General features: G+C 50.0%; 6 protein-coding genes and 1 long non-coding RNA gene across 9 annotated transcripts; 2 read left to right on the top strand and 5 right to left on the bottom strand.

The window, feature by feature from the left end:
• Positions 1-22,504: 22,504 nt before the first annotated feature.
• KSR2 (kinase suppressor of ras 2) lies at positions 22,505-259,768 on the bottom strand. The gene is made up of 19 exons (XM_075012305.1): positions 259,589-259,768; positions 228,580-228,720; positions 221,858-222,008; positions 202,892-203,396; positions 156,467-156,648; positions 124,666-124,735; positions 120,548-120,631; positions 113,570-113,635; positions 110,041-110,167; positions 99,927-100,095; positions 89,910-89,951; positions 86,398-86,464; positions 83,213-83,261; positions 80,410-80,777; positions 48,420-48,516; positions 39,461-39,594; positions 29,416-29,547; positions 23,355-23,484; positions 22,505-22,642 (listed from the first exon to the last, which is right to left on the bottom strand). Exons 1-19 carry the CDS (start codon positions 259,766-259,768, stop codon positions 22,505-22,507), a joined length of 2,832 nt encoding a protein of 943 aa, XP_074868406.1.
• A 10,761-nt stretch (positions 259,769-270,529) lies between these two features.
• RFC5 (replication factor C subunit 5) lies at positions 270,530-284,679 on the top strand. Its single transcript, XM_075012657.1, has 11 exons — positions 270,530-270,652; positions 273,113-273,177; positions 275,090-275,226; positions 275,726-275,805; positions 277,160-277,233; positions 278,047-278,206; positions 279,192-279,273; positions 280,884-281,013; positions 281,584-281,661; positions 282,236-282,290; positions 282,927-284,679. Exons 1-11 carry the CDS (start codon positions 270,597-270,599, stop codon positions 283,021-283,023), a joined length of 1,014 nt encoding a protein of 337 aa, XP_074868758.1. The 5' UTR covers positions 270,530-270,596; the 3' UTR covers positions 283,024-284,679.
• Positions 284,680-284,819: 140 nt separating this feature from the next.
• Positions 284,820-303,273, bottom strand: WSB2 (WD repeat and SOCS box containing 2). 2 transcript variants are annotated; one of them, XM_075012656.1, is made up of 9 exons: positions 303,068-303,273; positions 295,735-295,906; positions 293,050-293,279; positions 291,369-291,500; positions 290,316-290,416; positions 288,880-289,052; positions 288,188-288,301; positions 286,882-286,989; positions 284,820-286,042 (listed from the first exon to the last, which is right to left on the bottom strand). In XM_075012656.1, the coding sequence occupies exons 1-9, from the start codon at positions 303,087-303,089 to the stop codon at positions 285,880-285,882; spliced, it is 1,215 nt and encodes a 404-aa protein (XP_074868757.1). In that variant the 5' UTR covers positions 303,090-303,273; the 3' UTR covers positions 284,820-285,879. The 2 variants fall into 2 exon arrangements, with proteins under 2 accessions (XP_074868757.1, XP_074868756.1); XM_075012655.1 differs by lacking the exon at positions 303,068-303,273 and adding an exon at positions 301,791-301,930.
• Positions 303,274-306,184: 2,911 nt separating this feature from the next.
• Positions 306,185-323,318, bottom strand: VSIG10 (V-set and immunoglobulin domain containing 10). 2 transcript variants are annotated; one of them, XM_075012551.1, is made up of 10 exons: positions 323,193-323,318; positions 319,966-320,250; positions 313,447-313,755; positions 312,604-312,891; positions 311,391-311,684; positions 310,659-310,769; positions 310,105-310,117; positions 308,863-309,041; positions 307,542-307,673; positions 306,185-307,365 (listed from the first exon to the last, which is right to left on the bottom strand). In XM_075012551.1, the coding sequence occupies exons 1-9, from the start codon at positions 323,272-323,274 to the stop codon at positions 307,549-307,551; spliced, it is 1,686 nt and encodes a 561-aa protein (XP_074868652.1). In that variant the 5' UTR covers positions 323,275-323,318; the 3' UTR covers positions 306,185-307,365; positions 307,542-307,548. The 2 variants fall into 2 exon arrangements, with proteins under 2 accessions (XP_074868652.1, XP_074868651.1); XM_075012550.1 differs by having other exon boundaries at positions 306,185-307,673.
• Positions 323,319-327,100: 3,782 nt separating this feature from the next.
• On the bottom strand, positions 327,101-329,126 carry LOC142022515 (uncharacterized). The gene is made up of 3 exons (XR_012647981.1): positions 329,063-329,126; positions 327,564-327,655; positions 327,101-327,368 (listed from the first exon to the last, which is right to left on the bottom strand). It is a non-coding gene; the product is annotated as an uncharacterized LOC142022515 (long non-coding RNA).
• Positions 329,127-330,340: 1,214 nt separating this feature from the next.
• Positions 330,341-335,169, top strand: PEBP1 (phosphatidylethanolamine binding protein 1). The gene is given in 4 exon segments (XM_075012495.1): positions 330,341-330,499; positions 331,474-331,583; positions 332,314-332,414; positions 333,926-335,169. Coding segments are annotated over 4 exon segments (558 nt in total). The 5' UTR covers positions 330,341-330,370; the 3' UTR covers positions 334,144-335,169.
• A 3,279-nt stretch (positions 335,170-338,448) lies between these two features.
• On the bottom strand, positions 338,449-468,276 carry TAOK3 (TAO kinase 3). The gene is made up of 21 exons (XM_075012697.1): positions 468,038-468,276; positions 416,219-416,324; positions 414,889-415,099; positions 407,701-407,772; positions 404,984-405,085; positions 401,180-401,225; positions 400,166-400,262; positions 396,161-396,274; positions 395,046-395,137; positions 389,716-389,809; positions 387,334-387,415; positions 378,937-379,104; positions 374,557-374,763; positions 361,786-361,920; positions 353,588-353,824; positions 352,018-352,146; positions 348,954-349,157; positions 343,835-344,074; positions 342,598-342,810; positions 341,078-341,260; positions 338,449-339,852 (listed from the first exon to the last, which is right to left on the bottom strand). The coding sequence occupies exons 3-21, from the start codon at positions 415,006-415,008 to the stop codon at positions 339,691-339,693; spliced, it is 2,697 nt and encodes an 898-aa protein (XP_074868798.1). The 5' UTR covers positions 415,009-415,099; positions 416,219-416,324; positions 468,038-468,276; the 3' UTR covers positions 338,449-339,690.
• Positions 468,277-468,499: the final 223 nt, after the last annotated feature.

Genomic DNA, 468,499 nt, shown 5'->3' with positions numbered 1-468,499 from the left:
TCCCTTAGACTCTGTTTGTTGGAGGTTGGAAGAGGAGGAATCACTTGATGATTACCAAGGGAGGTTGTGGAATCTCCATCGCTGGAGATATTTAAGGACAAGTTAGATAGATGTCTATCAGGGATGGTTTAGACAGTACTTTGTCCTGATATTGGGGCAGGGGGCTGGACTCGATGGCCTCTCGAGGTCCCTTCCAGGCCTAGTGTTCTATGATTCTATGATTACCTGTTCTGTTCACTGCCTCTGGGGCATCTGGCCTTGGCCTCTCTTGGAGGACAGGACATTGGACTAGACAGGCCTTTGGTCTGACCTTATGCTGTTCTTATGCTCATAGGTTATTCGCAGCAGAAGGCGAGTGTGTTTCCTTCACTGAAAGGGCTGTGTTACATTCTAACACGTTACTGACCCTGATCGCTGCCACAGGTCCCAGGCAAGCGCGGCAGCTGAAGCCAGCACTGCTTCCTCAGTTGGTATTTTGCAGCGTTATGTTGGCCTGCAGAGCGCAGCCTGAGGGATGCAACAAACGAGGCAGAAGACTCAGTTACCCAAGAATGGTCCCTGGCCACGATGAGCTGCACCCCAGCAGGTGCTGCAATTCAGAGTGAAACAAGCCCCATCAGAGCAGGTAGCATTTCTTGCCCCCTATTGTTTCCTTTGCCCCGGCTCTCACTTCCCCCTGTGCACCTCTCTCACCCAGGCTCGCCACTTGTGCCGGCTCAGCGGCAATGCAGCCTGTAGCCACATACCACCCCTATGGATGGGCCTCCCAGCCACGCCTGAGACCTCTGACGACCTATAGAATTTGTCTGTGCAATGGGGGGGGGGCATAATTTATGTGCCTCTGATATCTTTGGGCGCGAGTAGGAAAGGGAGTCGATTTCCTATGATCTATTCAGTCCTTGGCCTTGTGCCTGATTGCAGGAGTAGCGGGGGTGTGTGTGTGTGTGTGTGTGTGTGTGCGCGCGCGCACTCATGAGAAAGCAGCATGTTTGCTGACAGACCTGTGAACCCACGCTGTGCCCTGTAGGCAGTGTGACAGGGCACTACTAGGAGCACCCTGGGGACTGAGGTTGGACCAGCCCTGGAAAGAGCTCAGGCTTACCTGGGGCCAGTTAAGCAGCTTCTGTTGGTGATGGCTGATGAGGAGTGGCCAGGCTCACTCAGCGAGAGGACCAGGAAGATGGGCACATGCACAGGGCGAGCCTGGCCTGTGGCAGGATAGCTGCGTGGCAGTCCCCGCTGGCCACAAGCCTGCGATGTGTGTGTGGCCATTTGTAAGTGACGATGCACATGCCGGGGGGGTGCGGGGGGAGGGCGACAACTGGCTGTGCTGGTCAGGAGCAGACCCGCAGGCAATGGGCTGATGGGCCAGCAGAGATGCTCTGTCATGGGCAGCAAAAAGCCAACAGAAGGTGACAGCTTCGGGCACGAGCAGCCTGGACTACATCTGCTCCATTGTCAGCCAGGCCAGCCCTGCCAACGCTGGCGTCCCATGCAGCCCAAGCAGGGGTGGGCGGGGGGCTGGGGAGGAGGCAGGCACAGAACAGGTCAGAGCCGGGCAGGGAGCACCTGACCTGACCAGGACAACAGGGGAGCAGGTGGGGGCAGCGTGAGTGACGGTTGGGGTTCACCCTTCCACTGGGAGGAGAAACAGCTGGGCACAGCCTGCAGGGAGCCGGCCAAGGGATAGGGCCAGTACCAGAGCGGTGGCTAACATGCTGCCTGAGGCTACTTAGAGCTCGCAGCTGTGTGTTCTGCACATTGCTAGGGCAGCCCTAAGCATCAACACCCCCAAGAGACAACCCTTCCCTGACCTCAGCACCACTGCCTCCTTAAGGGAATCAACGTCCAGGGACGTTTTACCCCGTAGGAAAACGGGTCAGCAAAGCAGGGTGTCCCCTAGCCGAGTCTGCAAAGCACTGCGCTCCGTCAGCCTGGCGTTTCCAAGGCATTGACAGGACTCAGACACCTATTGCTATGGAAGGTTCTGGGGATGTAGGACCTGAACAGCCAGACGCCCCTTTCTAGAGCTCCTCCCTGCGTGTGCTGCGTAATTACAAACCCTCCAAACCAGAACAAACCTCATCGTCTTGCTGTTCTTGCTCAGTCTTCACTCAAGCCTCCCTCAGACCTGCTTTGCAGGGGCGGGGAACTTCAGAGCGACGGCATCAGAAATTAGCCTGACACGGAGCACAGAGCGACCAGAACCGCAGAGGGGCCTGTGCTAAATGAACTGGACTATTGCTCAGCCCTTGGTCGGGTTACCTTAAGTGCTGATGACTCACCCTAGTTCTGCAAGGCACCGGGGAGGTAATGAAGATTTAGCTGAGAGGGAAAAGTGCTCTGCTGGCTAACGGGGAGTTCATAATGCAGCCCAGTGTGGGCGTTTGGGTGGTTGTGGGTCTGATCATGGCCACTCTGCAAAACTTGTGCATGCATCAGGCCTGTTCCCACGCCGCAAGCTGTCCAGTCCTGGCGGAGACACGGCCCTGGCAGGTTTGGGTCTTCCCTTGCTGGGCTCGTCGAGGGAAATAGGATGTGTGGGAGAAGGGAAGCAGGGCAGTGACTGCCACTAGTTACTATGGGGCAAAACAGTGCCTGGGCCTTGCCTCCACTAGAATTTTATAACCATAAAATTCTGGTCTGAGACCACTGAGAAGGGAGAGGAGGACTATGAATGTGTTACCAGCCACTGTCGAAACACCACAAGCCACCAGCTCTGTCCCCAGAAGAGATACAGCCCAGTACATTGATGTGATGCAATTGTTTTCAAAGTCTTTATTGGCATAAATAATTCTTATATTGTTACCTCACCAAACACTGCACAAAAATCACAGGAACAAATGGCTACCCAGTTCTGCAGGTCACAGAGATTCACACTCAGTCAGACAGCTGAAATTATAAATACTTTCTTAAAGTGTAGAAAACTTTATAAATGGTCCTGTACAAATTTACAGCAGTAAGATCCAGCGTGCCTTTTTAGTTAAGCTTTTTTTTTTGCACCAGAATCAGTGTTTTCTTCCAGTGACAAGAATTTTGCAACAACAACAACAAAATATATATATTTCTATATATATATATATTTATAAAAACCAAACCAAAAAAAGAGGGAAACAAAAAATTAAAACTCTTATCTCAGCTCATTCTGCAACAGTCAGAAATAACACACAGAAGACAAAGCAGGCCATCAAGTTTTGTTTGAAACTGTACAGGATTTAGAGTTCATTATATATGCATGTATATATCTCTATACATACATATATAGATATGTATATATATTTATATATATACGTTCTGTACAGGAAAATGGAACAGCACATTGTAAAGAGAAAAGAAACAAGAAGGCTTTTGCAACTGACAAAATTTCCCCAAAGTCACTATTTGCAAAACAAAAGAAACAGAGAAAAGGAACAAAATCCAACATGCCAAGTGCTCGTCACAGGGGTGGACTTAAGCAGTGGCCACAGCAAGCGGCTTGAGGCACAAGGCGTAGGGCTGAGGATCGGGCAATAGACACAGGGTTTGGGAATTCTGCAGCGAACATAGAGGCTCATTTTCCATCTCAGCCAATACACACTAACCCCAGCTCTACATCCGCTGTCTGCCTCAGCTTTGAACAAGAGCAGCACTTCCATTTACCTGGGGCCGATGACGAAGCTGCTTTCCAGGGAGCAGACGATCCAGCATCTAAGTTTGTTTTAAAACTAGCCAGCAGCACATCCGAAGGAGCAAGAGTCCAGAGGGCAGCACCCTCACCCCAGTCCAAAGCACAGTCCTACCTTTGCACATCTTCAGTCCCCCAGAATCCTTCAAGCAACTGGGCTTTGCACTGGCTCTGTATGGACTGAATTCCCCTTTGCACGAATCCAGGATTCGGACACCAGGCATGTTGCCAGGGACACATTTTATCTCCAAAGGGACAATATTTCCTGCAGTGGGTAGCAGATCCTTTTTGTCCTTAACTGGCCCTTTCAACCAGGACAAGACTGGCCCACTGGGGAAATCCCAGCCTTGGGACATGAAAGACCTGCTCAGGGGGAAGGCTTATGCCGGGGGCATACAGCTTTTCAACTGCTCGCCGGGTTCCCGGTGGGCATGTGTTTTGAGTTAGAATAACTGGACCACTTTTAGATGACCCCTGGTGGGTGCTGCCACCCAGGCCCCAGCTACTTAAGCAGGAAGCAGTTATAGCAAGATTGCTCAAAGGCACGCAGGCTCGTGGAACTGGGCGTGTGTACTCTGGGATGCCCCTCGTCCCCCATGATATGCACAGTCACGCTGGATCGGACTGGAAGGAACCCTATATACACGCACGCTGTGCACGCTGCAGGGGGCCCATACTGACAGGCAGCTGTAGTATTTTACAGAGCTCAAAAGGAGGTCAGCAGCATCATTTCCATCTTACGCAGGGGGAAACCAAGGCACTGATCAGTGAAACGGCCATCCAGCGGGTCAAAGACAGAGCCCCGAGTAGAACCTCGGGCTCCTCCTAGTCAGGCGCACTAACCACTAGGCCACCTTAGCTACGTCTACATGTGAAGCCTACATCGAAGTAGCTTATTTCGATGTAGCAACATCGAAATAGTCTATTTCGATGAATAACATCTACATGTCCTCCAGGGCTGGCAATGTCGCCATTCAACATCAACGTTGCGCAGCACCACATCGAAATAGGCGCTGCGAGGGAACGTCTACACGCCAAAGTAGCACACATCGAAATAAGGGTGCCAGGCACAGCTGCAGACAAGGTCACAGGGCGGACTCAACAGCAAGCCACTCCCTTAAAGGGCCCCTCCCAGACACAGTTGCACTAAACAACACAAGATCCACAGAGCCGACAACTGGTTGCAGACCCTGTGCCTGCAGCATGGATCCCCAGCTGCAGCAGCAGCAGCCAGAAGCCCTGGGCTAAGGGCTGCTGCACACGGTGACCATAGAGCCCCGCAGGGGCTGGAGAGAGAGCGTCTCTCAACCCCTCAGCTGATGGCCGTCATGGCAGACCCCACTATTTCGATGTTGCGGGACACGGATCATCTACACGTGCCCTACTTCGACGTTCAACTTTGAAGTAGGGCGCTATTCCCATCCCCTCATGGGGTTAGCGGCTTCGACGTCTCGCCGCCTAACGCTGATGTTAACATCTAAATAGCGCCCAACACGTGTAGCTGTGACGGGTGCTATTTCGAAGTTAGTGCCGCTACTTCGAAGTAGCGTGCACGTGTAGACACGGCTCTTGCCTCCAAGTGCAAACCACGTCAGTTTACAGCAGCAGAGAACTAGGGCCAGGAATATTGGCATGAGAAAAAATGCTGACAAGAGGCATTACTACAGCTGTGCTGGCCAACACCCCAGGAATCCAGCCGACCTGGGGGAGCCCAGGGACCGAACTGCCAGCTGGGTACACTCTTCTTCATGCGGCACTGCCACAGAAAATTGGCTAAAAGGCTCTGCTGGACAAAACCATCCCCGGAGCAGACGAACGTCCGTGGTGGCAGCACGAAGCTGGCCTCCAAGTGGGCTGGATGGATGCAACACTGTCCTGCTGGTTTGCAGCACGCTCGGTGACTCAATGCCGATTGGCCCTGGCAGCAAGCAATGCCGCCGGGCATTTCTAGCTTGCAACAGAGAAAGGGGAGAGCAAATTAGGTGACTGTTAGTCTCAGCGTCAGCATCTGCTGATTCCCTGGCGGTAAATGGGCAAAAGTTTGTCGCTTAAGCAGTTCCAGGCTGCCAGCCTGTCCCTTAGCCAAGACCTGGGGCCAGAAAAGAGAGCGCAGAAGGGCCCTGCCCCAGCCTTGCTCCGGCGAGCGTAAAACCCATTCCCAGAGTCACAGCCATTTGCGGCGAGGGCCTGTTTGTGAGATGACACTTCGGGGGTCGATCGCATGCTGGCTGCACACACACAGCTCCCATTAATGTTAATGGGAGTGCCAGGCATGCGGAGAGAGGAGACCATTTGGGCCGGAGCCAGGAGGGGCAGAGGCTTTCTGACAAGAGGGAAACTTTCCTCCGAGCAGCGGCAGGGGTGGCGGGCAGGAGAAGACTCCCTGGGCAGACTTTCCCAGCCACTAAGCAGTCACCCAGGTGCCCACACCTGGGCATTGTTCATTGGCAAACATTAGCTCCTCTCGGCAGACTCAACCCCCCGACCCTCAGTGCGCATCAGCTGGTCTGGGGGCTCAAAGACGAGCTAGCCAAAGGAGTGGGGCCAAGCCCTCATTTCACATGCACCCGGTCAGGTTGTACTCAGGGCAGGGAGGAAGGGAACTCCAGCCATGGTTACAGCCCAGTTCAAATGGAGCTGCGCCGGGGGGGGGAAGTCTGGCCCAGCTTCCAGTGACGCTGAGAGACACCATGACGGAAGAGCAGACTTAGAGGTGTGATTTAGCAGCAAAAAAGAGGCTCAGCCTACTGCCACATGGAGGAAGCATTAGCCCTGTGCTGGGCACCAGTTACCAGACAGCAATGACCAAATGAGGCTACACTATATTGTAGAACTGGAAGGAACCTTGAGAGGTCCACTCACAGCAGGATCTCTCACCATCCCTGGCAGATGTTTTTAATCTAACCTGCCCCAGACCCTTGAAAGGCCCCTTCAAGGATTGGGCTCACAATCCTGAGTTTACAAGGCCAACACGCTAACCACTGAGCTATCGCCCCCCTGAGACAGGAGCAACCAATGGGAGGAAGTAAGAGGGAATGATCTAAAGAACTAAACCTACATACAGCAGCTTGACTCCACAAGGGCTGAGAGAGAACCTGGGACTAGGGGGCTGGAATGATGGAAGTGATGAGGCGGGAAGAGAAGTGTTCAGTATGGTGCTCAGCTGGGGGTATAATTGGGATGAAGTTAAGACATAGAAGCTGAAATTTTCCCCAGCAAGAAGAACCTCGCGCCAGCAAGACACCATTTTGCCACAGAAAAGTTCTCCAAGGAAAGGGATTGAAGCTCTCTTGCTCGGAAATTTTCACCCAAGACTCAACCAAAACGTTAGAAAATGCACCTTGGGAAACTGGCCAGGCCAGAACCTGGATGAGCTGAAAGGTTTTTTAAATCCTAGCCTCTCTGATGCGCTCATTGCCTGGAGCAAGCATGGCAGAGACACCAGACCATTACAAGCACCACAGGAGTGATCACAGGCTTGCCCTAGATGTCTTGGGGGTGACCTTACCCAACACCCAGGTACCTGTTATAAAAAGTGATTAAAAAGAACCCAGTGTTGGGTGCAAGAAGAACTGTTGTTCAGTTCCTCTGGTACCTTTTTCTGCCGCTCAACATGTGAAATATTAATGAGAGTAAAAGTAATCTTTTCTCCAAGTGTCTTCTCAAAGAAAGATTCCTCCTGAGAAGTGATGAGCTCTTGTTTAGAATGGTAATTGGGATACCTAATGACCAAAACATACATACTGGAATTACAGCCCTGGGTTAAAAATCAAATGAAACAACCACCACCATTTCAAATACTGAACTGTGGGAGGGAAAGGGTCACAGAATAGCCAAGGTACTTGCGGAAGAGAAAATTCTATACCCACATGATATTTTATTATTTTTTCAAATCAAAGCACCAGGGTGACAGTGGGTATTTTTGGGAACCTCTCCTGTGAACTGGAAAATTGTCCCAAAATGAGGAAGTCTTGGAAATCTATTTTAACATTGTGCTTTCAAGAGATCAAATAATCACAGAATCATGGAATAGGAAGGAACCTCAGGAGGTCATCCAGCCGAGTCCCCTGCACTCATGACAGGACCAAACACCACCTAGGCCATCCCAGACAGGTGTTTGTCTGACCTGCTCTTAAAAACCTCAAATAATGGAGATTTCTCGACCTCCCTGATCACTTTATTCCAGTGGTTAACCACCCTGACCATTAAGAAGCTTTTCCTAATGTTGAAACTAAACCTCCTTTGTTGCAATTTAAGCCTGTTGCTTCTTGTCCTATTCTCAGAGGTTATGGAGAATATTCTTTTCAGGTGTGAAACTTATTGTTCCTTCCTAAGGGGAGTAATTTGCATTTGTCCTTATTGAATTTCATCCTATTTACTTCAGGCCATTTCTCCAGTTCGCCCAGATCATTTTGAATAATAATCCTATCCTCCCAAGCAGCTGCAACCCCTCCCTGCTTTGTATCATCTGCAAACTCGCTAAGCGTACTCTCTATGCCAATATCTAAATCTTTGATGAAGACATTATTAAACAGAACTGGTCTCAAAACAGATCCCTGTGGAACTCTACTTCAAGCATGACCTTCTAGCATAATAAGATGAGGTTGTCTGCAATTCATGCTTTGTCACATGCAAGATGTTGATTGATTTATTATGGTTGGTATTGTTAGAAAAACAGATGGTTTCTCCCTAAATAGTGGTAATATTTTAATACTCAGGAAAGTGAAGCAATGTAGTCACAAATCAAACATTGCTTTCTGGGTGTGCCAGTGCATTGCATTGATTGTTTATAAAATATTAGTGCAGGCTGAACCTCTCTAGTTTGGAACTCTCATCTGGCAACACCCATAACCTGGCATGATTTTAATTAGCCAGATAATCACTTATCCTGGGTGTGGCCAAGTTTCCCGCAGTCCCATAAAGTTTATTTCCAGCCACCAGTCCTGGCGCTCCGTGTTCTGTGCTGTTATTTAGCTCTAATTTACCTCTACGTGTCTTCTAAGAGCCCGGTGAGCAGTGGAAGTGTTGGTAATGCTGCTAGACAATATTGACTTCTCATGGTCCGGCAAATTCTCTCATTCGGCACGAAGCAGGTCCCGAGGGTGCAAGACTACAGCGGTTCAACCTCTCCTGCCACTTTTCTATTCTGCATTTGTAATCATCTTCTGGGATCAGTCCAGTTAACATCATGCAATACCCCTCAAGCGACTGCAGCTGGCAAAATCAACTTACAACACGCCACTGCGATCTCATACTGCACTTCCAAAAGAGATCACAGAAATCGTATGACCTATATTTCAGTTCACATTTAGGGAAGACTTCAGATTAGTCCTTGCTATATTTCATGCCATCTTCCCATCCCTGAAACATGCCGTCAAAAAGTGGGACCCAAATTCAGATCTCTCAGCTCCAGACCTGAATTTCCTGGCTGAAGTTTTCAGTTACATTTTAAGAACAACTTAACATTGCCAGAGCAACGTGCAGGGCTGTTAGCATAACAGATATCAGAGACTCATCTCTCTAAAATGGACTGAAATCAACTCCACAGCACGACACTCCTGAACTTGAGAATGCAAAATGTGAATGTGAACTTCCCCAAATTTCAGCCTACCTAGAGAGGTGGTGGAATCTCCATCCCTAGAGCTTTTTAAGTCCCAGCTTGAAACACATCCTGGCTGGGATGACTTAGTTGGGCTTGGCCCTGCTTTAGGTAGGCAGCTGGACTCGATGACCTCCTGAGGTTCCTTCCAGCCCTAGGATTCTGATTCTATGATATGGCTCCCTACAGAGGCCCATCGCCACTCTACAGTCACAAGACACTTCTGTAAATAACCCATGCTTCTACCGTAGCTTGCACAGCTAAACTGAGCACCGGATGAACTTTCTTGCTCCTTCGGATCTCCTATTAGATGGCATTGTGGAGATTTTCTCTTACATTCTCTCCACGCTGATGGGCTGGATATTTTTAAACCGGAAAAAATGACACACCAAGCTGGGATTAAAAAACAAAGAGTGAAAAAAGAAGTAAGATTTGTTTTTTAATAATTAAGACATTCGAAAATAAGAAAGCATGATGCAAATAACATGTTTGCATAAAGAATTGCTGCTGAGCTGAATGGAGGAAAGAAGCTGCTCTTCTGAGCTAATTTACGATAAATACAGGGCAGCTATTTTTTCATCTCCACTATTGTGCAACAGCCTTCTCCGCTCATGGCCTGGGTGAGACGTTAGCACGAGGGAAGAAAGCAGGAAAGATATGGAGGAAACAATTGGAGATATTTTCGTTGCAGAGTGCAAGGGGCATTTATTGCAATCCGAAGGGCCCAGATGCTTGGGCAGCCACGGCCAGAGGGCGCATGGTCAGAAGAGCCAAAAAAAGAGACAGCCCCTGTGCTTAGGTCATGGTGTCCCTCGGGAATTCTTCTCAGGATCTGCTTTAGGGTCGGGGTTCAGTGACTTTCCATTCAGCAAAAGCAGAATCTGTTTGCACCCCACTGCTCTCAGAATGCTCAAAAGGCAGGACAGGAGAGAGGTTTGGTCAGAGAGAAGAACCAGGCTCACATTTTCTAGCTGCATAATTCATTCCTCTGTTAATACACCTTGAATGTGGCAACCTCTAGCAACCCTCATTTCCTCCATGCAGACACACTGCCCTCAGAGTGGAAGTCTGGACTTTTTCCGCTGTCGCCTTTCGCCATTGCAAAGCAGAAGGACAGGAGTGGGGTGCCTTCAGTACGCTGCATTTTATCTGGGGCCCCCAAGTTTGGGAAGGAAGTGGCAGGGGCAGATCTGGGATTCCAGTTTTGCACGGCCCCAGAAAGCAGATATGGACAAGACCTATCAGCTCATGGACTGCCCCCAGGCCTGTCGGGCCAGGGCAATGTCCAGGAATGTCACAAGCTTGGGCCAGCAGGCCAGAAGCATTCTCGCATGCCTCTGATTTAAACATGCAGCTTGGAAGAAGACAGACCGACTGGTTAATTTTGGTGCGTGCCTTAAGTGTATATGTCTTTGGGAACGTCCCACAACCTGAGGAGGAAGCTGCTGTAGTTCCCTGACTGTTTCTCTGATCCCCACCCAGTACTGGCTGCCCAGGCCGCAAAGGGAGCTCTGTGATTTGTGGCCCGCAGGTGGCATACTGCCAACATGGCCAACAGCTGGGCATCTTTAGGACCTGCTGCCTTACTGCTGCAATAACTGCCTAGTCATTACAGCAGGGCCTTGGGACTCAGGTGCTCTGGCTTCCGTTTCTACCGCTTCCACTCACAGACTGTGCAAGCTTCAACAAGCCTTTCAGGGACAGCATCCTCTTAGAAGACAAAAATATCGGAGACCACATCTGCCAGGGAATCGCTTCAGGCTTCTTGCAAACTCCCTTATCATTCACAAAGGACCACTTACATGCCCAGAGAAGAGGTGGCCAGCTCAGCCAGCACCTCCAGATGAGCAGATCTAGAACTGAGGTTGCAATTCTTTTATGGAGGTCACAGAAGTCATAGGTTCAGCCAGTTTGCACAACTTCTGACTTTCACAACTGAAGGTGCAGCTGACTTCAGGGCCACCTGAGTAGCTGGCCCCACCTCATGGCCAGTCACACCAGCTGCTGCTGGAGTGACCAGAGCCGGTCATGGAAGTCACTGCTCAGAAAGCACTGGGCAGCTGGTTCTGGGGACTACCAGTAGCAGGGGTGGCACCAGGGAGCTGGGCTTGGGGGTTGCACTGGGGCCAGCCATATTAGCTACTGCTCAGGTGGCCCCAGCAGCTGGCTCCATGGACCCTGAGGATGCCCTGGAGTCTGATCAAGCAGCAATTGTCCAGGAGTGGCTGGAGAGCATTTGGAGAGTGGTCTCCAGGAGCTGCACCTGGCGGGCAGCCAGCTGCCAGCTCTGCAGCAGGGCCCCCTCACCAGAGCAGCAGGGCCCCCCCACCAGAGCAGCAGGGCCCCAGAAGTAGAGATTTATTTTGGAGTATTTTGGGTAAAAGTTGTGGACAGGTCACAGGCCATGAATTTTTATTTATTGCCTGTGATCTATCCATGACTTTTACCAGAAACTCCCGTGACTAAATCCTAGCCTTCCTTATAGCTTTAGCTATCCCCATGCAGTGTGAGGACAACAAATGCCCTTTCTCAGGTTCTGGCGCCATACATGTTGATTGGTCTATACGTCTCTTATTGCAGATCTCCCTAGTCTAGGATCTTCCAGGCAGTTGCAGGACACCACTAAGTCATGCATGGCTATGGAGCTGCTACACAGTTAATTGTGTTCTAACAATGAGTTCGCTGAAGGCTGGCTAAACTTGGGCAAGTTTCATCTACAAATCAAGAGAAAAAAGTGGGGATGGTGAGTCCACATACTCAGAAAACCACCATCCAGCATAGAGAACAACAAGAAGTCCTGTGGCACCTTAAAGACTAACCAATATTTTGGAGCACGTGCTTTTGTGGGCAAAGACTCAATTCATCAGATGCCCAGGAAACCTGATGCTCCAAAATATTGATTAGTCTATAAGGTGCCACAGAACTTCTTGTTGTTCTCGAAGATACAGACTAACACGGCCGCCTCTCAGATACTCGTCATCCAGCATGGTGCAGCAAGCTCTCACGTGGAACCCACAAGGAAAATGCAAAAGAGGAAGACCTCGGACAACGTGGAGAAGCTCTACTGAGACTAAAAGACAACACCTGGAGTCAGCTAGAAGTTTTGTCCTGAGACAGAGTGAAGGGGAGGAGGCTTGTCAATGCCCTATGCTCCACTCGAAGTACCAGGGTTTAAGTCAAGTCAAAAGTAAGTCAAGCTTGGACAAGCACAAAGCAAACACAACTCTCTACTGAGCTTTTGGTGGCTTCCCCCCCTTCACACTATTGTGGTCATAACCCAGTGCTGCTGTCAAGACCCACAACTTCCAGCCTAATGAGTTACACGTGCAAACCAGGGATTATCCAGCCGCAAGTCATTCAGGGGCTTTCCAAAGTCCACATCAAACCTAGCCACAGCGGCACATTTCCACTCAGATTAGATCCTGATCAAGGGTTGTCTCGGCTCAAGAACTTCACTTTGGGTGAAACATGTTCTAATTTGGTCCCCTGTCTGAAATGGCTTTGAGGGTGGGGCAGGAAGTGAGGAGCAGAGTGGGCTTCCTGCAGGTGAGAAGAATGTCAAGGTATGTGGCCACCCACGAGCTCCACATGTTCCGTCCCAGAATATGCCGCAAGACACTTGGCTCTTCTCACTAGCTAGCATTTAATTGTGGTGTGCTGCTGCTGGGGCGCAAGCTTTTTAGATACAGGCTGGAGCTAATTCATGACTATCCCTTCACTTCCCCTTACCAGTTACCGGCTGATTGGCCCATTTGCTCAGGTCTCAGACCGATGATAAAAGAGATGAGGCGTCAGCCTCATTATGGTGAAATTCTCGCAGAGAAGCGGCTAACGGAGTTGAGACTTTCCTCAGAAAGTCCCACAGGTGCTGGAGGCCTTGGGAGAGTCACAGTGCAGCTGCTTTTCCCTACAGGCTTTTCCCCACTGTACACATGGGGCCAAACTAAACTCTTGCATAAGTGGGCACAGCTCCAATGATGCCGAGGAAAAGCTGCATTCCTGAACGTCAAGACACAGCTCGGCCCATTGTCTCTCCAGCTAGTCTATCTCTCGGCCTGTTCCACTTGTTAATTCTAAGGCTCTGAAGTCTCATCAAATTTTAAATTAAAACCATTTAATAAGAACAAAATAGTCTTCCTGGACAGACTCTGATTGCTGAAGCCGGGTTCCAGATGAGTTTTCCCAATGATCTAAGAGGCAGCTGAACAACCTGATAGGGGGCATAAATAATCGGAGACAGGGAAAAGGAATGGATGCTTCCCATCCATTAAATCCCAGACAGCCAGCACAACCTCCCAACCAGCAGAAAACACTGGCTGTCATGACAATATATCAATCCTTTCCCTCTACACGCGCCATGAAGCAGCTAATGACACAGCCTGAAATTCAGCTTGGCTCCCTCATTCAAGCTACAGCGAAAACATTAATGACACTAGATCTTTCCTCTGCTGTTGTAGCTGCTCACGCTCGCAGGGCTCTCCTGTGCGAGAGGCCCGCCTATGGAGGAGCATGCTGGGACATGTGAACCTGGGACCCCACCCCATCTCCTGTTCCACGCTCGGAGAAAAGAACAGAGCTCTGTCAGGCACCATTGTTGCCTTTTCTAATGGCATCCGTTGTAACAGCTCCAAACAGGGTTGGCACTGGATGAACGAGATCGGCATTTTCCCAGGGTGAGCCAGAGGGAGTAAAGCTGCTCTGCAATAACCCATGGGAAAGGGGCTAGTTGTCGGTCACAGGCAGAGGCCGTATATTTGGAGATCACTTAACACACCTGTAAAAGTCTCGGTTATCTTGCCAGGGTCACCAAGTCATCAGTAGCTGAAAGTTGTTGCCTGCTATGGTCACTGGCATCTAAGGTTGCTTTGGCTGCTGCTGGGAAGGGTGATATCAACCCATGTTCCTACAGAGCGGGAATCCCCCAACCCCTGCAATTGGCACCAGTGTTGGCACTCAGAAGAAAGGCTGAGGAATGAAGAAGCCCAGAGATCAAGCCACCGTGCCCATTGCAAAGGCCGAGCCACAATGAATGGTTGCAGCCCATGAGTCCTAACCCACATCCTTCAGGCAAGAGGGTGTAAATGAACACACCTTGCTCAAGCAAGCCCCCGGCCACTTGAAAGAAGGGGAAATGCATCACTGCACCACTCTGTTCCACCCGAGGAGGGCAGGACAGCCAACACAGCACAAAATCAGATGGGGTTGGGGGTGGGCTGCTCAAGAACTTGCAACGCCACTTGAGAGATGCTCTGTGACCTGCCATGAAGGCAGCACCAGAGAAGCAGAGGTACCATTAGCTACAGGGGCTGGCTAGACAGTTACTTATTCTTCCCCACCACGCACTGGTGTGCCTCTCCATGCTTTTGCCTTTTAGGGTCAGAAAAGCATGCACACCACTGTGTCTATTCCCATGCGGAGTCCAACGAACCCGCCGCCTTTTGGTTGTGCCCCAGCGATTTGGGTCATTACGCTACAAACAGAAGGATAATTAAAACAAAATCAATAAAGTCGACTCTCCCCCTTGGGCTCAGATGCGGCAACTCAAACGCCAGGACACAAGCCTCCGAACGCAGCGGGAAGGCTGAATGAGGGAAAGGAAAAGGAAACGGTCAGGAAGCTGTTTTGTACATGCTACAAGCGGGAGCGTGTTCCCTTCTCCTCCAGACCCACACAAGCAGCTCCGCACACTTACCCTTCACGCACAGATAATCCATGAATGGACGGGAACGGGGATAAGTCCAACCCATCACCTGTCCCTGCAGCAGAGACTGGAAAGAAACTGCCCCTCTTCTCCCACGGCCCCATGGGACTGCCTTTTCCGCCCCCATACACAGAAGGCATTGGTGAAAACTCCTTAGAGACACTCCAAGGATTAGTGCAATGGCATTTATGGCACTGGATGCGCACACACAAGCCTGCAGAGACGGGAGGACAAGGGAGAACTGCACAAGGGGGTAAGGAAAGAGAGAAAGAGAAAAGGGCGAAGCAATCAAGGCCGGAAGACCACACCTTTCTCGCTATCTGGGGTGTAATGAAGAAGCCGTTGCATGCTAGGAGGTGAGAAATGGGAGCTGAACAGGGAACAGAAGCTACATGATGACATGGATACATCTAGACAGAGAGAAAGGGTGCCCTGGGGGGACAGAGCAATAGAATGGGCTTATTCTCTCTCTCTGAGTTTTAGTGTGACAGCAAACACTGAGCTGCAGCCTCATCGGCCCTCGGGAATGGACAGTCTGGGCACTGCCTAGTATGGGCCTGTAACTCCCACTGCCGCCCCCGCCTGCTCCATTTGCAGTGCAGGGGTAGAGCAGAGGCGGGTTTGAGAACTCCTCATCAGCGCAGGGCAGGATGAAAGAGCTGGTAGGATGTGTTCTGTTCTCGCCGCAGTCCAGGGTGAAATGCTTTAATAGCGGCGCGCATCACAAGCAGATCTCAAAGCACTTTGCACAGCAGTTCAGAATCATCCCCCCACCTGATAGATGGGGACACTGAGGAAGAGAGAGAGAGAAATGATTTGCTCACGGTCACCAAACAGGACGTGTTGAGCCAGGCAGAGAACCCAGATCTCCTGGGTCCCAAGCCTGCAAAATCTATGCACCAGGCCACACTGCCTCCCACTTACTTTTCATGACTGGGAGCACAGCTGGTCCACTGTTGAGCGACTTCGAAATGCTGACCCATAAAGCATTCGAACAAGCCTGAGCGAAACGCCCTACATTCAAACAACCGTGAACCTGGAGGAAGTTGGGATCCCAAAAGCCTGTGCCCCTCTCCGAGTTCAAGACATGTACACACCAGGTGAATTTAACAAAACAAGCCAGCATTATCGTATGTTCTCACCATCAAAGCGATTTGCTCCTTAAAATGTAATGCTGCTGAGTAATGTTTAAGCTTCATTTACATTGGCTAAGCCAATTGCAAAGTAAGCCAAAATGGGTTAAAGTAATTCTTGGAAATAAAAGGACTGGTGAGTTTTCAGCGCCTTGTAATGTCTTGAAATCAAAGCTAACTTATACTACGATGAAATGATTCAGGATGGGTCCTGTCAAGTAACTGCGTTTAATGAAGGCCTGAAAATGCAGTATGTTATTATCCGTCCCTTACTAAGGCCCCATCCAAACTGGCCGTGATAGAGAGATGCTGTAGGTGGCATTCCAGCAAAAACAAGAGCCCTAAGATGCTGACCAGGAAACAACTCTTCAGAGAATGCAGAATAAGAGGCTTGTGAGCTCTCTCTGACAGGAGAGGAAAGGATAATGATGCAGGCTGTGTATCTCGCTCTCTAGCAGGAACAGAGAGAGCCCGGGTTATGGGAGAAGAGAACACTGCAGCTGTGATCTTTGTGTTTGTTACAAGCCCAGGACGGACAGCCTTGGAAGGGAAGCTCTTGATCTACAGAACAGGTACGCCACGAGTACCACAACAGGAAGCTGAAACCCTGACGTGGAACGATTCCATCCAAGGGTTTGAACCCTGGGCCTGGCTGTTGTCACTGCAAACAAGGCTGCAGCTCGTGTCTTCTACAAGCTTAACTGGCATCTCCAGCTCATTGCACTTAGGCCATCCAAAAGCAATCCGCTGGCCAGGGGTGACTCTTGGTCACAACTAGCTGAGTCTGCAGCAACAGGAGGCCTTAGAGGTGAAAACTTTTCTTCCAGCCCCTTAAACCAGACAGTCCCACCAAAGAACTACACTGCAGGGAAAACATGACCGGAACACAGGACTAGCCATACGGCACCAGACCAGTATTGTCTGACAGCGGACCAGGCCCGGTGTTTCAGAAGATGCAGGAAACCACGGTCGACAGCTATGGAATGGTTTGTCCTGTCTAACCCAAGGAAGTGAACAGTCAGTTTCTGCCCTGAGCCGCGAGGGTTTCACAGGCTTGTTCTAACACATTTTCCACACCGTCCTCCTTATGTGTCTAAAATACAGATGCACATGCACTCTGCATACTGGGCCTCTGTGTCCTGACCCGCAGGCTGGCTCCCGTTTTTCCACTGCGCTGCACAATGATGTACTGCAAAGCCCTATTTTGGGAGGGGTGAGGGAGAGTCCAAGCATGGCCTTGAACTCCAATTCGATATACGTATCTGCTCAGCAGTGCACCATGGGTCTGAAGAGCAGACCGCCTGCACGTAGCACATGGGTACCGGGGGGAGCCGAGAGGGCACAGGCGAGGAAGCTGCAGCACGGGGGAGCAAAGAGAGAGATTTGTTGGTTAGACACAGGGCAGGGCAAAGTGCGAAAATTAACACGAATTGAGCGCGTGCCATGCTGCGAGGGAGAGAGGGCCAGGATGAGAGTAAACGGCTAGGGGCAGGAGGTAGAGAAGCCACTTGAGAAAGGTGACAGGTGTTCATCGAGGATCTGCCCAGCAGTGCTGGAGCAGGGCTCGCGTCACTGCCTCGGCGGACGTTTCCCCGCAGGGCTCAGCTGAGAGCAGCGATAGTCCCGCATCCCCAGCGAGCAGGCACAGTCTCACGCAATCGACTGATCGAGCAGCAAGAGTCCATTTCGAAAAAACAAGAGGAAAACAATCCCCCAGGTGACCCACCTCCACCCGGAACTACCTACTGGGGGCTCAGAAGCCGCAATGCTGAACTGGAGCTGTTTGTTTGTTTGCTTCCCGCTCAGTGTGAACCAGTGGGGAAATATCAAAATTACACATGCACACGTGTACACGCACACACACACGCACACACACACACACACAGAGCCTTTGATGGAGAGGAGGGAGCTCCACGACAAGTCTATACAGCGCTTGGTGAGTCTTCTTCCCAATCTGCTGTCGTGCCACCTTGTCTCCATTCCAGATCACCATCAGGAGTTCCGCACCCCTCCTGTCCTGGCGTTTGTTCTGGAGCGTGGGCAGGCGTCTGGGGATGGGGAGAAAAATCGGCAGGAAGAGTCTTGATTTCTTCCCTGCTCCCAGTCCATGGTTCCCCCTGGTCTTCCTTAGTGCAGGGAGCAAAGCAAGAGGAAAGGGAGGAGAACTGAAGGGATGAGAAAGGCACCGTCCCTTAACTCCGTCTGTCACAGCCTGCAGAGGAGACAAGACAGACAGGAGTCAGCACCTGAGGAAGAAGAGCTGGATGTTATGTTGAGAGCCATTCACCCCAAGGCACCACCCACCTGGACAAGACCTCTCCAAACGTTAACCTACTCACGCCCAGAGGCTGAGGATTAACGCTGACTCCAGGTGGACGGACGTAACGTGGCAGGGAAAGTTCCCATTAGTTCTCTTGCAAAGGAGACTTCCCTTGGAAATGCTACGATGCCTTCAATAGCCACACCTCTCCCGGCACCCCTATGTCAGTCAGAGTCACATTCTTTGGCATGAGCAGCCCTCAGTTTTATTGCCCAGATGAAGGTGGAGAAAATTACATATGTTATCTCCTGCCTCAGAGTGAAGGACTGGACAAGGTGCCCTCCTTCTGGCCCTACCTATGTATGATTCTGTTGTTCCATACACACAGCACGTTTGAATAAATGAGACAACGCTAAATGACAAAGGTTTTTATACAGATTCTCTTACCACAGCATCCACGTACCTGACCTATCATCTCTAAGGCACCCTTCCCCTCAGGATGTAGGCAGCATGCAGCCAGGCAGTGCTAGAAGTGGTCTTTATTTCACAGCAGACCCTTAGCTACAAGGTCTCCTTTGGCCTCAGTTCCCCATGTGCATTCCCACGCTCAGCCATTGTACCCATCTCATAACAGCAACTCAAGAACCCTTTCACCACCAAACCTCGTCCCAGCTGCCAGTGATATGCAGGAAAACAAAGCAGGTCCTTCTGCTGCAAATTTACTAGGCCTGACAATGGCATGGGGGAGATAATCTTCATCACCTCTAGCACCAAGAGGTCTGGGCCCAGACTCGCAAAGGTCTACAGGAACCATACATCAGTGGGAGTTAGACACCTAGAACCCTTTGAGATCTGGGCCCAAATGTGTCCAGGTTTCATGGGAACCTTTCTGCCCATGCAGTCTGTGACTGCTGTCTCAGTGAGATGACTACACAGCAGCCACCTCACAGTGGTAAGAGGCACAGGAGAGCTGTCAGATCATCTAGTTCGTTGCCAAGGGGGTGAGGGCCACGAAGTCCCCAGAGGACGTACAGTGCAGTGTATCAAACTGACAGCATATGTCACCTTAGGCCATAGACTCAGGACAGCGAGTCAGGGGTGTGTTTATTAATAACAAGCATTTTATAGGTGTTGGACCCACGCTGCTCAAAGGCTGGTTGTAGGTTAGTGGCCACCTTCTCCCTATCCCTCCACGCAAATACATCCCTGGGCAAAGCAGGGCTTGTAACGTTCTCCTCAGCAGTGCACATACAGCTGAAGTAGCAAGGGGGGAACCGGGGTGCAGTGCTGTCTCTGGCCCAGCTGGGCTTGCCTTAATTCCACCTCCCAGTGAGCTGAGTAACCAGGTGCTGGGGGAGGGTGCATGTGAGCAGTAAGCAAATCATTACAAGGTAGCTCTCATTACCCCGTGACACTGCTTCGGAGGAAGCAGCAGCACGCAGGAGACAAGCAGCAGCCAACTTCTCCTTAATGAGGGAGCCGGAGAGACACCGCTGACAGAAAACAACTGCGGACCTGAAACCCTCTCCCCCTCCTCGTCTCCGTGCAGCCAGCAAACCAGAGGGTGGAACTGCAGTAATTAGGGGAAGCTGCCAGGCAGAAGGAGTTTGCTAGCTGTCATGGCAAGGACAAAATGAGAGCAGTTCTCTAAAGGGCTGCTGCTTAAATAACCAACTGCAACAAAGGAAGCAAGTAATCTACCAACTCTGGGTTCCTCAACCTCTGGCCCTCCCGGTAAGATCTCTGGAGCTACAAGCCAGTCCCATCATGAAATGTCAATTAACGTCACTCCTGTCAAACCACCTGTATTCATGGCAGGTTGTGACCATCCGGTGGAGAGTTCCGAAGGGCGATATTTTATTGTCTCTGGGATCGCTGACATGCCTTGCCACAACGCACTGCCAAAGAGAGGGCAGAAGGAACTTCTCGAGCTGAGAACTTTGAACAGGGAGAGTCTGTGGGGGAAGAGCTCCCTAAGACCTGGTTCTCCAATGGGAGCATGAGACATTCTGCAATTTAAAGAGCTCTGAGAGGTGCACCAGGAATGACTACAGGGCTCAGCAGCCCATTTGGGGCTACAGAGTAGAGCTAGAATGCAAGGCTGGGAGGTTAGGGTGCCAGGCGCAGGATGGGAAATCAGCATCTCCAGGCTCTTCATTGTCTCAGGGCAAAACATTTGCACAAATAAGAGGCGTCCAAATGCCAGAAGATCTTGGTCACTTTTAGCAGGTGGATTGGCTTAACTCTCCCCAACCCATCACATCTGCCGCATCCCGTCCTGCCACTCAGTTTTACAATTTCCACTGCAGGAAGTACACTCCAGGAGAAATCTCTCCCCTTCAGCCTGCTGCGTTTATGAACTGGTGTATGCTGCCACAGCATGTTCTGAAGTAGCTTACTCTGAAGTAACTGGGGGATGGCTCAGTGGTTAGAGCACTGGCCTTGTTAACCCAGGGTTGTGAGGTCAGTCTTTGAGGGGGTCTTTCAAGGGTCTGCAGCAGGTTAGATTTAGAAAAAATCTGCCACCGATGGTGCTAAGTCCTGCTGTGAGAGCAGGGGATTGGAGTCTCTGACCTCTTGAGGTCCTTTCCAGCTCTGTGAGATATGTATATCTCCATGGGTCTGTGTATGCACTAGGTATCAAAGAGGGCAAAACAGGCAGTAAGAAAAGGGATCTACTCATGCAAAGGCTTCATCAACACCAGCGTGAGGTGTCTAAGCATGAAACTAGACTGACCCAAGGGCAGGATTCAGCCAACAGATGCTGGGGTCAGGATGTGAGCATCCCTCCCTTGCTTGATCCTGAAAGGCTGAAACCTGTTGCACTCTCCCATGGGAATGGCCCCCTCTGTGCAATGGGATACCCACAGGTCACCACCTCTCTTCATTCCTCAGGCTCAGGAGCAAAAAAATCCCTTACCACAATGTTTTGGAAGCTTGGCAGTTTCTTTCCGAAGCTGTCATGCTGTGCGAGGCCATCACGGTCCTTCCGCTAATGGCCTTTGCGAAAGGCAAGGCAAGTCTTCTCCATGATGGTATGTACATTTCTGACTGTATTGGAAGCATGCGTACCATCTATCTTGTCTCACCAGTGCAGGGACAGGCGTTATTTGCCTATAAGGCACATTTCAGGGCTTGTGGTATAAGGCCAATTGCTGGCTCAGCGCAGTTCCCGCGGAATACTGCTCAGGCAGTATTGAGTGATGTGTTGGGGAGACCGATGCTGAACGGCAGAAGCATAGGAAGATGGGGAGCACATGGAACCTCTCTCTGCCTGATCAACTAACAAAGGCACACCAATGCTTTGGGAAGCTCGCATCTCAGATGCAGCACTGTGTCCGGAATGGGGCAGCTAAACACAGAACTACATGACTAGGATAAAGGTTCTCTGACTTTTTCTGAGCGTGAGCCACCTTGGGACATGGTCACTTCCTCCACATCCCCTCACCTCCATGTGGGCCACCTCTCTCCTCCTGCCCCACCTCCCTCCCCCTCATTCACCACCACATCCTGGCCCCATGCTCCATTCACCAGTGTTCTCCTTGCCACCGAACGTTCCTTTCCCACTTGTGGCTCCAGTCACCCCAGACCCCAAGAGTAGCCCATTCCCTCTTCCTCTCTAGCTATCAGCAGCTGAAATGGAGGCAGCTACACTGACTCCCTCAGCTCGTGCCCAGCACCTTAACAGAGCTCCAGGATTGTCACTGAGAGCAGCCGCTGACACCAAGGAGAGCTAGCACATTACAACAATACCTAGGTTTACATAGCTCTTTTCACCAGCAGATCCCAAAGCACTTTTCAAAGGGAAGCAAGGATTCTTTCCCCATTTTGCTGGTGGTCACCGTATGAGCAGCCAGCTTAGTAAGCATCACCAGCACCCACTCCATGTGTCACCGCTGGTCCATGGACCACAGACTAGGAACAGCTGTGTTGGGCGGCACAGGGTCACCCTGTGGGCTGCTCCCATTGGAAATGTCCAAAGAGGGTGGGGAAAGGACTTCCTTATTAATCTGGCACCACCCCCATCCTCTACCCACCCCTATGCCAATGGGCAGCGCTACTGGCCATCTTGGGTAAGGTGCTGACCCCCCGAGTCAGGCACAGGGAGGGGAGAATCAGGGGAAAACCAGGCAGGAGGGCAGGAGCCTTACTCTGCTGACTTCCAAAAGTGCCCGGGATGGGAAAGGCGACGGTTCCGCTTTGGCAGTTTCTCCAGCATCTCCATGAGCTTGGTGAAGGTGGGTCTCTCCTCCTGTTCATACGCCCAGCAGAAGAGAAGGATGTCCTGCAGCATGCACCAGACAGAGAGTGAAACCACAGAACCAGACCCTTCCACACACTTCACTATGACTGCACAGATCCAGACCGAAGCTGGCCGATCCCAGGACCCTGGGGCTCTGGGGAGCTGGGCACCTCCCCCCCATCCCTACCATGGGCTGAAACAAGTCCTCTCCACCCGCAAGACCCCAAACGTGGTAGAACATCAGCTCCAGAGGTGAGTTTTCTGGAGCCTGCTCTTGCAAAGAAGGGTGTGGGGAAGAGAGGTGTTCACACAAGGGTGCACATGCCACTTCCCAGTACCTACAAAAGGCTGGGCGAATGCAGGAAGGATGGAGCAGCTGTGCTCCCAGTCCAGAAGGGGACTGGATACCGCCTGCTTTGCTGGTGGAGCTCTGCACGCTCCGTTATCTCCCCAGCCTCACCACACCTCTGATAGGAGCCGATGGGGCCCACCAAAAACAGGTCAAGTGGGTCATACGGTGGTTGGCGTTAGAGCATCAAATGCTCCTTCTTCTTCAGGGACTGGGTGAGCCTCCGCCACCCTGGCAGTCGCCTCTGGCTGAGGCAGGTTGGGGATCCCCAGCACAGCCCCCCACCCCCCCACGGCAGCAAACGCGATTTCTGAAGTCGCTTGCGCGGTTCCTGGCTGCGTCAGGATGGGAGCCCCCCCGCCCACCCGCTCATGGCCGGCTCTGGGACCGAGCTGCCGCACGTACCGATATCTCTTTGCCCGTGCCGATCTGGCTGAGGTTGGGCTTCATCCCTCTTCCCACCTGCCAGATTATTGCCTCTGCCGGCTGCGCCTTGAAAGGCCACTCCCGCGCGTGCAGCTCATACCAGATAGTGCTGTTAGGAGACAGTAGCCAACGGGGGTTAGAGTGACCTAACCAGCGAGGCGGCAGCAGGCAGCGTCTCTGAATGTTGCAGACAGGCCACATCCCCCCGCACCCCTGCTCGTCAGCACGGCTGGCTTATGCCCTGCTGGAGGCATTCCGTGTTCAGTATCAGAGGCACGCGTAGAGCTCTCCCACGGTCTCCCACCGCCACTGCCGCCTCCTGTGGAACCGTAGACTCTGCCTCGCACCCAGGACCCCCAAAGCATTCCGCAGAGGTGGGTATTAACTCCATTTCACAGAGAGGGAAACTGAGGCACGGAAGCTCCTGACTGGACCGAAGCCACATGACAAGTCACAAGCCAACTCCGCCTGGAAGCTCAGCTCTCTTGGCTGCCAGCCCAGGCCCATCTCCCAGTGCACTGCCCCCTGCCCCTCCTCCCCTGCCCTTTGCTAGGTATTGTCATTCCAGTCCCGTCTTGACCCGCACAGATTTTACATGGGTGTTTAACTCTCCTTACCGGTAAAAGGCACCCGGGCTATTACATCCCTCCCTTTCCACCAATACTGGGCCAGGACTTCAGCTGGTGTAAACTGGTGTAGTTTTGATGGGGCTACATCCTTTTACACCAGCCAAGAATCTGGCCCACCAGGAAGAGACCAGGCCCCTTTGCTGGGAGGCACAAACAGGCTGGCTAATGAGCCTGATCCTTCAAGCGGGAGGCTCACGCAGTACTGAAATGGTGGCTGAACCTGCTCGGTGGGGGGCAGCGTAATAGAGCATGCAGGGGGTGGGGGGGTAACAGTGCCTCGCAGCTGCTCCAGTGCCTTTTCTACAGTCCCACCACCAGCTCCAGCAGGATCCGGAAGCAAGCTCTGCAGAAACAGAGGGCACCCGCGTTTGCTTTTGCTTTTCCATCTTTGCCCCCAGCGGGAATTCAGTGCTGGATCCAAGGCCCCGGAGGCAGATCTACCTGGTGCGGAGACTGTCCCTATGCAGAGACGATCTGGACACTGACACAAGCTTCCCCCACCCCACACTGTCTGGGATCTTTGAGCCTGACCTGGCAGGACCAGCCACCTCCCAGGGCAGAGAGGGCCTGTCAGACTGCACACCCATTTGCCCCTCCGCTCCACGATACATAGGCCAAGGCCCCAGGTATTCGGCAGTGAGCTGCAGCTGACCTCTACACCACACCAGCGCACCCCACTGAACCTCCGGCAGCAGCTGCACTTCAAGGTCAGCAGCGGAGCCATTCTCTAAATTCACCATGGCCATGAAGAGCACAGGCCACGCGTGGAATTTTGTACGGCGCTGTGTTTGCTGTGCACTGGCCGAGCATTCAAGGTTTTCAACGTGCCGCCGGCGTGAGTTTTCACAGAACTGAGCTGTGTTGGCCAGGGGAGCTGGTGAGCACCCCGACGTGTTCAAAGTCAGCAAGCCACTGAGACGGGGTCTGTAGAGTGAGAAGGGGCACTGCTCACTGGCTGACCTGGGACTCTTGCTGTATAAGGTTTTCTGCACATCTATGAGGGCTGTAAACCCATTTTGTTCAACGAGAGCTGAGGGCTCAGATCCTCAGAGCTGATCGAAGGACACACACTTGCATGTCTCCCCATCCCCATGGCTTCCATCCGTGGCTGATGGTGTGGTCTCCCCTCACCCCCACAGCCGTGGAGGGAGTGGGGTTTTGAGCCTCCTCCTTCAGCTTTGCAAGAAATGTCAATCTTCTACTTCCAAAGCGCTCCGAGGCAGACAGCCCTGTCCGTGGGCATTGTTCTGCTTCACATTCAGAATACACAGCGAGACAGGGCTTGGGGAGGGGAGCAAAAAAAAAAAAATGATTGTCCATGACAGTAGCAATTGCTGCGCCATGCAAAATACTTTCCAGTGGAGAAAGGCAAGGCAGCCTCATGTGCTCCATCTCAGCTATTAATTGAAAAACAGATATCCATCAAGTTAAAGGGAAAATGCACCTTGACAGGGCAATGAGAGACGTCCTGAAAAGCGTCAGCCAGCATGAAAGGAAGATCTAAGTCTGTCTGGACATCAACTCTCCTTCTCCCCCCCTCACAAGCCCTCTGAGATTTCCTCTCTTGTTCACAATAGACCTTGTTCTGAGAACTGGAGTGGGGGCAGAGTTACGAAGTTGTGAAGTATGTAGAAGGGAGACAGGCTCCTTCTTCCTGCTCCACCAGCACAGCTGTCTCCTGCTCCCTAGATGGAGCTCGTGGGAGAGGAGGGCATGAAACATCGGCTTCTCTCCCCTTAGCCCACTACCTGCCTTTCTCACTGCTGTGCTATCACCAGGGACAGCCTTCAACATCACTTCCAAGAGGAGACAAATTCAACAGCTAGCTAGCTTCACCTACCTAACCCCTTCTTGCCCCTTTGTCAGTAAGACCTACTAGCTGGTGGCAGGCAATGTGACTTGAGGAAAAAGACAAGTTTTTCATGCTTTTAAGTGGACTCTTGGGGTTAATCGGAAAGTTTCTTGGGGAATTCTTGTCAGCACAATGTGAGTGTTGCTGACCTTTGGGCCCTGAATGGGCTTGTTTTGAAAGAATGGGCTTGAGAAAGGACCACTGCCCCAGGGCCTGAGGAACTGGCTGCCTATGGGGTGCTTTTGTAAGGACTGTCCTCTTTCTGCACTTACTGAGCTTATGCTTCATCTCTTCTTGTCATGATAGAAGTGATTGAGAACCAGAGCTCGGGCGCTTTCTTCACATTCCCTTGGTCAGCCAATGCAGTTTAGGTAGGGGGATAAGAGCGTCTCGAAAGGCCGAGTCTAACAGCATCTTCGCTCTGCACTCTTTCCAGCTAAGCTGCGAGTCATCACTCATTGTCAGCAAGTCAACCCAAAGCAGTTCTGAGATCCAAAGGCTGCCGCTGTCCATCTCCTGAACGCGAAGCAGTTGAGGATTCCAGCGAGAATTTTCCGAAAGTGCTCTCCGAAAACTCATTTGCCAGAGTTTACTTTTCACATCCTAGACAACATCCTGCCACCACCTCCATTATTTTGATGGCTGTGACCAGCTTTAATTAATTTGTTTTTCTAAGCATGATTTTCCCTTTCACAGATCTGTGCAGGGTTATTTCTTTAACTATTGGACCAGACAACTATCATTAATTTCTACCACAGCGCTGAGGCCTTCTCTTAGCTTTTTGACACTTAACACTGCTAATTTGATCGATTCCATTCCTTATTTTTCTTCATCCTTAATGCAGAGCTTCTGCAAAGCAAGGTCTTAATCACATGGACATTTGAGGTTTCTCTATAAATGCCAAATCTTTTCCTAGGGACTAAAGTCTAGATCCCACTGCAAACACACTGGGTCACAGAGCAGCCCCCTGAAGGTCAGTTACAAAACAAGGTCCTCCCTGCTTAGTGGAATGAACCAGAGGCACTTAGCACAGCTGTGCTGATACTGCCCCTTTTTCTCAGGCTTAGTGGAAAGGGGCCACGCAGGCTTCCCCTTCACCATGGTCATGTTCAGTGCCACATCAGCCGGATCTCGACAGACCACCAGTAACTCTAGACAAACTAGATCAGCCAAATCTGGGGAGAACGCCGCAGTGGTGTAAGCAGTCTTAGCATCACTGAAATCGACGACACTTGCAGAGAATCTGCCCACAGATGTTACCAAAAGGCAAAGTTCTTGTGCTGTCTTGCAGCATGCTGTGGGAAAGAGACCAAAAGGGAAAGGTGATGCAGCCTCATCGAGCCTTATAAATATTTCCCTTTGTGTCCAGTCTTGTCCCCATGAGAGGACATGATTTGATCCCAAATTCTGTCAGGAAAAGAATTTGTGAGTCAGAAGCTCAGCCAGTGTAAACAGGCAAATCTACACCGAAATCCATTTACAACAGCTGAGGATCTGGCCCAATAATTCTCCATGTCCGAGAGAGTGTTACAAACCAGGAAAAGCAAAAACACTGAACACTTTCAAAAGAAATCAATGGTTCCTTTAAACAGGCACAGAGCCCTCAGATAATAACTTTAAGCCTTAAGCAAATGGCTTTTACTTCATTTGATAAGATCCCGTAATTACTTCTTATTATTATTATTTTTAACGCTGAAGTTACACCAAAAGTGTACTGGGTTTAATTACTGCATTTTTCAGATGGAAATATCTCATCAGATAACAGCTTCGCAAAAACTAATCACTGTAGGCTGCAGTCTTTAAGGTGTCCATCAATATGGCACAAAGGAAAATTAATCCACCCGATAAAGCCTGTAAGTCCTATATCGGCCTCAAGGAAGATTTTTATCAGGAAAACATTCAGGCTGCTTTCAAAGGATATTTTTATTGGATAAATATTGTAAATGCTTAACTTGTGCACTGCATGCTTTAATTGGAGGGAAAAGTTACCATTTATTGTACAAGTATCAGAGAGATAGCCGAGTTAGTCTGTATCTGCAAAAACGACGACAAATCCTGTGGCACCTTATAGGTTAACAGATATTTTGGAGCTTCAGCTTTCATGGGCAAAGGGTTGTGACGAAGTGGGTCTTTGCCCACAAAAGCCTATGCTCCAAAATATCTGTTAGCTTATAAGGTGCCGCAGGACTTCTTGTGGCATTTGTTCTACAGTCCATCTTTTGGCATCCCCTTCTGATACCATCTGTATTCTAAAAGACAGACTCTAGCACGGTGAACTTTCCCTCCAATGAGAGCATTTTGCTTTGGAGCAAAATTCTAAGAATGTTTCACTCATTCTAGATCATCGAGCATGGAAGTCAGTGTCCTAGAGAATTCAGAGTCTAGAACGTGGCTAGGTTCTCCTGCCCTAGGACATCCCATGCAAACAGCCAGGCTCTCTCAAATGTTTCAACTCTGTTCACGTTGTGAAGCATTTATAGGGGAGAGACGGGTCTGAACCAAAAATGTGAGAGCTACAGTGGACCTAGTTTTTCTGGAGTTGACCCAATCAGGAAATGGACATTCTGAAGTTGAGAGCTTTGGGTCTCCAATCATTGCGATGCCATTGGGAATTACTGTTCTGATGTAGTCCACAAGAAACAGGGGTCACCTCTGAAACGTGGATCTGGGAAGAAAGGAGTAGGTTGAGGTCCATCCCTGATTTAGTTTCGTCAGTGAGGTTGCTCCAAAACTCTCTGTATCAGCATTTAGGGTGCTACAGGGTGCTGGCATGGAGACCTCATTCCCCACCCAAGATGGGGAATGGTATTTAAAGTGGGGTGAGGCCACAAGCGGGCACAGACCTGGCAAACAAAATCGAGCTGAGTGGCTGATAGCTGCGCTTTTTAACCCCTCTCCTGATAAATTTGCTGCTCCCAGATGGTGGCAGCCACCACCTCCCTTTCTTCAGACTGTTTTAAGCAGGGAGAAGAGGGGAAAATATCCTTCGTGCTGACCAAGAGCAGGGTGGCTGGCTAACAGAGGCCATATGACCTATAGCTGCAGCAGATGCAGAAATCCTCTGGGCCTTCTTCAGTGGAGAGCTGATGGCCAATGGATCTATACAGTTGGTAGATGGAACCAGCCCTCCTGGATCGGCCGGTCCCAGCTACTTCCCAGGCCAATCCACTGGACTGGACCACCAAGAACTTGGCCCTGTGGCACAAATAATGCTGCAGGCTTTGTGGAAACCTACTCCCTCTCTACAGGCAAGAAAGTCACACACCTCCCGCCTCAGCTAGGACTCCACACAAACACGACCTCCTTCCCCAGAATGTTTTCTTCAGACCGTTCCACAGAACCAGCCTCTGCCGGGGAGACCCAGAGAATTTCTTCAGCTCCTGGGGCAACAAAACGGATTCCCTTCAGCTCCAATTCTCTTCCCTCCCAGCGACCCTGCCTGCTCTGCAGAAGCACGAGAATTCGGTGACGTTGTGCAAGCCCACAGGCTCACCCCCCACCCACAGCCTCCGCCCCGCAGAGTCAAATAAAAGCAGTGGGCGGGCGGGGGGTGTCTTACCCAAGTGCAAAAACGTCGGAGGGCTTGGAGAAAGGCAGCTTGTCCTCTTCCGTGTCGGGCGAGAGCTGGCGAATGATTTCTGGGGCCAGGTGGCACAGCCAGCCATTCTGGATTCGCAGCTTGTTCTCCCTCCTGAGGGGGGAAGATGACAAGAGTGAGAGCAACGCTTGAGTGGCCACCTCATACATACCTCCTGTGAGGTTCACTGCCTACGAGGTGATGAGCTGGGATCGCAGCTGGCTAAGGCTGCGTCTCCTCACCACTTCTCTTCAGTCCACAGCCAAACTGGGTTTATAACGTGGGAATTCGAGAGTGGGGTCCGTGTTTGAATCCCTCTAAATAAATCACAAGTAGCAACAAAATTAGTGACCCTCCTTTCGTCCCTAGTGCACGTTTGGCCATCTCACCAGACAAACATAAAACAGGGCCCAGGCAGACTGAAGCCCAGAGCTCGCATGAGGTGAGAGAAGTGGAGACCCGTAGCTTTACTGAGATTCAGATTTAAGATCAGTCAGGAGTCCTGCGCGAAGAAACCTTGTGTAGTCTCCCAATGCTATAAACTCTTTGCACTCATGACTCTCTCAGAAACCCACACCAGCAAATGATAAAACTTCCTCCAGCCATAAACTGTATTTGGAATTAGCACCAGCGGAGTCCGTCCAGGCGGGGTCAGGTCCTAACCAGCGGGGGATAGACCGACAACGAGCTAAATTCTGATCTGTTGTGCTGGCGCAATTCGGGCGTCACTCCACGGACTTCAACAAGAGGCCTTTAAGTTTACAATGCTGCAGCCAAAAAGAATCTGCTCAGCAAATCTCAGAGAGCGTGAAAACAAAAAGGCATCATGGAGTTCCAGGCCAGCATTATGGCAGTGCCTCGTCTACACCTGTTATAGGAGTGGGTGGGTGACATTCTGTGGCCTCTCCTGTGCAGGTCAGGCTGGACTAGTGGTTCTTAACCTTTACCGCAGCCTGCACCCCTTTGGTTCTCAAAATATGTTCTCGTACCTCTTATGGGGGGGTCTAGGCACTTGTAAATGTATATTAAATACTTGTAAAATAGCTTTATGTTATTACTCACCATAAATAATGGTACAGTAGGCATACAAAACCATGCAAGTACTACCCAGAGATGTTGCAGAGTTTTGCTGTGGAAGTAAATTGTAACTGATGCGCTAAGAGTTAGCGGCCAACTGAATTCAAACAAAGCCGCCACACTGCCACATCATCTGCACATGCGTCAAGAAATACCCCGCAACGTGGCGGTACCCTGTATTTTGTAACGAGATCATTTCGCTACAATTAACTTCAGAAGTTGAAAATAATTTTGTGTTTGTATATTACAGTAATTGTTAAAAAAATGTATAATGTTAATAAAAAACAGAGGTTTGATGAAACTAGGTAGTTGTACTTACATGCCTGTGCTTAATTTGTGTTTTCGATGATTTACCTTCTTAAAAAAATCTGGCACGTTTTGCACCCCCAGAAAAGGCATTATGCAGCCCCAGGGGGTGTGTGCACCCCAGGTTAAGATCCACTGGGTTAGACTATCAAGATAGTCCCTTCTGGCCTTTATCTCTGTGAGCCTACACAGGAAATAAGCCAACAAGACACAGAAGAAAAATTTTAGGATTTCCTCCTTGACCCAAAAATGCAACTGAACGACAGAAAAGACCTTTACATGCCTCTGGTACAGGGTGAAAAGACACCACATTACCAAAGGGAAATCATCAAGAACTCTAATTAGAGCAGAAAGGTCCATATGGGAGAGGCAACTAGTGAATCAAGGAAAAATCACATTCTCTCTGCAAGTTGGGAGGAGACGTTTTTGAGGAGAGCTATTCTAGCACTGTTAGCAATTCAGGGCAAACATTTTCATTACTGGACTATGGCTGATTGCAAAATAGGTGCTATTCCCTGTCTACACAGGCTCTATTTCAAAACCGGTGCTATTCCTCATGGAATGGGCTTTACCTATTTCAAAATAAGCCAACCGCTATTCTGAAATTATTTTGAAATAGCAGTTGTGTTGTGCAGAGGCTAGCAAAGTTACTTTGAAATAACTTTGCTGCCTAGACCTACCCTGGCTGGCCTGAAAGAACACTCTGTAACCTGCACTGGCCCCAGGAGTAAGCAATGACTGTGCCTGGCACTTCCATCATTAACATTCATCACTCAGTTCCCAGCCAGGGCACAGCCTAGGACCCTGAGCTCCACCGTCTCTTCGCTAGAGTCCTGTTCATTAGAAACAGATGCCACATTACAGTCAGCAATAAACCCCAGGGACACCATCACCGACAGCAGTTAAACAATGGCTAGCTAATGAAGTGAACGCTGGTCAGCATTAACAAGCAGTGACAAACACAGAGTACCAATGTCCTGCTTTCTACCTCTGGCTAGGGGAAGTCAGGTGTGAGATCCAGGAGCTCAGCAATTGCACCTTTAGTTACCTGGGCTGTGTAAAGTGAAATGGGCGGGGTGTGTGCCCGGAGCTCAGCTTTGCCAGCCATGTCAGCAGGGTCAGGCCTGAGTTTGAACAGGTGAGACTCAGAGACTTGGGATAAAGACAAGATTGATGTTACTGCTACAAGATCCCTTCTAATTGCAGAGGAGAAACTGGAGGCAGCCTCAGTGCCACCTTCTAGGAGTGGGGATGCTGCAAAGTAGTCTGGCTGTCAGAGGAAAGGACCCAAAATGCTCCTCCTGGGGTGCCAGGGAGGAGGACCCAGCCAAGTGTGCACCTAGATTCCAGCTCAGAGCAGAGAATAAAATGCAGAAGTGGTAAAGCTGGACTGACATTTTCCCCAATAAGTAGAATTTTCCTCGCTTCTTTCTAGCAGGATGCTAAAGGGAACATTTCCAAAGAAGCCACCTGGACCATAATCAGTTCACATCTATGGCCCACAGTCGTCTGCTACATACACCCAGTCCAGTCTGGAGGGTCACTTGATCCATAAAATTAACAATGGAAGCAGAAGATACCTGCTGCATACAATCTCCTTCCTCCGTGGCAATGATCTCCATTGTTTTCTAGCACAAGCAGTTGTGCCATGTATATGTTTTCACTTCGACGACTGTTGAGCCTTTGGTCAGGGAATTTGCCTCATTAGGTGTTGTACAAAGAGACACTCCACAGACCAGAATCCCCAGCATTGTTACAGGCTGGGGACCAACTGTCTAACTAGCCGCAGAAAAGGACATGGGGATTACAGTAGATGAGAGATAAGAGAGGCAACAGTGTGCCCTTGTAGCCAAGAAGGCTAATGGCATATTGAGATGCGTTAGGAGGAGCACTTCCAGCAGATCTAGAGAAGTTATTATTCCCCTCTGTTCAGCACTGGTGAGGCCACATCTGGAGTATTGCATCCAGTTCTGGGCCCCCCAGCACAGAAAGGATGTGGACGCATTGGAGAGGGCCCAGCGGAGGTCTACCAAAATGATTAAGGGGCTGGTGCACATGACCTGCGAGGAGATGCTGAAAGATTTGAGGTTATTCAGCTTGCAGAAGAGAAGACTGAGGAGCGATTTGAGAGCAGCCTTCAACTTCCTGAAGGGGGGCTGTAACAAGGATGGAGAGAGGGAAGTCTCAGCTAACCAATACACGTAGATAGCAAATGGATGATACGAGTAGGCCGGGCAGGTTGTGTCTTCCCCCCCGTCACCATGGAGGATACAGCCTAGCAGGGATCACACAGGAAAACTCTGCAGGCAACAGACACTACACATCTCTTGAACCTGCTCCCAAGCTCCACTGGAGGTGCTCCCAAAGCCATTTTCTCAGCAAAGTGGTGTCCAAGAGGGGAAGAACATTCCCCTCAACCCCATACTGGGCAGATCCAGTCAATGGCACACACAAAGCCTGTTGAGTTTGGTTCTTGGTGATTTAAAAAAAATCCTGAGTTATACACTTGTAAAAGCCACAGTTCATGTTCTACCAATGTTCACCCTGATGTTGGATGTGCCGACTCACTGGACCTTGCTTGCTGTTCTGGAAGATCTGCCAGCTGGGTAACTATGATTCTCCTTCTGCAGCCAGGGAGCCAGACTCCAGGAGGTCACACCTCACAGTGTCCCTACCAAATGCCTCAGCACACCTGAGCAGAGGAGGGCGGCTGCTGCTCCACAGTCGGGGAGAAAGGTGAGTGAGTGGGCCCAGCAGCTGAACCTGGCCAACTGCTGCAGTGAGAGGCCTGCAGGGAGCAGGGAGCTACCTCAACTGCTGCAGTGAGATCATAACCAACGAGCACAGAGACTGTCGCACCCCGGGAATGCTGGGCACCGCTTCCCTGCTGCAGTGTCTGGTGACAATGGATTCATGTAATTGGATGTTTTCTGTGCCTTTGAGAACAGAGAATTAATTCAGAACCAGTTTATGGGCTGCACTTCAGACCTGGCACCTGATCTATACTGAAAGTCCTGTGGGGCAGGGATCCTGCCACCTTGTGCATTTACGTAGCACAAAGCTCATTGTTTGGTTGCACTTCTTATTGGACTTCGATATTGTGGCAGGGCACGGAAACCAATCAAACTGGGAACCAGCTGCACCAGGCACTGAAAATGACTGTCCCTCCACACGGAGTTGAGCTTCTCCTTTATTTCCAGTCCTGTTACTTATGCATCTACTGTGCCTTGCAATTGTTGAGGCTGGAAACTCGTTGGGGCAGAGACTGTCTTTTAAACAGGTATTTGCCCAGGTCAAAGCCCTGCTATGCCCTCCCCCGCACACCGCGACCCCATTTCTCCCGGGAACCCTTAGGAACAGCCACAATGCAAACAACTTGGAGGTGGAGAACAGAGAAGTCATTCCTGGCTCCTTTCATGCAGTCACTGAACATCAACTACAAGGAACCCCCACACCACAGCTTGTTAGTGTTCCCTGCTCCGTTCAGCTCTGTCACAACACCGCCCTCGGCAGATGAAACCTACAATTTACTCCTCGGAGGAAAAACAACAACAGATAACTGGAAAGATGTGTGCTGAGAGGTGCATTAGCACAGCCCACTAGAAGCAAACACAATAGGGCATTGAAACAGCAGCAAGAGCCAGGTGCCAAAGCCCTCTGGCACGGCTGAGTCACGCAGGGAGTGGGGGTGGGCTGCGCGGGCACAGACGTTTGCAAAGCCACCTCGCACACAATTGAGATACGCCCATGGTGAGTCACAGGGCACAGTCTTGACATGGTTGTGAGATCAAGACCACTCGCCCCAGGGAGCAGGGTAGGTTCCTTTAGTGCCACCTCCGGGTGTGGACAGGTGGCCACATCTTCAGGGCAAATTTCCAGGGGAGCCCTGGAAGGCAGACAGGTTTGTCATCCCATGCCTTAAAAAGGGCACGGAATTCATTCCGCTTTGGATATTAGTCCCTGGTTTGGTGAGAGGGCTTCAGAGGAATGAAGAAGTATTTCTCCTCCATCCCATTTGTTCTGAAGATCTGACCTGTCCTTGGAAGCTTCGTTGTCCCACCTTCTGGTATGAAGTCACCCAGCCCTAATGAAAGCAGGATGCTTGGGATCTCGGGAGAGCTGGCTCAGCCTTTCCTTTTCATGGGGTGATGCACTGAGTACATTGCATGTAGGTCTTTCAGCTGTCATCTTTCCAAGTGAAGGATATGTTTCTGCTTGGCACAGTTAAAATCCCAGTGCAGAAAAGCAGGTTTGAGCTGTTGTCCTGGCTGAAACCTCCCTCCACCCCCTCTTACCACTGTGTCCTCACCTCAACAAGCAGGTACAGCTAATGAAGTGTATTGAAAGCCTTTGGGAAGACAGACACTTTGTAAATATATAACAAAACCCTCACACCCGCATTTAACTAAAATGGTTGTGAGTCAATCTATCTGTGCAATATTAACTTCTTTATATACTGCCTGGTCACCACCAAAGGGATCAAACATCCCCAGTTTGTGTGTGATTCCTCCAGGATCCCAATTATGAGCGATGAGGGAAGACTGAAAGAACTGAGCTTGTTTAGTTTAGAAAAGAGGAGACTGAGAGGGGACATAACAGAGGTTTTTAAGTACCTAAAAGAGGGTTACAATGAGGAGGGAGAAAAATTGTTCTGCTTGGCCTCTGAGGATAGGACAAGAAGCAATGGGCTTAAACTGCAGCACGGGAGGTTTAGGTTGGACATTATGAAAATCTTCATAACTGTCAGGGTGGTTACACACTGGAATAAATTGTTTAGGGAGGTTGTGGAATCTCCATCACTGGAGATATTTAAGAGCAGGTTAGATAGGTCTAGAGACTCTGGCCAGTGTTTGGTCCTGCCTTGAGGGCAGGGGACTGGACTTGATGGTCTCTCAAGGTCCCTTCCACTTCTAGTGGTCCATGGTTCTGTACACTGGTTGCCACCTTACCTTTGGGCATTATTTTAATACACGTAAGACATCAACCACCCAGGAAGGGGACAGAAGAACACCTAGTGTGAAAGTCTAAGAGGCAGACTGCATTGGTGATCAGTTCTGTAAGAACCCCTTGTAATCACAGCAGGGCTTGAACTCTGAATCTTTTGTCTGAGGACACAAATAGCCCCCACTTCGGCCGAGTGCGCAAGCCCATGAGCTGGTAGCTATACTAAGCTGTAATCTTCCAGTCTCCCAGTCACTAAGGTGGGATATGAAACACAACTTGCTAGTGGTATCACCTTTGCAGATGCAGTGTGGATACAGCAGTATTCCTGGGACTTTTAAAACTTTGCTAAAAATTGGCAATGATCTAATCATGCAAGTGGTAAGAAAAACACTCATCACACAGTTAACCACTTAATTTGACAATGGATACGCTGGCGAGATGGACAAGGATAGAAATAGGTGTCCCATTATCTCTTTCTTTAATTCTCTGACATTGACACGCTATAATTACAAAAAGATTAAAATATGCAGCTTATCTCACAGGTGGCTTTGCAATAAAGCAATAATTAACCACAACAAATTTCTGCAATACCAAGAGTTTTATTTTTTTAAAAAATAAAGGAAGGTTTAAAAAAATACAGTAATTTCAGTCTAAATTATGAGGCACCTGAAGGGGAGTTTGCCTTCATCTGTTCTCATCTTAACTCAACTGCAGCGTAAACTGTTCTAGAGCTGATCTCTAATAGTCGACCAAGAGATAAAAGAAGGAAGAATTTCAGAGAGACTTTGTTCTATGTTCCTTTGGCCTAGGTGAAGGGAACCAGCTGCTGCAGCCCTACAGTCCTGTCTGGACTGGTGCTTCTCATCAGAGAAGCCAGCAAACAGCCATGCATCAGGTGCACAAATAAAACTTCTCCAGAGAACACAATGCTCAGCAGGAGTATGCAGAGAACACTTACCAATGGAAGTGATATTGGAGGAACACCTGCCCCCATAACACAAATTGCCCTCTTCTTAAGGCAACACTGACACCATTGAGGGATTATTCCCAACATCCCAGCCCAGAATTCATGCCTTTCTACTAAACTCGCGGTTCACCGTCTTAAAACCAGCCAACTGCCAAACCAAGGAGACTAAATCTTTCTCCTGGAGTCAGCCTGACACCATGCCCAACCCAGAGATGCATAGCCACAGCTCTATGATGTGACTGATCCAGTCTGCAATGTGCCCAGGGCTACATCAGACAGCAAGCAAACATAGTCCTTCCCCCCAGTGATCGCTTCCCCCAAGGCTTTGGCTGATTTTTTGGTTCCCTGCAGTTCAAAAAGGGTTTTTGGAGTGAAAATCAGGGTTTGGGGGAAATTTTATCACATCAAAAATTTGGAAAAAATTCACACAGCACACAGTCAACCTGTGGAAATCCTTGCCAGCGGAGGCCGTGAGGGCTAGGACTATAAGAGGGATTAAACAAGAGCTAGATAATTCCACGGAAGTTAGATCCCTCAGTAGCTATTAGCTAGGATGCGTAGGCATGGTGTCCCTCGCCTCTGTTTGTCAGAAGCTGGAGAAGGATGGCAGGAAAGAGCTTTATCAGAGAGGTAGCTGTGTCAGTCTGTATCTTCGAGAACAACAAGAAGTCCTGTGGCACCTTATAGACTAACAGATATTTTGGAGCATAAGCTTTCATGGGCAAAGACCCACTTCATCACGACTCACGCATCTGACGAAGTGGGTCTTTGCCAACGAAAGGAGAGAGATTGTTACCTATTTGGTTCACTCCCTCTGGGGCATCTGGCATTGACCACTGTTGGCAGACAGGATACTGGGCTAGATGGACCTTTGATCTGAGCCAGTATGGCCATTCTTATGTTCTTAGTTTTGGAAGGAACAAAACATTTGGCATTTTTGCCAGTCTTCATAGATGCAAACGAGGTGGTGGTGTTGGCACCCATATAACCTTCAGCTTCATGTATGGGATGCTAACTTACTGAACCCAGGCAGCCACCATACAGGGGAGTGGTACCGGGCTAAGGTTAGTGAATGCAGGTGAAAATGAGGTAGGGTCAGACACTGAAATAGGAAAGGAACAAGTTAAAAATTACTTAGACAAGCTAGATAGTTTCAAGTCAGCAGGACCTAATGAAATGCATCTTAAAGTATTCAAGGACCTGTTTGAGGAGTTATTTGAAACATTAGCTCTTGTCTTTGAAAAGCCAGGGAAGATAGGTGAGATTCCAGAAGACTGTAAGAGGGCAAATATAGTGACCACCTATAAAAAGGGAAATAAAGACAACCCAGAAAACTACAGACCAGTCAGTTTAATTTTTGTACCAGGAAAGATAATGGAGCAAATTATTCTGGAACTTATTTGCAAACATCTAGAAGATAAGTAGGTAATAAGGAGCAGACAGCATGGATTTGTGAAGAACAAACCACGCCAAACCAACCTGGTAACTTTGGGTGATTTTCATTTGGAAAACAGAAGACTGAGAGGGGACATAACAACAGCTTTCAAATATCTGAAAGGCTGTTAACAAAGAGGAGAGAGAAAAATTACTCTGCTCAACTGTTGGTGATCGGACAAGAAGCAATGGGCTTAAATTGAAGCAAGGGAAATTTAGGTTGGACATGAGGAAAAACTTCTTAAGCACCAGGATAAATTGCCCAGGAAGGTTGTGGAATCTCCATCCCTGGAGATTTTTAAGAGCAGGTTACATGGACGTCTGTCAAGCATGGTCTAGATGGTGCTTGAGTGCAAGGGACTGGACTCGATGTTCACTCCAGGGCCCTTCCAGTCCTATTATTCCATGGGGGCAGGAAGGGGGACATGCATGGAGATGAGCCAAAGGCCCTTGTGACTCTAAACCCCTCCCCACCACTTTCCAAATTTCACCAGCAAAATTATTTAGCAAATTTGACTCAGAATTGAGCTTCTCAACACCTTTGCCCAAAGAATGTTACTCAGTTCTAGCTGTGAGGACTGAATGATTAAAAGGCTTTAAAGATGATGATCGTTATAATCACTTCAACAGGTGCTCCAAAGAACATCTGGTTTGACAGTATCCAGAAAGGAGCTCAACTCCCCAGGGGGCAGGGAAATCGACCAGCCTTCCCTCTGACCTGGGGGAAGAATCTGAGCATAATATATCTCTATATAAAGCCCTCTGACACGGCACCAAAATCACAGGGAATTGCATTTCTCACAGTTCCAAACTGCAACTATAGACTGTGTTGGTTGCTCAAAACTGGATGTATGTTCCATCCACACAACCTGGGGAGCTTGCTACGAACACGCCTCCAGATGCACCGGAACAATATTTGAAGTGGGGGTGCTGAGCTGCATCCCCCACACCTCTGTCCAGGTCTCTCACTCCCCTCCCCCGGGCCGAGGCCACAGCGAGGGGGGAAGCTGCAGAGCCCCGGCCCATAAGTAGGACTGGTGTGCGGCTGCCAGGAGCCCAGGGAGCAGCAGTGGGGCCAAAGGCCGTGAGCCTGGGCAGCAGCTGGGACCCTGGATGGGTGGCAGGTGGCTGGGACCCTGGGGCATAGTGTGATCTAATGAACAGGGAATGATTATCGCATGTCAAACAAAAAAGGACGATGTTAGCCGAGAAAGGAAGCTGCCAGAGACAAACCAAGTTGTGGAGGACTAATGCTCACACAGAATTTGTAGCACATTCCCGGTTTCAGCTCTGTCCTACCTGCCTGCTTGCAGAACTCCCGATATTCTGAAGAGCCCAAAGTCCGTGATCACCACCTTCCCATTGTCATAGAAAATGTTTTTAGACTTGAGGTCTTTGTGAAGGATCCCCTTGGCGTGCAGGTACCCCATTCCCTGCAAGAAAGGAGAGAGAAGGCACTGGGAGGGAGCACAAACAACTGGAACAGCATCAGCCCCGAGGAGACAGCCACAGCTCTTGCTCACATGCCGTACGGTTACAGGTGACTTGCAGGACCGCTGCTATACAGACCGAAGGCCAGGAGAGCGGAAGGAATTTGAGACGTGAGTGCAGTGCGGCCAGTCCAAGTGAGGGGTTTAGGAAGCGGGGGAGTGCACACATTGCATCATCCTTCCACTTGCCAAATGGCATTTCACTGGCACCGTTTCACTCCGAGGTCTTGGCTCCTGCCCCTCCACACAAGCCGTGGCTGGTGCACAGGAAGATGCACTGGGACCCTTGTGCTCTAAGACAAGCACAAGCAGCATGCGACTAAGATTTCAGGTGACATGGATCCACTCTGTCCTGGTCAGCCCCCTCCCTGCACCCTAAAGCTCTATTCGCCGCGGTAGCGAATGGCGCTGCATAGGGAAGTCCACCCAGACTGGCAGGGAAGGGACATGGGGGGATCTCATTTAGCAATTAAGAATTTAGCAGGCGCTTGCAGAGGGGCCAGCTTCACTAGCTACTGTCAGCTAAATGACCACCACTAGCCACTGCCTGTGCATGGGCAGTGTGGAGCTGCCATGCCCCAGGAGAAGCTCTGAGAACCATTTTGCCTCAGGTAGTCATAAGACATCCAGCCACACACTTGCTGCCAAGCCTTAGGTGCCTCACTTTGAGGCACACTGCCTCAGTTTCCCCATCCGTAAACTGGGGAGTGACTTGGATAAGTCAGGAATTCACAGGCGCACAGCGAGAATCAATTAATTTACTCAGTGTTTCAAGACCCCTGGCTGCTCACTGCCAAAGCAGAGCCGTTCGATTATCCCTTTATGGCTATTTGCCAAACTGGCCCCACATCCTTCTTCCTGAATAGAATTTTATGCCAGCCCTCCCCTCCCCCATCCAAACAACAGCGGAAGAAATAATGCTCCATTTCTCACAATCCTCTGCTGAGACACAGCTGAGCTCAATGAATTTTGCACTCATTTGCTTTTCCATTTGGGGCACTGGAGGGTAATTCACAGCTTTCTATGCCCGCTACCATCTTCGTAATAGATTAATTAATACAGGTTTCCTCCTACATTCACCCCAAGATTAGTCTAGAAATAATTAGAAATAATTTCTAATAGTCTAGACACCTTAGCTGTGTAGGAGGCACATAAAGTCTTGATTTCCCTTTAGCGCCTGTTGAGAATGATGTGCTTGAAAATTATAATTAGCACCAGTGACATAAAGAAGACAGGGGAAGGGAGATCTCAACGTCTGTTGACATGGCCAAAGCCACCCAATGATGGAGTTTTGCTAGGAAGACTTCTGGGCAGTGACACTGTTGTGATACAAATGTTTTGTTGGGAAGAACCCACTCACTGAACCCCACTTTCAGGTAAGGGCCAAATGAAGGTGCTTATGCTGCCGTAGGTACATTAGAATAGTGATTCCAGCATAATTCCCTAGTGTAGACTCAGCCTACATCAACAGAACACAATTTCCCACGACATGGAGAGCAGGAGTAATACAATTTAGGGGATTACTGGGCTTTTGAACGGCTGTTCCGTGTAAGAACCTCAGCTCTTGGAGGACGGAAGCTCTGCTGCTCAGGGGTGTCATCACCTTCCTCACCAATACAGACACGCCAATACAACTACAACTCCTATATGTACTCCAAGCCTGAGCACGCAAGCGGCATGAGATGATTGGTGCCACGGGAAATGTCCAGTCATAAAGAGATCGGCCACTTGAAGAATCCACAAGCATGGTTAAGGAAGGAGAAGCCAGTTGGTTCTCCAGCAAACAGTCTCTCCTCCGCCACCACACACCAGGTATACAGCTCATTCCTGCCAGGGCATAAGATCTTTTATAGTCCACAAGTTAGAGCAGAGGACAGAGTCAGGATGCTTGGGTTCTACCTGGAATTTCATTGCACCTTGGAGGAGTCACTTCTGCTTTCTGTACAGGTTGAACCTCTCTAAGCTGGAACACACTTGTCTGGCAACAACTGTAACCCAGCATGATTTTAGTTAGCCAGATGACCACTAACCATGAGTGTGACCAAGTTTCCCGTGGTCCCATAAAGTTTGTTTACAGCTACCAGTCCTGGATATCAGTGTTCTGTGCTATTGCTTAGCTGTTGGTTACCCCTAACTGTCTTCTAACAGCCCAGCAAGCAGTAGAAGTGTAGGTAATGTGCTAGACAATATTGACCTGCTGTGGTCTGCCAAGTTCCCCGGTTCACCACCAGTCAGGTCCTGAGGGTGCCAGATGAGAGGGGTTCAACCTGTATGTCCATTTCCCCATCTGTAGAAGAGACACTTTCTTAACCCACACAGGCGTACTATACCAACAACTGCTAACTGCTCCAAGAGCCTCTGAGGGAAGACACCTTGGAAGTGCCAAGTATTTGAGGTGAACATGAGTCTTATTAGTGGAATCACAGCCAAAGATGGACCCACAAATCCCAACACACATAGTGACATTCTATGCCATATCTCAATTCCATATCATGTTGCCAGATAACTAAGGGCAAGAAAGTAAATTTAATTTGTTTTCATTGCAGCAGCTCTGAGTGGCTCCCAATCAAGGTCACTGAGCTAGGCACCACATACATGCAAACTTGTGCATGTGCGCACATCGATTATGTTACCGTGGCAATCAGTTTCCAAATGGTCCATGCAGTGGAAGCCAGTTACCTTAAACCAGCCATCACCGCCTATGACTGTTCATTATAGGCCAAACCCTCCAGGGATACTCTCAGAGCAAAAGTTGAGTCAGGACCCAGGGACTGGGAACTGAAAGGTTTATACTGAAGCACTGTGAAGGCAGCTGCCCACTCTGATGCCCCTGCTGGGCAAAAAGTTCATACTCAAGGTTTTGTTCCATACTCCAAAAAGGACGATATTGGGGCGAAGGGCTTTGACATTGGGTTTGGCCACAGCTGGCCTGAGCACACAGCAGTGATTTTTACGGTGTTTTTCCAGTAGAAGACATCGTATTGTTAATCCATGTTTAGTCACTGGGTGTGCTTGCACAAGGGTCATTCTCTCCCTGCTCCTTTGCACCACCCATGTGTTTATGCAAGAGGCGCTGATTCTCAATGAAAGGAAGAGGTGGCTTTGCAGAGTTGTTATTTATAGCTTTAGTTTTGGCTAAAAGTTTCCTGAAAGAAAAGCACGCATGCTGTATGTGTAAAACCTCAGAGTAGCCCTTTGCAACCAGAGCGTTGTCGTGTGACACACAAGGGAGGTGCTGTTTCAGATACTTCCCAAATCCAAGGACAGGAACCTACACTGGAGGCCAAACTCCTCCCTTGGGCACATAATCACACTGCCCTGGGAGCTGTGTATTTGTGTGTCTGAGGGGAGGGTGTGGCTCTGCATGATTTGTTTGATCCTGAACCTGTTGCTGAAGCAATCAGTGGCTGCACTTTAAGAGGCAGGAATTTATCCAGCTTATTGCTAAGGTCATTTCTCTAAAGCTGGAAGAAGTCCTGGGCTAGCAAACAGTGTCTCTGCCACATAGCCCAAATTCGTCACCTCTCCCAAACACCGGTCCGCCCAGATCACAGGCCAGACTCCAACAGCTCCACTCTCCCCAGCCTTTTGCATCAATAGCGATAAAAGCACCTTTCATTGTCTCAGGCGTCCCATGTGTATGAAAAGTCAGCTCCCCCTGCTGGCTCAGCTTTTTAAATGAACTCACCCAAGGCTAGGTAGGATCACACTGCAACAGGAAACTTTGCACCCAATAATCCAATGAGCTAAAAGGATTTTCTATCAAGTAATGCAAATAAAAGGATAGAGGTGTTCAGCTACCGTGCCAAATACAGTACCGGCAGGGATCCCTGTCTGGTCTTACTTGAGCCACCTCTCCCACCTTGGTCCAGGCCACACTGAGTTTTCTTCTAGGCTGGCTTAGCAACGAAAGCTTCAGTGCAATGCAGAGGCACAGCCAAGGCTGCACAACACAACATGCTACGCTGGAAAGGTTTGGGGTTACAGCATGGAACCCCCCTGCAGTTGGTGACCACTGCACAGTTTGGCCAATATGCCAAGGACACATGCGCAGAGGCAGATATATTTTAAGGCTGGGGGTAGGCCCATTTTCTTGCAATAGGAGCTATGGATGGCCAGCCTCTGTAAATGAGGCCTAGGTGTTAGCGCACTCCTGCGGTCCCTACACTACACAGTGTTGTAATCTTTGGGCAAATTATGCCTTTGGATAATTTGAAAACTCATGATTTGCTGGTTATTACTGTCCTGATAAAATGTGTGTGGCAACATTGTATGTGAAGTCTGAAGCTTCTGCTGAATGGTGTTCTCATGTTCCCAAATGAGTTTCAGCAGTAAACAGGGTCATCCAGAATGAAGGGCAACAAAAGGGTGCTCAGTCAGGTGAGGGAAAAGCCACAGGGAACATCCTTCCCTATAGGCTTGGTCTTCTGAATCTTGGTTGTGAATATTTTCTAAGAGGGGGACTGACACTATAAAAAGGAGGGACAATCGAGTGCCTTTTACAAGGGACTGACCTTTCTCTGTTCCTGCCCATTGAGTCTCTGCATCAGAAGGGACAAAGGAAGCAGGTGCTGAACTGGCTTAAGAAGTTTGATCTGTAAGACTGCTGAAAGCATGCGGTGAGAAAGCTTTGCTTTGAGTTTTAAAGAGTTTGTTAAGCTAGGCACGGAGTAAGCTTTATCTTTATTTTTCTTGTAACTATTTCTGAATTTTATGCCTCATTACTTGCACTCACTCAGACTCTCTCCCTTCATAGTTATTTGTTTTAGCTAACCTGGTGTATTTGAACTGAAGCATCTGGGAACCTTCATTTGGGGTAACAAGATGTGTGTGTGTCATTTCTATTGATCAGATGACACACACATAAACATTTATTGCCCAGGAGTGAGCTGGGCACTACAGGACATACACTGCAAGAGGAAAATCTAATGCTTGGGTCTAGGCTGAGGTCACCCTGCAGTATAACAAGGCTGGTAAGAGCCAAGGGGTGGCTGGCTGCAGCACGCACAGAGACACAGCTGTAAGTGACTTGTATGCTGCCCTCCATTATTTTCCATCCCTGGATGGAATACATTTTGTTCTGTGCACTGAGGTATGAGTGCATCTTCACCACCGCAGCATGAGTGTTTCTGCTGGGTGCTCTGATAATCAACTGGGCAGTATTTGAATCTCTCCTGGCTGGCTGTCCAAGCATGCACCTTACAGTGAACACTGCTGGAGGCTGTTCACGAGCGGCCTGGACCGGAGACAATGGCAGGCAAGACATTGTAAAAGGTGTTCCAGGTTAGAGGGCAGGGGTGACACATCTACTCATCGGTCTGTCTGGATTGTACCCTGGGTATATCACAGATGTCAAATGTCAGGCCTCCACATTCGAGAATACAGGCATGTGCGTCAAAGTGAAACGACACATTAAGCACCCCAGCAGGCAAATGAAAGGAAGGAAGGAAGGAAACGGATATCTTGTTGGAATGGGATCAGACACGGTCCACAAGCGTTAAGTTTAGTCATGGGAAGAGTGTGAACTGCTGCTTGGGAGAGGCTAGTACCAAGGCAACCACGGCCCTGCCTCCTTCCCAGGGCCACCAGCTCCCCACACCCATCCCAGTCCTAGGGGGTGATGCGTTAACCACATGGCCATTGAGCACGGAGCGGGTGATACACACACACCCTGTGTCTCTGAGTATGTGCCCCCAAAAATCCCCAGTGCCAGGTGAACAGCCACAGTGCCTACAGACAGCCCCCCTTCCTCCAAGTTCCAGGTGGCACTGACCCAGCACTTGGAACCCCCCAGCACTGGGTGGCCCCAACCACCCCAACTCTCAGCTGCCCTAGCCCCCCACCCCAGTGCCCTTCCCTGAAGAGGAGCAGCTTGCCTGGGATGGGGCCAGGGGGAAGGATAAGCAGGAAGAGGGTTCAGGGAAGAGCAGGGGTGGGGCCAGGCCAGGGTGTTTGGGAAGGAACAGCCTTCCCCAGCCTTTCTGACATGCCACCCATGAGCGTGGTAAGAAAGAGCCAATGATGCATCCTAGAGATCGAAGAATTAATGTCTGTAGCTACAAGTCTTCCTTTCCTTGCACAGATATCACAGACTAGGCCTCAGGAGCATGGGTCAAGCCACTTCAGAGAAGCCCGGATAAACACGGCCATTAACCTCAGCCACTTATTAAGCAAAACACTTAAGGATGTGCTGAAGAATATAAGACCAGTCACTCTGGGCCAGACCAAAGGTGCTTCTTGCCCAGCATCCTGTCTTCTGAGAGAGGGCAGCATCAGGTGGTGCTGAGAGAATGAGCGGAGGAGGTAATCATGGAGTGATCCATCCCCTGTGGGTGCACGTCTCTTTGGATGAGAGTGCTCAGAGGGTGATCTTTGAACAACAGTTTGCTGCATCCACTCAGGATTAAGTTTCCAAGGGCTCGGAATCTTCTCTGGCACACATGTGCTCGCTCTGATTGAGCCGTCGGGCTGAAAGCAGCCTCAGCAATGGGAGAGGCCAGATGCCTGACAAGACCCCTAGGGTCTTGGAGAGGGTCATATTTGAGACAACTAGCCCCAACCGCTGTTACGCTCCATTCGTAGTATGCTAGTGCGGCCAGTGCTCACATGGGTGTGCCCAGCAAAGCTGGAAATTTACACCTTCCAGCTTCAGCACAGGCATACCAAGAGGCCGTTTCACATGGCTGGAAGCTTTCTACTGAGCCTGCACTGCACATTTTTTAAAAACGTTCTCTCAAATCTCTCCCATAGAGAGACATGCACATACATTACTTTACAGCTCGGCTTCTCCGTGCACATCCTTTGGCATGTGCTGGCCAAAGAGAGGGACTGTTGTCTATGAGCTCTCTCTGCTAGATCTCATCTCAAGCTGGAAATGATGTCTTCCAGGCCCAGTGAAGACATAACCTTTTAGTTGCCAACCCAGTTCCCCCCTAGCTTGACCATCACCTTGCTCCTCACTGCGAACTGTCGGCCAAGTTTCAAATGTCCAAACTGAGCTTTCAGTTCCCACCATGAAAGCAAAAGGTGCAAGCAATTTTCAGAGCTGGAGAAGTCTATTTGCACTGTAGTTTTGAGCATGACATACATGCCTACCTCAAATGCAGCTGCACTGATTTACTTCCAATTTATTTTAATAATGTAAAAAATGTTCCCTCTAGACAAGCGACCACAGAGAATTACATTCAAATAGAGAACTTTTCAGTAAGATCCAAACTTCCCACTTACCCTCGCTGAGGCTCGGGCTGACAATATCAGAGTAGTTAGTATTTCACATTGCCCCTAAAATTTTGTTCTCTTTTAAGCTGAGAATCAATTTGGTCAAGTTGGGTGAAGATCACAGCCATGCAGACACAGAGCACAAGACATAGGCACCACATAACTTCCAATTTAACAGTTCAAGTAGGACTTCAGTTTCATAGACTTTAAGGCCAGAAGGGACCATGGTGATCATCCTGTCTTGCCTTTAAGTGTATGTCTGCACTGCAGTGGAAACCCAGGATTTGAATTTAGGCTCCAGCCTAGCCATCCTTCTACCTATCTGCAAACCATGCTGACCCCTTCAGGCAGAGGATCCATGCCTGAGTCAAACTGGGATCCAGGGTTCTAGACCTACTGCTTTGCAGGGTGGATATAGCCCCGCTGATATATACTCTGGGAGTCCAACTAAAGCAATGTTTCTTAAACTTTTTGAGATCACAGAACACAAAAAATTATTATTTTTAACATGGAACACCAATGTAAATTTTCTTCAAAAAATTGTTAGACAACCCCCCCCCCCCAAAAAAAAAAACCAAAACCCCAACAAACAGCAAAAACAAAAGGAAGTAATTTAATCAGATATCACAGCAATGAAGAAGTAACATTCTATCTGGTTTTAATAACAGGACATATAGACCATCAGTGTATGTTATGAAAAAAAGCCGCACACTTGCAGCACAGCTGCAAGTTGTTCCTGAAGCACCAGTTTCTGCAGAACACAGTTTAAGAAACACTGACCTAGAGCACCCCACAGTTAAACAGTCTGGCTACGGTTACACTACAGCAATCTGTCAACAGAAGTCACGGTGAGAAGAGATTTCTGAACAAAGCTTCTGTGAATAGAGTGCAGCCACACACAAAAGCCAATTGGAAGAGCGCTCTGCTCTGTCGACAGAGCAGCCAGACTGCCCAGCCACTCTCTTGACAAAACAGGCACATGGAAACACAGCAGACAGGGCAGCTCATTGTCCCGGATGCCCTATCTGTCCAGAGAAGGCCTCCCAGAGCATCCCCACAACTTTGTTGTCAATGGAACCTGTTGACAGAAGGCGCTCTTCCTCTTCTGGGAGAGGCAGAAGGTTGTGGGTGGCAGTCCAGACTTTTGTCGACGTACCGTGGACAAAACTCATTTTGTGTGTGGATGTTCCACAAGTTTTGTTGCCAAAACCGGGGTTTTGTCGGCAAAACTTGCTAGCGTAGCCGTAGCCTCTGACTTACTTTGCTCTCTGGACAGTCATGTCTGATGGACAGTCAAGTTCCTCCTCACTGTGCCATGCACAAAGGGCTAGTGAAGCCCCATTTTGGAAAGGGGCTAGGAAGTTTGGGACTCGGGCCCACAAAAAGCAGTTTAGATGTTTGTGCCAGAGTTCAATCATTCATAATCTGGGGTTAAAATAGGAGGGGACATTCAAGCCCCTGTTAACAAGCGCAGGGTCTGTTAATTCCAGTTATGCACAGCAGCTGAGTTTCACCCTGTGAGACCAGGGTGCCCGTGGGGCATACTGTACCTTCACAATCTCTTGAGCTATCTGCCTTGTTTTGTTGACATCCAGGACAATTTTTGCATCCCTCACCACCGAGTAGAGTGTCCGTCCTTTACACAGACTGAAAGAAAAAGAGGGGGAGATAAATACATGTGCATGTATAAAAACCCCAGGAAACATCAATACAGCTAAACACGGTTGCAAAAGAGAGAAGCTGTAAAGGGGGCTAAAAATAGATGCAATATCTTGGCTTCATACCAAAGCAATGACTACAACTTTGGAATACATTTTGGAGCTCTCGCCCCCACTTTGACATGTTGGGAGGGAAATATCTTATTTCTCTAGTATATTTTGATAGCACCACATTGATCCTGAGCAGTATCTAATGATCCTTTCTTCTCTCTCTTATTTTATTCCCCGTTTCCCCGCTGTGAGACAGTCTCTGGCCTTTTAAAAACAACAAGAAGTTCCGTGGCACCTTACAGACTAACGTACTTTGGAGCATCAGCTTTCGTGGACAAAGACCCACGTCGTCAGACGCATCTTGTTGTTTTTGAAGATACAGACTAACACGGTGACGTCTGGGATACTTTTGGCCCTGTCGTGTTACACCTGTGGACAGAACTCTCCCTATCTCACTGCCTCGTCCTCTCCGGGATAAAACTGTCACAGATCTGAGATGATCCAAAAGAGGACAGAAGGGAAAAGAGAAGGAGAAAAGCCTGCACGCTGTACAATAGCCTCCAATTTTCCTTCTTGTACCAGTTACAGTAAAATCTATTTACAGGGCTTTAATTACCAAGGGCAGTTGATAGCAGCAGCTGCAGGGGGAAGGGGGCATATCAACCAATTAAAAATATATTGACATTTGAATATCGTAATGGAGTATGGGGGCGGATTCTGCCTTAACTTCTTCCCACCAAAGATGGCTTTTTTTCCTTGTCTATACCCACCTACGCTCATTACAGGCAACTTGAGAGAGAACAGACTAAATACCTGTGCCTGGATAATAGAGCACAGGGGGGAAAAGAAATCTCTATTTAAATCGGCTTCAAGAATCACAGATGTTTCATTAACTAGAATAAGATCAAATTAACGAAAGTTTGGACTTTTAATTACTCCTTTATCCCACCCACCACATCTTCCTCCTTTCTTCACTGTCTTCCTCCTCCTTCGCCCTCACACTGCAGGCAGAACACTAACAATGCTCAAAAACTTCCAGACAGGATCACACGGAAATGACGCTTGCAGCTGCGTGCTGTTTGGAAGGAATCTTACAAAGACTTGCCTTTCCCACCTGCTATAATAAGGGCAGGCCAAGCAGAATGAACCTGCATAAAAGCAAGGCTTTGCCAGCACAGGTGCCATAGCGCATCCAGACCTCACTGTAACGAGCTGACTTTCAGCTAGGGGAATCCACCATTATTCATCAAATCATCTGTATTTCTATGAGAGTAGCAGCCCGAGGCTCCCAATAGCCTGACGCACCATTGCGGTAGGTGCTGTACAGATGCAGAAAGACATGATCCCTGCCTCAAGAGCTCACAAATGTGATTTAAAACAAGGTGTACCTGACCCACCCAAAGGAAGGTACTGGGCGCCAGAGTAACACAAACAGAGCTTTGTTTCCCACAGACTGGCAGCATGGACAATACTGAACTAGAGCTGTGCTTATTTGGAGAGGTCGGGAGAGACTTCAACAGAGGCCAAGAAGCAGATGAGTAGCAGTAGCCCTACCTTGACTCTGCCAAGCTGAGATCAGCTGCCAGGGCCGTGTAGGCTTCGTGGCACTGGTGAGGCTGAAGGAGGGGTCTGAAAGAGGTTAGTGGGTCGGGTAGGACTGAGAGCGAAAGGCCAGTCAGAAAAGGGCAAGAAGCATCTATCTGTTACGGCAGGGGAGGGGGAGGTGATGGGCTGAGAACACGACCTTCACAGCAGAGTTTTGAAAGGAGTAGGAGGCAGTGAGGTGGTAATACCCAAGGCCAGAGAGGCCGAGGATGCAGCAGTCCAGAGCAGAGAGGAGGGCCTTTGTAGGGCTTGGCATTGCGCATAGACTGGGGTTAGACGAAGGTCAGAGTCAAAAGTCATTGGTGACAAGAAGCCGCAGCCTGAAAGCAGGGAGGCAATGCATTAGGCCCCGTACACACTGCAGTGGGGACAGTCCCTGCTCTGAAGACCTTACCATCGGAACAGACCAGACAAAGGACCGGTGGGTGAGGAGGGGCAGAGAGAGGTGAAGTGACCCAGGTCACACAGTAGGTCTGTGGCAGGTGGGAGCCAGGAACAGAACTATGGCCACCCAAGTATCAGTCTAGTACCTGATCCCCGGGACCTGGGAGGATGGCTGCCTTGCCCAGCAGGGCTGGGATGGACGAACTGTGAGGGGTGATGGTGGGTCAAAGTCCTCCTACATGGGAAGACTGAAGATCTAGAGCATCAGTGGGCAACCACACATGGTGGGTGGGATGCACGAGCGTCCCTCTTTCGCCTCAGTGGGCCTCAGGAACTCGTGGCCCACTGGGGTTCCAGCTGCAACGCTACAGCATCCCCTCCCTCACAGACCTCTTGCGCACGAAGGTGCTGGAGCCCTGCATTTCCCTGCCCCTTCCCACCCTCCCAGCGTAGGTGGAGTGTAGCGAAGGACCTGATTTGCACTCCAGTCCCACTCCTGCCGCGCCCCCGCCCAGAGCTGGAACAGCATCAGACAGCTGATTCACAGCATTCCAGCTGGAGCGGGGCACAGACCGAGAGCAAATCAGGCGATTTGTGGCTCTGAAAGTGCGGGGCGGGGAGCAAAGGACAGGGCTGGAGTGCCCTGGTGGGTGATAGGTGGATGAGGGAGGGGGGGAACCAGGGGGTCCACTAGCCACATCCTCACACCAACATGTCAGCTGGCTAGCGAGGGGATGATTAATCCCTCCCCTGGACCACAGGCACCATAGTTTGTTCCTGCGAGCCTCTGCAAATCATGCGGCCAATGAGGCTCCGGACGTTTTTCAGTTCAGCTCGGCCGTTAGCGCCGGCGGAAATAGCAAGGGGAGCTCTGAACAGAATGGAAACGTTTCCTCTTTCTTGGCCTTTTCAGAGCAGGTCCATGTCAGTGACGACGGGCTCGGCGATGGCTGGAAAGGAAAAAGGCATGTCCCATTCCAGTCTGACACAAGCCAGGGAGAAGCACGAATAGCCCCACGAAGCACAGTGCTAAGGGCCACTGCCCCAGGAAAGTCCAGATACTTTTTTGGCATCTAGAAACAGGCCAGGAGGTCCACATTCTGTCCGACTGGGCAGGCTGAGTGTTGGAGGGAAAACCAGCAGGGCTCCTCCTCCCATGTCCGCAAACAGTACTGGTAGCCACTCCTGGTCTACACCAGCCCAACAGCTGCAGCACAGTCTTAGAGCAGGCACCACTGGAGGAAAGAGCGCCACCAGAGATAATCAGCAACATGTTCTTCGGCCCACCCTCTCCTCTGGCCTTCCCATGAGCTAGCGCTGGCCAGGAACCCCCTGCACAGCTGGGCTCGTTACCGTGGAGGTGGAATGCACGATAACGTGACAGTAATTAGACAGGTACTTTATCACGCTGGCCAGCTTTGCCTCCTTATTAATTGCTATGATTATTACTGGGGCACCTCAGCGTCCCAGTCACGAATCAGGACCCCATCATGGCGGGGACTATCCAGTCTCCTTTGGGTGTCCATGTGTTGTGGTCAAGCTGCCCAGCAGCGGCTCCATAGCATGAGTGCCAACCTCAGGACAAGTATCAGAGAGGTGGCTGTGTTAGTCTGCATCTTCAAGAACAATAAGAAGTCCTGTGGCACCTTATAGACTAGCAGATATTTTGGAGCATGAGCTTTCGTGGGCAAAGACCCTCTTCGTCAGCACAGGCAGCTCAGAACCAGGACACAAACCCCAAGTTAGTTGTTCTGTTCTGAACTCTCATCAACCAACTCTCTAGTGTAAACGCTTCAGACATGGTAGTAGCCCTAACACAGAGTCACAGGCTGCCCTGGAGCCCTCCGAGGCATCTTGTTGCCCAGAGAAGCGTGCCTTGCCGTGAATAACTTCAAGAGCAGCTCCAAAGCACGTCTCTATCGTGAACAGAAGTCGTTGCAATAACAGATATTCTCTCACCCTCCTTGTCTCAGCCACAAACCACAGTAACATACAGATTACTCCCAGTGCCAAAGGAGTACTCAAAGTCAATCACACTTCAATTCTCACATCAAGGACAGCACTTGTAGCCAAGCCTACAATGAAGTACCTAAAGAGTCATTACACGGGAAAAAGAAAACGAGAGGGCTCTTCACAAGACTAAAGCAGGTAAACACACAGACACAAAAGAGTTACAAGCTTTAGTTTCAGAGTGTAAGAGAAGCAAGTTCTATATGTTCGCAGGGCTGAGCCAGGCCTAGGAGCTGAGGATTTTTTTGCTTATGCCTAGAGAACCTAGCCTCTCAGAGTCCAAGCTGCATGGAGAGCCATCTCCTTTTTTCCTAGGAATTTTGATTCCCTTCCCCGCTTCTGCTGAGCTGCAATAGGAGCTGAAGGGATGAATTCACTTGCATGATTCATCTGGGGGCGGGAGGGGAGAGGTAGAGTAAATAACAAAGACTTCTGTCCTCTTTAATGTTTCACATTAGGCTGTTGTTCGTGGGCCATCCCTGTTGGGCAGGACAGAACACTTTCTGCTGGAGAATAGCAATCATGCCAGCTGGTGTCTCTCTCCTGTCTAGTGATTTACATGGTTATGAAAGCTTGCAATGCACAGAAACTCGATAACGCTTTATAGTACTGGATGCAGATGGTATAAGTGAGATTAATGCATGCAGAGACTTACAAGCATCCGTAAAGTCTACACACTAAATGCAGTCTTATTATTCTACTCCCTCTTTTCTCAGTACTAACACACAGGTGAGCCAGACTGATGCCAGCTCTGTATTTATCAGTATCTAGCTGAGACGTGGAGGCCTTGGTGTGGTACCTGGCCTGTTGGTGTCACAGATGCATATTGTCTTATATTGTGATTGACTGTTCCTTGGAACAGGGCTGACTATTTTGGTTTAAAAAAAAAAAAAAAGCCCATACCTCTAACAATCAAAAGAGTTATACGTTAAAATGGGTAAGTCTAGACCAGGCCTAACACAATTTTAAAGTTGTTTTATTCTGTACGAACAAAGAAAATTAAATTATATTCTAAAATACTTTGGCTGCAATCATGCTGAAACATGGTTATCTTTGTCATTTAGAAATGTAGTGATCTAAACTGCACCTGCAAATAAATACCAGTGGAAAAAAAATTAGGCCCTCAGTTTTTGTAACTGAAATTTGTGGGTGCAAAATGAAAAGCCATATTCTAAAAAGCTGGCCCTGCTACCCTTTTGATGTGGAATCCTTTATACAGATCTGTTCAAGAAACCAGGATAACATGATCTACTACACAACTTGCTTCCTGAGGTTTATGCTATTTTAGCACACCTTAAGTTATTGTAGCTACCCATCCTCCCCATCCTTCGCGATGTAATTCATATTTTCCCACAGAAAAAACTGACCACAGCAAAAACTTGGTAAGGAAGTGAAATAAGTAAAGAACCCTCATCAGAAACAAAACAAAGAGGTTAATAGAGGTGGCTCTGGTATCAGCCCCTAAGTGGGTTATGATTAGCCTTTCTAAATAATCATATTTCCAGTATGTGTGAACTTCAGGCATAAACCTTGGGAATAGAGATTTTGCCCAATCCCTATTCAGAGGGGATCATATCATTTCAGTCTTTTAGAAGCGCGTAGTATATTTCAAACACAGTAAGCCCATTACATTAGAAGTCAGATCCATATTAAATAAGGCAGCAGAAACCAGGTGCAAGTCAAGCCTGGCACAAGGCAAAGTACCATGCAATCTAAAGGGGGGACATGCTGCAACAAGAGCTCACTGGACCCAAGAGAACTAACAATACGTTGGCACAGGTGATTCAGCTGTCCACGCTTTCCACTGGCTGATGAGTAACTCCTCCAAATGAATTAAACTAGCAAATATTGCAGCCACAGAGATTGCTCGGTAAAGAAACAGCTAGTCCCCAACACACAAAGCCTTGTTTACAAGTATTATACGGCACCTGAGCCACTTGACAACCCACCTGCAGAATCTTTTCATGACAACACTCAACAATTTTGTTTCCTCCTACTTCTCGTCTGACTTGAATAGTCCCCCCGCATCAGAGCACAAATAATGTTTATGAAGCAGACAAAGAGTGACCTCAAGGGTGCACTGATACCATATTTGTGTCTTCCATCTGGGGACCTGGGCTGAAATGCAAAATAGAGCTATCTACCCAGCCTTGAGCAGATATTCCTCCACATCACAAGGGTACATCAAGGTAAAGAGGCCAAAGATTGACTGTGCTTCACAGTTGGAACAAAAGGAGTGCAGACTTGCCTCTTGAGAGACACTGGCTTATTCACTACTGAAGTGTGTATTCATAACCAAATGTTTGCTTCACCTCACCCGCTGCCTGTAATCACGCACTTGTGTTTGTTAACAGAAGATCCAGGCTTGTGAAATACAATCCAACTGTACTGTGTTGAGCAAGCACTTCTTGTGGATTTGAGGTGCCATTAAATGTGCCAATAAAGAGACATTCAGCTCCATGTATACTAGAGGAGAAGGTGCACTTATGAGTCATACAAACAGTAGCTTCTTCCTGTTAGCCCCCCGAACAGGGACGGCCTGAGTGCTTGCGGCTGCCCATGGAACTTTGCACTAGAGGTATGGAGACAGGGAGCTGAGCAAAAGTTTTGGTTGTGTTTTTAAATGAGGTGCCCAGTCAAACCTCAGGACTTGTTACAATAAAAACAACGGCACAATGCATCACCCATTCAGTGTTAGCTCAGCCAGTGAAATAACACCCCTAATGAACAGACTTGGGTTTTCTCTGAAAAGCAGAGTGAGAGTAAACTCCAGGGTTAAGACCTTTCTACTGGGAGATTCCTGTCCCTAGATGCTCAAGCTGATTTCACCTGCCAAGTTAAGACAGGAGGAGAAAGGTATGTGCTCAGACAGCCAGGGCACTCTGTCAGTTAAGCATCTAGCTTACTCTGCTCTTCACAATTGAACATGATATACCATAGTTCCTTGCAAAGACACTCAGCTAACGGACAGCAAACTAGAAGTGCAGAGCATGGAGAATCTGTGGAAAAAACGGAGAGGGTAGAAGTAATGACATGGCCTTGTATTCAGGTTGCAGTGCCTCCAGAGTAAATCTGCAGTAACTCCAGATTTCCACTGGTGTAAAATGCTACCAGAGTTTGGCCCAGAATTTCTCATGGACTGTGGCTGAGCCAGTTTGCAGAGAACCTATTGCTTTTTCTGTGCTACTGGGGTAACATGAGGGACCTCAGATAGAAATAAATGCCCTGCATTTCACAACAGAAATCACTCACATGCCATGGAGATGAAGCCATGCAGACTTCCAGACAGATAACATAGACCAAGATGTACAAATATCAAGCACTAGAAGAGTCAAGCTTGTCAAACAAACTTCATGCTGGAGTCTTACTCAGTGGCAAGGTGGCCAGGGTGAAAAAACACCCAGCTCTTTTTTTAAATCAAAACCCTCTAAATTCATGGGTCCAGGCATGCAACTATGGCTGAGACAAGCAGCCAGCCGGAATAACCATCAACAACTCTGAACTAGACACTTAAATAATTGTGATTTAAAAAGTTTCCTAACAGCCTTCAACTCTACTTCCTTCCCCAGCTCACAGGAAACTTCCCAGTGCTACTAAAACCAGATCATTACAGATGTGCTCTCCATTCAAAATGAGTTTTCAAACTGTTCAGCCAAGCTCACCAAATCCCAAATTGCTTTATGAACATTCCACCAGGTGGGCACTGAAGACATCAGCAAAGGGATAAAAGCAAAAGTGACTTGCAGAGGATCTATTTGGAAGCAGCTCTGGGACACTTCCCATCAATAATTTTCCAGTTGACAGTGAAGTCAGTGCAACTGGGCATCTTTTTAAACATTGTTTACCATCATCTGCACTAGTTTTGATATATTAGCCCGGTCCTCCCTCGCTCACTCTAATGTAAATCAGGAATAATTCCACTGCTGTCAGGGGAGTTATAGAGCTGCCACAGGTAAAAGGAGAATCAGGACCATCCCCTCCCTAGTTAACACCACCCCAGACTTACAGCTACCTTCAGGGTGTAATGCAGCAACCATTTACCAGTGCAAACTAGCATAAGGGCAGACTCTCCTAAGAGCAAAACTTGCAAAAAATATTAAAGGGACAGAATGAAGCTCCCCAAGCTGGAATTTGACTAGCGAATAATACTTCACAATTTTAGAGTGTCTTCTATCCAAGCATCTCAAAACATCTCACAAAGATAAACCATGGAGACACCACACCCCCTCCATCTCTCACCCCAGGTGTTACTATTTCATTCCTTCTCTTTACAAAGCGACAGACGATGGATCCTGCAGACACAAGGAGCAAACATTTAAGAAGTCTAAAGCTTGACTAACGGAAGAGTTCAAGATTTTATACCGCGTGTGAAATTGCACTGAAACACAATGAAGCACAAGCCAATAAATACTATCTGTGGAAAAGGGAAACCACAATCAACAGAGGAATGGAGATCAGAGCTGCTTACAACGTAAATCCCATGCACAGCTAGGTGACTCCAGCCCGACTGTCCTTCAGAAAAGTCACAAGATTTTCATCTTTGAAAATACCTTTCTCCATCCTAACGATGACACTCCACGACACCCCTTTCTACCCTAAAATCCCAATCAAACGCCAAATAAAAATGACCCCAAAACAAAGCAGTCTAACAGAGAGCAAATCAAAAATCAGACTTTTAGCCCCCAAAAACGGCATGTGCCACAGATTCCCCCACTAGCAATTTTGCTATTGCTGTCAACTTTATGTGGAAGGAATTCAGTTATCCAGATGATGGGCAGGAGTGTAAAACCCAGAGACAGAGAAAAAAATTAATACTAATAAGCATTTTAAATTAAAAAGTCCACTGTGTCCCTACAGTACCAGCAGGGTGGAGTGGTGCTCGGGAAGACGTAGACAATGCAACAAAGAGAAAGGAGACCCCCAGAGTTATATGGTTATAAATGACATTTAAACTGCTTTGATATTTACTGAGAGTTTATTCATTATTATTATTTTACTGTAACACAAAAGAGCAGACCTGCAGATACGAGCGAGGGAGAAAGAGTCTCTAGATGAATCTGGGAAGGAGTGACCTGAAATTTGTTAACAGAAACAAGAAAGGATTTAATTCCTAACTGGCATTTCAATAAAGTGGGGAGAAAGAGATCCGACTGCCTATATTACATCACTAGTCTGATACACCCTTAATTTTATTGCTGGCCATGCCACATTGAAAGCAGCCAGGTGTGTGTTTATCAACCTTTATGTCGATTGGGGGGGATGGAATGACTGAGTTTTCTGAGTTGCTCAGGGAATTTTCAAAAAGTTTTTTTTTTCTAATTCCCCAGCCCCCCGGACACTGCCGCCATTCTGCACCTGCTGCTGTCCAAGCTCTCTGTTTATGGCTCCAGGAGCTATGGGAGGGGAGCAAGGGGTAGGCTGGGTCTCCAGGATAACTACAGGATTCTGACAGGAGTATGATTTAATAGCAGCTCTTAGGTGTTCGTTTCCTACCTTGCTTTATTTCCTCCATCCTAGACAGGTATAGTTGGGATGGAGGCACACAACATTTACCTCTAACGTAGAATGATTGGATATTTATGGGCACAGAAGTGGGAAGCATTGAGAGAAATGTTTGTGGAGCTCACAGAAAATGCTACGTAACTCCCAAATTATAATGCTGTTAATAAAGACACGGACTCTATGTCTTATTACAACAATCTCTAACCCACTAACCCCTGTTTTGGTCCCACAACTAAAGGGGCATTAACCTTCTTTTGAATGGTTCCTTGGAATATGCGCTAACTGCTTAAACGATCTGTTCCACCTTCGCTGTGACACTCGGAGTACCTTTCCTAGAAGCGCAGGAGAGTGCTGTGTAGTCGAAAGCTTGTCCCTCTCTCACCCACATTGTCTAACCCCCAGGGGTGAACATGGCTGCGGCTGCACACACATAATTCCAAATCCCTGCAAATTGCTTAACTCATCAGAAGGTGCTGCTCCTGAGTGATGTTACCAAAGAATGCATCCAGGACGGGGGCTTAGAATGATTCGTATGGCTGTGTCCTATCCACAAACACTTGGTACAGTTGCTAACCAGCCAACAGACAAGTTGTACCACAGAATCCAGTCTTCTCAACTAGACCACACTCACGCTACCTGCTCAGAACTGGGAACGGCCAAAACAACGCCAAGGGCAAATAGGGATTTAATTAAGCTCCAGTGCAACATTTTCACTTCAACAGCAAACCCTGAAGTTTGGAAACCTGCAACCACTCAGCAACTCCAGCTACTTACGGAAGAGCCTTTGCAGGGGAAATCAGAGGAACAGAACAGCTCTCAAGACTATTACTTTCCTGGTCCTTCCTCCGCTATCTCCCCACCTTGCCTACCTCCACTTGATGAAATGCCATCCCTTGATGGATATTATTTAAGCAGCAGAATTTTCTTGACTGTACTCTGAACAGCTGGCATGCCAGATTACTAGAAGAAAGCCCAGTGACTCAAAAGTGAGGGTGGAAGGCAAAGCTCAACCTCCCCAGAAAGTGGCTACAATTCTGTCAGGGCTTTAGAAGAAACAAGTTATTTAGAGGAAGCAAACTCAATGCATTTTTATTTCAAGGAGCTTCTCCCAGTCTGAGATACTGTTGGGGGGACAAGCTGTTCTCCTGCCATTTGGAAACCTGCTAAAATCAAGGAGCAAAGCCACAGTCCCAAGTGGTTTATTTCAACTCACGGTTACAAACAAGTCAACTGAGAACGCTTGATGCTTCCTGTCGCTCTCGTTTGCCTTTGAAAAGATGTGCTTATAATTGGCTTGGAGAGGGCTGACAGGATATATGGGGGATATGGAAAGCAGGTTTGACCCCTTCCTTCCCTTTGAAAGAGCCTAATAAATTCTTTGCTCTATGTTCTTCCTGCTCTTTTGAACTTTAGGAAGACGAAGAAAAAGAAAATATTTTCTTTTGAAGAGAGAGAAGAGACAAACCTTTTGATTAAAGAAGCGGCCTGCTTGGAACGCCTCTCCTTACAGTAAGCAGCGAAACCAAGCAGCCCTCACAAGATTGATGAGCTGTTCCCTAGTACTTCATCCTCACACAGACAGATCATCTGAGCAGCTGCTGGAAAATTAGAGTGTCGCAGAAAGGAACATTTCACTCTCTGGTCAGTGCGTACTTCTCCCACTGGCACACAAGGTCCCACGCAAAACCCCTCTGCTCTCTGCCTTCAGTACGCCTGCCCGCCTGGCCCAACAATCAGCTTTCTTTACAAGAGAATCCCCCTGCTGGGAAAGCCTGCAGATAAGAACCCTCACTCTGAGGGCAGGTAAAAAAGCAGTCCTGTAGCACATGGAAGACTAACAAAATAATGTATCAGGTGATGAGCTTTCATGGGGCAGACCCACTTCTTCAGATTGAGAGATAGTGCTGTACTGGAAATAGTGCTGACGGTGAAGGGGCATGACAATTATCTAACAAGAGAGAGACAAACAAAAAAAAGTTGAAATGAAAACTGACAAATCAGGTACATAGGACAGAAGCAGGGGCACAGGGTGATGAGGAAGGAGGAGAAAATCACCTACTGTAAGTGTCTATTAAGTGACCTGCCTGAGATCACTACAAATATCAAAGATGGGGAATCGGTCTTTGTAACGCATAAGGTAATCGCTATCGCTATTGAGGCCAAGTATCTAAGTATCAAATTTGAGCATAAACTCTAGTTTAGCTGTTTCCCTTTGTAATCTAGGGTGCATCTACATTAGCCAGCTACTTCGAAGTAGCTGGCACAACGTCGAAATAGTACGCATCGAGTCTACATGTGCCGTGCGCTATTTCAACGTTGAAATCGACGTTAGGCAGCAAGACATCAAAATCACTATTCCTATCCGAAGATGGGAATAGCGCCCTACTTTGACGTTCAATGTCAAAGTAGGGTGTGTGTAGACGATCCACATCCCGCTATGTCGAAATAACAGGGTCCTCCACAGCGACCATCAGCTGAGGGGTTGAGAGACACTCTGTCCAGCCCCTGCAGGGCTCTATGGTTGGCGTGTGCACCAGCCCTTAGCCCAGGGCTTCTGGCTGCTGCTGCTGCTGCAGCTGGGGGTCCATGCTGCGTGCACAGGGTCTGCAACCGGTTGTCGGCTCTGTGGATCTCGTGCTGTGCAGGCCGAGTGTGTCTGGGAGGGACCCTTTAAGGGAGCGGCTTGGGGCTTTGCTGGCCCCTTATTTCGATGGGGAGCCCTTGCGTGTGTGGATGCTCCACATTTCCTTCCAGGGCGGCTCCTTTCAACATTCTCTGTCGTTACTTCGATGTTGAACATCGATGGCAGCAGCCCTGAAGGACGTGTAGACGATACATGTCGAAGTAGCCTATTTCAATGTTCTTACGTTGAAATAGGCTACTTCGCTGTAGTGTGCTAGTGTAGATGTAGCCCTAGTGTTAAAGCCTCTTTGTTTGAAGACGCATATTCTCAGGTCTTTAAAAGTACGGCCCACTCCACTGAAATGCTCACTGACAGGTTTATGTGTATTCAGATGCCTAATGTCTCCTTTGTGTCCATTTATCCTTGGCAAAGTGATTGGCCAGTCCACCCAATATACATGGCAGAGGGGCATTGCTGGCACATCATGATGGCACACATAACATTGGTTGAGCTATAGAAGTATGAGCCCCTGATCCTATAACTGATGTGATTAGGTGCAGTGACCGTGTCCCCAAAACAAACATGTGGACAAAGTTGGCAACGGGGTTTGCTGCAAGGAAAAGTTCCAGGGTTAGTATTACTGTGGCATGGCCTGTGGTTCCTAGTGAGAATTTTCCTGAGGTTAGGTGGTTGTCATAGGAGAGAACGGGCCTCTCACCCAGAGCCTCTCTGAGTGTAGCATCACGTTCCAGTATAGGTTATAAGTTGTTGATAATGTACTGGAGGGGTTTGAGCTGGGGGGCTGTAGGTAATGGTCTTCTGTTATTGACCTTGGACCTGTCTTGAAGTAGCTGGTTCTGGGTATTCATCTGGCCCTGTCAATCTGTTTCTGAAGGCAGATGTATAGGGTAGAAGAGGTAGGAAAGGATTAATGGCAACATTGAACGTTAATTTCCCTGGTGTGAGAAGGAAGCCTGAGCAGGACTCAGTTCAGCAAAGCACTCAAGCACAGGCTTACCTTTAAACACTCTACTCCAGCAATTGCTTTCCATTAGAGGTGCGCAGAAGTCATGCTGATTTAAGTGCTGTATTGCATCTGAGCCTGGTTTGCCACCTCCAGTATGAACACTTTTAAACAAGCTTTAAAATAAAAAAAAGCTTCCCTTTGACTATTCCCCTGAAGTGCTAGAAACCCAAATTCAACAGCGTTGTGTTAATGTGTGCTAACAAGGAAGTGACTCTGACTGGGTTCACCATCCTCACCCTGGATGAGCATAAGGAATGCTCAGACAGCATGAACCAGCGAAATGTCACTTCTCACTCGTGTTAGATAAAACACACACTTGTTGCAGAATCCAGCTGACCCTGCAATCACATCAGGCAGCAATTTAGATTACTTTCAGACAATCCTTGCCAGTGGCTGCCCGAAGGGATTTAAAATAAAGTACAGCATTCTAGCACTGTTAGAGTGAAGCTTGTATCAGCATTCCCTCCCCTGGTGCTGTCGGAGAAGAGCGTCTTATCTGCTTCGGAAAGAAGTCAGAAGTCAGGACATTTACAAGTTGCCGACACAGTCAAGTGCTGGGTGCACAAGTCTGTGGGGCATTTAAATAATACAATGCACAAGCGTTCGCATGAAGACTCCCTCCCAAACCAGAAGAAAGAAGAGAGTTACAAGGGTGGTTCTGCGGGGTGGTGCAGGACATGCCTACACTGCATAGTTAATCCGGGCTCCTACCTAGCTTTTAATCCAAACCCTCTTACTGGACGCACAGAAAATCCTCTGCCCTGCCTTAGGAAGCGATTTAAGCCTAGCCCAACTAATGTGGCTGAGGGTGTGGCTAACAACTCAGGCTCAGCTATAGCACACCCCCTTTGCCGTGAGGACTCAGCTAAAATCCCTCTCAAGTGCCTGTTGCCCTCCAAAACTTCCCTGCAGCTCTTCCCAAGAGACAATTTGATTGGGAAAGAACCCTAGACCATGTCCACACAAGAGACCAGGGGATCTGCTTCCAGACACTGCCCAGTGAGGACATGGTCTGGTTTTGCAACAGGGATGCTCGGACCTCATTGTCAATCACCCAGGTTAATTTTGCATCTACATTGAAGGGCGAGGGGGAAGAGTGTGCTGTGCACATGCTCTTTAGCTGGGTAGCTGTGGTACTGGCCTGAGATGTAGAAAACCACGTTCAGTTCCTTGTTCTTTCAAAGCAGAAGTTTTCATCCTAGATCCCTTGGAAGGGGGCAGAGCTGATGTCCCAGCTGCTGGGCTAGAACATGGCAGAGGACTTCTGTCTTACTCCCAACAAGCTGCTCTAATGAGCAAGCTCAGCGACCAGTCTGAAAATGATCATTTCAGCACAGGTCCATCTGCATGCTTGGGTTCCAAAGGCTTCACTGGCAACTTGTTCAACAGTTTTCAAGATCTTGAAAGTTGACGCAGAACAGAGCTGTGCTCACGAAAGCTCATGCTCAAAACTCTTCCGTTAGTCTATAAGGTGCCACAGGACCCTTCGTTGCTAGAACAGAACTGTCACCCTCCTGACAGCTCTAGCATCCAGGAAGTCATCAACTTGGGGCCCTGGCTCAGAAATGGGTATAGGGAGTTTCAGGGATCTGGGACCCGAGGTTGAACCCTTGGGGGGTCTGGTAGAGTGATTGCCTCCATTGAGTGTCACAGTGTAGGAGAGGAAATTCAGAGCAACTCGGGACCCAAACCTGTTAAGGGCTTAGCAGGTTACATCCATCCCCTTAAGTTGTGCCCAGAAGCCAGAGCAAATCACAAAGCCTGGATGCAATCGGTGCTTTGCAAGCAGCACAGCTAGGCAAGCTTTCTGCATGTGTCTATTGGCATTGCTCACTGAGCACTGGCCTCTGCAGCCAGGGACTGCCACCAGGAAATCTTCATTTCAGCACAGCCTGGGAAGAAACTAAGCCAAAGTGGGTCAGAGCAGCTCAGATTACACTGGGGCTGCAAGAGGGGAAAAGCCTTTCACAGGGCTCACTTGCCAAGCAGAGACAGCCAAGCACAAGCACTGGACACGCTCATCTGTAGGAGACACAACCTCTTTCTCTTCCCCATTCCATGCCTTTCTAAGCCCAGGGCATGACGGGAGAAACACACCTAGGAGGGCAGGGACGAGTACAAATGGAATGTTCTTCCACGGCTGGTCTCCACAAACGCCCTGGAAGTCCCAAAACACTGAAACAAGCCGGCTAAACGAAAGCACTTTCCTGGCCCTTGCCAAAAATCACTGCTCCCTGGAGAGGATGGTGGGGCTCTATTGATCACACGAGTTCCCTTTCTGTGCCCGTCACTACCACTGGATGCAGGTCTGGGAGGCCTGGATGCTTTTTCTCCAGTAGCAAATTTCTACTCCCCTTCATCCTTCCCCCTACCCCGCCTCCCCAGCTAGGTACGTCTCTGCCCCTTTTCTCACACCTGGCCTGAGGGCTGTCTGTCAGTGGAAGATGTATGCTCACTTAACGTGTATATTAATATACATATTGACTTTTCCGTTGCCGTTCATTATCAAGATTTATTCCCCCTCATGGCCTCTTATTGATTGAGGAAAACAGTTTTCCCACAAATCAATCAATCGTGATTCAGCCCAGGGCAGGCCATCAATAGCTCTTTAGGCTGTGATTTATGGGGTTCATTATTTGAAAAGTGCCGGTGCAGGGGACCCAGCAGAAGGCCAGGGGAGAAAAGCAACTAAAATCCAAGGAGGGGTGGGGACCTTGTCCCCCAGCCCAAACACTGGAGACATCCAAAAGCAACCCAGGGCAGGCTGTCAATGGCTTACTCACTCCAGCTCACAGACAACAACCAAAGCTGGAAGGGAGACACTGAACTCTCCTTCCCACACTGCAAATCTTCATCAAACACCAAGCCTGTGGCAGGCTTCCAAAGAGAACTTTCCTGAGGAAAAAGGGCGAGGCACAGTCCTGCAGGCAGAGCAGGGACCGGCAACTCAGAACACGTGGGTTCTGGATCCCATCCCTGATTCCCTGTGTGTCTCTGGGAAAGTTACTTACCCCAGTTATGCCTCAGTTTCCCAACTGGGAGAGTGGAAACAACAAGTCCTACCCTAATCTTGCAGGCTTACTGAGAATACGGTTACATCTACGCTTCGGAGAAGATTAACGAGCTGGTGGTCGATCTTCCAGGGTTCGATTCAGCACACTTGGGGGGATGCGCTAAATCAACCTGTCATGGTGCCACCATCAACCCCAGTGCCCCTGGCAGCCGTGAGGACAGGAGAGGTTTTTCTTGTTGACTTCCCACTGTGCGGACGGTGGCAAAAATCAGTTTTCGATATGTCAACTCCAGCGACGCAATTCTGGTAACTGGATTTGTCTGTCTAAAATTGATTTTACCTCCTAATGTAGATGTGGCCTAAAGTGTAGAAAGTCCTTTGAGATCCTCAGAAAAAAAGCACCAGAGTGGGCAAATGTTGCTACGCATTAAGGAAAAGCAAAAACGCATAGAAGAAACCTCTGAACTGAGATGTCCTATTCAGCAGAGCAACCAGTCCCCTCAGATCAGCAGTTACAGGTTTGGATACTTTCCTGCGTTGCTCCTTACTACCCCTTATCTCCAAACATGATCACACACTGACCCTGCAAAGGACCCGTGCAGGAAAGACACAAAAGAGCTTCTGAATTGTGTGCCACAGATGTCTACATTTCTGCCCTCCTAAATATGTGAAATGCACCTTCCCCCACTGCCCATTACGCAGTAAGATTTACAACCAGAATGGAGGAGACGTGAACAGCAGATCAGGCCCAGAAAGAGGCACTGAAGAGCTGCAAATTTCAAGTCTCGGTGGAGAGCTCCCACACAGCTTTGTGTTTGCCTTGAGGGAACGGTTGAGTTCCCTCCCATGCCCCTCACACGACAAGCTTACACCATGTGTATCCCAGCCTGCTGAACACTGGCACCTGCCTGCTTTCCACACCTGAGTTACCTCCATCTGGGTGCTTGCTGTGGCTAGTCATGCGTGCAGGGAGGTGAGTGTGTGCTAAGTCATTCCCTTTGGCTCCAACAGGCATGGAGCCTCTTCTGACTCTTCTTCTTCAGAGGAAATGCTGCAGGACGGGATGGTCAGCGAGAGGCCATTGCCAGCCGGGAGCGGCCGAAGGATGGGAAACTATCTGAGGGAGACAAGCAGCCTTGGTGGCATAACTTCCAGGGCCTTGGCCTTGAATGTGGTGCAGGGCAGCCTGAGGGGGAGCCATGGAACAACTCTGAAAAGAGAAAGTTTGAACTTGACTCATCGAAAGTCCTCCCGAAAGCAAGAACTCAGAGCATCCTCCATGGGGCGTGGTGGTTGCCCCATTGCTGAGGACTGTGAAAGCCAGGCTGGGCCAAGCATTAACATTTGTCTGGGTGGAGAAAGGAAAGGAGCTCCGCCAGGCAGGAGATGCCAGACAGTCCGAGAGCTGCTTATAGCCCAGACTGCACTAGGAAAACCAAAATCAGGGAGAAACAAGGGCTGCTTCTGGGCCAAGTCCCACTGGCAGGGAGGGTGGCAGGCCATGCAAGAGGAAAGCAGCTCCTTCCTAGTGCCCTGACAGCTGAATCCCAGCAAGAGGGAAGGTTTCCAAGGAGTCCAGCTGCCACACAGTGCCATACAGGGTTGCAGCCTGGTCATCTCCAAGCCGATGCAAGCAAGAGCTCTTAAGAGCCTGAGCTCCCAGGCGACGGAGGTAAGGGAACACTCCACGTCACTCAGCAATGACCCCTCCAGCTGACCCGAGAGGGTCCCTGACAGCTCCAGAAGAAAGACATGTGGGGAAATCTGCCTTCTCCAGCAAGTAAAGGGTGTAAGAGGGGCCAAGCCAGGCAAGACGGGGAGGAAAAGCTCAGGGTCCTGACAGGGGAGTTGGTGATGAGGCTGTCACGCTTCCCCCTCCCCTGATGTTAGACTTGAAATGCTTCCAGACGGCATCTCGTTTGCAAACATTTCCTGGAGGAGGATGACCCTGCGACTCGAGCCAGCTTGGAGATTTACAAGCCTCCTGCGCGCTGGAATGCCTCACTCTGACATCTCGACGCACACCATCCAACTGTTAATTGAGCACCGCTCTTCTTCTTCGCTGCTTGAAAAAACCTAATAAACCCAGAAGGGAACAGTGGCGGGCTGGGGGTGTGCTGGTTCGTGTCAGGATTTCAGACAGATACAGCTCCTCTCCAAGTGGCTTCAGAAAACGTCTAGGCAGGAAGCAGCACTGCTAAAATACAGCCGTCTGGTGGAGTCAAGGTACCTGCTGAGCAAATAACAGGAGCACAGGGCACTGCAATAAAACCCTACAAGCAGCTTCCAATAGTACAGGCATGGCACTTTAAAAGCCTCAGAGCATGGACGGTCTTGATTCCCCCCCACCCCACCCCAGAGAAGATCTCATGTGAAGAACCCCCACAGTAGCTTGCTTGGCACCTCCTGTACCGGGCAAAGATCAAGGGCTAAATTAGCAGATCAGGTCGCAGGGCGTCTAAGCACCAGCTTTGCGAGATACAATCGATTTAGTCAATTGCCCCCGGTTGAACTTAGATACCTTCCAAAAATGTGGAATGTTCTTTGAAAACCACTTCCACCAGCCTAACCCTTAGGACTAGCGCAGCTGTTCAGAACAGTTATTTAAATCCCAAAGCTTCGGCCTCGGAAAGCCTGGGTTACAGGCCAAACCCATGCTTTTTGCTCACCCTAGGAAATGATAAAAGTGACAATATCACGCAGGCATGTAAAGGAGGCACAGGCCAGGCTGGGGAAGAAATGATTAAGGCCCTTAACTCTGGAAAAAAATCCCACATGATTTTTATATTAATTTCATCTGATAGGATTCTTCATGACAGGCCTCAGAATAAAGTCTATCCAAGTTACCACCTAGCCAGGCAGTGCATGGAAGTTAGATGAGATACTAATGAAATACTTCCTGGGATCTCCTATCTGTCATTCTGCCTCCCATCCTGACTTCTAATTAGTGGTGCATAATGATTTCTGTGTCATTAAAACATGTTTGCTTTGCCATAAGGGAAGAACTTAGCAAATACTCTTTTCATCTTTGGCGGTTTACTTACCCAAGAGAAGGAGGCCTCGGTCTCCTGGTATTTCTCAGGCACATCCATAATTAACTGGGAAACAGTAAGAAGAACCTGAGCGTAAGATCCCTGACTGTGATTGGCTCTTTTGAACTGACTGCCATCATTCTACAGAAAGAGACCTCATTCATGACGGGGCTAGTGTGGGAGCCCAGGGTGAGAAGATATAGCCCGCTCCCATCCTGCTTGAAGGAAAATTCAAGGTTTAAACACCACACTTCCTTCTGTGATTATTTAATCAGCATCACCAGGACCTGCAGGATTACAGGACAGAAACTTCTTTACAGACTTCACGGTGGGCCAGGGGTTGCAGGAAGAATTTTTTGTACCTGAGTGCAGCGGGGCTGAGAACCACTGACTCCACCCCTAAACACTGTATACGATGGAAACTACTTCAAGCCACGGGCATGGCAGTACACCCCCAGCGTCCCTCCTTCCAGCTTCTGTGACGTGGCTTGCCAAACTGCACCATGGTTTTGTGGAGTCTGCTGTGAGTGGATTCTGGAAAGAATTGTCTCTTTAAAACTTCCTTTCAAAACCCAGCTCACAGTCCATGTGCTTCTCAGCAGGGTCAACGTGCAGCTAAAGCGCCGAGCGACACATCCATTGATCTGCTTTTGGACCGGGATTTTCAAAAGAGCTGGACGGCGAGAGGTACCTGTGACAGCCTCCCCTTGGCAAAGGGCCCTCTGGGCTTTGCAGACCTTTATCATCTCAGAGCTGACCAACATGACTGACAGGATTTTCATCCACAAAGAGAACGTGTCAGGTATCTACCAAAAGCTTGTAACTAGCCAAGACCCATAACCCCCACAAGAGACCTGTGCAGGTAATATTTAAGGAATAATGTCCCCAGGAGATCATTAACCTCACTGGTGGCCTATTTGGCCAGCAGGGAATTGCTGCTCTGCCCTGCTTGGATGGTGACACAGTACAAGGCTCAACTTAGCTCTTAAGCTACTAAAATTCAGGAGGGGAAACCGGCTGCAATCAAAATAACCTGATGGTATTAAAACAAGAAACTTTACACCATGACAGGACTTTGCCTTGCCTGTGCATAGAAGCTGTTTGCCCTGCGAGTAGAAGAAGGAGAAACACTCCATATCCATTCACTGAAGGGAACGGGGATGCTTTCAGGAACATTTGGCTCCTGGTGCTTAAGAAACCAGCCAGCTCTGCCACAGACAGAATGGAATGGGGAAATGGACTGTATTAGATAAGAACCTACAGACCACTTGTTTCCACAACTCTTTCTTGTTTCTAGAGGAACTACTATTCTTTCACAGATAAACCCTCTTTTCTTTTGTTACAAGTGCTGCGAGGCCTACAGACACGGGGGTCTAAGGCACGGCTTAGGGGGCAGAGGAGCTGGAATTTCTGTCTGCAGCCAGGGTCAGGGGGTAGATATCATACGGAAATTCCTCAAACAAGCCTGGGGTAGGGGGTGCACCCACTGTTGCCCAGTAAAGTGAAGCGACGTGGGGCAGAGCGCAGAGGAGAATGCTTGAATGGCTGAAAGGCTGCTGATGGTAGCTACTGATATCGAGCTGCCCCAAGAAAGACTCACTGGAGGAAGACATAATGAGGAGACTCAGTGCTAGGTTCTCTAAGAACGGTCAGAGCACCCAAATCCACTGGGCTCTGGGACTCTAATTCCCTTACGCTCCCTTGAAAATCTCTGCCACCGTGAAATGGAAGATGTGTGATTAGACCACAAGGGTGGGAAGTGGGATTCCCTTTCCCAGCTCTACCACTCATGCTCTGCCTTTGAGCAACTTGCTTCATGTCCCTGTGCCTCAGCTCCTGACACATCAACAGGAATAACCAGCACCCATCTACTGCGGGAGAGTGCTGTGGGGCTGCCTTCTCTACCCCAAAACATGCTGGCAGTCCTGCTGGTGAAAGGCGCGCTCTCTAAAAGGTTTACTTATTACTGTTCTTGTGGACCTCCGCTCTCGCACTGGGGGTGCACCTGGACTAGAAAGCAGGATACACCAATCTTTCTCAACCTTTTTTTATAAAGTACCCATATTTTTTAAAAAAAATTATAAGTACCCCTACACTTGTCATGCACACCACCAGTTGAGAAGCATGGTCCTAATGTAAGGTGAGGTCTTGAAACAAGGCCATTCAACCTTTCCAGATTACTGTATCCTTTGCAGGAGTCAGATTTGTTTTGCATGCTCCCAAGTTACACCTCACTTAAAATCTACTTTCAAAATCATGCAAAAATATCACAAAAGATGACTACTGAAAAGCTGCTGACTTTGTACCATCCGATTATCAAAAACATCAACTGGAATAGAAATACTGTACTTAACATTTCTGTGTATGGCCTATGAAGCAATAGAAACAAGTCATTGTCTGAATGTACTTTTGGGTTGTACTGGTTTTACTAGTGTTTTTATGCAGCCTGTTGTAAAACTAGGCACATATCTAGGTGAGTTGATGTACCCCCTGGAAGACCTCAGTGTACCCGAGAAGGTACTCGTGACCCTGGTTGAGAAACACTGGCATACACCACCCTCAGTGGTGTGCAGTCTTTGACAGAAACACAAGCAGCAGTCAGTTCTGCTCTCTGCTACTCTCCTGAAAATCCAGAGCAGTTCTGCATGTGCATTGGTGCATAGAACTGAAGTTTCAGAGTTTCAAACCTGGCTGACTACAGCTGGCTCCTAATAAAATTGGGCTTGTTTTCAATGCACTGAGCACTTGCAGCTCCCACACAAGCCACTGGGGGTTAGAAATGCTCAGCTTTCTTTGGCCCAGATCTTATCTTTTCTACTTTTATGATCGGCTGCTTATAGGCTCGTTCCCTCCTGCAAGCAGTTTTCAGACCTGGGGCTAGCTCTCATTAGAGTCACAGAAAGGCCTATGGGTGCACAAATATTCTATTTCCCCTAGTTTTAGAGTCAATGCTTTACTAGACACAGAATGGGAAGGGATCAGTAAATATACACTTCTTTTTTTGATTAAGAGAACCTGGAACTCTGCCCTACAGCTCTACAACTCCTGCGAGGCACACTCCTTTAGGGAAGGCCGGAATGAATCAACGTCATTACCATCATCCAAGAGCGAGGCTTTGTCTTTTAAAGACATCCAAGCCCTGAGAACCATTAATCAGAGTTCCCAAACCCCTTGCTGGATAGGAAGGTACTGACAAATGGAGGAGTGGCAAAGTGAAGTGACTTGCTTGAGGTCACCCCAGAAAGTCAGTGGCAGAGTTCAGCAGGATTTCAACGGCTAGAGCCTCTCTGCTGCCCTCCAGCTGGCTCTCGCTACTAGACAACCCTTCCGAGTGAATGTTCTATGCATTTGTAGTGCGGCGGCATTAAAGATTTCATGGCGCAGACGCTCTCTTTCAAACCTGCAAAAAAACTTGGAATTTTTAATCTGCAGTATAAACATATTTGCTTTAAAAAAAAAAAAAAAAGACCTTCCTGTCCCACAGGGCTGCAGAGTTTGATGCTGTTTCTCTTTTGTGGTTTCACACCATCTATTATGCAGCACTCGGGACAGTACGACTCCCGTTCCTACTTTCTAATGTCAAATTAAGATGAATGCTCACTGTCCACACCGTTCATTACCTCAGGGAAAATCTATTAGCAGCTCTGATGGAAACTCTCCTAGGAATTACCACTACATTGTTTCTGAGAGGTGTCAAATCAGAATGCTGGTGCTTACAACTGCCATGAAACAGCTGAGTACAATTCCTATCCTGTACGGGTACCCGGGTCGCCTTGTTAGACTGGATATATTCAGAGACATGCCAGGAAAGAGTGAGAGAAGCAGGAGAGTCTGGAAGCTGAGGCACAGAAGTGAGTCAATCTCTATCGCGGACACCAGACCTGTCGATGGGGGCAGGGGAAAGGGGGCAGCTGCACAGGGAATTGGTGTTTCAAAGAGCCCCAGAGCTCCAGCTGTCACCAATGCTACTTTGGCAGTGGGGTGACGGCTGGAGCTCCGGGCCCTTCTGAAGTGCCACAGCAGCGCTCTGAGCAGCTGAGAAGGCGCGAGGGGAAGGCCAGCGCTGTAGTCCTGGCAGTGAGCTAGGCCCCGCCCCTTCCGTCCTTGGTCCCGCCCCTTCTGGGGCCACAGAGCTGGCCCCCCTCTCACCTTGCCCTGGCGCCCACAGGGGCTGTCTGCTCTGCTGACTGACACGTAATGTATTCACAGGCAGATCACTTCACTTCTCCCTGCTTCTGAGACAGTCCAATAAAAGCACCTTAGGCTGCAGGAGCTTTGTTGCAATGTCACACATGCCCAGCACTTGCAAACCCGCCTGGCTTGGTGGTGAAGTGTGCCCCGGACAATGGTGTTTGGCTGAGGGAGGGCAGCCCTTTCTGCTGGCGAGACAACCCTAGAACAACACCTGCCCATGTGCCATGGAAATCACACCGACATTCAGCTACTTCCTCCCTGTCGAGCAGCCCTGCGAGGAAGCGAAGTGCTCTGAAGAGCAGGCCAGAAAACAAGGGGTCGGAAGCCGAGATTTCTTTAAGAGCTTGAAGAAGTTTGTTTTCAAATGTGCAGAAACGTTTCCTCTCTGGGCAGCAAACGCTGTGTGACCAGGAAGAAAAAGGAGTTTGTAACCGGCACCCACCCGGTGCCTGGAGTCCTCTGTCGGGGGTGATGGTTCTACAAGGGGAAGGAGGCCAGCTGAAGCCAATCTGCACTCTATGGATGGCAGCCTGTGTCTCGGAGTTGTGCGTATCACTGCAAACATGACATAGCCCCCCGCCCCCCGCCCCCCGCCCCCCGCCGGTCACCACCAGACTGCTTAGATATGGGAGTCAGGTTAGGAAATTCAGAATTTTTCAGCTGATTTTATCTTTAATGAGCCCCCAGTGGCAGGTCGAGCTGTCAAGCTAACATCCCCAAGCCACGCGATGTGCCTCCAGCCCCCCTGAATGTACCAGCTACTCGCTCCCTGAAGGCCCTATAGGGACTGTACTTGCTTCTAGGTAAGCCTGATAAAAGAAGAAATACAACCTTGTCTCTTTACCTGGCAAGGGGAAATATCCTGCACAGAAATCACAAGTATTATGTTGCTATTAGGGATGACACCTGCCCTAACCCTATCCCAAACAGTCAGGAAAGGCAGACTTAAGCTATACAACACCGTCACCTGTTTGTATGAACAAGCCCAGGACTAAAAACAATGGCTGTGATTGAATCGAATTCTTTATCAGGGAACACTAGTTTCCTTTCAGGGTCCACAAGTCTAAATACATCCAGGTGATGCACACAGAGGATTGGGCCAAAAGAAATCTGATGTGGTTCAACAAAGAGAAGTGTAGAGTCCTGCACTCGGGACAGAAGAATCCAAAGCATTGTTATAGGCTGGGGACTGACAGGCTCAGCAGCAGTGCAGCAGAAAGGGACCTAGGGGTTATGGTGGATGAAAGGCTGGATATGAGTCAACAGTGTGCCTTTGTAGCCAGGAAGGCTGAGGGCATAATAGGGTGCATTAGCAGGAGCATTGTGAGCAGATCTAGAGAAGTGGTTGTTCCCCTCTATGTGGCACTGGTGAGGCTACATCTGGAATACAGTGTGCAGTTTTGGGCCCCCGGTATAAAAAAGATGTGGATGTGCTGGAGCAGGTTCAGTGGAGGGCAACAAAAATGACTAAGGGGCCGGAGCACATGACCTCTGAGGAGAGGCTGACGGATTAGGACTTATTTAGTTTGCAGAGGAGAAGACGGAGGGGTGATTTAAGAGCAGCCTTCAACTTCCTGAAGGGGGGCTCTAAAGAGAATGGAGAGGGGCTGTTCTCAGTGGTGACAGAGGGCAGAACAAGGAGCAATGGTCTGAAGTTACAGAAGGAGAGGTCTAGGTTGGATGTTAGGAAAAATCACTTCCCCAGGAGGGTGGTGAAGCTCTGGAATGCATTGCGCAGAGACGTGGTGGATTCTCCATCCCTGCAGATTTTTAAGTCCTGGCTTGACAAGGTGGTGGCTGGGATGACTTAGTGGGGGTTGATCCTGCTTGAAGCAGGGGGCTGGACTGGATGACCTCCCGGGTCCCTTCCAGCTTTAGGATTCTATGATTCTATGGAGGTCCCTACAAAGCACACGTAGGCAATGCACACAGGCCCCCCACTCCTGCAACCCACACACAGGCAACGCACGTAGGCACCGGCCCTGCAATGCAGGCCCTGACGCAGTAGCACCGGGTAAAGCAGGAAGTTCCGACAATGGCTCCCCTCAAAGCTAGCGCAGAACAAGTACTTTTCAGCACCCCCTGTCTACTGCCTGGATCCTGCCCATTGTGACCCCTCCCCAGTGGATGATCTCCCTCCAACTCGCTGACTTGGCCTCTCTGCATCATTGATCTCCATGGACCACTAAACCCCTGTCCAGACCTGCACAGGAGGCAGGGTGCTCGGGCAATGGCCATGCCAGGGCTTTCCTCTTGGCTCGTGGTGGGTATGAGAGGCAGGAAGAGGTAATGCTCTCCCACACTGCCCTGCCCTCGCTTCGCCTCCAGCCCTCTCCAGTCCCAGGGCTGCCTGGGCTTCAGCAGCTCCAAGGCTGGGGCCGCTCTTCTTCCCTGTGATCTGGGGCTGGCCAGGCTGTGGCCACACAAACTCCCCGTGCTCTGGGCTAGGGAAGCTGGGAGAGTGCACCCTCCCCACGCTCCAAGGTTGGGGCCATGAACTGCACACACTTCCACGCTCTGGGGCCAGGTGCCCTCCTCGTGCACCAGGGCTGGGGCCACGCGCCACCCTCTCAGTGGCAGAGCTGCACCAGGAGGCGGCCCCTACAGTGGCGCCTGGGGGCCTGCCTCCCTGGACAGGAGGGGCTGGGTGCTTGCCTATCTGATCCCCAAGTTCACCCACCAGCCCTGCCTCTCAGAGGGTGCATCTATGCTTGCATTCCTCTTTCGAAAGAGGTATGCAAATGAGGTAAGTCAAAAATGCAAATGAGGTATAAAGTTGCATATTTGGCACCTCGTTTGCATATTCTAATTTCAAAAGAGCTTCTTTCGAAAGAAGAAAGCCAGTGCAGATGCTGCTCTTTCAAAAGTAATACCCATCTTCGAAAGAATCCTTCTACCCATTAAATAGAGGGAAGAAGGATTCTTTCGAAGATGGGGTTTACTTTCAAAAGAGCAGCGTCTACACTGGCTTCCTTCCTTCGAAAGAAGCTCATTTGAAATTAGAGTATGCAAATGAGGTGCCAAATACACAAATTTATACCTCATTTGCATTTTCGATTTGCCTCATCTGCATACCTCTTTCGAAAGAGGAATGCAAGTGTAGGCGCTCCCAGACTGAACCCAAAGACTCTTCCTGGGCAACTGCGCCCACCCTTCCAGCCCCTTCCCATGCAAAGGCCCTTGAGGCTCAGCTCCTTCCTTGCCCTTCCCATCGTCTGCAAGAAGCCACAGAGAGCGGCAGGCAGGCAGCGAGGGCTGACATGCCAGTACCTTGTGGACAACCCCCAGATCTCCTAAGCCTTATGGTGGGTGTGGGTCAGATTCATCCCTTAACAAGCCTCACTCCTGCATTGTATGACACCGTTTGTTCCATTGGCAGGGCCCCACTTAACTCCTCCAGACCCTGGAGAGGGGCCCAACGTGGAGAGGCAAGGGCAGGAGAACAGAGAAGTTTAGAAGCAATGGAGGAAACGATGAATATGTTGCAAAATGATTAAATCCAGCATCTTAATGAAAATTCTTCGAGATTCATCTGCCCCACCCCTCACTCCACCACCCCGACTAGCCAGCGAAGTCATAACAAAGCATGTTTCCAGAGCACATGCACAAGGGCGTTGGAGCAGTTCACAATGCAGCAGCATTCCAAGCAGCAGAAAACAAGAAATGGTTCCAGCTGTGATTTAAAAAACAACTATGCAAACCAATTCAGCCTCATATATACCCAGCGTAATGTCAGTTCCAGAAGCTTTCAGCACTTGCAGACATGAAGGGCAAGAGTTCTATTTAGGGCAATCCAATAAAGCTGTACTCTGACCTTAAAGAGGATGGAAACATATGGAAAAAAGCAGATCAGAAAGCTCTCCAGACTCAATATTAATGCATCAAGCTCCCACGGTGCACATATTTATTTTGTCAAGCTGTCAAAAACAGCACCTTGCTGGAATTATATAAAAAGGCATTACAACGAACATGTTTTGTAGCAAGAAAAATATCACACAGACCCTGGTGTTAAATGGAATCGAAATGCTATGCAAATATGCATCAAAAGGGTTTCAGGAAACGGGATTTGTACCAAAGGGACAACCCAGGCAGGCTGTGGTTGGAACGGTCAAGTCCATACAACGTAACACACCGGCATGGCACTGGACACAAGAGAAATGGATCAGTGTTGGTTTTGAATTTTTGACGGTGTCAGAGAGCTGAAATCCAGTCTCACTTCACTACCAGTGTTTAGGAGGATTATCCGACCAGGGAAGGGGCAGGGGGAAGGCATTTGCTTTTCACGTCCCAGAGATGATTTTTATACCTTCTGCAGCTAAAACGCAACCCTGCTTTCATCAGCAGCCACTGGGACAGACAAGTCCCCAGGCCCACAAGGAAGTAGAAATGTCATTAGCACCAACTCAGCAACTTCGGGGTCTTTTTCTGTCTCTGCAGCCCTCTGGCCCTTGAATGGCAGCACATAGCCATCCGAGCTGTCCCCCGACTTCAAGACAAGTGCTGTACTGCAGGATGGGCTCCCCTGTGCAGCGTGCCAGCAGAAGGACAAGGCATTGCTTCAGTCCTCCAGCAGCCCAATTCTGGAGGGGCGGTCAATAGGCCATACCTGCTGCATGGCCGTGGGACAGGCCCACCAGACATGTCCAGCACCAGCAAAGGACCTACCGCTCAGCAATCCACAGTGACAACTCAAGGTGGGCGACATCAGTGGGGGCCAGAGGCCCCTCACCTGCCTGAGTCTCTGCCTTAGCCCCTCTAGGACCACATGAAAACCACAGAGATCCAAGATCAAGACCATCCTCCAAGGATAATTCCCTACTGTACGTGGCTGCTCTGCAATCGGGCTCCCAACGCTTCCCTTGGGAGAGGAGCCCAAAGGCCCTCAGGTAAGAAATTATACCCATTAATTGTTCTGTTCTTCCTCTCTGTTGTCTCTGCTTTAGTTTGTACCTCCCAGGACTCAGCTCTTTGGATTGCACAGAATTCTTCTTCTCCCCTGGGAAATGCTCCAGCTCCACGAAACCAGTGTCTCAGAACGAGGACGCTGAGTCAAGCAGCAGGGCCGCCAGCCTCGGCAGACCCCTGGGCCAGGTGGGGGGCAAGACCTTGGGCAAAAGGGGTGGGGCTGGCTCAGGCAACCCTCAACGCCACCCGGACTTAGGGTGACCACATTGGCCTATGGCAAAAGAAGGGACACTGGCCTTCAGGATTGGTGGACTGCTATCCCATGTCAGGGCTCCTCGGTGATGGGGGCTGCTGCCCCCCAGCGAAGCAAAGGGATGGGGGCTCTGCAGCCTCTGATGGGGAGGCACAAGGAAGGGGGTTCTGCATCCTCCTGATGAGGTGGAGTGGAGGATGGAGGTTCTGAAAGTGGGGCGCGTGTGTGCTGAGAATAGAGGCTCCCCATACTCCTGGTGGCAGTTGGGGAAGGGAATGTGGGAGCTCCTGGAGGCAGGGGTCCCTGGCAGCAGGGGCTGTCTTACTAGGAAATGGGGCAGCTGCCCCACGGAGGAGCTGCCCTCCGAGGCATGGGGAGCCAGGGAATGAGGCAGCCACCCCGTGGCAGAGCCTGCTAGCAGCAGAGGCTGCCAGCTGGGCTGCCAGGGAAGAGGGCAGCTGACCAGCAGACGAGCTCCCTGGCGGTGGGGGCTGCTGCCCCAGGATACCAGGTGCTGGTGAACAGGGCAATATGGGACAATTTGCCTATTTTCTTGAAAAAGCCAGGATGCCTGGGAGACAGCTTAAATAAGGGATGGTCCTGGGGAACAAACAAGGCAGACGGTCACCCTACCTGGACTGCAATGTCCCACTGTCCCTCTCAGCACTCCAGCGGCAATTTAATGGGGTGCCACTGCTGCCCCTTCTTATTCTCCCCCCTCCCGCATCTGCGGGCCTGGGCAAACAACAGCTTAATGAAACAGAGCAAGAGCGGCAATCGAGAAGAGTCATTCCAGCACGTGTGGTACGGCGCCTGCTTCTCCTGGCATCACCTTGGCTGCAGCACTCCAGGTGAGCCAGAAAGCACCACCTCTCTCCCCACTACCTGGTTATCCTGCTGAGCTGGGATCAGCCAAGCTGGGAACGGGCCATTTCCAGGAAAATCAGGACAGACCTGATGGAATATTTCACAGCTAATGGGTTTGCAAAGCCTTCCAATGTCAGTGCCTAACCTGGGCTTTTGAAATTCTGCCAAGAGACGTCTGGAAATTTAGCTTCACCGTGTAGGAACTTTTCAATGACAATTTAACCTGCGGAAAGATTTGATGATGAAGCCCTGCGTGGCTGCTCACAGAGCAACCTTGTGGAGGCTGTCACATGACGGGAGCTCTCCAATAACAACTCTCCAAAAGAAACTCTGTAGTCTTGTTGCACAGTGCGATTTCATGACCACGGAGTACGGGCTTTGAAAGAAAAGCGTCGGGTTTTCCAAGGCAGAATCACTTCTCGTAGGTGAATCTGTGTTCGTGTCAGAGAGGTCTGAGGAAATGAACACAAGGCCGGGCCTCTGGAGGACCTGAATTCTTATCCTAACTCTGCTACTGATTTGTTACATGTCCTCATGCACATTACTTCACCTCCATGCCTCACTTCTCCCATCTGCTACATGGGAACATTGTGTACAGACCTATTCCTTTGGGATGGTGTGAGGATTCACTGGTTAATGTCCCTTCAGTGCCTTGACTACATAAATGTATTATTACTGAGTGGAGAAACCTGGAGATATACGTATATCATACACCTCATAGAGCTGGAAGGGGCTTCGAGAGGTCATCAGATCCAGTCCCCTGACCCTGCTATAGCCTTAGGACAAAGAAATTGATCGAACCTGGGCATCAATAATTGTGTAACTGTCTGTCCACACAACAACTTGACCACCGATCAGGTAAACACAGGTTACATGTTACAGGGTATTTATTTTCCCTGTTTCTAAGCTGGACCCTAATTGTGACAGTTCACAGAGCACTACAGGGGAATGCAGATAGACAGCATTTCATAGAATCATAGAACAATAGAGCTGGAAGAGACCTAAAAAGAGCCACAAGTCCAGCCCCCTGCTCTAAGCAGGACCAAACCCATCAGATCGGCCCCACCAGGGCTTTGTCGAGGCGAGACTTAAACACCTCCAGGGATGGAGACTCCACTGCTTCCCTGGACAGACTATTCCACTGCTTCACCACCCCCCTAGTGAAAAAGTTTTTCCTAATGTTCAACCTGGACCTTCCCAACCGCAACTTGAGACCATTGTTCTGTGTTCTGCCATCGTGACCACTGTGAACAGCCTCTCTCCAGCCTCTTTGCAGCCTCCCTTCAGTAAGTTGAAGGCTGTTATCAAGTCCCCCCTCAGTCTTCTCTTCTGCAGACTAAACAGGCCCAATTCCCTCAACCTTTCTTCATAAGTCATATGCTCCAGCCCCCTAATTATTTTGGTCGCCCTCCGCTGGACCCTCTCCAGTGTATCCACATCCTTCCTATAATTGGGGGCCCAGAACTGGGCACAGTCCTCCAGATGCTGCCTCACCAAAGCCAAATAAAGAGGAATAATCACTTCTCTGGCTCTACTGGCAACGCTCCTAATATGCCATTTACTAGCTTTTTAATTATCACTTAGGTCCCTGTCCTACGCTCCTGAGGCCCAGCCACTTAAAACTCAAGGCCTCAGGGGCTCGCGAATATTTCACAGCACCAGCCTAACACCAAGTTCCCTGTCAAGCCAGTAGGCCGTCTGCTGTCCTTACACAGCAGCAAACAGTCATTGCTCAGCTGGCTTAATTAGACCCATTCCCAACACAGAAGCACCGCTCGGATACAAGTTTTCAGAACCTGCCGTCACAGGGCTTCACATGCAAGACAAGCGGATAACGCAGCAAGTCCCTCCGTTGCATTGAGAGATCCACACAGGCACACTCACACACCCAGCATGACACTTCTCCAGTTCAAACCGACAGCACTGCTCACTCAGGACCACATTCAGAAGCTGTTACAAGGTGCTAATCAGCAGAGCCTCTCCTGGGAATTTCAGTTGTCCCGAGGAGCTCAGTCATACCTGCCTCTAGAGCAACGTAGAGAGAGCAGTAACGAACCAATGGCACCTTGCTTCCCCTTACGCTCCACATTTAGCTATCAACAGCGATGCCGGCAGGGTTGGTCCCTAGCTGCGTGGTTCCTGGAGAAGACAGGCATATGGGATGCCAGAGCCTCCAGGTCCTCTATTCTTAGACATCACTGTTTCTGTCAGCCGCAGATACAGCTTCCTGCAGCCGAGGCCTCACCCTCGCGTGCCAAAGCATCACCTCCAGCAGCTCAGCCGCAAGAAGGCAAACCAACACACCCGCCCCCCGCACGGTTGCCCGTGCTACAGCACAGCTTCGACGGCCTGCTCCGCACGTTCCGCAATCGATCAGCGGCAGCTGCACGCCCTGACGGCAGAGCCCGTGGCTTACCTAGTGATGATGGCGAGATGGGGAGGGCTCATGCAGGCCCCCATGAAGAGCACCACATTCTCGTGCCGCGTCTGCCGGTAGGCCATCACCTCCCGCTTGAAGGCCTTCAGCTGGTCCTCATTGTCCCTTTCAATGTCAATGAGGCGTATGGCCACCTCGCCGTGCCAGCGCCCATGGAACACCTGCCCAAAGCGCCCTTTGCCAATCAGCTCCCCGATCTCCAGCTGCTCGAAGGGGATGTCCCACTCCTGGAGGAAGATGCTGGTCTGGCTGGCCTTGCGGGGGAAGTTGCGAGCGGAGAGGAGGGAGAGGTTCATCTCCTCAAAGTCATCCTCGGACTCTTCGGCCTCGTCGTTCCCCTCCTCGTTCTGCAGGGAGACAAGCGTAGAGGACTGTCAGAGGGGATACCAGTCAGTACCACGCTCGCAGCCCCTGTGCTGCTTCCGCTACTGGCCCCTGGAACATGCCACTGAACCAGGCAGAGCCGCTCTCAGTGATGTCCATCGTGATCCCACTTCCTCCCAGGATCGCTTTTCGACTGCCCTCTGGTTTCTAAACCTCTGGGCCTGGGCGAAGCCTTCCCCCCCCGATTCCTTCTCCTCCTCCAGTGAGGTGGCCGATGGAGGATTTGGAAAGCATCACACCACCAAGGCACTCTACTAACCACATGGTACGGGAGCTCGGAGAGCAGGTGCCAAGTCTCTGCTGGGAAGGGATTGGCAAGTGTTGTGGCAGCACTTCTTGGGGGCTTCTTGAGAGCGAGGGGCTTGGGGATTAGGGTTAGCAGGGAACACAAGCAGAGCCCACAAGTGCATGAAAAGCTGCCTTCACCCAATCTCTAGCACTCCCTCAGACGGGACGAAACCTACACAGCTGCGCCATGCAAGCACCAGAAAGTTGACTATCAGCTGCACAGATCTAGCTGCTCTGTACGTCGGGGCATTGGAAGGGGGAAAGAGACCATTTGTTTACAGCAAGTCACCATGGAAACTCGCAAAGCGAATGCTCAAAGCAAGCGGTTGAAATGCAACAGCACATTCTCTTGGAGAGCTCATCTGACACCAGCGTAGAAGCCCACGGAACTCAGCTTCTCCTAGCTATGGTTCCCCATCATTACTGCAGTACCCTGAGAGCATTTCCCTCTGCCACACTCTGAACTTCCCTGAGCTGGTTTCTTTATGAAATGTCCTAGTAAGTTTTGTGTAGATTGAGGGTCGAATCCCCTCCACTCACGCACACAACACAAACATCCCCCAACAGACTACACTGAAATATAAATCCATTATTGAACTAAATTCTGCTCCTCTTTATACTGGTGTAAACTGCTGTCGGTAGCGTTGCAACATTAAAAAAAAAAAAGCAGAATTTGAACCATATTAAAAAATAGCCCCTTGGATGAACAGTAAGTAGAAGATGAGACAAACAGATACTTGAGCTGATCAAATATTACTCACTTGTGAATTTTGCCATTGTTCATTAATTTCATTCCTTCTTGTGCAACCCTGCCTAAATCAAATTTCACATAACTGGGAGGAGCCAAGAAACTGACCATCACAGCACTGCTGGTCAGTTTCCTGTCTCCAGTCAGTGGCAGCAGCCAAGAGTCAGGCTCTCAGCTGCCCCCTCCCCAACAGGAGCCAGGAAACTGACCAGCGCAGTAGTGCTGGTCAGGTTCCACACTCCCATGAGAGGCAGAGGGCTGGTGCCTGGCTCCCGGCTGCCCGCCGTGCACTGCTTAGTTTCCCTGGTCCCCTGAGTGGCGGCAGCCCAGATCCGGGCACCTCTCAGAGTCGTATTAACCCAAGACGCATGCAACTCTCTATTGTAATTCTTTGATCCATTCAGGCTCTCTGCCAGAGACACACACCACTGTGAGGTACAGCTGGAATGGAAGGCAGAGGTGAATACCCTGAGGGACTACGATACTGAAGTTGCTTTTACGTGGAAGGCACTCAAACAGTGTGGTGGTGTGGAGCAGTATCTAACGCTATGCTAGACAGAGGAATTCAAGGTCTTAGAGATTACCAGGAGGAACTAGAGAGATTTAGGTCAGAGTGTATCCATGAGATTTTACGCATTTCTTTCAGTGCTGAGCCACATTGTGGGTCTGACCCTCTGTTCTGTTGCACTGGGGCAGCACTGCTGAAGTGACGGACTCACGCTGGTGTAAAACTCTTGCACTGAGTTGAGAATCAGGCCATTTAGCTTTCAGGATGGGATTTCTAGAAGTACTTAAATGACTTCAGAGCACAAGTGACATTGAAAGTCAGCGAAACCTGGGCTCCTAAATCACTTAGGGTCTTAAAACGATTTTTCAGCTGTGCCCCTTGTATCAAGCAGAGACCCGTCACCATGGTGCCTGTTATTACATGATGAAGTCTGTGTTTACCCCTTTATGCCCTGCCTCTGTGGCTAGCAGGCCACCAGTTCCCCCTCTGTCCTGATTTGCCATTTGTTCCCCCTGATGTTCAGCGGCAGTAATCCCATTAAAATCAGCAAAGGTAGGAGTCGAATAGGATCCATCCATTAATTCAATTACAGGCCAGTTCACACTGGAGATGCAGATTTTATGCCAGCTTCAGCGCAATGCACTCTGAGATGTACATAATATAACGGTCTATTAAGCACAATGCTAAGGCCAGCCAGCTCCATATAATTGTCTCTGAGAAGAGATATACATCATAAGTGGGGAAGACGCCAAAGCATTAGGCCATAGCAGGGTCTTATTTTAACAAAATTCAGGTTGTAAAGTTTTTCTTTGGTTCTCCAAAGGAAATAAAGCCTGCAGCAGCTTGTCTCTTACCTCAGATGTCGGTTCCACTTCAATTTGAAGCAATGGATTTCCTTCAAGTCTGTTGAAAATAAAACAAATTAATATGCCTCCATGTGCCTTCCCTTCAGCTCAGCCTCCACTAAGACAAAAGAAACCAGCAGGCAGAAAGGCCAGGCTTTCTACAGGCCTTGGAGACAAGCTAATTTCAGAGACAGGTCTGAACAAACTCTCTCCTGGTCACCAGGTCCCAATTAACTGCCCTCCCCCATTAAGAAAGCTCCATCCTCAAGTCTGTGGCTCAAGCCCAGTTAATAGAACAAGGAGATCTAAGACCCAAAGGACATCCCAGTCTTAGGAAGGCAGGACCATGCTCTCTAGCAAAGGTGCTAGGAGATGAAGTTGCAGGTGAACCCATCTATCTGAGGTAAGGGAAAAGAGGATTGGTTTTTTTTGTCATTAATTGTGAAGATCTGAGCACCAACAGGGAAGGATTTTAAAGATTGCCGCTACAGCTGGGATAGCAGCTCCCCATTGCACACAGTAAGCAGGCCGTGGGAAAACAGAGAGCCTTTGTAGCACTGTAAGTGTATTACTTAACTAGGGTATCTCTTGTAGGCTGGGCCCCAAGTCTGACATCCTCAATGATGCTTGCTCCCAAGGGCCCCGATCCTGCACAGCTGGAGCCCCATAGAGCTAACGGGACCACTGAAGCAAGTAAAGCTCCTCATGTGCTTTCGCTTTTGCAAGACAGGATGACAGGAGATGACTATTGCACCATAACCTGTGCCCCTCGGTGAGGTTACACAAGCGAGCGCCTATTGACTGGAGGGAGTTTGCCTGAACGAGGACAGAACCAACACTCACTGGACAAGTCAGAGTTCGGCTCAGGAACTGGGAGGGCCTGGCACAGACCAGGGTCCTGGGATGCTAAGCACTGTCCTAACACAGAATCAAATGACCACCCTGCCCCAAGGGCGTCCAGGCGAACAACAGACTCTGCTACCACAAAGCCAACGGCAAAAAGTAAGTCTCCATAGTAGGGAATTCTCAAGGGAGCATGAGCCGTAACAGCAGGGGTAGCTGTAGCACCAAAGTAGGACAGTACTGAAAATAGTCACAATGGAGATTGTTGGTGAGAGTAGGAAAGCAAGGTCTTGTTTGGCCTCGCCCAGGGCTCTGCAACCTGGAGCTCTGGACCCATGTGCAGCTCTTTAAGGACGTCTTTGTGGCTCCCGGCGTTATAATTGCAAAGTTTAAAAACCAGAAAACCTGATTACTTTCGATCAACGGGGAACGTCTAAAACCCAAAAATGAGCAACTCATATCTAAATAGCAACTGATGTGTGATCTCAAAAAGTTGGCTAACTCTCCATTTAATATGCGCAGTGCATTGTGGGATATGATATTGCATCTGTGTTTTGATCGTGTTGCTGATGAAGGTCTTGATTTTCAAAAGGAAAAGGAAGCTTGCGGCTTTCCTGCTGTGAAGGGCAACACGCATTTTAAGTAAGAAAACTGAGATTAAAAGTGAAGTAAAACTGGCATAATTCCAGTGGGTTCGGGAGTGGAAGTCAGGGAGACAGTGGGACGAACGCACACTTGTGAAGCGCGAGGCACTAGATTATGTAAAAAGTTTGTGAATGTTCTGCAGGAAACATGGATTGTGTTCCAAATCATTGTGCGTGCGCTGTTCTTAAAAGAGGGGTTACAAAATGTGTGCTTTGAGGTTATTTATTAAGGAGCGTCTCGTCTTCACAAGCATTGCGGCTCTTGAATTATTGAGTTTTTGCCAAAATTCCAAAAAAAAAAAAACCCACCTCTTTTGCTATTTTGGTTGCAGCTTACCAAAGCAGCAGCAGCTGGAGCACCAGGCCCCTGTGGAATACCAGGCCCCACAGCAACTGGCCCCTTTGCCGCCCCCTGGTTGGCAGGCCTGTCTGCACTTCAATCCCCTTATCTATGGCCCCAGCCTGGAGCCCACATCCCCCGCCCACACTCCAAGCCCTTCACCAGCCCTGAGCCCACTCATACTCCAAATGCCTCTTTTTTGGCCCTGCCCTGGAGCCTTCGGCCCCTCAAGTATCCCTGTCACAGCCCAGGGAAAGCGAGCCATGGAGGGAGGGGCACTGGAGCCCCAGAAAAGGGGAGAGGCAAAGTAAAGACATCCTGGGCTTCCTGGTTTCAGTTGTCGATAATTTTGCCAAACTCTACCCCTTTGGCTGAAGTTTTCCTTGCTAGGTGTCTGAGTCGGACTGGTCTTTCATTGGATTGTTTTTGCCTGAGACAAAACAGCAGACCCATTTCAGAGAAAAAGGCTAGGGGAAAATGTTTTGGCCATGCTAAAAAAGACACTGCAACCTTCTTCTGGACCAGCTCTAGCAGCCCTGTGCTTCTAAGAGGAGCTTGAAATTTAGCAGGCGTCTGGTCTCTGTGACTTTGGCGGTCTCAAAAAAATCCACCCAAATGTGGCCAAATGATAAATGTTCGGAAAACTGATAGTTCGCACGTGCCCAGAAGAGACTTTTTTTAGCACCTTTGCAGATTTCCTCTTCTCTGAGCATGCTCAGGCCTCTCACAGCTCCTACTGCACATGCCTCATCCCCACAGACCAGCTGCGCACGCTCTACCCGAGGCTACCGGGCAAAGCCAACGTTCCCTGTAACAGCTGCTCGAGTGCGGGCATTGGAGCACAGAGCAAGGAAGCCGTCCCTCTTCTGCTCTCTCTCAGCCTCTCATTGGCCCCCCACGCAGCACGGTGGATGAAGCTGCCTGAAAAGCAGAGGGAACAAAAGCCTCCGTGGGAGGTGACAGGAGTAGATTACAAGGGCAGCAAGGAGACTGGGAGCTGGGATGGAAGAGGAGGCTGCAGCTACTCCTCTCTGTGCCTCTTGAGCTCTATCATCACCTCTGTGTGCGTTTAACGCCCAGGCAGGTGACCGATCTCCTATCTCCACTGTGATCATTCTGATCATTTCCCTGCAATTCTGGTCTGAGTCGGCTGGGGGGATCCATCGGCACAGGTCTGCTTACCAAAATAAGCCCGATTACCACCTCTGTGGATGACCCTTGCACAAAGCAAGCAGGCAGGCGTCAACCACGCAACCAGCGAAGGCACCTGCCCCCCTAGCAGGCCCTCCTCAAGAGCCAGGGGGACAAAGGAGTGAAGAACACAAAGCACAGTGGGAGTAGAAAGACAAGGCAAGAGACCCACTTACATTGGGCTGGAATTCACTGGATGAAGGATAACTTGAGGTGCTCGGGTCGGTGTCTCAGGCACAATGTCTGGAACAAAAAAAAAAGGAGCACTCAGAGAGGGAGAGACACTGGAGGTAGAGCAGTTTGTTTGCAGTAAGACCACCATTATTTTCTGGGGTTTCCCCAAGTGGCTGGCCCCCCCGTCTCCTCGGCTCACCGAGGAGTGACTGTCTTAGCTCTGTGGTGTCACACCTGCTTTCGACAGAGGTGCTCGGGCCCAGCCTCTCTTCTATCCCACCTCAGAGCTGCACCCACACCCAGGCCACGTGGATATCGGTGGAACCTCCAGTGCCAGCAGCTGGCACCTCCAGTCAGGCAACCACACACCATGAGGAAGAACCGCCTCTGCCGGGAGAAGGCCCTGCCTGAGGCAGAAGACCAGGATGGAGCATTTGGGGAAGTCGGAGCAGGAGAAAAGGAAGCCCTATTTCAAAGTATGGGAGGCCAAGGGCCCTGGAAAGTGAGAAGAGGGGGAAGAACGCAGAGAAGGTTGGTTGGGAAACAGAAAGAGGTTGTCAGGAAAAAGAAAATAGGAGATGAAGTGGTACATCTCGGCTCCCACTGAGTGCTGCCTATTGGCCTACTTGCCCGTGGCACTGCACTGACTGGGGCACAGGCCTTTGAGCAAAGCAGAGAGAAAAAATGACCAAGTCAGGATGCTCCAAATCACTCGGCCCTTTGCACTTTCTTGCACAAGCGCCTGTGACTCCATGCGGCAGAAAACCCTGGTGAACCAGGCCATTTCTGGGCTTGGGAGAGACAAGTCCAAAGGCAGGTGGAATTTGTGTGGAAGAGAGACCCCCAGATGAAGGCCAAAAGCCTTCAGGAGACCTCTACAAGTTCCTCCAGACCTTGCAGTGTGTCAACAAGGGCAATGAGGAGCTGCTCCAGCTGGCTGGCTGCTACGGTGTAATGTAAAGTTCACCCTTCATGGTCACAGCCGCAGCCAGGAAGCAGATGCTTCCCCTGCTACTTCTTACCCTTGGCAAGTTTCTCCTTGTGTCCTGTGGCCAACCTGCCCCTCCCTCCCGCTCCATAGCTCGCAGCCTTTTGTGCTGTAAGCCACAATGATGCTCCTCCCTAGGCTCAACAGCCCTGCTGTCAAACAGCAGCAGAAACCAGACCTCCCTGTGGATGCATTTAAGCCTGATTCCTATGTTCGTGACTTCCCAAACCATCTTCCATCTGCCCTCGATCGAGGCAGGGGGAAACCCTCAAACAGGCACTAGCACCACTGATCTCAGCTATACGGACAGGGCTTTCCACCCATTCCTTTTCCTCTTCAAATACCACACCCTTCCACCCCACAGAAAAGCCCACCTTAAGGACAGCCTCGGAGGAGGCTGGGCCACTTGAAACACACTGCAAACTCTCAGGTGAATGTGCTCGCTGTAGGGTGAAACTCATGCCTGTGCAGAAAGCCAATACATGGCGCAGACATTGTGCAGTTCCCAAGCTGCACTGCTAACTCGCTACACTGGGGCGAACTTCACCCTGAGTAGTTCAGTCAAATCATCATCCTTTGATAGGTAGATACGTTGGAGGGTAGAGACAGGATCCAGAGTGACCTGGATAAATAGGAGCATTGGGCCAAAAGAAATCTGATGCGGTTCGCAAGGAGAAGTGTAGAGTCCTGCGCTCGGGACAGAAGAATCCCAAGCATTGTTATAGGCTGGGGACTGACTGGCTAAGCAGTGGTACAGTGGAAAAGGACCTAGGTCTTATGGTGGATGAAAGGCTGGATATGAGTCAACAGTGTGCCCTTGTAGCCAGGAAGGCTGAGGGCATACTAGGGTGTATTAGCAGAAGCATTGTGAGCAGATCTAGAGAAGTGGTTGTTCCCTTCTATTCGGCACTGGTGAGGCCACATCTGGAATACAGTGTGCAGTTTTGGGCCCCCCGGTATAAAAAAGATGTGGATGTGCTGGAGCAGGTTCAGCAGAGGGCAACAAAAATGACTAAGGGGCTGGAGCACATGACCTCTGAGGAGAGGCTGAGGGATTGGGGTTTATTTAGTTTGCAGAAGAGAAGACGGAGGGGTGATTTAATAGCAGCCTTCAACTTCCTGAAGGGGGGCTCTAAAGAGAATGGGGAGGGGCTGTTCTCAGTGGTGACAGAGGGCAGAACAAGGGGCAATGATCTGAAGTTACAGAAGGAGAGGAGTAGGTTGGATATTAGGAAAAATTACTTCACCAGGAGGGTGGTGAAGCTCTGGAATGCATTGCCTAGAGAGGTGGTGGATTCTTCATCCCTAGAGGTTTTTAAGTCCCGGCTTGACAATGTCCTGGCTGGGATGACTTAGTAGGGGTTGATCCTGCTTGAAGCAGGGGGCTGGACGCAATGACCTCCTGAGGTCCCTTCCAGCCCTAGAATTCTATGATTCATTTCTTGAAGGAACACGCCTAAACCCCTCCCCCACGCACCATCCAGGTCCCCAAAAGCAGGGGTGAGCAAACTTTTTATGCCAGGCCCCTGTTTTTGTCCCTGTAATGTAATCCAAACCACTGGAAATTACAATGGAAATTTTGGTTTTGTTTATATTAAAAAAACACCTTTTGACATTTACAAGAAAATAAAAACAAAAAGCAGTCAAGTAGCACTTTAAAGACTAGCAAAAGAGTTTATTAGGTGAGCTTTCGTGGGACAGGCCCACTTCTTCAGACCATAGCCAGACCAGAGGTCTGTCCCAGGAAAGCTCACCTAATAAACCATTTTGCTAGTCTTTAAAGTGCTACTTGACTGCTTTTTGTTTTGATAGTGTGTCGACTAGCACGGCTTCCTCTCTGTTACTATTCAACAAGAAAATAAGTTTGTAGAATGTAAAACTGTTATTAATTTGAATACACAGACACCAAACCAGTAACGGATTTCAACATTTTTAGATACAAAAGCAGTTTCTCCTCCCTTGATGTTCACACCTCCACATTAGCTCCTGATAATGGGCCACATCTTCCCTGACTGAATTGACCTGGCTTCTCCTCTCTTGATGTTCACAACTCCACATTAGCTGCTGATAGCTGGCCACACATGACTGAACAGACCTTGTCAGCTCTGGCCCTCCTCTTGATGGGGACTCCGTCCTTCTCATTAGCCCGTAAATTTAGACTCTCCTCTGGACCCCCTCACTCACCTCTCTGGCGAAGAGGATCTTTGCCCACCAAAGCTTATGTGCCAAAATCTGTAAGTCTATAAGGTGCCACAGGACTTCTTGTTGGTTTTGAACTTTTTTAAGGAGACGGATGAGACTGAGACCCAGCAGCCGACCGTGCTGCACCCTCCTTACGAAATTTCATGCCCTGCTGGGGGGGGGGAGCGGGGGGGCTAGCCCTCACTGTGTGCACCCCTGCCCTAAAGGATGACAGTAAAGAGTGAAGCTCAGGACAGAGAACATAATGCTGCCGTTAAATCAGAGAGGTCACCCTGCATGCTCTACATTACAGCAATTGATTATGATCACTTTGAAACAACTTACCTGGAAAAATGAACTGCTGCTTGTACTTGTAGTAGTGGGAGGCTTGCGATGGAAAAAGGAAGAAGTTTAAAAAGTGAACAACATCAGCACAATGCAGCACAATCAGACTAGAAGGGACACCTCTGCACACCTCGGCCTCCTGCCTCCCAGAACATCCAGCTTCTGCTGGACACCAGAGAGTGAGACCCCAGGACAGCACCTGATCCTTCTGTCTCACTTGGCCACGCAACGCATGGACTTGCCCTCAGTTAAACCTCACACAAACACAGCCCCTTATCTACGGTTAAATCTCCCAGACACGGCCTGTTATTTACAGTACGTCTTCGCCTGAAGCTGCAGAGGTGAATTCCAGCTTGATGAGACGGACTCACACTAACCCCGGTTGAGCTGTTATGCGCAAAAAGGACAGAGCTGCAGCTGGGTGCGAGGGGGAGCTGCCTCGAAGGCGTCCCAGGCCGTGTCTAAACTAGAGGGCTTTGCTGACAAAACCTGCAGAGCGTCCGGACTCCCAAGGGCATTCTGCTGCCAGTAAGTCGACAGAACACAGCACTTTCCTTGACAGCCGTATCCCACTTGCCACGAGGAAGAACGCCTCTGTCCACAAAGCTCTGACCGCAAACAGCCGGGCTGCACATTCTGGGGGGCCTTCTGTTGACAGGGCTTCTGTTGACCAGGCAGCCCTGTCTGCTGTGCTTGCGGTTGGCCGTTTTGCTGATAAAGCGGCCGGGCAGTTCGTTTGCCTTCTGTGGACAGAGCAGATCGCTCTTGCGAACAGCTTAGCCATCTGGCTGTGATCTGTTGACAGAAGTTTTGCCGGAAGATACCCTCCGACAAAAACTTCTGTCGACGGATTGCTCTAATCTAGACATAGCCCCAGACATTGTATGGGCGTGACTACCCCTCCTGTCACTCATGCTCCTGCAGCAATGCTCTATTTCTAGCACACCAGCCTGATTGGAGCCAGCGAGGGTATGGCTCCTCCAGCTGGAATTCACACTTCCAACTGGAAGCACAAACACACCCTTGAAGAGGCTCTTAAGGGCAGGGACTGTATGTTATGTACCTTGTACAAATGCCAGCTCTGTGGACAGCACTCCAGCAGCAAGAGTCACAACACAGCGAGGCCCGCAGCTGACGGCAGTAAATGCCTCAGTCTCTGTTTAGAAGTCGTGGTATCGATCCAAATTTACCTCCTTCATTCCACAGCCTTCAGCACTGAGCAGTTACACGGCATTTTGCTGTGACATCTCCAAAGCCAACCAAGAGATTTAACCACCCACTTGAAAGCCAGAGGGATCTGGGTCCTTTAAATTCCTTTCAAAATTCTAGCCGATGGGTCTAAGACACTGTGCACTTGTTAAGCAATTGATTTGCCAATGAACACCGCACAGCGGAGAAACATCTGATAAATCTTCGGCAGCTAACAACCGAAGATTGGCTCTTCAGAAAGAAAGTTCTGTTCCGGCACCTTTTATTGCTGCTTTTTCCTATTGGAGATCAGGCAGCCCTTCCTCTCCCATTCCTCTCAGCACCGTCACAGCCTGGAATTTGCACCTGTACAGCTCACTACAGAGGAAGTGAGCGGGTCAGCTTACAAAGGGGTGCCCACCACAGTCACACACCCCCGGCGAACGCACCCGCACCCACACCCACGGACTGTCTTCAGCAGACGCACTGACACATTACTCAAAACCAACACAACCAGCCTCAGCCCTAACGCATGAGCAAGCCCCTCAGGCAACAGCTTGAGAAAAATGGACCTTGTGCCACCCCCTAAAGACCTTAGGGTAGGTCCACACTTCCATTACGGTACGAGTAGAAACATCCAAGCTAGCTCAGGTAACAACAGTAGTAGTTGTGACACAATCTAGTCAATCCCAACACAAGGCCCTAGGTATGTACTGGCTTCACTCACATTTTTCTTCAAGCTCAAGCACAGCCAGCTTGCATACGTCTACACCTCTGACAGCAGTGTAGTTGTGCTATAGAGGACTATGTCTGTGCCTAAACCGTGGGGGAGGTGAATTCTAAGCAAGGACCCTTCAGTGAAAATGCCCTTCACACTTCCTTAAATGATCAGTCTCAGGATGGTTGTTGACAGCCAGGTGATCTGAGCGGTCCTGGGGGAGATGGAGAGCAAAGCATCTCTCAGGTTTCAATACAACTGCGTACACCTTTAGAGAACAACAGGGAAGTAGCTGGCATCTAACAAGTCCAGGAGCTTCTAAGGGGCTCAGCTGAATTTGGTTCTAGGTCTTCCTGACAGCCTTAGTGATTTACATCTGAGACGCTCGAACACACACACACTCTGTCCCTACAAGGGATGTGAGGGGCCCAGCTGTCCTTGACTTCCATCTCAAGGTACCCAACTGGATCAGGCCCATGAAAGACCTTCTCAGTTCTGAGTCACGTCAGACTGTAGAAGTGCCTTTGCAAGCCACTGTTGGCCTGCAGGAACCCTCTGCTTGGCCCTTCTAGGCAGGGGTCTCATCGGCCTCACCCACTTTATCGAATTTGTCCAAAGCGGCACCATTTGGAGCCATTTTGTTTAAAGATAGATGTTCTGCGTGTATACGGTCCAGCATCCCAGTGGTACATGATAGCCACTTCAGAACAATGTCTACACACAAAGTTTTCATGTCAACTCCAAGGCACACAACACACAGGCAAAAGGTAACAGTGAGCACACAAAGACCAGGGGAGCCTCTTTCCTCAAACCTCGAGGGACACTTTGACAATCAGAAGGGAAGAAAGTTGGTTGGTGTTTGGTAGGGTGAGAAAGGAAGCACTTGACCCTTTACAAACCAGAGCCTTCCCTTCAGTTCTGAGGAGAAAGAGGGTGCAAGAGCAGACAGGGCCATTCCCCATGATTCTGACAGCCTGTGGTGCGTAATCTTCCCCACCTGCCGAGGGGTGCAGAGCTCTCCAGCTTGGTCCTGGCTCCGCGAAAAGCAGACACCCGAGGTCTTAAAGGAAGGTGAGTGCTTCTAAACCAAGGTCCTGATCCTCCCAGAAAAGGGCTCTCAGGAATGCTCCTCAGTCTGCCTGTTTGAAGGTACAGATGGCTCACCCTTCAGGTGACAGAGCACCAAGGATGCGGAACAGATGGCCCCTTTCCTGGTGGTTTTTACACGTCAGGCAGGTGTTAGGCTAGAGCCACGTGTTCTTAGACAGCTCAGAGATGCAATTAAGCTCTAGAAATGCATTGTCTCAGGCCTCTTCTACATGACAGAGCTGGGTAGATGCGAGGCAGCTTACGTCAACCTAACTCGATAAGCGTCCATCAGCAGTTCCCAACCTTTTTGAGAAGGTGACCCATCTTGACAATGCGGTAAGACTTTGTGACCTAAGGCCATTCAAATTGGGTGGGAGGAGGTTCTCTCCAAGGAAAAATGCATCCCCTCAGGCCCCAGCTTAAACACCTCTCAGCCCCAAACTGCTCCCTCGCTGACCCTACCTCACACGAGCTCGACCACTGCTGCTCCTTCACCAGGCTGCCGCCACCTTCTCGGCATAGCTCCCCTCTGCCCTCCTACTCCCTTCGCCCACCTGAAATGCAGGCAGTTCCCTGCCTTGCCACCCTGCAATGGGACTCAGTTTAATTGGTTTCCTGGCTGGATCCCTCCTGCTGGCCATCAAAACAATTAAACTGAGTTCTGTTCCAGGACAGCAGGGCAGGGAGTGTGAGCCGGAGGAGTCAGCGGGAACCGCAAATGGCTCCTTAAAGAGCCACATGCAGCCAGGAGCTGCCCAGCCAGTGACCCTTAGAAAATCTAATGGCAACCCATGTGTGGGTCCTGACCCATAGAATGGGAATCCCAGATCCCTACTAAAATGTCCCTCCTGCCAATATAACTCCCCCGCTGTGCCAGCATAAGAACCTCAGCTCTGTGAGAGGCATAGTAATGAGGTCAATGTAGCGTCAGCATACACACCACATTGCTCACGCTGTCTGTTGCTGCCTTACAGAAGCTATCCCACAAGGCCCCATACTGACAGCTCAGTGGGTGCAGGCGCTTCTGTCCAGGGTGCACACCATCGACACAAGGAGCATCACATGGATGTGCAAAAGTGATTTCCTTACCGCGAAAGCGCTGCATCAACTTAATTTTAAATTTTGTAGGGGAGACGTAGACAGACTCACTGCACTTGCAGCAAAACATCTCTGCAAAAGGAAGTGCCCCCCACGCCACCGGCCAGCTTTCCAGCAGCTAGCCGGGGCCAGGAAAACCCAGGCTAGGACACAACATCACAATGGTACAAGTCACTGAAAAGCCTCCATTTATCCTTGTCCATTCAGCCACGTCCCAGTTCAAAGAGGCAGAACCCAAACGGAGGCTCGCTGGCCATGGAAAATCTGCTGGTGGTTGTGGGAAGGAGACCCCAGTCACAGCAGCACACAACCACACACTCGTGGGCTCAGCAGGAGCAGCTGCCTGGCCTGAGCACAAAGAGACAGCAAGGCTTCTCAGGAGCCTGGGCTGAAACTCAAAGCTTCTTCCGCCTTGCAGAACTGCAGCAGCCCCACCCTGCCTTCTTCCTGGCAGAAATCCCAGCCCCACACCAAGAGGCTTCCACAGGGCCGGGGATGGGGCGCAGCACAGTGAATCAAATCCATAGGGCAGAAGAGCCACTTTTTCCACCACGAGAATGCAGGTACCTCTGGAGTCACCGATGCACCAGAACGACACATGGCTATGGCGTGGCGGCAAAGAACATCGAATTCGATAAAAACAACAGGGGATCCTCAGGGAGCCCAAATATAATTAGACAGAGGAATCTGACATCAGACTAGACCCCCGTGTTACCACGAAGGGCCCCATGGACTCTTCAAAGACCGCAAGCCACAGCACCACACAAGAAGAAAATAACGTACGCCAACATAATATTCCCTCAATGTCCCCTGGAGGCCTTCACGCTGGGGGAGCATTCCTGCAGCACAAATCCAGGAAGGCTGGCACTAGGACAGGCGTAAGCCACAGTGGAGCTGTGTGAAGCTCTGCTCGAGCTCAACCCATTTACACTAAGGGCTGAACTGATCCAGGGGGCCTGATGCACAGCTGGTCTATGTCTGCAGCGTTCCACTGCAGTCGACACAGCTCTGCTGATTGACACCAGCTTAGGATCAGTCTCAGCTCCTCCCTATTAACTCCCCCAAACCACAGTTTACAGTGTTAGGAGAACTAGTCTCCACTGAGCGGAGATCAAAGCGGAGTTGTCTTGGACTCCTGGGAGGAAATAGTTGCATTTCAAGCCGCCTAACCCTGTCTAAAGTTTCAGAAGAAAGCTGGACTAGCACCGCTCTGTGCCGTTTCACTCAGCGTGAGGCTGCTAATGAAACCTGTTAGGAACAAAGCATCCCTCCTCTGCATCGCCGCAACTTCAGGAGTTAGATCTCGCCTGGCTTGGCCTCTCCCCTCCTCGCAGGGGAAGTGAGGCTGGAGTGCCTTGCAGACTGGCGATCCAGAGTTCACGCTGTGCAAATGCCGCTTTGTCTAATTAACTCATTGGAAGGAGAGTGGAATGATTCAGTGGCGATGACTCACACTGTGGGCATCTGTGCCACCCCTGCAAGCTGGCGGCTCTAACGGCCATATGCCTCCGACAAGGCGCTGCTGCTGCCGACTTTATTTTTTGTTATTTCCACTTTAAACAAAATGCATCACCATTAAAACACAGACAATTGAAAACACACGTGTGGCAAACTCCTCCAGGCAGACAGCATGGAGGGGGCGCTCACGTCTCCCAGGAGAAGGAGGAGGCTATGCCAGGGTAAGAAGCCTCCCACACCACACTCATCAGAGAAGGGGAAGAGCTTTGCCTTTAGGGACAGTCTAGACGGGGCTTGGTCCTGCTGTGAGGCAGGGGATTAGGCTCGATGCCCTCCTGAGGTCCCTTCCAGTTCTGGTGTTCTACGATACTATCAGTCTAGGATACTGCAGATCAAAGCTGCAGCAGAAGCATTCTCGGGGGCACTTGGAAGGTCCTAGACCTTGGGGCTCTGGTGGGAAGAAGGAGCTGCCAGTGGAGTGGAGCAGAAGCTAAAAATGGGACCTTGAATGAAAATTCAACATCCCGGGCTGCTCTTGGATACCGGGTCTGTTTAGCCAGTCCCATCGGTAGTCAGGAAAGATGAGAAAGCTATCTCCAGCGGCAGGAGAGGCAGCAAGGAGCTGAGTGAATGGGACCCCAGGCCAAGAGGGCTGGTTCCCTCCCTAGTTGCGTTGCCTTGGCATAACCTATGCCCGCTCCACCAAGCCTCTCCTGAGAACCAGGAACATCTGTGTTGGGGCACAGGGCACGTTGGCAAATTCTCACCTAATTTCTGATTCAAATGACAACACGCAGGTGCTTTTAAATCCTGTGTCAGTGCAGCAGCTAGCCATTGCTGTTGCAGTTACTGGACGTAAGAGCACTAAATGGTATTTATCCCCTGCTTTGCACTCACGGACCACACAGTACTGCACAAAGGAGGTAGGGTCAGTATCACTCCCCCTAGGCTACAGATGGGGAAACTGAGGTATCGAAGCCCAGGGACTCACCCAAGTCAATGGCCAAGCTGGGATTAGAACCCTGTCCAACACCCCAGCCACTGTGCTATGGCAAATATACATGGGCACCTACAACAGGACATCTCAGGGAACCATTGGTTGTTCCTTGACAGCCAGCATGAGCCAGGAGGGGGTTTCAAAGCTTGCCCTGCCTGCCTCCCACCATGCACTAGGAGCACCATACACAACAGGTCAAACACAGAGGAAGAGTCTGCGTTTATCTTGGCCCCCACCAATGAGCCTTTTTTAATCCTAAATGTAAAGCCACTGGCCAGGTCAGCGCCAACGGCTGCCTCTGCTCACAGGAGGCCAAGGAACGGCACAGCCAGGACTGTTGCACACCTGTATTGTGATGCCTGGTACCACTGCATGAAGAAAGTGTGCACAGTCCCTGCCTGGTCCTGGCTCCCACAGTGCAGACTGCAGACATTAGGCAGCCTAGAGACAGGACTTGCTTGGTGTGTTACCACCCAGCCAAGCCACTGGTTCTAGGGGAAGCAGCCCGGCCTGGGAGCCCACATAGAAGTCTCTGCACTGCTCAGGTCACTGCTCCTGTGTCTGGTCCCAGGCCCTGGCCATGACTGATGCCCTTGGCTGGCTGCTTTCAGCAGGTTCTGTGCTCCAGCTGGAGCTGGGGACTGGAAATCACAGCTCTGCCAGAGGCTGTTCTGTGACCCTGGCCGGGTGCTCATCCCTGAGCTTCCCCATTTACTCAAGAGGAATAAGGGGGACAGACTGTATCTGTCACCTGGAGAATCAGGAGGCTCCGTTTGCTTCCATGTACATCTTTTTAACACGGCTTCCAATGGCCTGGGGAGAGAGAGGAGCTGCTAATGGGCCTCCATGTAGCTCAGAAGCTTTGACTTACCGATTTCAGAGCAGGGAACTGTCTTACACAGAGTGTGCTGTGCAGAAAACAACTGCCACCCAGCCCAGCACGTTGTCCTAAGCACAAGCTGTTCCTTCCCAAGCAGCTCTCAACAAGGCCATCAGTGCTCCAAGTGCTTCCTTCAGCACTTCCCAGAGCTGCATTGTGTCCCTCAATGGCCCATTCTGACTTCCCGAAATGGCAATTGCATGGGAGTTTCCTGTCAGGCTGCAAAGGACGCAGTTCAGCAGGGGCTGAGAGGGGAAACTGGCCTGCTGGTGGTGAGCTGCTCTCCTTACTCCCTCACTGGGCAAAGTGTGTTCTCTCTGTGGTGACCACTACTCATTCAAGACACAAATCTCCCTCCCCGCCATCTCTCAGCCTTTCCAGGCTGTTCAGTGAGGTTGGGGTGGATCAAACATAGCCGGGACTTGGCCAGGCGTAAGACCTGGTTTCTTTAGGACAGCTGTACCCAACTGTTTCCCTACTCAGACTCACAAGAGCAGCCATACTGGTCAGATCAATGTTCCTTCTAGTCCAATAGCCTGTCTTCAGACACTGGCCACTGCCAAGTGCCCCAGAGGGAATGGATAGAACAGGCAATTACCAAGTGACCCATCCCCTGTCCCCAGCGTCTGGCAAACAGAGGCCAGGAACGCCATCCCTCCCCATCCTGCTAATAGCCATCGATAGACCTATCCTCTGTGAGCTTATCTAATCTGTTTTCAAGACTAGCCATAGTCCTGGCCTTCACAACATCAATGCGACCTTGCTTCCCTAAAGATAACGAGGTGGGTACGACCCCTCGCGGCCTGACGGTCACCCCCCAGGCTGAGCATTCGTGCCACAAAGTAAACCACCAGTGCGGCTCAGAAGCCACTGGCCACACTGTGGGGCCACGGGTCTGCTTCCAGCCCTGGCCGGCAGGAGGTGACCGGAGTGATCATGGGTGGCTGTTTAGAGCTCTTCAACAGGAAAACAGATGTTGACCCCGATCAATGGGCTGCTGTGACAATAGGCAGCGTCACCAGAATGCACATGTATTGCCTGGGCTGCCTGCCTAGAGAAAGGGTGGGCCTGGAACAAATACCTACTCCTAGAGCCAGTGCTTCCCTAAAGGGTTGAAACAGGCCACTTGGGGTGAGCGGGGGGTCAGTGACTGTTCCCCTTTTCAGGTGGCCACTGCCAGAGCCCAGGTTTCATTTACCAGACATCTTGCCCTTAGGGCCGTGAGGTTGAGCTTCAGACCATGAATGGTATGGAACCAACACCCTAAGGAATATCTCAGGTGGCGGGCGAACTGCCCCTGTCTCTTTTAATACACCACTAGCCCTGGAGTCTAATGAAGACCATGGATGTGTCCACCCTGTTCACTGCTTCCCTGCTGGAAGCGTGCACGGGAAAGGGAAGGAGCCACCCTGTGATGAATGATCAACTGTGCTGTCACATTGTCACCTCAAACGGGGGAAGCTAGTTTGGGCAGGATACCACTAATACCCCCCGCCCCCTGCAATCCCTGGTCCTTCTAGAACATGGTTGGAGGTGCTGGTTCAGAAAGCCATTCGGACCTTTGTCCACACTCTGCAAATCACGGAGCTCAGCTGAGAATACCACCCTCCACTCAAGAGCTGTTCACCAGACCTGAATGCACACACAGCCTCCCACTGGCTGGCTGGGCCAGCGAATGGCAAAGAAACCCGTCAGGGAAGGTTGCAATGGGACAAGCTGAGTCAGATCTTAAGGCCAGCAAGGACCATGGAAATCTAGCCTGACCTTCTATGTCGCACAGGCCAGAGGTCCTCCCTCAGTCGCTCTGAGCCCACAACTTCTGGCTGAGCCAGGGCAGCTTTTTCTAGAAGGACACCCAGACTGGATTTGAAAATTGCAAGAGGGAAGCTACCCTGTCCCTCGGTCAGTCGTTCGGGTGCTGAATTACTCTCGAGGCAAATCCTTCCCGCCATGCCACTTGTTCCAGCCAATTTTTTCCTTCCGTAGGTAGAATAAATTTTGTCATATGCACCAAGGCATGTGCTGGTGTGCACCAGTAATAGAAGCAGAGGATGCCCATGTGGGTGGGTGTGAAGGCTCTGCCTCCCAAGAACTCAGCTTAAAGGGAATGCCACCCCCTCGCCCGCTGTATTTCTAGCCTAGATTTGTCTCACTTCCACTTCCAGCCATTGGCTCACATTGTGGTTTTTGCTAGATTACAGAGCCCTCTGTTATCGGACACGTCTTCCCCTTGTAGATGACGATCAAGTCACCTCTGTAACCTTCTCTCGGATAAACAGGTGGGGCTTGGTCACTCTCTCCCTATGGGGCAGGTTTTCGAGATCTAGAATCGGTCCTGCCGCTCTTTTCTGAGCCCTCCACAAGTTTTTCTGCCTGGATCACAGAAAGGGTCCGAGCATTCCACAGCAGGGAAAGAGGGGAAGCTGGGCTCCCCTCCCCAAGATCGCACACCGGCGAGATCCCTGCCCAGCCCTGGGAACGGCCTGCCTCATGGACAGGGGACTCAGCAAGTGTCACCTGCCTGCGTGTTACACAGCAATTTCTTCAGCATCCCCCGTGGTTGGGGGCAACCTGCCCACAGCAAGGTACCTGGCAAGTTGAACTGCTTCTGCTGCCGAGTGCACTGCGGGGAGGGGTGGAGGGGAGACGGCGGAGTCGCACTGGGCAGTAACGGAGGGGCCGGCGAGGAGGGTGTGGAGGATGTCGTTGAGGAGGGATTGCTGCTGGAATCCGGCTGGTAGGGCACCGGGATATGGTCCTGCAGGAACAAGGAGGGCGAGGGGAGAGGAGGAAGGAAAAACAACACAAGCCTCTGAGAGCAGTGCAGGCAGACAGACTTGGCTGTGCTGTCCCCAGCACGGCAGGCAACCTCCTAGCACAAGAGCATCTGCGTTTTCTGAGTGCCTGCTGGGAATGAGCTACAGCAACCACTGCCCCCCAGTCCCTCCTGGGCAGGCACTGCCAAACCCCCAGTCCCTAAGTCCCCGCAGATGCTCCGCTTTATGGCGCATCCACAGCTGGGCGCCCCTCTGTGCAGCACAGCAGGGAGCCAGGAACGCGGTGAAACAGGGCCAGCTGACCCACTCTGGTCACTCTACCCAGGCCAGCCTTTCAGACGGAGGGTCCCGATTTGCAGAGGTATGGACAGCCTGCAGCTTCCAGCGGCTTCAGAGGCAGCCGTGCCCGAAGAATGAGCCTGCCCCTTCCAAAGGACGAGTGAGGCCGCTGAATCACCCCTCCTCCCTGTGAATCACTCCATGCTGAAGCTCGGCATCCCCAGCCGAAAACATCTAACATCACAAGTCACTTGGGAAGTCAGGCACGGAGGGGTCCAAGGGTACCGGGCACCTGGCAGGATCCACTGGCTTGCTGCAGCCATTCCGGAGCCTTGGCATGCCTGGAAATGAGACTGTTGGGTAGGCACGTAGCTGGCGCAGAGGTGCCTAACTTTACGCATCCGCATCAATGTTTGCGAGAACTGGTCAACATTCCCGATACAAAACAGCAGCCTGTTCTCCTCCCTCCCTGCTCCTGCCGACTAAACCTCACCCTCGACTGATCCTTCCTCCTCAGACCCTTAACTGAGTCAGGAGGCGCAGCTTCAGGGAGCGACAAACAAAGGCTCGACACCCGGGATGGGCAAAACACAACCCGCAGGCTGCATCTGGCCCACCTCACACCTGGATCCAGCCCACAGGCTATATGCGGCCTGCATATGATTTATATCCCACTGCTGAGGTGGCAGCGAGGACCAGGAGCCGCGGGCTTTTAAATAGCTGCCGGAACCCCAGGTGGCAGCCAGGAGGTGCGGTAGCAGCACTCAGCAGGGAGGCCTTTAAACCGCAGCTTCCAGCCCTCACTGCTACCATGCTGCCCAGCCGCCACCTGTGGTTCTTGTGGCTATTTAAAAAGCCCACAGCTCACTGCCCCCACTGCTACCGCAGAGGTGGGATATAAATGGTACACAGGCTAGATGCAGCCTGCAGGCAGCATCCAGCCATCCAGCTGTAACTTACCTGCCCCTGCAACAGACAGTGAGAAGTGCCATTAATATGAAACGTGCAGCCCCTGGCACCTTTCCAAAATTCATGGAGCAGCTCCCCTGGCAAAAATTATGGCCCAGCCCTGCTCCACACTGCTCCCTTTCTTAGCTTGGCTCCCCAGGAGACAGTGCACCTGAGCCAGCCAGTCTCCCAGTCTCTGCACAGCCTGTCCTGTCTCACACAAAACACTGCTGGTTCCCACAGCACGCGCCAACCAGCAAGGAAGGAATCACTGACTGCAATCGGTGGCATGCAGATGTGCCGGAGAGAGGGGGATCTGCCTGGAAAGATTACACAAATGGGATCTCCAACGTACCATTGGATAACGGGCAAATCTTATTTCAATTATTTAAAACCAAATCGTTTTGAAATTCACAACCAGCAGAACAAGTCTGAACTCAGCCATGATCTGAAAAAAGGCACGAACGTCTTCCACCACCACCGCTCCCACACGCACCTCCCAGCAAACATGGCTTAGAAAAGGGAAAGCCCCTCCATAATATTGACATCTGTGCAACTAGGAACACAGAATCATAAAATCCTAGGGCTGGAAAGGACATCAGGAGATCATCAAATCTGGCCCCCTGCCTAAAGCAGGATCAACCCAAACTAAATCATCCCAGCCAGGACTTTGTCAAGCCAGGATTTAAAAACCTCCAGGGATGGAGATTCCACCAACGTGGTAGGCTCTGCCTTGAAATATTAAGAATTTCTTCACGTTGGCTGTGTCCACATTCCTCTTGATCTACGCAAAGGGAAACTGGAGGCCAAGGCTGTTACAGGTTGAACTTCTCTAATCCGGAACTTTCTTGGCCGGCAAACTCTGTAATCCGGCATGATGTTAGGAAGCCAGACAACCACTTATCCTGGGTGCGGCCAGGTTTTCTGTGGTCCCATAAAGTTTCTTTACAGCCACCAGTCCTGGCTCTCAGTGTTCTGTGCTGTTATTTAGCTGTAATTGACCCCCAAATGTATTCTAAGGGCCCAGTAAACTGTGGAAGCATTGGTAACGTGCTAGGAAATATTGACCTCCTGTTGTCTCGCTAATTCTCTTGTCTGGCACCGGTCAGGTCCCGAGGGTGCTGGATGAGAAAGGTTCAACCTGTAGTGATTTTGTTGTTCTACTCAAGGCATCTTAAAAGGGCCTGATTTTCCAGAATTGATGAGCCCCTTCTCTCCGAACATCAGGCCTCTCTCGGGCGTCTCCAATGGAACACCCCAAAGCACAGGTCACTTCTGAAAGCCTTGGTCACAGTCCCCTGCAGATCAAACGCGCTTAAGGGCACGAGGTATTTCAGGGAATGCTGTGCGTTGTTTTACTTTGGACGCCTCGTCCTGTGTGATGCTGCTGCCAAAGCAGTTTGGTTTTCCCATGTCTGCTCCGGAAGCAGAGCGAGATGACTTCTGCACACTCAGTTATAGAGTGCCGTTAGAGGGCAGGAGCTTTATTGATCGCAGTGGGTGAGAGTGGCTGACTTAGCCCTCTGTCATGCCAGCTCCCATTAGAAGAAGCAAAGTGGAGCTGGCAAGAGACAACCTGCAGCTCCTTGGAGAATGGGAGGCAGGCGCCTGCCCAATTAGCCTGGGGCTACGTTTAGGGCTGGGATGAAGGCAGCCCAGAAGGGGAACAGTGTGGGAGCAGAAGGGTAGTTCTTCCCTCCGGGGAGCAGACACTAGAACCCAAGCTGTGTACAGGGAACAGGTGGGGGAGCACAGTCTGTAAACAAGCAGTACTGAGGTTATTGACCTTCAGGTGACTGTGTCACTACAGCAGGGGCGGAAGCCACCAGGGCCCTGCTGCAAGATATAAAAGAGAAGGCCCCTCTGCCCAGGAGCTCTCAGTCCCATTCGTACTGAAAACGGGTATCACCCCAGTAACGGGCGCAGGAGGCTGGCCTGGAGTGGAAAGACAATAGGAGCGTGGGGGACCGTTTTTTTCAAAAGACGTAGGGGGCAAAATGGGACATATTGTATTTATTTCTGCACGCTGGCTATGGCTCTTGTGATCTCACAAGTGCAAACTAGGTACCTAACCCTGTTCATTGCTAGGAGAGTACTTTACATGATGGACATCACAACACCCCATTTATAGAGGGGGAAACCAAGGTGAAGTAATTTGCTCCAGGTCACCTCACAGGCTAACAGCAGGGCCAGGATTACAGCCCCCGGCCCCTGAGTTGCAGGTCATTGTAGAACCCACTGCAAAGCCTGCTTCCCAAGCTGACCCCTATTAAGCATGATGGGTGCAAAATGGCAATTCGCTGACAGTATCTTGCAAACTCTTGCCGACTCTTGCACTCCCCACTTGCAAGCTCCCACTGTGCATTTGCTGTCACATGGGGAATCTCAGAAACCACTTGCAACAAGCCAGATAAAAAATATCAGCTAATTTTGCCAGTTGGAGTTTGCCAAGAGTCTTCGGTTTAGAGTCTGCATCCCAGAAAGAATCATCCCAAATCCAGCAGTCACTGGACCAGCACAACTATGAAGGAAAGGAGGCTCCAGACAAACTGAGGAGTCCCTAGACTGATTGGCAAAGGTGCTCAACATCTCTGAAAATCCAGCCATTAAATTCTTGGGTGTGGACACAGCCAACCAGCCTGGTTTTGAAATTTGCCATTCTTTGTGAATGACAAGCCTCGTGCTTCTATTAGCCATCACTTGTGGGGGCTTCTAAATTCCCTGTTAACCAGAACTAACAGCCTCTGTCAAATTTAATAATAAATAAATAAAAACTGTGCACTATTACTATTACTAGCACAGAGCAGGAGAAAGACCAAGCCAGGTGCATTGACAGGTCTGGTCTTGTCAGCTTTCCCAGACCCTGCAGGAATATGATTAAGTTGCTGTGCTTATTTTTTTAACATGTTTTACCAAAGATTTCGAGAGCTGGGAGTTCACAGAAGTTCCTGTTTCGATTTGTCGCCTCTGGAGAGTTACAAGCTGAAATGGAGCAGAACTAGTGGGAAAAGAGCTACGTCGAAAGCACTGCTTCCATTTTCTTCTTACGCTGTTAAAGAAAATAACTCTGACAACGCCGCCTTTCCCCTGAGTGAAAACACACTGAAAAAAGCCCAACAGGTGGAGCGTTAGATAGTCAGCTCCAGCTAATCTCACCTCCGGTTTACTGGTGGTTATATACAGCAGCTCTGACAGGTAGGGTGGCAAGGTGGTGAGCCAAAAACTGCTTTCAGTTACACCGGTGTAAATCTGGAGTAACTCTTGAGGCCAATGAAACTACTCCAGATTTACGCCGGGGTAACAGAGCAATATTTGGATCAGGAGACGGTCAGAAAAGTCTGTATTGTTTCTAGGAGATAAAAGCAGCAGTCGGGGGAAGCACTTAAATAAAAGAGCCTGGTCCATTTTGTATTTGCAATGTCTGCTCTGCCGCATAACTACCGACCTCATTAGAGAAGTGGTCTTAGCTGCCCTGCTCATGAGGGCCTGTGAATTAGTGCCGCTCTGCACGATTCATTGGTTTACACGCCCCTAAACAGGTTTCTATTTGGTTTCTACCAAATGCACTGATATATAGCTCAGCCTCGGATGCGTTGGAGGAGCAGACGTGACCGGAAAGCCAAAGAGCCATCTGTGAAGTTTGGCCCCAGCAGATGGCTGAACAGACCACGGAGCAAACTGGAAGGTGTTACTGCAAAGAGGAGAGTCTGCCAGGTCTTCTACCCGCTCCCCCACAAGTAACTCTGTTTCCACGGCAAAGAGAGGAATGAGCCTGGCTGGCATCTGCAGGCAGTGCCGGTGAGCAGCCTAGACGGGAAGGTGCAGCGCCCTGAAGAAACCAGCCCGGAGAGTTTCAGGATGTGAGGATTAATCGGGGCAGTTTTGTGGTTTGAGCGTTGTGAGTTCAACCCTTGCGGGGGCCATTTAGGGATCTGGAGCAAATAGATTTTTAAAAAATCCGTTACGGATGGCGATCGGTCCTGCCAAGAGGGCAGGGGACTGGCCTTGATGACCTCTGGAGGTCCCTTCCAGTCTACGAGATACGACATGGAGATGAATCAGCGGGGAGCTGGATACGAGTCCAGCTTCATTCTTCAGGTCAGAGATTTGGAGCCTCTCCCTTAAAGCTGCAATATATAGTCAGGAATCATCAGATTAGTTGGCCAGAGAGGCAGTGTAGCCTACCGGTTACTGCAGAGCACCAGGGATCGGGCAGTCTGGGCTGTGGGCCCAAACCTGCTCACTCATTCCATGCCTTGGGCAAGTGACTGAAGCTTCTGGCCCTGCTTTTCTAGTGGCGAATGGCAGCAAAGACACGTGCTTCGGAGAAGGGTGGAGACGCTCGGTTCCTGGTTGAAAGCCTGAGACGGAAGACCCTTCATCCAAGCTGAACCCAGCAGACCAGTCTGGGGAGAGCTCACTTTCCTCTCTTCCCCATCACGAGGATGTGGCGTCTTAAGCATTCAGTGCAGGGTGGGGAAGAAATCCATGGTTGCGACTGCTCAACCTTTTCAGACAAGGGGTCTACTTAACATCCTAAGGGAGCAGGATCTCAGGGACACCTGGACTCCACACCTGGCCAGGCCACTTCCTCCTTCAGAATGGTCCCCAAGTCTTACAGCTGCAGAAGGGCTCCCGAAGCCCCTTGGGCAGCATCAGACTCCTTGAGTCTGTTTCGCAGAGGTGTTGCACGGCCGAAGCTCCAGCTGAACTCACTAGGAGTTGTGGGCACCCAGCTCTTCCTCCCTGGGGTTGTTAGGCACCCCAGAACTGAGGAGCCTCAGGGGACTGAGCATTTGAAATCATAACCCTCCCCCCGTGCCTCAGCATCATTAGCTTTGCGCTGTGAAAAATGGAGGCGTGTTGTAGGATTGAACTCATTAATGTCGGTGAGGCATGTTAGATGGAGCGAGGAGCTGTAAGCACAGATGATTAGACGCATGATGTACGGTAGCCAGCCTTGTTGCTCCGCGGAGATCTTTGCAGGCTGTAACCGATACATATCCCATCCGTACTCCCTGGTGTGTCTGTCCCACGATGTTCCCAAGGCCCCGCTGCATTCCTGCAGGCCTGTCGTAAGGTTACACCCACTTCTGAGCATAACGAGGCATAAACAGCAACCGCTCCTCACCTCCCCGCAGGTCGGCCTCATGCTGTGCACCCACAGCATGACCTGTGCGACCCTAACTGTGCTGTCCAACACACTAGTCACTAGCCACATGTGGCTATTTGACCGGTTGAGTGGGGCCAGTTGGCTTGAACCATAAATGTATTTTCAGAATAACGTGGCTACTGCGCTGTTGATGGTTGGACGCCGCGGCTTTAAGAGGACAGGCTGACTGTTAAACTGATGGAGGAGAGGCCAGAAGGTGGAGCAACCCAATGGAGCAGAGCAGAGGGAGCACGGAAAGGAGAGAAGACGATGTAGAAGCAAGTGCATGCTACATATTCTTTGGGACGTAAGTGCAGCCCACCCAGGCTGAGGGGGCAGGTTCACAACTGGGGCATCATGTTTGGCTGGAGTTCTCACGCTCATCAGGACATTTTCTCTTCAGCCTTTGCTCTGCTAGGAGAAAAAGGCGTGTTCTTATCGTGGGTTACCTAACGGCAGGTAAAATCCCAGGGAGAACTGCAGATTTCACTTGACTTAGCAGTCTGAGAAGGAAGAAAGAAAGACAACTGGACCTAAGAACCCAGTTCCCACCCTTCCTCCCATGAAAACAGACTTCCTGGCAGCTAACTTCATTTGAAACTCAAGTACTGGAGCCCTAAGGCAGGGCTGCACTTGCAGAAGGCAGTTTCTAAAGAGCCAGACATCCTGTCCTCAGGCTGGGTCCTTCTTACCCCTGATACGGAGCTGCAGCAACTCATCCACTCTAACTGCTCGCGTGCATCAGCAGAACGGTCGCTGCGACTCTAAAACCAGGTGCACGCCTTCACCCTGCCAGCCCTGCACTGCTGCTGGAGCAATTGTGCTCGTGTTTCTTCCAGAGGGAGACGCGCCTGGAAGCGATGCACCACGCGGGCTCCGGGGCGCTCCGTAACACAGCTCTGTGTGGGTACCTGATGGTGATGGGAAATCTCAGGTTTGACTGTTCCAATGGTTCCTCTATGGGACCTGCACTGTCCATGCTCTAAATCCCTCATTTCTCTAGGTGGCTCCTCCCACCTCCCTTATATCCAGGTAAGGCAACGAACCACTTGCCTGAGACCCAGCACAGCTTCCTGCGGGGCACTTATCCCAGAACAAGGGTGTTCAGTGAGGCTCTTCCCTGGGACCAGCTTCTCCTCAACAGCTTGAAGCGTAGGCAAGCAGGCCCTCGGCCAGCAAAGCACACACACCTTCCCCAACCGGATCAGCCCCTGCGAACAAAGTGGTGCTTCCAGGCAGCTGGTGGCCACTTGCAACTGTCTCACAGGTTTTAAAGGAAGGCCAGAGCTGTGGCCCTCCAGGGAGAAGTTGTTAGGGAGTTGCTGCTCCCATGGCCCTACTAGTTCGTTTTTGCTGCGGAAAAGAGGTCAAAGGCTGAACTAAAAAGGAGCCAAACAAACAGCAACGGCAGGCTGAGTTTGAAGGAGTCTTCTTTCGAAACGGATTAAGCCTCACCATGCTGCTGGGAAGTGGGGAATCCGGAGCTTTCCTATGTTACGCACGGGGGAACCGCAGCAGAACGAGGTTCGGTGGCTTGCCCAAAGTCACACTGCAAGTCAGTGACAGAACAAGGACTAGAAACACGGGGCACGTGACTCCCAGAGTCCCGGGCATCAACCACAGCTGAGACTGTCTTCCCTTCCCCAAAGGGCCCAGCACGAGATGGTTGGGCCCAGTCAAGAGAGTGGCCAGTTAAGGAACAGCAATCAGGAGTGAGATCCCAAACACCGGGGGGCAAAGAGCTGCTCTCGCTTGCACCCTTGGGAGCTATGTGATTTCAAGGAGGGGCACGAGCAGCGGGTGGTAAAAGCAAGGGAAGGCACTGCCTTCGCCAAAAGACCACGGTCCAGCCAGAGGGCAAGGCTGGGGGTCTGGCTGCCCAGCTAACCAGTGCTCCAGCCAACCGAGAAGGCTGGGGACACAGGCTGCCCTTTGGTGGGGAGGAGGGGGACAGCAGCCATAAAGGAGGGGACCGGTTGTGTGGCACAGGGAACAGCATCCACAACAGGGGGCTGGGCTGCGGTGAGCATGGAAGAGGCAGAGCGGTGCCTTGCCCCCCAAGCCAGGCCTTCACCATGGGGGATGCTTGTTTGGCTGTACAGTGGACCCCTGACTCAGCTGCATTCCTGGGCAACCACGCATAAGTCCAACTTTGCATGTCAGGACAGGGACGGGGAGGAGCCCTACCACCTTCAGGTCCCCCCAGCTAGGGCAGCGAGCGGCAGAGAGGCTCGGGAGCTAGAGTGAAGTTGGGGGCAGCTCTGTGCCTGATCATGGTGCTCAAGAGGCTGCCTGGCTCCCGGCTCCCCTCCACTTGTGGGAGCCGGGAAACTGACCAGCATCGCTGTGCCTGGCTCCCTGAACTCCCTGGTGCGTCTGTCCCCCAATGTTCCCTTGCGTTCCTTGTTCTGGGCTGTCTCCCTGAACAGCCCTTCCCTTACCCCACTGGACGTGGGTGCAGTTTTCGCAAGGGTGGGTTTTATGACAAATTACTGAGCAGCACCCTAGAGCTCGTCTGCCAGGAAGGACTCCTCACGTGGGATATGATGGTGTTATTACCCACGGCCCCAACCACGGGAGTTGGGAACCATATGCAGCCAGGAGCTGGCTGTAGCAGCGCCAGTCAGTTTCCTGGCTCCCGTGAGCAGAAGGCAGCCAGGAGCTAGGCACAGCTGCTGGGACCCAGGAGCTCCAGGGCCTGGCTGCCACCTGGTTCCCAGCTCTCTGACACTCATGGGAACCAGGAAACTGACCAGTGCACCAGTGCTGGTCAGTTTCCTGGCTCCCACAAGTGGAAGGGAGCTGGGAGCCAGGTGCAGCTGCTGGGAACCAGGAGCACAAGGGCCTGGTTCCTGGCTCCTCACCGCTCACAGGAGTCAGGAAACTGACTGGGACCGTCGCACTGGTTGATTTCGACTCGTGTTGTTCCAAGGATCGTGCAAGTCGAAATCATGTAAGTAGGGGGTCTACTGTGGTTTGGAGTAAAGCGCCTGGGCCAAATTCTGCTCTGCATTCAAGCAACGTCTGTCCCAGGAGCACTGAGCTGGTGTCACGTCAGGCACTCTGACCCACCAGGATTACGCACTGAGCAACTTTCCAAGTCCCATTTACAACCACGCTGCAGCAGCTGCCCAGACCTCTTGGAAAACACCGATAAGCAGCTCACTTGGGGGAGAAGGAATTCCTTCACCAGCATTCAGCATTTCTCATCCCCGATGCTTTAGAAGTAAGCACATTGGCACAGAAGCAGGACTGTGATCTCTCAACAGCTTGTCTGTGCCTGATATCCACTCCCCAGACAGCAGGATCACAAGGACTCAAGAGATGGATAAACCAGCACTGTGCCCCCTTGCTGGTCCTTATGGAGACCATAGGGAGGGGGGATGGTACCCCACCCTTACCCCCACATGCCTTGAAGCCATTGACATCTTGCTCGTTACCTGGGATTCACATTTGCATTTGTTCCTGTGCATAAGTCACAATATACCAAGGTGGAGAAGGGCTCTGCGGGACTGCACGGCCCAGTTGGAAGAAGAAAGTGCCTCACCTTGCTGATTTTGTTGGTTTTGGGAAGGGTCTGGCTGACGTGCAGGTCAGAATACCTGGGGGGCTTTCGTAAAGGATTGTTGATGTCACACGGCACAGATTCTGTCCGGACTAACCTTGCTGGATCAAGAAGGAAGATGGGGGAAGGAAATAAAGAGAGAGAGAGAGAGAGAGAGAGAAACACAGACATCAAAGTTTTTAACCAGCACTTCAGGTCTGAGTGCAGATTGGTCTCCAGAGGAGACCTTCACTGGAAGACAATTCAGATCTGCTTCTTGAATTTCTAGAAATACTGACGCTAAACTCCAGAGAAGCCACTTTCCTATACAGCTGCCCCTTCCTCCTGAAGCCGTAAGTTGCCCCTCCCTGGGACCATAAAGACCTGAGACATTTGGAACGCAGAGTGCCAGCTGAAGCCAGATTGTCTCTACACATCTTCCCACCCCATCCCGCACCTAGAACCTTTCTCAGCCAATCAGGACACACTGGCTACGTCTACACGTGAAGCCTACATCGAAGTAGCCTATTTTGATGTGGCGACATCGAAATAGGCTATTTCGATGAATAACGTCTACACGTCCTCCAGGGCTGGCAACGTCGATGTTCAACATCGACGTTGCGCAGCACCACATCGAAATAGGCGCTGTGAGGGAACGTCTACACGCCAAAGTAGCACACACCGAAATAAGGGTGCCAGGCACAGCTGCAGACAGGGTCACAAGGCGGACTCAACAGCAAGCCGCTCCCTTAAAGGGCCCCTCCCAGACACACTTGCACTAAACAACACAAGATCCACAGAGCCGACAACTGGTTGCAGACCCTGTGCATGCAGCATGGATCCCCAGCTGCGGCAGCAGCAGCCAGAAGCCCTGGGCTAAGGGCTGCTGCACACGGTGACCATAGAGCCCCACAGGGGCTCGAGAGAGAGCGTCTCTCAACCCCTCAGCTGATGGCCACCATGGCGGACCCCGCTATTTCGAAGTTGCGGGACGCGCAACGACTACACGGTCCCTACTTCGACGTTGAACGTCGAAGTAGGGCGCTATTCCCATCCCCTCATGGGGTTAGCGGCTTTGACGTCTCGCCGCCTAACGTCGATGTTAACGTCGAAATAGCGCCCAACACGTGTAGCCGTGACGGGCGCTATTTCGAAGTTAGTGCCACTACTTCGAAGTAGCGTGCACGTGTAGACACAGCTACTCAGGATCAAATCAGACTTCAGTAGTGTCCTGGGGTGACTTTCATCCAGGAAGAAGGCTGCTCCCATCTCAAGAAGGAAAGAGGTGGTTTATTTTGACCCCATGGCTAATGTCCTCAGTGCAGAAGGTAAACATCTCCTGACCCGGAGAGGAGAAAACATTTGTGAACAACATCCCCTTCCACAAACCCACATGAGCCGTTCTGCACCATGATCACTAGACCCAGTTTTTCATCTGCGGTGCGATTCTCTGCCTTCCGCCAGTTCTCAACACATTTCTACTTTGGATCAGTAGTAGTGAGAAGATCAGGCCTTGTCATTGCCTCTAGCAAGGGTGCTCTCTGAGCTAAAGGGCAGGAGGAGTTAAACTCAACCTCTGCTCCCCTTCTCGTGAGCTCCTAGCATGCCCCCTTGCCTATGGAAGGTGGAGCCCCATGCCCCAGGTCAGCAGAGCATTTGTGTTTATTCGCTGATTTGTGACATTCTTTTGCTTTCTGGCTGTGAGCACTAGCCCAGCAGAATCGCTCCACCCTCTCCCACTGCTCAGCTCACAGATGCCCTAGAGGTGGCCAAGCCAGGCAACTGTCATAGGCCTCTGTCTTGAACTTCATCCTGATGCAAACTTCTGCCCTGCCACCACCCATGTCTCCAGAATCCCATCCCCATGTCCTAGCTGAGAAGGCTACTAGCCCCGGGCTCTAATGAGTCCTAGCATGGGACTATCACTCCTATTTCAAGACCGTCTGTCACCCTTTTCGGCCAGTCTTAGCCAATGTCTGTACATTATCCTCCTTGTTCCTCCTCAACTTATTTTTACTATGCCCCACCCCCAGCCTCCATGTATAGCAGTTTCTTCTTTTCCCCGCAAGGGGCAAACAGCCCTTCCCTTCCCCCACTTGACTAGGGCGTAGTTTTCGCAAGGGTGCGTTTTATGACAAATTACTGAGCAGCACCCTAGCGCTCTTCTGCCGGGAAGGACTCCTCACGTGGGATGTGATGGTGCTGTTACACACAGCCCTCAACCAGGTCTAATGTTTCCCAGGACAGCATTTGACAGTGATACTAGAGTTCTCATGCCTGCAATGGAGATGAACCCTCTGTCACTACCAACCGTGCCCGGGGACAGAGGAAGGCGGTCTGCCTAGAATCAACAAGGCAATAACCCACTGAAAGGTTGGCACAAAAACAGTGGGCAAAGCCAGCGCCTAGAAGGGCAGCTAGGTGTACAGAGCAGCTCTGAGAAAGAGCAGGTAATCACCTGTCCCGTCCCAAGACTGCTTGCTCCAGGCCAGGCTTTTGGAAGACGCTAGGCCGCATCGGCCGTTCATCAGCTTGGGAACTAGAGGGAATCGGCCACAGTACAGAACTCTCCTCTCCAGCGGATCTTAAGAGGAGTCCTGTCTCTTCCCGACCTCCGGGGGGCGCTACAGGGCAGCCCACGTGTGAAAAGACGTGAACCACCTCTCAATTCGGCTGGCCCCCGTTCGGAAATTTAGATTCCAGAGCACAGCTGGCCTCGTTAGGCGCAAGAAGTAACTTATTTTTCCAAAGAAATTTAACCAAAAGGGTTTCTCTCAGTGAATGCATTTTTAATAATCAGACGGTATTTAACATACACTAACGGCCTTATTAGATCTCAAATTATATGCATATTTTGGAATCTTAATTTCAATTTATTTAAATTTAATTAACAGCCATTCCCCTAGGTAATCTCAAATCACCCCCACCCCCTTTTGCACTGGGAACATGAAGCCGGAATTCAAATGTAAAGGAAAAACTCTTTTTGGTGCAGACCCTCCCTTCTGGACTTGTAAATGTGCCCCGCTCCTTTTCATATGTATGAACTGCGCTCCTGGCGGAAACGCAAGGAGGCAAGTTCAATAGACCAATTAGCATCTGAATGTGCCGCCGCCTGACATTAACGCTGCTGTTTCATGTCGTGAAATGAGACCCGCATGCATCAACAGAGCCACTGCAGAACTAGGGTCCCACACGTCCACCCAGGCCAGTGTTCAACGTTAGCAAAAGGCTCAAACCTGTTGCACTTACCCCGCGTTGTGGGGAATCTGAAAAGAAAAGGTGGCAGGGGGAGGGTGGGTGGAAGTGGTTTGGAATGCAAATCTGCCTCGCATCGGACAGCCCGTCTCCCTATAAGCGGAAAAGATGGTCGGTAACATTTTCAAAGGTGCCTACGTGAGGTAGGAGCCTAAGTCCCATCAGCTGGGCAGGGGGATTCAGGCTCCTAAGTCACTTAGGCGCTTTCGAAAAAAAAATTTTTTTTAACCCAGCAAAAACATCCAGGAAGCTGAAGCTGGGGAAGGGGCTCTTACCTCCGCGGTGGATGATCAGGATGTGGCAGGGCGGGGCCTCTTTGGTGCATTTGTTGTGGCACTTTAGCCTAAGAGAAGAAGTGAGAAAAACAAATGTGAAAAGCCAATCCCTCCCGTCCCTGGGTGGCGGGGAAGGCCAGTTGTCACCGGTGGGCCAGCTGAGAACAAGGGATCATTCATGCCGAAAGAAATGATTTTTGCACCTAGGGTGGCAACTCGAGCTCGTTTCCTAATAACGTTCGTTTCGTGCCGCCTTGCCAGCTCAGTTGTGTTCGGCAAGCAAAAGGAGCTCACCCGATCCTGCCGTTGTCCCTTCAACAGATGCACCCATATGGCAACTTTCATCCAAGCTTGGGACTAGGTTCACTGCACTAGGTCCCCTGGTGGAACTTGAGCTGCAGGTCCCAAACGATAGGAAGGGTTTCCGGAAGGTAGCATCAGTAGAAGGTGCTTCTCCCAGAAACAAGGGAGCACTGGCTTAGAACAGAGGAGACAAGGCACCTAGATGATGCACCGCTTTACCAAATCTCCCAGTCAGAGTCCACTTTCTAGGGTCCTAGAGGACTACATCCAGACATGAAGCCCCTCCCCACACCAGCAGAGCCCATGGGAGAGGCCAGCTTCAGCCCTGTTGGGAGTCAGTCCCGTGCAGGCACATCATGCCTATAGAGGTTAGATATCTCGGGGGCAAGCGTGTGAAGGACCCAGCACAGCTCTGATGACTGGAGCGTCCTGGAGGAAAACACCATTCAGATAGCCACAGGTCTGGGAGAACTGGTGATATCTGCCAGGGTTCATTTCACCCAGCACAGAAATGCAGGTGTTTGCTTAATAGCCAAAAATAGTTTCCAAGGTTCCAAGCAACAGGGTCACCTTGTGGTTACTGACACCCTCCCCTCATGTAGACAAGACCTAGTTGTTCTCCCCCCTCCCAATATTCCTTCAGCTAGCCAAGGATGACGTCTCCAGCTCTAGGGCACCTCCCCTGGCTCGCAGGCCAGATGTTCTCCCAGGCTTCCATTCTCCCCTTTCCAGAGATCTCCTGCAACACAATAGGCTCATGTGCTGCTGCTTACTCTCCCAGCTCCTTTTCATTAGTAACTGAACCCAGCGTAGTATTGGGCGGGGCCCATCCTCACTGAAACGTTAGGTGAATCCTTGCAGGAGGAAGGGTCTTTTAAAGGTGGGGAAATGGGGGGAAACCTTAGCTGGTTAGAGCAACTAAGGAGTTTCGGTAGGAGGAATGTAAGGTAAGGCGGCCTCCTTGCTTTTTACAGAACCACAGAACACAAGAACTGGAAGGGACTAGAGAGGTCATCGACTCCCGCCCCCTGCCCTCACAGCAGTACCGAGAACTGTCTAGATCGCCCCCGACAGATGTCTAACCAACCGGCTCTGATGTATCACCAGTGATGGCGGTTCCACCACCTCCCCAGGCAATTTATTCCAGGGTTTTGTGAAAAGTCCCATGGGATCTAGGCCACAAGCTGGCAACTTGATTTGCTTCTCACCCCCAGCGGGGATCCCTGCCCATGCAGATCTCAGCTCGTGTCATGTTGGGGGGTTGGCATCATGGTGATACCCAGCCAGTCACCCAGAGCTATCTGAACCATCTGGACTTTTTGCACCAAGAACGTACCGGCCCAGCCCATCTTCCCTTGTGAGACTGTTAGAAGGAAGAACTGGGAGCTACCCAGAATTCTAACGGGGCGTTCTGTTCTCTCGCCACTGTGATGCTGAAGGTAGCACACAGCGGCGTGAGGCCCCATGCTGAACCACAAGACGTGCCTGAGCCTCTAGGAAAACCCACCGATCCCATTCCAGCACAGAGCTGCAGAAACTAAGTTCTGACAGCCCAGCCTGAGACAAAGGGAGCAGAGAGCTGCACTCTTTGCAAAGACCTCTCTGCTATTTCTTGCTGAATATTATCCAGAGTTAATGCTGGGTTATACTTAATTAAATCATATGGCAGCAAAGGGGAAATATTTAGACAGAATGGGGGAGACGAGGCTGTTTTGCAATTTATCTCTGCCTCTGCGGTGTTCTTTATGGCTTTATTACCAAGACATTTTGCAAAAATAATTAGACCATTTAAAGTTATGATTGTGTCATTTAATATTCTGTGCAGTGTGTATCATCTAACAGCAGCGGGAGCATGAGTCCACAGAGGGCTTCAACCCTGGTTCATACATATAGACATAAGCAGTCTCTTATGCCCCTAAAACCTTTTCATTTGGCCCTAATTAAGAAGCTAAGAGCCCCTGCCTCCCACTCTGCCCCAGTGAGCTAGAGCAGAGGAAGGCTGTACAAGTGCCCAGTGCTCATGCATGGAAAGCAAACAAAAAAAAAACAATATTACAAAAGAAACATGGTCAAGGGATTTTAAAAAATGCAAAAAGCAGCCACAAGTCAATGAGCCGGCTAATGAAAACTCAGGAGCCGTGCATGTTTCATTTGATTATACCAAGATTCCTAGAGGCAGAGTCGAGGATTGCAGCGGAAGGAGAGAAGGGTCGTTTGGCACCCTGCTTCCTTCCTGTGAAAGCAACGCCCGTGCTGGCTGGCTGGCTGGGCAGGAGGTGAAGAACTAGAGCAGTTTGCCAGGATTCACTCTAGCTGTTCGTTAAAACCCGCAATTAATGTGAGTTCTCAGTGCTCATACCCGGCCAGTTCAGAAGAAGACCACACCAGGAGGTCTCTGGAAAACTCCCCTTTCACACGTTTCAATCAATTCTCCCATCATCTTGCTTACTCTCACTGTGCCAGCGCGCCTCAGACCCCCCTGCTCTTTACAGCAGCGGGTTCCAATCCTACAGCCCAGGACCTTCCAAGCTCACTCTACTGTGCCAGCACAACCCTCCTGCTCGTGCCCCAGTCTTGGCACACACGTCCAGTTCTGCCAAGGAGAAAGAGCAACGTTAGCTGGCGCTGTTCATCGGAATGAGCCTTTCTAAGCCACTGCACCCAAAAGGGGCGGGGCGAGAGGGCTGTCAAACTGGACAGGACAATGTTAACAGAGAATTACATTTAATTCTCACGGGGCTACAAAGGGGTGTCCAGAGAGAGGTTACAACAAGTACTTGGCAGTGGCCCTGTTAGAACTCTGGGACCCAGCTTGAGCCATGCTCTAATATTGTGCTACTGCACCAGGTGAAATCGCCTTTTGCTCGTTTGACATTGAACATGAAAGCGAGCACCGTCAAGAAGGGCGAGAGCGCTCCCTTACAGAGCAGCGACCTGCACGCTCTCTCGGCCTTCGCAAAGGAAATCTCTCCACTCCCCAGAGCAACTTCTGCAGGGTTACTCCAGATTCCAAACGGTGGAATGAATCAGAAACTGGTCCACTATTTAAAATCCTGCTCATCCGCGGGGCATCCAAAGATCGGCCGCTTCCGCTAGCTCACAGCCTCCTTGCACGTTTTGTTGGTTCGGATCCTGTTCTCCACAACGAGCTTCCCGGATAAACACAAGCTTGTGAGATTTTTGCTGATGCCGTGAAAGAGAAAACGCAGCTCAAGGCAACGGTGCGGTAAATCGAGATGCACCCGAAGCTCTGAGCTACGCCACGCTCTGGATCCCACACAATTCATCTTAGTTACTCTCATCTGCTGGCACAGCTGTGTTGCCGCCTGCCTTGCTCAGCTGCCAAGGCGCCGGGGCAGACCGCGTTACAGGAGGGCAAGGGGAACACCCCACGCACATGAAATTCATCAGTGCAGCCCTGCAGAAGGGAACTTGAGGGATATGGAAGAGGGCGAGGAATAGTGCAGAACATCCCACGGTGTGGTAAAGGCCTGATCCTGTGAGCTGCTCAGTACCATGCACCTACCACTGTATGCAGTGGGAGTGGAGGGCGACCCAAGCTGGAGGAGGGGCGAATTCCTTCCTCTTCTCCCAGGAAGTGTGCTTTCTACCCCCATGCATGGGAGTGGACGCTCTCTCGCTCGGCTTGCACACTTATACACAGTGCTTTCTTTGTGCGGGTATGGACTGGTACACTGTGCTGGCATCACAGCAGACCCAGCCAGGATCCCCAGCCAGGTGGCGGAGGGGACACACCAGCCCTGCATCTGGGAGCTAGCTGGGGCATGGAGCCCCACTGCCAGATCCAGCCGTGGGGACTCAGCTGGGGCTAGGGAACCCCAGCAGTCCTGGGGCTGAAAACCGGCCACAGCACGGTGCCCTGCTGGTAGCTCCAGCCCTGGAGACCAGACCAGGGGGCAGGGATCCCCAGCAGCCTCGTGGCGGGGAGCCAGCTGGGGTGAGAGCCTTCCCCTGCTCCCCGCAGCCCCAGCCATGGGAACCCTTGGGGGGAGGAGGGGGCAAGGAACTGGCTGAGTATTGGTTCCTTTTTTTTTAAAAAAAAAAAAAAAAAAGGCAGAAAAATCACTGGTCACACATGCTATTCGTGGGTGTAAAACCACCACCCTTATCCATTACTGACACCCTTTCCGATTCAATCACAGAGTTGTCAACCTTGATTACTATTTTTGGTTCTCTGTGCCTCAAATATTGAGTCTGTTCTGGTATGGCTATGGGCTGAAGAAGTGGGTCTGTCCCACGAAAGCTCATCACCTAATAAATTATTTTGTTAGTCTTTAAAGTGCTACTGGACTGCCTGTTTGTACTGATAGTATATAGACTAACACGGCTATCTCTCTGTTACTTAGCAAAAACAATTCCTGCCTAGAGCTGATTTATTGCCAGATAATGCACAGAGACCAAATTCAACCAAGGGACGTCATGCACGGTGTGTCCTGGAAAGACAGCAGGAAGGGAGAAGTTATCAGCCAGAGTCACCCAAGACCTCCCCCGGTGTCCCTCTGAGTGTATGGGCACACCACGCACTGGGGTCTCTGCTACTAGAATCAAGGAACCCAAGCTCACGTCTTGTCAGAGATCCCCTGGCATCCCCAGTCATTGGCCTTCAAAGCAATCTTTCCCCTGGGGCAAGGACCAGGGCTCTCTCCCAGGCAGCTGTTTTCCCCTCCCTCTCCCAAACTCATCAACGTGGTCAGAATTCTGTAATCCATGTTGTGCGCGCCCCACACAAACCAATCTGGCCAGCTTAGCGAGGGAGGAAAGGGGGATCCCTCTCCCGCCCCTGGTTAAAGGAAGGCCCTACTGTTGCAAGGACCTGGGGAGCAGCAGGCCTAGGTTAGCTCTTCAGCTGAGAGTTCATAAATTTGCTTGGTCCCCGCACACCAGAAAGAGGATGTGCTATGAGGATGCAGGAGCTGGCTCCCTGGGAAGTGTTTTGGAGAGTTCTAGGGGGATAGTTCCTCTGTCTCTGGAGCTTGGTTGAAGCAAGCCGCAAATTAGGCTTTGGCTGTGGTTTTTGGCTGAAATATGCAGCACCTTGCACCTCTGCGGTCACCCGGAGCGAGAGCCAAAGGAAGACCGTGTGGATTTGTTGAGCCATTGGAGGGGCCGGGTAATCTTCATCATAAAATAGAACAGCGACTGTAAAATGCAGTGCCCAGTGGTGTTTAAACTGCCGGGAGGCCAAAGAAATCCTGCCCTGTCTGCCCGGCGTGGCAGTCGGCTACACCAGAGGCACCAGCTGGGCTCTGTGTTTGCTGGGTGCTGCAGCAAGCAGCTGGGAAATCCTGACCTGCACTGCAAAGAAAGGTGGCTTGTGAGAGGCCGGTGCAGTGTGAGGAGAACTTCAGGAGAGAGCTAGGCAGCTCCCAGGGGGGACAGGCTGGTGAGACACTGAGGCTTCGGCAATGCAAGTCACACCAAAATTGGCATATGGAGAGGCCACATCTGGAGCACTGTGTCCATTTCGGGGCCCTCCCCCCAGCGCAGAGAGGGCGTGGGCACATTGAAACAGGTCCAGCAGAGGACAATGAAAATAATTAGGGGACACCTGAGCCACAAGGAGAGGCTGAGGGATTTGGGTTTGTTTAGTTTGCAGAAGAAAAGAGTGAGGGGCGATTCGCTAGCAGCCTTCAACTTCCCAAAGGGGAGCTCTAAAGAGGATGGAGAGAGGCTGTTCTCAGTAGTGACGGACGGCAGAACAAGGAGCAACAGTCTCAAGTTACGGAGAAGGAGGTCTAGGTTGGATATTAGGAAAAACTATATCATGAGGAGGTGGTGAAGCACTGGAATGCGTTGCCTAGAGAGCTGGTGGAATCTCCATCCCTCGAGGTTTTTAAATCCTGGCTTAACAAAGTCCTGTCTGGGGTGGTTTAGTTGGGGTTGATCCCGCTTTGGGCAAGGGGGCTGGACTCAATGACCTGCTGAGGTCCCTTCCAGCCCCAGGCTTCTATGATTCTAAGTCAGGACCAGGCTGCCACTTACACAATGACTAGCAGCCCCTGCATGCAACTCGGGGGCCCCTCCTCATGATCAGGAACAGTCCAATTCCTGCACTCCCGCTGCATTCTCCTATTGCGGGGGAAAGGCAGAGCCGAACCAGGACTCGGCACACTGGGGAACTTCCCAGGGAAGCTCAAACTCTCTGAAGTTGCCTCTGGTTTCCTTTGGCTTTTAGAATCCAGCCCATGAAGGGGGAAAAACAAAGTGAGGAGATGGCACCAAGAAACATAATGGGAAAAACGAAAGGCCTCGCTGTCTCAGGTCAGTGTGTAGTGGGCACGTGTCCTACCTCCTGTAAAATCAATCCTCCCCCTCCGCAGCAGGCTCAGCAGGGAGCTTAACAGGTGGGGAACCCGAACTCACTTCTCCCCTGACGAGGGCTGGTCACGTCGAGCTGCGCAGGTAGGGCAGTATGAGAGAAAGGGCAGATGAGCACAGGACTTCAGCCATTTCAGGGGCGTTTTGCCTGTCTCAAAGTCATGGAAAATTTTTTTCACGCAGCTGAGAGGGAAGACAATGGCAGGCCCTGGTACGTCTGAGCCCCATTCAGAAAACACGCACCCAGGGCTCTGCTGCTAGACGCAGGTGGTGACGGGCTACTCATTCCCTTTGCAACATTAAGCAACAACAAAGCCAGCTTAGAAACCATGACGTACTTGCAGTTTTTACATTTGAGTCCAAACAACATTCCTTTCCCGCAGACGGTGCACGTCTGAGACATCCAATACTTGGTGGAAAATCTGCAGAGGAAAACATCAGATAAGGGTTAAGAACAAACCAGATTGTTGTGCCCTACCCCAGGTGGAGAAACTATTTTTAAACATCGCCGGCCTCCACTCCTTAGCTCCCTCCCCACAGCGCCAGTGGCTGAGTCTGTTTCGGAGAACGGTCAAGACAAAACGGTTGAGTGAGTCTAATTTATGGTTTCAATCCATTACTAAATAAGCATGTTTCCCAAGCCTTCCAGGACCTTCAAGTGGAGCTCTGGGGGCGAGAGAACTGTGCCATGCCAACTACTGTGGCCTTCCGTGCTAGGTACTGTGTGCGCAGAGAAGGAGCTCATGTCAGTACCCCAAAGACTTTACAAAAACACGTGTGAATGTTGAGCGTGGAGGGCCCAGGCCAAACCAAACCAAAGCCCCAGCCCACAAAGCAGCAGGAGAGATGTTCCTTCCTGGCCTGAGGCTCTGGCTCCGAGACCCATCCCCTTGCCACAGCCTGTGCGAGACCATCTACGCTGCTAATTTAGTGCCAGACTGAACTGGGGAGCCCAGACCTATAGAGCGGGGTTCTGAGATCCCCGTCCGACAGGGATCTATCGCCGTGCAGACATACCGTTGCACAGGAGGCTTTGGCGCCCAGCTGAACTCCAGCAGCAACAGCACGTGATGGGCACTGACCACAGCAGAGCAGGAGGGAGAAGGAACCGAGGCTGTTCAGGGAGTTTGCCCATTGCAAACTGGATTTCCTTTCATAGGAATCTGCCCTGGGCCATCTGTGGCTCTGTGCATTTCAACACAGAGAGCTCATTTTGTTCTTTCTTGTCCTCATCTCCCCTGGAGGCTCATCCCTGGCATGCCCACAGTGAAGCCAGTGTCCCATTCTGTGCAACTAGGGACGAGGAATCCTAAGCACCCACAGATTTAGCAGCATCCTCCCACCAAAAGCACAGACAGGCAGCGTGCTCAGAGGACAGCAAGCATGATCGACAGGTAGCATGGTCAGAACTGAATTTTCAGTCCTGTGACCCTACTCAAAAAAGGCGACAGTGGGGGGTGAGGGAGGGGACCTGCTTCAAGTCAAACAAAAACAATTTCATATAATTTCTGGGGATTTTAACATGTTAATAAAATAGAAGGAAAAATTAAAACTGTCATTTCGAGCGAATGCTTTGACTTTTCTGGAACTTTTCGGGAGGAGGGAGAAGAGGAACATGGTGAACTTAACAGGTATCAGAGGGGTAGGCATGGGAGCCTGTATCTGCAAAAACAACGAGAAGTCCCGAGGCACCCTATAGACTAACAGATATATTAGAGCATTCCACCTCAAGTGAAATGGGTCTTTGCCCACGAAAGCTTATGCTCCAATAAATTCATAATGTAACATGAATTCTCAACATGTTTCAGCCCCAAGGTCGCATCTCTCAGTGACAAAACAAACCAGCAGCCAGGTAGCACTTTAAAGACTAACAACATTAACTATTTTGTTAGTCCTTAAAGTGCTACCTGGCTGCTTGTTTGTTTTGTTAGAATACAGACTAACACGGCTACCCCTCTGTTACTATCCTTTCAGGGACAGTAAAAGAAAAAAATTTGTGTCCAAATATTTTCCCCCAGCTCTGCTGAGGGGGATCCTTCTTCTACTGAATCAACACAAGGGGCCAGAACCTTAGCTGGTGTCACTCCAGTGACCAGTTTACACCACATAGCCAGCCCAAGGCCTGGCATTGGTCCGTGCCTGATGCTATACGCCTCACTGGAGTGATGAGCAATCAGAGGAAAGAGCAGCCCACGTGAGTGGGCTGTGGGACTCGGCTGTGGACTAAACAGTCCCCTAACGTCGGTGTGGGAGGGAGCGCGTTTTCCTTCTCTAGTGGGCGTGGGAGAAGACTAAGGGAAGGGGATAGCTTCTAGGGACACCTCGGCATTAGCCCGTACCACCAACATGCCGGCAGGTGGGGAGAGGCGTTCATCTTGCCTCATTCACTCATAGCCCATTACCTCTTCTGTTTCACGGTCAGACAGCTGGGTCAATACCCCACCGGGCTCATTTTACTGTATGCAGGAGCCCCACCAATGAGAACCCCAAATAAAAACATTCTGTGTTGCACCACCCCAAAATATCCACCCAGCAACGCAGAGCTGAGCTGGAGGAGCTGTGGCAAAGAGGCATTGCCTGGCTAACCCTACCGATACCTAGAAGACCACCTTCATCTCCTGGTGAAAGCGCTGCACTCTGACGAGGCTTCAGCTCTCAGATCGTGGACGTTCTGTGGATCCAACTCGTCCAGTCACCTCCCTGGGTCGGTACTTCACTCCCCCCAAACCCCGCCGCCCTGGGTTAAATGGAGATTAAAATACTCCATGGGTGGTCTAGTGGCAGGGTTCACGCCAGCTCTTCGAGGCAGGGCGTGTCCATCGGCCAAGGGGGCGCCAAGCACTACATTCCAAGGCATACGGATAACCCAGAAGGATGGGATGGGTGACGCACCTAACAGCGTGGGTCCTCGGAGGAGCTGCCCTCGGTGCAGGAGGAGAAAGGGCAGAAAGAGATGCTTTCCACTCCATTTAGATAAATCATTTCATTTAGATGAACCCTCCGATCTGGAAACCTTCTCGAGCCACGATCCTTTGCTGCATCTGAGCTAGCCTCCTCTGCATCACCCCCCGCCCCCGGCTGCCCAGCCCCTCAGCAGAGTGAGGCTATTTCCATTTCTTTTGCTGGCAGTAGATCTGAAAAAGCAGCTAACTGCTCGTGGGGCATTTACTCAAGAGTGGCAGGGCACAGGAAATGGACAGTCTCCATCACCAGCAGCTCAAGCCTTATGTAAGCTGCATCTCAGCCGAAACGGAACCCGAATATGCTCTTGGACTGCCGGGCCCAGTAGCGTAGCAGGGGCTGCCCTGTTAGCTCTGCACTGGAGGAGGAGAAATGAGGGGACTTATCACCCTGGCCCGGCTCAGAGGTTTTAACCCCGTAAATCACACAAGCCGGGGAAGCAGCTGAGACGTGGTCTCTTCTCTGCAACTTGCTTTTTCCTGTTTGGAGAGAGGGGTAACGGGGGTGACCCCATTTCTGCCCTTTCCTGCTGGCAACTGGAAGTTTAATGCAGATGGGGTGATGTGGTTGAACACACTGATCTTGACCGGGCGCTGCGTTTCACCCCATCACAGCTCTGGCCAAGAAGCTTGTGGGACTAGGGCGTTATGACTGCAAGAGGGCTTCTCCTCCCCAGTGCCTTAGAGTGCCAAGGGCCAGGTGTAAATCAGAGACGCTCTGCTGGGACATCACTTGAGGAGCGCTGATTGCAGGAGCTGAGGGTCTATCTCAGAGGTCTCAAACTCACTGGACCCTACAGCCAGTGCCAGTCCTCGAGTGAGCTCCTTGTGGCAGCAGCTCTGGCAGGGCAGGGGGCTCCACATATCTCCCAGCCCACCAGCTGCCCCCCATGTGTCTCCCAGCCCTGCCTGCTGTCCCCAGGCAACTCAGAACATCCCAGGATCCCCCACCATCACCACTGGCAGTACAGCAAAGCTCGGGTGACTTCCACCCACTCACGCCACGTTGCTGCTAGCTGGACCCTGTGGCCTGGGGAGGTGTGCGCAGAGCTGTCCTGTCCATAGGATATCCAGGGCAGCTGCCCCGGGCCCCGTGCGTTGGGGGGGGGGCCATGACAGCCGCCCCAAGCATCCTTTGGATGGGACGATCCCCCATCCTCAGAGCAGCCCACAGGGCCCCAGCTGGGCTGGGGCTGTCAACCCTGGTGGGTGGTGCCATGGGGAAGCAGAGCAATGCAGCAGCCCCTGCAGTGAGTGCGGGGCTCTCAGGGTTCAGGACAGTCAGATTTGACATTTATTCCTGGCTCAAAATCCACTGCAGATGAATTGCTGGCTGGGTGTGAGGTGCTCCCTGGCGCATGCACCTACCAGCAGCACGTCTCTGACCTGAGTAGCAGGGGCCAGGGGGCTGCAGAGAAGAGGGTGGAGCAGGGACCTTGAGTTCAAGTGCAAAGTCCCAGGAGAGATTGGTGTTGCACTGCTGGGTGATACCATACCTGTGTTTGATTGAGTTCCCGAGGTCGCGGCGGGGAATCTGGGGGGACCAGCGAGGCACTGACAGCGTATCTGCAGGGGAAGAAGACAGAAGAGAAACAAACCAGGATTTATAAGGGGGCAGGTCGGATTTGACTCTGAACAGAGGAGCATTGATCGGCACTACACCCGTACGGCAGGACTGCAGTCACCGCCTTGCTGGCGTGTGGACAGCCGCTCGCTATCCATGTTTGCAGAATGCACGTGGATACAAATTTCACATCTGCCCAAGGCTCTAATCGCGACCCATCCGCGCTGGAGAAAATCAATAAGAGGCCTTTGACTGGACAATATTTTCACCCAACCAGCCAAACCCAAGTTGCACTGGAGACCTGGTCTGGGTGTGGATGGAGCATAAGCATTTCCTCACAAGCTTAACACCAGCCTTCAACCTTCAAGCTCAGAGCTTGGCCCCATCCGAAAGGTAAATGACATTACATCCCTCCTGGGGCAAGCACATAAGTGTATTATCAGCCACCGTCCTGTGGGAAAACCCTCGCCCCTCCCCTGCGTCATTATGGAGAATTTCACACATCAGCAAGATTCAGGGTTATTTGACCTCTACCGTGGGCCGCCTGCTTCTGCACTTCATTTACTCAGGGAGAACACCTACTGACTTCACTTCCCTAGCCTCTGAACAAGCTCAGCCGGGTCAGACCCGTAACTCAGCTAAGAAAGCAGCTTCTCCTCCTCTCCCGCTCACAATACTCAGACAAGATCAGTGAGAAAGTCAACAGTTTTGTACATGAATGAGGGGGTTTAACCCAGAGGCAGAGACAACGCATTATGTATTTGCACCCGTTCATTATTCTTCCAAGATACATTCAGTCCACTACACGCCCAGCCTCTGTCAGCTGGGGACGCAAATCCGTTAGAGACAGTTAATGAGTTCCAAGCAAGAAAGGGAAGATGCAGCCTAAACGGCAGCTCATTGTTTATTAATAAGGCATCCCATCATTGTGACTGTATCTCTAGCTTAACAAAAAGCCAAGTGTCAACCTCTTACAAATCAATTTCACTGTTGTTCAATGCACAATTACAAACCAAAGAGACTTCTTTTGTATTCCCATTCTGAGAAAATAAAAAGGGACTCCTGCCTGGAAAGAAAATCAAACCCAAACCACGTAGAGCCCCACTCTCTGCCGGCTGATACGGCTGGGGTAGGTAAGTCATTGCCAAGCCAGTCACGGAGTTGTGAGGTTTGTATCGTGCACCAACACAGCAACATGCAGACGCACACACAGATTTGGGGCCTGACTCCTCGCCCATCAAGCCAATGGAAAGTTTATCTTTCACTTTGACAGGCTTTGGATCAGGCCCTGACACGCATAGGGTCCCATCCCTCCTCTTACTTGCACTGGTGCTACAGTAAGCCAGTAGTTATTTGACTTGCGTCCCCAGCGTTACATTGGGCTAGGAGCGATATCGGAGAGCACAGAATTGGGCCCGAACAGTTCACGTCCTCTCCAGTACAAACAAACTGAGGGTGTTGGAGACACAGTGAGAATGAACAACCTTAGATCTCCCTCCCTCAAAGCTGGTTAAGTCTCTCTTACGAAGGAACGTGCTTATCTGCCAGGGGTGCATGGGGACATGCAACAGCCATAGACGAGAAGAGACAGTGGCTTGTTCGGGAAGCCTGACTTGCCTGGGGTAGCTCAGCAAAGGCCTGACCAAGAAGACAGCCTCAGAGAGGTAGTTGTGTTACTCTCTAGCTTCACAAATAACAATCGGTCCTGGAGCACCACAAGTTTATTTGCTCATGAGCCTTTGTGGGCAAGACCCACTTCCTCGGCTCAATAGAGTAGAAAAATAGAATCCCGGCAGGCGAGAGCTGTGGGTCTCCGCCCAGGAGAGGTGACAAGCCAAGAGCGGGTGGTCTTGATGGAGGCGGGAGGGGGAATATAGATGCAGTTGCCTGAAATGGGAGAGATCATCCAGTCCGACCTCCTCAGTAACAGGACGCAGCCCATCACCCCACCACATCCCAGTCATTCCTGCCTCCAGGCAGATTCGTTTCGGTTTGAGTTACATCATCTTTCCAAGACAGACCCACCCAGTCTGGGGAGCAGACCTCAGGTGTCCTCTGACCCCAGTTCTTGGGAAGGGAAGAGGCTGGGAGCTGCTCACCTTGCTCTGCCGAGCGTCGCTGCAGAGGCAGGCCCGCGAATGACAACCCAGTTCAGAGACTCCCATGCACACGCACAGTAACCAGCAGCAACTCTCTGAAGCCAAAAAGCTGTCCATCATTAAGCCCAGGCCACCGGCTTATTATGTGGGGCTGCGAGCCAGCCCCTAGCTGCAATCCCAGTGGTTTATTCAGTATGTCAACCGATCCCTCACTAAACAGGCTTTCAATAAGCCGCGAGTACCTTTGTTTGCTTTACTATCCAATTTTAATATCCCGGGCTGGGGTGTATTTTAATTACGCGCGACTCCTGAAGGTTACATTTACATGCCACTTCCTGCGCCAAGGTACCTTTCCACACGCTGCTCTCGAGTGGGGTGAGGGAGTCGCGTTCAATACTATTCCTGATGAATCTGCGGCATGTTTCAAAGGAAGACTCCCCTGGACTTGTCCAAGAATCGGCCTGGGTCCTTCCTCCTGCTTCCCCATTGTCCCAACGTCTTACAGCTCACTCGTTGTTCTGAAGCAACCGTCGAGTAATGGCTGGGGTAGTTTTCGGAGTGTGCGATGTCCTAGAGCTGTTCCTTTGCCCTGGGTGATTGGCCATCTAAAGGCACTAGAGACCTAAGCTGACCTAGATGAGGCTGACTTTCCAGCAGATCTAGAGAAGTTATAATTCCCCTCTATTTGGCACTGGTGAGGCCACAATCTGGAGTATTGCTTCGGGTTCAGAAAGGATGTGGATACACTGGAGCGGTTCAGCAGAGGGCAACAAAAATAACTAGGGGGCTGGGGCACATGACCTATGAGAAGGAGCTGAGGGATTGGGGCTTATTTAGTTTTCAGAAGAGACGAGTGAGGGGCAATTCGACAGCAGCCTTCAAGTTCCTGAAGGGGGCCTCTAAAGAGAATGGAAAGAGGCTGTTCTCCATGGTGACAGACGGCAGAACAAGGAGCAATGGTCTGAAGTTACAGAAGGAGAGGTGTAGGTTGGATATTTGGAAAAACTACTTCCCCAGGAGGGTGGTGAAGCTCTGGAATGAGTTACCAAGAGAGATGGTGGAATCTCCATCCCTAGAGGTTTTTAAGTCCCAGCTTGACAGAGTCCTGGCTGGGACAATTTAGTTGGGGTTGATCCTGCTTTGGGAAGGGGGCTGGACTAGATGGCCTCCTGAGATCCCTTCCAGCCCTAGGAGTCTATGATTCTATGACTTACAGACACAGCAGTAATTCCAGTGATGGTTCATGTCCCCACTCCCCTCTGTGGGCCTGTGGAGCTTGTCCTCACCAGTAGTGCTTTCATCAGCTTAAGAGGGGCCATGTGGGGAGCTGGCAGCCTGGTGTCTCAGCTCTGCTGGCAGCTCCCTGCCACCAGACTGGCTGCTCCACAGGCTCCTGAGCCTGCAGTGGGCTGCCCCCACTTGCTGCTGGGAGCGGAGACGAAGCTGCAGCAGGGGGTTTCTCACCTCCATTCCCTGACAGGAGTGGGAGCAAACACCCTGAGAATTCTTACCTCTGGGGGTGGGGTCCAGCTATTCTGGTTTGTCAGCCCTCCTCCCCCAAGACAGCCAAGTGGGGCAGGAAGGAGATGCCCAGACTCCTGACCCCAGCTCCCAGGATGTCCAGCCACCTAGCTCTCCAGGTGAATGGGGGGCTGGCTGGACTCTACCTGCCCAGGTTTCTCCTGCCCATCTCGGCCTCTGCAGCGCCCCATGGGAAAGGAACTTCCCTAACTCTTGGTGACTGGTCAGGGTGGACCTTTACACCCCTGCAGAATGGCACTGAAGACGACGGAGCTCCACACAAGGGTGAGGGGATGTCCACGCAGGTCCCCATGTGGGACCAGGAACTTAGCGAGGGCCCAAAGCAAGGATACCAGAATGCCAGCTTCCAAGCTGCACAGAGCTTGTCTCCCCTTGCCTCTGCACGTAAGGTAATAGTTACCTACCTCACAGGAACGGTGAGATGCACCAAGCAACTCACATGAAGAGTATCCTGCAGCCAGAGCCATCAGTATCCTGGAGCCAGAGACATCGATCAGCGCAGCTCCACTGACTTCAGTGCAGCTACACTGATTTGCACGAGGCCAAGAGCTCTTATTTTCATAAATGCCATCTTCTCATCCCTAAATCATATTATACAAACGAGCTTCCCTCCCTCCCTCGGTACTTTAGGAGTCGAACACGTGGGCAATTACAGCCATGGGCCCCAAGTTCAATTAAAACCTCGGCTTTATCATCTACAATTTATTTCAGCTAACTTTCAGCTGGCCTCAATTAAATCCCACTATCCGGGAGTGGGGGGGAAGCAGCAGAAAAACAGTTGAAGCTTTTAATTACTTTCTGTAATGTGCTCATTATGAAATTTATTAAAGTGTATCAGGGTTTTTAAACCTCTTAACAAAACGATAAGAGACCTACATGATTCACAGGTAATTATTCTCAGTACCACAGTGACCTGTGAAGAATCTGAGCAGTTCGCAACAGACCCACTGTTTGCAAGAGAGAAGGCAACCAGAAAAGGGGCAGACAGAAGGGCACTGGAAAGCTTTACACCAGGGGGTGGCCGACCAGTTAGAGACGAAGAACCACAGAAGCGGTGGGTCGAGTGCGGAGAGCCATGGATTATGTGTTTCTTTGTATTTATATACCTCTACACAGATATAGCGACATCTAAAATATAGATCGCATAGAGCTATGTGAAAATAAATACATAATCGTTGGCTCAATGCCCTCCACCCCCTCCCGCCAACCCACACAATCCATGTCCAATGGATCTGGGGCCAAACAGAATGGAAGCTGTTCCTGGCACCAGCATTAAGGGGCTAATTGTGAAATCCCCAAAGCCGGCCACAGAGCTGCCTGGCTACAGCCTGGCCCAGCAGGTGGTTTTCAGAGTATGATGGTTTCACTTGTGCCGAAGTTCCATTCACTGATTGGCTTTAAACATCTACCGGTAAATGCCGGTCGGCCTGGTGGCACCAGATCTACAAAAGGAATTAGACCGAACGCGCTCTCCATGGTACCTTCCTTCTGCCCTTACACAGCCCCTGCTGTATGAGCATGGCAGAGAACTGCATGGGCGTCCATTCAGGCCTGGTCTATCCTTAAAACGTCGGTTGACATAGCGACGGATCTCAGAAGCATGAAAAAGCCACACCCCACTGTGCCTTCCCCGCACCACCCGCAAGCCCCACGTAGGCACAGCCAGGTGGACAGAACTACGCTTCTAGCTATGGTTGCTCAGAGACGGGGAGCCCCTGTAACGATGGAAAACAGCCTTCCGCCACTATAGTCTGTGGCCATGCTACAGGTTTATAGTGACATAACTACATCACTGTATCTGTGTCACTTTGGCACCCGCAGTCTAGACAGAGACAAAGCACCAGCCTCACAAAGATGGTGCTGCCTCCCCGCTAACGCCCAATGTCTTTCTCTAACCACTAGCCCACATTATCCCGCCCAAGCACATGCTGATTGGAAGGCAGCCTTCCATCCCGGCTCCAGCTAAGATGCGAGGAGACAGAGGGCACGGCTGCCATCACCATGAGATGTCCTGAAAGAGGAGAAAGCGAGCCACCTCTGCCCCGTCCGCGTCAATTGCCAACGCTATCATAGTGAGGGACGCCGGCATAAACAAGCGTGACACTGACAGGCGGGGGTTGTGACAGCGCCAGCCAGCGCTCTGAAGCTCAGCTCACAAAGCCAAAAAGAAAAAAAAAAACCCACACCCAGCAATGGTGCATCTGGGCTTTGACCCCTGCAAGAGGGCAGGGAGATCTGACCATGGCACAGCGCCCTGCAGCTGTCAGAAGCAACTTGTAATATCCCTCCATGAGCACACAGCCCCCGTTAAGCAGGGAGAGGAGTTCTCGTCTCAGGCAGAGCCTGGGGAGTGCAGAAGTGCAGAGCATTTGCTACGAAACAGCAGCAAACTGGGTGAGGAGAGGAGATGCCGCTGCTTCCTGCAGTCTGACATCGCTCCCTTTGGTCCATCTGCCCCTCTTTTGCCTGCCATTTACGGAGCCTCCTCAATAAACCTTAGCTGCCCGATGGCGACGGACGGAGTTTAACCCTCCCCTTGCTGGACATCATCCGCCACTTATACATTTATATGCTTGGAACTTGGTTTACAGTTCTTCAGTTGAAGCAACATTAGCACCAATCCCTCAGTGCAGGAGTGTGTGAGATATCATTTATTCGCGCTATGAGCCAGCAATGCTCTATTGACCATGAGAGGAGGTAACTGCCCTCAGAAGAACTAGGGGCGGGCTGGCCTTTCTCTCCAGGCAAAGCTGCTCTGCGGCATGCTTTCCTGAGCGGCTGTACTAGCTCTCTAATCCAGAACTCTCTCGTCTGGCAACAGCTGCAATCCGGCGTGATTTCAGGTGGCCGGACGACTGCTGACTATGGGCGTGGTAAAGTTTCCCGCCATTGTTTCCAGCCACCAGTCCTGGCTCTCTGTGTTCTGTGCTGTTATTGAGCTGTGATTTACCCCAAATGTCTTCTCAGAGCCCAGTGGGCAGTGGAAGGGTTGGTAACACTGCTGGACAATATTGACCTCCTGTTGCCTGGCCAGTTCTCTCACTGGGCACAGGTCAAGTTCCAACGGTGCCAGACAAGAGAGGTTCAACCTGTAGCAGCAGAGACCACTTGGCAAAGGGAGAGCCCTCAGTCATACTCTAATCCTACTGCCCCTCACTTACAGCTCCTGACACAGAGGTATGTCAGAGCAAGGCCTGGGGAGGGGCTGGCGGGAGCCCCTCTGAGCTCCAGCCCCTCTCTTCTGCTCGGCCATGGGGCAGGAGGAGGGCCATGGGCGCTGAGCTGTTCTAACTTACACTGAGCTCCTAGCTGGGGACGAGTCTGGGGGCTTCCGCCGTGGAATGCATCTTTCTGCCCACCTGCTCCAAGGCCAGGCTGTGCCGAGGTCAGCTCAAAAGTGGGGTCGATGAGTAGAACTCATTCTCAAAGCCTGCAAATTCCCCTTCTCGTCCCACCAGGAACCACCCACTTCTCCTCGAAGGAAGAAGTGCTCTGTAGTCAGGCCCAGATTTGAGCATCACCGAGTCAAGCAGCTGCCTGATCCCCACACCAGCCTCAGTTGCCTTGCGGAGCAGGGAAAGGCAACTCACAACCCAGCGCCCTCCAGCAGCTTGGCCACAGGGGGAGGCAATTTCCAAGCCCGTTCCTGCCTTGCCCTTCAGCTGTTCGGGCAACTGCGGATCATTCAGCCAGCCCTGGCAGCAGGAGCCAAAGCAAAATGATCAGGGCACAGCTCAGAGGAAGGAGAAGTAATGTTCTGGGGGAAGCAACTTCCCTGAAAACAGGCCATCGGCCATTCACTGAGGGGAGAAGTTAGACAAGACACTCAGATTACAGCCTGGAAGCTGGAGCTGCAGCTCAGATCTAAATGGTGACAGGCAGGTCTGGGTCTGTGGCCATTATCTCCTGTCCAGGGAGCACCAGGGTCCTAATGCATATTGCGCTCTAGACCAGGGGTGAGCAAACTTTTCAGTACCATGACACACGTCAGTGAGACGATTCCACGGCGCACCCACTTTTCTCAGCTGGATTGCTCAGAAACGTCACATTTACGACAGTTATGGTCTCACAAGGGAGGCTTGCGACACAGCCGTGCGCACAACAAGCTAAACAAGGATCCAACGCATTAGTGTTCCAAAGCCGCCACAGAAAACACCATCTTCCACGGGTTGAAAAGGCGGGCAAGTGAAGGTGTCGAGTAACTGAGCAACCACGGCAAACGTCAGCCGTTACTTGATTGCTCGCGTGGGGTGAGAAGGCTGCCCCAAAGAGCAGGCTCTACTCCCATTGAAGCTGGGATGCGGTATTTAAACCATGCCCCAGCTCCAATAGGTTCCTGCCTTCCTCTCTCCCTCCTTGCCACAGCAGATGGGGCGGGCTCCCCATCCCCCTTTCAGGCATTTCAGCTCCCTCCTAGCGTGAATGGTCTCATATGGGATTAGGATTTTCACGTGCAGCAGCTCTGCAAAGAGCCACCATAGGGGGAAACTGACCAACCCTGCACCAGCTGGGACTCAGGCAGCCTTGCTGCTTGAGAGCCAGCTGACACAGGGTTCACTAATTTCCCTACCCCCACTCCCCCTTGGTGGTTCTACAAAGAGCTGCAGTGAGTGGAAAGAGAAGAAATTTCACAGCAACCTTGGACAGTTCTTGCAGAACAGTGGTGAGCCACAGGACACTGGTTGAAAAGCATCGCTCTAGAGCAGGGGTCAGCAACCCCCCAGCATGGGTGCTCAGAGCGGGACATGAGCCAGTCACCATTGGCACCCACAATGGAAGCTCAGCCGCACCCCTTCTCCCCCATGCAGCCAGGAACTTGCGCAAAGCCTGTGGATTAACGAAAGACCAGCTCGTGCTACAAACCACCCCCGAACCGGTAAAGCTCTGCACCTTCATTTATTAATGAAGCTGTTGTAAGTAGGACGATTAGTGACTTTGAACAGTATCGCCTGCACCTGGAACGTACACAGAAGTCAAAAGGTCGAATTTTGGAACTTCGCCTTGGAAAGTTTGCTGACCCTGGACCGAGAGAATACAAAAGTGCCATTTCCTCTCATGGCCCCGCCGCCAATGAATCTAGAGCAGAGCTGTCTGGCAACATCATCACTTCCTGGAAGCCTGATTCACAGATGACCTCATCTCCCAAGCAAAGCCCTCACCTTGCTGCCTGTGTCCCATCAGACTGGCTGCAGAGCCAGGTCACACGGTGGGAAAGGGCCACCACGCCGTGCGCGCAGAGAACAGGGCTTTGGCCCTGCATCCACAAGGCGGTTAACTCGCACATCCCGGGGGGACACCGCAAGAGAGGAAAGGAATCTGCGAGCTGGGAAGCACCACACCCGGCACGGGGGGCGATGGGTTTTGAGATTCCAGGGATAACTTCAAGGTCCAGGTGTGCTGAAGCGTACGCCAAGTTCTCTTCCAGGCAAGGGTTGTCTCCGAACAGACAGCTGGCAAAGGTCACGGCTTTTGATTGATCTAGCACAGTTCATGCTCAACTCAACAGACTTCACTTGACGGGGATCAAACGCGCTCAGGGGCGGGGAAGCGTGGGAGGGAAACGAGCAGTCTGGCGGAGGCAGCGGTGACAGCAGCTTTGGGATGGCTGTGACAGGAGACACAACAGACGGAAGCCTGGGAGCCCCAGTGATCTGCGAGTGACAGGCAGAGTTGACAAGAGCCGGCGCCTGAATGGCACTTGCGCTCTTTTAAGGTGAGCGGGGCAAAGCAGGTGACACGGACTATGCAAAGTAAGTGCCTCGGCTGTGACGCCTTCGTCGTACAACGCGGCATCCTCGCAGCCTGCTCTGGAGACGGTGCTCACCGCAGGCTGATCCACAGTGCCACTGTGTGGACGTTAAACTCAATGTACGACAGGGCCCCGAGTCGTCCCTGTTCTGGCCCAGGCGGCTCTTGCCTCCCTTATCTCAGGGTTCAGTCCAGTGACAGCTGGAGCAGCCCCAAGACTGCTCCAGCTCGGGCCCCCACTGTACCTTCTCTAGGGGTCACTGCGGTGGTACAGAGTAACATGGTGTCATCTAGTTGCACATGGCTCCATTGCCTCCGGATCTGTGGGCAGCCGCTCCACCCCACTGTGTCACCCTTGGGTGCTGGGTGGGGGGAATCAGCCAGGCAACTGGTGTTCAAGTACGACTCCCTGGTCAGGGCCCTCACTACAGACCCAGTCAGACAGCCCAGGCCCTGGGTCTGAATGGGACAGCAGAGAGATCAGGGCTCACGCCTATGCTCAGGCTGACCCTTTTGAGAGTCAGTAACACCAGGCCCTAGCTCAGTGCAGGGCCACAAACCCTCAGGTCTCCCCGCTCTGGCAGAGAGCCAACCAATGCAGGCGTTTTGCTCAGGAACAGGGCCAGGCTGCCACACATGGATTAGGGTGGCAGGTCCCCACATAGCATTGTGGCCCAGCACAAAGCCCGAACCGCAGCAAACCCGGCTGCCACTGGGTCAGTGGGAATCTCCCTGCCGCACGCTGATTCCCTCATGGGTGCTGTCTCAGACAGACCAGGGTCGGCTCCCCCACAGGCTGTTTCTTCACCCCGCTGGGCATACCTGGCTTGGTAGCGGGTCCTTCAAGTCGCGAAGGAATGGGCTCTCTGCCAGGGCTTGCAGCTGCTCCAGGATCGGGCCCGTCCATGGTCCTGGCCGGTCCTCTGCTTCCTGGAAGTCAGCAGCAGCTTCCCACCTCCGGGTGGGGGAGCGCTCCAGCTCCAGAGCCAGCTTTTGGACTTCCTCCCATGCTCTGACTCCCGGAGCTCAGCTTCCTGCACAGCTCCATCCACCAGGGCTCAGGGCAGGGTTCCTCCCCTGCCAGGTCTGTGGAGGGCCACTCTGCCTCACGCCAGGAGGGTTTAGCAAACCCTCCCCCTGCATCTCTAGTGTAGCTCCCGACTCCACACAGGTCCTGTGGGCTCCTTCAGGAGATATGGCACAAGGCCACCGGAGCCAGCTGTGCTCGTGCCGGGCAAGCCGCCAGCAGGAGCTCACAGCCAGCGTGCATGCGTCCCCTCGCACGGCCAGTCTTGGTTGAAGTACAGCTGGCTCTGCAAAAGCAACATTGGGAGGGTTCCCATTCATTGGCTCTTGGCATCTCCACATCAGAGGCCCTTCGTTTCCCAGAAGGAAGACGGCTTTTCAGTTACCAGCCTTGAAGAACTCCCCCTGCTCTTGGAGGAGCAAGCTGGGCTGCTCGATTCTCACACACCACAGGCAGCGAGGCTGCAGCAGGGCAAACCAGGGCCTCCCCGAACAGCCGTGCAGCCTCCCCGCCTTCCAGTGAGACCCTATGCGACCCCCAGTACGTCAGGTGGATGGTCCTGAGGGCAGCTTAGGCAACAACCCTGTTTCGGGTGCTCGAGAAGGATTAGAATCCCCCTTCCTTACCTGGGTCAGCTCTGCCGGGCTAGCTGGAGTCAAAGGCAGCAAAGCTTGGGGTTTAGTTGCTAAAGGCAGCTGGTCGGACTCCAGCGCCCGCGGGAAGCAGAAGACACAAGCCTTACAGAGTCGCCATTCAGAGGAGACCCTCTCTTTCGGGACCAATGACGTGCCCAGCGCTGTGCAAGGCACAGACGGGACAGAGACCAAATTCCCTGCTCATGTTAATCCAGGGTGCAGCAGGACTGTCCTTAGGACTTCGGGTGCCCTATGTAGCCCAAGCACCTGGGGAGTTGGACAGCAACTCTGCAGGCTCAGGGGCTGTGCTCACAGCTGCAGTCAGGAGCAGGGCAGGGGGGCTGGTGGGAGAACAGGTGGAAGGGGGAGCAGTGCAGCCCATCAGTGCTGAGGGTCAGGAGGCAAAGCTGGGGGGGTCCAGGGATTGGAGCCACCTGAGCAGGATCTGGGGTGGAGGGCTGAGGAATTCAGCCACTGGGGCCAGGAGGCGCCAGGGGATTGGACGGTGGAGCTGGGAGGTGGAGCTGGGGGGGCAGTGTGGGGCCAGGGGATTGGGTGACTGCATCCAGGAGGCAGACTAGAAGCCAGGGGATTGGGACTGTTTGAGGCAGCATTAGCCTTTGGCTGTGCTGGCCATGTGCAGGCACAGCATAGGGCACTGCTTGATCTGGGGCAAAGTGGTGCCCCAAATTTAGTGGTGCCCTACACAGCTGCATATCTAGGGAGGCCCCTGGGATGCAATCACAGAAGGCCCCCCTGGGCTGTTCCCTGGATGCCACCCACCTTCTTGCTCTCTGAGGCTCTCCCACAACTCTTTCTGGCTGAGCCAAACCCAGTGGTCTCCCCCAGCCACAGCACAGCATTGGGGTTATTGCTCCCCTGCAGAGCAACGCAGAGGCTGTTTAACCACCACACGGGGTGGAAGCTGTTCTAGGGCACAGCCCCCAGGGAATCAACCCCAGAAAGAATCAAAACTCCAAATAAAGCTAATAACAGAGCTCTCTCTCTCTCTCTCTCTCTCGGCAAAAGATCTGCACAGGGGGCTCACTGGGTGGCCCCGTTTATCAAAGAAAGGGAGCGAAGTGCAGGGGTAGGCTTCCCCAGGTCATAACCATTTGCACTGGGCTTGATTATAAACAAAAGAGTTTTTTTTATAAAGCATAATAGTGGGATTTCAGTGGTTTACAGGTAAGGACAAGCAGATCAAAACGAGTTACCAAATCAAACAAAACTAAAAACGCAGAGCTCATTCTGTTCTTATGAGTTCTTACCCTAAATAGCTGTCTTTATTTCAGGTGATATCTTCAGGTCAGAAACGATCTTACCCTGACCTGAGTCTCCAGTAAAGTTCTCTCACTTTCTTAGGGTGTGTCAGGCAATTTCCAAGGCAGGCTGACAACCCCAGATGGAGAAACGCCAGGGTCCCTTCATACCTTTCCCCTGGGGAGGGCAGTCCTGTGTTCTCTTTGTGCAGCAGTATACTCCAAAATGGAGAATGCCACGTAAGCAGGTAACGTGTCCAAGTTCTCTTCAGGCAATCAGCCATTGCTTGTCTGCTGGATTGCACGCTCCCAGACAAGTTCCTCAGATGTGGCTTGACATCCATTAAGTTGGCTCAGTACGGCTATCCCCTCACACGTCATACTCTCAGGCTACGTCTACACTAGCACACTACATTGAAGTAGCCTATTTCGAAGTAAGGACATCGAAATAGGCTACTGCGACGCGTATCGTCTATACGTCCTCCAGGGCTGGTGCCATTGACGTTCAACGTCAAACTAGCGACAGAGAACGTCAAAAGGAGCCGCCCTGGAAGGAAATGTGGAGCATCCACACACACAAGCGCTCCCCGTCGAAATGAGGGGCCAGCCAAGCTTCAAGCCGCTCCCTTAAAGGGCCCCTCCCAGACACACTCGCCCTGAACAGCACAAGATCCACAGAGCCGACAACCAGTTGCAGACCCTGTGCACGCAGCATGGATCCCCAGCTGCAGCAGCAGCAGCCAGAAGCCCTGGGCTAAGGGCTGCTGCACGCGCCAACCACCGAGCCCCACAGGGGCTGGACAGAGTGTGTCTCAACCCCTCAGCTGACGGCCGCCATGGAGGACCCTGTTATTTTGACATAGCGGGACACGGATCGTCTGCACACACCCTACTTTGACATTGAACGTCGAAGTAGGGTGCTATTCCCATCTTTGGATGGGAATAGCGATTTCGATGTCTCGCCACCTAACTTCAATTTCAACATCGAAATAGCTCACAGTGCATGTAGACGCGACGCATACTATTTCAACATCGTTCCAGCTACTTCGAAGTAGCCGGCTAGTGTAGACGCACCCTCACAGTAGGGTAGCCACACCTCCTACTGAAGTCTTCATGGAGACAAACGTTTGGAATACAGATATGTAGACATCACTTGTATCTTCAGCTACAAAACTGATACATGCACAAAAATGGGTTTTGCTGATCCAAAGGGGTTATAACATTAAAATGATAGGTCCCAAGCCACGTTTCGGCCGAAGCATTCCTGAGTCATCCATATTTATAGCCATAACCCATTTTCCATAACTTACAGGGGAGAAATAAGAAAGCCATCCAGCAGCACTTTAACAAAATAATGTATTAGGTGGTGCGCTTTCATGGGAAAGACCCACTTCTTGGACGGTCCTGCTGCATCCTGGACTGTTTTATTGTTTTGATACTATATAGACTTAGGGTCTAATACATGGGGTGTTACATCACATCAGATGGTAGGTGTACAGCAGAAGTTAAATGCAGAATTACAGAAGCGAACTCTGCATTCCAGAAAATGAGGAGTATCCTCACTAACAAGTTGCTATCATTAGAAGTTAGGAAAAGAGTTTTGCAATGTTATATTGAGCCAATATTATTATATGGGTCTGAAGCGTGGACAATCAGCAAGCAAGCTGAGAAGTCCATTGAAGTCACAGAATTGTGGTTTTTAAGGAGGATGTTGCGTATTCCATGGACAGCTAAGAGGACGAATGAGTCCGTTTTGATTGAAGCAGAGTGTAGGAGATCGTTGTTAGTGAGAACAAGGACAAGACAAGCAAAGTTTATAGGACATGTAATGAAGAAATTAGGATTTGAACATGTAGTAATGACGGGGAAATGAGATGGTAAACAGGGTAGGGGTAGGCAGCGAGAGAAATTATAGGATAGCATTACTGCCTGATTACGGTGCAGAAGCACTGTAAAAATGCTAGAAAGCACTCAGAATAGACAGGGGTGGAGGGCCATGACCGCCTACACCCGTTGGCCTGGCACTTAAGGAAGGAAGTAGATAGACTAGCACGGCTATCTCTCTGTTACTATTCAACATGCACAGGGGCAGGCTGGTCACAGCATCAACTTACAACTTCAGATGGGGAGAGGGGGGAGAAGAATAACCCGAGGCAAAGCCGGTAATGGCCCTGTGTTAAATCAACCCTTCACTGAGCAGGAAGAGGCGGAAGGGAACAACCTCTGACTCTGCCTTCCCTGGGGACATGCGCCGTCACTGGCCAGACAGCCTCCATGCTGCCAAAGCTCCTCTGCCCCGCTGGAAAGCTGCCGCCACCATTGGTCTGTCAAGGTTCCTATGGACTCTGCCGGATGAGACACCATATCCAGCTGCAATGTCAGACTGCTGGCTCCAGCGGCGCTCCCTGGAGAATACTCCCCCAAGGGGAACTACCGCCACCCACGTGAACTGTGACGCGCAGAACCGGAGCCAGAGGGTCAGCGTGCGCCAGGCCTGGTGAGGCACCAAGGTCTCTCTCAGCAAGGCAAGCTAGGCTCACAGCTGCTACTACACACGCAATCAGCCTCAGCATGCCACACTGGTCCCTCAGCCGGCTGTATTTCCTGCAACGTCCCTTATGGCTAATGGGACACCGGGTCCAGGGAGGCGCCCAAAGTATTAGAAGGATACAAGGAGCATGTCCTTCCTGCGCGCCGGTGTGCGGAATCCAGGCCCCTTCCAAGCCTTTGATATGAATGTAAACCCTTGCATGTTATCCGGTGAGCTTTTTTATCCAGAAGTTTGGCTTGTTATATATAACAGCAGCAGCTGCCCCTGGAATTACTTTGTGTGTTGAAGTGTATCTATTTTGATTGCATTCTGGCACAAGATTCCCCTTATTCATTCACTGGCACCTCTCTGGATGCCCAGGGAATTTGTATGAATTTGTTATCCATCATGGTGACAGCCAGATAAACAAGCCTCCTCTGACTACTACAATAAACAATGTGAGTCTATTTTAAAATTGTGAATGGGACGGATAAAATTGATGGAAGTAAACTCTTCACCCTTGGAAACAAGCCCTGGAGTGAATCATCTCAAAGCTTGGAAACAAGATGACTCTGTATTCAGGCAACACCTTTACCTCGGACACCGGAATTATATACACCACAGATTTCCTGCCAGGTTCTTGCCATCTATTTACAGCTGGGTGACCCTGAAGCAGAGAGAGGTGAAGACACCTGCTCAAGGTCAAACAGCAAGACCACTGACAGAGCTTGGTTGGGAACCCAGGAGTCCTGGTTCTCAGCCCCACTCTCAAACCAAGAGACAGCAATGATGGTGGAGCAAAGAGTTAAAAGAACTGACATATTCTGATGAGCCACGGGCAAGCAGCCAGCTGCCTTCTCCTGACGCTCTGCAGCATTTGACTTTGTCAGCCAGTAAACCGCTAAAGACCTGACAGCAGCAGAGAGAGATGGTTCTGCACTTTCCTCATGCCCAGCAGCACACAGGGCATGGGTAGGGCACCTCTATTGTTCTCCCCTGCAAGGATGCATGAAGACTCCTTTTCCTCTGTGACAACCCCTTCTCCTGAAAGCCTTGTTCTGCACTGACATGAGGCTCCAGGGTGCAGAGGACAGCCAGAGGGCAAAGCAGCATGGATTGAAATGCCAGCAACAGGGACAAGACAGCCAGTTCTGCCTTTCTGTACAAAGGTAAACACCTTTCCCCACCTGTCCCCACCTCAAGGTCAGCCTCTGTCCTGAGCGCAGCTGACTGAAGCTGAATAAAAACAGACTGAAGTGATGCTAATGAGCAGAGGGAAGCAAAAGAACTAACTTCCTACCCTCACGTACGAGGGCAACTCTCAGACTGGTTCAGAGACTCGGGCTCCTCTAGGATTTCTCATTGATACCAAAATGGCTAGGCCTTGCCTCCTTTGTCTAGCCAAGTGACTACCTTCTTGGTTGACAGGTTTGGTCATGGTGACCCGTGCATTTGCACGGGTGACCTCCAGGCTTGCAAATGAAACTTCAGACTCAGGAAACTCTGACTGGTGCAGAATTCAGAAACTGACCTACCAACCCACATGGGCCAATGACAATCTCACCTGAATGTGCAAATTACTTCAGTGGCTACTGACCAAGTGCTGAATCAAGTTTATGAAATGGGTCCTGGTCTTCAGCATTCTGAGGCGAGGCTCTCTCAGAGACCACTGGGTAACAAACCAGATTTCATGCCCCCCCCCAATGAACCTCGGCAACAAGAGAGTTCTCAATGGCAAAGGTCAGGCACAGCCTCCTTGGAAACCAGTCCACAGCTGCAGAGCCACCTTCCCACAGGGGCTAAGAGTGACCACCAATGAACTGAATCTCCAGAACAGAGAACACAATACATCTCTTTGCCATGGATTTGCCAAATTAAATAATAAGCTTCTCCTGCTCTTGGGGGTTGGGGGGAGAAAGGAGACCATTACGTCTACATAAATATCAAACCTCTGGATTCATACCCATTTGCAAGCGTGTTCAGGCACCATGTTGTCCTTTGGGATGAAAGGAGTTATGTAAATGGGTACTCAGTATTTTCAGAGGGCATCAAGAAGATACCAAGGGAAGGACTGAGTTAGTGCCCTGGGCTGGCCTCACCTAACTCCTGGCCAATAGCAGGAATCACCTCTGCAGATGAGTTCCGTTGACATTGGACAACTGAGTAGCAAGCCAGCGGCCAAACGATTGCAGTCACCATAAGGAACTAAGGAATGAGAGAGCAGCTGGGTAGCTGTGGTTGAGCAAGCCAGCCAGGATTGACTGTCACTGCCACGTGCTTATCCACTAGGTGCAGGTTGAACCTCTCTGGTCCAGCAACAGCCGTAATTCAGCATGATTTTAGCTAACAACCACCTATCACGGGTGTGGCCAAGTTTCCCCTGGTCACATAAAATTTGTTTACAGCCACCAGTCCTGGCTCCCAGTGTTCTGTGCTGTTATTTAGCTCTAAATTCCTTCTAAGAGCCCAGTAAGCAGAGGAAGTGTTGGAATGTGCTAGGAAACATTGACCTGCTGTGGTCTGGCAAGTTCTCTCATTCAGCATCAGTCAGGTTGCAAGATGAAAGAGGTTCAGTCTATATAATCTCTCAGGGCTATTCACTGCACTCAGACAAGACAAGGCTCCTCCCCAACAAGGAGTGGGAGTTACTCGCTAAACAGCCCCCTGAGGGATTGAACTCATAACCCCTGGGTCATGGGGTCAACATGCTAACCACGGAGCTAGCCCACCCTTGGGGAACAGCTCTTCCTGATTTACACACTCACTTCAGGGAAAATTTTAGCTCAGCTCAGGTCATCTGGGTTGGTGCAAGAGAAAGACCAGGACTGTGCCAGCACTAGATTTAAAGGAATTGGAACAGTCTCACCTGTTACTACAGCAAACCCTTTCTTGGGGAGGAGGTAAATTAAGTGTACACCAGAAGGGCTTCATTTTTTGCATGGCTCTAGAGCCATCAGGACAGTGCTGCATGCTACCAGTGCTAACAGATTAAGCTTCATGACACCCACACAGTCCATGCACAAACAGTAATTACCAGCATTTTCTAACTTCCAAGACTAATGAACAATAATGAAGTAATCTCCCCAGCACTCTCCCCTCCCAGGAGGGTTGATCATTATCCCCGTTTTACAGACTGGGAACCCAGCATCTAGATCCACATTCATCTCACTGCTAGGCTTGGGAACCCATCAATACAAGACAAGCTACTCGCAAAGAGAGTCAGAAATTACACTAATAGGGGGCTGGGAGGTCGGTGCTTTTAAAACACCATTTTTAACGTAATTCTCACCTGTCACATACTCACACATCTGAATTCACCAAAGCAGATTTATATTAGGGGTGAGCCACAACAACACAACTTGCAAATCATATGGACAACTAACAAAAAAGAAAAGCTTTGCAAAATGCATGAATGCACAAGAGAATGGAAATAATATTGAACTAATGTCAGCGGGAAAGGAATTTAGCTACAAGAAGTGCCTTTATTTTATTGTTTCACGCTCTACACTTAACCTACTGAATTTCTGTTCGGTAATGAGAGGAAATTATGCCAGCTAAGCCCATCGCAGATATCTTCTCCCCTCAAGGATGGTGTTCAGAGAAGGTCAAAGAGCTAATCATCCAGAAGGAAAGATGTTCCTAATTACCTCTTCAGGCAGGCCCTTAAAATAAATTGCCGGATTGATGGTAGAGAAAAGATAATATCCTACAGAGAGGTATGGACAAACCGGAGGAGATGCAGAGAGCAGCAGCAGGACTCACTGGGGGTTGGAGAGCTCCGTTCCTGAGGAAAGTTTTAATGGAACTAAACATGTAGACATTGTAGCTTGGCTAGGCCATCGTGAAGGGGAGAACAGCGAAGTAAACATCAGTGGGCATCTGGAGGGTAGGAGATGAACTGCTTTTTAATCCTTAAGATCTGCTTGTCCACAGGTGTCCGGGTTCAGGCTTTCGGCTGTGGGTGAGGAGTGCAGACGGACACTCGGAGTGCAAAGTTGACTGACTAACTTGATGGATACCCTTGTACTCCGAGTGGCACACAGGTCATCTACAGTTCTCCTCCACTTCACTCTGTCTTGAGACAAAACATCTAGCTGGCTCCAGGAGTTCCCCAGTGTTGTCCTTCAATCTCAATACAGTCAACCCTCGATTTTAACAGACCCCTATTCAGGGGACTTTGGGAACAGTGGACATCTGCCAGACCCCTGTTGTTCCCAAAGCCTGCTTAATTGGGGCCCATAAATTCTAAATCCTGCCCCACCAAAAAAGCAAGGGACTTACCTGAGCCTCTGAAAACGCTGCTGCCTGGACCGCCACCATGCGTTCCTCCCTCCAGGGATGGGGCGTGTACACAGGCAGGCAGCACTAGCACACGCCCCCTCTCCTGGTTGGAGGAGCGTGTGGTGGCTCTGGTGACGATGGTGGCTATGCCGTGGAGTCTGGCAGCCCCAGCAGCATACGCAGTGAGCTGGCTCCAGCCTTGGCGGCCGGCTCCGGCTCCTCCAGAAGCAGCCGTCTGGTGAGTCACTGGCTTTTCTTTTTGGGGATGTTGGGGCTGCAGCTGGGGGACCCTGGAAGGGGTGGGTGGGTAGTAAACCCTCTATTTAACAGACTTTCAGTCTTACTGACACTGCCCTCATTAGTCTGCTAATTTGAGGGTTTTCTGTAGATCCTCTCCATATTGTCCGAGATCTTCCTCTTTTGCATTTTCCTTGTGGGTTCCACGTGAGAGCTTGATGGACTATCTTGGATGATGGTTTCCTGAGAGAGTGGCCTCGCCGTCCCCACTTTCTTCTCTTGATTTGAATGTCAAGTGGTTCCTGACTTGCTCTGTTCCAAAGCTCCTCATTCGTGGACAAGTCTTTCCCTTGGATTCGAAGCCTGTACCTCAGGCATCTGTTTGTGAATGTCTGTAGCCTGAGGGCGTCATGTTACTGTCTATTCCAGGACAAGTGTTCAAGAGGATTCTCTTGGAGCACATGAAGACAGAAATTGATAGGCAGCTCAGGGAAGAGCAGGCCAGCTTCTGAAGAGAAAGCTCTTGTACTGACCACATAGCAGCTCTCAGAGTGATCACAGAATAGTCACTTAAGAGGAACTGCCCCTGTACATAACCTTCACAGACTTCCAAAAGTCTTTGGCTGCACTGAGAGACGCACTTTGTGGAAACTGTTGCAACACCACAGCATCCCACCCAAAATTATTAACCTGATCCACTCAACATACGAACCTGTGACTTGCCAAGCTGTTCACAATGGCGTCTTGACAGAATTCTTCAGCATACTCAGGGGTGTGACGAGGGTGCCCATTGTCACCTTTCCTGTGCTTGATCACAATGGACTGGATTCTGAGCAGCGCTACAGATGGCGATTAACGAGGCATTCAGCAGACACTTTTCAAAGGTGACCTAGCCAAGGGGTATATCGACACTGCAGCTGGAAGGGTTCTTTCCAGCTTGGGCCGATGCACATGCACTAGTTTCGACTGAGCTGAAGAGCAGTGTAGCTGCAGAAGCCGGGGCAGAAGCACGTACTAACCACATGAGTGTGATCCCCTCTGAGTCCCTAGGTAAGGACTCGGCCAGCTAGCCCATGTGGCCACCGCACCCCTACAGCAAATCTAGCGCATGAACATCTACCTGAGCTGGACATTGCACCTCCAACTGCACAGTGACTTTGAATGTCTGAGACACACGCATACGCTCCAACGATGGGAGCCATAGGACAGACAAATAGTAGCAGTAGCAGCATTCCACCGTATGAAATCACTTTGACGCAGAATTAAAACTGGAAGGCTTTGACCTGTCACCTGGATTTTCATAGGCGGGACACTGAAAACGTTAACCTCAGCATCAGTTTCTAGACAGTCCCAGGCACTTGGGTCTGTGCAGCTTTGCTTTATACCATGGCGGAGACAACATTTATTGTATTATACTTTCTCAGAGCCGGAAGGCTCAACAGCACTGAAATTTAATCTCAGCCTTTTCAAATTTGCTCATCAAAAACATCTGAGGTGCACAAGGCAAAGCTATTTTGAGACTCTCTCTTAAGGAGGAAAACAGAAGTCAATTTATAATAATGGCATCTTATTGTTGCAGCGTGACAGTCCTATTTATATAGCAGGCATGTCATGTTCAGTCACTTTGCTGTTTTAAATACTTACATTGTGATCTGCCCCCCGCTTCTCAGCCTCACAGGGTCAATTAGACTTAATCAGCCAAAGCTGTATTCTTTCTTCTCTGCATAACACTGCCAGAATAGGAAATTGTCCAGATTCAGGACTTCATGTTTGCTGGTGTGTGATTGTAGCGCTGACGCATGGAGCAGACAGACAGGGGGACCGTTGGTAATGATGTTGTAGCATTTAACTTTTCAAAAGGAGTTCGCCTTAGCAGGGTAGGCCTGCCAGGGAAGAGAGATGTTGATACTCTCATGTCAGTCAACACCTTACTCAGCTGGACCAGACTGGGGCTTCACGCTTACTGCTGGCTGGCGTTACACGGCTGTGCCCGGTTTGCTTCAGTGGAATTGCTCCAGCTTCACACCCACAGAGGTGTGAGCCCAGAACCAGACCCTCTCCCCTTCGATGCAGTTGCACCTGGGGCGGGATGGAGAGCAGGATTCAGTGCGCTGTGCTCACACACAGTTGCAGCTGGACCTGAAACAAGAACTGAATGCTGACAAGGGGGCTTTCGGGTTACCTCTACAAAGCCATTCAGCACCCGCAGCTGCCCTGCCTTGGACTCGTGGGGCTGTCAAGTTGCCATACAGACTGTCAGGCATGGGAGACGAGGTGGGAGGTCCCAGAGCCCAGACTCCAGCCTGAACATCTAAACAATTTTTAGGTCAGCTGACCAGGGCTGGCCAAGGCCAAGTTGTGAGTCTTTTATTCCAGCGTAGACGCACCTTGAGCCCGTGTTGGCTGCATCGACACTGGGAGCAAGGCTGAGGTTTCCCCCTCGTGCAGACATACGCAGGCTAGCGCTGATCAGTGCACTAAAAATAGCAGCATCGCCATTGTAGCTTGCACCCACGGGGGCTGAGCGGTGGGTATGAGGGACGGCTCAACCATGTGTCCACTGCTACCTGTGCGCCACTGCGGTCACGTTCCTGGTTATACTCGTGCTTCTCAGCCTGTGCCCACAGGGCTGGGACCCACAGCCCTACCTCCGAGCACAGACACAGCCATGGTTTGCAATGTACTTAGGCACAGTGATATGCCAGAATGTCTGCGCTCTGGCAGGTGAGGGAAGAGCTGTCGGGAGTTTCACAGTAATCAAAGTGCCTGCAAACGAGGCATGTCTAATAGATGAGGAGCTCAGTATGGATCTCACCTCCTGCACCTCACACAGGAACTATTTCTTGATGAACTGAAGCTGGACGCTAGGAAGGTATTTGTAGCCATCGAACAGAGAGGGAGACCGAACCACAAACGAGGCGAGTGAGTCACCTCTAATCGCACAATGAGCCAGTGGCTGAGCCAGCCCCAGATCCCAGGAGTCTTGACCAATGTTCCCTGTAAGCTGAGCACTTGGGCGGCCACCAAGCAGAGCCAAATGCTGCCCAGCTGATTACCAGAGCACCTGCAGCACCCCCAGCCGGCAGCGTGTGTTTCTACTGGGGGTGCACCTCCACACATGCCTCGGCGCACATAACAATTTATTCCTCACAGGGATGGAAAAATTAGAGAGAAAGTTGGTCTCGACCCACAGAAACATGCAGTGGGAGCAACCTCCAGCAGGAAATTTGACACAGAAGAGTTCAGTCTACTGAATCCTGCTCCCCTGAGAGGGCTGGATAGTCCATCCAAGAGCAAACAAGAAAGGGGAGCAGATGAGTGCAGATGTAATGCAGCTCTGACGCTCTCTCCCCTAGGAGAAATACATCTTTCCTTAAGCAAATAAAGCCCAGAAGGGCCCTATTGCCAGGGCAGCAGGCTCCTGGGGATCCCCAGAGCTGAGCTGTCCTCCAGTGGGAATCTCACACGTTAGGCCAAGGGCTCCCTCCCATGTGTCATTCTGACCTGCCAAGCTAGACCTCCTGCTCTGTCACTTGAAACCACTGCCCATTTTTCTGCCATCCGTCACTACTGAGAACAGCCTCTCTCCATCCTCTCTAGAGCCCCGCTGCCGGAGTTTGAAGGCTGCTATCAAATCACCCCTCACTCCTCTCTTCTGCAAACTAAATAACCCTAAGTCCCTCAATCCCTAATTGTTGGTCATGTGCTCCAGCCCCCAATTATTTTCATTGCCATCCACTGGACGCTCTCTAATGCATCCACATCCTTTCAATACTGGGGGCCCAGAACTGGACACACTATTCCAGATGTGGCCTCACCAGAGCCCAATAGAGGAAAAGGAACAATGGACTGAAGCCAAATAGGTAGGGCCCTACCAAATTCACAGTCTATTTTTAACAATTTCATGGTCCGAGTTCTACCTACAGCTGCTGTCTCCAACCCTGGCAGGTATACACAGACTCAAAAGAGTCTTCAGGGAACAGATGCTAAACTGAACATTTTTAACTCCAGCATGAGTGGGGAATCTGCTGGCTGACCAGATGAGATGATGCATCCACTGTCTTCAGTGGGAAAAGGGGAACAGTCTGCTGCACACAACCATGGGAGAGGGCACATCCATGAGAGATGGTCATTAAACCCCCTCGCCGCCAGGACACTAGCAGCTTAATGCATGTCCACGAGATTGAGGTGCTCCAGAGGGGTGAAGGAGGGAAGACTCCCAAGTGCTAAGGAGACACAGAAGCACAGAAAAATATGAATGACCCCCCCACCTCTTTCCAAGATGCCCATGTAGGCAAAGCTCTGGAAGGCTGCACCAGACATCGACTGGTAATATAACCATCCAGCCTGGAAAGCAGGCAAGATCTGAGTTGCATTGTTGTTTTGTATTGCAGTGGAGGGTCCCTAAGAGAGGGTCCTTCCACAGCAAATTCATAGGACAAGCACTGTAATGTTCCCTTCCCTGAGTAAATTACCCCCTATAGCTGAAGCACATTCATGAGAAACAGGAGGCCGTGCGGTTGGGCAGGGGGCTGAGACTCCTGGGTGATAGTGACTGGATCCAGCCAGAACAAAGGTTTCCCTCCTACTCAGAGACGTTTCTTTCGCTGTTTCCCTTCCCTGCTGCACAGAGACAAAGTGGTGCCTTAAATTAGCTGATTGTTGAAAAGTTCTTTATGCTCAGTGGACAAAAGACAATATAAAAGGTCCAAGTTGGCTTATCCCATGTAGTTACATCCCTGCAGCAAAGCAAGACAGAGATAATGCCACCTGTTTATCATGAAAACTGCAGAAACCCTGCAACCCCTGTGAAAAAAGGGTCCATTTTACCAAAGCTCATTAGAGAAACAGCAGGGGTGGGAATTTACAGCCTGAAGACAAAGGAACTCTGAGCTCCTAAGCCGGGATCAGCAGCCTTTCCAAGACGGAGTGCCAAAATTTGATCTTTTGACCTCTAAGTACAGCCCAAGTATCAGTGATACTTTTTAAAGTCACTGATAGTCCTACCTAAAACAGCTTCCTTAATAAATAAATGAAGGTGCTGAGATTTACCTGTTAGCGGGAGGTTGGTAGCATGAGCATGGTAGCATGGTCAATCCTCCTGGCATGGCTTTGGGAAAGCTCCCAGCTGCCTGGGGGAGGAGAGGCAGGGCTGAGCTACCGCCTCGCATGCTAATGAAAGCTGGCTCGCGTGCCATTCTTGGCACATGTGCCGCGGTGGCTGACCCCTATTCTAAACAGCAATACACTTGGCAAAGATTTCAGAGGGCACCTACTGGCCACCATTACCCACAGAGAGCTGAAATCAGTAAGGCAACAGTTCTGTGCGAATCTACAGCCAGGTTGGAATTCAGGTGTTCCTCATCTGAGACGGCTGTCCCCTCTCCATTCCCTTTCGCCCTTGACAAGTGAAATCAGATCAATGGCCCCATCCAGCTAGAGAAACCGACCTTTGCTCGTGGAAATTCTGCCCAGGCCATATGTGAGGTTCTCCCCCCAGGCACCGAGAACCAGGCCATGCTGTGAAAGGACAGTCCTTTGGCATTTTCCTTTTCTGTTACCCCGGGGAGTTATGCATCTGTTAAGACTCATTCTAATTAGGAATGTTTAAAAAAAGAAAAGGAAAAAAAGACATCCCAGGGCATGTTAGCTGGGGATCTGACAGAGACGGCGGAGAGCTCAGCCGGGTGCACCTTGCCCATGGGAGCTGCGTGACTAGCGGGTGTCAGAAGGAAAGCACCCCACGAGTATGCGTCAGGCAGAAACGGAGTGGGTTTTTTCTTAACACATGGGCAATGCCATTTTCTGGCAGGAATAGCCTGCGCAAGCTGCTGGAACAAGTAATTTCTTGGCAGTGCAGACCCTATCAGGCATTGCTCTGCTGAGCCTGCAACACACACAGAGCAAGTATCTCATGTTGGTCATCTGAAAACGCAGGGATGCACCTGACTTCCGAGTTCAGCTGCTTGTGAGGCCGCAAGCCTGACTTGTGTCCATGCACCTCCTTGGCAGGACAGCAGAACAGGCAGGGACTGAACACTTCCAGCCCCTCTGCACAGGAACAGTGTAACCCCTGGGGGACCAAGGAGGCAGCTTTCCATGTAGTGGGTACTGAAACCCTGGCACGGAGCAGGCGAATGGATGGAGCAGGTGTGACTCATTAGGCTATTCCCTGACTGTGGTGAATACATCAGCACTTGGAGCTGGAGCTGCAATGCCCCATTGAGGAGACATAACACACTGGCTTGACCAGGTACAGCATGGAGAAGTTTCCTTAAGTTGGAAGTCACCCGCTCAGGGAGGTGGGAGAGGATGTGAAGGGCTGGGGCAGAGCAGGCGGAGGGCTGGGCATTCATGCCGGGAGATCTCAGAATTACCCCCTTTGTCAATAGGACAGAGCTCAGGAAATGTGCCTTTCGGACCCAATGGACGGGCAGCTTCTGCTCGGGGATGGAGGGCATGAAAAGGTCAGTGAAACAAAGAGTCCAAATTACAAAGGGAAGACCAGGGATTTGAGTCCAGCCAGGGTTCAAGACATTTTCCCCATTCATAAACGAGGCAGCAAGTCCAGGGGAGGTGAGGCCCTGAAGTGCCAGGCCTCAAGGAGCCAAGCTGTGACTTGCCAAACCTAGAGGAGCCAGGGCTCAGCCCTGGCAAGCCACAGCACAAAGCCAAAAGCACTGCATGCAGGCCACACCCGAGGATGTGGCTTGAGTCTTGCCTCCGCAAGGGGAGCAGTGAGCATGGTGAAACACTCCTCAGGAGCCTGCTTTCACCACTGAAGGATTCAGTGCCTGAAGGCCAAGAGGGGGTAGCTGTTGTATGTCCCTTCCTCAGGACGATATCGCCCCACCGCTGCCTTGGCTAGAAACAAACTCTGTAGGGCCAGAGAACAGCTGGTCTGCGGGGAAGTTTTCCCCCAAAGAAAGATGCTTCTGCACTATGTCGTATAACCCACCTCCTCTCCCCGATGTAACCGCTCTTGGTGTTGAGCACCATTAAACAGCACCGTATAATCACTCTCTTTTCAATGCTCCCAGCAGCTCATTTCACAGCAAAGGTGGGCAGCATGAGCCTCATCGCATGCAGATTGGGCCAGCGTCGGCCTGCCCCAGGATCGACACCAGCCATCAGGTGACTGTCTACGTGTTACCTCTTCTCCCGGAAAGTCAAAGAGCTTTCTCATGGGTGAAGATTATTTGAAGCCACCCCTAGTTGTAACTCCAGGCTCGGGAGCAGCACCTGAATGGCAAGGCTTTGCTCTTCTCCCCACTACTGGAACTGCTGTTGGCTTTGCTGGCATTATCGCTGGTGCCTTGCAGTCCCCTTGTATGATCAGTCACCTCCTCTCTGCTGGATCACTGCTCTTTGGTTGCCTCCCCCCCAGAAAGACATTCCTCACAGGCCAACTCAGGGGGCAGCCAGAGATGGAAATGCAGGACACAGCCCATCTCCTGTCATTACCCCTAAACAGTCAAAACCATCCAGGCCGTGAAACGCTGAACAGGCGAGGTTTGGAAACACATGCGCCTTCCAGCTGTGTTTGCAGACAGCTGACTGAGCAGAAGCAACTAACCAGTCCTGGCACTGGCAAGGGGGTGAAAGGCAGGAATGTTCCTAGCATGCTCACAAATGTGAGCTGCACTGCAGTGGCAGCTAGAGGCTCCAATTAAGACCCACTGTGCTAGACCCTTAGACAGACAGACAGAGCCTGACACAGTTAGATTGTAAGCTGACATAGGGTGGGAAAGAAAAACAAAGGCACGGAATGGTGAAGTGACATGCCTAAGGCCACCTACAAGATCAGTAGCACAGCTCCGGGCAGAACCCAGCTCTCTTGACTCCTAGTCTACTGCCCTACCCACCAGATCACATTGCTTCCAATTGTCCTTCCTCCAAAGTGTTAAGATTGATTGGGTGGTGGGGGGTGTACAGAACCGAATTTCCCAACAGACAAATTTCCCATGCTTTTGGTGTTGGGATCTCATCTGTAATGCACCTGCTGTTTCGGTAGAAAGTGACCTGCAAGAGCCACCACCTTGTTGTGAGTAATGTGCCAGGGGAGGCCCAGCTCCCAGGCAAACAAGACACACCAGACTGCCAGTGGATTACCAGGAGGACGGAAGGGGGAGGAGGAAACCCTCCTCTCCAGCAAACGCTCAGTCCATCCCATCTCACTGCAGCACACGCACTGCATCAGGTCCTCCCATCAACCTGGCGCTGCGGCATAAGGGAACCTAACACAACGAGACACACCAATGGCTCACTGAGTATGAGCTTTATTGCTTGGTTTCTGGTCACAGATTCATAGAATCCTAGGGCAGGAAGGGACCTCAGGAAGTCTTTGAGTCCAGCTGCCTGCCCAAAGCAGGATCAACCCCAACTAAATCATCCCAGATGATTCTGGAGGATGGTTCACTACTCACCATCATTCTGGGCAGCAAGATAAATTGGTTTGATGCTGGGAGAAACAACAGTAGGTAAAAATATCCTCACTCCAGGCAAATCTCCTCGCTGTGCCACTATGAGTCAGGTGGTTGGACATCTCCCTTGAAATAATATTACCAGCCTCCAACGTGGCTGCTGGGTCCCATTGACCCTTCAGCCTAAGAACTAGGAGAGGGGATGTGCCAGAAGCAGATTGCTGACTTTTGAATGATTTCAGAAGGCAGATGCTTGGAGCGGGAAGGGGAGCAGATCACAAGAGCTTGGCTTGACAGGCATGCCAACAGAGCCACGACTGCAGCACAGAGCTACTGAGGACAACTCTCTCTGCAGGTGCTGTGCCAGGGCCTTAGCCAAGAAGCGGGGCACACTGCGTCACTGCTGGCGTACAGCAGGCACAAACAAATGGCCTCACAGGAAACTCCAGCTCTCAAAGCAGCCTGCAAAGCCGATTCTCGATCTCTTCATCCAGACATTGTCCTTGCATGGATATTGGGATGCAGCTCTCCTTCACATCTCGGGGCACACGGAGATTTCTCTGTCCATTCACTGTTGCCATGCTACCCTGTGCCGCTTGCCTGCTGCTGGTAATGGGTCGGTTGGAGCTCCCTGACAGACAAGACACCAGCCCCTTTAGCCACTCAGCTCTGAGGGAACCTGGATGAGAGGATGATGAGAACTCCAATGGTCTCCAGTACTGGTTGAGCTGCGAAGGAAGGAAGGAAGTAGAGTTCCTTGTGGATCCTTTGCAAAGCTACATTAATCAACAAGTTTATGGTTAATGATTTGTTGACGGTAACACTCAAGCCATGCTGGTGCTTTCCAGCCACTTGAGGATGATCCTTTGAAATCTGAAGATAGACAGTGCGCAAGAAGTGGCAATGGACAAGTCAGTTTGGCAACATGGCACACGAGGCTTTGTGAGACTAAAAGGCAGAGTGGGGTCCTTGCAAACGAGCTGAGGGAGGAGGCTGTGTGAAAAAAGGGACAAACGGGTGGACAAGGCCAGGAGTGCTGGCCAGAGGGGAACAATACAAAGTTTGACAAGAGAGAATGAGTTTCTAAATGTGTGTATTCACTATGGGCTGAATTAATGGGGCAGCGATCGATCCAGTCAGGCTCAATTTATTGCGTCTAGTACAGACACGATCAATCGACTGCCAAACGCTCTCCTGTTGTCTCCAGTACTCACCTCAATGAGATGCACAAGGAGAATTGATGGGAGGGTGTCTCCAGTTGACAAAACTGCAGCGAAGACACCAAGGTAAATAGATCTAAGTACATCGACTTCAGCTACTTGAATAGCTTAAGCTGCATAACTTAGATCAATCTCCCATGGTAGTGCAGACCAGCCCTAAGCGTTTTTCACATTCGCTTTGGAAACAGATTGAGCATTTTCCTGTACAAGAGGAAACTGAACCTCAAGCAACTGTGACATTTCACCGCAGACTTTTCTGGCATTTGCATTCCAGTTCCAATGAGCCCAGCGCTTGGGATTCTGACAGTGTTCTAGAAGAGGAAATAAAGAGGCTGCTTTGAACGAGTAACCATTGGACTGAATGGCTCAGCTTCCTGGGAGGAGACTGAAAAAGAGTGGGTGGGAGGGGTTAAAGGAGGGGGGATAAAAATTCTAAATGACATTAAATAATCAAATCCGATTATTTAAATTTTATGTTTTGATTTTGTTATTTAAGTTATAACGCATTCTTTTCATTCTTTTCTTTTAAAAAGAGATCTGTTTAAAAAGAAATCTGAATTTAATAGAAAATACGGTAAGGACTACGTTTGTTGCAATCTCTCAAAATATTTAAATAAAAAACAAGTATGCTGGTTTTGTGTGTTTAACTAAATTCCCGTTTCCATCCTAATGGAGCTTGAACAAAAAGTTAACGATCTCATAAATAAGCAATACATCATTCTCCATTGTCTAACACAAAAATGTACGATTACTCAGAATGTGCAAATACTAAGCTATATAACTGCTTAAATACATGTATATAGTAATATAACGTACCCTCCCAGTAGGCAAAATCATGTACCAAATCGAGTGTGAAGGCTCTATTTAGCTGTGCATCAACACGTTTCAATGGTTTTATCAGCCAAAGAGAATGAACCGTTCTTTTGATAGTAAGTGGAGCACAAATGGAAAAGTTGATTAAAATCAATGATTTACATCAAGGCTTTCCACTTGGTGATTCTAATCACTGTTTTAAATTGTTTCCATTTAAGTTAATCCACCCCGGCGTTCAGTAACTGCCATACACTCGACCTGTGGCCTTCTCCGTCCTGGAGATCAGCGAGTCTAGCAGCCCATTTGTGCTAGATTGAGGTTTCCAAGGCTTCCTATCCCACAGCTACACATGGAATAATCTGAGGCCCGTAGAGCCCTCCTGCCTCCCAAGGGGGCTTCAGAGAGTGACTTCCCCTTCCTCTAGTTGGGAGGGAAACAGAACTCCCAGCACCGGTTCCATTCACATGACCCGGAAGGCCCAGAGGCGATGTAACCGAAGAGATGCTCGCTCAGTAAGGGCGGACAAAGCCAACGTAGCGAGTCATGCCTGCAGTGGCACTGCCTGGTGAGTTAGGGACAGACAGACTACCGGAGCCACTGTGTGTGTAATCTGCCAGGCGCCACGCTTCAACCCTCGGTCTGCTGAATACTGTCCCGCTTGAGTGCCATGTTCCCTCAGTAGCCTCTCTCCATAGAGGCCTCCTGCCGATAGGGCACGGAGAGGGTACGCATGTGCACATGTTCCTTCTTCCGCCATTTATATTTGCCTGCATGGGCAAAAAGAGCTGCTTCTGGAGACAGATGATTGCATTGTCTCCAGGGGGAGGGAGGGGAAAGTAGTTTCTCCAAAGAAAAGTATGACTACAACTGCCTTACCAATTGGACCGATTTACCTGTTAGCTGAGGGATACTTTCCTTTGGTTCTTTGTGGATGTGTCCCTCAACCCAGCAGCTATCCCACCCCCTCCCAACTAAACCATGCCTAAAGGACAACTGGTGTCTGTGCACAGATTCTATTGCCAGCTGCTCCAGATTCCATCTCTTCTACCTTGGACATTTATAGGGTGCCAAATATCGCAGTATCTAAGTACCTGTTTCTCAGCCCATTCTCTGGTGGGTGTGAGCTCCTTGGTGGAGTGGCTCAGGAGTGGTGGGAGAAGAGGAGGTCTCTGTAACAACGCGAAATGCCATGGGAGATGCCCTACCTTATTCAGACACACACACGTTACAGCTAGATTCTACTCAAGTATCCAGAAGTGAAAGCAGCTGCACTTTTACTCAAGTAACTTTTTGGGTACTTTTTCCACCTCTGGTCAATTGGAATATAAATATTGTGCTTACATCTCAACATAGAGTGCACAGAGCAGTATAAAGAAGTCATCTTATGAAATTTAGTTTGCACTGACTTCACTCAGGCTTTTTCTGTAACTTGCTGTAAAACTATCTAGAATGAGCTGACACCTCAAGTACCCCAGGTGAAAACTGCTGCAAAGTGCTGAAATATTCTCCTGAATCAGTACCTAAACCTGCACTGAAATGCAGATCTGTGTTGGGGCTGTCATATGGACCAGGTTTGTGGCTGTCTGCATATTTTATATACCCACATATATATTTAATACCTCAGTATGTAGACATATGTATGCACCTATACATTGATACTAACACACAACACACTGCATTCTAACAATTCGTGGGTCACCATCAACACTTAGAGCAACAAGTTTCCCAAACCAGAGAAATGCATGGGCCAGCGATATTTATCCAGTGCTTTTTAAACCATGTATGCCCAACTGGCTATAGCACCAGAATCCCGGAAACTCCAGACACCTCTTCACTGCTCCATTCGAGCAGCGACCTCACTCTCTGAGCTGGGAAGGAAAGAAACGCAAGCTCCCATCAGCACCAGTCTGACTTACTTGCTGAGAAGGTGGCTTCAGTGTGGACAGGAGGAGTGGAAGGGACGCAGGGCGGGTACCCCACAAAGAAGGAACGCAGAGAGCGCTCGGACAGGAGGGGAGAGCGCTGGGAGGGGATGTTCTCGCAGCTTCCCACGCTGTTGTGAATCTTTAAATTCAGGGGCTTGTTCTTTTTCTTTGCTCTAAGAGAAAGAGAAGGAGAAAAAAAAATGAAGAGCAGTGAAGGCAACAGGATACATTTTCCTGGCAAACATGCGAGAAGGGACGAGTGCTAGTAAGCCAAGCCTCCTGCTCAGGACAACACGAGCCTGCATCTGACTAAACCACAAGCATAGGAAGATGTGAGCCCCAGCCCATGTCCCTGCACTCTGGAATGATCCCATACTTCAGAAATATGTGAAATCCCAACCTGGGCCCACCTCCATACCTTAATAACGAGCTGAACCAGAACCCGTTTCCAAAGTCAGGTCTGGCTCTGAGGCTTACCTCCAAGCCACATTACAGGAGTAGAGGTGTTTATCAAGCACTTTGAAACACCTGGGTGGCAGGTGCTCTGTGAATGCAAACGATTATTACCGCTATGGCAACATAAGCTAATAAAAATCACATCCTTTCTTCACACTCCAGCCGCGCAAAGTCCTTATTGAATTTCACATTTCTAACACTACTGCAAAGTTAACACATCAATCTTTAGCATCCTACAGGAATTACACTCAGCTGCTTCCTGAAAAGCCTCCAGTGCCTGTGACAGATCAATGTGATGCCCTGCTGGGGAACTGGAGCTTCACCATAATTTATTCTTTAAACCCATTTTCCGTCAAGCCTTGGAAAGGGACAAATGAGTCAGGGGTCTGCACTGACCCACAAGAGCTGTGGAACTATTTTCCCATATGAGCTTGTTCCACTGGAGCGATGTTTTCAAAAAAACTCAGTGCTTAAGCCATTCCTACAGAAGGTTTGTTTTAAAAAACACATCCACGCTGCTTATCCAAGTGGAATTGCCCATGCGAATGGGTGTTTGTGTACACAAATCTGGATACCAAACCTTTTCGTTTGGTACGGTCTACCCACTATCACAAAAATGAGAGAGCATTGACCCCAGCCTAAATCCTTGCCCACAAAAAGTCCTGAAAACAACAGCAAAAATCCACAAAATTAAAAAAAAAAAAAAAAAATCACACTATCCCAAATACCTTACATCCCTCCATGAGATGAGCCAGAGACACCATGACATGCACTAGGAATTTTACTAATGCTATTAAGCGAACATGAAAGGAGTCCAAATACCATGGTGACAGGTAGCAATATAAAACCTTTAAGATGAGCAACATAAAACCCTAGGAGAGATGGAATACAAACGCTGGAGCCATGAAATCTTAGGACTGAACCTTTTAAAGCTACCAAGGGGATTTAAACACTCAGTTCCCATTCCTCCAGGATACTGGGAACTCAGATTCCTTCAGCAACTTTGAAAAACTCCTCCTGGGTGTCTTGGTCACACAAATAACAGGGATCATTTTTCATTAAGACAATGCCAACAGAGGGCCGTGTCTTTCACCAGCAAGTTGAGAGACGGAGCTCTGTTGCACCGAGGGGTGTGATCAACTGGAATTTCTTTGCCATCTTAAATTGACTGATATGGAAAGATGTTAAAAACGTATTATTCAGCATGATGAAGGATTTGACGCTGACAGGACCAGACTCTCAGCTGGTATTAATCAGTGCAGCTCCCTGGACTTCCGCAGAAATCGACCAGTTTAGACAGGGTGGAGATTAGGCACTGAAGCACATTTCTAACCAATGGCCTTCCCTGATGGCTCAGGGATCGAGGGCTCCCTTATCCTGTCGCGCACACACAGCCCCCTTCGAGTCCATCGAGGGAGGTGACCCATCTCTCCCTCCCACCCCAGGCCCAACCTGCCAGCTCCTGAGGGAAGCCAAAGCAAGAGAAGCTAACTTCTCATACACCTCCTCACAGGGGGAGCCACTGACCCCTGGAATCTGGCTACCAGAAATGCCTGCAGGAGAATTTGAGGGAGACAGGCCCTCACCCAGGCACGGTAATCCCTGGGATTTCCCCCTCCCCCAACTCAGCAACTCATAGGATGGGAGTCCCACCACAGGAAGAGAGGTATCCTACGGGGAATTTCAGATAACCTGCACCCTTCCCCAGAGGGAGATGCTCTTGTTTCCAGGACCCTCTTGCAGACAGGGAGTCTTCTCACCCCACCCATCCCTGGGACTTTGACTGGAGAAGCCAAGACAGCAGGCCGCTGAGTGCAGAAGCCAGAGAGGAAGGGCCCCAGGCAGAAGGGCTGGGTGCACCGTTCTGTTCGGTGCTTACCACAGTCTTCTCTGAGGCACCAGAGGAGCTGACGATTTCACTGAAGCAGAGGAAAGGGCTGGGGGCTCAGCCAGGTGTAGTTCCACACAGTCCTAAGGGGTCAGGCACCATAACCAGCTTAGGAGTCAGGCACCAAATCCCAGAGCTTTTCAGCCACCTTCCAAGACCTAATTTCTTTGGTCGCTCTGAACATCCCCGCCCCAGAGAACGGCTCAGGCACTGCATTGGAGGTGCTAGGGAGGGCTCTCCCTGTCCCACTTGGTTTGGTTTCAGGCAACCCGAGGTAGGGCCTTGGCTGTATTTGCTCACTGTTCTCAGGGAGCTGCAGCGCTCACCATTTCCACCGATTCAATGACCTCCCATAGCTACAGACAGCGCCACAAGCTCTGGCCGGGCCTCACCCTCCTCGGCCACCCCATCTCCAATGCAGCAGCTCTAAACTGCAGGCAGAACCCGTGGGACATGGCACTCTCTGGCACCTTCTGCTGTTCAGGTACCCAGTGAGCCCTCTTGTGGAGACGAACAAGCCCTGGCGCTGTCCTGGCAGCCTGGTGGCGGGGTTCATTTGGAAATTTTCTTCCCTGCCTTCAGTGGATGTTTTCCCACAAAGGTCTGGACACCTGTAGCCATTCTTTCTTTATGCTGGCTCATGAAAGCGAGCTCCCTGGAGGAGCGCAGGAGGAAAGGTGCCCAGATACCAGGGTGATGGTGACCCTGGGAACCAATTAGCTGAATCACTCCCCTTCTCTCCCTGCTTGGCACTCCTCATTCATATCCCTCTTCAGCAAAGTACGTGCTTAACTACGCCTCTGCTTTTAAGTCCCAGTCCGGGTGTGCACTCAGGTGCTCAAGTGAACAGACCGATTCAGGCACATGCGTCAGGGCTTTGCTGACACAGGGCTTTCGTAGGGAGCCGGCTCCAGCTCGGGAAGGCCACCCCCACCGAGCCCTGGCAATAAAGGGAAACAGCTATCTGGTGGGGAGACGAGGGCGCTTGGTGGAAAGACACAGCAAGAGGTCTCTGACGTAGCTGAACCTAGATCCCACTCTACAAGGTAAGGAACTCCCCCTTCTTCTTGTTTTCAAACACCGCCCATGCACGTTAACTGGGAATCCTGGAGGCAACTCACTGCATGGCAGCAACAAGAAGCAAGGTGGCACCTTCTTCACACCACGATACCAAGCAGCCTCCAAGTGTTCCTCCTCTGTCCACACCCACCGCACGTGGCCATGCGGACGATGACTTCAGGCAGGGTTTGATCAGAAGCCTCGCTGTTGCGCATTGCAGGATCTGCAGGGTGTAGGCCCCTACTGTCCATTTTCTTTTTAAAGCCGGATTACGTCTGCTGCTCGCTGCGCTTGTTTTGTTTTCATCCCGGGCTCAGAGGAGAACGCCGCAGGGTGGTTCCTGATCTGGGGAGGGGGGAACTGCAGCTTTGGAACGTCCGGCTCAGGGAGGAGAGACCACCCCCCGGGGGCAGTCAGGCCACGTGTCGCAAAGGAAGGCAGTCACACAGAGACAGCATGCGCCAGCTTGCAAAGGGAGGGCGGGCTGACACAGCCAGCAAGGGCAGCGGAAAAGACCATCCTCACACCAAGCTCTGGCCAAACACCATCAATCAGCAGGAAGAGCTTCCAAAGAAGATGGATCCTCTTTCCTCTGAAAAGATGTTCCAGTGAGAGCACCACAACAGGACACTGGTGCTGGGGCTATTACCCCCTAAGACTCCTCCAGCTCTGAACGGATGTTCTGGATGTCCACTTACCAGGGCTGTGGCCAAGTTTCCCGCGGTCTCATAAAGTTTGTTCACACCCACCAGCCCTGGCTCTCAGTGTTCTGTGCTGTTATTTAGCTCTAATTTACCCCTCCCTGTCTTCTAAGAGCCACTAAGCAGTGGAAATGTTGGTAATGCTACTAGACAAGATTGACCAGTGGTCCTGCAAATTCTCTTGCTCAGCACCAGTCAGGTCTGGAGGGGGCCGGAAGAGAGACGGTCAACCTGTGAAACGGCACTATCCAAACTCAGGTCCCTATGCACTCCGAGTTTCCACAACTTCTGTCCCCCTCGCATCTCAGCCAGTTCCCAGCTGACCCTCCAGCATCATGACTGCCCAGCGAACTAGATAGCACAAGTGTCTCACTCAAGAGAGGGGAGCCTACAGGCTAGGTCTAAATACAGACAAGAGCATGCAGCAGTTTGGAATCCAGAGCTCAATTCTCCCTCTTCATGCCGATCTAAGACAAAATTTCTATCCGGCTTTGGTGACCTGAGCCCCTTTTTGTTAATAATACAGCATTAATTAATGTGTGAGGCTGTGCAAGTGTTTTACAGTGACTATACCACACACACACACACACTCCCATTCTCCAGGGACGGGGGCGTGGAGGGTCACCCTTATTTTCAGCTTCTCTGCACACAAGGGAGACTGAAACCTGGAAAGGCTTCCCAAATCACATAGGAAGGCAGTGGCAGCTGCCCTGTGCCGTCACCACAACAGCATCCTTCCCTTCCTCTCAACCACAGCACATCTCCGATAACCCCAGAGCCATGGCAACGCCATGGGCATCTGGGCACGCCAATTGCTAGGAAATGACTGTCCTGCAGCACCATGAGCCTTTCACAGGCCTCCTTAGCATGTGAAAATTAAAGCAAACTCTAATGCACTAATTGTTTCCTTGCACAGGAAAAGCTACTGCTCATTTCGATGGCTCTGTGCAAACAACCCCCCATCAAGGAGCTTATTTCATTCACTTTGTGCTGTGTGCGGGCTCGTTAGCTGAACAGACGACCACATCAGGTGAGGTCCTGCAATGTAGCCTCATTGCTCCTGCCTGCTTCAGAGACGAGGGCTCTGGGACTTCAGGACCAGAATGCCCTCAACAGGGCTCCCAATGAGTTGGAGACTAATACACCAGCATGTAATCATGTGTCTTCACCAGCTGAGACACAACTCCACCCCAGACACCTGTCCCCAGCTTTCCAAGTCTTCTTTGCTTCCAGGGTACCCCTGCTGCTGTCTCCATGGCAACACCACCTGCAGCCCCTAGCAACAGATTTATCCTCTACAGAGAAGAGCAGAAGACCATGGGATGAGCTAAGTTTTGCTGCAGTAGTGGGACCTTTAAAAAAACCTCCCCATTTATCATCTGGTCAATACTGCTGACTCTGAAACCATCTGCACTTTCAGCTGCCCTCCTCTCCAGGCTTGGCTTGAGACTCTGAGCTATGTGGCCCCAGAATTCCTCCAGTCTTGTGGCCCTGTCACTGGAGATCCCATTAGCAGTGGCAGGAAGGGACACAGAAAGGACAATCTCCTTTTCAGCAGGACAATCCACCCTACAGCGGATGTCTCTGCCAGGAGGAAGGGTAGCAAGTGGTCAGAGCCGGAGCTAGAGGATAAGGAGGGAAGTTTTCCAGTTTCCAACAGGAAGGTCAAGTTACTGTGGCAACCGAGAGAAGCCAGTCAGCCCAGGGCAGAGCCCAGCACAGCACAGAAAATTCACATCAACATTCTAGTCTTGAGGGGAGCCCATGTTTCCGTGGGGAATCCAGCGGCTGTAGGTTGGCAGCATGACCTGAACCAGTCCTGGCTCTTTTCCAGCGAGTTCCTGTTTTCCAATCAGTAGTCCCCACATTTTCCTATCCCACATGGATCCCCCAGGAACCCCTCTGCCATAGCATTCTCCGTAGACACTCCACGAAGCAGCTTCCAAAAGAGTAATGCAAAACCAAGCTGCTTCCACGGTACCATTTAAATTCCACCCACATTTACAGTGGGGGTCTCTGTCACATACCCAGTAGTGGCTGGTCCCCGTGGAAGATACCAGCCTACTGCTGCTACTAGCTAATGAAGTTACTCCTTCAGCTCAAGCAGTGGACAACTTTACCACTAGCCCTGAAGCTCATAAATGCAATCCTGCTGAAGGACCAAGCCAAGGGTCGCTGTAATTCTCAGCAGTTTTTCTGGAAACACACAACCCAGCAGGACAGTGCTGAGTGCATTCCACAGGCAACAAAGATGAGCTCCACCCTCTGAGCTCATCCCAGACAAAGCCCCCGGCATTGTCTCCTCAGTGTGCTCCTCGCAGGCATCCAGCCCAAAAGAGCTTCCTGCAGTATGGAGATTAACGACTAATCTTATTTTTTCCACCCATAAATCAGTTACAGACCAAATATTTACAGAGAGGATCATTTCCTAGCCAAGCCAGGCTGGTGACAACTCTCATTATTAGGAAGGATGAGTGATTTTGGACAGAGAGTCCCGCCTCCTGTTTTGAAAAAAAGAAAATGAAATGAAATTTTAAAAGGATGACTGATGAGGGCTGACTGACATCATCCATCCGTCTCCTGGTGTCGCACGGCTTCGGGGAAGGGTGGCTGCACGCCACTTGAAACAGGAACAGAGAGAGCTACTCTGAAGCTCTCTCCCTCTGTAGAGCTACCAGGTGGGAGAGCGGGTATATGAAGTCTTCAACCTGCTAAAAAGAAAAGCAAAAGCAAAGGAGAAAGGGGCAGGGGTGTGAGAAGGCAGCAGGCAAAAGGCAGCTGGGCTTCCAAGCAACAAGGCGGCACTGAAAGGGCTAGTACAACTCCCACGCTGCATAAGCCACCCTCGGCCCCAGGCTGCCTAATCAGGGGTGGGACAGCCTAGCACCCGGCTCCTCAGCTGGGAGTCTGTCCCTGTATTTCTAGCTATGGTGATGTGTGCAAAAGGGCAGAGTTCCCGATCCCCAGGCTTTCAGTGGACTGGTGAAAATGTCCCCCCGGCGGCTTACACGCTGAAGGAGGAGACAGGAATGCTGGGTTCCCTTCCCAGCTCAGCCTCTGTCCTGGGCAAGTCACTTCCCCGCTGCTGACCTGTGTATTGCATGGACCAGCGTCCACTGTAAGCTGTGCGCTTGGGCAGCTGCTGGGGAGAAATTCACATGATCAGCAGAGAACCCCAGCTGGGTTTTGTTTCTACTGGCGGTGCACAGCTGCACATGCCCCAGCGCACGAACATTTATTCTGCACACGGTTGGAAGAATGAGAGAGAAGGTTGGGGCCAACCACAAGCTCTTTGGGGCAAAGACCATCTCTCAACACGTTACACAGTCCCTAGCACCCAAGGGCCCCAGTCACTACTGCAGTACCAACGCCAGCACTAGCCTGGTAACCAACACATGCTCTAAAGCCTCCCAGAATCCAGCAGCGGCCAGTGGGGACAAGGCCACAGGGGTATCACTCTGCCCAGCCTCTGTCTGCAGACGGCCACACCGCCTGCACCTTGCCCCCTTGCACTGCATTGCTCCTCTCCGCAGATGGGCTTTTATACCCAGGACGAGAACCCAGCATGTCAGCTCATGGAAAGGCCGAGATTCTCAGAGCTCACTAATCTCCTGCACACGCTCACATCCACTGGGGTTTGCTGCCATGAGACAGTCGGAGCAGGCTGACGGGTACCTGGGGAAGTGTCCTCGGTGTGACGCCGAAGGACGTTTCAAAATCTGGCCCGTGGGCCTTAACGTAACAAGGGAGAGGATATAGCCAAGCAGGCAGCCGTGCACGGGACAGACAGGTAACCTCTGCTGCCTTTTCCCTGCTCTCCCATCTGCAGCGTCAACCCACTGAAGGCCTCAGTTCTGCACCCTGACTTCAGCCCCTTTGCTACAGATTTCAGTGGGGGGTTGACAGAGCGAGGGCCTCAGGACAGGGCCTGTAATATATGCAAGTCCTTGAGCTTTGATGCCTGGCTCTCCGAGTGCATTAAGGCTCATTAGGCTGCTCGAGGATTGGCTTGATGGACTTAGCACTCAACCCCTGCTGAGCATCCAAACGCCACGAGCGGGAGGCAAACTTTGAACTCTTGTCTGCGTTTGGAGACACGAGCGGTCGGCTTAAATCTGTCGTTTGATCTCTTCCCTAGTCAAGCCAGAGAGTGAAGGAAGGCTCCCACAGCCGGTCCGGTCCCTGGGCCTCTGCCCCAGAGCTGCCGCAGAGCTGCCTGGGAACGGGAGCAGTATAATTAACACTTTCTGCAGCAGTGTGCAGCCTCCCAGTTAAACTCCAATTCCAATCACTGCCCCAGGCAGGTGCCCAGCGCCTCCCCTCTGTGACAGTGAAGCCTGCACACAGGTGGGTGACGTGGGGGGATCCCCATTATAGAGAGGTAAGCTGAGGCACGGAGCAGTGAAGGAAGTTGCCCAGGAAGCTTGTAGCGGAGCTGGATCCACAAGCCACAGCCAGCCCTCTAAGGATACGTCCACACTGCAGTCCTGGGCTGCGGCTGCAGCTTCCGTACTGACCCCTGAGCTGCCGGTAAGCTGGCCAGGTCAGCTACCAGTAGGAGCAAAGCTGCACCAGCACCCACTGCTCAAAGGGCTTCCTCCCACAGGAGGAGGCAGGTGGGTTACAGCCCTCGCATGAAAGCCAGGCTGCCCCAGCTTCCTGGCCCCGCTGCTTGAGCTAACTAGAGCCAAGCTAGCTCTGGCATGGCTACACCAGCTGTATTCGCCCTCGATCCCTGGGCTTAATCCCTCAGGACTTCCCTCTTGCCTTGGGGTGGGTGGGGAGGAGCAGGTGGCAACAAGAGGGAGCAGCTTACAAGACACACTGCTTACCCCCTTGCCCACCCCAGCCATGGACCCCTCGCTGTCTCAGGGGGTGTAGCTTTGGCTTTGCCTCCTGCCCAGGGGCTGGAGAAGGGCAGCACACAACGTACGCAGCTCTGGCTCACCTCTCTCGGCTAGAGAAGTGATCAAGGCAGATGCAAGCCAGCAGGGGGTGACAGCGAGTCCTTCCACCTCCCCCCCGCCCAGCCCCAATCACGTCCTGAATGATGCCCCTCTCTGCACCCCAGAAAGTGCTGGAGAACTCAGGGGAGCGCGGAGATACACATACAGGTTCTCCGCTCAATACTCTGCATCGTTTCACTTGCCGTGAAGCGGGGAAAGGCAGGTGTCTGGACGAATTAGAGGGGCGCTGGTAGGATGCAACTCATCAGGTCCAGCCCCACGGACTGTGGAAATGCTGCACCCGTTTCCACGTCTGGGATTTGTACTGAGTAACACGATGGAATGTGTTGCCTGGAGAGGTGGTGGATTCTCCATCCCTGGAGGTTATTAGTCCCGGCTTGACAAGGTCCTGGCTGGGATGATTTAGTAGGGGTTGATCTTGCTTGAAGCAGGAGGCTGGACTAGATGACCTCCTGAGGTCCCTTGCAGCCCTATGAGTCTATGATGCTATGCTAGCTCGTCTGGTCAGTTCTGGGTTCGGCGCCCACGTTCCCTGCTACGTCCCTGGAGCTAGTGTACGCCACGTGTGTGACTCGCAGCCCACCAGAGCAGGACCATCGTTAAAACAAAACCCCACCCAGGACTTTCAAGAGCAACTATCAATTCTAGGTGCCTCTCGAGCCACCTTGCTGGAGCCAGAAAGAGAGGAGAAGCCCCTCTGAAAAACGAAGCCCCTCTCAGGGCTCTCAAATCTAGCCGCTAAGAAGTGGTTCCCTGGCACCGGGGTCCTTCTGAAAGTCTTGGCCCACACTTGAAAACGTGCCTTGGGTGGCTGGTTTTGTACACTGGCTCTTAAAGTAGCACGTTCTAATCCGGCGCTCGAGAGAAAGTTCTCCCAGGTATCCAAAGCAGCCTCGGCTCCTTGGGGCGACTCAGCGGCTCCTTGCACCCTGCCCTGGGGACAATGCTTGCCGCAAAGCTCAGCAGAACAGCCTCGTGCCTTCACAGAAACCCTGCGCCAGAGGCCGGCTCCTCCAAAGCCCAACTCTGCAAACCCCAGGGGATTAGAACGCCAGGCGGCACCTGGGGGCGCAACCAGGCGGGACATGGCTGGCACCTTCCTGGCATCATCTCTTGGGTACCTCCTGGGGGAGCAGCCACATAAGTCACTGCTGGCCTTACACAGAGCCTTCTGCAGGTGACCACGCACCTGGGAGCAGGGGCATCCCTCCACGCTGACAGGCAACACGACGGTGCTGGAACAACTGTTAGGGCGCAGGTGCTGAGTTCCGCCTCCCTCCACACCTGCACTGTGCTCCTCCAATAGTAGCCAGCTTTCCCGGACCGGACCGGACCAACCAGATGTCACCTGTGGCAGTGGCATCTGGTCCGTACGGTGCAGAGAGGTGGCAAACCTAGCTCCTCAGTGCCCACAGAGGAGCCCCAGTGAGGCAACCGCCGAGCCCCAGGACAAGGGCACCTGCAGAGCAGCGGGTTGGCAGTGGGACCCCAGGCAGCAGCTCAGCCTCCTGGGACAGCGGCCTGGACCCCAGGGCCAACAGGCTGCAGAGCCAGTGGGCGATGGTACCCGGAGGGCCAGAAGACCCCCCCGAGGCTGGCAGTGAAGCCAGAGGACAGGGGGCAGGTGAGCAGCGGGGCCAGTCCCCAGGAGCAGGGAAACTGGGTGCAAAACCTGGGGTTGCTGCTGCACACCCCACCCCTACTTCCTGTGCTTAGAGGTGGGAGTCACAGGGCAAGACTGAGGAGGCTGGAGGGAGCCCCATGGAGTGACACAGCCCCCTGCACAGATGCCCCAAGCTTTGGACCAAGCCCCAGAAGGCAGCCACAAGCGGGATGTCCATGCATGCAACGCTGTGGAAGGCAGCAGGCTGAGTTCCTTTATCCCCAGCTCTGAGCTACAGCGACATCCTCCAGGGGCGACAGGACCCCCTCCCTCCCATGCAAACTCTTCTGCCCTTCTGAACCTGCTCCCTTCAGGCTGACACGCCACCTTCGCTGGGCATCATTCGAATGCATTACGTGCCACAGGTGGAGGACAGATTGACAGAGAGACAGACAGGACAGAGCGGGTGCAAACCAGATGCGTCACATCAAGAAAGACAGAATGATCCATTCTAGGTGCCACTTGTTTACCGTAAATACAAAATCTCCCGGAGATGCTTTACTGCCTTCCCCCGTGCCTAGCACTGCAAAACCCATACTACCATCACTCCCCATTCCCTGGGCTCATCTGCATTCATGGGAGATCAATGCTCCAGAAACCAACTTCCCAGGCGCCGATTTAGAGGGTCTAGTAGGGACGAGCTTAATTGCCTGCCCATCGCTCTTCCATCAACCCCAGCACTCCACGGGGTTGTGAGCAGTAAGTCAATGAAAGAGTTTCCTGAAGAAATTTGGCTCAAGGTATGTCGACCCCAGCGATGCTAGTTCCGTCGCAGCCTTTGACAACCTGAAGGGGGGTTACCAAGAGGATGGAGAGAGGCTGTTCTCAGTGGTGGCAGATGGCAGAATGAGGAGCAACGGTCTCAAGATTCAGTGCGGGAGGTGTAGGCTGGGTATTAGGAAAAAAACTATTTCACCAGGAGGGTGGTGAAGCTTTGAAATGCGTTACCGAGAGAGGTGGTGGAATCTCCGTTCCCTACAGGTCTTTAAGTCATGGCTTGACAAAGCCCTGATTGGGATGATTTAGTTGGGATTGTCCTGCTTTGAGCAGGGGGTTGGACTTGATGACCTCCTGAGGTCTCTTCCAGCCCTAGGATTCTAGTTATATAGCTGGAGTTGAGTATCTTAAGTAGACTTTCTCCTCAGGTGTAGGCCTGCCCTCAGGACGTTAATCTCGGAGGCATGCAGCAGGGGGAGTTAACCAGGAAGCTGCTACGGAGGCAGCGAGCAGAAGGACAGACCAGGGGTCATCTTCTCCCCTTATTAGTTACCAGGACGTCAGAAAGCAAGAGGGCTCTGAGAAGCAGGGATTCTTGGGTGGATCCTGGTGCTGGCTTTGAAAGCCTGGCCAGAAGCAACAGGTAAGGTGAACTACCACACCTGCAGTATTTACACACAGCTGCACGCTCAGGTTAGGGGGTCAGACTCTTCCACTCATACTAGGGGGAGGGGGATATGTCTGCTCCATGGTTAATGTGCCACTTGGCGTAAGAGCTTCAGCTCTGGCCCTAGACAAACAAAAGCATCTGGGCTTGCACAGGGCGATGGAGGGAAAACAATCAAGCCCTTCCGCCTGCTAAGATAAGGTGGGAGCCGAACCCTACAACACTGTTAATGTCTTCATTAATACAGCCACAGCCAGGAAGGGGAAGGCTTCTTGACTTCACATGTGCCCATCTATTTGTTTTGAAAAAAGGCCACCAACTCAAGTTTAACCCAACATCTAGATTCAGGTTTGTTAAAATGAATGTTCCACTGTCTCCTAAATACAGGTGCCACAGGCAGTTCTTTTAACCCCCAGCCGAGACTGCCACCAGCCACTGCAGTATCCAGAACCCTGATGGGGAAAACAGGTACAAAGCCTTGCAAGAGCGATCTCGCTGATTGCCCCTGCTTCCAGCCAAAATAAGTTCCTGTAAACACTGCAGAGCTCATGGGGCTTTTAAAAGCAAGGCTCTAAGGCTGAGTGAGCTGAGCCTGAGTTCCTCTGATTTTTACTTTGACCATCTCCCAGGAATAAATTAGTGAGTTGATCTGGTTTGGCGCTGGGAGGCCGTAAATAATATTTTCAATCATGGTTATTTAGTCCTATTGCATAATTGTTATTTCAGTTGGCCATTAAAGAACCCTTGGGCCTACTTGACTTAGCCAGCTGCTCAGCACAGGTCACTCATTAAGGATTCCCCCAAAGGACAGTTATCAAGCAGCCTTGCTAACTAGCAACCTAGGAGCAGTAAAGCTCAGCTACAGAACAAGCGGAGGCTGGCTGTAACCAGTGAGGGGAAAAAGCCACATGATGCAGGTTGACTCTTTTCCCCACTGCAATTTACATCACTAAATAAGAAAATAATCAGGCCATAAATACAAGAACCATTGACTATCAAAAACACTGATCTCACAAGGCTGTAGAAACTGTACCACTGTAACAATGCAGGGACAAGTTACTAGGCTGGAGGCAGAAAGCAGTCCATGACGTCCCCTGACTTTGGTTATGCTGCAGGCCAGACCAGATGGTGAGGATGGTCCATTCCACCAAAAGGCACACCCGTAATGGTTATACTGCTGAATGGTTCTGCTAAACAACAGCTCATGGTTGCAACCAAAGCCACGAGGAGTCCTGCAGCACCTTAAAAACTCACATTTATTTGGGCATAAGGTTTCGTGGGCTGGAACAGCCACCCACGCTCGGACCCAAGGGGCAGGGCTGGCTCACAGCTAACCCAGCTCTATGCTATTTTTAGTGCGGTAGCTTCAGTGGAGCTGGTATATGTCTGTCTGCCTAGCACGACAGATTCACTCCCAGCTGCAGCACAGACTTAAGCTGAGGGCACAGGGGAGCAAAGATGGGGGGCAGGGAGGCAGGCCCCCTCGGGGGGTGGAATTTCATAAGGAGAGGGCAGCTTGATTGGCTGCTGGGTCTCAGGCTCATCCATCTCATTAGAAGTGTTGAAATATGTGGCTTTTTACGTACGTGTATTCACAGCTATATAATGATTAATAAACTTTTTGCATTCTACAAACTTATTTTCTTACACATGCCGAAAGGGGATTTTTTTTTTTTCATATGAACATAACTGACATTAGCCAGGCTGGTGAAGAGATGCCACTAACTGCAGGGATGAAAAGTGGGGCCCAGCGTAAAAAGTTTGCTCATTCCCGCCCGAGAGTCATCTGTCGGCTCTCAGCAGCTCCTGCACTGGGAAGTGAGAAAGTGCCTCAGGTCCCCTGGTGCAGGGAGATGCTGAGCTCAGGGCGGCATGCAGGAAGCAGCTGCCACGCCCCCTCCCGTGCAGGTGGGCAGGGAAGGTGCTGGCAGAGCTCTGGGAAAGCTAGCCGAGCTGGAAGCAGCTCAGCAGGGAAAGCTCCAGATGGTTATACTGCGTCCCTGTCCTTGCTCCTGCAGCTGTCCCTCGCCCCGTGAAACCGATGAGGATCACACCCCAACATCACTTACACTGCAGCTTATCTTGCCCCTTTCATCCAAACTCGACGGCAGTAATAAACCAGAACTCACCATCTCCCCGGGTGCTTATGAATACTGTTTCCAGCCCCTTGTGAGGTAAAAGGTGGTCAAAAGTGACCAAGCCCAGCCAGGCATCTTCCAAGCTATCAGAAATCACCAGGTTATTTTCTCCCCCGGCGTTGCAAGAGGAAAACTCTATAACAGGCTCCGAACGCCGCTCGCTGTTCCATGGGCCCGAGATGCTCGTCCATCGATTTGTGATGCTTTATAGCCCTCTCGCCTCATCTTCCAATTCTGGGTGAGCAATCGTTTAGTCATCAAGAGAACTATTTGTATCATGGCCCATTTTCACAGCCTGTTAAACAGCGTACGCAGCTCCCTCTCTAGCACACGTGTTTCGGGAGCTCAAGGGAAGTTTATATTCAGCAGAGTTACAATGCAGTCCCTGACTGGAGCCAACCTACCCCTCCACACCACAGCCAGGCTGCAAGACTCCTGCGTCAGGCTGCCCTACAGACAGCTGTTCAGCCACAAGATCCCAGAGGCAGAACTTTCCCTGGGCTATTCCTTATACTTGACAGTCACTTCTCTGAAGGCTTGTGTATTTCATATGTCAAGAGCGCTTTCAGTCCAACCCTTTGGCTTTCTCCCCTCTGGCTCACACCAACCTTGGCACGGTTAGAGATATTCCAAGCCAAATTTTCAGAAGAGCAGAGTCAGCGAGCCCTGCGAACCACAGCCGACATGCACGGCTCTCACGGCGGATCAGCTGGGCGAACGGCCCACGCGCCTGTGAGCATGCACAATCCATGCACTGGAGCAGCTACCGGTGTCACGTCAACAGTTTGCTCCTTCCTGCCTAAGAATCATCCGGCAGCTCTCAAACCAGCAACGGGAGACAAGCGTATCAACTACTTTCCCAAGACTTCAATCACTGGAGACTCATCCATTTTGGGGAGCAATTTGAGTTATCACCTTCGAACGTTTTTTACACTCCTCTCATTGACAGTCCCCGGGTCCATTTGAAGCCTTAGAATAAAGGAGCTTTATGGTAGCGCGTGCCTGCTACCGCCACCGTGCTCTGCAAACCCTCACGCGGTCATCCCAGGGTGCGGAAATGACTCCTCCAAAGCATTCGCCTCCAGCTATTCCTCCTCCTGCTCTCACCCCCACGTTCGAGGCTAGGGAGAGACGAGAGATCTAATCGTGTTCCCTATAAGCACAGGACTTGGGCTGCTGCCCAGGAGAAATTCGGGCGCTGCCCAGCTGATTAGCAGAACACCCACAGCCCCCCACCCACACACACACAGCAAGCCGCGTGTGTTTCCAATGGTGCACCTGCCTCGGCACACATCGCAAAATTTATTCCACCCATGGATGGAAAAAATTAGAGGAAGCCCTGGTCACATCACAAAAGAGCTGAAGTGACAATTCCTAGGTTCACTTCCGGCCCCGCTCCTGGCTCACCGCACAACTACAGGTCACTCACGTTGTGGGACTCCACTGCCCCACCTGTAAAACAGGGCTAAGGACACTCCTTTCACAGGGTGGGGACTGGGAGCTTCATTCGTTAACGATCACCAACTGCTCTGAAATTGTCGGCGTACATCTACACTGGAGCTGGTAGGTGAGAGATTACCGGCTCGAGCACACACGCCTGCAGTAGCTCTGATTGAGCTAGTACCCGAAAAACAGCAGCGTATCCTCACGGGGGTAAGTGGCTAGATGGGTTAGTGACCCAAGTATATACCCAGGGTCTGCAACGGGGTCACGTGCAGGGAACCAGCCCATCCACCCCACAGCTTGCGCCCACACAAGCTACCTTGCCCTTTTTCGCTGGCTCACTTGAGCTAGCCTGGCTCGGTGGCATCAAAGTGGACATCCAACCTCCAACGCTGCTCAGTCTTTTCCGCAGCCTGCAGAATACGCACCCTGCCTGCCCTAAGCAAGGGGACAAGCAGGAGTGCATGCAGTGAGACGCAGCTTGTACGGGCAGAGGGAAGACACTCCTGAACCCATTAGGTAAGTGGCCTCCTTGGCTCTCCACGCACCGAACAGTGCCTCCCCTCTCCACACGGCTATTTTCAGCAGCAAAGCACCTTGCTGCCTCTCTGCTGGAGTTCTTCCCAGGCAGAGAAAGGCCCCAGCAGCACCTGCAGCAGGGAAAGACTCAAGCAGCAGGAACCAGCTTGGGGCAGGTCCCTAAAGCCAGAGCCTTTCACTGCCCTGTGCAGCCATCTTTGCAACCTGCTTTTTGCCAGCACATAGAACTGCACACAGGCCCACGAACAGTGGGGTAAAGGGACCAACTGCCCCAGGATCCAACAACTCAAAAGGGCCTGGGGCTCCCAGCCATTGCTGTGGCCGCTACAGCAGCAGCTGGGAACCCCCAGCGCTACTCGTTCTGCTGGAGTGTGGAGTCAACCCCCCCCAACACACACACACACACACACACACACACACACACAAGCCCAGCAACTCTGTTGGCCCCCTGCCCACACGCTCCACCAGGGGTGTGCAGTGTAGACAGACTTTGCACACATTTCTACCCCCACTTCTCAAACTGCCCCAGACACTGGGAAGAAAGAACTGAGAGGAGCCCCTGTTCCCATCTGATCTGCTCCGTGTAGTCATGTATGGCTTAGACTCTGCAGGCAAATTATCTGTAAGCCTCTCCCAGACGGAAGGCAAGGGAAGGCATTCAGAGAGTAAGGCAATGGGTGCCAGACAAGAGCCTGAGACACAATGATTTCGGAGCTGAAGTCCCACTGGGAGTCAATAGGATTTAGGCTCCAAAACGTCAGAGACAAATTTGAATATGCTGCTCACAGAGCTGTGTCCTTCAGAGCTGGGCCAAGTGATCTCTTGGGGAGAAATACAGGGTCAAAATGGAGGATCTGAGAGGTGCCATTTCTTGCAAAATGCTTTTGGCTATGGAGGGGATTAAGCCGTTCCTAATTTAGGTTTTTGTTAATGTTAAAGGTCTCTCTCTCTCAAACAAGTCCTGGGAGATAAGCGTATCAATTACTTTCCCTCCTCAGTCACTGGAGGCTCATCCATTTTGCTGAGCAATTTCAGTTATCACATTTAGATATTTTTAAATTCTTCTGGTTTACAGTCCCTTGGCCCTTTTGAAGACTTAGAATAGGGGAGTCTCAGCAAAGAGTTGTTAACTGCTAAGCCAGGGTTTTATAGTTGCAGTGCTAGTCCGTCATGCAGATTTTGTGTGCGCGTGTAACTGCCCACAGGCAGACTCCAACCTGAGACCTCTGGAGCTGAGTGCAGGTGCCTTTATAGCTTGAGCTAAAGGCCAGCTGGCATTCAGCTCAGGCTGTAGAGGACACATTCTCTCTCTGTGAAGTGGTCTAGGTACCACTACATGGGACAGTGAACCACGCATAGGTGTGTGGGTTACAAGTGCAGGCACCTTTTTCTAGGTCAGACCTGCAATGAAGGCTGGGGTTTCTTGCCTGGTACGCGTCACAGCTGGCATGACTTCCTCGAGAATAAGCATGGTGAAATGAGGGAACCTGCCATCACGAGGGCAGGGATTCACACCTGAAAGGCTCACATCCACAGGGACCACAAGCTGAAACTGCAGCCTTCCCAGATAAACAACCTGAGTTCTGTGCCGTGCCTAGCGAGAGCGCCCTGAACAGGAGACATGATAGTCAAGTCCTGTCTGCATTGCCCGGAAATCAGAGCCTCCGCTTGAGTCACCTTTTCAGCCCTTATCTCCACCAGGGAAATGGATGCGTTTCTAAGGGCTCATCCACACTGTTATTTTACTGCCTTGCAACTTTCTCACCATGGGTGTAAAAAAAGACACATCCACATGCGCACGACCCGCCACCATGCTATAAAGCACCGGCGTCAACAGGCTCCCAGCACTGTTAGCTGCTCCCCTTGTGGAGGTGTTTTACCTAGAGGTCTCTGCCAGTATCAGTGCATAGACAAAGCTCTTAGGCCATGGAAACTGACAGGCGGTAACATCCCCCTGAACGCAGAGGGAGTTTGCAGTTTTACCAGGAGTTATCAGGTCAAAGTATACCGTAGCCTCCTACACAGTCCTCACCTTAACCTGCAAATACCTGTGAAGACCACAAGCTACCTTCTTGTACTCCTGCTATTTGCCCTGTTTTAGCTCACACTTTTTTTGCTTCGCGAAGACACACCCAGCGGTTTGCTCCAGCATCATCAGACTTGACTGCTTATTGTGTTTGCAAACAGCACAGTTCTTTATACTGCACCAGTTCTAATGCAGCTGGATTTTACCTATCCTTTTGCCAGGCAGAGACGACAACCCCAGGCATGCATGTGGCTGTGGGTCACGTGAAAGTTTATGTCCAGTTCAACCACGCTCCCAAGTGGCCGGTAACAGGCAAATGTTTTGGACAATATTTCAAATGGAGTTTGGCAGGAAAAAGCAGCAGCTTAATTACAGTTTCTCTTTGTTGTCTCAACAAAGCAAAGTCATGAGACAACAATAAACTATTTCCCAGAGCACAGCCAATTTGCAATGCACTTGTGGTCATGACAGAAAAACAGGCCCTGGACTTCTCTGGACTAAACAGTTGAAGATCTGAAACCAATGTCGCTCATTTAGATTTTCCATGGAATTTGGCTGTGCTAATATTCCCATTAATAACATTTCAGGCATCTTCAGAAACCCATCTATTCCTGAGCCCTGGCACAGGAAAAACAAGAATTTCTCCTTAAAAGGTCTGCTGGAGAATCAATTGCATTGCAACAGAAAGCACAGTGAGGCATAGAAAAATGACCGTGTCTACATCAGGGGTTATTTAGCTCTGAATGATACCTTCCATTGCAAAGGCATGGAGCGTTCAGGACCATTTTTCTTTTAGTCATAGCTGGGCAACTCATTAAATGAGAATGCAACTTTCACTCTGGGGGACCTGACAAAATATTAGAGGAGAGAAGAAAGTTTTCAAACAAACAGGTATTTCCTGGTTTTACATTTCTGTTTTAACAGACCTCCGTAAAGCACCACCAAGGCAAGTCAGACTCTTTTCCTGATGCACCTTATAGACTAACAGATATTTTGGAGCATAAGATTCTGTGGGCAAAAACCCGCTTCATCACTTCACCCATGAAAGCTGATGCTCCAGAATATCTGTTAGTCTATAAGATGTCATGGGACTTCTTGGTTTTTTTCAAGATATAGACTAACTCAGCTACCCCTCTGATACTTCTTTTCCTGACATAGCTACAGCGTCAAAACGGGACAGCAGGCCCCATCCTGCTCCCCCTGAAATCAACAGGGTAATTCCTCCCACACTTCAAGGGGGACCATGTGGTCCCAGCATAGGAACATGGTGACACGGGATGGAAATGAAAACTGAACAGCTACACCAAACTCCCAAAATCACAAGTGGAGACACCAGAGGCTGCTCTACGTTCAGAAGAAAACAACTAATGTTTGAAAATCCAGACTGAGAGCAGTGGTTGGTTAGTGACCTATGGGCAATGGAGAACTTCCACCTTCCTAGGTAGATAAAACCCCTAAATGCAGTTCAAAGGGAAGGGGTATTTCAGAGGAGGCATCTAAGCCCGAGGGCCCTACCAGTTCTGCATAGATAGTAACATCTCGGTGCTATTTGTTACATAGATGGTTTGTCCTTCAGGGCATTGCCAGTAGGTCCCTTCCTATGCTGTTGTATAGAAAGGGTTCCTGCTGCCCACAACCCCAGATGGGTAGGGGCTGCGTCACAACAGCTCTGTCAGTCCAACAGCTTGTGTAAGGAGATCCACTGCCCACTCCCTGGCAGCTAAGGGTGGGTCCATGTGCAGCAGCAGCCACCCCAGTGTTCTCCAGCTCCCACATCCCCCAAGATCTGTCTGAGGCCAGCTGTCTCGACTCAGAACAGCTCTCCTTTACCCTCGTGAGACTTAGGTTCTCTCTCTTCTCTACGGCAAGACACTCCAACTGGCACAGACGACTGGGATTCCACCAATGGAAGATGTTGCAATGCAAAGGATGTAAATTCATCCCAGGTTTTGACTCTTTCGCTAGGGCTCTGGCTACCCCGCAGGATTTTTCAGCAATAACTTATTTTGACATTCTAATGCCGAAGTAAGTTATTTCTGAAAAGAGCTTTCACATTTCCGTATTGAGAGTTGACATTTAGAGAGCCCAATTTTTAAATAAGAGCAATGACGGGCTGCTTCCCTGGGTGCCAATTAGGTGATAATTACCTCTGCTAAGTACACACTGAGTTAATTTCAAAATTGAAAAGGGGGGTGGGCTTGGCAAAAGTCGTTTGCTTTGGCGGAATTACTATGTCAAGTTAAATGCCCGGCTAGTCCAGAATAACAAGCTTTGCAGTGTGGACACAAGAGGTTTTTCCCTGGGGAAAAATAAGTGGGAGGGGGTGGGGGGAGGGGTTCCTCAAACCACCCACCCTGCAAAACAAACAAACTGTAGACAAGCCCGAGGTGTACGATACAGATAGCCCTTTGCTTATATTCCCCCTCCAGCAGCAGCACCCTTTGGCTAGGAAAAGGACATCCTCCCATCATCTGAGTTTACAGAACTGACGGGGGCGATGAACGCACCTCTTTCATATGCTTATGCATGTAAATGAGAGCACAAAAGAGTAAACCCAGCATCTCTTCAACATGAAAGTGGGTAAAAGCTGCATATTCGCCGCGCCTGTAATTTTATGCAAGAATATGCTAAATGCATGAGGCTCGTTTTCAAATGAAGCAGCAGATACAAATTGCTTCATGCGCAGTGCTGAGGTGTCAATCCACACGTGTACCGGTAGCTGAATAGCTCATCTGTGCTTGCAGTGCTAAATCAGTCAAACATTTATCATCTTCTCAAAAGCCACTACAGTCTAGAGAACACTAACCACACACAAAAGATGAAAAGGCCTGTCAGCCATTTCAGCATGAGCAGGGCTGGATGGAGATCAAAGGCGGGTTTTGGATGCAGACAGTTACAGTTTGACAGATGTTTACCATGCAAGTTTAGAGCAGGGTTTGCAGAACAGAGCAGAAAGCACAACATCTAGTTGCTACCAATACTGACTGGAACACGGGGGCGGGAGAATACACCGGGGTCACATGGAGTCCATCAAATGGAGATGTAGCAAAAGGCGTCCATGCTCCGGGAGAAACAACAAGCAGGCCTGTAGCACCCTAAAGACTACATTTTATTTATTAGGTCATGAGCTTTCGTGACACCATTCAGCTGGAAGTACCTTACGAGTTGCACATGTGCCAGGTCATTCAGGGCATGGGCCTGTCCCCTCTGTTTAGTTTTCGTAGCTAACTTACAATACGCCTCTACACCGCAAAAAACTGCAAACTCGATAAGGTGTCAGAAGAGCAAATCAAAATCCCTGGCAGCCTGGGACGGGGGGGCCAACCCGCGGCTCTGTGAGCCATTGAAGGTGGCTCTTTAGCCATTAAATGTGGCTCTTCCTCAGAGCCGCCTTCTGGGAGTGCCACCCGCCACTCTGAGCATGCGCCACAGCACCTGGTGGGAGAAGCATGTGGCCGCCACTCTGGTGAGTCACCAGCATCGAGTTAGAGTGGGGCGAGGGGTGGGCTGGCGGTGCCTGGCTCTCGGGGAGGGGTGGGGAATTGGGTTACAGTGGAGAGCTGGGGGTGACTAGTTCTTCAGAAGAGCAGAGGGATGGGGTTAGAGCCAGGAGGTTGGTGGGTACCTGGCTCTGGGAGAGCAGAGGAGGAGTGAGTTCTAGCGGGGAGCTGGGAGTGCCTGTTTCTGGAGGAGGGGGAGGGCATTGAGCCACGTATTATATATTTATTTTTATCTATCAATCAATCCATCTATCGACACACAAAAATAAATATATAATACATGGCTCTTTTCACTCCATCTGTGGCTCTTCATCCCTAACCAGTTGGCCACCCCTGCCCTAAGAGGCGCTTGCTTACTTCGCTCAGAGCCCGATCCTGCAAACTCTTACTGCTCAGCATACCACTACTACTCTGAGTAGCCCTACAGACTTCAGTGGAACTCAATATTAACAAGGGCTATGCCTGGCGGCAAGGGCGTGTCACACAGAGCCCTTAGGATGTGTCTACACCGCAACCAGGAGGTGTGACTGTAGCACGTGCCCAAGTGGCTTTACTCTAGCTCAGCAACAGGCAACCCAGGTTAGTGAGAGGGCAGCCAGAGTAGCACTCCATCCCAGTGGGCCGCAGAACTGTCTAACTAAGATGGTCTCCCGGGATAGCATTGTGAGGTTCCAGCCCTAACTCAAATATGCTTTATGCAAAATATTGCATGCAGTCTATCACTGGAAAGTTTGTAATATCACACATATGTATATTCTGTTTCAGTGCATCCATCATTCCTGTATTTGAAGTTAGAAATAGGAAGCCTAAACCTGTTTACTGATCTAGACACACTAAGTGAGGGCCATTACTGGTACTGAAGGAACTTAATGGCCCAGTATTTGTGGCAATGATCTGTGAATAAATTCGCTTTCCCTGTAAGCCTGGACTATGGCTGGTCCTACAAAAACATGTGACCTTGTAATCTGGTACTGCAATACATTTTGAATTTTGTACCTCTCCACAGGGGGAGGGGGTTTAAACAAAGCCTTCCCACCCTAAGGGAATTCTATACAAAGAAAAAACAAAAAGAAGTCACGTGGCACTTTACAGACTAACAGTTATTTTGAAGCATAAGCTTTCATGGGCAAAGACCACATTCCAGTGCTTCACCACCCTCCTGGGGAAATAGTTTTTCCTAATATCCAACCTATGCCTTTCACTCTGTAACGTCAGACCATTGCTCCTTTTTCTGCCATCCATTACTACTGAGAAGAGCCTCTCTCCAGGCTCTTTCAAGCCCCGCTTCAGGAAGTTGAAAACTGCCATTAAATCGCCCCTCACTCGTCTCTTCCGTAAACTAAATAAGCCCCAATCCCTCAGCGTCTCCTCGTAGGTCATGTGCTCCAGACCCCTAAACGTTTTTGTTGCCCTCCCCTGGATCATCACCAGTGCATCCAAATCCTTTCTTTACTGGGGGCCCAGAACTGGACACAATACTCAAGATGTGGCCTCACCAGTACCAAATAGAGGGAAATAATAACTTCTCTAGATCTGCTGGAAATGCTCCTCCTAATGCAGCCCAATATGCCATTAACCTTCTTGGCTACAAGAGCACACTGTTGACTCATATCCAGCCTCTCATTCACTTTAATGCCCAGGTTCTTTTCTGCTGCACTACTACTTAGCCAGTTGGTCCCCAGCCTGTAACAATGCTTGGGATTCTTCCATCCCAAGTGCAGGACTCTGCACTTCTCCTTGTTAAACCTCATGAGATTTCTTTTGGCCCAATCAGCACACACCTCACTTCATGTGCATGCCACTTTAGTAATACTGGCAGGAAAAAACCATGCGAAGGGAAACCAGCAGAATCTAGCAACCCTGCGCAGAGGCACCGGTAGACAAAATGTCTTGTGGGCCACACACAGAACCCCAATGGGCCATTTGTGGCCTCAGAATGCCGGTTGCCCACCACTGCTTTCGCTAATTCAGGTACCGGTAGCAATGAAACTGCTGCCGTCCAGGCTTCAGCAGAGGTTGTACAAGTCTGCACGTTCCCAATGGTATCGTGGCTCCTGTTTGACGCACCTGCCTTGCCAAAGTTCACGGCCCTGGAGATGTTCCAGTCAGAAACAGAAAGTGATGGACTCTGGTACTTTCCTTGATACAGCCTTGTTTATGTACAAGGCACACACAGCCTCATCTGGCTCTGCACACAAAAGGAACCAAGAGCAGCAGGAGCAGTTTCATAGCTCGCAGCCCCCAGAGATGCTCTGGTTAACACCAGACCCCAATCGCTCTATCTAGCTTTCTCCAGCATTGCGGTGCCCACAGGCTGCTGCCTGACTTTCTTCTCTCTCTCAATCTCTCTCTCTCGTCTGTGTTTTCTCTTTCTGCACACCCCCAGTTCTCACACACCTTTGTGGGGGGCTTATGCACAGTTACCCACTGAAGGATAAGTGCCCACTTGTCAGTCTCAACGGGGTGTTAACTTCACAAAGGTACTCAAGAGACCCAACAGTGCTAAGATCACGTTGCCTCAGTTTCAAGGCTATGGGTACCAAGTCTAGTGAGCGCCAAGCTAGCAGGGGTATGCCAGGATGCGCTGCAGTCACCCCTCCCACGTTAGCACTACGTAAGGCTTTGTCTGCACTCATGAGTTTTGTCAGCAAAAATTGTTCTGCCCCGAAAGGCTTTCTGGTCAACACCGTTTATTCAAAGCGCTGTTGCATCCCCTCTAGCAGGGACACAGAGCGCAGTGCATGCTGGTACCTATCACATTGTGCAGCTGGTCGCAGCAGGGTGCTTTGGAAAGGGTCTGCAATGCCACCTGCAGCAGGGGCAATGTCACATGATGCAGGTTCTCAATCCCATGGTTCCTGGGACATCCTTTTCCAACCAAAAGTGGCAGGGAGGAGGAAGAGGAGAGTGGTGTGTCTGGGATGAGGCGACACACTCCACATCAGCCCCCCAGCAGTGCAAAGCACAGCATTCTCCTCCGTGCAGCTAGCTCAGCCTGCCAGCTTAATGTTCTCTGGTTCCTGCTCAGCTCTCAGCTCTACCCCAGCCTCCTTAGCTATGGTGAGTAGCTTCATGAGCTCTCTGTGCTGAGAAATGTCAAAGCAGCCCAGGAGTCTTGGCTCGCTGTGTTCCTGGTACAGGGCAGAACAGTAGCATTCCAACGGCCAGGTCAGCACTAGATCGGAAAGTCAAACCTAGAAACGCAATTCTAGCTATGGCAATTGCGTAGCTGGAATCAACGTATCTTGGGTCGACTTATCTGGTCCTCCTCCCAGAGGGAAGCAGAGGGCAGAAACTCCCCCCGTCGACCTCCCTTACTCCTCACGATTGGAATTAACTGTCAAGCCCTGATAGTTTAATTTCATACATCTCCACAAGGCACATGAAATCAGACCCTGGATTGCCTGGTAAGTACAGACATACCCAACAATTTGCTCTTTAATCGCCAAAGGGAGCAGCACACAGCTGTCAGATACTTCTAGAAGCTTTCCAAGGGGAAGGGTGGATGCCTGAGGGACAACAGAGAACCAAACACTGGGCAGAGCCACCAAGTGAGGCATTGTGGGATACTGGCAGAAGCCAGTTCTGTCGACAAAACAAACAGCAGTGTCTACCCTGGCTCTTTGTGTACAATAAAGGGAGCGGGGGACAGGGAGGAAAAATCTCTTGTCGAGGTGGAAGTATTTCGTCACCCAATCTGGGCATTTTCCCTGGCACAAGGCACATTGCTGTGAGCACGCCCTCTTTTGTCCCCACAAGGCTGCTGCTGCCGCTAACAAAACTTGGTCGTGAAGACAAAGCCTTAGAAGCTGACCCAGCCACCCTGTCTCATATACGACATGCTCAATAACCCAGATGAGCCACCCACCTGAGTGAGAATTGCAGGGCCAAGCTAGTGTTCCCTTATGTTTTTTTTTCCTGTGCTTGAAGGCAGGGGAAAGGGTGTGCTTCATCTGGAAGCATTATCCACTCTGTGAATGTGTTTATTTACTTCCTGCAGAGTTTAAATGAAGAACTTGTAATAATCTTGTCTAGAGGAAATTAATATTCATATACAGCAACACAGCAGGCAGCATTTGAGCTGCTGCCACCTCAGAGATCATTAGTCCCCTGCGATATTGTATAACTTTCTCTGGGCATCCCAAACTGCGACAGACACCAGGGCTTGGGCTCCTTACAGACTCCCAGCTGAGGTGCAAGCAGAGAGGGCCTCTCACGCGAAGCGAAGCATCAGCACTGAGCCCTCAATGGCCTGCAGTCTTATCAACTTCTTTCTTGCTGGTATCTCCATCCTACTGCAGACGTTAAATACTTTCCCTCTCTTCTAATTTTGTTCCAGGAAAGCAGCAGCTTCCAACTTGCAACTCAAACTTTAACCTTAGGCAAAGCCCTGTATTACCAAGATGCCTTCATCTAAGGATCTCAAAGCACTCTGGAACATTTATCGAGCCCAGCTGCCACAGTGGATAACAGTTATCTTCATGTTGCAAAAGGGGAAACCCTTAATATACGATCATGAGCAAAACCCCAATGAAGCAGTAATGAGAGCTACTGGTGTATCAGGGAGAGACCCAAGCCCTAAGCTCAGGAGTAAGGGGGGAAAAAAGGGAAAAAACCCATCAAATTAATAATTACAAGACTCTGGCTTAGTGACACTCTGTGTCAGCCATGTGCGCCTGTGATGCTTGCCACACACCAAAGCCCATAAGCCTATGACACTAGCACCTTCCATAGCCTCCCCAGGCAAGGACCATTCCACCATATCATGGACTCTCTGCAATCAATTTCCCCTGAAAGCCCGTACCCCGATCAGGACCAGCTGAGTGCAATCTGGTCCAGAAACATCACTTCTGCCTCTTTATATAGTGTTTATGCCTCCACATTGTCAGCTTTGTGGAACCCCTAGAAGCACATCACAAGTCTTCTTGTTAAATAAATGGCCGAAGAGATGCCATGAAACCCACCCGCCCTGCTGCCACTTGTTGTCACTTGCAAATTCCATCATCATTTTTAACATGCAATTCTGGAGGTGATTTCGGGGAGTGAGGAAAACCAGCTGTGCAGTCCGGTTCAGGTTTTCTTTTATCTACTGCTTTTCTCTCCTCCAATGCACTTCAGCTTCAGTCCAAAACCATATTTTAAAAGGGGGAACACAGAGCAATTTCAGCTCGTCTTCCTCCGTGCATTAAAGATTCCTGCTGTCTGCTGCTTAGGAGCTTGTCCTTGACCAGGATTCATTCCAGAAGACTTGTGAGCCCCTGCATATTTTAATGGAATAAAACTTGGCATTCAAGCCAAGCAAGGGGGAAGGTAAAGCCCTTTCTTCAGACTGGCAGGCTGGGATCTCTCTGCTGAGCATCTGCAGGAAGGAGCAAAGGCTTTTCCAGCAAACGTACATTCCAATGCCAGAACCTACTAAGCTGGATGAAATAGGTGAAGGGATACAGCCAAACGCAATCAATCATGGGGTCACAGCCCAAACGAGGGCTTTCCAAAGGCAAGGGGCCTAGTTCAGAACTGATTCAGCAAAGTTCTTGAGCACAGGACTAACTTTAAAACACACACTCATGTTCATCCTGTGACAGACCTGCACTCCATGCTTTATGAAAATTTTCTCATGCATATAAATATGCATAACTCAGAGATGCTTTGGACAAAATACGTTATATAACCTATCAAATTTAATGTTGCAATTTACTGAATCTGTTAATTTAGTTTTAGCTCATGTATCCTTCTCATCTAAGAAGTTAGAAATATGGAGTGTATGGTTGTTTATACTTTTAAATGTGCTAATGACAGCTATTAGTGGTACGCCAACCTTAATGACCGGGTGATCAACGTAATGACATGTAAGTAATTTTGTTTGTCCTGTGTGTGGGATTTGTCAGCCCTGTCTCTCCCACTTTACTGGGACCACACTGAAACCACCTCCTCCAGCTCATGCATCTGATGAAGCGGGTCTTTGCCCACGAAAGCTTATGCTCCAAAATATCTGTTAGTCTATAAGGTGCCACGAGACTTTTTGTTGTTCTCTTTGTTTGTCCTGTAAGTCTAGAAGGGATTGGTGCTAGAGAGACACGTGACCTTACCTCCTGATACTGAAAGCCGTTTTTATCCAGCACTTTTCCATTGGTGGGGAGGGAGGTGGGAGTTAGAATCCTAGGGCCAGATGGGACCTCAAGAGGTCATCAAGTTCAGCCCCCTGCCCAAAACAGGAGCAACCCCAACTAAATCATCCCAGCCAGGACTATGCCAAGCCAGGACTTAAAAACCTCTAGGGATGGAGATTCCAGCACCTCCCTAGGCAACACATTCCAGTGCTTCACCACTCTCAGCACCTCCCAAAACAGATTCTCTTTTCTTAATTGAAGGAAGGAGGAAAGAGAGTTGGGGGCCAGCAGAAGCGATTTAAGGATGTGCTGAAGGCACATGTGAAAAAGTGCAGCATCAGTGTCAACGCTTGGGAGAACCTAGCCCAGGACCGTCCCTAGTGGAGGGGGTGGCATAATTTGAGAGTTCCCACCACAGGGCAGACAAGGAGAGTCAAAGAAGAAGAAGAGAGCAGCAAAAACTGCCCAGCACCCCTCCAACAGCAACCAGCACCTGCCGCTTCTGTGATGTGACCTGCATCTCCAGAATCAGGCTGATCAGCAATCAACAGACTCACGATAGGAAGGTGACATGAGGACACCTTACTTAATGAGTGACTGCCAAGAGTGAAATAGTTTTTATTAATATCCAACCTAGACCTCCCCCACTGTAATTTGAGACATTGCTCTTTGTTTTGCCACCTGTCACTACTGAGAACAGCCGCTCTCCATCCTCTTTAGAACCTCCTTCAGGAAGCTGGAGGCTGCTATAAAATTGCCCCTCACTCTTCTCTGCTGCAAACTAAATAAACCCAAACCCCTCAGCCCCTCTGTGTGAGTTGTAAAACAAAAAAGTTTCCCACCCTCTGTAAAAGTTTATTTAAGAAATGGGAAGCTACCAGTTTTTTGTCCTCAGCCTGCTTGGGAATCTGCTTGGCACACTCGAAGATAGAACTAAGAACTGTGGAAGAACAACTCCGGTTTGAAGAGTTTACCTCACATCAGAACAGCTCTTTAGGGTAAGAATCTGTATGCAGTAGGTCTCTTAAGGAAGCTAAAATTTAGCTATGTATTTTATTTTCATTTCGTTTCAGTAATTTAATTTGATTGGTCTGTTTTCACTTATAACCACTCCAATACTACAGTTCATGCTTACTAAAAAGTTGTCTTTGTTTATAATCAAGACTAGTGTATGTAACTGTTACCTGGGGAAGGGCTACCACTGTGCATATCTCCCTTTTATTAATAAAAGGGGTTACCTGATGAGCCCCCTCTGTGCATTTAGTGTGGATGCGCCATGAGTTTTGTCGACAAAACTCACTAGTGTAAACATAGCTTGGAGGAACAGCTAGACCAGTGTCATGGAATGAACAGACTTCAGGATTTGTATCTTCAGGATTCAGGGTCAGAGCCACCACTGCCAAACTGCAGGTGACCCGTTCTCTGTCCCACCCTTACACACTGCCCAGATCAGACAGACAGAATTCTTCCTACAACCCTCAGCAATAACCACTCTGCTGAACTCCTGCCCATGTAACAAAAATCGGTTTCAATCACTGATCTGGTTACTGCCAGCATGGGCACTTGCCGTTTGGAGCTGCATTTACTGGGGAGGAGGGATGCAGTGAAAGATCTCTTGTAAATCAATCTGCAGGCTGTTTTACTGCTTCCAAAGTCATAGGGTGATCGCACGGATAACTCCAGCAGACTAATTTAAACTGCCAGAGATCTTTGAATGGAAGGAATGTCCTCGTTAGGAGCCTGAGGTTACATGAGTTCTACCTATGTGATATCACCTTGATATTAAAAAAAAAGGAAAATAATCGTAAGATATTATATTTTATCCCCCTCTCATTATTCTAGAGGGTTAGACTGAAGCGGAGAGAATTTCTCTTATGGCTGGGGAAAAAGTAGGTTCCTCATATCAAAGCTTAGATGGTTAAATATTTATCCAAGGGCCCAGCCCAGTTTCCCCAGGACAGTTGAATTTTAAGGTTCAAGTCTTACTGATCTATTATTCTCTTTTTGTAGCATCCAGTGTAACTTTTTAATACAGTTGCAAAATTATAAAACTTGGGAATTCTTTGAAGGGAGTTTTCACTAACCAAAAGAACTCTTCCTCCAAAGACCAAGCTCTTTCTACAGAGACTTCTGAGGAGGGAAGGATGGAAAGAGGAAAAAACAAATTCAAGACCCCAAAAAGACATCCTGAGACAGGGCTGCAAATTCACTGTGGGAACCCAAAGTAACTCTTTGCTTTCATTAAATTTGCTTTCCTCTCTTCCACTGGTATGTTTCTTTGTTGAATGCACAATGATCATCTGACAGATAAACATCTCCATGTGCTGCCCAACCTACTTGGTAAATCCTGGTGTGCTGTGATGGAGCTGCTACTGGCTTATAGCTGCACCTTAGTTACCGTTCGTTATAAATTTGAGGGTTCAGCTCTCCTCTTACTTATACCAGTTTTATCATTCTTCAGAGTTTTCCCCGATTCACCCTGACCTGAGACCCAAATCTTGATTTGACTTCCTTCTGCGAGGTAGCGTTTTGTGCAAAACATGACAGACGAAGATCACATTCCTCTCCTCAACTCCCATCTCCATACCACCATCCCTCTTATTCTCATAACCTCCAACTGGAAAACGTATCAGCCAGGAGATTCCTGCTGATAACCAAGTATGCAGAACTGTATCCTGTATTCCTTGACCTAGACCATCCTTGTGGAAAGCTGAACCCATTAGGAAGAAATGAATAGGAAATGCTACATGACCAAGTAAAAAAATTTCCACCTGAAACAGAGGGGAACCTTACCTCCTGAGGACACTTATTCATCAGTGCTGATTAGAGTGTCTTAATTGTTTACCTATGAAGAAATTCTATTAAGTTTTTCCCTATGGTCAGAAAAGCACTTGCAAAAAAACCCTGTGAAATGAAGCTATCCATTTATGCTCAGCTCACTTGAGCTGTCTGCAGAGAATCCAGTTCCCTTCTGGCAGTTCTGTGCAACTCTCTAGTCCATAAGTGAAAATGTCAGAGTAGACCCCTCCCATATCCTTTGGCGCCTGTTCACTTGGCCAGGGCGGCTACCATTTAGCCCTTGCTTTCATTAAGCAAATGTTACCCAAAGTAGCTAGAGAAGTGTTCAGCATTCTAGACTCAAGCCAGAAACCTGATGTGGACATTGCAAGTTCTACAGAGCCTGGAAGTCACCCAGTCTGGGTCAGACGGAATGGAGAAGGAACCTGCAGGTCACTCATCGTTTAGGCCAATTAAGAGAGACTAGGGAAATGAAGAGGGAGCTTTTCAGGCTCTTGCCGGTATCTTGCCTTATGGTCAGGAAGGTGTCAAGTGTTTCTTTTTGCTCTTTTCCTCCTGGTGGCTGACAATTTCCAAGATGGGGCAAGCAGTTTAATCCAGACTCAAGATGACCATTTTCTGTGGACAACTACAGCCAAATTCGGCTGCTGCTATCCCGGCTCTTTCCACACGAGCCTGGGGGAGGCAGCCCACCAAGTTAGCACCTTGGGAATTCCTATGTGTTGCACCGTGGATAAATAAATTCTCATCTAAATTCATAATCATGGTTTTTAAAGTGGTGAAAGGATGCACAACTCCTCATTAAGAGATTCAGCCTAAGTTTCTCTTTCAGGCATGCGAAATCCTCTGTTCCCCTTGACGGAATACTGCAGCAGTAATTAACATTAATGACATACCTAAGGAGCACCACATGCCAGAGCTGTGATATAACTCCAAAGAGCCAGGTTGTTACCGAGGCTACATATCACTGTCAAGATACTGTATGAGGCCCATGTTTAGAGAAAGCCAGAGACATTCCATGTCTTCGGGAAAGGAAACAAACAAACAAACAACCTTGACTCCCCTTCACATTTTTGACAGCTCATCGAGTTGTAAAAGAGGATATTTCAAGTACTCAAATGTCCGTTTTGTTCTCCAAATTCCTGCATTTTAATCCCTCCCATACCTGCCCCACTGCAGAGTCTCACGGATCTTCCTCACTCCCCAGCTGCAATGACCTTCACCCAGAACATTTACCAGAACCCATGAATGACCACCATTGTCCTCCAATAATCTGTTCGTCATTCCAGGGAACGGTGTTGCTGCCTCTACAGCCCTAGAAATCCCCAATAACCAAAACAAAAAGAGATTGGGGCGAAGTCTACACTTACCTGGAAAGTCGACAGCTGCTATGCAATTTTTGGTACGCCAATTGCATACCAAAAATAGACTTTGCAGCTATCTACTTCCATGCCTGTCTACACAGCAGAAGGTCAATGGGAGAGATCCTCCCATCAGCCTTCCTTAATCCTTGCAGCTCACAAGGAGTTCCAGGGATGACATTGACCTAAGCGGTCGATCTTCTGGAGTTGGCATAGATGTAGCATAGGACCAGAAACCAGGTCTTGCAACCCACAATGACCAGTCAAACCAGGGTCTGAGAAACAACAACATGGAATCTTCAGCCAATACAACATCGTTTAGCTACCGAAATACCGTAGTATGGTGTTTCCCAACGTTATTTGGCCATGGAACACTTTTGGGTTTGAAATATATTGATGGAACACATGCATCCTGGTCAGGGAGCGGGAAGTGGGGATTTCATACTGAAAAATTGCAACACGTAATACTCCAAAGTTGATTTCAAAGAGTTTTCTTAGATGTCTTATTTTAGAAAGAACAAAAGATAACAAGAGAAAAATCATCTGAATGAACAACTAATGTCCTTCTGACAGGAAGACAGTTAGCAACCTTATAATTAAGTTTAAAATTTAAAAATGAAGTACAAACCCAAATCAAAACATTAATATAACCACCGAAAGAAGGATGATTAATGTCGTTCGTTTGTACAAAAATAGAAAGAACAATATTGGTCAAAAAAGGATTGTCGTTCCTAAAAGCTTAAAAATATTTTTATGAAAAAGAAGCACAAAACAAACGAGGTATGGAAAAATATTTTTAAGTTTTGTGTTTTTATAAATTTGTTATTTTTACAGAAAACAACTGGAAAATAAAAATAAGTAACATTTGACTTTTTTTAATGGAAAGAGTGTTTTGGTATCTCTTTTTCTGCATGAGTTGCATAATAACTATGCTGTTATGAATGCATCATACATATTAATATACCTAAAATGTAAATACTTCTCAAATACCTAAGTATTTTGATACACATATACATTATTTAATATTTTAGACGGAAAAATATCACTAGCATCTACATTTTCTCACAGAACACCTATTCACATTGCACAGAACACCAGTGTTCCATGGAACACAGTTGGGGAAACGCTGCAGTAAGACCTTTGGATCAAAGACGTAAATATTTCCATTCCAATCTGCACACTTTTGGGATGGCATCGAGGACACTAACCATTCAAAACAGCAAAGTTATAAATTTACATGCTCCAGGAGCACGCAGTGACATGGGCACGTTGGGAAAAGGCAATAGAGAAAATGGATGTGGACTTTATAGCTAGTTCTGATGAACGTACTAAATGGTGACCTCTGAGGAACATCATGGCAAGCCCGGGAGAAGCAGACTGGGTGTGGTAGTGAAGACATGTTTCAAGGTAGTGGACAAGCAACTATGCCCAACAGAGGGAGGATGGCTGGATGACTAGCTTTACTCTGAGTGCATCTCTTGGAAGCAACTTGTCAAGGATACAGGACAGGAAGATGTAGTTGAAAACATATGGAAACTGAATCATGCAGATGTCTTCGAGATTAGCACACCAGGTTATGGAAAGGTACTGTAATATGCCAGGAGACTTGCTAGATGCAATACCCACCTCATTTATGCTGGTGACAATCAGTAGCTACTCTGCTGAGTCAAGGAACACGCAGCAGCTGAGGGAGAGGAAAAATCAGTCTCTGTCTCCAGGGATGAGATTTTCAAAGCTGCCTAGGAGATTTCAAATCCTTGCGTAATGAAATCCATGAAGGAGCTTCCAGGCACTCCACCCCACCACCCTACTTTACCTTACACCATCTTCCAGCTCCTCGGAGCACTCTGCACACAGGCTTTGCACTAGAATACTAGGTGACTTGGTGTTGGGGAAACTGGGGGCTCGGATACACTCAATGAGACTATGCCAGGTGCATGGATATAAGTGGTTTTATTATTAGAATATATTAAGCTTCCCAGGCTTCAGGCATTATTAAATACGTGCTTCCCGCCATGGGGAAGCGAGCTAGCAATAGAGCAAGTGAGAATTGATGTTCATGCCCCTTCTGCCACGGACAGTCCCAGACCCTCCGCCCTTGTCCTGGAGGGCTCATGGCAGGCGTTGCTCCAGCCTGAGGAGTCCCTGGGCACACATGAGGCCAAGGTCCATAGGTGAGACTGTTCTTTAAGCAGTGCCTTCCAGCCTCCTGTAACCATCTCCCCTCCCCACCCTCCTCGAGGGGAATACATATCCCCAATCAGGACCTGGCAGGAAACACTGCTGTTCTCTACTCGACATACACAGCAGCCTTGGACCGAACTATCTCATAACTAGTTGACATCATAGCTACTCCAGCTGGACTGCGCTGGGATAGTGTGCAGAGGTAACTCGCCGTCAGCCTCAATGCTTGGTATCGCACTAGTGATATCTGAACAATGCGTGGTGTGGACACAGCTATTCTGATACAAGGATGCCTAGTAACAGCACAACTCAGGCCTCTTCTTCTAAGCTCTATCAGTGTAACTCCAAGTAGCCCGCTATAAATGGAGTCACAGTAGGGAGGCTGAACTGCTTTCATTAAGCTAGCACAGTTTACCAGTCTGGACTGGTGTTCACACGCACACTTAAAGTTTATGCTTAGGGTGTGTCTATGCCACACAATTCCACCTAGAAGCGGAGACGCACAACTTTGCTCTTCTGGTAGTCCTGAAAACAAAAGTGTAGCTGCAGTGGCCTGAGCAGCAGAAGGGCTTTGGTCTCTGAATACAACCTATCAACTCAGACAGGATTGTAGCGGTGCAACTGGCCTGTCCCAATGCTTACACTGCCCTTGTTATCCAGCTATTCTTAGTGCACCACCTTGGTCAGAGCTAGCACGGGAATGTCTACACTTCAAGCTAGAATTTACTCCTCCAGCTCAAGGTGAAGCCACACCCCTAGCACAATACACTCCCTCCTCTACCATCACTAGCAAAAAGGCAGTCCCACCCTGCAGGCCAAGCAATGCATTAACCCAGCAGTACCTCAGGGCGGTTTAACAGCCTAAACATCAGCAAGTCCTTAGGCTTCCCTCTGCATTGGTAATGGTTTCAAGCAGGTTTAAGGGAACGGGGCTTGCACAGTGTCTGCTAACCTGGGCTGTCCAGCGGACAGCATGAGGGCAGGTGATTAAAATGCCTCGATGTTTGGCAGAGACGGCTATTATAGATGTGCTCTTGTACCTGGTATAATATGGTGTCTTGAATTTACTTTTAACTGACCTAACTTTTGTTCTCCTGTGTGCTGTGCATTTAAGGCCTTCCATTCCGTTCGGTTTTTGGCTGCTTGCTGGTGAATAATCACCAACTACCCGTAAAGAATGTAAATGGCCCAAGGAACTCATGAGGTACTAAACAGGCATGACATTATAAACTACTCTAATCGTTTCATTTCAATTTCCAGACCATTCCTGAGATCTTCATGGATTGTGGATTTCTGGAAGCCAAGGGGACCTTTTTAGGGGTAATGTTGCATACCCCAGTATTATGGACAACAGCTGGAAGCTCTGTCAAAGCAATTTGCTGCTGTAGGCTCCAAAAATTTAGCCATCTCTCAGGAACGGTTAGCGTTGCTTAACTTTAACAGATGCAGGCGTATAATATGTTATCATGCAGAAACAATCTACCAACACACAATGCAAACTAACGCTGCAGCCATAGTTGAGAATAAAGTGGTACACGATAGCCTGTCCCAGAAGGACATGGTCATACTGCTCACCTAATGGAAGAACTTGCTCTTGTAGGACCATAAAAATCTCAAATCCTCCTCATTGCTTGCAGAGAATAAAGTAAGGGAGCCAACCACACGAATAAATCACTGGGGGAGGGGTGTCCTAGCCTATTCTCTTCAGCTGCATGCTAATTTTTCCCATCTCAATCCCAGAATCACAGCCAACTCTGTTTCAACAGGCCTTCACAAAGTGTGTGTTCATTGCCAGTGGTAATCTGCCAGCTAAGTTTCATGGACCTACCTTGCTAGGGAGAAAGACTTGAGGTTCAGAAAATATTCGATTGACTTTAGAAATCGAGCCCCAATCCCCAGCACTGCCATGGACTCCCTGGATGAGCTCAGACGAGTCACTTGGGGCCTGTCTACACGGGGGAAAGTGAGCTGCAGAATTACAGGAATACCTAATACCACTACAGCTAGGCTGGATGGACACTGTCCTGGAATAAAAGTGACTGGCATAATTCCTCTATTTCCAAAGTGACAAACTAAACTGGAAATGAGACTTTTTACATGGGGAGTTATCTACAATACAATACAACTGTAGCCATGTGAATTCAGACCACAACCTCTTACACCAGTAGAGCTTCCCCTAATATTCCCTTTTTCCCACCTGTTGTCTTGTTTACAGGGAATATAAGCTCTTCAGGGCAGGAATTGCCTTTTATTGTGTGCATGTTGGCACCTACCCCAATGGGGCCTCATTCTTTGTTGGAACCTACGAGATGTGCTCACAATACAAATAATAAACGTGAAGGAGTGGAAGGAAGGCGTGGGTACACCTGACAAAGGAGGAGCCACAAGACAGGCTGGGCTGCAAGAAGAAGGCATTTGTGGAGAAGTCTTATATTTTGGTGGCCACCTAGGTCTATTTTAGGCCTAATCTTCTCTACAGCCTCCTGCCAATCCAACCTATGCAACTTAAGCAACACAAATAGCATAGTCAATGTCAACATAAATGCCGGGGCGTCCTGAACATGGGAAGGTCAGTGGGGACTGCTCTCCCATTGACACCAGCTACTCTTCTTGTCCTAGTGAAGTCCTGGAGTCAAGGGAGAGTGCTCAGAAGTCGTTTTATCGTGTCTAAGCAGACATGATAAATCGACCACCAGCAGATCAATTGTTGTCGTGTCGATCCACCAGCTAACGTAGACAAGCCCTCAGTCATAGTTCACATAGCTAACTTTCTAGAAAAGGAGGAGGGACAACACCGACACACAATGAGGGGTTATAAAAATGCTCGGCAAAGATTAACTACGGTAAACTTTCTGAGCGCATTGCACGTTTTATGGACAGATGCCCCTTTTATTTTTGCCAAAGAAATGAAATTAGTTTCTATAGCACCAGAATCATTGACCCTCACTCACAGTGAGCAATACCTTACTCTGCAGGAATCCTTTTGATGTCAATAAAAAAAAAAAAAAAACACACACAACCCTCTTCAGAAATATCTTCCTCTCGCAGAAGCCCTAGAGAAATCAGCACGACTATTCACAGAATACGGCATTATGCTGCATGAGGAAACACTGACGAATCTGGCCCATAAGAAATTTAAAAGCCACCTTTCTCCTGGAACCAACCTGAGGATTTAGCAGCTGCACACAGACTAGATAACGGCTTGAACCTTTGCACACGTCTGGCTGAGGCCATCAAAAAGTGCTGCCTCTCTGATGTACTAATTGCAATCCTGAAACACTAATGGGATTAGAAGGCAGGATTCAGTGGTCGCCTCCTAAAAATCATTATGCGTTATTATAGTAAATTAACCTCCACTGTTCTCCACACAGCTTTTGGGAACCCATCCCCATCTCTCCGCAGCAGTGTGATGAGCCCTCAGTAGGAGGCTGAAGAGATGGAGTGCTGTTAATATGGGTTCTCGCTTTCCTCTATTAATTTAGCTTAATAAACTCTTCGGCCTGCGGGGAGTTGCCTCTTGCTAGGCGCTGCACCAGAGGACTCGTGTCACACTAATTGTAAATCAAAGTAGCGTGACCTCATGTGTCAGAGCACCGATGGGAAGTGGCAAAGCAAAGAGGTTAAGCAAACTGGAAACAGGCAGGCAGGGGGTGAGGCCCCCTCTGCAATTAGCAGCAGGAACTCCTGGTTACATTCCACGCTCCTCTCTCCCACGCGGGGGCCATCAGTCCCTCGCTGGAAGGCACCGTGCTCAGCTGGCGGGTTTAATGACCAGCAGGACAGATTGACGGAGGAGGAGGTAGCGATGCTGTCTAACCGCAGCTGGCCCCCGAGCAGGGCTAAGAGACGGAGTTCACTAGAGCGCCATTTACAAGGACAGGGATAATCCACAAAGGCTTTCCAAGTTTCCCTTTGGGGTGGGTTCGAATAGGGAGCTTGAGAAGCTGGGAAACAAAGGCCAGGGTGTCACGAGCCAGCCGGGTCACAGTCCCATGCAGACCAGCCTTTCCATAGCGTACGGGGCTGGGCTTGGCTGTACGGTTGGTCCCCTTTACTTTCAAAATGGGACTCACAGTTGCCCCACTTTAAATGGCATTGAAGCTTATTCACACTCCCAAGGCGGGATGGCAGCTGCTAACACTGGAGGGTTAGGCCGCTGGGTGGGGCTGCTCATAACCCAGGCATGCGCTGACACAAGCCACGGGTGATTTAGAGCCATGCCACGAATGAGCCACAAGCCTGCACCATAACGTGGTTGGCTGGGAGAGCTGCAGGGCAGGTGTCCATCTGTAGCCACAACCACCCAGGTTCTCTACAGAGGAGTGATGTCATCCAGGGAGAAAAGACGGGGTGAATTAGAGCCTGGGATTGCTGAGGTTAAAAACCCAAAACAAAACAAACTTTGATGATATCAAGACAGCAGGTACCTTTCTTCTTTAGCTCTGTAGCTCCCCTGTGAGGAAGTACCCCTCTGTCCAAACAACCTAAACCACCGGGCTGGAAACCGCTGCACCTTTTGGCCAAGGAGTTATCACCGCGAGTAGAACAAATGTTGCTTTTCAGCCGCAGAGAACAGGGGACTCCACACCCGGCACCTACGCCACTGACAAAGCCACAAACGCTCAGGGCAGAAGTGCAACACTGTGTTCTGTGCCTGAGAACGGCCACTACAAACAAAGCAGGGGAGAAACATCAGTGACATTAGACAGACTGCGCTAAGTCAGAGGAGAACCATCGCTACCTACATGCATACGCAGAGCAGAACTTGTCTGTATGGACTGGACATAAGTCATCTGCGTGTGATGCTAACGAACAGAGACCGGGCAATGCAGATGGAGTGACCAATCAGTCCTGAAAACAGCATCTCCAGCTTCTCTCTTTGTGGGGGAAGGAGAGAAATGAGGCTCTCCTATCGGTGGTCCTTCTCCACGCCTAGGGGGCATCATGAAACGCAGCAGCACTCTCCCCACCCCTCGCTCATCATGTTTCACGTCCACGTCACCCCCAAGGATGCGGACTCTCCTCAAAGGCCAGGTCTTGAGTGCCGGCTGCACAGACCTGGGCCTGGTCTGGGAATGAAGAATGCTCTAGACTTAGTGTGTGAATCTGCCATTCCAGCATGACCCATGAGTGCTAATCCCATTCAGAGAGGCTCCTTCTCTTAAAGCTGCAACTAGGCATTAACTCACTAGAGACTGAGCTCTCTTGGGTTCCCGCGCCAGGAACCAAAGTCTCTCTCCCTGGACTCATCAGTTCCAAGAAACATTCAGCTCCTCTCCCCTTTCCATATTAACGATCATTATAACTATGCTAGACAAGACTGCCGAAATGACTGGACTGAGCGTCAACAAGGGAAAAACCAAGACAATGAGGTTCAACCAGTCCAACAGCACCACCACCACCCTGGGAGGGGATGACCTGGAAGGGAATGGGGGAAGCTGTCAGACATGGTAACCCGGAGCAGAGGTTCCCGACCGTTTCAGTAACACGGCACACTTCCATGAGGCAAACACTCCACCGCACCCCCACTTTTTTCAGCTGAATCAATTGCTCCTAAGCATCACGTTTATTTACAGTAAACTCCCCGTTTAACGGGCTTCGGAAATAACGGGCGCTGTCTTCCAGCCCCGTCCCCTCCCCCCAAAAATAAACGTCGGTGACTCACAAGAGCCGCTGGAGCTACCGCCGCGGTGGGGGCTGCCAGGCCTGGAGGATCGCTGGGGGAAGAGGTGGAAGGAGCCAGGCCACCATGCAGCTCTTCTCCTGGTAACTGGGAGATGGAGGTACGAGGGGAAGAACGGGGCAGGTGGAGGGAAAGGGTGGGGGCAAAGGACAGGAGCGAGTGATGGGCTGGGAAGGTCAGTGCACCATCATACAGTATAACCATTCGGATTTAACAGGCTTTCGGCAGTAACAGACACCCCTTTCCCCCATTAGTCCATTAAATCGAGGGTATACTCTGTGTTTACTGTGGTTACAGTCTTAGAGAGGTTTGCAACATAGCAATCCACACAACAAGCTAAACAAGAATCAAATGCATTCACGCTTCAAATCCACCACGGAACACAGCGCCTTAGACAGCGAGCGCAGGCACGTTTCCAAAGTCTGCTCAAGGCCATGCTTGGGATGCTAGGTAAACAAGTAACCACTGAAAGCAGCTCCCCATCCCGCCAGCTCGTCGGAACCAGGACGTGGCATTAAAACCACGTCCAGCTCCAACAGGCTCCGGCCTGCCCTCCCTCCCTCCTCCGTGCCACACTTGGGAGTGGTGGCCAGGCTCCCTGGCAGCTTGTTTGGGCCAGGAAGCAGCATTTCAGCCACCTCTAAGCACGAATGGTGTCCTGCGGGGTTGGCATTTCTCCTCATGGTGGCTACGGAGGGGAAACTGCTTAGCCCTGCACCAGCTGGGACTCAGGCAGCCTTGCTGCTTGAGCCCCAGCTGGCAGAGGGTCGCCAATTTCCCCCTCCCACTTAGGGTGGCTCTGCAAAGAGGGATAGCAAGAGGAAATTGACAGAATTTCACAGCCCGCTTGGCCAGGTCTCACGGCACGCCAGAAAGCCGCTAACTCAGAGCAACTCTAACAACTGGCTCAAATCTCCATGGGACAGCTTCAGTCCTTTGCCGGTCTGAGGTCAGCAAGTCCCACGCTCTGGAATTCACTGTGGAACCCTTTGGAACAAGGCTTGAAAAATGCAGGCCTGTCTGTCCCTCTGAACTTTCGAGATAGTACCTGGCAGTTGTCCTAGGAGCAGAGCCGAATGCAAAATTTCACATTCCCTTTTGTACTTTTTAGGCCGCTGCATTGCAGCTGGCAGCCACCCTGCCAGTCAGGGGTGGCCTGCATGCCAATGGCACTGCATGTATAGAGAGCACAGATCCCACTTGGGCAGACCCCACTGATTTCCATACAACTCGCTCCAGCCACGGGGGGTGAGCCTACTGTAGAATCAGGGCCTCGGTGCCTAAAGGGCTTTGCAGCCCGGCGGGGTGAACGGCTCTCTGACGGTAAATAAACATCTCTACCATCAAATGGGTACTGCTTACAGGGATGCTGTCAGCTTTGAAATCAGAGCTGAAATTTTCAAAGCTCCCCTCGGGGTCTGGACACCCTTAGGCAGCCCACATAGTACAGGCAAAGCTCCTGATCCATGATACTGACACACGCGATTATTTGTAAAATCCTGTTTCCTTTTCCCTCCTCACTGATGTTGTTTGCTCTTTACTTGCTGCGCAGATTGAGCATCCAATGCACACTTGCTAGTTACAGTTTCTGCATCTCAAAGGTGGGCCCAAGGCTATTCTGTTTGGATTGAAGTATTGCAGGAGAAGGACGGAATCAAAATACCTCTCACCACTCCGTTCTCTAAGCCTTGCTGTCTCGTAATCTTTCCGCTAATATTGGGGGCAATTAGAAATAAGGGAGGAGGTTAGGTGCTAAAAAAGGGAGTTGATCTCTTTACATAGCCTGGCCTCAGTCCCGCGTGCTGAGCACTTCCCAGTCTGGCTGGACCAGGATTCATTTAAAAAGGCACAAAGTTAAGCTGAAATAGAGTCATCTAGAGGGAAAAAAACCTGATAAAAAGCAGTTTCAAGGACACCAGACTGTAGAAGAAGCCCCCTCCAATTTTTGTGGGGTTCCTCCCCCCCCCCTTTTTTTTTTAAAAGGTCTCCCTTGTTGCCAGGTGCAAAACCCACACAAAACAGAGAAAAGGGACTGGCTGCACAGGAGAGACAAGCATTGCAGACTCCAGAATTGACACATTGCTGCAACGTAAACAAAGTAAAGAGAGGGGGAAAATGCCCTCCACCCTTACAGCGCCACTGCTCCGAAGCATCACTGAAGCAAAGAGAAAATTTTCAGAGAGAAGCACCGTTTCGGACTGAAAAGAGAAACAGCAGAAGATTAAACAGGAGCTCAGCGAAGGAAAGGGACAGGGCACCGAGGGAAGACCTCAGTTTCCCTGTATGCCTTGGTGGGCACCCTGTGCTGCAGCATTTCATTAGGGATGCTCCGCACTGTCTATGCAGCAGGGCAAGAAACACTTCTCTCTGGCGCTGATGGATGAGAGACGACGCCGTGTTTGGATTAATGAGCTGGCAGCGCTCCTCATGTATTTACTGAGCACGCGGGCCCAAATTCAGTATCTACAAACAATCCGAAGTGGGTAATGCTCAGTTTCCGTTCATCAGAGACACACAAGCTCCAATCTGGGCAAAGAAAGAACACGGCTTTGCCCCGAATTCGATATTTACGCCAAACCGCCCAGGCACTTGTACAGCACTTGCAGGTGTAAAGCCAAGAAGCAGGAAACCAAACACATTTCGGAGCCAGATCCAGATAGCACTTAAATTTGGGGCTGCCCATAGCCCTAGAGCCAGACCTTTCTCGGGATCTCCCTGTATTGTTCCCAAACCACAAACCCAGCCAAAGCCTTCTCCTGAGCTCAGCTCCCCCCAGGTTTCCCTTGTGGGACCCTCCTCCCCGGCCCCCCACCGGCCATAGTTGTTTCTTCTTTGGAGAGGCTTTCAACCCTCATGCTCCTCAAGTGGAGCAAATAGGGCCCAGCCAATGTGAGATCAGAGAATGCCAAGTCATAACCAAAGAAAGCTCTCTGCACCCCATGGAGAATGGTAGAACCTCCCTGCCCTTTCAAGGCTAAGAACATGGTAAGATTTAATCACACTGTCTGAGACCTTGTCTTTCCCACTCCTGTGACATCAGCGTACAACGCACCAGGGACCGAGCCAGACTCCGGTGCAGGGTGTTTTCCTGCCATGCATCACTGTGGCATCTGAGTGCTCCCACACACAGTCACATGCACGAGTGAAGTCTCTGCCAGATTGGGGGTCTTTGGATCTGCCCTGTTCCCTCTCAGGCCATGTCTACACTCCCACTCAAGGTCGATCTTCTGGGGGTTCGATTTCACATGTCTGGTAGGAGCACGCCAAATCGACCTGGCAGGGGTGGGCACTGGCCCCGTATGCCTCGTGCAAGGAGTCAGGGAGGTCGACGGGAGAAACTCTTCCATCGACCTTCTTCAGTGAGAACAGCCAGGTGAGTGAATTGCAGAGAAGTTGATTCTACTATGCAACTGCCGTAGCTAGAAACGCATATCTGCAATTGACTTTCCCTAGTGTAGACATAGCCTCAGACTGTGGGTTTGTATCCCTAGGTTACTGCACCTGCTAAAGAGGGGACAATCCATTTCAATTAAAAATCCAGGACACCGTAAAAGACAGACCACGGCCAGCAATTCAGCAGCAGAGTAAGACAGAGCTGGGCTGGGGATGCCGAACCCCTTCCTGATTAGAAACAGACTTTGGATCCAGTCCTAGTAGCCGGAGGGAGGTATGGAATCAAACCCAACGAGGAGGACAAAGGGATTTGTCAGCACGATAGCACGCCCTGCTGGCTGCTGATCCACAAAGCTAAGGAGGCCCAAAGGCTCTGTTTACACCGAGAAGCTATTGCAGGATGCTGAGCCATCCCGAAATAGTAACTCTGCATCTAGGAAACGTGGCTGGTATTTTGAAATATTTTTCTAAATGCCAGGTGCGCTATTTTGGCATCCTTCTACCCCTCACTGCAGGAGGGGTAGGAGATGCCTTGAAATACCGCTGTATTTTGAAATCTGGTGCTGTGGAGATGGCACCAAATCTGGAAATAACCGATTTCGAAATGGACACAAAACAGGACACGTCATTTGCTTATTTTGAGTTAGGGGCGCCGAGTAGACATAGCCAAAGAAACAAGACAAAACTGAGCACTTGAAGGAAAACCAGCTGCAAGGCTACAGATAAGATCCCGTGTAAGACACACCAGTAGAGAGGGGCTACGACAGGGAACGACATTTCATCAGAGGTAAACAGCAGCTCTCTCAGCAAAAGGCAAGTGTCACTGGCACTGCTGAGCTCACGCGGCAGCTAGGACTTCGTGCTGCCTGATTCCACTGAGCCAGTGGCCAAGGAATGACAGCATCAAGTCACTCTGGGCAAACTCCGTCACTAGCGGAAGAACAAGCTTGAAATGCCCCTCGCTAGAGCAAAGGGGCTCCCCACATTCCAACCAGCATTGCATCTGGAAAACTCAGCCAGCGAACACCTTGAAAGATCCTTTCACAGCTCAAACGAACAAGAACCAGGAGAACTCCTGTGTTGTTCCTCCCAACAGCCAAGAATGCCCAGGGCAAAGTTCCCTCTAATTTTTTCCATCCGTGGGCAGAATACATTTTGTGACATGCACCGAATCATAGGCGGACATACATGACATGCTACAGGCTGGAGATGCTCAGCCAGTCAGCTGGGTAGCACTGGACTCTCTCTTGAGAGGCCACCCAAGCATTCAGCTTACAAGGAGCCACAGGTACAGTCAACCCTCAAGATACAATCAGTTAATGGTTAACACGACTGCCGTCCCTGGCAGGAGTGGTTTCCTGCTCCCTGGAGTGGCAGGGATCTAGGAACCAGGCAGAAGCCTGGATCCCAGCTCCCCTCCTCTTGTAGAGCTGGGAAACTCAGCAGGGTAGCAGACCTGGTTAGTTTCCTGGCTCCAAGGAGCAGAAGGGAGCCAGGAGCCAGGCTGCCCCTAGTTCCTGTCTCCCCTCCACTGGCTGGAGCCAGGAAACTGAGCAGTTGGTGAGTTTCCTGGGTCCTACAAGCAGCACAGGGTGGGGAGACAACAACCAGGCTGGCCCTGGTTCTCAGCTCTCTGCCACTCTGGGAGCCAGGAAACTGACCAGTCCTGCTGGGCTTGTCAGTTTCCTGGCTCCTGCAAGCCCTTGCATGAAATTTCGAGTTACACAGAGCTTGCAGGAATGCAACCCATGCGTAACTCAAGGGTTTCCTGTATTCACCACCTACATTTGCAGGCTGAAAGCTGCATGGAGAAGGTCATGGCAATGCCCTCCTGGTCTATGCTGCTTTTAATTATCAGACGAAGAGCCAGGCAACTGGGGCCTGCATACCTCTATAGCATAAGAGGTCATTCTGCAGCCTCTCCTGCCTACTGTTGTTTGGACTTGTTTCCTGCCCCTGAAATCTTTCCAGCAGCTGAAATGCTCAGGCTGGAGACGGTGCCGTGAACAACGTTGCAGATGGGAGAGAAGCTTGGGAAGTTCTTTGCAGATGTTTAAAGAAAACCTCACAAACAAATGCAAGTTTTTCACTTGGCCTGGAATGATGTTATCTGTCTCTCTCACACACATTCATACCCAGCGCTTGAAATAGGACGGGTGCCAGGAACCCCATTTTACAGATGGGAAAAATGGAGTCCTGTGGCTGTTAAGGGACTTGCCTGAGGTCACCAAAGGGCACCCGCAGGGATGTATGGAACTTGAGAGAGAGCAAAGATACGAGATGCAGCTCAGAAGAGGAGAGGCAGAGATCAGGCGATTCACTGCCACCTTTGCAGCCCTCCCAGCTCCTGGAAGTGACTGGGAACTGAGCCAGTCCCCAGCATAAGCTAAAGGAGGTGACAGCCCCTCCAACCAATGCTCAGTTCCCATTTCCTCCCAGGTGTGAGCAGATATCACATGAGCACAAGCCCAGACGTGCCACTCCTTGCACGGGCCCAAAAGACCATTAGGAATGAGGTGCCTCTGCCCCCTCTCTGTGCCCTGAGGGTCTGGGCACTGTGCCTCAGCAGTGACCTTCACCAGCTTGCAAAGAACGCAAACCCAGCTCTCTAGTACCATTTCCACAGGTCAGAATCCAGCATCCAGCCACACTAACCCCTCACCACCCCAGCTGCAGCACACCACACAGGCCAACGTTGCCTTTGTGCCTAAGGACCGGGCCAGGCGTAAGAGGCTGGGGCTCAGGAGATCTGTAGCAAAGGAGGTCTTACATTCAGTGCCAGATAATGAGGGCTGGGCAGGGAGGGAGCATGCACAGTTATCGCGAGTGGCTTCGACATAGAGAGCCATAGAGAGCACACCACACCTCCTGTTTCTGCACACCTTCCAGCCCTGGGTCTCACACTTCCACTTCCTCCATGCTTCTGCGGGGTAGGCCTCCCGCCCATTTTACAGAGGGGGAAACTGAGGCAAAGGGAGGTGGGCAGATGCGCCCAAGGCTACTGAGTGCCTGAACCAGAGAAAGAACCTGGGATACCAGCCATCCATTGAGCCACACTCACTCCAACCCAAGGCACCTGCCCGCAGCTCCCCACCCAGGCATCACTGCCAAGCTCCCTTACTTGGGGGTGTGCGCCTCGTCCACTCGGTGGCCCAGCTGGAACTCGTGTGACTTGCTCCGGTGTAAGGCGGTGAAGCCGGGGATGAGGTGAATCAGTTTCCGGGAGGAAGGCGGCGGCGTCCCCGGAGGTTTCAGCTTGTTTCTCCGCCTCACTGGCGGCGTGCCGGGAGGAGTCATGGTGGCGACTATGTTAGGCGTCCGTGGGGGGGTGTGAGCCGGGTGCCGCTGCCGGGGGGACGGCGGCAAGGAGCGGTGGCCGGCTTCCAGCGGGGGGCCCAGCCCGGCATAGCCCTCCACAGTCAGTCTGTCCATGTGGGCGTAGGTGGGTCCATGGGCTGAACCGGGGCGACAGTAGTGCTGCAGGCACTTGGACTGCACTTTGGGGCTCTGGGAAAGGTGCGTTCGGAGCCACTGCACAGGCTCGGGCTGGCCCGCGGGGTTGTTCTCCTTCCCCGTCTCTGGCGTAGGCCACTGGATGGTCCAGTCTTGCTTGGAGAGGCTGCCTCCTGAAGTCACAAACAAACAAACAGACAGACAATTAGCCGTAGCTGGGACAAAGCACACGCTCCCAGGCGTGGGCCTGACGTTCTGGGGAGCTCCCCAGCCCCAGCCCCAGCCCCAGCCCCAGCCCCAGCCCCAGGGAGAGCTGCTGGTGCTCTGAACCTCTGAAAAGCAGACCTCCTGGGGTAGGGTCTTAATCCTTCTTCACAACAGCCTAACAGAGCCAGGCCCTGCCTCTCCCCCTGCACCGTGAGCCAGAACGCTGCAACAGACCACCCCTGAGGCCAGGGAACAAGCTTCTGCCAGAGATGGGCCTCACATCTTAACACCTGCAGAGGTGGGTGCAAAGACCTCTTTAGATCGGGCTTCCTGCCTTCCGGCAGTGCTGTCATCAGCACAGCAGGCGTCTCCTGTTACTTCACCATTACCAGGCACCTTCCTTCCCCCGAGCCTTGGAGTGCTTTACTGTACCGACGGGACACCCTGGCACTGAGAAGCAGCTGGCTCTGGGGTGGGAAATCTAGGGCAACCAGCACAGCACATATGGTTATTTTGCAGAGGAGGGAAGAGGCGTCCAGTGTCCTAGGATTCTGCGGGCCCTACAGAATGAACGGCCTTAGCTCTCTCTTTCCCATCCACTCCCAGAAGTCAGTCCCTGCACGTCAGGGTGTTTCAGTGGAGGCAGTGTGGGGAAAGGTCTCTGGGCTCCCGCACTGCAGCCTCCAGGGCTGCCAGTCTGGCACTTTGCAGCAACATTCAATGCACACAAAAGTATGTCGGTTTCCAAGGCAGCGTTGAGCCTGTAGAACAAGGGCCCCCACCACCCCACCCTGAGTGCAGCCTCGGGGGCACTCCAGAACAAGTTCAGCACTGAAACTGGAAAGGCTCCGCAAGTCACCCACGTGCAAAGAGCCCCGTTTTGCACGCCAGTCCCTGGAGAACCTGGCTCTGTGTGCGCTTAAGTTCAGAAGGATGATGATCAGATCCCACCTCCTCCTGCCAGGGGATCCAGCAGAAACCTCTCTTCACGGGAATGCTGCTGTTTCCTTGGCATTGGGAGCTGCAGGCACGCCAGGAACAGCCCCCTTCCACAAGCTGCTAGCGCCTGTCTGTGAGCAACCCTCAGCCAGAAGGAGCCAGCGCTCCATGTGACAGAGTAACATGGACAAGCACTTTCTCCTTAAGGAAACTCAGGGGTCCTGCAGTCCTAGGGCTGGCCACCCCCGAGAGCAAGGCCGCTCTGTGCTGGGGTCTGTGAAACCACCAGCAGAGCCCCTGCCCCCGTCGAGGCAGGAGACAGAGGAGGAGAGAGGAGAGGCAGACAAGGGAAGTGACTCTTCCAGTGCTAGGGTTGCCAGACAGCCTGCAATGCGCAGGACCGTCCCAAAGGTCCCCAGGGACATTTTTGCTTAAATGCAGGATGTGGTCCTTGTCAGGAAATTGCCAGGCCCCGGTTGGGTTTCCCACAGCTGGGGCTGAGGGAAGGGCTCCGCCTCTCAGCTGGCTCCCAGACGCAGGAACCCCAGCTAAGGGGATGTCGGAACCCCAGCAGCCCCATGGCTGAGAGCTGGGTGGGGCGTGAATCCCCGCCAACAGCCCCAGCTGCAGGAATCCCTGCTGGAGGGGCAGGGAAACCGTGGCAGCCATGCGGCTGGGAGCCGGCTGGGTTGCAGGGTCCAGCTGCCAGGTCCCCCATCCCCTCAAGGGGAGGAATAAATAAGAGAAGCCACCCTTAATGACTGAAGGTGCCAGCTGGCGCAGAGAGGGGTCCGTGTCTGTCTGCGGGGCCGTGGTAGCAGCATTCAAATGATGAACCAGGCTGGAGCGTTCTTGTCCCAGTTCCTTTTGTCCTCTCCTCTAATAAGACCTGGATCAGAACGAATTCTTTGATTTTAAATCAGGCGTTTTTCCCCTCCCTCACTTTCTTTGCTTATTAATGGTCCTTCCTTTTCGTGGGACTCGCTTTGTCCCAAGCACCTGGGAAGAAAAGGAGGACTGGCCTTTGGAAAGGAAAAGGGAGGGAGGGGATTTGGTCAAGAAGAGCTGGGGGAGGGCATGTTTTCTGACATGCCCGAAGGTTGGGGGCTGGGCAAGGGGTGAGGTGGGGGTCTGGGGAAACGTCTCGAATTCAAGTGTGGTGGACGAGGGAAGGGAGGCGGCTGCATGAACATCAGAAGCCGTTTGCACTGTGCTAGTGTTTGCTTGCTCCTGTCCTAGTATTGGGGCGGAGGAGCATTCTGAGGGTTAAGCGGCGGTTGGTTACGAAAAACCTGGGCAACCCCCAAGCCACCTTTTAATTCCAAACATCTTTCTGCATCTGTTGCAGATACTGCATCGGAGCCTTCCTAGGGACCTCTGGACATGGGCCTTCCCTGCAGGTCTCTCCGGGTCCCCATGCAGCATCCGCCGATGTGCCAGCTCGTGCCTAGCAATGGCGGAAAGGGCTGCCGATGCCTATGTGTTACTAGCAGAACCTCTGGGCTTGGGAACATGGGTCTGTTAAAATTGCATTTCCTTGTCATGCTGCAGCTCAAGCAGCTGAGCATCCCCTGGTCCATTCCTCTCCCAACCCAATCCTGATGCTGAAGCACGATCCCCTTGTCCCCTTGGGGCACCAGTGGAGTTCGGCTAAGCTCCACAGAATGCAGGCAACGAGAACCCAGCTCACCGAATTTTGCCTTATCAAGAGTGGGGGGACAGCCGCACTGGGCTCAGCGCCCTCAAGGGACCTGGCATGGGCGGGAGGATTTGGCCACAAGAAGTTTGATCTGGTCAAAAAATGGATGTGCAGGAAAGCAGCTGGCGCCAGTACGCACATCTAGAACACCCTCCAGCTAAAATGGTCTATAAGCCACTAATATAAAACATATAATAAGCAGCATGCTTTGCCTGATACACAGCAAAGCTTCTCAGGCCAATATCTTGGTCTTGTCTATATACAAAAGTGCTTTAACGACACTGATATAATTAGACCACCACAATCCTTCAGGTGTAGATGCAGTGGCACCAGGGAAAAAGGTGCTTGTGCCAGAATAACTTCCTCCCATTCCCTGTTCTACCAAGAGAAAGGCACAGTCTACACAACAGAGACTATACCAGCGTAACTATGTTGCTGTGGTTACACCAGCGGAGGGCTGTAGTGTACACACAGCCCAGGTTTTGCCATCAGTGTAGGAACACCACCTCACCAAACAACGGTTGCTATGACGACAGAAGTACTTTCCTGTTGAAGCAGTGCTGTTAACACCGGGAGTTAAGCTGGCATAGCTACATTGGTCAGGGTTGAGTGAGGATCTCAGTGCGTCTGTCGACGAGGCCTAAGTCACTTTTAGAGAGGTGTAACCATTCACACCGGATAAGGTGCTGGTATAACCGTTTCAGCCCACACAATCGCTCCGTTCCCCGAGAGTTACACCATACAAAACCGATCACAGGCCAGGCCGTAAAGTGCTTCTAAAAGCACCAGTGAATGAGGCTCAAAACACTCTGGAGAGGCAGGGATATATTATCCCCAAGCCTAGTGGAGACAAAGGGCTTAACTGTGTGCTCCCTGGTCCTGACACCACCCTGGTGGCACGTAGAGGATGTAAAGGAGCTAGAAGAGACTGGAGGAAGAGGAAATCTGGAAGCCCTGACTCCCACGCCTCTGCCCTCATAGCTACTTCCTAGCTTGCAAGGTGAAAGCCCAAGCCTGGGCTAATGTCACACCAAGTCTTTGCACTGCAGAATCTGGTTCTTATACCTATTCTGCATTAAAACTACACTGTAAAGACATGAGGTCTGGAAAGAGCTGGCTTGTGCAGCCATTACGTAAACCCTTGTGCCCCTACCGATCAGAATGCAGGGATTTGCATGTTACAAGGTCACTGAAAGAAAAAAGTCTGATGCAATTCTGAATGCCCACTCCACCAGCCAATAAACATGCAGAAATTTGCATAATGGGCAGGACCATGCAGTTGTAGGTCAGGAACAGCCCACCAGCGTGCCAGGGTCTCATTAACGAGGACAATTTCTTCCCTAGAGAACAGTCATAGTCAGACAACGAACAACGAACAACACTTCCTAAACCATATAGACTGACTACAGAGAATCTAGCACTTCCAGACAGCAACTGGTGCATCAGCCTCTGCAACTGACAAGTGAAGACTCCATCACTTCATTGCCAAACCAAGGGGAAGATGCTGTGCTGCTGCTCATCCTAGGCTCTGTTCTCGTCTTTCGTTTCCTATTTGCATTTAGCCACTATGTATTCTGATGGCTGACAATGTCAAAACAAGATTGCTGCATGCCATCGTAAAAATAACTGGGTATTTCAATGGTGGGTGCGTCATGCCTAAAAATAACCCAGAAAAGCTTGGGGAATGTATTTTAAACACACACCACTGCCTTCGTGCACAAAGCGTGGGCATGAACGGCGCACTTCTCTTTGGTCAGATGTGGTTCAACAGGGAATGCAGAGAAATACAGGTTGAACCTCTCTCATCCAGAATGCTCTTGTCCAGCAAACTCTGTAATCAGGCATAATTTCAATTAGCTGGACGACCATTTATCATGGCTGTGGCCAAGTTTCCCGTGGACCCATAAAGTTTGCTTCCGCCCACCAGTCCTGGCTCTCAGGGTTCTGTGCTGTTATTTATCTGTAATTTACCCCTAAATGTCTTCTAAGACCCCAGTAAACAGTGGAAGTCTTGGTAATGTGCTAGAAAATATTGACCTCCCATCATCCAGCAAATTCTCTCGTCTGGCAGCGGTCAGATCCCAAGGGTGCCAGACAAGAGAGATTCAACCTATACTATTGCCACAAACTATTAAAGACAATTTTGCTCCCTCGATAATATGCTTGCTTGGACGTTATTGCTATTTTAAGAGAAGGTGGGGACAGGATGGGAAGAGGACAGGAAAAAGAGGGGGAAAAAACAAACACAAAATAAGGGAACCGAGACACAGTAAAATCTCCCTGTCCTGCAACTGGACTGGAATGAGCAGGCCCAGCTCTGCAATGGGTTACTAGAACTGGGCCTATTGCACTGATCTGTTATTACATATAACACATATAACAGCTACTGGTATATTGTATAGAGGATACACATTATGCCATATATGATAGGTGGTAGAGATATCCTTGTAATCAAATGCACAGCTAGTCAATCAGCTGCACTTATTGCCTCTTTCCCCTGAACTCTGCCCACTAATCCAACACTCCAAACAGCTCCCACTTCTCATTTTAAAGAGCAGCCAGAAATATCCCCCGCCCTCTCCCCCTAGATGAGGGTGACATGAGGCCCAGGCCTTCCTATGCATCCAGTCCTGCACCAATCATGGCTTATGGCTCTGACTTCCCCAAACCCATTAGGGGCAACAACTTGGAGGAAGAGCCCCAGATTCCAATGGGATGCACAAGGTTTGCTTTTGGCTCTGGAACATCCCAAGGAAAATCACCGTAAAATTGCAGTGGAAAGGCTATTTTGAATAATTTTCAAGGTTTCTAAAATGTATCATTTACTGTTTTTCTCTTAACACCCAGTAAACTGGGACTGATGGTACCTATGGCAACCTGGCTTTTCAGACAAAGGAATTAAAAAAACTCCCGTAACCTTTTTCATTTGTAACTACAGAATTCAAAAGGGAAAAAAAAAAACCAGGAGCTATCGTACCATGTGCTATACAAATACCGGCACGTGCTCGGTGTGTGCCATGTATTTCTCTTCAGTAACACAGGCTGCTAAAACCACTAGGCCTTTCCCTCAGATAGTCATTTCTTCTCTAGCCTTTCAGTAAGACTGAGGCCTCTGCTAAGCTTTTAGCCTGCATATAGGAGCTTCAATTATTCTGTGTGACTTCACCTCACATCAAGGCCTCTAACATGGCCGGTTTCAGCTAGTGATTGGAGCCAGGAGCAGAGTCAGAGGCATTGTTGCTTATTTAATTAAAATGTTCTAGTTCATTAAGGAAGTTCCTAGGAAATCTTTGCTTTCCCACCAATCCATGGACAAGAAGGCTAGGTCCTGCTTTTTCAGACCTTATTTAAACCACATTCCTGATAGGTGTCATAGAATCTATTTCTCAAAACCCTAAGAAAACTATCATATTCCTTCTAAACACAAAACCTAACTATCGCCACTCTCCATCTCTGTCTCTTTAAATGCACACAAATATCCCAACTAATAAGAGTGCATTTAGCCACAGCCTCAAAGTGCATGTGTTATATTCTCATCTGGCTGCTTAGAGAGTCAGTCATCTGCATGAAACCCAACCCATCCTAATGAAGAGGTATTAGTCATTATGTAAGTGACAAATGGAAGCCCGTCTCTCTCCCCCCACTCCTCTGGAGATGGATGGTGGGGGGGCATTCAGCGGAGCAACCATCATTATTTCAGAGTTGGTGCATTTGTCTGATAATTGCATTGTTGAGCCCAACTTGATGAATTGCCTGTGCGATTATTACAATCGGTTTCCCTTGTTTAGATGCAGAATATTAATAACGTTTTTTAACAGAGACGATTTCTACCGTGCGGCAACGTCAGCCGAATTACCCTCCTCCCCCGCACCGGCTAAACAATGTAGGGCGTTAAGGAAGAGCAAACTCCTGTCATGGTGATTTATTGGTGTGGGCACGGATAGAGAGCGGGAGAAAATGCAGCTTCCTCTCCATTAATAAGCCCACAGAGTGACTTGACTAGGCCAGCAGGGGCCTTTTCCAACACAGCGAGCACCAAAAGCCCCTCACAGGAGGAAGAAGCAGGAGAGAAAAACCAGGCTGGGTGCTCCCTGACGCCTCCAGGTTCGGCACTGACAGGCATCCTCTCACCGCACGCCACAGCGTCAGAGATACCTATCACACGGAGCGGCCTTGGAGGGCTCATCTGCCAGCAAGCCACTGACACACATCTCGAGGTGATGGCTGCATGGTGACACGGGCGACCTTTTATCCCAGACACTGAGCTCTCAAGCCTTAGAACCCTGCATCAAGAGGATGCAAACTAGACGCTCTTCTCCTCAGCCGACATTTACTTACCAGCCTGGCTTCTCGGAACCACATGGGTGACAGCTGCCCTGGCTCTATGCTCATTCCTCCATCTTTCGTACACTCACTTTCTCTGCCTTCGTTAAAAGAGAAGCAGCTCCTCAAGACCAGTCCATTAAAAAAAACAATGGGAAGAAACTAAGAGAATGGGCCTGACCTCAGTCAAGTACCTGCAGAGAAGCCACAGAAATCCACAGAAAAGCTCTTTTTGACTTTTCAAAGGATTTGGGGGGTCTGGCTTTGGGCTGACCCACACCAGTAATGTCAGTGGCGGCTTTGCCGCTAACTTCATGGAATTCAGGATCAGGTCCCAGGAGGAAAGGATGCATAAGGAGAAAGGCCAAAATCTAGAGAGCGCATATGGTCATTTGCATGGAAGGGAATCTTCAAGAGGTGATCCTCTCCCTGCAGTTCCGCTCCTAACCCTACTTAACTGTACCCCACCCCATTCCAGCATTAGCCAGCCCGCTCAGAAAACTCCGAGACTGTTAATGCCCTAGAAGGGCCAACTTTCCAAACCCAGCCTCCAAAACGACACCTCCCTGCTTTGCCCTGGCACAGCCAGGTGTCTTTGTCAGTGCGGACGTGTTCAGACTTCCAATGCCCCACAGCGGATTTGCTGTGCATGGAATTCATGAGCCCTGGTTCAGGGCCTGCCTGAAAACTTGACTCAGTTATCTATATATTTTTAACCTCACCATTTTTCATGATCGCTCCAATTTCCTCTTAAGAGGCTTATTTTTTTTTCTCTTTCTTACTGAGTTTATCCGCTTCCACTGGGTAAATATGGATTTTAGCTAAGGCTTTTTGGCTTAAGATTTGACCTCGGTATCGCTTTGTGGCTCTCCCATCTCTTTTATTCACATCCTACTCCCATTTCCAATTTTCTTCTCAGCATTTCCCCACGCCTACCTCCAAAACACACATACACAGACACACACACTTTCTCTCTCTCTCGCTCTCTCCCTCCTTAAAGAGCCAAGATGGACTGACAAATATATAATGACAGACCATTTTTTCCATTAGATAATAAGCTCGACTCACTATTCACACACCATTAACTCCAAAATCCACAGCACTTCTACTGGGCTCTTATTTAATAATAAATTAAATCTGTTTTGAGTCCAAAACTGGTGCTTTATCTGACACTAAAATACTCCTTCCAAGTCTAAGGTTTCACACCCCTGATGAAGAAGAATCTGTTACGTGCACGTTAATCCAATAAGCAGGTTTTTTATAACCTGTGCACACTGTATTTCATGTGCTAATGAGCTTCAGCTTGTAAGCTAGTCAGGACAGGACAGGAGCTGCTTTTCTAAATGGGCCTTTACAACTTCTAAGAGCACTCCAGGGCAGTGTAGTAGGCCTATACGGCTAAGCCGCCAAAGTTAGAAACCTGGCCCAGGTAACACCCCATGTCAACTCCAATCAAGTGCCCTGCCCAGTCAGACACAACTCCCTCTGGTCGGCTCCCAGAAAGGTTATCAAACCCAGCATCATGGCCCTCCCTACAGCCTCCTCTGACCGTTCCTGGTCCTGGCCTTGATTTGCTCAAGCAGGTCCTTAGAGAATGAGAGACTCACCCCATCCCTCTGCCCTAATCTTACTACCCGGGGAGACCGGGTAGTGGCTAAATGTTGAAAATCATTCTCGGGAAGCTTCATGATGCATTCTGTGTGGTATATGCAAAAACGACCTGCTCCCCCTTTTCCCCACTCCATTTCGCATAGGACATTAGATGGGGCCAATTAAGAACTCGCCGAGAGGTGGAAGGAAGAGGTTAATACCGTACGTCATTCCAACTTTATTAATATAAATCTTGCCACCGGGAGATAGACTGTACTATTGTACCTGGGAGTGAAACACACTCTGATTTCAAGGCCAAGGCTACGTCTACACTAGATGACAAAACCCACAGAGCATCCACACTAAAAATACGTTCTGTCAACATACTGTGACAGAACTCGGCACTTTTGTCAACGGCCTTCTCCCTCTCCCCCACGTGGCCAAATGCCTTTCTCGATGGGATCTGCCCACAAAAAAACCGAGTGGATGCTCCAGAGAGCCCTCTGTCGACAGGCAGGGCTTCCAGGTCACCTGGCAGCCCTGTCTGCTGCGCTTCCGGTAGGTCATTCTGTCGAGAGAGCGGCTGGGCGGTCTGGCCCGTCTCTGTTGACAGAGCGATACTCTTTTGTGTGTGGCTGTGATCTGTGGACAGAAGTTTTGTCGCAAGATGTGTTCTGGTAGTAATTTCTGTCGTCAGATTGCTGTAGTGTAGACATAGCCTCCGAGAGGCAGCCCGATTAGTCTGTATCTTCACAAAACAAAGCAAGCAGTCCTGTAGCAGCTTAAAGACTAACAATATTATTTTTTATTAGGTGATGAGCTTTTGGGGGAAAGACCTGCGTCTTCAGAGCTGGAGAATTACTGAGAGAAAAAGAACTGAAAGAAAACAGAACGAAAAAAAAAAAGCCCTGAGGAATCAGCTAAATAGGCAGGGAAGGAGGTTGTCCCCCCCTCAGGTTTTTTCCTCCGTAATTTTCCAGCTCTGAAGAAGTGGGTCTTACCCCATGAAAGCTCATCACCTCATAAATAATATTGTTAGTCTTGAAGGTGATACGGGACTGGTTTCTTTCTTTCCTGATTTAAAGAGGCAGTAACCCATTTATAAAGCATACGGTAGGACCGTACGTACATGCATATGTCAAATATACACCAGAGGGCACATTTTAATTCATCGCAGTGGGTTCAGGAAATCCAGAGTAACACGGACCTGAGGTTTATTTTCACATTTCACCACAGTGCCTTTTACAAGCTAGAACCTATTTTAACCTAAAATGAACAAACTGATCTTCTTAATACTTGTCACCCACACAATACCGTGTCCAAATGACTCTGCTGCAGTGGTCAGATTTCCTGACGACTAGACAGGAGCGGGTGGAGGGTGTTCTATTAGCCTTCTGGGCTCCACAAGCTATCTGCTGTCTTTCTCCTCTCGTCCCCTTTCACCGTGTTTTACTGCCATAGACGGTAGCACCCACCTATGTCCCTAGCATGGCCATAAGACCAGTTAGCATCCACCCAGCTTTCACCACGTTCTATAGCCAGGCTAGAGGCGTGTAGTAACCGGACCCCTGACGCATGGAGAGGCACTACAACAGCATGATTCAAAAGCATCCGCACTGGGGAGCGAAGCCATGTCAGGTCTGGGGCTGGGAGGGCACAGTGGAGTCTAAGCCTTTACGAAGAGCGTCAGCCCTTTGCTCCTTGCCCTCTGCCGCCCCCCAGCGTAGCAGCCTCACGCTCCTGCGTGTAACGTTAAACAAATATTTAAGTGGGAGCCTGGCAAGCCCTCCTCCCTCTCCCTCGCTAGCCCTGCTGTACGCCCATCCTGCTTGCCGAGAGACTTCCCTCCTGGGCTTTCACACGCAGCCAGCATTCTGCACAATGGCTAAGCTGTTCTGTAGCATTCCTGAGGCAGATTCAGCAGCTGCCATGTTCCACCCTAGAGGTGGCTGCACTTCAGGGAGGGTGAAAGTATCTCTCTAGTCCGCATGGCAGTTTGTAAGGTGATGGGCCAGGGCAAGTTACTGTATGAGTCTGACCCGATGGCTTAGCTTACCCCTACTTTCCACTGCCTTGCCCTGCCCGGCCCTACTCCGCGGAGGATCTGGCCATGCCGTTCACCTCTGCGGCATCTCTCTCAGACAGCTGCAGGTTGAAGAGGTTGGGAATTAATGAAACTTGGAATGTGGACTCTCCAGGGCCCCGGCAGTTCCTGCATCACAGCTCAGCCAGGGAGAGAGGCGCTGGTGCTTCACTAAACAAAACTATTTGCATCTGCATGAGTTGACACTTAATGCAGAGCTGGGAGGGGAGAAAGCCAGGGCACACAGGGGCTCACAGATGGGGATGGGGGACAATGAGTCTTCAGCCCAAGTGCCTGGGTTTCAAATGGTAAACTCACCCCCAGGAGGAAGCCAGAAAGCACCTTCCTTGTGTAAGCACCGTGAAGCGTCTCGCACGCCCCGGAGCCTCTGCTCCACCGGGGGATAAACAGCTCATTACTGCTACCAGCTAGTGGCATCACTCCTCCCCACACCCGGCTGGGAAAAGTCCTGTGCGGTGGTGCTGAAGCAAAGAAAAGCAGGAGCTGGCCGCAACGTGACTGACAGCAGGTGGATCCCACCTGACCAGGGCTCTCTTGTGCCCAGCTGGTGCTCTGTAAGCTGGCACCGCCCCTCAGGGGTGCAGCTCCACCTTCCCTTGCAGGGCAGGGCTCCCTACAGCCTGACTGGTCCCCCACCCCCTCATGCCAAGAACTGAGAACTAGCCCAGCACGGCCACGCACAGCACCGCGTGGTCAGCAGGCCTGGCCACGGAATCCCTTGTAAGAGCTCCGGGACAGCGGTTTGCTTTTCCTCCATCGACTGCATCATCTGCCGACCTCTCCTCCCAGCTCGTCTGCACCCGCAGCAAGGGCCAGGGCGTGGCGGGGAGCAGATGGACAGAGGAGAACGATCCAGGCAAGGGTAGTAGAGCCCAGCAGCATGAACCAGGGCACCAGCCTTTTCCATAGGGCAGGCCCCAAAACCAATCCACAGAGCATCAAGCATCCCCTAGCTACAGCAACACGAACGTTCATCGGATTCCGCTCGTGGGAGAAAAAGGGCCCCTCGCCTCAAGGGAGCGTGACGTGCTGCAGTGAAAGCTGAAAGGAAGCTAGAGTGCCGACCAGGCTTCGATCTACCCGCACGTCCCCTCAGAAAATGAGCCACCACCATCGCAAGGCAAGCCTTCCGTTGCAACCCCCCAGGGAAAGAGGGCCTCCAAAGCAAGCCCTGGCGGAGGCCGGAAGGCAGACACTAAAAGGGCAGGATTCACCTGGTCAGAACTGGAAGAGATCGCCCAGGACAGGGAATGCTGGCAAATGGTCATCAATTGCCTGTGCCCCAAGACGTAGGAGTGGAAGGGGCTCACCTACATACCTAGGAAGGTGCCAATACAGGCACTGTGACGTTTTCCCCCATACTAAAGTACTGCCCCCCTGTGGCGGCGGAATGTGGAAGAAAACCTAGATATTGTGCCCCCTAGACACAGACACAGCTAGTTAGCACGTAGGGCGCTGAGTGGTCCTGAAGCGCTCAGCACGCGTCTGCTAACTCCTCTTCTCCAAGGAGGTCAGCAAGATCCCCGACTTTTGCAGATAGCTGGAAAGGCGCCAAGCCGAAGCCAAGGGCCCAGCAGACGGCATTTCATTGCCAGAGCTCTGGCCAGAGTGCAGCAGTTCTTGGCTCACTGCCGCGTGCAACCCACTAGAAAGCACCTCTCTGCGTACACCGCCATTTCCCCTCCCCGCCAACTTGAGCGCCTAAATCACCTGAGCACAGGTAACCGCAGCAGGGCTTCTGTCTGCTGGCAGTCCTGCACTGGAGGTTGCATGGGCATCTTCACTGGATCCTATGGAGCAAAGGATCCAGAGTATTTTCAATAGCTATTCTGTTGCAGCAGCAGCATTTGCTTGATGCGCCTTATGCCTGCTCCCCATGAGTAGCGCCAATCAGGAAGATCCAGGGAGCACAGGCATTCGAACATATGGGCAGCCTCCTTATTTTCTGGGCTCAGCGTTCTCCCTGCAGGCGAGTGGGATTTGTTTGCAGAAGGCTTTAAGAGCAGAAGGTATTTAAACAAAGACAATGCTGGGAACCTTTTACATTTCGAGTCCGGCAGTGGGCTCCGGGGGGAGAATCGATACGCTTGGACAAATATCGGGAAGAATTAGCACAAATGCCAAAGGGAAGGGGGCCGGGAGGTGAGAGAGGCTTGGATTTAGGGAGCTAACCATAGTAAAGAGATGCCTGCTCGGTGGGAAATGTCAGGCATGATTCACCTTTCACCGCTCGGCTGGACGGATGATCTCACTGGTACCTGGGCAAACCTGGGGGGAGGGCTCCCCGTGAGCGCATGGGAGCTGGGGGCCAGCTCCCAGCATACACCCGTGCCAGTACATCCTCGTGGTTACACCACACAGGTGCGCAGCAAGGCTCCAGCAACACATTGGTCTAAACACCCCACTTCCCGCCAGCGCAGCGCGGCCAGACCCCAGCACCGCTTTATCTCTGCTGCGGAGGTGCTTCTGAGAAGAGCCCAGGGGAGAATTTACAGCGGGTGTGGCCAACTGACCCCCCCCCCCGGCTACGGGTGGCACGAGGCTGGCAGGTCGAGCGGTCGAGGAGCAGCTGGGCGGCAGGACGCAGAGCCCTTATCCCAACACAAGGCGCTCCTGTGCTTAAGGGGGTGCAGGGGTTTAACCAGCCCGAGGGGCTCCCTCCTCCCGGGAACACCCCACACGCCAATCCCAGCAGCAGCCATGCAGGGCAGGGCCCTAAGGCCGGGCTTAGGCTGCACTCCAAACCCAAGCCTGGCCTCGGCCAGTGAATCCGGTCTGGGGCTTTCACCGCACTCCGCCTGGAGCCCAGGCTCTAGGATCCTGCGAGGCGGCAGGACCCCAGTGCTTGGGCTCCGTCCGGAGCCTGGCCATCTCCAGCACAATTCAACAGCCCCTTACCGGGCCAGCCGGCACAGACCAGCTGCCAGTGTCTAACCATGGCACAGCCAGGGCCTCGGAGAGCTGCCGCTTTGCCAGGCTCCGGCTCACCCGCCCAAGGAAGCTGTGTTGTCCCAGGGCGCCCTCTGCTGCCAGCCGGAGACCCTGCTAAGTGCGCCAGCCAGCCCTCAAGAGCAGCCAAAGGGCTGGACGCAGTGGGGCACGCCACAGGGGGCTGGCTCCCCAGCTGCTGGACCAAAGCATGGGGGGAGGAGGTGCAGCCAAAGCAACTGGGGCCAGGGACTCCATCTGCAGATGCCAGCAGAAGGGAGAGTGGGGCTAAAGTCCTGGTAGGGGCTGGAGGGGACCAGGCCACCCCCTATGGGGGGCGCAGGACCAGGCTGTATTGACCCTTCCTTGTCCACCCCCGGACTAGTGCAGGATTGCCCTTATCAGGCTGACCGGAGACAGCCGCAGCTGCACACTCCCTGCCAGGCAGCAGCAAGCCCTGAGACCCTCAGCATTTGTAGGTCAGAACTGCAGCATCCCTTGCAGGCCATGAGGGGGAAGCGTCACCGCCCTTGCAGCTGAGGAAGCCGATCAGCCTGGGACAAGCCAGCTGAGGGCGAGCAGCGGGTGGGGGCAGAAAGCTCTCCGGATGCAGACGCCAACGGGCACAGCTAGGAAGCTGCTCACAGTGGTCCTCCGCCCTGGACACGCCAGGGAATTCTCCCGCCGCCTTGCCCGCGGATCACAGCTTTAAGGAAGGCAGAAAAAACACCAACTGCCAAGTCGGTAGGTGGGGGCTCCGGTCATTGCTCCGAGAGGCGCCCGGCTCCTTGGCCAGCATCACCCCCACCAACGCAGCCTGAGCTAGTTCTTCTTCCACTTTCCCGGCCTGAGACAGCAGAGACCCTAGGGCAGGGCTCCTGAGCTGCACCCACCCTGCGCAGCCTTCTCCAAGGGGGCAGGCCAATTGCTAGCTGCATTCTGGGGGCCAGCTCCCCGGGCACAGCAGAGCCTGGGCTGAGTTCTGCTTGGGTTGAGCACTAGGCTGGGAGTCAGGAGATAGGAGTCTAGTAATAGTTCTTCCACCAGCCTGCTGGACGGCCCCAGGGCTGTCACTGCAGCAAAGCACAGAGCAGCGTCCACTGAATTCTGACGCACCCATATTAGGGCTGTCCAGCGTGACGCGTGGGCCCTACCTTTCAAAGGTGCTCCGCTGCAAGGCCCCAGGTGAAGTCAAGGTGCCCTGGAGGAGTTCTGCACCCCCAAGAGCAGACTGAAGTGGAGATGTGGCCAAATCAGTGGCCACTTGGCTGGCTGCCTCTGTGTAAACAGGCCCAGTGAAACGTACCCACCGCATGCAGAGGCTTCAGCTCCAGAGCTATAACGGGCTAAGGAGACCCTGGGGCACAGGGGCAACACAGTCAGGAATTCCTCCCCCCCGACCCAGCAGGGAGGACACCAGTAGCAGCTCTTGGCGTGTTGTCGACAGCAGGGCAGGGAAACTGCAGCACCAAGGCAATTCCATACGACAGATTACAAAGGCCGGGCCCGTTTGTCTCAGAGGAAACCCTGGTACAGAAGAGAATGGATGGGGCAGAGAAGGTCGGGCACGGCTGCAATCTGTGGCAACACTGGCTGACGACCAGAGGATACCCTTAAAAGAGGCGACAGGAAGTCCTGCTGCACCTGGCGAGCCTGTGGAACTCCTTGCCACCAGAGATGGTTGAGACGGGTGGAATTGAAGCCAAAACAGGGACTCAACACCAACAAGAACAGCAGCTGAAGTTCAACAACAGACATTCTGCACAGAGGGACCTCCAGCCTTGGGCCCAAACTCCGTGCCAGCAGGAAAACAGGGAGGCCCAGGCTGAAGTCCCCACACAGGCAAACAGCCAAGAACTCGTAGGAGGGCTTGGAGAATCAGGACCAACATGAAACTTGGACTGGAACTAAGCAGAACTCGGTTTAGAGTAAGACCTCAGGCTAAACTCGGTGCTGTACGGTAAGTCTAGCAACACCCACTGGATCCAAGGCCAAGGGTGGATTAGGCCCTTGAATTTTAGATGGAAATCTCAGTTCCAGCAAACACTTCTGGTTTCTCAAGTAACCCAATGCCACATTTATTCATTTGTTCGCCTGCTGTGGATGCAGGCGGTACCAGCATCACATCCTTGTAGAACAGAACTTGGCGCTCTCAAGGACCTCTGGTGCCCTCTGCTGGATGTAGGAAGGAGGCTCACAGCACAAGATTTACCCAAGACTGATGCAGCAAAATAACGGTGTCGTCCAGCGCACAAGTTCCTTCTTCCTCTTATGAGCAGTGAACTCCGCCAGGCAGACAGCAAGGTGCGAGGGAGCTTTTCCCCTTGCCCTGGTAGAGCACCCCACCTGTACTTAACAACCCCAGCCTGGCTAAGTGCCCTGGTGTGATACTTACTTGGCCCTTCTAGCCCATCAGCCAGACAAAGCAGCTAAACCACTCTGCAAACAAGGGCCATGCAAACTTCAGAGCCTAGGGAAATGGATAAGCACAGGCACGTTCTCCCAGCAGGAGAAGAGAAAGCTGGAGGCTGCACCTGCTTAGCTTTGAGCCCACAAGCATCCTTCAAGCACACGAACGTCTGTAGGATCTGCAGTCAGAGCCACAACATGCCCAGAAAACAGCATCCCCAGCAGAAATGCACATTTCAGTGCCGGATTAGCCAAACTGTGCTCTGACGTGACTCAGTCTCTCCAGTGCAGAGCAGAGCAAATAAAACCTCACCGCCGGCAGGCATGAGCCCGTTTGCCTGGACCTATACCTGGGGTGTCTTTGTGAGGCAGACCAGGGCCTTAGGCACACGCTCTAAGTGGGCACAGGTAACTGTTCCCCTGCCAGAGCACCTCAGCAAGCACCATATCCACCCCAGTGTGCCGGGGGAAGACTCACCTGAGGGCCAACAATGATTTCTGAAGGGAGTTTTCATGGCTCACAACAGCCTCCTGCAGATGGTCCTGCTGCCTTTCACTGTGCCGACGCCTCAGGGGAGGGAAAGCTCAAGCCTCCACCTCTTTCTACCAGCTCCTTCCTGACATACGCCCTGCGCCGCCCACAAATATCCAGACTAGAGAGGGGCTCAGCGCTGTCCCGTCCGCAGGGCAAAGTGGAGTGGCTGCCCCAGGCCTCGCAGTGGCCACCCCACCTGTCCTATGGACTGGGCTGGGAGGGTTGGGCTGGCAGCAGCCACTGCCCAGGGTCACCGCCCCCGCCCTGCACTCACCATGCAGCACTGGAGTCCTCCCAGCCTCCGGTGGAGAAGCCAGGCTCTCCAGGCCAGGCGGCCGGGGACGAGCACCACATGGTGAGTGTGCGGCAGAGGAGAGGTGACCCTGTGGCTGCTACTGCAGCCACCACCCCCACCCAGGCAACCCCCAGCCAGGCTGGTCAGGGAGGGGGTCCGGGATGTCGGGGGGCTGCCTGAGGCCCCGCACCTGGGACACTGCCCAGCCTCTCCCCTTCCCTCAGGATAGCCCTGGATTGGCTGGCACCCAGGGCACAAGTCACCTCTGAGGTGCTTTGCATCCAGGGCTGACTGGCTCCGCATTGCGCTGTCCATCCAGTGTCTGGCGAGCTGAAGCCAGGACTGGCCCCTTCTGAGCTGTCAAACCCGCGGGGCACAGACGGCCTCCACCGCACTGTATTTGCCTTGCCCTAACTTTGGTTTACCGGGAGCTTTACTCCCAGACAGCACCTCACTCTCTGGATCCTCCCAGCCAAAACGGGAACAGGGAACACCCTGAAGGAGCGGCCAAATGTGAAGACGTCGGCTTGGTAAAGGGACGTGGTCTGCTCCCAGCACAGGCGAACAGCCGGCATGTCCACACGCTCCCATGTCAGGCGCACCACTGGCATTTCCGCTCACGTACTCGTCACTGAACCGCCCCCATGCGGGGCAATGTGGCAGAGCATTCCCACCCTATCACCCCGACGCACGAGGAAGAGGGGCCAGGCCACGAGCTCCAGGGACCGACGGTCTCTGCTTGTGCACGGCACGGACACAGACCACCTGAGCTTCACCCACACAGCTCCACGTCGGCGCCTTTGCTATGGCCTCTGGAGAGGGGGCTGGCCCTTTGCACCCCATTACCCAACATGGACTTCCATAGAGATTTATAGGAGCTCCATGAGAAGCCTACAGACTGCAGTGAAGGATGACAGCAGCTCTACAGAGTTCTGAACCAGCTTGAAGGGAGTTCTAACGCCCTGGGGACTCTCACGCCACACACATTCTAGCCCAGGCACCGTAACTGCACTGGCAACAGCTGAGGCTGCCAGCCAAGGCGAACAGGGGTGCTCCGGGTGCTGCCAGCAATGCAACAAGAGGGAAGCCGCCAGCGGGTGAGGTGATGTGTGTGCTGATTGCACGTGGCCGTGACTGTGAGAGCCGTGGGCTCCCTCTGTGGCCAATCAAAGCGCTGCTATGGTTCACTCAGCCCACCCCGCAAGTTCGAGGTTCACCAGTGCAGTGAGCAAAACTACCCTACCCCAAGAGACCCTCGTGGTTATGGCAATCGTGCAGCCCACTGAAGTGAAGGGGGGCCACTTATGAGGCCCACTCGCTATCCTGGGTTGCCCAGCACTGCTCCCGCTCCTGGGATGCTCTCCAGGGTGTGAAACAACAGCAGCCCTGTTCCCTACAGCTAACTCAGGACTACCATGGACTTGTCTGACTGAGGGACTCACGCTCAGCCAGGAGCAAGGTGGAACCGATACCAGGATGACGGAGCAAAGGAGAGAAGGAGAAAGGACACTCGGGGCTCTAAGGGAGAGCCTGAGAACTCCCCAGCAGATGAGTGAGCCCTCGGGACCCAGCAGAAACAGCCAGCTGTGCACAGCTCTTTCTCACCTGACTTGTGGACACTCCTGAGGCAGGAGAGGGAAGCGTTCAGCCGGGCACACTCCTCGCTGTTGGCCCCAAACTTCTCCAGTGTCTCACAGACCTGGTCATCAGTCATTTCCAGAAGGTCCTCCAGGCTCAGCTGGCCAGGGGTGATTTCCTAGAGACAAGAGATAGGAGAGGGGTTTGGGCAGGAGAAGTGTCCTGGGAGTTGGCTGCAATTCACAATGTCAGAAAACAGAGACTGTGTCAGAGTGAGAGACAAAGCCCACCGCTGACACACACAATCCTGGACATTCCCTACAGAGGAGGCATCTAAGAAAGCAACCTGCTACCATCTACTGACACATGCAAACAGGCTTCCACACAGCTCAAGTTCCAGTTTTGTCTCATATTGTTTACCAGGATCCCACATCTGGAATTCTACACAGCATGGTTCCATAATGGCTGAAAAACACATGCCAAGTAAATGTCATTACTGTATGGACCAGTGCAGAGTAAGGACTGGCAATTATAGAATTTCCAGCCACTTGTAGCCTGTTACATGCACACAGGCCAAGCAGAGCGCATCCACTCCCATCCCTGAGGCTACTTCAGCGGCACCTTGGCCAATGGGCCCAACAAAAGCCGGAGCCCCTGACAAGGCAAGTGCTTTGGAACAGGTACCGTACCACGCTGGATTCCAGCCCGCTCTGCCATGCGGCTCCGCTGGTTCAGACGAGAACGGAAGAGGGCTTTGGAGGAGTTCCATTCTCCACCCTGCTCCGCAGGCCCTGAAGCGGGCGCCTGTGCCTTAGCCATGCCCATGCCTCCACTCCCAGCTCCCGAAGCCAGGAGAGCATCAGAATCGCAGCTTTCACCAGTCTCCAGCCTTCGGAGTCAAAGCCTAAAAAATGTGACTTGAGTGTAACGGACACTTTCCTGCCCACCTGAGTCTGCAACAATACCTTGGAACCGTGTGAGCTGCACCTGGGGGTTGTGTAACCTTCCAGACCCCCTGCTGTGGAGAGTCAAACCCCCACCTCCTCGACTAAGGACTCTGGGGGGAAGGGGAAGCAGCGCGCAGACACCTTCCAGCTGCTGAGGTAAGTACGGGGGGAACCCCCTGCCTGTCCAGGACAGAATATACCCCAGCTCAGCACAACTTCTCTCCCACGGAACAGGGCCCTGCCATCACTCCTATGAGAAGGGAGATTCCATGCCACCACCCACGCCTCTGACAGGGGAAGGGGGCTACTCCAAGGAGTGAGGATGGAGGCAGGGGCCTACCTCGCCCTGGGCCTTCAACCAGTCTTGTCCCTGGCATTAGCTGACAAGTGAAGACCAGGCCAGCCAGCCATTTCTCTAGGCAGGGCTGCTCCAGCCAGGCAGACCCTCGCCTGCTACGCACAGCTGGAAGGATCTTTGCCAATGGTTTCCCATGTGTTAATGCATTCCAAGGCTTGGCTCTGAAGCACGGAACGGGCAAATCTACCTACTTCCTCAGCAGAATCCAGGGAGAAGCCACCCACCTGGAGGTGCTGTGGGTCCGAGTCGTAGAAATGCTGAGCACCCGCAGCTCCAGGCTATGTCAGTGGGAGCTGAAGGTGCTCAGCACCTCTGACGATCGGGCCTGATGGGTCCCAGAAAGCGGACACATGGCAATTGGGCCAGAGCCACTTGATTCACACACAGCAGAAGTCCTGTGGCATCTTACAGACTAACAGAGGTTTTGGAGCATCAGCTTTCGTGGGCAAAGACCCACTTCATCAGATGCATCTTGGGGCCTTTGCCACGGAAGCTGATGCTCCAAAAATCTCTGTTAGTCTGTAAGGTGCCACAGGACTTCTCGTTGTTTTTGACAATACAGACTAACTCGGCGACCTCTCGGATACTTGATTCACACAGGGAATCTCTAACATGGCCAGGGAATCCAGGTCCCAACCACAGCTCCTGGGCCCTAACCACTGGCAAGCGCTGCCTCTATCTGCTGCGGCCTTGCGGAGCCGCCCTACCAGCGCATCAGAGTGGAGATGGTGAAAAACCTCTCCTCCTGCTGCCCGGTCTTCACAACAGGGCTCAGATGGGTGCAGCTCGCAGCCGGTGACCGAGGCACTTCCGCCCCCTGGCGGAACCGTCGGTGCTGTGCAGCCACCTGCCCCAGCATCCACTTCCACAGGGAAGCACGGAAACCCCCTAATTTCCACCACACCTTTGCGAGTTCTTCAGTGCCAGCCCCTAACCACCGCTGCCACAGAGCCTGGCCATCCCGCAGGGCGTTAGCCAGCCCACCAGCCGCCTTGGGAGGCAGGCCGGGTGTCCCAGCCTCATTGCCCCAGCCGGGAAAGCTTGGCATAGAACTGCTAGACCTCACCTGAGAGCTGGGAGGCCAAAGAGCCACAGCTGCTGTCGGGGGACAGCTAAGAGCTCTCAGTCCTAGGGTGGGGCAGCAGTTCCGTTCCCACCATCTCACTCTGCTCTTTCCCCTCCAACTCCCTCTGGAAGGGGTGGCAGGAACTGCAGGGGGATTTTGGCTTCCTGTAAGGGGGAATGCAGCCTAGGGGGATTTGGCCACACCGTATCCAGGCTGAGGCTAGTCCAGAGCGCAGTCTAACAGAGCGGGGAGCGAGGACCCCTGGGTTGCACTGGGATGTGACCAAGAGCTTGTGCCAAACCCCTGCGCCTCTGCCACCGCTCTGCAGTATGGAGGAAAGCCCTTGCCCCGCCTCTGGGCTGCTGCAAGGGCCCGGGTGACAGCGGCTGTGGAAGGGCAGAACTAGTGCTCACTACAGGTGGGTGCTGCTGTCTCGGGCAGGCAGGAGAGCATGGCTGGAAGCCGGCTAGAGGCCAGCATCAGGGTGGAAGGAAGGGAAGCAGCAAATAGGAGTCCCCCTAGGCTCAGCACTGGCACGCTTCATCCAGCCTTGAGAAGGGACTTGGGTCAGTGGCAGGCTGCCATCTCCCATGGCTTTGAAACCCAGCTCCTGTGAGCAGGGCCTGGCCCTCTCCACCAGGCTCCTCTAACATCCAGCCCTTCCCAGACCAGCATCCTCCCTCCAGCAGTACGGTGCCCTTCCTCCACATTCAAACACACGCAAGAAATCCCAGCCTGTCTGCTGCCCCCTGGGGCTTCCCGCCTGTCCCAGCTCCAGCCTGTCCACAGCTTTCTACTGTCTCTCCACCTTCGAGTTGGGGGCTTCTCACCTGCCTGCTCCAGGCCTTCCTCAGGATGCTCCATCCCCAGGAGCACTGGCAGCTCCCCTGGATGTCGCTTGCTGTGCTTCTTCCAGCCCCTGACTCACAGCATGGGCTGCAACAGCGTCCCAGAGCTGTCCTTCCCTGCTGCTCTGACCTGCACACTGGGTCTGCTCAGGATCCAGCGTGCCCTGACCCCAAGGCATCTCCCCTTCCTACCTTCCACTCCCTCTTCCCCCAGCCACACCTGCCCCAAGCAGCACCGATCACATACATCAAGCCCTCCAGGTGGTCATCCATTGCCAATTTGGCCTCCCCTAATCAGTCCCAGCCCAGGCTAATTCCCCCTTCAGCCTCCCAAGGCACCTGTGCTGCAGAGTGGAGCAGGCCCCCAGCCTATGCCAGACACACACAACCTTCATGCATGCGGGCACCCTACAAAGAGCCGTGTGCAGACACCGCAGTACTAGTCCCAGGGTCAGGTGGGTGGGAAGCCACCACATCCCCATGGCTAATTTAACCTCTGTGCTTGAGCCTGGCTGCCTGGCCTGGATGGCTCCCTGCCAGCTGCAGCGCAGACACCCTTGGAGGGTGGAAATCAGGCCCATGCTGGTGCCAGGGCAGGAGCTGTGTGTTAGCAAGATGGATAGGGAGAGGCTGGGCTCAGGCTGGGGCTCCCTAGGTAGCGGGGCTTTCAGCGCTCACCTCTATTGCATTTTCAATACTTCAGCTCCCTAGAGTCCCAGGTTCAAATCCTGACAGAGCCAGTTCAACCCTTCCAATAAGCTAGTTCCCTGCTGTTTGTCGAGCTTGATCCTTTCAAGGAGGCCTTAAAGGTCGAGGTCCCATCTGCTCCAGATATGAAAGCACGCTAAGCATGTCTCCCAAGGCAAGGCTGGGCCCCAGGCTCCATAGCTAAACTCTCCCCTTTCCCCGGCGTGCAAAGCATTGTGGCTCCACCCCAGAGCAGGTTGCATCTCACAGGTCCTTTACAAACATACGGCTTGTGAAGCATTTTGGGAAGCTTCTGCCTGCAAGGTGCTGTGTAAGTGTTAGGTATTACCGGGACTCAAGTCATTTCCAGCTGTGCCTGTTTCCCGCAACCTGGCGAGTGGGGTGGGGGCAGAAATCAGAGAGGCTCCTTGCACTCCAGCAGGGCTCAGTGCCCTCTGAAGGAGCTTCAGCAACTCACAGGACCAGGCTCACAAGAGCGAGAGGCCTGGGCTCTGCTCTGGAGGGGGCAGCTGGTCGCACAGCACAGCTCTGCTGGCACCACTCCACGCCCGAAGGCCTCACTGGCTCTGGGGTTGCGGGACGGGGGAAGCCGGGAAGAGAAGCAGACGCAGGGCCCAGGATGGCAGTGGCACGATCTCTCGCATCCCCTGCCCCTGCCGGAGAGGGAGCCAGGGGCTGGGAGGCGGATGACAAGCGAGCAAAGCCCGGAGGACAAGGGTGGGGAAGGGGAACTGTTTCTATTGTCGGGAGTCGCTGGCCCCTGGAAAAAAATCAGTCCCAGGCCACGCGCTGCCTCGTGGGGAGCACAGTAGCACAGGTCAGGGCGTGAATCGGTGCCCGCCCGTCCGGCTCCTGGGGAGGGGGCAGACACTCAGGGTGGGGCCAGAAGTGAGGCGGAGGTTGCAAGTGGGGGCAGGGGGTGGGAGGGGGTTCCGACTGGGACAGGAGGCTCGGGGTGTGGCTCCAGCCAGGCAGCGCTCACCTGAGGTGGCTCCCGGACGGTGGCGCAGCAGGGCTAAGTCAGGCTCCCTGGCTCTGTGCCACTCACCGAAGCGACCCCCATGTCCAGCCCCTGGGCGGAGGAGCCAGGCTGCTGGCTGGTGTGTGCCCGCTGTGCATGCCGGCACCTCCCCTGCAGCTCCTGTAGCTGCGGAGCCAGTGCTGGGGGCTGGGGCAGCACACCGAGCTTCCCCGGTCTCTGCTATGGCCACACCAGGGCCCCCAGCCCATGGCGCACAGGTTTGCCACAGGCCGGATGAAGCTAAGCGGGGAGCCAGAGGTTCCCCACCCGTCCCTTAAGGCCCAGGACGGGCGGGGACCCTTTTCTGGGCCACTGACCCACAGAAAAATAAGTCAGGGGCCACACACAAGTGAGAAGCCAAAAATCCACCCAGCTCTCACTGACCGGGTCCCCAGCGGGAAGGAGGAAAAAACTCCTCACAGGGGTGGCCTGCAATGGAGAAGCAGGGGTAAAAAGACACCTCTGGCTCCAGGGAGAGATAAGGTGCCAAGGCTCAAGGCTTGCCCCCTCCAGGCCAGATTAGCTCTGCTGAGGGCCCAGGGCTAATATACTTTGGGGGTGGTAGGGGGCAAGAGTGGGCTAGAGGAGGGGTGCGAGCTCTGGGTGGGAAGGAGGACACAGGAGCAGGCTGGGGTGGGCGCAGGAATGGGGCAGGGGGTCTGTGTGGGGTTGGGGGTGCAGGAGCAGGGTGGGGATGTGGGGTCCAGGAGGAAGCAGGGTACAAGACTAGACTTGGGGGGTGGGGTCCGAGCGGAAGAGGGATGCAGGAGCCGGCTGGGGGTGGGGTCCGGGCGGAAGAGGGATGCAGGAGCCGGCTGGGGGGGTGGGCTCCTACCTGGCCCAGCTCCAGGAGAGGCACAGGTGGCTCTGGCCAGCTCTGCACGCTGCAGGGAAGCCCTCCCAGCGGGCACGGTCTCTCCATGTTTCCCAGCACTCCCGCTGCCCCAGCTGCACGAATGTCAGCAGCCTGGCTCAATGGGAGCGAGCACAAGCACGTCGCCCAGGGGCGGAAGTGCCCGAAATCGCCTCGGAGAACGCTGCCCCCTCGTCCCACTGAGCCGCCCCAGCAAACGGGCAATGAGGCCTCCCACAGAGAGGCACTTCCCCAGGCTCAGCTGCGGGAAGGCCACGCAGCACTGGGGCCGCTATGGCCCTGGGCGGCGGCTGGCTTGGGGCTTTTCTGGGGTACGGAGGGTTTTTTTTTGAACCTCGTTGCTGAGCTCAGCACCAGCGGCTACATGTGCCCCTGGGACTCTGCGGAACGTGCTGTGAGGCGATTGTGGGACACACGCTTGCTGGGGGCGTGGTCTTGCCCCATGCCGGGCCTCGGCACCAGAGGTGGAAAAAGTACCCAGACTTGAGTAAAAGTACAACTACTTGGGGGGAGGGGCCGAAATATACTTAAGTACAAGCCACCGGTGGCCCTCTGGGAAACTACTTGAGTAGAAGTGCGTGCGTGGCACATCTTGAATGTACTCAAGCAGCCAGAAGTGAAAGCAGAGGCTCTTCTACTCAAGTAACTTCTGGGGTCCTTTTTCCACCACTGCTCAGCCCTTGAGGCACGCAGGAAGCCAGAGACCCTGCTCCAAGGGCGGAGGCGAGCGCAGGACAGCCGTCTCCAAGGCGGGACCCGGAGGAGCGGACGCAGCGCTCAGCACACAAGGAGTCGGGATGGAATGGGGGCTTGGAAAAGAAGCACAGAGGCACCCTTGAGGGGGAGGAGGGCGGGAACCCGGGGGGAGCTTGCAGGGAAGGCAAGAGGCAGGAGCTCGGCTCTGACGGCTCCAGGCGTGGGCCTTACCTCCATGACCTCCTTGCGGATGTCTACGATGCGGAACCAGTGCAGGAGCTGAGGGAAGCCCTCCAGCTTGGCGTTGCGCTCCTGCAGGGCCACCTTCCTCTTGCATGAGAGCTGGCGGCTGAAGTACTTGACCAGCTTGCTCTGGAAAAGAAGAGAAGAGGCCTTTTGAGGCGGCCGGCACCCAGCAAACAGACACACCCACACTGCCCTTTTCCCCCAAGCCACCACACCCTGTCTACGGCTATGGCTACGCTAGAAGGTTTTCTGGGGGAGCGTCCGGACGACGTACCATTGACAGAACTCGGCACTGTTGTGCATAGTCTTCTGCGTCTCCCCCGCACGGCCAAACAAACGCCTTTCTCAACAGAATCTGGCCACAAAAAAGCCGAGTGGACGCTCCGGGGGAGCCTCCGTCGACAGACAAGGCTTCCGGGTCACCGGGCAGTCCTGTCTGCTGTGCTTCCAGTTGGCCGCTCAGTCGAGAGAGCGTCCAGGCAGTCCGGCCACTCTCTGTCGCCAGAGCGATCCGCTTTTGTGTGCCGCCGTGATCTGTCACCAGAAGTTTTGTCAGAAGATAACTTCCAACTGTCACTCCTGTTGACAGATCACTGTAGTGTAGACGTAGACTTTGCCAACAAAGAGAATCGACTGCGCCCCACCCCTGCCGACGGCCTCCCAAGGATTAATGATCTGCAGATGTTGCCCAAGATTTGCCTTTCATGGACACAAACCCCTCAAAAGCCTTCCCGTTCTGCAGGAACAAAACCCCAGCATGAAAGAGAACGGCACATGGGGCTGGAGAGGTCACGTTGTGACACCCATCACCACACCGCCTAGTGTCTGACTCCACAAGCCACCCCGCTGAAGTTGGGGCACAGTTCATAGCAGCCACTCTGAAATGACTAGTGCCACATTTCCAATGCTGTTCCCATGCCTGACTCGGCCAGGTCCCAAGCACCGGTAGCAGAAGGGGGATGCTGGCTTGCTCTAGGATTCGCTTAGCACTGTTCCAGAAATACCAGCTCAGTGCTGCTGTTCTTGGAAAGGCCCCTGCAGGCAACAAATGCAGATGCCATCAGGAAACTGTAATGGGGTGGAATAAGCCCCAATGCCCTCTCCAGGAGGCCAGAGGACTTGCCACACCTTATACCAGGGAAGGGAGCAGACAAGAGGTCCTCCAGGGAGGACAGAGCGGCTGTCTCTGCAGCAGCCAATCAGGGCCCAGCAGACCAATATAAAAGCAGCAGCTGGGGTAGGGCCAGAACTCACACAGATCTCTACACTGTCTGAGACACCAACAGCATTTTAGACAGCACCGAGTGCAAGCTGAATGTATACCTGGGCAAAGCCCCGGCCCCGGCCCTGTGGCCAAAGATTGGTGCTGGATTGGCCACGAGCCTGACCCACGAGCTGACGGCACTGTGGACAGAGCTAGTCAGATCCTAGCCCCAGAATCTTATCAGGTGACCAGGTGAGACCTTAGGGGGCATCCCATGACCACAGATGGGTGCCCATGAGTGGGTGACACCCTTACAGGAACTCTTGTCTATGTAGAGTGGGAGCCCAGGACTGCCGCCTGGAAAGCCGTGGATCCAAACACCCCTCTCCAGCTTTTAGCGGCTCTGCAGAAGCACTGAAGGATCTCAGGGAACAACCTCCCCCACGCCCAGTTCAGCGCACCTGGGCACGGGATGAAGCCAGAAACACGGCCATGGAGGAGCACGAACTCTGACTTGAGGAGAGTTGGATCTGCAGCCTCAGCGCAAGAGGGCAGCAGCCAGCTGTGTCACTTCACACCAGCCCCCTTCCCAGTGGCAAATTCCATACCCCGGCCCCGCACCCACAGTACTCGGGGCAGCAAATGGCTCACCTCTCCCTCGGCCAGAGCCGCTGTCTGCAATCCTCTCTGCAGCAGGGCTGCATTTCACCACCTGCGCGAGCCAGGTGTTCAGGTGCCACCAACCTCCCAGGCTAGACCTCAGCCCCAACTCAGCGGGGGTGAGGACAGGGAGAGGCGGCACTGCAGAGAGATGAGGGATGCAGCCAGAGACCAGGGCCAGCACTTGGATGCTCACTTGGCAATTGGGAACCGAGCGCCCAATGCCACAGGAAGCTTTGAAAACCTGCCCAGCAGGTTCCCTTTCCAGCTCCTTCCTTACTGGAGCAAGCCCTGGAGCTGGGACGGCTCTGCTCCCTTCCTTTCCTGCGTGCTGCTGAGCAGTCCACTGACGTCCACATAACTCCTGCCAAATCGGTTTCCCTTCTGCGCACTGCGTGTGGGCCCAGGCCAGCGCACTCAGCACCTGCCAGGATCATGTCCTCAGAACGTCGTCTTTGGTAACAGCGCACCAAGTGCCGGCCGGCACGAATCGGAGAACGTGTTCCCTGCAGCACGCTGGCTTCTGCTTTTGACCTCAGCCATCTCCGACACGGTGCCTCTTGGCCTGCTCATGGGGCCGGCAGGCAGCACCCCTAGATTCCATTGCTGTCTCCGCCGCGCTGGGTGACCTCTGCCCAGGAACATTCGCAGTTACATGGGATAATGAAACTCCCTGAACAGTTGTCTACCGCCAGGTGTCATAGGGGCATTTCGGGGTGCCAGGGGCTGTGGCAAACATTTGGGCTGATGGTGTTCAGTGGACCGACCCACAGACATTGCTCCTCAGTGGGCACACGCACATTTAAAACAAGTGGAACATCTCCAATCCAGAACGCTCCCATCCGGCAACATCTGTAATCCAGCATGATTTTAGTTAGCAGGACGACCGTATATCATGGGCATGGCCACGTTTCCCGTAGTCCCATAAAGTTTGTTTCCAGGCACCAGTCCTGGTGCTCAGGGTTCTGTGTTGTTATTAAGCTGTAATTTACCCCAAATGTCTTCTACGAGCCCGTTGGCAATGGGAGGTCCTGGCTGGGATGACTTTGTGGAGGTTGATCCTGCTTGAAGCAGGGGGCTGGACTAGATGGCCTCCTGAGCTAGATGTCCCTTCCAGCTCTATGATTCTGTGGAAGTGTTGTAATGTTGCTAGACAGGATTGACCTCCTGAGGTCCAGCAAATTCTGTCGTCCGGCACCGGTCAGGTCCCAAGAGGGCCGGATTAGAGAGGTTGGACCTGTTGGACCTTCCATGTCAAATTTCAAAGCCATATTTGATGGGCATTCCACCACCATCCCCGACTACTGCAATCAGCCAGCCGAGATGGTCACGTTATGATCTGGAGTGATGCAAAGCACCTGAGCCAGTTACACTGACATCGAGATTACGGTCGCGTTCAGTTAAGACACTGTGACAGGAAGAAACCTTGGGCAATTCCCTTTCCTTGCTTTCCCGCTTGGTAATTCTGTGCCAGCTCTGTGGAACGCTAGGTGGCACCAGGCCATTGTGGAAAACGCCTTGTTTCCACAGCACTCCTGTGCTAAATGCATTGTTATGAATGTGACATGCAGCGCTAGGGAAAGTACCAGGGTAAAACACATGACGTTCCTAAAAATAGGGAGTGCGGATGGGCTCCCGCTGAAGTCACTGCAGAACTCCCTTTGACTTCGCAGCCTGATGGGCTTGCTTTCCACTGCGGCTCAGGAGCTCACCGGAGAAAACGCTGCATCGCTGGACCATGGAAAGAAGTGTTAATGGACAGGCAACCGTTAAAGAAAGCGGAGGACAAAACAGCACTTTAAAGTGGCGGTTGGGGCGCAATCATTTTTAATGGGGGCCCCCCAAGAATTTGGTAAGTGGCCAAGGGCCGCACTCTTCTCTATCAGGTGGAGAAGGTGCGGAAGGGAACTTGGGTTAGGAGACCGGGGTGAAGGACGGAGTGCAGGGTCGAGGAGGGAGCTGTCACCTGGGGCAGGGGACTGGACTGCAGGGGGTGAGGTCGGAGAGGGGGTGTGGGTGCAGGAGAGGATTCTCACTTGGGGAAGGGGTGCAGGCCCTGGGAGGGAGTCATGACCAGGGACAGGGAAGCAGGATGGGGGCTCAGAGGGTTTGGATTGTGACTAGGGCAGAGAACTGGTGGGAAGGAGCTACAGGCTCTGCCTGGGAGGTACTTACCATATAAGGCTCAGCAGCCCAGCAGGACCCTCAAGCAGGCTCCCTGCCTGCTGCAGCCTGACACACCTCTCAAAGCAGCGTGTACCTCTGTGTGGTGATGTGTGCTGAGGCAGGGAGCCTCACAAGCTGTCTGCACCGCAAGCATGGCCCAGGAAGCTCCCATTGGTTGATCTCCAATCAATAGGAGCTGCAAGGATTGTGCTGGGGGCTGGGCCAGCACACGGATCCCCACCCACACTGGGGGGCACGTGGCCCAGAAATGCACAGACTGACCCCAGCAGCTGGCCACTTGCAGCGGCATGTGGGGCTGTGGCAGGAGGCAGGCAGCTTTAGCACAGCGGTGTCCAATAGGAAGTCAAAGATGGCCACAGTTGTGGTTGTCGTCTTTCCATAGTCGCCACATTAAGTGATACAAAACTTTGTCAAATAAGAGAAGCATATTGGTGGGTATTTCATACCAAATAATACACACAACGTTTCCAATGATCCATTTATTAATACCATTCGAAATCAGCGTGACTCTGCAAACTTCATCTTTTATTAAGGCCCCGAAGTCAGGCAGATATTCCCCTGACGGAGCATCTCAACTCTGCCTCCAGGCTTTTAGCCAGTATCTGCAACCTATATCTCACCCCCATCCCCCACTCTAAATAAATGCCCTCCCCATCCCCCTGAGCCAGGCACCCCCAGCCCTCTGTTCTCATTCACCAACGGCCACTCACCAGAGCCTTTGGAGCCTCTCCTGGGGCCACCGCCGCGTGCTTCTCCCACCAAGTGGTGAGGCGCGTGCACAGAGCAGGCGGACAGCACTCCCAGCCTGAGGCTCCAAGGAGCATCATTTAAAGGCTCCAAGAGCTGCACTCACTTAGAGAGCTGTTCTCACCACATCACAGCATCTTATTCACCGCATGAGTGGCGAACGCACTGGACGCTGCAGCTTTAAGAGGACCCTTTAGTCTGGATCCAAAGGTTTGGCAGTATTGTTTGCCCCAGTCTGGAAATGTTAGGGGCTTTTCAAAACAAGCGATTGGCAAAGGTTAGAAAGGACACCCCAAGTAACCACAACGAGATGTGTGCCGTGCCACGCCGCTAACCCAGGGGCTGGGCTAGTAATACTTAGCTCTGTTCCCCTTTCACCTCCCTCTGGCTGGTGCTGTTATCTCCACTGTGCCCCAGGACTTCCAAGCATAAATCTTCCCCAAGTCCCATTAAAGACAACAGGGCCCTGCACTGCCACAGGGACCTGCATTAGCCGATCGGGATGCGGAGTCAAGGCCTGAGGGGGTTAGGTCTGAGGCTCTGGGTATATCTGTGCTATGAAATAAAGTTGAATTTACCAGAGTCAAATTTGTAACTCTGGATTTATAAAGTCGAAGGTGAGCGTCGGCAACTGCCCACAAATTCGACTTAGTGCGTCCCCACTAATTGCCAAAGTTCCACTGTTGCAGCAGTGCATTGTGGGAACCTATCCCACAGTTTCCAGAGCCCCGTTGCATTCTGGGCTTTTTCACTGCTGCATTACAGTAAAAAATTCCACACCAGTGGTTGTGGGAGTGTGATTCATCTCCCACACTGCTTTGCCCTCCACACCAACAGCCAGACTGTGTCTACATTTGCATTCCTCTTTCGAAAGAGGTATGCAAATGAGCTAAATCAAAAATGCAAATTGGATATACATTTTTGTATTCGGTGCCTCATTTGCATATTCTAATTTCAAAAGAGCTTCTTTCGAAAGAAGAAAGCCAGTGTAGACGCTGCTGTTTCGAAAGTAAACCCATCTTCGAAAGACTCCTTCTTCCCTTTATTTAATGGGAAGACAAATCACACTCCCACAACCACTGGTGGGGAATTTTTTAGCATAATGCAGCAGTGAAAAAGCCCAGAATGCAACGGGGCTCTGGGAACTGTGGGATAGGTTCCCACAATGCAGATGTTGAATATGCAAATTTGCACCTCGATTGCATTTTCGATTTAGCTCATTTGCATGCCTCTTTTGAAAGAGGAATGCAAGTGTAGACACACCCCCAGTTTTCGGAAGTCTCTTTCCCCAAAGGATATTGTTTGAGTCGTCTGGATCACGGAACTTTTAACCTTATGTGCCCTGATAGCACCCACAATTATCTTCCCAGGCTGCACTGGTTAGCATCGCTCGGAAGAAGCGAGGCACGCAGAACTCCCTTCAGTGACCCCCCGACTGCTGAATGGAGCATCCACCTTGGGCTGCAGGGCTTGTTTTCTGCTCCCATTCCAGCTGCAGGCCCTCGCCCCAGACACCAAAAGAGCCCCAGGATGGTTACAGATTCAGACTCTGACCATCTCGGAGGGAGGTTCTCCAGAGGTTAAGGGGGTAATTGTTAGTAGGGTGACCCTATTCCCCTCGGCTAAATGCAGGACACCCAGGAGGGGGACGTGTGCTGGCCAAAACGGGACAGATGGTCACGCTGAGTCAGGCAGTGGCTGCCTGGTGGGGCTGCCACTCTGCTGGGGGGGAGGTGCTCCCTAGCTATGGGAGCTGTGGCTCCTGGTTGCCCCCTGCCTTGGGACACCAGGAACGGGCTGCAGCCCCATGGGTGACCTCCCTCTGCTGGTGCTCCTCCTGCCTCCCTGGAGCCGGGAAAGGATGGGGCCTTGGAAAAGGGCTGGGATAGGGGGTGGGGCTTCAAGGAAGGGGTGCAGAAGGGGGGGTGGCAGGCGGCAAGCTCTAGTCATGGGGCTTTAGCCGCTGGCCCCAGGTACTGGCTCTCAGCTAACCATATCCAGACTCCCCCATCACTCCGGCCCCCCACTGCCTCCCCCATCATCCCTGCTGTCTCCTTCCCCACCTCCTTATTCAGGGCTTAATTTATCCCATGCCTTGCCAGGGTTGAGTAAGCCTGCTATGAAAATTGGTAGTTGTAGGTTTGTTGCTGTCCCTTTTCCCAGCCTCCTAGCTAGCTAGTAACTCTGCTGTGAAATGTGCAGAAAGCAAACATACCCATATGACTCTTCACAGCAGCTGACTTACTAGCTGGCAAGTCTTTTTTTAAAATGCAACCGAACAGCAAAAGAAACAGCTCCGGAGGAGGCAGCTGCGTTAGTCTGTGTCAGCAGAGTAAAGAGGAGGCCTGGGGCACGTTAAGAACTACCAAAGATTGGAACCCATGAAAAACGAGTTAGCCCATAAGGTGCCCCAGGAGGCCTGGCTTTGTTTTCAAAGAAACAACAACAAAACCCAAGAACGATCTTGGGTTCATTTTGTTTCTATTCTGTTTGGCTACGTCCACACTGGTGCGATTTTTTGAACAAGGCGGGACTCTTCCGAAAAATCCCACGGTGCATCTACACATAAAACGCGCTCTTTTGCTATTAAATCAGAAGAACGCGGCACGTTTTCCGGTGGATGAGGAAGAGCGTCTTTTTCCGAAAGAGTCTTTCAGGAAAAAAAGTACGTAGATGCCCCAGGGGCCCTTTTTTTTTTTTTTTTCAAAAGAGCAGTTCTCATGGTGCCAGATTGTTCGATCCCTGGCCCCTTCCTTCGAAAGGGCGAGGGCTGTGCGGACGCTGTCTATCGAAAGAGCAGACCGATTTTTTCGATCTGCTTTTTTGTGTGTGGACACGCTCTTTCAAAGGAAGTTTGTTTCAAAAGAGATCTTCCGGAAGAACTGCTTTCAAAGAATCACTGTGGTGTAGACGTAGCCTTTAGATCCAGTGAAAATAGAGATAATTGCACATTATTTTAATTATCAAGTCTGCCAGAAGAGCCCTATGTAAATAGATGACAATCATTTGGACACGTATGTGTGTGTATAAGTTAATTATTTTAGACGGCCACCAGAAAGAAGTCATGGCTGCATGCTGAGGCCACCAAAGAGATTGCTGTGAGAATGTCTGTCTGAAAGGGAAGCCTGGGGAGAAGGCTGCTCTACTTCTAGCAGGAGAGCTCAGTTTAGTCAGAAGCCTGGTCTAGTGCTAGGGAGCTCATTTCTGCTTGTGTGCTTCAATATAGTTTAAGGCCGCAGTGTCCGACCAGTTTTAAAGCAATAGCCACTATAATTCAGGCTGCACCACTAACACAAACTGACGTTCTACAGCAGCAGCAGGGGAAAGTAAGCACCTAAAGCTAATCCCACAAGTTAGATCAAACTTCTGAGGCACATCCCACTTCCAAGCTACACCACCCACAGGGGCTAAAATTACCCCCTACACCTGTGGTGTCCAACACGCTAGCCACATGTGGCTATTTGGCTGGTTGAATGTGGCTAGTTGGATTAAACAATAAATATATTTTCACAATAATGGGGTGACTTCACAATAGCAGTAGCCCCTCTTGTGGCTGTTGCTTCAGTACTGGTTGGACACCTCAGTCCTAAGGTCTACGACAATGCAGAAGAGAAGTCGGTAGAGTATACCGCCTCGTCTTACATCAGCAACTACTAACCATTCGGTGTCCCCTGCCTCCGTCACAAAGCAGTGTGCTCACTCACCATACAAAGCTTTGCTCAAATTGCCAATCTCCGCTGGAATTCCTGAGTGGGTTCTTCTAAAGTGCTTCTCTGTGGCACTCTCAAATGCTTTCATGCAATTAAAGAAGTTAAAAACCATCTGCTCAGGATGTTCTACACCTCTCTCAATAAGTCTTCTCAAGGTGAAAATCTGGTCTGAACAGGACCACCTGGAGCCAAATCCAGCCTGCTCTTCCTTGAGTACTTTATCAACAGTGGTTTTCGTTCTATCCGAAGCAATAATGAAAACCACTTTCCCTGGAACACACCAAAACGTGTTCCTTCTCCTCTTATCTCACCAACGCTCGTCCCCCTTTTTATGGATTTTGCAGATAACACCTCCAGGACAGAGCTCCTTTTCCCAAACCTGCTGGTGTCACCCGCACATGTAATTCAGCATCATTTCCTCCCCAGTTTGTAACATTCAGGCATCAGCCTTGCCACACCTGGTGCTTTCCCACTCTTCAGTAGGTTCACACCCTTAGTTATTTCCCCCATAGTGATTACTTCTAAGGAGGAGAGTCTACTATTCCGTCACATTTTCTGTGTGTGTTGGTGGTTCCCAGGGCATGTTAGTAGTTCTCAGTGCAAGTTAGTGGGTAGGTACGGGCTGGAAATGTTCCATCCAATGAGTTTTGTCCTTCCTCTACTGTTATAATTGCACCATCTCAAGCCTTCGCAACGCTACTACAGCCACACCATCAGGAGCTCGTACACCTGCACATCCATGATGTGATATAGACCATCATGTGACAGCAATGCCCTTTTGCCATGTACATTAGACAAACTGGACAGCGTCTGTGCCAAAGGAGGAATGGACATAAATCCAACGGCAGGAATGGAATACATGTAAACCAAGAGGAGGACATTTTAACCTTCCTGGACCGTCAACAATGGATTTAAAAGTAGCCGTTCTTCTACAAAAGAATTTTATCACACGATTACAGAGGGAAACATCTGACTAGCAATTCATTTGCAAGTTCGACACTTTTAAATTCAGCCTTAACAATTATCTTACGCATTACAAGGGCAATCCCCTCCCCTGCCGCCCCCGCTTTGATATTCACAGGAATGAGACACACCCTACTTAACTTAACTGGCTTCTGCAACCATTCCTATCAGTGACAGGTAATCCCCTTTTTTAATCCTTCCTTCCCTCCCTTTCCTCTACTATATAAACCCAGGATTCTAATTGTCTGCTCCAAATTTGAGGAAGTGGGTCTTACCCATGAAAGCTCGTTTCCTAATAACTAAAGTTGTTAGTCTTTCAGGTGCTACAGGACTGCTTGTTATTTGTAATGCTACAGCAGTTCAAGAATTGTGAGGTCAGTTGTTAAGAACGTGGGCTTTTTTTAAAAAAAAAATCCCCTCTCCTGGAGGCATTTTCTGCTTCCCTTTTATTGCTTTATTTTCCATCCATTCTCTTCTTTATTTTTGGCTGATTTACCATCCTCTTCTGTGTCCGCATACTCCTGTTGCAAAACAGCTCGTGTTCCTGTCTCGTGATTGCTGAATTCTCCTTTTTAATACTTTCCTCTCTTCAGCAGGTCCCCACATACTTGTTGGAGCCCTTCTTCTGTCTTTCTTTGATCTGCTCACTACCATTGTTGTCCTGGATGCAGGACCCAAGGACTTCTTGATACCAATGGCAGAGGTCATAGAGGTACATAAGGCTTACAAAGATCCCTGGGTTTGGCATCTACCTACTAGTATGTCAAACAATGTCAAATACTCTCAGAGGCTCTCCTTGCAGAGGCTCTGTTCTCTCCTCCAGACAACTACTTCATCTCAGGAAAATTCTCACCAGCAGCCACAGGCCATACCACAGTAGCACTAATCCTGGAACTTTTCCCTGCAACAAACCCCGTTGCCAACTCTGTCCACATATTTACCTGGAGACACCATCGCTGGACCTAACCATGCCAGTTATATGCTCAGAGGCTCACATTCCCGTACCTACAGTAGTGTTACATATGCTGTCATGTGCCAGCAATGCCCCTCTGCTATGTGTATTGGACAGACTGGACAATCACTCTGTCAAAGAACGAATGGACACAAATCAAGGAATCTGAATACACCTAAACCCGTCAGTGAGCATTTCAAGGGAGTATTAAAGACCTGAAAATCTGCATCCTAAAACAAAGAGACTTTAACACCAGATTACAAAGGGGGACATCTGAACCGGAGTTCATTCTCAAGTTCGGTGCTTCGCAGCTTGTTCTTAATAGAGATAGCAATTACCTTACGCATTACAAAGACAGCTTCCCCATCTTTGATATTCATAGTCATCTCAGGCAAGGCACTTACCTTAATAGACACATGCAGTAAGTAATTGTCTTCCCCTGTTGCCCCCCTTCCCCACCTTCTGTAGCTGGACTGTCAGCGCCCCTGACAAAGAGCAACAAAAGGTCCTGCGGCACCTTAGAGACTAACAGAAAAGTTCTGAGCATGAGCTTTCGTGAGCAAAGACTCACCTCATCAGATGAAAAAGAGGAAACAGTGCAAAGCCCATTTATTTAGCCACAGCCTCGTTTGTCCAAAGCGTGGCTCACCCACAGCTCCTGCTGAACTCAGGGGCAACCTCAGTGCCCAGCACCTGACCAAAATCCAACTCAGCCAGCCCTTGCCTCACGGGGTGGGAGAAAAGATCTCCCAAGACATCCTAGAGCAGGACCCTGGCTTGTGTTCTCCTCAACAAGAGCACGTCTGGGTGATTTCTCCCTGGGGTTACTGAACCTCCATAGGCTGGCTCTGTCCCATTAGGCCCATGGACCTCTCTCAGTGCCCGCCCTCCATGACAGGGAGTTGGGGGAACAGTCTGTGCGCAGAGGAGACGCTGGAAGAGTAGCGTGATGGGGCGTAGCTCCAAATGACAGGGCACCGCCGGAGGGCAATGCCTGTGGGGTGGGAGGAGGGTGCTGCGGACCTCTCTGAACTAGGACTGCCTCTCTCCAGCACTGAGGAAACTTTCCCTCGCACAGTCCCCAAAGAAGGCCTGAGCCTCTTTTCCCTTAGCTTAATGGACGCCTTGCCATCAACAGCAAGGGGTGGAACATGCTACCTTGTATGGGCTAATTACCGCCAGGTCAGACCAATCCAAACTGCCTGTACCAAGTTCCAGGGTGAAGCTTTTCTGCTCTGCTATAGTCACCAGGTTCCTAAACTTTCCCTCTGCAGCGAGCCGGCTAGACCCAATGCCACTGCCTGCCTTACAGGGAACCTGTCTAATTCAACCTCTCATGTCGACGCCCTTGGACTAGTTTCACCCCCTCCTTTCATCTTTTTAGTTTACTGGGACAAGCTAAATCAATATAAGCAGGGGTTAAACCTATTTAAATGTGCCTACCTTAGAGTCAGTGCTTGTTTAAGCAGATCAGTTTGAAATCAATTTAGTTAAACCCAAGTACCTGTGTACTAAGGGTCTCTCCCCTTCCCCTACTATTACAACTGCATAATTAAGAGTTACTCGGGAGATGAATCAGATTAAATTCATGCAAACAAAATTGCAAGTCAACTCCATGAACTGGCTAGAGCAACGGCCTGGGAGCTGGAACTCATAGGTTGTATTCTCAACTCTTTGACTGACTGTATGTTCTCCCACAAGCGGCTCCGTCGACCACAGATACGCAGTTCTCATGACAGCAACTGCGCTGCTAAAATCGACGCATCTCTGCTCCGCTAACTTGGCTCTCTACACTGGGGAAGGTCGACGGGAGAGTCTCTCTGGTTGATCTCCCCTCACCCCTCACATCTCAAGAGGAGCACAGAGGTCAACTGTGAACCCTGAGAGGTCGATTTCACCTGTCCGTATTAGACCTGAGGGGGTCGATCTTCTGGGGTAGTGCAGACGTAGCCTTAAGGGTCAGATTTGCAACAGGATTTGTGTGTGACGAGCCTAAATACCTTTGAAAATCTGCTCATTAACATCTCTTGTGCCTCAGTTTACCCACCTGTTAAGCATTACTAACACCTCCCACCTTACCTCCCACCCCAGTGCTGGTGTCAGGAGATCATTAATATTTGTCCATGGCTTTAAGGTGCTTTGGACAGCAGTTCCCTACAAGTGCAGAGCAATACGAAGAAGAGGTGCCAATGCATGAGCACAATGTTTATCCATTACAGAAGCTGACAATCAGTTGCCAGAGGTTTGCCAGGACAGTGTCACTTTCATTGTTAGACCCTCTTGCCTTGTTGACATTTGTTAATAGGCAGCAGCTGGTCTCCGAGCTGCAGAAACAAATAAATGCGCCTGACACCCAAAGGCCCAGAAAGGAAGACTAATTCTACCCTGCCACATGCTGAGCCGAAAGGTGAGGCCGCTGCTTTCACGGAGCCAGCAGATCAGAGCGCGTTGGCCCCTGAGTGCTAATTAAAACAAGAAGCGTCACATTGCAAGCTCCGCTGTCTTCAAGTTCTAAAAGGCTGCCTGAAGAGCCTGGCGTGGCCTTGCAGCATCCTGAGAGTCTTTACCCCTCCGTGTGCTCCTCTCTGCAGATAGCTGTGGGTCTGAGCCCTGCTTTGCTCTGCTCTGAGCTGACCTTCTTACCCACCCCAAAAGAAGTGGGGGGGCACAGAGCCGCTTCCTGCTCTGGAGTCGGGAGGAGTCCCCCTCTGCCCCCGCCAACTTTCCACAAGCATCTCAGCTGCAAAGGCTAAGGGGATTTCCATCCTCCCCTCCCTGCCCCCCCAGAGGGAACACCCCTTCCCAGAGAGCAGGTGGGGCTCAGCTTTCCCTTCTCACCCTCAGGCACGCCCGTGAGCATGGCAAGGTTGTTCTGGGGCTGTTTCCATGCACCTGTCCTTCGGTGCAGGCTCAGCAGCGGCACGTTACGCCATCAGCAAAAGGCTACGCGGCGCTGGGGGACCTGCTTCTGTGAACGCTCTCCGCAGCACACAGCCCCTAAGCAGGCTAGATTGGTGATAAAGCCGGTCTCCAGGGAGAGGGACAACAGCTGCACCTCTCTCAGAGCACCCTCTGCCAGCTAATCTATGGAGCTGGACTGACGTCAGCCACACTGGAAACTGCGTCCCTACCCTGACCTGCTTGGAGATTAAGATCAGGGGGTTGAATCAAACAAAATGAGCATGGAAAAATTTGCAAATAAACCACCTGGATGAGCACCAGGCTAAAGTAAATTAACCTCATATTGGCGTAGTCAGACTATGCAAATGCAGAGGAAATGTAATCCACCTTGGCTAGGTCTCCAGCAAATGTCTGGAGGTGGCCGTGGTTGCCACATGCTGCATTTAAAATTTTAATGAATGCATATTTTTTCTGTTAGGCTATACCCCAACTGTAGTGATAAATGATCCCCCTACAAAGTACCCGTCCGAGCCGCCAGCTTCTTGAAAGGACAATGAAACAGCCAGGCTGCCGGCGCTGTCTTCCAGAACAAAGAGGGAGCCGGCAATGTTACCGGGCAAACAGCTGGAATATTCGGGCTAGCTCAGAGTGTGAAGGTGACTCTCCGAAATAGGAAGGTGCACAGCAATGATGAATGAGACATAGCAGATGAGAGGGGGGCTGTCTGTTAGCAGTGGGAGCTGCCCTCTGCCAGTTTTAAAGTGGGAAGCCTCAGTGCAGGCACTGCAAAAATTTACGGTCGACGTATTTTTGAGTGCGGGTATAGGCTGGCCTGCTTGATTGGCATTGTGGGTACAAGGGTCAGCATGGCCTCGTGCTGCTCCATGCAGCCATCACTCGGGGATGCTCCGGGGGTTTCAGTACATGGCAGGTAGCACCTCCTGTTACTAGCACTGAACACACACAAGACCTGACTCGCTGCTACCCTCCATCTGCACACAACGTTTGCACAAAACAGGTGTAGCATGTGAACTAGCCAAACCCGGTAGCACTTGACACCTGCTCTGCAGAGATCCAAATGATGGCAAAAGATATGAAGCAATGGAGAATACAGCCCCATGGACCTTGGCAGCTAATACATCCCCATGCGATTAGAACTGCATGTATTTGTGCTCTTCATCCCCGCTTAGCATCTTGCTGGAAGAGCGTCAGGCCAGGCTCTTTCCATCACCCTTTTAAAATGTTGCTGGTAAATGGAGTGTCGCAAACATTTTGGACTTCTGTACCTTCCCCGCTTTCAGAAGCTCGATGTGCCTTGTGTATCCCCCAGTTTCACCTCACTTACAAACTGCTTACACAATCTGACACACACATACAGTAGTGTCAGAGCCAACGATCCCAGGAAAATGGGCTGACTCTCATTTTACCATGCAGTGATAAAATCCTTCAATTGGAATATTAATATTGTACTCGCTGTACCATGAATGCAGCAGTATAAACTAGTCATTGTATGAAATGTTAGCGCGCGCTGAAGTCCCTATGGCTTTCTGTGAAGCCTGTTGTAAAACTAGGTAAATATCTAGATAAGTTGGCAGAGCTCTGCACACCCTGAGTGGGAAGCACACCCCCAGTTATGACCATTCGCACATGGCGGACAGAGGGGTTGTGAAAGCAATGGCTAAACTAGCTTTCTGAGGCTTACTTCAAATTATTTCCAGGGTCTTGTCTCTCCCTTACAGGGCCTCCCTGGTCTGTCCCCACACAGAATCTCACTCTTGATGGGGAAAAGGCCTTCTGTGCCCTGTGCCTCCTGGCCCCTAGAAAAGCCCTCCTGTCTCTCTCCACTCCATGAGCTTCCTACCCCTATCTCTTACCTTCACCCTCCCTCCGCTGGGATGCAGGTAGCACTGAAAAGGGTGGCAGATCCCCTTTGCATGGAAGATCTGCGTGTGATATAGCTGCATAGCAAAGAACAGCTCGGCACTACCCTTCCTCCACAGACCTGCCAGAGGAGCTCATTCTCTAGTATGGAACGAAGTTTCACTCCCAATACCCGCCCACCTACAGGGGGCTTGAAGACAATATGGGAACTCTCTGTGTAGGTTTGACCTCCTTGGTCCAGGACCCTGGACTGGAGAGGTCCCAGACCAAGGCAAGTCAATGCCAGACCTTCTGCTTGCTTCCAGTTCCCATGCTCGGGCTCACCTCCCAGTCTCTGGCTGCTGCAGCTTCCAATTCCCAATCCTGGTCACTACTTGTCTGTTCCTGGCCCCAGCCACAGGCCACCTGCTTTCTGGCTGTGGCTTCCTGTCCATGGGCCATCAGCATCCCAGCCCAGTTGCTGACCCCAGGCTGCAGCTTGTGGCTGACTCAGCTGGGACTCCTGGCTGCAAGTCTCTCGTTTTCAGCTGTTGGGGCTCTCTGGTCCAGCAACATCTGTGGTCCTGCTGGACCACGGAGGTTGCCAGACCAGAGAGTCCCGGATTTCAGAAGTTCAACCCTTAGTTCACCTATCTGGTATTCTTCTGCCAGGCTGCAAGGATTTAAACCAAAGGAGGCTAGTGGGGAAAACAAGCAGGAAAGGAAACAATGGCCAGGAGAAGAAACCATGGGAGAGAGTCCTCAAGAGTCCTTGAGAGAACAATGGGAGAACTATTAACTGGGGAATGACTGGCTCCACCTAGGCTAACAAAGCTCATTATTCTTCCCAGACCTGAATCATTAAGGCCCTGGCCTATGGCGAAGAAATAGGACAGCAATGGCTGGAGATGGTGCTGCCGGGCTGTCTGTCTCACCCACGTCCTGCTGGTCTGGGCTTGGTGGAACTTACCCAAAACTTTCATGGAATGAATTAAGTTTAGGGGGTGTCACACATCCAAGCCTTTTGTTGTGAGGGTCACACCTTGGGGTGAATAAACAAGACTTATTTTGAGGTAGCTCTTCCAAGGCACTTTAATCAGTCACTGGTCAAAGGAAAAGGGCTTCCAGGAGCCAGACACAGTTGGGCCTATCATAGTAACTTGGTTGGGAAAGCCGGGTAGGGCAGGAGAAGGGGTTTGCAGCCCAGAGATAAAGTCCCAGAGGGGCTGGAACACAGGGATCCACCCTTAGGAGAGCTGAAGGAAGCCAAGACAGTGACCTGGAGGGGCACCCCACAGGGGGTCTAAGGAACAGCTCAGCCTAAGAGGAGGTGTGACTACAGAGGATTGCCACCCCAGTGGCTGGGTCTGTCTGTTCTTACATGCATCTGGAGGGCCTGGCACAGAGACCAGCACACCCACCAAACAAATACATACAGGAATTCCCACAGGGGTGGGGGCATTCCTGGAGGGTTCTGATCCTGCTCTTTACAAGCCTCCTGAGGGGCAGCAGGTGGGCAGTAAGAAGGTGCAGGGAGTCGGGGATTATTAAAACACAAATGGGCCCCGTCAGCAGCTCCAGCCACTGAATTCCTTCCATGCACCAGCTGCGCAATGTGGACGGGGCCTTAGGGGTGTGTGTCCTGGCAGGGACTGCTGTGCTGCAGGGGCTGCATTTATTTCAGCTGAGAAGTACTACTAAGATCCTGACTAGGGCTGCCACCTTTGAGATCCACCAGAAGGATGATCTTGGAACTTTGGACCTGGCCAGATGGCAGAGAAGACTGAGCACACTTCGATTCCCAGGCCAGCTACCTCGGAGAAGAGATGAGCCCAGGAAAACGTGGACAGGTGACAGCCCTACTGCTGTCCTGAAAGACGCCAGGGCATTTTTCACAAGAGTATTGTGGTTAACTCCGGCAGCCAGGCCAAGTTCCACTTGGCTATGGACTATCAGACTTTTAATTCCCCCTTGCAATTTCAAAGGGGTGCATTCTTCTTCCTCACTTCCCATCCTAAATGGCTGTGTTTCTGTTAAATGGCAGCCACATTCCACCCCAGAGGTGGCTGCATTTTAGTGGTGCAGGAAGGCATTTCTGCCCAGACATTAGGATCCCAGCGGATGAAAGGCCCTGTTGAAATAAAAGATGTCACCATTGGTGCAGATGTTTCTCACTAGAGAACTATGTGCACCAAACGAGTGTGTGATTGCAGGATTCGAATACCCAGATCAGCTGTCACGCGGTAAATTGAGGCAGTGGCCCAGGGCATTTCTGAAATATGCATTTAGTTCCGAATACAAACACTGAGAGGACTCAGTCTTTGGTGCACTGCAAAACCTGCTTCCGGGCTTGCAAGATGAAGCTGACTTTGCAAGGTACATACCAACACACGCCCACATAGCCGAGGGCTGGGTGAAGCCCGTAGTCTTATTTTAGAAGTGTTCTGCAGAATCTTGCAGCAACTCCAACACAAGGCGAAGTTATTTAAGCCTTGCCGGGCCACAGACTCCGCTCCTTAGGGATGAGAAAATACCTGTCTATGGTGGAGTTCGCTGCCCCCCATTCCAGGTTCCCTGCCGGAGAATCCTTTCATCCGAAGGATACCTTAAAAAGCGATGGCTGGCTTGGGGAAGGCACCAAATGGCACGCATTTTCAAAACACAAATACTTTAAGTCCCCCGCAAGGGATTTATTCCCTGTCCTACCAGCACTGCTGCCAACCATTCACATCAAATGCAGCTAAAACGGGATAGTCCAGGGACGGTCTTTCTGTGCGCTTGTACAGCACCTAGCACAATCATCCAAGACTAGGGCTCCATGGAGCTATGGTCAGACATCAGAATAGGATTTGCCACAGCCAATCAGCCCTCTAGTTCATTCACTCCACCATCCTGCCTCCAGATACCCCTCAAGCATCAGAAGAATGCTATCCTTTCCCCCAACGCCCCAGCATGACACACCTGGGCATTAACCAATGTGCACTTTGCATACAGCAACACCTGCGAGGTGCGGAGGCCCAGATCTTCAAAGTGATTTCAGCTGCTCATTTCACAGTGACTTAGGAACCTAAACATCTTTGAGGAGCTGGGCCTGTGTGCCACAACTCAGACTAAGGCCACTGGGAATGGAAGGCACACAACATCTAACAGAATCTGCTCCTAATACACACCTCTGCATGGATTCTTATTCTGTCCATGCACACCAAGCAGGGTGTGTATTCCTTCCCTTGGATCATGGTATTTGTGTGTTTTCCCATTGCATTACAGCATGTGCGGCTGGGAAGGCTGTCTTCACAGACGGCAAATATACACAACAGCTGGGCTGGTCTGTGGGCCAGTTTATGTTTCCAGTGGAAAACCAAATGCCAATTCTATAATTAAATAGAGGGACAAGGATATAATGTGTATCAATTTGTTGTATATTTACAATCTGTGTCATGCACCTGAGAGTAACACCCTTATTGATCACCATATCAGAATTTAGTGATGCTGTCAACATTTTCCCCTCCCTCCTCTCCATGTATTGTTAACTCTCTTTACAGTAGCCCTTTGATAGCTTGCAAACAAAATCTATTTTCCATTCATTATATTCTCTTCCCTGTTTCTAATAAACCTGCCTCCACCTCCACTACCTCATCAGCACACTTGTTTATTAGTGTAGGGTTTGCACTTGAGTAAAAAGATGCTGGCATCGGTTGAACCAGGTGTTTATATGGGTTGGACTTCTCTCATCTGGCACCCTCAGGACCTGACCAGTGCTGAATGAGAGAATTTGCCAGACCACGGAAGGTCAATATTGTCTAACACATTGCAACAATTCCACTGTTTACTGGGCTCTTAGCAGACATTTAGGGATAAATTACAGCTAAATAACAGCACAGAACACAGAGCCAGGAGTGGTGGCTGTAAACAAACTTTGTGGGACCACGGGAAACTTGGCCACATCCATGATAAGTGGTCATCTGGCTAACTAAAAATCGTGCCAGATTATGGATGGTGCTGGATGAGAGAGTTCCAGATTAGAGAGGTTCAACCTTTTTTTCCCAAGACAATCTATCAAGAGGCAGTCTGATTAAAGGCATCTCTTTAAAACGCACACACATCTCAGAGGAAGTGGGGATTTTAAGGAACTGATCATGGAACATGGGTTCTGGATTCTGATCTCGCTCATACCACTTGTGTCTCAAGTCTTGAAATAGTTGGTATTTTACCAAAGTCCCAGCTCCAGGAAAAACGTGACTACATGAGCCTATCAACTTTCAGGCTAACAATGAGGTTTCTCATCCTCCTGCTTGCAGAGAAAAGTTTGAAAACATGATCGAAGCGCACCCTAACCCGGAAAGCCAGAAAAATTAAAGCCACTTTTTTTTAATTTCACAATTTTGGGGGACTTGACCTACACTTTTTGAATGCTCGCAGTTGGCCAGAGTAAACTCAGGAGTAACTCCGCTGAAGTCAGTCAGACGAAAATAAGAACCTTTCAGTTGGTGGATACCATTTCAAACCCTGTTCAGGTCAGTAACAGGTGAATGAAAGCTATTTCCGTACCATGACTGTAGGAGGGTCGCAGCCCATTTCTCAGTGCATTGCAACAATTCCACTGCTACCAATTATTATGATAAACTACCAATTATGATGTATCCGTCACCATTGGTGCGCCAAGCACTTTAAGACACAGTGAGATGAGGTCCCTGCCCCAAAGAGCTAACAGTCAGCGACCTGGAGTACACAGAAAATGCGTACTACTTTATCTCCCCTGATGCAGTTAAAGTGCTGAAACTCACTTGCATGGTGGCAATATAATTGTGCTGAAACTGGTATGGCCTGTCCCTATACAGCAGCCGTTCCCAACATTTACAAGATGGAGGCCCATTTTGACAATTCAGTAAGACTTTGTGACCCAAGGCAATCCAAAACCAGGGTGCCGGGAGGAGAGAAGGTTCTCCCCTGGAAAAAACAGTTATGAAATTTAATTGCCCCCCCCGACCACCCCCAGGCTTAAACCGCTCTCAGCCCCAAACCGCCCCACGCCCACCTACCTCCCACAAGCACCACTGCTGCCCCCGCAGCTCCTTTGCCAGGCTGCAGTCACTCTCCCCCAGCGGCAGCGGAGCAGTTCCCTGCCCTGCCTAACTGAAATGGGGCTCAGTTTAGTTGGTTTAAGGGCTGCATCCCTCCTGCCAGCTGTTAAACCAATTAAATTGCATTCCATTTCAGTGCGGCAGGGCAGGGACTGGGAGCCGCAGGAGAGAGCAGCAGTAGCTGCAAATGGCTCCTTTAAGAGCCACATGCGGCTCAGAGCCATCCAGCTGGTCACCCTTAGAAAATCTAATGGGGACCTTTGTTTGGGTCCCGACCCACAGGTTGGGAATCCCTGATCTATACAAGAAGAGGAATATGCTATACTGGTGGAAAACACTCATACCGGTATAACCATCTCTACTCCAGCAGAGGTACTGGTATAACTATGGCAGTTAAAAAAATTCACGCTCCTTAACTCTGATCATTATTTATAGCACAAGCACTGGATACAGATCCAGCCAAAGTAAATTTAGCCTTAACCATCACAGTAGGCTACAACCGACTTCTCTGACATGGGCCATGGAGCCCGACCTCCCTGCGCATCCCAGGCAGAGCAGTGTTGAAGCATACTGGCCAGGCAATGACCCAGAAGGCTGCATTGCAACTGCCTGGGGGACACTTATGGGAGGGTTAAACAAAGGACTTCAGCCACCAGGGCAGTGCCCTTTCACCAGCAGTAAGCTCTCTCCCTTCTCCGCCCGCCTGGTCCGGTTAGTTTATTTCCTGGAACACGACGTGTTTCTAGGGGCACAACAGGGTCCTTTAGCTCTGTTGGAGGCTAGAAACACCACGGTCATTGTACTGTCAGCGTGTTGTTACTAATTATTGTAACACACTGCTGGGAAATACAGGCTGTGGCTCAAAAGCAAGACAGGCTGGGAAATGCAACATGGGCTGGAGCTAGGCACCTGGCAGGCAGGTGCTCAGCACCCCTTGCCCATGAAGTGTGTACCAGCCACACCTCACCAATAACATCACTACTGCATCTCTAGCGCAAACTCTCCTTCACCGCAAGCGCCAATCCTATTATAACAAGCGCAAGGCTACCTTGGACGTCATTGTTGTGGCTGCTTAGCCCAGCCTGAGCCACTCCAAATTTACTAACAGCAAAAACCAAACTCCCATTCATTTACTCCAAAATCCCACACCTCCGGCTGCATGAACTAGAAGATGCTCTTCAACTGTCTGCAGTATGGGGGCTCTGACACCCCTGTTGATCAGCTTTGGTTCTACCCCACAGAAGGCCATGGAGCTCACTAGCCACTACTTTGCACCAGTGGATGCCAAATGTTTGTACTGGTGAGCCCTTTCACACAGCAAGCCTCTGATTGTCAACCCCACCTGATAAATGGGAAACACTATTCTTACATTGAATGCCAGTATAAATGCTGGAGGTGAAGCAGGGTTGGAGGGTGGAGGCTGACAGACCACGAAGTGGTAACTCCCCGACTGCTCAAGGGTCATCACCCCCCGCGTTTGAGAGCCCCTGAGCAACACTATCCAAATGCCGGGTGACAAACGGCCAGTGAGAGCTAAACCGACGAGAGGAGACGTTCACATGAGAAGAAAATTCAGCCCACAGTGTTTTCAATCCAGATATCAACCCCTCCAAACCATGAGGATGTCAGACCCAAAGTTCTGGCCCGGCCTATTGTTAAGGAATCGGCCACCTGCAAAATGCGGCTCTAAATAAGGATTACAAACACACCCAGCTCCAGACAGTTTTGGTGTAAGGTTTTGACACAAGCTGGTATTTCACTTGTGGCCTGTTGCAAACCAGTAAAAAAAAATCTGCCGGCTCCCCCAGTTAACCTCTAAAATAAGTCATGGCCGTAGTGTCTGGCGAAGGACTGACTCATGCTAACAATGAGGTCGGATCAGGATTAGATGATCACGATTAAGTTTAAAAATTCAAGACTCAATTCGCCTCTTGGTTCCTCCCGGTTCACACCAACCTCACTCCCCCGAACTCAGCTGAATGGAGTTACAGAGGTGTAAACAGAACCCCCATGGCTCCTCTGGTCTCTCCTGAAGGATGCACACAACCCCAGGAAGGATCCACATGAAAGTCTGTGATTGTTATTAGCCATAGAGTAGCACGAAGAGGCCCTGGTGGAGATCAAAGCCCCGTTGTGTTAGGTACGTACACAGAGTCAGAGGCAGCCCCCAAGAGCTTACAGTCCAAATAATAAAACAGATGGTGTGGGAGGAGGAAACCCGGGTCTGGAGACGAGAGGTGGCTTGCCCAAAGTCCCAAAGCACGTCAGAGGCAGAGCCACAGAGATCGAGCCAACGTTGCCTGAGGTGCACTCTGGAGCCCTCCGCACAGAACCGCCCAGTGGGCGTCTGCACATGGTGTGGCTATGCAATTCCAGCCGGAGGCAACCGAATCTTACTGCCTTGGAGCGTTTTTCTAAACACTGAATCATTTCTCCAAAACTACCATGTGAAAAATGCTCCTCGCTTCAGGGCTGGGTTTTTCCACTGCTACCCACCAGTGAAGCGCAGTGCACCCTTCCCCAGGGACACCCCAGGAGAGGCTATAACCAAGGCCCTGATAGCCCACTGAGGTCAACAGGACTCCTTCTCCATTGACTTCAGCGTGCTCTAGATCAGGCCACAAGCCCCAGGCAGGACTCAGCCCATTCTCTTTCTGCCACCTGTTGGCAAGCGAGCATTATCTGACTCGAGAACAACAAGAAGGCCTGTGGCACCTTATAGACTAACAGACATTTTGGAGCATCAGCTTTCGTGGGCAAAGGCCCCAAGATGCAGCTGACGAAGTGGGTCTTTGCCCACAGAAGCTGATGTTCCAAAATATCTGTTAGTCTATAAGGTGCCACAGGACTTCTTGTTGTTCTCGAAGATACGGACTAACACGGCGACCTCTCTGTTAATTATCTGACTTGGTTCTTTGCAGGCAGATGGAAAGCAACAAAGCACCTCCTCTTTGCTGGCACTCTGAACCTACGTCATGTCCTTGGGATTTTACAGTGGCAAGGATCCAGGACCAAGTTTTGATCTCATGAAGGCTTCTGTCAATCCAAAGTAATGCCACTGAAATCCAATGACTGTGATGGAGTCACTCCAGATTGTACCAGAATCTGGCTCTGGGTTTACCATTTATCGCTCCCTTACAGGAAATCATCTTATTTCTAGAATAGAAACCCTATCAGTCAGCACCTCTATGAAAACCTGGGCAGCTGCTTTTATCACACAGATCACTCTGACCACAGCCACCTGTTGACTCAAACAGAGATCGCAGGCTGAATCACTGGCTGTCCACAGTTTCATTCTCCCTAGCGCAGCCGGGCCTGGGTTTTAAATCAGACACCGGTGGTTTGCCCCAGCACACTCACAACAGACACACAGGGGATTCCCGTTCTGCTTGACTGACACTGTCTGAGAAATCCCTGCTAACCCTGCACTGCTCTACCTGCCTGGGGGGATGAGAAAGACCCTCCTGTCGAACACCATCCTTCAGAGGCAGCGTGGTCCAGCAGAGAGGGTACAAGCTCTGCCAGGGTCCTGCTGGAGAACCTCAGGCCAATTGTTCCATGCCTCTGTGAGACTGCTCCCCTCCCACCCGTTGTCCGCTCTATTCAGGGCAAGAGCTGTTTTCTGCTGTGGGTTTGCACAGTGCTGGGCACAGCAGGGCCCTGATCTTGGTGCCTCCAGATGCTGCTGCAATGCAATCAATGATCTATCATCATCCTCAACAAAATGAGCTAGCCCCACTCCCCAACCCACTGTATTAGCAACACTTGCGATCGGTAGAGGGTATTTCAGCCAAGAAGTCCAAGCACTTTGCATTCAGCAAGCCCTGTACCACTCACTGGAGATATGCATCTTCAATTGCCATCATCAGCATTGCACAGAGGTGGGAAACCGAAGCCTAAAACAGTTACGTGACTTACCCAAGGTCTCTGTTCTAAGCACTGCATCAAACTCGCTTCGATGGGAAAGGAAATTGTGTGAACTGTAATCACAGGAATCCACCCCACAAGAAACCAGCTCACGCCTCAAGAAACCTAAGGGCCATGTTAAATGCTACCAAATTCACAGTGGTGAGAAACATGTCACGGACCACAACATCTGCCCCGCCATGCAATCTGGTCTTTGTGTGCTCTTTCCCTAGACCAGTGTTTCCCAAATGGTGTTCGCAGAAGGAACCCCAGGGTTCTACCACAGGAAAATAAGGGTTCCGCGAGAAAAGTCCATTTCAATAGCTGACCCCTCGTGGCTCCCTGCCCTGCTGCCGCTCATACAGGAGAACTAAATGTAATTGGTTTAACGGCCAGCAGGGCAGTGGGAGGGATCCGGACATTAAACCTACTGAAATTTGTTCTGTTATTTCAGCGCAGGCAGAGCAGGGAGCCACAGAGAGCCTCTCGCTCGCCCCGCTATCCCAGTGGCCACACCCCTTCAGTGGGCGTGGCTCGGCTCGCCCCTGCCAGCGGAACACCTCCATGCCGGCCTTCCTTCTGCTCGGCACACATGCTCACCCGAAGTAGGCTCCCCAGCCAGCACCACAGATGGTTCAGTCCCGGGGGCCACTTTTGGGCTGAGGCGGGCTAATCTTGGGGATGGGGCGGCAGGTTTGCGGGATGGGACGTAAAGCCTGGAGATGGCTGGCAGGTTTGAGGGGTGAGCGGGCAGAGCCTGGGAATGGAGTTCCACAAAACACTTTTGAGTTTAAAAGGGTTCTGCGGCCAGATAAAATTGGAAAGCACTGCACTAGACACCACGGGGAGACCGCACTGTCTCAAATCAAGGGGTCTGACCCAAAAGGGAGTTGCAGGAGGGGTCACCAGGGGGAATCGCGCAGATATTGCCACCCTCACTTGTGCACTGCCTTCAGAGCTGAGCGGGGGAAGAGCAGCATCGGTTGGCCAGGTGCCCAGCTCTGAAGGATCTGCTTCTCCAGCAGCAGCACAGAAGTAAGGGGTGGCGACACCATCCCATGCCACCCTGACTTCCGCTCTGCTGCCTGCAGAGCTGGGAGGCTGGAGAGTGGTGGCTGCTGACTGAGGGCTCATCTCTGCACGCATATTGATCATAAATACGAACCAGCGAGAGCAGCTCATTAAAGATGACCTGCATCGTAATTGATTGACACAAGAAGATGGACGTGTTCCGAGGACATGAGGTGTGGTCATGGGTTTGCTGTCATGGTTTATAAAACTGCAGGGAGCTCTCAGATGGTAAGGTCACTGTGCCAGAGGCCACCTTTGTGTTCTCCGTTTGCACAGCACCTAGCACTATGGCACAACACCAATACCAAGCATAACGATCACTACCGAGTGTTTTTTTCAGACTGTTTTACATCACCTTACATGAAGACCTGCCACATCGCCTGGAGGTAACAGCAGCATGAGCTGCGTTTGCTGACTGCCTGTGGAAGGCAGCACAGGTTAAAAGTGTGCCGACTCCAAGCAACAACTGTGGTATGAACAGCTAGGGTAGACAGTGCCTGCTCAGTTTAGCCTCTCGTTCGGTTACCGGGGGGAAGAAGGAGATAAAGGTCCCGAAGAGGCTGCAGAGGGTGGGTTGCAAACACATCACCCATTTGCCTCATCCCCCAGTTGCTGCATTTCCCCTCAGCTGGCAGAGCATTTATAGGTCCAGATAAAAGCTGCTAATGCTTCAGAGCACCTTGTTTTCAAAGCATCATCCTTAAAATGGGCCCTACCTCCAGAAAGTGCTGACCACTCACACTCCAAAAACCAAGAGTGAGCACCGACAACTGGCCCTCAAAATCTCTAGACCCATCTTGGACAGAACGCAAGCCACCGGCTTGGCCTGGGCAGAGAAAGGCCCACTCCTTCATGCCAGCTCGCTGCAGCTCTGACTTAGAGGGACTGATCCTACACAGGAAGGGGACACCCATGTACCTGAGCTTTGGGCTTCTCCATTAAGAACCTCCTACAGGGGCTAGTGGTGGCTGTGGATTATATGAGGTGCACATTAACAGCCCCTGCCATACCAAAGGGTAGTTTCTCCAGCCCATGCCCCCTTTCACCAGCACCTCCTCTCTCAAAAACCAAACCACGTGATTAGCAGAGATTTCTACAGCAAGTAACCAGGATCACAAATGTCCTTGATTTCAACAGACTGTTTAAGCAGCTCTAGGTAGGAACTTGGTCAACACGCCATAGATGGGTTCCTGGGAGATGCCACTCCAGGATTTTAAAACCTGACCGCTCATTTCACAAAAGAGCTCTTCTCACTTTCAGCCTCGCAAGCGTGGCCTGGGATCTGAAAGCCAAGCTGGGCTCTCTCACTCCTGCGCGATCACTGGAAAGGTTCTTCAGGCCAAATTCTGCTCCAGTTTATGGCTGGAAACCCCTGTTGCTTTTGGTGTGGCTTCCCAGGGATAACAGAGGGCAGTCTTAAAATCCCAGCCAGCCCTCCAAACTGAACTTCGGACCTGATCCTGAACGCTGCTCCACAGGGATGAACTTGCACCTGGTATGGATTTCACTCCATTGACGTTGGGATGGCTCCCCCAGTTTCCCTGTTTCTCTGTGCTTGAGTCAGATAAAGCCTTTCTGGGCACTAGGACTCCATTTGTATGGCCAGGTACAATGGTGCGCATCAGTAGGGCCAGCCATTGGGCCTATTCAGGTGGTCCTCTGTTCCATACAGTGGACAAGCTCAAGGGGTCGCTCCTTTAACTCAACAGGTGCTTTTATGGAGTTGAACGTCGGGAGTTAATGTTGGCTCCTACACAGGGTGACCCGATGTTCTAATTTTATAGGGACAGTCCCAGGATTTGGGGGTTTTGTCTTATCTAGCTGCCTATTACCCCATCCCAGTTTTTCACACTTTGCCATCCGGTCACCCTCGGGGGTCACTAGAGCACCTGCAGAAAAGTCAAGGCTGTGTGGTCTTAGAGATTCTCGGGGGGACTTAACAAAAAACAGAACACACCGTGAGCATCTCAGGCCTAGTTCCACACTGCCCTGGCACCTGATGTCATCACTGACACCTGTGCAACACAAGCATCGCAATACGCCTGCCCTGATGCTGTAGCATGTCTGTAGCAGGCTGCGGAGGAGTGATTGGCTATGCCAGAGGCAAAGCAGGGGACCCAGCATGCCAGGAACCAGCCCAAATCCCATCTTGCTTCCCTGTGTGCCCTACAGGTTCCTCCTGGTTCCCGCACTTTAAACCTCAGCCTCCTAGATTCCGCCCCCCGACCTCCTCTCCATTTCACAGAGCCCACTCTTTACCTAGGTGCGACTGAGTGGCATAAGACACACCCTTCGCCCCGACTCTGGACAGAACACGCCATCTCTCCCAGCACCTCCCTGGGGAAAGGGAGCAGAACCAGCTGGCCCAGGCAGAGAGCAGGGCAAAGTGCCCCCCCGCCCGCTTGCCCCTCTGTTACCCATTTCCCAGGGGTTTTATTCATCCGGCGACTCTTGTTTATTTCCTCCTTTAGGGCAGTGAAAAATAAATCACGTCCCTCCCAGAAGCAAGTCTTGGCACAGATGTACGGAATCCCTCCTGGCCATGGACTCAGAGCCCCTGCATGGATTTGGGCAAGGGGACTGGATGGCTCTAGGAGGGTGTTCATGGCACACAGCGCCCTTCACCTCTGGGCACAGACTCGGTGCCCTGCTCCAGCAGCAGGGAGAGGCTGCGCTGGAGCTGCAACTGGCTGGGAGGAATTCCCTGAAATGGCCCTGCTCTGTCCCCCTTTACATCCCATTACTGGGGACATGCTGGGGTCAGCTCTGCAGGCCAGAGGGGCTGGGTTAGGCCCAGGATGGGACAGGCCCGTAATGCATACAGTTGCAGGGGTCTAAGCAACGCTGCAGGCCGCAGGCAACTTGGGAAGGGTCGGAGCAGCTGGAGAAGCTCTAAGTTGCTGCAAAGACAATTTCAGCCCCCCAGAGCAGCCTGCAATGCAGCAAGGGAAAAGGCTCAGAAACCGCCCTGGCTGCTCCTTCACCTGCCCCTTCCCTGCTACGCCCCCTGGCAGCACAGCAAAGAACCAGACGCTCGGTCACCATTGCAGGTCGGTGGCGGCAGAGGCCCTGAATGGGTTCTTCAACATACCTAAGCCACTCGCTGATTTCCAAGGTGCCCATGAGCAGTCACTGCCAGACCCTGCCAGAGTTGTCGCCACCTGGATTAAATTTGCTAGGGGACAGCAGGACGTCCACTGTGAACTGAGGAGTAAGGGGAGAGCTGCTGTGGCAAATGGTGATCACAACCTCCCTTCGGAGGGTGCAGGCAGAGAGACAGTACTTCTCCAAGGGTGGGCAGTCCTAGCCAGGAATGCCCTGACTCAGCACCACCCTGTTCCAGCCTCTACTAACAAGGCTCCTGTGAAGCCCCAGGACGAAGCTAGAGGTGCTCCTTGAAGAGACAGTGGGGTTGCCACTCCTGGGCTGAGTCCCTCCCTCACTGCAAGGGCTCAGGCAGAAACAGATCGCATTTCCAAGTCAGACGTTGGACACCGATGGTGTCACTGGTGGTTTGTGTAAAGCATGCTGAGGGTCAGTCCAGCTGCTGGGGAGAGGGGTCCTTGTCACCAGAATCACCACAGCCTTCTTGTAGAGAAAGACAGTTTCCTACCCCACAGGCCTAAAGTTGAGGTCCTGATGCCACAGACAGGCACCTAAATAAACCGGCCTGACTGCCAGAGCTGCCCAAAGAGACGCTGATTAAAGTGGCCATTTGGGATTTGAGGTACCTAACTCTAGGCTTCCAAGTTAGATAAGCTGTTGGACAAAAATGCGTAACTTTCTAGTACACATAGTGAAAAAGTGGTGAGAGGCAATAAATCCCCGAGGAGTAACAGCCACGTGACACAGAGAAACAACTCCTTTTTGACTCCTGTCTCCAACAGCTTTTACATCCTGTTATGCCACAAACAATAAGAAGTCCTGTGGCACCTTATAGACTAACAGATATTTTCAAGCATCAGCTTTCATGGGCAAGACCAGCTTCATCAGATGCAGATTGTTATAGCACAGTCACTGGGTAAGTCCCATGTTCAGCAGCCAGTTTTCTCCCTCACCGCATCTTCCACATGAAACAGACTCGTAACAGCAAAGCCCCCAGGGGATCCCTACCTTTTGCACAGCAGGAATCCTCTTACCCCTAGCTAGGATCCCCAGATGGAGAACCCTGCCTGAGCAGACTCTGTGGAGCCTCTAACTTCTGTTTAAATCTCCCCACTATCGAAAGTTGCATCCGCACATTCATATCCTCCTGAAACTGGTAAACATTTAATTATCTCAGCATACTTTGAAAGAGGGCCTGCTTGCATGCAGATGGACAGGCTGAGTCCACAGCCCTTGTCCATTGCCAACTTTTGTGGAAACTATTCGTTTATTTTTTATTCATATTTCTTCCTTTCACCTTTTTGTTTTCTTCCTGTACTAAATTTCAACTTTGGGGTTGGGGGTGGCTAAAAGCCCAAGCTGCAAACCCGCACAGAAAGGGGGTGCCCTAGGCTAGTGTGTCTTTTCCAAACACTGTTCTGCCACTGAGATGGAGCAAGTGGAAGCAAGCCCCCCCCCCACCCCCCGCCGATCACAGGCTGGATTCTTGCTGTACAGTGGGGTTCTATTCTAAGGGATATGCTGACACAACCTTCTCTAGAGCAATGATGCTGGAATAAAATTCAGCAGGGGCTGTCACCAGCACGCTGCCAGACATGGAAGGCTTCAGGCCTCAGAGGCCTTTTAAAATCTCTGTCACCTTCACCTTCCCAGGTGGAGAGTGAAGACAAGCACCCAGGTGTCATGCATGACAACTGCATGTTGTCTCACCTTATTAGCATCCCATCCCCTGGGAACCAACCTGCTCCCACAAACCCCTTTGCTCTGCTTCCAGCAGAGCTGCCATTACTACTGGCAAGCACCACCCAATGCACATTACCCAGTCCAATTAACGCCTTGGGGGAGCCGTCTTTTTCCCCTAGCCCTTCTGGCATTTAAAACGAATCTCCAGTGCATACATGCAAGTTATTTTTAACTCCTCATGATCACTCCCCTGCAAACCTGGCCTTTAGAAACTGCCGTCCTAGCCTCTCTGGGTCTCTTGTAATCTACACAGGGCTGTTGGCAGGAAGCTTTCCACCTCCTTGCTTGCATGAAACCGAAAGATCTCTTTAATTCACTTAATGACAGATTAGAAAGATTCCCAGCTGCATCCCTTGCTCCCAAGGGGGGATCCCCAGTACCTCCATTCACTGAGGCAGGATTGATTTATTTTTAAACACGCCAATTGTTCCTTCTATATGAAGGGGGATTGTCCACCCAGAGAGCTCTGGTTTGCAACGCAAAACGGAGTGCCTGCCTCTTGACATGAAAAAAAATATATAATAAAAATAAAAATCCGAAGAATACAAGGAGAAAGAGCGCTCGCTATTTATAGGCAGCCACATTTTATGTGCAAGAACCACCTTTTGGCCACCTGCAGCACGCGCAGGCTCATTTGAGCTCACTGCAGCTCCTTAATTTATTACCCTGCACACAAGCCCCCATTGTATATAAACAAATACACAGCCGGGTCGGGTGGGGGGAAACCTTCCTCTCTTGCAAAGGCTCCCCGAGAAATACATGCAACTGAAAAGGAAGACCGGATTTGCCAGATTGCAGAAACATACCCTATCCTGCATATGCTCCCCCCGCCCCCCAGGGATATCCGAGGGAGTGGGGTGGGGGTGAGAGGCTGTCCCCGTATTTTTGCAAAGGTAAAACCTACCTCTAGGGTCCGGATCTCTTTTTGCGTCAGGTCGTTGGAAGTGGCACATTTGGTGCGGAGCCCCTCCAGGTTGGAGATGCTGATGTCGATCATGTTCTGGACGAGCTCGCACTGCTGCAAGGCTTTCTGCAAACTCAGATGCTGCTGCTCTTCGCTTCTCGTCATGTTTTCCTCATCCATAGCTCGCCGGGCAGCCCCCTCCTCCTCCTCCTCCTCCCAGATCAAAGGGACGGTGCTAGCCCACTCCCCCCCGCCACCCCCACCCCCGGCTCCTCCCCGCCCCCACCCCGCCAGTCCTCAACAATGCAACGTGAAGGGAGCCAGCATCTTCCCACCGGAGACGAGCAGCCTCCCCCGCCCCCCCCAGCCAATAAATAAATAAACAATTAGCGAGCGTGGGTCTGAGCGTGTGTCAAGCCGCCTCCATTCGCGTGTCCTCTCCCCTGGGAGTGCCCGGGCGGGGGGCGCCCCAGGTCCGGGGCTGCGGGGGGCGGGGGGCACTCAGGAGCCGGGGGCAGCGGCAGCGACCGGGGAGCCGCTCTGGTTGCACACCAGCTCCATGCAGGGTGGGGGGGTCAGTTTCTTTCTGCTCACCGAGGGTGAGCTCCGGGTTTGCCCCTGGCCGCGCGGGGTTTGCATGGTCCGGGAGGCTGTGCAGGGGCGGGGGCGGGGTGCATTAAAGGCCCCTCCAAAATGCTGCCTGCACTGTCTCGCGCGCTGCTGCTGCCGCCGCCGCCGTTGCCGCTGCCGGGCTCCCGGGCTGGCTGCTGCATCCCCTCCTGCCTGGCTCCCACACCGACATCTTGCCTGTCAATCAGCGCCGCGCGCGCCGGTCCCCGGGAGAGGCGCGAGCCCGTGGTGCGCGCGAGCCGGGCTTGCTGGGCAGGGAGCGCGCAGAGGTTCCCGGAGGAAGAGCGTGGGAGGGGGGTAGAGAGAGGGAGGGACACAGCAGGGGGCCCCCAGGGTGGGTGGGGGAGGGGCTCAGCAGGCGCACCCCAGGGTGGGTGGGGGAGGGGCTCAGCAGGCGCACCCCAGGGTGGGTGGGGGGAGGGAAGGTGAAGGTGGGGGACATAGCAGGGCCCCCCCAGGGTGAATGTGGGGGGAAGCAGGCTAGAGAGGGGCACCCCAGGGTAGGTGTGGATGAGGGAGCTGGAAGGGCACACAAGGGCATAGTAGGGTGGGGGCAGAGTGCTGGAGAGGGGAACACACAGACAACCTAGAGGGAGCGTGGAGGAGGATGCTGGAGAGGGGCGCCCCAGAAGAGCTCTGTTTCCTTGGCACCCGGGCTGAAAGTAACACATTTCTTACAAGTATCGGAGGGGTTTCCGTGTTAGTCTGGATCTGTAGCAGCACCGAAGGGTCCTGTGGCACCTTATAGACTAACAGAAAAGTTTAGAGCATGAGCTCTCGTGAGTTAACTCACTTCTTCAGATGCCCTTCGTTGCTGCTACATTTCTTACAGGTGCTGGTGGATTGCAGGCCCCCTCCGGGAGGAAGGGAGGTACCCTCAGGAGGTTGGGGGAAGATATGACAGTACCTGTAAGAAATCTGAGTGTGGGGGGGAGTGTGACGGGCTCAAGGCAGGCTAGTGCGGTGTTGAGGTGTGGGGGGTTCAGCAAAGGCCTCCCAGGGTGGGTGTGGAGAAAGGTGCTGGAGAGGGGCACAGGGGATAGGAGTCAGGGTTGGGGGTGAGAAGGTCTCAGGGCAGAGGGCGAGGTGTGTGGGCAACTCAAGGCAAGGGGTTGGTATGTGTAGAGGGAGGGGAAGAGACTGAAGCCACCCCCGCCACCCCGGGGACTCTTGACTCTTAGCAGGGCTGCCGTTCCCCTTCCTGTCCCTGCCAGGGAGGAAGGGGAATGTGCACAGCTCGCCTGGCCCCTGCCCTCCTCAGCCGGAGTGAGGAGCACAGCAAACTGGGCACTTTCCCCTGGCTTCTTGGTAGCAATGGGACAGGGAATGCAAGCAGTCTCCCAGGAGGAATCTCAGGGGCAGAGTAGCTTCAGCCCCACCCCCCATCCCCAGCATGGCGCCCTAGTGGGGAGGCTCAGAGCCAGGACAGTCCCAGCTTGGGGGTGGGGGACACAAATCCAGCTGGCTCCTTCCACCTGCCTGCCTGCTGCTTAGTGTGTCAGCCTGTTGCAGAATTCCAGGAGCTGGGCTGGGAGCGTGTCCCACCTCCTTTGGCAGCAGAGCACCCTGGCGGCTGGCTTCTTGCCAGAGCAGCACCCTGGGGCACACCAGCTTACTTTCACCTCTGCTCTCGCCACCAGAAGTTGGTCCCATACATGATGCAACCTCATCCACCCTGCCTCTCACCCAAGGACAGGCCCAGCTAGTAGAATGCAGAGTAAGAACTCCACACGAAACTTCTCTGCAGAAATGCAGGAGCGTCTTGTGAATTGAGGTCCTGTAGAACACTCAGCTTAGCTGCTGATACACCCTCATCACTACGCTGAAGAATTCAAAGCACCAGTCCAACAGCTTGCAAGGCAAAGGATGTTACTGCATTGGGGACACACAGAAGGCACTTGACCAGGGCTGGCAACAGGGGTGAGAGAAACTAAGAGGACCACTGTGCTATGGCCCAGCAATTAAGATGAGCCTGGGACCCCCAGTAAGCACCATCACTATCTTGCCAATGCCCTGGGCCATTTAAATCACTAACAGAGCTCCCAGAGGCATGTGCCCTGCAGCCCTTGAAGAACTGGCAGAGGGAGGCTGGCTCCCAGGCCTGCCCCTTCCTTCCATCACCAAATTTGGTCCACTGATTGGATCACTGCCTTCCCTGACCTGAGCCAGGTTCCGATGGGGAGCATGGAGCTACTGCCCTGATAGGGCAGTTGTGCAGCCAGTCTCTTCTCGTGGTATTTCTCTGACAACCCGTGATGTACGTGTGGTCCTCTTCAGACTGTGTCACATACCCTTGGCAAGTGTCCACTGCTTTACTTCAGTGACTGGCTAGCAGTTCTTCATATGGTGGCTGATGATTCTTCTATCAAATGGCTGGTCCCATGCGCATACACTCCATGGCAGAGGGGCCTCTTGGGAGCCCAGTTGTCCTGTTTTATGGGGCTTGTGAACTGGCTCTGTTTATTAAAAACCTGTGCTAGAGTATTCCACAGCAATGGTTCCAAAAGCAGCAGTATCACCATCTGGTTTAGCTTATAAACTTGCGAGGATCTTGTCTTCACTCCACAACAACAATTAAAATGGAAAGTACGCAGGAAGCACTCCTGGATTTCATCTTTTGTCTTCATTTCCCCCTTTACTTCAGAGATATGTGTTTTTCTCCTCTATACCCCTGGTTGGGAGATTATCATCAAGACTATTCAAGGAACAATACCACCTAATTTTAGGTCCACAGTTTAGATACCTTAGAAACACATATTTTAAATAATCAAAAATAAACAGCATAAAGACGACCAGAAAGATTATTATTATCCTGGAATGTCAGTAACATACTTAGGAATTAAAAGCTACATATGCAGGATCAAGCCTTGCATTTATTAGCAGACCAGACGCCCACTGGCTTCGCTGAGTGTTTGGACTGTGTAGGGATTGCAGGATGTGGGCCATAAATGGCTGCCTGATAATGTCCCTTTCAACATAGCAGAAATAGATTTATAGGAATTGTCGACCGAAAGACCGCAATGGTGTTATCACCACCTGTTTCCTTACTAGCGAGATCTAAATTGTCTGCATAGCTGGACAGACAACAGCAATAGTTTCAAAAGCTCTTCAAGCTCAGCTCCCCTCCCACCTTCAATCCACCTCAGGGGGAAGCGAAATGATGGGCTGAAGCCTGTTTGGTTTACTAATTTGTGTGGCCGTGCCAAAGTCATTGGGACAACCAGTGAAATTAAAGCAAACAGGGTAAAGCCCTCCAGGAGGAGGAGTGCAAGAAAACAGCGGACACTGCAGGGCCAGGTTTTGCTCCCATTATTGTCTGCGAGGATCAGGATTTGGCCCATAATCAAGCAGGTACTTTCAAATGGTAAAAATATTCCAAGCATCATATTCAGGCTTGCTGCAAGTTGTCTCCCCCTCACACACACACACACACACACACACCTCCCTGGCTGCTTGGATTTCATGTGAGCTACTGTATTAGCAACGCTACCCTTGGATGCCACTGTCGGATTTTAAATGCTAACGCAAGCTTTTGGAGTCTTTGCACTCATGTTACTGCAGGAAATTTTGGCCCTGGCACTGATCAGGTTTGGATATAGGTCCACATTTATTCTCATTTTATTAAACAGCAACCTATTTTGCAGACAGTACTTGACACCTCATACCTAGCTCAGACAGAGCACTTTTCACCTGCAGACCTTGGAGCTCTTTGCAAAGGAGCATCCGCTTCATTATTCCCATTTTATAAACCAGGAACGGAGACACAGAGAAGCTAAGTGCCTTGCCCTAGTTCACACCTCGGGCACCAGGCAGAACTCAAAGAACCACAGCTGTCTGTGATTAAACACAAGTACTGTGTTCAGTTACCCAGGCTCAAGCAGAAAGAACTCACCCCATCTATGTAAGATTTGACTGACAGAAGCAATGCAGGATTGGACCCACTTTAGACTACTGTGGACGGAGCAACTAAACTTTGGCTCTAGAATTGGGTGCCAGGTAGGCAATGTTGCTTAGTCCAGGCATGTCCAACCCACAGCCCGATGCGGCCCCGGACAGATAGTAATGCGGCCCCACAAGACCGTAAACTTTTAACATTATTATGTGATTTATATACATTAACTATATTATACATTTTATATGCGGCCCAAGACAATTCTTCACTCAATGCAGCCCAGGCAAGCCAAAAGGTTGGACACCCATGGCTTAGTCCATGGGTGCAGAGAATATTGGTGGCCACTGGGCACTGAGGTAAGTTATTGCCTTGTACAGTATTTACTTGCACTTGTGGCTTTATGATTGTCCTGGCCAATGATTCATGGATGGAGCTATCCATCAGATCCATGTTGTTGGCAGTTTTGCATTATAAACCTCTGCTCTTTTGCAGTTTGAGGAGATTTTCAGGCTCTGCAATCAAACAATGAAGAAAACACCATGAGGGAGAAGGTCTGAAGCAGAGGTAAGTGTGACAGGGTGGACTAGGCCCTGAAGCCCCCTGCTTGTGGCCTTGTCACACCCCATCCTGGGAAAAGGCAAGGTCCTCCAGGCAGGCTAGAGCGGCTGCAGGGGAAGTGGCCAATCAGGGGCCAGGAAGACGATATAAAAAGTATAAGAAAGCAGAGCAGTAATTAGTTGCAGTGTGGAGATCAAGGGATGCAGCCTGGGTGATGGGCTGGCCGAGAGATTGGCAGCACTGTGGACAGCTCCCGGTGGAGCGCTTATTGTAGAAAGGCAGACTACCCTGGGACTTTGAGATAAAGCCCTGAGGCGAGGATGCAGACACTGCCTCCAGAAAGGCAAGCCCTGGGGGTACCACGCTCTGCTGTAGTGGGAAACAGACTCAGAGACACCGCTGAGAGAGGCCCTGCGGGCTGTATATCCCAGAAGGATTTCTTTGATTTACACACAGAGGGTGTGTGACTTGTCCGTAGGGCTGAGTCACTGAAGAGCCTTCGGATAGGAGAGAATACAGGCACATGAGAAGCAAGTGCCGTCCCATTACAGTAAGGAAAGAAAAGGAGACAGATCCTTCACTACTTTACACATTTGCAACAGCACGGACATCACTGGCTTACTGGCCTGGGGAGTTGGGAAAGGGGAAGCGGTAGATGCGATAGATTGATTTTACCAAGGCTTTTGATGTAGTGTCACGTGACATTTTCATAAGCAAAGTAAGGAAATACATTCAAAATTAAATTATGACTAGGTAGAGCTCAACTGGTTGAAACCCTGTACTCCAGGGGTAGTGATCAGTGGCTTGCTTTCCAGCTGGGAGGGCATTTCTAGTGGTGTCCCACCGGTCTCAGTGCTGGGTTTGGTACTAGTCAACCTTTTCACCAAGAAGGATGGAATGGAGAGCTTGCTTTTAAAATTTACAGACGACATTACAATGGGAAGGGTTGCAACGGCTCTGGAGGACAGGTTAGAATTCAAACCACCTTGATGGATTGGAGACTTGTCTGAAATCAGTTCTATGTGATTCAGTACAGTAGAGCACTTCACTTAGGAAGGAAAAATGAAATGCACAGCTACCAAATGGGGAATATCTGGCTAGCTCATAGTACTGCTGAAAACAATCTGGAGGTCATAGTGGATCACAAATTGAACACAGTAAACCCTTGAGAAGCATGATTTCAATTTGCACATAACTCACATCAACATGAGTTAAGTGCAAATGGAAACCACCCCCTACCTCCAGCCTCCGGCTGCCACTGCTGGAAGAGCCCAGTGGGCACACAGCTGCTTGCAGTGCAATTTCTCCCAGCTGGGAACAGCCACTGTGCAAGCAGCTGTGTGCCCCCCAGCTGGGAGAAGCCAGGGATGGTATGGCTGCCCCCACTTCCCCAGCTGCCTGCTCCCCCCAGCCAGGGGAATTCCAGGGATCTCCCCAGCCCCCGCCCCGACCCTTAACGTGAAATTTGACAGCTCAGTTTACCAAGAACACTGGTGATCAAAAAAATTTAAAACTGTGTTTTAATTTACAAAAAGCTTGGCTGATAAATTTCAATTTTGGTGGGAATAGAATTTCTTTGTCCCCATAGACAAGTCTCCCTATCAATTTTCCTTACATTTTGGGGTCTCTCTGTCAAAGAAGAAAGGCTAATTGTTATTATAAATGGAATTTTAGATTTCCAGTTAAGTCATCTGACACCCTTGCTGGACCCAGCCAATAGCAACAATCCCATTTAAAATGTTAACAGGTTTTTAACTATGACTGCAATCAACTCATATTTGATGATGCCCAACAAGGCTAAAATTCTCCAAAGTAGCCTAGCATTAGACTCCTGTGTCCTTATCTAGTCACTTGATTTTCAAATGTGCTCTCATTGGAGCCCATGCGTGTGTATGTACAGACACAGCGAGACTGTAAAAGTTATTTGCACGTTGTATGCGTGTGGTTTGAACGGCGTGAATAAGGGCTGGGTTTTGTTTAAATGCACTGAGTCCCACACAGTGACTCGGAAGGGTAAAAAAGGAAACATCGTAGTATGTTGAGTAACTCTGATCCAGGGCGCATGCTCCAGAAAGCAGGTTTGCATAAGGTGGTGTTTTAACAGTTAGCTGTGTAAATATAAGTGACTTATAACAAGCAGTTCTGTCCCTTCTAGCATGCAATTCACGAGGCTCTACGTGACGCCTGGACACAAGCTTTCCCTGTAATCCTATTTGTTTAGACATTGAGCGCTGTCCCCCATGAACTTCCCATTGTTACATAGTAGGAACTATGTATTTTTCTAGTTATATAGTTATTTGATATATCTCTATATACTCCAGACTTTTATAGACACACACCAATCTGAATCTTATTTCCACCTTCACCCACGGATAGGAAATCCACCAATGGTACAGCCAGGCCTTCAAAGAGCAAGTGCCTCAGGAAAATAGGAGGAGTTAAATCAAATGAATTTGTAAGAACGTGCTAAGATCTGTCAGGGAGTTCAACTGCTCTTTGTCACTAATATTATCCAGAAAAGAAGATGGAAATATTTGGGCCACATGGTAAGAATGAAGCCAGGGTATCTATCATGGCAGGTGTGCTAGTGGTGTGTCCACCCAAAGAATCTTTCCATCAAGCAATGCTTTGAGAGGGAAAAACTTGTGGGACCCAAGTTACCCAAGGTTGGCTGAGCCTTACTGGTATCTTAAAAGCATCATCTGATGGCACAGGAAGGATTCAGATTCAGAGTAGGTGCTAAGAACCCACCCCAAAGGCACAATCCACCTTTTGGAACAAGACTGGAGCCAATTACAGGTTGAACCTCTCTAATCCAGCAAACTCCATAACCTGGCATCATTTTGTTGCCTAGACAACAATGTATCATGGGTGGGGCCAAGTTTCCCATGGTCCCATCATGTTTGTTTCCAGCCACCAGTCCTGGCTCTCAGTGTTCTGTGATATTATTTAGCTCTAATTTACCCCTGAATGTTTTCTAAGAGCCCAGTGAGCAGTGGATGTGTTAATAAAGTAGAAGATATTGACCTCCTGAGGTATGGCAAATTCTCTCGTCCAGCACAAGTCAGGTCCCGAGGCTGCTGGATAAGAAAGGGTCAACCTGTATAATGAAATGCATGATAAAGCATCAGATCAAGAACTTTAAAAAAAAAAAAAGAAAAGATGCCAGCCTATGATTTCTAGAACTGTTAAAGACCTTATCTTCCTGACAGCTGATTTTTAAGATTGAAATTCTTTTCTTCTATACTTGGTCCTGCCCTGAGTGCAGGGAACTGGACTTGATGACCTCTCGAGGTCCCTACCAGTTCTACTGTTCTATGACCCTACATTTTCCCTATGATACTATGGCCTATTGGGATGTTGGCATATTTACGGCACTAGACACACCAAGCAAAAAAACTGACTAACAGAGAGGAACAGATTTTTATTGAAACCATTCAGAACTCTGGATGTTTTCTGTGTGTTTTTAAACGCCTATTTAACACACACTTGAGAGCAAAAGCTCTCTTTGGTTAAAGATCAATATCTCCACCCCTGCAACCAAGGTTAAGAAAGCCCCAAATCCACATCTCTAGATTTCTGAAGAAGTCCTCCAGCAAAAGCAGGAAAGATTAAAACAAAAAACAAAAGCAAAAATCAAAAAAACAAAAAAAACAAAAAAAACAAAAATCAGAAATGTCAAGTTTTAAATTAATAAATCAGATGATTTTTGAAAAAGGAAATAAATATGCTAAGCCTTTAGGCCTCCATTATACACCATACAGCAGAAAGAGGCTTTTTTAAATTCACACACCAACTCTAAAAACGCTGTTTGAGTTACATTTGCAACTCTGCATTGTTTGTGAGCATGATTTAAAACACTTAGCAAGTTTTATATTCTCCCATTCTTAGACAACCTATGTGACTCATCCATCCCTTTCCTTTCTCCTCTCTCCATGTCACAGATTTAAGGACAACCTCCCATCACAGTAAACAAGAGAACTAACACGATTTTGCAGGATTGGAGTACACTGATTTCTCCATATTCTGGCATGACAATATCTCCCCATTCAATATTCCTTCCAGCTTAAGCAGATGGTGAGTTCCAATGTACGCACGTATGGATAATGTTTCGTGACTAACAAAAGAGGCCACTTAGGACACTTCTGTCTTTGAATTAAATAACTGGGGATGTGTTCAATAAAATCCCTTTACATATCACACTCAGTCTCCAAACACTGAACTTTAGTTTCAAAAGCAAGGGTTTTTTCGATTTTACAAAAGGCAGTTTAACCAGTTAAGACTCACAAGTGGATCCTCCCCGGCTCCTAAGGGCCTACAAAGAAACTGTATTTGGTAGTATTACTTCACAAAGAGGGTGCAAGAACACCCCCAATTCCAGCACACTGAGGGCACGTGCCTGTATTCCATTCACTGTCTCACTAGCACCAATGGAGCTCACTACAAGACTGGGACAAAGTATTTCCAGGGGCCCGGAAGCTAAAAGGAGGAAAATCAGCATCGTTTCCAGCACTTCCGAATTTGGAGACACGGCTGTCCTTATGGCTTATGGTGCCCTACACAGAGGTGGGGGAACAGCAGGGCAGCTGCTCCACAGGGTGGAGGCTGCACTCAAGGCTATGGGGGCAGGAGCAGAACAAGGAGGCACAGGCATGGGAAGGTAAGGGTGCTGCAGCACCCTCTCATTTCATTTGGGGTCTCAGCCACTTCCAGCTTCATGCCTGGGGTCCCAGCTGCCACCCAGGGCTCTGCCAGCAGGCCCACACCTACCCTGTGCATCGGCTCCCAGCCCTTCGGGGTCCCTGCTCTTGACCCCAGTGAAGTGGAAGAGCAGTAATAGGACACAGCTGGGGGGTGGGGGCAGCCACCAGACCCAGCACTGCCTGCAGCTGGCTAGGGCCCGGCTCTATTGCCTCATATTTAGCAGTGCCCTACACAGCCACATACGCCAGAAGATGGCCCTGTCTCCTGATATTCCCTACTCTCCTTCCAGCCCCACCTCTTGGATTCGGGGGACTCTCAGCTTTTGTTTTCAAAAAGCAAAACAAGCCAGCTCCCAGCCCCAAAGCTGCAGAGGAAGGCTTGAAAGCACAGACAGTGCAGACATCAGCAGGCCAAGCCCCCAGCGTGGCGCGAGAACTCTGGGTGCCCGTGCACCCCCCTGCTTGCAGGGATTCCCACTGCACACAGCAAGCAACTGTTTCGTCTGCTCAATGGCTATCAGCGCCCTGAGGGACACACGTCCAGTCCTGTCCCCCCTGCCAGACCCAAAGCACCCCACTTTGGACCCCAGCGTTGTTAATGTCAGGGCTCTGTCCGTGATGGCAGCCTGGTGGGAAGGGGCCATACCCCGCACAGAGCACGGGAGGGCAGGGGGGCTGAATCCCCCGCACATCCCATGCCAGCTCAAACGCCCCATCCCAGCTGCCGCATAAATCTCTGAGGAAGGGAGGTAAGGGGGGGGGGCGGACTGGAAGGTCCCGATCCCAGCAGCCGCATGCAGCCCGGGGTGGGGGTGGCCTGCAAGGACCCGATCCCAGGAGCCGCAATGCAGCCGGGGGTGGGGGGTGAACTGGAAGGGCCCGATCCCAGCAGCCGCCTGCAGCCCGGGGGGCGGACTGGAGGGGCCCGATCCCAGCAGCCGCCTGCAGCCCGGGGGACGGACTGGAGGGGCCCCATCCCAGGAGCCGCCTGCAACCCGGGGGGCGGGGCGGGAATTCTCCAGGCAGCGGCTGCAGCGGGGAGAGGGGGGGGAACACCCGCCCTCTCCAGCCCGGGCTCGCCACGCGCCCCTGCTGCCCGTCCCCAGCTCCCGGGGCGCAGCCGCGTGCACCGCCCCTCCGGGTGGGGGGGTGGGCGGGGTGTCGGGCGCTCTCGCGAGGCCCGGGAACGGTTTGGGCGCGAGCCGCCGGGCTCCGCTGCTGCCCCATGGAGCCTGCAGCCCCCACGCAGCCGCCGGCCGGGAAGAGCAGGAACCTGCCATGGTAGGAGACGCCCAGGGCCAGGGCCCGGGCCCGGGCCCGGCTGGCCCGTACGGCGCAGCCGGGATCGGGCCCTTCCCCCCAGCTGCGTGCGGCGCCCGGGATCGGGCCCTTCCCCCTCCCCACCCGCGTCCGCTGCATGCATGAGCTGGCGGGCGGCGTGCAGCGGATCTGGGGTTGCACCCGCCCCCGTTGCGTGCTGGGTTACAGGTACTGTCTGGGATTCATTCACTCCCCCACGCTTTTCCCCTGGCCCTGCGGAGGGCACAGCTCAAACGCTGCAGCCCGCCGGTTCTCGCCGCCTGCGTGCACCACTCTCCCGCCCGCCCCTGCTCTCTCCTGCTGACATGCTGCGGGCAGGAGCGCTGTAATGGAGCTGTACGTGCAGGGCCTGAGGCTCTGTGGGTTGTAAAGTGGGAGAGGTGCGGAGGGTACCAGCAGCCGCAGCTCCTGAGGTCAGATAACTCCTTGCAAGGGGTTGTGCAAATCGCGTAAGACCCCCTCACCCACCCCCAAAGGCCAGCTTCTAGGGCTGTGTTACTCAATTTATTTTATAAAGTACCCCCAGACTTCTCTCACGTACCCCTAAGGGTACATGTACCACGGGTTGAGAAACATAGTCCTAAAGTAATCTGAGGTCTTGAAACAAGTGCCAGTCAGCCTCTCTGGCTTACTGTACCCTTTGCAGGAGTCGGATCTGTTTTGCAAGCCACCAAGTTACACCTCTCTCAAAAAACTGTTTACTTATAAAAACTATCACTGCAGGCTGCTGCTGAAAACTTGCCGCCTTTCTACTATCTTACTATCAAATCAGTGAGCTGGAATAGAAAGATTGTACTTACATTTCAGCGTAAGGCAGATGAAGCCGTAGAAACAAGTCACTGTCTGAATGAACTTTTTGGAGTGTACTAGTGATCTTATGTAGCCTGTAGTAAAACTAGGCAAAGATCTTGGTGAGATACTTTTTGTACCCCTGGAAGACCTCTGTGTACCCCCAAAGATACACGTACCCCTGGCTGAGAAACACTGTTCTAGGGCTCTTGCAGGTGTGGAGCTGGGAAGGCCCATCCCACTTTTGTCAGTAACAACTCCCATGTGCCTTCTGGTCTGAGAAGGGTCCTGCTTCCAGCCGGGAACTGGGGAAGGCATTCCCTCCTGTGGGGTGGGAAGGAGAGATGTTGGGGGAAACGGATGGGCTTCAGGCACTTAGTGTCTCTAAGCTGGGGTATGTTGGTTTGTTTGCTCACCTGCTCTGATGTGGCATGCCCTACCCTGCCGCCTCCAGGCACCTCTACTGGGAGAGCATCTGGGTAAAGCTACAGCAAAGTCCTTGGTAACTGCAAATGCCAGTTTCCTCCTGGCAAGAGTGATGGAACCCTATAACTAGGACAATTTGTCCAAAGCCAGCCATTCCCTAAGGCAGCAGATCCCAGCCTTTTCAATAAGGTGGCACACTTCAGGGAGAGTTCCAAGGCCCACCCACTTTTTTCAGCTGAAATCAATTGCTCATAAATGTTGCCCTCCCACCAACCTGTTGGAGCTGGGACAGGCTCCCACCCTCCCTCCCCACAGCAGGCAGCTTTGCTGCTTGAGCCCCAGCTGGCATGGGGTCATCAGTTGCCCCCTGCAATGAGGGGGAATTGACAGAATTTCAGGGCACACTCGAACAGTTCTCACAGAACACCTTGCTTGGGTGGCTCTTAGTTCTGCGTTCACCGAGCCTGGCTCACCCTAAGTTCAGTGTAGAATATTTGTTTAAATATAATAATAAAACAGGGTGACTGCACAGCCAGTCCTGTCCTCAGCCAGCAGAACCCACCTCAGCTGCTCTTTTGTGTGGGACTGTATTGCAACTCCCAGCTCAACAACTTCCAGCTTCTCTGCCTATCACCCACAATCAAGCCCCTGAAAATGCTGATGTAAAGACATAGGATTTACAAAGCATCTTGCGGTTAAAAAGCAGAGTTGGACCTAGTCCCTAAAGCAAGGAGTTTTCTAATAATGTCAGGAAAGACAAACTTTTGGGGCCTTTAAAGATGCTGCTGATGCCAAAAGAGCAGTCTGGTGTCCCCACTTTAGAGGGAACTGCAGCTGTGATCTTATTTAGATAAAAGTCCTCAGCTGAGATGAGGTGGTACTTGGAAGGGGCTTTTGTGTTAGGAGTCAGTGGGGCTTGGAGTTGATGATCCTGGAGCCTGCTCCCCATAGGTGTTGGCACAAAAATTGTGAGCTCGGCTCTAGGTTCAGAAAACAGACCCCTTTGACTGGCAGCGAGAGCCACAGGGTAAGATTTTGGTTTCGGGCCGCCACTCCACATCCAGAGTAGATTGGAGGTGTTTGTTGTCCAGCACAGGAAAGAAAACAGGATAATCTCATGCCCAGAACACCTGGTTTCAACACTTGTGAAATGCCTGAAGTCTCTGCTCCTCATCTGCGTTTATATTAAAATCTCTTTATCTTTAGGGTAGAAAAATATCGTCCTCAGACACTGAATGACCTAATTTCCCACCAGGACATTCTGAGCACAAGTGAGTATTTACTGCCACCACTTTTCATGCAAACCTCCCTTTAGAGACATTAGCTCCCATGATACCTTTGCGCTAGGCAATTATAATTCCCATTTTACAGGTGAAGCAGTTGAGGCAAAGGTGGTATGACTTGCCTGGGGTCACAGAGGAAAGTGAGGGGTCGTGGTGGCAGTTGAACCCAGGAGTCCTGACTCCACATTATGTGCTCACCCCATTTGATAACACAGCTTGACTTTTACTTGGGAAACAAGCACCTTTGCAATTGGTGTCAAGCTTATAGAATCCCATTAAATAGAATAATTTCCTTGTCATCCAATCAGTGTTGTTGCTATTATTTTAACAAGGGTCTCCTAATAAACCCTTTTTGGATGTGCACGAACCTTTTTAGGGAACTGCCTTAATTCTTTTAGGTGGGATGGGAGCCTAGATTCTCTACTGATCGGTATGAAATTGCAGAGAGAGGTGGAAGATGCCACCGGTGTTTGGAATTAACCTTTTAAGAGGCATCACATCATGTTCCTTGCAACCTTTATAGGATGCCCTTCCTGCCTCCCGTCATACCCTTGCCAGCCTTTCCATGTAACTTCTATAAGGAGAATCAGTCTAACATTACAGTCCTGTGTTCCATGCAGGCTGTTTTTTCTGGTCACCAGAAAGTCCCATTCACATGTCATCATCCTCTCTTCTTGGTGCAAGGGGCCACAGATCTGTTACAGTGGGTACCTCAGGCCATAATGGGGGAAGAACCAGACCTGCCTGCTCCCTGATATTCCTGCTGGAACATCTGCCTCACCAGCAGTGGACAGGTTGCCCAGACTACCCAGCTGCAGAGCTTCCCTGAGGAACGCGCCTATCTTCCTTTCAGATTTCTGGCTAACGTGACAGATGATTGATTCCTCTGTCTCATACCCAGCAACCTCCTAGGGCTGTGATTTGTCTCCTTGGGGAGACTGTCCCCTCAGCTCCTTTTCCCCTGAGGGATTTGTGGCAGTTGCTGCCCTAGCAGGCTTCTGGGAGTAAGCTAGGCAGAGAAGACTCAGCAACAAGGCTCATTGGGAGCTTGGCTGGCTCTGGGGGGCAGAGCCCAGGAAAAGACAAGTCAGGATGGGAAAAGCCAGCTTCAGGCGCAAGCAGCTTGATGAGAGGAAGCACAGCCCCTCTGTGGAAGAACAAGCAGACGGGGTGGGCTTCTTAAACCCAGTATTTATTCTCGCTCCCTTGGCTTCCATTGCAGGAGGCCTGATCATCGTTACCAGTCACTACAGAGGTGAACATGGCCACCTCCCCTGCTGGTGGGGGGACTCACTGTTTTGAACGGGGGGTGGGGGGAAGAGTTTTCAATCTGAAGGAATGGTCTCTTCACTAGACAGGCCCTTTGCAGGTAGTCACACTCTGGCTGGTGTCCTCTCTGCTCCCTCCCTTGGGCAGGATGGTTCTCTGGTGTTACTTGTGCGGAAAGTTCTCTGGTGGCATCGGTGGCATCTGTGATATGCCGACATACCACGGAGCCCACCTTTCTGCCCTGCAGGACGCCCCCTCACCTGTGTCCTGCTGAGCCAGGCCCTCTAACCTCCTCTGGCACTGATACAGAGAGAAGGGTGCATCCCTTGGCACCCTATTGCAGACACTGAGATCAGCTCAGCCATGTGAATAGCTGGTGAAATGCTTTGGAGCAGAGGGCACAACTCTAAGCTAGATGACGAGGTCAAAACCCAGCAGAAATGTTTAGCAGTTCGGAGCAAGAAAATAAACTTCCTTTGAATTTGCTGTACGCTGGCAGGAACTACTGCAGTTCAGTAGGCAGAAGATGCTAGAGGCTGGCCCCCCAAAGAACGGGGAGAGCAACTGCCTGTCATCTAGTGTCCTGTCTAATCAGAAGGGTCTCTTCGTTTGCTCACCCCTCCCTCATCAGTTCAGAAGTTCATCAGCGAAGACCGTCTGCCTCACCTTCTCTTCTATGGGCCACCTGGGACTGGCAAGACTTCCACCATTCTGGCCTGTGCTAAACAGCTGTACAAAGACAAGGAATTCAACTCCATGGTTTTAGAGGTGAATCACAGCATCCTACTAGCGGTATCGTCCCCCTCCCTCTAACTGCTGCTGGCATGGGGAAAGGTTAGCAGGGATTATAGCTGGCATCCTGAAGTGCTGCTTCTACGTAAACAAACACTGCTAATGATCAGCATCCTTTTTGCCTCTAGATACAGACACCTGCAGACACACTGCAGCCTGCAGCTTGGGTACCCAAGAAAGTTGACCTGGTGAGCGGACGCTCTCATTTTAGTTTGAGATGATCGCGTCCATTTAGCTCTCACCATTCCCAATTATTAATAATAGCAATAAGAAGCTTTTAACAAGCACTTTTCACCAGTGGATCTCAGTAAACTTAAGCCGCCCTTCAGCCAAAATACGCGTCCATGCAGTGGCTTGCAGCAGTTTAAATGTAAAATCCCACCACAGTGTTTCACCAGCATGCCGTCGAGCGCTTGCTGTACCCTGCTGCATTAGTACTGCCCTCCGAATGCCAGCTCCTTCTCTCTCCCTCTAGCTGAATGCTTCAGATGACAGAGGAATCGATGTAGTCAGAGGCCCTATCCTGAGCTTTGCCAGCACAAGGACGATCTTTAAGTAAGTGCCATAAGATGTACGTATCGCCTCCCAAGAGTGAAAACAAGAAGTCCTGTGGCACCTTTATCGACTAACAGAATTTTTGGAGCGTAAGTGTTCATTGGCAAAGACGAAGTGAAGCTTATGCTCCAAAAATTCTGTTAGTCTGTAAGATGCCACGGGACTTCTCAGAGTTTTTGCAGATACAGACTAACACAGCTACCCCTCTGATACTTGCTTCCAAGAGCGTTTCCTCCTTTTATCTTCGCTTTGCCCCTCTCTCCAAGTCATGCTCGGTGTCCAGAGACCACAAAGCAGCAACCCTGAAGTACCGCTCTTGGGCTGAAAGGCGGGGGTCTCATTTTGGGGGAACACGTGTGCTTTCTCAAAGGATCGTTACACCCAGGCACAGAAGGGGGTCGACAGTGACCAGGCAGGAGCTGTGTGGACAGTGTTTCCCTGCATGGTAGGGGAGGAGGAAACAGAGTATTCAGGGAGGTAGGAAAGAAGGCTGGTGCCCTTTCCGTGGGGGTTGTAACCCAAAGGAGAGGAGTGTATCCCCACAGCTTCGAGATAAAGCCTTGGGGGCTTTCCTGTAGAGGAGTGGTCCTCAGCCTTTGTACTGGTGACCCCTTTCACATCGCAAGCCTGTGTGTGCGGCACGCTCCCTTCCCCCTTGTAAGCCCCAAAGGTTTTTTTTTTAATGTCTTTTAACGCCATTATAAATGCTGCAGGCAAAGTGGGGTTTGGGGGGAGGTTGGGAGCTCGCGCCCCCCACCCTGGGGGTCCCTATCCCCCATTTGAGAACTGCTGCTATGGAAAGCTGGGGGAGAGTGCTGAGATGGGCTCCTAGGAGGAGCATGTGGGGGGCAACAGAGGAAAAGATGAATCAAGGCCTAACGTACTCAGAAGCGGCTCCTGATAGGCAGTGCCTTGTCTTGGGTGGAGGGGCGGGGAGGACCATCCCGGGCCGGATCATCGGAGATGTGATACATCTACTCCCATCCAATGGCCCTGAGGTGTGTTTGCGCTGGGCACCGCCGCTCCATGGCTGCTTCTGAAACCATGTCTGTTGCCACCAGTGCGGGGATGGTGCTTTGGAGGGGAGGGCGGATGGAGGATTCGGAGTAGGTCGAGGGCTGCTGCTGCTGCGAGGCTGGGGAGAAGGGAGGTGGATGGGTTAGGAGCAGCGGCTGGAAATACTGGCTTTCAGCCAAAAAGAGACCGGTGTGAGGAGGAGTAAACCGTCCGGTGGCATTGGTTGCTCCCAAAGCCACGGTTACTCACCTCCATGGTCATCCTCCAGCTGCAGAGCTCAGGCCTGCAACCTAACCAGCAGGCATGACCGAAGCAGCCGTCCCCTCTCTTTCACTAGGAAGGGTTTTAAGCTGGTCATCCTGGATGAAGCAGACGCCATGACCCAGGATGCACAGAATGCCCTGCGGCGAGGTGAGTGGCATTCGCCTTGTGAGAAGATAAGGACCTAGTGGCATTCCAGGACTCTGCCAGTAATTTGCTGAGACAGGGCCCAGCTGTGATGTCTTGCAGTTTTGCCTCCTGCCCTCTGACCAAGTTCTCTGCCTGGGCTTTTCCTGAGGGAGAGGTCACAGGGCACGTAAGAGCAGTGGTGTAGGCCAGGTAGCTGTTGCCTAACTCGCCATGCCTGCATCTCCTACGCTGGGGCAGGTTGCATGTGATCGTGCATGGCTATCAGAGCCACGCTTCAGGATGGATGGAGCAATATATGTTAACTCCCCCAGAGAGCAGTGAGAGGAGGAATGCGGGTGGTATAGTTGTGGTGACGACATGGGTGCAGCTTTTCCTGGTGCTTCTCCTTTGGAAGGGCGCCAGGCTCAGGCCAAGCCTTCTCAGAAGAGAACTTCTAGCTCCAGGCATTCCAGCTATTTTATCCTGGCAGTGTCGCCCTCTGCAGAGTGGTACAGTCTATGGCTTACAGGGTTTGTGCTAACGAAGGGAGCGTCCTTGCTACTCGATCCAGGCTGATCTGCCGGATCGCCTATAGGGACAGGTGAAATCAAACCATCGGGGTCAGCATTTGAACCCTGTACTCCTTGATCTTCCGAGAAGTAAGGGAGATTGATGGGAGAGTTTCCCCTGTCGAGCTCCCTCATTGCTGTCGCTGGAAATGCGTATCTATGAGTAAGTTCTAGTGGAGACCTGACCTCACTCTCTCCTGTTTGCCCAAACGTAGGCTGCTGCAAATTCTGACCGGCAATTTCCTCCGTTTTCCTCCCTTGGCAGTAATTGAGAAATTCACCGAGAACACCAGGTTTTGTCTCATCTGTAATTACCTCTCCAAGATCATCCCTGCCTTGCAGTCCAGGTGCACAAGGTTCCGGTTCGGTCCCCTGACCCCAGAACTCATGGGCCCCAGGCTGCAGCACGTCATCGAGGAAGAGGGGTGAGTAAAACGTGCAGTGGGGGAAGGGAGCTGAGCCAGATCTAGATGGAAATGAGATCTCGCATTGGGGCAGGGTCTGACTTGTTCATGCAATCCCAGGCGTTCTTATTGCTTTGCATAATACCCTTCCTCCCGCATTTCTCTTCACTCTCCTAAACCCTCCTCTTAACCTGTGGAAATGACAGCTTTTACCTTCACTTGCCTTTCCAGCACACCTTTCTCCCCAGGCACGGAGCTGGGATTTTCCTCCATGTCTTTTCTTCCAGAATCCATTCCCTTCAACCTTTGGCAGATGCACGTCTCTGTCTCTGGGCAGGTCCCTTTGCAGCTTCAAATGCAGGTGTTGGGCTGTAAAGAGAAGGCCTCTGGAGCCCCATATGGGGTTTTCCAGGGCACACTCACTCAGGTCGCCCACTGCTAGCTGAGTAAACTTGAGTTGGATTCTCTTGACTCCCATCCCCACCAATGAAGGTTCTGTAGGGCCAGATCCTGCTCTAATCGCACCTGAGCCCTCTCCATTGTCAGTGAGCCTGCTCAGGTGCAGCCCAGCAGAATGAGGCTTTGCAATTGCAGTGCAGTGCAGTGACTCGGTGTTGAGAATGCCCAAGGCAGAGTCGCAGCCAACTCACTTCCTCTCTTGCAGCTGTGTCAGCTCTTTGCTTTTGACACCGAAGAGTTATCTGGGTGCCCACACAGGACAGCAGTCCCCATGCTGCCAACACATGTGGGGGTGGGCTGGAAGTCTAGTTCCTGAGGGGCGAGGATCTGCTGTCTCTGCTGCCGGCAGCCTGGAATGGGGAGGGAAGAGGAGAGAAGATAACGTTTGCATGGAGACCGAGGGTCCCAGAGCTCCTGGTGCCACGTCCATGCATTGCTTTGCAATGGTCTCAGGATGATTCAAATACTGGGGTGCCCCGTAGTGACTCTGGTGTGACTCAGCCATTTTCCAGGCCCCTAGCTGTGCATCCTAAAGTCTGTCTCTTAGGGTCGACATAAGTGAAGACGGGATGAAAGCAGTGGTGACCCTCTCCAGCGGTGACATGCGCAGAGCTCTGAATATTTTACAGGTACAGTCGTGGGTGTGTCTTTTGCCCGCTGTCCCCCGCACGAGCGGCTGTGTCCCTCATTTCAGAGCGGTAGCTGTGCCACACACGTAATGGCAGATAGACGTCTCCTCCCTCGATGTGTGCATGGACTTGTTCACAGGGCATGAGGCCTGTTGGTCGTATGCAGCACCATCCTCTCCGCAGATAAGGGCAAGATTCAGGGCTCTGCCTCTGCTCAGTCAGCGCTGGTAGTTGTTGCACGGAGGACTGCTTCCCTGTAAGACTGTAGCTACAGCAGGAATAGCACAGTAGAGATGGTAATGCTGTGGGCCACGTATATTCACCCACAGGCAACTGGTTCACCTCAGAGCTCGCCAGAACCTTCAGCCGTCCTCCCACCCCTGCAGCCCTGAAGTGTTGCGGTGACTCCTGGGGAGACAGCTCTCTCTGAAGACCACTGATGAGTGGCTTGAGGGAAGCTGCTGCCGCAGGAGATGGGAAACTGGGAACGGGGTGGGGAGGCTCCTCTCAATAGAGTTTGGCCTGCAGGGTTGGATGCTTCCTTCAGCCCCTGGGTCGGGGAGTTTGGGGTCCGCTGGGGACTGGACTGTGCTCCAGCGTCTCTCAGTGCGATAAGCTTCTACCCACCCACACGGTTTCCCTCCACTCTGGGGGTATCCGTGAGGCATCTAGGCCTGAGGACTCTTGGCGTGACCCCACTGCAATGAACTGCACCCTGCTGGTGTTCTTGGGACTGTTGGCCTTCACGTGCCCCGACTTATTACATTTCAAACAGCGCCCAACGGGCGTATCATTGGAGCTGGCTGGGTGGGTGGGACAAGAGTGTGTCTGTGGCCTCTCTTGAGGTGGACTCGGCTCTTCCTTGCGAGGTAGGATGTTGGCTTGCCCCTGCTTTTGAGGTGCTCCCTCCTGGTGCCCCATAAACCTGCTCCTGATCACACCAGTTGCCTTTCCTTTGGTGGTGGGCGAGAGAGCGTGGCAGAGGGCCCTTCGCTGCCTGTACCGCAGTTGCTGTGACGCGGCACCATGGGAGGGGTTTCATGTCTGCCGCTTGGCTTCCTCCACTCCCATCCTCGCCACAGGCTGGGAAGATTCCTCCCTCCCTTCCTGAAGTACCGGCACCAATAAGGAAGGTTCTTAAGGGCACATGGTGGCCAAGTGACCCCCCCCCCCCACCCCGTGGCCTACCAGCGATTGTACAGATGACACCCGTGGTCACTTAGCAGTTTCTACTGATGATGCGTCAGAGAGACAGGATCCCGCCCGGTCTTCTGCTGTGTGCTGGTTCTTCATGGCTCACGGGGGAAAGGGGGAAGCAGTGCTGGTCACAGACTACAACTGCAAGGGGATAAACACCAGGCCCTGGCCTGGGTTAGCTAGGCATGGGGCTGAAAATGGCTTTGTAGCCTCACAGGCTGGAGCCTAAGCGCTGAGCCCTTGCAAAGGGGAAGGTGCCTAGAACCTGGATCTTAGCACAGCCCCAGCCCTGGGCACCTGACCCGAGCCAGCCGTGGGTCTTTTATCCCTGTGCAGCCGTACGCTAAAGCGCTCGCACACCCATGGTTCCTTGTTGTGTTTTGGAGCTAAGCTGCCCTCTCCTCCCCTGCCAGAGCACAGCCATGGCCTTTGGGAACGTGACCGAGGACACCGTGTACACCTGCACTGGGCACCCCCTGAAGTCCGACATTGCCAACATCCTCGACTGGATGCTGAACCAGGACTTCACCACGGCCTATAAGAGTATCCGTCCTATCACCCTGCAGGGCGAGTGAGCCAGGCGGCCGCCTGGCCCGCTGACGGGGGCATGGCGTGGCCCCTCTCCCCAGCAGTGCTGATGGAAGAGGCTTTTGCATTCTACTGCACTTGGCCGCTCGCGTAACCTGTGTCAGTCCCACCTGCGTAGCACCCCTGGCTGGTACAGTCCCCTTTTCCCCCAGGAGGCAGTGGGGCCCTGGTTCCCTTGGTCAGCATTAGTGCCTCTCTCCCAGCACAGGGAAGCCCTGGGTGGTGAGGTCCTGTGGGCTGGGGTCTCCGTTACCGGTGTGGCGCAGGTCTTTCATCTTCAACCTCTGGGCACTGAGTGCAGCGCTGCCAGTGAGCTCAGCACCCCATCCTGCTCCCCAAGGGCTGCAGGGATGCGGCATCACACACATTTGGGCCCTGTACGTTTGCCAACAAGGGTGCCAGTTGGTACCTTGCTCAACCCACCCAGGATCCAGTGAACAGAGGGACAGGGAGCCCTTGTTTTGGTGGCATCTACTCCGAGGCTTAGAAATTCTGCGCAAGAAAATCCCTTGACTCCGTCCTCAGAAATTATGGAGCTGAAGCTGCTGAAGGGTTTGGCTCTGCATGACATCCTGACAGAGATCCACTTGTTTGTGCACCGAGGTAGCGTTCCGCTGACCAGCTGCCATGACCTGTAGCCACCCAAGTAGCTTTTAGGTGGTTTTCCTCATTAATCCACTAGAAACTGATCCCTCTGGAGTCTGGGGAACTCTGAGTGAGGCTGTACCACTGGAAGGTGGTGTCTGTCCTATGGAAAGAGGAAGCTCCAGGGGTAACACCTCACCTTAGGTGTTTGTCAGCTTGCAACGGGTTGGGGGATGAACTGGGCACAGGGTTGGTGTCCATGAGGTGGCTGGAGAGTACTAGCCCAGACGGGGTTTTTCAGTTCTTGTTTAGCACTGTCTGGTCCACCCTGTTTCTCTGTGTGGCGCACGGTCGTGCTGGCTGCGAAACATTTGTGATTAGGAGACTGTTGTTGGTGAGGGAACGAGTGGGTGCTACTGCTGTCTCCCTCCGGCAGGGCTGGGCAGCCATCTTCCTCTTACTCACTTAGGCTGAACAAACCAGCCAGTCTCCTTCACAGGCTGGAGCGGGGCCACTTCTGAGCTTTAGCAGGCTGGACCCTTTTTTTTTTTTTTCAAATTTACTCACCTCGTCTTCCTCTGTCACTCCCTAGTGGACTTCCCACCGTCCGTCCGAATCCAGCTACTGATCAAAATGGCCGACGTTGAGTGAGTATCCCATTATTTGTGCTGTCTGTCTGGGCAGGATGCTACCATGCCTCCCCCACACCGTGCCGGCCCAGCACTTTCAAAGTGCATTACAGTGGGTTTTTGTTTCAGCCCAACTTCCACTTGCAAGTGGAGCTGCAGCCAAGCCTCTAGCCCTTGTGATTCCTGTTGCTTAGGGCGAGCAAAGAAAAGTTCATAGTTAAGGCATGTGGCGTGGCTGAAGCCCTCCTGAGGGAAGTTTACTGGTCGTGCTATACCCCTGCTTCACAAAATCATCAACCATGGGCTCAGCGCCCATTGGTGTCCGATGCCTCCCAAACTATTTCCTTCCATCTTTCCCTGCCCAGTGCGGAGTGGCTTAGTTTCTGTAGACTAGCTCCACACCAATCTACCCATTCTCCTGTTCACCACCCTGTATCACAATTACAGGACAGCGTTCCCCATCTTCAGTGGCCCCTGCTTGTGTTTTAGCACGGGTGCAAGCAAGGCTGTGCATTTCCAGAAGCTCTCCATGAAAGAATGTTTTAAGCGTGACCCTCATGTCTGGCCTGGCTTGCGCTATGACAGACCCAGCAATACCTGCAGCGCTGGCTCTGGCCAAAGGAAGTATTGACATGTGCTTTTCTTCTGGCTTAGGCACAGACTGGCTGCCGGCACAAGCGAGAAGATTCAGCTCAGCTCCCTCATTGCTGCTTTTCAGGTCACCAGGGACTTGATTGTAGCTGAGGCTTAGGGCTGGAGTTCGCTGCGAATGCTTACCTCTCCTGCTAAGTAGTAAAAGGCGAGAACGGTGCTGTCTGAACATCCTGGAGTCCAGCGGCTTCTGTAGTTGCTTACCCACTGTATTAGCCGCCCCCATGCTGATGACAATAGAGGGGACAAATGTGGCCTTCAGATACATGCACCTCATTGTGCTTGACTTTGGAGAACTCAGCACAAACCTTTAGCGCTGTGCAGCTAAGTGTGCGGTAATGAACAACTGTCTTAGCACAGTGTGAAATGCCCCTTGGAAGGGCAGAAAGGTGGGTTCATCTCTTTCCTTACCCCCAGAAGTTGAAGCTGGCTGTAGTTGGGTGTTAAGGCTTCAAGTTCCTTTCATTAACTGGGTGCTGCCTTTCAGCATGGCTTGCCAGCCTTTAGTGTTAGCAGCTGTGATGGCCACATCTGAAACCAGACTGGCATAGCATTACTCAGTGCAGTAGCTGGGGTGGTTTGATTTAATCCACATCCTGAAGTCTGCAAATTGGCTGTATGGAAGGTGCTTCTAGCCAGCTGTCCTCAGTAACAGCAGGTTAGTGTAGTGACAGCTGAGGAGTGACCACATACTCAGTCAATTGTATGAAAGGGGGAAAATGTTTACCTCTGGCACCGCGTAAAGCCATGTCAGGCTGCTGCATACGCCAGGGCAAGAATACTATGGCTCATGGTAAAGGGGAAAAAACCCTATCTTCAGTGTCAGCCCCCAGGCTGCTCCAGACGGCCCACCTGTGTCCCTGTGTGCTCTTTACAGACAATGCCAAAGAAATGCTCGAGTGAAGAGCGCTGAGTGATGGGGGCTAGTCACTGTGCTGGCTTGGAGAGACACACCTCAGGCCCCAGGTCCTTTTGTGGTGCTGAGGTATAACAAACGGCTGGTGTATTGAGACTGCCCTTCTCTGCAGATGAGGGGGATTTCATCCATCCCTTCTGCTATGTGTCTTCAGTGCACAGAAGGAGCTTACAGGTGTTGGCTGGTTTAAAGGGACAGCACCCCCCGCCCCCACTCCCAGACTTTGAGCGAGACAGCATAGTCTTTGGCTGCTATGATCTTTTAGTGAGCTCTCCTTCAGCACTTTAACAACTTGGTTTTAGGCTTGCTGGGTCAGACCCAGCAAAGCTGTTTCCCTGTCAGAGTTATGCAGCTCGAGGGTTGCATTGTTCCTTTTTTTTACCAGTATAGCAGCACAGTGTGGACAGTTATCTTCCAGCTCACCTGTGCCATCATTTGTGTTCATTAAACAGGAAGTCCAGTAGCACTAAAAGTTTGGGGGTATTTTGGCAGGATTGAGAGGCAGTGACAGTTCGGTCTCTGAGAACTAGTTTTCCAATTTATACGTGATTCCATTTTTCTAAAAGGGGGGAAGTCGCCTGCCTAGTTTCAAGGGGAAGATAGTGTCAGTCACTGCTGTGTGTTCTGAAATAGCCTATGGCCCTTTCAGTCGCATGATGCTATGTACGTGGACAGTTAGAACAGGGGAGAGGAGCAATGGTGATAAAGCCTGTGTTGCTGCTGCCACCAGACCAAATGAAATGAAGGAGTATGTGAGATCTCTTCACACATACACCCCCCTTTGTTACAGTACATGAGTCATTAGCCCTGGCTGGAAAACTCCCTGCAAATTAGACTAAAAAGAGCAGTATGATAGCTAAAGAGAAAGTGAGCAAGAAGTACACAACCAGGACAATGGACCTCTAATCTGCCTGAAAAGTTGAGCAGCTGCCTCTGCCACATGAAAGTTACCACAGTGCCAAGAACTCACTCTTACAAACTAAGTCACAGAACATTTACTAGGATAGTACATTGGATAATTCAACAACTCCACCTGTCTGAGTGAGTGAACAAATCAGCTCTGCTATTGATTGGTATCACCCTTCCCCCAACGTGCTCATTTGCAACATTTATGAGTCCGTGCTTGGCCTCCCCTCCAAGGCGGAGTAGCCAGGCTCTCCTGCAGAGCCATGATTAGTGTGCCGGGGGGGGAGGAAAAAAGCTGCCCGGAAAACCCTTTCACAAAAACAGACTCCCCACAGCCAAGCCCTGTCCTTAAGGTGTTCAATGGTCCATTACATCTAGAGCACAAAGCCAGGCCTTGCACCCTATCACCAAACCCCATGTGCTTTGCTAGTGGCTTGTGTCTGCTGAGTGAGTTGATCAAGCCACAGCTACACAATTTCAGACTGGAAGCTGCACTGATACGAAGATCTTTGAACTCCATTCCACACCAGGCCTCTGCAACTGAATGTCTGGTGCTGTGTTCTTTGGTCACCCACAGCATGGCTATCAAAAGAGCATCTCCAGCTCTTCAGAAAGGGGGGGAAAAAAAGTCTGCCCCAATGCAGAGCCTCTTCCAGTTCACTGTCTCAGACCCAGGCCAAAGAAGGTAATAAACACAAAAGCCACTGCCTCATTTAGTCACTGAACTAGGACACACATTCCTTCATGAAAGTGCAGGTTTGAGTTTGCATTGCCATACCAGTGCAGAAAGCTCAGAGCCCTCCAGTTTTTAACACAATGTTCAGTGATTGCACTTCAAGCACCTAGAGAGAATTGAAACTTGTGTTGCTGTTTAGGGGGCCCTTCTGAATCACATGCCCCATACAGCTAACAGATGAACATCTCAGGGAACTACCCCCTGTAGCTGGTCAAAGTCAGGGGAACAGAAGTCCTTGCACTAGAATCTTAAGGACTTCTTGACCATTTTGCCAGCCCCGCTGCTCTCCATTCCAGAACAAAGCTCTGAAGGAAGTCAGCCAGCTCCAGGTCTCTGGATCACCTGCCCCCCTCGATGCTGGTGACAATAGAGGGGACAAATTGGGCCTTCTGATCAGTTTAAAAGGTCCTGTAAGTGAGGAACTCTTTCATTTTCTTGGGGATGGGGAGTGCCAGGACCTGGTAAGTTGTCAGGAAGGTGCGGAGAGCTTTACGGCACAAGTGCTTAAGGGATGAGAGGGCCTTGGGGGCACTCCAGAACTGAACGTGGCCATCTCTTGTCCTGCAACACAAGACCAAAGATTAGCCTCCTCGCAGCCAGGTGTCTGAACCACCACCACCACCACGCTCAGGCACTGACCCCACTCCGGCACAGGCAGAGTAGACAAAGCTGTGCTCACGTGGCATGTCCGAAGTGGATAGTCTATGCATGGGCTTACAACAGCCTTCCAGATTTTCCACTCCTCGAGAGGCTCAGGCTCTCTCACCCTCTCCTCATCGCCATCTGTGCTGAGCTCACAGGAGCCCGCCATGGCACATGCTGGAGAAACCCAGAGCTCTCCCTTTGGGCTGAGAAAACTGCACTGTCACTGTGTTTGGCAGAGGTTACCACAGATGGCCTCACTCGCTGCTGAGGGGGAGAGCCCCAAGGTGGGGGCAGGGGGGATTGCTAACAGAAAGAAGAATAAGGCAGGAACCCAAGGAAGCTTGATTAGCAATTGGGAGGGAAGACTGCTCCAGGCAGAGTATTTTCCAACACTGCTGTCTCCTGGCCCCAAAGCCATGTCCGCACTGAGCCCTATTCTAGTACAGGAATCCCACTCTAGTACACCCGCAAAGTGCTCCCAGCTACACCAGCAAACCTGTGCTTTGTACGACACCCATGAACAAAACACGCTCTGCTGGCCTAGTATCTACACTACAACTTCTGTCAGCACAGCTCTGTTGGGAGAGGGTGCAATGACCAATATAGCTGTGCTGGCAGCAGCCTGTAGAACGGACCTGGCCCATGACTGCCCCAAAGGTGCCTGTTTTGAGAACACAGCAGGGTTGCTGAACATATTCCCCAGCTTCCGCCACCCCGTTCGGCTTGAACCCAACATGCTGTGGACAGATACGCACCCTGTGGCAATAAATCCACCGTGGGGGAAGTACACGCAGCACAGACCATTGGTCATAGGTGCAAATGCCACGGGCGTTCTCAATTCCAAATCCCAGATCCTCAGGAGCCTACGGGAGAGAGAGACACACCGTGAGAGCCCCAGAGTTCACAAACCCCAAGTGGCAGCAGCTACTCCAATTGCATCAGCTAGAATCAATTCTCAGCGGTCAATGTGAAAGTAAATTTCTGAAGCAAATTTCACCCACAGGTCTCCCAGGAATACACAATATTAAACTTCATGACTCCGTGGCAAGGTGAGCATTATACCCATTTTAGAGGGGCTTAAACTGAGGCAGAGATGAAGTGGCTTGCCTTGAGGTCATAGAACATGAGAGCTGTCATATTGGGTTAGACCATGGTCCACCTTGCCCAGTATCCTGTCTCAGACAGTGGCCCCTAAGCAAAGCAGATGGATGGAAGAGGTTTATGCTTCTGAGAACTTCCATTTGCCTAACCCTTCTCTCGGGGAAAAAGAATACCAGCACCTGCTGGGAAAAAAGGACCAACACACACCACCCTTCCCAGCTTGACCTCACTCAGACCGCAATCGGGGTTAGCCCTGGCTTCACTGGGACGGTCCCAGTACCACCAATCCTGACACTCCACAATAATGGTTCCGTAAAAGCTCACAGTCCCGCAAAGCCCCTTGGGACAAGGAGCCAGTCAATTTGTCTGTACGGCGCCACCCTGACAAGGCGCTGGATGAACGGCGCCAGATTACTCCAGTCCTGCTCTTAAGCGCACGAACGTCAATCAGCTTTAAGCCTGCACGGAGTTCTCGCAAGGTTCCCTCACAGACCTCCACGGCAGCGGACAGCACCCAACCTTTCGTCAGGATGCTCTTGCTGCTTCGTTGTCTGTGGCCCAACATGACACGGTGATGGGAGGGCGATCCTGCGAACACCCCATCCAACCCTTCTTGGGCATAGTGTGCGCGCGCGCACGCACGCACCCCCCGAGCCACCGGCGTACCTCAAGGTCTTGTCACCATGGCAACCAGGCAGCCATGTCTAAAGAGGAATTACATAAAGTTACGCGCCACGGGCAGCGGCTACAGCTCTCAGTGCCGCACCCAGTGGCTAGCCATGGACAAGGCACCAATGACTCATGCCGCTCTGCGAGCCCCAGCACTGGCCAGCCACCTTTAAAAGCAGGCATCCCTGCTGGGAAACTGAGGCACGGAAGCCGGGAAGAGCTTTGCAGCTCATCCTAACCGCAGCGGCCGGGAGCCCGCGGTAGCCAGCCATTAGATGCCAAGTCCCTCACCTGTCGTCTGCTACAGTCGCAAGATACAAGCCTTCCGGGGAGAAGCACACGGACCTGAGGGAGCTGGCGTGGATGTCGCTGCCATAGTCCGGCGCCGGGGGCAGCGGAACGTGGCTAAGCAGGAGGGAAAAGGCAGAGCTCACTCAGCACGTCTGTTAGAGCTGCGATGGGGCCGTGGCCCATACGGCTGGGGGGAGCGACACGTTGTAAACCAGCGCTCCTGCCTTCCAAGAGTCACCGTGGCTGGTATTGGAGCCCAGCTCACAGGTGAGACTCCTCAACATGCATTTCCCTTGCTGCAAGGCTCTCGCGGCCTGCACGCCCTGTCTCGTCCCGGGGCTGCTCTCCGAAAGCCAGGAAGGCTGAGTGGCAGGGAGACTGGGGCTGCACCCTCGTCACTGACTTCAAGGAGCCAGAGGGAAAGTGCTGGTGTCATCTCTTCCCCCCCTCACCCCCCAGCCGTGAGAGCAATGCCTACAGCAGCAACACGCAGCCACAAGCTCCAGGTGGGGGAAAGGGACATTCGTTTCCCTTCTCCCTCCCAGAAGGAGCCGCACACAATGCCATGCACAGCTGGGGGGATGTGGCGAGCACCCTGCAGCAGCCCCGAGGATAAGCAGCCGCCGGCCCTTTCGCCGCAAGCCCCACTGCTTGCTCAGTGACCAGAAAGCTCCTGGAGCCGCCCTCCTCACCGAAGTGTTCGCAGCTGCTCCCCGGTGTAGGGGTCCCACATGATCACGCAGGTGTCGTAGGATGCAGTGACCAGCAGAGCAGAGTCTGGAGAGAAGTCGCAAGACACTACGCTGCTCTGGTGCCCTTCCAGCTTCCGGATGAGGGTGTAGGACCGCATGCTCCACAGGAGGGCCTGCGGGGCAGGGCAGGGTTACAGCTCCTGCTCAAGGGAGGGGAGCAACCCCTTGACTGGGAATGTTGGTGGGAGAGAAGGACCTCCTTATCCTCCACCCCCATGGGCGGCTCACACCAGCCAAGCGTGGGGGAGTAAACAGGCACTGCTCATGTGGGCACCAGCCAGTCTGATTCACACCAACGCCCGGCTCAGCAAAGCAGACTGTTCAGCACAAGGCTACGACCGCATGGCGGGGCGGGGCGGGGCAGTGACTGCGCTGGGGAAAGGAGCAGGGGTCTAGCCCCCAAGTTCTCTGGGTGAGCTGGGGAGAGAGCTTTGGGGGTGGCTTCAACAGCTGGCAGAGCAGTCCATTGTCCCCAGAAGCCACGACCAAGGCCCAGGATCCTCCCTTGGTAACGGTAACACAAAGGGCTTGGGAGACGTTTAGCATCAGCTACAGATGGACATCATCCTCCTACCTCCCCTGCTTGCAGCATCCTGACCTCCCCAGGGACAGAGGCTCTGCCACTGACCCACACAGGGCTGAGCACAATAGGACCCTGGTGCTTTCCCAGGGGGCACAGGCACTCGCACAGCTGTGTCCTGGGCACCAGAACGCACCCCAGGAGCAGCCCACAGTGCTCAAAACCAGGAACTGGAGGGACAGTAGCACCCGCATCACCTGTGAGCAGCGGGAGTCGAGTCTCCTGACTGAGGACAGCCCTGCAAGCTGTTTCACCTCGGGGTGGAAATGCAGCATCCCGCCATGGCAGCGACCACCAACCCCAGCTTCTGGGTCCAGCCCTGCCTCAGCGCCCCAGGCAACAGGTCCCAAGCTGGGATGCAGGTGGGAGATGCACTGCTCTCCCCAGGAGATGGTGCCAGCCCTTCTGCCCTCCCCCACGGGTCCAGCAGGCAGCAGCCCGGGGCTTGAGACACAGCAAAGAGCACAAGGCTTTGGACTCTTGCTCCTTGGAGTGGAGTGGGGCAGGTTAGCATACCTGGGATGGGACCTGGGTACTGTGCACAAGGGTGACCCCCACTGACCATGTGGGGAACCGCTCCACCACTGGTACCAGGGAGAAGGGCTGGGCCAGCCGAAGGCCATGACAGGACAGTCGGGGCAGTACACGTCAGGCAGGTCCATTAAGAAGAGCTGCTGGATCCTAGTGACCCACGGGCCCAGCCGGGTCACTAATTCAGCCTGTCCTCCGGCGGGCTCTCAGCAGCGGAGCAGAGAAGAAACGGGGCAGCGCGCCCGAAATAACGTGCAAGACTCACCGATTTCTCTCCAGCTGCCGAGCACATCATGCTGCAGTCAGGGGAGATGGTGCAGCAGTACACCCACTGCGTGTGGCCGGCCAGCACCTGGACCTGCTTCCCTGAGGACAGCAGCGAGCGTGTGAGAGGAGCACCCTGTCCTGCCTCCCCCTGCTCTGACGCCAGCCTTCCCAGCAAGGCAGCTGGGTGCCTCAGACCAGATTACAATGGAGAGAGTCCGTGTCCATCCCCCCTCCCCACCCGCTCTCTCTGCTGCTCTGGGTTCAGCCTCCGCACATCTGCACTGCAATCCGGGCCTGCGACTGTGGTTAGAGCGTTGGCCTGCTAAACCCAGGGCTGTGAGCTCAGCCCTTGAGGGGGCCATTTAGGGGTCTGGAGTAAATAGATCAAAAAATCATCTGCCCGGGATGGTGCTTTGTCCTGCAGAGAGGGCAGGGGACTGGACTCCAGGTCCCTTCCAGCTCTACGAGGCAGGCATTTCTCCATACGTTGATATGTACCTGAGCTAGCTAGGGCAGCGGAGCGGTAGTCAGGTGGAGATCGATGCTCACCAGCCACACAAGAGCTACGCCGGCTTCCAGGTGGGCCAGCACAGCCCGGGCTGAAACTCTGGTGCACAGGCTCCCTAGAGCCAAGCTAGCTCGAGCAGCTCCACTCAAGCCCCGGATTGCGGTGCAGACAGACTCTCGGTCAGCTCCCGGCCTTGCTACGGTGCTGGGCATCCTGTCCCCATGACGGGGAACGCACGAGAGTTCGCTTCACGTGCTGCTCACTTGTGTGCCAGTAACCCGGTGCGCTTGTTGCTCTCTGCGGGGTTACGTGCAAGGTGCTTTCAATGAGCTGGGACCAGGCACCTCAGCACACCAGTTACCAGGGTGCAGACAGCTAACTCACCGCCCCGGGGCCTAAGTGCACCCAAGAAGAACAGAACCCCCCTCTGAATGGTGCGGGCTCCCCCAGCGGAACACAACTGCTCATAGTGAGCTGGGAGCCTGGGGCCCAACCCCCACCCCCCAACGTGCCCCAGGTAGGCAGGCATGCGCTCACTCCTACCGTCTCTGCTCAGGTCCCAGATGCGGAGGGTCCTGTCCCGCGATGCAGAGACTAGAATGGGGCTTCCATTGGGAGCGAAGCACAGGTCCCTCACCACATCCAGGTGCCCGGAGAGGCAGAACAGCAAGCGCCCTGCGGACACAAGCAGGCAGCTCAGCGTGGTCTCACCCAGGGCACAGACACAAGCACATCTCATCTCGCCTCACCTGCGGCCCACACCACACAGCTCCGCTCACCAGGGACGCCTCCCGCACTGCTAGCTGTACTGGCCGGCTTCCAGGGCCTTGCTAACGCTTCCAAAGGCAAGTGGCTTAATAAACAGGGCAGAGCTTCTCGTACCACCCTAAGGATTACGAACGCAGCCTGTCCTGTGCTACCAGGAAGCAAGAGGAGTAGAACGCCTGGCTCACAGAAGGTCACTTTGTGGTATTCCTGCGGGAGAACAGGCAGGAGACCCAACCAAATTCCCTCCCGTCTGCCAGCCATCTGTGGCAGATGCCCTGCTGTGCCCTGCTGCCCTGAGGAGAAGGGGAGGGTACTGGGGAAAGCCAGGCGCAGCAACTCACTTGGCACAGCCACAGCTAGCTCTGTTATCTCCTCCCGCAAGCCGAGGCTGCAGGGCAGCGGGAAGGTGGGGCCAGGTGATTTAGAAGCAGCGCCAATTGGTTCAAAGGGCAGGCTGGGCTGGGCTGGGCTGGGCTGGGCCAGCTCACAGCGGGGAAGAGCTTCAGTGTGAGAACCAGAGCTGGGGAATACTAGGAACACGCTCAGGGCCCCAGAAAATGTCCATGCGGGGAGGAAGACGGGGAGCAGAAAGCAGAGACCCTCTAGCCCAGAGGTCGGCAATAAGTTTTGATGGGGGAGCCCCTCCGGAAATTGGGCAAGTGGTCAAGGGCCACATTCGTCCCTGATATTAATAGAGGAGGCACGAGGTCTGGGGTGGAGGTTGGGTGCAGAAAGGGGTGTGGGATCTGGAGAGAGGTTGGGTGAGGGAGGGGTTTGTCGCCTGGGGCAGGAGTGCAGGAATTTGGGTTGTTCCTGGGAGTAGAGAAGTGGGGTGCAAGGTCTGGGAGGGGTTATGGATGCAGGAACAGGGGTGCACAGGGTTGGGGTACATGGAGTAGGGATGCGGAAGGGGCAGAGGACTAGGGAAGGGCTGGAGTGCCAGAGGCAGGCTCTGGCCGGGAGACTCTTACTTGGGTGGCTCCCAGCCAGCAGCCCAGCTGTCTCCTCAGCCAGGGTCCCTCCCCTCCATGCCCCTGCACTGGCCGCAGGGGCCATGTGTGGCTGAGCCCGGAGCGGGGAGGAGTACTTTGAATGCTGCCTGTCCTGCCGCCGGACAGCTTCTTTGGCCAGAAACCAGCCAACGAGAGCTGCAAAGTTTTGCTGGGGGCGGGGGCAGCGTTTGAAGCACCTCCCTTCTCCCTCTGGCCCCCCACAGACTGGCAGCATTCAGAGAGCTGCTCTGAATGCAGAGCAGGCAGGGAGGCTCCTGTGGGCTGGATCCGGTGGCTTGGTGAGCCGGATCCGGCCCACAGGCCGCATTTTGCCTGCCTCTCGTCTAGCCACTCAGGGACACAGGAAGGGCAGGGTGCCGGCAGCACAGTGATGCCCAGCCCTCTCCTCAGGAGCCGGATTAACCCAGAAACGCAACCGCCCCCGACAACACAGAGGCACTCACCAGTCGGCACCTCCCAGACTTTGATCTGTCCGTCGTTGAGACCGGTGGCGAGGATCAGACAAGCCCGGCCCGGGCCTGGCAGGCTGTCCCACTCCCTAGCGCCGCCCGGAGCCCAGCGGCTGAAGGCCAGGCCCCACACAATCTGCCCACATTCTAGCGTCTTCTCCTTGGCGCCCCCTCGGCCCCTCCAGTCAGCTTTGCGGCTCTTGCGTTCAGATGCTTTGCAGCTTCTGCAGAGGACAGAGGATCGCCGGGTCATTCAGCAGCTGCCAGTGCTGGCTGGTCCTCCCGCACCCACCTTAATTCACACAAGGGAAACCAGAGCCTGCTGCCTACTGCTAGGTGGGTGTGGCTCAGGGGCTGTCTCTGCGCCTATCGGTGGCCACGCTCAGGCGCAAACCTGCTGGCGTAGGCAGGCAGAGCTGTGGTTTCGACCAACGCAGTTTGCTCTGCTTGAAAAGGGAGGAAGGACGCTGTGCTGGTTACACCAGCAGCGTGTGTCCGGCTCTAGGCAGGGCTGATCCCCACCTGTAACGCAGCCCTGTAACAAGCCTCGGCAGAGCTCGGCACAGACAAGCTCTGACATCTTGGACCATGGCAGCATCGTCGCTATCGCAGCCCGTGTGCCTCAGCTGTTTGCTGTGCTAAAATTCTTGTCCCACTTGTGCTCCCCAAACGGACCAGCCATGGGGCTACCCTCTCTGCCCCAATGGGAGGCATGCAGCGCAGCTTGAGCTCGTTATCATGGGCCCTCACTTAGCAGGCGCACAGGGCAGCTGAATGAGAGCCAGGTGGGGAGGAAGGATGAGCCAGTGGCTCACAGCCCTGGTTCCATTTCCTTCTCAGAGGATCTCAGGTAAGTCACTTCGCCTCTGTGCCTCAGGTCCCCCTCTACAGCACGTGGCCAACAGCACTGGCTGCCTCACGGGTGTGGTGCGGAGCAGAATTTGCCTTACTGTGCTGCCAGCCTAGGGAGGTGAGCCAAGTTGAAACCAGCTCTCGTAGCACCTACTGTGTGTTATCTCACCCTAAGCCCCCTCAGAGCTTGAGAAGGAGAGTTCCCTCCCCGAGACCAGGTTTACTTCCCCACCCCAACTCCCTAACCCAGCAGAAGTTACTGCGTCCCTGTTTGCCTGGGGATCAGCAGTGCCAGCAGCACAGAACTGAGCTGCCCAGTTGTCTCTCCCGCAAAGCGGCAACAGCCCTGACACCCAGGGGCTTTCCCCTCCTCAGTCAGCTGTGCAATCCGTGCAGTGGTGGATTCTCACGCATGGCAAGCTGCTTCGCAACCCAGGAACTGGAAGCCAAGGCCTGAAGTGATGGACCAGGCCCCTCTGGTAATGGGTGGGGGATTTTCCAGGGAAGTGGGCCAGGTCCTGGCAATTACTGGAAGTGATACATGCTTAAAATTGGTGGTTTTCACCGCGGTACAGGGGAAGGGGGAAAACCAGAGTCACAGTGCAGGCCGGCTGCCTGAGGCGATCTCCTGCAAAGGGTTCAGTCTCCAATTTCCAGAGCCAGGCCCACGGAGGTTCACCCATCAGAGCAGGCGTGAGTAAGCCCAGCCCGCGGCTTGCCTGTGTCTGGCCCAGAGGCTCAGGGTTCCCTCCTCAGCATCCAGCCCACAGTGGGGCTAGGGGTGCGGAGCCCCGAGCCTCGCAGGTGGCATCCAGAGCGGGCGCTGCTGGGGGGCAGGAAGCAGCTCCATGCGGTGCCACTGCTGTCCCCACCCCAGGCAGGGGAAGCATCAGCTCCCTCAGCAGCGCTGTCTGGAGGCTTCCTACTGCTGCTCTAATTGGCCGGAATTCTGGCCAATCAGAGCAGCCGAGGGCAGTGCCTGAGAGAAGGGGGAGTGGGCACGGAGCCATGTGCGTCTGGAGGTGAGCAGCCCCATCACCCAGACCCTGCACCCCCCCACTGCTCCTATGCCCTTCCCATCCAGACCCCCACTCCCAATCCCTTCCTGCTCCCTCCCTCCCACTCCCCGCCCCCTCTCCCACACCCCTCATCCCCACCCAGACCCAACACCCCATTCTTCTCCTACACCCCCTTCTCCCCAGATCCTCCCACCCTCAGCCCCCTCCTGCACCTCCCACCGCGTTAACAGGAAAATGCAAAAACGCACAGACCAATGCCAGTCAGACGACAGCAAGCTCCAGGATGGTACAGCGGCAAGAGAGGGGTCAAACGGGGGGTGGCAGCAGCAATGGGGAATCCCTTGGCTTGACTTTCCCATTTGCTCTCCCAAGCTTAGCCATTGCTGTGTGTGTCCTCTCAGCCTTGGTGTCTGGTCCTGCGTGTGCTACATGCTCTGTCTGCTGGAGCTGGTCCTGGCAGCAGACGGAACAGGTACCCTTCCCGCTGGGTGTTCTCCTGGGAGCTTATGGGGTTGTGGCACCAGCCCTGTATCATGGCTCAGCAGAGTCCCACGAGGGGCCCTAACAGCACTCAGACTGAGTTGTTTCAGCACCGAGGGGGCAGGACTCAGACTCCCTCCACAGGAGGACACAGAGCTAACCCCCCTGAGCAGTTCACTCGGAGAGACAGACCATGATGCTTTAGCCCCTCACCATCTCTAGTCCTGTCTTACTGAGCCCTGGGGGACACCACGTGAGAGGCCGTGACTTAGTGCACAGAGGAAGGGAAGAGCAGCCCTCCCCCGTGGAGCTGCCGCAGGGTACTTACAACTCAGCTTCCTCCAAGGGCCAGGGGATCAGCTTGACGATACAGTGACCCTGAGACCAGGCAAACCAGGTGCCGTCTGGGGAAAAGGCAACACTCCATGTCTCGCAGCTTGACTTCCAGTCGTATTGCTGGGGTCGCCCTGGCTTCAGCTCTGCGAGCAGCACAGGCTCGTCTGGGGAACAAGATGGGGCCGTTACTCATGGAGCATGTGACACAGCCAACCCCCCGTCCAAGACCCCGCATGGGGATGGAGTATGGGGGACCGGGCCTCCCAAACTCCACCCCCAACTCCAACTCTCCCTCTGCAAGCTGGGGGCAAGTCATTTCAGCCCCTTTTCTGCTCCTGCTGAATTCACCAGCCAGCATTTGGCCCCAGGCCACATTTCTGAGACATTAAGGACCAATGGAAAAGGTCCACATATTTTGAGAAAAAGCAGCCCCCACGCCACTCCCGTTTTGTCCCACTAAGATTGGTGGAAGCTCCCACAGGAGCATGAAAATCACGTGCAGGCAGGAGACCCGAGTTCTAGTCCCAGCAATTCAGCTCGGCCTTCAGCACGTCACCCTGGCCAGATCTGCAACGCTATTCTGCTGTGAGACCACACGGTCTGTTTGCCGTTCTGCTTCTGTGCTCACAGGGCTGACCACTTGAAACGTTCACTGCCACAGAGCTGCCTGTCACGGCTAGTTTAGCCAGAAGCTGCGACTGCCAACGGCACAGGCTCCTCTTCAGACGCCTCAAGAACCCCCGTGAAGCGTGGCCAGAAGCAACACGGTGCGTTTCCTTGGGGGGCGGGCAGAGGGGGAGCCTCACACGCCTCCATTGCCCCTCCCTGCAATGCAGTATCTCAGCCTCCTGCCACGGTCAGCTACCGCCGCGTTTCTTCCACTACGTTCCAGGGAACTGGTGTTCCGTGAACAACTCGCAAGTGTCCCACGAGCATCTGATACTTCTTGTACACCACACACTAATGGTCTATATTTTCTGTTATTAAAACCAGATGCAAAGTTACTTCCTCATTGCTGTGCTACCTCGTTAAGTTACTTCCTTTTGCTTTTGCTGCATAAGCTGCTGTTTGGTTTTGTTTTTTTTTTTCAGTCATGTTTTTTTAAAGAACATTTTCATAGGTGCTGTGCGTAAAGATATTATTGTTTGATGTCCTGTGGTCTCAAAAAGCGCAAGAGATGCTGAGTTACATCACATACAGGAAGTTGTCCTCACCAATGAACAGTGCATTTTTGCCATACCAGAAGTCTACAGCAGAGAGGCAAGCCAAAGACAGCCTGCCGGCGAGATCCAGCCGGCCAAACTGCTGGATCTGGCCCAGAGGGAGGTGCTTACCTTAGGTGGTTCCGGGCCAGCAGCCCAGCAGTTTCCTCATGTAGGCTCCTGGGAAACCAGCCAATAGGAGCTGCCTGGGCGGTGCCATCCATGCAGGCAGAAGGCCCTCACGGGGCACGCAGAGATCACATGGAACCTGCAGGCAGCCACTCTGAGCAGCATGTGGCAGGCAGAAAGCCTGACTGAGGAACACGCTGGGTGCTGGCTGTGAGCCACCAAGGTAAATGCCTCCTGATCAGAGCCTACACCTAACAGCCCACCCCCTCCATCCCACCTCCTGCACCAGGTCAGAACCCAAACCCCTGCACCCCCACCCCAGGTCACAACCCACTCCCAGACCCTGCACCCTCAAACTCCTGCTCCTGGTCACAACCCCCTCCTTCTCCCAAACTCCTTCCCAGACCCCACACCCCTCCTGCACCCAACCTCCATCCCTGATCCTGCACCACCTCACCTGCTGCACGAGCTTTTAAGCAAGGATTGCCCGTACAATCACGTGCAAACTTAACACCACTGAGCTAAACCAACCCAACTGATTAGAATTCTGCAACGCGCCGAACGGGCTCGGAGTTTTGAACTGACCGCTCACCCACACGCCTCGTTTGGAACGGGAAGTTCGCAATCCGACAGCCTCACAGCGACAAGTAACGCAGCAAAGACAGGAGAGTTTTGTGCTAAATGAAAAGTACTCGAGATAATGGGAACGCTTACGAAGATTTGGCAAGTGAGTCTGGGCTTATTTCTTTTCAAGGAAGATGGTTAAAAAGCCACATTTTTGTAAAGTTTCAACACGGTGTTAAATCAAAATTCGGTTGTAGACTTCTCTATTACCCCACGTTTGTTTTCACTTGTAAAACTGAACTCTCCAGAAACTAAGCAAGGGCACTAATGCACAGCAATACAAATGCACCAAGAGCGGTGGAAGGAGACCTGCAGGGTGACAGCGGGGACTGGGCCCTTCTTTGCTACTTCGTGAGCAAGTCGTTAGTGACTCTCAGATTGTCGATTCCAGGAAGAGGGCTGGAAAAAATCTGTAGGGAGCCCTCTGTGGTCCTCCCCATGCAGCGCTTGGTCCCCTGTGCAATGTCCTCAAGAGCAGAGAGGCCAGGGGAAGAAAAGACTTTAATCCGATCTCACCTGAGCTACCCAGGCAGTGACACTGTATGATGAAAGAGGCAGCAGGTGCACATTACGTTACAATGCACTGAGGAATATTTAGGCAGTCACTGTAACCACAAGACAAGAGAGAAGCTGTGTAAACCAGAACACCGATCTGGTAAGGAACGAACAAGGGTACTACAAGGCAGTGGTTTCCAACCTTTTCACTAGTGTGGACCCTCAATTGCCCCCCAAGGCACCTTCCAAACCGTTCTCACCCACCCCCCATGAAAGACAATTCTAGCTGCTATGTACACTTCACTAACTGAAAAAGGAAACCACAACAGAGGGCTTTGGAGAGCAATGAACCTTACTGGAAGATAATTCATTTAGAAATAAGACTTGATTGCACTTTGCAATCTATTTAATACTTGTTTTCTATGATGATTTTTATTTCTCTTATTTTCTTTCATGCAATACGCTCACGGCCCCCAGGTCAGGAACCACTGCCCTAGGGTATTAACAGCAGTTCCTAAAGTTCCATTCTCAGTTTGAAAAACATATGAGCCCACCTTGAACCTGGACTGGAACAGCTATCAGCCCAGCACTACCGCACATAGTGAGACTGGATGTCAGTGCCTCATACATCACATTGGGAAGGGGGGATAAGAATCGATTGTTTTACAAAACAAAAAAACTGGATTTTATTTAAATCCGATTTGTTTGATTTTTTTAAAAATCATCAATAAAATACTAAATTTCTCTTTTAAAAATAACAGGTTCAGTTAAATCTTGTCACAAACATGGTAAACACGCACATACAGTTTCATGAAAATGAAATCATAGCTCTGGTCTGTCCAGTAACTACCAGCTCCTGCTTCTTCAAGGTTCTGAGCTTTCAGTTTCTGTTTCTCAGCTGACTGAAAAAATAATATGTACAAAGACAGACAAGCTAGAGGAGATTGTTTTTGTTCCGTGCTTATGTGGACCTTGGCCATGCAGGGCAGAGCTGTTCAGACACTGTCTTAAAGAGAGACACACAATGTACAGAAAAGGAGGGAGGAAGCATGGAAAGGAACAATGGAATGGACTGGAAAGGAAAAGGGAAGGTACACACCACTTTCCATATTCCCCCACACTTCTGTCACTGAAAAACTATCATAGCTTCTGCGTGTGAGAGAGACCCTATCTGGGAATATTTTGAAGACATTAATTCCCTGGGTGAAAAAGGAAAACATCTCAAATGTGAGAAATGATGATGCAGGCTCTAGCTGCAAGAATGAAACATCATAAGGACAACTGAATATTGGGAGAAAACTATGTGGCTGTAGACAGGGATATGGCAGAGTGGCTCAACTGGTTAGTAACTTAAATAATTCACTTTGCAATGCATCAGTCTTAAAGAGTCTCTTGATTCCTTTTAGTGTAAGTGTGATTTGACAAGTAAGTTCCCAAGCTGTTTCCTGTGTTGGATGTTACCAGAAAAAAAAATAGATTAGCTAATCTTTAGGGCTTGTTTAAGGCATTAACTAGGTTTGAAATTTATCAAGAACACAGTGCAGAAAGCTGCAGTCAGAGAAATCTAGAGCTGTCAGTTGCCACTGTCATTTTTTATTGTATATTACATAATACATGTTCCTTATTTTGGATCATGGCCATATCGTGCCATAAGTCTATTCCCTATTTTACTTCATTAAGACTCAACTTTTCCAAAGGAACCCCATTCTATACTGGTTTTCTCAAAAAACAGCAATGACAGTGATTCAATGGGGCTTATTCCCCCCATTAAGTGTACACTAAGCACAGTCTTACTTTCTTGTTAACTTGATTTAAATCAATCCACCCAGACACAGGGAGATGAAGCTTTTACTTCCACCCTGTCACAGACTCACTACCATCTTGAGCAAATCACATTGCCTCTCTCTGTGCATCAGTTTCCCCAGCTGAAAAATGGGGCTCTCACCCTTACTTAGGAATCTGGGAGAGGTGACAATTCACTGAACCTTAGCATGCAGTTTGAGAACCTCGACTGGAAGATGCTATGGAAGTGCAATGTACAATAACCCAACAAGTACAATGATCACACTGCACCAAGAGTAATGTAGTCTGCTACTTTCCTATTAGGCTTTGACTGTCAGCGTCACAATAGTTAACACAGAAATTGTCCCTCTCATTCCAAAGGAACACAGAGCCTAATGCTGCCACACTGCTCAACTGGGGAAAGGAAACTCCAGCCCAGAACAGCAGCAGAGGCCTCCTCTTCTTACAAAAGGAACCCCAGGATGTGTGTAACCCTGGGATATAATCACTATGTAGAATAGGAAATTTCCTGATTCAAGCCCGAAAGATATCACGGTTATTTGCAAAATATTCCCCAGGATTAGCCTGCAGAGAGTGGGTGTGAAACATACATTTGGAACAAATGTAGAATTTATACAATTTCACCAGTGACAGAGAAGTTGTGAACTTTAATGTGGCTTTTCATAACGTTAGCTGGAAAAAAAAATCTAATGCCAGCCACCTGATACGGTATAGTCACTGATTTGTAGGTTTTAAATACAAAATGTATATTGATAAAACACCAGTGTCTGGTATTTAACATGACGTTACGGCTCACTCCTCAGAAAGGTAAGTGCACTCTCTCACATATGATGTTAAGAAAGAGGCTACCTATTTATAAACATAAAGGCTGATCTATTCCCTTTTCTCACCCCCTCCGTTGCTACCCCAGCAACAGCTGCTCCCAAGTGAGCCTTTCCCATGTCAGCAGAATGAATGGAGGGGTCTCCTGAGCAGGATTTACATTGGAAATTCACCTATTATTGAACATGCTTTTTATGCTGGCTCAGCAACTTTGCGCAAATTTTTTTTTTTTGTTTTTCTGGTCTGCATTCACCCATGTTCAAAACCAAGCACTGCCAGTGTGGGTTTGGTTTCCTAGTGAAGACATGCCTACTCAAAAGCTGTAGACATAGCCACTGCATACTGAATGGTTTATAGCATTGATTATCTCTGCAAACAGCAAGCACATCCTCATAGCAACACGGATTTGAGCAGAACCATTTGCGTGCTGTAGGCCTGGTTTTCTGCAGAGCAGGGAGCCTACAACTGGCGTCAGTGGGCGATATGCGTTATAGGCATTCTTGAAAATCACCCCCATACGAGTGGATTCTGGGATGCCTAACCCAGAGCACATGGCACTGCTGCAAGCGGCAGGAGCTGTGGGGTAATTGACAGACATAAAGCCCTGATTGTGCTATGGAAATAAGACTACCACACTGAAGCAATGCAATTGCAATACTTGCTGCTTCTCTGCACGGAAAACCCCACTGTGGACTGCACTGGCTCAACAGGAAAAGGCTGAAGTCCAACTCCTAAGTGTGCAGCCAGTCATTACATCTCACCCTTGTAAAACGCCTAGGGCTCCCAGGCATGTAGACACAAGGTGTGCCCAGGCTGAGTTTCCAGCCATGTTTTTATTTTCCTTTCCTCCTAAGACACACAGATCCTTGCTGACAGTCACACATCCAGCCCTGTGCACCCTGCTAACCACACAATTTAACTGACCTCAGAGTAACCCCATGCAAAAATATCCTCTCCTCTGGAAAAACTTTACCTGCTGCTGTTCCAGGTAACCCCCAAGGCCCCAACATCTGTCAGGGACGGAAACTTCTCCTTGGTGCCTTAAGCACGTCTTGGCCAGCAGTCCCTTTCAACTGTTCTCTGCTCCCCAACCCACAGTGCAGGGGGCGGGTTTGTTTGGGGCTTTCACACAGCAGCAGGGGCAAGAAACCTAAGGTCAGGCAGCTGTAGAGCCAGTAAGTGTGGCAGGACTCCCCCAGCCGGGTGATGTACCTCACACATCTGTGAAATTGACTTGAGAGCAGCCCTTGAAAAATCTACTGTATGTGCACCAAAGAAGGGCGGGTGGATACATCCCCTCTCCTCCAAGAACCACCCTGAGGTGACTCACCGCCACCATGACTGTCCCCTGGGCGAGACACACGCAGCATCTCAGCACGCTGGCTGCTCTGGGACACAAACTGCAAGGGAAGCCGAGCTCCACAAGGACAGGTGGAGGGCTGCCAGGTGGGACCGAGGGGGAGAGCTGTGCTGCCCACGCTGGGAGCCAGGGTAGCCTGGAGGAGGCGAGGGCACTATTGCTCAGGGATCCTGGGCTCAGGGGGCTGGCTGTTTGCAAGGCCAGGCCAGCACTGAGACGCTGCCCCCTCCTGCCAGCACTCGGCCTGCACCTGACATCCCATGTGACCCCCTCTTCTCCCCTCCAAACACGCCCCTTGCCAGTGACTCACCGCCTCTGCCCCACCTGCCCCCCAGGCTCCCCCCTGCCCCACTCAGCTCCACCCACTGCCCTCCTCTGGGCTTCCCACCTGCCCCCCAGCCTTCTCCCTGCCCACTCAGCTCCCCCCACTACCCCCAGCCTTCTCCCTGCCCCACTCAGCTCCCCACACTGCTCCCCTCTGCCCCAGCCTCCTCCCTGCCCCTCTCAGCTCCCCCCCAGTACTCCCCCACCCTCCAGCCTTCTCCCTGCCCCACTCAGCTCTCCCAGTGCTCCCCTCTGCCCCCACCTTCTCCCTGCCCCACCCAGCTCCCCCCACTGCTCCCCTCTGCCCCACTCAGCTCCTCCCACTGCTCCCCTCTGCCCCCCGCCTCCTCCCTGCCCCACTCAGCTCCCCCCACTGCTCCCCTCTACCCCACTCAGCTCCTCCCACTGCTCCCCTCTGCCCCCCACCTCCTCCCTGCCCCACTCAGCTCCCCCCACTGCTCCCCTCTACCCCACTCAGCTCCTCCCACTGCTCCCCTCTGCCCCCCGACCTCTTCCCCGCCCCACTCAGCTCCCCCCCCGCAGCCGGGGTACCCCCCGCCGCTCACCTTCCGCCTGCGGCGCCTCCATGGGGCGCGGACCGGGGCGGGGCCCCGCGGGGGGAGCCGAGAGGGGAGCCGGGGGCTGGCGGCGGCGGGGTGGGTCCCATTGAGCGCGGGGGCCCGGGGCCGCACGGAGCCCGCTGGAGCCGGCAGCCCGGGGCAGGCGGGGCGGGGCGGCCCGGCAGGCTCCGGCCCCTCCTCGCGGCCGGGCGCAGGCGGGGGCCGCCCCGGGGGCGGGGCCGGGCCGGCGCGCTCCGAGCCGGGGCGGAGCCAGGCTCCGCTGTCCCCCGGGGTCCCCTGGGGGGCAGCCCCAGAGGAGCCGGGTGAGCCCCCGGGAGGGCCGAGGAGCTCGGGGCTGCCAGGCTCCCCGCGGGGTCGAGGCAAGGCCCGTGGTGTTAAGCCTCGGAGTAAGACCGCGCCCGTTCTGCACCAGCCGTCGACTTAGCTGCGTCGATGCTCGGCCCCGTCCACACGGCAGAGCGCTCCTGCGCCGGCCTTCCTTAACCCTGCCGCTCGCTGGGGTCCCGGGGCGGTGGTGGACCTCCAGCGCACCCTTACATGTGGGCTGGCACCTAAGCGCTCCGTCTGCCGCAGCGTGCGTAGAGCCAGGCTCGTAGAGGTGGCCGTGGCCCTCTGTCCTGGCCACAACACCTGGTGGAGAAGGGCGCTCTGGCTCCCTGGATGCTCAGGCTGGGTCTACACCAACCTGGCAGGTCGATGGCTGTCGACTTCCATTCTGGTCCAAAGGTGGAGGACAGTGCTCCTTTGGTTGATCTTTCCTAATACCAGAAACAACAAGAAGTCCTGTGGCACCTTATAGACTAACAGATATTTTGGAGCATAAGCTTTGGTGGGCAAAGAGCCGCTTCGTCAGATGCAAGGCCGCTCAAAAGGAAGGTTCTGGGTCAACATTCATGCAGGTATGCACCATTTCCACACATGCACAAAAAGGCACCCTTGAAGATCGATCTCCAGCAGCGAGTGTAGTCCCAGTTCAATCTTCTGGGGTGGCGATTTTTGCATGTGCAAATGGCACAGTCTGGGGTCACTGTTGACCTTGGAACTGCTCGTGAGCCGCAAGGATTACGGAAGGTCAGCTGGCAGAGTGGGCCTGGCGGCATTCTGCAGTGAGGACAAGGCGAATATCGACAGCTGCGAAATCAAGTTTCGGTACGCAATTGGCATACGTGAAACCGCATAGCAGCCCTCAATATTCAAGGTAAGTGTAGACCCAGCCTCAGTAGCAGATTTAAAAGTAGCCATCCTGCAACAAACATTTCCAGTACAGCACTATCTCCAGCTCTGAAGAAGTGGGTCTGCCCCAGGAAAGCTCATCATCTAATAAATTATTCCGTTCGTCTTTAAAGTGCTACAGGACTGCTTTTTGTTTTGTTAGGGTACACACTGACATGGTTACCTCTCTGTTACACTTCAAAAACAGACTGCAAAGAGCAACTGCAGAGTGGCATTTGCAGACCTGACACCCTCAATTCAGGATTGAACAAAGACAGGAATTGCTGGCCAACTACAAAAGCAGTTTCTCCTCTCTTGACATTAGCAGCTGGAAGAGGGCCACATTTTCCCTGACTGAATGGACCTCGTCAGCTCTGGCCTTCCTCTGGATCGGCACTCCCCTCTTTTCAAGGAGGGATCTGGCGAAGTGGGTCTTTGCCTACAAAAGCTTATGCTTCAACTTATCTGTTAGTCTAAAAGGTGCCACAGGACTTCTTGGTTTTGCCGCTATAAAATAACACGGCTACCCCTCTGATATCTATTAGTCTATCTTCACAAAGCAAAAAAGCTGTCCTGGAGCACTTTAAAGACAAACAATATAATTGATGAGGTGATGCTCAGTATGCGAACCCCCAGCATCACCTAATCAATCAGTTATACTGTTTGTCTTTAAAGTGCCACAGAACAGATTTTTCTTGGTACTACGGTGCAATGGCCTGAGATGACCATGCAAGGAAGAAAGTAAGCTTGGAACGAGGGGGCTGGCAACAGCAGGCAGAAAAAACAAAGAAGGGGGGCGGGGGTGTGATGAGCCCAAGGGTCAGCACGCATCAATCAAAGCAGCTGAGTTCAGGTCTCAGGTTCTCGGGGGGAAGGGTTCATTCAGGCCTCAGCACCTAGATGCATTATGGCCTCAGCAAGCTCAGCCCTGCTCCTCTCATGCCCCCAACTGGCAGAGCATTCAGGTGTGTCCCAGAGCCAGGGAAATACTTGGCAGGACTCAAGCGATATCTTCTGGCCAGCAAAATGCACCTCTAGTGCTACTGCTTATGGTGCTTCAGCAGAACCTATGCCTCGCACCCCAGAGCTGGAAGCAGGGGCTTCTGTTCATGTCACACATGGGTGGGGGTGTGTAGAATGTAAAGCTGGGACCAAACCACTGTGCTTTCTGCACATAGGGCGTTGGGCCTTTTCTGCACAGCAGCTGCCTGCCAGTTAGCCAAACCCATGCAGCCCCTTGGTTGGCCCCTTCCAGTGAGCCGCGTAGACATGGTTGATGTCCATTAAGGAATTAACTGCAGGCTCTTACGACCCGCATAGCTGCAGAGTTTTGTTTGTGTGGAACTGAACTGGTGCAGACAGGTTTATAGGAATGCTAAGGAGCCTGGCAAACACTGCCATTTCTTGGTTGGTGCAGTTCTGGCACAGCTATCTTGCTGCCCGGACTGTGAGAAGCACCTCTACAGGCCCACGGACCATGGGAGGGAAAGGGAAAAGAGGGTAGTTGCCATGGGTCCTCAGGCTCCAGCCAGCAGCTGAGAGCCACTGAATCAAACTGTAACCCCTGTATATAATGGAAACCACTTCAAGCTACAGCACCCTCCTCCCCGCACCCTCAGTTCCAATATCTATGGGGGCAGCACTGCAGTCTGGGCAGCACCAAGGGCTGACTGCCCTTGGCCCCACCCCTTCTGCCTCTGGCCCTGCCCCTTGCCCCAAAGCCCATTGCAGCGGTCTGCCCCCCTGCCTCTAGTTAAGTCCCCAACAGAGCCAGAGCTATTGACCAATCTGAGTTTTTAAATAGGTTTACATCCCAGAGAAGGGACAATGGACAACTGCCCCACGCCCCCTCCAGGCAGAAACCAAGAGCGGGCAGATTTGTCTGAAAAATAATTTAATTCCACAAACACGAGAAAAATCACATCCACGTACCACTGGGACCATTTATGGAAAAATAGCACGAGCTGCTCGTTGCAGTTCCAGCGAAGGCAGCACACAATTGGCTATCAGCTGGGGAACAAATACGAGCTGCATTATTGCGTAAGAAGGTTTTGCTGAGCAAGGGCTCCAGCCCCGGATGAGTGAGCAACCCACCCCCACGGCACCCTTCTGACTGGGACGCGTCACTTCACACCACTCTTTGAGATTTCATGTGGGCACAGACCATGGTGAGCATGTTGTTCCCTGGACTAGCAGCCAGGCTGAAGCGTGAGTGGGGCGTGGCACGCGGGCAAGTTAGGGTTCTGCCACTCCCGACGTTCGCCCAAAGTTGGCAAACCCAAAACTGGGGCACTAAAATTAGTGGCCACTGTTGAAAACTCAGACCCCGGAGACTTGTCCCACAGGAAGTCTCTGGCAGGAGAAGGGCCAGAACCCAGACCTTGTGTCTTAACCACAAGAACATCCATCCTCCACACCGCTGAGCTAGCAGGAGGGGTACCTGTAGCTGAAATGATCCATAGGTAAAAGTAAACACATGAGCCCTGGCGCACAGCTCCAGCAAGAGCTGGCTGAGCTGCGGCAAAAGCCAGCAGGGAGCTGTTAAAAGAACTGGCTGGATCCTGGGTCCCAGTAGGACAGTGCCTCTAAGAAATGTAACTTACTTTCACCCCTGGAAGATGCTTTTAGTGGAGTCAAGTCTCAGGATTAAAATTACGTATTCGTTGAGGGCTTCTCATGTCCTCAGTGCAGAACTACACGCCAGCTGGCAGTGTGAAAGCCACACAGCTCATAGTCCAGCCTGACGTTCCCTTCCAGCATCCGAACGTGCATATAAAATACAAACTATGTACATTCTAGCACTTACAAAGTAAACTCCTGAGATCCCTCCCTCCAACATCTGCTGCATCTTGAACATACAAGCATATTGCTGGGACAGCCTCAAGCCTTTTTTGTGATCCCAGGAGAAGTGCCCTCCTGTTAACTCCAGCCCCGTCCTGGACACAGTGGATGGCAGGATGACGAGGATACCCACAAGCAAAGATCTTCAGAAGCACAGACCCATTCCTCCTGAACTCTGCCTGCCTCTGAGCATCCTCTTCTGAACAAGCAGTCCTGAGACAAAGGAAAAGCTGAGAGAGGAAGAGAAGGGAAGGAACAGCCAAAAAGAAAGAGGGATAAGAGAATTGTGTGAGATGAAAGAATGAAAACCAGGGATGGTGTGAGGAAAGACACAAAAGCCCAGGTCAAACAGATCCCGCTGTGGGAATGTTAACAGCCGAGCTGCACCCCTGTCTCAAGGACGTGCCGGAAGTTCAACTTCCACCCACGTTTCCATCCATTTCGGCAAGAAAAGGGAGAATTTGCCTCTGCATCGTTGGCATCTCTTCTCTCTCCCCGTCCTCTGCCGAGGGCTCGCTCCGTAGCTCACTGCTGTCACCTGGAAGGAATGACAAGGCAGGAGAGGCTGGAACACGGGTACTCGCAGAGTCATGGCTAGGCCAAGCCGAGCCAAGCCCTCAGGGCTTTCCCCACCAGGGCACTCTGCTGTAGCAGCCATGTTATTAGAGTGCCTTTGTCTAAGGAAAAGCCAGCTAAGGAGTGTGCCTCGCTATGTTCCTTTCTTGCTCTCCACACTCTGCTCAGGTTAGCGCCTCTCAGAGTGGGGGTGCTCCCCAGCTGGATGTGTGCCGTGACCTCTGTCAAAGGGCCCCAATCCTGACTGAAGCCTCTAGACACTCTCACTACAAAAGCTCCTCCCCACTGAAGCTACGATTTAGTCATGGACGTCGCGGGATCTGTGACTTAGAGCAAACTTCAGCCAGCGGCGAAGGGAACTGCAGGGTCCCCCTCCACTCGCACAGGCAGGGAGCTGTGGGCCACCTCTGGCAACCCCTGCATTTCCAAACTGGCATGGGCAGCGGGGTACTCTACCTCTCCCAGCCACCGCAGGAACCCCATGCTCTGGGCTGTTATGGGTGGCAGAGAACCCCCTGAGCTCCCAGCCGCTACAGGTGGTGATGAACCCCACAGCTCCAGGACGCCACAGGCAATGGTGAATCCCGAGCTCCTGGTTGGTGTGGGGGTCGGGCTTCCCCACGGTGCCAGTGGAACTCCAAATTCCCAGCTGCTACAGCTGGTGGGTGCCCCCAGAGCTGCCCATGGTGGGGAGCTCCAAGCTACCAGCCACCGCAGACCCCCCGCTGGGGGCAGCAGGGGTGTCCTGCAGCTCCCAGCTCTTACGGGCAGAGCTGCCAGCGTACTCGGCAGCCCCCGCGCCGCTGCCCTGCTCCAGGCAGTGTGGGGCTCTGCAGATCCCAGGTATCTTTCGTAAAAGTCAAGGACGGGTCTCTGCTTCGTGGAATTTTCTTTCTTGCCTGTGACTTGTCGGTGATTTTTCTGAAGAATATCTGTGGCAAACCTGCAGCTCCAGAAGCCGAAGGGACTCTCTCTGCGCCACACGTGTGGGTGGAGAGGAGGTGTAGCCTGTTGTTGCTCCTCCGGGCCCCACAGCTGGGTCAAAGGGAAAGTGGCGGCGGCCTCTCCCACCCACAGAAATTTTGCCAGGCAGCTTGGCAGGGCAGCCTATGTCCCTGCCTGGCGATGCCTCTCCATCCCCAGGTGCTTACTCTCAGTAGCATGCTGGCCAGAACCAGCCTGCAGGCTGCTCCCATTCACCAGGGCCGTCACCCGATGCACGCTGCTGTTGCCAAATGCCTCTTCCTCCTCCCCCTCCACTTCCACCTCCATCTCCTCCTCTTCTCCCTCCGAATCCACCAGCACAAGGACATCATCCAAGTCTTGATTCCTGTGATCAGGAGGGCCAAGGAAAGGGATGAGAATGTTGCAGGGTTTACCCTTCCTGCTTTCTTTCCACCCTCAGCCATCCCCCATTCCCTCAGGCAGCTGCTGAATTGCACCTGGGTCTCTATCAGGGAGCTGCTAGTTTCAGCTGCTTTGCCAAGTCCTGTATGCACACCTGCTGGGGCAGCACCATGCCCTCAGAGTCCGCTGGCCATAACAGTGCTGACAGGGCTTCGCAGCTGGGCTGCATTTTTCATCCCCAGCCCCCAAAGCAACTTAGAAACATTCACGGATAAATCCCTGAACTAACTTTGAGTACTCTGCCCATTGCACAGGGGGGAAACTGAGGCACACAGAGGGGAAAGAAAGTCACCCAAAGTCGCATGGGTGCAGAGACAGGGACAGAGCCCAGAAAGGGAGGAGACAATTGATGAGCACTAGAAAAGGGAGCTGGAGTGAAGAACACTACACCCCCAGGAAGGTTCTGGATGTGGGGGTGTGATGTCTCTTGAGGTTGGAGAAGGCCATTTGTAAACCAGGGAAACAGCAGGTTGCTGCTTTTATTTACTGCCTGAGCTTTAAAGAATCACGGCAGAATCACCCGGTCTTCAGGGAGCAGGAGATGTGGCTCAAAAGCCAGGGCCCCACCAGCGAAACCACTGCATAACAAGAACAAGCAAGGCACCTCCATGACCTTATCCTTCCCTCTTCCCCACTACTTAGCTCAACCGAACAACAGGTTGTGAAACAGAAGGAGAAGCAGGCACTGACATGGGAGTTTCCTTCCCCAGAGGTGGCAGTCACCCCGGTCAGTAACACCTGTGATCTCACCCACAGATGACAGGGACACAGCGACTACAATAGCTGAGTCACCATGAGCTCACGAGACAGGAGCCTGTGGCTTTGGTCCCTGGCTCTGAGCAGGAGGTGGCCTTGTTACACCTGCCCTCACCGTAGCACGTGACTTCCGCAGGCAGCTCCTACCTTGGGTAGCTATGACCAGCTAGTCCAGCAGCCTGCAGCTAGAGCTAGGTTTCCATTGAGGTCAGGGGATGGAAAACACTCACCTGAACATGCGGCCTGTGTGGGTGGGAAAAAAGAAGGAAAAAAGATTTGAGACCTTCATAAATGTAGCTCCTCAGTCAAAGCAAAGCCAGTTTCACAGTCGGGTCACCTGCTGCCTTTGGCAATGGCATCTGTTCTACTGAACTGGGACTGTCCCCAGCGATGGCCACACAGACACGGGCCCAGGAGGTGGCACTGCCCCCTGGGCAGCAGGCAAAACTCAGCTGCGGTCTGCTCAGGGACTGATGAGATCCTAGCTTGAGATGTGTCTTTGCAGGGGAAGGGGAGGGAGGCTTAGCACTGGGCACCCACTCCGCCCTGGAGAGATGTCCACACCATCCGCTCTTGGTCGGCTAGGCATGTGCCCTGCTCGCTAGGGGCAGGAGCTCAAGCTAAGGTGTGCGCATCGGCCGGGGGCACAGAGGAGTAGGGTGGGGAGCGCGTAGTTCCAGGATTACAAGCTGGGGTAAAGCAAAGACCGCACCAGGCCATGCGGGGCGGAGCAGAGCGCCCCCCGGTGTGCCTTGTGGCTGAAAAGTGGGACGTCTCCTCTTACCGTTGGGGCACAGGAGGGGGTTGTAGTACAAAACGATCCCTGAGATGACCAGCATTCCCAGCAGCAGCAGGCCCACGACGGCTCCCACCACGCCGACTATATTCACCGGCTCTGGGCGGAGGAGACACGCAGCAGCTCAGCCTACGGATGGTCCCAGCCAAGGCACTGCTCACTGCCACGCTGATGCCAGAGGTTACCCTGTGACTGGCCTGCTCCTTTGGCAGGATAGGTGGGTCAGGCACATAAAACCCGCTGCCACCGGAACAGCCCTGGCCAGGCCCTGATGGTGCACATTCAGCAGGGGCGTTCAGTACAGCTACCCCGTGACACACGCTGTAGGCCCGCAAAGGGCCCGCCCCGACCTGCAGCTGAGCCGGACAGAGCTTCCCTCTCAGGCCCTGCTGCAGTTTTCTAATCCAGCCTGGAAGAACTGTGTCATTTCTGGCACCTCTGACGTTTCTGCCTCAACCACGGCACCTCCGCAACTGGGGCCATTCAGCAGACTAAGGTTGCAGCTCTGCCACTCCGTGTCTGCTGCCCCCACACCCCCACCGCTCCCATGGGCTGTGGGATGTGGACAGCAACTCTGAACGCGCACCAATGGCCGGGAGGCGTGTGCTCGTCTCCCTGAGCTAGGGGAGCCTGAGAGGAGATCAGAGACTCACTCATTGCTCCTGTTCCTGTCATGCTCCCATCTCCCCGCCTCCTCCGGCGCCAGCGCCGCTAACTTACTCCTCACGGTCAGGAAAACGTAAGCTTCCCGCAGCCCCACGGGGTTCTCCGCTTTGCAGACGTAGTAGCCTTCGTCCGCGCCGTGGGAGCAGTTCTGTATGGTGAGGTGGGAGATGCTGCCCTCTTGCGTGACCAGGTACCTCCCACCCGACTGGATCTCTTCCTCTGGCTGGGAGATGTTCTGAAGCCAGCTGACTCTCGCCAGGGGGTTGCTCTCCGTCACCTGGCAGGTGAGGGTCACAGTGCCACCCACAGAGCAGGTCTTCAGTGGCTCTGTCGCCAGCGAAGGGGCTTCTAAACGGAGAGGGAGGAGGTTGAAAATCCTACAGTGAAAAGATCTTATGTTCCTATAGCAACTTGCAAGTTAGCTCCCGGTCTGGGTGTGTGTACAAAACCTCTGGATTCACAACAGAGAGGCAGCCACTGCCCAGCCAAGCAATCAGAGGAGGCATTGGCTGCGTCTCAGGAGAGCTGCGTTCAATTCCCGGCTCTGCCTGACTCTCTTTTTTCATGTTGGCCAAGTCTCTTAGGGCCTGATTCAAAGCGCACAACCACAAGCTCCGCTTTAAGCGTGTGCTTTGCTGAAATGGGGCTGGACTCCTCACTTTGTGGGCAGTCCAGCCTGATGGAGAGAGCACTGCACTGAGATGTAGGAGCTCTTCCCAGCTCTGCTGCTGGCCTGCTGAGTCCTTGGCCGATGCGCTACACCTCTGGGAGCCTCAGTTTCCCTGTCCTAGCGCTCCCATCTCCTTTACAGGATCCCAAGTTGGCAGCCAAAACCTGAGGCTCCCGAGGTCACAAGGGACTTCTAAAATTCTCAGCCTCGCTGCTGCAAACACTTATGCGCCTGAGGAGCTGTAGGCAGGCGGGTCATCGCCCTGACTTTCGTGGAACTGCTGACATCCATCAGGCGATGCCCAGGCAGCAGCTCTGAGCTACAGGCTCTGATCCCTGCTGCCTTGGGCCCTGCATCATCAGTTACTCTCATGTCAAATGCTCCCATCCTGGTGGGTGTGTTCCCCCCCCGCCACCCTGCCACTCCCACACCTACTTCACACAACAGGAGGAGCTGGGCAGGGGAGAATCCAATTCCCTGGATGACTTGCTGCCCTCAGATCCCACCTGGGGCTCTCCCTGCAGCTGAGCCAGCAGCCTGGCTCACCCCATGCCCAGTTCTGTTAATGGCTAACCAGGGAGGGACAGGCAGACGCACTTATCTGCACAGTGCAGGTCAGCTTGGCTTTCGCCTGCTCTAGGATGTGGCTCCCGACACACTTGAATGCCACTCCAGGGAAGAGGCGGGAGCTGGTCAGTGTCTCCACGTGAGTGTCCCCAGCGCCAGTGGCATTAAGGGTCCAGCTTGAATTCTCCAGGTCTCGCCCCTCTTCTGTCCACTGGAGGATGGGGTGCGGGTATCCCCCGGGCCAGCTACAGAACAACTGCAGCATCTGCCCCACTTGGGTCGTTTCAGCCCAGCACCTTGGGACTGAGGGCGGCGGATCTAAGAACAAAACAGCAGGAGGTTAAAGGCGCCTTCCAGTCTGCGGAGGTAAACCCAGCCATGAACCGTAACGGGGGCAATGCAGCAGTTCAGCCCGGAGGGATTACTGCACCCCAGCTCGTTTTCCAAATATCACAGCTCTGCTCCCACTTGTCCCACTTCCAGCTGGGCAACGCAGCTTCTCAACACAGCAGCATCCAGCAACCACAGGAGACCTGCCAGGAGATCCCCAGCTGAGCAAAGGCTGAAGAGTCGTGCCTCTAGTTCCAGTGGTGGACAGCGCTGCACCCGACAGGTGTGAGCTCAGACTCGGACGGGTGGCCCCCACACCAAGATCAGCCATTCTAGTCTGATTCGGACACTATGTCTACTCTGGGTCAGGCTTACCAGGACAGAGATTCAAAGCCAGCCCATCCCTTAGAGGGCTCAGGCAGCAAAAGCCAGGACACTGTTCCCCCTCGGATCCCCCTATGTGCTAATACCAAGATCTCCCCGGCAGGGAAAAGCACCCCCCCCCTTTCCCCAAGCCATAACCCAGCAAATGCCCTTACTCACGGTAGACCAGGAGCTCTGTGGTCGAGGTCTGACTGCTGCCGCTGAGAGGGTTCCTAGCTGTGCACGAGTAGTTCCCTTGTAAGTCCAAGGAGAGATTCTGCAGGGTGAAGAAGGTGGAGGAGCCATTGACCTCAGTAAATGTTTCCGGGGCTGAACTGGGCTGCTGGAACGTCCACCCGATGGTTGGCTCGGGATGGGAGCCGCTGGCAGTGCAGTTGAACGCCACAGCACGGCGTCTGTCTACGTACACCGTGCCGTTGGGCAGTGCCGTGGAGGGGGAGATGCTGACGGTCACGCTGCTGGGGCCACCTGAAATGGGCAAGCAGACACGAGAAGTGGGGTGTGTACCAAAGCCGCTGCCCTGCAGCCGCCTAAAGGGCTTCCTTAGGTCTGGGCGAAGCTTGCTCAGTATTTGGCTGGGGAATGCTGCTTCCCTGGGGCCCCTCACGAGTTCAGAAGGGGTCGCCCCCACCCAAGCAATGCCCCTTGTGTGTTGTGCTATGGACCTCCAATGGCTTCTATGGACCTTATGGGGAGGTAGTGGCCAGCCACAAATCACCCTGAGCTGCAGAAGCCCCCTCTCCCCATTGCCAGACCAGGGCAGCCAAAGCTTGAGCGCTTCCCTGTGCGCCTAGCCAGAAAACACTCTACCAGCCCAGGCAGGAGACGCTTTTGGCACTCCACAGGGGCCCAGAGCAGCGTGCAGGACAGGACCCTGGGCCTTCAGCTTCAGCAATGAGCTCCTGGACCCTGATCCATGCCCCCTCTGACCCTACCAGCTCCAGTCTGCCTGCTGCAAGAGGGCTGCACAGGCCTGCTCTACTCTACAGCTCAGATCAAAGTACAAACGGCAACTCAGCTGCGGGGTGCAAATTCCACCATGCAGAGGGCACAGAGAAAGTCATTTCTGAACTCCTTCCAGGGCTGTCGGTTTGATCACAATCAGGACTGTGTTTATTATTGAAAGAGTGAAAGAACTCAACGAGGGTGCAGTGAGTCAAGAGCCAGCTGAAACCTCCGACAGCTTCAGGGGATGGGGAAACTCAGGCTGGGGGCCTGGCGCTGGGGGCGGCTTCTCCTTATTTTAGGCCTGTATTTTGCTGTCTTTCAGCTTCACATTCACTCAGGTGTATTTCTGGCCCTCCAAACAGTAATCAAATAGTAGCAATAGGCTCGGGGCTTTCCGGGTCAGCACACTGGGTCTGCAGTACCAGCTTGCAACAGCCTGACTCCTAACTCAGCTCTATCTTTCGAGAGCAGTTGTCAATGCAGGGATTCGAACAAAGCCCTGTGCTGTCTGTTCACGGCACAAGGGAAAGGAGACCAGAGAGCTGCTCCACAATGCATTTATCCAGCTGGCTTAAGAAAGGACATAATTCTGCCAGGAGAGAAGGCAATAACACACATAGTTTACCAGCAACACCCCAAGCCAGGAGCAGCGTCTAACAAAGGAGTGCCTGCTTCCTTATTGACTTTTTCACGGGGCTGGGAAGGGAACCAACAGAGTGTAGCAGACCTCTGGCCCCCTCTCCTCTCTGTGCTGCAAAGAATTTAGGCAGCAGAGCTAGGCTATCTGCTGGGCACAGGGTTTGACAGATGTTTCTTTTGCTCAGAAAGAGCATCAACAACATATGCTCGGGAAAATGGGCACCCTGGTGTAGAACTTGCCTTTGGAGAGAGCTCACTCCACTTCCAAAACATCAAGTAACTCAGCCTCATGGGGATCCTCTGCTGGAAGAAGGAGGATCCACATGTTACAGATAAGGGAACTGATTCACAGAGGTTAAGTGCCTTGCTCAGAGTTGCACAGAAAGTTAATGGCAGAGCCAGGAGCACACCTTGAACCATCTCTGCCTGATAATAGAAGGCTCACCTGCAGCTCATTTGCTCACTAGCATAAAAAAACAGAACCTTTTTTTGACTCACTCACTTCCTACAACCATCCAGGGAAAAGTAGCTGCCAAGCGGTGAAATCTGCACCGTGCTTTGACCAGCCTCTATACTGCTGATGGAGCTTTCTTCTTTATTGGTAACCCAAGTGACTGAGCATGACCCTAAAGGATAAGCCCTCTTGCCAAAATTGGACATTTCCAGTTGCAGAACTTCCTCGGTCTCAGCTCCAGAGCGCCAGTCCCACCTTCGCTGGAGTTAATAGGAGCGACTGGCCAGTGTGAGTCAGCAGAAATTACTCCACCGCTTCATTCGGGGTCTGAGAACTGAGTTTAAGGTGACTCAGCAGGAAAAGCCCGACGTTGCCGTGCCAGACCTTCGAAAGTGCCAGCTGCAGGAGTGTTCTATTAGCTTCCCAACTCCTGGCTTACCTCAATATACCGCGGCTAGCATTTCAAAACAGCCCCTCGGGAAGCCCCGCAACTGTGACAAGTGATGCTAACTCGTCCCTGCATGCAGTCCCACTTGCTCCACAAACTTTTTGTTAGCCTACAATTAAGGGAGCAGAGCAGGGTGAATAAAACTAGATGATTTTTTTTTTAAATTTTGAAAAAATTGTTTTTTTTATTTCTTTAAAATAATACAATACTAACTTTCCCATTTAAAAATAACAGTTACAATCAAATCTCATCACAAACATGCTACACCTGTACTTACAGGCTGATAAAAATGAATTGTTGGCTCTAGTCCATCCAGGCTATTTACCAGCTCTTGCTTCTTGAAAGTTCTGGACTTTCAATTTCTGTTTCTCGGCTGACTAAGAAGTAATGTGCAAAAAAAGACAAAGGCTGGATAAGATTGCTTTTGTCCTGTGCTTAGGTGGTGATGGACTTTGGCCAAACACGGCAGAGGAGTTAGTTAAGACATTATCTTAAAGGCAGAGAGACAATATATAGGAAAGGACAAAAGTAGCAGAGAATAGAACAGTACAGTGAGCTAGAAAGACAAAAGGAAGAATTTATTCAGCACACACTCAGGTTCTTCCTACGTCCCCCCACACTTTTGCCACAGAAAAAATGTCTTGGTTTCTGCCTGGAAGAGAGGCCCTGTCTGGGAATATTTTGAAGAAATTTCTTCCCTCATTAAAAAAAGAAAAACAAGCCAAGCAGAAGCAGTGGAAGGAGGTGATGCAGGGCCTCACTGCAAGAATGAAATATCATAAAGAACACTGCATATTGGGAGAAAATGATGCGGATAGAGATGTGGACATGGCTGAGTGGATCAATTGGTTGGTAACTTAAATAATTCTCTTTGCAATGCATCAGTCTTCAAGACTCTCTTTATGCCTTTTAATGTAAGTGTCATTTGATAAGTACATTCCCAACATAAGAACGGTCACACTGGGTGAGACCAAACGTCCATCTAGCCCAGTATCCTGTCATCAGACAGTGGCCAATGCCAGGTGCCCCAGGGGAACAAACGGAACTGGTAATCATCAAGTGATCCATCCCCCATTGCCCACTCCCAGCTTTTGACAAACAGAGGCTAGGGACACCATTCACGCCTATCCTGGCTAATAGCCACTGATGAACCAGGTATTTATCTATCTCTTTTTTGAACTCTGTTAAAGTCCTGATCTTCACCATGTCCTCTGGCGAGGAGTTCCACAGGTTGACTGCACTGTGTGAAGAACAACTTCCTTCTGTTGGTTTTAAACCTCCTACCGATTAGTTTCCTTCTGCAGAACCTAGTTCTTATCTTATGGGAACAAGTAAAAAACTTTCCCTCAGTCTGTGTAAAAGAAACTCAAAACAACAAAAGCCTCCAGTACATTACAGACCATGGCTATAGTGTTTGTCCAAGTGTATATAACGAAGGCTCATAAACAGCTGTAATATCAAATTTTACAACTGGGGAAGCCGAGTCACCAAATGGTTGTATTACCCACCCAAAATTGCTGGCAGGGCTGGTACAAAAACTATGGAGTTTCTCCTGGTCAGCCCTATACTCAAACTGCTAACCCACCTGCTGCAAGAGCCTAAGATGTACTTCTTGCATTTCATTACTCTACAAATCCTCTGTTCATTTCGCACTCACAGTGCAGCTGCCTGACCTTTTGGAGTGCTGCTCTGGGCAAAATGGGTGCAGTCGCTGTCGGTTTGAGGAACACCCTGAACGCAACGAGGAATTAGGCTGAGAGGGATGACACAAAAATACAATAGCCTGTGCATGGCCCATAATGAATGAGGAAGAAAGCAGCATGGCTGAAGAAGACATGCACAAAGAGACTGGACAGCTCAAGATAACAGGCTGCAGAGTCTGTCCTCATTTGACTTGGGGGTGTAAATTCCCACAGCAGAAACACTCGTGCATTCAACGGAGCAGAGTGACTGCCCTGGCTGTGCGATTCCACCCGGGCCCCTAGGTACGCATGCCAGCAGCCAGCCCCTCCCACTGCTCATGCTATTTTAGCAGGCTCGCTCAGTCAAAGCCAGTGCAGATGTGTCTACGCAAACGAGCAGTTACTCCTCCAGCTCGAGCGCTGCCATTCCCTAGATCACAGGAGCGTGAAGTGGGCTGTGCCGGGGGGTGTTAAATGAAAGGAGTTGTCACAGTTCAGGCCGTGCTGGATTAGAGTCCCCATTACACCCAATTAGACTCGGCACAGGGACGAACAGTTGCACTGGCAGAGAATCTGTGCGCAAGGTGGGGCACATCAGACAGGAACATCCCTGCCTGTGCGGCAGGTTTTTCAAACTTTGCATCCTCCTTCTGCAACCTTGGCACCTCCCACCAGCCTGAGATTCCCAGGGAGTGGAGGACCAAACCCTGTCTGCAGTTCCATGGACAGTCCGGCAGTGATGCAGAGGGCTTGGCCAGACACGGGCAGGAATGTGGAGATGGGGAAAATGAATTATGTCCTAAATGAATTATATATTTACACAGCGCCCTTCATGCTGAAGGACTTCGCCATGCTTCCCAGACGCCACGCACAGAAACCTTCACCCCTTCTGGGGCAGAACCCAGCAAGCCATTTAACAACACGCAGCACTACAGCACAACAGTTCAGGGGAGTTAAAACTCTTTGCAAAGTGGAAGCTAGCATGGCAATTTCAATCAGCAGAAAACAATTACCCCAGCTGAAAGCTGGCTCTAATGGCCCAACTCTCACGGCGAGCATCAAAGGAGAAGTAGGAGGCAGGTAGGATCTTGGCTTTCCCTCTCGTCTCCGATTCAGGGGCAAGAGGGCCATCCGCTCAACCAGCACCACCAGGCCCTGCAGCAGCAGCCTGTGTTTTGCCATCCAAGCACCGACTAACCTGGCTTAGCTGGAGCAGCCCGCCAGGAGGGTGGGACAAGCGTGTTTCCCACTGCAAGTGGCTCTGCCCATTATTCACTCTGCTCACCATTCCCCTCCCCTGTTGTCCTCTGGGCTGAGCTGCCCTGCCCTGGCCCAGACACCCGGGGTTTCTTTGCTGTTGGGACAGCACTCTGTGGAGGGCGCCTGCGGGCCTACGCGCCACCAGGCCCAGCGAGGGGGCCAGCCAGCAGCAAGGAGGCAGCGCGAGTCCACCTCTGGGGCCCTGGCTCCAATGCCACAGCTGGTCTCCCTTCAGCTTAAATACCTCAAAAGCCCCCGAACAGGGAAGCAAGTGGCTCAGGGGACAGTGTGTGGGCTAAAGCCCCTCTCCCCGTCATGCGGCTAACTCCGTCTCAACCCTGAAAGCCAGGCCCATCCTGGGGCACAGCGCTGCCTGTGCTCAGAATTCCTCGCCCCCCACAGCAGCGGCGCCCACCAGGAATTCAGCACTCGCCACGCTTGGGGTCGTCGTCCTTCCGCCTTTGCCGCATTTCCTCTCTGCCACCGCTCTAAACAAACACCTGCCCCCTGCCCAGAGCCAGGCACCCCCAGCACCCCCCTTCTAATTCAATGCCAGCGACTCACCGGAGCTACCACCAGGACCACTGCCGGCGCCACTTGGCGCTTCTCCCACCAAGCGGTGGGGTGCGGCGCGGCGCAGGCGGACGGCAGGAGCCGCACGTAAAGGGTCCAGGAGCCGCATGAGGCTCAAGGGCGGTATTCGCCACAACGCGGCGTCCTCTTGGCCACATGTGGTGAGTGGTGATCGTATTGGACAGCCCTGCTCTATGGCTTCCTGCACAGCTGCTATGGCAGGTCACGCTGGCCGCCCAGGCCAGGGCTTGGAGATGGCCCCACGCTTCTCTCTCACGTGCGCAGGAGGGGGCTGATCCTCCAGCTCAGATGGGCAGTGATCTTGGGGCGAGGGGGTCTGCCTTCCCCTGCGCTACTGGCGGGGGGGGCAGGTCATTCGCCAGGATCACGGGGGTCTCGCTCACAGAATCATTTCCCTGCCATCGCAGGGACCTCAGCCCTGGCACACCTCAGTCCCTCCTAGTCTCTGCTCATGGTACATAACTGTCTAGTCTCCTGTGGGTCCCTCGGTCTCCTGTCAGTGGCTGGGTGCAGCATGTGGGCGCTGGGTGGTGTGGATGGCCTGTGATGTAAAGGAAGTCAGACTAGGCATGGTCCCTTTTTGCCTTAACCTCTAGGACGCCGTGAGAAAAAGCCTCTCTCAGCGACCACACACCGCGCGTGAGGGAACTCACTGGCTACCAGCAGCTGGACTCTGTGCTCTCGGACCGTCTGGTTCAGCACTTCCTTGCAGGTGTAGTTGCCCCTGTCCTGCAGGCGCAGAGCTGCAATCTGCAGAGAGCTGTTGTCCACCAGGGAGAAGCGGGCGTCTTCGGGCAGCGTGGCGTTCGAGGAGAAGAGTGGAGGCACAGCATCAGGGTCGCCGTGGTACCAGTCCACCTCGTCCGCCTGCTTGGATGCATTTCGGCACACAAGGACAACGCTCTTTCCAGCCTCCCCGACGATCTCCTCTTCCGTTCCTGCACGCGGAGAGAGGGTTAGAATGTGCCCCATCCCACCAAAAGGGGTGACTGGCAGGGGAGTCACCCTGAGCGTCTGAGCAAAGGATCTTCCACCCTGAAACCAGGCGTCTCGTCCAGGAAACCAAGTGGGAGCTAAACCCCCGGCTAAGCAGGGGACTAAGGTGCCACACATGGAGCGTGCTGCCAGAACAACGCCGGGGCCACCCTGTCACTCGCCAGCAAACCTGTTCTAAAGCACTTTTCCCTGGCTGCTGGATTCCTGCCCCCCAATCCCCCGGCCAAATCTGCACCCCTCTTTCTGCTCAGTTGCATGAGGCGGGTGGCCTGGGCTCTCAGATGAATATCCCAGGGATGCCTTTGGGATGCATTTGGCAGCGTAAGTTGCCTAGTTCTGACAAGTTGGCAGAAACTGGAGCCCCTCTGGAGCTGGAGGTGAAAGACACAGGGTGTATTTACTCCCTCCCTTCCACGAGGGCAGCAAGTACCCTGGGAGGAGCCAGATCTCATCTGGGGATATTGAGACCAGTGCATTGTGGCCCCCCCATGACTGGAGTCTACATTTATCTGGTCTGAGTAGGGTTTAAAGACACTAACCCATCTCATCTCTCATGCCACCCTCCCCTGCCTCGCCTCCACTCTCCTCCTGTACAGCAGCTCCAAGTGCCACATGTATCCACTGACTGGGGAGTCACACAGTAGACAGGTAAGGCGCAATCACATTGCTCCAGAATCAGCAGCAGGTGGAAGAGAATGTATACACCACCCAGCCCTCCCACTGACTGTCCTCATCCACCTCTGACCAGAGCTCAGCTTGCTTGCCCCGAGGCCAATGCTAACAAGCAGAACTCCCATCAAGACGCTGTCTTCTAGCAGCAAAGCCAGCGTGGCTCCTCAAAGCAGGCCAGGCTCAGACTGAACTCAGGAAACAAGCCTTGGTTTACCCAGGCCAGGTCTCCGGGTTTAACTCCAGCCAGGGGGTGACCACACCACTCTGGGTAGAAAGCTTTGCTACTTACCTAATAAAGAGGAAAGGGAAACAACAGAAGCTGGTAAAAGTCTCTCCTGTTTGCACGGTGCTAGAAGCCCTGATAACATATCTCACAGAGCAACTGTTACCAGGCTGGAGAGGGGACAGAACAAGGAAGGTGAACTGACAAGAACTGGCCCTGTTTGTTCTCTCCTTCGCACACCCACCGAGCTTCGGAGGCTGTGTCTATAGACAGTTAATCACTGGGCGGCACTGGTTGGAGCTTGTTTGGCAAACAGGTTCAAGCGCAGTAGCAGGGAGGAGTGGGCAAAGCACATGGTCCGAGGTGGCCATAAAGCACACGAGTCACAGCCAGAGGAGCTGCTTTCCATTCCCAGCCCTGACATCCACTCTTGCCTGCCTGATTGTGAAGCAGGCTCAGCCGTCTGCCACCCCACCGGTGCAGTGCTGCCTGACAGAGAGAGCCCAGGCTTGAGATCCTGAAAAACAGTTCTGTTCTCAGCATTGCTACTATCCTGCTGTGCATGCCTCTACTTCCACTCCCTCCATTTCACTATGAAGCTCTCTGGGCAGGACCTTTCTTACACTAACACTGTTCCTCCATTACAAATAGGGGAACACCCAGGCTCCCCATTTTGTGCAGCCCTGAGCTCTATAACTGACACTCGGTCTGACCGCTGGGTTTGTCACAAATCATATCCACTTGCTCTGATACGGCTCAGCCACGTCTCTCAAACCACTAGCAATTCCCACGTCACAGGTGGGAAACTGAGGCACGGGCAGGCAACTGGCTTGCCTAGTCACACAACAAGCTAGGCCCAGAACTGGACACTGAACCCCAGTTCCCGGAGTCCCAGTTAAGTGCTGCATTCAGCGCTGCCTCCTGGGACACGGTTATTTGGTCTAGGATCACTTTGGCTGTGTCTGCGCTTTGCTGAGACACAGAAGTGCACAACTGGCTGTTTAAAGAAAACAGCCGCAACGTTTTCATTGTGGGACTGTTTTGAAGGGTTTTCTATGCGGCAAGGGGCATTGTCTCGTCAGTCAAGCAAGGCTTCAGAGGAAGTTTCCAAGAGCTGTGTGGCTCTCAGAGAAAATTCACCCACTCCCATTGGCTCACTGACCAGGCATGGGGGCCCCACCATGCTGGGGACTTAAGTTTTCACTGCCTTTAATGCAGGCAACGAAGCCTTTCGCCATCCTTGGCATCCTGCCCCCTGCAAGGCGTCCCAGAGCTGCACCGGAGGGCGGGAGCACCCAGGAGCCCTCCGCTTCTCTGCAGGGGCTGACTGGCAAGAGAGCCAATGAGCGCCAGCCATAGAGGTGACCTTTTGGGTGCTGTACACCCCTGTCCGTGGGGAGCTGGGCAGAGATCTAGAGCCGAATGCTGGTCTCGGTTCAAGCAGGGCACCAGGGCACAGGAGAGTGCGATTTTATGGCTGGCTCTGCCACAGACTCCCCATGGGAACTCGGGCAGCTCATCGTAGTGCCATGTGCCTCGTTTTCCCCACCTGTACAATGGGGATAATAATACTTCCCTGCGGCTCCACGGGGGTTGTGAGGTCCCCGGGCCGGAGAGGGCTACTGCAGCCGGCAGTTCGGTAACAGCCCCAGAGACCCGGCAGCAGAACCCCTCTGGCTTCCCAGCTCTGCCCGGGCCCTGGGGAGGCGCCCTGCCTCAGTTTCCCCACTCGCTCCAGCGGACACGGGCCAGACTTTGCCCCGGGGCTCGTGCAGGGCTCAGAGCGCAGAAACCCTCCGAGAGTGCAGTTGCCTCGCTTCTCCCGGGGGGCAAGACCTGCCCGGCCGCTCTGCAGCACCAAGCCGGAGCAGGGGCCCTGCCCTGCCCTGCCCTGCCCTTCCCTTCCCTCCCCTCCCGCAGGTGCAGCGCCGGACACAGGCGGGTCGGCTGCTCAGCCGCGCGGCCCCGGCCCCCCTCCGCCCCCGGTACCTGCAGCGCCCCGGCCCGGCGGCAGCCGCCAGAGGCAGGCGGCCAGGAGCAGCGCGGCGGGGCTCCAGCCTGGGACCCGCATGGGTGCGCGGCGCAGCGGCCAGACGGACACGGAGACGCCGCAGGGCCGTGCCCGAGCCGCCAGCCGGCCCCGCCCCGAGCTCCGGACCCCGCCCCGCCCGGGAACCCGCTCGCGGCCTCTGCTTCCCGGGGCGAGCCAGGAGAGCGCCGGAGCAGCAGCCCCCCGGCGCGCCTCCTGCGGCACAGGGGATCACAGGCTCCGGGGGGCTGATAGGGCAGGGGGTGGAGCCAGGGCTGCCCTGTCCATTCCCACCCTGCCAGGGGAGCACCCAACCCTCGTCCATAGGACTGGTCACCGGGGTACCCTGGGCAAGCCCCCCGTTCCCCATCAGTAGGACTGACTATTTGGGTAACCTGGCAAGTCCACTGTTCCCTGTCTGTAGGACTAGTCACTGGGGTACCCCAGGTGAGCCCCCGGTTCCCCCTCGGTAGGACTGATCCCTGGGGTACCCCAGGTGAGCCCCCAGTTCCCCCTCGGTAGGACTGGGGATAACAATGTTTGGCTACAGTCCTTTAATTCAGGGGTGAGCAAACGTTTTATACTGGGTCCCATTTGTCATCCCTGTAATTAGCAGACACCCCCTCCCCCAACCTGTCTAACGTAATCCAAACCGACAGATATTTTGGTTATGTTCACAGGAAAAAAACACCAACCCTTTTGGCACATGTAAGAAAATACATCTGTCAAATGTAACCACTTTATGAATTGGCACAGAAATGTGACCACACACCCATAAAAACAGTCACGTCAATATTCTGAATTAGATGGACGAGCCCAAGACCCAGCAGCCCATCGTGCTGCTCCGCCTTTTCCAAATTTCACGCCCCCATCCTGCTTTAATCCAATGGCATGGTCGCTGTTGCCTTTGGGACTCCCATTCACCCTGGGGGGAAATAATTCAGAGGCCAAGAGGCCTATTTTATCTCAGTAGCACCTGCTGCTCCCAGTCACAGATCAGAGCCCCACTGTGTACCTTACCCTGCAACAGAAAAAGGCGGCCCCTGCCCCAAAGAGCTTATCCATGAGTTCCCGATGGTCCTAACGGAGCAGCAAGGTATGGAGCAGAAATCCCTCTGCTGCTGAGCCAGCTCTGCCACACCCCTTGCTGGATAGGGTGCTGGACGGGAAGTCAGCATGATGGGCAATGCTATGCCGGGGGTGCACCTGTGAGGTTGGACTATTCATAATTAACACTCTCTCAGTCTGGGGCTTTAGCCACAGAACGCCCCCTAGTGCCCAGTGAGTCGCACAGGGCTGTGTACTGTCTCAGATGTGCACATAACAGCTCTCCCCGACTTCCACAGGTGCTTCGCGCTCAGAACGCAGCCCTCAGGCCCCCTTGACACTGCTGCATCTTGGCTGAAGAACAGCAGGTCCAGGGCTACCCAGGGGTCAGCTTCTCAGGGGAGCCCGCGTGGGCGCAGAGGAGGTTCTAGTTACAAACGCACCCAAGTGCTGCTAACGTTGCAGGGACGCGGCCAAAAGCACACACAGGCGCCTGCTGGCAGGAAATTGCTCCTTCGCCGTCTTCCTGGGTGTCTGTTCTCCCTTCCACACACAGTGCCTGTGCCTCTTTCCTGCCAGTTCCCTTCACCCAGCAAACCTGGAGGGGGCCCGCACAAAACGTGACCTAATCTATGTTTTGTGCAACTGCTCTGCCCGAGAAAGGACATTCGGAGAGATGGGACCATTTACAGAGCTGGCTGCCCGCTTAGGCCCCACTGCATGGAGAGAGAGTGTTTCAGCCACACAGCTGTGTTCTGCCCACTAGCCATGGTCTTCCCCCTCTTGTGTGTAACCACCTTTTCTGCGGCGCGCCTCCCAATCAGCATTCACATTAGGCTCTTTTCTCATAAACCTCGCAGCTTCAGCCATGACAATCCCATGCCCTACCCGACTCACAGGTGTTTTGTAGTCCTGCTCTGCCTTTGTGCCAATTGCTTCTGTTTCACTGGTCTGCTTTGTTTATCCCTTTGTTACTTCTAAGGTTTCATAGCAACAGCCTGTGCCCTGGATCAGCTCAGGGATTAGACGCCGAGCACAGAACTCAAGGGAGAACAGACATGGAAAAAAGAGCTACAGTCAATGCATATCCCCATATCCTTGCAAGAATCCTCACAACTTGTCTGCAGAGAGCTACAGGGCACAGATCCAGCAGTGGCTGCAGCTGCCCTGGCTCTCAGCAGGGCTCAGCAGTTGAGAAGGAAAAGACATGAGCCAGAACGTAGCAGTGAATAATGATTCAGCTGGCTGCACCTTGTTTTATAGATAAAAGAGAAAGAACAGGTCGAACCTCTCTAGCCCAGCACCCTCACGACCTGTCTGGTGCTGAACGAGAGAATTTGCCGAACCACTGAAGGTCAATATTGTCTAGCAGCATTACCAACCCTTCCACTGCTCACTGGGCTCTTAGAAGACCGTTAGGGGTAAATTAGAGCTAAATGACAGCACAAAACACTGACAGCCAGGAGTGTTGGCTGGAAACAAACTTTTTGGGACCATGGGAAACTTGGTGACACCCATAAGAAGTGGACATCTGGATAAATAAAATCATGCTGGATTACGGCTATTGCCCTCCAAAAGAGTGTTGGACTGGAGAGGTTCAATGTGCAATAGTCTGAAATTAAAGGAAAGAATCTGTGGAGGTAAAGGGGACGCAGTGCTGCCCAGGAAGATAAAGGGTTAAATCCACACTTGACTGTCAGTAGAGTCCTCTCCACTGACCTGTATTGAGTTGCAATTGCTTACACCAGGCCTAAATGTTGCCCGAAGGTCTCATTCTGGGACCAGGGAGAGATACAGATATAGATATACCTACCTGGGGGGCATGGGATTGCAGAGTCAAAGCCTAAGATTTCAACTGAGATGCAGAGTATCCAGCACCTCTGCAAATCAAGCTCCCCTAGGGTGAAATCCTGACCCCACTGATGCTCAATATGTGGTTTGACACCAACTTCACTGGAGCCAGGATTTTACCTCCAGTGTCCCAGTCCTTCTCTGACTACTCACAAGCTTCGGGAGAGAACAACAAACAGCACAGATTCAATTGCCAGAAAAACTGCTTGGAAGGATGAAGATAAACATCCTAGTAATAAATAAGAATTAAAATACTACAAGGCTCGCAAGTGCAGAGAGAAAAATAAAGCTGGTCACTGGGAAGCAGCACAGAAGAACGAAAGGGACTGGAACACCAAAGCCAGGAAGAAGCAGCTGCCTTTCCCTGGCAAAAGGTGTACTGTTCCCTAACAGTAACTCCTGACAAGCTCCCTACACCTAACACATTGCTTTAATAGCACTGCTCCAAAACATGGTCATAGCAGGATGCTAAAAAAACTTGGGCCCCACTAAGCCTCATCATTGTTGCAAACCATATGAAGAGGCCATAGTTCAGGGGCTGTGCTTATGTGCTGACAAATGTGTTTAGTCTGTATCCCAGCAGGGCTGACAAACAAACTTCGCCAGAGAGAGATGTGTGTTCACCTGCCTGCCGCCCTTCACGTGGAGATTAAGCATTGTAAGCCTACAGAATGGGAACAAAAGATACGTATGAAATCACCAGGAGGGTGGGAAGACACTGGAGACTAAGCCCCGTGAAGTTGGCCTGGGTCTGGAGGGTAAAAAAATGAACATTGAAAAATATACATATAAAGCCAGGAGACGTTTTGTGACTCATTCACCGTGGAAAACCCCTGGACCAGGGGGGCGCTTGCACTCTGCTCTGCCTGCAACTAGCTAGCTCTGCAAAAGACTGCACCTTTGGGAAGTCTACATTGTTATAGTGGAGAGAGACCACTGAGAAGTACAGATCCAGTTTGTGTGTTATGATTTTATTTTCCAGGTAATCACTTATGTTGTCCTTATTCACTGGCTCTTACGTCTTAGTCTCTGCTAACGAACTCCTGATTGTTTCCTCCATAAACGTAACTCAGTGCTGTGATGTTTCTTTGAAGAGGGTCCTCAGCTCAGTCAACCAGTGAGGAGCGTTCACTGTACCTCTGGCGACAACTGAGCTGGTCCCCGTGGGAGCATTCAGTGGTTAAGGGCTGGACGCTTTGAAGTGGGTGTTGTTGGAGAAGCACAGGGGCTGGGTGCACCTACGGGTATTTGCAAGGCAAAGTGAGGGCCAGCACAATGGAGAGGAGAATGCTTGGGTGGATAACAGCCAGATGGAGTCAGTGAGCACCGACCCCGCTGAGCACAAGCATGTCTCTCTCTCTCTCTGTGGTGGGGAAAGTGACAAGGTGACTCATGGCCAGGACCCCCCCCCCCAAGAGAAAAGTCACACTTACCTGCCTCCCCGATGCAGGCATGCATGAAGGTGACCTTGCTGCTTCCCTCCCAGCCTTTCAACACCACGTGCAGCTGGACACACCACCCTCTGCTGCAAGTAAACAACATGGAAAATTCATTGTTGCTAATAGGTTCCAGGCATAACCTTTGCTCTGAACTACGCCAACTGGCCACCATGGGCTACATGAACTGCTTAGTTAACACACAGCTCCTACCAGTATGTTTCGTTTCTAGTAGAGTCCATCTTCCAATGATGTTTAAGTGCTTTAGATGTAAAGCCTCACGCCACCCACGTTAGGTAGGAATTACTATCCTCCTGTTGTTGATGATAGGGAAATTGAGGCACACGTTGGGTGAGTCAGGAACAGAGTTCAGAAGAGAACCCAGGAATCCTGATCCTGACTCTCTACTACATATCTGCATTGCACTATCCTAAGGCCACCCAGTACTTCCAACCAGGCCCATCGACAGTGGCAGGCCCACCAACACTAAAGGAGATAGTTGCCTTGGAGCCTGGCGTTTAAGAGTAGCAGTGACAACAGTGGCAGCTGCCAGAGCTCTGGGCCCCAGTGAAACGCCAGGGCAGTGCCACTCCTCTGAGGGAAGGAAGGCACAACACCAGAGTCTGGGCAGAGTTAAGGGCTGATTGCCACATGCCCCATCCCTTCCAGAGCTGACCCCGCTCCCACCTTGCCCCAGGGCCTGCAGTGGCTGTCAGCCCCACTGCTCCCACCCTGGTTGTTGCAAACAGCACCCTGAGATTGCAACCACACTGCCCTTCCCAATACTGTTAGCAGTGAGGGGAATGCCAGCCAGGCAAGAGAGGGTGCAGAAGGGTTCCAGCGTGGAAAGGGAGAACTAGTCCTCTAACAGTTTGGTAGGTACCTGATTCTGGAGATGAAATTAAATTTTCCTCTATGCAGCGTGGTTTAAGCACAGCACCTCCTGCAAAGGTATCAAATCAGTAGTATATGGGGAAATGTTACAAATGCTCTAGCTACTCAAACACCCTTTATGCTGGTTAGTAACCAGGAATTATGTCATTATCATTAATCAGATGATTAACCAGATTAAGCCAGTGAGGAAATTAATCCACCACCCAGGTGGCCTCTGTGCAACTGCAGATTTCAACCAGGGCTGTAACTGTTAGCAGGAAATGTAGCTTAGGACAGACACAGTTTACCCTAAGTGACGCAATCAGACAATTATTGGAGGGGTAGCTGTGTCAGTCTGTATATGCAAAAACAATGAGAAGTCCTGTGGCACCTTACAGACTAACAGGTTTATCAGAGCGTAAGCTTTCCTGGACAAAGACCCACTTTGTCAGATGCATCTGATGAAGCGGGTCTTTATCCATGAAGGTTATGCTCCGATAAACCTGTTAGTCTGTTAGGTGCCACAGGACTTCTCTGTTTTATCCTTTTTTTTTGGGTCAGACAATAGTACACTTTAAGGACTTCAGGTTAAAATAAAAGAGACAAAGTTGAACTCCGCTCACCATCATGAAATAATCATTTCATCTCCAGGGTCCCATTGGGCCCATTTGTAGCAGCTTAGCCAAACAGTCCCTTCCCTGCGTTTAGCTGAAAAATTAAAGTATCCATTTACTCGGAGAAAGGTTATCGTCCTTGAGACTGCCAGGAACATTTTCAGATCACTTTCTCCATCCTGGAGAACTGCAGAGGACTCAGCAGGCATAATAAATACCTGGTTTGTTCTCCTGAAACACTTCAACCCAGCCTTGCAAAAATCTCCTTGATCCCCTGGTGTGTTGAAATTCTAAGGGCCCACTTAAGAGCTGCCCTATGGAAAGGGCTGTAGGCCGGCTGGGTCGTCCGTGGGGTGGCCCTCCTGCACGGGGGAAGGCTCAGTCAGTCCAGCCAGCTCCTATCACTTCCTACTATTGGGGAACAGGGGGAGGGAGAAGGGCAGGAAGCCAGGGGCACAGTAGCTGTTCCCAACTGATTGTTCCTCTGGGCTGCTGACGGGTGCACAAATTAAAGCGACCCCCGGGGGCTGCTCTAACCTCTGGTGGGAGCGGAGGAGTAAACAGAGACTGGGAGTGGCTCGCAGCTTACAAAACCAGCTTCTCTGCCCTGGGCGTTAATATCTCCCCATTAGACGCTGACAAAGGCTCACATCCCCCTGTCTGATCCAACCCGTCTTTTGATAAGTACTATTGATACTGGGCTATTTCCACCTTGCTGAACAGACCTTGTCAGCTCTGGCCCTCCCTCTTACCGGGACCCCGCTCTTTAAATACCCCTCTGGAACCACCGCCCCCACTCCCACTCATGCATGCGACGAAGCGGGTCTTTGCCCACGAAAGCTCATGCTCCAAAATCGCTGTTTGCAGGGGCGGCCGCGGGCCTAGGCGCTTGCATTGGAACTCGGTGCAGGGGTGCAGCCCCCGGGGCAAGCCGGGGCTCCTGCTGGCTGCGGGGTGGGGGACAGCCTGAGGCCCGGCGGGAGGGGGGGCGGTGCCCAGCGTGCTCCTGAGCAAGGGGACGGCTGCTCAAGCCCACGGGCAGGGCCGCGCGCAGCCCAGAGGAGGGGCAGCACCCCCCGCCCCCCGCACAGGCCGCCCCTCCCCCGCGCTGAGGGAGCCCCCTAGGGGCCGCCCCTGTAACCCGCAGCTCAGAGGGGAGACGGGCCCCGCCCCCTCGGTCGGCAGAGGCCAATGGGAGCAGAGAGAGGAGGCGGGAGCCGCCTGGGATGGGCGGGCCGGCCCGTCACTCAGGGCGCGGGTGGGGGTGTAGGTGGCACGCGTCGGGGGCAGGCCCGGGTCTGGCGGGCAGCGCCGAGGATGTCGCTCGAGCTGTGGGAGGGGCCGCTGAGCCTGGGCGAGGTGGAGCGGGCGCCGGCGCGGCCCCTGCGGGTGACGTACGGGCCGGTGGCCATCGAGGCGCTGGGCCAGGTGCTGACCCCCACGCAGGTAGGCGCGGGCCCCGCACAGGCCTGGCTCGGTGCAGCGGGAGCGGCTCGGCGGGGCGGACCTCCCGGGCGCCCCCGAACCCGCAGCGGGCCGCGACCCCATCCCCGTGCCCGAGCGCTGGGGGGGGCCGGCCGGCTGCGGCGCGGCCCCGGGGAATGGGCGCCGCTTGCTGCAGGCACCGAGCCTGCCCCGGCCTGGGGCTGCGGGGACTCGAACGCGCGCCCTCGGGGAGCCCCGCTGGCTGCGAGCCAAACCCCTGCTCTGGGCTCGCACCGGCAGGGCAGTTTGGGGCCCGCTGCTGAATTGTGGTCCTCGCTGTTGCTCCGCCCGCCTCCCGCAAAATGGGGTCCCTAAGGGGACAGGGCAGCCCTCCTTGGACGGACTCCGTGGGTGTGCGCCACAGCTGCGCCCGGGGGTGCCCGTTTCTTCGGAGATGGGGGGGGAAAAAGTTCACCAATCCAGGGCTGATCTGGTGGAATTTTCCTGCTGTCCTCATCTAGGATGGTTTCCCCCCCCCCCCCCCGTCCAAGGGCACAGTATCTAGTGGACGCCCTCCATAAGAGCATCAAGGACTTCGATCCTTGGCAGCACCCATCTGCTAGCTCACTCTGCCCAGGAGACCGAAATGCACATGCCTCGTTCTTAAAGAGAGTTTGTAATTTGCATTCAGGTGCTTGTCGCTGCCTCAGAGATGCTAAACGCTGCTGCTTATGTGGGCTATTTTTAGATGTATCCTAGTGGTGGACAACATTCAGGTCATTAAAGTTCTATTAAATTTTTAGGTCTCCTCTAGTAGGCGTCTCCCTTCTCGTGTAATGAAAACTGGTTCATGGGGATATTACAGGTGTGTCAAATGCATGCCAAGTACAACACAAAGGTCGCAGCCGCTGGAGAAAGGTGGTGGATGCTCTACAGGGAGATGACTATTTTCCCACCCTTATGTAAAGAAGGGCAAACAACTTAATTATTTGTAGGTCCAGAACCGCCCAACCAGCATTGAGTGGGATGGCTGCGATCCACAGAAGCTCTACACTTTGGTTCTTACTGACCCAGATGCTCCTAGCAGGAAGGATCCAAAATTCAGGTAACAGTGGGGGAATTTGGAAGTTTTTGTCTTGCTTGTCTGCCATCAAGGACGGTAGCTTAACCACTGAATGGTCAGTTAAGTTTCATGCCGCCTCTCTTAGCTGGTGACTGGGTGCAGCAGAAATGAAGTAGAGCGGAGTGATGTGACTTGCCAGGATTTTTACAGTGAGTCTGTAGCAAAGCCTGAAACAGAATGGAGATCTCCAGCTTGTTAGCCAATAACCATCCTTCCTCACCCAGACATGGGGAAACATGCCCCTGACAGTGAGTGCTCTCAGCAGTGCAGCTGCATACTTTGTGGTGAGAGAATACCTACCCTGCTGGCTTCTTGAATGCCAGAGAATACCCTGCTGGCTTCTTGAATGGCTCTGGTTAACGGCATTCATGTGAAACTGCAAGCTTGGATAAAGACATGATGCCAACTTGGCAGGGATAGAAGAGAGCCTGTGATACTCCACCAGAAAAGAGCAAGCAGGGATATAGAATCCTAGAACACGAGAACTGGAAGGGACCTCGAGAGGTCATTGAGTCCAGGCCCCTGCCCTCATGGCAGAACCAAGCACCATCTAGACCATCCTTGATTGATGTCTGTCTAACTTGCTCTTAAATACCTCCAGCGCTCTGCTTGTAAGAGCGATCTTCCTGGTGGCCAGGTTCACTCACTTGGCAGTTCCAATAATCTATAGAGACTATTATTCGTTCTAACTTGGGCATGTTGTTCTTCTTAGGGAATGACATCACTTCCTGGTTGTCAACATGAAAGGAAATTACATCAGCAGTGGATGTGTCCTTTCGGATTACGTTGGTTCTGGGCCACCCAAAGGGACAGGTTAGTAAGTAGCAGCCCCCACATACCACTAGGCTCCCACAAAGTCTAATGTGGGACTCCTCGGTATGGTGACTATTACAGTACTTTGGCTCAACAGGCGAATCCATGTCATGAACATAGTGAGAGTAGTTTTAACATAGAGCAGGATTGTGCACAGAGCTGTAATGTTCCGAGTATAGAGCCGTCACCATCTCGCTGAGAAACAAGGTGTGATGTGTACGCCTCCTGCCTCGCTTGTGCCAGGCATGAGCTTGTCTAACGACTGGTATGGATAGCACAGCTCAGCACTGTCCAGCTGCCTCTAGTATAGTTGCACCGTGGTGGGAAGTAAATAACAAGCCTATTGATGACAGCAGTGGTGGAGAGAATTTCACTGATTTGATATCTGGGTGATTCTAAGGTGGTGACTGAGTTTAAGTGTGACCTGGAAAGCTGTTCAAATGTTCATTTGGTTTGTGTGTGAAATCTTCCTTGTAAGTAAAGGTGCAGTTACGATGGCTGTTCAGCTGGGAGATGATACCGGCTGCCAAGAATCTCCTCTTCTGCAGCAATGCAGTAGATAGGTTGAAGTTTGCATTATTTGTCTAGGAGTCTGTTAAATTCCTACATTGCTTAGAAGAGGCATAGAGCCCAGGAGACTGTTCCAACTCTCAAATACAGAACTCTTCTAATCTGCATTTAAAAACTGCTCCACTGCAGATGAAGAATTACTGGTGTGCGGTAGATGCCAACACTTCAGCTTTCAAACACTTCAAACCCTACAAATCTGTATTAGCCACTTCTTTCCTGTTCCCTCCTCAAACCTGGAAAAAGTGAAAATAGGGTGACCCCTCTGTGCAGAATCCTGGCAGATAACTTACCAATGCCAGATGTGAGGTGAAGCTGTCTGTACGCCTTATCTTTATAAACTGACAGCTGATGCTGATCCCTTATTCTTGCAGCGTCAGATGCTCATGCTTGGCAATTCCCCTGACTCAGTGCATGCTGGGAATTCTTTGTTCTTCTGGATGCTCACTGTGCTTTCTTATGGGATTGTGCCAGAAAAATAGAAACGGCAACTGTGCAAACCAAGGACTTCTCTCTGCCATTAGCTGCCGTCTGTAAAAGGGGACTACACTGCTGAAAAGGGTTGAAATGATTGTATCCCTGAGTCTGTTAATTTCCTAAGTCCTTCCATTAAAATGCTTGTTCTGGAGGACCTCAGTTTCATCCTTACAAAAGTTCTATCTGTGCAGTTTGTTCTTGTACAGCACCTGCAGGCTTAGCTAATGTCCATACTTGGTGCTATGTCTTTGTGTTTCATAGCTACTTGAATTGTGACAGCTTTGATGGTGTAGGATCCCAGAACTATTCAAGCACAAGATTGAAAAGATGCATATGGCTCACACCCTTAGGGCGTATGATCACAAGTTGATGTACCATAATGTTTTCTTTAAAAACAGGGATTTTTTTTTTTTCCCTCACTTCTCCCTATTTAACATTGCATTTGTCTCTCTCCCCCTTATCTGCAGGGCTTCACCGGTATGTGTGGCTGGTGTATGAGGAGCCGCAGCAGTTGAACTGCAACGAACCCATCCTCACAAATCGATCTGGTGACAAACAGGGGAAGTTCCAAGTGGCAGCGTTCCGCAAAAAGTACAAGCTGGGGAGCCCGGTTGCTGGCATGTGCTATCAGGCAGAGTGGGATAGCTATGTGCCAAAACTCTATGAGCAGCTCTCTGGCAAGTAGGGGCCAGGGGGTCAGCCCGTAAGCTTCTCATCAGTATTCCTGCAGCCCCAGATCTTATCGCATAGAACAAAACTAGCTCTGAGTGAGATGTGTCAATAGTCTGAGATGCTTTTGTCCAAGCTGACAGTGGTGAAGTAGAACAATTTCTACCACTCCCTGCTGCACATAGGGCCCCCTTTCCTCTTACCCAGCTCTCTGCCTCTGCAATTTCTGGGTGAAACAAGAGCTCTGTCCCTGATGTACAGCCATAACCTGAATCTGCTTCTGTATAAATGTGGGTGTTTGCTTCAGTTGCTAGTTTCTGCCCAGGCAGGAGTAAAGGGAAAATGTAACCTTGATTTGTTACCATTTTTTGCAGCAATTATCGCTGCTTAAAGGATGCCAGGGTGGCACACAACTCTGCTAGGGTGAATGCTTAGAGCTGATAGTGCTTCCTGGGGCATCTTAAAAAGAGTGCGTCTTTGAAACCCCGTGGGAGGTGGGGAGGATGGCTTCTGTTTCTCTTCCCTCTGGTTAAGAATGAGCTGGGGGTTTTGTGTCAGCTTTCTGTTCTTGCATGTTGGTCCTACTACCACATGCCATCTTAACGTCTGAGGTACAGCTAGGCTGGAGGCAGAACAATTTGACGTAAAGTAACACATTCTCCACTACACGGAGCCTGTCTTTATACAGGCAGACAGTCCCAGGGAGAGAGAGAGGTAAATAGTCACTGAACACTTGCTAGCAATGACAGTGTCCCCCTGCACCATGGTAGTAGCTAACTCAGGAGAACTACTATCAGATGTTGCTGGAGGTGGCAGTAGGTCAGAAATGCTCTGAGGAGCCATTGTGTTCCATGCTAGTATCCATTCCACTCAGGATGCTGCTGTGTATCCTTTACCTGTGTAGTGTGGGCGGCAGGGGGCAGAATGTGACCCAGGAAGCTTGTGTTGAACCAAGGAAACTAATTTAGGGGCTAATGCAGAAACACTTCCGATGTGCTTGTTGTTGTGCGCTGTTTGTGTATAGTTCAATTAAAAGGACAGAATGAACCGTGGACTGAAATGTGTTTTTATTCCCTTTCTGGGGAAACAGGTTTGGCCCCAGTGGCACAGACTGCGGTCTAACTCTCCCAGGTGGCTTCAGATCACCTTTGCTAAGCTCCTTCAGAGGTGGGGGGCGAAGCAGGAGAGCTGGACTGCAGAAGGGAAGTTGCCCAGCCAGGCTCTCTCTAACATGAAGGGGATGGTAGGCAGGGCCCTGGAGTCCAGGTGAGCTGGTGGGAGTAACAGGGTACATGCTTAAAGCTCAGATGCCCAAATCCCAAGGGGCAGTTCCTCTCTGGCCATGGGGAGTGCTGACTCCTGACAGCTGGTTCAGGTGGTTGTGCTTCAGCCAAGCTTGTGTTTCAATCCTGTCCTACAGCTGCATGGGGTAAGAAGAGCATCATCCTGTTCAGCCCAAGCTGCAGAAGGTTGCTCTGCCCCTTGGCTGCCTTCTTGAAGGTGGGGTGCACTCCCCCTGCTGCCCCAAATCCCGAGCTAGGGAAATGGCTTGAAGGGGGTAAGGACAGAGATGCTGGTGGAGGAGCAGAAGGTGCTGCATTGTCACCAGCCTTGGAAGCATTTTTAAAGAGACATTGCTGTTTACCTCTTGTGATGCAATTAGGCACTTGCATCCTTTGGAGTTTCAGGAGTAGTGCAAGTTAAGCTTGCTGGGGAACAGGGACCCATCCTCCAGCCTAGGAGGAGGAGGAGGAACACGCCTGACCCAGCAACTGAAACATCATGAGAGTGGACACGGTCTGAGGTGCGAGGGAGACATGCGCTGAGCTCTGTGGGGACAGGTAAAGGCTCTTATGGCGGGGGGATGGAGCTGGGGGCTGCTGGAGTCCACAGGCAGCACACAGCTGCATAGGGCACCATGAAGTTTGGGGCAATTTGGTGCCCCCTGCATTACGGTCCCCTTTAACTAGAATCTTTGGAGACTAGCTCCAAGATTTGCTGAGCAAGTGCAGCTTGAATGGCAAATCAGCCTGTCTCTGCCCAGGCCCCTTCCAGCAGTACGTAGCAAAGGAAGAGCTGCTGTCCTGCCAGCATGTGCTTTCTTCTATCTGCTCAGGAGCAGAAGGATGAGATCATGGCCATAGGAGCACCTTATACAGCTGAGTGTTGAAGGGTGATCCTACTCCTCTGAGCATGTGACAGCTGCTGGGGCTATCTGCCCAGGGGGTGATGCTGGTTTTGCCACCTTCTGAAGAACATTTACCAGAAAGTGGTTTCCAATTTAAAATATTTCAAGGCATTTTTCACCCCCAAACGTTGTCTACCACAGCAACACACGATGGCCAGAAAATGGTGTGACGGGGAGGAGGAGGGGTGTGACAAGTGGTAGGGTATCGCTGAAGAAGAGAATAGGGGCTAGGGTTTGAGAAACATTTTTGGCAAAGGGCAAGTAAACTCCTGTGGTCTTGGGCTTCGCTGCTTGGAGTCAGGCTAGCCTGACTGGCAGGACTAGGAGGACCCTAATGTTAGTGCTTCTGCTGGAAGGAAGATTTATAGACAGCCAATGGCCACTTGATGTCTTGCCCTGCAACAATAAAAACCTCTTACCTTTTGCAGTCTTCAGTTCAATCCCCCCCAGCACTGTTGTGCTTCGGGCCAGAGTTAGGCCTTGATAGCACAGCCAGGGCGGGTTCCCAGGGAAGCATGCTCATTTGCCAAGTGGAGAACTTCTGAGCAGAGCCGTGTTCTAGGGTTGGTGCTGTAGCTATGTGCCTCTAGGCCAGGGTGGGAGCAGAGGCATTGGAGTCTAAAATGAAATGGTAATTTCTTGGACAAAGCAGTTGGGTACATACTTTGACATATTTGATAGTACCTGTGTCCCCATGAGCTTCCTGGAATTGGGGCTGTAAAAGCCCTCATCAAAGCACCCTGTGTATGCCTCAGTGCTGTGTTACAACTGCACTTGTGAGCAGAGGAGCTGTTCCACTAGCCTGCAGTAGCATCTCCAGCAACCTATGAGCTAGGAACAAAGCACTTCACAGAACTTGCCGATGGAAGAAATGCCTGTGTGAGCATTTTGGGCTAGATCCTCAGCTGCTATTAGTTAGCAGGGCTCTCCTGAGTTCCACACAGGGATGCTGATTAACAGCAGCTGAGGCTCTCAGCCTTGGAGCACAACATAAGCAGAAAGATCATTCCAGGGCTGCACATTTAGTCTCTGCTAGAGTTTTCTGAAGCACGGGCTTTTTCTTCTCCCTAACTTAGTATGGGTGCAAATGCTCTGAGAGCTGTACTAGAACATTTACCTGCCATTGCTTGTGTCCTTCAGCACAGGGGGCTGCAGGGATGAGGGGTACAAGAGCCAGGGCAGGGGCTAGGGCACGTGGGGGGCTCAGAGCAGGGGATGCAGGCTTCAGGCCAGGAGGCTGGGAGCTTACTGGGGCTGCTCCAATGGTGGCTCCTCCCAGGGGGCTGTGCTGCCTGGATGGCTTTAAGGGTGGAGGATGGGCTGCCCAGCACCCCTGGCAGCCCCTTGGGGCAACTCCATGGCCAACTTCACCCCCTTCCTCCAAATGCTCAGGGAAGAGGAGGGAGGCGGTAGCAGAGCAGGGCACAAAGCAGTGAGTGGCTGCACTACACTGTGCTTAGCAGCCCCGGTGCAAGGGAAAGGAAGAGCTCAGTGGTTAGTGCATTGGCCTTGTAACCCCAGGGTTGTGAGCTTAATCCTGGAGGGGGCCATTCAAGGGATGCTGATAGGCCCTGCTGTGAGGGCAGGGGACAGGACTCAACGACCTCTTGAGGTCCCTTTCCGTTTTATGATATGACTCAGCAATTAGTAGGAGGGCTGCTTTCCCCCAGGCTGTAAAGAGCACACAGCCATATGATGCCCAGGTGTGGACAAGGCATTCATCTATTGCTCTGAGAACCACTGCCCCAGTCCCTCATGTGCAGCAGGCTGAAGAATGAAGCAGAAGTCAGAGTCACTAAATCCTTTGGGGGTGGGGGGTGCAGAAAAGAAATGTTTGCTGTAAGCAGACAGGTTCATGGGATTGATGCCACAGACAGAAGCTGTGGGACAGGCAGGTCAACCATGCACCATAAAGCAGCTGAGCAGATTCCTTTGCACCAGAGCAGGCCAAGGCTGCAAATGTAGCCAGTGGCTGGGAAGGGCAGCTTGAGCCTGATGTGAAACCCTGCAAGCCTGCTTCTGCTCCCAGCTTGGAAGAAAGAGGAGGGGCGAGGCTGGGAGTGGATGACCACTCCCCAGGGGGGTGAGAGCTGCTTGTTCCACAACAATGAGACAGCGAGGCATTGTGATGAACACTTTTATTTACAAATATAATTAAAAGCTCTGACAGTTATTCATGCTCTTCCTTGGAACCTGAAAAATGTTTGTTTTTTTGTTGTTGTTTTTGTTTTTTTAAAGTGCATGCAAAAGAAGGTAAAGCCTTTTTCCCCCCCCCGCTTTTTATTGTAAGAAAATACAGTTTGAAAGTGTGAATAATGTGGTATTTGTGACAGATTCTGGGGGGCGGAGGGGTGGGTCCAGGGGAGGGACCAAAAAAAGAAAAAAAAAAAAGAAGAAAACAATCAGGATGATCTGACAGAGAGACAGTGTTGAACCCCAAATACTGAACTGGAAAGTTGGGTGTGGGACAACTAGGGGCGGGGAGAGGAAAGGAGTAAAAAAATTCTGATCAGAGAAACAGTTAAAATACAATATGAAAATAAGTAAAAGCTCTCCTTAAATTCCTTCTATACACAAAATACACGATTTGACAAAGCCCAATTTGTGCTACTGGGATCCTGTGGGCTCATTTAAGTGTATTCACATTCTCTGCAACAGCAGAAAATGATTATGATACAATCAAGAATATGCCCACGGTGGAGGTCAAACCCTGACCTCACCTGGCACGGTTCTTTTAAAAATCACAAGATCTCTTCACCCCACCCCCTTCCCTCCCCTGCCCCCAAAAAGTAATAATATGTCACCACTGATATGTACATCACCATTGTTTTTTCTGTAAAATGTATCAAATTCCTCAATCTTTAATAAATTTATTTTTATTTAATTATTCCTGATGAATAAATACCAAAAAATAAAAAATAAAATAAAATTATGCAGCAGCTAGTTCAGGTAAGGCTGCGGATTTCGTCTCTCTCCCCCTGGGCTTTAATATATAGGGCTAAGGGGTTGGTTTTTTTGCTTGTACTTTCACTGATTGGTGGACAAATGAGTGATTGCTCAAAAGCAACGTACATCCACTTTTGTTAGATTCATTAAAACTATCTCCAAAGCTTTCACTGAAACATTTTTCATCATTGCACAGATACATCAACACTGTGACGTACTATGAAAACAGACCGCCAGGAGCTGTCCAGCACCGGCACTCGACGCACGGGAAGGGGCCCTGACAGAGTAAGAGCGTACAGGCACTAGTCCGACACGATGTCAGTAAGAGACAGAAAGAGAGAGAGCACGCCCGTTAACATGGGGAACGTTGGGTTTTCATAATTTTTTTTTTTTGTTTGCTTTTTTGAAAATGGCAAAAGAAATTTAATCTCATCTATAGTCCTCCTTGGGATAATCTAATGTGACCAAATTCCCAAACCCCATTCGCAGGCTCTCCATGTCAAACGTTTCAATCTCTCGCTCTTGCTTTTCCAACAGAAACTTGATCCTCTCGCTGCGTTCCTTCTGCAGGACAGCCAGCTCCTCTTCAATCTGAAACAAGCACAGTCAGCAGCTCCCTTAGCCAGCATCTCAAAGCACAGCGCCCGCCAGGGTCACAGCTTTTCGAGCAGTCTAGCATCCACTGCTCTAGGTGAAACCCTCCGCTGGCTGGTTTATGTGCCACGTTCAGTCTCCCAAATTGAAGAAGCCCCGATGTTCAAGATAGAAAGGGGGCTTAAGGACAGAAGAATTGCTAGGGATTGTCATGTTCCTACACCTTGGATGTCACATTCCTGCACCTGCTCTCTGGAGGTAGACGTGGCTGGCCCACGACGAGAACACACGGTCCTCAGGCAGCAGATGGATTGTCTCACCTAGTGAGGTAATTTAGTTTCTTGCCTCCAGCTCTAAAGCCAGAGACGTTAAACATCTAGGCTGTGACTGCACTAGCCTGAAACTTCAAAATGGCCATGCAAATGAGCAGATAGGAATAGGGGGACTTCAAAGTTGCCAGGGTCCTTTCAAAAAGGAGCCCTGTCAGGATGAGCCGCGTCAATTTCCGCCCGCATACTGATGAGGCGCTGAATATGTATTTCAGCGCTTCATTAGTAAACTTCGAAATGGCCATTTGCATGGCCATTTCGAAGTTTTGGGCTAGTGTAGACACAGCCCTAGATGCATTAAAGGGCTTTGTAACAATGTGGGGGTGTATTAGGAAATACTATTTCCCCAGCAGGGTGGAGAAGACTGGAAAGTGTTACCGAGGGAGGCGGTCGAATCTCCATCGCTAGAGGTTTTTAAGTCCCGGCTTGACAAAGCCCTGGCTGGGCTGATTTAGTTGAGTATTGGTCCTGCTTTGGGCAGGGGGTTGGAATCGATGACCTCCTGAGGTCCCTTCCAGCTTTAGGATTCTATGACTTTTTTTCCTCATTTCAGCTGACGTTACGCTCTGAAGGAAGAGGACTGATTAACACCCCCCACAGTCAAATTATAAGGGCTAATTGTGGTTGCTGTCCTTTTCCCTATGTATATGAGTAGCTCTCTAAGAAATCTTACCAGACCATGTGTCTCAGCAAAGAGGCAGGATGTTCCTCAGGTGAATTACATGTGCCAAAGTATTTCCTTTAATCCATTTTGAAATTACTTGCCCAGATTTCCTTCAGTGCCTGGCACTGATTTAACTAGGAACAAGGACAGCTCAGATGCTGATAACACCGAGGAGTGATTCACAATGAAGCCCCGTCAGATGTTGCCCAGCAGCGCATCTGAAACATACCTTTTGTTCGAGATGGGCCCTGCGCAGAGACACCCTCTGCTCCAGTTTCTGGAGCTCCCGTTCGTGCTGGGCTTCCGTCTGCATCTTGATTTTGCTCTGATACGCATTCAGCAGCTCCATCTCCTGCTGGAGCTGCAGCCTCAGGGCTTGGCATTCTGCTTCTTGAGCCTCGTCCAGCCTCAGCTGCAAGATCGGTCAAACACAAAATGTCAACTCAAGCAGTCCCTTCTGTGCTTTGCAGCTAGCGGGGAACATGCTGCTCCTGGCCTGCACTCACTGATGAGTTTGCACCTAAGCTCAGTTCAAATCCCAGCATATCAGAGGCAGATAGCTGCTAACACGCAGTCTCTGCATTCTGAACGTGTGTCCTTCCAGCGGCCCGTGGGAGCAGCTACCAGACTGGAGACGTGTGCCAGGATTTCTGAGGTTGGGCTGTGCACTTTAAACAATGTGCTTCTTCACTGGTGGAGGTTCAGTGCTGAAAGTATTACTTTAAAACCCTCTGCGGAGGCAGCAGCATTACTGACAACCCTGCCGGGTGGTGAGCAGGACCACCCAGGAGGGCAGGTAAGGGGCTTGCTGCTGACTAGAGGTCAGAGAAATATCATGTAGGTGGGAGCCTCACCCGGACAGGGCTGGGCTTGGCCTCAATACCTTGGGAAGGAGAGAAAGTGAGGGCACCTACTGCAACAAAGGGAGGAGAAGGGGCCGGAAGGAGATGGACCCATTAACCGGGCCTCTGACTCACTGCCTTTGATTATTCACATTTGGTAACTTGAGACAGGGGCTTGTTGCAAGGAGTTTGCAGTGTCTGCCTCCAACCTCCCACTCAACACACAGGTGCTGATCATGCTGACAGATGGGAAAGGGCTTCTCCTGACTCACTGAGGCAGGGGGCTCATTACCGCACTCGGATGGCAATGGAGCAGGAATGTCTCTCTGGACACCTAGGGTACGTGCTGCGTAACTTGGAAGGAGGAACTGAAGCCACATCCCTGTCTCTGGAGAAGGCGTTTGTATTCTTTGGTAAAGGCCAATCCCAGGGTGGGGACAATTTGACCTTCACGCACTGCGCATGCTGTTCGCAGAGTAGTTTGAGGAAGATGCCTGCTCTTTAAATGTAAGCCTAGTAGCGGGACTGCAGAATGGTGTGGGCAAAGACCGCCCCCAGGCAGGAGACACCTGGAGACGTTACTGAGATCAGAAGCAAAACTCCTTTGAGGTCTTTATTTGCTGCCCTATAAACCACCACACTTTTGCAACATGCTGGGCAGAATGAACAGGATAGGCCCATGGCTTGAAAAGCAAGGGCCAGTCACGTCAGCAGGAGGCACACTGGCAAATCTGCGTGGGGACCAAAAGGCCATGCAAGTCAGGAGACGGAAGGGGAAAGCTGCTCCCATCAGACCTGGCTCTATCCCCAGCACTACGCAGTACTGAGGCCCACATTTCATTATGGGCACAAACCCTGGCGTATCCCATTCCCCAAGAGGACGCGAAGCTCTGGAGTTTGCACTTACGGCTTGTGAAGCCATCATCTCGTTGATGCTCTGCTCGTACTGCTCGGCCAGGATGGCAAGCTTCCTCGTCTGCTCGTCCTTCAGGCTCTTCAGGATCGTTTTGTGCTCACTCTTTGGAGTCACTTCCAGCTGGTGATTCTTGAGTGCTTTATACTGCTTCGTCTGCACTTTGCACGTGTCCTGGAACTGCTTCTTGATCTGCATTTCCATGGCCTGCAGAGGCACAAAGAGAAAGTGGGGGCTTTGGGTACGGAGAGGGCTAGTGGCCAGGTCTATGGTACATCCAAAACAAACACATACAGGGGAGTGCCTCATCAGCCACGGCACTGCCATCACTTTATACCCACTGCCTTACGGGGGTGACCAGCTGATTCACCAATACCAGTGGCATTCTCCATCAGAGAGGGGAGGGTTCTGATGTAGCTTTCTATTCAAACAAGCGCATTATCACCTTAAGACAGATGGAAATTAAGTACGTGCTCAAACGTTTGGCTGAGTAAGAGCCTCAACCAGCAGCAGGGATGGGAGGCTAGTCAACCCAGAGCATTTTTTCTTTTACAGTCACTGCAGTATGGACAGGACCTGACTCACAGAGGATGACTTTTGCCCAGTGCCTTTGCTCCCCAAACCCTCCTCATCTTTCGAATCCACAAATTCCCCTCAACCCACTTTTTGCCCTCACAGTCCATCCCCTGGGAACCCTCAGGTCTGAAAGCACGCAGCCACTGAACGGAAAGACACGCCCACCACACCTGCTGCTCCAAAAGGATGACAGGAAAAGCTCCAAGATCGGCTTAGTGGGCTTCTGACTGGGCAATAGCTGCATTAGGAGGACGCAGCAAAGTACAAAGCAAACCCACATTTGCTGACTGTTTTGCTAACATCCAAAGCAAGGAAGCAACCCCAGACTTAGTCCTGAGGTTTAAGACAAGCGTGTGGCTGAAGGAAAGACAGATTGACTGGAGCAAAATCTCCAATGCCTGTCAGCTGTGAGTATTTCCACCCAAACCTGCTGCCATGGCACTTCAAAGCACAGAACCCGTATTTCCCCTGGTCCAAGCACTCGCTTACAACGCTCACCAGACACAGGAGACCACCTGAGTACCAGGAGCACCTACGGGGATACCAAGCGTCAGGAGGAAGAGCTGCCTGGCGACAGTCTGGTCAGAGCACGCCAGAGGGCAAAGCGGAAGGGATAGGTGCAAAGCAGCTGAGGAAAACTAAGCTCCCCCGGTACCTTCAGGTTCTTTGGCTGCTGCCGGAGTTCCATGAAATGCTTCCTGTGCAGCTCCCTCTCCCTCCGTTTGTTGTACTCCAGCTGGTTCTCAAGCTCAGTCTGATGCTGCAGACGGATCAGGTCCATCCGCAGCTTCTGCAGCGTATGCAGCTGCCTGTACTCCAGCTCACGCGTCGACTCGTCGTGCCGGATCAGCATGGCGTGCTCCATTTCCTTCTGCGTCCGCTTTTTGTTTAATTCCTGCCGAAGACAGTGCAATGGAAGTGAAGGGCTGGAAGGAGCAATCTCAGATAAAGGCAACACTGCCTGCTCAGGCTCAGCACATACAAGCACGTGTCCAGCCATGATAAGTATGGCCGCCTGTCCCATGCCAGAGAGCTGTATGTGCTGTGAAGACACACACAACATTAGCAGCAGAGAAAGTCTTAGAAGATGGCTCCCAGAACAAATGGGCTTGTAACCTCCTTAGGTCCCAGTCTGCCCTAACTCCAACCTCATCCCTTCACCCAGCTGTAATCTTGTTCCTCCCACCACGTATCCAGCAGGTGGCAATGAGCCCTCTGTGATCCATGATACACCCACAAGTGGCTACATCACACATGAACACAGCTCAGGAAGCAGGACGAAGGCGCTGGCATTGCCTGCCCACTCCATGCCTTTTTACAACCGCTGTGAGGTGCCACGAGCAGCTCCATGCACTCCGAGCAGAACCACCGCCAAGGCCAGCCAGGTCAGAGACCTTTGGATACTCCAGAGCACGTCAGGAGAGCAGTGCTGCCAACTGCTGCATGGCTTTTGCAAAAGCTTGTGATGCCACTGGCTCCAGGTAACTGGAAGATGGACACAGTGCTCTACGCAACCTCCTATGGCCTTGCAAAAACACACTGAGCTTCAGCTGACACAGACCACTGGTTCTAGTCCCACATCTTCCACTGACTGCTGCTAATATTTCTGCCTCAGCGTAGTGCTTGGAGCTACAGAGCCCTTCCCCTATAGGTCAGCAGTTTTAATGGGGTTTAGCTCAGCCTGGACTACTAGCAGTCCCCAACTAACACGCAGCTGGTGGTCATTACAGGAGAGCAGTCTGGCAATGCCTAGTTCTAGCTGGGATGCTTCCTGCTACCCTGTAAGCTCTGCAAGGCAGGGACTGGCTCTTACTGTGTGCACATTCGGTGCCTAGTCGTGGCCCTTCGGCCTCCACAGCAACAGCCAACACCAAGTTCTTGTGCCCAGCTTGTTGCTGGCAGGATGGAGTCCTGCTGGACTTTTGAACAGTAGTGCTGGGAAATTTGCACCACAAGCCAAAGACTAACGTCCCCTGAGGGTCTGGACACTGCTCCGTCCCACCAGGAGTGCAGGGGATGGGACTTGACCCCCTCTTGAGGTCCTTCCAGTCCTACGATTCTATGAATGAGGCTTAGAACCTCTGCATGGACAAGGAGTTTTCCGAAGTTCTGTACCCAGTCCCTTTCCATTTACCCTTCTCAGATCCAGGCCCATCTCACTCTGCCTCAGGCCTGCGGGTGCTACTGTCGAGGGAGTGACACAGCCATAATTAACCTATGCTTGATGAGGGGGAGGGGAGAATTAATTGACATTTCACTCACTACTGAGGACATCATCATTTCTCTACTGGGTTTTAACTAGAAGCCATCAGACAAAAATAAGCAAAATACTCTCTGGGCAGAAGGTTAGAGGAAGGGTTCTGTCATCTCGTGGCATGCTCGTCCCAAAGGAAGCATGGAAACTCCATCTGTCGAGCCACTTAAATTTGATGGGACAAAGCTCTGGAGTAAAACTTGCAGTGATATAAATGGGAGCAAAATCAGTCTTGTGCTGAAAGTTTTTGAAAATTTCACCCCAAGGGAACAATCCTGCCCGGAGAATGGACCAGGACACCCAACAGAACAATGAAAAATAGACACAATAAAACTTAGCAGTCGTAACACCAGTGGCTCCATTGCAGGGTTCTCTCTGGCTTTGACCCTCACCCAAACCCACCACCAGATTGTCTGGCAAGTTTTCACAAGACATTATCTGTACTCGCAAATTCTTCTGTTTTAACTCCCCTGGTATCGTTAAGCACTACCACCCACAAGCCTGAAAGAAGTTCATAGATGCAGACTTCAGACTAGATAATCCTAATGGTTCCTTCTAACCTTGAACTCCTGCATATCACAGACCACAGAACCTCACCCAACCTCTCTTGTATTAGCCACATAAACATGGGCTCATATCATGATTTAAAGATTAAGACCCAGAGAATCCACCAGAGTCAAATTTAAACCTGCGAGTCACCCATGGGGCAGATGACAGCGAAAAAACACTCCCAGGGTCTCTGTCAATCTGTGCTGGAGGAAAAGTTCTTTTCAACAGCAAATAGGCAGACCCTGAGCATGTGGGTAGATTCACCAGTCAGACCTCTGTGGAAGAATTCTCAGAGCCCTCCCCATCCATTCTCCCATCACCAGCCATTGGCGCTATCACCTGCTGGCGGTCCCAGATTAGCTACCGGCCACTGTCGGCAATCTCGTCATCCCATCCCCTCCAGACGTTTACCAAGCTCGGTCTTGAAGCCAGTTAGGTTATTGACTTCTAGGCCTCCCACTGGAAGGTTGTTCCAGAGCTTAAGGCTAAGGGCAGTAGGTGGGGGGCTCAGGGCTGGGGGCACATCCTGCCAGGGCTGGGGCCTCCCCAGACGAGCCTCCAGCCAGTCCCTTTGACTCGCCAGGCAATTCTCTCTGTTTTCTGGATGTTTTTATGAGCTGCAATCCCATTCCAGCCACATCCCATTGTCCCGGCCAGAACAAACCCTGAGCTTGCTTTAAGTTGTGGTATGAGGAAGCCACGTAACAAATTTGGTGGTCCTAACTCTTACTGTTCAGGAGAAATTCTTGAACAGAAGACTCTCTCAAATACACAGCAGGTATTAGCCAACCTCTGCATGACTGCCTGGTATTTCTTGTTACAACCGCCTCTTTTTCAGTTGCTTGCGCCATCAGGGCTCACGTTTTTCAGGTCTTACCATTCTGCTGTCAGCAAATACCCGTGAAACCCACTGGCAAATTGTTCCATTCCCCTCTAGTACCAGTTCACAGAGAATGACAACCCACTAATGCTATCAGTTACTGTGATGGGGTGGACTAAGCCCCAGTGGCCCCTACAGGAGAGCAGCGGCCTGGCCACACCTCATCGCAGCAAGAGGAGCAGACAAGAGGTCCTCCAGGGAGGAACAGCTGTCTTTGCTGCAGCCAATCGGGACCCAACAGGCAACTATAAAAGAGGTGCTAGGCTAGGGCCTGGCAGTCCCTCATAGGAGCCTGACCCAGGCAGGTCTATATACTGCCTGGGGGACCAGCAGTACTACAGACAGCTCTGAGTGCAAGCTGAGCTTAGACCTGGGTAAGACCCCATGGCCAGAGACTGGCCGCAGGCCTAGTACAAACCAACAGCACCCCAGACAAAGCTAGTCAGATCCTGCCCCCAGCATCTTGCCAGGCAACCAGGCAAGGCCTTACGTAGCACCCCTTAGCCACAGAGTGGCGCCCACTAGCAGGTGAACCTATCACAGTTCCCCTATTAAGTCCAGTGGCAGAAGTCACTCAGTATGACAACACACGATGGAATTTGGTTTTTTTCCAGTTTGCGTTTTAAAAACCTTAATAAATCCCACACAAAACCCCTCTATGTTACAAGAACATCAGTACTACAAAGTCAGGCCCTCAAAAATTAGGAAATGCCATAATTAAGGCTGCTTGTGCAACATTTATTCTGCCCAGTTGCACATATGCATTATGATACACTCCCTAATTACATCACAACACTATTCCTCCCTGGCATCCCTGTCTCTCTCAGTGCCGAGCATAGATGGTGCTGATTTAATGAGTTTGTCTTCTTGTTATTCGGTGTGTGGGGTCCCAGGCCTTATCTTCACCACACTACTCTATCCCTGCTCTGAAGACAGAATTCATTTGCTCCTGGCTTTTCTCTGATGCTCATTGCTCTAGTATCTGAGCACCTCACAAAACTTTAATCAACCCTCACAACACGCCCATGAAAGGCAAGCTGGCACTATCTGTGTTTCACAGAGGGGGAATGAAAACATCCACTAGAGCATTCAGAGATGTCCAGGACCTCATTTTTGCAGTGCTCTGCGTTAGAGCACTTTTAATGTTCCAAGCACACTCCTGTTCATTCCCACGGCCGCTGTGAGTGCTTCTTGCTTCTGCCAGTTGGACCCAAGGGTCTCAAGTCAGGCCCACAGAAAATGAAGGACACGGTTCATGACCACCTACGAAAGGCTGGGTGTAAGTGACCTGCCCAGTATTACACAGGAACTCTGTTGCAGGGGGAGGGACAGAATCACCCTCCTTTATCACATACACCTGATAAACACCAGAGCAGGCTCAGCCTGTGTACTGAATGAGGCAGAGATCCTATGGGAGAAATAGTTCTGAATGACATGACCACGTACTATTGTATTGCATATGCAGGGGAGGTACATGACGGTTGTACAGACAACTTCAACATGTCCATTTCCTAACTTCGGAGTGCTTGACATTGCAGCTTTAACATTCTTTTCATGCTGTTTATGGGGGAAAATATCTATTTCTAGCTACCTGAACGCTCTTAACCCAATCCAACTCAGTAAAACCTGAAGAACACCCAGTTGTGTCACTGCTCTGGTTAGTGTACTACAGAAGTCTCCCACGGATGCCCTTGAAGGGACTGCCTCACATGGCCTTGAGTCCCCTGCAAGGGAAGGTCAGTGGGGTCTGACACCAAACTCCAAGGCAAGGAGACCTCTTCCATTCAAGAGACCTTGATTACCAAACTCCATTTCTAACGTTGGACAAGAGGAGCCTTCTCACCACTACAGCAATCACTTCCATGGAAAATTAACAGCCAGAACGTTAACACGTATGTGTAGCTCGCTATTTCAATTCAGCAATTAGAAACGAGACAAGCCAGTTCCACGTTGCCAGCTCCACCTCTCACCAGCCACCCCCACCCCACCGTTCTAGGACCACGACTTTACCGACCTGCCCGCCGCAGCCAAGAACTAACTTCCCCGACAGCCCCGCGAGCGAGAGGGGAAATGGCGCCAAGTGTGACACACCTCCCGAATGTTCTGCTGCTCCATCTCGTGCCTCTTAACCATGGTTTTCCGCCGGAAGAAGCGGCAGTTTTTGTCGTAGTAGAGCCTCTGCTGGCTGAGAAGATGGGCCTCCTCTTCAGCGTGCGTGTGCTGCAGGTTCTCTTTGTGTTTGGATATTCGCTCTTGCTTCTCCTTTTTCGGTGTGCTGTGGTCCTCATTCATCTCCTGGGGCATTCAAATGAACAGTCAAGAAACAAGCTGCTTTTTAGGATCCACCTGCCTATCCTGGCGATGCCCCCAGGAGACACTCACAACACAAGGCACTACTTATCACAGTAGCAATAGCATTATGCTCCTTTCAGCCAAGGGTCTCAAAGTGCTTCAGAGACACCAGCCCTCACACCCCTGAACGGGTTTCACATGCGAGGATCAAGGGACAAACAGCCTGCCTGCGGACTAAGTGAGCAAATCAGTATTAAAGCCACAGAGCGAAGGCAAGAACAGCCTGGATTCCAATTCGGTGCTCAACTTCCCAGACAAAACCCGAGTTCACGATGAAGGCGGTTTTGTTTATGATTCCTCAGTGACGACACTACCTAGCCTGTATATGGGGCTTGATGCTAAGAATGGCAGCCGAAGGGAATTCTGGCCCGTGGAGCCAGGTTATAACATACAAAAGTGAAAGCTGTGTTGAGCTGTTACCATGGAAGCACACGCTAGTGGAAAGCCATGTTCCTTGTACAGATGAATTGGCACTTGGCTTCTTTTGTCCTGTCTGAACCAGCACTTACAGCCAGATGGCTCTTTAAAGCCAGCAAGAGTTGGCAGTGGCAATATCTCTAATTACTTCAAAAAAGGAACCTGAGCTATGCAGTGAAATGCTCCCCTACCCCGTTGGTCTTCTCCTTGAGGGCTACCCTCAGTCTGGGCCCAAACAGAACCAGATTTGTTACTAATCCCAATTTTAAATCCTACCACATATCCCATCACACGTGAAACACTGTCCACGGGGCACTGCTTTCATTTGGTAACTACAGCTGTACTGGTCCCTGAGTCACGGCCAGCCTGGCTTCCTTGGAGACATGCCGGCCGGTTTCTCGAGCATGAATCTATTACACAGTTGTGCAGGGCCTGGCAAGAGTGGAATCAGAGGATTGGCAGGCTCCAGAGGGGTCCCCAGCTCACCCCCTCGATAGTGAACTACTTTACACTGACTCGTGGGGGGCAGAGGGGATCAGAAAGAGGAAAACAAAACTTAAGCAGGGCAAGCCTGTATGGGGTTATGGAGAGCAACAGTAAGAACACAATGTGACAGCATCCATAGGGATAGATGGAGAACATTCCAGGAAAAGAATGGGTAGGACTCCTGGGTTCATTCTCAGCTCTGCTGCTGATTTGTCCTGTGACCCTTCTGTGTCTCAGTTTCCTCAGCTGCAAAATGAAGATAACATGCCTATTTATCTCCCTTTCCTGCCTGCCCACACAGGCTTTTTGGTAGAAAGTTTAATAGATGAAAAGTCCGTAAAATGTGTTTGACTCCCCACTATGAGGGGATCTGCAAATGCACATGCTATCAGGTACTGAAACAGGCTTGCAGGGCAAGCCACAAGAACAGCAGAGTTATGTCAGATGCATTAAAAGCTGTTGGAGCTGCAGTTATCAGTGAGGTCGCTGGGTTAGTCTGTATCTTTGAGTACAACAAGCAGTCCTGTGGCACCTTAGAGACTAACAGATATTTCGAAGCATCAGCTTGCGTGGGCAAAGACGAACGAGTCGTGCACCTGACGAAGCGGGTCTTTGCCCACAAAAGCTCATGCTTCAAAATATCTGTTAGTCTCTAAGGTGCCACAGGACTGCTTGTTGTATTCTTTCAAAATACCCTTTTTTTTAAGTGTTCCCACTGATCTAATGGGAACAGGATATTCAATGGTGTTTCCTTTCGATGAAATTTCAAGCAAGTGTTACAGCTCCATGCAGACGGTCTAGGTGGCCTAGAAGCAGGCTAGACGGCTTGCTTTGGCAGGCCCTGAAAACTCACCAGGGTCAGGGTCAGGGTCAGGGCTGGTTCCCCAACAATGACAAGAAGCATGAAGTATGCTCAGCTCTGCCAAGAGATGGAGGATGTCAAAACACTCCCTGGGGCGCTACCCAGGAACCCTGTCACTTAATACGCAGAATTAAGGTGGGACCAAAGCAGCCCTCAGGCCAGGCTGCAGAGCGTGTGGCCACAGCCTCCAGATGTATGGATCACACCAAAGGTCCTTCCCTTCCTGCAGTAGGGATGCAGAGGGTTTATTTTCTGATCTGCAGTCCCCTGTCAGTTGGTCAATACCTGGGTAGCCAATGTGACATTGTGTAGCTTCAGCGCACACAGCAGGATGCGGCTCTGGAAATTCCTTGCGTCAGTCTGCTCCTTGCAGATAACCCACTGCCCCTTAAAGTGCATAACCAAACTGGGGCTGGAGGTGGGACTGGGTAGGGCAAGGCAATTTGGACAAGGAACACTCAGAAAACAACAGCCCTGGTGGCTGCCTTTGGAGCACTTATTTCTGCAGGCTCTTCCTTGTCTGCATGTTCTGAATCACTCATTTAGCAAAGCACTGGAGCATCTGCATAAGTTTCACTGACTCCAATAAACCTCGAGCACCCGCCCTTCTGAGGTCTCCTCTGCTTCTCTGGTGCTATCCCTTTTCTCCCTGCATTTTGAGTTATCTGGGGTCTTTGACCTGGAGTGGTGCCTGCCTTTATGCACGTGGTTTGGGGTGGGGTTTGGCAGTATATCTAGGCAGGCCACTTATTTATTTTGATCTTGTAGTGGTAATTGCCGGGCATGCACATGACTATTGGCAGGTGCCTTATAAATGGTGTAAGTAAAGCTGGGGACCACGTACGTTTGTGCTCTATGGAGGGTGCTGGAGGGAATTCCCCAGGACCTTTCACCTTCCCTACGGCCTTCAGTTTCAAAGATCTTGTTTGAGCACCACATACTAATGGACATTAAACCACTGGGCAGGTGCAAGTTAAGCAAAAATCAATGCTTGAACCATGCCAGTTCTAAACCTCTTTGAAATGTGGTGGTTCTTACTTCTTTAATCTTTTCCTTGCAAAGCTTATACTGCTTCTTCTGACTTTCCAAAAAGGTCGCCAGGTCTCTCTTCTGCTGAGCCAAAATCTGTTGCTGGAATTTCTTCTCATCCGCTGCAGCCGTCTTTGCCTGAGAGACGGAGAAGGCGTGAGTGCACAAAGTCTATCGCAAAGCAATCTGTGACTGTGCATTGTCACTCTAGAGCAGAGATTCCCAACCTGTGGGTCAGGACCCAAACATGGGTCGCAATTAGATTTGTTAAGGGTCACCAGCAGCTCAGAGCTGCATGTGGCTGTTAATGGAGTCATCTGCAGCTCCTTAAAGCTGCTCCACCCAGCAGCTCTCTCTATCCATAGAGAAGCATTTATGCATTACAAAGACAGCTTCTCCACCTTTGAGATTCGTAGCCATCTCAAGCAAGCCACGGAAGCTGATGCTCCAAAATATCTGTTAGTCTATAAAGGTGCCACAGGACTTCTGGTTGTTTTTGAAGATACTAACTTGGTGACCTCTCTGATACAAGCCACTTAACAGACTCTTGTAGTACGTAATTTTCGCTCCCCCCCTCCTCCCTGCCCCCCTTTCTCTTCTATGTAGCTGATTTGTCAGTTTTCATTTATTTTTGTATCTCCCCCCAGCCCCGGAGTGTGACCCTCCAGCCCCGGAGTGTGAGCCCCCCTGACCCTGAGTGTGAGCCCCCAGCCCCTCCAGCCTCTGAGGGTGACCCTCCCAGTCCCCCAGCCCGAGTGGATCCCCCAGTTGCCCCAGTCCCTGAGTGTGACCCCCCTCAACCTCCCCACCAGCCCTTGAGTGTGATTTTCCTTTTTCTATCAACTAACTACTATGAATATATAAACATGAGGGGGCGCAATTTTAAACTCTTGCCTCAGGCACAAAATCAGCTAGTTACGGCTCTGCTACCCCCTGTTTTTGAATTGCTTTGGGCCACCGAGTGTTCCTGAATGATCAAAATGGGTCCCCGTCTGGAAAAAGTTGGGAACCGCTGCTCTGGAGGCTGGAGGCGCAAGGTCCTAGCCCATCAACAGCCAACAACATGAAAATGTATGGTAAAATACTACTACCCACTCACATTTAGGGATGTCTTCATGTTCCCCCACTAAAACTAACTGTGGAAAACACCTATTTTCTTGCATTAGCCGTAACACCTTGCACGCATGTGGATTTTTACGCTGAACGCTATACTTGTCAAAGGAAAGGCCGGGACAGTGCCAGCTTCTTACCCAATTAACGTGCCTCTCCCCATGACCTAGAAGAACCACATCTAGGGCTATAAGGGCAGTTCAGGCTTCAGGGCCCATTCTGGGAATGCCAGTGAAGTTACTAGCTGGTGCCAGCTGGTGTTTGGGGACACCGGGCCAGGAGGAACTAGAATGCGATCCAGCTGGCTGTTTGGACAAATGAGCTATCAAAGCACCCTCAGATAATAATCACTCGTAGCTCCCCAGGTCCATGTTTTAGATGTGGTTGAACAGTCCTTCCCTGGCGATCACTTGCAGCGCTTTCCTGTGCGGTCTCCTGCCGCAGATGTGTCATTCATATGATTACTGACCTCCTTCTCCATGATAGCCACTTGCTTCTTGGCCAGCTTCTCCAGCTCTATGGACGAGTTGTTGGCATGTGTTTCCACCTCCTTCTGCAGCTTAAGGCGGTGCTCGTCCATCTCGGCCTTCAACTTGTTCTCCAGGGCGATCAGCTGCTTCTGGTGCTGGCGCCGCATCCGCTTATAACCTGACATCTGTTCCCGCAACTCGTTCTCCTGCTCATGCTCATGGATCTGTCTTGTAACCTGATGCCATTGAAAAGGAAAAGTCATTAGAGGCTTATTGTGCAGAGGAGTGTTCCCCCCTCTCAGTTACTTACCTGCTAAGCAAGCTCACAACGCTCCCCAATAAGTTTCCAAGGAATGCTGCTATTGTCTAATGTCACAAATCATCCAACATCGAGGCCAGTAAGACCTGGCATGCACAGGCTGTTTCTGCCACACTATTAGGGCACCTCAGAGCATGTCCGGCAACAGAACATGCCATGTTCCTCAGCCATTTATGCAGAAGAGAGGCAGACAGCAGGATAGGAACCCTGCAGAGCACTTGGAAATAAAGCAGCTCTGAGAACTAGCGTCCCTCTTCACAGAGAAGCCCCAAGGTCCCTTTGGGCAGGGCGCACAAAATGGGGAGGGAGAAACAAAACCACAGCTCCTTTGCTTTGGCTCTGCTCCTCTCCTTTCTTACAGGCTCATTTCCTCTGAGGAGCTCACGAAGCTGTGGAGGGCAGCTCATTTTCACTGTTTCCCCAGTCACAGGCTAACCTGGGGTAACAGCAGAACAATCTGGGGCAGCACTTTGCATTAGTCCATTGCTCCCTCCTTGTGACTGCTGGTTGCTTTCCCAGGTCTCTCTTCACTAAAACTCATGGTGGACACCCTTCATCTGGCCATCTACGTACCTCCCCTTGGTTTCTAGCCCAGGAGGGTTCTGTTCTACCCTACCCCTGACTTTTATCTCCCCACAGTGACTACAACAGCCTTACAGTCTTCCTCATTGGCTGCCCCTTACAGAGGGTCAAACAACGTTTGCCAGCATTATCTTCTGCTTCCAGTGGACATCAGGGCAGTCTATTGCTAACCCACAGGCAGAGGCAGACCGGCCTGCTCTCAGGTTCCAGCAAGTGGCACACACACAAGTGAAGGTCACTTCCTTGGCCACAGAAACGAGGCACTGGGTACTGCACACTCCCCTGGACCCAGTGTTCCCAAACAAACACAAGGACACACGTTCCCTGCTATGGTCTAAGCAGATTAGAAACACAGTTCAGATGAAGCAAACTCCCAGGGTGCACATTGATTTCCACGCTCTAAGCGCAGGCTTGCGAAGGAGAGGGAAGCGGCCCAGTCATGCCTGGAATTTTAAGGAGAAAAGACTAGCTGAAAGGCTTCCCGTTCCAAGGAGAGAACTGCCAGAAAGACCAAAGCCATCTCCTTCATGGGAAAAAGACCTGATCATAGATCTGCTTATCAAAACTACACCTTACTAATGGCTGCTCTGCATAGGGAGGGAGCTGGGGTTGAAAGCTGAGCCTAGCATGGATGGCACACGAGACCAGAGGCCGTAGCCATGTTGTAGGCTTGAATGCCACACTTGCTCCATAGATCGGGCAAGAAGCAAATGGTGCTCAGGTCTTTTACGGCCACTAAAGAGACTTCACGAAACAGGATGTATTTTCAGACACAGGCGTGGCTTTCTCTGCAGTTTGGGGGACCCCAGGCTCCACAGAGGAAGATGCGCTGCATCACCACGGCCGCTGGCAGACGAGACAACTGAGAACCAAGCCCTGACTTGGGCTGGTCTGCACTCTGGACCACTGGAGGCCCTAACTGCTAGTAAAGGAAGCAAAACATGCTTTTGGTTATTAAAACAGTCGTTAGGCAGCCCAGCCTTTTTAGACAAGCTGGCAAGAAGCAGCGATCAACAAAAACATCGAATGCAACGGAACTGAACAAGTTTGACAAGACAACTGAGATGCCTCTGGGAACAATAGTCATGGCTCTCGAGTGAAACCATGGTGGCTGCATGCTGAAATTCATTCCAGCCAGACCATTTGCCAGAGCTGCAGCAGGGTGTGAAAAACAGATCTGCCTAGCGGACAGGAAGGCCTTTATCCTGGCCTGGGCTGAGAACACATAATAATACCAGCACATAATAATGAACCTCCAGTAAAACTGGAGATAAAGGCCCAGAATAGCTGCTGATAAGAAGAATGGAATTTGTGGCACAAAATGGGCAGCCACTAGCACTGCAGAAAAAACCCCTGCAATATACACGCACCCAGGCTTTCCGTTTTCCCTCTAAGTCCGGCTCCGTTCTCGGGGAGAGCCTGTCGCTGTGTGAAAGCCAAACACATGCAAGAGACACAAAAACCTCCTCTTTCCATCAAGAGTCAAAGACGGTTTGCTGAAGTTCACTAGCCTGACTATATACAGAACACTCCCTCGTATCTGGCAACCCCAGGACTGGGAGGTTGCCGGACGATCAAATAATCCAGATAACAGAGAGCAGCTGGTGGGAGGCAGAGGCACAGGTCAGTGCCCCCACCATGAGAAAGTTCAGCTCTTCCCACCCACCAGCACCAGCTCCTGCTCAAGTGCCGTCCCGTCTACCTTTGGGTAGGGAGAGAAAGTGTCGCTGGCGGGGCTTGCACGTGGCCGTGCCGCACGAGGAGCCGCTCTGGGCTCTGATCAGAGGAGCCCACTGGCTGCACGCACACGCAGCACAGAGGCATGCAGGGCGGGCGCTGACTGGGGCAAGCCTCAAGGGGTGGGGTGGGGCAGGGCCCCCATGCTCAGTTCTGCTCTCTGGCAGAGTAAGAAGGGGAAGCTGTGGCATGACTCAGGGTTTGCCAGAGTTATGCCGGTTATTTGAGCGTCCCAGTTGATCCAATACCGGATAAAGAAGAGTTTACTGTACTTGCGCACAAGGAGCAGGAAGTGAAACCAACTTTAGCATGACGAGTAACAGTCATCAAAGGGACAAGATTGGGGTGACGTCAGTCAGATGATAATGACAAAATAAGTACCGTGGATGAAGTACAACGACAATGTTAATGGCACCTGTAACTATACAAGTGCATTGCAAAGCGCATAATACCCACAGATTATAATGTATAAGGAAGAAGACGGATTTGTTCACTGCAAAATTATTTCCCAGATGATCAGAAAATGTCACAATACTTTAAGCCAAACATACCAGAAGTTGTTAAAAGTTCTGTGTTGAAATGACACACATCATCATCAGAACATCTACAGGATTGAATGGCCAAATAAATTACACCAGCTTTTACAAAGGACTATTTGTTCCCTCTCTTTGATACGGTTAAAGGGTGCGTAAATAGATATTGTTTCCAGCCTGCTTCTACATCATGCAGAATCCAAACTCACCCTCGCCCTCCCCCGGCCAGCCCTGAATTTGGTTTTATTACCAGACATTATTAATAAAAAAAAGTTTAATTCAAAGCTCTTTCCCAGCGTTTGCTATTACTTGGATTCCTCCCTACACACTACTCAGCCCAGACACCCTATCCTCTCCCCCACAAGCCATGCTCACTTGTCATGTTCAAGTGAGATGAGCAACCAGAATTCTCCTGACCATTTTCCAGAAACATCAGCCTCTGCTAGCAGGGTGAGGTGTTTCAGGAAAACGTGTGGTCTATTACAAGGAGAAAAGGGACTATGAGAAGAGAATAGAGCGGATAGTATCAACTGAAGACTTTTGGGACAGGGGTTGGGGTACTACAAGACAATGATTCTGTCAAGAGAAAGACACCCTGTGGCTAAAATGCCATGCATTTTAAACAGATCCAGAAAACAGTATACATCTGTACTTGAAATCCGGCCGGTCTGATGTTACTTCAGTGGTCAGACTCATAAAACATGGTCCATGTACCGGATGCCTGAGGAGTTTAAGGTCCAAGAGTGAGCACACAAGAATCCCTTGTCTGCATTTTGATTCCAGACAGAAAAAGAAGCTCTTCAGGTGAATCCACTTTGCTACTGCTACGTTAACTCTCCAGGGTTTCAAGCACCAGAGGCCATCGTCTTGAAAACCGATATTTTGTGAAGAACTATGAAGGCAAGCATCCAAAAGCATGGTGGGTCCTCAGAAAAAGGGGCCACATCCTCAGTAATAAAATCAGACAGTACCGTTATCACCATCCAACCCCACCCTGTCTCTGGCTGCCTGGATTAGATGAACTTTCTTTTCAGGATGGGAGCTGCCTGAAATTTGTGATCATGATGCAGCATGTTCCATTTTCTTTCCAAGTGAGGAGAACTAGGATTGTCCAAGTTCTGAAGAGGAGGTTCTTGAACCCCCTGGTGATCTACCAAAACGTGCTTCAAATCTGTGGAGAACTGGTCAGGCACATGAGATTCACTCTTCCTATACTGCACTAAATAGAAAAAGGGCATGGAATGTTTTTTCCTTGCTGTCCCATGCAAGCGATGGCTACCGTTGCCACAGGGATGTTATGGAATTGTAGATCTCAATTTATAAACAATGAGAGAGAAGGCATCTCATAGAGGTGTACTGTTAAATAGTTGTTCACACTGAACAAACCTGAGAGCCTGTGTTTCAGAAGGGGACTAAAATTCTCCATCCCAAGTTAACACTCCTATCATATCTCATAGAGCCAGAAGGGACCTCGAGAGGTCCTTGGATCCAGTCCCCTGCCCTCTCAGCAGGACCAAGACAGTTTTTTTTTTTAATCTATTTACCCCAGACCCTAACTGGCCTCTTCAAGGGCTGAGCTCATAACCCTAGGTTCACAAGGCCAATGCTCAAACCACCGAGCTCTCCCTATCACACTCTTGTCAGAATAACTTTTATCCACTATTGTTACAAAGAATATCTAAACTCACCATTTCTGAAAGAGATTAGAGGGGGAAAAATACTTCTGGTTTCACAGCTTGTTTCCTTTGTGTATCTAGGGGCACTCTGGGGGTCATCCAATTCACTGTTTCTCCTGTACTGTATGTTTTCCTATTGTTTGTGTCTCTCTCTCACAAAGAACAAGACAGAAAAACTCATTTAAAAATCAATGGGAAAGCATGACTGTAGAACGATGAAGTTTAGCATGGGGTTCTGGGGCACGTGAACTACCCACACTGACAATTTTTGGAGATGAACTACATTTCAGATTGCTAATATTCTTTTAGAGATATCCATCTCCTGTCAGGGCCTGCAGCACTACAGCAGTCAGTCAAACCTGGGAGAGCCTGGTTTCAGAGACCTCAGATATTGTTCCTGAATTCAACCAGCTGGGACTGCTGTTCTGCAGTACACATCCTTCCCTCTCTGGAGCAAAATGCATTATATCCACCATACTGTCCAACTCAGCCTGAGGCTTTTGAGTCAGTCCAGTTGGAAGATGATTTTTCATCCCAACAAAACAATACATCTTCGAGACATCGTCATCCTACCAATCGCATCAAAGTAGTCTGTGGCCTTTAAGATACAGTCATTACATCTCTCATGAACTGTATAACTCTTCAGGGGTTGGAGGGCAGAACCCAGAAATCCATGTAGAGAAGACAGAACCTCACTCAAGATCCCTTATGGAAGCAACACTAAGTGTAAACCAACTAGAAGAGCGAAGAACTATGGAAATCTGAATGGCTGGTGGTAGGGAAGCTAGAAACATCCGGTGTTATGCCCAGTAACCCCTTTCCGGTGATCCTGAATTTTCCCTCTTCTAAGCTCATCCTAAAGCAGTTTGGGGTGAGTGCAGCTTATGAATCCTCCTCTCTCTGCAGAATTATTAATGGCAACAATAGTGGGATCTAGCCCCCCCAAAGGTTACATAAATGAGATCTCTGAATCAAAGGGGAGGAAGCCATTGCTATAACCAAACTGAAAGAAAACAGGTATTCCAATTATAAAGTGAAATAAAACACACACAAAAGATGACAATCCCTGCCCATGCAACTACATTCCTCTAACTCTGAAGATTCGATGGGGAAACAGTTTCAATTTTTTCCTTCGTATGTAGATAAGGGAGGAACAACAAAGCCACCAGAAGAGAGGTTACCGCATGTTGCTTTCCAGGCATTCCATTTCATTCCTGTCATCAGAGTGGACAGGGAGGCATTCACAGATACAGCCACTAGAAGCAAAAGAATGAATGAATGGGAAGTCCATGCTTCACCCAGGAAGCAAGCGTGGCTGGTGGGTACACCCAGTGGATTTAACTGGCAGCTAGTCTCGTCATTAGTCTCCCATTCACTCTCGCTGGAAGACACCACGGCGCGCATGCTTCGCTACGCTCCTGTGAACTCCAAACCAGCCCAGAAGGACCCCAAACGTGCCCCGTGGAAATGACAGGGAAAATAAAAAAAAAAGAGAAGAGTTCCTAGCTCAGCCTCACAACTCCTTTAACTATGCGGTGATTTGGTCACGAAGAGAGAGACGCTTGAGCAAACCCAAGTGTCCCGGACTCCCTGCGTGCACAGCCTCAGAGAATACTGCCAGGAGATGAGGTTTAGCAGTGACCTTGGGAGTTCACGGATAATGAACATGCTCACATGAGCTCCCTCTCCTGGCTGGCAGAAGGCCATCTGGCTACCTTCATTGCTGTAGGATAACTTGTTGACAGTAGAACCCCCAGAGAATTACAAGACGAAAGAGAACTGGAGTGATGCCCTCAGGTATAGGGATTAAGGTTGAGAGAAGCCTTCCAGGGTAGGTAAGAGATACCAGCCAACAAGCTGCCTATGTCTATAGATCTGTATCTCTGTGGGGTTTTTTGGCTTGTACTGTGACATATTGTTTTGTTTATGGTTTGTCCTTCCCAGCTCCACCTTGCTGGAAAGAGGCCTTCGTATTTGTTCAGTGCAGACAATTGCTTGGCTCTGTACAGTACACAGACGGATCCCAACACAGGAGTGACAGCAAAAGGGTCTAGGATAGCTGAGGTCCCAGCTGTGGCAGGAACGCTAGGATGAAGACCTCGAATGCCCACGTTTCTAGGTCACCCTTTGAATTTGAGGGGAATAATCAGACTATGTGTTACTCAGAAATACACCTGGGAGAAGAAACTCACTGCCCTAGATGCAGGCCAGCCACCAGAACGGCAGTAGTCTGTATTCTACTGCTTCATTTTAGGTTTCTGCAGCACAAACAGTATTAATATCCCGGCTGCACAAGCTTTAATCTAAGGTTAACACACATGCATGCATGCTGGGGTTTTGGAGGGGAATCAGTAAATGGTAGCGATGGCGGAGGGGGAATCATTCAGATGCACACAAAAAAAAGCCGGGGGGAGGTTTACCCATTGTAATTTCTGGGTTGTCCAGGATGATGTCATAATAGGCAGCAAATGTAACTGCCAGATGCTGGATACTTGGTAAATCTCCCTACCCCTGTGACCTCTGCCATGAATTCAGCTGAAATATGTAATCTTTCATTTTTTTTTTTCAGTCTAGGACCTTGTTTCTTGCTTATGATAGCTCCCTCCCTCCCCGGGAGGTTGCTGCTGATTTCAGGCTGTGTGTATGAGAGAGACAGAGATGGTGGAGGCAGCAAGGAAATGAACTCTTCCGGCACACACCCCTTTTGCTACTACAAAGCCATCTACATGGCTCACACTTGCAATAGTACAAATGCTGGCTGATCCTAGGAGCCCCTCCTCCTCTCTTTGTGAGCCCACAGCCGGCTGAACACCCTTATTTATTGGAGCCAGGCAATGTTCCATGGGTTTAAATGGGAGAAAAATGCAGTAAATAAAGATGCTTGAAATAAATAAATCAATGAACCATCAATAAATACCTGGGATTAACAGTATCCTTTTATAAATCACCAAATACATTGGCGCTTTCATTTTTTTAATGAAAAAACTGCCTACCTATACAATTTTTTTAATTAAAAATCTACCTCCCCATACAGATGCAAACAAATATTTATGCATGCACATCAGTCTCCTACTAGCAGTCACCACTAATGAAAGAAATAGATGCAATATAGAAAGATGAGAATCAACTTCACCCATAAATGGGTCTGATTTTACACAGGCTGGAAACACACCCAGCATAGACTTTTTTACATCTCTCTCTCTCTCATACACACACACACACACCTCTCTCTGTACAATATTTAGTTGCTATGCCAACAAAAAAAATGTATGGGCAAGAAGAAAATGCTTGAACCTCTTCCCAACCAAAGAGACAGAGAGGAAGAACAGGGGGAATGGGTGTTTACTTACCAAAGATGCTGATTTGATTGTGGCAAAGCGCTCTCGGTTCCGGTAGTGGAGGGCCTGATTCTGGACTGACTGGGTAGGCCGCAGCTCAGGCCTGCGATCCCTGTGGCACACCTCATCCCTTATAAATACATGATCCTGCAGAAATGGATAAAAACAAGGAGAAAGTCCAGCTGGGCTCTTTCCTGGCCGGCTGCCTCTTTCTCACCCCTCTTTCTGCACAAGCGCTGCTGTTTGAAATGCATAGTTTAGCTCTCTGCTAGCCCCTGCAGCTCCCACAGTACAAAACGAATAAGCAACACATTGCAGCCTTCGGCGAAGAATGTCAGCTGATCGCTAGCAGGATGCCTTCGGAATCCCTGGCAGAATATAGATATAGATTTTTAAAAACCTCCAGAATTACATAGGTGCAAAAAAAAGATGCAAAAGCACAAAGCAATGCAGAGCAACCAGATGCTTCAGAAAGGGTTGTTTGAAGTGCTGCAACCAAATAATCCCTTTAAAAATGTGATTTCCATGTCTAGCCAGGAGGATGCTGTTCCCTTTTAACCCAGGAACAAGATTTTGCCTCATTCCCTTTCCAGGTTTGCTTTCTCCTTAATTTGATCTTTTCGTTTGCTAGCTGTGCTGAAGAAGGCTTGGTGTGCCTAAAAACATTGCAGGCTTGAAGCGACCAGCTTTTCTATCTTGTGCTGGGAAGACTCAGTGACCACTCAGGGATCCTGCTTTCCAGTCATGATCGTGCACAGTTCTAGCACTTTCTCTCCACAGCCTCGCAAAGGGTTTTTTTTTTATTATTATTATTTAAAGAGACAGCTCATAGATTAATCCAAACGGTCTTCTCCGAAACCTCTCCCTCTCTCCAGCTGTCAAAGGCTTAAGAACTAGCAATTCTGCAGCTTGCATTTAAGTCTTGCAACAAAAAGCGGCATTCTTTTGTTTGTCACACAAAATAGATGCCCCCTCCACTCAGGTCTGTGCAAGTACTCGACTTGTCAGGAGAAATGGCCATAAACGTGACTTCCAAAAGGGAAAAGTATTTGGAAACTGTGTTTGTGGGTCAGCCCATCCATGACCAGTGTACACTGGACTTCTTGATATTCTCTGGGGTGCAGTGCCTCAGGACCTTACACAAGTGGAAGCTCAGGAGGAGATAGAGTTGCAGGTTCTACAGAGTTGCCAACTCTTATCGGGTGTTTTAAAAAAAAAAGTCCTAGCTCCTGAGGTCAATTACATGAGACTCCCTGAAGGTGCATCTAGCCCCTGCTGTTATAAAGGTTGGAAACAGGAATCAAAAAGACCCTCAAGCCAGAAGACAAATAAAATGACACAACCACTATTTTTAAAAAATACCACCTGATCTTCTGAAGCCTGATTCATTATTATTATTATTGACCACTTGGAGATGGCAAAACTGCAGATGGCCACCGTGATTACAGCCATCCAGGCCTCTAATCTAGACCATCACTGAGCAAGACCAGAACCCACAGTTACTGGCTACCAACACTAGTATTCCCACTATGGAGGAGAATTAGTAGGAAACTATATGAAAAAGTTCTAGTGTAGTCAAACATGTCTTGACACACTTCTTCCTGACTCCAACAAGTATGCCCTTCTCCCAGACTTTATTTTATAACCAGGTGTATCGTCCTTTTACACAAATTCATGCATGGCCTATATGGTGAACAATATATAGCAGAAAAGTAAAGTTTATAGGAAATGCTTATATCCAGGAATCACCCAGGCATCGTTTTAAGGTGCCTAGAGCCAACAGGTTTTACTTATGTCCCTCATTTTGGGATGCTGCACTCTATACTACATCTCCCATTTGAGTATTGGCAGGATGAGAGGAACCTGCTAAGGTTGTCGCAGAACAGAATTTACAGCTGTCCCTGCATTTTAGCACATTCCCTCCTTTGAAGATGCTAATAAAGGTGGCACCCCTAAAATCAGGTGGAGATATGGAAGGTTTAAAACTTGGCGAGAGGGCAGGGAGGGAAATAAATTTAAAGAGAGAAGTCTCTTCTTGAAATACAAAGTCTGTGGAAGAAGAATATTATTTTATATTTTTGTCACCCTGATCTGGGCATTTTATGGGTTTATGATCACTTTTAACAGAGGCTCATGCAACATAAATTTAGAGATGAACCATATTAAAATTTAAACTGAATTTTACCTTTCAGCTCTATGTGCAGAATAGAGAGAGAAAAGGGTCCAAAATCTTTAAGTGCCTGAACGAAGCTAAAGCTTAGATCCCAGTCCTTACTGAAATATCATGACTAAATATTTAAATTGCAAGAATGCTTTTCAGTTAATTGGGTTTGTGTGGGTCTACTGAGAAAATATCTACGAAGCTTTGTAAGGCTGGAGTGTGCTGGGTGATCAGGGACTCTGTAACAGACATTACTGATGGGATATATAATCATGTTCCAAGCAGATGCATCAGCCACTAAAAATAAACCTTCTGTTTGCAACATATTTAGAAGACTATTATGGAAGCCTTCTGGAGTACTCCACTCCGCAATGACCTACCTGGGCTCTTACATATAAGGGAAGAGAGCGAACAGCTGGGCATGAAATGGAGGTTACATCACATATCACCCCTCCTCTCCAGTAAACTATTCAAATGATCAAGACACTACGCAGATGGGCTCTTTTTTGGCCAAAAGGCCATTGGTCTCAGTTCTGAGCCTTAAGGGGAGGGGACACTCCTGGTTAAAACCAAACAATTCTCCCAAATTCAGCAAGACACAGAGAAATGTCCTCTTTGGCGTCTTGGGAAGAAGGTGAAGGTATGCAAAAGATGCAGGTCTTCAGCTTTAGCAGGACAGCAGCTATGACATTTGTGTGGTAGAGGTCCATGTGATCTTCTAAAACATTTTTATGAATAAGCCAAGTTACTGTAAAAAAGGGCTTTTGTAAGTGAAATAACCTCCGTGACATTTTCCAGAAGACAGCATGAAATGATACTGTCTCTTTGACACTGTTTCATAAGTTTTAATTGTTCCCCCACAAGAGGTAAGCTGTTAAAAGCCATGGGGTTTTTTGCAGGTGGAGTCTCAAAGATGAAAACTGTGTCTTCACATCCTCACGTGCAACTTTCATTGATTTAGGTATAGCAGCATCTTCGGGCAGCGTTTAGCTGCCTGGACTAGAACAGATTACAAACTGTGAGTAACAAAATCTTTCAACAGGCCTTTGTTGGCCGAACTAAGGTGAGGGGCAGTTAATTTGTAATCAAGCACACAAAAAGGATAGAAAATGTAATGGCTGGAAAACCTGATGTAGACAAAAGCCCAATAATGGCCTTGGAATTCCAGAGTCAGGGTTTGGTGCTTCTGCCTCATGCAAAATATCTATCACATGGGAAACTAATTCTCAAGAAACCCTGGGTAAATTAACAGAGAAACACATTCAAAGAAATTTATCAGAGTGGGCAGAAAAAATACAGATCCAGTCATTATAATTGCCAAGACCTATGGGTGACATCATAATAGCATTGTCAGCTAGCACCAAATAGGTGAAAGGAATTGAGACAAATGAGTCCCAAGGACCCCATCCTCCAGCGAGGCATAGCGACGAGGCCAACAGTTATTGAAAGAGAGGTCTAGCTACAAGGAGTAAGAATGGGTGCCTGGAGGTTCCTTCTATTACCAATAGCCTGAGCAACATATATTAGCTCTCAGCAGACATGAGTCCAATTTGGAAAAACTGGTTGTAAGCCCCGCCCGACTTGGGTCTTTAAAGATGTTAGGAGCCAAACTTGGCCTCTCAGGCCAATCTCTGCAACCAATCAAACCAAACGTTTGGTTACAAGTACTCCAATAATTGGGCAAGTTCGGCTCTAGATCTGTTTCAGACTATATTTTCTTGACTTGGACAGCATAAGGTACATAACTGGGTTCAAATAGGTTCTATCTAGCTATTTATACAGCATTCATCTCCCAGAGCATCTGAGCACCTTACGCACATTAATAACGATTACACAGCACAGCTGTGAGGCAGTAAGGTACTATCACCCCCACTTGAGAGATGGGATCCTGAAGTTCTGAAAGCTGACATGACTTGCCTCGCCTCAGGTCCTCAGACAGAGTGAGGAACTGATCTTCAGATTCCCAGGTCATCCTTCCTCCTCTTCGAAAAACAGTCTTTGAAAGCTAATCCACCATACTAATTCTACATTCCAAGGTCATCTCCTTATTCACTGCACTGAATATATTGTGCTAACAATATTCCTCCCTCACCCCCCACTGCTCTGACCACATAGTCTGAAATGTATTCCTGAGCACGCTGACTGGGTCTTTTTCTTAAAAACGGACCCACACCCAAGAGCATTATTCACAGCCCGGAGCACAACGCACATCTAAAACAACCTTCACACATGCGCCCAAGACATCTGCAGAGCAGAAGCCTGCACTAAAAGGGGATGAGCAAGTTACACATGAGCACGGGTGAACTCAACATATTAGGGATCTATGGTTTGAGCCTGTTCACACTAAAGTCAGAATTTTGCCTTTGATCTTGACAGGAACACAAGCAGACTCACAGTTTGCCTCAAGTGTTTCAGTACATAAAATCACTGTTGCCCAAGCAATTCTGTGAAGGGTAAAGCAGACACGTTGATGTGAAAAGAATCAAGTTAACACAAAACTAGAGAAAAGTCTCTATGGTAATCACTGAGAAATTTGATTGGAGAAATTCATATACTGAGAAAAATCGCATCAATGCTGATTACATCTCATCATCAGGCAGCTAAATTCCCAAGCTTTCTGTTGCAAGTAAGTACTCTTTGACAGGGGCGTCACTTTTGTAGAAATGCTGGTGGTGCCCAGAATGACCAGAGTCCAAGCTCCCCAATTACGCCCCCCTTCTCCCCTACTGCACGTACTGAAGGCTCTGGGAGGGAGTTTGTTTAGCAGGATTCCTGCTGCTAACATATTTAAAAATGTTGCTATTACTCTGAGGTTTTGGCTTGCTGTTCTTCAGATTATTTTTTGACCTTCTTAATCATATTTTTACACTTCACAGTTGACATGAGTGGATGCTCCTTTCCATTTTCCTCACTAGGCTTTAACTCCCACTTTTTAATAATGCCTTTTTATTGTTCATTGCTTCTTTTACTTGGTTGTTACGCCACGGTGGCACTTTTTTGGTTCTCTTACTGTGATTTTTTTTTTTTAATTTGTAGTATACATTTAAATTGAGCCTTTATTACAGTGTCTGAAAATCTTTCATACAGCTTTCAGGGATATCACTTCTAACATCGTACTTTTTAATTTCTGTTTAACCAACCTCCTCATTTTTGTGTAGTTCCCTTTTCTGAAATTAAATGCCACAATGTTGGGTTCCTGAGGTGTTCTTCCCACCATCGAGATGTTACATTTAATTAATTCACTATGTCCAAGTGGTTCACCTCCTGGATCAGATCCTGTGCTCTGTTTAAGACTAAATCAAGACTTGTCTCTCTTTTTGTCAGTTCTAGAACAAGTGGCTCCAAGCAGCAGCCATTTAAGGTGTCAGAAACTCTCTCTGCATCCCATCCAGAGGTCATATGTACTCAGTAAACATGGTGTTAGCAGAAATTCCTCATTATTATTGAGTTTATTTTTTATAGTCTCTCTCTAATCTCCCATACCATTGTACAGTCACTATCACCATCCTGGTCAGGTGATCGGTAATGTCGCTCTACTTCTATATTCTTATTATTAGAGCATTGAATTACTATCCATAGAGACTCTTACAGTAGTGTGGTTCATTTAAGATTTCCACTTAATTTGATTTCATGTTTTCTCGCTCATACAGAGCCACTCCCCCACCATGGGGACCTGTTCCATCTTTCTAATATATTTTGTACCCTAATATTACTGTGTCCCATTGACTATCCTCATTCCACCAAGTTTCTTGGATGCCTATTATATCTAGAGCCTCCTTTAATAGGAGGCACTCTAGTTCTCCCATATTATTTAGACTTCTAGGGTTTGTATATAAGCACATAAAAACTTACCACTTTTTATCTGTCTGCCATGACATGATGTGACTCTTTTTTCATTTGACTGTTTCTCATTACATCTTACCTGTATTTGATCAAGCCTTCCTCCAGCTCTTGGTTTAAAAAGTGCTCTACAACCTTTTAAACTTTAAGTACCAGCAATTGGGTTCTATTTTGGTTTAGATGGAGCCAAGCCTTCTTGTACAGGTTCCCTCTTTCCCAAAAGTTTCCCCAGTTCATAATAAATCTGAACCCCTACTTCCTAAATGATTGGTCCCATCCATGCACTGAGACCCTGTAGCTCTGCCTGTCTAATTGGCCCTGCGTGTGAAAAAGGAAGTGTATCAAAGAATGCTTCCATGGAGATTCTGGATTTCAATCTCTTTCCTAGTAGCCTAAATTTGTCCTCCAGGACTCCTCTCCTCTCCTTCCCTGTCATTGGTACTTATATGTACCATGACCACTAACTCCACCCCTGCAGTATACATAAGTCTAGCTAGACATCTCAAGAGATTTGCAGCCCTCACACCAGGCAGACAAGTCACTACATGGTTCTCCTGGTCATCACAAACCCAGCTGATAGTTTCGAATGATCATATCCCCCATAACTAACACCGGTTGTTTCCTAAGAGCTGGAGTTCCCTCCCGCAAAGAGGTTTCTTCCGTCCAAGAGGATACTGCATCACCATCTGGAAGGAGGGTCCCAACTCTACGTCACATCCCCCTGCTTCACTTGTATGTTCTCCTTCCCCGAGATATTCACCCTCCTCAAAGGGACAGAGGTTGTCTGATCAGAGGTCAGACCGCTCTACTATGTCCCAGTCAGTCTCATCTGAGGTTTTTTTTTTTTTTTTTAAATCAGGTGGTTTTGGTTTTAATTTAAAGAATGTTAAGTGCATCCGATGATCATGATGATGAAGCCTCTTCCACTCTTACATCTTGGAGCATAGACCATTGACGAACATTTGACAGCATCCCTTGTCCTGGGTGATCTTTTCCAGTTTTGACCAGGCATATCCTGTCTTTTTAGTGTCTGCCTTCTGATCTCTGCCAGGTGTTTTTTGGGCTCCCTCTTTTCCTTCATCCTTAAGGGTTCCAACTTAAGGCTTGCCTTGTGATGTTGGTGATTGGTCTTCTGAGGGAGTATCCAATCCATCACCATCTTCTCTTACTGAATTTTTCTTCAGCAGGAATTTGGTGAGTCAGGGCTTATCTATACTTCTGGGAAGATCGACTCAGTCAGAATTGATCTTCCGGAGTTTGATTTTGTGCATCTGATAAAGAGATGGCAAAACTGCTCTCGCTGGGGTCAACAGTCGACCCAGGTACTCCGCGCTATCATGTGGAGTAAGGGAGGTCCGAAGGCAGAAACGTTCCTGTCAACCTTCCTTAGTTAGGACATTCAGGTAAGCTGACTTCCAATACATTGATTATAGCCATGCAATTGCTATGAACTGACTTTTTCCCCCTAGTATAAACTGATCCGCGGTCTCCAGTACTCTCCCCTTTCGCCACATGTGGCGAACGAGGAAGTGGGATGTGGTGAATGCAGCTCAGGAGAGCTGCACACGTGGGCCGCCCCTCCAGCCACTCTGGGCATGCGCCCCACCAGATGGTGGGACAAGCGCCTGGTGGCAGTTGCTGAGGTGGCTCCTCTGGGCTCCAGCCACCGGGCAGCTCATGGCGTGGTCTTGCGCGGTGGCAGCCCCAGGAGGCTTGAGTGGCTCTGCAGTCAGTAATTTCACAGCGTGTGTGTGTGTGTGTGTGTGTGTGTGTGTGTGTGTGTGTGTGTGTGTGTGTGTGTGTGTGTGTGTGTGTGTGTGTGTGTGTGTGTGTGTGTGTGTGTGTGTGTGTGTGTGTGTGTGTGTGTGTGTGTGGGCCTGGCTGGGGGGAGGGTACCTGGCGGGGGGCCAGGGTGCAGTGCCTGGCTGGGGGTGGGGGAGTTCCTGGCGGGATTGGGACATGGTGGCTCCTGGCAGGCTGTGATGATCAGGTAAATCTGTTTCAGACACCACTGGACTAGCCCTCAGTTGCCACAGGTCTTGACTGAGTGTATCTAGCCCCTCTCAAACTCTGCCGCTAAACCCCCTGGCAAAACTCTCCTGGAAGCCTAATGTTTGTTACTCATCTTTTGACAGGAGTGCCTGGGGAGCTTTTGGGAAAATCCAATGATCCTTAGGTCATTTTAATGACTAGCCTTTTGTTAACGTTAACCAAACAAGCTCCCTGCCACAAAGGCTGTACTGCTCCCAAATTCCTCACCACCCTGCTGAGGTTGTGTTGCAGGTCATGTGGCTGGAACCCACAGCCTGGCTTGAATATTCGTGGTGCCTGAGTACCTTGAGCCCACCTCTCTTATGGCCAGTGCTCCCTGACATTTTATATCCTGACTGATTCACGCCACTTCCCCTCAGGCGGTTCAAGAGGACAGATGCTACCTGGACAACAGTATCCATTCAACAAAGAGAACTGCCAGCCTTCCAGATGCAAATATGAAGGAGGGTGTTGCTAAACTAGCCATGGTTAGGACCCTAAAGAGAACACGCAACAGAGCACAGAGCTGTGACAACCAACTCCATCTCCTGAGTGAGGGGGAGGAGTAAACCATGAATCCTGCACGATTCAGTTGAGCACAACGCATGGGATGCATCAACCATCAACGATATAGCAAATTTAGAGTGAAACTGGCATTGTTTTTCCCCTCCAAGATACAGCTGGTTTGGGCTGCACCAGTGATGTCATTCTGCCTCCAATTCGTAACCTGAGCAGCTGCGTGAATGACTGAATCCGCTTCCAAAGGGAGGTGAGCAGGGGAACGTATATCCATAAGAAACTCCGTCTTTAGCTGGAGAAGTAGTTACCTAGCTCGCTCTTCAGCTAGTAATTTAGTGGGTTGCGTCCCTATTACACTAGCCAGATCAGCACAGCACAAAGAGGTGCCAACGCTGGACAGTCACATTGGGAAGGAAAGAGCTCCCAGGTAAGTTGGGAGCTGGATGGAGACATGACAGACAATAGGGCTTCTTTAAGATATGGGGTACTGGTTACGGGGCCAGCAGACTGATCGCCATAGGACATCCTACTACTGCACTACAATTCACGAAAGGGAGGGTGTGGAAAGTTAAATGCTGCCAGTCACTCTCTCCCATTCATGTCATGTGTCTGTTGGTGCTAGCTGTGACAACTGGCTAGAAGTGATACCACGCTGCCTGGAATAAGGCAGCTCCTCCCCCATACTCACACCTGTCAACTCAGTCTGCTCTGCTGGACTCTTAGCAGATGAGCTCAAACAGTCTTTGCTCTAAAGATGAGCTTACACCCTTGGCTGTCAGTGCTATCGCTGTGATGTCTGCAGAGTCTGCAGAACAACATAAATGCACATGGAACTTGTTTTACTTTGATAAGGGTTAAATCTATGGCGTGGAAGCATGTGAATTAAATGAGACTAGATGATAGCTCACTGGCTAGCTGAAGCCCAGAGACCCAATATCCTTCTATGGCTCTAGAAGTCAGTCAGACTGAAGATGAAAACTTCACCGTAACTGGATGTGAGCTGACCAGGACTTGTTTGTAGCTAGGGCTCCAGAATAACTCTCAAATATGCACTAACTTTTCAAAGTAGGAAAATTTAAGAAACTAAATGTTTACTACAAATACTGTAAGTGTACATATGTATAAAGCCTATTATAATTTAACTTCTACATTTTAACCTCTGCTGCATTTACATTTTGTTAGCAGGCACGCGAATGTATAACAAATGTAGCTACATTCATTGAGAGTTGCAATTACTAAACAAATAAAATACTGCTAAAACATATGTAAAAACAATATCTTTCTATCTTTGATGTGATGCAAGTTATACTTCATACTTATGGTATATACTCGGCATTTTCCGGTATATGCAAATACAGCTGAGACAATAAAAAGTGAACATTTGCCAGATGTTCCTAAAGACCTATCACCTTGTAAACATGGGTGGTAGGTAATGCAAGCAAGGAAAGGCATTGCCTTCCCAAAATTGCCTACATTCCCCACAACTCTTGGGATGTGGCGTGGCAGCCTGGCTCCCTGGAAGCCCAGGAGGGCTGGGGCTACTGTACGGATGCCTGGCTTCCCAGCCACTGGGCATGGATGGGGTCGTGCCACAACAGCCCAACTCCCCAGCCGCCTAGGAGGAGAGGTTGCAGATGGGGCAGGACCTCAGTGCAGGGCTGGGGCTTGCTTTCCCTAGCTACACCTTCACCTGCCACCCATGTCTGTAAATGTAGGGAGCGAACAGTGCCATGGGGGCAGAGGGCTGAACTCGATGACCTCTCAAGGTCCCTTCCAGTCCTAGTATTCTAAGATTCTATGACAGCGTGCTGTAGTAACGGATGGCTAAAGCTGACATGTAAATGATGATCACTGTAAAAAGAACAAACAATTTGCCTAGGAACATGTTTATTTTTTCAATGTTCTGCAAGCGAGCAAGCATGCCTGAAATCACAGACATGAAGGGGCACCTGTAAAGCTCCGAGGAAAGAAATGCATGCAGTTAGTTGGTGCCGTCCAGCTTCATGTCAGAGTGGGAGTCATGTGTTCACGCAACGCGCAACAACGAGTGTATGCAAGAATATTCTCCTGGATGACAAATACACTCGTCCCAGGCACATCATCAGTAATGTACACGCTGGTCTTCAGCCATGAGCACTACCTCAGCACTGCATGTAAGCCATTCGGCATGGCTGGATTTGTCAAACAGGTCTAGGGCAGTTAGGTGCCAAACTCTCACTGGCATTACTTGAGAGGGAAGTCACTCAGCCCCAGACTCAGCAAGCTGTATACAGATCCAGAAAAACTAGACCAGAACCTTACCAATCATCTTGAATTTGTACAAAGAATGTATTGTAAAATTACTACAAAATGAAAGTTTAAAGTGAAGCGCTTCTGCACTCGTATGAAATAAATGCAATTCGTGTCCAACAGGCACTGCACACGTTTTATTTTTTTGAGTTGTAGTGACATTTACAAGCCAGTAAAATCATTGTGACTTATGAAAACAAACATCCCCATCAGCCCGCTTTAAGTGTATCCTGTATATCTGGGCAAGACATTCAAATACAGGTTGCGCCTGCCTAAACCAGGGCTTTCCGGTCCAGCAACATCCATGATCCCGCAGGACCATGGATGTTCCCAGGCCAGAGAGCCCTGGTGGCTGAAACTCAGGCAATACAGAGACAGAAGCTCCAGGCCATGGCAGAGCTGGGAGCTGGGACTGCGGCACAGCTGGCTACTGGGCTGCCCCAGCACCAGACAAGGTGCTGTAGCTGCTGTGGCCCTGCAGCCCCAACAGAGGAGCTGGGGCTGTGGTAATCATGATAGGGGAGCTGCAGCACCTGTGGTTGTGGTGGGGGCTCCTAGCAGAGGGGCTGGGGCCTTGGCAGCCCAGTAGCCAGCTGAGCTGAGGCCAGCAGCTGGCAGCCTGGCTGGGGTGGCACGGGGGGGAGGGTGGGGCTGGAAGTGGAGCGTAGGCAGGAAACCTTCCCTGGTCCGGCAGATTACCTCCTTCAGGACCACTCAGGTCCTGAAGGTGATGGACTAGGGAGGTCCAACCTGTACATAACAAGTAGGAAGAAACAGGTAATTTCTGCAACCTGCACAGAACAAGGAAAGGCTCTAGCTACAATGAAGGACAACAAAGCCTCTGCAGCACCTTCTTCCCTCTCCTGGGGGGATTGTAAGAACTGATGTTTCCCACTCAGCCCTTTTTAAGGAAACAGTAGTGAATGCTGAACACGGGGCTTCCAGCATAGCTGAGAAGAGAAATCCGGGAGCACCTTTTCGGCTATAACTTAATTACGTTACGTCACTAATCGGAACCTTTACAAATACACATTTACTGCTTGAAGGTACAACAGGGAGCACACGAGGAAAGCCACGTTAAAAGACTTCTGTTCAATGACGAACATTTCAATGACACATTGCAGTTTTGCTTCTTTACGCAAGCTTGTTCAGAAGAGGAAGCATTTAAATGATTAGAACCCATCTCTGCTGGTATCACGCCACTGAGAAATTCACACTTCTATTGTAGGACTTCTATTTAGCTTCTCGAGCTGCAGACCACCACGAGATATATATTTCAAACTTTCTGCAAACTCAGCTACCACAACCACCTCCATTGTACTGGCCATCACTGCCAGCCACTACTGTGGTTACGTAAAAATGAATTCTGAACAGCAAGTGAAGGATTAGCACCTGGTCTGTATCCAGATGACTTCAGGACTGAAGCTGCCACTCTAATAAGCGAGCAGACAATCCACAAAAGAGCTGCATGGAATGGAATCTGCCTTCAAAACTTACCTCGTATGTGTGCTTCAGGGTGCTGTGCTCCTGGTCAGACTCAGGTTTTGGTCATAAATTGCAGCTGCTAAATGGCACTGGGGTAGATGTGGCCACTTGAAACCACAGCACCTAATGTGGCACAATTGCTCAGAGGAGAACAAGGACACCTAGGAGGTGTTGCAGGCAAGGATGAAGGTGCCCATGCAGAGCTGGGTGAAGAAGTGTGCGGTGAACCTACCTGCCTGTCAGCAATGGCCTTTTATGGTTTTTCAAAGACCACCTACTAGCTAAAGCCGGAAATAAAACAATGCAAAGAGCTCGATCCCGCAGGCGTCTGCTGAGACTCCCACCCTCACACCAGGCAAGGGTGGGCACTTGTTGCTGTGTTGGGCCTTGAAGAACCTGAACCAACGTGAGCGAAAGCAGCAGCTGCAAGAAGCTGCAGAGCGCACCAGGGAACATACCTTCTTGTGCACCACAGAGGAAGTGGAATTAGTTGTGCTCTCGTCGTTATGCATCATGACCAGTTCCGAGCTACTCTCATCCATGACCTCCTGCATGCTGTTCACACTGCTGCTCTGACTGCCCGTGCTCACAGACATGCTGGGGATGGAGTGGTTGCTGCCCAGACTGTCCATCTTCTGACTCAGGCTTGAGCCATGCTCACTGTCCTACAAAACAAGAGGCAGGAGAGTTACAAACCCTGCAGGTGATGAAGTGCCTCAGGTATATTTCTGCAGTGGCCAACATTGCTCTGTAGAGCTACAGGTTTTTTGCCACAATTTTCCACCACCTAAATTCCTTGTTGTTCACCTCCTAAAAGCCAAACCAGGCATCCCCCTAACGTTACCAGATGACCTCAGTTCTCTCTTCTGTCACAGCATCTTCGGCTGCAAGCCAGTTCTGTCTCAAGCTAGGCATTAGGGTTTGACTGGAAGCCTTCCAGGTTCTGCTGTTAAGTGACTGAGGGTCAATCTATACTCACCTGAAGATCGGTGCGGGCAGATCGATCTTTAGGAGTTAGATTTTGCTGTGTGTGTTGAGACATGGCAAAAATCGATCTCTCTGGGCTCAGCCGTCAACCCTGGCGCTCCACGCTATCGCACGGAATAAGGGACATTGGCGCAACACTGCAGAGGCCTGGCCTACACTAGGGCAGAAAGTCAATTCTGATACGTCGATTCCAGCTACGCTAATGGCGTAGCTAGAATTGCATATCTGAGATCGAGTTTGTTCCCTAGCGTAGAACTACCCTGAGAAAGGAGCAATTTCTGGCACAATGCTCCCGTCACCATTAGCTGAGGTGCTGTGTAGTGGAGATGTAAAAATTGAGGGGAGCGACTGTTTCAGATCCCTTCAGAATCCCCTGGAACTTTTTCCAGGAGTTGGAGTTTTAACCCGGGTTAAACAAAAATTACCTTCTGTTGATTTAAATGATGTTTGTAGTTTCTATTAAGATACATCGAATGGCTGAAGCTCATAGGCAGGTGCTGCGTCCCTTTGAAAATGTAAGCTGCTCCGCCAAGGAGGCTGTGCTCCACAGGATGAAAGCATTGCAATACTTTACTAGCCAGTTAATAGGCTGAAAACCAGCATTTATTTTGTAGAAAAAGAGGTGCCGGTACTCACCCCCAGTGTGGGGCGGGGAGAACCACACAGCTGGGAGCTAGCTGGAGCGCTCAGCCCCGCTGGCAGCCCCAGCCGCAAGATCCCCGGTCTAGGGGCAGATTGATGTGAAGGTGCTGGTATGCAGTAGCAGCACATACTGCCACAAAAAAAGCACAGCTGGCATCTGTCTTGAGAGCTGCTGCTCGGTAGAAGGGCTCCCTGACTGAAATCCGTATATGGTTTGGTGACGGCAAGTAATTGGCAGGACCCTCGCCTGTGTGTGGGTGCTTTTTATTATCCTAAACCAAATTAAAAACAGACATAGCCAGGTGCAAGAAAGAACACGTGTGCCCCGAGTTACACGCGCAGGTCTAAAGCTGCAGGCGAAGCTGCGTTCGAGAACCAGGCCATGGGAACACGCCAACGAGCATGGGTGCACAAAGGACAGCATTGGGGCTGCACTGACAACCTGAACTCTCTCACGTCCCCACCCGAGTACCCAACCTGACCTTCCCCCGACCGGTTTCCAAGGGAGTTTGGAAAAAAGGGTTCGAAGCTCCAAGATGTGGAACTCATTGTACAGACCCCCAGTGATGTTCACGGTAGGGAACATGTCTCCTGCACTCCCTAGGGAACCTGTGGGGGGGACACTTCCCTCCCTCCCCTCCCCCAGGTGGGCGTTAGGAACTATGCAGCTTTTGCTAACAAGACAAGCAGCGACAGAGGCCAGAGATTGATTCGTGGTGCACCCTTGTTCATATGAATCCTGTACTGCTAAGCTGGACATGCGTATGTGTGCAGCATGGCTCCCTTAGCAATGCCCTCAACAGGCCTAGCGAGAAAACTTCATTGCAACCTGCCCTGGGGATTGTAACCCTGAAATCCAAATCACATTTGACTGGCACATGCCCACGTGCTTCTTGGTGATAGTGATCATATGACAAATTTCAGCACTCTCCCCCCAGCCAGGCAGTTCAACGCTTGGGCTATTAAACTTTAAAATGGGGGGAAGTACTCCCCTCTCGCTTGCTGTCCTTGGGCTGATTTTGTTCAGCCGTTCAGTGAGGAGGGATGATGATGAAACTCTCTCGGGCAGACAGCGTGGAAATTGCAATTTTGGCAATTCTAAGAAGAGGCAGGTTAGAAAGAACGGAAATCCCTGTGCAGCTCAGCTTCTAGTGGCTGATGCTGTTGCTCCCATGGTACAGTTGCCATTCTTCTTCAAAGCAGTCACAGCTGCGCTCCTCTGAACCTTTCTTCCGAAGTGCTGCCAACGTCACTCTAGCGCAGCACAGAGATCCCGGCTGGCGAGCCTAAGACTTCTTCCTCTCACGGTAGCACAACTGATCTCCCCAGACCCCCAAGATTAGCCTCAAATGCTGAACTCCGACCTCCCACTCAATGTCTGCCTCTTACCTGCAGTCAAGACTGCATCACATTCATGCCCTCAATGGAAAGGTTTTCCCAGGCACCAAACCATGATACATTAGTTTTCCCAAATGCGCCCATATCAAGTGATATCAAATAATTTTCCTTTAATATTTTTAAACAGGAAAATCACTGGTTTCCTTCTCTGAAGCCCAGGCAGTGCTAATTACTGCACATTGATTAACTGGGCTGATGGTTTGAACTGAACCAGATTTTAATTGTGTGTTTGACCTTGCCCCTCAAACCGTGGTTCACTTTTTTTAGCATTCAGGAACTTTTTTTAAAAAGGTCCTCTGCTTAGCTGATTTAATTTTCCACTTGTGATAGGTCAATTAATGTACAGAAACGTCTCAGTCACAGGAAAAACAGTGCAATGGTGATATTAACTGGGTTTGCTGGTATTGACGATAAAAGATCCTAAGTCACAAGTCACCAAGAATACAGCACATCATTTCTGAAAGCTCATTCATTTGTACTTTCCCTACCCCTATCTCCTCGCTGCTACACATTTCAAGTCATGTAGGCAGACTATGTCTCGGAGCTAATGTCCCAGGAAGAGAAAGCTTTTGTGCCTTTTAGCTCCCCTCCACTTTCCTGTGGTCTTTCAAATGTAACCTCAGCATCCCTAAAGGGCTTTTTGCACAGCTGCCCTCATTCTGTCTGATGACCAAATCCACTACTGATCCTCTCTAAACCAGTGGTGAGATCCCCACTGAGATTAGCTGGTCTCTTCTTCCACCACTAAGTGGCCATACCAAGCATCCTTTAAGGAACTAAAACCACCACCACCAAAATCCCACTAGACCTGCTGCTGTTAAACCCAGCTTCTTAACAATAATACTGTGCCAATAAAATAACCCCGTCACCCTCACCCCATTTCCTCAACAGGTGAGCTTTGCAGTGTGCCTGAAACATCAACACATCCAGATTCAGGCCTGGCCAGGGGAGTGGGATGTGGGAGAAGCAAGTCCCAAGGCAGGGACCCCCTGCACACTGAGGATGACAATGACTTAGATGTCTATGTTCAATTCCTTACTGAGTTTTCTTGGCATCCATTTGTAAAGTGTACACACAAGCAAATGCTGAGGGGATCCCACTTAGGACTCTTCCTATTGAACCTGGTGGGGTAAAAGCTTTGTGCCCCTGGGATTAGGAAGGAAGGTTTCATCTAAGAGCTTGCAGCAAGTTAAGAGATCATGCTGTCAGTGAATGCCCAGGCAAACCTGCCCTGCAACCACAGCTTATGGGATTTAGGAAAATTTACTTGCCTCATTTTAAGTATCTCTGCATCCTTGTTTGGCAAGGAGCGTCACTGCTCCACAATGAAGTTTTACCTATTCCCTCCCTGATCCGGCCTGCAAAGCCCCTCTCTAAGGAGGAGTTTCAATGAGTTTGTTCTTGTGAGCTTCACTGAAAAAAGTTGATCCTTTGAAAGGAGCCCAACACAAAGCGTTCAAGACATGCATGTGCCTAACCTAATCTGATAATTGCATTCTCTTGGGCCTGTCTTTCCCAACCCCTGTCCATTCTCGCTGCATCTCTGCTGAGCTCCAGGGAACTCTAGCAAGCTACAGCTGTACAGCGTGCGCTCCTCAGGGCAGTACTATTTGGATGCTGGGAAGTAGGCAGGCCTCAGTGCATCCATTGCTAAGGCCTGCCCCTGCACCCTACTGGGAGGGGCGACTGGACTCAGGAACCAAATTGATGACTTGGGACAACAAACAAGAAAACAGGGGCAGGGTACAACAACATTCCCCTTGCCCCGGAAAGTGTCTGGACATGGTTGATGTAATGACAAACAACAGTACCTCCTCCTCCTCCAGGGATTCTGTCAGTGGCCCGTTCCGCGTCTCCTGGAAAAGAATTTTCTTCATTTTCCGGTACTGAAGGTTATCCAGCTCACGTACGGCATCTTTCGTCCTCTGTATTAGGTCTATTAGGACCCGGGGCGGCCGGTCTCGGCGAACAAAGTCGTGCTGATTTTGAAACAAGAGAGAAGATATGTAGCCTCAGAGGTGGCACCATATGCGTTTTAGCAAACAACTTGGGCCATGATAGTTATCACACAAAAAGTCACCTGATGTGACATTTCTTCCCCCATCCTCAACGCCGTTAGGTGTCAAAGATCCCAGCATTCATTTAGCATGGATTAGGTGCATGGTATATCAGCCACATCAAGACCAGTAAGTCATGTGGCATTCAGGCAGCAAAACACTTCAACCGTTATAGAATCAGCCAAGCACAGGATATGGAGAAATAAGGTCAATGCTCTACTTGACAAATACATTGAAAAAAAAAAAAAAAAAAAAAAAAACCAGATGGGCTGCCATCAATCAGAGATGAACTCAGAATGGGAGGGCTAGTGGGTAGGGCACTAGACAATGTGTCAGAAGACCTGGGGTCCATTCCTAGCTCTGCCACTGACCTGCTAGGTGACCCTGGGCAAGTCACTTCTCCCTCTCTGCCCATCCTCCCTCATGTCCTTTGTTCTGTCTTGCTTATTTCAACTGTGCCCTTTGTGGCATGGTCTGTCCTGTGCCTAGAGCAACGGGGCCTACATTTTGGGTGGGACCACTGCGAGATACTGTCATACAAACAGTAGCTGGGTCTGTTCCTTTCCAAATACAAACACACATTCTGTCCAAAGAGCAACATAATCAGTTTTAAACAGACTAACTTGCAGATTATGTGTGAGCTAAGTAAAGGGAAATAAATAAGGTGCAAAAGCAAGGGGCCCACAAGCAGGAAGGAATTCTTACTCCTGTTACTGGCAACTTCCTCCCTCAATCTCATACAAAGTTTTATTGTCTATACATTTCAGATTCATAAATAGGAATAAAAGGAGGACAAGGGGCTTTACTGTGCTCCCAGGAAGTAAATGGGAATAGGATGAGGTCCTTACAGAGATCCCAATTCAGAAAAACACATAAGCGCATGCTAGAGTTCATCCCTACTTAGGTCAGCACTGAAACATATGCTTGAATGCCTGCTATGCCACCAAATTGCCCACAGGTACGCTCTTCTGAGTTGGAGCCATTGACGGTGTTTGTACTTCGCAGCCTTCTGATTGAATGAAACATTCTGGATAGGGTATTCGTTTGCCAACAAGTAGCACAGCTTCCTTACACCCGACTACATTGCTTGTAGGCTACAGATTAGGATACACTGGTCAGCTCTCTAAGGAGAAAGTATATGCTGTACAGATGACATAACCAGGAGATCTTAAATGATCTAAAAATCAAAAAGGAATCCTACACAAAGTGGAAATCTGGTCAAATTACAAAGGATGAATATAAAGAAATAACACAAGTATGCAGGGGTAAAATTAGAAAGGTTAAGGCACAAAATGAGCTCAAACTAGTTAGAGACAGAGGGTAACATGAAAACATTCTACAAATATATTAGTAGCAAGAGAAAAACCAAGGACAGGGTGGGAGCATCACTCAATTAAGAGGGAAGAACAATAACACGTAAGAGGGAAATGGCAGAAGTGCTGTAAAACATCTTTGTTTTGGCTTTCACCAAGAAGGCTGGGGGTGATTGGATGCCTAGCACAGTGAATGCTGGAGAAAATAAAGTGGGTTCAGAAGTTAAAATAGGAAAAATACACATTAAAAATTACTTAGAAAAGTTAGATGCCTTCAAATCATCAGGGCCTGATGAAATGCACCCTAGAATACTGTAGGAGCTGATTGACAGGCTATCTGAGCCATTGGCTATTATCTTTGAAGAGTCATGAAAGAGAGGTGAAATGTCAGGAGACTGGAAAAGGGAAAATATGGTGCCCATCTATATAAAGGAAAATAAGGACAACTCAGGAAACTACAGACCAGTCAGCTGCACTTCTGTGCCAGAAGAGATAATGGAGCAAATAGTTAAGAAATCCATTTGAAAACATCTGGAAGATAATAAGGTGATTGTGAACAGTCAGCATGAATTTGTAAAGAACAAATCTTTTCAAATCAACCAAATAACTTTCTTAGGACAGGTCTACACTAGACCTCAAAATCAATCCTAGATACACTAGTCCACTTATGAAACTTTTGTAGCTGGAATCAACGTATCTAGGATCGACTTATCTCGCAGTCCTCACAGGGGGAGGCTGACGGGAGAAACTCCCAAGTTTTGCCCTTTGATCTCCCTTATTCCTCCCAATGATGAGGAGTATCAGGGTTGACTGTCGAGCCCCGATAGCTTGATTTCATGGGACCTCACTAGGGTGAATAGGATAAAATTCAATAAAGACAAATGCAAAGTACTCCATTTAGGAAGGACTAATCAGTTGCACACATACAAAATGGGAAATGACTATCTAGGAAGGAGTACTGAAGAAAGGAATCTACAGGAAATAGCTAAATACACGTCACCAGTGATACGACACCCTCCCCCGCCCAAGAAAGCAAACTTTTTGGGCTGTGTTAGTAGAAACGTTGCAAACAAGATCTGAGAAGTAATTCTTCTGCTCTATTCTGAGCTGATTAGGCTTTAAAGAGAATATTGCATCCAGCTCTGGGCATTACATTTTAGGTACCAAGTGGAGAAACTGGAGAAGATCCAGAGAAGAACAACAAAAATGATCAAAGGTCTAGAAAACATGACCTTTGAGGGAAAACTGAAAAAACTAGGTTTGTTTAGTTTGGAAAAAGAGAAGACTGAGAGGAGACGTGATAACAAGCTTTCAAGTACTTACAAGGATGTTACAAGGAAGAGGGAAAACATTCTCCTTAACCTCTGATGATAGGACAAGAAGCAATGGGCTTAAATTGCAGCAAGAGAAGTTTAGGTTGGACATCAGAAAAAACTTCCTATCAGGGTGGTTAAGCACGGGAATAATTTGCCCAGGCAGCTTGCGAAATCTCCGTCATTGGTTATTTTAAAGAGTAGGTTCGACAAACACCTGTCAGGGATGGTCTAGAGATGGTGTTTGGTCCTGCCATGAGTACAGCAGACTGGACATGATGACCTCTTGAGGTCCCTACCAGTTCCACTACTCTATGATTTCTCAAGGCAAGGACAATGAAGCAAAAGGAAACCAACAATTTGGTCCCGGAAGATGTATAGCCATAAGGCTTGATATAGCAAACATTCACAGACGTAACAGGACACAGTATTCTGAAGATTCCTATGGACCTCCATGGAACTAGTCTTACACTGGGTTCAGGATCTAGCCCACATTTGTTCTATTTGAAATACAAAGCAAAGCAAAGCAAAGCATTAAAAGAAATGGAGCCAGGTGTAGATGCAAAGATGGAGCACTCTTTAAGAGAGCAATCTCACATATAGGAGAACCATGAGGATCAGGTTAACTTGTTCTAACGATATGTAAACAAATGTATGCCAAAAGGCTTTTTTTTTATTTTTAACTAAACTGAAACTATTGTGCATTTGAGTTTTGTTAACAAAAATGTGCATTCATTTCAGTACCAAAGTGTCTTTGACTGTAACTTAAGCTTTAATGGTCATTTCACAGGGACGAAAACTGAATAATTTCTGTTCCTTTAGATGCGTATCCTCCAATTTATTAATTTTTAAATAATGTAAACACTGGAGAGTGAATGAAATCAACTTGCAGCTAATCGTGGGTGGTGATAAAATTACCATTTTCACCTTGCTACTGAGAAATTTTAAGATAGCAAAAATGCATTTCAAACCACGTTACTGATTCTAGAAGTGCCAACTTTAATCCATTCCAAACGCGCCCATTCAGCCAAGTACTCAAACCCATGCTTTATTTTAAACTTCTACAAAATTGTCCCAGTGCAATAAATGGGACTAATTCTATGCTTAAAGTTAAGCTGCTGGTTAAATACCTCATTGATTCAGGGCCAGAGTTAAACTGCAAGGTATAAAAGAATAAGAAGTCATCCTTAGGTAGGCAGAATACAATCGTAATTGTTTATCTGTATGATAATCATATCTATAAGCCCCAAACAAGATCAAGGCCCCATGAGCCTGGCTCCGCACTTTCACACATTAAGAGAATCCCAGCCACAAAGAGTTTACAAACTAAACAGAGGCATGGCAAATTAAGGGTGGGAAGGGAAAGTGGCATAGAGGGAAAGTGAGTTGCCCTAGGTGACACAGAGTCAGTGGCAGTCAGGAATAGAATCCAAGTCTCCTGAGTCCTTCAACAAATGTCAAAAAAATAATCCAGCTGGATTTCAAAATTCCTTTTAGTTTAAAAAAAAAAAAAAGCCTAAGGTGACAGTTATTTGTTTTGGGTTTTAAACAAGATTTTTAATTTAACTGTCCCTTTAACTAAGGCCACACCATATACTGAGCTAACATTGCTTTCAGTCTCTGAAGCATTTAATTCAGCAATCACCTAATACACACCCTGTTGAAAAACAGCACCATGAAAATAACCCGTACCCCTTCTTACGTAAAGGAGCCTGGCCTGCCCCAAAAATAACCTGAAAGAAGCAAGTATTGTACGCTGTAATCTGAGAAACTTCGGGGCAGATGGAGAAGAGAACAAATTTATGGCGCAACAATCGAAGTCTTCCAATAAGCCAATTAAAAGGACCGAAAACGTAGCCTACGAATAACATCTCAGCTCCAATTGTTCACACAGACTCCTGCCCAAGGTAACCATGAAATCATACCCTACAATGAACTTGCACGATTACTAGAGAGCAGAAAGATTGCCAAGCCACAGGAATGAATCATCAAGAAACTAACAACATAAACCTATTAGCTGGTCAAAGGATTATCAGTGTGCTGCTAGTGGAACCAGAAGAAAACACTGGTATGTGCTGTACAGCACATACTCAGATCACAGGGAAAAAACACACCGAGCTCTGAAGAGCTTAAAAACAGAGCCTGATTCATCAGCATTTCAATGGAAAACCAAGACAGAGGAGTTAAATATACTATATGGTCCAGGCTTACAACAAAGCCAGAGGAGGGAGCGCAAAGGTGACTGTACAGTACAGAGTGTGCATGGTTTCGATGTCTCACTTCACAAACCAAGAGAGGCTCAGATGCATCCATGAGAATGCATTTGCTGAGCTGAAAGAGCAACAAGAGAAGCCATAAAACAAAGGCTGAATGGTAGCCTGAGAACAAAAATCAGCATCAAAAGGCTGCAAGGTAAGCACAGAGCAGCGATCTACCCAACTGGGGAAATGAAGCAAAAGGCACCATGGAGTAGTGATTCCCTGCCGAAATATTTAAGGAAAAACTGAGTCCTGTTTACCTGGTGTGGAACAGCAGCATGTCATGCAATTCTCACCAGCAGCCAGGCACTGCAACCAGAGGAATAGCAGGCCACTGATCAATTTTAAAGAAAGGCAATATGTAAAAAGATGCTTGATGAAAAAGGGGCCGGACAAAATTTCTCACATGGCTACCTTCGAGAGAAATGCTGCTCCTTGGATTTCCCAAAGAAAGCCCCTGCATTCACATGAGGCTCCTCCACTTTTCAGGTAGGCTGCAGCCAGATGACTTAAGGAGGCGAATGTCTGACCTACGATTCACTTCCTATCTGTAACTCCAATGGAATGGGGAGATATCCTTCACGACGTGTTCCCTTTCCTATTTTCAGATCAGAAGCTGTAAACTGCTGCAAAGTCAAAGCAGTAGAGAAACTTTCCTTACTCCCAAAATAAATGGGAATTGCTTAGGCTGGGAATGAAACTGGTGACAGACCATAAACAAAGGTCAGTAGCAAATGACCAAAGTATTAAGTTTAAGAAGTCTGATTAGTTGCTGTGGGAATTGGTGCAATGTAAGTTTTAATTCAACATCTTCATCAATAATGGAGAGAAGCGGGTAGATGGCTTGTTTATGGAACTCAGAGCTTACTGAATTGGAAGGGGTTGCTAGCTCCTGTCTGGTCAGAGAAATAAAAGGGAGATGGACAGATGAGAAACATGTATAGAAAACTAAAGGGAGATTCAACTAGAAAAATCCAATGCGTCACAAAATACAAGTAATTATTGGTAAACTATAATGCTGCAAAAGATCAAAGGGTGGCAGCGGACAGGAAGTTAGATAAGATTTCACAATAAGACAGAAACAAAAAAGGCCAATGAAGTTTCGGGCTGCAAATCAAGAAGCATCATCATTAAGGAGCAGAGACAAAACAGTCAACCATATGGCTCCAGCATAATCACACTGGGAATAACGCCTTCTGCTGAGGGCACCTGCGTCCACACCAGTTCCGCTGCCCCACAAGAGGCGTAAGGGAAAGCAACAGCGGGTGCGAAAGACTGTGAGCTTAAATGTGCCGATGAGAAGTGCCACTAAGACTGAAAACCCAGCCGCGCAGAAAAACGGCATGTCTCACCCGCTGTGTAGTGAGCAAGCACTGGGGGACACAGAGACGGGCATTTCAGTGCCGGCAGGTGCTCCAGACGAGCTGTTTTTTTGCCACAAAGGGAGTTACGCAGAGAGATTTCAAAGGGATGGTATTAAGGTGGGAGTCAGAGTCCACAATGCAGCTGACAAACACCAGGACAGGCACCTTCACTGGTTCAGCCGCACACAGAGGATGAAGGAAAGACCTCCTGAAGATAGCCTGGCAGGCAAGGAGGAAAGCCAAAGAAGCAATGGATGGTCACAGAGGACTTTAGTGCCCCTGGGAACAGCTGAAGATGGAGGGGCTTGCACAATGACCCAACCCTGTCGATGGGCTAAGGGGAAGATGGAGAAAGAGTATACACACTCGTATCCTGTATTAGCATTCTCCTCTCCGCATCTACGACCACACACCAGGTCGCCCTCCCAGCCCAGGGCAGAGATGGAATGCTCTGATAACTCAGGATCCAGCTCTGTTTCCTTCACACTCCGTTGCCACCATACTAGGGCCAGTAGGCTGGTGTCCTGTTTTAAACTAGACCTGGAGTGCAGAAATCCCCTCTCACCCTCAGAGCACTCAAGAAGGTACCCCGAAGTCGGGTCTACACCACACTTTCTACCCACTGATAATTTAACAATGGGTTCTTGCAACAGGTGCAGCTAAACTAATGTGGGTGATGGTTTGTCCTTTACTATGCAGAAGTCATGATTAAATCCTTTAGCCATTTGCTGTGGACAGGACCATCTTTTAGTTAGGGAGGCTACTGCATGTCACACTGCCTCATGAGAGGTGAACCTTCCTTCCAGAACTCACACGGCTTCTCTGCAAAGCCCACTGCGGTACAAAGGGGCAGGACTCCTAGAAGTGCTCCCCAAGTAGCTCCTCAACATAGCAAGAACCCCTTTACCAGCAGCTGAAACCAGAGTCCCCTCTAACAGCCCGAGCCTCAGAGCACCCTGTTACAACAGATGTATTTAAACAGAAGCAGAATAAAGTCCAAAGACAGAATGTCAAGTGCTCTAATTCTCTTGCAACCCAAACAAACAAGGCCACCAGGCTTTTTTAATGTCATATGGGACGGTCACAATTTTCTGAAAGGACAATGCAGCCAGGTAGCAAGAATGACTCTCACAACCTGCCGCTTTGGCTGTAACAGGGGGATGTCAAAATGAATCCACTGACATGAAAGGAGGCCTAAATGTGATGCCTTAGAAAGAGGCATCAGCAACAGTGGCAGCCACGGTTGCGCAGAGGCTTCCACCCAAAACATCTATGTGCAAGGGTGAGCTTCAGCCCTGTTGTCTGAAGTGCCATCTTATTCCACACAACATTTGGCACTCCTAGCAACTGACTGATGGCCAGAGGTAGAGGACCATGAATTCAACCGTTTGCAGGCATGGTGAATTTTAAGTCTGTTTTTGCAAAATTCTATTGGCCCAAAGTGAGATTTATTTTTTTGAAACGCACAGGTAAAATATCACCCATTTTCCCTTCCCATGGAAATGTAGAAGGAAAAGCAAATATGGGCAGGACCTGGAATGGAAACATGTCATGATAATTGCTTGCAAAGCTTCTTCAAAAGGGTCTTTGCTTAGTTCATCGACCCTTTGTCAGGTAAGCTGGGGAAGGAAGTCGTTACACTGAACATGAGCTGAAATTACGTTTCTAAATGAAACTACATAGTAGTCTTAATAAAAGGGAGAATTCTTCCAGAAACCCAACCCACAGTGAGCAAGCAGTCCTCACCCTGCAGCGGAATACATAGAAAATGGCCTTCTCCACTCTGGCACTATATATTCTGCTAAGCGACATGCTCACCGCTATCAGAACCATTACTCCACCTCTGACGTCCCTGCTCCCACCCCACCCTGCCAACTTCTGAACTAGAAATGTAAAAAGTTACCCGCAACAGGTCTGTTGACGACGGCCTTTCCTGAGGTATTTTCTGCAAGCAGTAATCAACAAATCCCCTAAAGGAGTCCGTCCTGTAGGGAGAGAGATTTAAAGACTGAATCAATTCAGGATCTGAAAGGCATTTGGGGACTTTCAAAATGTATCTGCGTCAATTAAAAAAAAAATCTATATTTCTTTGTTTTTAAATTCTGGGACATGGGACAAACTGGACTGCTGCCCAGTGTACCAGGTTAGTGCAGGGAAACGTGTCTGTGGAGCAGACATGGATGCTCACAGTGAGAGGCAAAGGACTGTGTGTGTTGGACACTGAGAGGTTCTGTAATGGAGTTCATGTCTTCTTACTCTAGTGAAGGTGAAGTCTGCACTAGTTGATGCATCTTCCATGAGAAAGTTGCTTTCTTTTTAATAACTTGATGGGGCAGATTTCTATTTCATCCAATCATTACTGACAATGCACCAGCTGTGGTATTAATTCAGGAGAGCCCTTAAGCACATGGTTACTTTGAAATGGGGCGTACCAATGTGAGGACATATGACAACAGAAAAATCCATCAGGGGCTAACAGAGATATCAAGTCACATGCCATATTCACAGGAGTTGGTATTCAGCCACGGACTACCCCTCAGGTATCTAAAAGGGAGTCATAAGGAGGAAGGAGAGAACTTGTTCTTCTTGGCCTCTGAGGGTAGAACAAGAAGCAATGGGCTTAAACTGCAGCAAGGGAGGTTTAGGTTGAACATTAGGAAAAAGTTCCTAACTGTCAAGGCAGTCAAACAGTGGAATAAATTGCCAAGGGAAGTTGTGGAATCTCCATCGCTGGAGATATTTAAGAACAGGTTAGATAAATGTCTATCAGGGATGGTTTAGATAGTACTTGGTCCTGCCATTGGGGCAGGGGGCTGGACTCGATGGCCTCTCGAGGTCCCTTCCAGTCCTAGTGTTCCGTGATTCCCTGATTCAGTTTCAGCAACCAGGCCTTTAGATTCTCTGGTGTTGCAGAACAGCTGATGGGGAAGTCCAGGGGACAACTTCACAAAGGTTCCAGTGAACTGGGACAACCGACACTACTCATGTGTTATTAAATTGAACTTCTTGCATTCTGCCCTTACACTTTTTAGTTTTCCATGTGCTGTACATCAGCAGTGTCCAAGAGGAATTCAAAGATCGCCACACTTGCGGTTGTCATCTTTCCATATTCGCCACATTATATGACACAAACTTTAGAGCCAGGCACTCCCAGCCCTCCGCCTCTAACTAAATACTCTCCCCTGGAGCCAGGCACTCCCAGGCCTCCATTCTAATTCAGTGCTGGTGACTCACCGGGGCCCGTGCTGCCACGCACTTCGCCCACCAGGCAGTGGGTGCATGTGTGGAGCAGTTGGATGGCACCCCCCTGTGTGCAGCTCTCAGGAGGAGCCACATTTAAAGGCTCCAAGAGCCACATGCAGCTTGAGAGCCACGGGTTGGCCACACTGGTGCTCGCTACAACGCAGAGTCTTATTCACCACATGTGGTGACTGGCAAATGTATTGGACACCCTTGATGTTCATGAAGCACAGGAACTGCATAATGTACACTGTCAAGACAGAATGTGGATAGAAGACCATGTGTTTGGCCTCTGGAAAGGTGTGCAAAGCAGACTGGGGTTATGGGAAAAGAATATTAGCTTATGTTTCCATTACAAAACACATTCAAATAGTCACACCAGCCGCCATTAGGTTTCAGAGACAATACCCACTGTGACAGTGGGGCAAGTTCAGACCCCAGTTTGACCTACTGTTTCAGGCAGATGGAGGCAACCGTCATTGCCTTGGCTATACTCTGCTTATATGGTTGCAAAGGAAACCTTCCAAAAGGTGAAGTCATTTTTTAAAACCAGCGTTTGGATTCTGGCCCACAAGTTCCTGGCGAGGTGAGGAGTCTGCAGCCACAGAGCGCTGAGAATTTGACAAAGCTCCTAAAGTGGCTCCCAGGAAAAGCTACTGGACCTACTTATCTGCCACTTTCCTTCCTCACAAGTTTTGTTGCACAGTTACACTAACAACTGCAGCCAAGCACCATTTAGATCTCTGTTGACGCTGACTTAGACTGGCTTATTACACACGCTTCATGTGTTATCTACAGGCTTGTAATTAGTACCTGCACACCGGGGTCTGCAGGGCAGCCGAAGTGACAGCACATCAAAACGAAGCCTACCTATGAGAGAATCTCTGTGCAATCGCAGACCTGGACCTTGACAAGTGACAGTCAACTGCAGTGCAGGAACAAGGTCTGTCCTTCTCGAACATTTAACCACTTCAAAAGGTGCTGATGAAGTCAAGCGTTTTCAGGAAAACAAAACCCAAAACAGAAAAGAGAGGTGTGTTCTTACCATTCATTTGACTGTAACGTAGGGGAGTCATTCTGGGCTATGTGATATAAGGCACTCATTGCATTCATGTTGAAAAGGGGAGGCTTCCGTTCGGCTGGAAAGACAAGAGAGAGGAGTGATGAAGCAGCTGAAGGAAAGGGAGAAAGAGGAGGAAGTTGAAGCAAGGTAGCTACTAAATCAAAAGCTCATTACTGTCGTCATTCCACATAAACCAATTATTTTAATCCCCCAGGCTAGTTCAGGACAGGCCTTTAAGGGAAACTGTTGGTCATCTGAATGCTGGATGGGACAGCTCACGAGAAGACTAGTGCAACCAAGTGAATTTCACCTGCAAAAAGGTTTCCGATTTTTACCCTAGTGACATCTTCCCGAGTCTGGCCTGCTACTGTAAACACAGGACAAGGGAAAACGATCTGTGCAAGTGAAGCGTGAGCACCATCTGCCCTGAAAGAGCTTGGGACCAGCACCCAAAAATGCAGGGTGCTCTGACCAGCAGACCACCCAAAGCTAAAGAAGACAAGATGTCTTCCACTTTGGTGTCCCTTTAATCGCAACCAATGGGCAGAAGACAGACTATTTACCTGCCTACCTGTTTTTTTGCCAATTTCCTCCTCAGCTCTTCTTAACTACAGTCTCTCCTGGCACTGCCCTTCTGAAAGGGCCCTCAATGCCTATGTGTACTCTTCCCAGAACAGGCCACAACTGCCAGGCATTGATTTTATGTAGAAACCGAGGCAGGAGGCCAGTTTTCACCCTGGTCCAAGGTTAGCTATGCCGTGACTCAAATGCAGCCAGGATTTTTCAGTTCATGCCAGGTCAGAGCAGCTGCTTGTCCCTGACATACCAAATGCATGCAACTCAACACAGGTGTTTTTTTTTGCAGCTAATTTTGCCTACGCAAGTAATTGGGTCGGCACCATCCCCCATTGGAAAAAAAACTTGAGAGATAGCCCCTGCCAGCGGAGTAAGAAAACTGGTACTTTCCAAGAGGGTCAGCAACAAGAAAAACCTTGGTAAAATGGCTCTGAAATCCTTGAATGAAAAACTCCCCAGAAGTCTGAATATTCCTCAAGCCTCCCTGAATGGCAGAGAAGTTAAATGCCTTGTTCAAATCCACACAGCAGGGCTGGGAAATAACCCCGATTCTCCATTCTTTAACTTCTAAAATACAAATGGCATCAAGGTGAGGCTAGTTTTACCCAGTGAACTGAAAGCCTAGTACCTGCCAGCCAACACGGACCATGAGAGATGGAACTACCCCGATCAATATTGTCTAGCAGCGTTACCAATATTTCCACTGCTTACTGGGCTCTTAGAAGACATTTAAGGGTAAGTTAGAACTAAATAACACCACAGAACACTGAGAGCTAGGACTGCCGGCTGTAAATAAACTTTATGGGACCATGGGAAACGTGACCACATCCATGAGACGTGGACATCTGGCTAATTAAATCATTCCGGACTACGGATGTTGCTGGATTAGAGAGACTCAACCTGTATCAGTTGTCATTAATTCTCTGTTGACATAGCCTCACTGAAACACTGACTACCTTGATGTAGTATCCTGTTTATTAAAGCTTTCCCAAAATCCAATTCTCAAGATACAAAAGGTCTCACCAGAAGGGGGACTGTCAAAACGTGTAACATTTAAGACCCATCACACAGCAGGGTTTCACTGCTTATGTTTCATGATTTTTGTGTAAGCCTTACTTGATTGGCTCTGTGCTGAGATTTATTGTGGTGATTGTCACTGGGGAGAAAATATGCATTTCACCTGCTAGTGCAGACACTGAAGAAGAAAAGGGGTCCCTGATGAGGACTGGGCTTAAGAGCAGGAGAAAACATAACGAAGATGTCCTGGCAGAACAGTGGGGGACAGAAAAGAGGGGAAGTTAAGACCCTGTTAAGAGCACGTCTCTTTGAGGTCTGTTGCTCAACATGTCATTTCCTGCAACATGCCGCAGGGGTTTTCCGGGCTGGCTGAGGCAGCATTTAGGTTCCAGCATGATCCCTTATGTCTCCTTGGCTGGAGCTTTTTCCAGTGTAGTCAGGAAGTTATCCCACATCCCCCCACATTTAGCCTTGTTGCCTACGAATCAGCATGCTGGGTCTCCTATCCATAGGAGCCAGCTTTTGCAGAAGGGCGTGGGTGCACAGCTCTCACAGAAATAGGCACGTCACAGCACCGTACCAGCTGCCCACACTCCAGCTGGTGAGGCGAGAAGTGGCTCAGTAGTTTGATGTTAACCGCTGTACGCTGAGGCACACCCAGCATGCCTGCTTTGAAGCCTCAGCCCAAGGGTGACCCCAGCAGCACTACTGCTGGCTAGGTACCCGGCAAGAGCAACTCCAGGTCCGACAACGATTATAAATAGCACAGGACCACCACACTTGTGAGATGCTTTGCTGCTCAAGAGTCCACTTAGCTCATGCAGGCTGACAGTACAGAACTCCTGATCCACCCTGCAGGGCACCCCAGAGTGCACTGCGTGAGGGCCCATCACCTGGAGGCACCTCTCTCCTCATGCCATAAATGACAGCACACAGCTGGCAGGGAACCTCAGGGCTTGCCTGCCTTTCCAAAGCTTCATTTCTCTGCCCTCACAGATGCTTTCCACTGCGGCATCTTAGCCAGCTCCAAGGGTTTTCCCTCGAGCACTGCAACACGCTCGTCCCTCTACAGAGGACAGAAAGGGAGACGGGCCCAGCCCTCCAGGCAGACAATTCAACTGTAAAGACCACGTGGTTCAGATGCACGCTGCACCAGGGGAGCCACTCAAGAGTGGAGTCACTAATCCCGGCTAAATGGCTTCTGTGGCTGAACACCAAAGCAATCTGGTGGGAGAATTGTGTTTTAAAAAGGGATTGAAACCGAGCGGGTAGGGAAGCTTGCTGTAAGGGGCAGCACCAAAGAAGGCGCACTGAAGAATGGAGGAGAATACACAGCATGTGGTTTGGCTGTGGCTGGTTTTAAGGGGTGGGTGTGAATATGAGACAGTCCTTAATAAACAACATCAACCCATACTTTTTACAGCCTCTATTTTAAGAGCAGTGCACGCAATGATTTGTAAAGCGAGCCATGTTTACTGCAGGATGTTCACGAACTTTTTACATATTCTATTTCCTCGCACTTTACGTGCGCGTGCACATGTGTGCACCACTGTCATCCTGACTTTCACTCACTCACTTTCCCTGGAAGACGGCAGGGGCAGTTATCCAGTGTTTTGAGATCACATCATTTGCTATTTAAGAGAGGGGATCGTAGCTTCTGGGCTTGTAGATACTCGTCATTTATCAAAATGAATCAGGAGGGGGTTTTTTTGTTTTTGTTTTTTTTCCAACTTTGCAATTATAGCATGAGGAGCCACACAGAAGTCCTTAAAGAGCTGCATGTGGCTCTGAAGCTGCAGGTTGCAAACCCCCGGTCTAGGCAGACAGACTTGCTCTCATGGGGCTTGAGCTAGCACACTGGGAAGCGTGAGCACACTGCAGGTCCAGCAGGGACTCCGGCTCAGACCCAGGGAGTCTGAGAGCTGGAGCTGGTGCCTGAGGCACACCGTGAGAGCCCCACTAGTACAAGGTAGGCTCACTCCCAGCTGCAGTCTAGAAAACCCCTTATCAAGCCTCACGGCGGTAGCTTAACAGGCACCTTGCATGGGGAACCAGCCGGAGTACTTTTGAGGACTGAGGCTGAATTATCAATCGCGTGTGGGCTCCACTCACCTGCCTGCTCAAGAGTATCAGATTCATGTTCTTTCTGGGACACAGACTGAGGTTATTCTTTGTGGACCTAGTGGAGTCAATCTAGGATGATCCTGGGAACCGGTGGGACTCAAACAGCAGAAGAAATGATGGCTGAGTGAAGACTTTAGAATTATTCAAATAGCAACACCAACAGTGTGACGGTATTTAGGGCAACCAGAAGTCATGTGGTACCTTATAGACTAACAGATATTTTGGAGCATCAGCTTTCGTGGGCAAAGATGTTCAAGGCATCTGTTTCTAAACTCAGGAGGTTATTATTTGTGTGTTCTGTAGCCCCTGACCCATAATGATTTCAAAAAAGCAGATTGGAATTTTTACCCTTGGCTGTTGCTATAGGCCAAATTCAACTCTGGTACAGGAAGGTAATTCTCACCAACTCCTCTGCTTACACCAGCACCTGTGGTATCTGTAAGTTGAGTGCTTAGACGGCTGCCCAGGAGAGAATCAGGTGCTGTCCAGCGGATTAGCAGAGCGCCCAAAGCCAGCAGTTTGTTTTTACTGGTGGTGCATGGCCCCATAAGCCTTGATGCACATAACAGAATTTATTCGGTCCATGGGTGGAAAAAATTAGAGAGAACCTGACCAGCACGGAATTTGTTTCTGTATCGGGAACTTCCACCAAAGGGCTCAGTAACCTGCAATGTACAGCGCCTCAGCTCCTCTGAAGAGCAAGAGGATTTGAGAGCATATAGCATCTCACAGAGATGCTCAGCAACATGCAGGACTGGGCTCCAAGGGGGACTCTGCCAGTGCATGAAGCACTTCTCCTATGATGAGTGCAACTCACCTACTGTGATCTTACCCATGTGTTTCTACTGGAAGTAGACAATGAATTCAGAGACAAGGGGCTAATTCACACAGAACTGCCAAAACCTCTGGAAATTATAATCTACTATCAGTCATCAGGACATGATTTCCAAATGTCACCACAAGACACGCAAATACTACATGTAGATGCTTAAACTGGCTCATGGCAATAAAAATGCTCTTTTTCTGTTCTGATGCTAAGGAATCAAATGTAAGTTTGGGGCAGTTTCCGAAGGGGTTCCTGTTTCAAAACTGGGCCCGTAAAATCCCATTTGCTGCCTTTTCTTTTGTTGTCTTCCTGAAGAACTTCGCATTCAGATGAATTTCAATATTACGTTAGCCTGCAACGGAGGGTCTGCCAAAACCCAGTGCTGGCTAAAAACCCTCAAAAGGGCTAACCAAATCCTTTTTGTGCTCAGAGTTGTTCTTCCCTGAGCACTGCAGGCTACTGAAAAATACAGTAGTGGTGAGTTGGTAACTCTTGATCTACCAGAGAGAATGAAGGGTTTGAAGTCAAGCATTTACTTAGTGTTTTTTATGCTTATGCTTCAATAAATCTGTTAGTCTAAAAGGTGCCACAGGACTTCTCATTGTTTTTGCAGATACAGACTACCACAGCTACCTTTCTGATACTAAGTGTGTTAAGCTCTTTTCATAAAGAGAGAGAAGAACCACACAGTCTTTTAGGACACTAGAATAAATCATGAATTCAGCATGATGGGTACTTGGCAATGGAGCAGAAGAATGTATCCACTCACCTAACTCAATGCACGTGATCCCAAGCGACCAAATGTCGACCTTCCCATCGTACTGTCCTTCGTCCATAGCTAAGATCACCTCCGGGGCCATCCTATCAAGCACAGCACAAAATACGTGAGTTATTGGGGGTGGGGCGGAAATCAACAGCACAAGCCTTCTTAAAGATACACCTTCATTGTCTTCAGTAGGGCAGAGGCCCCCAACAAAGAATCAACATGGAGCTGAGAAAAGACATGCTGAAATAAAACAACGCTAGCCTGCACCAGCAAGCAGCTCCTCTAAGAGGCATTTTTCAAAAAGGAAAGAAACCACAAGGCCAGCCTGGACTGTCTTGCTGTCAGCGCAACATGCTGGCACATGGGAGACCCACATTAATCTCAGAGACCTTGTACCTAGAGTCAGCCAGCAAGGGCTGAAGTGTCCTAAAGGCACCACTTTCAGTCTCCCCAGAGATGGTGGGTTTTTCCTGCTGGTGCACCAAGAGCATTTTCCAACAGACACGTGCAGCCTGTGAGGGCAGCTGTGAAAGGAACAGGGGACTCTGGAACAGAGTGGGGAAATATGGCAGTCCCGAATAGGGGACTTGGCTTAAGAAGGATTCAGCCTCCTTATTTGCTACTTCAGGGAGGATGTCATCTTCTCATCCCATGTACTTATTCAGAGACTGGGGGATAGGTGACCTCTGGCTTCAATGCCTGGCGTGTCTGCTATGAAGGAAATGGAACGTTTTTGCTATAGTGGACCACTGGGATGGGAACATGCAACAGTTCAAATGAACATCCAACCAGTTTTGTTCCGAACAGAGCTCCAAGTCATTTAACAGCCTTTCCTGCTGCACACAATGATATGACATCCGATTTGTTTGTTCAATAAGGCAGAGTTATTTTTTTAAGCCCTCAGCATTATGTTCACAGAAATGCCAACTGTGGCCACCTCAAGCTGTGCTGCAAATCCCTATCTTTCTTCCTGAGTGCTCATGGGAAAAGTCGGTTGACAAGCTGAACCTGGTGGTTTTAAAAGCTTGCTCAGTTAATGCTACTGGCTCATGGTTTTTAATGCCAGGTATTGTTTGTGAAGCCCCAGAAGTGAGATAGAGGCCGTGTTCTCTGCTTACCAGTAAGGCGTCCCCACAAAGGAGTTGGCAGGAGAGGCTATAGACGCAGACCCAAAATCAGCTAGTTTCACCTGACCTGGTTCTGTTAGGAGAATATTTCCAGCTTTAATGTCCCTTTGGAACAAAAGAGGAGAAGTGCAGTTTTGGTTACAATGAAAAATGCAGTGATGCGGCAGTCTATAAGCTTTTCTGCAGAATAACAGCAGTGAAGCAGAGGCGAAGATTTAAAAGCCCTGTAAGAGCTATTATTTACTCCTACTTATGATGCTAGTGCCCCAGAGTCAACCAAAAATGGGCCTCACTATGTCAGGCTCTTTACAGACACAGGTAGGACAGACAGAGACAGCCCAAGACAGCTCACAACCTCAACAGATAAGACAGAGAAGTGTGTGTCAAGGGACTATACACAAGCAGAGTGAACAAACAAGTGACATCTGTGCAACTATATTTTAACAAAACAAACCAGCAGTCATGTAGCACCTGAAACACTAACACCATAATTTATTAGGTGATGCGCTTTCATGGGACAGACCCACTTCGTGGAGAGGGGACCGTCAAAGAGGTAAAAGGGGTAGGTCTGGAGTGAAGAGAAAAAGAGGGACAGGGCTAGAGCAAACAGCCATTTAGCACAGGGAAGAGACAGTCCAGGCAAAAACAGTCTCTGAATGCCCTGAGGGCCCTGCTTTGGCTGCTTCTGCAGTGAATCCTACTGGCTGGAGAAAGGGATTCAGTAATCATCTGGCTTTGCTGGAAACAGTGACCCACCATGCACTAGAAAGGAGAAGAGATTAATGATGACCTTGTGGTTTAATCACTGGACTAAGACTCAAGAGATCCGGGTTTAATACTCAGCTTTGACACCTTATATGACCCCAGGCAAGTCACATCAGCCAGCTGGTGCCTCAGTTTCCCTATCTGAATGAGGATACTACAACCTTCCTGTAACTCACAGGGGGCACAGCGAAGGCAGGATTAATTACAATTGTAGTGCCTGTTATGACGACCCTGTAAGGAGACAGAGACAATGTACAGATATGAAATATCAGTATCTTAAGTGTCAGTAGCGAAGGTTAAATTCAATAGGGGATCCAGCTCTAGTTATATGCCACTGGCTAAAAGATACAGGACAGCCATGTGCTGTAAAAATTGAGACAGCATTCAGATAATGAGGGGGAAATACGACACCGGAGATGTTTTCACATGGCAGCATCTCAGTTATTTTCTTTTGCAAAAGTAGACCCTTGGTAGAAATGGAAGGTGAATTTAAAATCCCAGCTGAGTCAGGCAGTTAATGTAGGACTTGGCACAGCTTTTACCTGTCTTTTCAAAACACATCACAATGCACCCCTTTAAATGCACAGCTCCCCCACTCCCCATGGCCCACTCTGTATCCCCCTAAACTGCACAAATATTTACATAATTACTTGCATTACTGCAGCTCCTACACAGCTAAACATGTTTCAGGTCTCAAAAGTGACTCAAGAACATGATACTGAAAAATTTCAGACTGTCATTTTTACCAAGCAGTTGTAAAATAAATCAGTTGGATGATAAATACTATCTTCACATGTCAGCATATGGTATATAGAGCAATACAAATAAGTCAGGATCTGTATGAAATTTTTGTTTATGCTGACTTCACTAATGCTTCTTCTGCAGCCAGTAGTAAAACTAGGCAAATACCAAGATGAGCTGATATACCCCCAGAAGACCTCTTTGTATCCCCAAGAGTATGTGTATCCCTAGCTGAGAACTGCTGTGCTAGAACACTGTTTCTCAAACCTAATACGATATACCAGCCAACAACTTTTCACAGATATTTTCACACCAGGGTCCCAGTTAGGGAATCACACTGAAAAGTTTAAGTATGCTGGTCTGTGAAGAGGGTTTATTTCTAGAGGACACATCTACAGAGATGGCATTTTACACACCTGCCCTGTGCAAAATACTCAGGAGGCATTTATCATCATCTCCACAAACAACAAGCAATCCTGTGGCACCTTGGAGAGTAACACCCATGCAAGCTCATGCCCTAATAAATTTGTTGGTCTCTAAGGTACCACAAAATAACCATTTGTTGTTTGTGAACATACAGACTAACACAGCTACACCTTTGAGACTAATCTTTCCCAGTTCGCTCTAATCAGTGATATATTATCAGAAGTTTGTGGACCATATGCGACAGCCCTACGTCACTAGAAAAAAGCCTTCACTTAGTAACAACATACTGCATGTATGATATTCTTACCAAAGCTAGGGCACTGAGCTCATGGGGGAAAGCAAGTGACTGTGTATGTACAGAACACGGGTTTGGGTACTTTGCTAGTTTGTGGTCGGTCTGCCACATAAAGGCAAAATAGCTCATTCTATTGCCTTCCACGCAGCTATGTTGGGTATCATTAGAGCACAGCACAATTAGGAAACGGCACTTCTTCTGTCTCACCACAAGGTGTCCCCCTTATGCTGGGTCATGTTCTGCTTGTTTGTCTTTCTATGGGGTAGGAAAAAAAAGAGGTAAAGTGCAGCATTGCAGGTGTTTTGGGCCCAGAATATGGCAGTCAAACTGAGTAAAGTAATATCAGTTATAGGACTGACAAGTTGTTCTCCTACTGGGTTATCACCTACAATTCCTATTACTGTAATGTTTAGTAGCCCCAGGAGTAGACAGGGTCCTCAGAATGGTGTGTGTTGTAAGAAACACAGAACATATGCAGTCCTGGCCCCAGAGAGACAACTGGTGGATACAGACAAGCAAATACAAGAAAGTAAAATGACAAGAGCAAGGAAACAATAAGACATTTGGCTCCATCAAACCAATGCTCCAAACTATTTCTGACACCACATCTAGCACAGAACGAGAATGCCTCTCGTGGCCCTATATTGTGGGACAGATATTCCTCCCCACTTTCCATGTCCAGGAGCCGAGCATCCCTGTGGCATGTCTGAAGAGCCACGGCTGAGAGCTACTGAAGAATAGAGAAAACCACCGTTCCAACTAAGTAACTTTCAGGAGGTAGCCAGGATGCATCAACGCCTCGGAATGTCCACAGGGCCTCGGAAAGACGCTCCTTATTGCAGCTGCCCCAGTATGCGCTAACAGCCTCCCTGTTAAATGCTAGTCTGACTGACTCTCTAGGCTTTCAGCATGGGGACGACTTGAGCCCAATGGCCGATTTCAAACTGCCTCTGGTAATGGAGACTCCTCGCTTTTGCTCTAACCCAGATCTCTCCATTTCACAGTAGTATCCCAGCCTACCTGGATGGGAGTTACCCATGGAAGACACACATGGGTGAAATCATGTTAAGTTTCTGACATAGGCTAGGAAGGTCAGAAGTCACCATGCAGTGAATTTCCCAAAGCAGCCTGGGAGTTTACGCCGGCTGCTCCAGAGGAACATCTTTGATGCACGCTGTCTGCTTGCGTGATGCTTTATCCTGGAGAGGAGGAGTTTCTTCCTAACCTCTCTGAGGCATAAATTTTACCTACTCTGACCTCAGCAGTTGCAGTGAAACCACTACTATTACTGATCTGGAAAGTTAACCAAGCTCTTTTTAATCTGGCTTGCACTTGACACATCCACGAACTGTAGAGCGTCCTCCCTGTCTTCACTTTGTCGTCACTGATTCAGCAAACTGCTTCCTCCCTCACACGCGGCCCTGTTTGCTTGGCAGAGTCGCTTGGTGGCATTGAGAGCGACGTGTTTGGAAAACCACTAACGCAGAAAAAGAAATCACCCGTTGCACCGCAGCTCCACTGATGACTGAAGCGTAAGAGCAGGCTCATTAACAAAGCGACAGCTTCTGTTTAAACACACAGCCTGGCACCAGCCGTGCTGGGAATGGCCACACAGAAGATAACAGCAGCGTGTCAGGAAGTTTTGGTTAAACATTACTGCTTTACAAAGGTTACCCGAGTGTAGTACAGCAATTCTCAAAGGCTTCTCCTCAGTCCTCAACCTAGAGCATGATAAATGGAAACATGACATTACTGAACTTCACTCTCACCTATGAATTTTAGCATGAGAATGCAGGTAGGCCAGCCCCTGCAAGGCACCGTGGGTAATGGCAGCGATCTCCACTTCCTGAAGTGGTTTCTTGTGAACTAAAGGGTTTAGAGAAGAAGATGAGGTAAGAATCATTTGTTCCTTGACATGGATTTACCCAGAAGCAAGACAGGAAGAGTTAGTCACATTCTTGGAACACGACTGACCTTTGCAGGCCATGAGCAGGGTAATACTTATAGACAGCTATGTGTTTCCTATGGCAAAGAGACAGGAGAGGAGCAGGATGAATACCATATAGAGGTGCCTAAGCCCATTTCACAGACCCCTCAAAGGTGTCCAGCCCAGGCCTCTGGCCAACCATATCTGAGATACAGATGTGCAGCCCATGAAGTATTACTTTTAGAAAGATTGGGACTGAGTTTCCTACTTCTCTTTACAGGCATTGTGAACCCCCAGAAGTTTGATTTTTAGTTCTGAGGTCACGTTAGCCTTGTGTACTGCAAAACTATCAGCAATCTTCCTTTTAATTGCAGGGCAAGAACAAAGCTGATCAGCTGCAGGTGTTTATTACTACTGAACAGATGACGAGCTGTTCCCATTTATCTGTCTAAGATGATACAAGCCCTGCGCGCATTCATAGCTATCTGACTTCTATCAGGGTGGTACTTGGCCTTGCCATGACCTTCCAAGGTCCCTTCCAGTTCTAGCGTTCTACGATTCTGTATTTTTCTTTTTTTTACAAAATGTAAATGTGCCACATAGGTACCACAATGGGCTCCTGCCAAATTCTCAATATGGCCCTTGACATTTTAAAGCCTGGACAACCTTGTTACACAACACATATGCCTTAGAAGACCCATACAGGACTTGGCTGTGACTTAAGGCACTCACAGGATTCATTGGCGGTATAAACAGCCTATGACATCTGTGAGCACTTATGTCAGTCAATAACTCCCTTCTCCAAAAAGGAGTATTCTGGACAAATACAGGATAGAAATGACACTTCACAGCTTACCTTCTAGCAAATCAGAGGCTGATCCTAAGCAGTATTCCATCACCAACTGCAACAAGCAGAAAAAGACACATATTAACCATTAAGGAGGTAGAATATCCAACCACACTGAAGCAGGACACACACATTCTGCCATGACACAGAACGACAGACCAACAGGAGCTGTAGGACACCCAGGGATATGGACTCTTAGAGTTAAAGAGCGGCTCATAAATGCCTGGCCTTTCCTAGTCTCAGCTCAGAACCGGGATGTAACAACACAGAGAGGCTTTTGTAGAGTTTTAAAACTGTTTGCCCAGAGCACCTGCCCCTGCAATTTCAGTACATGAGGCCATCTGCAGAGCCTTGGAGAAGCCCTGGCTTAATGTACCAGCCTAGCTCATGAAAAACCACACCCCCTTTTGTCAAAGCTTGGGGCAGGTTCCCAGACCAAGGCTGGCCAATGCATGGTTCTTTGAGCCATTAAATGCAGCTCCTGCTTGGAGCCACATGTCAGGAGTGCTGTCGGCCACTCTGTGCACGGCCCAGCGCTTGGTGGGAGAAGCATGTGGCGGCAGCTGCAGCTCTGGTGAGTCACTGGCATCGAATTAGAGTGCAAGGGCTGGGAAACTCTAGCTCTGGGAGAGGGGGGCATTCAGTTATAGTGGGAGCAGAGGGGAGTCTGGGGGTGCCTGGCTCTGGGGAAAGGGAAGGGCATTGAGCCACATCTTATATATTTATTTCTATCTATCTATCGAGGTATAATATATCTCTACGGATAGACAGATAAAAATAAATATATAATATGTGGCTCTTTGCACCCCATCCGCGTGGCTCTTAGCGCCGTACTGGGTGGCCAACGCGGTCCTAGAATGACTCCCATTCTCAGCTAAAGGGAAGAGGCCCTATGCATAGCAGTATGACCAGCTCCTGCCTCACCCACCACCTGGACAGAGAACCTGCATTCTTTGGGTCAGTCATGCGCACTGAAACAAGGCCTCTCCAACACCATCTCTGTTTCACTTCAGGGCTTGAGAAAACCTGTGAACTAGGTAGGCCAATAACAACACTGGGGAGTGGTGGAGGCATAGGAGGGAAATGGGCAGCTTGGTCATCTGATGTTTGTGCTCTGCCATGGCTAGTTCCTGGCCCTGGGCTGGCCAGAGTTGGGTGAGTGGCAAAAATGGCACACTTAATTCTGAGGAAAGGGGCAACTTGCACTGCTCAATAACTAGAAAATGAGCAGTAGGACAAAGGATGTTCTTTTTGAGAGCCATGTGCTGCAAGGAGGGATTCATATGAAATGTAGGTCTTTAAAACTAAAGGAATGAATTGCACTGCCTTTCCCCTGGACTAAGATTGATTTGGGCATTAACCGGCCTTGGTATTTTGTGTCCAATCAATCTAGAATTAGAAACAATATGGTTAATTAACTATGTCAGAATTCGTAACGGAAGATTTCTTGTAGAATGCCTATTGCTCTATTCTAGCTTCAAGACAGCATTTTAAATTATAGCTCATGGCCCAGTGCATTTACCTGCCGAAAGCACTTCAAATAAAGTAACTATGGCACAGAGCCAGTGAGCTGGTCGTGTATCTTCTTAACAAACGTTAAAACAGAAATTCATTTTTCTTCTCCCTCCCCACAAAGTTCAGGATGCCGGGCTGGAAGAGCAGTCAGCAGGATTGCTTTGAACAGAGAAGTGAACCCTAATGTGGATTTTCCCAGCTGGAGCATGTTTTAAATGCATTCCATTTATTCCTCCTCTTAATGAAAGGTGAAAATCGAAAGCAGCGTGAAGCACTCTTGCATGGAAGGCTGAAGGCGACAAACACACTTGGCAGCATCCCCTTGGAGCTGGAAATGTTCACTTTATTGTTTATTGGGCTCCCTTATTTCCACTAACTCCCGTCAGCCTGTTAGAGACAATGCAGCACTGTTGGCATGGCCAAGACACCCTGCTCCGCAGCATCCTTTACTCAGCACACAACCCAGCCAACTACAGCCACCTAACAGGTGTGGATAGAGCTCTTCAATTCAACTAACACACTGCAATAGACTGAACTGCTGAAGGGCTGCCAGTCTCCTGCAGCACCCTCCTCTTCAGCACTGGCCTGCTGAGGATGGGCCATAGGAAGGCGAGAGAGCAGGCTCACCCCACGTTCATCCTGCAGTGGTGGCACTTCTGCCTTGCAGGGCTTACACTGTGTCTCCTCTCTGGACTCAGAACCACAACATCATACCCAGCCCACCCCTCCATTATAACCACAGCAGTAACACGTGCATGTTAGATTTCAGAAGGGCTGATCTAGGGATACACTGTATGTAGACACAGATCTTAGCCATCCCGTTATGACTAACGGATTTAGCTCATTTGGGTCAGCATCTGTTTTCCTCAGCCAATTACACACCAGAAGCACATCACTTGCAGTGCTTGCTTTGACTCACTTTATCAATTCAATTCTTGCATGTGTTCTATTCAGACAGAGAAATTAGCTGTGTGATGGAACAGGAGAAGTTTGTAGGTTATGGATGGCATGTAGTTTGCAATTGATTACAAAACTTGATTTTCAAGCTGCAGAGAATAAATGACTCGCAATATAAAAGTGGTACCACTTCAACAAAATGTCCCCTTCTCCAGATAGTGATCACCACCAGGCCTATTATGGGACTTCAAATGTCCAGTTCTCAGAAGCCTGCCCAATGAAACTTAAGGATTTATTCCTCCTCAGTTTTTCTCTGAGCCAGTTTTTGATCCATGACAATATTGCCTCTTGTCCTGTGACTAAATTTTTGTAGTAGCTTCTTGTGAAAAGACTTTGTTCAAGACCTTTGTCAATTACCTGGTTCTCCTTCATCTACTGCCTTCTAGACATGTTCAAAGTGTCCTAATAATGAGAGAGAGGAATGAGGTCCCTTTGCAGAGCTTTGCCATTTGGAGCCTAGCATATTATGTTCTTCTAGGTGTTATTTTATTTTTAGTAAATTATAGTTGCACCTAATATTCCAAATACAGATTAAGGATTACTGATCTGTAATTTGCTGGATCACCCCACTGACTTTCATAAAGGTTATGGTAGATTCCACCACTATAAGCCGTCACTTATATGGAGGTTATTGTTTCAGAGACCCTACAGGAAGGAACCAGGATTTCAGTACTGAGAAACTATAAAATGTAAAGGCCTTTGGACATGGACATCAGCAAATTATGAGTTTGAGCCAAAGTCTATTGATTGCAACAGGAAGACTGACTTCAATGGACTTTGGAGGAAGTGCTATGTAATTACTAACCAAAGAGGTTTGCGTTGAAGGCTGAGAAATTGGAAACAAACCTGAAATTGCAAGAAATATGCTAGGGAGTCAATAAATAAAATGCTCTGACAAATTCTACCTTTTAGCAGACTTAGGAACGAGAGGAGGATTCTGGAATCAGATTCAAATTGCTTACAGTTCCTTGGATCACACAGTGCAACCCCAGCTGAGTCAACCAAACCCTTCATTCTTCTCAAGCTCCATTCGCTAGCTGCCAGGAAGCTGACTGTGAGGGGAAGTTGGAGGAACTCTTCTTACAAAACTAAACACCCTGGCCAATCTGAGTGAACAAACAAGGTCGTTTTACATAGAACTACAACTCTGCTCCTGTGTCCTGGTTCAGAATTTCCACTTCCTTTGTAAGCCACTTTGAGGATTCTTCAAGATGAAAGAGACTAGAAGAAATAAGCATTCAGTGTTGTGTGGACGGAGCGGATCATTTCCAGATATTCAGTCACCTCGGGGCAAAATTCCTGTCCAGGAAGACCTGTATATGCCACATGGGTCTCACTCACCCAGGCAGTGTGCTCTTTCAAGTAACAGCCCTTGTACTCTATGGTGTTGGGGTGCTTCAGCTGCCGTAGGAACTTGACTTCCTTGATGATATCTTGCCATTTCTATTGGGAAAAAAATCAGAAGGAATTCACTCTTTATGTCAAGCCTTGATCTCGCATTCTTGACTACAACCTGTGGCTACTGGAACACAGTTGGATACTGAAGATTTAGACAGTGACAGACTACTTACTACCTGAGAAAGTTAAGAGAATAACCATCCCATATTTTCTCCTTTTCCCAGATTCCCAATTAACACCAGCTGTTGCTATTATCTCATCGTTCCTTTGCTTTGTTTAAATTACTCGTTAGGAATTCCTGCCAGTCATACAAGCAGAACTATAAGACGGATGGGGAGAACAAGAGGCAGAGGTCCCCTGGCGGAGACCTTGTGATGCTGCCACACCCTTCCCCAGAAAAGGGCAATAGAGAGCTCCTCCAAACTGCCTAGAGTGGCTGTGTGGGAAGCAGCCAATCAGGGGCTAGCCAGTCAGAATAAAAAGAGCTGAAGAGCTGAAGCAAGGGCAGATCCTTGCTAGAGCTGGGAGGGAGCATATGGCACTCTGGGCTGGTGGCTATGACACCCCTGGGACAAGGCCCTGAGGTGAGGGTGAAAAACGTGTTGGAGCCATGAGGAAGTGACCCAGCGAATTATAAGAGCACCACAGTTATTTAGAGGGACAATGCAAAGAGTTGCGATCTACAGGGTCCCTAGGCTGCGACCTGGAGTGCAGGGCAGGACTGGGTCCCCCCAAACCCTATTAGCCACTGGCGAAAGTGCCCCAAACAGCGAGCAGTGGAGCTCACAGGCACCATGGTCGGGGGGGGGGGCGGAGCTAGGTGAAAAGGGGGCTCAGCTCCCTGCCGCCAGAAGGGACAGGGCCAAGGACAGAAGGGATGGCGCTTGGGGCAGTCAGCCCTGGACCCACCCCCCACTCCCTGTAAGCTGCCTGTGCAGAGGCGCACAGCACTCCATGGCATTTCAAAGGTATCCAGAGCTTCAGCCACGGTGGCAGAAAGGGCTCCTGACCCCTCTGAAATGCCAGTCCCAGGGACAATCGTCCCCTTTGTCCCCCCCACAATTGGTGAATCTGACAGCGAGGCATCCTTTGGGGAAGTGGACCTTAAATACAGTGACACAGCTGAGGAGCTGAAGCCAGAAAAGGCCATGAGAGGGCAAAGATATTGTCTCCCACGAAGGAGCCCAGGGGCACCATTCTGTTCTGGAGCAGGGATAAACAGAAAGACTGTAGATGGCACTGAGAGGCCATGTTGGACCGGGACCTCAGAAAGGGTTCGCTCTGTTTTAACAGACTGTGTGTGGGTTGACCAGAGGGCTGAGTCACCAAAGAGCCACCACAAAACAGAAAGACTGCAGGCACATGCACTTGGCCATGGGGCGCTCAGGGAAGTGAGTGCACCCAATTACAGGGACTGATACCAGGAAGTAGAAGGCAGCTTTCCAAATTTTTCTTTGTGAACTCTGTGCTAGATGGGAGAGGTCCATCTAGTTCTGCTAATCTTACACAGAAGCAAAAAATTCCCCAAAGGTGGTGTCATTTCCACTCATCGACCTTTGAAGTCACCCTAGCTCAAATCATGTCAGCTGTTTAGAGCTAAACCTGACTCACAAAACATTAAACATAATCAAATTGGCTAAGGGTTTAAATAAACTGCACAGGTATTCATCCACTGGCCAATGACAGGTAGATTTTTTTTATCCCTTTATGACTAACTTAGAGAGAACCAGTTCAGTGGTTATTTTAAAACCTTCTCTCCATATGCCAAAAGCTTGAGCAGAGTCCCACCCTGAAGCAACAGTTGCACAAGCTGATTGCACTGTAGTTGTCTAGGTCCCTGTTGCATGAAGACAGGTAGGAAAAAGGAATTAGCTAAGTTTTGTTCTTTTTGACCATTAAAGTCAACTTTAGGATTCCCCCGATGCTTTTGTGAGTTTTATTTTATCTGCAATAAACAGTTCTTAAAAAGCACGGCTACCATTCTACAGTTTGAATTCAAAGTACAAAGTTTTCTCAGCATTATTATGAGAACAATGGTTCCAAAGTGACTGAAATGTGTCCTGAAAGTTAGGGGGATGAGAAGTCCACTATTACTTTTAATAGGTTTGGATTCTCTCTATAATGTAACAAAAAGCACACAGTTATTTGAAATTTCTGAGTATTAATAGGTAATATGCTTCCTGGAGACCAACAAAACAGAGTGGGAAAAATATTTCAAATTGTCTACTGAAGTAGCAAGCTGTAAAAAAGAAGATGATCCCAAGAAAGGAATAACTGAAGCGAGACTGATTTCCAAGAAGGGATTCCATAAAACTTGCAGAAACCATTTATTCAGCTTCAGAGTCTGTAATGCAAGTTAGCTGCCCTTTCTGGCTGATGCAGCGTTGCAGTAGTTATGGCTCTGATGTATTTCCAGTACAGATGCTACTGAAGTAGTAACCACTCAAACTTTTCTGGCTTCACCTTAAATTCACTAAACCTTGGCATTCCCCAGAATTCACACTTACTCATTTTTCTTTCCAGGGGAAGAAAATGACTATTACCTGCAGTAAAGAATCTAGTTTGCCAAGACCAAAAGAAATCTCCAGCTGACCTCTCTGTAAGTTTACATTGCTTCTGTGTACAGAGCGCATGTGAAAAACTAGCTCGACCGATCTTACCTCGTTTGTTTGCTTCCCACTGTAGGACATTTTCTTGACTGCCACCACTTCATTAGTGTGGGAATTTGTGGCCTGGAGTGGGAGAAAGAAAAAAAAATGAAGTCTGATTTTTTCCTTATGGAATCAGATGCACCTTTAGGGTAAGTCCTGGCTGTCTCTTCTTGTCCCACAGCTGGCAAACTCACAAGCTTAGGAGACTCCCTTCCTCTGGCCTCTAATTCAGGGTACCACCATTTGGACGCCAGCTGCCCCATGGACTCATTCACCTGTCCAATTCCAGGCAGCCTCCCTGCCCACCTCTGGGTGTGAGCAACAGATCTACTGCACTGCAAACCAGGGGCCCAACTCTACACCTAGTAAGGTCTTTCCTACAGATCCTAGCTGTATCAGGATCAGGCCTCTGGGAACCGCAGAGCAACTTGGCAAAGCACAGTGCACACTGGTCATCTGGCAATGGACCTGCCCAGTCGCCAGCAAGCCTGAGCTAACAAAAAATCAATCACAGCTCTCCTTGTGGACTGGCATATCTAATATTTTGTTCTCTCCGGGTTCCTTGGCACTCTCTCTCCACTCCCAGCAAACTGCAGATTTGATAGCTGTGTAGCGATAGAAATGTCTTCTCCTGAAGAGCATCTCAACCCAAAAGCCACCTTCTGATAGACTTCCCTGTCCTAGACAAGGCCAGCAGAAAGCATGCTTTTGCAGTGTTTGAAACATGGCTATGCAGCTCTAGCATCCTTCTCCATCACTTCCCCACCAGTTTCCAGGGGAACTTGCCCCCCACCAGGAGGGCCTTACAATTAAGAGAAACCAACACTGGCCTGAGACTTACTCCTCCCTCCTCATTTCTAGTCACATTCACCGGCTTTGTTTTAAATGTTGAGGGAGGTTTTATGATGCTTCAATTGCACTGTGTATTAGTAATGAGGCACCTGACCCTAAAGATTTGAGGTGAGGATGAAAACATATTTTAGTAAGTATATAACTTTTTTAATCTTAAAGAGCTCTACACCAGCAGATCACCTACATTTGGCTCCTAAATCCCAGCAGCTGGATATGAAAGAGGTCAGTGAAGGACCATTTCCTATCATATGGGCTATGTCTACACTAGCCCCACCCCTTCGAAAAAGGGGATGCTAATGAGACTTCAGGATATGCAGTGCCTCATTAGCATAATGGCAGCTGCAGCATTTCGACAAGGCCCCGCAGAGTTTGAAATCCCCTTATTCATATAACCAAATAGGTATAAGGGGATTTTGACGTGTGTGGGGTCCTCTCAAAAAGGACCCCGTGTAGACGAGCCAGGAGCGATCAAAAGCAGCATTTTTGTAGTGCCACAGCCACCATTATGCTAATGAGATGCTGCATATTCATTGCAGCACCTCATTAGCATAAACCAAAGTGCCTCACTAGCATCCCCCTTTTGACAGTGGGTGGCTAGTGTAGACATAGCCATAGTGTAGTTTTAAAAGACTCAAGCAAGTGGGATCTTGAGAACTTCCCTGAAAGACTAACCTGAAGTTGAAAACATCACACTGTTAAGAAGGAATAGGCTCTTCACAGATGTTGCAGGTAATGTTATGTGGCAGTTCTACTGCATAGTAAAAAAAAGGTATAATAAAGTTTCAAGAATGGATTTGAAGTAGAGAGAGTAATTTACCTCACAAAACTGGGTCACCTAATTTAGACAGCCTTATTTCAATGTAGCGACACCGAAATAGTCTATTTCGATGAATAACGTCTACATGTCCTCCAGGGCTGGCAACGTCGATGTTCAACTTCGACGTTGGGCAGCACCACATCGAAATAGGCGCTGCGAGGGAACGTCTACACGCCAAAGTAGCACACATCGAAATAAGGGTGCCAGGAACAGCTGCAGACAGGGTCACAGGGCGGACTCAACAGCAAGCCGCTCCCTTAAAGGGCCCCTCCCAGACACAGTTGCACTAAACAACACAAGATACACAGAGCCGACAAGTGGTTGCAGACCCTGTGCATGCAGCATGGATCCCCAGCTGCAGCAGCAGCAGCAGCAGCCAGAAGCCCTGGGCTAAGGGCTGCTGCACACGGTGACCATAGAGCCCCGCAGGGGCTGGAGAGAGAGCATCTCTCAACCCCTCAGCTGATGGCCGCCATGGCGGACCCCGCTATTTCGATGTTGCGGGACGCGGATCGTCTACACGTGCCCTACTTCGACGTTCAACTTCGAAGTAGGGCGCTATTCCCATCCCCTCATGGGGTTAGCGACTTCGACGTCTCGCCGCCTAACGTCGATTTCAACTTCGAAATAGCGTCCAACACGTGTAGCCGTGACAGGCGCTATTTCGAAGTTGGCGCCGCTACTTCGAAGTAGCGTGCACGTGTAGACACGGCCGTTATGAGCCAGAGGGTGTGCAGATGTTCTTCGGTGACCATCCATTTAAGCTACAGCAGGTATTGCTGTTTTCAAGAATCCTGTTCCTGATTGGAGTGATAATGTCACACGCAGATCCCCACACCCAACCAAAGCTGGCAATGATTTTCTCATCTAACCCCCTTCAGTTCTCCCTCCTTCCTGTCCCTCATTAAAAGCTGACCCTGCAAGTTGTCAAGTGTCCTCAGCACCCAGAAAGTTCGGCTTGAGACAGGAATTCTCAACATATATTGCAGGATTGGACCCCTAAATAATGAAACGTGACTCCGTCTCAGATTTTTGTGTGTGCTATTGTATTGTATTTAAGTAGCTCAGGGAAGACTCAGGAGAGGCCTTCAAAAGGAGTACTAACTTCCTGCCTTTTGAGAGTGAAGGTCAAACATTTAACGTTATTTCAAGGAAACAAGCAAGACATTAAACCACATATTATAGGCTAACTGGATACTCAATATTTTTGTTATCAAAACCACTGAATTTATGCATATTAGAATTTTCTTTAGCCTGCATAACAAAAGAACAGTTATGTGAAGCTTTAAACTCAAAGCTCTGGAGCAAGTGATCTATTTGTCTGGACTGGCAACAAGCCACACTGAGCTTTCTAAAAGAGTTAAGTAGAGAAAGCGAATAATTTAGTCTGAAACATGGTTAAATGCTGCTATCTCTGCAACCACTCTGAATTCAAAGAACAAGACTAGAAACAGATGAAAGCTCAGAATCTGTAATAAGTAAAAAGGAGGCATAACAAACCCATTGCTTCTCCTGCTTGGAAGAGTAGTAACCATTCCCAAAGATATTAATTCCCTGAGATGCTTTGTAATGTAGACAGCAGCTTCATAGGAAAACAGCATTACACTGGGCCAACATAAATACCAAAAGCATTGTTTAAAAGAGTTAGTGGATTTAGACTACGGTCTGATACAATGGAAAATGTACACTGTGTTCTACTGTCAGAAGCATTAAGCTCTCCTCAGATGAGTTAAGATAAGCCAGAAGAAATAGCTTTTGGATAAGGTGAAAAGTTGTAGCCCTGACCACTTGAGATACTGATTCACCATGAAAGATTTCAAGCATGTTTTGCTTAGAGATAGCGTTCTCATTCTGGACAAATTTCAAACTAATTCTTTGTACCTCAGTCCAACCCCCCATTATTGGATATAACAGTCACTTCTTGCCCTGTCTTCTTGTGTAGCATTGTTGTGCCATGTTAAACAGCTGCCATACTCCACCACAGCGGCTGCAGTACGCTAGAATTTGCATGTTGATGTGACACAAATACCTACATGTTGACATATTTTGGGCTACCCTGAGGTGATTGTTTGTGAAGATGCTGACAGATCAGAAGTACATTTTGCACAAAACACAGCTTTAATCCCCACCCCCAATACACACACACACACACACACAAAATTTGGTTTGTCAAATAACATTCATTACTTTGTTTTCACAGTTGAGTGTTGAACTAATGTAATGTTAATTGAGGAAAATGATCTTTTGGACTGAAAATATGACATCATTCTGCACAGGTGCACATAAACCCTGAAACCGAGTGACAAAATGATGCCAGGAATATTTTAGCACTTCTTCAGTCCACTAGGAAAAATACCAATAGTCAAAAGAAGACGATGCGGCAGAACGAACTGGCTAACAAAACTCATACTTCACAGTATTCTGTTGAAGATGGTACCCATAAGGAGGGCTGTGAAATCCAAATGCCATCATTCTCGTGAAAAGAAACAGATCAGTGCTTTGGCTGAATACAGTGGCGTCAGTCCTAACTCAAATAAAAAGGTGAAACAAAATAAACGCAGCAAACTGGCCAATCAATTGTGCCTAAATACACATACTGTGCTAGACAATTGCCCTTAAAAACAGAGCACTGCTTAGCAATTTTGCCTGTACAGATAATGATTGTTAGAAAGGTCAACAAAGCACTACGACATAACTTGTCATACTCTACAGCTGTAAGAAAGGGCATCCACAATGAAGACTCAGCTCTCTGCAGCTATTTCCTTCCAGAATGTCGTATTTATCATCCTGCATTAAATTTCCTAGTTATGTACGTACAGGGTGAACCTTTCTAGTCTGGCAAAATCTTGTGGTTTGACATGATTTTAGTGATCCGGATGTTCACTTTTCATAGGCGTGGCCAAGCTCCCCATGATTCCATAATGTTTGTTTCCAGCCACCAGTCCTGGCTCTGTGTTCTGTGCTGTTATTTAGCTGTAATTTACCCGTAAATGTCTTCTAAGAGCAGTGGAAGCGTTGGCAATGCTGCTAGACGATACTGACCTCCCTCAGTTTGGCAAATTCTCTAGTTTGGCTTAGGTCAGGTCCTGAGGGTACCAAACTAGAGAAATTCAGCCTGTACATGTCCATGCAATGAGCTGTCACTCCCAAGTGCTTCAATGAACAAAACAACAGGAAGTTGCTAACAGGATTATCTGTCTGGATTTTGCAAGCTGGGTGGAGGGGCCAGGGAGGAAGGAAGGCAGACAGTGGACTGGACCGTAAGAGAAAGAAACCACTGATCAACTTTCCTTCCAATACAAAAAGTGATAGGCAATGTTGACAAGTTTTCAAGGAGAGATTTTGACAGTGGAATGGAAGGGAAACAATTTACAAATGAGTAAACGTATATCCAACGGGGTTCCAGGCAGGCCATTTTCAAAAGTGAATCCATGCTGAGGGTCCACAGAATCAAAGATGTTCCAGCTGGAGAATACCTGGCACACCAGCCGAGCCCCTCTCTGCCAGTGCAGGATTATTCTCTATTCATTATATTTCCTAGCATTTTACTATATGCTACAGGTTGAACCTCTCTTATCCAGCACCCTTGGGACCTGACCAGTGCCAGAGGAGAGAATTTACCAGACAACAGGAGGTCAATATTTTCTAGCTCATTACTAATACTTTCCCTGCTTCCTGGGCTCTTAGAAGACATTTAGTGGTAAATTACAGCTAAATAACAGCACAAAACATTAGGAGCCAGGCCTGGTGGCTGTAAACAAGCTTTATGGGACCACAGGAAACTTGGCCACATACACACATCACATATCATATATCAAACTGGAAGGGACCTCGAGAGGTCATGGAAGTCCTGTCCCCGCCCTCAAGCAGGACCTATCACCATCCCTGACGTATTTTTTCTTTAAATCTAAACCTAATTTTGAAATCTTAATCTAATTTTTTTAAATTAAACCTAGTCTAGACCATTAAAAGGGCCCTTCAGGGACTGAACTCACAACCCTAGGCTTACAAGGCCAATGCTCTAACCACTGAGACCTCTCTTCCTCCTAGCTTGACTATATCTTGATTGTAATCAAGTATTCAGAAGTGAGAGCATCTGCACTTTTACTCAAGTAATTTTTGGGTACCTTTTTCCACCTTTAGTGGCCTAGAATGCATATTACTTCCTTCACAAGATTGCACAGACCTTAAAATGTTCTTTTTATTGGATTTTACATCTCTGGCTATAGGTCTTCGATCTTCAAATTTTATCTTTCAGAGGTTATGATCAAGTTTGCAGAACCAAAGAGTGATTTTGAAGGCCCAACTTGCAATTTCTTAAGGAGGACTGATTTTCAGAGATTGGATGCTCGGCACTTTCTGAACATTGGGCCCAGTTAATGTGTTTCAAGTTGGGCATCCAAAATAATCCATCCCTGAACATCTTCATGTATATCCCTTCCTAATGACAACACAGTTCATCTGAAGCCATTTGCTGAGTGACATGCCATGTAAACACTTCTGGCTTACCTTTTGTGCTTGGGTTACACGTATACTATGAATCTGTTATAACACTCCTAAGTAGCCCCCAGGCTTAAATCAAAAGGTGTAGTTTAATTGTTTTGTTTAATTTCTCGATCTGTCTTTTTTTTTTTAGTTCTTGCTTTTGGTAGGATTACTCCAACCAGGATGCTGTACTTCATTTATCATGGGCATTATCACTTAGTGATTCAACTATAGTCACTTTCTGAACAAGCTCTTTTTTACCATTGCTCCTCTAAACTATTACTGCCATGACATTTCATAAGTTAATGTGGATCTTCATCATCTTCACCACTAATACTGTTTCATACAGATTTTGCCGTAACTAGAAGTGCAGCGATGGGAGGGAAACCTTCAAATCCTCTCAGGGTAATGTCTTTGCACAACAATAGGAGCAGTTCAATATTTCTAATGTTAGGAGCAGTAAAGAAATGCCACGGAGACCTTCACAATACTTTTGTCTTTGCTATTGAATCTGTGAAGATTCTAGGCTTGCAGCCATGGGACCAATTTATTCCTGAAAACGGCTCTTAGCTTCAGTGCCTGTTGAATTAATCAATTCCTTGAATTCACAGATAATTTCAAAGTGCACAAGACAGAAAACAAATTCAGACCACTTGTGGTCACTAAAGAATCCATTACAAACTTTTCACAAGGACACTGGTATTAAACCCTGCTGTTTCTGATAAAAAAATAGTGTGGGGGATTATTTTCTTCTTGGCTAAATTTGTCCTTCATCTTCAGCCAGATACTGTATTCCCTCCTCCCCACACAGTTGGTTATTAAATGCTTTGCACTGACACAGTGAGGCTGGGCTTCGCCCCAGAGACAGCTGCACTTCAGCAGTGGATTAAGAAATGTCTCCCTCATCTACATTGATCTCACAGGGGTACTGAGAGGAAGCTAGTGGATGTATCTTTGTATCAGAGTCACTTCTAAAAGTCCCATGTGTTAATATGGCTGACACACATTTCTGTGGAGAAATGTAGGTGAACAAATATACTTACAAAGTAAACTGCTCCAAAGCTTCCATGTCCAATTTCATGTAAACCCACAAATATTTCCTCAGGATCATCTTTGTGGAACAGGTCAGCTATCTCTGGGTCTTTTGGCACCCCTTTGCGCATGTTGAACAGCGTTATGACCTCGTTCGCGCTTTAAATTCCCAATCAGTTTCTTCCCTCATTGACAAAGCAGTTCGCAGATAACCCTCAGCACCTGGAGGAATAACAATGTTCATCATTTACACCAGCTAGGCTTATGCATGTTTTTCTTCAGACTTTCTACAATGAGATTAGAGGAACTAACTTCTAAACAATGCTTAATAGTTTCCTGAAAGCAATTCTGTCTAATTATTACTCAAATGCAGGTGTACAGATAACTAGGCACTCTGGGTGTAATAGCCATTTATTGAATGCCAGAAGTATGACATTTTGACTTTTAACTGATATCCATTCGAAGAGGGAAGTCATTTAGGAATTAGATAAAACATTATGAGATAGAAGTTTCTACTAACAGCCTCAATGCGGCCTTCTGATGTGTAAGTTTCTAAAAATATCCATTTCATCTTAACATATCAACAAGACAAGGAGGGAGAAGAGGACCAACAACAAGCCACCTGTTACTTGCATCACATTAGTTAGTGCAGACGACAACAATATATGGCTCTATGATATTTAACTTGTTTTGCCAAATGTGAGGAAAACCAGCCATGAGAGTTTGGGTTTCCATGGTTTTTGAAAAACTCCACATTAGAGTAAGATGTTCAGAAATTTGTGACATTTAAAATATGCAACCTGGACCTGAAATAACAGCTAGATTCTCCAGTAGAGATTCTTTTGTTCTGGAGAAGGAAATGGTTCTGCAGTTTTAAATTTATATTACATTTCAGCTTTTAGTTAGAAATAATGGTGATGGCAATCATGTATGTCTCTGGCTTTGTCAAATAAGGATGTTTTCTATTGTTTAGGCACTAGCTTTTTGAGCTAAATTCTAAGCTCTGACCTTTGTGCAGAAGCACAAAAAGCTGATTTCTGAAAGTGTACAATATATTGTGTTGCTCTCATGCCAGAAGCCAGATCCTCAACAGCAGTGGGTCACCTTTGAATGCACTGCTCAAAAGACAGCAGACATAAAATAGACTGCAACACACAACAGCGGTGGATGTGGAGACCGTGGGGGTCTGAAATCACAAGGTAGAGCAATGGTGGTGAAGAAACGTGAAATCTTGGATGGCCATTTAGACTTGCTGAATCAGAACTTCTAACCAATGGAGCATAATACATGACAGACAAATACATGTTCAGTGCATGCAAAATACACTCAGTGGAGTCATACCTGTTTAACCGTAGCACAAACCACAATCTGTGGCTCAGATGCCTTTCAGCAGCATCTTTCTGTGTGGTTTTCCGTGGTCTCCCCAGATTCTGTGCACACTGTTTTCCTGTAAGCAAAAAAGGAAGAGAAATGTGGTATAAATATCTGTATATGCCTATATTAAACCTAATCAGCAGTCGTCGTCTTATCACTGCACCAAGGCAAGAAGCCCCTGTACAAGTAACCCCATTATCAATGCTGTTCTTTCCCATTTAGGAACAGAGAATTCTCTTTCCCCAGGTTCTAGAAACCTCCGGCCTGTGACATATCATAAAGGTGAGATACAAGAGAGACATGACCACTAGCTTGCATCCCCCTCAAATCTTCTACCTCATTTTCCTGTTTTTGACCCTGACCAGGTTTCTGAATCAGCACCCGTATCTGTTTGGTGCCAGGCAGGCCCTGCTTTTTGAACGGTCTGTAGCTGGCCAAGCTGGTGAGGCCCCGACTCGAGGGCTCTTCTCTCCTTGGATGTAGTACAGTCCACAATTTTAGGGAATGTTCTAGGCGTCACTGGGCAGGGCCCTGTTGATTTCTTTACAAAACTGGAATACCTGTAGGGGAAAACACAGTCCTGGTACAGGGAGAGGGAAATATGGACCCTGCCATGGAGGAGCAATGAAGGAAGGTGGGTCATGGGGACACACCTGAAGTATGGTGATGGAGCAAGTTACAAGGAATCTCTGAACTAGAGGGAGATGGTAGGGGAAAAAGGAGCTTGGGGAGGACATGGAGGGAAAACAAGGAGTCTCTGGCATATGCCATGAGCTTGGCTGACTGAAGTCTGGTTCCAGAAGACCAGTATTTTGTACAACAAATGGGCCTAGTGGGGAGGTGCAAAATTGAACTATCAGGGCTCGATAGTTGACCCCTGTACTCCTCACTACTGCGAGAGTTTCCTCTGTCGACCTCTCTCTCAGTGAGGACAGCCACACAAGCAGATCCTAAATAAGCGGACTCCAGCTACACAAGTGTCGTAGCTGGAACTGCGCATCTGTGACTGACTTTCAGGTCTAGCATTCGCATGAAGAGTGCTGCGCTACTCTAATACCAAAGCCTTCCAAGGGCAGACCTGGCCTGAGGTGGACAGACCTCTGCACCGAAGTGTAGAATCTTGTCTCCCCATTTCCTAGACGTAACCACTGAGGGACACTCCCTTAACAGAAATTCCTTCTCTTATCCAGCTGGCACCAAGAACAGCATCAGCATAAAGCAAGACACCTTCATCCTTATCCCCGGAGAGGGCAAAACAGTAAAACATTTGTTCAAATATTCTTCTTAACAGGACTCCAGGCAGGGATCCTGAAAAGCTCAAAAATAAACCGACAAACAGACGAACGAAATGATTCTTCCTTTGCAGCTGACTGGCCCCACCCAAAGGTGTTATATTTACAGAGCACCAGCAGACCTGTAAAGAATGTCATGCACCAGGTATACTGAGCCAAGTGAGAAATCCCTCGGGGTTTAGAATGAGAAAGAAAAGCTGCATTGAGGATAATACTCACTAACCAAGAAATCCCTGCAGTTCAACTAAGCTGCCTCTGAAAGACTATTTAAAGCCATGGTGTCCAACATGCTTGTGGTGAACGGGAAACTGCCGATCGGCAAAATGGGGTGCCCTCCGCCTGCTCCGCGCACGTGTCTGTCGTTGGACACTGAGCTAAGGAGGATCGGAAAAGCGGTCACAACTCTGTCCAGACTCAGCAAGAGCGTGGAATAACAACAAGCTGTACACTCACACCAAAATGCAAGTCTGCAGAGCCTGCATCCTCAGCACCCTCCTTTATGGCAGCAAGACTTGGACCCTGTATGCCCGCCAGGAAAAGAGGCTGAACATCTTCCACTTGCGCTGCCTCAGGCGCATCCTTGGAATATCACGGAAGGACAGAGTGACCAACACCGCCATCCTTGAGCAAGCTGGAATCCCAACCATGAACACCCTCGTCAGGCAGCGTCGGCTCCGCTGGCTTGGCCACGTCCACAGGATGAATGATGGAAGGATTCCAAAAGACATCCTGTATGGTGAGCTAGCCTCTGGCAAAAGACCTCCCGGATGCCCCCAGTTGCACTACAAAGATGTCTGCAAGAGAGACCTCAGAGAGGTAGACATCGAGCTGGACAACTGGGAAGAACTAGCAGACGACCGCAGCAGATGGAGGCAGGGGTTACACAAGGGCCTTCAGAAGGGCGAGATGAGGATCAGACAGCTAGCAGAGGAGAAGCGAGCGCACAGAAAGCACACTAAGGACTTGCCAGACACCCACCACATCTGCAAGAGATGCAGCAAGGACTGTCACTCTCATGTGGGTCTTCATAGTCACAGTCGACGCTGTAAATGAAGTCCTCAGTTGAAACTATAAAGGGCGCGATCCCTAGTCTATGCAGACTGAAGGATGCCTACTACTACTACTACAGCCAGAGACAATTTCTATCTAAAGGGGCCTTGTTACCATGCCAAGCGGCAAATTGAGAAGAGCTCAGGGAACACAGTGAAAAATCAAGAGCGGGCAAGACTTCCAAAGCAAAAAGAGACTTGAGATTTTTGGCACTTTCCGCAAATCGGGCCCATCACACAGTCACAGGGCATGGAAACGCTCAGCATTAGCACCAGCTCTTGTTAACTATTACTGACATATGGCAGTGCTGATAAAAATAAAAGGATCTTCAAATATTGGGGGCAGGGAGGCGGGAAAATGCTGATGAGAACATAACTGCTGACAAACACTGAATGACTCGATTCCTTTTTCATTGGCGGGATCATGGTCTTCGATTATGCTACCACTGAGGACAACAGGACTTTTGCCATGGACTTCCGATGGAGGTGGAATTGAGCCCTTTGCAAATGAAAAAACGAAATATACCAGAGAAAAACACCCTATATCTGCCAATTGAAAAACCGACTGATGATCTGCAACATGCAAGATGTTTTTTTCAGGTGACATGGGAATGCTGCAGTTTGATGCGTTATCACAAGTATCCTAACCACAACCTTATGTGAGTCTACCAGTGCTAGTTCATACCAGAATGGTGGCAGAAGCTGGAATGGGGCGGAGGAGGGGAGACGACAGACTGTCAGATCACTGGGTCTTCTAAGCACCTTATGGCATGACCTTTTTGGAAGCTCTTTAACCATCCAGCATCACTAGATCTGTGGCAGTGTTTTCCCTGCTCACACATGGTAGCACTATGTCTACATATGACTATCTTGGAATCAGACACCCACAGAATCCAAGGGCAGGAACACTGGCCTAAACCAACTATAGAGGCTCTAATGCCATTTATAACCCATTTAATGTTAGCCCCCTAGTAGGATGACCACATTGCCTTCTGGCAAATGCAGGACACTGGCCTCTGGGGATGGCGCATGTCAGGGCTCCTTAATGATGGGGGCAGCTGCCCCACAGCAAGGCACTGGGGATGGGGGTTCCACAGCCTCCTGATGAGGGGGAGTGGAGGATGGCAGCCCCATAAACCTTCCAGCAGGGGGGTGCCAGGGAATGAAAAGGCCACCCCACTGCAGAACTCACCAGCAGTGGCGGCTGCCTCTGTGGGATGCCAAGCAACGGGCAGCTGCCCAGCAGAGGTGCTCCCTGGCAGTGGGGGCTGCTGCTTTGACACACAGGATGGCAGTGAACAGGAGCCTGCAAAATATGGGACAGCTAGCCCAATTTCTTAAAAACGTCAGGATTCCTGTGAGACACTTTAAACAAGGGACTGTCCTGGAACAACGAGATGGATGGTCACCCTACCTCCTGGCTACTTTACCTCTTAGAAGCAGGAAATGTGACCACTAAGATAAAATCTCTGTCTTCAATCAGTATTTAAGTAAGCGGGAGGAGGCAATTCCAGCAGTTATTTTTAAATTTTAATTTTGCTTTTCATTAGAAACAGAACCAGATACCACTGCTGTACCCCACTTCCCAGCCGCTTGAGCGGAGGTCAGCCTGTCACCCTTCCTACAGTCATACTGAAGCCTGCCTTGCGGAGAAGTCTCACCACATCCCAGGTTACTGGTTTTTGTGAGCTTAAGATCAGACACTGGATCAAGTAACTGCTTAAAGAAAAGCATGAATGGTAACATTGCCTTCAGATGCAGAAGTGATTTGGCGTAATTTTATTTCAATGGTAGTTAGACTCCTGAATATTTTTAAAACACTGGTCTTAATCCACCTGCAGCCTGCCCTGCCTCACTCTCTCGTTGACATTTACAGTACATACAGCAAAGGTTTCCAGATCCTCTAAGGGATACTGCTCTGTACTCATAGCTAAACATATGGATAAGGGTGGCTCACAGTGCTACAGGGGCCTGCCCAACATAGAGAGAGGAAAAGCTTTTACAATCATATTGAAATTCCCATTGATTTTTCTATATTAAACACTGTGCGAACCTTTTGTTAATGGAAACTGGCACCTAACAGAACGTTTGGCATAACAGGGAGTAAGTTCTCCATTTAAAAACAGGCAGAAAAACAAGCTGCAGGAAGTAGCTGGAATGGCAGCAGGTTCCACTCACAGGGCCAGCAGGCTAGCATGGCTCCTCCGTACCCATGGTTATGTGCCTGCAGTTCTTTTCCCCTTTGCATGAAACGTCCTGGCCCACGAATGAGGGGCACATATCCACCCCACCTCGCTTTCTCTTCTGACAATGAGCCCAGGAATCCCAGAATCATTCAGCAGCAGATGGCGATGGACCCAAGCAGGCCTGCAGACATGGGGAGCAAAGGGGGCAAATGCACAGGAGTGGACTTAAGAGGGCCCAGGGTTGCCACTTCCACCACTGCTGCAGAAGCCCTACCTGGGGCCCAAGCCCTTTTAAACAGCATTGCTGTAGCAGTGTGGTAGGACTGTGGGGAGCCTGGAGCTGTAGGGTGGGAGGGGGGCCCAGAGGTTGTAACCGTGTGAATGAATGAGGAGGCGGGGAGCTGGGCTGGGAAGAGAAGGAGAGACGGAGCTCTTGGGTGGAGCCAGGAATGGGACTGTGGGGGGAGAGGACCAAAAAGGTGGAGGAACCAGGCTGGGAAGGGCAGAGAGGGAAAGGAGTCTTGCTTGGCACAGGACCGCAGGGAGGTAGGGGGCAGAGAAGTAGCCGGGGGTAGCTGGGAGTCAGAGAGCAAGGGGAGCCAGGCAGGGCACAGGAGCTCTGGGGCAGAGCTGGAGAAAGGGTGGCTGGTGGTGGGACAGAGGGAGAAGGGCCTGGCCTAGGCTCAGGACCCCTGAGTAGCGACAGAGGGGAAGGAAGATGGGAGGGGCATGTCCAGGCAGGTGAGGGGTGGGGTTGCGACAGACCCAGGGGTCCTCAGAGGGGTGGTGGGCGGGCTTGTGGCTCTCTCTGCAGGAGAAGGACAGGGGCCCATTGATTGTGCTGTCCTGTGGCCCGGCATTCCTGTCAGAGGGCCTGGTCCCAAATCAAGTGAGCAGGTAAGCACGTGCTCAAAGCTGTGGTTAAGGTCCATGCCAGTCGATGTGATGTAAGCATGTCCTTAATTGCGTCGCTGAATCTGTGCCAATAACTTTTCCCTTGGTTGCCGCGCAGGGTTAGCACAGCCACGCACAATCACTCCATGCAGCATTTGCAGCAGTGAACTAAGGCACATGTTCTCCTAAGTCCATTTATGTGCCGATCACTATCTAGGCCCAAAATTCCTTTTGCTCTGCAGAAGCAGATACTTGACTTTTAATAAAGCTAGCGTTTTCTAACGCACCCAGCCCACAGCGCCAGGGACTGGCAGCAGCACCGTTCCATTTCCACATCTTCAGCTGAGATCCATGATAGAAACATGCAGCCAGAGAGATGGAATAGCCGAGAAAGAGAAAAAGGATCTCTGGAAGCGGCTTGTTTTTACACTGTGCTGTAAATTCTACTATTTCCTAACTACCTCAATGAGTCACGAAGGCAGATTTTTCTGAACACCTTAGGACATCCTCAGAGAGGATTATAATGTATTTTCTCTATAAGTGCAGTATATGTAAAAAATGGTGGCTTGTAAGATGAACCTTCAGCAGTGATTGTGTGGGGTGTAAGCTTAAAAGATGCCACAGCTGCCAGCAACAGCTTCTGGGCTCCGAGAGCCTCATCCCCACAAAAGAAATTTCCCAACAGCATATTCAAATCTTCAGGTTCAAAACTCTACCAAATAAAATCCCAAGACTTCAAGTTCTTGCTCTGCTCCCCTCCAAAAAGGGGCATTACAGAAATCTTAAATGTTCTTTGGGGAAAGAGCGAGAGAAAGAAAAGGAAATACTGGATGAAGACATCATTGCTACCTTCTGAGCCACCACAGTTGCCAGGTAAAACTACATGTGAAACTGCTGAGATGCCTTCTGAAACCTCTTTCCACTGACTTTTCAAGAACTCAGGTCAACCTCCAATTTTGTCACTTCAGTATCTTTACCTGGCATACATCAGAACTATACTGAACTGACCAGACTCAAGCATACAGGCCACACATCCAAAATGACACAGAAGTCCACTTCCTTTATAGACCTTTAGACAAGGGCACGTGTCTTGAGACTGGCGTGGTTATTTCGTGGGAACCAACGTCTAACCAGGATGCTCTGCCCATGCACTGTTCATGCATAATCTGACCTCTACCTTATCTCACATTTAAGCTTGTTTACGAATACCAAGATGTTTCTGCCAATCCCACATATGGCTTGTTATGACAACTCGACCTTTCGTTCACATTCCCCATCACGCCTGCTAAGAAATGAGGCAAGTTACTTATGTCAAGCAAAGCCTACAATAGCACCAGGACAGAGACCTCTGCTTCCAACAGCTGACAAGGGTCTTCAAACATCACCAGACTACCTCTCTTAGCTAGAGGTGCAACATTTTGTAAGGGGTCACAGAGCAATCAGCTCCCCTGCAGGGGCTTCTGCTGTCTCCCCAGCTCTCTACTTTCTCCCCTGTGACCACCGCCACTGCTGTCAAAGAGGGCCGCCACCCGCCCCAGCCTTTGGGCCAATCAGAATGTGCAGACGCTGTGAGCCAGGTGGTAGGAGCAGCCAGCAAGCTCCCAGCTCAGTAAGGTGGTTGGTGCCCATGCCATGCTGGCCCATGGGACCTCCACCAAATGCTGGTGTTCAGTGAGTATTGCTGCCTGTAGGGGGTGCAAGGCTGCTTCCAGGCTGGTGCCACCACTGCCCATCAACACGGCACAGCCTAGGATCACCACCTCCCTGCTCTACAGCAACGCCAAGTTCCGCGGTCACCAGCACAGCAAGGGCAACGCCTACGAGCTGGAGGTAGGGATGCAGCTGAGCCCCCGGGGTCCTCCCTTTCAGACTCCACCCCTCCCCCCCCCCGAGCACTGCCCCCACTTCAGGGCACCCCTTGAGTTCCCTACATACCTTTCTGGATGCCTCCTCCTGAGAACCCCTCCCTCCTCCGGATACCCCATGTAATCCCCAGCACTCCCATGCCTTCCTGAGCATCCCAAATCAGCCAGGGGCCACATCAGTGAGAAGCAAATACACCTGTAATAATCATCAAGTCTTTTTCTGGAGCAATAAAGTATACATGATCTGCACTGAGGATCTGTATTTTTACAGCATGCCATATTACTTCTGTTAGTTCAGTTTGCCAACTCCTGATGTACACGTAGTCGGAGCCTCAAAGAGGAGAAGCAATCACTCTCCCCAGTCACAGATAAAGATTAAAAATGATGAGTTTAAATACCAGAAAGGAACAACTAGCTTAAAAAGGAAGGAAAAGTTTTGCAAGCATAAGAGCACTGGAACATGCTTCCAAAGGAAACAATTTAGTTGCATCACTAGAAATCTTCACGGTCAAGACAATCAACTAATGGAGATATTGTAAGGCTATTGTGAGTCCTGATAGAATGGAATTTATGTAGAATGCATTAGTATATTTATTAAAGGTTCCCCAGGGCCCAAACAGTCTCAAGGTGATCAGTGTACTGTAAAATTTCAGTTTTAGCAGTGTCATGGGACCATGGGCCACAACAGAAACTGTAAGGGGACGCATGATCCAGTAGACAGGCCACTGCCCTGGACTGAGCTCAAGAACCTCTGAGGTCTAATCTCAACTCTGTCACTCACTGTTGTGACGATGTGCCAGGTTAATTTATTTTGCATCATTCGCCCTCCATAAAATGGAGACATTGATGCTCGTGCTCCTTTGTAAAGCATCCTGAGATCTAAAGAGGAAAAAGCGTTATGTACAACTAGTACTATTAGGATATTATGCAAAGTTTCCCAAAGAGTTGTTCTTTACTCCAGCTTCTGTCACTGAGTAATAGTCTGGGAGCTCAGCATTACAAAGCACATGTGAATCTATAACTAGCGCCAATAAAACCCTGCTGAAAGGGCCCACCACAACCAAATGCAGCCACAGACATACAAATACCAGACAATTGATTGTGTGGTTTTACAACAGCAGCCAGTGTAACCATCCGGCTAGCAGGGGAACAGAATCAGAAGGTCACAGGCTGTTGCACAGTAAGTCACTATGAAGGCAACACACCACTACAAAACTTCCTGTAAATGGGGAGGGGCCATCCTCTTAAAGGGCAGGACCCAAAGCCTCTTGAAATCAAAGGAAAAGCTCACATTAACATCAATGGGCATAGTTCTGTCCTATATTCCCGACAAGGCCCTGCTCTCTAAGCCCTCTTATATTCTATTAAAATCACTCAAATCAGTTGTCTGGGGCGTTTTTTTAAAACTAAACAACAGGTAAGCTCCTAATAGGAATGGAGTTGTACAACTGAACAGGTGACTACAGGTCGAAACTCTCTAGTACAGAACTCTCTGGTTCAGCAACATTTGTGGTCTGCCATGATTTTAATTAGCCAGATGTCCACTTAACATGGCTGTGGCCAAGTTTCCCGTGATCCCATAAAGTTCATTTACAGCTACCAGTCCTGGTTCTCAGCGTTCTGCACTGCTGTTATTTAGCTCTAACTTACTGCATACACATTTTCTAGGAGCCCAGTAAGCAGTGTAAGTGTGGGTAATGCTGCTAGACATATTGATTTCCCAAAGCTCAGCAAATTTTCTGGTTTGGCACCAGTCAAGTTATGAAGGTGCCGTTCTAGAAAAGTTCAACCTGTATTACATTTCAGTAGCATGTATTTCTTGCTCAACCCACAAAAATACCTCCACACGTCCCTAATCTTAAGACACTTCATTAGCTCCACTAAAGCCTGAGGAACGGATTTCTACCCATCTTCAGCAAAGAGTGCCATGCCATGGGACTGGCTTCACTCTGATGCATGGGGAAGAAATACCACTTATTGATTCACCAACCTCATTACTTCCCACAATTTCCAGATTTTGCTTGGATGTCATTAGTATTGATTCCTGGTAGCAGGGTGAGCTAATGAGTTCAAAGCTCAAGCAAATGGCCCAGGAGCAAAGATAACAGTTATGTAAGGAACCAAGAAACATGGCTCAAAATAATATTCAAGCCAAAAATGCAAGGATCTTGCGGGCTCCCCAACATTGCTTAGAATACAAGCTTATCAGCACACCACTCTGGTGCACTCCATAACTGTGCAAAAATGGGTTCTCCCCACCCACTGCAGGAACATCTGCGGGAGGAAATAAACACAAGGCAACCTTCTCCAAAAGCCACATAACTCTAAATTTGTCAAATTACTTAACAAAACACATGCTCTTGACTGGCTTGGTGTAGATAGTTTACAGTGTCATTATGAAACTATTTGCAGCTGTTAAATCACAATATATTTAAATGAGTCAATGATGAGCAGAGGAAAAATGGGTTTAAAAAAACACAGGAGAATGGGTTTAATTGTGAAGATATTACTCCCTGCAAAAAATAAACCTTGAAATAAGTACCCTCTTGGAACATTAGAGCCTTAAATTTTTCCAAGCCCTTTCCAGTAGTAATGTTTTAAGATTTTATTAAAAGGTTTAATCATGAACTGAAAGAAAAGAAAAGGAGTTTTCTCTTCCGCTTAGGATAGGAAATTATGGCTACGTCTACACGTGCCCCAAACTTCTAAATGGCCATGCAAATGGACATTTCGAAGTTTACTAATGAAGCGCTGAAATGCATATTCAGCGCTTCATTAGCATGCGGGCGGCAGCGGCGCTTTGAAATTGACGCGCCTTGCCGTCACGCGGCGCGTCCAGACGGGGCTCCTTTTCGAAAGGACGCCACCTTCTTCGAAGTCCCCTTATTCCCATGAGCTCATGGGAATAAGGGGACTTCAAAGTAGGCGGGGCCCTTTCGGAAAGGAGCCCCGTCTGGATGCGCCGCGCGGCGGCAAGGCGCGTCAATTTCAAAGCGCCGCTGCCGCCCGCATGCTAATGAAGCGCTGAATATGCATTTCAGCGCTTCATTAGTAAACTTCGAAATGTCCATTTGCATGGCCATTTCGAAGTTTGGGGCACGTGTAGACACGGCCTAAGAGTCTTAACACCTGTGTCAAATATAAGAGGGCTAGCCATGTTAGTCTGTATTGGAAAAATAACAAGGAGTCCTGTGCCACCTTAAAGACTAACAGATTTGGGCATAAGCTTTGGACTTCAATGAATGAATGGAGTCAGTGCATCTGACAAAGTGGGTCTTTCCCCATGAAAACTTATTCCCAAATAAATCTGTTAGGTTACATCTACACTACAGAGACCTTTCGACAGAAGCCCTTCTGGAAGATCTTCTCCCAAGGAACCTCTTTCGAAAGAGTGCGTCTACACACAAAAAAGCAGCTCATAAGAGTGATCTGCTCTTTCAGAAGAGAGCGTCCACACAGCCCCTGCTATTTTGAAAGAACGGGCCAGAGACTGAAATATCAGGTGCCATGAGGACTGCTCTTTCGAAAGAAGGGCCCTTCAGGCACTCTTCCTGAAATGGAAGTGGAAGAGCGCTTCAAAAGGAGTGCCGCCTTCGTTCGATTTACTTTCGAAAGAACGTTTGTGTGTAGACACTCCGTGGGATCTTTCGAAAGAGCCCCTTCTTTTAAAAAAATCTTTTGAAAGAACTTGCTATTGTAAACGCTGCCTTAGTCTTTAAGGTGTCTCGGGATTCCTCATTGTTTTAACACCTGGGTTCTATTTTGTGCTTGCTCCTGGCCCATGTGCAAGTCCTGTACCCTCTCTGTGACTGTAAAATAAGGGTAACTATAGTCATCTACTAAGAGCACATCATGAGGCTTAGAGGATACTTGGAAAATGCTTTAAAACTGGAAAACACACTAAGTATTATAATTATTACTAATAACAAAAAAAATTAAAATCAAAATGACTAGCCCTTGAACTTATCTCAGATTAGGTTTTCAAAGGCAGACATGCATTTCCGTTGTTTTAGCCAAATTAGATCTTAGAAGGCAGCAAACCGTCAATAATAGAAGTTGATGTGGCTTCATTTATTGCAAGTCATTTTTCAGTTGAACTGCTGACTGACTTTTTTTTTAAACCTCAAAGGAATTAATATTTGCCTCATTTTATCTTTATATAGTAGTACTCCATCATCTCCAAGGCTTGTTTCTCTTTTAGAGAGCTCAAATGTAGAGGAGAGACAGGCTGAGACCAGTTAAACTCTAGAGCAGAGAAAGTCGCAGTATTGTACTGCGTTTCCTCTAATTCAACCCGTTTTTTTTTTCTCTTGTGCACCACTCGTGTTCCCTCTCCCTTGTCCAAATCCCATGCTGCTGTATGTCTGCTCCCTGCCCTAGGAGTCTCTCCTCACCACACGTGTCTCCTTTGACTGATTCCTTTCCTTCCTGCTTCTCTGCTGGCCACAGATAAATCAAATGCATCAAAAAGAAAGCATGTCCTAAAATGCTACTGTTTTACTCCGCTCCACATTCAGTGACTCAGCTCCCTGAGCTCTCCTCTTGACCATGCATGATGGCAGCAAGTAACGTAGGGAAAAAGGGCATTTTTTCCCATGCTGGTATAACTCAGGAATGGACAAACCTACTTGTCTCAAACATCCCCAAATTCAATTCTGGGCTGAGACCAAGTATGGAAAAAACAAACAAACCAACTGTCTCTGAGGAAGTTGCAGGCCAGCTCAAGGGGTGGGGGAAAAGGGCGTGTATGTGGAAGGAGGGGAGGGTTGAGGATGTGTGTTTTAATGAAAACTGAGTTTAAACCTAACAGCATAACTGAGTTGGTAACAAATATTACAGGGTTTTCCACCTACTGGGGCTACGTCTACACGTGCCCCAAACTTCGAAATGGCCATGCAAATGGACATTTCGAAGTTTACTAATGAAGCGCTGAAATGCATATTCAGCGCTTCATTAGCATGCGGGCGGCAGCGGCGCTTCGAAATTGACGCGCCTTGCCACCGCGCGGCGCCTCCAGACGGGGCTACTTTTCAAAAGGGCCCCACCTACTTCGAAGTCCCCTTATTCCCATGAGCTCATGGGAATAAGGGGACTTCGAAGAAGGTGGCGTCCTTTTGAAAAGGAGCCCCGTCTGGATGCGCCACGCGGCTGCAAGGCGCGTCAATTTCGAAGCGCCGCTGCTGCCCGCATGCTAATGAAGCGCTGAATATGCATTTCAGCGCTTCATTTCGAAGTTTGGGGCACGTGTAGACACGGCCTGGATGATCCTAAACTTGGGAAACCAATGTGTGTAGTTATTACTGTCCAACAAAGAATATGCACAGAAGCCAAATACGTATGTTTTATTTCCAAATGTCTGTCACTATCGTCTAATGACTGCATACAAGGAGAGCGACTGCCTGCCTGTGTAAGTCACAGAACTGCACCAACCGAGAAACACACTCTACACTTCATGTCCTGAAAATGTGAAATAAAAAGAGCGTGCCCTTGAGGACAAACAAAGGGCTCACTGAGGCTTTCTGCTAATCACAGAAGCTAACCAGATTTCAACGTATTTTATGTTCTGAAATAGGACTAGCTGGGCAAGGAGACAGAGAGCAGCATGATGTATTTTCATAGGCTGTATGGTGAAAACTAGGACTGGGCAAGAGACTGAGAAAAGAACAGCATCTTCTCCATGACAACTCAGACGTACTCCCACAGCACCGCCCTGCATCACCCCCTGTTTCATAAGACGGAGGAAGAGATGCTTTCATACTGGAAAACAGTGACAATGCTTGATACAGAACCTAGATTTCCTGACTCCCAACCCACTTCTTTAAGCACATCACCAAGCCCTTTTCCCAGGACAGTCACCAGTTGTGTCACTCAGTATCTTCCACTGACCATCATATACCATCGCCACTGGGCAGCCTTTTGCAGGGTGCTCATCGCTGTCTGAGCACTTCCCAAACATAGGTGGATTTAGTCTTAAAACTCTCCTGTAGTTTGAAGGAGGAAAACCAAAGTAATGCCCCCCCTGTGCACAAACCAGCTGCCAAGCAGTGCTGATGCAGACAGATCCATTAAGCTAATGGGAAAGCAGTGTCTGAGAAAGCAATGAGGACTCCATGCTTGCAAAGCCTGCCCCCTATCCCACAGGGTTTGTGGCTGTTCTCTAAATGGCAGTCAGACAAATATCTCTGTCTGGATAGTTCTAGACTGGAAAGTGAACTATTGTAGCAGGCATTCTTTTTCCTGTCCCAAGCCTGCATTCCCTGGCTTAGCCCGAAGGGCGTGACAACCAAACGAAAACATCAGCAGCAAACGACTGACATGTTAGACATTTTCTCTGTCTCCATTGCAACTGGTTCATTGTTTGTAGGCAAGTTTGTTCTATAACCCTTCAAGGATCTCTAGGGATTTTTAACAGCTTTGTCTATTTTAGGAACAAATATACACAGCAATATTTCCTGTTCCTTCTTGCAAGATCGTTTAAGGAAAAACACAAATATAGCAATTACCACTGCAGTAAGCTGGGTTTCATTGACCATTATGTTCTGAAGAGATTTGTGCCATAAAAATATCACCACCATGACAGTGTTGGAGTCATCACCTCAAGGCTACAGCAGTTCTAGTATCTTCACCAGAAAATCTGAGTTTAGCAAAGCAAGAAAAAATTGTCTCAGGCTCATGGATTCTGCTAACCATCTGAGTTCAAATAAACAAACTGGTTCAGCAGAACCAGGGGCATGATAAGGACGACTGTGGTCAACCAGTAAAGCATGAGTCAGCAAGAGTCAACGCTTAACATTAAGAGCCACTTTTTAGCTATTTCAAAACCTTCCAGCAAAAAGTACTGAATGACGGCACAAGAGACTAATGTCTTGTGTTCAGTCACAAAACACAGGTGGCAGTAGCAAACTCCTTCCCCAGACTCAAAGCCCTGTCCTTAGCAGCACATGAGATGTGACGTAGGAGATAGGGACCCTGTCATTGGGCAGGAGGGACTCCAAGACCTTCTCCTCCCACTGTGCCTCCTAATCCAGTCCTAGGAATGAGGCAGTCCCATTACCTGGATTAAAATAAAATTCCCTTTACTTTAGGCCGTGTCTCTTCTTTATCGGTTGTAGAATTTGGGAACTCAGGAGGGTAGGGGAGGAAGACCAGGAGGTAGCTGAGGCTTTTGATACTTGGGAAGTGAAACCCTGCCGCCTCCTCCTCCTCTTCCTGGCAGCAGGCAGGGAGAAGTGAATGTGAGGAAAGAGGTTTGAATTCCTCAGCTCAGCAGCATTTGACAGCAACTATATCCTGACCCTCAGATCTGGCAGCACGTCAAACAGCAACGGCCTGCCATACAACTGGGAATCCGTCAATTAAGTAGAAAGAGTAGAAATCATGTGGAGACCATGTTATGGAATTATATAAGCCTGCATTGCTAAAAACAGACCAGCAGCAACCGAGTGGCACAAGCCTTGTAGATGAAAGAAGGTAATAAGCAACTAGTAGGTATTTCCTCAGGCAAGCAATCACCGGTCTATAGGGAGAGGAGGAAGAGAATGCAAAATATTGACAAGCACTATTGTGTGTCAAACTCCCACAGGAATGCCTGGCAGCGATTAACCAAACTGGGACAAAAACAGAGTCCAGTCCTAGAGGACCACCATCCCTGAGTGTGGGTGTAGCTTCCAACAGAGCAATAAAGCGGAACATCTGTGTCAATACCTTTCTATGAAGGCTGCTGGGTGTAACGTGCACAGTGACGCTTTCAAGATGAAATACTGCACAGAGTGTTTCAGAGGGGAAGGGAAACCAACATGGGAGGGGACATAATGCTGACAGCTGGGAGAACAGAAAAAGCTCCTACTAGAAGACCATAAAGTATTCGCTCTTATTAGCTTTTCACCGAATAAATCATTTTGTTAGTGTAAGTGTTATATTTCTGCTGCTTTATCTTGTTTTCCCTGTAATTAACTCCAATGCACCCACCTAGCTCAGCTTCACAAAGTATCCTGGTTACGGTGTGTTACACAACCTACTGCTTTCGTTTGCAAAACAACTCTCAATCTGTCTTAATTAGGCCATTTTGGCTCTTCGGACACCATAATACGGAACTCTTACACACAGCCTCCCCTGCCCGCCCCCAGCTCCAAGTATGCTACCAGTGCCTGAAGCTTCAGCCCACTCACAGGTCTCTCACAAGAGGAGCTCCACAGCCTCCGAGACCCACCCCGTGCAGGGGTGCGAGCAGGTCCGTACGGCAGGTGCATGTGCGACCTAAGAGCGGGGCTGCAGGGAGTGCAGACGGATTATGAAACACTGGCTTGGTGTTTCCACTTCAAAGACTGGCAAGTCATTAACGCTGCCATTTCCAGTGCCCCTCAGACGTCCACACCGACACTCCACGGATCCATAGCATCTCATTTATTTCAGTCTCAGACTCACTGTTTCAGGTTGCTTACAGACCCAGGCTGGCAATGGTACTGAACTGTGAAGGTTTCCTCACATTCAGAAGAGCTAGACATATGCCTCACTCCATTTCACCCTCCTCAACTTACAGCTTTGAATCTGGAGCACAGTTCTGCAACAATTTAAAACTGTTATAAATTAATAGAACGCACGCTGCTAACAACCTGCACAACACCAGAGACTCCGGCTGCACTGCTCTCGTGTGCCTCAGTCCTTCTCAGGGAGGCACACAAACCACCCCAGAGGGTGAGAGGAGTGTTGGCAGTCTGTAATCTTGAAGCACACTTGTTGGAAGTCTCAGGTGCGTTTGTCCTGCCCAGTTGATCCAGGCTCCTCGCCTGGATTTTAACCTAACCTTCCACTCCACTCCAGCCACTCAGTAAACCCCTGACATGGGTTTGGAGTTGCTCAAAGCCTGCACATCAAGCCAGGTCAGCTGGCCCAAATTACAGCCTGAGCTCTGCTTGAAAGCTGGCATTAGAAACTGCCCACTTTGTTGTGAGGGTATGGACCTCATCACTCAAGTGCTCAGAGTGCTCTAAGCTCCTTCCCACAACTTTCCCCAAAGGACAGGCAAGCTCCCCCACAACTGACTGGGAAAATCCTAGAGTGGCTCAGAGCACAGAACAAGAGAATCTGCCCCGAGCCACACAGGAGCAAAACCAGAGTCCCTCAAAGAGAGCTTTGCAGTCGAAACACACAAAGGCACGCTAGGCTCACCCAGGTACCAATCACTACGTTAAATGGGCAGGATAGACAGCCTCAATCATTGTCTCCACCCTTGTTGGAAGTGTTGGAATTAGAGCCAGTAATGGGGGTAACTGTGTGAATACTGACCACCCGACAGCGAGATACAATGGAGTACTTCTAAAATGACTCTGAGACCAACAGTGTGAGGTGCTCTCTCTCCTCATGTAGGTTCTTTTTAACAGTAGGATAGGTGCCAATCATGACTTCTCTTACTGAGCACCTGCTATAAAGGAGAAAAACTACTCTTTCTGTCCTACCAGCTGGAAACTCCTTAAGGTGATCTGTAGCTGGTTTTATTTGCCCATTGTCACCTTCACCCTTTGGCATATTTTAACTAGTAAGTTATAACATACAAGAAGTGTCCTTCCTATTACAAGCATGTCTGACTTCCAAGGTTGTAACATGGTAGCATCTGCCTGAACATATGCCCTTAAGGCCAAAACTATAGCAATGTTGAAAACTGGTGGAAGAAAATAAAGAAAAGGGAACTCAGCAATGAATACCACCACAACAATCCACAGCAGGGGTAGATTAGAAATGGGGGAGGGGTATTTTACCACCTTCCTGCAGTAGCTAGGCACAATGGAGATTTTAGGAGAAACAGCTCAAAAATGTATGCTCATTATAGCAACTCCCAAAGTAGTTTTCTTCACAGGAAAAATAATATAAACACAAATATTAAACAAATGATTTTGCTTACATTAACAAGAGATAATAAATTTAACCCTAAGACTGAAACTACATCCTCAGTTTAACCTATTGCGTGCACACATCATGTAAGCGCATTCACCATTCTCAGATTATTGATATCCGGACAATGCCACGTCAAGTTATGAGATTTCAGCCGTAAGACTTATTTTCTTGGTATTGGTCGCATCAAGCCAAGTCCTTAAAGTACATTTCATACAGATTTTTGGCATACAGCAGCTTTATAGATGAGTCCAACCTTAGAACTAGAGGGATAAAAAGAACTGTGAAACTGGGCAGTAGAATCTGAGTTTTAAGATTAAATTAGCTCTTGCATGTGCAGAGTTCAAGGTTGTAGAAGGTCAGCATGGAGATTTCTGCAGATAATTACCATTTTTGGCCAAATTAAAGGGATTACCATTTATCAGATTAAAAGGGAAACTCTCCCAAACAGCAAAAGCATAATGGGAAATTATTTACCCTTATAAACACTGCCCCCAATTCCTCGTAACCTTGCCAGCCAATAAGCGTTAATTTATAGCTGACTGTTTTAAGTAAAGATTTACTTAAATTTGTTTTTCATGTGAAGTTGGGGGTCCAAAATTCTTTACTTGGGTATATTTGAAAATGAAAATGTTCAGTCTGGGTACAAGTATTGAATGAAGAGTTGTTTTAGACTGTTCAATCCTGCTTTTGAGATTAATTAATTTTGAGTGCCTCTCTCTACCAGGCCCATCATGGGAAGGGAATGAGATGCACTGAAGTGGCATGCTCTTTTTGATGGGACTGACCTTCTCGTAGGTGATGAAAGGAGCATTAATCCTTGTGCACCAGGCAAGATCCTTCAGGAAATGGAGGCACCTTTGTAAAGCAAACAGGTGTGGCAACAGAGATTCTGTATTTAGAAATATTAATAGCTGGATACAGGCCAACCATGGCTAATGTTCAGTGGCTTACAAGTTTAAAGGTGGCATTTCCATCCAGAAATCTAGGAGAACTTCTAGTAAGAGCAGGGATGCAGACCATGGCCTTGAGAATTCTGGATCCCAGATAATTAGGTTATGAGAGAGATCCTGGAAACTGAATTCAGACTACTGAGAAAGCACAAAAGACCTATATAGTAGTTTTCTCTGAAATGCTCTGGTTCCACACACAAGGCAAGATAGACAGTGGGAAATTCCAACATCTGTGCGTAGATCAGAAGATGGTGCAAAAAGAAGGTTTAAAATTTATTAAACACTGGGGCACTCTTTAGAGAAGGAAGGCACTCTATATCAGAAATAGAAGCAGAAAGGAGTGATAAAAGCAAACAGAAGCACGGAGAGACTTCTGGAGGAAGAGAAATTGACAACTGACACATTAGTAAGGAAACAAGGAGGAGTCACAATGGAGTATATTAAAATAACAAATGAAAAATGGCAGCAAGGCCTGCCTTCCTTTTAATTTTCTCCTCAGCTATATCTACACAGCAGCATTATTTCAGAATAAGCTATTCCAGAAGAGATTTTCCAGAATAGCTTATTTTGAAATAGCATCACACTTAAGGCCACCTTCTGGGCAGGGCTAGCGGCCCCCTATTTTGAAATAGCCCTATTCCCAGTCTACACAGCCCCTATTCCAAAATATCTCACAGGCCTTGGGAGGCAGACCAGTCCCTGCCTCACAGACAACCTGCCAACCTAAAGCAAATCCTAACCAGCAACTATACACCAGACCACAGTCACTAACTCAGGGACCCACCCATGCAACAAACCTCGTTGCCAGCTCTGCCCCCATATCTACACCAGCAACACCATTACAGGACCTAACCAGATCAGCCACACCATCGTGGGTTCATTCAGCGGCACATCTACCAATATAATTTATGCCATCCTGTGCCACCAATGCCCCTCTGCTATATACATCGGACAAACTGGACAGTCTCTACGTAAAAGAATAAATGCACACAAATCAGACATCAGAAATGGCAATATACAAAAACCCGTAGGAGAGCATTTCAATCTCCTGGGCCACACAGTAGCAGAATTAAAAGTAGCTATCCACAGCAAAAAAATTTCAGCACCAGACTCTAAAGAGAAACTGCTGAGCTACAATTCATCTGCAAATTCGACACCCTCAGCTCAGGCTTAAACAAAGACTCCGAATGGCTGGCCAAATACAAAAGCAGCTTCCCCTCCCTTGGTGCTCACACCTCCAGATCAACTGCTGGTAGTAAGCCTCACCCTTCCTGACTGAGCTAACCTTGTTATCCCCAGCCTTGCTCTGGCTTATTTATACCTGGCCCTGCAGATTTCCATGACCAGCATCTGATGAAGCGAGTCTGTGCTCACGAAAGCTCATGCTCAAAACTTTTCTGTTAGTCTATAAGGTGCCACAGGACCCTTCGTTGCCATTTCAGAAGAGGCACTACTCCTTGTAGAATGAGGTCTACAGGACTTGCAATAAGCCATCTGCTATTTCAAAATTATTTCAAAAGAGTGGTTTTGTTGTGTAAATGCTCACAAAGTTATTTTGGAATAGTGGTCATTATTCCGAAATAACTTTGATGTGTAGGCACACCTAACTTAAAGTGTTGTCAGTACTGCATAGTATATAGTCCAGCGTTACACAATCAGGAACTTTTCTAAGAAATATCAGATTCCAGTCCTTGCTGAATAAAGCATGTAAAGTTCACACCTCAACAGACTCCATGGTGTCGGACTTCTTAACTTTTTAACCTACAGACAAGAAGCATCAGCGGAAATGGAACATACAAAATATTTCATTTTAGAATGGTCAAAATTTACTGCAACAGTAGAGCTTTCATTACTAGAGACTGACTTGACCGTTCAGATTATTTTCCTGAGCAGGCAATGCTTCTGGACTCAAATCAGGAAAGATCAGTCATTTCTGTAAGTCTTCTTCAGGTTCTGCTTTCTCTGAGTAGCAGCCACCAGAATCCAAACCCTATCATGAGCATTGGATAAGGACAGGAATGACATCGCCTTGATTACATTCTTTCTCACTATATATGGTAACAGTGGTCCATGAAGACAGCACCATGTATGTCCAGGTGCAATTGTACAATCCTATGGCCCACAAAATAGCTGATATTAGAGGTACCAACATTTTAGAACCTCCAAAGTATGAATTTTCATAGCATTAAAACAGATTCTTCAGAGTTTAATGATTTTCTCCTACAGGAAAATTATCTACAGGCACCTGCAGAACCATTCCTTTTCTGTAAGTGAACATTCTCGTTCATAAACAAGCAGGCCTGTGACACCTTAGAGACTAACAAATTTAGTGGGTCATGTGCTTTCATGGATAAAGCCCAGTGGGTGTTTTATTTAATGCAGTGGGTTTTACCCATGAAAGCTCATGACCTAACAAATCTGTTAGTCTCTACAGTGCCTGAGGACTGATTGTTATTTTTGAAGCTACAGACTAACTGAGCTACATCTCTGAGACTATTCTCCTCCACAGCATCTGTTGTGCAATTTCAGTAATTTTCATCATCCGGAGCAATTTAGACCTTCCCAGCAAAACGGAAACTAAGGATGAGAGGAAGTTTTCTTAAATTTGTTAACTGAGTTGCTCATTCACAGAAATTGGTAATTCCGAATGGGTCTCCGGAGCAATTCCCACATTTCTGCTATACTGGCCCCAGAACTTGCACAAACAACAGTTTCCTGCTGCTTGATAAATATTCTGGGATACATCGAAGATGTATGACATTTGTTTTAGGTCACAATGTGGGATTACAGTGCGTGCACACATGCAAAAAAATACCTGCCCTTGCCTTGCAAAAGTCTATTCACTCACTTTCCCACAGAGAGCATTTATTTCTAGAAGCGAGAAGACTCTCGCTTGTTTTTGCGCAGTAAAGCTAGAGAAATAGATTTGGTGCCTAAGCTGGTACATTTTCACAGCAACCTTGCAAGACTGGCCTAGCCCATTACTAAGCTCTTATTGTACCACAAATATGCCCATTTGTTTATGCATTCAGAGCAGTACCACCTCCCTTTACAAACCAGCTCTATTTATAAGCACCACAGATGTCTGAGAATAGTTACAATCCTAAGTGACTCAAAGGAGAATTCAACATAACACACCCTGTAATTCTTTAATGAAGAACTGGAACCAAACTTACTCAACAACCTCTCTTCTTTTCCTCCTCTGACCTCAATCTCTCTTTTCAGCAAGAAAACCACTTACCTCCCTGCTTGTGATAATACCAGCTGTCCCTTCCACAGCAAATCCCAGCCAAAAATCTCAAACGTTAATTAAGGCTACTAACAGCTCCAAGAGACATGAGCAGAGCTGTAAGAAGAATTCAGAATTAAGTGGCTGTGGAGGAGCTGATCAAATTATGTATAAGTTAGGAGATGATCAGGTTTTAAAAGCCTTCAGTAATTTTTCAGCAAGCTTCAGGTATACACCACTGTCCCACAGACGGAGAGAACAACGAACAGTGAAGTTAAAAGACGTGTCCAAAAAGCCACAGAAGCAATTATTGGCAGAAATGGAAAGACAAGCCACTCCTACATCTTCACCAAAAGACCTTGCTTTTGCCTGACAATATATATTTTTAGGGTCGTGTATAATTTACACACACACACAGAAACATCGGAAAATAGCTAATTCCACAGTTCATGCGTAAGGCTGTGACTGTAACCCAGGAAAAATTTCATAAAGCAGATTTTTAAGTCCTTCTATTTTGCTATGAGTGTCATTTTAGGCAGGGCTCAGTGAATTGGGCGATCTCGCCTGACTGATGAAGTAAGTTCTGTGGGCGGAGGCATGTTAGCAACAGGGAAGCTCCCTGAAAACAAAACAATTAAAGATATGAGGAGCAAAGCTAATAAATTCAGACTGATTTGACATTTGCATGATGTATATATTGTCCTGAATCCCAAAGGACCGAGCAGTATGTGATTAACTACAGTAAAAGCTTGACTATCCAGCATCTTGGGGAACAAGCTTACTGGACAATCAAATTTTCTGGTTATTTGAGCACTGGCCCTGCCATCCTGCAGATACTGGCCAAGCTGCTCCACGGGCTGCAATGCTGGTTACCAAATGCTGGATAGCACAGTATTTACTGTACATGGCATTCAAACTTATTACCCAAGAGGGTCACCTGAGCCTTAGAGGGCCAAACAGATTCTATTTCTCATATTAGAGAGAAATAACCAATATACAGTCAAAAAAAAAAGAGTTTGGTGTCATTTTAAAGACTAACAAATTTATTAGGGTTTTGCTAGTCTTTAAAGTACTACTGGATTACTTGTTTTTCCTGAAACAGACTAACCTGGCTACCCCTCTGAAATCTATGCACAGTGTTGCCTATTTAAGAACAAATAGAGAAATCAGCTCATAAAATATCAGTATTATAGAAAACAGGAAAAAGCAATATAGAATACAAACTAAACTAAAATGATGACAAAATGCAATTGCTAGTAAGTCAGCTTAACTTCAGTGTCAGAAAAGATAACAGAACAAATAATTAAGGAATCAATTAAGGAATCCATCTGCAAATACCTAGAAGGTAATAAGGTGATAGGCAGCAGTCAGCATGGACTTTGTCAAGAACTAATCACGTCAAACCAACTGGGATGCTTTCTTTGATAGGATAACAAGCTTTGTGGAAAAAGTAGAAGTGGTAGATGTGGTATACCTGGACTTTAGTAAGGCATTTGAAATAGTATAACATGACCACCCTAACAGTAAACTAGGAAAATGCAACCTAGATGGGGCTAGTATCAGATGGGTGCATCTCTGGTTGGATAGCTGTTCACAGTCATGCTCAAAGCGCACAACAAGTGGGGTTCCACAGGGGTTTGTGCTGGGGCCATTTCTGTTCAATATCTTCATAAATGATTTAGATAATGGCATAGAGACTAAACTTATCAAGTTTACAGATGACACCAAGCTGAGAAGAGCTCCAAGTGCTTTGGAGGATAGAGTCAGAATTCAAAACAATCTGGACAAACAGGAGAAATGGTCTGAGGCAAATAGGATGAAGTACAATAAGGAAAATACAAAAGTACTCCACTTAGGGAGGGACCATCAGTTTCACACATATAAAATGGGAAGTAACTGCTTAGGATGGAGAACTTAAGAAGGGGGATCTAGGTGTCATACCGGACCACAAGCTAAGTATGGGTCAACAGTGTGCCACTGTCACAAGAAAAGCAAACATGATTCTGGGACGTATTAACAAGCATGTTGTGAGCAAAACACGAGAAGTAATTCTTCTGCTCTACTCTGTGATGATTAGGCCTCAGTTGGAGGACGATATCCAGGTCTGGGTGCCACATTTTAGGAAAGATGTGGAGAAATAGGAGAGGGTCCAGAAACGAGCAGCTGAAATGACTAAAGGTCTAGAAAATACAACCTATGAGAGCAGATTAAAATAACTGGGTTTGTTTTGTTTGTAAAAGAGAAGACAGAGGGGACATGACAGCAGCTTTCAAGTACCTGACAGGGTGTAAGGAGGAAGGAGAAATATCATTCTCCTTGGCCTCTGATGATAGAACAAGCAGGAATGGGCTTAAAATTGCAGCAAGGTGGACATCCGGAAAAATTTCCTGTCAAGGTGGTAAAGTACTGGAATAAATTGCCTAGGGGGTTGTAGAATCTCTCCTGATGCAGCTCAAAACCAGCAAAAGAAATGTGGACATTTATGCCAAGATTGCACAAAGCATGCTGCTGATAGGGTACACCAGGGATGCTCAGCAGTGCCACGTTAAAAATCAAGCAGCTCAGGCAGGCATACCAAAAGAGCAAAGAAGCCAATGGTCAGGCTGGGTCATCTCTCCAAGCATGCCGCTTTTATGAGTGGCTGGATCTTCTTCTGAAGAGACACCCAACCACTTCATCCAAAATATGCCTCAACTCCTCAGTAAATACTGCTCTGCAGAACTCTGGTAGCAGAAAGGAGCATGAAGCAGGCTCTGAGGTGGTAGATGACAGTGGTCTCCAGTCCAGTGGAGAAGGTGATCGTGCAAACATCCAGGAGCTTTTTTTTTTTTTTTTTAAGAACTTTGGAGCCAGTCCCCTCATCCCAGTAGGTTTCGGAGCCAAACGATGATGATGGAGAGAGCACTTCTAGTGAGTACACTTTTTCTTGTACTGATAATAGTATGGTGCAGGCATGGCGGGGTGGATCCACGACCATTTCCCCTAGAACAGCTTGCTAATATTTCTGGGGATGGAGCACCAATCCTGTTGGGACATCTCACTAAAGGTCTCAGACAGACACTTTTTGATTCTCCTCAAGATTTTTAGGGAGACCTGACGCTCTTGCTTCCATGAGAAGACACCTTTCCACACCAAGCCGCCAGTAAGTAAGCTGGAATCATGATACCACAGAGCACTCCTGCAAATTTCCCAGCCTTGCACACACACACAGGATGAGCATTCTTTCCTCATCCCTTTGTTTCCACTCTGAGGAGGCTGGTGTCTCTTTTAGCAACCCAGAACAAGCAGTTTATGTACTCTGTGGCCAGGTGGTCTGGCACCAGGGTGGGGATGTGTGTTCCCTTTATGGCCCCACCACAGTCAGGGAACCCCATGACAGCAAAACCATTCACTATGTCCTGCACATTTCCCAGAGTCATTGTCTTTCACAGGAGAAGGTGACTGATCGCCTTGGCTGCCTAGATGACGACAACCCCCACTGTAGAGTTTGCCCACTCCAAATTGATTTCCCACTGACTGGTTGCTGTCTGGTGTTGCAAACTTCCACAGTGCCATTGCCCCATGTTTTTGTATTGTCAAAGTAGGTCTCATTCTGGTGTTGCGGTGCTTCAGGGTGGGGGGACAGCAATTCATAAAGTTCCGTCAAAGTGCCCTCATGCATGCAGAAATTTTGCAGCCGCTACTGATCATCCCCAGCCTGCAAAACAATGCAGTCCCACCAATGTGAGTTGGTTTCACAGGTCCAGAACCTGTGCTCCATGGTCTGCAAGGCATCCAACGCTGCCACCAGCTCTGCGTTCCTCCTCTCCTGCACTTGACACGTGGAAATGTCCCCCCCTCCCCCACCTCGAGACAGTCATCTTCCAGGCTCCTTGTGTTCAGGATCCACTGCAGCGCATTGTGGGAAGCGGTCATAAAATATTCTGCAACAGCTTGAAACGTCTCCGAATCCATGTTACCCTTGTAACGGCGTGTGGTGGGCAAAGAAAAAGTGGCGTAAAAATTCCTTTGGCCATTTGCTTTCAGCAGAAGGTGAGAAGTGAGGGAAATGCGCTATGGGATGATGACCTCAGATGCCCAGAACCACTTGTGGCAACTTTCCGCCCCCCGCGGAAGACACTGGCACAGAAACTCAGAATGCAACGGGGCTGCAGGAATTGCGCACTGCTGTCCACAGTTGAACTCAGCTAATTTAATGGGGACACATTAAGTCAACTTTGAGAGCAACGGTTCACCTTTGACTTTATAAAATCTGGTGTAGTACAGTCAACTTTATTAAATTCAAATTTATCCCCAAGTGTACACATACCCACAGTTAGGAAGAGAAACTCTGGCCAAGGAGAGTGGGGCATACCCTTCCCCTTAAAATATAGGATGGACAGTATCTGCACTGAACTGATAAACCCGTTTTATAGGTGGCCTTTGAAAGATTTTCATAGCAGAAGCTGGCTGGAGCTAGCTTTATCTACTTCAAAAAGAACAAAGAGCAGAGTTAACCTTGCTGGCCTATCTACGAATCTAAGAACTCCAAATCTGATGCTACAACATTTAGCTGTTTACTTCACCTGTAACTTCTCCCCTACCACCTACTTTAACAGATTCTCTATTATGAGGCTCTCTTTCACTGTACACAGCATGGCTTTGTGCTTCTTTAGCCACATAACTCACTAGACAATACTCCAATCATAGAAAGTGCAATACCCTTGTGGGACAAGTCTGGAAAAGCGTACACCAACCACATACGCAAACATGCCACAGAACCCAACATTTCCACTCTGGGTTTATCTTCATTTATTTTTTGGATTTCAAAATTCCACACATGCAAGTTTACTTCTCAAAGTGTAGCGCAAAGGTCAATATGAACACAGAAGGGACAAATGTGCCTATTAACCATTTGTCAGCGACGCAGCATATACAAAAGTGGCCCTTCGCTTTTTACCATCAGAAGGGCCTGAGGAGTGCTGTCTGTTTATAAGCTCACCAGGCACAGCCGGGTAGTTGGAACATAGCCCTGTAGGCTACTTAGATGAGTGGGGTATTCCCAAATAATAGGTGGCTCTGCCTGCACCAGGGGACTCAAACAGATGGCTGATGGGCACCTGCAGCCTGAGCAGTTCCACCATTAGGCCTGCACATAGCTGCTGGCACTTGAGTTCCTGCAGCAATGGGTATGTGGGTGTGTCCATACCCTCCCCACAAGTCCCTCGCTGGTCCATCCTCCTTCCCCCACCGTATTCCTTCCCCTCAAGCTCCCTGCCAAATTTGGGCGACGGAAGCAGAGCAGGCTGATGCGTAGCTCCATTTCTCTGCGTCTCTCGCTGCTGTGGTGAGTGCAGGACAGGCCTGATCCCCTACTGCTCGCCCCAGCCCACTCAGGCCCCCAAAAGGTTAACCTAAGTATGGGAGACCATCCGGTCCATAAGATGGTTGGGGTAGCCACCACCCGGCGGGATGGCTCTGCACGCACCTCCCCTGAGCCACAGGCATGTGCTTCAAGACTGCATCAGTCTTTATTAGCACAACAAAAACAGGTGGAAAAATCAGTGCCAAAAACTATTAATAATGTTTCGGGTAAATACTGAGGTTTATTCTGGCGGACAGAAAAGACGAGGAAAAGCAATGTGCAGCAGATTCATGATCTGAATTCAGTTTGTCAATCTGCCATGCTGCAGAGCTAAAACAAGTCAATACATGCCACCTCGCAGTGCAAGGGAAAACAACACCTAAAATTCCCAAATAAAACTTTTCATCTGAATCAGTAGTTACCTGCCATAGACTTAGAACTATTACTCTATATGTACATTTAATACTTGGCCCAACCCACTTGCAGTGCACTGCACTTCATCCTTTCAAGTATTTCTGTGTCCTGAAACATATTTGTACACAGATTTTCTTCCCATTTTAGTGTGTCACATCTTTCAGCAGTTATCTGTCTACAGCTTGAAATACACAAGTTAGGGTCTGAGATTCAATAGCATGTTAAGATGCATGCACACTTCAGAGCTTGCATGCATGCCTGTCTATTGTGTACCTTCTAGATTAATACAGAACCTTAGTTCAACAGGTAACCTTGCATGAATGCACAGATTAATGTTTTATCATAATACGTGTCCCATGCAAGGTATTGTGTTTTCTTGGTAAAACTAGTTATTTTCTATAGGAAAAAATCAGGAAAAAACTGAATACTACTTTTCGTAAAACTCAGGAATTTTTCAGTGAAAATCAGTTTAAAATGAAGGAGCTTGCTTACACCATATCCATGCTGGGTGCTGGTGCCAATTTAACTCTAGATAAATCAGTCCAAGTTTCTATAACCTAGGCAAGCTCCAGTCAGTAAAACTCACGGAAAAAGGGGAGTGATTTGGGGAAGGAATTGGCTTTGCCATCTGTTCTTCAATCAAAAAGGTCCGCAAAGGTTTTCCTCCAAACTTTGGTCACCTCTGCAGCCTATGGAATGATGTCAGAGCTAAGGACATAAAAGGGCTATAGGAGAATTGTGTTGATACAAAGCAATATCTTTTCTGCAGGTCACAGCTTTGTCTCTTCATTCCAGACTGGAAAAAAAAAAACAGAGACGATATGGCACATGCTCACACTGCTCTCATTTAGGGAAGCTGAATACAGGCTAGCGTTGAGCGCTTGCTAACATCTTTGCAGGCAGATGATGAAACACTAAGGAAGAAAAATTCAACTGTAGTCAGTTATTCTTCTGCACTCTGAATATATGAAGGGGGGTAAATTGTTTTGGCAACTTTCGTATCAGTTGCCAAAATAATTTAGGGCCTCTTAAAAAGTCGGATATCCCCAAAATATCAAGATTGTTATCACAGTAACCATCCCCCATGCCTCCTCCAGACCCAGCCAGGATTAACATCCAACGCTGGTCCTTGTCAAAAGCTGGTTGGAGAGGAAACAGAAAGCAGAAAGCGGAAGTGCACCATAATACTGCTGCTGTAGATTACAACACCGAGGCAGACCAGAGGGCAGTCTTTATAGCTTTCACTTGCATATGCGATGCAAAGAGCAAGAGAAACAGAATTGAGGCAGGAAAGGAGTGTGTTGCAATCACCCTCTCCAGAGACCTTTGGCACCCAGTTATCTTTATGGAGGTCCACAAGTCTCAGGAAATACCATAAATATTCTGAAAGCATATAGCATCTGTTTCTTCCAGTATGAATCATAAGACCTTCCCTTCCATATACACCCTGTCATTTACTGTGACCTGAGCAAGCGGCAAGTGACTGAAACTACATTCAGATACTGCATTTATTGACACAAATAATCATTCCAGTCAACAGAAGGAAATAATTTCTTTCCATAAATGCACCAATTCTCATTTCTGATTAAGTTGATCACAAATTTCAAATACAAGAAATTTAACTGCAAGCACACAAAACCCACCATCTTTGCATAACACTACCCAACTTAACTCAATTTATGCAGAAGGGCCTGGTTTGAGTATCAAACAGATTGCAAGAAACAAAAAAGGAACATAAGTAAGTACATTTCCTGGTCTTGGCTTCTTCCCCTCCTCTCCAACACACACACGGGGGAGGGAGCCAACACTCTTGAGCACTACTTGCATTTCCTAAATGTCTAGAATTAACTGGATTGGTATTAAATACAGTCTCGTATCAAATCTCTCCCTTAGAAGCCTGAAACAGATGCTCCATTTAAACTAGGAGCGATAAACCCCAAACCATCCTTATCTTTGCCCCCAATTTCCATATACTTACTTCTCCTATCCCCGACCCCCACCCCACGGCCCGACACCGACACCAACACCATGCATCACCCCAAGGATGTTTTTAACTTGCCTACTATGGAATGTAAGACAAAGCAGTCTCCACACCAGGCGTGGGCAAAATCATGCCCCGGGGCCAGATCCAGCCCACCCAGCATTTCTCTCCAGGATGGCCAGCTGATTAACAGTGTGCATACTCCAGCAGCCTGTATTCGGCTGCCCCTCCCCCGCCTTGTTCCATCTGCAGCCCAGCTGCTCCTAGGATTCTCCTGCTACCTGTGTAGAGTGGGAGAGGGGCAGAGGGGAAATGCTACTGCTCATGTCAGGGCGTCCCCCTGCCCCTGTACCCAATCTTTGCAGAGCGGGGACTGGGGAGAAGGAGAGACAGTGGAGCTGCTCCAGTCTGAAACATGGATGGTAAGTGACTCAGGAGTGCAGAGCAGGGGAGGGTGGACACAGAGGAGGACACAACTCCCCATATCTTGTGGTAAACCAAGGACAGTGCCAGATGAGCAGTCTGGGAGACGGAAGAGAGCATGAGATGGCCTTCTGCAATTACTGAGACTCGGACACAAATCCCTGAAGGAACTAGAGAAATTCCAGCTGGGAGATTCAATAACTTAAAAGTTCTCATCTCTAGAAGGAACAAGCCAGAGAAGGCTCCATCTCCATTAGCAGCTTCTCTCATGGTAACAGAATCCCCTCATAAGAGTGGATGATCTACATGACAAACTGTTGCTTACTTTTCAGCCTATGGACAGCGGCAAGAGGGCCCAAGCACTTGTATTATCAGGTAGAAAGCCACACCTGCGCACTCTGGTACCAGGTATGCAGCAAGAAGGGCCTAGCTTCTCTGGGGGAGCTGGGGCAAGACAGCTGGCGATTTCTCCATTCCCCTTCCAATCTAACTATTGGCAACTTCCCTCTATCTTGACTTTAGTGTAAGGTTTGATACTGTCTCACATGACCTTTCAAACAAACTAGAGAAATATAGCTTACACAAACCAGCTATAAAGGTGGACACCCAGCTTCTCTGGAAAAGCACATTCACAGAATAGCTATCTGGTCAAGCTGGAAGGATACACTGGGTAGGGTCCAACACAGATCTGCCCTGGGTCCCGTTCTATTCATTATCTTCATCAATGCTTAGTTTAGGTAATGATACAGAGTGTACGTTTACAATGTTTGCAGGCAACACCAAGCTGGGATGGGCTGCAAGCGCTTTGGGGGACAGGATTTGAATTCAAAAATTATCTTGACAAACTTGAAAAATGGTTTAAAATAAATAGGATGAAATTCAATAACGACGAATGGAAAATACCACTCCTAGGAAGGAGGAACCTATGGCACAGACACAAAATGAGAAATGACTGCTTAGAAAGGAATACTGCAGAAACACATCTGGGAGTTCTAGTGTATCATAAACCATGTATAAATGAAAAAAGTAATACTGCAAAAAAAAAAAAAGCTATCATTTTGGAATGTGTTAGCAGGAATGTTGTGTTACATGAGAAGTTCCACTCTAATCGGCCTCAACTGGAGTGCTGCGTTCAGGTCTGGGCAACACACTTTGGGAAAGATGTGGACAAACTGGAGAAATCCAAAGAAGAGCCCCCAAAATAATTAAAGGTCTAGAAAACATGATCTACAAAGAGATTTTTTTTTAAAATCTGCTTAACCAAGTTTTCAAGTATGTAAAAATATTGTTATTAAAAGGCTGGAGATGTATTGTTCTCTAACCATGGAGGACAGGTCAAGAAACAAATTGCAGCAAGGGAGATTTAGGACAGACATTTGGAAAAACATATTAACTGGAAGGGTAATTAAGCATTGAGACAAATTACCTAAAGAGGTTGTGGACTCTCCATCATTGGAAGTTTTTAAGAACAGGTTGGACAAACACCTATCAGGGATGCTTTGAGATCAAGGGTCCTCAACTATTTCCTTTCTCTCAGCAGGCTGTGAAAGTCCCACGGCCCACGTGTGTCACAATAACTTGGTTACGTGTATGGAAAGCAGGGTCAGCATCAGAGGGTAGCAAGCATGGCAACTACATGGGCCCGACACCTAAGGGCCCCATGAAGCTCAGCTGCTCAGGTTTTTGCTCTGCCCCAGGTGGAGGGGTTCAGCACACCCAGGCTTCAGCCCCACGTAGGGGACTTTGGTTTTCTGCCCTGGGTCCCAGCGCATCTACCACCAGTCCCACTTGGCACGGCCCCTGAAATCCAGGGAGCCTGGGCCTCTGATTGAGAATCACTGCTCTAAATAATATGTAGCCCTGCCTCAAAGCTAAGGACTAGACTAGATGGCATACCAAGGTCCCCTCCAGTCTGACAGTTCTAGGATTCTGTGAATACACATACCCTTAAGTGGCCTCTGGCAGTCAGTGGCTGGCTTAAGAAAAACTGAATCTCCTCTTCCAAACCTGAAATCCAAGATTTGGAGGCTCAACATTGGTAAGAAACTGACTCAGACTGAGGCGAGACTGGTGAACTGGAAAGTACAAAGACTTCCTCTGAATGCACTTGAAGAAGTGATGGCATAGCAGACATTGGCTTAGAAAACAAAAGCAAAACAAACAAACAAAAAACGCAGAGAAGAACAACCCATTTAATAATTGCACAAAGAACACTTTCTTTAACTCCAACCTGCTTTATTACTGCAGGATTAGCAGCAATGGCAAAACTGAAATGACCAACGCCCTTTAAAAAAATAAAAACAGCCTTCAATCACATTTGAACCTTTGAAACATCAGATCGTTTTGCTTTAAGATCATGGTTCCAAAACACTAGCATGAGACTAACTTTATTTTGCCTCTGATAAAATTCAAGCATCGGAAACACAATTAATACATTGCAAGCCAAGCTTCCAAATCAGACAAAGATTGCTGGCCAGCAATAATCTGCCATTTGCTAGCTGTGCCACTAAACACAGCTCAATAATGCTGATTTTTATACTTTACTTTATTCCGAGTGGTTCATGTCAGAATCATCTATGTCATCTGCCAAAGCCAGTTCCTCAGAGTAAGATGCTAGTGCACATACGATGTAAGGGGAAATGAAGCAGACATTCTGAATTGCCTGCTCATGCGAAGGAAACATGGAACCAGGGCACAGCAGAATAGCAGCATCAAGTATTGAAATTTCAGTCACTCTTGAGGATTTATCTAGATTCCCCAGAACCATGAATAAAGTTGCCCAGGTGCAGAGATGCTGTTATAAGAAAATTAGCAAGTACCTGTTTTCCCTGATTACGTTTTATATATATAAATATATATAAATATATTTATATATATATAAATTAATGAGGAAAAAGATATCTCCCAAGCTCTCCAGGGTTTTGGTTTGCTAGGATGCATAAAATATACATTCCTTTCCTGTTCAACTAATTAATAAGACACGCTAACTACAATTCTGGAGATAACTGCGTACCAAAAAGAATCCTAAAAATGTAAGCTGAAACTAACAGATTAAGCTTCAAGCAAGTCACTGGCCACCAGAGTTTGGCATCTTGGCTCAGCACACCTGGAGGCACTAACATCTCCAAGCTGGAAGAAAATAGAGAGAGAGCTTCCAGAATTGTTGGTTCTGGACTCTAGTGACCATTGAGAGAAGCCATAAGACTCATTTATCTTTAGAAAGAGACATGCCAAGCAGGTCACGGCTGTGTTGTGAAAACTGAGCAAGGTTCACTTGGAACTCAGGAAACCACATGACTCTAAGTTCCAATTTTCAATTAAGGGCTTTCCTACCCATTGAAGTTGTACTACTACAACTGGAAGAGTATAATTAAAGCACCACCATGTCTTTTGAGTGGATGCAGTTTTACCATTGTAGAAGCACTTATCCTAACTATCCCATTCCCTTTCCCATTCAGAAATAAGCTATGCTGATATAAGCACCCGTCTACCAGCATTACTGCATGTTTCTAAAGTTCATAGGGGCATAACTGTGTCAATACAAAACCACTTCCTTACCCAAAGGAGTTATATCATGAGAACGCTTTCATGGTGTGAGGCGGGGGGCATTTGTTGGGGGACTGAGTCAGGCCCCACACTGGCAGGGGGAGGGGCTGGGGCTGGCACAATGTGGGGTGGGACGTGGGGGGAGAAGAAACATGATAGAACCTTGCCCAGACAGACAGACGGATGGATGGACACAGCAAAAATAATATATATGATATTAAAACCAAACCAGCTGTAATAAATGGCATTAATCTGCCCCCTTGTTGGGATCCTCAGCAAAGAGGTCAGAGCCTGACTAGGCCGAGGAGAACCAGCTCCCCAGAGAGAGAGCTCCCTGTAGGTCAGGATGGGGAGAAGCACTTTGGGATGGGACGGCTTGAGGGAAACCTGCACTGCTGTCATCACAGTAGCCTTGCTATGCTGACAGGAAACTCTGCTCTCGGTTAAAAGTTAGACTGGTTTTAGTGCTGGCTTTGCCCACTCCACTGCCAGCCAAACTGAATCAGCCTGAGAGTTTACAACAGTACAAGCACAGGCTCAGAAAACAGTTTGAACCCACACGTGGACAGAAAAGATAGGCCCATCGCTCCAAACTGGCAGGCAGCGCTCTCCTGCCAACTCAGTTCCTCTCTCCACTTAACGAAAAAACACTTATCTTAAGCCACCTCTAACTCCACTCTTTTGCTTTTGAAATGACACTGGTATGAACCTCTCCTCCCCGCCCCACCTCCAGCTTCCTATCTCTTCAGCTCAGCACTGTTTTTAAAGCTCCTGAGATAGGTCAGCAAAGGCTGAGTGTCTTTAGCGTGACAGCTGTTCAGCCTTTGCCAAGTGAGTCTGTCGTTTCAGTCCTCTTCCCAAGGGTGCATATCCCTCCTGTTCCTAAAACCAACACAAAAATGTGCATGGTTGGCAGGCTCAGCGGAGACGAATGACACACACCCTCTCGCTGGCAAGGGCCCAGCCCTGAGACAATGTTGTATGCATGCTGCCTATGCTCAACCCATTCTGAGGGCAGGGGGATTCCACGTCCTGACCATCTTTCCATGAACGCTGAGTTTTGTTTTTAAAAAGTCTGAGAAGAAATTACTAATGCTGCCACAAAATGCTCATGACTACTAAAACATAGCAATCACAGGCCTCCTTCCTCCCACCCCACAGCTCTGGAGGACAGAGATGAGGATAAAATACACTGTGTTTGGAAAACCTGCAACTTTAAATGAAGCCTCCTTAAGACTAATGACCCTGAAATAAAATGCATAGGCGATTTTACTCAGTCAGGTTTTGGGTAGCAAAGGAAAAGTTATCAGACAGTGGAGTTTTCAGAGCAGTATGGTGGAAGGCTCCGATTCCAGAACACTCAGCAACTGTGGTGAGAGCAGCATTGGAAGGGGGCATTTTTCCTTGGTGAATAGTGCTGTGAAGTTTCTCCTTGTCCTCTCACAGAAAGCACTGAGGCCCTCACAGGCTCCAAACCTCTGCATGAACAAAACCAAGGTGGTAGGAAAAGAACTTGTAAGAGCAATTAACAGCCACCCCCCATCCATGCAAAGCCTCTTTGACCACAAAGAAAAGATTCATGCTCCCAGTGAGGTAACTGTAGGAACTAAAAATAACCAGCCAGCTGCAATTCCCACCTTATGTAGCTGGGCAGAACTGCTTGTTTCACCTCCCACACACAGACACACACATACACTTCCTTCTTCATTGCAAAATCAGAAGCTCAACTTGGTACTAACATGCCACAAAGTCCTGCCTAGAATTTCAAGTCACTCCCCATTAGCGACACAAAATCAACCTTTGGTATCACGGATGGAACTCTGACTCACTCACCTTCAGTTTTATTTTTAATTTCAAGATATTTAATTGAGACAACAAAACAGGAAGGGCAAAATAAGTGGGGTTTCTTTTACATCACTCATATGTTGTATTTAAACTGTTCCTAAAACTACCTCTTACTAGGTAAGCCTCACTCAGCTGCTCTGCTAGTGCCTACAATGCTACTTCACTGACCATGTCTGTTTACAATCCATGGGCACTGAGATTTCATGTCTCTGAGGCAGGAACAGAGAACTCTGCAAAGTCAAACTGCACCTACATATGCATACAAAGGAAGACATTGCATGAAAACTTTATGGCAGAAATCCAACCCTCACCTGGAATGCAAAATAAGGCTACTATAAGGGTAAAGCAGCAGGAGACAGTGCTTTCTTAGGAAATGGTCCAAGACAGCAGGACAAAGTTACCGAGGAACTAAGGACTGTCATAAACCTCACCATCTTCTACTTCAAAGAGCAGGCGTACTTCTCCAATTTGCCTTCTCTAGCATAAACATATAGCTGCATGTATAAAAAACCCAAAACACTACACACACAACTCTCCTACTAGATCCAGCCTGAAAGAGAAGGATTCACATGACATATAGTCTCACACTTTATGTAGTAGTGGAAGGTGCTCAGATACTACAGTGATGAGGATAGCGTAAGTACCTATGTAAAACAATATAGGCCCTACCTACTAAGTAACATATCAAGGATCCAGAGGAAGATGAAGCATCCATCACTGGGCCCTGACATCTAGACAGGGCACATCTCTCTATTCAAGATGAAGGTAAGGCAAATCTGTCTCCCTGAGTGGAACAAAGAGCCTGTCAGCTCCTGGCAAATTTTCATTCTGGCTTTTAATTGGGCAAAGTGTGAACACCAGGTTTTGAATCCCTGACTTAATGGAAGTGTATTTGCCCAACCTGTACAGGAGCCTGGGTGACAGAGTGGGAAGGAAAGCCATTGGGTCATGCTAAGTCTTTCATTTAATCCTTTGTCAGTATGTAGTACATTCTCCTCTTATGTCCCATCTACTAATAGAGTGAGCACATACTGGCGGTTCTGCTAAGTCAGCACCAAACAGCTAAGTGACAAAGTTCTGACCAGTTTCTGTGTAATCTGTTGAGTTTCAAGAATACTAATTGAAGGATACAGAATCATGTTTCAGCTTGACATTTACAGGTTCAGTTAAGCTTTATCACATGGCCTTTAGCAGTCATCATCTTACACAAAGAAGCTAGCAGCTTAAATTAAGACAACCAGGAAGTCAATTTCAGAGATCATAAATATGAAAGTGTTCTAACTTCCTCTGTGTACACCCTTGAGAGTCTAACCCACAAGTTCGCTGACAACAGCTGCAAATGTTCTTTGGATGAGGCAGCTCTGCCTCTGGAAGCCAAATGTTCTTTAATTAAAAGTGTTTTATACTTCACACATCTGCCATATAAATACCCTGGATGGCTTTGAAAGACAAGTGGGCTTAAGAATGGTTTTACAGTAATGCCAACAAAGATAAACATCAAGAGACAGGTATCCCAAAACTGCAATGACTTCAAAAAAAATGAGGATTTTTTAAAAGTTGACATTTTGAGGGCCCTGTTTCTTGCCTTCTTGTTTCTGCCTCTTTTGGTTACCCTCTGGTCATATTTTTAAGCTATGTTTCACAACTATGAGGAACAGAAATTAATAGATGTTGAGTATCACCTAAATCACATGCCTCCAGGATCTGAACTTTAAGGAAAAAAAAATCCACACACCAAATATTGCAAGACTTGAAATAAAATGAACCTAGTTTTGTTTGCTTTCCATTCTTCCCCAGTCATTGCCCAAAGGTGCATGTTCTGTAACACAAGTGAAAACATGTCTGTAAAGGACACAATCCAAATGCACAGACAGTCAGCTCCTTGGGGTAGGGACATGACTGCCTGCGTGTGTGATGTACACCATCAAGCACACTGTTGAAATTTAAATATCAGACAATCTCTATAAAACAGTCTTCTTGTTTATCTCTTACTGATGGAAGCTTGACACTGGCACCAGTATTTGAAAATGTGCTCATCTGAACAACAGAATATACCCCTCTGCAGAGGGGGACAGGAAAATGTTAGAACAAGTACATCAAAGAAAAAAGGGGAGCTTGTCCATCACACATTCTTCACTTAATTTATATATTTGAGATCACAGGCTGACCATATGAGCTGTCTGTATAAAGTTCTCAATGCTGAGTCCCACTGAAAATGTGGGCATAAAACTGATTGTTCAACAGATTGAAATAAAGCCAGGAGAAGAACCGAGCTTGTGCATAGTATTGTTGGCCTGGAGGTACTAAGGGGTCACGAGTGGCAGAAGAAGTAAGCATCACCATGCTGAGTTCCCAGAATTCCCTGAGAAGGCTCGAATATGACCTGCATGTAAAGTCAACCGTGAAACAGAAATTAAGGCAGCTTGCTGAGAAACACACCACAAACTAACTTATATGCTTTTGTTCTCCACACTGCTACAAACTTGAGTGCTACAGCTGCCTGCCTCCGCCCCAGGTAACTGAAAGGGGAAGCCATATACAGTTTTCATCCAAGCACTTATTAACCCATTGATTAAAAAGTAAGGATAATCAAGGCTTAGCCTGTTTTGCCACTGTACTTTCATCATCACATACCCCCAGGTGTGCTCCTACTGCATCCCTCCACCCAAGGCTCTCAAGGTATTTTACCAATATCAACTAGAGCAGTGGCCAGCAACCTGCGGCTCTTTAAAGGAGCGATTTGCAGCTCCGGATGCTGCCGCCACTGACTCCTCTGTGGCCCCCTGCATCTTCTATGTTGGCTGGCTCCGGCCAGTTCCTTCCCTCCCTCTGCCCAGTGCAGGTCAGCAGATCTGGGGACTGAGAAGGGAGAGGAAGGCAAAACGGATATTGGCCCCTCTGCCTGCCTCTGTTGCAGGCAACCAGCGCCCCCCAGGCAAGGTCCAGCCACAGAGCTCACCTCAGGCAGGTTCCCCACTCTGCTGGCAGCACATGGGGCAGAGAGGAGGCATGACACACTGCTGCCACCTGACAGGCAGGCAAGGCGCTTCTGCTGGGTCTTGCCCAGAGCAGCTGCTCCTCCTGGGAGCGCAGGAACTCAGGCTGCCTCGAACCAGCAGCACCGTCAGTTCCCAAGACACCAAGCGGGGCCGGCGCTTCGGTGCTGGCCGGGAGAGTGGGTGTGACATCAAGTGCCACCTGCAGGGAACTTGCTGCCCAGTTCCTCCTCAGCATGGAGGGCTGATGTGACTGTTGCTCCTTCCTGCTTAAGAGCCGACCGCCGCAGGGCACAGCGTTTTCCTTGTCCTCATTTGCTCTCCAATCCAAGGGTGAAGGTAACTTAACATTTCTAATTGACACAAATCATTGTGTGTGTGCTGTTCTTAAAATAAGGGTTACAAAAAGCACGGTTTGAGGTTATTGAATAAGGACGGTCTCATGTTCACATGCATTGTGGTTCTTGAGCACTTGATTTTGTAACCAAATCTGAAAAGAAAATTGGGTCTTCTCGCTATTTTGGTTGAAGACCCTGGCCTAGAACTTAACATGCTGTGAGACACGTTTTATCCCCTTTTATGAATGAGAAAAGGAAGACAGAAAGCCAGGGAGTGAATTACTCAAGGGCATGCACCTGATCTCTGGCACAGGCAGGTGCAGAATCTAGATCTCCAGGATTCCAGCGGTATCGTTAGCCACAAAACTGTTTACAAAGATCTGGTTTTATCAATAGGGCTTGAATACATTTCTTACCGAGAAGGATGTGGGCAAACAGAGCAACTGTTAGCTTGCAGCCCTAGAATAGCTATAACCAAGGCAATAAAAGTAAGACACACTTTGTGTTCCGACTCACTCAGCTGCTCGGTGTTCAGCTAATCAAATACAAGCAATAACACTGACCCATAGTGCAATCATCAAATTCCTTAAGATATTCAGAGGATGATGGAGGCAAACCATCATGGGCTACCTCCATACTATGGCACAGCATGGGCTACAGGACTGTTGTTTTTTTGTTTTTTTTTTAACAGCCATATGCAGACACTGCTCGCCCGAATTAAAAAGGTTCCTCATTTGCGTTAATGAGCTTGTCTTCAAACAACTGAGTAACAAGACCTACGTATCTTTTAGTTTGTGCTTGCTGCATCCACACAGGACAGTTACAGCAAGCGTGCCACTGACAGCTATAATCCACATCCTCATAGTCCAAACCCTAAGGCTGTGTCTAAAATTCAGGCATAAGGGGCTGCCGACAAAGGGGGTTTTTGCTGGCAGAACCATGTCGACATTGCTTGATTTCTGCAACGATATGAAAATTAGCCTCAGGAATATGCACACAAGCCATGTGAATATGCAAATAAGCCACCATTTTACATTTTTAAGACTGGTTATTTGCATGAAACTGTTGGGACTAGGGCTAAGTGTAGACACAGCTAAGTTACTGTATTAGTATTTATTTAATCTGGTGCAGTAGGGAGTCACTATCATTGATTACAACAGAAAAATCTCACCCCACCCTTGTTACATAGCAGGATCCCAGTGCTGCCAACCCCACGAATTCAGAAATCATGCCCCATATTACCTTCCACACTCCTCCAAAAATCCCCTGAAGACTTGTTGTTTTAAGAATTGCAATTTGGGTGCCAAATCAAATCATGTGATTGGTCTGTCTTCTGAATTCTTCCTACCTACCCACAGCGTGCATGGGACCATCAATGTGTTACAGCCAGGAAGGCAATTTTAGGCTCTGATGCTAAAGATGTTATCAGAAGACCCAACTGAGAACAGAGCCTCCTTGGGCTAGGCCATGGCATGGCAACCTTAAGGAGGCAGTCCCTCAGGATAATCTGCTAGAGGGCCACAAGACATTTTGATTAGGTTGACTGACTGCAGTCATGTCTCCCCACAGCTCCAAATGGCCATGGTTCAGGACATCTGTGGAACCAGTGGATTACCCTGATGGTCTGGCCCCAGCATACGGGAAAATACAATGGTGAGTCTGGACACGGCAGGTGGAACTAAGAGTGAGCTTACAGGCATGTGGTCTTTTTCACACTCCTGAGTGACGTAAGTTACATCGCCTGAAGTGGTAACTGCGCATACTATATTTTCCCCCTTGTCTCTGCTGTTTCATGGTTGTGTGCTTCAGTTCCAAATGAACTGTGACAGTCACTGGTAAGTTTGGAACGGTGAGGTTCCATTGTTACTGCTACCTTAGAGGAGGACAGAGACCACTATATCAGTATGGGTCACAGAAGCACCTAAATGGGCATGCTCCTTCTCAAAGAATGAGTGACAAAGTGGAGGAGACTTAGCTTTTTCATATTAGAGAAGTGGGTCTACTTCCAGCCCTGTCTAAAATGACCTTCTGCAAGTTCTCTATCTTATCTGTAAAATGGGTGAATGATGGGGCTATGTCTACATTACAGCGCTCCTCAGAAAGAAGTTCTTCCGGAAGATCTCTTCTGAAAAGTCTTCTTTCGAAAGAGCACATCCACGCACAAAAAAGTGGACTGAAAAAAAACAATCAGCTCTTTCAATAGAGAGCATCTACACAGCCCCCGCTGTTTCAAAAGAACAGGCCGTGGACTGAAAAATCCAGTGCCATGAGGACTGTCATTTTGAAAAAAGGGCCCCCGGAGTGTCTACCCACGCTTTTTTAAAAAGAAGCTTTTGAAAAACGGTGCTCTTCCTGAGCCAGGAGCGGAAGAGGGACACCGGAAAAAGGGCTGTGTTCTTTCAATTTCCGATCAAAAGAGCACATTTTGCATGTAGACGCTCCGTGGGTTTTTTCCGAAAAAGGCTTGGCTTGCTAGTGCAGATGCAGCAAGGGGATATAATTATCTGTTTTAATCAAAATACATTTGATTTAAATTAAAAAAAATCTATTTAAAATTAAACTTGTAACCATGACAACTAATGTTAAGGTCTAAACTGAGTATAATCTATTAAGGTCATTTACACTGAATAAAGTAATAGTCAAATAGTAAGTGTTTGTTGCCAAAGTTTTAAAGAAGGGGAAATCACTGAAATGGAAGAGGTCCCTGGGTTAGTACCAGGAGTTAATGTGTGCTGAAGTGTTAACCACTTTTTGACAGCAGGAGTCTCTTCTACAGATGCAGAGAGAATACTTTCTTCAGTTTATTCAACTAGTTCAGTTCAATGTCTACATCATTCAGAGCAGAGAAACAAACTGGATGCTGAAAACGGAAGAAAGTTTGCCTTGCCCATCCAATTTAAGACTAAAAACAAGATGAGAAGGCATGAGATCTACTCTTTCCAAAATCTTGAAGGGTGTGGTGTCCAGAAATAAATCCATTAATTTCACTAACTACAGATGATGCCTCCTTTGTTTAGTACATCAGTTTTAAATAAAACATGTTTTGATATATCTTTGTTATGCACACTGCACATTTAAGGTAATTTTATTTAAGAAAAAAAATCACACAAAAACATCGTAAATCTAACTGAATTCCAATTTAAATCCAAATCCAGTTTAACAAAACCTCAAGTAAAACAACAGTCTGCTAGTACAGTGGTTTTCAATCTTTTTTCATTTGCCAACCCTACAACATTTAGAATGGAGGTGCAGACCTCTTTGGAAATCTTAGGCATAATATGAGGCTTCCCAGGGGCCAGAGGACCACAGATTGAAAACCACTGTTCTAGTAAGCAAGAAACCTATCATTCATCATTGTCCTCCATAACAATAATATATGAACACTGGGAACCTGAAGAATTGTAAATTATGCTACGGAACTGCTTAAATAAGGCTGCATGTGATACATTCAACCAATGAGCGAATAGACATACCAAACTCAGTGTAAAGGCTATATTTAGATGCAAATCATGATGTTTCAATGGTTACCAATCAACAAGGATCAAACTCTCTTGATGAAAATAAAGTACAAATGCAAAACAAGATTATAATTGACTATTTAAAGCAAGTCACAATGATGAACAATTATTTGTCTTGCATATCACCTAGGAGCTCTGCTCTTGGACTAGGGCCACATTAAAAACAAACAAAACCCTTCACCTATGCAAGTCATGGGAAAAAGCTCCCCTAAATGGAAACAGCCCTATTTAGATTCCGCTACCAGAACATACTGTATCTGATAAACAGACCAAAGACAATCTACTAAAGCTTTAATCGTAAGCTCAGGCTAAAAACCCAAATTCCATTTCACTGTATAACATTAAATCGGGGCTCTGTGTGTGTAACCTGGTTCAGTCACACCATATGCTACGCACCGGCACATATTCCATTACAGGGAAGGAAAAACAACTCAGCATGAATCATTGGTGACTATGTTCTTGTCAATTTAGCTTTAAAAGCAATCGGGGCAGGGCCCAAATAAACCTCCTGAATTTTATTTACCAGATTCTCAGTGACAGGATTACAGTTCACTTGTATTTAGAAGACAGGAAAAGGATGTTATCCAAAAAGTCAGCACAGAATTTGCACTACTCCAAGAGAACCAGGATCTGCACCACAATGCACAAAATAGTATCTGTATGTTCTTCCATTTCAATTAGTCTTATTACATAAAGGCATTATTCCATGAGCAGAATGTTAGTGTTTAGCACATATATAACCCATTTCATCCATACATATATACATTGTATGTATACTACATACAAGGCTCACACCCACAAGTGCTGAAATGCAGCCACTCTGGGGTGGAACATGACTACTGCCTAACTCTAAACAATACTTGCAGAAGTGGTGGGGTAAACAAAACATAAGCACCTGAAGCTGCAGGGGAATTTAAGTAGGCAGAATGCTAAATTTAGCTAGAGTTGGGCCAGGACTCTGGGGTTAATAGCTCTACTCTTATGGAAAGAGTGCCGAGATTTTTTTTTTTTTTAAATGAGCACAAGCTTTACATCTCTCCCCCAAAAGACGCAGAGCGCTCCCCTCACACTGCATCAGTTTTGGTCAGACCAATTCAGAATAAAGAATGCCACTCAATGAAATCATCATTCTCAGCTCCTTCAAAGCATGCCTTGTCCTCCAATCCAACTCCACTGGAAGTTGGGACTGACATGAGAGGAAATCACAGCACAAGGACTGCAGGTCAAAATTAGCTTTAGGCGCTAGTATTAAAGCCAGACAGCCTCAAGTTAATTTTTCAGGAGGCAGACCTACATTGCCTGTAACTTTGCCTTGTTAAGCCTGGATGAGCCATATATGGACAACTCCATTACTGTTCTGCAGAAAAGACAGAGTTGAAGTTAATATAGTGAATAAAATATAATTCCTGTGGTTACCAATGGATTTGGGGTAAGGGAAAAGGCATGCAGTTATTCATTTGACTGAATGAAACTAGGATCCAATCTGACCTTACAAACAGGAGAGGTGGATGGAAAAGGTCATCCATCAGCAATCTATTCAACAGCATAAAATGGTTTGTGTTATTAATAAGTCAGACAAACTTGTTTTGTAAGTTCTACATTAAGCCTGGTATTTTTCTGCCTTGACAAGTCAAATAACTAAGCCACCTCCTGACAGAGTTGGAGACTCCAAAGGACTAACTACAAGACTAAGCACACTAAACATTTTAATTCATCTGTCCCTGATAAAGCAGGACAAACTCAAGCTTAACAAGAAGTCCTGTGGCACCTTATAGACTAATAGATATTTTGGAGCACAAGCTTTCGTGGGCAAAGACCTGCTTCCTCAAAATATCTGTTAGTCTATGAGGTGCCAAAGGACTTCTTGTTCTCAAAGATACAGACTAACACGGCTACCACTCTGAAGCTCAAGTTTAGACATCAGAAACTGCACCATCCTACCTTAAAAAAAACCACACCCAACATAGGATCAAAGGTTAAAGTAAAGTAACAATCAAGGTATTACTACCCTGAAAGCAAAAGCTGTTCTTCCCCTGCCATACGCACATGCAGCGTTAGGAAGTAAAAATGAAGCATTACAGCAGATGTTAAATCAGGATAACGAATATAGTTCATGCTTTGTCAAGATTAATGGGGTGAGAACAGGTTTAGAAAAAGATACAGGTCTTGTCTACACCACCACTTACTTCAGTACAATTTACGTCGCTCAGAAGTGTGAATAATTACAGAATAAATTATCTCTTCCTATACATCAGGGTAGAGCTTCTATAGCCGACATAGCTACTGTCCCTTGTGGAGGAAGGTCAATGGGAGAGCTCTCCCCTCTAGCTCTACAGCGCCTTCACCAGAGGCACAACTGCACTGCTGTAGAGCTTTCAGTGTAAAGCAGCCTTCAAGAAGAGCTGAGCCAGTACCTTACCTATAAGAGAGACCTGGTCTGCATTAGGGTTCTACATCCGCATCAGTCTCTCAGTGGTATGAGAAACCACACCTCCAAAAGAAAGAATTTTTGTGACCTAGCCCCAGTGCTACACAGCACTACATCAGCGTAAGAATTCTTCTAACAGCCAAGCTACCACTTAATGGGAAAACTCTTTCCATAAGCATACCTCTTGTCTGCACGGAATCACTACAGCGGTGCATCTATGCTGATGAAGCAATTTAAGTGTAGATAAGTCCAGAGGCAAATTCTGGTGTAATACAGGACATACTGAGAATTTGTAAGGAACTTGAGAGTTACGCCCATATAATAGGCATTAGAGCCAACTGCAGCTATATTCATTTTTTAATAAGGAACTGAGGCTTACAGAGACTACAGTTCCCAGCACACAGTTCTCCATCCTTATTTAAATTGTGCACATAACACTGTAGAACTTTATGGGCTGTGCTTTGGCTGCTCTCAGAGAGTCTCTTTTGGCAGATTATTAAAATGAAAAGCAAAAAGTGCATTCCCTGAATAAGAACGCAACAGGACAAGATTCTCTCTTCACTTCCAGGAGATCATCAGTCTACACATTTACCAATATTTTGACAGGATTTACCCTGTAAATTCAAACAATTCTTCTGGCATAACTGTCTGTGATAAAGACTTGTGGGATTACACACTGTATTCTTTGCAAAAAAACTAATTAGCAAATAGACACATGGGACAACTTCACAAGCGTAATCATCTAGCCCTGAACGAAAGCAACCAACTTAGTCTGTTTTAATCAATGGCCTTTCAAAAAAAGATGTCATTTGCAAAGAGTAGGATGCAAAAAATTTTGTGTTGTTATATTTTTAAAATATGCCCATTAAAAAGGCCAAGAACGCACATGAAATTTGCAAGGGGGATAAAACTTTTTTTTATCTGATTTTTTTAACTACACTTCTCTTTAAAAATAACAGTTAAAATTAAATCTCATCATAAACATGCTACAAATACACTTACAGTCTCATAAAAATGAATTAATGGCTCTACTCTGTCCATCTTAACTACTGGCTCTTGCTTCTTGAAAGTTCTGGGCTTTCAATTCTTGTTTCTCATCAGATGAAAAAGTAGCATGTGCAAAGAAAGACAAGCTGGGTAGGACTGGTTCTGTCCTGTGCTTATCTGGCAGTGGACCTTGGCCAAGCACAGCAGTGGAGTTAGTTCAGACACTGTCTTAAGATAGAACAATACATAGGATAAGAGGCAGCATAGAAAGAAACCACGGAGTGAACTAGAAAGAAAAAGGGAAGACATCGTTCACCACACACACAGCTTTCTATATTCCCCCACACTTCTGCCACAGAAAATCTATCATGGCTTCTGGGCATAAGAGAGACCCCATCTGGGAATATTTTGAAGACACTCATTCCCTAGGTAGAAAAAGGAAAACATGTCAGGTGTAAGCAGTGCAAGATGATGATGCAGGGCCTACTTGCAAGAATGACACATCATAAGGAAAACCGCTTATTGGGAGAAAGTGACCTGGATATGGCTGAGTGGATCACCTGGTTAGTTACTTAAGTAATTCACTTTCCAAAGCAGTCTGCAAGACTCTCTCTCTATAGCTTTTAGTACAAGTATGATTTGACAAATAAATTCCCACTGAATGACATTTTCTTATATTACATAACACATGTTCCTTATTTTGGAAGATCATGGACACAGACCATAATGGTGATGCCATACGTCTATTCCCTATTTTACTTCAGTGTAACTCAGCTTCTCCAAGGGAGCTGCATTCTGTACTTGTTTTCTCAAAAAACAGAAGCACCAGTGAGTTCAGTGGGGCTTACCTCAAAATTAAGTGCACTCCGAAACAGTAACTTTTTTTTTGGTCACTTGATTTAAATCTTTTTTTTTAAATGATTTAAAACACCTTGATTTAAATCAATCCACCCTGGAAATTTGGTTACATAAAATCTCTATTTCCTGATTACCTTATACATTCAACTTTCACTTTTACTCAACTACTAAAATTCTTACTGGCAAGTTTGGGATCCTTTGGAGTAAAGGAGTTAGTGATGAATACTGTAGCTCTGCCTTAGAATGCTATCACCAGATCAAACTTGTCCCAAACTTAGCTTCCCTGAAAATAAACTTACAAAACATTTAAAACTGATAATGTATTTCTGTTAAAATAAAATAGAAATATGTTTTAAAAAGAAATAATCATACTCAGGCATCACGCACATCCCGAACGCTGGCTTAGTACGTGTCTTGGTTGCAGGGGAGCTCAGAAGTCAAATAAATCAGAAACTGACAAACTCAATAGTCTAATTTCATGGTCCAAAATTACCAGAAATGTAGAAAATAAGGGAATGGCCTATCAGCTAGTGTGGGAGCTCACTAGCTAATGCATCCAGGAGTACTCAACAGTCACATGATTTTGTTGTCATCCTTCAGGGCCTGAGTATTATTTGTCCAAATAAGAAAGTTCATCATAAATTTCACACATGAAACATGACCTTTCCTATGACCTAGCATCTCCAGAAAGAGCTTCTGTACTTACTACAGGTGTCATGCACACCCCAGGCTGCCTGCCTAGGAGCCACAAGGAAACAACCACAAGTCCTGTGATACCTTAAAGACTAACACATTTATTTGGACATGAGCTTTGGGCTGGAACCAGTCTTCTCTCTAATTTTTTTCCACCCATGGGTGGAATAAATTTTGTTACTTGCACCAAGGAACATGTAAATATGCATCACCTATACAGAAACACACGCTGCCCGCTCTGGGTGCTCTGCTAATCACCTTGGTGGCACCTGACTCTCTTTTAGGCAGCTGCAACAGCACTTAGTTTGAAGGGAACACGGGTGGGAACCCACTTTGTCAAAACCGTAGCCAATGGGAACTGCAAGCAGCCATACCTTCAGACACAAGGTAAAACAGCCTGTTGGGCAGTCTGCCTGTGGCTTACTCTGACAGGCCACAGGTTGTCAACCACCCATCCCCATGGGCAGCCAACTGAGAGCTACTTTTTGCACATAGGACCTAATGCTGAGAAGGGAGTTTCTCTTAGGTCTGAGCCCCAGATAAAATTACACAGTTGATATGCAAAACAATTCACTTCTGGCTAAACAATGTACAAATACAAAGAAAACAGTAGTGTAAATATGAACCATTTATTGAAACTCCTAGCAGTGTTCCATGGGGCCATCATACGAAGCACTGTGAAGGACCAGAAGCCTAGTAACTGATTTTAGACTAAAAAGAAAACACTATGAACAAATGCTCCTGCCTACCAACTTCAAATGCTTTCTGTCTTAAGTTAGTGAGTTTTCAAGAAGAATACATCAACTGGCTACCCTAAGTAATAAAAAATGTGGAAAAGAAACAAGAGGGAGGAAGAGAATGGCTTAGAGGTCCACGTGTAAAATTGGGTCTTATTGCCAGCTACAACCTGACTTGATGGGCTGCTCACTTAATCTCTATATCTCACTTTCCTTATCTGCAAAATTGGGCTCATACTTTCTGTACCCATCAGGTTTGTTGAGAAGTTTAATTGTCACTAATAAAACCTCAGGTGGAAGCTGCTATGTATATGCAGAGATTACAGTAAAACCTCGAGTTATGCGCGGGTTGTGTTCCTGCAACCCCCGCATAACTCAAATTTTCACACAAGTTGGGGTGGGGAGCCAGGAATCAGGCTGCTGCTTGGTTCCCAGCTCCCTGCCACTTGCGGGACCCAAGAAACTGAACAGCCCACCAGAGCTGGTCAGTTTCCTGGCTGCTTCTCCCGTCTTCCCCCAGCTGCCCCACCGCCCGGAGAAGGCTTTTAGCCTGCCTAGCTGCCCGCAGTTGCAGGCAGCTAGTCAGGCTGACAGCCTCAGAGCCGCTTCAAGTTGTGCTTAATTCACCTTAAAGCAAGTTATGTGCAACTTGAAGCCATGTATGTCACAGGTTTACTGTACTATGAAGAGAATGGTAACTCTGCCTGGTAGGCCTGACCATGAGCAAAATGGAGTTGTTCACTCACAAAAGCAAAAAAAATGCACCTGATTCTGCTGTTAATACATTCAAAGGATTGCAACTTTTTCACAATTTTCCAAACTTAGAAGGACCTGATCCACATGGAAATCTCCCAGTGATTTTACAGGATAATCCATGTAAAACAACTGCAGAGGGCCCTAAATTTGATTATTTCTCAAATTTGCAAGAGCTAGTATCCATCTGCACAACAGTGTTCGCTTCTTCTGTTCCTTTCCCTCAACCCCGTACCCATACAATCACCACCAGTTATGCTAGTTTAAAGTCACCAGCAACTACATTAAATCACTTCTGGACTTTGCTTCAAGCACAGATGCTGCCTTCTCTGACAGACAGAAGTTTTAAGATTTCATTCAATGAAATATACTTAATTTCAATTCCATTGAAAGACTATGACAATACAGCTTCCTGCCTTTATCTGAATTTCACTAGGTCAATTTTATAACAGAATTATCTAAACGATCATTAAGCAACAACACACAGAAACTTTTGTTATTAAGTAAAACCTTCACAAACTGAACATCATGGCTACGTCTACACTAGCCAAAAACTTCGAAATGGCCATGCAAATGGCCATGTCGAAGTTTACTAATGAAGCACTGAAATACATATTCAGCGCCTCATTAGCATGCAGGCAGCCGCCGCACTTCGAAATTGACATGGCTCGTCCAGACGGGGCTCCTTTTCAAAAGGAACCCGCCTACTTCGAAGTCCCCTTATTCCTATGAGCAGATGGGAATAAGGGGACTTTGAAGTAGGTGGGGTCCTTTCAAAAAGGAGCCCCGTCTGGACGAGCCGTGCGGCGGTGAGGCGCGTCAATTTCGAAGTGCCGCAGCTGCCCGCATGCTAATGAGGCGCTGAATATGTATTTCAGCGCTTCATTAGTAAACTTCGAAATGGCCATTTGCATGGCCATTTTGAAGTTTTTGGCTAGTGTAGACACGGCCCATGTCTCCAAAAATTGGTCATGATCTTTGTTTTCAGGTAAGTGTAATTCAGTAAGGCTATGTCTACACTACATTCCTCTTTCGAAAGAAGAATGCAAATGAGGGAAATTGAAAATGCAAGTAAAGTGCTGATTTACAAACCTTGCACTTCATTTGCATAATCTCATCCAAACGCTTTTTTGAAAGAGAATTTTTTGGAAAGAACCCTGTTTTTTCAGGAATATGGGTTCTTTGGAAGAAGGTTTTTTTTCCCCCCGTTCTCTCCCTGAAAGAGCCCAGTCTACGCTACTTTACTTTAAAAAAAAAAAAAGTTTGAAAACACGATCAGATGAGGTGATGCAAATGAAGTGTCAGATCTGTAAATCAGCACTTGATTTGAATCTTTGATTTCCCTTATTTGCATTCCTCTTTCTAAAGTGGTATGTAGTGTAAATATAGCCTGACTGTTTCACCCCCTACTGCTCCAGCTCTTCACCCACACTTGCCACCTCAGGCATCTTCTCTTCCACTTGAAACAATCCCATCTGTGGAGATCCTGAGACAGGCTTAGGAGTGGAGGACAGTTCACTATATGTTCTACAGGCTGAAGTCCTGCAAATGACACATGCTGTACAGCTTCCTCAAGGCAGGCTAATATCTATGGGCACTAACCAGGGTTTCTTCATATAAAAAGTAGGTATAGAAGTGGATATGACTATAGCTGTATAACCATGATATCTGACCAGGAAGTCTGGAAGACTATACTCAAGTTAAGAGACTGTGGGAGCACAACTCAAAGTCAGTTAAGTCAGCCATCCAAATCACTCAACGCTATCAGGTATCCCTTAAGTTTGGGTAATTAAGGGTTTGCCTTGTTTTCTGCCTCTGAAATTAATACGGTAGTAGTGTCAGCATCAAGAAATACGGACTTTCGACCACATTTTGGTACAAATCCTAACAACATGAAAGGCTGCACATTTGTTTTTTTAATATGTGAACACTGGAAGATGCTTTGTTTCGTTAAAAAAATACACACAATTCCAACACTTCAGGTGTTGGCCAGCACCCAAAAGCTACGATGTCTGAAACTCTACAAAGCTCTTGTTATCTATTACCAAAACATGTAAGGCAGAGAACTAGCTGAGAAGGATACGCAACAATAGTTTTCTGAATGGTACAAGACTGTAGCTTTCCTGTATCTCTGCCTCACTGCCTCTCATCTCTTCAAATCTCAGCTGAAAACACCCATCTCCGTTAAAATCTAACTATATTATTTAACTCCACAGCATACTAGAAAAGGCTTTTTCTACAAAAAGGCTATACGGAAATTACGTTGGATTTGCCAGATTGTGAGAGTGTGTGGAGGGGCTGGGGGGGCGTGTTTATTTTTTAAGAACTCTTTCTCCTCTGAACACTTTTCCTTAAACATCAGCAGCCAGATGTACTTCCACAATAGCCTTTTCTTTGTGTACATTGCTAACAAAAAGGTGAAGTAAAAACCCAGGTGAAAGCCTCTTCTTTATGGACTATGGCTCTCAAGCACATACATACAGAGAAAAAGAATTTCTAAAGCATCATACTTTTAGAGATCTTAAACCATATAACAAAAAGTAAAGAACTAGTCTTCACCACACCCTTGTGAGGCAGGTATGTGTCTCATCTCACTGTGAAAGCTGAACAGTCTCACAGTGGTAGCTGTGTTTCACAAAACAAAGAAAGCAGACCTGTAGCACTTTAAAGACGAACGATATTATTTATGAGCTGACGAGCTTTCCAAGGAACGCCCCACTTTTTCAGATGTGGGGAATTATTCAGGGGGAAAAAACAGAGATAAAAACCCAACTCTTTTTTTTCCTCTCAGTAATTCTCCAGCTCTGAAGAAGTGGGTCTGTCCCACAAAAGCACATCACCCAACAAATAATATTGTTAATCTGTAAGGTGCTACAGAACCATTTTTTCCCTTATGTGGAAACTAGGGAAAAAGTGACTTCCATAAAGTCACACGGCAGCCCCTAGCCAGTGTCAGAGCCTGAACGCAACACATCCCCCAGGAGCTGCTTCTTCTCTGAGAACGGGACCACTCCCCTCCTCCAGTCGGATTTCAATGCATAAGCTAACCCGACCCGCCTTCTGCATTACTGGCCTCCCCTCACCCTCACTGCTTCCTGCAGCCTGCGGCTGACCGAGGACATGTGGCGGAGCAGTGGAAGGAGGGAGCGCTCTCTCCTCCTGCCACCGGCGCAGCAGGAAGGAGGCTCGGCTCGGGTAACAGCGCCCGCCTGGCCGGGAAGCCAGTGACAGCGCCGCGGCAGGAGCACCCGTCCCGCAGCCTGAGCAGCCCGTGACACGTGCCCGAGCGAGCGGCACAGCCCGCCCGAGCAGGGACCGCGCCGGGGCACCGCAGGCTGCGCGGCCGCCCCGCGCGGGAGCTGTAGGGACAGGCACGCCCCGGCCGCCGGTTGAGTGGCGCCGGCCGGTGCCTACCCGTGGAGCGGCCTGTCCCGCACTGGGCTGCGGGGCCCGGCCGGCCCCTGGCCCTCAGTCAGCCCCAAGCCACGGGACTCCCGCCGGGGCAGCCGAGGACGCGGGGCGGCAGCGCTGTCCAGCCCCCGCCTGCCCGCAGCCAGCACCCCACTCACCTGGCACCGCGAGACCTGCGCTGTCCGGCGGCCGGCTCCGTCCCGGGCTCGCGCTCCGTCCTCTCCGCTTCCTGCCACGGACCCGCCGCTGCCGCTGCCCGAGGTGCGGCTCCTTCCAGGCGCGGCCAATCGCTCGGCTGTATCGGCGCTCAGCTCTCACGTCTGGTAACTTCGGCGAGCCGGGAGAGGAGCGGAAGCTCGGCGCTCCACCACGCAGCCTGCCCACGCCGACCAACCGGGCCGAGTGGGCGGTGGCTGGATCTGAGCCGGACCAATCAGCGGCTCGCACAGCCGGGAGGCGGATTGGCGCTCGGCTAGGCGACCTTGACCTCCGAGCTCGGCGGGACAGAGCAGGGCGGGGGGTAGGAGAAAATGGATCGGAGGTCGATTCACAGACCTATCGGGGCCGCGGAAGGGCTTCAAGGCTGGATGGAGCCCCCCGCCCCTTTTTACTGCGAGCCG

Source organism: Carettochelys insculpta, chromosome 18 (assembly GCF_033958435.1).
Source record: "Carettochelys insculpta isolate YL-2023 chromosome 18, ASM3395843v1, whole genome shotgun sequence".
In the NCBI taxonomy this organism is placed as follows: Eukaryota; Metazoa; Chordata; order Testudines; family Carettochelyidae; genus Carettochelys; species Carettochelys insculpta.
The sequence above is the reverse complement of the archived record's forward strand: the minus strand, read 5'-3'. Positions and strand labels throughout refer to the sequence as shown.

What these genes read in the sequence shown, in the direction of transcription:
- KSR2 (XM_075012305.1), bottom strand. Translation starts at nt 259,768, where the DNA reads ATGGATGAGGAAAACATGACGAGAAGCGAAGAGCAGCAGCATCTGAGT. An exon ending in ATCCTGATCATCCACCGCGG is followed by an intron (nt 110,168 to 113,569) that starts AGGTAAGAGCCC and finishes CATCTTCCTTCT; the next exon opens with TGATCCAGCAAGGTTAGTCC. An exon ending in AAGTGGAACCGACATCTGAG is followed by an intron (nt 80,778 to 83,212) that starts GTAAGAGACAAG and finishes GTCTCCCTGCAG; the next exon opens with AACGAGGAGGGGAACGACGA.
- RFC5 (XM_075012657.1), top strand. Translation starts at nt 270,597, where the DNA reads ATGGAGCCTGCAGCCCCCACGCAGCCGCCGGCCGGGAAGAGCAGGAAC. An exon ending in CTTCACCACGGCCTATAAGA is followed by an intron (nt 281,014 to 281,583) that starts GTATCCGTCCTA and finishes CTCCGTCCTCAG; the next exon opens with AAATTATGGAGCTGAAGCTG. An exon ending in ATCAAAATGGCCGACGTTGA is followed by an intron (nt 282,291 to 282,926) that starts GTGAGTATCCCA and finishes CTTCTGGCTTAG; the next exon opens with GCACAGACTGGCTGCCGGCA.
- WSB2 (XM_075012655.1), bottom strand. Translation starts at nt 301,827, where the DNA reads ATGTTGGGGCCTTGGGGGTTACCTGGAACAGCAGCAG. An exon ending in GTTACCTGGAACAGCAGCAG is followed by an intron (nt 295,907 to 301,790) that starts GTAAAGTTTTTC and finishes CTTGTTCCCCAG; the next exon opens with ACGAGCCTGTGCTGCTCGCA. An exon ending in CGGCAGCTGGAGAGAAATCG is followed by an intron (nt 289,053 to 290,315) that starts GTGAGTCTTGCA and finishes CCTGCCCCGCAG; the next exon opens with GCCCTCCTGTGGAGCATGCG.
- VSIG10 (XM_075012550.1), bottom strand. Translation starts at nt 323,274, where the DNA reads ATGCGGGTCCCAGGCTGGAGCCCCGCCGCGCTGCTCCTGGCCGCCTGC. An exon ending in CACAGAGCTCCTGGTCTACC is followed by an intron (nt 312,892 to 313,446) that starts GTGAGTAAGGGC and finishes TTTTGTTCTTAG; the next exon opens with ATCCGCCGCCCTCAGTCCCA. An exon ending in TGGCCAGCATGCTACTGAGA is followed by an intron (nt 307,674 to 308,862) that starts GTAAGCACCTGG and finishes CATTCCTTCCAG; the next exon opens with GTGACAGCAGTGAGCTACGG.
- TAOK3 (XM_075012697.1), bottom strand. Translation starts at nt 415,008, where the DNA reads ATGCGCAAAGGGGTGCCAAAAGACCCAGAGATAGCTGACCTGTTCCAC. An exon ending in AATCCCTGGAGGAGGAGGAG is followed by an intron (nt 374,764 to 378,936) that starts GTACTGTTGTTT and finishes CTTGTTTTGTAG; the next exon opens with GACAGTGAGCATGGCTCAAG. An exon ending in TGGCTATCATGGAGAAGGAG is followed by an intron (nt 352,147 to 353,587) that starts GTCAGTAATCAT and finishes TCCGTCTCTCAG; the next exon opens with GCAAAGACGGCTGCAGCGGA.